General features: G+C 42.0%; 2 protein-coding genes and 1 non-coding gene across 5 annotated transcripts; 2 read left to right on the top strand and 1 right to left on the bottom strand.

Moving 5' to 3' along the window:
• The first annotated feature begins 95104 nt into the window (after window positions 1-95104).
• On the top strand, window positions 95105-425047 carry fam135a (family with sequence similarity 135 member A). Of its 3 annotated transcripts, none has more exons than XM_060851926.1 (22): window positions 95105-95410; window positions 140254-140348; window positions 140434-140559; window positions 194336-194415; window positions 233834-233973; window positions 243019-243089; window positions 247763-247936; window positions 262528-262654; window positions 275751-275904; window positions 294665-294742; window positions 295005-295054; window positions 296750-296908; window positions 317515-317588; window positions 321193-321347; window positions 328037-330266; window positions 350958-351118; window positions 387970-388061; window positions 397211-397308; window positions 403819-403970; window positions 415476-415586; window positions 422840-422953; window positions 423281-425047. In XM_060851926.1, exons 3-22 carry the CDS (start codon window positions 140483-140485, stop codon window positions 423484-423486), a joined length of 4503 nt encoding a protein of 1500 aa, XP_060707909.1. In that variant the 5' UTR covers window positions 95105-95410; window positions 140254-140348; window positions 140434-140482; the 3' UTR covers window positions 423487-425047. The 3 variants fall into 3 exon arrangements, with proteins under 3 accessions (XP_060707909.1, XP_060707923.1, XP_060707915.1); XM_060851932.1 differs by lacking the exon at window positions 95105-95410 and adding an exon at window positions 114067-114109; XM_060851940.1 differs by lacking the exon at window positions 294665-294742.
• Window positions 425048-444938: 19891 nt separating this feature from the next.
• Window positions 444939-445010, bottom strand: trnam-cau (transfer RNA methionine (anticodon CAU)). The gene has a single exon. It is a non-coding gene; the product is annotated as a tRNA-Met (tRNA).
• Window positions 445011-445075: 65 nt separating this feature from the next.
• sdhaf4 (succinate dehydrogenase complex assembly factor 4) lies at window positions 445076-459933 on the top strand. The gene is made up of 3 exons (XM_060821281.1): window positions 445076-445127; window positions 450244-450393; window positions 458459-459933. Exons 1-3 carry the CDS (start codon window positions 445106-445108, stop codon window positions 458566-458568), a joined length of 282 nt encoding a protein of 93 aa, XP_060677264.1. The 5' UTR covers window positions 445076-445105; the 3' UTR covers window positions 458569-459933.
• Window positions 459934-495740: the final 35807 nt, after the last annotated feature.

Below are 495740 nucleotides of genomic sequence, written 5' to 3'. Positions count from 1 at the left end.
ACTGATTCCTGCACTGTGCGAGGTCTTATTTTCACCGCCAAAACTCATTGTACGCCAGTGTTTTTTTTCAGCTAGAGATAAAACATTTTACTTTTAACGTAAAATGAAAAGAATTACCGACTAAATAGGAGCATCACTTTTACCGAGTCATAGGAATATTGCGAAGGGCTTGCAATATAAGGCTACTTCCTTGAATTTCTCCAGCAGCTTTTCACTGTACAATTAAAATACTTGCGTACAATATCGCAAAATTAATCTAGTCTTATATCATTACATTGAGGCAGCACGGCTGCTTGAATCCATGTCATGATTTGGAGATGCCGGTGTTAGACTGGGGTGTACACAGTTAAAATTCACACAACACCAGGTTATAGTCCAACTGGTTTAATTGGAAGCATACTAGCTTTCGGAGCGACGCTCCGGTTGTCAACAATCACCTGATGAAGGAGCGTCGCTCGGAAAGCTAGTGTGCTTCCAATTAAACCAGTTGGACTATAACCTGGTGTTGTGTGATTTTTAACTGTATCCATGTCAGCGTTCTGTCCAACTAATCCCACTCCCTTGCTCCAAAGCCTGAGGCAATTTGTTCTCTTCAAGGTGCGTCCAATGCTTTATCTATTCACAGTACAGAAGGGACCTTGTGGCTCATGGTAATGTCCCTGCCTCTGGGTCAAAATTCAAGGTTCAAGTCCATTTTCCTGGAGGTGTACTCAAATAGGTATGTTCAATAACATTTTCCAAAAGCATAGATTGCAATTAAAAAATATCAACACCAATTTGACATTATCAATGAAGGGTCTTTCTCTTTTAACATAATTTACATGTGTGTGCTATGGGTCATGCAGATACTAGTAACCTCTATCGGGACCCTTTCATATCTATGAGATATTTCACACCATCCTGAAGGAAAATAATTTTAAGCTGTCAGCTTCTGGTTGTAAGTTTGCTCACTGAGCTGTAAAGTTTGTTTTCAGATGTTTCGTTACCATACCATCAGTGAGGTGAAAGTGAGGACTGCAGATGCTGGAGATCAGAGTCAAGATTAGAGTGGGGCTGGAAAAGCACAGCAAAGTGTGGGTTGAAGTGGCGATGGAGGAGGCCCAGAACTTGCATGTCCTCAGCAGAGTGGGAGGGGGAGTTGAAATGTTTGGCCACGGGGCAGTGGAGTTGATTGGTGTGGGTATCCCAGAGATGTTCCCTAAAGTACTCTGCGAGGAGGCGTCCAGTCTCCTCAATGTAAAGGAGACCACATCGGGAGCAACATATACAATAAATGACATTGGTGGATGGGAGGAATTTCTATCCTGTATCCCCAAGTCCTCCACCTCCACTGTATCTGCTCCCAGGAGGACCAGTTTCACTCCAGAACACACCAGATAGCCTCCTCCTTTAAAGACTGTAATTTCCCTTCCTACGTGGTTGAAGATGCCCTCCAATGCATCTCATCCATGTCCCACACCTCCGCCCTCAAACCTGACCCTTCCAACCACAACAAGGACAGAACCCCCCACGGTGCTCACCTTCCATCCCACCAACCTCCGCATAAACCGCATCATCTGCCGACATTTCCGCCACCTACAAATGGACCCCACCACCAGGGATATATTTCCCTCCCCGCCCCTATCCGCCTTCCACAAAGATGATTCCCTCCGTGACTACCTGATCAGGTCCACACCCCCCAACACCCACCCTCCTCTCCTGGCACCTTCCCTTACCACCGCAGGAATTGCAAAACCTGCACCCATACCTCCTCCCTCACCACCATCCAAGGCCCCAAAGGAGCCTTCCATTGGGGAGACTGGATGCCTTCTTGCCGAGCGCTTTAGGGAACTGCTCCGTGACAGCCGCACCAATCAACCCCACCGCCCTTTGGCCAAACACTTCAACTCCCCCGCCCACTCTGCCGAGGATATGCAGGTCCTGGGCCTCCTTCACCACCACTCCCTCACTCCCCAACGCCTGGAGGAAGAACACCTCATCATCCGTCTCGGAATACTTCAACCCTAGGGCATCAATGTGGACTTCACCAGTTTCCTCATTTCCCCTCCCCCCACCTTACCCTTGTTCCAACCTGACAGCTCAACATCATACTCCTGACCTGTCTTATCTGCCAATCTTCCTTTCCACCTATTCACTCCACCCTCCTCTCTGACCTATCACCTTCATCCCCACCTCCATCCACCCATTGTACTCTTAGCTACCTTCTCTTCATTTATCTCTCCATCCCGGAGGCTCTCTGCCTCATTTCTGAAGAAGGGCTTTTGCCCGAAACATCAATTTTCCTGCTATTCGGATGCTGCCTGACCTGCTGTGCTTTTCCAGCCCCACTCTAATCTTGACATTGAGCTTCTGGTGAAGCGCTGGTGTTATGTTCCACTTTTTATTTATGTGTCTTGGTCTCTTAAGGTGGGTGATATCATTTCCGGTTCTTTTTCTCAGAGGATAGTTGATGGGGTCCAAATCAATGCACTTATTGATGAATCCCAGTTTGAATGCCAGGCTTCTAGGAATTCCCATGCGTATCTCTATTTCAGTCTGAACTAGGATGGGTGTGTTGTCCCAGTCGAAGTTGTGTCCTTACATACAAACTCAGAACATAGTAAATGAAACAAATTGAGAGAACTGTGAAGTGATCCATGTTTTCAGAGGAAATTTGCGAGAAGCAACATAATGCAAATACTTATGACTAAGTATATTTGACCTGAAAGTTTAACTCTGTTTCTCTCTCCACAGATACTGCAAGACATGCTGACTGTTTCCAGCATGTGCTGTTCTTGTGATAAAGGAAATTGTACAATATTAAATGCGCTGCAAAACAGAAAATATCATGTCCATAGATCTTGAAGATTGAACAATAATGTGAGGTCCTTGGCTTTATAGCTAGAGATAGAGCACAAAAGGAAAGCTCTCAATCTTTAGAAAATGTCTTAGATGACAACTAGAGTATTAGGACTTTAGGACTTTAATGTCAACCATTAAGGAGCAGGTATAGATTTACAGGAATGATACCAGGAATGTAAGATTTGGTTCTGCCTCCACAGAAACACTTGGGGCACTTCTGTTTCAAACAGTGAAGTCTCAAGAGTAGCATCAAAGGCCTGAATGTTTTTGATAAGTGTAAGTAGGAAGAAACTGGTTCCAGTTGTCATAGTGCCCAAAGGCAGAGGACACAGATCTAAGGTGTTACAAGAAGAACTGAAGATTAAAAATAAATAAATAGAAGCATGAATAGGCCACAGTTTGTTCTACCTTAAATGCAATCATGGCTGACCTGACCTTGACCTCAACTTCACTTACCCATTCTTTTTCCTGTAACTGTGAAATCCCCATGTATTTCAAGAGTCTAACTGAGCCTTGATCACACTCAATGACACAGTCTCCACAGCTGTGGAAGAGAATTCCAAAGATTAATGACCAGTCAAGAGAAGAAATGAATGCTCATCTCCATCTTAAATGGAAGACCCAACCTTATGAAATTGTGACCTTGCATTTAAGATTCATTGATGGCAGATATAATTTTCTCAGCATCTATCCAATCAAGTCCCCTCAAATGTTATTTTCCAGTAAGGTTACCTCTCATTTTTCAATGAGTATAGACACAGCCTTTTCAACCTTCCTCCATAAATCAATCTCTTTATCTCAGGAGTGAACCAGTGAACTTTCTCTGAAAAGCTGTCAATACAATTGCATCCTTACTTAAATCTGTCTATATACTTACATAAGACTAAAACCAGGCACAGTACTCCAGATGTAGACTCACGAACGGCTTGTATAGTTATAACAAGACACCCATTTTGTTATTCTGCTTCCTTTTTGCAATAAAGTCAAGAGTGTGGTGCTGGAAAAGCACCAGAATGAAGGGTTTATGCCCAAAGCATCCATTCTGCTGCTCCTCGGATGCTACAGGACCTACTGTGTTTTTCCAGCACCGCACTCTCGACTCTGAACTCTAGCCTCTGCAGTCCTCACTTTTACCTTTAGCAATAAAGGCCAACATTCTTTTTGCCTTCACAATTACTTGCAACACCTGCATGCTAGTTTTTTGTGATTCACTCTGTACTGCAGCATTTTTAATCCATCACCACTGAAATAACATTCAAGTTCTCTGAGTTTCCTGTCAAAGTGAACAAGCACACATTTTCCTAAATTATATTTTATCTTCGAAACTTTTGCCAACTGCCTAAATCTATCTGTATCTGTTTGCTGGACTGTAACATCCTCGTTCCAAAGTGCACGGTACACAGATAGAGGGAAATGGGCAAATGCAGGAAAATGGGACTTGTTCAGTTTAAAAATGTGTTACTGGAAAAGCAGCAGCAGGTCAGGCAGCATCAAAGGAGAAGGAGAATCGACGTTTCGGGCATAAGCCCTTCTTCAGGTCCAAAGAAGGCTTATGCCCGAAACGTCGATTCTTCTTCTCCTTTGATGCTGCCTGACCTGCTGCTGCTTTTCCAGTAACACATTTTTATGCTCTGATCCCCAGCATCTGCAGTCCTCACTTTCTCCTTGTTCAGTTTAGGAAACCTGATTGGCATGGACTTGTTGGAACGAATGACCTATTTCTGTGCTGTAAGCCTCTAAGAATTTATAAATCTATAAACCAATGCTTGTCTTTCTATATTTGTATCAGCAGCACATCTAGCTTCAGTATACCAATTTCTTCATCCAGGTTGTTAAAACAGATCATTAAAAGACCTCAGAACTGATCCTTGTGATTGTCCATTGGTTGTAGTTTGCCACTCTGAAAATGACCCATTTATTCCATTTCCTACTAGTTAGCCAATCCACTCTCCCTGGTAATTACATCCAAATCCACAAGCACTTGCCTTGTGCGGTAAGTTTTTACAAATCCCTTTATGAAATGCTTTGCCGAAACACAAAACACCACATCTTTATCCACCCTGATTATTATATATTCAAAGTACTCTGACTTCGACTGTGTTGCCTTTGTTTGATTTGATTTTGATTTTCTAACTACTCTGTCAGTACTGTCTTTAAGAGGAGGCAATGGCCTAGTGGTATTTTTGCTAGACTGCTGACCCATATAATGTTATTCGGATCCAGGTTCAAATCCCACCATGGCAGATGGTGGAATTTGATTCAATAAGTATCTGGTATAAAGAGTTGAATGATGACCATGAATTGATTGTCGGAAAATCCCATCCGATTCACTAACATCTTTAGAGAAGGAAACTGCTATCCTTACCTAGTCTGGCCTACATGTGAAGACAAATGGCAACGATGTTTGGCCAATTAGGGATGAAAAAAATGCTGCCTGGCCAGCAATGCCCTCATCCTGTGAATGAATAAAAAAAATGGATTCCAGCACTTTCCCAATGATGGATGTTCGGCCTCGTGGCTGGTAGTTTCCTGCTTTCTGCTTTCCTCCTTTCTTGAACAGAAGTATTTCATTTTTAAAAAATCTATAAAACATCCATTATTTTTGGGGCTATTCCCTTTAAGACTGTAAGATGTATTTCAGCAGGCTCAGATGACTTGTCATCCCCATTTGTTTACCTGATGCCTTACCTTGTGTGGTAATGATTGTCTTAAGACCCTTTTTCTTTTTGATCCCTTGATTTTCTGCTATTATTGAAATGCTTTTAGCTACTCTCTTAAAGTGATGGAGTTATATAGATGTACAGCATGGAAACATCCCTCCTGTCCAACTCGTCCAGTAAACCAGATATCCTAAACTAATCTAGTCCCATTTGCCAGCACCCGACTCATACCCCTCAAAACCCTTCCTATTCATATACCCATCCAGATGCCTTTTAAATGCTGTAATTGTACCAGCCTCCACCACTTCCTCTGGCAGCTCATTCCATACATGCACCACTTTTTGCATTAAAAAGTTGCCCCTTAGGTCCCTTTTATTTCTTTCTCCTCTCACTCTGAACTTATGCCTTCTAGTTCTGGACTCCTACACCCAGGGAAAGGACCTTGTCTTTTTATCCTATCCATGTCCTTCATGATGTTATAAACATCTAAAAGGTCACTCCTCAGCCTTCAATGCTCTAGGGAAAACAGCCCCAGCCTATTCAGCCTCTCCCTATAGCTCAAATCCACCAACCCTGGCAACATCCTTGTTAATCTTTTCAAAACAACTTTCCTTCTATTTTATATACTTGGAAAATACCTTCTTTCTGTTTTTATGTTTCTTGCTTACTTACTCTTAGAATTGTTTCTCCTTTTTTTAATTCATTATTCACTGTTTTTATATTTTTCCCAATTTTATGGCTGACCACTAATCTTTGCCACTTTGTACATCTTTCCTTTCAACTTAATACAATCCTTAACCTCCTTAATTAGTTAGCAATGACTCATCCTTGTCATAGAATCTTTGTTTCTCAATAGATTTTTTTGGAAAGTATGAAATTTCTTCTTAAATATCTGTTTATCTACTTTCTTAACTTTACATCTATTTTCCTGTCCATTTCAGCCATTCTGGTCTTCACACAACTGTAATTGTCTAAAAGCTTAAGACGCTAGTTTCAAATCCACAAGGCGAATGTGAAATTCTGTATTGCTGTGATCATTCTTGCCAAGAGGTTATTTAGTCTGATTAATTAATTAATCCAATCAAATTACTCAGTACCATTTCTGAAAAAAAATGTTCTCTGGTTATTTCCACAATCTATCCTAAGAAGCTATCACAAATACACTAGAAACTCATCTAAAAGTCTATCTTTTGCCAATTTGATTTCTCCAATATACAATGAAAATTAAAGTCACTCATGATAACTGTAGACCCATTTTACAAGACCCTGTTATTTCATGACATGTGTTGTTAGTGGAGCTATAAACCCCTCCCACCAGTGACTTCTTTTTCTAAATTCTATGAAAGCCATTTCTAAATCTTGATTTTCTGAGCCAAGATCATATTGACCTCATACTTATTAAGAGAGCTCCCTCCCCTTTCTTCTTGTGCCAAAGGAATGGGCAAATGCCCTATTTGTAATTCTCTTTTCCAATTAATGATCACTCCAGCCTCAAAGGTGTCAAGTGACAAATGTTGAATCTTGGCAAGTGCAAAGACCTCAGTGATGATAATATTTTTATATTATTTTTCTAGTAGCTTTGAACCACTTGGCCCCAGTATGTACACCTGATTTGGTGCAACTAATCGTTTCTAATATAATATTTGCAACTCTTGATCAATATGGAAAGCACTTCTATCAGCTCCATGACAGGTTAACTTTAATTTGTATTTCTAGCAATATCATTCTAGGTCAAATGTCATTGTTCTTGCTAATCAGCTTTGCAAACTTAGTATCCCTTCTAACTGCTGAACCATATATTGAGTGTTAGGCTAATGGTCCTGGAATCTCAAATCCAAAGACCCTGTTCCAATCAATAAAATTTCCAATGTATAAAATTTAAATCTTAGTAATTGTACAAATGTGCCAATGAGGTGAAGTTTACTAATACTTCCCTGCTTCTTCTATAGAATTGAACATTTTTGATCTTCAAATATTTATCCAATTCCATTCTGAAAGTTATTATTGAATCTGCTTTCCACCACCCATTCTGGCAAAGAAATCCAGATGATTACACTTTACAGCATTAATGGGATTATATTTGGGAAATATGAAAAGAAAACAACCTTAAAGTGCTTTTATGAAAGTGCATACCAAACACTCATACCAAAATGGAAGAACTATGACACAATTTGAAATGTTTCAGTCTGATATGACCACCATGGCATAGCCACGATTGCAAGCTTATCAAGGATAAGAACAGAATAGTCAAGTCAACGATCAAATCATCAATAATCATTCTAACCCTATCCTGTTGCACAGACAATGCTAACTCTAACCCTATGTGGAAACCATCATTATTATCCAGCCCACTGATTATGTCTCTTCTGGTTACAGGTGAGTTCAAAAAGAGAAAAGTTTTTAAAAAGTGATTCAGATCAGCTCTGAATTGTTTGTGAGAGTTGAACATTGCAAAGTTTGGAGTGGATGTTATTGGATTTTGATAGTTCCTTGCCTTTCATAGATGGATTGAAACTCTTTGTCTTGATTATATAGGAATATAGAAAATAGGAGCAGCAGTAGGCCTTTCAGTCCTTCAAGCCTGATCCACCATTCATTATGATCATGGTTAATCATCAAACTCAATAATCTTTTCCCAGTTTTCTCCCATATCCTTTGATTCCTTTAGCCCCAAGTGCTATTTCCAAATTCTTCTTGAAATCATACAATGTTTTGGCCCTGATTGCTTTATGCGGAAGAGAATTCTACAGACACACCATTCACTGGATTGAGATAGAGCAGAATGGTGGCTCAGTGTTTAACATAGCTATCTTGTTGTGCCAGGAATCTGGGTTTGATTCCACACCCAGGAGACTGTGTGGAGTTTGCACATTTCCCCCGTGTCTGTATGGATTTGCTCCAAGTGTTCCAGTTTCTTCCGCCAGTTCAAAGATATACAGTTTAAGTGGATTACCCATGTTAAATTGCCCAATGTATCCAAGGATGTGTAGGCTAGATGAATTAACCATGGAAAATGTAGGGTTACAGGGGATGGGGGAAGGGGCAATGAATCTGGATGGGATTTTCTAAGGGTCATTGTGGAGTTAACGGACCAAATAGTCTGTCTTCATATTATAGCGATTCTACAGTAAGAAATCTCTCTTTATCATATTCCTAAATGGTTTATCCATTGACCTTAGATTATTAAGCGCATTGTGGAATGACACCCCCCCCGCCCCCCCCACCCAACCCCCACCCACCACCATCACCGCCATCACCATCACCACCACCACCATCAGGAACACTTTCCTGGATCTACCATGTGTAGTCCTGTTAGAATTTTATAGGTTTCTTTGAGATGCCACTTCATTCTTCTCAATTCCAGCAAATATAATCTTAATTGAATCAGTCCCTTTGGTAGTGCCTGACTGGCAGTATTTAGAGCAAGAAAGAGACTTTTCCCTTCGCATAACCTGCAGTCAATGACTGAGGATGATCAGCCATGATCATAATGAATGGTGGTGCAGGCTCGAAGGGCAGAATGGCACCCATTGTCTATTGTCTATTGAAGGTGCATTTTATAAAAGGGGGACATGCAAATACGTTTCTTGCCCAGAATGCTGTTTTTTTTGAAAACATCATGTTCACATCATGGTCCTATGAGAATGCAAATTCAATCTGATGTGCATTTTATCCCTTTGAAGCTTCTTTGACACTTCATCAGTTGTGACATTTCCTCTCTGTCTTTTTCTCTCTCCTGTCTCCAGGTGACCATAAATTTGCAACTTGATCACCTCTGGCTATATGTTTTGAGTGACAATATAAAACATTCATAAGTACATAATTGATTCAAGGTTACCTTAGAGTCATAGATCATCGAATCATAGAATGCCTAGAGGGTGGAATCAGGCCATTCGGCCCAAAAAGGAGAAAGTGAGGACTGCAGAAGCTGGAGATTAGAGTCAAGAGTGTGGTGCTGGAAAAGCACAACAGGTCAGGAAGTATCCGAGGAGCAGGCGAATCGACGTTTCGGGCAAGAGTCTCTCATCCTAATGAAGGGTTCTTGCTCAAAACATCGGTTCTCCTGCTCCTTGGATGTTGTTCAGCCCAAAATGTCAACAACCAGACCCATTCCCCATATCCTATTACTCTACATTTCCCCTGATTAATGCACTTAACTTGCACACCCCCGGACACTTTGGGCAATTTCGCATGGTCAGTTCAACAAACATCTTTGGTTAGATTAGATTCCCTACAGTGTGGAAACAGACCCTTTGGCCCAACAAGTTCACACTGACCATCCAAAGAGTAACACACCCAGACCCATTTCCCTCTGACTAATGCCCCTAACATTACAGGCAATTTAGCATGGCCAATTCACCTGACCTGCACATCTTTGGAACGTGGGAGGAAACCAGAACACTCGGAGGAAACCCACACGAACACGGGGAGAATGTGCAAACTCCACACAGACAGTCTTCTGAGGCTGGAACCAAATCTGGGACCCTGGTGCTGTAAGGCAGCAGTGCTAACCACTGAGCCACCGTGCCGCCCCTATGATCCTTCGTTATGATGTCAGTAAGTTTCCAACTTCTATCGAAAGCCATCCAGAGTTTTAGAAACACATTTTCGGGCCCTGACTGCATCTGTTGTGTTGAAGCAGCTTGATTAGCATGAACACCAATTAGCACTGAAATGACATGACCAACTCTCCCTAGTCTCTGTACACATGGAGAACAAGAACCATGAGTTTAATTGGGACAATACAATAATACTAGGAAAGTGAGTTTTGATAAGATTTGTAGCTCAGGTTGAGGATCTGGATGTAAGTTTGCTCGCTGAGCTGAAAGGTTTGTTTTCAGATGGTTCACCACCACACAAGGTAACATCATAAGTGAGCCTTTGAAGAAGCACTCATGTTAAGACCTACTTTCTATTTATGTGTTTAGGTTTCCTTGGGCTGGTGATGTCATTTCCTGTTCTTTTTAAAAAAGAACAAGAGATGATATCACCACAGGAAATAACACCACCAACCCAAGGAAACCTAAACACAAATAAAAAGCAGATCATAACACCGGTGCTTCACCAGAGGTTCACTGTTGTTGGTACCTAGTATGGTGAAGAAACATCTGAAAATGAACCTTCCAGCTCACCGAGCAAACTTGCATCCAGAATACTAGGTCAAGTTAAACACAGAACAGCAAGGGATTTCCTAAAAGCATGGTAACCCTCCTTAGAAAACTGGAACCGGCACCAACCGAAAACAGCTCAAACAGAACAACATGATTTCAAAGTGGTAAGTACAGCAGCTCTTCACAGGAGCCAACACAACACTGACAATTCTACCTAGAAAGGAGACAAAACATCTGCCAACAAACCTACCAGTTCAGTGAACAGACCCACAACAAAAATGCAGCTCAAGTTTGTGGTGAATTCCCATCTGAACTGACAACCATTCTGACAGAATTCTACCTTAGATCTGGACACCTGAAAGTTTTATCAGAATCCTCATCCCTGCAATTTGAGCCATGTTTCGGGAATTTCCTCCATCCCATTCCATTCTGCACTGAGGAGTTTTCTGCATAACCTGCTGCTGCACGCCCCACTTCTTTGCCACCTTCTACCATCGGATTCACTACCTGATATTCTATTGCTTAGATTTGCATGGTCTTCAGTGGGAGGTTGTCTGTGTGGAATTTCTCTAGTTTATCCTTAGGGATTTGGAAGGGGGCTCTGTGCAATAGGAGGTTAGGATGGTCCATTTACTCTCAGGCTATAGGTAAAAACAATGACTCAGATTTGGAAACCAGATTCTGGATTAGTGGTGCTGGAAGAGCACAGCAGTTCAGGCAGCATCCAAAGTGCAGCAAAATCAACGTTTCTTGCAAAAGCCCTTCATCACCCGAAATGTCGATTTTGCTGCACTTTGGATGCTACCTGAACTGCTGTGCTCTTCCAGCACCACTAATCCAGAATCTCAAGCTATAGGCATCCTTTGCAGCCTTCAGGTGTCCAGTGGCTGTGCACTTTTGCAGCCCCTTTTTCACTTTTTGGAGAGACTGCTTTTTCATGTTTGGCTTCACTTCACCCCCATAATCCTGTTCTGTAACTGCCTGGTACGGGAGGTTGTAGGGAAGTGGGGGTGACAAGTGGGGACAAACTAGAGGACTTCCTCGTGGGCTTGGCCAGACTGCCTGCTTCTCTTCTATGGTAATATCCACTTTCAGGTGATCCTGGACAGGGAGCGCAGAGGAACAGCTAGGATAGGATAGAGAGCTGTGAGACTGTGTGTTGACCTAAAAAACATTCTTCAAGTAAAAGCTTTGTACAGTATCTTTGTTCCTGCCTCATCTTCAAGCCTCAATCCAGTTAACGAGAGGGATCTTCCTTTTCAACAGTGATAAGGAGAAATTTTTAGAGAGTTATGAATCTCGTCCCCAGAGACTGGGAAAGGGAGGGTCAATTTCTTTTTAAGGTGGGGGAATTCTTTATTGTCAAGGTTATTTGGGCTAGGCAGGAAAGTGGTATTGAAGCCACAAACAGAACAGCCATGAACTTATAAAAGGGCAGAGAAGATTCAAGGGGTTGAATGGCTTACTCCTGCTCTCAAATAACATGTTCCTATGTTGTGGAGCCAACCTTGAAGACGAGATCAATCAGCACACTCATGAAAAGGGGCCTGTAGGCAGCAATAATAATGACAGGGTAAAATTTCATGTATTGTTTGAAGGAGAGAAGTATTGGTCTAGGATAAGGACTACATAAAAGCTAATAACATGGGCATGAAGGCAGATTTGGACAACGTGAAATGGGAAACTCAGTTTAAAAGATGCGATTGTGGTGCAGTGGTAGTTTTTTAAAAGGAGATATTTAACAAGATTTATCCGGGGGAAAGAAATAATTTCAAAGGATACATCATCCATGGCTAAATAACGAATTTCAGGATAGTATCAAATTGAAAAAGAAACTTTATATAAATCTGCAAATAGTAGTGATGTGTCAGTTTTTAAGAACCAAGGATTTAGAAAACTTCCCAATGTTGAAAATCAAGATATGAAAGGGAGGGAGGAATTGATAAGAATGCCATCGGCAGGGAAAAGATGTTGAGAAAATTATTATCCCATAAGTCCCTCAAATCATTTGGATAATGTGGCCTATTTCAAAGTGCTTTAAAACAAAATGGGTATAGAGATAGTCGAGGTGTTAGATATAACCCTCCCAAATTGTGAGAGAGCCCAGCACCTTGGGAAATAGCTAATTGTAACACCATCATTCAAGAAAAGACAAAGAGAGTGAGCAGGAAACTACATACCAGTGAACCTAATATCTGTTAGAGAAAGACTGATACAAACCATCAAGGTGTTTATTAAATGAAGGTATTTAGAGTCATCTGTTCTGACAATGTCAATGCAGCTTTGTGAAAGATAAATTGTGTTTACCTGATTTATTCGAATTGTTGGGGGAATTAATAAGGAAGGTGTTAAAGGGGAAACTGTACATGTGGTGTACTTGGAATTCCAAAAGATATTTAATTAAGTGTCACATCAAAGGTAATTACACATGATAAGAGCTTTTGTGTAAGGGATAACAAATTAGCATGGAAAGAGGATGAGTTAGCAAACAGGAAAATGTATGGATTAAAAAGTCTTTTCCAATCAGCAAGCTGTAACAAGTAGAGTGCTGGGGCCTACCATTTATAGAACCATAGAGTCATAGAGATGTATAACATGGAATCAGACGCTTCGGTCTAACTCGTCCATGTCGACCAGATATCCTAAATTAGTCTAGTCCCATTGCCAACATTTAACCCATATCTCTTGTTATCTATGGTATTCTCTAGTAAAAAATGAGGTCTGCAGATGCTGGAGATCACAGCTGAAAATGTGTTGCTGGTCAAAGCACAGCAGGCCAGGCAGCATCTCAGGAATAGAGAATTCGACGTTTCGAGCATAAGCCCTTCATCAGGAATGAGAGAGAGTAGCCAAGCAGGCTAAGATAAAAGGTAGGGAGGAGGGACTTGGGGGAGGGGTGATGGAGGTGGGATAAGTGGAAGGAGGTCAAGGTGAGGGTGATAGGCCGGAGTGGGGTGGGGGCGGAGAGGTCAGGAAGAAGATTGCAGGTTAGGAGGGCGGTGCTGAGTTGAGGGAACCGACTGAGACAAGGTGGGGGGAGGGGAAATGAGGAAACTGGAGAAATCTGAATTCATACCTTGTGGTTGGAGGGTTCCCAGGCGGAAGATGAGGCGCTCCTCCTCCAGCCGTCGTGTTGTTATGTTCTGCCGGTGGAGGAGTCCAAGGACCTGCATGTCCTCGGTGGAGTGGGAGGGAGAGTTAAAGTGTTGAGCCTCCTCCAGGATTTTCGCTTCCCCGGTCCCCAACGCCTTATTTTCACTATGGACATCCAGTCCCTGTACACTTCCATCCCCCATCATGAAGGACTCAAAGCCCTCCGCTTCTTCCTTTCCCGCCGCACCAACCAGTACCCTTCCACTGACACCCTCCTTCGACTGACTGAACTGGTCCTCACCCTGAATAACTTCTCTTTTCAATCCTCCCACTTCCTCCAAACTAAAGGAGTTGCCATGGGCACCCGCATGGGCCCCAGCTATGCCTGCCTCTTCGTAGGATATGTGCAACTACACTGGCACCACCCCCCACCTTTTCCTCCGCTACATCGATGACTGTATCAGCACTGCCTCGTGCTCCCACGAGGAGGTTGAACAGTTCATCAACTTTACTAACACCTTCCATCCCGACCTGAAATTCACCTGGACTGTCTCAGACTCCTCCCTCCCCTTCCTAGACCTTTCCATCTCTATCTCAGGCGACCGACTCAACACAGACATCTATTATAAACCGACTGACTCCCACAGCTACCTGGACTACACCTCCTCCCACCCTGCCCCCTGCAAAAACGCCATCCCATATTCCCAATTCCTTCGTCTCCGCCGCATCTGCTCCCAGGAGGACCAGTTCCAACACCGCACAGCCCAGACGGCCTCCTTCTTCAAGGACCGCAGATTCCCCCCAGACGTGATCGACGATGCCCTCCACCGCATCTCCTCCACTTCCCGCTCCTCCGCCCTTGAGCCCCGCTCCTCCAACCACCACCAAGACAGAACCCCACTGGTTCTCACCTACCACCCCACCAACCTCCGCATACAACGTATCATCCGCCATCATTTCCGCCACCTCCAAACGGACCCCACCACCAAGGATATATTTCCCTCCCCTCCCCTATCAGCATTCCGCAAGGACCACTCCCTTCGTGACTCCCTCGTCAGATCCACACCCCCCACCAACCCAACCTCCACCCCCGGCACCTTCCCCTGCAACCGCAGGAAATGTAAAACTTGCACCCACACCTCCACACTCACTTCCCTCCAAGGCCCCAAGGGATCCTTCCATATCCGCCACAAGTTCACCTGTACCTCCACACACATCATCTATTGCATCCGCTGCACCCGATGTGGCCTCCTCTATATTGGTGAGACAGGCCGCTTACTTGCGGAACGCTTCAGAGAACACCTCAGGGACGCCCGGACCAACCAACCCAACCACCCCGTGGCTCAACACTTTAACTCTCCCTCCACTCCACCGAGGACATGCAGGTCCTTGGACTCCTCCACCGGCAGAACATAACAACACGACGGCTGGAGGAGGAGCGCCTCATCTTCCGCCTGGGAACCCTCCAACCACAAGGTATGAATTCAGATTTCTCCAGTTTCCTCATTTCCCCTCCCCCCACCTTGTCTCAGTCGGTTCCCTCAACTCAGCACCGCCCTCCTAACCTGCAATCTTCTTCCTGACCTCTCCGCCCCCACCCCACTCCGGCCTATCACCCTCACCTTGACCTCCTTCCACCTATCCCACCTCCATCACCCCTCCCCCAAGTCCCTCCTCCCTACCTTTTATCTTAGCCTGCTTGGCTACTCTCTCTCATTCCTGATGAAGGGCTTATGCTCGAAACGTCGAATTCTCTATTCCTGAGATGCTGCCTGGCCTGCTGTGCTTTGACCAGCAACACATTTTCAGCTATGGTATTCTCTACCCAAGGAAGCGGTAGATGCAGCTACATTAAGTATATTCAAGACATTGGATGGGTTTTTGCATGGTAGGGGAATTAAGCGTTATGGGGATAATGCAGGTAGGAGGATGGATAGGTCAGCCATGACCTTAATGAATAGTGGAGCAGGCCCGACAGGCCAAATTACCTACTCCAGCTTCTATTACCACGAAACTATGTTACAATGCAGAGGTCAAATCCTTCTGCTAATTAAAATTAAAATACTCAGAGAAGTTCTGGGAGAAACTGAGGACTGCAGATGCTGGAATCAAGAGTGTGGCGCTAGAAAAGCACAGTAGGTCAGGCAGCATCCTAGGAGCAGGAGAATTGACGTTTAGGAAAGGCTTTTGCCTGAAACGTTAATTCTTCTGCTCCTCAGATGCTGCCTGAGCTGCTGTGCTTTTCCAGAAACACACCCTCAACCCAGAGAAGTTTGTTCAAATAATGACCAGAATGGGTGAGTGGCAAAAATAACCTCTTATATTCAACCACCATAGCACAAGTTTGAGGTGGCAGGGTGGCACAATGGCTCAGTGGTTAGCACTGCTGCCTCACAGCCCTAGGGTCCCAGGTTCAATTCCAGCCTCTATGACTGTCTGTGTGGAAAGTTAAACATCACACAACAGCAGGTTATAGTCCAACAGGTTTAATTGGAAGCACACTAGCTTTCAGAGCAACACTCCTTCATCAGGTGATTGTGGAGGGCTCAATCATAACACAGAATTTATAGCAAAAATTTGCAGTGTGATGTAAGTGAAATTATACATTGAAAAATTGATTGTCTGTTAATTGTCTGCCTTTCATCTGCTAGAATCCAGTGATAGTTTCACTTCTTTCATGTGTAAATCACAAAACCCTTTTTTTAAAAGGTTGCATTCTCGAGTTAGCTGTCAACAATGGTGATAGCTAGACAATATGTTGAAGGTGATGGCCCCCTGTGTTCCCTGTCTATGACTTGATGTTCAGATTGATGTTTAGAATCAAAAACTATTAAAAAACCTGAGCTTTCTTTTTCTTATCTAAATAAGAGGGTTGTGGCTGGTGTATACATCTCTGAAAGATTGTTTGTAACATAAATCTTAAAATGCTATAAGGCTATTACTAAACTCAATAACTCCTTTCAACAGTGGAATTTTCTCTGGTGAATATTGAGTTTCTTCAAAAAATAATGAATTGGCCATTCAATGCTATCATCATCTTCCTGTATCAATACAGCTCTTATAACATTGGCATCAAAATGAACTTTAAAGGGTTTTATGAAGTTTGGTTTGGCTAAAACTGGAACAGTGGTCAGTATGGCTTTACGATTCCCAAATGCCTCAAAATGAAAGTGTTCTGTCCATTGAAATTTTGTGTTCGTCCTTAGCAAATCCATTGGTGATGCCATCACACTGCTAAAGTGTGGTACAAACGTCCAGTAGAATCCACTCAGTCCCAAAAATTGAAGCACCTCTTTCTTCAAGGATGGTCTTGGAAATTCCTCAATAGCCTTCGTCTTCATGTTCCTTAGGGTCTTTCTTCCCATATCCCATGAATATTCACTTCTGCCTTCATGAACTTAGTCTTTGCAAGATTTATAATCAGTTTTGCCTTCCATAATCTTTCAAAGAGCTCAGCTAAGTGCACCATGTGATCTTTCCATGAATGGCTGAATATCACCAAGTCATCAATAAAGACGACACCATTAGTCTCTTCTCCACAACTCTGTTCATGAGTCTTTGGAATGTGACTGGTACGTTGTTTATTCCAAAGGGCATCACTGTGAATTGGTATAGCCCATTTGGGATCATAAATGCATAAACTTCTTTCACTTATTTTGATAAAAGTATCTATCATAACCATGCAATAAGTCCAACTTTCTCTATACAGTCCTCCAACCTTGGTGTGGGTTTGAGTCCAATTTAGTTGCGGTGTTGACCTTCCGATAGTCCACACAAATCATTGAGTCCTATTAAGTTTGGGGACTATCACAACTGGTGAACTCCACTCACTCTGACTCTACTCAATAATGTCCTTTTTGAGCACCTCATCCACTTTCTTCTGTACCTGTGGGGCTTTGAAAGGGTTAAGCCTGTAGCAGTGTTGCTTTATCTGAACAGCATTCCCTACTTCCACCTCTTGGACCGTAGTATTAGTCCTCCCCATTCTATTCCTACATATGTCCTCATACTGCTGCAACAAACCTTTCAACTCAGTTCTTTGCTCCTGAGACAGATAGCTCACTATCCTATTCCACTCTTCAAGGTCTTCCTCGTTATTTAACTTACGTTGAGGCCCATGAAAATGCATGCCATCTGGATTTGATTCATCAATTTGCGGGGCAGTATCGTAACACCTGTTTCTCCGGTTCCGTGTCTATTGTAGTAAGGTTTCAACATATTCACATGATATAACCGAAACAATTTTTTTCCAATCCAGTATCTTTACCAGATGTCTTACCTGACTCAACATCTCCTCAATTTGATGGGGACCACTAAACCAGGCTTTAAACATTAATACGTCATCATCACGGGAAAATGTCCATATTTTAGAGATTTTATCTGTCTCCTGCTTTATTCTATGCTGTGCCCTCTTCAGGTGCTGTTTAGCTAATTCACCTACTCAGTTTAATCTCTCACTCACCTCAGATATATAATCCAAGTGTGAAATCTCTGACTTCGGTCCTACCAATATTTTCTTAATTAATTTCAATGGCAATCTCATTTCATGTCCAAAGATTAATTCAAAGGGAGTAAACTAAGTCAATTAGTTTGGGACATCTCTCATGGTAAACAAAATGAATGGGATACCTTTATCCCAATTATTCAGATAATCCTGACAGTACACACTTAACATGGTCTTCAGGGTCTGATGACACCTTTAAAGGCTCCCTGGGATTCGGATGGGATGCACTTGATTAAAGTGTTATATGCCTCAACTATCCGTGACTTCTTTCAATAGTTTAACAGTAAAATTATTGGTTTGACTTATTCTCCATGGGTGGCCCATCCCAGGTAAAGGAAGCTACCAACTGCTGCACCACCTTTTTTGCCTGAACACTCCATAATGGAATCGCCTCCAGAAATCTGGTAAACACATCCATTATGGTTAGCTTTCCCATTTTCAGTTTAGGGAGGGGTCGCAACAATCAATCGTAACCTGCCTGAAAGGTTCTTCGAATGCCAGAATTGGCAACAAAGGTTTTGCTTTTATTACTGCCTTTGTCTTTCCTACTATTTGGCATGAATGACATGTGTGGCAAAATTCAAGAACATCCTTATGCCGTCCAGGTCAATAGAAGTGCTTTTTATCTTATCTGACTCTTCCTCAGACCTAGATGACCTTCTACAAGTAAGTCATGTGCTAACCGCAATACTTCCTGTCTGTATGCTATCAGCAACACAATCTGGTGCGCTTCCATCCTTTTCTCCCCTGCACTAACCTGGCGTGGTCTCCATTTTTGCCTTAGGATTCTATCCTTAATAATCTTATATCATCTCATCTTTCTGTTGTAAGTCCATTAGCTTTTCAGCACTAACCACCTCTGCATGACCCTCTACCTATTCAGGTTTTCCCTCTACCATTTCATCAAACAGGGTGTCAGCTAACTGAATTTCAACTCCTTCATCTTTCTCTTTAGTTTTTCCATCTTGCTATAACTCATGATAGTGGGATCTTGTTAGCACACAGTCTGGGAAAAATGCCAGGGTATTTTTCCTTTAACTCCTCAGTTCCCTGGTTTACTTTTGGCTTTCTCATCACAAGGGGAATCACTCCTTGGATCCTGCTAAGTTGTTCCCAAGAACAAACTGTAATCCTGGAACTGACACTCTGTCAATTCCCCAGTCTTGATTTGGCTTTCCAACCTGAATTACACAGGGGAACGCAAAATTTCTGTCCAACTATTCCACAAATTATCACTCTCTCAGGTAACAGCTCAGAAGGAGTGCAAATACTTTCATCTCTTACTATTAGAGACTGACCAGATCCCATATCTCTTAAAATTGTTACTTCTTTCCCTTCCCCCCTGTTCTTCCTGAATAAACTTTACCCCAGAGGTGAAATTTTTTCAAGATCGGGCACTAACTCAATACCCAGCCCCTGCCTAGGCTGTGCACTCTCCAGCAGCTCCTCAACTTTTCTTGGGGTTTCCTTTACGAATTTCACTGATCCCAACAGCTTAGCGACTTTTAACACACCTTTTCCCATAGTGCCATTCTTCGACAATCGGCGCTAGGACTTTACATGTCCCACCTTACCACAGTGGAAACATCTGAGGCCTTTCACCTCCTTTTCACCACCTTGGGCTTTTTTATTCGCCTATGGTAAGCTATTTCCAGGATGATCTACACTTTCTTTGTAGTAAAGGATCTCCCCTTTTCCCAATTTCTATACCTCATCGAATGAAATTCCTGTTGGAAACTAAATTTCAACTTATGCACCAAAGCATCTCTGCAGCACTTCTCATTTCTTGAAATTTCTGTTAATTGATGTAAATTCTTATCATCTCTGGAATTGTGTCTTTAAACTCCTCCAGCGGAATAATCTCTCTTAGAGCCTCAGATGTTTTGTCTATTTCTAAGGCCCGCACCTATCTGTCAATTCTTTTGAACTCAATGTACATCTGACTTGGTTCCTTTATGTTTCTGAACCACTGTCTTTACGCTTCTGGTACCAATTTGTAGACACTCGAAATGGCCTGTTTGACATCTGCATAATCTCTTGACCCCTCATCTGATAGCGCCGTAAACACCTAAATAGCCCTGCCTACCAGTTTAGTCTGAACTAGCATTGCCCGTAAGTTCTCTGGCCACTTCATCTGCCTAGCCAATTTTTCAAATGAAATAAAAAAAGCGACTTTGACATCTTTCTCTTTGAAATGTGGCAGAGTTATAACATATTTGTATACATCTCTACCCTCTCCATTCATCGCCACCCTCTTAACTTGACCTTGCTGACTAATTCACAACTTCTGAAGTTCAAACTCTCTCTTTTTCTCTTTCTTCACTCTTTCTTTCTCTCTCCCTTTCTCTTTCTTCGCTCTCTTTTTCTTTTGACTTCACATAGAATCTTGTCTCCCTTTCTTTCTTCTCCAACTCAAGCTGCTTAATCTGCAATTGAACTTCAGCCATTTCCAAAGATTCTAATGACCTTTACAGCATATTTAAATGTCATTTCAGCTATTTCAGTAATACCCTCATCTTTTTTCGGAGACACAGGCAATTCCAGTTCCAGATTGTCTGCCAATTGCAGCATTTTTTTCCTTGCTCACCTTATGTAAAACTTCCAATGTCACTTCTTCTACTGCCAAAAAACAGTTAGTAACTGAAGATGCTACTTCTCTCACTTTTAATTCAACCAACTACAAGTAGCCAACATTCAACAGATTTTTCTCACCTAAGTTTTATTTAAAGATCTAAGACACTAATCCCCAAGTGTGTTTAATACCTTTCATACCCCAAATTTGTTCAAATCTGTCCAAATCCATCCAGATCCTGGACCTGATCGATCTGGATTTAGATCCAGATCGATCTAAATCTGTTCAAACCTTCCAAATCCCAGACGAGCCTAAATCTGTTATGACGCACAGGTCAAACCTCTCTATCAGTTAAAACAAAAACACCCAGAGAAGCTTGCCTGCCTCATAATCTGTTAAAAATGAGCCTGAGTAAAAGAGAACCCTGATTTCCACAGTTTAAAGAAAAAAAATAAGTTATTTTCTGAACTTTAACAGTGAACATTAAACAAAAACTATTAACAAACCAGAGCACCCTCTTTTTTAATTACTCACTATCTGACTGCAACTCTATTAAAATGCTGCTCCAATGACACAATTTCTAAACATTAAATTAACTTAATCTCTCAAAGTCCATAAGTCTCTTATGCTGTCTTCCTTCAGGTTTTCCGAATCTTCTGCTTCCTTCCATCCTTCGAAATCTGCTGCTTTCTTCCAGCCTTCCAAATCTGCTGCTTCCTTCCATCCTTCTGAATCTGACACTTCCTTCCATTGTTCGAATCTACCGCTTCCTTCCATCCTTCTGAATTGCCACTTTGTTCCAACTTTCTGATTCTGCTCCCTTCTCCGTGGGCTTTTTTTTTACTTGGAGTATCATTGTACAAAATTCCTTGGTACCTTTAATAGAGGTGCTTTCTAAGAACTGTTCAGAGCTGTTAGCTCTCTTTTGATGGTATTTGCTCTCCCCCTGATTTTCAAAAACACTCATTTTTATACCCCTGATTACACCTGAAAGTTCAGATGGTTTCAGACTGTCAACATGACCAGATTTTAAATTTGGTTGGCTTTGAAGGACTGAATGGTTGGTTTAAATCAATTGGTCAAATTTGAATTGTTGTCAAGACAGCAACCAAGACTCAGGAATCAGTCGAACAGCCAATTGTTACATTTGTCTATTTTGGAACACCCTGCCTCCCAGCTGCTCAGTATACTGGCAGTGTTTGCTGTAACTTAAGCTCACAAGAGCACTTTCTATCTAAAGAGGACCATACATTCTTTTTGACTCACTATTATTCTATCTAGCTTTGTAACACCTTCTCAAGCCTTCCTATTCATAGACCCATCCAGATGCCTTGTAAATGCACCAGCCTCCACCACTTCCTCCAGCAGTTCATTCCATACATGCATTACCCTCTGCGTGAAAATGTTGCCCATTACGTTCCTTTTAAATCTATCCCCACTCGTCTTAAACCTATGCTCTCTACTTTTGGATTCCCGTACCCTGGGGAAAAACCTTGACTGTTCACCTGATCCATGCAACTCATAATTTTCTAAACTCCTAAGAAGTCACCCCCTCAGTCGCCAATGCTCCAGGGAAAGTAGCCCCGGCCTATTTAGCATCTCCTTATACAACATAGAATAGTACAGCATAGTACAGACACTTTGGCCTTTGATGTTGTGCCGATCTTTTATCCTAATCAAAGATAAAACTAACCTACATACCCTTCATTTTACTATCATCCATGTGCCTATCAAAGAGTCACTTAAATGTCCATAATGTATCCAACTCAACTACCACCACTGGCAGTACATTCCATGCACCCACCACTCTGTTGTAAATAACTAATGACTGACATCTCCCCAAAACTTTCTTCCAACCACCTTAAAATTATGGCCTCTTGTGATAGCCATTTCCACCCTGGGAAAAAGTCTCTGAGGATTCACTCTTTCTATGCCTCTCGTCATCTTGTACACCTCTATCAAGTCACCTCTCAATCTTCTTCACTCCAATGGCCTCTAAACTCCCTTAACCTTTCTTCATAAGACATGCCCTCCAGTCCAACATCTTGGGTGGCAACTTGGAGGGATCAATGGACATGGACCCCAAGATCCCTCTGTTCCTCCACACTGCCAAGAACCCTGTCTTTAATCCTGTAATCTGCATTCACGTTTGTCCTTCCAAAATGAATCACTTCACACTTTTCCAGATTGAACTCCATCTGCCACTTATCAGCCCAGTTTTGCATCCTGTCAATGTCCCATTGCAACCTATAACAGCCCCCCACACTATCCACCACTCCACCAACATTCACATCATTGGAAAACGTACCAACTCACCTTTCCATTTCCTCATCCAATTCAGTTATAAAAATTACAAAGAGCAGAGCTCCAGAACAGATACCTGTGGATAACAACTTGTCACCAAACTCCAGGCTGAATACTTTCCATCTATCACTACCATCTATCTTCTATGGGCTAATGAATTCCATATCCAAACAGTCAAATTTCATTGTATCCCATGTTGCTTTACTTTCTGAATTAGCCTAACATGGGGAATCTTATCAAACATCTTGCTAAAATCCATGTACACCAGATCCACTGCTCTAACGTCACATCCTCAAAGAATTCAAAAAGATTTGTGAGGCATGATCTGCCCCTCACCAAGCCATGCTGACTATCTGCAATCAATTCCAAGTAATCATAAACTTCGCCTCTCAAAATCCTCTCCAATAATTTGCCCACCATAGAAGAAATAATGACTGATCTGTAATTCCCAGGATTCCCTGCATGATCCAAAAATAAGAAAAAAAAATTAGGGGCAGCATGGTGGCTTAGAGGTTAGCACTGCTGTCTCACAGCACCAGGGTCCCAGGTTCAATTCTAGCCTCAGGTGACTGTCTGCGTGGAGTTTGCACATTCTCCCTGTGTCTGCGTGGGTTTCCTGCAGGTGCTCTGGTTTCCTCCCACAGTCCAAAGATATGCAGGTTAGGTGATTTGGCTATACAAATTTGCCCATAGTGTTAGTTGCATTAGTCAGAGGAAATGGATTAGATTAGATTAGATTAGACTTACAGTGTGGAAACAGGCCCTTCGGCCCAACAAGTCCACACCGACCCGCCGAAGCGCAACCCACCCATACCCCTACATTTACTCCTTACCTAACACTACGGGTAATTTAGCATGGCCAATTCACCTGACCCGCACATCTTTGTGACTGTGGGAGGAAACCGGAGCACCCGGAGGAAACCCACGCAGACACGGGGAGAACGTGCAAACTCCACACAGTCAGTCGCCTGAGTCGGGAATTGAACCCGGGTCTACAGGCGCTGTGAGGCAGCAGTGCTAACCGCTGTGCCACCGTGCCGCCCTCTATGTGGGTGGGTTACTCTTCGGTGATGGACTTGTTGGGCCGAAGGGCCTGTTTCCATACTATAGGGAATCTAATCTAAAAAAAGTCCCTATTCTCTTTCTTGAACAAAGGAATAACATTTGCCACCCTCCAATTGTCTGACACTATTCCAATGGACAGTAAGGACGCAAAGATCATCGCAAAATGCACATCAATCTCTTCCCTCACTTCCTGTAGTAACCTTCAGTATATCCTGCCTGGCCCAAGGGACTTATTTACCCTTATGCTTTTCAAAATTTTCAGTACATCCTCTTTCTTAACATCAACCTGTTCCAGCACATCAGATTGATTCATGACAACATAATTAAAGTCAAAGACTCTGCAATCTCCTCCTTGGCTTCCCAGAGAATCCTAGGATAAATACCATCTGGCCCAGGTGATGTATCTATTTTCACACTTTCCAGAATTGCTAGCTCCTCCTCATTGTGAGCCTTAATCCCGTCTAGTCTAGTAACCTGTATCTCAGTGTTCTCCTCGACAACATTGACTTTTTCCAGTTGAATACTGATGAAAAATATTCATTTAATGTTTCCCCATCTCCTCAGACTTCACGCATAATTTCCCACTACTATCCTTGATTGGCCCTAATCTTTCTCTTTTATTCCTGATATATTTATAGAGAGCTTTAGGGATTTCCTTGATCCTACCTGCCAATGACTTCTCATGTTCCCTCCTGGCTCTTCTTAGCTCTCTCTTTAGGTCTTTCCTGGCTAACTTGTAGCTCTCAAGTGCCCTAACTGAGCCTTCATGCCTCATCCTAACATAAGTCTTCTTCTTCCTCTTGACAAGAGATACAACTTCTTCAGTAAACCACGGGCTCCCTCGCTCGATTACTTCCTCCCTGCCTGACAGATACATACCTTTCAAGGACACGCAGTAGTTGTTCATTGAATAAACTTCATATTTCAATTGCGCCCATCCCCTGCAGTTTCCTTCCCTATCCTCTGCATCCTAAATGTTGCCTAATTGCATCTGATTGCCTTTCCCCCAGGAATAACTTTTGCCCACATATATACCTATCCCTTTCCATCACTAAAGTAAACATAACCAAACTGCGGTCACTATCACCAAAGTTCTCACCTCCAAATTTAAACCTGGCTGAGTTCATTACCCAGTACCAAATCCAATGTGGCCTCACCCCTTGTTGGCTTGTGTACACACTGTGTCAGGATACTGCCCTGCACACATTGGAGAAAAACCTGACCCATCATCTAAAGTACTCAAACTGTAGTATTTCCAGGAGAAAGTGAGAACTGCAGATGCTGGAGATCAGAGCTGAAAATGTGTTGCTGGAAAAGGGCAGCAGGTCAGGCAGCATCCAAGGAGCAGGAGAATCGATGTTTCAGGCATGAGCCCTTCTTCAAGTCATGTCAAGCTCACTGAAGTCATCTTGTGGGTGGCACAGTGGCACAGTGGTTAGCACTGCTGCCTCACAGTGCCAGAGACCCGGGTTCAATTCCCGCCTCAGGCGACTGACTGTGTGGAGTTTGCGTGTTCTCCCCGTGTCTGCGTGGGTTTCCTCCGGGTGCTCCGGTTTCCTCCCACAGTCCAAAGATGTGCAGGTTCAGGTGAATTGGCCATGCTAAATTGCCCGAAGTGTTAGGTAAGGGGTAAATATAGGGGTATGGGTGGGTTGCGGGTCGGTGTGGACTTGTTGGGCCGAAGGCCCTGTTTCCACATTGTAATCTAATCTAATCTTATTTTCAGCTATAGTATTTCCAGTCAATAAAGACCCCAGAATAACTACTCTGTTACTCTTGCTCCTATCCAGAATTACCTTTGCTATCCTTTCCTCTACATCTTTGTGCCTGCCCTGCCCATGTCTCTGAAATAGTCACAACATCACAGTCCCAATGTACCAGCCCATGCTGTAAGTTCACCCACCGTATTCCAGATGCTCCTGGCACTTCAAGTAGACACACTTCAAACCAATTTCTTGCTTGCCTGTGAACTCTTGCGATCTTAAAACCTCATTTCTGACCTCACTACTCTCAACCTCCTTGACACTGGAACTACAATTTAGGTTCCCATTCCACTACTGAATTTGGTTAAACCCTTCCAAAGAGCATTAGCAAATTTCCCCCCAGGATATGGTACCCCTCTAGTTCAGGTGTATACCATCCTGTTTGTAGAGGTCCCACTTACCCCAGACTGAGTTCCAATTATCCAGGTATACAAAACCCTCCCACCTAAAACATCCTGTAGCCACAAGTTCAACTCCTCTCTTTCCCCATTCCTTGCCTCGCTACCACATGGCACGGGCAACAAACTAGAAATAACAACTCTGTTTGTTCTAGCACTAAGCTTCCACTCTAACTCCCTGAATGTCTGCCTTAAAATACCATCCCATTTCCTCCCTATGTCATTAGTACTTATGTGGACCACAACTTGGGGCTGCACCCCTTCCCCCTCCTCCTCAAGGATCCTAAAAGTACGATCTGAGACATCATAAACTCTGGCACCTGGGAGGCAACACACCAACTGAGTTTATCTCGTATTCCCACAGAACATCCCATCTGTCCTCTAACTATGGAGTCCCCAATGACTAATGATCTGCTCATCTCCCCCCTTCCCTTCTGAGCAACAGGGATAGATTCTGTGCCAGACACCTGTATCCCATGGCTTACCCTTGGTAAGTCCCTCCCCACAACAGTGTCCAAAACAGTATACTTCTTATTGAGGGGAATGGCCACAGGGGTTCCATGCACTGCCTTTCTGTACCCTGATTGTAACCCATCTGCCTCTTCTTGCAGTGACTACTTCCCTGTAACTCCTCTCAATAACCCCCTCCAACTCCTGAATAATCCAAAGTTCATGTAGCTCTAGCTCCAGTTCCCTAACATGGCTTTCAAGGACCTGGAGTTGTGTTCATCTCCCACAGATGAAGTCAGCAGGGACACTAGTGGTGACTCTTACCTCCCACATTCTGCAGAAGAAATAACCATCCTCACCATCCCATCAGCCCCCTGGTCGATGCTTCCACTGTTCAGGCTGTTGAAACAGCTGCACCTTTCCAACATCTGCCTCCCAAACTGCTCTTCCTTGTCTCTGTTGCTAATGGGATGGGGTCTGAGAAAACTCCCAATAAAGTGACTGCTGTTTTCCTGTTACTGACTTGCACCCAAACTGACTCTGCAGACAAACCCTCCTCGACGACTTCCCTTTCCACAGCTGTCATACTATCCCTGATTAGCAATGCCACTCCCTCATCTTTTTTACCTCCCACCTATTCTTTTCGAAACAGTTAAACCCAGAAACATCCAACAACCATTCCTGCCCCTGTGATATCCAAGTCTCTGTAATGGTCGCAAACTCATAGGTCCAAGTACTGATCTATGCTCTAAGTTTGTCATCCTTATTCCTGACATATTTGTATTAAAATAGACACACTTCAACCCATCATGCTGACTGCAACTTTGCCCTATCAACTATCTACCCCTCCTCACAGACCCTTTGTATACTGTATCTGGCTGTTCACTACTTACTCCATTCTCAGATCCGTAGCGCTGGTTCCCATCTCCCTGCCAAATTAGCTTAAACCCTCCCAAAGAGCTCTTGTAAACCTTCTGCCCAGGATATTGATACCTCTCCAGTTCAGGTGTAACCTGTCCTCATTGTACAGGTCCCACCATCCTCCCAATGATCGATATATCTGAAGCCCTCCCTCCTACACCAGTTCTGCAGCCACGTGCTCAGCTGCACTCACTCTCTGTTCCTAGCCTCAATAGCTCGTGGCTATTGATGTAATCCTGAGATTACTACGATGCTTAAACTGCCTTTTAGTTTCAACCTAACTTCCTATATTCACTTTTCAGGTCCTCACTCCTTTCCCTACTTATGTCATTAGGTACTGATGAATAGAGGAAGAGGACAGGTGGGAGACACTACACATGTAGTGTTTCGGGTTCAGCCACTGCAAAATATATTAATTCATTTACCCAGCAGTCGCTGTCTCCACTTCCACTCCTGTTCAGCCTTTGCTCCGCCGATCCATGAGGTAAGTTTTTTTTATTCAGTTTACCTTACCAGCTGCCACTTGGCTCGCACTCTGTCGACTCCCCCTGCTGAATGATTTTGTATTTTTGCAGGGTCCCGAATGTATCAGTTGTTTGTTCTGCAAGTTGGTGTTCATTGTTTTTCATTGTTGGGATACACAACAACACAGAAAGAAAATTTACAGCCCAGGAACTGGCCCTTCGGCCCTCCAAGCCTGAGCCGATCCAAATCTACTGCCTAAACCTGTCTCCCAATTCCTAAACGTCTGTAGCCCTCTGCTCTCCACATACTCATGGATCTGTCCAGATGCATCTGATATGAATCTACCTTGCTTGACTCTACCTCCTCTGCTGGCAACGCGTTCCAGATATCCACCACCCTCTGTGTGAAGTACTTGCCGCATGTATCCCCCTTAAACGTTTTACTTCTCACCTTGAATGCGTGACCTCTCGTTACTGAATCCCTCACACTGGGAAAAACCTTATCTCTATCCATCCTGTCTATACCCTTCTGATTTTGTAAACCTCAATCAGGTCCCCCCTCAATCTCCTTTTTTCAAAAGAAAACAAACCTAACCTACTCAACCTCTCTTCATGGCTAGCACCTTCCATGCCAGGCAGCATCCTTGTAAACCTTCTCTGCACCCTCTCCAAAGCGTCCACATCTTTTTGGTAATGTGGCAACCAGAACTGTATACAGTATTATAAGTGCAGTCAAATTAATGTCTTGTACAATTTTAACATGACCTGTCAGCTCTTATACTCAGTACGTCATCCAGTGAAGGCAAGCATACTATATGCCTTCTTGACCACTCTATCCACCTGTGCAGCAACCTTCAGGGTACAATGGACCTCCACTCCCAGATTTCTCTGCCCATCAACTTTTCCCAAGGCTCTTCCGTCCATTGTATAATTCGCCCTAGAATTAGACTTGCTCTATTTGTCTGGATTGAACTCCATCTGCCACTTTTCCACTCAACTCTCCAGTCTATCTATATCCTCCTGTATTCTTTGACAGTCCCTTATGCTTTCTGCTACTCCACCAATCTTTGTGTCATCCTGCAAACTTACTGATCATACCAATGGTGCCCTCTTCCAGATCATTTATGTATATTACAAACAACAGTGACCACAACACTGACCCCTATGGAACACCACTGGTTACCTTTCTCCATTTCAAGAAACTCCCTTCAACTACAACTCTCTGTCTCCTGTTGCTCAACCAGTTCTTTAACCACCTAGCTAGAACACCTGCACACCATGTGACTTCACTTGCTCTATTAGTTTACCATGGGGAACCTTATCCAAACGCCTTAGTGAAGTCCATGTATATGACATAAACAGCCCTTCCTTCATCTATCAACTTGGTCACTTCCTCAAAGAGCTCTATTAAGTTGGTAAGGCATGATCTCCCCCGCATAAAACTATATTGCCTATCACTGATAAGCCTATTCTTTTCCAAATATAAGTTGATCCTATCCCTCAGTACCTTCTCCAGCAACTTTCCCACCACTGACATCAGGCTCACTGTTTTGTAGTTATTTGGAATATCCCTACTACCCTTCTTCAACAGGGGGACAACATGAAAAAACCCTCCACTCCTCTGGCACCTCACCTGTATTTAAGGATGCCACAAAGATATCTGTCAGGGCCCCAGCTATTTCCTCTCTCATCTCACTCAGCAACCTTGGATAGATCCAATTCGGTCCTGGGGTTTTGTCCACCTTAATAGCCTCTAGCCTACCCATCACATCTTCCCAACTTATGTCAATGTGATCCAGACTAATCAAACTTCTATCTCTAATCTCAACATTCATCACGTTCCTTTCCTCAGTGAACACTGATGCAAAGTAATCATTCAGAATCTCACCCATTCTCTCAGGTTCGACAGACAGCCTTCCTTCATTATCCTTGAGTGGACCAATCCTTTCTCCAGTTATCCGCTTGCTTCTGAAATAAGAATAAAATGCTTTGAGATTCTCCTTAATTCTGCTCGCTAAAGCTATTTCATGACCCCTTTTAGCCCACTTGATTCCTCGTTTAAGACTTGTCCTACTCTTCCGATATTCCTCCAGGGCCCATTTTGATCTTAGCTGCCTAGACCTTATGTACGCTTCCCTTTTCCTTTTGTCTAGTCATACAATTTCTTCTGTCATCCACTGTTCACGAATCTTGCCTTTTTTATCCTTTGCCTTTAACAGGACATGCCTATTCCTGCACTATCTTTGAAAGCCTCCCCCATATCAACTGTGGACTTCCCTGCAAATAGCTGTGTCCAATCGACATTTCCCAGCTCCTGCCTAATTTTGATATAGCAGAGGCTGATAGCCAAGTTCGGTATCCATGAGGACAGCCTCAATCAGGACCTTGGGTTCATGTCATGCTACAAGTGACCTAACTACGCTGTACACCCTCACACAACACATAAGCACATTCACACACACCCTCTCTCATACATACGCTGTATAGGCTTGCATATTGCCTCGTCTGTCTCAGCCAGCAAGCTCAGTGAACCTTCGTTTAAACGGGAATTCCACAAACTCATGTCCCATATTTAGGGGGTTTCAGTCCAGGGTATCTGATGGGGACTTTTGCCCCACCTTATAAAGGGTATGGGGAGAAAGTAGGAACACAGTATTAACTTGGATGATCAGCCATGATCACATAAAATGGAATTCATTTTTGAGCTAAGTGTGAGTAACTCTGCCTGGTTGATTCTGTGAAGAAAACATGTGACAATGAGATTTAAAGACAAAAGACGCTCTGGAATTGATTAGTGGTTTATTTGGTGTTAATTAATGTTTAGCCACAGATGTACCAATGTGCATTGGAATTGACTGTGGTTCAGGAAATGGGGTAACAATCAAGACCATGCATTGCTATCTATTGATTTCCTTTGTGGGCATTTGGCTACTGGTGGAGGACAAAACACAGTTGTAATCTTGTTCAATTTTTGATACAGTCACACAACTATCTTTGTATATTTAGCTACTGATCACCCAAAGCATGAGCTGCAGAAATGTGTCCCAACGTCAGGCAGTCCCTTCAAGGCAAAAGATGAGTCAGGAGGAGAGCTTCTTTACTCAAGGATGATTCTTTATTCTGTCTCTGTAAGACAAATGGATACCCCACTGATTAGATTCTCTCATTGGATATTTACATCCATTTATGAGTATTTCTTCTTGATTGCTCACTTTCTGACCTGTCTTGCAACTATCAGCCAATTTTGCTGCCACTTATTTGACCCATCCTCCAGTTATATAGATTGTAAATTATTGGGGACTCAACTCTGATCCCTGTGGCATTTGGCTAGTTGCAGCTTAACAACCAAAAAGACTCATCTATCCTTATGCTCTGCACCTCTTCAGCCAATTAATCCTCTATCCATGCTAGCATGGAAAGCTGTAGCAATACGGTCTTATCTTATGCATCAACCTTTTGTGTGGTATCTTACCAAAAGCCTTTTGGAAATCTGTAGTAATCCTTTATCCACCTTACTTTAAACTTAGTCATAAAGGTGCAATAAATGAGTTCAAAACTCTTTCTGTTTCAGAAAGTCATGTTGACTGTGCTTAAGAGATTATGATTTTCGAAGTATCCAGTTATAACCTCCTTTATAATAGATTCCGGCAACTTGACTGTAATTTTCCATATCCTGCTTTTCTTGAATAAAGGTGCATATTTGCTTTTTTTTGACTTCACTAGAACTCTTCCTGAATCTAAGGAATTTTGGAAGATGATAAATAATGAAAGGAGCCCTTAAGGTAGTGTCACTATCTCTCGGCCAGAGGGTCAGAGTAAAAGTCCCACTTGTTGTTAAGACATGGCATAATGTATCCATACAGGATAATGAGAAATATATATACAAATATAAAATGTGTCTATCTCTGTACCTACTTCATTTAACTTCCTAGGATGCAGCTCTTCTGATCTTGGAGATCAGCCGTTAGATCCAGTGGTTTTCCCTGTTGAAAGTTACTTGTTTTTAAGTTCCTCCCGCTCATGATTCTTAAATATTTTTGGGAAGTTTTCTACTGTAAAGCCAGATGCAAACCATCTATTCAACACTTCCACTATTTCCTTGTTTTCTATGATGAAGTATCCAAATTCTCTCTCAGTGCAGTGCAGAGAATCAGTGCAAACTCAAGTTAGTATTCAAACTCTGTAGAAACTCTTACTTTCTGTTCAGATAATGGCTAGCCAGATTTCTCATCTTTCTCCCTTTCAATTCCTGCTGTTTTTTTTTTCAAAACCTGACCAAACTTCAGACCTAACATTAATCTTTGCACATTTATATATTTCTTTCTCTTTTGGTGCATCCTTCTCAAACCGCCCTTCTTTCTCACTGGCATAAATTCTCCTTTAAAAGTCTCCCAATGCAGCCATATTGCCCTACCTTTTAGCCCTATTTTCCAGTGCACGTTAGCCAGCTGCACGTTGATATCCTTCGAATTATATATGTTGAAAATACTAGTTTCAGACCCATACTTCTCTCTTCAAACTGAAGTTAAAATTCTAGCATGTTATGATTGCTGTAATCAAGAGGTTCCTATCCTATGACGATACTGATTAATCCTATCTCATTCTCAATGTCACTTCTAGGATAGCATGCTCCTTAGTTGTCTATAGAATATACAGCTAACAAATTATTCTGAATATGCTCCCATGAATTCATTTTTTAGATTATATTTGCCAATCTGATTCACCCAATCTACATATAGATTGAAGTCTTCAATGATTAATAAAGTGCATTGTTTTCACGCTCTATTTATCTCCATATCTTGCAGTGTAACTATTTATAAGCTATTCCAACAGGTCACCTCTTATTTAACCAATGATCTGACCCCAAACTGATTCTACTTCTTGTCCATTTAACCTTAGATCATCTCACTACTCTACTAATGAGGTTGCTAACATAACTAATAGAGCTACCCTGCCATCTTTCCCTAGCTTCCTATCTTTTTAAGATATCAAGTTTCATTCACTCTTCTGATCCCAATCTTGATCACCCTACAACTATGTCAATGTGACAGTTATCAAATCATATATATTTATTTCCATCTATTCTAACAATTCATCCATTTTGTTATGATTGTTGTACGATTTCAAACACACAAATTTTAACTTTTTTTAATCCTTCCTGCAACCTCAGGCCTTATCTGTTGGTGCATTTTTAAGTTTGTACTCTCTGTACCTTCTTGTCATACTTTAGTCATCAACAGCCAAATCACCAACCTGCTATATTTCCAGGTTTGTTGCAACCTTGTTGCTTCCCTTCAATTTGCCACGTTTCTTGTCATGTGATCCCTTCCCCAATTATGTAATTTTAAATTCTCTTGACCATCATGGTTGTACAATTCACTAGAACGCTGGTTCCAGCATTGTTCAGGTGCACACTTTTCCATTGACCCACTTTCCTCAGTACTAATGTCACTGTCCTCCAAATCAACCTGGTTGTTTATTTTTTCATGAATTGGGGGAGCCTGCTGTGCACAAACTAACTTAGGAATTTGCTTCAAAGCAGTAACCACAATTCAAAAAAAAATGAATGGGATGCGAAGTACTTTGGAATGTCCCAAGGCCATGAAAGGCATTATAAAAATGCAAACTCTTTGCTTCCCATTCAGAAGTCAATCAATCATCTGTTTTATTGACTACTTCTTGTTAAACCGATGGTTGCCAGCAAAGAGATTGCATGATTGTTTAACTGTGTGATGTATCACACAAAAGGTGGCAATGTTTAGCTCATTAAATAATGTAGTTACTGTCTCTGAATTTAAACTTTCCCAACCAGCTCAAATATCTTTTACACATTTCAGATTTATTTTTGCCTGGCCCATTCACTACACCACGTCATCTCCACTCTTAGTATTTTATCTAAATTTGCTTGTAACAAAAGAAGTTTCAAATACTGGAAATCAAGAGAAGAGAAAGTGCTCAAAATAACATTAACCCCTTTAAAGAGCAAAGATTCGCAAACATACAAGCAGGAAGTTATTCAGACTCCCCAGTATGTACTACCATTCAATTAGATCCTGATTGAACTGTACTTCTCCTTCATTTCGCAAACATACAAGCAGGAAGTTATTCAGACTCCCCAGTATGTACTGCCATTCAATTAGATCTATATTCTACTGCAATCTCTGACTATCCCCTTCACTTCCAGCTACTCCACCAATCTTATTGTCATCTGCAACTTGCTAATCACCTATACCTTCCTCCAGATTATTTATATATATCAAAAAGTAGGCTTCAAGGGAAGGGCACAAACGATATGTGGAGCTTATTCAAGGAGCAACTATTGAGTGTCCTTAACAAGTATGTACCTGTCAGGCAGGCAGGAAAGGGTCGTGTGAGGGAGCCGTGGTTTAATAAGGAATTGGAATCCCTTGTTAAAGGGAAGAGTGCAGTCTCTGTAAAGATGAGACATGAAGGTTCAATTGGGGCGATTGAGAGTTATAAGGTAGCCAGGAAGGATCTAAAGAGAGAGCTAAGAGCAGCAAGGAGGGGGCATGAAAAGTCCTTGGTTGGTAGGATTAGGGAAAACCTAAAGGCTTTCTAAAGGTATGTCAGGAATAAAAGAATGACTAGAGTAGGAATAGGTCCAGTCAAGGATAGTAGTGGGAAGTTGTGCGTGGAGGCTGAAGAGATTGGGGAGACACTGAATGAATACTTTTTGTCAGTATTCACTAAGGAACAGGACATTGTTGCCGATGTGAATATTGAGTCACAATTAATTAAAATGGATGGCTTTGAGGTATGTAGGGAAAAGGTGTTGGAAATTCTGGAAAGGGTGAAAATAGATAAGTCCCCTGGGCCTGATGGCATTTATCCTAGGATTCTCTGGGAAGCAAGAGAGGAGATTGCAGAGCCATTGGCCTTGATTTTTATGTCCTCGTTGTCTACAGGAATAGTGCCAGAAGACTGGAGGATAGCAAATGTGGTTCCCTCGTTCAAGAAGGGGAATAGTGATAACCCTAGTAACTATAGGCCGGTGAGTCTCACTTCTGTTGTGGGCAAAGTCTGAGAGAGAATTGTAAAGGATAGGATTTATGAACATTTGGATAGGTATAATGTGATCAATTTAGTCAGCATGGTTTTGTGAAGGGCAGGTCATGCCTCACAAACCTTATTGAATTTTTTGAGAAGGTGACAAAGGAGATGGATGAGGGTAAAGCAGTAGATGTGGTGTACATGGATTTTAGTAAGACGTTTGATAAGGTTCGCCATGGTAGGCTACTGCAAAAAATGCGGAGGTATGGCATTAAGGGTGTGTTAGAGGTTTGGATTAGGAATTGGCTGGCTGGAAGAAGACAAAGGGTAGTAGTTGATGGTAAAGGTTCATCTTGGAGTGCACTTACTAGTGGTGTTCCGCAAGGATCTGTTTTGGGACCATTGCTGTTTGTCATTTTTATAAATGACTTGGAGGAGGGGCTAGAAGGTTGGGTGAGCAAGTTTGCAGATGATACGAAAGTCGGTGGAGTTGTTGATAGTGAGGAAGGATGTGGCAGATTACAGCGGGATATAGATAACCTGCAGAGCTGGGCAAAAAGGTGGCAAATGGAGTTCAATGTAGGTAAGTGTGAAGTGATTCACTTTGGTAAGAGTAACAAGAAGATGGAGTACTGGGCTAATGGTCGGATACTTGGTCGTGTGGATGAGCCGAGGGATCTTGGTGTCCATGTACACAGATCTCTGAAAGTTGCCACCCAGGTAAATAGTGCTGTGAAGAAGGTATGTGGCGTACTGGCTTATATTGGTAGAGGAACTGAGTTCTGGAGTCCTGAGGTCATGTTGCAGTTGTACAAGACTCTGGTGCGGCCACATCTGGAGTATTGTGTGCAGTTTTGGTCGCCATACTATAGGAAGGATGTGGAGGCACTGGAACGGGTGCAGAGGAGGTTTACCAGGATGTTGCCTGGTATGGTAGGAAGATCGTATGAGGAAAGGCTGAGGCACTAGGGGCTGTTTTCATTGGAGAAAAGAAGGTTTAGGGGTGACTTGATAGAGGTGTACAAGATGATTAGGGGTTTAGATAAGGTTGGCCATGAGAACCTTTTTCCACGTATGGAGTCAGCTATTACGAGGAGCATAGCTTTAAATTAAGGGTTGGTAGGTATAGGACAGATGTTTGTGGTAGATTCTTGACTCAGCGAGTCGTGAGTTTATGGAATGCCCTGCCAGTAGCAGTGGTGGACTATCCCTCTTTATGGGCATTTAAACGGGCATTGGATAGGCATATGGAGGATAGTGGGCTAGTGTAGGTTAGGTGGGCTTGGGTCGGCGCAACATCAAGGGCCAAAGGGCCTGTACTCTGCTGTATTGTTCTATGTTCTATGTTCTATAAACACAATGATCTCAGCAAAGATCACAGTCCTCCATTTTAAGATACTCTCTTCCAATGCTACTCTGTCTCCTGCTGCCCAGCCAGTTCTCTATCCATCTAGCTAGTACAACCTGGACCCCATGCAACTTCACTTTCTCCATCAGCCTATCATCGGAAACCTTATCAAACGCCTTACTGAAGACCATGTATATGACATCTACAGCCCTTCCCTCATCAATCAACTTTGTCACTTCCACAATGATTTCCATTAAGTTGGTAAGATATAACCTTCCCTGTACAAAACCATGTTGCCTATCACTGATAAGCCCATTTTCTTCCAAATTTCAATAGATCCTATTTCTCAGTATCTTCTCCAGCAGCTTCCCTACCACTGACGTCAGGCTCACCGGTATATAATTACCTGGATTACCTCTGCTAACTTTCTTAAACGAGGTGACATCATTAGAAATTCTCAGTCCTCTGAGACCTCACCTATGTTCGAGGATGCTGCAAAGATATCTGTCAAGGCCCCAGCTATTTCCTCTCTCGCTTCCCTCAGTAGTCTGAGATAGATCCCATCCAGACCTGGGGCGTGTTACCTTAATGCCTTTTAGAATATTCAACACTTCCTCTCTCCTTATGCTGACTTGATCTAGAGTAATCAAACACCAACTCTAACCTTAACATTTGTCATGTCTCCTCGGTGAATACCGATGCAAAGTACTAATTAAGAATCTCATCCATTTTCTCTGACTCCACGAATAACTTCCCTCCTTTGTCCTTGAGTGGGCCAACCCTTTCTCTAGCTATTTTCTTGCTCCTTATATACAAATAAAAGGCTTTGGGATTTTCTTTAACCTTGTTTGTTAAAGATATTTCATGACCCTTTTTTGCCCTCTCAATTCCTTATTTCAGATTGGTCCCGCATTCCCAATATTCTTCCAAAGCTTCGTCTGTTTTCAGTCACCTGGATCTTATGTATGGTTCCTTTTTCCTTTTAGCTAATCCCACAATTTCACCTGTCAGTCATGGTTCCCTATCTTGCCATTTCTATCCCTTATTTTTATAGGGGCATGTCTGTCCTGCACTCTAATCAACCTCTCTTTAAAAACCTCCCACATATCAAATGTGGATTTAACCTTCAAACAGATGATCCCAATCCACATTCTCCATCTCCTGCTGAAGTTTGGTATAGTTGCCTTCCCCAATTAGCACTCTTCCTTTAGGACCATGACTTTGTCCATGAGTATTCTAAAACTTACAGAATAGTGATCACTATTCCCAAAGTCATTCCCTACAGAAACTTCAACCAACTGGTCAGGCTCATTCCCCAACACCAGGTCTAGTATGGGCCCTTCCTGAGTTGGATTATTTGCATACTGCTCTATAATAACCTCCTGGGTGCTCCTTACAAATTCTGCTCCATCCAGACCTCCAACACTAAGTGAATCCCAGTCAATGTTGGGAAAATTAAAATCTATCACCACCAACCTGTTGCTCCTACATCTTTCCATTATCTGTGAACATATTTGTACCTCTATCCTATGTCCACTGTTGGAATGGCCTGTCGTACAGCCCCAACATTATTACTGCACCCTTCCTACTTCTGAGCTCTGCCCACATTGCCTCACTGCTCAAGTCCTCCATAGTGCCCTCTTTCAGCACAGCTGTGACATCCTCTCTGACCAGTAATGCAACTCCTCCACCCATTTTACCTCCCTCTATATCCGGCCTGAAACATTTATTTTAGGGTACTATACTTTAATAAAGTCTTGCATAATAATGACTATCATTAATGCTTTGAAAATTTACAACTACTGGAATGTAGTTGGCATAGTGATTAATGTTATGTTATTTCCTGGTAAGTTAAAAAGTTTCATGTTAGATAACTTAACAAAAGTGAAATATCAATACAGTGTCCATACAAAAAATAACATCAAGAAAGAGGCAATTTCATTGCCAATGGAATGACATTTGAATTAAAAGCTGATCATTTATACAAAATCAGTGAACAGAACTGAAAGAGATTTGGACAGCTTAATAAATTCCTGGTAGATAGCAGTTTTGGAATGAGAAGTGGATGGCAGATTTAGTATGGATATGAATTGCTGTGTCGGATGTAAATTGTAGAATTGTTACAGAAGGTCATTCTGCCTGTTGTAATATCAGCTCAGTCATTCTCACTCCCTCACACTTTCTCCAACAATTTTTCTGTTCAGCCACTTTTGAATTTGGCTCTACATACTCTGCCAGTGCACTCCAGACCCTAATCTTTTGCTATGTAAAACTACTTTTCTTTGTCACATTTGGTTCTTTTGACATGCCTTCTGATTTTCAATCCTTCTCCCAATGGGAATGGTTTCTCCCTAACTATTCCATCCAGACTCATGTGATTAACATCTCTATCAGCTCTCCTCTCAACCTGCAAAGCTCAAAGATAAACAGCCTCGGCCTCTCTAATCCATCCACATAACTGAGGTTCTTCTAAAACTAACCTTGTCAATCTTTTCTGCATCTTCATGTCATTCTTAACAGGTGCTGCCTTGAATTTACACAATGCTCCTGGTGAAACTGAGCCAGTTTAATTCAGATTTATTAATTCCTGTGAGTTTACACTCGGCACATCTATTTATAAAGCCAAGAATCCTGTAAAGCCTCTTAACCATTTATTCATCCTGTCCCATTACCATCAACAATTTATGATCATAAAACCCCAACTCCCTCTGCTTCTGGACCCATTGAAAATTGTTTACTTGTTTTGTATTGTCTTTTCTTGTTCTTCCTACAAAAAAAAGTATAATTTTGCATTTGACAACATTAACTTGTATCCATTAATTTCACAGAGGTAAAAACAATGACTGCAGATGCTGGAAACCAGTTTCTGGATCAGTGGTGCTGGAAGAGCACAATCCTGATGAAGGGCTTTTGCCCGAAACGTTGATTTCGCTGCTCGTTGGGTGCTGCCTGAACTGCTGTGCTCTTCCAGCACCACTGATCCAGAATCCATTAATTTCACAGCCATTCTATATCAAATGTAATCAATATAGATGAAGGCAAGCAATGGTATAATCATTGACCCCTGAGGAAACATTATAAAGGTTCCTCATTGCCTGAGAAACAATGTTTCACCACTACTCTCTGTTTCTTGTCACTTAGTCAAATGTGTCTCAGTGCTGCCCTTTTATTATATTGGCTTCACATTGCTGACAGCTTGTAAAATGGCACTTTAACAGCTCATTTGGAAGCCCATGTACACCCTCGTTAATTCAGTTACCTCATCAAAAAACTCAAGGAAGTTAGTTTTAACAAATCCAAACTTGCTCCCCTTAATTATATTACACTTGTTCAAATGAGTTTATTTTGTCCAGAATAATTGTTTCTAAAAGCTTTCTCACCAATGTTTAATTTTTTTTTGTTCACTCAATTTGAACACCAGTGTGAAAATGCTTCTGAATAACTCTTATTTTCTGAATAACTCTCTATGTTCTTTGTGAACCATAATGCTTGAGCTGGCAATTGCACATGTATTTGAAATCAGAAAATTACTCTTTGTATTGCAACTCAGGGTTGGAGAGTTTTAGGTATAGGGAGAGACACAAAGGCCTGGGGCCATTTCCCATGGAGTGTCAGAGACCGAGGGGTGAACTTTTAGAGGTTTATAACATCATGTTAAAAATCACACAACACCAGGTTATAGTCCAATAGGTTTAATTGGAAGCACTAGCTTTCGGAGCACTGCTCCTTCATTAGGTGGTTGTGGAGGACACAATTGTAAGACACAGAATTTATAGCAAAAGTTTGCAGTGTGATGTAACTGAAATTGTACATTGAAAAATACTTTGATTGTTTGTTGAGTCTTTCATCTGTTTGAATACCATATGTAAATCTTTCATATGTAAATCACAAAACTTTTTTTAAAAAGTTACATTCTCAGGTTAACTGTAACAATTGGTGTTAGCCAGATAATATGTTGAAGGTGTTAGCCCCCTGTGTTCTGTTGTCTGTGCCATAATGTTTTGACTGATTCTAATCTAAAAAGTGAGTTAACAGAGTCTTACATGAATTCATGCAACTTTTGAGCAAAATACAATGTAACTCTGCAAGTCCAGTTTCACCCCACAAACGTATGTATATGTGTGCATGTGGATTTTTGTGTGCGTGTATGTGTGTCTGTCTGGGGTGGGGGGTTGTGAGTGTGAGAGAGGGTATATATGTGTGTGTGTCTGTGTGTGAGTGTAGAGTGGTCTAAGTCTGTGAGAGGATGCATGTGTGAGTGTGGGAGTGTGTGTGCCTGTAGGGGTGTGTGAGAGTGTCTGTGTGCATGTCTGTGTATGTGTCCACGTGTTTGTGTGTGTATAGGAGTGTGTGTGTGTGTGTGTGTGTAGGAGTGTCTGTCTGCGTGTATAGTGCAATGGTAGTCACCTGTAGTGTGACATGAACCCAATCCCGGTTGAGACCCTCCCTATGGGTATGGATAAGGAGGGCCTCAACCAGGACCTTGGGTTCATGTCACACTACAGGTGACCACCATTGCACTATACACACACATAGACACTCCTACACACACGCACGCACTCCTATACACACACATACACACGGACACACGTATACATGGACACACACACACACACACTCTCACACACACCCCTAAAGACACACACACACTCACACATGCATCCTCTCACAGACTTAGACCACTGTATATATACATACACACACACACACACACACACACACACACACACACACACACACACACACACACACACACACACACACACTCTCTCTCACAGACACTCACAACCCCCCACCCCAGACACACACACACACCTACAGACACACATGCTCCCACAATCACACATGCATCCCCTCACAGACTTAGACACACTACACTCTCACACACACATATATACAGTCTCTCTCACACTCACAACCCACCACTCTCGACAGACAGACAGACACACACACACACACACACACACACACAAATCAACATGCACACATACATATATGTTTGTGGGATGAATTTGTACTTGCAGAGTTACATTGTATTTTGTTCAAAAAACTGCATGAATTCATGTAAGACTGTTAACTTACTTTTTAGATTAGAATCAGTCTAAACATTATGGCACAGATAGAGAACACAGGGGGCTAACACCTTCAACATATTATCTGGCTAACATCAATTGTTACAGTTAACCTGAGAATGTAACTTTTTTATTAAAAAATGTTTTGTGATTTACATATGAAAGAAGTGAAACTATCATGATATTTGAACAGATGAAAGACTCAACAGACAATCAAGGTATTTTTCAATGTATAATTTCAGTTACATCACACTGCAAACTTTTGCTATTAATTCTGTGTCTGCAATTGTGTCCTCTACAACCACCTGATGAAGGAGCGGCGCTCCGAAAGCTAGTGCTTCCAATTAAACCTATTGGACTATAACCTGGTGTTGTGTGATTTTTACCTTTGTACACCCCAGTCCAACACCGGGATCTCCAAATTATGACATCATGTTGAGTACAGATAAGGTAAGTAGACATCCCTTTCCCAGGGATGGGCGAGTCCAAAACCAGACAGTATAGGTTTAAGGTGAGTGGGGAAAGATACAAAAGGAATCAAAGAGGCAACCTTTTCATGCAGAGGGTGGTGCATGTGTGGGATGAGCTGCCAGAGGTAAGTGGTGGAGGCTGATATGATTACAACATTTAAAAGGCATCTGATGGGTATATGAAAAAGAAAGGTTTGATGGGTTATGAGCCAAATGCTGGCAAATGGGATTAGATTTATTTAGGACATCTGGTCGGAATTTTCACATTGAACCGAAGGGTCTGCTTACATGCTATATATCTCTATGATTCTATGATCTAGACCCTGCTGGCTGAGCCAGTATTTAGTGCCTATCTGTAGTTGCCACAGAGAAGGTAGTATGGCAATATTTTTCAAATCGATGTTTGGAGTGCCTTGGAGTGGAATTTGCAGGAGGAGATATATCTACTCCCCTTGTCCTTCTAGATGGAAGTGATTTTGCATTTGGAAGGTGCTGTTTAACCACCCAAGGTGTATTTCTGCAATGCAATGGTAAATAGTGCTGCTACTGAGCTTCACCGGTGGTTGTGATGTCAATCGAGTGGGTTGCTTTGTCCTGGATGGTATCAAGCTTCTTGAGTGCTCTTGGAGCCAACCTCATCCAAGCAAGTTGGACATACTCCATCAGCCTCCTGATTTGTGCCTTGTAGATGGTTAATAGGTGTTGGGAAGTCAAGATGTGAGTTAGCTGCTGATAGTTTTCAAGCATTTGATCTGCTCTTGTGGCTACTTCAATGTCCAGTTCAGTTTCTGGTCAATGTAATCCCCAGGATGTTTATACTGAGGGATTCAATTGTGATGATGTCATTGAATGTTCAAGGGTTAAGGTTCAATTGTCTCTTATTGGAGAAGGTTGTTACCTGGCATCTGTGCAGCACAAATGCAAATTACCCTAACCTTTATTTGAACATGAACAATTCTCCAATTCTCTAGAACCACCCCTTTATCTGGGAGAATTAGAATATTATGGCCAGTGCTCCTGCAATTTCTCACCTAACTTCATTCAGTATCCTTGGATGCATCTGATTCTACATGGTAGGCACTCAGTTAGCTCATTTGGCTGGCTTGTGTCGCATAGCCATACCAACAGCGTTGGTTAAATTCCTGCACCAACTGAAGTTACCACAACAGACACTCCTTATTAACTCTTCTCCTTCCGTGAGATATAGTGACTTTCAGGTTAAATCACATGTCATTTCTCCCTAATGAGAAAACTGCCCATGGCAACTTTACCTTTTACCTTCATTTTATCAGCTTTAATTCCAGTAAACCTTTCATTTACTTCTTCTTTATGATTATTTTAGCCTATTCAGTCTCTCTATTACCTCCTCTTTCACTCTGACTTTGGCATCAGTTTCTTTCTTGGTCAAAACAGTTGCAAACTATTCATCGATTATTCAGCATCATTTGCTCTCTCAGTAATGTTTTACCTCTCGTATGATCGTGGAAAACGTTTAGATTCCTTTTATGTTAGCTTCCAGTCTCTTATCATTCTGTCCTTTCCCTTCTTATTTTTAATTCCTGCTCAGAAAGTTTTTTATTCAAGCTGGTTTACAACTGAATTATCATCCAGATATTTGCTATGTACAACACTTTCTTGGTTTATGTCACTTTCTAACTCTTTCATCATTCAGGAAGCTTTGGCTTTGGTTACCTGCCCTCGACCTCTTTCATAGCCAACTGCCGCCGCGGCATTAACCGACTCAACCTCTCCACCCCTCTCATCCACTCCAACCTCTCACCTTCTGAACTTGCAGCCCTCCACTCCCTCCGTTCCAACCTCAACCTCACTATCAAACCGGCAGACAAGGGAGGCACGGTAGTAGTTTGGCGCACCGACCTTTAGACCGCTGAGGCTAAATGCCAGCTCGCGGACACCTCCTCCTACCACCCCCTTGACCATGACCCCACCTCCCACCACCAAACCCATCAATCACAGACGATCCATAACCTCATCACCTCAGGGGATCTCCCATCCACCGCCTCCAACCTCAGTCCTACAACCCCGCACCGCCCGTTTCTACCTCCTGCCCAAAATCCACAAACCTGACTGCCCCGGCCGACCCATTGTCTCAGCCTGCTCCTGCCCCACAGAACTCATCTCTGCATACCTCGACACGGTCCTGTCCCCCTTAGTCCAAAAACTCCCCACCTACGTTCGGGACACCACCCACGCCCTCCACCTCCTCCATGATTTTGCTTCCCCAGTCCCCAACGCCTTTTCTTCACCATGGACATCCAGTCCCTATACACCCATCCCCCATCATGAAGGACTCAAAGCCCTCCGCTTCTTCCTTTCCCGCCAACCCAACCACTACCCTTCCACTGACACCCTCCTTCGACTGACTGAACTGGTCCTCACTCTGAACAACTTCTCTTTCCAATCCTCCCACTTCCTCCAAACCAAAGGAGTAGCCATGGGCACCCGCATGGGCCCCAGCTACACCTGCCTCTTCGTAGGACATGTGGAACAGTCCATCTTCCGCAGCTACACTGGCACCACCCCCCACCTTTTCCTCCGCTACATCGATGACTGCATCGGCGCTGCCTCTTGCTCCCACGAGGAGGTTGAACAGTTCATCCACTTTACCAACACCTTCCACCCTGACCTCAAATTTACCTGGACCGTCTCAGACTCTTCCCGCCCCTACCTAGACCTCTCCATTTCCATCTCGCACAACCGAATCAACATGGATATTTACTATAAACCGACCGACTCCCACAGCTACCTAGACTACACCTCCTCCCACCCTGCCCCCTGTAAAAATGCTATCCCATATTCCTAATTCCTTCGTCTCCGCCGCATCTGCTCCCAGGAGTTCCAGTTCCAATACTGAACGACCCAGATGGCCTCCTTCTTCAAAAACCGCAATTTCCCCCCAGACATGATCGACGATGCTCTCCACCGCATCTCCTCCACTTCCCGCTTCTCCGCCCTTGAGCCCCGCCCCTCCAATCACCACCAGGACAGAACCCAACTGGTCCTCACCTATCACCCCACCAACCTCCTTATACATCACATCATCCGTTGTCATTTCCGCCATCTCCAAACGGACCCCACCACCAGGGATATATTTCCCTTCCCTCCCCTATCAGCATTCCGAAAAGACCACTCCCTCCGTGACTCCCTTGTCAGGTCCACATCCCCTACCAACCCAACCTCCACTCCCGGCATCTTCCCCTGCAACCGCAAGAAATGCAAAACTTGCGCCCACACCTCCCCCTTACTTCCCTCCAAGGCCCCAAGGGATCCTTCCATATCTGCCACAAATTCACCTGCACCTCCACACACATCATTTACTGCATCCACTGCACCCGATGTGGCCTCCTCTATATTGGGGAGACAGACCGCCTACTTGCAGAATGTTTCAGAGAACACCTCTGGGACACCTGCACCAACCAACCCAACCACCCCGTGGCTCAACACTTCAACTCCCCCTTCCACTCCACCTTGGACTTCTCCATCGCCAGACCATAGCAACACGATGGCTGGAGGAAGAGCACCTCATCTTCCGCCTAGGAACCCTCCAAATACAAGGGATGAACTTAGATTTCTCCAGTTTCCTCATTTCCCCTCCCACCACCTTGTTTCAGTCCCAACCCTCGAACTCAGCACTGCCTTCCTAACCTGCAATCTTCTTCCTGACCTCTCCGCCCCCACCCCCTCTCCGGCCTATCACCCTCACCTTAATCTCCTTCCATCTATCACATTTCCAACACCCCTCCCCCAAGTCCCTCCTCCCTACCTTTTATCTTAGCCTGCTTGGCACACTCTCCTCATTCCTGAAGAAGGGCTCATGCCCGAAACATCGATTCTCCTGCTCCTTGGATGCTGCCTGGCCTGCTGCGCTTTTCCAGCAACGCATTTTCAGCTCTGATCTCCAGCATCTGCAGTCCTCACTTTCTCCTTTGGTAACCTTGCCAAGCCATCTCTAAAGGCAACCCAATATTTGATTACAGTTTTTCCTGTCAATTTTGTTTATTATTAGGGACCAAAAGCCTGTAGATTCCACAAAACTAATTTGCTTTATGTGTTGATTGTGACAATAATTAGACTGTTCTGATGATCAATTTTATACCCTTGTTCATCAGTTTTAGTGCAAGGAGCCAGCTTTGCTGCTGACTTTGCACCCATGGTCAGTGTATCATCACCCAACAACATCCCTGCAATTAAGTTAGAGTATGTCACAGGAAACCTATCTTCATTTTTATTTTTCCTACAACAGAGGAATAGCATTTGAATTACCATGGAGCAGGAGACTGCAGAATTTGCTTGAGGATCAAAATCTCTACATATTGAACACCTGAGCAGATATCATGTGTTGTTAGAAAGAGACAAAAGCCAAAGCTTTTTTTGCCTTGCTGTCATTACAACTGGGAAGCAAGAAACAGACTTGAAATAGGAACAATATTTTATTTTTTTTATTACACTCCTGCTTTTTTTTGTGAAATTTCCAGTTTTTCTTTGTTTATTAACCCCCACACTACTGCCCAACTGAGGTAGTGCTTATTTTTCCCCAGCACCCATGGTGTGTGTGTGTGTGCAGGTGTGAGACACAGTGAGAGACACAAGGTGCACGAATCTTTATTCAATTTCCACCACCAGGAAGGAACAATTTTTTTTCTCTCTTTTTTTTCTCTTTCTTTTTTCTTCATCAACCCCCACACTACCGCCTAACTGCGGTAGTGCTTATTTTCCCCAGCACCCATGGTGTGTGTGCAGGTGTGAGACACAGTGAGAGACACAAAGTGCACAAATCTTTATTCAATTTCCACCACCAGGAAGGAACAATATTTTATTTATTTTTTTTTCTTTTTCTTTTTTTTAAAAGTCAATGCTGTGTGAAGAATATCTGTTTTTTTTGGTTTTTTTCAGTCCAATTTATTTTGTTTTTCTTTGTTTTTTTTTCTTCTTTTTATTAACCCCCACACTACCGCCTAACTGCGGTAGTGCTTATTATTTTTATCCCCAGCACCCATGGTGTGTGTGTGCAGGTGTGAGACACAGCGAGAGACAAGGTGTACAAATCTTTATTCAATTTCCACCACCAGGAAGGAACAATATTTTATACAACAGAGGAAGAGTGCTGATTGGTTGGGCCATCATTGCCAAGGGGATGAGATAGGAACTGTTAACTGTCAATCTTAATTCTCAGATGAGGCAAGTAAATTCTAAATGTCAGAGTGTTGTCATAGGAAATGCAGCAGTAATTGGTAGTCTGCATGATGCTTGTTAAAAAAACTTTCATTTTAAAACTGATTGAATTTATCAAGGGAAAGTCATGTCTAACTTACTGGAGTTTTTTCAGAAGGTAATAGAGAGGATTGATGGGAAGGATGTTGATATGTTGTGTCTGGATTTCCATAAGATGTTTGATACTGTGCCAGACAATGGGCATGGAAGAAAGATATAGGACATGGAATAAAAAGGACAGTAGGAGCAGTGCATTCAAAATTGGCTAAAGGATATGAAACTGCAAGTCAATGGATTTCTTTTTAGGCTAGAGGAAGGTTGTAGTTGAGTTCCCCAGGGATTGGTATTATGACCCTTGCTTTTCCTGATACATGTAAATGATTAGATCTTGGTATGTAGGGGACAATTTCAAAGTTTGTGGATGATTGTAAATTTGGGAAAATAGTAAACTGTGAGAAGGACAGTGTAGAATTCCAAAAGAACATTGATGAGTTGGTGGAATAGACAAATAGGTGGCAGATGAGGTTCAAAGCAGATAACGATGAAGTCATGCACTTTGGAACAATGAATGTAGAGAGACAGTATAAATAAGGGGTATTATTCTAAATGGGATGGAAGGCCAGAGAGACCTGAGGTATATGTGCATAAGTCATTAAAGGAGGCAGGATAATTGGAGAGAGCCAGTAATAAAGTATATAGTACTCTTGGCTTTATTCATAGGGGCATAGAGTACAATCTGGTTAGGCCTTTGCTGAAATATAGTTCTGATTGCTGTATTTTAAGAAGGGAGTTAATGCATTGGAGACAGTGAAGTAGAGAGTCATGAGACTAGTTCCAAGAATGAGATACTTCAGTTATGAGGAAAGATTGGAAAGGTTGGAACTGTTTACTATGAAGAAATGAAAGACTAGAGGAGTTTCGATTGACCTTTTCAAGACCATGATAACAGTGATAATGGAGAAACGGTTCCCATTTGCAAATGAATCAAGAACCAGAGCCCAGTTTTAAAGTGTTTTTCAAAAGAAGCAATACGAGGTGAGAATAAACTTTTTCACTCAGAGTATTTGTAGTATGGAATGCACTGCCTGGAAGTGTGATGGAGATAGGTTCAACTGAGGCATTCAAGAGGGCATCGATGAGTATTTTGATAGAAGCCATGTGCAACGTTAAGAGAAAAGATAGGAGATTGACACTAAGTTAAAATACTGACACATTGGATTGAATGGCCTCCTCCTGCAGCATAACAATTCTGTTGTTCAGTGATATTAGAGTTAAAAATTGGTGAGTTGGTGGCCAGTGGTGCCAATGGATAAAGTGAGGTTTGGAGGGTAGGGGTTCAGTGGGAAGCTTCAGGAGATTCTGAGATTGCATTGTTGGAGAAGAGTAAGATGTAGGTAGATGGGGAGGGGAGGGGAATGATGCTGGGAGACTGGTGGTGATCAAATGAAGGGGTGCAGACAGAGATTGAGAGGTAACTGAATGTGGAGTTGGTGGTTGATCAACATGATAAATGGGTACAGTAATGCGGGATGTGCTGGAGAGAAATGTTGACATTGAGACAGTAGGTTTTCAGAGTTTATTGGATTTGGAGGTAACATCTCTGTTCCTCCTGGTCTGTAGGCAGTGATATAAAGTCACTTAAGTAAATAATTTGAGGTTTCTATCTCCATTTACCTACTGGTTTACCTGGGACCTGGGAGATCCAACAATTGTGCTTAAATGTATCTGATGTGGGATGATTTATAAAATCCAATTCAATTGACACCCTAGTGTATGCTTCCCATCCTGTAGTCCTGAACACAAAAGCAAGTTAACAACTTATTCAGTACTGCCAGCACTGAGCTGTGGATGAAATGTTAAACTGAGGGCCCATCTGGTCTCTCATGTTGACTATATAGATTCATGGAATCATTAAAAGAAGCATATAGTAGAGAAGAAGGTCTTTGGTCTATCAAGTATGTACTATACACAGGTTCCACTTTCCTACACTAGACAATAGCCTTGAATGTTGTGACACTTTAAGTGTTCATCCAGGTACTTTTTAAAGGTTGTGAGGTTTCTCACCTCAAATACTCTCCCAGACAATGTATTACAGGCATCCACCACACTCTGGATGAAAATGTTTTCCTCAAGTCCCCTCTAAAACTCCTGCCTTTCACTTTAAAATTATGCCACCTTGTTATTGATCTTTAGGCTAAGGGAAACAGCTGTTTTCTATTCACCTTGTCACTACCCCGCATAATTATACACTTCTATTAAGGCTTCCTCAACATTCTCTGCTCCATAAAAATCAAGGCAAAAGTGAGGACTGCAGATCCTGGAGATTAGAGTCAAGATTAGAGTGGTGCTGGAAAAGTACAGCATGTCAGGCAGCATCCGAGGATCAGGAAAATCAACATTTCGGGCAGGAGCCCTTCATCAGCAACACTCTAAACTTGATCCCAAAGAAAATATGAAGGGCTCTGTATAGCAAAAAAAAGCCATCCCCACTCTTACATGAGTGTTCAAAATTGACCAATGCAAGTGTTCCATATAATGCTACAAGATATAAGAGTATAATTAGGCCATTTGGCCCATCAAGTCTGCTCCACCATTTGATCATGGCTGATATTAGATTAGATTACTTAAAGTGTGGAAACAGGCCCTTCGGCCCAACAAGTACACACCGACCCGCCGAAGCGCAACCCACCCATACCCCTACACTTACCCCTAATCTAACACTACGGGCAATTTAGCATGGCCAATTCACCTGACCCGCACATCTTTGGACTATGGGAGGAAACCGGAGCACCCGGAGGAAACCCGCGCAGACACGGGGAGAACAGTCAGTCGCCTGAGTCAGGAATTGAACCCGGGTCTCAGGCGCTGTGAGACAGCAGTGCTAACCACTGTGCCACCGTGCCGCCCATATGTTTCTCTTATCTTCTCCCTGTAACGCTTGATCCTGTTAAGTATATATTTGGAGGTGCTACCCCTGTAAAAGAGCTGGTCAGATGATCCGGAGGGGTGTGGAGCTTGGGTCCAGTCAAGAATCAGCTGCAGAAGTGCTAGCCTCGTTAATACAGTGTTCCTGTTCATATTTGCCATTGTATAATTCCTGATTCCAAAGAAAGCACTAACATAACAATTGACAATGAGAGTGGGGTCCGGTGTTTGTTTTCTCTCTGTCCTAAGGAGACATTGTCCAAACATTTTGGAAACAACATGGGACTATTATTTATTTATTGATCATTTAGGATTTAGGACATAGAACATAGAAGATAGAACTGCACAGCACAGGAACGGGCTTTTCGTCCCATGATATCCTGCCAAACATCACCAAGTTAAATTAATTCCTTCTGCCTGCCCTTGGTCATATCCTCCATTTCTTGCATATTCATGTGCTTATCTAAATGTTCCTCAAATGCCCTTATCATATCTGCCCTCTGGTAGCGTATTCCAGACTCCTACTACTCTCTGTGTAAAAAAACCTGCCCCTCACATCTCCTTTGAACTTTCCTCTTCTCACCTTAAATGCATGCCCCCAAGTATGATTAGATTAGATTAATTACAGTGTGAAAACAAGCCCTTCAGCCCAACAAGTCCACACTGACCCGCCCAAGTGCAACCCACCCAGACCCATTCCCCTAAATTTACCTCTTCACCTAACAGTACGGGCAATTTAGCATGGCCAATTCACCTAACCTGCACATTTTTGGACTGTGGGAGGAAACCGGAGCACCCGAAGGAAACCCACGCAGACACAGGGAGAATGTGCAAACTCCACACAGTCAATCGCCTGAGGCAGTAATTGAACCCAGGTCTCCGGCGATGTGAGGCAGCAGTGCTAACCACTGTGCCACCGTGCCACCCCCAAGTATTAGAAGTTTCAATTCAGGAAAAAAGATTCTGACCATAACCCTATCTCTCTATCTATAATTTTATAGACTTCCATCAAATCTCCCTTTAGCCTCCACCACTCCAGAGAAAACAGCCCTAGTTTTTCTAGCCTCTCCTTATAGCTCAAACCCTCTAATTCAGGCAACATCCTGGTAAACCTCTTCTGCACCCTCTCCACAGCATCCATATCTTTCCTTAATGTGGCGACCAGAATTGAACACAAATGTGGGCTACCCAAAGTCTTATAAAGCTGCAACATGACATCCTGACTCTGACACTCTGAGAAAGCCAATGTTGAATCCATATGGCCAAGTCACTGTGGACTTCCGGACGAGCCTACCATGTTGAAAAGCGTTCTAAAATCATGTAGACAATATCCACTGTTCTACCCTTTGATTACCTTTGTCACCTCCTCGAAAAAATCAATCAAATTGGTAAGACATGACCTGCCCTGCACAAAGCCATGCTGATTGTCCCTAATTAGGCTATGCATTTTCAAACACACGTAAATCCTATTCCTAAGAATTCCCTCCATTAGCTTCCCAACCACTGATGTGAGACTTAATGGTTTATAGTTTCCAGGGATTATTCCAATTTCCCTCCTTAAATAGAGGAACAACATTAGCTACTCACAGTCCTCCGGGATCTCTCCAGTGGCTAATGAGGATACAAAGATTTTGATCAAGGCCACAGCAATCTCCTCTCTTGCTTCTCTCAATAACTTGGGGTAGATACCATTGGGATTCTTATTCCCCTTAATTGCTCTTCATGAGATCCAACCACTTCTTTCGTGATCTCAAAATGCCGTAGCATATTAGCATAGACTAATAAAGACAATTATCCCATGAATCATCTTAACTACATTGTCAATCTGTCCTGCTATCTTCAAGGATCTATGGACATGTACACAAGGGTTCTTCTGTACCTCCTGAAGTCCTACCATGCAATGTATATTTGCCTTGTTACACCTACTAAAATACATCATCTCACAATTTTCAGGATTAAATTTCATTGAGAGTGAAGGGTCTGTTTCCCTGCTGAATGACTACATGACTCTACTTGCCGCCGTTTATCCTAGCTGACCCTCCTGTTTGCATCTTCCTGTAGTCTAAACCTTTCCTCCTCACTATTTACCACACCATCAATTTTCATGTTATCAGCTAATTTATTGATCATACCTCCTGTATTTATGTCTAAATCATTTATGTACAGAACAAACAGTAAAGGATGCAGCTCTGAACCCAGTGGTACACCTCTGAGCAGAAGCGTCCAGTCATAAAAGCAATCTTCAACCGTCATCCTCTGTTTCCTGTCAATTTTGGATTCAAATTGCCAAATTGCCCTGGATTCAATGGGCTCTTAGCTTCTTAAACAGTCTGCCATGTCAAAGTCCAAATAGACTACATCACTACCATTATCTATACACCCAGATAAGTCCTCAAAAGATTCAATCTGATTTGTTAAACATGATCTCTCCACTGACAAAGCCATACTGACTATCCGAGGTTAATTCTGCCCTTCAGAACTTTTTCTATTAGTTTCCCTACAACAGAAGTCAGACTCATTACCCTATAGTTTCCTTGCTTATCCCTTCTTAAATAATATACTATATTAGCTGTCCTCCAGCTCTCTGCTACCACTCCTGTCGAGGCATTGAAAATTAATGTCAGAGCTCCTGCAATCATCTCCATTGCCTCTATTGCAGCCTACGATACATCTTACCTGGGCCTGGGTACTTATCCACATTCAAGTTTCCAGGACCACTAACACCTGTCAATGTCAATGGTAATTATTCGAGATAATCATATTCCCTCTCATTATTTCTATTCTTACATTTTTTTCTATTGTCTACACAGACACAAAGAACTCATTTAAAACTTTCGGCTCCACACATCTCCTTTCATTTCTACTAATTTCTGTGATTTTCCTTACTAACTGATATAAACTGGACATCTTACATTACTGGGAATGCAGTAAGATATTGGCTCATTGCACTGAGTGTTACTATAATTAGTTATAATTCAGTTGAACCCAGCGATTCACAAAGGGTCAGTGTTGCAGAGGTCAGAGATACAACATGCACATAACCTGATTTCTCATCTCCAGGGGAAATGACAATACCCAGAGTGTGAGGGAAATGTGGGATTCGCTACAACCTGTCTTTCCCCTGACTCTGAACTACTTTCTCCCTTGCTTTAGTAATCTTTCCTCAGAGCTGCCCACCCTTTTCCTCATAGGTTCTCTGTCACTCAGTGGCTCCAGCACGTTCACAGCATATTATCACCACACTGTACAGACTTGGATCTGCCAACCTTGCCATTCCAAATATACAGGCCTTAGGCCAAGTGAAATTACTCACATTTGTACGGCTTGTTACTCTTGTGATCAAGGTGACCAGGCTCAAAAAAAGTCAGAGGAGGTCACCTCCTCTGCTGCACTCCTGTCTTGGAATCGTGGTGACAGGCCGGATCAGATTTCTTGATGGGTCACATTGTGGCCAAGGGCTACCTGCTGGTCAAGTCTCAAACAGCTGCAAATAAGAAGAGGCTAGTTGTGTGATAGAGTAGGATGAAGGGAGATGAGAGGAAGGGCGCACTAGTAATGTCACTGGACTAGTTATCCAGAACTGAAAACGTGTTGCTGGAAAAGCGCAGCAGGTCAGCAGCATCCAAGGAGCAGGAGAATTGACGTTTCGGGCATGAGCCCTTCTTCAGGAATCCAGCATCTGCAGTCCTCACTTTCTCCTAGTTATCCAGAACCTCAACCTCTGGGGACATTGGTTCAAATCTCACTACAACAGATGGTGATATTTGAATTCAATTAAACTTGGAATGAAAATGGTGACCATATAACCACAGTCAATTGTTGTAAAAATTCACTTGATATACAAATTTACTTTAGGGAAGAAAATCTGCCATGCTTATCTGGTCCACTACAATTAAATTAACTCTTAGCTGCCCTCAGGATAATAAACCCTAGCTTAACCAGGAAACTGACACCCCATAAATGGAGTTAAAAGAAAAGGTCAAATGGAATACAAATGGTGACATCGACTTATTGGTCATGAACCTGTGCTGTCCAATCAGAAAATACAGACATAGAAAATAGTAATTGAGTTCTGATGAAGTCATATTGGACTCAAAACATTAACTCTGTTTTTCTCTCACCACAGATGCTGCTAGACCTACTGAGTTTCTCCAGCATCTTCTGGCTTTATTGTAGAGAGGCTCCTAGGTATGGTGAGCATCTATACAGTATAGAGTCATCATGGAACAGAAGGACACTATTCAGTCCATTGAGTCCATGTAATCAAGTCATTCTCATTCCCCAGAACCCTGTAAGCCAAGAAGTTTAATACGCCTATCCAATTGCCTTTTGAAATATTTCATTGTCTTTACCATAATTATAGGGAGTGAATGCAAGATCATTCCCACTGCTGTGTAAAACATGGATCAGTACTTCTTATCCAAATCTCTGAATTCTTGCCCCCAAATTCTTTTAGATATTTTTAACTAACCTGTTCAGATGTGTTATTACAAATCTGTAGAGCAGGTGGGACTTGAACTCAGGCCCCCTGGTTCCGAGGGACACTACCATTATTCCACAAAAAACAAACCCCCACCCACCCAAAACCACCTGCCAAGCTCCTTCACCATCAGTTAATAGTAACAGTGTTGCTTTGTCCACTTGATCCAAACCCTTTACAATCATCATGCACAATTCTATCACATGTCCTCTCAAAATGTCCTCTTGGTCCCAAGAAGAACAAACATAGTCTTTCCTTACTTTATGTAGATCCCATTTTGAGCTTGTTAATTGTCTTTGGATCCGCACTTTTCCATATAAGTGGGCAGTGTTCTGTCACGTTCTTGACTTGTGCCTTAGAGATGATGGACAGGCTTCATTAAGTCAGGAGTTGAGTTGCTCGCTGCAGGATTCCTAGTTTTTGGCCTATTCTTTTATACACATTATTTATGAATTGGGTCTGAACAAAGCGGGCACTAGTAAGATTGGCGCAGAATTGAGCAAGACATCCAAAGAAGCCTATCTTGACATCAGGAGCAACTCACTGCATCTTTTACATATCTGAAGCATTGAGCTGGCCTGTTAGCATGTTAGCCATTTGGACATTGAAGGGACAAATAAATAAAGCATTTGATTGCAAGCTGCACCTATATTTAATTTGCAATCATTTCATGTTCCATTTGCAATGCATGTAGAATGAACATCTTTAGGCTTGAAATGGTGGTCAAATGTGATGAGTACCATGCCATTGGTCCTTGCAAACTGAGACCCCCATCTCAAGAATGCATATATCAACAGCAATGAATTAAGCAGAGGGGAATCTGGTGATAAGCAACCCTTTCACTTATGAAGTTGCAAGGATGCTGCAGGAGGTAAAGACAATTGCTTTATCCTTTGTGATGTAGATATTACCTTGGACTCTACTGAATGTGATGAAAAGTTTCATTGTTCCTGAGTGTCTGAGATGGGAAGGGAGTCAGAGTGCTGCAGGCAGTCATTTTATGATTTAATATGTTTGTCACTCAGCCATCGTGGTACAATTACCAAGTTGATGCCAATGCTGAGGCTGAAGCTGAATGAAAGATGGAGTCATGGCCTTTGTTATTAGGTTTCAGCATATCTTACTGTAGGCAGGATTGTGCTCAGCTCCCATCGGTAAGGCATGCCACCACTCCCTGTTCTGAGAGCTAAGAACCAAATCTGCTCCTTATTTTCCCAACATAAATCACTGCAAACTGGAGTGATCTCTCTAGCCATTGATGGAATGTTAGCCATTGTGTCTGCTTTGTGAAGATGGACACAGGAGGTGAAGGACCAACAACAATCCCAGAAGCAGCAACAAGCTGTAGCAAAGACTGAGACTTTCGGACAGACTTAACATCCTCAGGAACCCTCAAGATGGTTTGGGACTGGAGCGGGACCAGAATTTTTAATTCTCAACTTCATTTTCTGGGAATGAGTGAGGCTGTGTCAATTCAGGCTCCTGGTGCCCTGTGATGAATGCTGGAGTGGGGCCTGAGGGCTGCAGGAGAGGGAGGCCATCCTCTCCAAATGGCTGTGAAGCAAACAGCTGCTTGGACCTTCTATGTGACTGGTTCCTTCCAGAAAGGCAGAGTTCATCAACAGGATGGGGTTCCCCTCAAACAATGATCAGATAATCTGTAATCTCCATTACCACTTCCTGGAGGTCCATGTCCCTTACTTGGCAATTACCATGATTCCTATGTCTTAGAGCACCATGTATCTAGTGTGGTTGAGAAACCTAGTGAGGTGTTTTACAGAGCTTGTTACTGGAGTCAAGGGTTACCCACTTTGTCCATGACTCATGACCTAATTGCACAAGCCCCTAACTTAGGCAGCGCACAGATAAAATGCTGTCCATGTCTCAGGGCTGCTGAAAATTTGGTTCTAGCAGCTTGAACCAGTCTGAATATCCCTCCAGTATAGTCTGGAGAGAATGTGCTGCACCAGCCATGCTGTGCTTTGCACAACTGGAGTTTGAGGGATGTGACAGATGGTCAGAGGTTGAGAGAATTGGAGCAGACTTCAAAGGGGGATGATATGAACATTGGAAAGGAGTAAGCTCTCTTTATGCAGGACTGCTGCATTTGGCAACACATCAGACAGGATTGGACTGACACTGAGTTCCTGTAGGTGAGAGGTTGGTGCAACAGACCATCATAGAATGTGAAGTAGTTGTGGTCATCATGCAAGCATTTGCTGTGCATAATGAGGTGAAATGCAGCAATGAATTGAATGTGTGAGGGAATGTCAACCAGCTGTGTGCCATGTGCAGTGTGACTTTGTAGCCACTGTGCCATTATTTTGCTGGTGAGGGATAATGCCAAATTGCCAATGCTTGCCTGATTGTACAGTGGTCTTTGAAAGTTAGCACATGCACCAGAGATATTGAGCTTTCAGGGGATATCTGAGGAGTGGTAAACTATTCCAAGAAAGGCAGGTGGCAGGATGGGGCAAGAAACGTGTCAGAGGGGCAAGCTTGGTACCTAACGAAGCAAGTCTGGTAAGATAGAGCGAAAAAACGTTTTGTGACTTACTAAGAGAAACCTTCCATGAATCTTGACAAAACTGACACTTAGCCATGTAAAAACCCTAAGATTAGCCCTATACCACAGAATCACAAAATTATTACGGTGCTGAAGAAGGTGGTTCAACCCATTTACATCTGCACTCGTTTTATTAGCATTTTAATATAGTGCCAATCTCCTGCCTTTCCCATAGCTCTGCATTTTCTTCCTGTTTAAAGAATCATTGGAAACCATCAGTAATTTTCCAGCCTCAAAAATACCCAATGACTTATCACTCTGTTTCCTATCCCTTAGCAAGTTTTGTATTCACGTTGACACTGTCCCTTTCATTACATGATCTATAATTTTCCTCACAAGACTGTTGTGTGTCAATGTACAGAACAGGTATTCCATGTACATCACAATAAAGAATTACAATATTAAAGAACTGTAATGATTGCAGGAGACCATTCAACACATCATGTCTGCTTGCACTGGCTCTCTGAACATAACGCTGCTCGCTTCTTCAATTTCAATAATCTTCCGATATCCTCAATGCATCAATTAAGCTTGTCCCCATCACACTTCCAGGCAGTGTATGGCAACCACAGACCCCCCTCGCAGAGGGAAAACAGATTTTCTCATCTCATGTTCGCTTCTTTTGCAAAATACCTTAAAGCTGTGCCCTGAGGGTCATGATCTACCTGAACAGCTTCTCTCTATCTGCATAGTCCAGATCCTATGTGATTGTGAAAACCTCTGTCAAATGTCCCTTCAGCCTTTGCCTCTCCAAAGAGTGCAGCCCCAGTGTCTCAAATCTATCCTCATAACTCAGGTTTTTCATCCCTAGAACCATTTTTTGTAAACTTCTTTGCTCTCTCATCAATATGTTCTAAATAGTGGCATCTGAACAGGACACAATACACAGCTGAGGTCTAACCAATGTCCTATATAGGTTCAGCATAATCTCCATGCTCTTGTTATCTATGCTCCTATTAATGAAGCCAAGTATGCTTTACTAGCAGTTCTGCCAATCCAGCTTCTTTTAATGAATCATGTACATGTATACCACGCCCTCATCGAGCCTCTTCTCCACCCTCTTCAAAAAATTCTAGGAAATTAGATTTTCTTCTAAGAAATCCATGTTGACTCTATCAACTCTAGCTGTTCATCTTTCTTTCAGCAGTTGCTGTAAGCTGTGACTTTAGCTCAGTGACCTTCTATAAGTGAACCATCCACTTTGTGTCTCTTGCAATCTAATAGGAGCATCCAGAGAAAGATGAGTGAAAAGTCATGTTCTGACTAGCTCAAGAATCATAAGGATTTCAGGAACCTGTGAATATGAACAACTGAACTGCCTCCAAGTTTTCCTCTGCTTTGTTTTACCCTGTCTGTTTGTTTGCCTGTGTGTAAGAGTGAAGTTTATAAAGGGATTAGAGTTTTAATTTGTAGTGTTATATGTGGATGGTTTATAATTGTTCACCTGTAGCTAGAACCTAATTATTTGTTATAAATGTTAGGTACAGGAGCCTGGTCTGAATTGGGTAAACTAATGTACTTATTTTAAAATCTTAAACTCCTGTGACGACTCGAGAAGTAGTGGGGCTTGATTTCTAGTTCACTAGAAATCATAACACCGCATATTCCACTCTGAGGTGCCTCAGTAAAATCTAATATTTTTGATATTCACAATATATATTCTATGTCAGGGACACATAGCACAGAGAGTTCTGTACACTTCCTAGACCCTGCCTTTCTCACAGAGCCTTAGATGGTTGCCTTTCCCTACTGCACCTTGGTGACAGCTGCCCCACACTTTAGTGCATCTTCAGCTTGTCGACCTGGACTGTAGAATGTGCCAGTCAGCAACACTCAGTCAAGGACTAGTGGTGCTGGAAAAGCACAGCAGTTCAGGCAGCATCCAAAGTGCAGCGAAATCGACGTTACGGGCAAAAGCCCTTCATCAGGAATAAAGGCAGTGAGCCTGAAACATGGAGAGATAAGCTAGGGGAGGGTGGGGGTGGGGAGAACGTAGCATAGAGTACAATGGGTGAGTGGGGGAGGGAGTGAAGGTGATAGGTCAGGGAGGAGAGGGTAGAGTGGATAGGTGGAAAAGGAGACAGGCAGGTAGAGCAAGTCTGGACAAGTCATGGGGACAGTGCTGAGCTGGAAGTTTGGAACAAGGATGAGGTGGGGGAAGGGGAAATGAGGAAACTGTTGAAGTCCACATTGATGCCCTGGGGTTGAAGTGCTCCGAGGCGGAAGATGTGGCGTTCTTCCTCCAGGCGTATGGTGGTGAGGGAGCGGTGGTGAAGGAGGCCCAGGACCTCCATGTCCTTGGCAGAGTGGGAGGGAGAGTTGAAATGATGGGCCACGGGGCGGTGTGGTTGATTGGTGCGGTTGTCCCGGAGATGTTCCCTAAAGTGCTCTGCTAGGAGGTGCCCAGTCTCCCCAATGTAGAGGAGACCGCATCGGGAGCAACAGATACAATAAATGATATTGGTGGATGTGCAGGTAAAACTTTGATGGATGTGTAAGGCTCCTTTAGGGCGTTGGATAGAGGTGAGTGAAGAGGTGTGGGCGCAATTTTACAGTTCCTGCGGTGGCAGGGGAAAGTGCCAGGATGGGAGGGTGGTTTGTAGGGGGGTGTGAACCTGACCAGGTAGTCATGGAGGGAACGGTCTTTGCGGAAGGTGGAAAGGGGTGGGGAGGGAACTATATCCCTGGTGGTGGGGTCTTTTTGTAGGTGGCAGAAATGTCGGCGATGATTTGGTTTATGCGAAGGTTTGTAGGGTGGAAGGTGAGCGTTCTGTCCTTGTTACGGTTGGAGGGGTGGGCTCTGAGGGCGGAGGTGCGGGATGTGGACGAGATTCATTGGAGGGCATCTTTAACCACGTGGGAAGGGAAATTGCGGTCTCTAAAGAAGGAGGCCATCTGGTGTGTTCTATGGTGGAACTGGTCCTCCTGGGAGCAGATACGGTGGAGGCGGAGGAATTGGGAATATGGGATGGCATTTTTGCAAACAAAGCATACAAAGGAATTGGATATATACTTAGGACAGGTGGCAAAGAAGATGACAAAAAGATAGATTTTGTGTGGATTTTTAATGAATAAGTGGGAAATAAAGACACATGGACCTAGACTATTTACTGTGCCATAGCGCAGACTCTAAGAGGACGACCAACCTGTCAATATTATGAATGGGACTCATCTGTTCATTTCCAGACTTCTGTACTGCAGCCACATCCTTGAGGTGTGTTGGTCCTGATACTGACATTTAGCAATCTCTTCCCAATGCTAACTTGAGGTAAACTCAGACTTCATGTGATTTCTGACTTTGTTCAGGCCAGTCCAACACCGGTCAGCCACATCATAACCTGAAGTAACCAAAGGATTTTAGTGACTTTTCACTGCTTGCTTCAGGTCATTTTTTGCTCTAATTGTTCCAACATCTTTGTAGCCAGGATGCAAATCCTGTTCAGTTATTACACTGCCCCCCACACATTGTACCTCCCCCAGTATGTGTACAATGAATAGTGAGGATATTACTGCCTGCATGCATAAATAGCTATAATCAGCAAACAGTATAATCGATCTGCAGCCCATGCAGGCACAATCCAATTTTGAGATCCAATGTTTCTCATGGTGAAGCTGTTAGAGAAATTATCCCAGGATGAAAGGCATCAAACAATATTGTGTCAACATGCCATAAACCAGAGGCACAAAACAGGTTTTTCTGAACTTAGTTAAAGCTGAAGCAAACATTTGACATTATGTAATCTGATGTAGTTAACATTGACACCCTAACTTCCTACAGCAATAGGTGGTAATGTATGATAAAGTATTTGACCCATACATTTAAATTTATCAAGGCACTTGGAGCTGTGAATGTGAGACCCTGAAAGAAATTAGTGTGTAAATACTTGTGAATATTAATAAAAGATTTTTTAAAAATAAAAAAAATTGCAGTAATGTATTGAGTCAGTCCAATGTTGCTTTTAATACTTATTTTATTTGTTTGAGGGATGCAGGCATTACTGTCCAGGCCAAAATTTATTTCATCAATTCATTCAAGGACAATTAAGAGTCTAAAATATTTCTGTGGGTTTGGAATTTCATGGAGACTAGACCAGGTAAGGATCATAATTCAAATTTCACTACTTGTTATTGTGAGATTTGATCACACATCCTCAGAATATTAACCTGTTCTCTAGATTACTAGTCCATTAGGCCACAAGACATAGGAGCAGAAATTAGGCCATTCAGCCCATCAGGTCTGCTCCGCTATTCAATTTTAGACTTACAGTGTGGAAACAGGCCCTTCGGCCCAACAAGTCCACACCGACCCGCCGAAGCGAAACCCACCCATACCCCTACATTACCCCTTACCTAACACTACGGGCAATTTAGCATGGCCAATTCACCTGACCCGCACATCTTTGGACTGTGGGAGGAAACCGGAGCACCCGGAGGAAACCCACGCAGACACGGGGAGAACGTGCAAACTCCACACAGTCAGTCGCCTGAGTCGGGAATTGAACCCGGGTCTTCAGGCTCTGTGAGGCAGCAGTGCTAACCACTGTGCCACCGTGCCGCCCTAAATTATGGCTGATTATGGCTGATAAGTTTCTCAACCCCATTTTCCCACTTTCTCCCCAAAACCCTTGATCCCCTTGATACTCAAGAAGTCATAAATATGCCACCACAGCTTTCTGTGGCAATGTTTTCCATAGATTCACCACACTCTGGCTGAAGAAGTTTCTCCTTATCTGCATTCTAAAAGGTCTTTCCTTTACTCTAAGACTATGCCCTCAGGTCCGAGTCTCTCCTACTAATAGAAACATCTTCCTAACATCTACTCTGTCCAGATCATTCAGTATTCAATTAGATCCCCCCTCATCCTTCTTATCGATTATAGACCCAGAGTCCTCAAACATGCCTCATATGCTCAGCCTTTCATTTCTGGAACCATTCTTGTGAACCTTCTCTGAACACACACCAAGGCCAGTATATCCTTCCTAAGATATGAGGCCCTACACTACACACAATGTCCATGGACATTACTACTATGCCATCACCTCCTTGAAACATGTATGTTTAGATAGTCATATTATATCAACATTAATGATGAAAACTGGTACCTTTTGTAGAAAGGTCACAAATTCCTTGATTATAAAGTTTTTTTTGTAGATATTTTTATTGAAATTTAACATTTTTGCAAATTTACAAAAATAAACAAAACTCTCAAATACAAACATTGATGTACAATTAAATCATATATACAATAGTCATAATTTAACAAAGAAAAGAGAAAGAAAGAAAACAAAAAAGAAAAAAAAAATGAAAAAAAGAAAGAAAAAAAAACCTCAACTTTCTACTAATCTAACCTATAACTAACCAGAGTGTATACCTAAGTCTCTTACATGCTCGGAATGTATAAACATCAAATATAATAAAACTCGTATTCGCGCAGGATTCCTCTCCAAAGGGGCCCCGGCGCAGCCCGGTCTGAAATCTTCACTAAATAAAAGCCCTTGTTAGGATAGCCGAAATATCTGCATTTATATAATTCAAAAAGGGCTGCCATATTTTATAAAATAATTCAGTCTTTCGGTGCACCATATTTGTGAGGAAGTCAAGGGGGATATATTCCATAATTAATCTGTGCCAATTTGAAAGTCCAGGGGGGCCCTCAGCCACCCAGTTCACCAAAATATTTTTCCTTGCACAGAAAGAGAGAATAGAAAATAGTCTCTTCCCATGCATATCCAGGGAGGGAAGGTTCGAAAAGCCCAAAAGGAGAGATACAGGGTCCACCCTAATTTCCGTTCCTAAAATTTCTGTCAGGGTATTTGCCACTTTAGTCCAGTATCTGCGGATTTTCTGACAAGTCCACAGACAATGTACAAGAGTACCCACCTCTATTTTGCATTTAGGACACATTGGAGATGCTCCTGCCTTAAATTTTGCCAGTCGAGCCGGAGCTATATGGGCCCTATGAAGTATCTTTAGTTGGATAGCCTGAGTTCTGTTACAGATAGCAATTCTTCTAGCATTTTCCCAAATGTCATTCCACATATCCTCAGAGATTTCTAGCCCCAAGTCCTGCTCCCATGTTTTAAGCAGGTCATCCATGTCTCCTGAGACTCCATCATGTAGCAAATGGTATATAGTACTAACGGAGGATGCCCCCGCTGGTCGTAAGACATTACGTTCTCTGTCTGATTTATAAAGACTATCTATTAATGTAGTCTTCCTCTGTATATAATCTCGAACTTGGAAGTAGCGTAAGAGATCCCCATTAGGTATTCCGAATTTCAGACGCAGCTGCTCAAAGGACATCAGGATCCCATCTTTAAATAGGTCCCCTAAGCATGAGATGCCCCTGGATCTCCAGAGTTTAAAGGTGGCATCTGTAATCCCCGGTTGGAATCCCCATGCGCCTACTATTGGTGCATGGGGGGATGTTTTATGTGAGTTACCCTCATTTTGCCGCATTATATTCCAGGCCTTAATTGTGTTTAATATTATGGGATTTTTACAGTGGTCTGTAATGATTTTCCTCTTATCTAAAAATAAAAGGTTAATAAGTGGGTATTTTACTTGGGAGGCTTCGATATCCAGCCAAATTGATTGTGGATCAGATGAAACCCAATCAGCTATGTAACTTAGTAGGGAGCTTAACTGATATTTCCTAAAGTCTGGGAAGTCCAGTCCTCCCCTTGCCTGTGGAAGCTGTAGCTTCTTCAGCTTGATAAGGGGCCGTCTATGGTTCCAAATAAAGGAGCCCAACCAGCCATATAATTTACGTAGGGCTAGCCTTGGCAGCATCAGCGGGAGCATTCTCATAGGATATAAGAGACGGGGCAGAACATTCATTTTAATTAATGCTATTCTCCCTAGCCAGGAAATCGGAAGGTCTCTCCATCGCTGGAGGTCCTGCCTTATCCTTTCCATTAATTGTACAAAATTAGCCCTATACAGCTGATCAAATACTGGCGTGATAAAAATACCTAAATATAAGAAGCCCTCCAGGGACCAACGGAAGGGAAAAGGGGATCCGTCCATTAAGTGGGGTATCATAGCCAGACCACCCATTGGCATGGCTTCCGATTTTGAAAAATTAATTTTATAGCCTGAGAATGCACTAAATGTATTAATAACTTCAATTAGACGAGGCACTGACATTAAAGGATTACTGAGGAATAAGAGAACGTCATCTGCATAGAGGGTAATTTTGTGTTTACCTGTACCAATCCTCGGGGCCGTTATATTAGGATCAGTCCGGATGGCTTCTGCTAATGGTTCGATTATCAGTGTAAACAACAATGGTGAGAGAGGACATCCTTGACGGCAGCCCCTACCCACACTGAAGCCATCCGATCTTAACCCATTAGTAATAACAGCTGCTTTGGGGTCATTATACAATGTTGAAACCCATTTGGTAAACACCTGTCCAACGCCAAACCTTTCCAATGTGTAAAATAAATATGACCATTCAACCGTATCAAATGCCTTTTCCGCATCCAATGAAATTACTACTCCTGGTATCTTTCCCTGATGACAGGCTTGGATCATATTCAAGACCCTTCTGATATTATTGGATGATCTGCGGCCCTTAATAAATCCCGTCTGGTCCTCCTTTATAATATATGGCAGTACCCTTTCTAGTCTTAGTGCTAACATTTTTGAGAGAATTTTAAAGTCTACATTTAGTAAGGATATTGGTCTGTAAGATGCACAATCTTCTGGGTCTTTTCCTTTTTTGAGGATAAGAGAAATATTTGCTTCTTTCAGCGTGGGCGGGAGACAGACCTGACTATGCGCAAAATTATACATATCCATAAGTGGGTCAACCAATATTCCTGTAAATTCTTTATAGAATTCAGCTTGAAAACCATCCGGGCCCGGTGCTTTTCCGCTCTGAAGTTGCCTAATTGCCTCAAGTATTTCTTGGACTGTTAAAGGGGTATTTAGGGCCGACACCTGTTCCGGAGTCAGGCCCGGGAAGGTCAAATTTTTAAAAAATGACTGCATCCTCCTAATCCTATCTTCACAATCCTGTGATCTATATAGTTCAGAATAAAATTCTTTAAAGGTCGCATTGATCTTTTTATGATCATGAGTCAGGGTACCTGTACTTTCCTTGATGGTCGGAATAGTTTGAGGGGCTTTCTTTTTCTTTGCAAGAAATGCTAAGTATCTACCCGGTTTGTCGCCATATTCATATAATCTTTGTTTCGCAAATAATATTTCCCTTTTAGCCGTTTGAGTAAGCGCGGTGTTTAAAGCTGTCCTAAGAGCTGTAATCCTCTGCAGTTTTGTGATAGAAGGTCTATCAGCGTATGCTGTTTCGGCTGCTTTTAGGCGAGCTTCGAGCAGACGCTGTTGCTCTCCCTTCATTTTCCTCTGGGTCGCTGAATAGGAGATGATCAAACCTCGTGCATAAGCTTTGATGGTCTCCCACATCATTGACGGATTGCTAGCCGTACCATTATTAATTTCTAAAAAAGTTTTAAGTTCTTGGGAGAAGTACTTTAAAAATTTGCTATCTTTTATCAGGAAGGGGTCCATACACCAATGCCGAGCAGATGTCCCATTGTTCTTTACCTTAGTTTCCATGTATACAGCGGCATGGTCAGAGATTGCTATAGTACCTATTTTACAGGTTGCTATAGAGTTTAGAAAAATCGATGGGGCAAAAAACATATCAATTCTTGTGTGACATTTATGTGGATTAGAGTAGAAAGAAAAATCTCTACCCTGTGGATGGAGACATCTCCATACATCTACCAATCCTAATTCTTTATTCAGGTCCGCCAGTTGTCTAGATCTGGGAGATACTCCAGCGGCACTCTTGGGAATCCTGTCTATTTCCGGATCCATAATACAATTAAAGTCTCCCCCTATAATTGTATGACGGGCACCAAAGGCCATCAGTTTTGAAAAAGCTTCCGTTATGAATTTAAAGGGGTGTGCCGGGGGGCAGTATACATTTAAGATCCCATATTCCTCTCCATTTATGAGGGCTTTAATCAAAATATATCGTCCAGATTCGTCTTTTATCTGATTTAGAATTTTCAAAGGGAAGTTCTTCCGGACAAGGATAACGACTCCCCTGCTTTTTGAATTAAAAGAGGAAAAAAAGGCCTGATCAAATCCGCCCTGTCGTAATTTTAAGTGTTCTTTATCCGACAGGTGTGTCTCCTGTAGGAGAGCTATATCAACTCTCTCCTTCTTAAGATTTGATAATATTTTCTTCCTTTTAACTGGCGAATTACTCCCCCTGACATTCCAGGTGCACCACTTAACCGACTGTTCAGCCATAATCATCTGGACAGATCCGAGACCCCTCGGGAGGGGAAACCCTATCTAGAACATCCTGAGCATGGAGCATACAAGATTTACAAAAGTAAAGACTCTCTGATACACTCAAAACAATATAACAAAAAACTCTTTCTAAGTATAAAAAATATAAAACATTCCGAATTGGAGATTTTCTCCCTTGTTCCCAGGGAGCGTCACTTCCTCTCCCACAGTCCATCTTACCCTCTTCCAACCAGTGCCCCACCCTTGACCCAGGTGTTCCTCAATAAAATGAGGAGAATTCAAATATAATATAAAGCTAGAGTTAACAGTGAACACCCCACCCACACCCACACCCACATCTAAACATATTTGGGAATATTAATACCATATATAACTATAAGATTACAATCTCAACATGTAATACTTAAATATAATACCACAAAATAACAGGGGAAAGAAAAACAACCCCGCTCCTAAAAACAGAAGTAAAATAGAATAAGGTAACCACCTCTCCCCATCAACATTAATCAAACGCCACAACATATATATATACATACACACATAGGGGGAAAGATAAGAAAAGATGAAGGGATGTAAACCAAAATAATGGGAAAGGCAGACCAGCGTCCACAATCTCTTACAGTTTATTTAAGAGAGTCCAAGAATTCCTTAGCCTTCTCCGGTGATCCGAAGTTATATATGGATCCTTCGTGGCTAAGGCGTAGCGTCGCTGGATATCGTAAGGAGTACTGGATATTTAAGTCCCTTAAACGCTTCTTCGCCTCATCGAATGCCTTCCTCTTTCGGACCAAAGCTGGGGAGAAGTCCTGGAACAGCATGATCCTGGATCCTTTGTGGGTCATAGCTTGGGGATCTTTTCCCAGATTTCTTGAGGCTTCCAGGAGCATCTCCCTCTCCCTATAGCTCTGCAGCTGGAACTGGACCGGGCGTGGGCGCTGGGTTGAGCCGGGCCCACGTACTGTGACCCGGTAGGCCCATTCTACCCTTACCTGGCCTGATCCATTATGCAGATTTAAAAGTTGTGGCAGCCAATGCTCTAAGAATGCTGTCAGCTGACCTCCCTCTTCCTGCTCGGGCAGGCCCAACAACCGAATATTTTTTCTACGACATCGATTTTCGAGGTCATCAATGTGGTTTTCTAGGTTCTGGACTCGATTCTCGAGAAAACGGATGTGGTCGGCTGTTGATTTTATCCCAGTCTCTGAGGCTGCGGCCTTTGACTCCACCTCTCTGACTCGGCACTCCAATTCCTGAATGTCTCTGCCCTGCTTCTGCAGCTCGGCTGATAGTGCTTCTCTGCTCTGCCGAGACTCATCGATAAAAGCATCAATCTTCGCCTCCCACCTGGCAAACATCTCCTCAAAGCTCATCTTCATTGGTAAATCTCCTGAAGTAGCTGAAGACACCTTTGTTGCAGCTGAAGAGGGAGAGGGTGGGGGAGGGGTCCCTGCCTTTTTAGAGCCGCCTGTTCCCTTCCCTTTACTCATTTTCCAGCTAGTATTAGACTATTTAAATGTACTAATAGGTAACTATTTAAGGTTAACAACTATTATAAATGGTTTAGTGAGTGTGGTGGGGGTGGATAGCCCACTTTTCCCAAGTTTTGGGTAGAGCACTGTGGACTCAGTCTTGCTGGGTCGCCGCCATCTTGGATCCCCCGATTATAAAGTTAAATGTGTTACATAAAGATGTTGTGAACTATCTATCTTTGGGGTAATTTGTGGTATTAAAGGCCTACAACTGACAGATCGAGTTAAATTTGAGACTATGCTAAAAAAAAAGTTCGTTAACATGTATAATGCACAATATTTACATTTATAAGATTAAGAGTGACTTTCCTATGGTGCATGATAAATAAATGTATTGAGGAATAATGAAGGAGAATGACACCTTTTTCCTTCAAATTGTTATCTCATTGCTATGAGCATTTTTGAAAATCTGGTTGATAGCATTATACCATAGACTTAGGAAGCCTGCAAAGATCTATTTTACCTATAGCTTCAGGATCAGTAAATTGTCCTTGATTCACCACTCTACTGGCACACTAATCTGACTAGACTTTCAGTAGGCAGCTGTAAGAGCTTTCAGTTTACTGTCTTTAATACTACATTGCCAGGTGCAAAGGTATCAGCACCCTATAACTAGCTGAATGCAATAAGCCTTTCAGTGATCATATTTCATCACACATGATCTTTCATGTTATATTCTAACCATAAATATTCAATTACAAAACAAAACGGAAAACACTTTGAAAAGGTTAAATGGTGATAGCTAAAAGGGTCTTTAAATAATATAAATCTAAGCAGAGCAGATCAGAAAATAAGATTAGCAGATGTACCGTAGACAGGATAAGGAATAAGACATGGGCATAGGGTCAGTCCAGAGTGGAAGATGGAAACAAGGAAGAATCGTGGACATTGAAAATGCTTGGATACATGTATTGCAGGAATAGAGAACAGACACCAGGTACAGAGAGATGAATAACAGATACAAAGGGACCAAAACAACAGAGGCCTTAGAGGTGTATAGGAAGTGCAGAGGTGAGCTAAAGAAAACAATATGGAGAGCAAAGAGAAGGTATGAGCAAACACTAGCAGGCAAGATTAAGAAGAATTCCAAGATAACACCAAAGGAACTATAAAGACTAATCAGGGAAAGAATAGGGCCTGTTAGAGACTGGAGGGAGTCTGAGCATGAAGCCGGAGGATATTGCTACAGTGTTAAATGAGTACTTTACATCTGTCTTTAATCAGGTTAAGGAAGGGTGCAAAAGAAAATGGAATGTCAAGTTCTCAAATAGATTGATATAAGAAGTGAGGAGATATTGGAGGTATTGGGAGATTTAAAAGTGGACAAATCCCCACTGGCTGAATTGTATTCCAGGCTGCTGGGGAAATATGAGAGCAAGTTTCAGGGGCTCTGACTCAAATTGTTAAATTTTCTCTGGCCACAGGGGAGGTGCAAAAGACCAGATGACAACTTGTGTGGTTCCACATAGAAGAAGGATTGTAGAGATGTAGCAGGAAATTATAGAACAGTGAGCTAAACATCTGTGAAACTACTGGAGAAATTAATGAAGGAGAATATTAATCTCCAATTAGGGAGGCAAGGTTTGATCAGGGACAGTGAGCATGGCTTTGTCAGAGGATTTGCCTGCCACATCTGGTGGAATATTTTGAGCAGGTGGCAGTCGGCAGACTACTGAAGCTGCAAATACAGTTAAAAGGGTGACCAGTAATTGAACACATTACTGTTTGATGAATGAGTTCGTCCTTTTTTAACTTCATTGCTGATGTTAGACAATCTGAAACAACAAAGACGAGGGTAGGGCAGCTGATGTAGTTTATGTGGATTTCAGCAAGGCCTTTAATAAGATCTCATGTGGAAAACTTATAAAGAAGGTAAAAGCTTGTGAGATCCAGTGTAACCTTGCAAGTTGGATCCAAACTTAGCAAAGTGATGGAATACAGAGGACAATGGTCGAAGGCCTTTTATATACTGGAGCATCTGTGCAGTGGCATACCACAGAGATCAACACCATGTCCCATATCACTCCTAATAATAATAAATTATGTAGATGAGAATTTGGGAATGATGTTAAGTAAATTTGTGGATGGCACAAAATTGGTCGGATGGTTGACGGTGAGGAGGTGTTTGGTTGCAGGAAGATATAAACAAATTGGTCAGATGGGCAAACCAAAGGCAGATAGAATTTAAGCCGGATAAATGTGAAGTAATGCACTTTGGATGAAGGAACAAGACAAGGGAATACTCAATGAATGGCAAGACATGAGGAAGCTAGAGGAACAGAGGGTGTTATGGACCAGACCAGACCGCATCATAACATATCAAGAAAGTAGCCTGGATCCTAACTTTGCTAGTTGTTTTGAGCAGGTATAGAGTGATTTTTCCAGGAGTGATGCAGCTGGCTCAACCACTTAGTTTTCAAACAAAACAGAATTTATTTGCAAGATTACCAAATGAAAAACAAACAGAAGAGAACAGAATACAGAATAACTTAACTATTTTAAAACACAACAAACTTTCCCAACTTAACAATGCTGTTCCAAATTCTGCAACACTCCCCGTAAACAGTTCTTGGCAAAAAAAGTAAAATCAAACACGGTCTTACAAGAGAGATGTCAGAGAGATTCAGTACTGAACCCCTTTTTCCATGTAGCTGTTTTTTGGACGTGCAAAACTGACTGTTTGCTTGCTCTGAACAACCAGACTGCTAAAACTAAGCCAAAACAAACCAGAGAAAAGCTGAGCTGGGAGAACTGGCCACTCCCCTTTCATTGTACAAGTTGTTTTAACTTGAAAGCTTTTTGCCTGAGGTAGTATCTGTTAGATGCAATCAAACTGGCCCTAAAACCCATCAAAACTAGACACACCAGAACCTGTGTTTTTACGATTGCTCTGAAAAACAAAGTGACAATAACATAACTTTGTTAAAAGAGCAACATCATCATAAGGGATCTTGGGGTGAGATCAAATCAGTCCCCATAAAAGGCATGGAGACCTGGTTTCTATTCAATTAATGGCAGTCGGCAGACTACTGAAGCTGCAAATACATTTAAAAGGGTGACCAGTAATTGAACACATTACTGTTTGATGAATAATGAGTTTGTCCTTTTTTAACATCATTGCTGATGTTAGACAATCTGAAACAACATAAAACGTTAAATTAAAATTAAAGTGCTGAAGTCCAGTAATGATGAACTGAAACTTTATTAATGAACCTCTTTTATTTTCCAACAGCGGTAACTAAAATAAAATGAACAGTGGACATCATTATTATGTCAAAATTTAAGTAAGGAGGATGAATCCTGCATTTTTATGAACAAATGAGATAAAAGGATGCTTTCTAGACAGAAAAGTCACCTACTTGGACTTCCACTGTTACAGCAGGCTCAATAATGTCAAATCCAAATAAGGATGAGATAAAATATTTAAATGACTTAACGAGCTTGAGAGTGACAAAGAAACAGGTAGTGATACATGCGGACAATTGAAGATTAAGAAGTTAAACACACATGTTATAGAACAAAAAATATATTATTCTGTCTTATAAGTAGGCAACATACACAACATAAGAATTATTTATTATAGAATGCAGCGTATCACCTGCGAAGCATAACATCCACAGCATAAAATTTAGCCACAAGTCTTCAGTTATAACAAACGTGGTTATTTTAAACTCTTTTTTAAACTGTCTGAACAAATTATCGTGAAAATGACAAATACACTCACTGCTGATTCAGAGTCCAATTGTATAAATCATATTTCTGCTTCATCGCAAATAATCCATTCACATTTCAAACCATAGCTGCACCATTAGAAGAAGATTCTGTTGAGTGAGACTGAAAAAAAACTGAGTTAAGAACATAGTGTTAAGAACATACTTTTATCACTGGAATCATTGAATTTCATAAATACAGTCCCCTCATCCTGACATGTCTTTTATTTATCCTAATGTTCCTTAAACTATTCCTTGTATAACAATCCTTTTCAGAATATAGTTTAAGCATTACTAACTGGGCCCTGAAATAATTCAATTCCTTGCTGCTATTTTAAGGATATCTCATTCTTGACTTTACTATTTAACCAATTTCAGCTTCACTTGTCAATTTCTTAATTTGTGTTCACAGTTACATATAACTTAATTCAATTTAATGTTTAAGCAATTAGAGTTTAATGATGTGGACTCAATATTGAATTCATTAATTCATTTCTGGCTTTTCATCAAGACTTCGATTTGCCATAAAAATTAACTCAAGCCAAATCCATCTCATATCATTCAAAACTTGCACAGAGTATGACCATTATAACTGTCCAAAGTGAGTATTCTTTATCTTGACTTCCCATTCAGTCTGTACAGTAATTTCTCTCTTGATATAATATATACCCAAAAAGAGAAATGGTAACCCCTGGCGGTAATGTCACTTTATTGGCAATACAGAATTGCCAATCTCATATCTGGAACATGTAATGGTGAAATTTGAATTCAGTTTATGGATCTAGAATTAAAAGCTGGTTGAGTGGTGACCTTGAAGCCATTGACAATCATTGTAAAAACCTATATGGGAAGGAAATCGTTCTCCATATCTGGTTTAGCCTAGATGAGGCTCCAGACCTAGCTGATGCTAAAATGTTCTTTGAAATAACTTTAACAGCCATTCAGTTGTAATAATCTACTACAAAATGTAATTAAAGAAATTAATGGATCTCCTGGCATTGACCTAAACACTGGAGGTGAAATCACTAAGTCTTGTAACATTGTAATCGTGGGACTGAGGTATGGGCCACAGTAGTATATGGTTGGGAGCAAATTGCCTGAGAATCTTAAACTCTGAAGCCCATATATTGTCATGGCAGCAGCAAGATGAAAAGGCATAATAATAAATTTACCTGTCACCACTACATTTGTTCTTGTGAACCAGAGGTCCTATCTTCACATTGAAGATATCCTCCATTGTTGTGTGTGACATGACTACTGTGCTAAATGGGATAAGAATCGCCCCACTCTACAATTACCATCAGGCTGGAAGGTCAACCCTGGTTCAATGAAGGGTGCATGAGAAGAATCGGGAATACCTAAAACTGAGGTCTCAGTTGGTGAATACAACTGCTTGCATGACAATAAATAGATCAGCAAATGATAGACAGGACTGACCATCCAGTAACAAGTAGATAAGATTTAAACACATCAGTTTTGCTGCATCCAGTCATGAATGATGGTAAACAATTAAACAACTAACAGGAAGAGCAGCATCTACTAATATCCTCATCCTCAACGATGGTGCAGTACAGCATTTGCCTCCACCTTCAGCCAGAAGTATCAAGTAGATGAATCCATCATGGCAGCCTCCAGAAATCTGCAGCATCACAGATGCTAGCTTTTGGCCAATTCAATTCACTGCACATTATATCAAATAATGACAGAAGGCTTAGACACAGCAAATGTGATGGGCCCTGACAAAATTCTGGAAACAGTACTAACTGTGCTCCAGAAGTTGTCACACCCTTAGCCAAGCTGTTCCAGTCTATCTGTAACTGGTGTCTATCCAGCTTGAAAATTCTTCATGTGTGTTATTCCACCAGAAGCAGGACAAATGCAACCCAACAAATTACTATAATAAAAGTAAATCATAGAATCCCTGCAGTGTGGAAACAGGCCATTTGGCCCTACAGGTCCAAACTGACCCTCCAAAGAATAGCCCAGTCAACCCCATTCCCCTATCCTATTGCTCTACATTTCTCATGACTAATGCACGTAACCTACACATCCTTGAACTCTATGGGCAGTTTAGCATGGCCAATTCACTAACCTGCACATCTTAGGACTGTGGGAGGAAGCCAGAACACTCAGAGGAAACCTAAGCAGACACATGGAGAATATGCAAACTCCACACAGACTTTCGCTCAAGACTGAAATCAAACCCAGGTCCCTGGCACTGAGAGGCAGCACTGTTAACCACTGAGCTAACCCTATATGAATGCTAGAAAATGGAAATAAAAACATAAAATGTTGAAGAAACTCAGCAATCCGATAGTATCTGTGCAGACAGTACAGAGTTAATGTTTTGAGTCCAATGTTCGTCTTCAGCCTTCTCAGTCTACCCTTGATTATCAATAATGTGATGGAAGAGATTGTCTACAGTATTACCATAGGCACTTACCTGGCAATATTCTGGTAATTTTGCATTCTGCCAAGAAGACTCAGCTCCTGACCTCATCACAACCTTAGTTCAAACATGGACAAAACAGCTGAATTCCAGGGGTGAGGTGAGAGTGACTGCTGGCGACATTAAGACTGCATTGTAATGATTAAAAATGTATTAATTTGTGGGATGTGGGTGTCGCGAGCTGACCTGTATTTGTTGTCTTAAGGGAGTGTACTAGGACTGACCATCTTGAATTCCTTTATCAGACCCCTACATTTTATTATAAGGTCAGAGTGGGATGTTTGCTGATGATTGCACAATGTCAGCACCATTCTTGTCTCCTCAGATACTGCAGCAGTCTGTGTCAATGTGCAGCAAAGTCTGGACAATACTCAGGTTTGGTCTATTAAGTGGCAATTAACATTCACACTTCATAAGTGCTAGCCATTGACCAGTACAAACAAAATAGAATCTTTTGCCCTTTGACATCCAATTATGTAACCATTATTGAATTGCCCACAATTAATACTTTGAAATTACCATTGATTAGAAACTGAACTGGACTAGCCATATAAATACCATGGCATACACTTCGGAGGGTCAGTGTGCACTTGTTGGGCGAAATGGCCTGGTTCTACACTATAGAGAATCTAATCTAAAAAAAAGTGAAAGGCTAGGACTTCTGATCTCCCCAGTATTTGTCATCATCCACAACACACTAGTCAAGAATTTTTTTTACTCATTCAGCATTTATTGCCTAGGGAGCAGTTAAAAGTCAACCACATTGCTGTGGGTCTGGAGTCACATGTAGGCCAGACCAGGTTAGGATTGTAGTTCCCAGATTATGTGAAACATTCCAACAATCAATAATGAATTTATGGTCATCATCAGAATTCAAATTCCACTACCTGCCGTGGCAGGATTCGAACCTGGGTCCCCTGATCATTATCTGGATTACTGGATTAACAGTAATCACCAGGCTATCACATCTCCTAAATGATGGAATACTTTCCATTTCCCTGGATGGATGCAGCTCCAATGATACTCAAGAAGCTTGAGACCAGCAGCCACTTTGGCACCACATCCAATAACTTCAAATTCCACTCAATTCACTACCAATCCACAGAGTCCACACTATATACCATGTAAACCATTAACTGCAGAAACTCACCATAGTTCCTTCCAAACTCATGACATTTAATATCTGAAAGAACAAGGGCAACCAATACTTTGGAACACCACCATCTGCAAATTCCCCATGAAACCAACTAGCATCCTGACTTGAAAAATATTGTCGTTCTTTCACTGTCGCTCAGTCAAAACCCTGGAATTCCCTTCCTAATAGCAGGGTGATGTACCTCCATCACAGAGATCTGCAGAGATTTAAAATGCCAGTACAGCAACATACTCTCAATGGAAATTAGGAAATTGCAATGAATGTAAAGCTAGATGTGCAATAACCACACCTGTAACTTTAAAATTTGGACAAATACTGATATTAGATGCAAAGTGTTACCATTGTTTCCACTTCACAGATACTTCTAGACATATTGGATTGCTCCAGAACTTTCGATTCTTATTATAGGTAGGTAAGTACATTGTGAAGTGGTCACAAAAACATGCAAAGGAATAGTGATAGATTTCAGTAGATAGTCAGAAATTTGACAGGTGGCAGGAAAACGTGAGAAAATATGAGGTTGTCCACTTTGGCAGGAAGATTAGAAAAGGAGATGTTCTGTTATAACGCAACAGTTGTGTTCCTCTGCAATCTTGTGCTATAGAAAATCGCACTATGGAAAACTGTTATAGATAATCACGCTGTAGAAGATCGTTAATACAAAATCACTATGCATGTTCAGTAGAAAGTTCACATCATCCAAACAACATCCACAATTCATCAATCATGTTTTATCCAATTCGCACTGATGAAATGCAGAATGACCTGTATGCTGTTTAGAGACCCTGCAGATTGCTGCTGTACAGAGGGATTGACATGATTAAATTAGATTAGATTACCTACACTGTGGAAACAGGGCCTTCAGCCCAACCAGTCCACACCTATCCTCCAAAGAGTTACCCACCCAGACCCATTTCCCTCTTACTAATGCACCTAACACTATGGGCAATTTAACATGGCCAATTCACCTGACCTGCTCATCTTTGGACTGTGGGAGGAAACCGGAGCACCCAGAGGAAACGCACGCCAACACAAGGAGAACTTGGAAACTCCACACAGACAATCACCCGAGGCTGGATCCTTTGAACGTGAATTGTAGAAAATTAGCTTCTAGCTACAGCAAGCACATTACTTATTAAGCCAAGTGGAATGTTAGCCTTTATTTCTAGGATGGTGGGGTTATAAACAACAAAGTCTTTTTACAACTTTTCTGGGAGGAGAGATTAAGTGGGATGGGCCTATGTTTGCTATAGTTTCGAAGAATGCAAGGTGATGTCATTGAAGAGTTAAAAATATTAGAGTGCTTGAAATAAGAACAGTGATTTCCCCTACTGAAAATGTGTTGCTGGTTAAAGCACAGCAGGTTAGGCAGCATCCAAGGAATAGGAAATTCGACGTTTCGGGCATAAGCCCTTCATCAGGAATGAGGAGAGTGTGCCAAGCAGGCTAAGATAAAAGGTAGGGAGGAGGGACTTGGGGGAGGGGCGATGGAGATGTGATAGGTGGAAGGAGGTCAAGGTGAGGGTGATAGGCCGGAGTGGGGTGGGGGCGGAGAGGTCAGGAAGAAGATTGCAGGTTAGGAGGGCAGTGCTGAGTTGAGGGAACCGATTGAGACAAGGTGGGGGGAGGGGAAATGAGGAAACTGGAGAAATCTGAGTTCATTCCTTGTGGTTGGAGGGTTCCCAGGCGGAAGACGAGGCGCTACTCCTCCAGCCGTCGTGTTGTTATGTTCTGCCGGTGGAGGAGTCCAAGGACCTGCATGTCCTCGGTGGAGTGGGAGGGAGAGTTAAAGTGTTGAGCCACTGGGTGGTTGAGTTGGTTGGTCCGGGCGTCCCTGAGGTGTTCTCTGAAGCGTTCCGCAAGTAAGCGGCCCGTCTCCCCAATATAGAGGAGGCCACATCGGGTGCAGCGGATGCAATAGATGATGTGTGTGGAGGTACAGGTGAACTTGTGGCAGATATGGAAGGATCCCTTGGGGCCTTGGAGGGAAGTGAGGGAGGAGGTGTGGGCGCAAGTTTTACATTTCCTGCGGTTGCAGGGAAAGGTGCCGGGAGTGGAGGTTGGGTTGGTGGGGGGTGGACCTCGTCAGGTCCACACCCCCCACCAACCTCCCTCGTCAGGTCCACACCCCCCACCAACCTTTCCTCGTCAGGTCCGCACCCCACACCAACCTTCCCTCGTCAGGTCCACACCCCCCACCAACCTCCCTTGTCAGGTCCACACCCCCCCACCAACCTTCCCTCGTTAGGTCCACACCCCCTACCAACCTTCCCTTGTCAGGTCCACACCCCCCACCAACCTCCCTCGTCAGGTCCACACCCCCCACCAACCCAACCTCCACTCCCGGCACCTTCCCCTGCAACCGCAGGAAATGTAAAACTTGCGCCCACACCTCCTCCCTCACTTCCCTCCAAGGCCCCAAGGGATCCTTCCATATCCGCCACATGTTCACCTGTACCTCCACACATATCATCTATTGCATCCGCTGCACCCGATGTGGCCTCCTCTATATTGGGGAGACGGGCCGCTTACTTGCGGAACGCTTCAGAAAACACCTCAGGGACGCCCGGACCAACCAACCCAACCACCCTGTGGCTCAACACTTTAACTCTCCCTCCCACTCCACCGAGGACATGCAGGTCCTTGGACTCCTCCACCAGCAGAACATAACAACACGACGGCTGGAGGAGGAGCGCCTCATCTTCCGCCTGGGAACCCTCCAACCACAAGGAATGAACTCAGATTTCTCCAGTTTCCTCATTTCCCCTCCCCCCACCTTGTCTCAGTCGGTTCCCTCAACTCAGCACCGCCCTCCTAACCTGCAATCTTCTTCCTGACCTCTCCGCCCCCACCCCACTCCGGCCTATCACCCTCACCTTGACCTCCTTCCACCTATCACATCTCCATCGCCCCTCCCCCAAGTCCCTCCTCCCTACCTTTTATCTTAGCCTGCTTGGCACACTCTCCTCATTCCTGATGAAGGGCTTATGCCCGAAATGTCGGATTTCCTATTCCTTGGGTGCTGCCTAACCTGCTGTGCTTTAACCAGCAACACATTTTCAGCTGTGATCTCCAGCATCTGCAGACCTCATTCTTTACTAGTGATTTCCCCTACCTGAGTAGTGTAGAACTGACTAATAGTTGTCCGTTTAGGACTGAGATAAGATGTAATTTCTTCACTCTGGGGGTTGTGAATCTTTGATATCTCTGCTCAACAGGATGGTAGAGCTCACTCACTGGATACATTTAAGGCTGAGAAACACCAATTTCAGTATACACAGTGAATCAAAGAGTGGTCAATAAAATGAAGTTATTGTAAAAATGTAGCCATCACCATATTAAATGATTGAGGGATGCTCGGGAATTGATATGGTCTGCTCCTTTTTCTTATAATTTTTATTTATTTGGAATGTTGACTCTAGACAAGAATTAGTTTGAGAGGCCACATTCTACAAGTATAATGCATAAGATGTACATGGAAAGCAAAGCTATAATATCATTGCAGTAGCCTGTGTCCTCAGGATTCTCAGCTTCCCATTTTGTTGCAAAAATTGTTTCTTAAAATAAATAAATTTACACTGTAAGTTCTACATGTAAACTGTGAAGATGTTTTTCATTCCTGCAGACTTCTAATATCACAAATTTATATACAAATTGTACTCAGAAACAGATTTGTTATTAGTAGAAACCCAGATTACAAAGCTGAGACTTAGAATTCACAGCTCGCAATGAAGATATTCTTGGAGGTGTGATCATGTTATCATCTAACAATGTAATGCTAGATCATCTAGCAACTAACCATGTGATAATCATCATGTGGCACTTTGCTACATTTTCAAATTGATTCTGCATGTTTCATATGAAGGTTGGTCTCTTATGGTCAAGTATCTATCTTTGCTCTAGCTGCTATTGAACAAAATGTTTCAGAGAATCATTCAGGTTTAGAAAACCCATGAAGAAAGCGCACAGCACAAAGTACTTTGGATTGCAATCCCTGAGAAATTTGACTTCCATTCGAGGAGACACCCTCCCTGACAACCCAGGAGACTTGAGAACTCTTGTTGCAATGTACACTTTGGGCTTGTGAATTATCATTTGTAGAGATATAATACTTAATTCATTTGGTCATCAAAATACCTAATTTTATATTGAATCTTTAGCATAAAAGGAAGCCATTCAGTCCATTGTGCTGTGCTGGCTCTTTGAAAGAGCTGCCTAGTTTGTTCCATGTAGAAGCTCTTATCTGTCTCATAAATTGCTCCTTTTAATTCTCAGTTGAATGTTATTGGTCTGGATTTTACAATCAGCTGCGAAAGCACAGTACTTGTCATTCAACCACTTTAGGGTGCAAGCAAACTCCTGTCCTGGCCTAACAAGTTGATTAGAAATTATTACACTAGGGTCTGAATTGTGAATATGTTGACACACAGTGGGGCTCTTCAACCAACCAGACGGAAAAAGACTTTCTGTGTTATTCATGCAAGTAAGTATAAAGCAGGAAATAAAAATCCAGTTCTCAGTAAGAACAGAAACAGCAAAGAAATTAACAAAACAACTAATAGAAAAGCTACAAAAAATCCAACACTGATTATCTTTCAAGAGTATCAGACTTCACACATATAAAGATTAAATTTCCAGGGTCAGAGACAATGTTTTGCAGTAATTTTCACATCAAAAAAATCAAAAATATAATAATCCCTGAATGCACCAATCCACTCATTTTCTGCCTTCTTCAATTTAGAACTAATATCTGGACTCATGATATCAGTGTCCAATCTATTATCAAGGGCTGCAAATGTACATTTGTACAGTTGCCTTTGAAGCAATATCTTGGCCATCCATCTTTAAATGTGCATGCGTAGATGCCAGAATTTGCAAAATCAACAATAAACCAGCTTTCACTACACTTTCAGACAGTGCATTCTAGATCATTATCACTCTCATTTGTGTTACAACAAAATTGTCCTTTTCCCTTCGGATTCTTTTGTCTGCGTCCCCATAATGATCAACTTCTCTGCCACTGAGAACAGTTTCTGCTTTGGAATTCATTTCTGGCTCTTTATACACCTATGAAATCTCCTTTCAATGTCAAGGAAAACAGGCCCAGCTTCTTCAGAAAGCTGGAACAACATTTTAAAAATATATGTATTACCCTTCCTTCCAGCTGAAACAAAAGCTTACAACCAGAATTTCAGATTTGTAACAGCCCATGCAAAATGGAATTAATTGCAAAGTACATTAATGAATGCAGTTTTTTTTTGCAGAAAGAGGTAATTGCAATAGGGAAGGTGTGTTTGCAGCAACTTAAACTATAGAATGACATAATGACAGCTGGGAGGGTATATTTGCAGATGTGCTGTGTACAGTATAAATTAATGGCTGTGGGCAGGCTATATTTGCCACAAGTAAATGATTCCTGATGAAGGCTTCTGTCCAAAATGTTGATTTTCCTGCTCCCCAGATGCTACCTTACCTTCTGTGCTTTTCCAGCACCATTCTAATCTTGACTCTAATTTTTAGCATCTGCAGTCCTCACTTTCGCCTGTATTCGCCGCAGCTCGATGTACAGAATGAAAGAAGTGCAAAGCGAAGGGTACATTTGCAACAATTTGATCAATAGAATGAAAGAGTTGCAAAGGCAGTGTTTCTTTTGCAGCAGCAGCTGAACAAAGAGCAGAATCAAATAATTTGACATTATAATAGCAATCAGAGCACAAGGAAAAGGAAAAAAGACAGCAGAATGAAGTGATTGTAAAGTATATCATTCCCGATTGAGAGAGAGCTCAGGTGCAGTGATTATAGGTGTGTACTTAGAGTCATAAAGATATACAGCATGGAAACAGACCATTTGGTCCAAATTGTCCATGCTGACCAGATATCCTAAATAAACCTAGTCCAATTTGCCAGCATTTGGCCCATATCTCTAAACCCATCCTATTCATTTTCAATTCAGACGCCTTTTAAATGTTGTAATTGTACCAGCCTCCAGCATTTCCTCTGGCAGCTCATTCCATGTAGGCACTACACTCTGCATGAGAAAGGGCCCTCTTAGGTCCATTTTAAATCCTTCCCCTCTCACCCTAAACCAATGCCCTCGAGTTTTAGAATTCCCCACCCCAGGAATCGACCTTGTCTATTTACCCTTTCCACACTCCTCATGATTTTATAAACCTTTATAAGGTCACCTCTCAGCCTCTGACATTTCAGGGAAAATAGCCCCAGTCTGTTCAGCTTCTCCCTATAGTGCAATCCCTCCAATCCTGGCAAAATCCTTATAAATCTTTTCTGAACCCTTTCAAGTTTCACAAAATCCTTCGTATAGCAGGGGGACCAGAATTGGATACAGTATTCCAATAGTAGCCTAATCAATGTTCGATTTTCCTGCTCCTAGGAGGCTGCCTGACCTGCTGTGCTTTTCCAGCACCAATCTAATCTAGACTCTGGTTTCCAGCATCTGCAGTCCTCACTTTTACCTAATCAATGTCCTGTACAGCCATAACATGACCTCCTAATTCTTAGACTTAATGCATTGATCAATAATGCCAAGCATTCTGAACTCCTTCTTCACCATCATATTGACCTGTGAGGCCACTTTTGAGGAATTATGAACCTGCACTCCAAGGTCTCTTTGTTTAGCAACATTCCCCAGGAGCTTACCGTTAAGTGTATATGTCCTGCTAAGATTTGCTTTCCCAAAATGCAGCACCTCACATTTATCTGAATTAAACTCCATCTGCCACTTCTCAGCCCATTGGCCCATCTGGTCCAGATCCTGTTGTAATCTGAAGTAACCCTCTTCGCTATCCACTACACCTCCAATTTTGGTGTCATCTGCAAACTTACTAACTGTAACTCTTATGCTCACATCCAAAACGTTTATGTAAATGACAAAAAAGTAGTGGACCCAGCAGCGTTCCTTGCGGCACTCCACTGGTCACAGGCCTCCAATCTAAAAAACAACCCTCCACCATTAAGTGTATAAGTCCTGACCTGATTTGCCTTTCCAAAATGCAGCACCTCACCTTTATAAAAATTGTATTCCATCTGCCACTCCTTGGCCCATTGGCCCATCTGAACAAAATCCCAGTGTATTCTGAGGTAACCTTCTTCACTGTCCATTACACCTCCAATTTTGGTGCCATCTGCAAACTTAGTAACTATATCTCCTATGTTCACCTCCAAATCATTTATACAAATAACCAAGGGTGAGCTCAGCGTCATGCTTGTAAAGAGTAGCAAGATGGTAACTAGAGAGAGGGTAAGGCCTCTCAAAGATCAAGGAGGTCGCCTTTGTGTTGAATCCCAGGAGATAGGAGAGATTCTAAATGAATATTTCATGTAAGTTTTTACTGTGGAGAAAGTAGAGTCTAGAGAATGCAGAGACATAAACTTTGATGTTTTAAAAACAGATCACATTACAGAAGAGGACATTCAGGACATCTTAGAGAATACAAAGGTGGATAAATCTCTGGAGGAAATTACGAGATCCCTTGCAGAGATATTTGCATCATCTATAACTACAAGTGAGGTGCCTGATGACTGGAGGGTGGCTAATGTTGTACCTTTGTTTAAGAAAGATTGTAAGGAGAAACTAGAGAACTACAGAACTGTGAGTCCGACTTCAGTTATTGGTAAATTGTTGGAGGATTATAAAAGATAGCACTTATGGACATTTAGATAGGCAACATTTAATTAGGGATAGTCAGCATGGTTTAGTGTGAGGAAAGTATGTCTCACAAATTTGACTGAGTTTTCTGAGGAGTTTATCAAAAAGGTTGATGATGACAAAGCAGTAGACATTGTTTATTTGGACTTTAATAAAGCCTTTGACAAGGTTCTGCATGGTAGACTAATTAGTAAAATTAGGTTACATGGGATTCAGAGACTGCTTGCCAATTGGATACATAATTGGCTTAATGTCAAAGACAAAGAGCAATTGTGGAGGGTTGCTTTTCGGACTGGAGGTCTGTGACCAGTGGTGTTTCCATAAGGATCAGTTCTGGGCCTTCTTTTATTTGTCACTTATATAAATGATTTGGATGAGAATATCAAAGGCATTGTTAGTAAGTTTGCAGATGACACCAAAATTGGTAGCATAGTAGATAGTTAAGAAGGGATTTTACAAAGGGATCTTGATCAAGGTCAGGTGCCAGAAGACTAACGTGGTGGCAAACGTGGTGCCACTGTTTAAGAAAGGTGGTAAAGACAAGCCAGGGAACTATAGACTGGTGAGCCTGACCTCGGTGGTAGGCAGGTTGTTGGAGGGAATCCTGAGGGACAGGATGTACATGTATTTGGAAAGGCAAAGACTGATTAGGGATAGTCAACATGGCTTTGTGCGTGGGAAATCATGTCTCACAAACTTGATTGAGTTTTTTGAAGAAGTAACAAAGAAGATTGATGAGGGAAGATCAGTAGATGTGATTTATATGGACTTCAGTAAGGCGTTCAACAAGGTTCCCCATGGGAGACTGATTTGTAAGGTTAGATCTCATGGAATACAGGGAGAACTAGCCATTTGGATACAGAACTGGCTCAAAGGAAGAAGACAGAGGGCGGTGGTGGAGGCTTGTTTTTTGGATTGGAGCCCTGTGACCAGTGGAATGCCACAAGGATCGGTGGTGGGTCCACTCCTTTTTGTCATTTGCATAAACATTTTGGATGCGAGCATAAGAGGTACAGTTTGCAGATGACACCAAAATTGGATGTGTAGTGGACAGCGAAGAGGGTTACTTCAGATTACAACAGGATCTGGACCAGATGGGCCAATGGGCTGAGAAGTGGCAGATGGAGTTTAATTCAAGTAAATGTGAGGTGCTGCATTTTGGGAAAGCAAATCTTAGCAGGACATATACACTTAACGGTAAGGTCCTGGGGAATGTTGCTGAACAAAGAGACCTTGGAGTGCAGGTTCATAGCTCCTTGAAAGTGGAGTCGCAGGTAGATGGGATAGTGAAGAAGGCGTTTGGTATGCTTTCCTTTATTGGTCAGAGTATTGAGTACAGGAGTTGGGAGGTCATGTTGCGACTGTACAGGACATTGATTAGGCCACTGTTGGAATATTGCGTGCAAGTCTGGTCTACTTCCTATCGGAAAGATGTTGTGAAACTTGAAAGGGTTCAGAAAAGATTTACAAGGAGGTTGCCAGGGTTGGAGGATTTGAGCTACAGGGAGAGGCTGTTTCCATGCTGTACATCTCTATGACTCTAAATGGGTAAAAGCACTGAAGAATGGCAGATGGAATTCAGTCTCGATAAATGCAAGGTATTGCATTTTGGTACAACAAATAAAGGTAGGGCTTATACAATTAATGATATAGCGTTGGTAGTGATGTCAAACAGAGGGATCTGGGATGCAGTTACATAATTCTTTGAAGTTTGCATCACATATAAACAGGATTGTTAAAAAGGCGTTTCGTACACTTGACTTCATTGCTCAGTCCTTTGAGTATATGAGTTGGGATAATATGTTAAGGTTGTATAAGATATTTGTGAGGGCTTTTCTGGAATACTGTGTCCAGTTCTGGTTGCTCAGTAATAGAAAGGATATTTTCAAGCTGGAGAGGGCTCAAAAGAGATTTACCAGGATGTTGCCAGGTATTGAAGTTTTGAGTTATAAAGAAAGGCTGCATAGACTGGGACTTTTTTCATTGGAGCATGGGAGGTTGAGTGGTGACCTGACAGAAGTTGATTAGGGATAGTCAACACAGTTTTGTGGAGCGTAGGTCGTGCCTCACAGACCTTAATGGGTTCTTTGAGATGGTGGCCAAAGAGGTGGCTGAGGATAACGTGGTTGATGGGGTATATATGGATTTCAGTAAGGTTCCCCATGGTAGGCTATTGCTCAAAATATGGAGGCATTGGATTGAGGGTGATTTAGCAGTTTGGATCAGAAATTGGCTGGCTAAAAGTCAGAGGGTGGTGGTTAATGGGAAATGTTCATCCTTGAATTCGGTTACTAGTGGTGTACCACAAGGATCTGTTTTGGGGCCACTACAGCATGACTGTTTGTCATTTTTATAAATATCCTAGATGAGGGCATAGAAGGATGGATTAGTAAATTTGTGGATGACACCAAGGTTGGTAGAGTTGTGGATGGTGCTGAAGGATGTTGTGGGTTACAGAGGGACATAAATAAGCTGCAGAGCTATGCTGAGAGACAGCAAATTGAGTTTTATGTGGAAAAGTGTGAAGTGATTCACTTTGAAGGAGCAACAGGAATGCTTGCAACAGAGTACTGGGCTAATGGTAAGGTTCTTGGTATTGTAGATGAGCAGAGAGATCTCGGTGTCCATGTACATAGACCCCTGAAACTTCCCATCCAGTTTGATAGAGTTGTTAAGAAGCCATATGTGTTAGCATTTATTTGGTAGCGGGATTGAGTCTCGGAAGAAACAAGGCCATGCTGCAGCTATACAAAACTCTGGTGCAGCCACATTTGGAGTATTGCATACAGTTCTAGTCACTACATTATAGGAAGGATGAGGAAGCTTTGGAAACGGTTCAGAGGAGATTTCCTGGATGTTGCCTGGTGTGCAGAGAAGGTCTTATGAGGAAAGGCTGAAGAACTTGAGGATGTTTTCATTTCAGAAAAGAAGGTTGAGAGGTGACTTATTTGAGGATAGATAGGCTTCAGATTGATTTTACAGGTTGGTGTAACATCGAGGGCCAAAGGGCCTTTACTTCTCTGTTATATGTTCTATCTTGGTGTTCATGTACATAGATCCCTCAAAGTTGCCACTCAAGTTGATAGGGTTTTTAAGAAGGTGTATTTTGGCTTTCATTAAGAGCTGCAAAGTTTTGCTACAGCTCTACAAAACCCTGGTTAGACCACACTTGAAATATTCTGTCCAGTTCTGGTCACCTCATTATAGTAAGGATGTAGATTCTTCAGAGCAGGTGCAGAGGAGGTGTACCAGGATGCTGCCTGGAGTGGAGGGCTTGTCTTGTGAAGAGAGATTGAGTGAACTAGGGCTTTTCACACTGGAGAAAAGAAGGAAGAGAGGTGATCGAGGTATTCAAGGTTATGAGAGGCATAGATAGAGTGGAAAACCAGAGACTTTTCCTAAGGGCAGAAATAGCTATCAAGAGGGGTCATAATTTTAAGGTGATTGTAAGAAGGTACTGGGGAGATGCCTGAGGTAAATTCTTTAAGCACAGAGTGGTGGGTGTGTGGAATGCGCTGACAGTGGTGGTAGTAGAGTCAGAGACATTAGGGACATTTAAGCATCTATAGGACAAGCGCATGGAAGGCAGTAAGTTGAAGGCTGTGTAGATTAGGTTGATCTTAGATTAAGATAAATGCAAGGCACAACATCGTGGGCTGAAGGGCCTGTACTGTGCTATATTGTTCTATGTTCTACATACTTGCTGAGGGAGAGCACTGTGCAGTGATTGTAAAGGGTGTGCTTGCTGAGGGTGAGCTGTATGTTTTGATTGTAAACTGCATGCTTGCTGAGGGACAGCTCAATGCAGTGACAGTGAAGTGCTACCTGCTGAGGGAAAGCTGTGTGCAATTATTGTAAAGTATATACTTGCTGAAAGAGCTCAGTGCCATGATAAGAAAAGTGTATACTTGCTGAGGGAGAAATGTGCGCAGCAAATTTGCAATGTGGGCTTGCTGAGGGGGACCTGTCTGCTGTGATTGCAAAACGTATACATGCTGAGGGAGAGCTGTGATTGTAATGTGTTATTTGCTGAGAAAGCATGCAATGTGGTGAGCTCTCCCTTGCAGAGGGAGAGCTGTGTGCAGCAATTGTAAAGTGTACACTTGCTAAAGGAAAGCTCAGTGCAATGAATGTAAATTGTATATTTGCTGAGAGAGTTCAGTACAGTGATAGTAAAATGTACTCTTGCTGAAAGAGAGTTCAGTGCAGTGATAGTAAAGTATATACTTGCTGAGAGAGAGATTAACACAGTGATTATAAAGTGTGGACCTGCTGAGGGAGATCTGTTCTGATGCATGCTGAAGGAAAGCTGTGTGTAGTGATTATGAATTACTGTATGTACTTGCTGAGGAAGCAGATAGTACACTGATTGTACAGAGTAAATATGTTGTGTATAGTGATTGTAAAGTGTATACTTACTGAGGCAGCACACAGTACAGTGATTGTAAACTGTACATTGGCTGAAGGAAAGCTATGTACCGTGATTATTAATTGTATACTTGATGAGGGAATGCTCAGAGCAGTGATGGTAAAGTGTATATTTGCTGAGGGAGCCCTGTCAGTTATGACTGTAAAGTTCATATATGCTGATGAGAGCTCTGTGTAGTCAATGTAAAGTGTCTACATGCTGATGGAGAGTTCTGAGTAATGATTTGATTTGATTTAATTATTGCCATGTGTAATTAAGTACAGTGAAAAGCTTTGTTTACGAGCAACACATGCAGATCATAGTAAGCAAGGACCTACAGATCATAGGGTGAAAAAGAAACTTAGACAGAGGCATACAGGTTATGACATACAGGGTATGCACAAGGCAAGATCAACATTAGTAAGATCATCATTATTTGAAGCTACAGAGTCCATTCAACAGCTGGGAAAAAGTTGTTCCTGGATCTGTCTGTGTGTTTTTTCAAGCTTCTGTATCTTCCGCCCGACAGAAGTGATTGTAGGACGGCATTACCAGAGTGCATTAGGTCTTTGATGATGTTGGCAGCCTTTCTGCAGCAATGAGCTGTGTAAATGGAGTCCATTGATGCTCGGCTTCTGTTATGACCTGGGCTGTGCACACAACCTTCTGTAGTTTAGATTAAATTAGATTAGTTACAGTGTGGGAACAGGCCTTTCGGTCCTACAGGTCCACGCCAACCCTCTGAAGAGCAACTCACCCATATCCATTCCTCTACACCTAACAGTACGGGCAATTTTAGCATGGCCAATTCATGCACATGCACATCTTTGGACTGTGGGAGGAAACCGGAGCACCCGAGGGAAACCCACGCAGACACAGGGAGAACGTGCAAACTCCACACAGACAGTTGCCCAAGGTGGGAATTGAACCCAGGTCTCTGGCTCTGTGAGGCAGCTGTGCTAACCACTGTGCCACCGTGCCATTTCTAACAGTTCTGTGTAGAGCAATTGCCCTACCAGGCCTTTAAGCACTCGGACAATATGCTTTCAATGGTGCATCTGTAAATATTGGTGAGGGTGCTAACGGATATGCCAAATTTCCTGAGCTGCCTGAGGAAAAAAGGTGTTGTTGTGCCTTCTTGACTGTCACATTTACATGGGACGTGCAGGATAGAATAGTGATTGTAAAGTGTGTACATGCTGATGGAGAGCTCTGTGTAGTGATTGTAAAGTGTATTCATTCTATTGGAGAGCTCTGTGTAGTGATTGTAAAGTATTGAGGAAGCACTCTATACGCTGATTGTGAAGTGGAAACAAGCTGTGTCGAGTCCTTGTGAAATGAAGACTTGCTGATAGAAAACTGTGTGTGGTGATTTTAAAGTGCATACTTACAGAGGTAGCTGTCGGTGCGATGATTGTAAAGTGTTTACACGCTGAGAGATAGTTGTGTGTAATGATAGTGAAGTGTATATTTGGTAAGGGTGACCTGTGTGCAATGATTGTAAAGTGCGAAGGAGTGCATACTTACTGAGGTAGCGCTCAGTGTGGTGATTGTAAGCTATGCTTGCAGAGGGACTGTTCAGAGTAGTGATTGTGAATTGTAGGTATGGATGTTTAGATTAGATTACTTACTGTGTGGAAACAGCCCAACAAGTCCACACCGACCCGCCAAAGCGCAACCCACCCATACCCCTATATTTACCCCATTACCTAACACTATGGGCAATTTAGCATGACCAATTCACCTGACCCGCACATCTTTGGACAGTGGGAGGAAACCGGAGCACCCGGAGGAAACCCACGCAGACACGGGAGAACGTGCAAACTCCACACAGTCAGTCGCCTGAGTCAGGAATTGAACCCGGGTCTCAGGTGCTGTGAGGCAGCAGTGCTAACCACTGTGCCAACGTGCCGCCCATATGTTTCTCTTATCTTCTCCCTGTAACGCTTGATCCTGTTAAGTATATATTTGGAGGTGCTACCCCTGTAAGAGAGCTGGTCAGATGATCCGGAGGGGTGTGGAGCCCACGGTGATGTGTGTAGTGAATACTTGCTAAGGGGAGCTCAGTGTTGTGATTGCAAAGAATATACTTAGTGAGGAAGAGCTGTGTATAGTGAAAGTGAAAAATGGCTCAGAGGAGCTGTGTGCAATGATGTTAGGCTTGGATTTGCTGAGAGAGAACTGTGTGCAGTGCTTGTAAAGTGTGTACTTGGTGAGGAAACACTCATTTTGGTGATTATAAAGTTTAAACTTGCCGAGAGAGAGCTATGGGCAATGACTGTAGAGAGTGCTTGCAGAGGGTGAGCTGTGTATTTTGATTGTGAACTGTTTCTTTCTTGAGGAACAGCTCAGTGTAATGATTGTAATGTGAAACATGCTATGGGACAGTGTGTGTAGCGATTGTTTAGTATGTACTTGCTGAGGGAAAGTTCAGTTCATTAAGTATAAAATATATGCTTGAGAAGAGACAATTTAGTGTAGTGATAGAAAAGTGCATACTTGTTGAGGATGTGATGTGAGCAGCAATTTTAAAATGTGGATCTACTTAGGAAGAGCTGTTGTGATTATGAAGTCTATGCATGATGAAGAAGAGCTGTGTACAATGATTGTGAAGTGTGTACTTGCTGAGGAAGCAGTCAGGATTGTATAGAGTAAAGATGTTGTGTATTGTGATTGTAAAGTGTATACTTACTGAGGCAGTACACCATGTAGCGATTGTAAACAGTACACTTGCTGAGGGAGAGCTAGGTGCTGTGATTATTAATTGTATTTTTGATGAGGGAATGCTCAGAGCAGTGATAGTAAGGTGTATACCTGTCTGTTATGACTGTAAAGTGCAAAGGTGCTGATGCAGAACTCCATGTAGTGACTGTAAGTGATGCAGAGCTCTGTGTAATGATTATAAAGTATGTACATGCTGAGGAAACACTCAGTACACCTATTGTAAAGTCTATAAATGCTGATGGAGAGCTCTATGTATTGATTGTAAAGTGCATACATGCTGAGGAAGTACTCAATAAGCTGATTATAAAGTGTAAACAAGCTGTATTTAGCAAATGTAAAATTAAGACTTGCTGATGGGGACCTGTGTGTATACTCACTCAGGTAGTGCTCAGTGTGGTGATTGTAAACTATGCTTGCAGAAAGACAGTTCAGAATAGTGATTATGAATTGTCAGTATGGATGTGTGTAGTGAATGCTTGCTGTGGGGGAGCTCAGTATAGTGATTGCAAGGAATATATTTGGTGAGGGCGAACTGTGTGTTGTGAAAGTGAAAAATTGCTGAGGAGAGCTGTATGCAGTGATGTTAAGTGTGGACTTGCTGAGGGGGAGCTGTGTGCAGTGCTTGTAAAGTGTGTACTTGGTGAGGAAACACTACTGGTGAATATAAAGTTTAAACTGGCTGAGGGAGAGCTATGGGCAATGACTGTAGATGGTGCTTGCTGAGGGTGAGCTATGTATTTTGCTTGTAAACTGCTTGCTGCTTGAGGGACAGCTCAATGTAGTGATTGCAATGTGTATACATACCAAGGGACAACTCGGAGCAGTGATTGTAAAGTACATACTTGCTAAAGGAAAGCCCAATTTGTTTAGTGTAAAGTGTATACTTGTAGAAGAGAGCTTTGTGTAGTGATAGAAAAGCGCATACATGCTGAGAACTGTGTGTAGTGATCATGTGTATTTGCTGATGAAGCACTCAGTGTAAACATACTGTGTGTAGTCATTGTAAAATGTATACTTGCTGAGGAAGCACACAGTGTGGTAATTGAAACTATGTAGTTGCTGAGGGAGAGCTGTGCATTTTGATTATGAATTGTGTACATGTTGAGGGAGAGCTGTGTGCAGTGATTGTGAACCGTATGCTGGCTCTGGGACAGCTCAATGCAGTGATTATATAGTGGATGTTTGCTAACAGAGAGCTCAGTAAAGTGAATGAAAAGTGGACACTTGCTGATGGAGACCTGCGTGTTGTGAATTAAAAGTATTTACTTTCTGAGGAAGCGTTCAGTGTAGTAATTGTAAAGGGTGTACTTGCTGACACAGAGTTGTATGCAGTGATTGCAAAATGTGTACATGCTGAGAAAGCTCAGTGCAGTAATTGTAATGTATGTAATTGCTGAGAAAGCAGTGTTGTCTTTGTCAAGTGTATACTTGCTGAAAGACAACTATGTGCAAAGATTGTAAAAGGTGTGGTGACTGAGGGTGAGCTATGTGTAGTGATTGTAAACTTTGCTTGCTGATGGATAGCACAAGGTAGTGATTGTAAAGTGTGTACATGCTGAGAGAGAACTGTGTGCACTGACAATAAAGAGTGTGCTTATTGAGGAAGTGGTCAATGTAGTGATTGTAAAGTATATGTTTGCTGAGGGAGAACTATGTGCAGGGGGTTAAAGTGTGGAATTGCTGAGGGAGACCTTTCCATTGTGATTGTAAATTGTACACATGCTGAGGGAAACCTGTGTAAAATGATCACTAAGTGTATACAGTCAGTTTTCTGTAATGTGATGGTTACGTTCTTGGGCAATGCTTTATCGAAAAGCGCACTTTAGTATTGGCGCTGTAACTGCATTAAAGCCAACACATATTTTAGAAGTTTGCGTTTTAAAAACAGCATTCCCAAATCGTCAGTTGCATTACAGCAGATTCACATTGACAAAACGTGCATTATAACAGAATGACCTTTGACTTGTACTTGTAAATGAAGCTCTTAGTTAGTGATTATGAAAGATATCTTTGCTGAGGGAGACGTGTGCAATGATTGTAAAGGGTGTGCTATCTTGAGTGAGTTGTATGTAATGATTCCTGATGAAGGGCTTTTGCCCGAAACATCGATTTTCCTGCTCCTCAGATGCTGCCTGACCTGCTGTGCTCTTCCAGCATCACTCTAATCTAGACTCTGTAATGGCTTTAAATTATGTTTGCTGATAGCTCAATGTAGTGATTGTAAAGTGTATACATGATGAGAGAGAAATGTATGCAATGACAATGTGTGCTTACTGAGGAAGTGGTCAGTGTAGTGATTGTAAAGTATATACTTGCTTAGTGAGAAATGCGTGCAGTTTAAAGTGTGGAATTGCTGAGGGAGACTTGTGATAGTAAAATGCACACATGCTTAGAGAGAACTGTGCATAAGAATTATTAAGTGTGTACTTGCTGAGGAAGCACTCAGTGTACTGATTGTAAAGTGTAAACATGCTGTGTCTAGTGATTTAAAAGTGAAAACTTTCTGATAGGAGCAGCGTGTAGCGATTTTAAAATGTGTACTTGCTGACGGGAAGGTCAGTGCAGCTACTGTTAAGTGTATACATCTGAGGGATACATGTTTGCAGCGTTAGTAAAATGTGTGTCTGCTGAGGGAGAGCAATGTGCTGTGGTTGTAAAGTGTATTCCTACTGATAGTGAGCATAGGACAGTGTTTGTAAAATGCACACTTGCTGAGATAGAACTTTATGTCTTAAATGGAAAGTGAATACATGCTGAAGGAAGGCATTGCATAGACTTTGTAAAGTGTATATATGCTAAGAGAGAACTGTGTGCAGAGAATGTCAAATGTGGACTTGATGTGGAAGAGTTCTGTGCTGGGATTGTAAAGTATATACTTGCTGAGGGAGAACAGTATGTAATGATTTTAAAACATTTACTTGCTGAGTGTGAGCAGCATATGGTGATTGTAAAGTGTATATTTGCTGAAGGTGAGTTCAGTATAATAAAGCTAAAATGTATACCAACTGAGGGAGAACTCAATGCAGGGACTGTAAAGTGTATACTCACTGAGGGAAACCTCAGCATAGTGACTGAAAAGAGAATACTTGCTGAGTGTGGGCAGTGTGCAGTAATTGTGAAGTGTTTACTTGCTGAAAGAGAGCTCAGTCTAGTGATTGCAGACTATATACCTGCTGAGGGAGGTCTCAGTTTAGGTTTTATAAAGAATATATTTGCTGATGAAAGCTCAGTGATTGTTAATCGTATACTTCCTCATGGATGATTCAGTGTAGTACAATAATGGTAAAGAATATATTTGCTGAGGGTGGGCTCAGTGTAGTCATTGAAAAATGTGGTGCTGGAAAAACACAGCAGGCCAGATAGCATCCGAGGAGCAGGAGAATCGATGTTTCAGACATAAGCCCCTTCTTCAGGAATGAGGCTGGTGTGCCAATTATCTCAGCCCGCTTGGCACACCAGCCTCATGCCTGAAGAAGGACTTATGTCCGAAACGTCGATTCTCCTGCTCCTCCGATGCTACTGGCCTGCTGTGTTTTTCCAGCACCACATTTTTCAACTCTGGTACTCCAGCATCTGCAGTCCTCACTTTCTCTCAGTGTAGTCATTGTAAAGTTTATAATGCTGAAAGTGTGCTCATTGTGTAAACTTTAGGCCTGCTGAGGGAGAACTGAGTATAATTATTGTAAAGTATGTACGTGCTCAGGGAGTGTGGAGTGTAGTAATTATAAAGTGCATACTTGCAGAGGGAGACTTTGGTATCCTAAATATAAAATGAATTTGTGTTGAACAAGGGCATGGTTTCAGATTGTACAGTGTATACATGATGAGGGAGAACAGTGCAGTGATTGTAAAGTGTTATTTGTTGAGGAGTGCCACATATGCATTGATTGTAAAGTGTATACTAGTGAGCAGGAGCTCCTCATCCTGTCTGTAAAGTATATATCTGTAAGGGGATGCTGTATACAGTGATTTTAAAATGTGTAGTTGCTGAGAGAGAACAGTGTGCATGGCTTGTAAAGAGAATATATGTTGAGGGGGAGCACTGTGCTGTGATTGTAGAGTGCATTCTTGCTGAGGGGGGTGAAGTGTGCGGTGACTGTCAAGTGTGGACTTGCTGTGATAGAACAATGTGTTATAATTTTGAAGTGTAAACTTGCTGAGGAAGTGTGATCAGTGTAAAGTGTATATTTGCTGTGGTAGAACTTTTTGTAGTGATTGTAAAGGATTGTGGAGGAAGCTCTTAGTATAGTGATTATGATATGTATATTTGCTGAGGGAGAACTGTATGTTGATTGTAAAGTATATACTTGCTGGGGTGACTTTAGTGTTGCGGTTGTAAATTAAATACTTGCTGTGTCTTGATGGTAACGTGCTTACTTGCTGAGAGAACGTTCAGTGGGGTGATTTTAAAGTATGTCCTTGCTGAAGTAGGAGTTACATATCGTGGTTTTAAAGTGTCTACTTGTTGAGGGACAGCTGTGTCCTGATTGTACAGTTTATATCTGCTGAGAGAAAACTCTGTAGTAATTGTAAAGTGAATACTTAAAAGGCATCTGGATGGATATCTGAATAGGAAGGATTTAGAGAGATATAGCATGGGCCAAATACTGGCAAATGGCTCTGGATCAGTTTAGTGTTTCCGCGCTGAACCTGACACTTGCTGGAGGGAAGGTGTACAATGTCGTGCAGTACATACTTACTATGAGAGAGCTTGGTGCACTGGTTACTTGTTGATGGAGTGCTGAGTGGTTATCGTAAAGTGTATATTGTACTTGTTGAAGGAGCATATTGTGTAAATAAAAGGAAGTGTACAGCTACTCGGAAAGAACAATGTATTCAAGTTGCTGCTGCCTAGGATCATTTCCCCGCCCCCATGGCACTCGCTGCAGCGCCTGCGCACTGCAGCCCTGAGACCACGGCAATACTCCTGGAGCTGACAGAAAGCAGAAGCTGCCCGTTGTCTGCTTACCGTTCGTGTACCCTTCAGCTCAGTCACACACTTCTTCAACTTTGCTCGCTTCCCTCTCTGGGCAGAGACCTCGGATGGTCAAGCTCTGCTGCTCTTTGTTTCCTTCCCTCTCGCTTCCCGCACCGCTCCTGATGTCGAGGCCTGGCGGCGGCGGCGGCTCTCCCCTTACTTCGGGCTCCAGGACTCAGCTCTGAAGAAGAGTGGCCGGCAGCAGCTGAAAGTGGATCTTTACGTCTTGTTGCAGCAGCGTCGAGTCAGGTACAGGTGACGTTTTCAACTTCTTTCGAAGTGAGTAGCGGTTGTGCGGTGCATGGTTGTCTGTGGGATTGGTGTTGGTTGTCTCAAGGCGATATTACAACACGCATCTCAGTGCCTCCCTCATGAACTGCATCCACACCATTACCCCATCCCTCTCTACTGTCATCACCTCCTACCCACTCCCATACACTCCCTGTACTCTCCCTCTCCCCCTCCCCATCCTCACTATCATCACCCTTTCTCCGACCTCCAAACCCTCCCTCCCCTCTCCCAAATGCACAGTACCATTTGCTTGCTTTACTTTGCAGTATCTTTGCTTTCATTGGCAATACGTAACACATTCATTCCCATCTGTTGTTGAGACAGTGCTGCACCTGTAATCCTTCTGATGGTGCTTCAACAGTAGCGTTGAGTATGGAATGGCAGAACTTTTGTTTAGGGATGGAGATTCTATATCAAGGTCATGATAGTGTATGATTTTGCAATGATCTTGGTTCTGCTGTTGTCTCCTGGGGCTCAGGGTGCTGTCAAAATAACTAGGTGAAAGTTGTTCCCATGTTTGTACGTGATGAAATCTGTTTATGCAGTTTTAGTACTTCTGGGAGCACTTTTGCTGATTGAAGATCTGAATGACGCAGTATAAAGAAGTATTTTTCAAGTTAATTTACACTACTTCAACTCGATTGGCACTATGGGCACGGTGGCACAGTGGTTAGCACTGCTGTCTCACAGCGCCTGAGACCCGGGTTCAATTCCCGACTCAGGCGACTGACTGTGTGGAGTTTGCACGTTGTCCCCGTGTCTGCGTGGGTTTCCTCCGGGTGCTCCAGTTTCCTCTCACAGTCCAAAGATGTGCAGGTCAGGTGAATTGGCCATGCTAAATTGCCTGTAGTGTTAGGTAAAGGGGTATGGGTGGGTTGCGCTTCGGTGGGTCGGTGTGGACTTGTTAGGCCGAAGGGCCTGTTTCCACACTGTAAGTAATCTAATCTAATCTAATCTAATCTATGTATTATATTTGCATTGTACTAGAGACAACTATTGAAGTTATTTTTGTATTACTTATTAGATAGCAGGATAAGGGTTTGGTCATTTGCCACCAGTGCACTTTCTAAGCATTTGGAAGTAAGGTAAATGTGATCCAATATGACGAGTTAGCTGTTCCTCTTTGTCTCAGAGCACAACATGATACTTTTCTATTGCTTATGTTGGATATCTGTACAGAATGCAAAAATGGTATGAAGTGCATTTTAAGTAGTATCTTTGCTTTCTGCAAAAAAAAATTCAAAACATCAGTCTGGTCTGAGTTTGCTCCCAGAAGTTAAAATTCAGGACACAACTTATTGTTACATCCAGTTCTGGTGGTTCTGAAATAGAGTAGAATCATACAACACAGAAACAGACCCTTCGGCCAAACTGTTTCATGCCGATCAGGTTTCCCTGAACTGAACTAGTTCCATTGGCCTACATTTGGCCCACATCCCTCTATACCGACTTATCCATGTACCTGTCCAAATGTCTTTTAAATGTTGTATATGCACTACCCTTTGTGAAAAAGTTGTCCCTCAGGTCCCTGTCAAATCTTTTCCCCTCTCATTTCAAACCTATACCCCCCACCCCAACCAAGTTTTGGACTTCCCTACCTTGGGAATGAGACTTTGGCAATTCACCCTATCTATGCCCCTCATGATTTTGTAAACCTTGATAAGGTCGGCTCTTGGCTTCCCACACTTCAGGGAAGAGAGGTCCCAGTTCATCCAGCCTCTCCTTAGAGCTCCAAACCTTCAGTTCTTGGTAACATCCTAATAAATCTTTTTGCACCCTTTCCAGTTTAATTAAATCCTTCCTACAGCAAGGTAGTCTGAATTGTATGCCGTACTTGAAACATGGCCTTGAAACGTGACGTTCCCATTCCTGTACTCAGTGTTTGACCAGTGATGGCTTATGTGCCAAATGCCTACCTCATGACCCTGTCTACCCGTGACACCACTTTCATTGAACTATGTATGTGCATCCCTAGGTCTCTCTGTTTGACAACACTCCCCAGGGCCTGACCATTAACAGTTTGTTTTACCAAAATACAACACCTCGCACTTATCCCAATTAAACGCAGTGTGTCATTCCTTCGCCCACTGGTCTAATTGATCAAGACCCATTGTACTTTTGAATAAGTTTCTTCACTATTGACAATACCACCAATTTTGATATTATCTGCAAACTTACTAACCTTGCCTCCTGTATTCTCGTCCAAGTTTTTTGTATAAATATTGAATCACAGTGGGCCCTGCACTGATCCTTGTGGCACACCCCTAGTCATGGACTCCATTTTCAACAACAACCTTCTACCACCACCCTCTGTCTCCTACTATCAAGCCAATCTTGTATCCAGTTGGCTAGCTCTCCCTGGAACCCAAGTGATCCAACCTTACTAACTAGTCTACTATGCAGAACTTTGTCAAATACTTTGCTAAAGTCCATGTCAACAACATCTACCATTCTGCCTTCATCCATCTTCTTGGTCACCTCTTCAAAAAAAACTCAATCAAGTTTGTGAGACACGATTCCCCATGACTACCCTTAATCAGTCCTTGTCTTTCCAAATGCATGTAGATCCTGCCTCTCAGAATCCTTTCCAACGACTTATCCACCACTGATGTCAAGCTAACTGATCTACATGCTTTTCCTTCCAGCCTTTCTTAAGTAATGGCAAAACAATACCTTCCAGTCTTCTGGCACTTCACCACTGAGGTCGCTAATACAAATGTTTCAGCTAGGGCGCCCCACAATTTTTTCCCTAATTTCTCACAGTGTCCCAGAATACACTTGATCAGGTCCTGGGGATTTTATCTACCTTTATGCATTTTAAAATATCCAGCACTTCCTCTTCTGTAATGTGGACTCTTTACAAGATATCATGGTTTATTTCGTTGAATTCCCTAGTTTCCATGCCTTTCTCCACAGTAAATACTGACGTGAATTATTTATTTAAGGATCTTACCCATTTCCTGTGTTTCCATCCATAGATGGCCTCATTGATCTTTAAGGGGTCCTACTTTCTCCCTAGGTACTCTTTTGCCCTTTAATATACTTGTAGATTCCCTCTGGATTCTCCTTAACCTTATCTGCCAAAGTTATTTCATGTCCCCTTTTTGCTCTCCTGATTTCTCTCCTAAGTGTACTTCTACACCTCCATTCTCCTCCAGGGATTCACTTCATCCCAGCTGTCTGTGCCTGACATATGCCTCCTTTTTCTTGACCAAAGCTTCAGTATCTTTAATGTTTCCTACTCCTGCCAGTCTTGCCCTTCACACTAATAGGAGCATGCTGCCCCTGAACTCTCATTACCTCACTTTTGAAAGCCTCCACTTGCCAGACAACTGTCAACTGTCAAAAGTGGAAATACACCTTACTTGGGGAAAATCAGCATAGATTTGTTAATTCACATTTTTTCATTAACATATTTAAATCTGTTCTTAAAGTATCAGGGTAGGTGAGGGTAATGCATGAAATTAAGTATACCCTTAATTTCCAAAGAAAGTTTGATGCAGTGCTGCATAACAGATTTGAGAATAAAATTACACTTGTGGAATAAAATGGATATATGGATCAACATGGTTTTGAAATTGATTTGGTGGCAGGACACAAATCAATAATGAAGTGTTTTGAATTGAAGAAATGTTTATAGGGAAGTTTGCCAGGAGTTGGCATTAGGTAAATTCTCTTCCCCAGAGAGCAGTGAAGACAGGATAATTGAATGTTTTTAAGGCTAAGTTAGATTCTTGATTGAGAAGGGAGTCAAGGGTGTAGGGGCTGGACAGGTAAGTAAAGGACAGGATCAGATTGATTATGATCTTATCAAATTGCAGGGCAGGCTTGAGGGTCTGAATGGAATACTATTCTTCATTTTTGTGCTTTTTTTGTGACAACTGTAATTCTTTGTATATTTTAGTGACACTTTGATGTATGGAACATAATTTGAACATTTGTGGACATGAAAGAATTTGAAAGAATTGTGAACTGAGGAAGTCAATTTACCAGAACATAGAAAAAGGGCTTGGTGGAATAACAAGCATTTGAGAGATGAAATTTAATGCAGAGAAGTGTAAAGTGATTCATTTTGGTGATAAAAATTAAGAGTAGAAATCAAAGTATAAATAGTACAGTCTTAAAGGGTGTTCATAAGTACGGAGACCTGTGATTTACATGCACATCATTTGAAGCTGGTATGACTGGAAGATTGTACTTTAAAAACAAGGATTCTCCTGGGTTTTATCGAAAGGACTGGAGAGTACAAAAGCAACAAATTGCAGTAAATCTGTAAATAAAACAGGCTTTAAAGGCTGAACACATTAGAGAGGGTGCAATGAAGATTCACAGGAATGAAACAATCGTGAGAGTATTCAGTTCTATAAATGGAAGTGGGTCAAAAACAGAAATTGCTGTATGAATTCAGCAGGTTGGCAGCATCTGGGAGAGAAAACAAGACTAAACGTTTCAAGTTGAGTGACCCTTCTGCTTCCTCTTCACAGATGCTGCTAGACCTGAGTTCCTCCAGCAATTTGTTTTTGTTTCAGATTTCTAGCATCTGCAGTTCTTTTTTATATTTCAGAGAAGAGATCGGTGTTCCCCTTCAAAATTAAGAGAGTGCTGTATTAAAAGTTTAAGAGGTATCCAAAATTGTATGAGGTCTGGCCAGAGTAGATTGAGTGAAGCTAGTCCTGTTGGTGGAAGGCTTGTCTTGGAAGATACTGACCAAAGATGATTTACTTAAAAGCAATGACAACCTGAAGAAAAATCGTATTATGTAGTGGATAGTTAGAATCTGGAATCCACAGCTTAAGGTGTAGTAGAGGCAAATTCAATTGTAGCATTCTAAACAGAATTAAATCATTAGTTGAAAAGGAATAAAAAAGGAAGATAATGGGGAAAAGACATGGGGGTTGTGCTAGTTGACTTGCTCTTGCAGAGAACCAGCAGAGAGAAAATGGTCTGAATAATCCACAATTCTGTCAGTAATCAGCACTAATCAATATATTTTTATTTACAAAATGTTGGTAAGCAGTTTATTTTTAGGTAATAAGAGCTTTAGCATAATTTCTTAGGTGAGGAACAAAATAAAATGGAAATATTTTACTTTAAATACAGCTTTACACTAATTTTAATCTTATCAAAATACCATGAAGGATATTGTAGGGATTAGTTGGATGCCATTGTTAAAATCTCCAGTCATTTATTGGTCAGAGACTTTTTCGAGTAACAAAATGGAGACGACGTTCTAGTTGTAACTTGTATAAATTTATGGAGGTAATTGCATTGTTGCAAGAGTTGCCCCGTATCTCAATTAGTGCACCAAGCAATGAAGCTACATTCTTTGTAGTTTCATCTATTGCATGATGGAATACAATTCCAATGTTTAAAAGGGAAAAATGTCAGGGATAGTACTGTTTGTTCAAAGTTAACATAAGAACTAGGAGCAGGAGTATGGAATTTGGTGATTGGATGTCTCAATTAGATCTCCGCTCATTCTTCTAAACCTCAGCATATATGTCCAACTGCTCTATGCTGCTGCTTAAGATGAATTGCTTACCTCTGGAATTAATCTAGCAAATCTCATCTGAACTGCCTCCACTACAACTACACCCCTTGGCAAGCTTGGTCTGCCATTTGATGTGATCATGGCTGATCCCATCTCAGCCTCAACTCCACTTGCCTGCCTACTCCCTACAACCCTTCAACCTGTTAGGAATTAAAAATGTGTCTACCTCCTCCTTAAATATACTCCATGTCCTGGCATCCACTGCACCCTATGCTGAATTCCACAGATCCGCAGCCCTTTGAGAAGTAATTTCTCCTGATCTTAGTTTTAGGAAAGCTGATCTAAAACAATGGCTACTTGTTCCAGATTGTTTTCTCTTGTGGGACATCCTGACTATGTATACTGGTCAGTCCCCTTTTGTATCTTGTATATCTTAATTAGATCTCCCCTCGTTCTTCTAAACTTCAGAGAGAGTAGGTCTAACTGCTGAAACACACTTCATAAGATAAACTGGTCATCCCTGGAATTAATCTATTGAATCTTCTCTGAACTGCCTCGTTGCAACAACTTCCCTTATCGAGTAAGGGGATCAAAACTGTACACACTTCTCCAGATGCTGGCTCACTAATATCTTGTACATCTACAGTAATACTTTCCTAAAAATATTCTATTCTTTTGGCAATAAATGCCAAAATTCCAATTGCCTTCCAAATTAATTAGTACCTGCACACTAAATATTTGCAATTCATGCATGAAGATATTCAGATTCCTTTGCACTGAAGTACGCTGAATTTTAGGTTAGATTATTTAGTGTGGAAACAGGCCCTTCAGCCCAACAGGTCCACACTGACCCTCCGAAAAGCAACTCACCCAGACCCATTCACCTACATTTACCCCTTCACCTAATACTACGGGCAATTTAGCATGGCCAATTCACCTAACCTGCACATTTTTGGACTGTGGGAGGAAACCGGAGCACCTGGAGGACACCCATACGGACACGGGGAGAACGTGCAACTCTATACAGGCAGCTGCCCAAGACGGTAATTGAACCTGGGTCTCTGGTGCTGTGAGGCAGCAGTACTAACCACTGTACCACCATGCCGCCCATTTTAAAGCAATTACCAACCCTGATGCAGCAGGGTCAGGGTTTCTCTCTCCATTAAGATAATTTGCCTTTCTGTTCTTTCAACAATAATGGATAACCTTGTTTTTATCCATGTTAAATGTTAGCCCATTCACCGTATCCATTTGTAAATTTCTGATTTCTTTATCGCAACTTATATTTTAATGCAATATGCAAATTTGGCTATATTTCCTCTGATCCTGCATCCAAATCATTATTTAGATTATAAATAGTTATCATCTTACTAGTCAAATCTTAACAACCAGAAAAAGCATCATTTATCCCAACTGTCAGCTTTCTGTTGGTAAGCCAATCCTCCATCCAAGTAAATAAATTGCCTCACTCCCATGTGGTCTTACTTTGCGCATTAACCTTTTGTGCAGGACCTGGATGTCCTCTTGTGGTGCAGTGGCAGAGTGCCTATTCCTTGAAGGCCTGTGTTCAAGTTCTACCTTCTCCAGATGTGTGTAATAACATCACTGACATAGGTTATTTAGGTTAAAGAAAATATTTTGTGCAGCACCTTATCAAAGTCCACACACACTACATTTGAAAGATCTCCACTATCCAATTTGTTTGTTACAACTGCAAAGCACTCTAGCAAGCTATTAATGTGATCTGTTACTCAAAACCTTTCTGACTTTGGATTGCATTTTGTTTTTCCAAATGACCTGTTATTGCTTCCTTAATAGATTCTAATAATTTCCCAATGACAGATGTTTAACTGGGCTATAGGTTCATTTTTCTGCCTCCCTCCCTTTTTAAAGATCACCATAATAGAATTTTCCACTGGATTCTTTCCTGTATTCAGGAAATTTTGGAATGTTATGACCAGTGGTTAACACTGCTGCCTCACAGCGTCAGGCACCCGGGTTTGATTCCAACCTTGGGTGACTGTGTGGAGTTTGCACATTTTCTCCATGTCTGCTTGGATTTCCTCCAGGAGCTCCAGTTTCCTCCCACTCCAAAGATATGCAGGTTAGGTGAATTGGCCATGCTAAATTGCCCGTAGTATTCAGGGATATGTAGGTGATGTGCATCGTTCAGGGAAATGTAGAATAATAAGGTAAAGGAATGGGTCTTGATGGGTTACTCTTTGGAGGGTTGGTGTGGACTTGTTGGGCCAAATGGCCTGTTTCCACACTGTGGGGATTCTATATTCTGTTCTGTTCCATTCTATAATTTCTGCTGCCACTTCCTTCAAGACCCCAGATGTAGGCCATCAAGACCTCTCATCTTCCCTGCCTTCATGGATTCATACAGCACAGAAAAAGCTCTTTGCCCCATCGAGTCTGCACTGTCATAAGTACCATTAAAAGTGCACTAATCCCACGTTCCTGTATTTGCCCCATATACTTTAATCCTAATATTTTGCTCAGTACTTTTTGCTAGTGATGTTGATTGTTATGGATTCCATATTTATACGTTCATTTCTACACTGCGGAAATCAGGAAACTCTTGTGGGTTCAGCTGTTTAAGCTGAATGAAAAAAGTATATCTACAAGTCGAATTGATGTTGTTTGGAATTCTATCCTTTGCTCCTATTGATTGAGTGCCCAGTTTCTGCCAGCAGAGCACAACAGCGGTAAAATCAAAAATTTGTCAAGGGCAATTACCTATTTCAAATGATTTATTTTGGAAGTGTGAACATAAGGGAGACACTTTTCTGGGGGAAGTGAAATGTAAAGCAGCTTATTTTGTTGACATGGTTCTGATAGTCTGACTTCCATACAAATTAAATTAGAAAGTGTGCACATCTAAATACACTTTACCATTAAATTGTAATATAACTAGGACTATATTTATCATTTTTAGTAGAACATACAAGGATTTGGAAATTCTGTTAGTATTAGATTTGCTTGTGTTTAATTTGTGCTGGGAGCTAGATTTGCAGGATCGTTCCTTTTAGGATGAGATTAGCATTGAACATTTTATCCCTGGAGAAACCTTTTCAAGGTATGGGACTATTTTGAATTGAAGGACTCAAGTTGTTGACTTAGTAACCATATTTTAGCAGTTATGGCACTGAGGACCAGTAAAGACCTCTCTTTGAGACTTTTCATGGTTTCGAGTTTGCAGTTGTAGCTGTTTTTCGACTGTAATGAAGACAATTGTTAATGTAGTTTATAATTATTATCTGAAATAAATTTTAATGATTGCATTAAGCTAATGTTTGTTTGTACTAATTTAATTTTTAAAGAAAATCTCTGGGAATTGCAACATTAAAGCTTTGTATTGTTCCAAATAACTTGAAGAATAAAGGAAAGCAATTTCATTGCATTGAATTTTCACAAGATGGGCGGCACGGTGGCACAGTGGTTAGCACTGCTGCCTCACAGAGCCTGAGACCCGGGTTCAGTTCCCGACTGGAATTTGCACGTTCTCCCTGTGTCTGCGTGGGTTTCCTCCGGGTGCTCCGGTTTCCTCCCACAGTCCAAAGATGTGCGGGCCAGGTGAATTGGCCATGCTAAATTGCCCGTAGTGTTAGGTAAGGGGTAAATGTAGGGGTATGGGTGGGTTGCGCTTCGGCGGGTCGGTGTGGACTTGTTGGGCCGATGGGCCTGTTTCCACACTGTAAGTAATCTAAATCTAAATCTAAACTATGGGAATTTTTGTGTAAAAGGAGAACTTGTTAGTTGCAGCTTTTAATATAGATCTTTGTAATTGGAACAAGTGTGTTTCCCAGAATTCTTTATTCAAAAGTTTGAAATGCAACAGTCATAGAGTCCTCGAGATATACAGCATGCTGACCAGATATCCTGACCCAAAATAGTCCCACCTGCCAGAACCCGGCCCATATCCCTCCAAACCCTTCCTATTTATATGTCCATCCAGATGCCTTTTAAATGTTAAAATTGTACCAGCCTTGCCACTTCCACTGGCCGCCCATTCCACACATGCACCACGCACTGCGTGAAAAAGTTGCCACTTAGGTCTCTTTTATATCTTTCCCCTCTCACCCTAAACCTATGCCCTCTAGTTCTGGTCTCCTCCACCCCAGGAAAAGACCTCGTCTATTTACCCTATTCATGCCCCTCATAATTTTATGAACCTCTATAAGTTAACCTCATAGTCTCTGACGCTCCAGGGAAAACAGACTGAGCCTACTCAGCCTCTCCCTATAGCTCAAATCCTTCAACTCTGGCAACATCCTTGTAAATCTTTTCTGAACCCTTTCAAGTTTCACAACATCCTTCCCATAGGAAGGATACCAGAATTGCACACAATATTCCAACAGTGGCCTAACCAATGTACTGTACAGCCGCAACAGGACGTCCCAACTCCTGTACTCAATACACTGACCAATAAAGGAAGCATACCAAATGCCGCCTTCACTATCCTATCTACCTGTGACTCTACTTTCAAGGAGCTATGAACCTGCTGTCCAAGGTCTCTCTTCAGCAACACTTCCTTGGACCTTACCATTAAGTCTATAAGTCCTGCTAAAATTTGCTTTCCCAAAATGAAGCACATCGCATTTATCTAAGTTAATCTCCATCTGCCACTCCTCAGCTCATTGGACCAAGGTCCCATTGTAATCTGAGGTAACCTTCGCTGTCCACTACACCTCCAATTTTGGTGTCAGCTGCAAACGTAGTATCTATACTTACTTTGTTCACCTCCAAATCATTTATATAAATGATAAAAAGCAGTGAAACCAGTACTGATCCTTGTGGCACTCCACTGGTCACATGCCTCCAGTCTGAAAAATAACTTTTCACCACCACTCTTCTACCTTTTGAGCCAGTTCTGTATCCAAATGGCTCGTTTTCCCTGTATTCCAAGAGACCTAACCCTGCTAATCAGTCTCCCATGGGGAACCTTGTCGAACGCCTTGACTGAAGTTTACTGCTCTGCCCTCATCAATCCTCTTCTTCAAAAAAAACTCAATCAAGTTTGTGAGACGTGATTTCCTATGCGCAAAACCATGTTGACTATCCCTGATCAATCTTTGCCTTTCCAAATACATGTACATCCTGTGCCTCAGGATTCCCTCCAACAACTTGCCCACCACCAACACCAGGCTCACCAGTCTATAGTTCCCTGGCTTGTTCTTACCACCCTTCTTAAACAGTGGCACCATGTTAGCCAATCTCCAGTCTTTCAGCAAGTCACCTATGAGTATCGATGATACAAATATCTCAGCAAGAGTCCCAGCAATCATTTCCCTAGCTTCCCACAGAGTTGATCGTGGATGCGATGGTGATTATTTTCCAGAGTTCGATAGATTCGGGATCAGTTCCTGCGGATTGGAGGGTGGCTAATGTTGCACCACTTAAGAAAGGTGGGAGAGAGAAAGCAGGAAATTATAGACCACTTAATCTGACCTCAGTGGTGGGAAAGATGCTGGAGTCTATTATAAAAAATGAAATTACGATACATCTGGATAGTAGTAACAGGATAGGTCAGAGTCAGCATGGAGTTATGAAGGGGAAATCATGCTTGACTGATCTTCTGGAATTTTTTGAGGATGTAACTCTGACGATGAACGAGGGAGATCCAGTAGATGTAGTGTACTTGGACTTTCACAAAGCTTTTGATAAAGTCCCACATAGGAGGTTAATGAGCAAAATTAGAGCGCATGGTATTGGGGGCAAAGTACTAACTTGGATTGAAAGTTGGTTGGCTGACAGGAAACAAAGAGTGGTGATAAACCGCTCCATTTCAGAATGGCAGGCAGTGACTAGTGGGGTACCGCAGGGATCAGTGCTGGGACCACAGCTTTTTACAATGTATAGAAAATGGTATTAGTAATAACATTAGCAAATTTGCTGATGATACTAAGCTGGGTGACAGGGTGAAATGTGAGGAGGATGTTAGGAGATTACAGGGTGACCTGGACAGGTTAGGTGACTGGTCAGATGCATGGCAGATGCAGTTTAATGTGAGTAAATGTATGGTTATCCACTTTGTTGACAAGAACAGGAAGGCAGATTACTACCTAAATGAAATCAATTTAGGTAAAGGGGCAGTACAAAGAGATCTGGGTGTTCTTGTCACCAGTCAATGAAGGTAAGCATGTAGGTTCAGCAGGTAGTGAAGAAGGCAAATAGCACGCTGGCCTTCATAACAAGAGGGATTGAGTATAGAAGCAAAGAGGTTCTTCTGCAGCTGTACAGGGCCCTGGTGAGACCACACCTGGAGTATTGTGTGCAGTCTGGTTTCCAAATTTGAGGAAAGGCATTCTGGCTATTGAGGGAGTGCAGCATAGGTTCACGTGGTCAATTCTTGGAATGGTGGGACTACCTTATGCTGAAAGACTGGAGCGACTGGGCTTGTATACCCTTGAGTTTAGAAGACTGAGAGGGGATCTGATTGAGACATATAAGATTATTAAAGGATTGGACACTCTGGAGGCAGGAAACATGTTTCTGCTGATGGATGAGTGCCGAACCAGAGGACACAGCTTAAAAAGATGGGGTAGACCATTTAGGACAGCAATGAGGAGAAACTTCTTCACCCAGAGAATGGTGGCGGTGTGGAATGCTCTGCCCTAGAGTGCAGTGGAGGCCCAGTCTGTGGATTCATTTAAGAAAGAGTTGAATAGAGCTCTCAAGGATAGTGGAATCAAGGGTTATGGAGCTAAGGCAGGAACAGGATACTGATTAAGGATGATCAGCCATGATCATATTGAATGGTGGTGCAGGCTCAGGGCAGAATGGCCTACTCCTGCACCTATTGTCTATTGTACACCTGATCAGGTCCTGGGGATTTATCCGGGAGAAAGTGAGGACTGCAGATGCTGGAGATCAGAGCTGAAAATGTGTTGCTGGAAAAGCGCAGCAGGTCAGGCTGCATCCAAGGAGCTGGAGAGTCGATGTTTCGGGCATGAGCCCTTCTTCAGGAATGAGGAGAATGTGCCAATCAGGCTAAAATAAAAGGTAGGGAGGACCTGACAAGGGAAAAGACCACTCCCTCCGTGACTCCGTCTACACCCCCCACCAACCCAACCTCCACTCCCGGCACCTTCCCCTGCAACCGCAAGAAATGCCAAACTTTCGCCCACACCTCCCCGCTTACTTCCCTCCAAGGCCCCAAGGGATCCTTCCATATCCGCCACAAATTCACCTGCACCGCATCATTTACTGCATCCGCTGCACCCGATGTGGCCTCCTCTATATTGGGAAGACAGACCGCCTACTTGCGGAATGTTTCAGAGAACACCTCTGGGACACCCGCACCAACCAACCCAACTACACCGTGGCTCAACTCTTCAACTCCCCCTCCCATTCCACCAAGGACATGCAGATCCCTGGACTTCTCCACCGCCAGACCATAGCAACACGACAGCTGGAGGAAGAGCGCCTCATCTTCTGCCTAGGAACCCTCCAACTACAAGGGATGAACCTAGGTTTCTCCAGTTTCCTCATTTCCCCTCCCCCCCCCCCACCTTGTCTCAGTTCCAACCCTCGAACTCAGCACCACCTTCCTAACCTGCAATCTTCTTCCCGACCTCTCCGCCCCCACCCCCACCCCCACTCCGGCCTATCACCCTCACCTTAACCGCCTTCCACCTAGCGTGTTCCCAACGCCCCTTCCCCAAGGCCCTCCTCCCTACCTTTTATCTTAGCCTGCTTGGCACACTCTCCTCATTCCTGAAGAAGGGCTCATGCTCGAAACGTCGACTCTCCAGCTCCTTGGATGCTGCCTGACCTGCTGCGCTTTTCCAGCAACAGATTTTCAGCTGGGGATTTATCCACCTTTATGCATTTCAAGACATCCAGCACTTCCTCCTCTGTAATCTTGACATTTTTCAAGATGTCACCATCTATTTCCTTTCATTCTATATCTTCCATGTCCAGAGTAAACACTGATCCAAAATACGACTTTAGTATCTCCCCTATCTCCTGCGGCTCCAAACAAAGGCTGATCTTTAAGGGACCGTATTCTCTTCCTAGTTACCCTCTTGTCCTTAATATATTTGTAAAAAGCCGTTTGGATTCTCCTTAATTCTATTTGCCAAAGCTATCTCATGTCCCCTTTTTGCCCTCCTGATTTCCCTCTTAAATATACTCCTACTGCCTTTATACTCTTCTAAGGATTCACCCAATCCATCCTGCCTATACCTGACATATGCTTTCTTACTTTTCTGAACCAAATCCTCCAATTTCTTTAGTCATCCAGTAATCCTTATACCTATCTGCCTTTCCTTTCACCCTAACAGGAATATACCATCTCTATTTATCTCATTTCTGAAGACTTCCCATTTTCCAGCTATCCCTTTACCTGTGAACATCTGCCCCAATCGGCTTTTGAAAGTTCTTGACTAATACGATCAAAATTAGCGTTCGTCCAATTTAGAACTTCATCTTTTAGATCTGGTCTATCCTTTCACATCACTATTTTAAAACTAATAGAATTATGGTCGCTGGCCCCAAAGTGCTCGCCTACTCACACCTCAGTCACCTGCCCTGCCTTATTTTCCAAGAGTAGGTTAAGTTTTGCACCTTCTCTAGTGAGTACATCCGCATACTAAATCATAAAATTTTCTTGTATATACTTAACAAGTCCCTCTCCATCTAAACCCTTAACGCAATGGCAGTCCCAGTCATGTTTGGTTAAAATCCCCTATCATAACCACCTTATTATTCTTATAGATAACTGAAATCTCCTTACAAATTTGTTTCTCAATTTCCCTCTGACTGATAGGGGTGCTAAAACGCAATCACAATGAGGTGATCATCCATTTTCTTATTTCTCAGTTCCACCCAAATAACCTCCTTCGACGTATTTCTGGGAATATCTTCCCTCAGTATAGCTATAATGCTACCCCTTATCAAAAACATCACTCCACTTTCTCTCTTGCCTCCCTTTCTGTCCTTCCTATAGCATTTGTATCCTGGAACATTAAGCTGCCAGTCTTGTCCATCCCTGAGCCACATTTCTGTAATTGCTATGATATCCTAGTCCCATGTTCCTAACCATGCCCCGAGTTCATCTGCCTTCCCTGTTAGGCTTTTTGCATTGAATTAAATGCAATTTTATTTGTCAATCCTACCTTGTTCTCTGCTGTGTCCATGCCTGCCCTGACTATTTGTCTCACTTCTTTTCTTGACTGTACCTGTCGCAGATTGATCTCTTTCCTCACTATCTCCCTGTCCCCCCCCAACACACACACACTCTTGCTGTTTTAAATCCTCCCGAGCAGCTGTAGCAAATCTCCTTCCCAGTCCCCTTCCAAAGGCCTTTGATAAGGTGCCACAGAGGAGGCTGCTGAGCAAGGTGAGGGCCCATGGTGTTTGAGGTGAGTTACTGAGATGGATTGAGGATTGGCTGTTGGGATAAAAGATTCTTTTTCGGAATGGCAGCCGGTGACAAGCGGTGTCCCTCAGGGTTCAGTGGGGCCACAGCTGTTCACATTATATATTAATGATCTGGATGAAGGGACTTGTGGCATTCTAGCGAAGTTTGCCGATGATATGGAGTTAGGTGGACAGGCAGGTAGTACTGAGGAACTGGGGAGGCTACAGAAGGATCTAGACAGTTTGGTAGAGTGGTCCAGGAAATGGCTGATGGAATTCAATGTGAGCAAATGCGAGGTATTGCACTTTGGCAAAAAGAATAAAAGCATAGACTACTTTCTAAACGGTGAGAAAATTCATAAAGCCAAAGTACAAAGAGATCTGGGAGTGCTAGTCGAGGATTCTCTGAAGGTAAACATGCAGGTTGAGTCCGTGATTGAGAAAGCGAATGCAATGTTGTCACTTATCTCAAGAGGGTTGGAATATAAAAGCACCATTGTGCTACTGAGACTTTATAAAGCTCTGGTTAGGCCCCATTTGGAGGACTGTGTCCAGTTTTGGTCCCCACACCTCAGGAAGGACATACTGGCACTGGAACGTGTCCAGCGGAGATTCACATGAATGATCCCTGGAATGGTTGGTCTAACATGTGAGGAACGGCTGAGGATCCTGGGATTGTATTCATTGGAGTTTAGAAGATTAAGGGGAGACTTAATAGAAACTTACAAGATAATACATGGCTTGGAAAGGGTGGAAGCTAGGAAATGTTTTCTGTTAGGCAAGGAGACTAGGACCCGTGGACACAGCCTTAGAATTAGAGGGGGTCAGTTCAGAACAGAAATGCGAAGACATTTCTTCAGCCAGAGAGTGGTGAGCCTGTGGAATTCATTGCCGCAGAGTGCAGTGGAGGCCGGGACGCTAAATGTCTTCAAGGCAGAGATTGATAGATTCTTGATGTCACGAGGAATCAAGGGCTACGGGGAGAATGCGGGTAAGTGGAGTTGAAATGCCCATCAGCCATGATTGAATAGCAAAATGGACTCGATGGGCCAAATGGCCTTCCTTCCACTCCTATGTCTTATGGTCTTAATTCAGGTGCAATCCATCTTTCTTGTGCTGGTCACTTCTACCGCAAGGAGATTCCAATGATCCAAAAGTGTGAATCTTTCTCCCACACACTAGCTCCTCAGCCATGCATTCATCCTATTCCTACCCTCACTAGCTCGTAGCATCACTAGTAATCCATTTATTACTACTCTCGAGGACCTCCTTTTTTAATTTCCGGCCTAACTCTCCATATTCTCCCTTCAGAATATCATCCTTTTCCCTTCCTGTGTCATTGGTTCCAATGTGTGCAATGACCTCCTGCTGGGTCCTCTCACCCTTGAGAACATGCTGCATCCTCTCTTAGGAACCACGTGCAGGCAGTCTCAGGGTTGCAATTTGAGTCAAATTGTAAGTTGAAAAGTGTGGAGCTGGAAGCGTTTGAGGGGCAGGAGAGTTGACATTTTGAGCATAACCTCTTCATCAGGAAAGAGTGGGTGGCCCAAGCCAGCTGAGAGATAAATGGGAGAGCAGGGGGTGGGATTGTTGGGTGGGGAGGGGTGTGGGGGGATGGGGGGGGGCAGAAGTAGCTGGGAATGCAATAGGTAGATTGAAGGGTGATGGTGATAGGTCAGAAAGGAGGGTGGAGCGGATAGGTGGGAAGGAGCACTACACTTTTCGACTCTGATCTCCAGCGTCAGCAGTCCTCACTTTCTCCCAATTGAGTCTACTTGTAAGTCGATTTGTACACAAGTCAAGCACCACAAAAACGGAGATCTCCTGGTTTAATGGTAATGGTGGAGTGCGGAATATTAGTGCGGCCTTTAGGTTTCATATTGTATTGGAGGACAGTTCAGCTGTTGACAGCCCACAACACCTCATGGATGCACAGTTGCTAGATATGCTCAATCTGTCCTGTTCTGCACAATGGTCATGACACTCAAGACAATGCAGGTCAGCGTGAAGATGGGATTTCATCTCCAGAATGATTGTGCAGTTTCATTCTTGCAGTAGATAAATTGTTGAATTCCCTCATTCAGTGTTCATTCTGTATTCTAGCCATCTGCATTTGGTTCTCCCAATCGTGTTTGACATGGAGTACTGATTCATCAGGTGGGTGGTGGTGGGGTCGCGGTGGGCGGGGAGTCACTTGCTGGAAATGATTTATTTTCATCTGCAGCCTCTTTTTTAAAAAAAATAATCTGCAAGTAATTTACATTCTCCTGTAATTTTAGTTTTGTCCCGGCAATTGCAAGTTTATTTCCCTTCAAGTGATTTCTGACAAAGATGTCAGAATACTGCTTCCAAAGATGTGATTGTTCAAGGGGGGGAATACAGTCAAATTAATTCTGCAGTACCAAGCTTACCATCAAATAATAAGTGGGTTAATTCACGTAAATAATAGAAGTGTATTACGATGTGTTCCATATACTGTGAATTTCATTATGGCATGGAGCTGTTGTGGTTCCCAAAATAGGGGAATCTTTGTTTCAACCTTCATTTTGGTCATTAAATGTAAGATAAATAATTTTCTAACTTATGCAATCCAGCTATAAATAAAATGGTTATACTTTTTGAATTCCACTGTCTGCGTTAAAACGGATTTCAGCTGTACTTCACATTCTCATGATTTTCTTTCCAAGTTGATGCGCCACCTTGTGTTATCTTTGGTGCTTTAGTGAGATGTAGATTGGAACTCCCCCTAGCATAAAAGCAGTTTTGTTAAAGATACTTATCACTTCACTTCATAGAGGCTGTTAACTCACTCACTGTAACTGTGTCCACAGTTGCTGTTAACAATCTGCACACTAATCTAGAAATTGAAGTATACAGGTGCCAAAATATCTAATAAAATTCCCCAGCCTGACAAACCCAATGAAGCTATAGTATAGTTACTTCTGGTTTAGCAAAAAATAACTTTGAGCTCAAAGCAATGAATGAGAAACTCCCGCCAGCCTCTGCAAACATATAGATGGCAGGCTGGAAAGAGAGTGTATTTTAAGTGGCCATTGATGAGTTTCTACAGAAATGAGTAACATATTAAGTGTTCGAACCTTGACAGAAGCATAATTAGTAGAATTAATCAATGTTGCCAAGAAACATCGCCCTTCCATTAAACTTCAGGTCACAGTGCAGAAGGAAAGCATTACATTTCTAGATAATATGGAATTTAAGTGATCAAAAAAATTAACAGCATAAACAAGCAAAATAATAACTGAAAAGTATGTACATACGCATATGATTACTTCATGCATTGAAATTGAAACTTTAAACTATTATGAGTTGAGCACCTCCTCAAAGGAAATAAAAGAAAGACAATGGTTTCAGGATTAATTCTTACACTTTGTTTTTAGCCAAGTTTGAAATGTGTCTAGTTTTTCTGGAGAGGTTTTTGCTTTGACTCCTAAAGTGTTTTCTCATATGGTACCAAGCTCACCACCTTAATTACCTACCATACTCCTGTGTCTCAAGTCTGATTTCCACCCCACCTGTTCCTGGAGCAACTCTCCATTCAATCCATACCCCAAATTCACCAAACTTCTCTTGACATTTGCTCCAGGCATGGCTGGCAGGGAAATCAATGCCCTACTTTGTGTACAGGGACCTGGAGGTTCTGTTTTGCAGGCTGGTACTGAGACAGGACTCATCCCCAAGGACTAACAGTGGAGGCCGTGACATCAGACCATCGCCAACGTGGTCTGATTAGCCACCCAGGTTAAAGCAGTCTCAAGTTTGGAGAAATACCCAGCACTGTAGGTATAAGATTAATGGCTTTCTCCACTTCACTCTCACTCAACCTACCACTGCTACTGCAACCTCTTCTCATTAAGGCTTGTGCTGTGTTACTCTAATTGCCTGCAGTATCTTCCCTCATTCACTCTCACCTACTCCAACCTCTGACACCACTAACCCTGTATGCCCTCTGCTCGATTTAATTACTCACTTGCTTGGGATACTTCCCCATCTGCACCAGAAGAAATAACTGTGTCACCCATTTTCATCTTCCTTTCTACCTGTCTCTTTATCATTCCAGAAGAAAAACTGACCTTGAAAGGACAGGAGGGACAGGGCAAGTAGCGGGGTGCCCAACATTCAGTTTTTCACTCCTTTTATGGAGGATCCTGACTCTGCTAAACCTAGAATGGCTGCCTCCAAGTCCCTAGTCATAGCCACACAACATAGAAACAAACCACATCTGTGTTGACCAACAAACATTAAAGTATACTAATGTTGATCTATAACCTACTATGCCCTGGCATTTTAAATGCTTATCCAGATGCAACTTAAATGTTGAGAATATCTACCTCCACCACACTCTCAGGCAACATGTTCCATATTTCTACTACCCCTGCGTGAAAAAAGTAATCTTCTGATCTCTAAACCACTGGCCCTTCACCTTAAACTTGTGCCCTCTGGTCTGCCAGGTGAAAATGATACTAATGTTCAACCTTGTCTATGCCTCTGATGCATACAAAATTGTGAATCAGATCCCCTCTCAGCTTTCTTTACTCCAAGGAAAACAAACTGAGGCTATCCAGTCATAATCAAGACTTTTCATCCCAGGCAACATCCTGGTGAATCTGCTGTACACCCTCTGCAGTGCAGTTTCCTTCCGGTAGTGTGGTGACCAAAATTGCATACAGTTGTTTTCCGTGGTTACTTGGACCAGTTTCTATGTAAACTTTTTTTCAGGTACTATACTTGTGAGACAAATAAAGGGTTGATATGCAGTTCAGTGCAAATTTATTCACAAAATGCACTAAACACCCAAAAGGAGCATTAGGCTGAATATTAACCAAATCCTTACTCTTTTGCTATAAAACTCCTGATGCTTCACAGGAGCAATGTTTAAGCAGCACTGAATAGGCAGGAAAGAGAGATTTTGGAGCAAATGCAGGTAGATGGGATTGATTTAGCATGGTATCATAGTCAGTGCAGCAATGGTGTAAAAAGGACCTGTTTGTACAGTGTTCAAAGTTCTTCCATTAATTGCTCTGTTAAATTGCAATGTTAAATCTTTGTCTTTGCAGTCTTTAGATTAGATTACTTACAGTATGGAAACAGGCCCTCCGGCCCAACAAGTCCACACCGACCCGCCGAAGCGCAACCCACCCATACCCCTACATTTACCCCTTACCTAACACTACGGGCAATTTAGCATGGCCAATTCACCTGACCCACACATCTTTGTGACTGTGGGAGGAAACCGGAGCACCCGGAGGAAACCCACGCAGACACGGGGAGAATGTGCAAACTCCACACAGTCAGTCGCCTGAGGCGGGAATTGAACCCAGGTCCCTGGCGCTGTGAGGCAGCAGTGCTAACCACTGTGCCACCGTGCCGTCCTAAACTACTGCTGGCTACCAGACTAGGACCAGGTATTACCTCTGTAGTATTACTGTTAGTTTGGTCAATTTTGAACTTGAAGGTTGGTCTCGCAGGTGGTTGTCTTCTCTCTCCCCCACTTTCCAGGTAGTTGGAGCTCCACAGCTGAGCCATGTCAAATCAGGAGGTGTTGCTTCTTATCCCTCCCTGGTGTCTGCTTCCAGGTTGTTCACTATTCCTCAGTCAGTCTTCAGTTCAGTGGAATCCGTGATGATGTACACGCAAGACACTGGGGCTGATGTGTTAAGGGAATGTTCGCCTCCCCATATGTGATCATAGCAGGAGCCTGGAGCTCCAATACACAAAACCAGTCTCATTTTCCAGGGCAAGTATGGGCTGGACTTTACCTGTCTTTCTCTTATTTGAAGGCTTTGTGCTTGACATGTCCCAAAAGTCCCATCAGGTCTGACTGCTCAAAGGTTGCAATTCTGATTTTGGGCCTAGCTGTTCAGGCCTTGTGATTACCTGGCCACAGCCCTTCCTCTTAGAGTCAAATGAACATCAACAAAATAGGATAATTGAACTCTGGCCATGCTGTTCCCACGGGGCAGCAAGTGGGTCCCAACTGACAGCATCAACTATCTAAAATGATTACCTACTAAGAAATTGAAGAAAGATAAAATTAAATACAAACAAACACAAGGAAGAACAAAGTTAAAAATCACACGACACCGGTTATAGTCCAACAGGTTTATTTGGAAGCACTAGTTTTGAACAATGCAGTGTTGGCGACTAATATAACTGTACATTGTTCGTGGATGTGTGGTCAGCTCATATTTAGTTACCAATAAGCTCAGATAGCTTTCATCATGTTGGCGACGGATCAGCAGGACTGCTTTCAGCCGTCTGAGCCTGGGGCTCGTCCGCTCTTGTCTTTTAAAACCTTTTGAAACGGTGGCAGCCTCCAGGCGGTTGGACACAGCAACAGCAGTAAGTTCACAATTCCTCCCGTCGATCAAGGACGGCAGCCTCTGAGTCAGCAGTTCATGACTCCTCCCGGGCGGGGACAGCGGCGGCAACGCCCATCTCCTCCGTGCGATTGGAGGCAGCAGCGACTGTAAAGCTTTTCCCAGTATTCAGAGACGGCGTTGGCAATGAAAGACTGCAGGCCGCGGGTAGGCCCAGGTGCCTGCGTCGGAGGCTGAGCGATCAACGCAGCGTCATTGAGATGGGACTTTAAGATCTGGCCATTTTTGTTTCTTTTTGCGCTTTTTTTATTTCTATTTTAAAAATTTCTGTTTTTTTGTAACCAAATGGTGCCCGAGAATTGTGACTGTACACTTTTTAACTGTACTCCTATATTCCTCTACCGTTGCCTGACAATAAAATCTAATTCTAATTCAATAGTTTCAGCTGTTCTTATTCTTTTGTACATTTCCTGTAGGGTGTTACACCTAAACCTGGATTGATTAAAGAAACTAAGCTGTACCAGGAGCGTTATTTATAGTTAGGCGGGCTATCAGTTCCTAAAATGAAACCAGTCGCGAGTTTCATAGTTCTGATGATGATGAAGTCAGAGCTCTAAGTGGGCGGGCACTAGCTGCTGCGGAATGATTCTTCCATAGCTTCTGCACTGGTGCACCATATCAGATACTTGTGCATTCGGATGCCACTTCAATTCCTTAATATGTGGCCAGACCGTTATTCATTTCCTTTTTTTAAGGCTATGGGTTGGTCCTTGGCCAACCTTCAACCATGGGATGGAATTTGGTAGCTGTGAGGGCCTGGGAATTGGGCCAGTGTCTTGAATACTTTCAAGGATGTGTGGAACTGGTTGTTGATGTTTTGGGAACCACATGCTTTCATCTGGTTTATGTGGTGCTATCCAGTCTTCCCAGCGTCTACTAGCACCATATAAACCGCCTTGTTCACCACTGGTTGAGGTCCTCAGTATCTGGGGCAGGAAATGCTCCTGGCTGGAAGACCTAAGATGTCATTTATTGTCCTGGTTCAAACATAATGGGGTTGACTTGTCCATTGAAGCATGCTTTATTTGATCTCTTTTTCTGACCTGCCCAAACAGGTGGCATGGTGGCACAGTGGTTAGCACTGCTGCCTCACAGCGCCTGAGACCCGGGTTCAATTCCCGACTCAGGCGACTGACTGTGTGGAGTTTGCACGTTCTCCCTGTGTCTGCGTGGATTTCCTCCGGGTGCTCCGGTTTCCTCCCACAGTCCAAAGATGTGAGGGTCAATGAATTGGCCATGCTAAATTGCCCGTAGTGTAAGGTAAGGGGTAAATGTAGGGGTATGGGTGGGTTGCGCTTCGGTGGGTCAGTGTGGACTTGTTGGGCCGAAGGGCCTGTTTCCACACTGTAAGTCTAATCTAATCTAACCTACCTTTTGGATAGCCTGGACATTGTCTGGTAATACTTTGTCTTTTTGTGACTAAGGGCTGAGCGTTTTGGTTCAACTAAATCCATGCCCAGCAGGTGTTTGATCCCAGACATGTGCCATTTAGTCTATCCCGTGGAGCTCAAGACTGTCTGTTTGCATGTTTATTTATTTGTTTCTTACCAAAGTTAACACAAAGGATAGAACGGTGAACTAGATTGTGCTGTTGTGCTGGGCAACTCTTCTAAGCACCTGTTTAAGGGTGCCTTTCATTCTTTTCACTATCTAACTGGACTGGTGATAGTATGCGATGTGGAACATTTGATCAATGCCAGACAAGTTGATCACATCTTGCAGTGAAATGAGTGCCTTGTTCTGATTCTACTTTGAGGGAGGCCGCACTTGCTGGATTAGGATGGTTGCTGTGACGTTAGTGGTATTTAGTTCAAGTAAGGAAAGCAAACCATATGCTAGATGTGTCAACAATGACAATATATTTGTGCAGTCCCCTCCCCACCCTTCAATCTCCATAGAGGTTGGTAAGGGGCTGATCTAATCAATCTGGATGTTTGTCCAAGGGCTGTCTATATATCAGGTGTATCTCAGTTCTCTTTTAGTGGCATATCTGTCAGGATTATTTTGGCTGCAGACTAGCCAATTGGCAGTGGAAGGCTGTATGCCCTTATCCATCTTTGGTTACCGGTACACACCTTTAATTCTTTCTCTGGTGGCCTCTGGTCCTTGATGGAAAAGCACAACACATCAGGCAGCATCTGAGGAGAAGGAGAATCGACATTGTAAGCTGAGGAGGTGGAGAGATAAATGAGAGTGGGGTGGGAAGAACATAGATGAGAATGTGATAAGTAGATGTAGGTGGGGGTGATGGTGATAGGTCAGAGAGGAGGGTGAGCACATTGCCATGTGATTGGTCGGCCCCAATGCGGAAGATTATGCGTTGTTCCTCCTGGTGTCAGGTAGTGAGGGTGTGGCAATGGAGGAGGCCCATGACCTGCATGACCTTGGCGGAGGGGGAGTTGAAGTGTTCAGCTATGGGAAGGTGAGGTTGGTTGGTGGGGTGTCCCGGAGATGTTCTCTGAAGCACTCTGCAAGTAGGCGTCCTGTCTCCCCAACATAGAGGAGACTGCATCAGAAACCCCGCAGGACCTCACGTTCTACCCCACCAACCTCTGTATACGTCGCATCATCCTCCGCCATTTCTGCCACCTACAAACAGACCACACTACCAGAGATATATTTCCCTCCTCCCCCCAAATACACTTTCCATTAAGTCCCTCCACGACTCTCTTGTCAGGTCCACGTCCCCCCACCAGCCCACCTTCCCCTGCCACCGCAGGAAATGCAAAACCTGTGCCCACATCTCCCCACTCACCTCCGTCCACGGCCCGAAAAGAGCCTTCCACATCCATCAAAGTTTTACCTGAACTTCCACACATCATTTAATGTATCCGTTGCTCTCGATGCGGTCTCCTCTACATTGGGGAGACAGGATGCCTACTTGCAGAGCGCTTCAGAGTACATCTCCCCGACACCCGCACCAACCAACCCTACCACAACATGGCTGAACACTTCAGTCCCCCTCTCACTCTGCCGAGGATATGCAGATCCTGGGCTTCTTCCATTGCCACACCCTAACCACCTGATGCCTAGAGAAAAAACACCTCATCTTCAGTCCTGGGATCCTCCAACCACACAGTATCAATGTGGATTTCGCCAGTTTCCTCATTTCCCCTACCTGCACCTTATCCCAGTTCCAACCTTCCAACTCAACACTGCCCTCATGACCTGTCCATCTTCCTTCCCACCTATCCACTCCAGCCTCTTGTAAGGTTGCACAGAAACACAACCATCGCATTATAACAGAAAGGACAGTAGGTGTTATATATAGATCACCTGGTAGCAGCTTCAAAGTGCTAGCTTGTATAAATGTTGAAATCAGGCAACTATTTAACAAAGACAGAGTAATATTAATCGGAGATTTTAATCTTAACATAGACTGGAAGAGACAGACAGGCACCTACAGAAATGTTGTGAATTTCTGTATTTATCCAGGACTTTTTCCTTCAGCATTGTATTGGTAGCAACAAGGGGACAACAATACTGGATCTAGTAATGAGCAATGAACATGAGTTAATTAGTGTCCTAGTTGTGCCTGAGCATTGATCATATAGTGATCATAACGTTATTGAGTTTAATATATATTGTTTGTAAGAGACAAGCAAAGTTCAGATACTAGAATTTTGGATTTAAGTAAGGCAGATGAGGCAAAAACTGTCCACAATAAATTGGGAAACTGCGCTGATAGGTAACAAGTAACCAAGGTACAGCGGATGGTGTTCAAAAAAACATTTAATGGCATTCAGAAGCAGTTTGTATCCATGAGAAGGAAAAGCTGTTGCTCACAATAAGAACAGCCATGGGCATCCAGGGAGGTAAGGACAGCATAAATCTTTTTAAAAAGGGCTCATAAAAATGCGAAGAACAGTACTGTTCCCTCAGAATGGAGCAAATACAAAGGGCCACAAAGCGGCTTATAAGAGCAGCTAAAAAGGATTATGAAAGGAAACTTGCAAGGGATATAAAAGGCAAGAAAGATACTATTGATCCACTGAAAGCCCAGAGTGAGGATATTGTCAGTAATCATGAGAAAATGGCAGACATGTTGAAAGATTATTTTGCTTCAATATTCACAGCGGAAAAAGAGGATAGCTTTCTGGAAGACTCAAAGAAGTTAAGTTTAGCACAGTGTCGCTTAAGTAAAGCACCAAAAATGGGGAAATTAATGGAACTGAAGAGTGACAAATAGAAGACCTGTTGGTTTCCATCCGTGGGGGTTAAAGGAGGTAGGAATGCACATTTGTAATGCCCTAATAATCTGAGTTCCTTGGCTTCAGGAGTTTACTTCTGGGTTGGAAAGTTGTTCATATAACTGTGCTGTTTAAGAAGGATGACAGAGAGAAACCAGGGGATTATAGACCAGTCAACCTGACCAGCTGTGGTGGAGTTTATAATCAAGGTTAGGGAAACTTTTTTCCCCTGGAGCATAAAAGATTGAGGTGCATAGATAAGGTAGATAGTGAGCAGCTTTTCCCCATGGTAGGTGAGTTTAAAACTAGACGGCATAGGTGAGAGAGAAAAGATACAAAGGAGTCCGGGGCAATTTTTTCACAGAGGGTTTGGAACAGGAATGTAATGGCAGTGGCAAGTCCAATTTTGTCATTTAGGAAACATATAGACAGGTACATGGATGGGATAGCTATGGAGAGATATGGACCAAACACAGGCACATGGGACTGAGTTAATTGTGACAACTGAGCGGCAGCACATTGGGCTGAAGGGGAAACGCCTGTTTCCATGCCTTAAACTTCTATGACTATAATTAATCATTTTGAAAAATTTGTTAATTGGGGAGAGTCAGTATGGATTCATGAAGGGTGGCCAAGCCTGACACATTTCATTTTTTTTGAAGAGGTAACAGTGTACAGAGCTAAGTTGATAGATGCTGTTTATGTGGCCTTCCAGAAGGCCTATGATAACGTCCCACACAACACTGTGTTAGCTAAGGTGGAAGCCCAAGGAATTGGGAGGAAATTACTGACATGGATAGGAAATCAACTGAATGGCAGAGGCTGGTACAATTGCAATATTTAGGAGGCATTTGGATAGGTGTATGAATAAGAAGGGTTTGCAGGGATATGGGCCAGGTGCTGGCAGGTGGGACTAGATTGGGTTGGGATATCTGGTCAGCATGGACTGGTTGGACCGAAGGGTCTGTTTCCATACTGTCCGTCTCTATGATTATGACTCTATGACAGAAAATAGAGTTAGAATAAAGGATAAGTACTCACATTTTGGAGGATATGACTAATGGTGTCCCACTGGGATATGTGTAGGAGCCTCAGTTATTCACTATTAATTCATAATTTGGATAATGGCATAAAATGTCAAATATCCAAATTTGCTGACACCAGCATAAAATTGCAACTATATATGGGTTGATTAGGTGAATGGGCAAAACTGACGCACAAAGATTTTAATATCAGTTGTGAGGTTATCCACTTTCAACTGAAAAAGGATAGTTCAGGGTATTTTGTTTTAAGAAAACACAAAGTTAAATAGGGCTTATGCCTGAAATGTCAACTCTCCTGCTCCTGAGATGCTGACTGACCTGCTGTGCTTTTCCAGCGCCACATTTCTCAACAAAGTTAAATATCGCCTTTGTTCAATGAGATTGAGATTCAGATGCATAGTTCTTTAAAATGCCATGAACAGATGTAGAAAATAGTGAAGAAGGTAATGGAATGCTGGCTTTCATATTTAAAGGATTGGATGTAGGGATGCAGATGTTATTCTGCAGTTACACGAAACCTGATTTATATCTACATAGAGTACTGAGAACAGATCTGGGCACCACACCTTTGGGAAGTATGTTTTAGCTTTGCAGGTTTCCAAGGATGATACCTAGACTTCCAGGGGTTACATTAAGAGGAGAGATTAGATCGATGAGGCTTTTTATTCAGAATTTAGACGGTTAAGGGGTGACCGAGTTGAGGTTTTCAAGATACTAACAGGGAAAGACAGGGTACATAACAATAATTATTTCCACTGGGGCATAGACCAAGAGTTAGGGCTGAGCCATTCAGGAGATATGTCAGAAAGCACTTTATATGCAAAGAGTAGTTGAGGTTTGGAACACTTCCTCAAATGCTAATTCAATTGTTAAATTTAAATCCGAGGTATTTTTATTAAGCAAGGGTTTCAAGGGATATACGTCTAAGATGGGCTGTTGATCAGCTGTGATCCCGTTGAATGGCAGAGCAGTTTCAAGGGATTAAATGGCCTGTTCCTGTTCCTTTAAGGTTGTCAACCTTAGTTTGGCTCATAGCAACAGTATGTACCTGTTCAGGAGTCAGGGGCTGCCAATGGTTTGTTCTCTCTGACACTTTGCTCGGCCAGTTCATCTGCCCTTGTATTCCCAGCCAGGGAAAAATTTATGATGTTCCCTGACTTTAATAATATCACACTCGTGTTATTGGGCAGTTTGGAATATATATTTTAGCAGAGATGTAGAGATTTCCCATCCACCTACACATACGCTTTGGCTTCCCACCATGGTTGGAAGTCAGTTAAAGTGTTACAGACGTGCATGCTATCTTAATTTCCTGAGGTGTAGGGGGAGCCTTCATGTCATAGAGATATACAAAACAGAAACAGACCCTTTGGTCCAACTTGTCCATGCGACCAGATATCCTAAATAAAGCTAGTCCCATTTGCCAGCATTTAGCCTATATCCCTCTAAACCCTGCCTATTCATATACCCATCGAGATGCCTTTTAAGTGTTGTAATTATACTAGCCTCTAACACTTCCTCTGGCAGCTTATTCCATTCACATCCTCTCTACATGTAAAAGTTGCCCCTAGGTCTCTTCTAAGTCTTTCCCCTCTCACCTTAAACCCCTAGTTTTGGACTCCCCCTCTAGTTTTAGACTCCCGCCCCCCCCCCCACCACCACCCAGCCCAGGAAAAAGACCTTGTCTGTTCACTCTATCCATGCTCCTCATAACCTTTAAAACTGTTATAAGGTCACCGCTCAGCCTCCATGCTCTAGCGAAAAAAGTCTGAGAAGCTTAAACCTTCCAACCCTAGTAATATCCTTAAATCTTTTCTGAACTCTTTCAAGTTTCACAATATCATTCCTATAGGAGGGAGACCAAAATTGCACTCCGTATTCCAATAGTGGCCTTAACAAAGGCCTATACAGCTGCAACTTGACCTTCCAACTCCTATACTCAATGCACTGAGTAATAAAAGCATGCATACCAAATGCCTTCTTCACTATCCAGTCTAACTGCAACTTCACTTTGAGGAACTACAAACCTGCACTCCAAGATCTCATTGACCAGCAACACTCCCCAGGACCATGCCATTAAGTATATAAGGCCTGCCCTGATTTGCCTTTCCAAAATGCAGCACCTCACATTTATCTAAATTAAACTACACCTGTCACTCCTCAGCTCATTGGCTCATTCAATCAAGATTCCACTGTACTCTGAGGTAGCCTTCTTTGCTGTCCGCTGTCACTCCAATTTTGGTGTCATCTGCAGACTACTAACTATACCTTCTATGTTCACATCCAAATCCATGATATAAATGGTGAAAAGCAGTGGACCCAGAGCCGATCCTTGTGGCGCACCATGGTCACAAGCCTCCAGTCTGAAAAGCAACCCTCCACCACCAAATCTGTCTTCTACTTTTGAGCTAGTTCCATATCCAAATGGCTAGTTCTCCCAGTGTTCTATGCGATTTAACCTTGCTAACCAGTCTACCGTGTGGAACCTTATCAAATGCCTTACTGAAGCCCATATAGATCGCGTCCACCACTCTGTCCTCGTTAATCCTCTTTGTTGCTTCCTAAAAAGAACTCCATCAAGTTTGAGACCTGGTTTCCCAAGTACAAAGCCATTTTGACTGTTCCTAATCAATCCTTGCCTTTCCAAATCCTGTCCCTCAAGATTCCCTCCAGCAACTCACCCACCACCAACGTCAGGCTTAGTGGTCTATCGTTCCCTGGCTTTTCGTTGCTACCTTTTTAAAATAGTGGCACTACGTTAGCCAACCTCCAGGCTTTCGACATCTCACCAGTGGCTATCGATGATGCAAATATCTCAGCAGGGGGCCTATATGGATAGCTCAGCATGTATGTCATGACTGCTAGTTCAGCAGCTTGGATGCTTATTTTGTCGGTGACCTTTAATACTAATTTCACCAGGGGTTTGCCTTGCTGGGTCTCTCCGTATATGTTCGGCATTCTGTTTTCCTAATCCCATTTTCCACTGAGGACATGTCCACAAAATTTTGAAAAGGCTTTGTTTTGGTTTCCCCAATTTCCTTGACCTCTTACCCCTGTTTTGTTTTGGCATGAATGGTCCCTTAGAATCATTCATTGCCACTACCTGGCATTCATGAGGTTCCCCTCCATACCTCAAGTTATCAGTTGCTAACGTCGTGGCTGTGAAACATCAGTCTCCAGTGCCCTGCAGTTTTGGTTTCCACACTGTACTTAATTCGATTGTCCAACGTCAGTTGTATGGGGGTATATTTGGTGAGAATGGTTGGGGGTTAAGTCCAATTATAGAGGCAAAATGCTGTACTGCCCAGACATCTAACAGGAAATGTTTCTCATACTGAAAAAACCTGCTCCGCTGGGGATAGGATTTGGAGACATAGGGCACCAGTCTTATACCTGTCACGCGGAAGCCTGTACCACTGCCTGTTTTAATTCTGAGACAGCTTGCTGCTAGGTCTGTTAACAGGGGACATTCTTTTTTAACAGTTTGATAGATAGGGAGGCTTTCACAAAATCATCTATGTTGTTCCAGCAATACTTGAGTAGGCCTAGAAAAGAAGGCAACAAGCTTACGTCTGTGAGTAGACTCCATGTGCTAAATATTCATTGTGCTTCTTTTCTATCTCTTGTTTCTCCTGGGTCACAATGATGTCCAGATAAGAGCGCTGTGACTTCATAATCTGGGCTTTCTCAGGGTTCACTTTAACTGTAATGAGGTGAGTAGGTTCAGCAGCTCTCTAAGTAGTTGGTGCTCTGATCTGGTATCTGTCTTTAGGAAGAGGTTGTCCATACATTGAATCAGGCACTCAGGATGTGAAAAATATATTAATCCTTTAGCCTGCGGTTGGTGAAGGATGGATAAGAATTATGGAATCTTTGAGGCAAACAAGTCCAAACTTACTGAGAGGATAGATGGAAATCTGTTGCTGATGTCCCACACGATGAAATATTTGGCTTGTGTGGCTTGTTTTTTTCAAGGTTTTGGAGCTGTCTGCTACCATTGGTTCTGTGCTGGGTGCTTTTCTCTTTAAACTATGGGAAGTCAAGGAGCCATTCGATATCTGACCTGACCAGATTGGGGAATGGTTGGTGAAGGCTAGTGGGCTCAGGATTCCCTGTTGTAGGAGGTTATTTGTGACATTGGAAATCTCCCCTTGTATTGATTCTGAGGTTTTGGCTTGGGACATTCTATAACTGTCATTCTAATGTTGTCATATTTGTGGCTTGCAAAGGCTTCAGTGTGCTTCGCAAGGATCCACTGTAGCTCTGATTCACTGTTTATTTCCGCAGGGTTCTCCCAGGGTGCAAATCCTATCCACACGGACACTTCTCTTGGGGAATTTGCCACATGCAGCAGTTCACGGGGTCAAATGATAGATTGCATTTCTGCACAAAATCTGAGCTCAGGATGTTTTCCTCCTAATATGATCAACTAATATGGTCAGGTGAAAGCTGATAGGTTTAGGGTTGTGTGGGAATCCCTGATGTCCAATAGGAACTATAATGTGATGGCCTCTGGAATTGTTTTCTACCAAATGTTGCCCTGCACGATCCCATCTGGCGGTGCATACCCATTTCAGTGAGGCTTGATACTATGATGCTGCAGGTCTGACTGGGGGTATAAGTTGAATGGGTTATGGCATCCCTATGCAGCTATCACCGCTTGTACTACAGTGAAGGGGGTGGTGTCAGTGAGATTGGCGGCCCCTTGCATGTCTTGGTAACTGGTGGATACTGGTCTCATTGGGACCAGAGGTTGTTCTGTGGTTACCTGAGGTTTGGGTTCTTCAGGGAGGGGATGCGGGGCTGTGGGTACTGTGGGTATTATAGTTCTCAGCATAACAATGTGATTCTGCCTTTATGTTCCCTAGGCAACATTATGCCTGTACTCCTTTCTGTGGCCTTAAAGGTGCGCATTATTCCCTTCTGGGACAGTAAGATGGGACTTTAAGTATAAATCTCACACTGGCAATTCAAGTGAATTGTAGAACGTGCTCTTGTCTTATATGGCGTATAACTACAACCGCCGCGTGCGAATTACTACGTTTCTCGGCTAGCTCAGTCACTGCTTTTTGAACTATCATAGATTGTATGCCGTTCCCCTTGATAGACATTCTCTTCCTGGACTTGAAACCACTTTGTGCAACAACATTGTTGGTTGCTGTTCCTGCTCTTGAATTTTGGCCTGCATTTTCTCAATTCTGTTCTTTGTGATAGCTAGTTCTTCTTAAGTGTTTCATTTTTAACTTCTCTCCTTTTTTAATTGTTGTATGCAACTGGATATCGCTATAGCCTTACTTAAGTTGCAGACGTGCTTACCTAACTTTATTTGCCCCGTCCGAAAGATTTTGCCCTTTGGATCCCAGACTCAATACAAACATAGCACAGTATTTGGCTTACCTGGCCCACTTCATATCCACATATTTACTTAGGCGTTACTCCCATTCTGAGCAGTCTGCCATTGTTCTGTTTTTCTGTTCTTAAGACCATAAGACATAGGAACAGAAATTAGGCCATTCAGCTCATCAAGTCTGCCCTGCCATTCAGTCATGGCTGATAAGTTGATCAACCCTATTTACCTGCTTTCTCTTTGAAACTCTTCATGCCATTGATACTTAAAAAGTCTTAAATATACTCAATGACTTGGCCACCACAGCCTTCCGTGGCAATGAATTCTATAGATTCATCACTCTCTGGCTGAAGAAATTTCTCCTTATCTCCATTCTCAAAGGTCTTCCCTTTACTTTAAGGTTGTGCCCTTGGGTCCTCATCTCTCTTGCCAATGGAACCATCTTCCCAACATCTACTCTGTCCAGGCCAATTCAGTACTCTGTATGTTTCAATTAGATTCCTCCCTCATCCTTCCAAACTCCATCAAGTATAGACCCAGGGTCCTCAAATGTTCCTCATATGTTAAGCTTTTCATTCCTAGGATGATTCTCGTGGGCCTCCTCTGAACACACTCCAGGGCCAGTATGTTCTTCCTGAGATATGGGGCCCAAAAATGCGTACAATCCTCCCAATGTGGTTTGACCAGAGCCTTTGAGAGCCTCAGAAGTATATCCCTGCTTTATATGTTCAAGTCCTCTCAAAATAAATGCCATCATTGCATTTGCCTTCCTAACTACTGATTCAACCTGCAGGTTTACCTTGAGAGAATCCTGAACTAGAACTCTGAAGTCTCTTTGCACTTCAGACTTCTAAATGTTTTTCCCCATTTAGAAAATAGTCCATGCCTCTCTTCCTACCAAATTGCATGACTTCACACTTTCGACATTGTACTCCATCCGTCATTTTTTTGCTCCTCTCCTAGCCTGTCCAAATCCTTCTGCAGCCTCCCTGCCTCCTCAGTACTACCTGTCCCTCTACCTATCTTTGTATCATCTGCAAACTTAGCCAGAATGCTCTCAGTTCCCTCGTCTAGATTGTTAATGTATAAGGTGAAAAGTTGTGTTCCCAACACTGATCCTCATGGAGCACCATTTGTCACTGGCTGCCATCCTGAGAAGAACGCTCTGCTTTCTGCCAGACCCAAAGTTCTGTCCATGCTAGTACCTTGTGTTTAACACAATGAGCCCTTATCATACTACGTAGCCTCTGTGCGGTACCTTGTCATGCCCTTCTTGAAGTCCAGATAGATAACATCCATTGGCTCTCCTTGGTCTAACCTACTCATATTGCCTCAAAGAATTCTAGAAGATTTGTCAGGCATGGTATCCCCTTGATGAAACCATGCTGACTTTGCCCTATTTTACCATACACTTCCATGTATTCAGAGATTTCATCCTTCACAATGGATTCTAGGACCTTACTCACAACTGAGGTTAGACTAATTGGTCTGTAATTTTCCACCTTTTGTTTTACTCCCTTTTATAAATAGGAGTATTGTCACATTAGCGATTTTCCAGGCCTCTGGGACCTTTCCTGATTCTAGCTATTCCTGAAATGTCACCACTAATGCCTCCATTATCTCTTCAACTATCTCTTTTAGAATTCTGGGCTGTAGTTTCTCTGGTCCAGGTGATTTATCCACCTTCGGATCATTCAGTTTTTCTAGCACCTTCTCCTCCGTGATGGCCACCATAATCATCTCTGCCCCCTCACTCTTGAAGGTTTGGGATGCTACTCGTGTCTTCCACCTTGAAGATTGATGTGCAGTAATTATTCAGTTCCTCAGTCATTTCCTTGTTCTCCACTACTATCTCTCCATCATTTTCCAGTGGTCAAGTGTCTATTTTTATCTCCCTCTTTCCCTTTCATATATCTAAAGAAACTCAAAAGTCTTCCTTTATATTACTGGCTAGCTTACTCTCATATTTAATCCTCTCCCTCCTCATTTTTTTTTTTGTTGCCCTCTGTTGGTCTTTGTAAACTTCCCAATTCGCTAGTTTCCCACTTTCCTTCGCCACATTGTATGCTTTCTTTTTTACTTTTATCTATCCCTGACTTCCCTAGTCAGCCATGGTTACCTCTCCATCCCTGTACCATCCTTTTTCCTCGGGGTGAATCTCTGCTGTGTCTCCTGAATTATTCCCAGAAATGCCTGCTGGTGCTGTTCCATTGTCTTTCCTGGTAGGTTCCTCTCCCAATCAATTCTATCCACCTCCTCCCTCATGCCACTGTAGTTGCCTTTATTCAGCTGTAATACCTTTACTTGTCCCTCTCAAATTGCAGAGTAATTTCAATCATATTACGATCACTGCCTCCTAAGGCTTCCTTCACCTTAAGCTCCCTTATCAAGTGTGCCTCATTGCACAACAGTAAATCCAGTATTCTGGATTAGTGGTGCTGGAAGAGCACAGCAGTTCAGGCAGCATCCAAAGTGCAGCGAAATCGACATTTCGGGCAAAAGCCCGTCATTAGGAATAAAGGCAGTGAGCCTGAAGCGTGGAGAGATAAGCTAGAGGGGGGTGGGGTGGGGAGAAAGTAGTATAGAGTACAATGGGTGAGTGGGGGAGGGGATGAAGGTGATAGGTCAGGGAGGAGAGGGTGGAGTGGATAGGTGGAAAAGAAGATAGGCAGGTAGGACAAGTCCGGACAAGTCATGGGGACAGTACTGAGCTGGAAGTTTGGAACTAGGGTGAGGTGGGGGAAGGGGAACTGAGGAAACTGTTGAAGTCCACATTGATGCCCTGGGGTTAGCACTGCTGCCTCACAGCGCCAGAGACCTGGGTTCAATTTTCGCCTCGGGCAACTGTCTGTGTGGAGTTGCACATTCTCCCCGTGTCTGCGTGGATTTCCTCCGGGTGCTCTGGTTTCCTCCCACAGTCCAAAAATGTGCAGGTTAGGTGAATTGGCCATGCTAAATTGCCCGCAGTGTTAGGTGAAGGGGTAAATGTAGGGGAATGGGTCTGAGTGGGTTGTTCTTCGGCGGCTTGGTGTGGACTTGTTGGGCCGAAGGGCCTGTTTCCACACTGTAAGTAATCTAATCTAATCTAAAAAAAAGCCATCTTGGTGATATTCCACAACTTCCTTTTCTTGCAATCCATTTTCCCAATCCACCTGCATGATCAATGTAACTTTGCCTTTCCTACACATCTTTTCTATCTCCTGGTGTCTTGTGCCCCAGCTCCTGACTATTCTTTGGAGGCTGTGCTTAACTTCAACAGTTTTTTTTAACCTTTTGAGGTTCCTCAATTCTACCCACCATCTGGCCCTATTTTGTTATTTTACTATTGATTTAATTTCATTTCTCACTAATAAGTCAACCCCATCCCTCTGCCCATCTGCCTATCCTTTCGATAGGATTTATATTCTTGAATATTCAGCTCCCAATCCTGATCCCTTACAGCCACATCTGTGTTGCCCACCATGTCTTCGTGTTGTTCACCATGTCATACCTGCCAATTTTGATCTGTGCCACAAGCTAATTTATCTTATTCCTTATACTGTGTGCATTCAGATATAACACCTTCAATCCTGTATTAACCATCTCTCTTCTCATTGTCATTTATTTGTCCAGTGTGCTTGAAGTTTGATTGTTCGCTCTTTTCATGCACTCCATCCTATTTGAGTAGGAACCCTTCAAGAGTTCATCAAAGTGGCAGGGAGGTGACTGGGGGTAGGGATCTAGCTTAAGCTAAACTCTTAATGTGCAAGGGGTAAGTGACTTGCCCCTCTCAAGGCTGATTCGTAGAATGTACCCTTTTTCCTGACTAGCCTACCTTCAAAACCCTGCTGTTTTATTTGTCTCACTCTACAGGCCCACCCCTGTCAATTACTGCTCAGTTGCCTCTATCCCCTTTCACCGCTTGAATCCTGGCCCTCATGTGGGGCAACTGCCCTCTTAAGTCAGTCTCAGGCTGGATATTCAGGAATACAAGGCTAGTGTGTTCAACTTAAGAGAAACAGATGGCCACCTCTTATTGGAGACCACCCAAGGATGCTGTTGTTGTCTGTGCTTTGGGTACTTTGACCAGTTTCTACATAAAGTTATGTTAATCTTGTACTATCACAGTTAACCTGTAATTCACTGCAATTTTTTTAGCAAACTAAATGAAAGACTTAAAAGGGCCTTTGTGGCTGATTATTATCTAAAATCCTGTTCTTGCACTACTAAGAGGAGATGATCACTTAGTGGTATTGTTTTTCTCCTATTAATTCTGAGACCCAAGTAATATCCCGGGGATCTGGGTTCTAATCTAGCTAAAGCAGATAGAACATAGAACATAGAAAAATACAGCGCAGTATAGGCCCTTCGGCCCTCGATGTTGCGCCGACCAAATCCTACCTAACCTACACTAGCCCAATAACTTCCATATGCCTATCCAATGCCTGCTTAAATGACCATAAAGAGGGAGAGTTCACCACTGCTACTGGCAGGGCATTCCATGAACTCACAACCCACTGCGTAAAGAATCTACCCCTAACATCTGTCCTATACCTACCACCCCTTAATTTAAAGCTGTGTCCCCTAGTAACACCTGACTCCATTAGCGGTAAAAGGTTCTCAGTGTCTACCCTATCTAAACCCCTAATCATCTTATACACCTCTATCAAATCTCCCCTGAACCTTCTTTTCTCCAATGAGAACAGGCCCAAGTGCCTCAGCCTTTCCTCATACGATCTTCCTACCATGCCAGGCAACATCCTGGTAAACCTCCTTTGCACTCGTTCCAATACCTCCACATCCTTCCTATAGTATGGCGACCAAAACTGCACACAATACTCCAGATGAGGCCGCACCAGAGTCTTATACAACTGCAACATGACCTCAGGACTCCGGAACTCAATTCCTCTACCAATAAAGCCGAGTACACCATATGCCTTCCTCACAGCACTATTTACCTGGGTGGCAACTTTCAGAGATCTGTGTACATGGACACCAAGATCCCTCTGCTCATCCACACTACCAAGTAGCCTACCATTAGCCCAGTAATCCATCTTCTTGTTACTCCTACCAAAGTGAATGACTTCACACTTAGCTACATTGAATTCCATCTGCCACCTTTCTGCCCAGCTCTGCAACCTATCTATATCCCGCTGTAACCTGCCACATCCTTCTTCACTGTCCACAACTCCACCGACCTTTGTGTCATCCGCAAACTTGCTCACCCAGCTTTCAAGCCCCTCCTCTAGATCATTTATAAAGATGACAAAAAGCAATGGTCCCAAAACAGATCCCTGTGGTACACCGCTAGTAACTGCACTCCAAGATGAACCTAGTCCATCAACTACTACCCTCTGTCTCCTTCCAGCCAGCCAATTCCTAATCCAAACCTCTAATGCACCCTCAATGCCATACCTCCGTAGTTTTTGCATTAGCCTACCATGGGGTACCTTATCGAACGCCTTGCTAAAATCCATATACACCACATCTAGTGCTTTACCCTCATCCACCTCCTTAGTCACCTTCTCAAAGAACTCAATAAGGTTTGTGAGGCACGACCTGCCCTTCACAAAACCATGCTGACTATCCTTGATCACATTATTCCTATCCAGATGTTCATAAATCTTATCCCTTACAATTCTCTCCAAGACTTTGCCCACAACAGAAGTGAGACTCACTGGCCTATAGTTACTCGGGCTGTCCCTACTCCCCTTCTTGAACAAGGGGACCACATTCGCTATCCTCCAGTCTTCTGGTACTATTCCCGTTGACAATGACGACATAAAAATCAAGGCCAATGGCTCTGCTATCTCCTCCCTAGCTTCCCAGAGGATCCTAGGGTAAATGCCATCAGGCCCAGGAGACTTATCTATTTTCATCCTTTCCAGTATTCCCAAAACCACCTCCCTACATACTTCAAGGCCATCCATTCTAATCACTTGTGACTCAATATTCACACCAGCAACAGAGTCTCGTTCCTGAGTGAATACTGATGAAAAGTATTGATTTAGTGTCTCACCAATCTCCTCCGCCTCCACGCACAACTTCCCACTACTATCCTTGACTGGACCGATACCTACCCTAGTCATCCTAGATGTTGAAATTTGAATTAATTTCCATTGAAAAATCTGGAATTAAGAGTCTAATAATGTTGAATCCACTGTTTCTTGTCAGAAAAGGACCATCTGGTTCACTAATATCCTTTAGGAAGGAAAGTGCTATCCTTACCTGGCCTGGCTTACATATAACTTCAGATCCACAGCAAGGTAGTTGACTCTTAAGTTGCCCTCTAGGTAATTACGGATGGGCAATAACTGCTGGCCTAGTCAGAGATGCCCTCATCTCGTGAATAAATAATTTAAAAAACTCCTGATTCTTATGTTAATTACTTTACCAACTGCAATGTTAAGTCTTTGTCTTTTGCAATCCTTATCTAAACGACTATTGGCTGCCAGATTTAGACCAGGTATTATTCATGCATTTCAACTTAGCCAGGCTGTGAACTTGGCAAAGATTGGTCTTGGATGGGGTCGTTTTCTCTCTCTCTCTTTTTAGGTGGCCAGAGTTCCACTGCTGGGCCAGGTGAAGTCTTTGCTAAGGGAATGGCTGCCAGATGTCTCCTCTTATTTGTTCTTGCTGCATTCTTCCAGAATTGCCTCTGGTCCTCAGCTCATTGATATTCCAGGTCAAAGTATTGGCATCCAATGGGTCAGCTGATGAAAGACACCAGGTTTTCCATTGGCGTCCATTCCCAGATGTGTCAAGTACATATCCCTCTCTCCATGCATGTGCATAGCAGGAACTTGGGGCTGTCACAAGTCTGCTCATTGTACTCCAATGTTCAAGTTAGTCTTTGTTTTCCAGGGCAAATCTGGACTTGTCTTTACCTGCCTTTGTTGTGTGTGGATGCCTAGTGCTTGATATCCTGAAAATCTCATTGGCTGCTCAAAGTTTGCCCATTCTGTTTTCAGGTCCAGCCATTTGGACCCTGAGCTATCTTGTCATAGTATTCCATGTGTGGCCTAATAATGTTTATAAGATTGTAACAAAATTTTCTTCCTCCTATATCTCTACTGGTGTTGACATCTCCAGTGGTTTATGCAGTTGTACATCAAGGTTCCTTTGTTCCTCATGACTCTATGGGGACCTGCCATTAATTGTGCATATTCTTCCTTTCTTAAAATTCCCTAAATGCAACACCTCAAACTCATCAGGATTAAATGCTGTGCCTAATTTACCAGCTGAGTGATATTGATATTATCAATATCACTTCCCGGGTTCAATTCCCGACTCAGGCGACTGGCTGTGTGGAGTTTGCACGTTCTCCCCGTGTCAGCGTGGGTTTCCTCCGGGTGCTCCGGTTTCCTCCCACAGTCCAAAGATGTGCGGGTCAGGTGAATTGGCCATGCTAATTTGCCCATAGTGTTAGGTAAGGGGTAAATGTAGGGGTACAGGTGGGTTTCGCTTCGGCGGGTCGGTGTGGACTTGTTGGGCCGAAGGGCCTGTTTCCACACTGTAAATCTAAATCTAATCTAAAATTAGACTGTAACCTTCGACCATCCTCCTCACTCACCACACCATAGATTTTCATGTTATCTGCAAATTAATTATAACTTCTATCTTCACATCTAACTTGATAATATACATAATTGGTATTGAAGGCTGCCTTTTACTGGTAGTGCTGGGACCTTCTGACTGAAGGCTATCTCTCTTGACTTGATGGAGGTCTGATGACAACCATGATAGTCTTCTTCCTCTGTGCCTATGCTAAACAATAAGGCAATGCAAGGCACTTTTGAACACTACGACAGTGAATGAAGAGCCTGGAAATGCATCCTGGTCCAGTCCAGCGGTTAGGTGCATGTTCTATGTACAGAGGCCTTGCTGCAGCATACATGATAATTGCCAGTGCAGCATGAGGTGTATCATTTGAAATGCTGAAGTGTCCTGTCAGATGTGCCAGGAGTGTTCTTGGAGGCTTTCACATCTCAGATACCATTGAGCATGGGCTGTGTGTGGCTGATGACGTGGAGCATGCCCTGAGATGCTGGTGCCCCAATGTTTTATCATGGAAATAATCCATTTCAGTTCTGGAAAAGGGTCACTGGACCCAAAATATTGATTTTGATTTCTGTCTGGAGGTGTTTCCAGACCTGCTGAGTTTTCCCAGCAATTTCTGTTTTTGTTTCTGGTTCCTTGTTGAGTTTTCTCACCATCTTACCTGTTTGACAAATTTAGTAGATAGAAAGCTAAATTTTAATGAGGCAATTTGAGCCATCAAGGGTTTAACAAACTTTGATCTCTGTTGGCAACTTGCACTGCCTAGCAAGAGACATGCCATGACACTAGCAAAAAAAATACAGGTTGGAACAACATGCTCCCAACATCAAGGATTTCATGTCTGATTCTGTTACACATATCTTGCCATAGTCTGTGTCATTCAGGCTCCTAGAATAATCCGGTTGTCCTCACTGTCACCTGTACCACATTTACTGCCTACTTTGTCTGATTTGGAGGATGACAGTATCAACAGAGTGCCATAACCTTGACCTGATTATTTTTCGTCCAATGATGTTAAAGGCACTAAAGATTCTTTTGCTTCCTGGAAAGTCAGTGTCCAGTAATTTCTCTTCAAGCTGGCTTTCTCTTCAGAGGGCAGTAGGGCTTGACAAAATTATTGCCCCAGCTCCTGCTATTACAGCATTTACCTTACTATGCTCTAACCATAGATTATGTTTCTGAAGGACTGGAGAGGAGCTGGAACAGTGAGAATAGGAGAGAGTGTTTGAGAGATTGGAGGTACAACTGCTCACAGATTCTGTCTTCCAGTTATGGAGCAGCATTTCTTTCAGTTATTACTCTGTTCATTGTGTTTTTGTGGGCTTTTTGGGGCTTCTGAGTGCAAATTCACCCCCCTCTATATTCTGAACCCTGCCTCAGAGCTTGCTTTGCCACTTTATAAGATCATGTTTGATCCTCAGCCTTGATTCTGAACCTCCCACAGGTAAGTTTTAAAGCAATGCTGCAATATTTGTGGCAAGTTTTCGTCAGAGATTACATCTGCTGAATAATAGTTTAAACGGTTCTTTCAGAAACATGGTTATTGATCTCCGATCGAGGCAAATTATTTCATACTGTAGTTTTTTTGAGGTTCTTTTGAACTTGAGTCATTCAGGATAAATGTGAAGTGGTCAAACTTTCAGATTTAGTAAACATTTTACCACTATTATTTCATTGCAACACGAGAGTTCTTCAGTAGAACATAGAACCACTAGAAGGCTCTCTTGTCACAATGGTTCTTTATTGAATAATGTACTTGAATCCTTTTTGAGATTAGTTCATAAATGAACACGTTTTGGGATTGAGGAAAGCATTTGATAAGAATTTGAATTTGAAGATGTCGAAGGTGAAGCCATAAAATGGTCAACTTTTTTTTTCACGAAGCCGCCATCTCTTCATTGACTTGATTATGCAGGCAATCATGAATTGGGGAGAATTTTTTAAGAATGTTAAAAGCAGAGCTATTGATTTCAAGTATCTAATAGAAAGTCGCAAGAAGAATTGTGAAGAAGAATTGTACTGCAGTTAAATTAGAATCAGACATCAGACACGCTTGATGCTTGATAGCAAAATTCCATCAGTAGCCAACAAGTAACTTTCTGCCTACCAAGCAAGGCAGAAAAGACATGATGAGATGTCTTTGGCTAGAAACATCCTTTCATGACCTTGGAGAAACAATTGGATGTATCTTGCTTATAAACTCAGTAACTTTGAAATGAGGACAGCCTCCTGTTGAAGACTGGCTTCCATCAGATCCCTGTTCTGGCAAATGGCCTTCAGATAGATCAGAATAAATAAGTATCTGGGTTGAATATGGTCGACGAAATAAGTGACTGGGTATTCTTTGAAAAAAGACTTGCAGATAACATTGTGTAGCATGTTTTGTGTCCTTCAAAGACGTACTACTATATTCAATTTGCGACCCTCTCTTTCTATGTACGCCTAGCCCTTAGTGTGGGTAACACTAAACTTCTGTGATCTGAGGTTCACTTTATTTTTAATATTGTCATCCTCTCATTCATTCTGAGTATACTTGATGTCCTTGTTTATGCTTCATACAGGGCTTGTCTCATTTGTCCCCTGCATGTGTTCTTTCCATGTGACTACTAGGATCATTTTGCATGTTGATTTGACTAGCCCTTTCTTTGTAACAAGCATTTGCTGTTGTTGAATATTCTGCCTGTTAGGCATGCTTTCATGTGCTCATAGCCTTGCATAAATTTGTTCTTTTGTTTATGCTTCCTGCTTTGCTCAAGGATGTTCTCTGCCTTGTCCATTTATACTTGTATGGTAGCCCTTTCACTCATGTTTCTCTGTTTTCTTGAAGCTTGCAATTTTGATTTCCCCTCTCAAATCTATCTGGGATTGCTTTTGCTCTGACAGACCACTGTTCAACCACTCTTGATTTAATACAGTCAGAAAAAATGTATGTAAATTTTGATTATCTCTGAACCTCCGAGTTGCTGTGTGCATGAAGAATGGCAAGCTTTTATCTTTTGAAGAGTGCGAAATCTTTTGCATAAAACAAACCGGGCACCTTCCACTTGTTATGGCTTACAGATGATAGCTTTGTGGTGGGACTTTTCAAGAATTTGCCTGCAACACGTTATTTCTAATTAACAGTAGGGGGCAGCATGGTGGCTGAGTGGTTGGCACTCCTGCCTCACAACGCCAGGGATGTGGGTCTGATTCCAGCCTCAGGTAACTGTCTCTGTGGAGTTTGCACATTCTCTCCTTGTCTGTGTGGGTTTTCTCCAGGTGCTCCTGTTTCTTCCCGTTGTCCAAAGATGTGCAGGTTAAGTGGATTGGCCATGCTAAATTGCCCATAGTGTCCAGCCATGTGCAATTTAGGAGGGTTAGGATGGGAAGTGCAGAGTGATAAGAGTAGGGTTTTGGGGGGGAGGAGGGAGCGTGCCTGGGCAGGATGCTCTTTGGAGGGTTGTTGTGGACTTGATGGGCCGAATGGCTTCCATGTTGTAAGGATTCTATGAAGATAGTACACAGAACTGTGGATGCTGGAAATCTCAATTGAAAACAGAAATTGCTGAGAAATTCAGCAGGTGAGGCTGCCATCTTTGGAGAGAAAACCAAGTTAATGTTTCAAGTTAATATAACCCTTCTTCAGAACTGATAAACACCACATTTTTGTAGATTCTATGTTGACAGGGTAGGATGTTGACAGGTAGAAGTGGAGCTGAGGGAGAGGGAGGGAAAAAGTTAGCCGGTCAGGGGATTGTTGGTAGTACACCAGGGAGGAAGATGATAATAGTCACTATGAGAGACTGAAAATGGGTTGGCTGAGTTGAAAGCAACTTGTGGTGACCGAACCTGGGTGTGTGGATGCGTCAAAGATATTGAAGGATGTGGCCAGGTTCTACAGTTATCAAACTTTTTATGGACAGAACGTAGGTTTTCTGCAAAGTGATCACCCAGTCTGCATTATGTCACTCCAGTGTAGAGGAAATCGCAATGTGAGCAGCGAATAAGTAGACTAGTTGAGCAGATAAATTGCAGCTTCACCTCAAAGGTGTGTCTGGGGCTTTTGATTGTGTGAAGGGAAGTGGTAAATGGGTGAATGATGCCCTGCACCTTTGCTGAAGCTATAATAAATTCTTAATCTTGGAAGGAATTAATGGATATGGGGAGAGTGTGGGTAAGTGGCGTTGAAATGCCCATCAGCCATGATTGAATGGCGGAGTGGACTCAATGGGCTGAATGGCCTTATTTCCACACCTATTCTTATGGTCTCTACTGTAGTCTGCATTCTGTTCTGCTACCTGATGCACTTCATATGGTACGGCCTCCCCGTAGGCCATGCAAAACAACACTTTTCACAGTTTCTTTGTACATGTGATAACAATAAATCAAGCTAGATCGAGTTCTGAGATTGCTTGGGAGAGTGCCATGGGATTGTGTGGAAAGTGTTGGGAATGGAGGAGGAGTGGATCAGGATGCCCCAGATGGAACAGTAACTGTGGAATGTTGACAAAGGAGGGAAGGGGAATCTGAGTCTGATGGTGGCATCCAATGGTGGTGGTGGAAATGGCAGCTTATGATCCTTTGAATGTGAAGACTAATTGGGTGGAAAGGGAGGGATAAGAGGGCCTTGTTGTTGTAGGAGGATAGAAGTGCAGAAAATGGGTTGGACATTGCTAAGAGATAGACAACCAGGGTAGCAGGGAATCCTAGGTTGAAGGGAAAGGATGTGGACCTCCTGCTGATGGTGGCTTCATTTTTTTGTTTCAAGACTTTTTAAGTTAGTTTGTTTTAGATACTGCAAGTCATTTTCACAATTTATCCTTAAACCTTGGCTTCTACTACAAGGAAAATGAAAGATATATTTTTATAATTTAGAAATCTTTCATCCAATACTGGACATTTCTAAGAATTGTACAGTTGCCCAGAGCTGACTTCTGAATATAGCATTTGTCTTGGAATTCCAACAGTGTGGAAACAGGCCATTCGGCCCATTGGATTCACACTGTTCCTCCGAAGAGCATCCCCCCAGACCCACCACATCCCTGTAACCTGCATTTCCTGTGGCTAAAGCATCTAGTCTGTACATCCCTGGACACTTAGAAATTTAGCAAGGCCAATTCACTTAATAAACTTGGAATGTGGGAGGAAACCCATGCAGACACAGGTAGAATGTGCAAACTCTGCACAGACAGGTGCCTGAGGCTGGAATTGAACTCATCTCCCTGGCACGGAGAGGCAGCAGTGCTAAATACTGAGCCACAGTGCTGCCCAATTTGTGTATCGTTCCTTGCAGTAAAGAAATGGGAATAGAACATATATTTATTTTACTTTGAATATTGAGTTGCTTTTGCAAATTTTAACTGTCAAAGAAAAATCTTCTTGCCTTAATAATTTTATGGTTTGTTAATTGAGCGTAAAATGAATCTCACCATCATATTTCTCCAGTTGTTTACAATGCACTTATGACAGAAACCATGGAGCTTCAGAAAGGAAAAAAAATTGGTATTTGGCATGATGCAGCAGAAAATGTATAAATTAAGGTAAGTACCATATTAAGATTGTTTCTTCTACATTCTAGAATAATTTTAGTTTTGATATTGACAACCTTTAATATTATTTTTATAGGTAATGATGGTAGCGACCTAAAAGTTTTGCATCTTTCTAAAGTTAAAAGATGACCGAGGTACAAGCAACAGTGGAATTTTCAGTGGAGTTACACAAATTTTACAATGTGGACCTATTCCAGAGGGGGTAATTACTCTTTACATCATTCCTATTGTTGGTTTTGTAAAAGATAAGGTGCAAACTGCTTGTGTTACTAAATTATTGCTGAATTACTTTGGAAAGCAAATGTGCAATATATAGATGCAAAATATAATTAAACTTACTCTAACAATGCATTGCCAAGGGCGGGAGAGGAAGTAGTTCCTGTGTAGTTTGAATGAGGTAAAGTTAAATTAAAATCAGCGAATGTGAGGTTTGTAATTGTATTGGAGAACTGTGTGATGAGGCATGTCTTTTTCAATAATACACTTTTAAAAATTATTTCAGGATAGAAATAACTCACAGCATTTCTTCGGCGGTTTAACTTTTACTGTTTTACCCTCTTAAATGCTGCAATACCTGACACTTTGCATTGAAAGAAGATACAATTGAAACTTCATTATCTTGTTGAATAACTGGCTGATAGTTGATGCAATTTTTTGGTTTCCATTTGTTTTTTAAGATGTGGCTATTGCTGTCCAGCCAATATTATTGCCTATTTCCTAAATGCCCTTGAGAAGATGTTGGTGAGCAGTATTCCTTCAAATATTTTTTCGGCTGCACAGACCTCCAAGGTCCATGTGAGGCAGCAACATCTAGAACTGGAAGTCAATACTGTCCTCAGCATCTGCATGTCAAATATTGTGCATGGAACATAGGGACAGATGTGTATGCAGCTGAGAGAGAACGTCGGCATTTTTTTGGACGCCCCCCCCCCCCCCGTCCCCGCAGTGTGTTTGTGTCTACAGTGCTGTTAGTTAGGGAGTCCCAGGATTTTGACTCAGTGCAAGCAAAGGAATGAGGATCCATTTCCAATTTAGGCTGATGAGTGGCTTTGTGGGGAACGTGTAGGTGGTGGTGTTCAAGGGTCCAATGGTCTCTGCCACATATGTCCTTTCCGAGTGTTAGTGGTGATGAGTTAGAAGGGATCTTCAAGGGACTTCGGTGAATTACTGCCATGTAGATAATGCATAATGTTGCTACTCTGCAGTGGTGATCGGGAAGGTGGATGGAATACCAATCAGGCATGTTGCTTTGTCTGGATGGTGGCAAACTTGACTGTTTGTTGGAGCTGCACCCATCCAGCAAGCACAGAATGCTTCATGATACTCCTGACTTGTATCCTGTACATTGTTGACCGCACCAATCAAGAAGTGAGTTATTCATCACAGAATTCGCAGTCTTTTGACCTGCTCTAGTAATCCCAAATTTTATTCAGCTGATTCAGTTCAGTTTCTCATCAGTGATATTTCCAGGATGTTCATGGGGGATTGAGCAAAAGTAATGTCATTGAATGTTCAGGAATGGTTGGATTGTTTCTTCTTGGAGATGGCAATTGCTCAGCACTTGTGTAGCATTAAAATTGCTTAGCACTTATTAGTTTGTATTGTCAGGCTTTGTTTTACATAGATACAACTGCATGAGACTTAAATGACTTGATTGCTGATACATGTTTTTTTGATTCCATAGAGAATCAGTGTCTTTCTATTAGCATCTCCAATAATGGAATAATTAAAACTAAGATTACACAAATTTTGTTAACTGAGTTTGAACACCTTCCCACTACTCCAGGACTGCTCAGAGACCCATGTAACCAAAAGCAAACGTTACTATATATGTTATTACTTGTATAAACTTTTGATTTTTGTTAAGTGTCATTTGCATCTTATTTAAATTTTAGGTCAGTCAGACTAATCAATCATCAACAAATGTTACCTGTTCTTTAGGTTTGTACTTTTTCAGAGAGTCTGAGAGAATATTATGTTTCAAATTATGTGTCAGATTTATCTTGGTAAACATTTAGTGGTTTGTTTCTTGTATTCAAGAGTGAGATAGGGTGGGTGGGGATGATTTCCAGGATATATGTGTGTTAGGCATTTTTGCTAATTGAAAGTACAGCATTCCTTCACAGGCTTAATGGATTGTGCAGTTGTAAATACCCCAGCATAAATATTGGGGTAAGTGTAGGCTAGTCACCCCAAGCTGTGTTTCTGTAGCTCTCATTAACAACTAATATCTTTGTATTCACAATTATTGGGACTGCAACATTTGGACTGGTTTTTATCAGCAAGAATTTTAAGTTTGAGTACTGTTATGATTTTTTTCAATCCTGCATAGTAATATTTAAATGTACATAAAACTAAACCAATGCACTAGATTATTTTGGTAAAAACATAGAACAGTACAGTACAGACGTTGGCCCTTGATGTTGTGCCGACTTTCATCCTACTCTAAGATCAAACTAACCTACATACTCTTCATTTCACTATCACCCATGTGCCTATCCAAGAGTTGCTTAAATGTCCCTAATGTATCTGACTCTACTATTACCACACACCTACCTTTTGACATGTCCAGTAAACCTTCCTCTAATCACCTTAAAATTATGCCCCCTTGTGATTGCCAGTTCCACCCGGGGGAAAAGTCTCTGGCTATCCACTCTATGCCTGTCCACATCTTGTACACCTCTATCAAGTCATTTCTCATCCTCCTTCGCTCCAATGAGAAAAATCCTAGCTTCCTCAACCTTGCTTCATAAGACATGCCTTCTAGTTCAGGCAGCATCCTGGTAACCTCTGTAAAGCTTTCACATCCTTTCTACAATGTGGCGACCAGGACTGAACACATTATTCCAAGTGTGGTCTAACCAGGGCTTTATACAGCTGCAGCATAGCCTCAACACTCTTAAACTCAATCCCCCTGCTAATGAAGCACACCATATGCCATCAGCTTGGGTGGCAACTTTGAGGGATCAGTGGATTTGGACCCCAAGATCCCTCTGTTCCTCCACATTGCCCAGAATCCTGCCTTTTAACCTTGTAATCTGCATTCAAATTTGACCTTCCAAAATGAACCACTATGCACTTTTCCAGGTTGAACTCCATCTGCCTCTTCTCAGACCAGTTCTGCAATCTGTCAATGTCCCGTTGAAACCTACAATATCCCTCCACACTATCCAAATTCCACCAACCTTCGCGTTATCGGCAAACTTACTAATCTACTCTTCCCCTTCCTCACGCAAGTCATTTATAAAAATCACAAAAAGCAGAGGTCCCAAAGTAGATTCCTGTGGGACACCATACGTCACTGAACTCCAGGCTGACTACTTTCCATCTACTACCACCCTCTGTCTTCTATGGGCCAGCCAAGTCTATAAGCTGAGAGTCAGATTTCCGTATATCCCATGCCGCCTCCTTTTCTGAATGAGCCTACTGTGGAGAACCTTATCAAACACCATGCTAAAATCCGCAGACCACATCCATTGCTCTACCTTTATCAATGTGTTTTGTCACATCCTCAAAGAATTCAATAAGGCTTGTGAAGTATGACCTGTCCCTCACAAAGCCATACCGACTATCTGTAATCAAGTTATGCTTTTCCAAATAATCTTAAGTTTATGTACTCTATTGTAATTAATCCTGGGGCATGCAGCCTCAAGGCTTATTTAAAACTTCTTACTTGAAACTTTATTGCAGATGAGGTACTTTGGAAATGAGTTAGCTTTATAGTGGGGCTTCTTTTGGTTTGAGTTGCATGCCATAATTTGGCCATAATCAGGTACAGCCCTGGGAATTGTCGCAAAACTCATATTGGCACAATGAACCTCTGGTGATGTGTTCACTAGAATTTAATGGAAAAATAATAATATTCTATAGAAGACTTAACAATAGATGGAGAGTGTTATGACTAGGATTCAGTAGAAGTTGAAATAAGTAATGACTTAATGCTTCTATAAATTTGCAAATAATTTGCCTTTACATATTTAATCAAATACTGGGATAACTGGAGTTGCTTTTTATTCTATTTTTATCACTAATTCCAGTTGTATATAATTAAGCATTTACAAATGAGGAAAGATCTGTTAAAATGAAGATTTTTGGTTGTTATATTTTTATTTCAGTTCTGACTGTTAGTACTAAGCGTGAATGGATAAAGTTTAAAGTTTAAATCATTTTAAATCAAGTTGTCGCATGAAAGTGAGACTGGTCTCATGGAGAAAGACAGAAGCAGTAATTTCATTGCACACACAACATGAAGCTGCTTCTTCATGCAGCTGCATTTTGCTCCTGTTCTATTTCAAACAGGTTTGTTGCCTCAACCTGACTCTGATTTTTAGTAAACACAGAGAATGTTGTAAATGCACATGTCTATCAGCATCTCAGAAGTGAGAAGCAGAGTTAATGCTTTGTCAGAATGAAATTTGAAATGACCTTGCATTAAACTTTTTTTCAGGATTTTTGCTTCCTTCTTTGGCTGAACACTGGAAGTTTAATTATTTGCAATCTGCACTTGTAACATAGTTTGAAAATTACATAAAGTGTAAAACTCAGAAACAGCCCACTGCGACCAATTGATCTATACTGTCATTTATGCTTCTCCTTTCATTCTTTATCTAATCCTATCTTATCCTTTGAATTTTTTTTAGCCTTTATTTTTTCAGCTTTTCTTTAAATGTGTCTATCCATTTACCTCTGTGGTTGTGAGTTACATTCTGTGAATAAAGAAGGTTATCCTGAATTCCCTTTTGAATTAATTCGTGATATTTTATATTTCTTGCCTTAAGTTATGGACTCCCCAACGAACGAAAGCATGCTTTTCTCTACTTTACCTTTCAAACTTTTGTGCTGATGTAGAAGCCTCTGGATCACATCTTGGTCTCTTGTGCCTTTCCTGATAAATGTGTGATCTCAGTTTAGGCATCACCTTTGTGAATCACTTTACTACCTTCTATGGTGCCACATTCTTATTATCATGTATTGCCCAGAGCAACATACATGTGTAGTCCATCCATGGTTGTGTATAAATACAACTGATGTAGCATGCAGCTGCATAAATAGAGAATTGGCTGAGTGATAGGAAGCAGAAAGTAATGGTCAATGAGTACATTTGGGCAGGTAGAAGGTTTGTGATGAAGTTCCTCAGGGGTCAGTATTGAGACCCTTTTCATGATATGTTATTGATCTGATCTTGGTGGGGTCAGATTCAGAGTTTGCAAGAAGTAAGGAGCAAAGGAAGTATTGCACGGGTCAGACCCGTGACATGTGCCTCTTGCTTGATGCGGGAGCTCAGGAACGTGGCTGACGTTCTGACGGCTCTGAAGCTGCAGATGGACTCATTGTGGAGCATCTGCGATGCTGAGGAAGTCATGGATAGCACGTTTAGTGAACTGGTCACACCGCAGGTTAGAATTGCTGAGGGAGACAGTGAATGGGTGACCAAAAGGCAGAAAAAGAGTAAGAAGGCAGTGCAGGTAGCCCCTGTGGTCATCCCCCTCCATTTTCTGTGCTGTTGGGGGAGATGGCTCACCAGGGGAGGGCAGCAGTTGCCAGGATCATGGCACTGTGGCGCGCACTGCTGTTCAGAAGGGCCATAGTCATAGGGGATTCTATTGTGAGGGGAGTAGGTAGGCGATTTTGTGGCCGAAAACGAGACTCCCGGATGGTATGTTGCCTCCCAGGTGCTCGGGTTAGGGATGCCACCGATCAGCTGCAGAACATTCTAAAAGGGGAGGGTGAACAGCCAGTTGTCTTGGTGCATATAGGCACCAGTGATATAAGTAAAAAATGAGATGAAGTCCTGAAAGCAGAATTCAGGGAGCTAGGAGAGAAGTTAAAAAGGAGGATCTCAAAGGTAGCGATCTCTATGCTAGCCAGCGTGGAAATGAAAAAAATAGGCATGATGAACACACGGCTTGAGGGATGGTGTAGGAGGAAGCGTTCAGATTTGTTGGACTTGGGACCGGTTCTGGGGAAGATGGGACTATTACAAAATGGACAGTCTACATCTGAACAAGACTGGAGTTTTTGCTACTGCTGCTGGGGAGGTTTTAAACTAATGTGGCTGGAAACCAGAAGACAAGGCAAATAGACAGCGAGGTGGAAACTGGAGACTAAGTATCATGAAGATAGCATTAATAAGGGGATGAGTAGGCAGAGAGCAGATGAACGCAAAAGAACTGGTGGCCTGAAGTGCAAGGAGTATAGTGGGTAAGGCAGATGAACTTAGGGCTTGGATTGATGCCTGGGAGTATGACGCTACTGCAATCACAGAGACTTGGTTGAAGGAAGGGCATGATTGGCAATAAATGTTCCAGGATATAGATGCTTCAGACAGGACACGGAGGAGTAAAAGGGGGGGTGGAGTTGCATTGCTGGTCAGGGATGACATAATGGATGTGCTAAAGGAGGACATTATGGAGAGCTTGAGGAGTGAGGCATTATGGGTGGAGCTGAGAAATAAGAAGGGTGCAGTTGCATTGTTGGGGCTGTATTACAGGCCTCCCAACAGTGAGCATGAGGTAGAAGAACAATTAGATGAACAGATTGTGGAAAGATGTAGAGGTGACAGGGTGGTGGTGATGGGAGATTTTAATTTTCCCAACATTGACAGAACAAAACTCTGGTGCAGCTGTACTTGGAGTATTCTGTAAGTCCTGTTCAACACATCATAGGAAGGATATGGAAGCTTTGGAAAGGGTTCAGACGAGATTTATTAGAATGTTGCCTGGTATGGAGGGACGGTCTGGGTTAGTTGCAGTGGTCGGTATATTGGGTCCAGGTCGATGTACTTTTTGATTGAATCAGTGGATGAGTAAGATTCAATCAATAAGCACATCGACCTGGACCCAACATACCGACCACTGCAATGGAGAGCTGGAACTGACAACCAGAAGCAGCAGAGACAAACCACGATAAATGCTGGAGGAAACCTCACAGAAACACTTCACAGGAGGCTCCCAAGCACTGAGGATGTCACCTAGATAGGGGACAAAACGTCTGCAACACAAATTCCCAGCTCGGCGAACAGAACCACAACAACGAGCACCCGAGCTACAAATCTTCTCACAAACTTTGAACATATGGACAAAAATGGGATAGTGTAGGTTAGATGGACTTCAGATTGGTTTCACAGATCGGTAAAACATCGAGGGCCAAAGGGCCTATACTGCGCTGTAATGTTCTGTATTAGATTAGATTACGTACAGTGCAGAAACAGCCCAACCAGTCCACACCGACCCTCCGAAAACCAACCCACTCAGACCCATTCCCCCTAACTAATGCACCTAACTCTACAGGCAATTTAGCATGGCCAATTCACCTAACCTGCACATCTTTGGACTATGGGAGGAAACCAGACCACCCGGAATAAACCCACGCAGACACTGGGAGAATGTGCACACTCCACACAGACTGTCGCCCGAGGCTGGAATCAAACCCAAGTCCCTGGTGCTGTGAGGCAGCAGTGCTAACTGCTGAGCCACCCTTCAAAACCTCCACATCCTTCTGGTAAGTGATGACCAGAATTGAATACAATAGTCCAAATGTGGCCTAACTAAAGTTCTATAAAACTGCAACATTAGATTACTTACAGTGTGGAAACAGGCCCTTCGGCCCAATAAGTCCACACCGACCCGCCGAAGCGCAACCCACCCATACCCCTACATTTACCCCTTACCTAACACTAGGTGCAATTTAGCCTGACTGTGGGAGGAAACCGGAGCACCCGGAGGAAACCCACGCAGACACGGGGAGAACGTGCAAACTCCACACAGTCAGTCGCCTGAGTCGGGAAATGAACCCGGGTCTCAGGCCCTGTGAGGCAGCAGTGCTAACCACTGTGCCACCGTGCCGCCCACTAGGTTCAAGGTTTATATAAAGATTTGTAGCTTGGGTGCCAGTTGCAGTTGTGGGTGTGTTCGCCAAGCTGGAAAGTTGGTTTGCAGATGTTTTGTCCCCTTTCTAGGTGACATCAGTGCTTTGGAGCCTCCTGTGAAGCGCTGTTGTACAGTGTCATTTGACTTTGTTCCCGCTGCTTACGGTTGGCAATTTGTACACTTTATACTCCAAAGATGAAGGCAAGCATACTATATGCTGCCTTGACCACCTTATCCACTTGTGAACTGTGGACCTATACATTTACATCTCTCTGTATGCTCATGCTACTAAGGGTTCTGCTATTTACTGTATACTTTCTTCTTGCATTAGATCTTCTAAACTGCATCATTTTGCATTTGTCCGGATTAAACCCCATCTTCCATTTCTCCACTGAAGTCTTCAGCCTTTCTACATTCTGCTGAATCCCCTGGTAATCCTCCTCACTATCCACAGATGCTCCAATCTTTGTATTGTTCGCAAACCTATGAATCAAACCACCAACATTCTCCTCCAAATCATTTTTCTACATTACAAAAATAGCAGTCCCAGCACTGGTCACATATCTCCAGTCTTAAAAGCCCCTTACATCCTACTTTGTCCTCTGTCTAAGCTAGTTCTGTAGCTACCATACCAGCTCATAATGTATCACATGTGACTTCACCTTTTGTATTAGACTGCCATGAGGGACCTTGTCAAAGGCATTGCTAGAGTACACATAGACAACATTAGAGTGGTGCTGGAAAAGCACAGCAGGTCAGGCAGCATCTGAGGAGCAGGAAAATCAACTCCCCCTCCCACTCTGCTGAGGACATGCAGGTCCTGGGCCGCCTCCTTCGCCACTTCCTTATCACCCGATGCCTGGAGGAAGAATGCCTCATCTTCCACTTCGGAACACTTCAACTCCAGGGCATCAATGTGGACTTCACCAGTTTCCTCATTTCCAACCCCCCCACCTTACCCCAGTTTCAACCTTCCAGCTCAGCACCATCCTCATGACCTGTCCTACCTGCCAATTTTCCTTCCCACCAACCTATCACCTTTATCCTCACCTCGATCCACCACACTGCCATTATCAATCATCTTTGTCGCTTCCTCAAAAAACTCAAGTTTGTGAGACCCGACCTTCTCTGTGCAAAGCCATTCTGCCTATTGCTAAAAAGTCCATATTTTTCCAAATGTGAAAAAATCCAATCCCTCACTACCTTTTACAGTAATTTTGCTACCATTGATGTAAGACTCGCAGATCTGTAATTTCCCAGATTATCCCTGTTGCCCTTCTTAAACAAAAGAACAACATTGGCTATTCTCCAGTCCTTTGAGACTGTGTTGGCTGGAATTTATTTGATTTCATTCCCACTGCTTACGGTTGGCAATTTGTATACTTCGTACCCCAGCAGATGAAGATGAGCATACCATATGCTGCCTTGACCACCTTATCCGCTTGAGAACTGTGAACCTGTACATCTAAATCCCTCTATGTTGATGCTGCTAAGAGTTCTGCCATTTACTGTATACTTTCCTCCCGCATTAGATCTTCCAAACTGCATCACTTTGCATTTTTCCAGATTAATCCCCACCTACTATATCTCCACCGAATTCTTCAGCCTTTTATATTCTGCTGAATCCCCTGGTAATCCTCCTCACTATCCACAGCTGCCCCAATCTTTGTATTGTTCGCAAACTTATGAATCAAGCTACCCACATTCTCCTCCAAATCATTTTTCTACATTACAAAAATAGCGGTCCCAGCACTGATTCCTGCAAAACAGCACTGGTCACAGATCTCTAGTCTTAAAAACACCCTTCCATCCTTACTTTGTCCTCTGACTAAGCCAGTTCTGTAGCCACCTCACCAGCTCACTATGTATCACATGTGACTTCACCTTTTGTATTAGACTGCCATGAGGCACCTTGTCAAAGGCATTGTCCACATAGACAGCATCCACCACACTGCCATTATCAATCATCTTTGTCACTTCCTCAAAAAACTCCATTTAAATTTGTGAGACACGACTTTCCCTGCACAAAGTCATTCTGCCTATTGCTAAAAAGTTTATATTTTTCCAAATGTGAAAAAATCCAAACCCTCAGAACCTTCTGTGGTAATTTCGCTAGCATTGATGTAAGGCTAGCTAACCTGTAATTTCCCAGATTATCCCTGTTTCCCTTCTTAAACAAAGGAACAACATTGGCTATTCTCCAGTCCTTTGAGACTTTAAAGAGGATTGGGTGGGGGGTATCCAGAAGTGTATAGGGGGGTGTGGTGGGGCTAGTGTTAAGGGTAGGAGGGATGGTTATAGGTGGATGCAGTAGGAGGTTGTTGTGATTGGTCAGTGGGAAGAGTGGAGCGGTTTGGTGAGTAGAAAGATGGACAGAAGTCAGGTCAGGGAGGTAACAAGGAGGGGTGGGGCTAGACATTGGATAAGGCTAGGGGAGGAGAGATTTTGAAGCTGGTGAAATCAATGTTGAGGTCAGCGGGCTGTAAGCTTTCCAGGTGAAATATAAGGTATTGTTCCTCCAGTTTCTTTTTGGCCTCACTCCAACAGTAGAGGAGACAAATGATTGCCACGTCGCCGGGAGAGTGGCAGTGGGAATTAAGTTTACAAGTTCTCCATGTTTGTGTGGGTTCCTCCGGGTGCACTGGTTTTCTTTCCCAGTCCAAAGGTGTGCAGAATAGATGCAATGGCTGTGCTAAAATTGCACTCTAGTGTTCAGATATGTGCAGGTGAGGTGGATTACCATGGTAAATTGGGGTTATGGGAATGGGGTAGATCTGGATTGGATGGTTTTTATTTGGAAGGTTGGTGCATACTCCATGTGCCAAACGATCTTTTTCTGCACTGTAGGGATTCTATGATTCTACGGTCACCCAACTCCTTGTCTGAATAGCCATTACTGGTTGTGTGACCAGCTCGCTAAATGTACTGTCTTCATAGTGAGGTCATCTGCAGCTCCAGGCACTCCATGTGGAAAATCAAAAGCTACAGCTGAACACACTTGTTGCATACATAGTCACCATGAACACTGGAAGTGTCCCTGATTTCTCACATATTACAGGCGTTAAATTCCCTTGTTACTGTGAACCTTCTCAACTAAATCAACCTTATCAAATGCAAATCATAGTCTTGGAACTGATTGCAAAAGTTTATCCACTCGTCACCAAACTCCAGTCTCTCACTCCCACTCTCTGTTCCCAGGAGACCACAACTACAAAATGTACTTTATCTTTCTCCAAACACTACTCACTCAATTTTTAAACCTGGTTCCTAAGCAACCAAGTTATGTCATTTTTCGAGTCATGTTGTCACCTCTAGTGACGCTCTACCCCTAGCTTCAGATCCATAATGCTGCTGCTCACCTCAAAGTTTGCTATCTTTTGCTGTGTTGCTGCTGTCACTGCTTGAACTGTCCTCGGTCCAGACCCTGCTCCTCAGGTATTTATCCCCTGCTGCCACTGTTTACACCCAGGTTCACTCTCCTTCACTCTGTACCACTTGGACTGATGCAGAGAAATGTGAGGTGGTGCATTTTGTTAAGAAGGTCATTGAAAGTCAATAGGGATACAATTCTGAAGAGGATAGAGGAGCAGAATGACCTGGGTGCATATGTTAGAAATGTTGAAGGTCAGTTAGAAATAGCGGTTAATAAAGCATACAGTATCTTTGGCTTTATTAATAGCACCATAGAGTACAAGAGCAGAGCAAGGTGATGTTGAACTTGTTCCAGACACTTGTTAGATCTCCACTGCATTACTAGGAGAAAGTGAGGACTGCAGCTGCTGGAGATCAGAGTTGAAAAGTGTGGTGCTGGAAAAGCATAGCAGGTCAGGCAGCATCCGAGGAGCAGGAGAATCAATGTTTCGGGCATAAGCCCTTCATCAGGAATGTTGAAGGACTTACACCCGAAACGACGATTCTCCTGCTCCTCGGATGCTGCCTGACCTGCTGTGCTTTTACACCTCCACACTTTTCAACTCAGCTGCATTACTGTGTACATTCCTATGTGCACATAGGAAAGATGCAAATGTATAGGAATGAATGCAGAAATGGTTTACAAGAATCGTTCAGGAATGAGAATTTTCAATTCTAAGGATAGATTGAAGATGTTTGAACTGTTCTCCCTGGAGACAAGAAGGCTGAAAGGAGATTTAATAGAAGTTTACAAAATTGTGAGCAGGCTGGACAGAGTAGACAGGGAGAAGCTGTTTCCACTTATACGTGGAAAAAGAATAAGGGGACACAGATTTAAAGTAGTGTGCAAATGGCACAAAAGTAATATGAAAGCAGCACTTTTTCACACTGCAAGTATTTAATGCATGAATTCAATGCCTGGAAGTGTTGTGAAGACATGTGCAATTGACACAGTCAAAAATCACATGACACCGCGTTATATTCCAACAGGTTTATTTGAAACTGCAACCTTTTGGAGCCCCACGCCTCCCTCGAGCAGCTGGTGAGAGAGAATTGAATTGAATTTATTGTCACGTTTACCAAGGCACAGGGGAAAGCTTTGTTTTGCGAGCAATACAGGCAGATCACAGAGTTCAGTAGCATAGATAAGTAAATAATAGGTAAACAATGGCAAAATCAAAAACGCAAGTACTTACGAATGTTAAGAGTTTGTGAGTCCGTTCATTACTCTAGCAACAGTAGGGTAGAAACTGTTTCAAAACCGGCTGGTGCGTGTGTTCAGGCTTCAGTACCTTCTCCTCGATAGGGTGGGATCGAACTTTGAGAATGCTGGCGGCCTTTCCTTGCCACTGGGCCTGGTTGATGGATTCCGTGGATTGGAGGTTGGCCTTTATGATTCTCTGGGCTGAGTTCACCGCTCTCAATAAGTGTCTCCGATCTTCAATTGCCTGATACATCCAGACAGAATGCTCTTGATGGCGCACCTATAAAACTTGGCAAGGGTGTTCACCATCATGCCAAATTTTCTCAGCTGCCTGAGGAAGAAGAGATGTTGTTGAGCTTTTGTAACCAGTGCATTCACATGAAGAGTCCAGAAAGCTTGTTGTGGATAACCACTCCCAGAAGCTTGAAACTCTCCACCCCGTTCTACCTCTGTGCTGTTAATGTGTAGGGGGCGGGCATGAGTAACATCCCTCCGAAAGTCAATAATGAGTTCCTTGGTTTTGCTGGCATTGAGACTGGGTTGTTCTCAGTGCACCATTTTTCCAGGTCTTCCACCTCCCATCTGTAGTCTTTTTCGTTGCCATCTGAGATTTGACTGACTATGGTGGTGTCATCAGTGAACTTGTAAATGGCATTATTCTGGTATTTGGCGACATAGGCATGGTATACAGTGAGTACAGTAAGGGGCTGAGTGTGCACTCCTGGGGGGGCTCCAGTGTTGAGTGTTAGTGAGGATGAAATATTGTCCCCAGTCTTCAATGATTGTGGCCTGTGGGTCAGGAAACTGAGAATCCAGTTGCAGAGAGTGGGGCTTAGTCCAAGATCATAAGTTTAGTAATCAGTCCCGAGGAGATAATAGTGTGAAGGCTGAACTGTAGTCTATGAGTAGGATTCTTAAATTGCTGTTCTTGGTGTCAAGATTTAAGGGAGGAGTGAAGGGCAAGTGATATGGCATCTGACCTGGATCTGTTGGTCCAATAGGCAAGTTGGAGAGGATCTAGAGTAGTGGGGAGGCTGGAGTTGATTAATGCCATGACCAGCCTTTCAAAGCACTTCATGACCACCGAAGTTAGGGCCATTGGGCGATAGTCATTGAGACATGCTGTGTGAGTCTTTTTATGATGTTGGCCCTCTTGAAACAGGCAGGAACAGTGACCTGCTGCAGGGAAAATTTGAAGCTGTCAGAGAAGACCTCTGCTAGTTGATCTGTGCGTGCTCTGAGTGCATGGCCTGATACTCCATTTGGTCCCATCGCTTTCCTTGAATTCACATGAAGGAAAGCTGATCTGACTGTTGGGCTAGTTTGGTCAGGACTTGTTGGAGTAGGTGTTACATCTCCACCAAAATTTTGCTCAAGGTGTGTATCGAAGGCGTTGAAATTATCTGGAAAGGATGCATCATCGTCTGCTATCTTGCACTGTCTCTTTTTAGAGCATGTAATGTCATTCAGTCTTTGCCATCATCGCTGGGTGTCTGTCTGGGTCTCTAGTTTGGTTTGGTATTGATCCTTGGTTGTCATAATGGCTCTGCGAAGGTCATACTTGGATTCCTTATATTTGAGTGGGTCGCCTGAACAGAAGGCCTCACACCTGGTTTTTAGCAGGTTCTGTATGTCCTGATTCATCCAGGGTTTTCTGTTGGGGAAACACCCAGATTGACTTCCTCGGTATGCAGTCCTCCACACACTTGCTGATAAAGTCTGTGACGGGAGTGGCGTACTCATCCAAGGTACCTGTGGACTGTTTGAGTGGGACAATGCTCAGGGTGCCAACAAGGGCAAAAATTGCCACCAGTAGCACCAATCAGCTGATTCCAGACAGCACTGCAGTTGACCCTGTGCCTTCTTCGACCAGCACTGGACCTGTATCCGCGAGAATACATTGGACACAGATTTTATAAGTAAAAGGTCAAAGGATCATATAACTTAAGCGAATGCATTGAACAAACCAAGTTGGCTATTAAGTCTTTAATCCATTCATGGAGATGCAGGTTTTTGACTGATTATTATATAAATCCCAGAATTTCTTTCCCAAGATAGCTTAAGGTTTTATCAGTATATAAGAGGTGACATCTCGGGTCAGACAATGTATTTTAGGTGTGAGGCATTGTTTTGAGTCTTTGTGTCTCAACCTGGAATCAGACTGGTTTTATTTTCAAAGTAGGAATTTATAAAATGCCACATTGACTGACTGCCTACAGGTTGTGCGCTTTTTGAACAAATTGGAATGTATCTGCAAAAACTGAAGCTCTCAGAGGACACCCATGTAAACATGTGGAGAATATGCAGATTCCACATAGACAGTTACCCGAGGCTCAAATTGAATCCAGGTCCCAGGCGCTATGAGGCAGCAGTGCTCATCACTGAGCCACCAAGGTGCCCTATATTTGATGTGAGGACGTTCCACCAATACTTTTATGGATGAAAATTTGTCGTAGTCACCGATCACAAACTCTGGTGTGAGGTGCTGAAGGAATACAAGGTGATACCACCTGTACCTTCTGGTAGAATTCAGTTTTGGGCCCTTATTCCCAGCACATACAAGTACAAACTAGAACACTGTCCCAGAAGTTCTAATGCTGATGCCTTGAGTCGTATCCCAGTGGCATATTGGGGCCGCCCCGGAAGTGTCCGATTTGATTTTAAACTTTCCGGACACCCTTCCAGTCACGATGGATGATATCCAACTGTGGATACAAAAAAATCCTGTCCTAGTGAAACCGAAACAGCTGGTGGTAACGGGGGAAACAGAAGGGCCATCGCAACTTGGATTGAAACCTTTTTGGACCTGGCCAGACTAGATCACAAGACGGAGGACTGCATATTACTGTGGTGAGCAAGCGTGATTATTCTGAGTGAAAGTCACCACCAGATATTGTCTGAACTCCTCTTGGGTTTCCAAGATGAAGATGTTGGCAAGAGGCATTTCTGTTGGCCAGGACTGGATGCTGATATAGCTGCAATAATGGGAAAGTGCCCAGAGTGCCAACAAGGGCAAAACATGCCACCAGTAGCACCCCCACATTCATGGGAATGGTCAGATTCCCTGGATTTGGTTGCATGCAGATTGTGCTGGTTCTTTTGTGGGCTCAATGTTCCTGGTCATTGTGGGCATCCATTCAATGTGTTTGGATGTGCACAAAGTTTGTTCAGCAAACTTGAATGACAATTGAGAAGCTGTGAATATCAGTCGCAGCACACAGGCTCCCTGAAACACTGGTCACAGATAATGGGACATCATTTACCAGCAAGGAATTTAAATTTGACTAAAGTACAATGGCATTTGGCACAGAAGGACAGCTGCACACCAACTGTCATCCAATGATCTAACAGAAAGACCTGTCCAAAAGTTGAAGGTAGGTTTAAAGAAACTGCCTCTTATGTCCTGGTTCCTGTTGATAACTGGACTACCTCACATGCAGTAACGGATAGCTCCAGTGAAGTTGCTGATGGGGAGAAGATTCCGTGCCAGATTAAACCTGCGCTTGGTGCCAGAATCCCGAAATGAACCTGCATGGGTATGAGGCAAGGGAGACATAATGTCAGTCCTGTGACTTGCAAAGTTCGGGTAGGTGATTCAGTCCAGAACAAACACGTGGATCACCTGAAAGCAATTACCTCGCGAATGGGGCAGGAGTTAACCTGGCCCCTCACAACAGCCTGAATGCCTGGTCAAAACCACAGGGGTGCTCTCCCTCCATCCATTGTCAAGGAAACTGGAGAGTGTGAAATAGATGTTGCTTTGATACTGTTGCGACTGGAAGAAGAGGAGGAGACTCTTCTGGGACGTTCAGGTGCAAGAGATGGGCCATGATCCAGTGCACACCACTTATGTCATGATTCCGAGTCAGAGGAACCAGACCTGGGGCAAAAGCAACGCAGAAGCAGTTATAAGTGAAAGACGAGGCCCACATCCCTGGACCTAAGTGGGGGGGATGTAGTGATTGGGACCAGGTTGACCTCATTGGCCCAGGTTAACAACCCCAATCAAGAACCCCATTCTAACCAGAAGATTAATAAAATAAAAAAAACTAGGAGATTAGAATCTCCTCAGTTGATGATTGACTCCGAGCTGGCTGACCACATTGCAGTTATTTCATGTATCATTAAAGGTGTCTGTTTAAACATCAACCTTTTAAGACTAAAATTAAAATTTCTCTGAGGATTGATAATGTTTGGATCTCCCTTCCTCAAAAGGCTGTGGAAGCAGACACCTTGAAAGAAAAAGGTAAACGGGTTCTTGATATACAAGGGGGTGTATGTTTGTTTACATGGGAGGAATGTGGAATAATCAGACGAGCCGAAAAAAAAGATTTTTAGGTGTCGCCTGACCGACTCCTGCTAATTTATATATAGTACATGTTTGTGTGTGTGTGTGTGTGTGTGTGTATATGATTGTACAGTAATGTTTATTTTTGTTTGTTCAGAACTGTAGAATCTTGTGGCTTTATTCTCATAGTAAGTATCTTGTGTTTTCAAACTTGATCTGCTTTAAGTTTAAAAATGTCACTTGTCCCTCATCAGGCTCTTGTAAATGTTATAGTTTTACAAGGGACCATAACAATAGAAACTTGGGTACAAGGTTACATTGGCAACTTTGAACAGAGAACAGGAAAGAAGTTCTTCGCAGAGGCAATTGTGAAGTTTTCAGTTAATTTGAATTAACTTTTAACATTGTCAGTTTCATAGTTTCTGCTTCAATGTGATTAGTCAGGTGGATGAAAAGAAATGTTGATGAAGTGAAACTTCAGGAAAAGTATATAGAGCATGGCTGAACTTAATGCCTTTAAATGATATGAGACTGCATCACAATTACATGAAAGTAAGTTAAATAATTCTCTTTCATGTTCTATTCACAGTTAAAGTTGGGTTGTTTTATGTTCAGGGAAATTGGGGGTAAAAGAAATGACAGAGACCTTAAACAAGTACCTTATCTGCTTTCACTTGCTGAAGATATCAAAGAAATTCTTAAGGTGGTGGAAGCCAGCTAGTTAGAATGAGGAACTTAAGTTTTAAGATAACTATGAATAAGTCAGGATGTTGTGGCAAGATACTAAATTGGGAAAGGGCAAATTACATCAGTATTAGGCAGGAACTACAGAGTGTGAATTTGGAGGAGCTGTTATCAGGCAAGTCCGTATTGGACATATGGGAATTGTTTAAAGACATGCTGATGAGAGTTCAGGAGCAGCATGTACTAGTAAGGAGGAAGAACAAGAATGGCAAGGTAAGGGACCCTTAGGTAGCGAGGGAGATTGTGAATTTAGTCAAAAGGAAAAAAGAAGCTAAAATTGGACAGGGCTTATGAAGAATATAAAGAAAGCAGGAAATGACTCGAGGGAATGAGGAGATCAAGAAGGGGCCATGAAATGATTTTGGCAATTAGGGTTAAAGAGAATCCCAACGTATTCTATGCATACATTTTAAAAACAAGAAAATAGCTTGGGAGAAGGTAGTACCACTTGAGGATAAAAGAGGGACCTTGTGCTTAGAGGCAGAGGATGTTGATGAGATCCTAAATGTGTCGGCATTCACCCAGGAGAAGGATATAGAAGATAATGAGATTTGTGTGGAGCACGCTAATATGTTAGGGCATTTTGAGATCAAGAAAGAATTAATTGAGGGGCTCTTGAAGAGCATTAAGGTGGATAAGTCCTGGGGCTTGATGGTATCTACCCCAGGTTATTGAGAGAGGCAAGAGAGGACCTTTTGACCAAGAGCTTTGTATGCTCGCTTGCCACTGGAAAGGTTTCAGAGGATTGGCAAGTGGCTAATGTTGTGCCTCTGTTCAAGAAGGGAAATGGGGGTAATCCAGAAAACTATAGACTGGTGAGCCTCAACTTCAGCATTTGGGAATGCTCTTGGAGAGAATTCTTAGGGATAGGATTTACGCATACATTTGGAAAAGCAAGTCTTAATTAGGGACAGCCAGCATAGCTTTGTGTGGAGTAGGTCATGTCTTACTACCTTGATTGAACTATTTGAGGAAGTGATGAAGGTGATCGATTAGGGTAGAGCAGTGGATATTGTCTGCATGGATTTTTGTACAACTTTCAACCTGGTAGGCTCTTCCAGATGTTTAAGGTGTACGGGATGTACAATGACTTGGCCACTTAGATTCTGAATTGACTTGCCCATAGAAGACTGAGGGTAGTGGTGGAAGGCTGTTTTTCTGGCTGGAGCTCTGTGACTATTGGTGTTCCGTAGGGATCCAGACTGGGATCTCTACTGTTTGTGATATGTATAAGTAACATGATGAAAATGTAGATGTGTAGGTTAGTAAGTTTGCAGACGATATACCGATCAGTGAAATTGTGGATAGTGTAGAAGGCAGTCAAAGAATACAGTAAGCTTTAGCTCAAGGCGGATAAATGACAGATGGAGTTTAATCCAGTTAAGTGTGAGGTACTGCATTTTGGGAAATCAACTATGAAAGAAAAGTACACAGTTAATGGCAGGACCCTGAACAACATTGATATACAGAGTGACTTTGGAGTTCAAGATCATACCTTCCTGAAAGTTGCCATGCAAGTAGATAGGATGGTAAAGAAGGCATATGCTTGTTTTTATTGGTCAGGGAATTGAGTACAAGAATCAGGATGTTATTTTGCAGATTGAGAAGATCTTGATTGGGCCAAACTTAGAGTATTGCATTCAAATCTGGTCGCCACTTGACAGGAAGAATATGGAGGCTCTGGAAAGGGTGAAGGAGAGAAGGTGTTGCCTGGATTAGAGAGTATGAGCTATAAGGGGAGGATGGACAAACTTGGGTTGTTTCCTCTAGAGTGGTGGAGGCTGAGGGGAGATTTGATAGAAGTCTATAAAATTATGAAATGTGTAGACAGAGTTGACAGTCAGAATCTTTTTCCCAGAGTTGAAATGTCTAATACTAGGGGCATGCATTTAAGATGAGAGGGAGCAAGTTCGAAGGATATGTGAGGGGCAGAGTCTGGAACGTGCTACTAGACTTTGTGGTGGAGGCAAATATGATAGGGGTATTTAAGGGATTTTTAGAAAAGCACATGAATATGCAATAAATGAAGGGATATGGATCAAGGGCATGCAGAAGGGCTTAATTTAATTTCACATCATGTTTGGCGCAACATTGTGGGCTGAAGAACCCGTTCCTGTGCTGTACAGTCTACATTCTGCAACCTAAAGTCAGTACAGCTGAAGAAATAATGCAGGTATTAATGGGCCTAAGTGCTACAATCTCCTAGACTTGACTGCTTGTATGAATCTTCAGGAATTTTAAGAGATGGCTATAAAGGTAGTAGATTTATTAGTCTTATTTTTCTGGAATTTCTTAGGTCTCAGACAGTTTCCAACGTTTGGAGGGTAGTGATCATGTCCCTGCTATTTAAGGTGGAAGGGAGAAAATGGAGAATGTGTGCCAGTCAGCCTGATATCCTTAGTCAACAAAATGCTAGAATCTGTTATTAAGGATGATGTTAGCAGTTGGAAAGTTATACTGTACTGTGATGAAGAGGAGTAAATACAAGTTTGTGAAAAGGAGTTTTCTTTGCCAAATTTGTTGGAGGATTTTGAAGATGTAACCAATTGGAAGGCTACAGGGGATCTCGCTGAAATAACATATTTGGATTTTCAAAAATAATTCAATCAGGTTCACACAGGCGGATATCACAAAATTGGGGCTCATCGGTTTGGATGGATTAGCATGAATTAATAATTGTTTAATGGACACAAAAATGGGAACAAACAAGGCATTTCCAACTTGGTGATCTGTAACTAGCAGGTAACTGCAAGGATCAGTGTGTAGACCTCAGCTGATTTGGAAGATGAGATTGAGTGTAATGTATTTCAAGTTTGTTGACAGTACAAAGTTAGGGACAAGGGTAGACAGTTAAAAAGGCTGCTGATGGGAACTGAAAAATGTATTGCTGGAAAAGCGCAGCAGGTCAGGCAGCATCCAAGGAGCAGGAGTATCGACGTTTCGGGCATAAGCCCTTCTTCAGGAATGAGGAGGGTGTGCCAAGCAGGCTAGGATGAAAGGTAGGGAGGAGGAACTTGGGGGAGGGGTGTTGGGAATGTGATAGGTGGAAATAGGTTAAGGTGAGCGTGATAGGCCGGAGAGGGGTGGGGCGGAGAGGTCGGGAAGAAGATTGCAGGTCAAGAAGGTGGTGCTGAGTCCAAGGGTTGGGACTGAGATAAGGTGGGGGGGAGGGGAAATGAGGAAGCTGGAGAAATCTGCATTCATCCCTTGTGGTTGCAGGGTTCCTAGGCAGAAGATGAGGCGCTCTTCCTCCAGGCGTCGTGTTGCCATGGTCTAGCGATGGAGGAGGCCAAGGACCTGCATGTCCTTGGCGGAGTGGGAGGGGGAGTTAAAGTGTTCAGCCACAGGGTGGTTGGGTTGGTTGGTGCGGGTGTCCCAGAGGTGTTCTCTGAAACCTTCCTCAAGTAGGCGGCCTGTCTCCACAATGTAGAGGAGGCCACATGGGGTGCAATGGATTAGTAAATGTTGTGTGTGGAGGTGGAGGTGAATTTGTGACGGATATGGAAGGATCCCTTGGGGCCGAATGAGGGAAGTGAGGGGGGAGGTGTGGGCGTAACTTTTGCATTTCTTGTGGTTGCAGGGGAAGGTGCCGGGAGTGGAGGTTGGGTTGGTGGACCTGACAAGGGAGTCGAGGAGGGAGTGGTCTTTCCGGAATGCTGATGGGGAGGGGAGGGAAATATATCCTTGGTGGTGGGGTCTGTTTGGAGGTGGCGGAAATGACGAAAGATGATACGATGTATCTGGAGGTTGGTGGGGTGGTAGGTGAGGACCAGTGGGGTTCTGTCCTGGTGGCGATTGGAGGGGCAGGGTTCAAAGGTGGAGGAGCAGGAAGTGGAGGAGATGCGGTGGAGAGCATTCATCAACCATGTCTGAGGGGAAATTGCGGTCTTTGAAGAAGGAGGCCATCTGGGTTGTTCGGTATTGGAATTGGTCCTCCTGGGAGCAGATGCAGCGGAGGCAAAGGAATTGGGAATATGGGATTGCATTTTTACAGGGGCAGGGTGGGAGGAGGTGTAATCTAGGTAGCTTTGGGAGTCAGTCGGTTTATAGTGAATGTCCGTGTTGAATCGGTTGCCTGAGATAGAAATGGAGAGGTCTAGGAAGGGGAGGGAGGAGTCTGAGATGGTCCAGGTAAATTTGAGGTCGGAGTGCAAGGTGTTAGTAAAGTGGATGAACTGTTCAACCTCCTCGTGGAAGCACGAGGTAGCACCAATACAGTCATCGATGTAGCGGAGGAAAAGGTCGAGGGTGGTGCCAGCGTAGCTGCGGAAGATGGACTGTTCCACATATCTGACGAAGAGGCAGGCATAGCTGGAGCCCATGCAGGTGCCCATGGCTACTCCTTTGGTTTGGAGGAAGTGGAAGGATTGGAAAGAGAAGTTGTTCAGAGTGAGGACCAGTTCAGTCAGTCGAAGGAGGGTGTCAGTGGAAGGGTACTGGTTGGGTTGGCGGGAAAGGAAGAAGCGGAGGGCTTTGAGTCCTTCATGATGGGGGATGGAGGTGTATAGGGATTGGATGTCCATGGTGAAGATAAGGCGTTGGGGGCCGGGGAAGCGAAAATCCTGGAGGAGGTGGAGGGCGTGGGTGGTGTCCCGAACGTAGGTGCGGAGTTCTTGGTCTGAGGGGGACAGGACCGTGTCGAGGTATGCAGAGATGAGTTCGGTGGGGCAGGAGCAGGCTGAGACAATGGGTTGGCTGGGGCAGTCAAGTTTGTGGATTTTGGGCAGGAGGTAGAAACGGATGGTGCGGGGTTGTGGGACTATGAGGTTGGAGGCAGTGGATAGGAGATCCCCCGAGGTGATGAGGTTATGGATGGTCTGGGAGATGATGGTTTGTTTGTGGGAGATGGGGTCATGGTCAAGGGGGCAGTAGGAGGAGGTGTCCGGACAAATGAATGACATGAAATGCAATGTGTTCAAGTCTGAAATTAATCACTTTGCTAGGGTGTGTTTTAAAAAAAGTAGAATATTCCTTGAATTTTGAAAGAATGGGAAATGTTTTTGCAAGCACCTAGGTATTTTTATATATGAATTACAAAGTTAGCATGTAGGTATAACAAGCAATTAGGAAATCACAGGACAAGTTAGCTTTTCTTACAAAAAGTGATTGGACTCTGAGAACGCTCTAAATTTGAAAATTAAACTTGTTCCACATTCAGATTATTTTGAACATTTAGGTGGGAACTAAAGAAAAGATTAAGGTTGCTCAATGTTAAATTTCAATCCATTTTTATATAATTTAGATGGAAGTTGATGGCTTAAAAATGGGTCTCCAGATTTTAAAAGTGGGGATAATTTTGGCTTTTATCAATCCTGAATAACGAGGAGGAAAGAAGAACAAGAATGAGGCAGGTAATTGAGAATTAAATTTAAGTAAGTCTATAGCATCATGGAGGTAGTGTTGAGATCAGGATTCCTGCATCCTGAGCAAGTTATGTTGTTCGAGCAGGCTAAAGTTGACTTTGAGAACAGCTGGCTACACATTAACATACGTGGGGATGAACATTGTCAAAATTGGATTCTAGATGAATTAGTGAAGTGGAAGAAGGATCATCTGCAGTGGAATTAGCTCAGGCCAATCTTGTCAATCTGAATTTGGCTCATTGCATCAAGTTCCATAAGGAAAGCAATGATGCAGTACAAAGGAGATTAATTGTGAGTAGTTGTCCATGAAGGAAATTGGATCTTGTCCATGACAGTTAGTGACTGGTACTAGCAGAATCGATAAGGGGGACCCGTGGGTGAAGAACTCTAATTATGGCACTTTGGCCTAGTTTTGCTGATGTATGTGGTGTTTTGCTTCCAGGTGATGCTGTGAGACATCCAAACAAATGGACTCAAATGGTTCTCAAAAAGGAGATTCGTTCACCAGTCATTACTCACTTAAAATTAATCAATGGTAGTCAGAATGGATTTATTAAGGAAGATTATGCTTCACAAATTTCATCAATTCTTCTGAGGAGGTAACCAGGAGTCTTGATGAGCTAATGCATTTGATATAGTTGAAACAGACTTGAGCCATGCTTTTGATGAAGTTCCTTATGGCAGACTGGTCAAGAAAGTAAGAGCCTATCCAATCCAAGGGCAAGTAGCACCGTCGATCCAAAATGGGCTGAGAGGTAGAAAGCAAAAGAATGTTTTTATGACTGGAAGTCTGTTTTCAGTGGGATTCTGCAGGGCCTAGTGGTGGAACCCTTGCTTTATACAGTGTACATTAATGACTTGGACTGAACTTTAGGGGGTATGTCAGTATCAAGAAATTAGCAGAGTAATCAATAATGAGGAGGATAATAACTGACCGGTGAGTATGTTTATCAAGGGGAATACCAGATTGGATAAAGAGAAAAAAAGAGGCTTTTGGCAGATACCAATGACTCAGAATAGTAGAAGCCCTATAGAAGTACAGAATTTGCAAAGAGAAACTTAAAAAGGAAATCAGGAGAGCAAAAAGGGGCATGAAAGAATAATGACTGATTAAAATAAAGAAAATTCCCAAGTTATTCTTACAGATACGTGAACAAGTGAAAAGATAACTAGGGAAAGAGTAGGCCCATTAAGGATTCCAGTGATAATTTGTTCGTGGAACCACAGGATGTAGATTGGATTCTAAATAAATATTTTGTGTTGGTGTTTATTAATGACAGGGATGAGGTGGATATAGAAATCAGAGAGGGCTGTGTTATATTTTTTTCAAAAAAATAGTTAGCATAGCCAGGGGAGATTTTCAATGATGTGGCAGGCTTATAAGTGGATAAATCTCTAGGGCCAGATGAAACTTATCCTAAGCTATTGAGTGAGGCAAGGGAGGAAGTAGCATGGGGGTTGGTAATAATTTTCAATTCCTCCTTGCCCGCAGGAGAGGTGCCTGAGGACTGGAGGACAGCCAGTGTGGTACGTCTATTCATAAAAAGAGTAGGAGATAAACCAGATTCAATGGGCCGATCAAAAACAACAGCACAGAGAAAGGCCCTTTCAGCCAATGAGACAAAGCTGCTCAAAAACCACAACCTAACTATTCTAATTCAATTTTCCAGCATTTGCCCATAGCCTTGTATGCCTTGGCATCACAAGTTTACATTTAAATATTTCTTGCATGTAATGAAGATTTCTGCCTCTACCACTGTTACAGGCAGGGAGTTCCAGATTCCCACTCTCTGGCTACAAAAATATTTCCTCATTTCTCTTCTATACCTCCTGCCCCTTACCTTAAATCTATGTCTCCTGCTCACTGATTGTTGCACCAAGGGGAAAGACTTCTTTCCATTTACCTTGTCTATGCCATTCATAATTTGACACATCTCAGTCAAGTCTTCCTTTGTCAAATTTGATACCAAGGAAACAATGACAGTCTATCCAATTTCTCTCTGTAACTAATCCTCCAGTCCAGGTAGCATCCTGGTTAATCTCCTCTGCACCTTCTCCAAGGAAGTCACATCCCTATGGTTGAGTCAGAAACTTTTGTCACATTTAAACAGTATTTAGATATTAATTTTGACTGACACGGTGACTCAGTGGTTAGCACTGCAGCCTCACAGTGCCAGTGACCCAGGTTCGATTCCAAGCTCTGGCAACTATCTGCGTGTAGTTTGCACATTCTCCCAGCGTCTGCATGAGTTTCCTCCCGGTGCTCCGGTTTCCTCCCATAATCCAGAGATGTGCAGATTAGGTGAATGCGTCAAGCTAAATTGCCATAGCGCTCAGGGATGTGTAGGTTAAGTGCATTAGTCAGAGGTAAATGTTGAGTAATAGGGTAGTGGAATGACTTGGGGGTGGGGTGCCACTCTTTGGAGGATTGATGTAGACTTGTTGGGCTAATTGGCCTGTTTCCATACTGTAGGGATTCTATGATAATTTATAAGCTAAGAGCTGGAAATTGGGTTTTATGTAGTCAGATCTTTTCTGACTGGCATGGATACAATGAGCTGAATGTCACGTTCTGTGCTATAAATGCCAATGTGAGACAGTGGCAGTAAGATGCAAGATCTTGTGCATTGTAGCCTTAAGATGACTTTGTCACATCCTGGAAAGAAGCAATCTAGACATGTCACTACATTGCTAGAAAGATAGTATAGCAAGAAGTGCTTGAAATTCTGAGACCATCTGTGAGTTGGGGTAATCCCAATCGCCATTGCCCTTAGAGATGGGCTAAATAAGGCAAGGATGGAAGGCAGGCTTGGAACAAAAGAAAACCAGGCATAATGAAGCTAGGAAACTACAAAAGATAAATGGCTCCAGCAACAATGGGCGGCATAGTGGCACAGTGGTTAGCACTGCTGCCTCACAGCGCCAGAGACCCAGGTTCAATTCCCGCGACTGTCTGTGTGGAGTTTGCACATTCTCCCCGTGTCTGTGTGGATTTCCTCCAGGTGCTCCGGTTTCCTCCCACAGTCCAAAATTGTGCAGGTTAGGTGAATTGACCATGCTAACCCATAGTGTTAGGTGAAGGGGTAAATGTAGGGGAATGAGTCTGGGTGGGTTGTGCTTCGGTGCGTTGGTGTGGACTTGTTTGGGCCGAAGGGCCTGTTTCCACACTGTAAGTAAGTAATCTAAACAAGAAACTCAAATCAACCTATGCCAAAGTAACCTCCTTGGTTTGCACCCTAATCATCATCTTCAACATGTACTTCATCCACCACTCACCCAATATATGTCATCTACAGGATGCATGCAATAACTTTGCAAAGCTATCTTGACAGCTCCTTCCAAACCTGTGACCTCTAATGCCTAGATGGACAAGGGCAAGAGACTTACGAGAACATCATCACCTCCAGGTGTCTCTCTGAGCAACAAGGCATCCTCATTTGGAACTATATTGCTGTTCCTATAATGTCATGTTATGAAAAACCAAGAACTCCCTCACAACACTGAGAGTATTCCAATTCCATGTGACATGAAGTAACGTAAGAGGTCTGCCAGTGCCTGTGGAGAGTGAAACAGGAAGTTCTGACTACTTATTTGATTCTACTTTGGAAGTGGACCTCAACACTTTCCAATCTTTTGCCATTTAAGCTCACCTATTCCTCTACCAAAGAGGATACCTCACACTTATACTAGTTATATTCCATCTGCCATGATCTTGCCCTCCAACCAGTTTGTTCAAATCTCTCAAATCCTCTTTGCATCATCCTCACAAAATACACTTCCATCTAGTTTAGTGTCTTTAGCAAACTTTGAAATATTGTGTTTGGGTATCCACATCCAAATCATTGGTAGAGATTGTACATTGCTGGTGGCAAAGCACTGATCCTTGCAATACTCCACTATTCATAGCCTGTCAACCTGAGAGTTCTTTCTTTCTTAATGAATCCATCAGGGTGGCACAGTGGCTCATTGGTTAGCACTGCTGCATAACAGCGCTAGGGACCTGGGTTCAATTCTGCCCTTGGTTAACTGGCTGTGTGGAGTTTGCACATTCTCTCCGTGTCTGTGTGGGTTTCCTCCGGGTGCTCCAGTTTCCTCCTACAGTCCAGGGATGTGCAGATTAGGTGAATGGCCATGCTAAATTGCCCATAGTGTTCAGGGAGGTGCAGGCTTGGTGGAGTATTCATGGGAAATGCAGGGATACAGAGATGGGATGGGATATTCTTTGGAGGGTTAGTGTGGACTTTATGGGCCAAATGGCCTGTTTCCATACATAGAAGTTCTATGATTCATGCCAATATATTGTCCCTACCCCATGTACTATAATTTTGTAACCTTTTGTTGTCAGAATATACATCCAAATATACTTCATGCACTGCAAAACCCCCCCTCCCCCCCCCACCCCGACCCTCCCCATCTACTCTGCTAGTAACATTTTCAAAAAAAACTCTTCGGTTTGTCAAGCATTATTTTTCTTTCTCAAGCCTATGTTGACTGCCTCATTATTTTCTAAATGCTATTTACAATGGTTTCACATCTCATAAGGGAATAAAAAATGTTGATTGTTTAGAGGCAGACACAGATAATGTGTACATATCAATGTTTGGCGAAACAGTGAAGCAATGACAAAGTATTCAAGTCTCGAGCAAGGGTGTCAAACATGTGGATCTTGTTTTATCAGGTGATAAGTTCCTGACTGGAGGGTTCATGACACATCAAGTCTTAGGACAAAGATTGGGAAAGAATGTAGAACTGTAAGGGAGGCGTTTGGGATTTGGGCAGGTGAACAGAAACTGGGGTTTGTTTGGTGAGAGTGAGGAACATACTGTAGGCATGGGATCTGCAAATCAAGTACAGGTAGTTCTGGGATAATGCACGTTTCGGCAGCACTGTTTGGCTATAACATTGCTGAAGAATTAGGGAATGGTATTTTCTAGAACCTTTACCTCTGTTCGCAGTAGCGCAATTCTAGCAGGATTGGTTCACACGCTTTGCTCTGGGTATGTGCCGACGTCTCCACTGTTCTGGGCATACGCAATGTCAGCACCAGTCTTCATGTCGTACTTACATGTGCCAATGTCAGTTGCCACCAGGCAGCTTTCTGTGAGTGTTACTGTACAGAGAGCAGCTTTCTTACATCTTTTAAACATACTGTTCTAAATGTACTTTTATTGATAAATACGATTTATATCTTCATTCAGGCTCTGTTATACTTTGTCTTAAACTTTTGGGTAAGTTTTGAGTGATCGTTATTTTGTTGGTCTGACCCAAACTCCACTTTTCCTACAGCACCCATTATTTATACTAATCAATTTTCTACTAAACAAGGTTTCGTTGGAACACAACTAGGAGAATATAGGAGAACTACCTGTTTAAACTGGAGAGCGGTGTGGGGAGAAGGGTGAACTTACATATAAGTGAATGAGGGAGCCAAGTGATGGACATTGGAGATTTTCGAGTAAAAAATGAGGTCTGCAGATGCTGGAGATCACAGCTGAAAATGTGTTGCTGGTTAAAGCACAGCAGGTTAGGCAGCATCTCAGGAATAGGGAATTCGACGTTTCGAGCATAAGCCCTTCATCAGATTCCTGATGAAGGGCTTATGCTCGAAACGTCGAATTCCCTATTCCTGAGATGCTGCCTAACCTGCTGTGCTTTAACCAGCAACACATTTTCAGCACATTGGAGATTTTCACTATTTGAAAGAACAGCATCAACTCCAATTTATATTAGTGATGCTCCTCTGTGTACTAAAACATAAAGTACGTTGGAGCTACTTCTCCAGTAGCTTTCAACCATCCTTTAAAATTAGTTTGGAGATCTGTAGGACTGGAAAATTAGATTGTGCTTACATAGCTCCACCTAGCAATTCACACAGCTTGCAAAAGGGTCACAAAGTAATTAGGAATGGAAAAGATTATCTACGGTGTTAGAACACAAGATCAAGGACTCTGGAAATAGTAGAGCAGAGGATGTAATTAGATTAGATTACTTACAGTGTGGAAACAGGCCCTTCGGCCCAACAAATCCACACCGACCCGCAACCCACCCATACCCCTACATTTACCCCTTACCTAACACTAAGGGCAATTTAGCATGGCCAATTCACCTGACCCACACATCTTTGGACTGTGGGAGGAAACCGGAGCACCCGGAGGAAACCCACGCAGACACGGGGAGAACGTGCAAACTCCACACAGTCAGTCGCCTGAGTTGGGAATTGAACCCAGGTCTCAGGCGCTGTGAGACAGCAGTGCTAACCACCGTGCCGCCCATGTTGGGAGCCTTTGGCAATAGTGTTCATGATATGGTAGAATTTAAAGGCTTGAGATGAAGAGAATTGGTAAGCATATTTTTCGATGTTAAAGGAGGTAGGTTTTGATGGAATGACATGAGTTCAACAAATTGGACGAGAGCAGAACAGCAACAATAAAAACTTAAGGAAAGCCTTGGAGGAGGTGAGGGCAACAGAACTGTTGAGACAAAGGAAGCCTATTTCTGTAGGCTTTCAGCATGGCTGCTAGCGGTGTGAAGAGGGAATCGGGTGTGATGCTGATTAGGAATGGATGTTTTAGTTTGTGAATTTCAAGACTGCAGTTAAATATAGATAGAAGAAAAATTTATATGTGTGGGTGAAAATATTCTATTTAAGATTTTGATAGGAACAAAAAAGGTAGGCTAATGGGTCTTGGTGTGGGTTAAGATGTACATAGCAGTTATGAATGAAGTAACATTTGGGCAGCTTTGGAAGATGGGTATCTTGTAAGATATGTTGACAACCAGGAGCATATGAAAATAGTTGAGTTAGGAGATGACAGCCTGCAAAGGGATGTAGGTAAATTAAGTGAGTCGACAAAATCTGACAGATGGATTACAATTTAGGAAATTGTGAAATTGTCATTTTTGGCAGAAAGAATAAATAAAAGCTTATTATCTAAATGATGGGAGGTTGCAGGTTTCTGAAATGCAGAGATATTGGAGTGTTCTAATGCATGAATTGTAGAAAGTTAGTATACAAGTACAGCGAGTAAACGGGAAAGCTAATAGAATTTTTTTTGTTGCGAAGGGAATTGAAGGGAGGTTATTTGTTGTACAGGGCTTTAGTGAAACCACTCCCAAGTACTATATTTGGTACTAATTACTGTACTTACAGAAGAGTGTTAATCCATTGGAAGCAGCTCAGAGAAGGTTTACTAGATTAATTCATGAAGTGAGTGGATTGCCTTATGAAGAAAGGATAACAGGTCTAGCTTCTGGAGTTTTAAAAGAGTCAGGTAACTTAATTAAATGATAAAATCCTGACCAGGTATACGTGGAAAGGATGTCTCCTCTTGTGGGAGAATCTAGAATTAGGGGGTCATAGATTAAAAGCAAAAGGTTGTCCATTTAAGGCAAATGAGGAAATATTTTGTTTCCTGAGGATTGTCTCTCTTTGATATTCCCTTTTCAAAACATAGTTAATGCAGAATCTTTAAATAATTTTAATACAGAGCAGGGTGGATTCTTGATGCCCAAGGGGATAACAGATTATCAGAGATATGCAGGAATTGGAGAGTTCAGGAAAAAATCAGATCACGTTGAGTCCAAGGAGAGCTAGCCAATTGGATACAAAATTGACTTGAAGGAAGGAGACAGAGGGTGGTGGTAGTGTGTGGTTTTTTTTGGACTGGAGGCCTGCCACTGCAAGGATCGGTGCTGGGCCCACTGCTTTTTATCATTTATATAAATGATTTGGATGTGAATATAGGAGGTATAGTTAGTAAGTTTGCAGATGACTAAAATTGGTGGTGCAGTGGACAATAAAGAAGGTTATCTAAGAGTATGATAGAACCTTAATCAGATGGGCCAGTGAGTGGCAGATGGCATTTAATTTAGATAGATGTGAGGTGTTGCATATAGGTAAAGCAAACCAGGACAGGCTTTGTACAGTCAATGGGTAGGGCCCTGGGGAGTGTTGCTGAACAGAAGACCTAGGGATGCAGGTGCATAGTTCCTTGAAAGTGGAGTCCAGTGTAGGCAGGATAGAGAAGAAGGCACGCATGTCGTTATTGGTCAGTGCATTGAGGATAGGAATTGGGACATCATGTTGCAGCTGTGCAGGATATTGGTATTCCACTTTTAGAATATTGCATTTAATTCTGGTCTCCCTGCTACTGGAAAAATATTGTTAAACTTGGAAGGGTTCAGAAAAGCTATACAAGGATGTTACTGGGATTGGAGGATTGGAAAAGCTGAATAGGCTGGGTTCATTTTCCCTGGACCATCAGAGACTGCGGGAGAGATTATAAAGATCATGAGGGCATGGATAGGATGAATAGTCAAGGTCTTTTTCGCAGGGTAGGGGAGTCCAAAACTAGACTCCATAGGTTTAAGGTAAGAGGGCAAATATATAAAAGAACCAGAGGGGCACCTTTCTCATGCAGTGAGTGGTGTATGTGTGGAATGAGTTGCCAGAGGAGGTGGTGGAGGCAGGTACAATTACAACATTTAAAGGGCATCTGGATGGGTATGTGAATACCAAGGGTTTAGAGGGATATGGACCAAATGCTGTCAAATGGAACAAGATCAGTTTAAGACATTGGACAAGATGGACTGAAAAATCTTTTCCATGTTGTCTTACTCTAAGACTGCATGGCCATAATGATCGTGTTGAATGGCAGAATTGGTCCGATGAGCCAAGTGGCTCAATCTTCCTTGTTCGTATGTGAAAAGGCTGAGGTAAATATTTAAGCTGTTGAGGTAAGTGTTGGGGTGCTTGGAATGAACTTGGTGTGTGATGGAAGGTCTGTGGAATTAGAGATCCAGTGAAGATTGCGATTTTAGACTTAGGGGCCTGTTACAAAAATTTGATCTTTTGAATATTTGGTTAGAAGAAACAACATCTACAAATACATAAATCAGAAGTGTGATGGAATGCTCTGTAAATGCTTAGATGAGTATAATTCCAGAACTCTTGAGACATTCAGTACCATGCAGTGCGCAACAGCCTGCTTAACTGGCACTCTATTCACCACTTTCAAAATTCACTACCAACACCACTGATGCTTATTTAGCAGCGCTGTGTACCATCTACAAGATGCACCACTGCAGCTCACCAAGGCTCATCTAAAAGCTGTTATGGACCAGGCCAGACCCCCTCAAAATATTTTAAGAAGGTAGCCTCTTATTTTAAAGGCAGATGTGAATTGGATATTCTGGGTGTGATGCAGCTGGTTAAACCACTCGTATTTAAGCAAAACAGATCTTATTTAAACACTACAGTTGAAACATGAACAAAAGAAAACGGAAGTTATAATAACTGAACTAGTGAAAACTTAACTGACCCGACATAGCAACTTAACTAAGGAGCTGTTCTAATTCCTGTAACATCTCATAAACACACCCCTTGGCAAAAGGTAAATTCAAACAGTTTCTTACAGGCAGGAGAGATTTCGGAGAGAAAAGTCAGTCAGGAAGCATCTGCAGAAGCATGGTACCTTTTTGTACTTTTGTGACTGCTACAACAAAACCAAACTAGGAAAAAACTGAACTGGGTGAATTGATCACTCCCTGCCATTGTTAAAGTAGACTTTTCAACACCTCTGCCTTGGCCTCTCTTGGAAAAAAAAACACCCAATGAGTGTTTTTTAAGCTTTTAAAAGTGACAGCATTGTCACACAGCACTTTCCAAGCCTGAGACCTCTGCTATTTAGAAGGACAAAGGCAGAAAATGCATGGGACCACCTCCATCCTCATCTCTAAACTCCTCTTCAGGCTGGCCACTATCCTGATTTCAAAACTATATTACTTTTCCTTCACTGATACTGGGTCAAAATCCTGGAACTCAATTTCTGGCAGCACTGCAGGTGTATCTTCCAACTTTGACTGGAGAGAATGCAAGTTACTAGCAACACAAAGGAAATGAGTGATTGCCGATACATCTGGCTTAGTCCTGTCACACCTTTATCCTGTGAAGAAACAAAAAGAAATTAAAAGTAGGATACCAAATTGAGAAATAAGTTTTAGAACAGTAAGCAATTAACTAACTGAAGTGAACTGGAAAGAGAAATTGGCCTACAGCCAGTATAAAGAACAAGAGAGCAAAGGAAATTGCAGCACAGGAACAAGACCTTTGGCCCTCCAAGCCTGAGTCGATCCAGATCCTCTATTTAAAGCTGTTGTCGATTTTCCAAGGATCTGTATCCCTCTGCTCCCTGCCAATACATGTATCTGTCTAGATACATCTTAAATGATGCTATCGTGCCCGCCTCTACCACCTCCGCTAGCAATGCATTCCAGGCACTCACCATCCTCTGTGTAAAGAACTTTCCACGCATATTTCCCTTAAACATTTCCCCTCTCACCTTGAACTCGTGACCCCTAGTAATTGAGTGTCCCATTCTGGGAAAAAGCTCCTTGCTATCCACCTTGTCAATACCTGTCATGATTTTGTAAACCTCAATCAGGTCCCCTCAACCTCCATCTTTCTAATGAAAGTAATCCTAACCCGCTCAACCTTTCTTCATTGCTAGCATCCTCTATGCCAGGCAACATCCTGATGAACCTCTTCTGCACCCTGTCCAGAGCATCCATATCCTTTTGGTAATGTGGCAACCAGAACTGTGTGCAGTATTCCACATGTGATCAAATCAAAGTCTGATACAAATGTAACATGATCTGCCAACTCCTGTACTCAGTACCCCATCAGATGAAGGAAAGCATGCCATATGCCTCCTTGACCACTCTATCGGCCTACATTGCCACCTTCAGGGTTCAATGGACCTGAACACCCAGATCTCTCTGTACGTCAATTTTCCGTAGGGCTTTTCCATTTACCGTCTAGTTTGCTCTTGAATTGGATCTTCCAAAATGCACCGCCTCACATTTGTCTGGGTTGAACTCCATCTGCTATTTCTCTGCCTAACTCTCTCATCTATCTATATTCTCTGCATTCTCTGACAGTCTCCTTCACTATCTGCTGCTCCACCAATTTTTGTTTAGACTGCAAACTTGCCAGTCAGACCACCTATATCTTCCCCCAGATCATTTATGTATCACAAACAACAGTGATCCCAACACTGATCACTGTGGAGCACCACTGGTCACAATTCTACATTTTCAGAAACTGCCTTCTCCTACTACTAATCTGTCTCCTGCTACCCAGCCTGTTCTTTATCCATCTAGCTAGTACACCCTGGACCCCATGCTACTTCACTTTCTCCATCAGCATACCATGGGGAACCTCATCAAACACCTTACTGAAAGCCATGAATATGACATCTACAGCCCTTCCCTCATTAATCAACTTTGCCACTCTCTCAAAGAATTCTATTAAGTTTGTTAAGACATGACCTTCCCTGCACAAAACCATTATGCCTATCACTAATAATCCCATTTTCGACCAAATGTAAATAGATCTTATCCTTCAGTACCTTCTCCCGCAGCTTCCTTACCACTGATGTCATTCTCAGAGGTCTATAACTACCTGGATTATCTCTGCTACCCTTCTTAAATAAGGAACAACATTAGTAATTCTCCAGTCCAGTGGGACCTCACCCGTGTTGAAAGATGCTGTAAAGATATCTGTTAAGGCCCAGCTATTTCCGCTCTCGCTTTCCTCAGTAACCTGGGGTAGATTCCATCCAGATCTGGGAAATTGTCCACCTTAATGTCATTTAGAATACCCAACACTTCCTCCCTCATTGTGCTGTTTTGACCTAGAGTAATCAAACACCTGTCATGTCCCTCTCGTTGGTGAATACTAACGCAAAATACTCATTAAGAATCGCACCCATTTTCTCTGACCCCATGCATAACTTCCCTCCTTTGTCCTTGAGTGGGTCGACCCTTTCTCTAGTTGCCCTCTTGCTCCTTATGTATGAATATAAGGCTTTGGGAATATCCTTAGCCCTATTTGTTGAAGATATTTCATGACTCCTTTTAGCCCTCTTAATTCCTCATTTTAGATTGGTCCTAATTTCACAATATTCTTCCAAAGCTTTGTCTGTTTTTGGTCGCCTCGATCTTATGTATGCTTCCTTTTTTTCCTCTTAGCTAGTCTCATAGTTTCACCTATCATCCATGGTTCCCTAATCTTGCCATTTCTATCCCCTGTTTTCACAGGGACACGTCTGTCCTGCACACTAATCAACTTCTCATTAAAAGCCTCCCACGTATCAAATGTGGATTTAACCTCAAAAAGCTGCTCCCAATCCACATTCCCCAGCTCCTGCTGAATTTTGGTATAGTTGGCCTTCCCCCAATTTAGCACTCTTTTTTTTTAGGATCACTCTCGTCTTTGTCCATGAGTATTCTAAAACTTACAGAATTGTGATCACTATTTCCAAAGTCATCCCCTACTGAAACTTCAATCACCTGGCCGGGCTCATTCTCCAACATTCGGTCCAGTATGGCCCCTTCCCAAGTTTGACTATTTACATATTGCTCGATGAAACCCTTCTGATGTTCCTTACAAATTTTGCTCCATATAAATCTTTAACACTAAGTGAATCCCAGTCAACATTGGGAAAGTTAAAATCTCCCACCACCACCACCACCCTGTTGCTCCTCCATCTTTCCATAATCTGTGTACATATTTGTACCTCTATCTCATGCTTTCTGTTGAGAGGCCTGTCGTACAGCCCCAACATTGTTACCAGACCTTTCCTATTTCTGAGCTGTGCCCATATTGCCTCACTGCTCGAGTCCTCCATAGTGCCCTACTTCAGCACAGCTGTGACATCCTCTCTAGCCAGTAATACAACTCCCCCACCCCTTTTACTTGCCTGTCTATCTTAGCCAAAGTGTCTATATTCTGGGGTATTTAGTTGCCAATCTTGCCCTTCCCTCAACCAAGTCTCAGTAATAGCAAGAAGACAGTGAAGTCTGCAGATGCTGGAGATCAGAGTTGAGAGTGTGGTGCTGAAAACGAGCAGCAGGTCAGGCAGCATCCGAGGAGCAGGTGAATCGACGTTTCTGGTGGCGTGGTCTGGCTGTAGGTGGTGGAAATGGTGGAGGATGATGCATTGAATCCAGAGGTTGATGAGGTGGAAGATGAGGACCGGTGGAGTTCTGCCCATGTTGCGGTTGGATAGGCGAGGTGGAAGAAATGGAGGAGATGCACTGGAGGGCATTGTCAACCATGTGGGAGGGAAAATTGCAGTTCTTGAAGTAGGAGGCCATCTGGGATGTTGTTTAGAATTGGCCCTCCTGGGAGGAGATGTGGAAGAGCTGGAGAAATTGGGAGTAAAGGATAGCGTTTTTACAGAAGGGTGGCTGGGAGGTGATGTAAACCCAGATAGATATGGGAGCCGTTGGGTTTGAAGTTCTTGTCAGTGTTGAGTCGGTTGCTGAAAATGGAGATGGAGAGATCCAGGAAGGAGAAGGAGGTGTCAGAGCTGGTCCAGAATATTGGCAAACTTGGTTTCTTTTCACTTGAACATTGGAGGCTGAGGCGCGATCTAATAGAGGTCTACAAGATCATGAGAGGCATGGATAATTAGAGTCTTTTTCCCAAGGTAGAAATGTCAATTACTAGAGAATATAGGTCTAAGGTGAAAAGGCATAAGATTAAAGGAGATGTGAGAGACAAGTTTTTTTTTACACATAGAGGTGGTAGAAGCAGACACAACAACAACTTTTAAGATGTATCTTGACAGATATATGAATTGACACGGAACAGAGGAATATGGAACCAATAAAGGAAAAGGTTTTTATTTTTGAAAGGCATTGTGTATCGGTGGAGTCTTGGTGTGCTGAAGGACCTATACCCATTCTACACCGTTCTTTGTTCTTTGTCTGCACTAGGGTCCTTTATTCATTCATGCAGAGGATGAGAATATCACTGGCCAGGCAGCATTTATTGCCCATCCGTAATTGCCCAGAGGACAGTTAAGAGTCAACCACTGTGGGTCTGGAGTCATCTGTAGGTCCCTTTGTTCCTCAGTACTCTCTGGTGACCTACTGTTCATTGTGTATATTCTTCCCTTATGAGACTTTGCAAAATGCATCACTTCTCATTTATCATGATTAAATTCTATATGTCATGCTCTGCCCAATTCATCAGTTGATCAATACCAGACTGTAGCCTGAGACCATCCTTCTCACTATCAACACCACCATCGTTTTTTTATGTCATCTGCAAACTTGCTAATTATACCATCTACGTTCCCATCCAAGTCTTTAATATACATAACAAACAGCAAGATTCCTAGCACCGATCCTTGTGGTACATTGCTGTTACAGGCTGCCAATGACAAAAACAACCATCCACTATTTGCTTCCTATTTTTGTTTTTAGATTAGGTTCCCTACAGTGTGGAAACAGGCCCTTTGGCCCAACCAGTCCACACCGACCCATGAAAAGTAACCCATCCAAACCCATTTCCCTCTGACTGATGCACCTAACACTGTGGGCAATTTAGCATGGCCAGTTCACCTGACCTGCACATCTTTGGACTGTGGGGAGAAATTGGAAGCCAATTTTGGATCTAGATGGTTAACTTTGATCCCATGGGCACTTAGCTTTTGGATACCTGACCACTTAGGACCATGTCAAAGGCATTGCTGTAGTCCACATAAACCACATCAACTGCACTACCCTCATCAATATGGTCGCCTTCTCAAAATAAAAACTGTTAAATTAGTCAGACAGGACCACCCTCCAACAAATCCGTGCTGACTGTCCCTGATCAATTCCCACTTTTCCAAGTGTTGATTAATCCTGTCCCTCAGAATTTTTCAATAATTTCCTCACCACTAACGTTTTGCTAACTGATCCATAAAATCAACGAGGTAAAAACAATGATTGCAGATGCTGGAAGCCAGATTCTGGACTGGTGGTGCTGGAAGAGCACAGCAGTTCAGGCAGCATCACCTGGTCTATCCATGCTATCCTCCTTGAATAAAGGAACCACGTTCATTATTCTCCAGTCATCTAGTGCTACACCTGTTGCCAGCGAAATATTAAATATCCTGCCAGGACTCCAGCAAGCTCTTCCTTTGCCTTCTGTAACAGCTTGGGACACATCTCATCAGACCCTGGGAATTTATGCATCTTTATGCTCACCAAAGCATCCAATATCTTCTCAAATTTTAACTTGCTGTTGAACCATGGTCCAAATTGAAATCTCCAGCTACAATGTATTTTCTCCTTTGAATACAGATGAGAAGTGTTCATTTAAGACTTCACCCATCTCTGTTCCATTGGTCTCTAATAGGCCTTACTCTTCCCCTGGTAATCCTCTGCTTTTAATCCCTTAATACTATCCAATGCCAAAGATATTTTTATGGCTGCTCTTTGTGGTCCTAATTTTTCTTTTAAGCATCTCCCTCCACACATACTCCTGAAGTGCCTTCCCTATTTTTAATATTCTGTACTGAACATGTAGTTCTTTTTTTTCTTATCAAACTATCAATATCCCTTGATCCCTTTGGGGATCATTGTGGTTACTATCCCCAAAATGTTTGTTCACTGATAATATACCCATTTGACAGACTTCATTCCCTATGGTTAGGTCTAGCACTGTCCCATCTCTTGCAAGACTATCTATGTCCTTGCACAAAAAGCTGTCCTGGGTGCATTTTAAAAATTCCACCCCATCAAATCCTTTCACACTAAGGCTATCCCAATTAATGTTACCAAAGTTGAAATACCTAATTACTTGAACTCAATTCCCCTGACACTTTTCTGTGATTTGCCTGTATCTATGCTCCTCTATCACTATCAGACTGTTGGGAATTCTGGAGTGTAATCTCAGCAGTGATTGCCTCTTTTTTTAAATTTTAAAACCCTGCCTGGGCTACCTCATTTGATGAGCCTACCAAGACATTCTCCCTCATTGTTGCACTGATGATTTCTTTAATCAATAATGCAATGCGCCCACCTTTTCTTTATCTCCCTGATCCTCCCAACATCATGCCTGAAACTAATATAACTGAGAATATTGAGCTACTAGTCCTGGCCTTCCCTCAACCATGTCTCAGTGATTCCAGCTAGAACATTTTTTGACATGCTTGTCAGCGCTTTTAAGTACATCTGCATACAAGTGGGCGGCACGGTGGCGCAGTGGTTAGCACTGCTGTCTCACAGCGCCAGAGACCCGGATTCAATTCCCGTCTCAGGCAACTGTCTGTGTGGAGTTTGCACATTCTCCCCGTGACTGTGTGGGTTTTCTCCGGGTGCTCCGGTTTCCTCCCTCAGTCGAAAAATGTGCAGGTTAGGTGAATTGGCCATGCTAAATTGCCCGTAGTGTTAGGTGCATTCGTCAGAGGGAAATGGGTCTGGGTGGGTTGCTCTTCGGAGGGTAGGTGTGAACTTGTTGGGCCCAAGGGCCTGTTCCCACACTGTAAGTAATCTAAAAAAAAAGTCCTTGCATCAACATGGATACAATTCTCCAAAATAGTTTAAAACCTCCCAACAGCGGAAGCAAACTTCTGAATAAAGATATTGGACCCATTCTGATTTCAGGGGCAACCTGAACAACAGGTCTCAACCACCCCAGAAACTGTCACAATGATCTAAAAATCAAAAGCTGTCCCTCCTGTTGGCCACACGTTGATTTAACTAGCTTCCTTTCCTATACTCAGTTGCACATGGTGCTGGAAGTAGTCAGAAGATTGCAACCTTAGTAGTCCTCCTCTTTAATGTACTACCCAACTCTGAATTCCTTTTGCAGGATGTCAATTTCTTTTACCCATGTTGTTGGTACTGACACATACCATGATCACTGGCTGTTCACCCTCCTGCAGAATGCCTTGCAGCTGTTGTAAACCATTCCTGACCTGGCACCAGCGTGGAGAGGGTGGTTTTGAGAATCTCATTTATGTACACCCAAACCATCTGTCAATTCCCCTTGCAATCATGTCCTCTAACACTAAAGATGTCCAAGTCATTTTCCTGCCCTCCTGTGTAGCAGAGCCAACTGTGATGCCACAAACGTAGGTGTTGCTGCTTCACCCTGAAAGGTTATTCCCCCCCACCCCCGACCACTAGCACCACCACCGCTACTAACCGTATCAACACAATATATCTGTTTGCAAGGGAGATGGCCACAGGGGATCTCTACATTACCTGCTCATGCACGTTAGCCTTTCTGGTGGTCACCCAACATGTTTCCGCCTGTGCAGCCATTACTTGTGGAATGATGAACTCGCTAAACATGCTGTCCATGATGTCTCAGCATTATGGAAGCTCCATGATTCGTCTGTTCACAGTTCCAGCTATTCTGTGTGAACAGTCAGGAGCTGCAGCTGAACATGTTTCCTGGATATGTGGTCACCATGAACATGAGAAATATCTCTGATTTCCCACATATTGTATGACAGCATTTCACACGTTCAAGTTCTCCTGCCATCATGATAACATTCTAATGAGTGTGTCAAATCTGATAATTTAAAATGAAACTGCAATATTCATGTTTAATGTTAAGAGGAAAGAAGTTGGAGAATGCCTGTTTTGGTATCAAATATGTTGACCACTTGGGAGTGCATTTCAGTGATGACTACTGAGTGCCCTTTAGTGTGCATGGAAAAGAATGGAAAGACAATACTTTTTTTTATGTGTGTGTATATTCATCTGTATTTCTGAGTTATTCCTTAACAAATGTGTGTTGTTGGAGTTTATTGCTGCCCCTAACTAACCAAGCTTTTCCTGTACAGCTACAACACTGATAATGGAAAGTTGTCCGAATAAATCAGGTTGTATAACTCAACCAAATGGACGGCTTCATATTTCTATCCCAAAAGTTACGTTTCACATATACTCTGTCCACACATTACCTTTTCAACCGCAACGTGCTGCGCTCACATTTGTAATCTGTTTTGATTTTTCTCAGAAGGTCCTGAGTCTGTGGAACACTACCCTAGAAAGCAGAAGCTGGGTCAATAAGTATTTTTAAGGCTGAATTAGATAAATTCATGTCTAACAAGGGAGTTGAAGAACACTAGGGTGTAGAAAAAAAAAAGTGGAGGTGAAGCTGCAGTCAGATTAGCTAAGACTTTATGATAGAGCAGGCTTGAGAGGCAGAATGGCTTACTCTTGCTTCTAATTCATATGCTGTATGATACATATCAAAGTGCATCGGATGAGAATTGAAAAATCTGAAATGCTAAGTCTGTTTTCTTTCTCCATAAATGATTTCTGATTTGCTGAGTATTACCAAATTTTCTTCTTTTATTTCTAATTTGCAGCACCTGCATTGTTAGTCTGTTGTCCAGATAAAATTGCTTCCTGTGTAACATTTGCTCGTTTGCTTTCTTGAGTTCCTGTTCTCTGTTACAGTTGTTTAAAGAGTCAGAAACCATGCAATTGGTAGAAAATAGTGTAATAAATAAGAGTACTTAATCAGAGCCTTGGATATACTGTAGCTCTGAGATGTTTTTGAGGTTACATGGTGGCAATGAAATTGGTCATAAAGAAGCTGGGAGAATATTAACCAAGCTGAAAATGTGTTGCTGGAAAAGCGCAGCAGGTCAGGCAGCATCCAAGGAACAGGAGATTTGATGTTTCGGGCATAAGCCCTTCTTCAGGAATCCTGAATGAATGGCTTATGCCCGAAACGTCAAATCTCCTGTTCCTTGGATGCTGCCTGACCTGCTGCGCTTTTCCAGCAACACATTTTCAGCTCTGATCTCCAGCATCTGCAGACCTCGCTTTCTCCTAGAATATTAACCAAGTTAGGCTTACGTTAGAGAGGGAAGGCTTCAAAAGGTCATCATGGTTTAAAATACTCTTGATTAGAAGAGTATTTTGCTACCCACAGTTATGAATATATCCTGGCATTGCCCAGTGGAGCTCAAGGTTTCAGTAAGTGTTGTCAATAATTTTGGGCAGTTAACATTTATTCACCATAAACCATTCTCAATCTCAATCTCAAACTATCGTTGCTAGGTGTATGGTTAACTTTGTTTGATAGACTGTGTGCAATGTTTTATTCTCTTGTTACCTTTTTGGCACTTTGACTCTCTCCGCAACTCCTTATCTCATGTTTAACCCAAATATCTTATCACCAAAAATACTTGCTTCATATTAAGCAATGTTGTTCATTTCTGTCCTTGTTCACTATTGCACTGAGTGGAATAATTTTCAAACCTTATTTTCTGATTTGACTTTACTAACCTCATCCATTTCAACTTGACACCTAATCCAAAATTCTGTTTTCCACTTGCATTTATGAAAACTCCTATCCCCGTTTATTGGTTTCCTTTGTTGTAGAGCTTAAGGCTTCATTGATTCTTTTAGCTTCATACAATCCTACATCTGCAATTTGTATTCTAGATCTTGACACCTTCCTTATAACAGATTGAGTAGTATTTCTCTGACTTTGTTACAGAGTTTGTTACCTCTTGTATCTCTTCTAAAACATTTCAGATTATAGTGCGGACACTAATATTCTGCCTGAACATCAGGGACTTCATCGGAATATAAACTGGGATAGTCAGACTATGAAGCATTCCTAGAGCGTATGTAGGAGAGCTTTCTATTGCAGTATATTTTCAGTCAAATGAAAAAAGGACCAAAAATGTTAATTGCATCTGTAATTGGTCTAAAGTGGATTTAAAGAGTTTGCATCAGTTGTAATTTTCTTGAAAAATAAATACTAATGCATGGAGCTTGGCAGCCCCTAACCCAGAAGCTGTACTAACACATGATTTCCACATAGTGGAAAGCTTCACACACAAAGGAGGCTACAAGCAAAGAGCTGGAAGGTAACAGCATAGATGCAGAAGCAAAGAAAAGGTAAAGGGGGATGGAAAAGGAAATTAAGAATTTGTGAGGAAACACGATATGAAAGGATCAGTTTACTTTTTGAAAATGAGAAGAAAAGTAGATTCTATAAGTTTTGAGGTAATTATGAATGAGAACTATAAGGGATTGGATCCTTAAATGTATTATAAATATCTCAGACATATAAAAGAGCTCTGCTTCGCTGAGGGCCATATTAATGGTTGGTTGAAGAGGGACTCTTAAAAGCTACAGTATCAGGATTGTCATGTCCTGAAGGCCAGAGTTCAATGTTCCTTGCTGCTGAGGTGCTGAATGAGTACTTTGACAAGGAATAAGGTGTTCCACATTGAGGATTGTACTAGATCTGAGGAAGGGGCCAAAATAAAGCACAAGAACTGAGAATTGGGAGCAGTTTAAATAACAGAAACTCCAAGATTGGACAGTGTAGCTAAGCAATGCTGTATGTGTCGAATGCAGAACACTTATGGTTGTCTAAGTTGTATATTTGTTGAAAGTGAAATTTATTTATCTTGGAAGTATCACCGATCAGATTTAATTCACACTGATTCTTGTTTGTGTCCAAGTAAATGTCGCATTAAATGAACTATTGCAAGTTATTTGATTATTGTGGCTTTTGGCTCCCTCTTGGGGATTTTAACTGTAGGTCAAGTGGATCAGTTTTCAGCAGGAGAGCACTTACCAGACAGTCATTATTCTACCAGAAGATTTAGCTTGTCTGCTAAAGGAAGGGAACAGTCCATACCAAGAATTAATTAGGGAGTGAAGCCAACTTCTGGAGTTTAAGAATGGATCTGGCTCAGATAAAATAGAATTAAAAGTTAACAGGCAAAATTTTTACGTGAACAATGGGGTACCATTAAAGAAAAGATGGTTCTGGCACAGACAAAGGAACCAGGTACGACAAACACATCCAAAGATTCCTGAATAACAGAAGAGATGGAGATTAACAGGAAGTTTAAGAAGGATAGTTACGACAGATTTCAAGTGCACAATGCAATCAAACTGAATACCCAAAGTTCAGACAGGAATTGAAAACCATGATGTGAAGGTGCCAGTATTGGATTGGGGTGAACAAAGTTAAAGTCACACAATGCCAGGTTGTAGTCCAACAGGTTTATCTGAAATCACTAGCCTGTGAATTCAGATATAGCTGTTAGACTATAACCTGGTGTTGTATGACTTCAGGAATCGAAATAGCAGGTTAGAGAAGCAGAGAGAAAGTATGAAAACAGAATACTAGCTAAGAAAGGAAATCCGAAAGTTATAAAAACATATAGCTAGTAAGCAAGTGGGCTGATTAAGAAGTAGAGTTTGGGGTGAGTGGGTGCACATGGCTGAGGTGCTGAATGAGTACTTTATCTGACCAAGGAATAAGATGCTGCACAGTAAGGATTATACTAAATCTGAGGAAAAGGCCAAAGTGAATTATCTGATCTGAAAATTGGGAGCAGTTTAGATATTAGGAAGGGAGGACAAAGGAATTGATTCAAGAGGAGGAAAATAAAGTTCAGGCATAAGCTTATGGTGAACATGCAAACTGACTGCAAAAACTTCTGTAGGTATATGAAGAGAAAACAGTTAATGAAGACATACGTAAATTCAGAAATGGGGGAGGTTATAATTGGCCAGAGGGCAATAGCAAGAAGTGATCAAAAAGACCTTTGGAGAAAGCTTGCTCATTACAACTGAGAAGGGGATTTGAGTTGACCCGCCGCTCAATAGGAGGAGCGGCATCTAAGCATAGGGCTATTTTGGGAATGGCCATTTGCAAAGGGGCTGTGAGGTCAAGTGCAGGCTTTGGTGAGCATCAGGCTTCACTGAAGAGGACAAGCAACATGAAGCTAAGGCAAGGTGTAAAGTCTTTCCTTTTCTTTTAATCTTTTATATTAGAGGAGTAATATAGCACTTCAGAGATTGTGTGATCCTCTTGTAAGATGTAGGACATCAGTGAGAAGTCAGATACCCCTGATAACTAATTCTGCAGGAGGTGTATCCTTGCATTTCCTCTCAGACTGTATGAACCAGTTGAAGCAGCAGTTGGAGTCACAAGGAGGGTACATGAGGCAGAAAGTTTTATAAATAGATGTTTTAGGAATGTGGTCAGCCAGATAGAATTGTACCCTTCAGGAGGGGCAAGCAGGCAGTGCAGGTGTGCTTAGCCCCTGAGGCTATGCTCATCTCAAACCAGTAGATACTGTTGTTGAGAGTGGCCTCTCAGGAGAAAGGAACAGCAGCATCCAGTTTAATGGCGCCATCCTTTGCTCTGCTGTAAAACAGGGAGAGTTGAAATGTAGGCTAGTGGGAGTGATGGAGGATTCTATAGACAGGGACAGACGGGTGTAACTATTGTCATGAGTGAGACTTAAGGATGGTATGTGCTTCTCTGATGTTGAGTCAAGGTAGTGCATGAGCAGGCACAAGACTTTCTGAAAGGGGAGGATGACCAGCTAGAGGTCATAGTCCATATCAATATTAACAACATAGACAGGAAGAGAGGTGCGATCCTGCAAAGGGAATTTATGAAGTTTGCTCAAAAGTTGAAAACAGGCCCTCTAGGGTTGTAATCTCAGGATTACTCAACTATACCACTTGCTAGTGAGGCTGAAAATAGGAGGATAATTTAGGTTAATACGATCGCTAAAAGTTAGTGAGGAAGGAGGGCTTCAGATAGTTGGCTCATGGGAGGTAGTAGGAGGGATGTATTCAAGAAGGATGGGTTGCACCTAAACTTTAGGCATACGAAATCCTTGAAGGGAGGTTTACTAGTTCCACTTGAACTAGTGGTTCATATGGTGCATATATTAAGTGCAAGAGGGTAGCTAGAGAAAGATTAAGTTCACTGATGAACAAAGGAGTGAATTTATGCATGGAATATGCATGTGGTAAGGTCCTTAATGAGTATTTCATATCACTATTTATAAAGGGGTAGGACATGGATGATGGTAAGATCAGGAGTACTATGTTGATATGTGGAACATGTCGATATTAAGAAGGTAGTGTTACTGGATGCCTTGGAAAGCATTTAAGTTGATAAGTCCCCAGGGTGTAATGAAATCTACCCCAAGATGCTGAGGGAGGCAAGAGAGGAAATTGCTGGGGCCTTGACAAAAGATCGTTATATTCTCCTTAGCCAAGGAGAAAGTCTCAGAAGATTGTAGAATAGTCAATGTTATTCTTTTGTTTAAGGGGAACAGGGATAATCCAGGAAATTATAGACCAGTGAATCTTACATCAGTGATAAGATTCTTAAGGTCAGGACAATCTCTCTTGCATTTAGAGAATAATGGACTTATCAAGGATAGTCAGCATTTCTTTAAGCATTTTTGAGGAAGTGACGAAGATGGTTGAATGTAGGGTAGTAGATGTTGTCTACATGGACTTTACAAAAGCATTTAACAAGGTTCCTCATTGTAGGTGGGTCTAGAAACTAGTCACATGGGATTGAGTTGCTAAGTTGAATACAAAATTGGTTTGGTCATGGAAGACAGAGATCAGTTGAAAAGTTAGATGGAGAAATGAAAGATGGAATTTAATCATGATAAGTATAAGCTGATGCATTTTGAAATGCAAGAGGAAATGGCAGAATCCTTAGGAGCATTGTATACATAGAAACTTGAAGGTGCACATCCATAACTCCATGAAAATTGCAACGTAAGTGATAAGGTATACGGCATGCTTGCCTTCATCACTCAGTTACAAATCTCACAACACTAGGTTATAATCCAACAGGTTTAATTGGAAGCACACTAGCTTTCGGAGCGACGCTCCTTCATCAGATGATTGACCTGATGACAATCACCTGATGAAGGAACGTCGTTCCGAAAGCTAGTGTGCTTCCAATTAAACCTGTTGGACTATAACCTGGTGTTGTGTGATTTTTAACTTTGTACACCCCAGTCCAACACCGGCATCTCCAAATCATGACCACTTTAAACAATGTGAGTAGATTTTGCTGGAGCATCAGAAGCTGAGTGGAAACCTGATAGAAGTATATAATATTGAGAGACATAGATATGGTGAATAATCAGAGTCATTTTCCCAGGATGGCAATGTCAAATACTAGGAAACCTAGGTTTAAGGTGAGTGAGAGAAAGTTTAAAGGTAATTTGCAAGAAAGGTTTCGTACGCAGCAGGTGATAGGTGCCTGGAAAGCACAGCTGAAGGTGGTGGTAGAAGCTGATACAAATGCAAATTTTAAGAGGCATTTAAATAGACACATGAATATGCAGAGAATAGAGGAATATGGACCGTGAGCAGGCAGATGAGATTAGTTTAGAATGGCATCATGGTCGCCATAGGCATGGTGGACTGAAGGGTCTGTTCCTTGATATTCTGTTCTCTGCAATTAAATGCATATTTTGATTCTGTCTTCACAAAGGCAGGCACAAATCAAATCCCAAAAATGTTGAGAATGCAGTGTCTAGTGAGAGGGAGAAGCTGGAGGAAATCAGTATTAGGCAGGAAATGGTATTGAAGTAATTGGGATTAAAGACTGATAAATCCCAGGCCCAAATAACGTACATCCTAGAATACTTGAGGAAATGGCTGTAGATGTACTGGATGTATTAGTGCTCACCTTTCAAGATTTGATAGAACAGTTTCTATAGGTTGAAGGATTGTTATTGTAACCCCGTTATTTAAGAAAAAAGAAAGTTGGGAGCTATAAACTTGCTAGTTTGATATTAATAGTGGGAAAATCAGGATAGGGCAGAGTCGGCATGGATTTATAAAAGGGCTTCATGCTTGGCAATTGTAGTGGAATTATTTTTGAGGATTTAACAACTGAGTTGAGAAGGGGGAGCTAGAAGATGTAATTCATTTGAACTTGAAGAAGGCTTTTGCTTAAGTCCAACGTAAGAGATTAACATAAAATTAGAGCAGGTGACTAAGGGGGATGTACTGACATGGATAGTGAATCTGTTAGCAGACAGGAAACAGGAGGAATAAACAAGCCATTTTCTGAGTGGTAGCTAGTGACTAGTGGGATATCGCAGGGATCAGTGCTTGGACCCCAATTATTTACAAAATATATTAAAGATCTAAGTAAGGGAACTAAATGTAATATCTCCAAGTTTGCAGACAGTATAAAGCTGGTTGGGAGGGTGATATGAAGAAGATGCAGAAATGCTTCATTGTGATTTGGACAAGTTGGGTGAGTGGGAAAATTATGGCAGAGGTGATATGGTGCAGATAACTGTGAAGTTATTCACTTTGGTGGCAAAAACAGGAAGACAGATTATTATCTGAATGGGCGCTCACAGTTGCAATCCTGCATCCACACCTCCATCATCACCTCTGTCCAAGGCCCCAAAAGATTATTTCAAATCCGGTGGAGATTCTCCTGCACATCCACCCACCTCATCTATTATATCCATTGCTTTCAATGTGGTCTCATCTGCACTGGGGAGACAGGACGCCAACTCACGGAGCGGTTCAGGGAACATCTCTGGTCTGCATGCACCACACAACCCCACTGCCCTGTGGCCAACTGCTTCAACTCCCCCTCTCACTTTCAAAAGCACATGTAGATTCTGGGCCTCCTCACCATCAAATCAAAGCCACCTGCTAAATGGAGGAAGAATGCCTCCTCTTACACCTTGGGACCCTACAACCACACAGCATCAACATCAACTTCACTAGTTTCCAAATCCCCCCCCTCCCCACCTCATCCCAGATTCAACCCTCCAACATGGCACTGCCCTCTTGACCTGTCCTACCTGTCCATCTTTCTTCCCACATAACTTCCCACAGTTACTTCCCACCTTGCATTCATCTAAAGCCACCCCACCTACCTTTCCCTCAGCTCCTTTCCCCTCCACATTCCTGATGAAGGTCTTCTGCCCGAAACGCCAACTCTTCTCCTCCAGCAGCCTGAATTGCTGTACTTTTCCAGCACCACACTTTTTGACTCTGACTCTCCAGTATCTGCTGTGCTGTCTTTCTCCTGGCAATTGGTTGGGAGAGCGGGAGGTGTAACGAGACCTGGGTGTCCTTTTACATGAGTTACTCAAAGTAAATAAGCATGTGAAGAAAGCAAATAGTATGTTGGACCTTCGTAGAAGATTCAAGTACTGGAGCAGGGATGGTTGGCTACAATTATACAGGGCTTTGCTGAGACCACACCTGGAGTAGTGTGTGCCATTTTATCTGGGGAAGAATGTTTTCGTTATGGAGTGAGTGCAGTGAACGTTTACCAGATTGATTCCTGAGAAGTGGGCAGGACTGACATATGAAGTGAGATTGGATGGGTAGAACTATTTTCAAAGGAATTTGTATTTTCTAATCAACCTGTTCAGAAATATTATTACACACTTCTGGAGCAGGTGGGACTTGAATCCAAGTCTCTTGGCTCAAGGTAGGGACACTGCCCCTGAACCACAGAAGAATGGGTGTGGGGGTGGGAGCCTCATTGAAATGGATAAAATTCTAACAAGTCTAGACAGAGTAAATGCAGGAAGGATGTTCCTGATGGCTAGGCAGACCAGAACAAGAGATCACAGTTTAAGAAAATCGGACAGACCATTTAGGACAGAGATGCGGAAACATTTCTTCATCCAGAATGATGAACCTGTGGAAAAAGGCAACTTAGGTCAAAATGTTGAATGTTTTCAAGAAAGAGTTCGATATAGTTCTTCTGACCAAAAGGATCAAAAGGTGTAGGGAGAAAGTGGAAACAAGGTACTGTGTTGAATAATCAGCTATGTTCATATTGAATGCAGAGTAGGCTTGAAGGCCGAGTGTTCTGGGTCTGAGTGGGATGCTCTTGAGGGTTGGTGTGGATATGATGGGCCGAATGGTTTGCTCGATGACAGGGGCAAAGGATAACACAGGAAACTACAGATCTGTCAACTAGATCCCCCCCTTTGTCCGAAATGTCAATTTTCCTGCTCCTCAGATGCTGCCTGACCTGCTGTGCTTTTCTAGCACCACACTCTCAACTCTAATCTCTTGCATCTGGAGTCCTCACTTGTACCTTTTTGGAACATGTTATCCCTTAGTCTCCCTATTTTTTCCTTGAATGTGACCCACTGTCCTGACTCAGATTTATCCAAAAGTGTCTGCTCCCAGTCTACTCTGGCCAAATCATATATAATCTTATTCAAAGCCACGCGTGTGTGTGCGCACATCATGCGCGCACACACCTCACACACACCCACCCCTCTTATATACACACACACACACACACACACACACACACACACACACACACACACACACACACACACAATTATATATGTATATATTTTTCAGGCCCGTCTTTGTCCTTTTCAGTAACAAGCTTGAATCTACTGGTGTTGATTATTGTCTGCGAAATGGTTCCCCACTGATATTTCCACTACTTGCCTGTTTCATTACCTAAAATTAATCCATGACCACCACTTTCACATGAGGCCTTGTGAGCTCTCCTGGGTGCATTTAAAATTCTGCTCTGTATAAACCTTTCACACTCTGACTATGCCAGTTACTATTGGAAGTCAAAATTCCCTTTTATTACTGCCCTGTTACTTCTACACTTCTCTGAAATTTGGCTACAGATTTGTTCTTCTATCTCTCTTAGACTGTTAGGCTGTCTAGTATACTCCCAGCAATGTGATTGCTTGTTTGATTTTTAAGTTCTACCAATATGGCTTAATTTGAGGAATGTTCTCAGATGTCACCCCTCTTTATTGCTGTAATTGATTCCCTTGATCAATATTATGACACATCCGTCCTCTATTACCTCCTTTCCCTACACCATGAACAAATCAGCTCGCGAGGGTGCTCTTTCCATTCCATTTCAAATGCGACCCTTCCATCATTTATAGATATCACCACCCCCAAAAATAGTTTGTGTCCCAAAAATCTAAATTATTCCCTCCTGCACAATCTGTCTAACCTCTCATTATCTGGAATGACCTAACATGGCACCAGAAATAATCCAGAGATGACTTGTTCTTTCATCTACTTCTTAGCTTTCTAAATTCTGCTTTCGGGACCTCCTCCTTTCTTCTACTTTGTCATTAATACCAATAATGTACCATGTATACTGTCATGTATACTCCCTTTTCAGAATGCCCTGCAGTCATTTAGTGACATATGCTCTTCATATTTATGGCCGGATATTTCTATCTGCTTAAAATTGCCAGCTTAAGTCCTTGCTGCAAATGTGTTGCTGGTCAAAGCACAGCAGGCCAGGCAGCATCTCAGGAATAGAGAATTCGACGTTTCGAGCATAAGCCCTTCATCCGATGAAGGGCTTATGCTCGAAAGATTCCTGATGAAGGGCTTATGCTCGAAACGTCGAATTCTCTATTCCTGAGATGCTGCCTGGCCTGCTGTGCTTTGACCAGCAACACATTTACAGCTGTGATCTCCAGCATCTGCAGACCTCATTTTTTAGCTTAAGTCCTTGCCTCAACCCAGCTGCTAAAACCCTGTTCCTTGCCTTTGCTATCTCCAGATTTTGTTCTTCCAGTGCTGAACTGGCTTATCTACAATCTGGAATCTTCCATAAATGTAAGTTCATCCAAAACTCTGTTTAACTTGTTATTTATGCTGAGTTCCATTCTTTCATCCCTGATGTGTTTGCATTGGCTCCTGACCCCTACAGGTTGAATTTAAAATTCTCATCCTTGAGTTCAAATTTTTTTTGTTCTTAACCTACATTATAACCGTGTAACCTCTTCTAGTTATCCAAATGTCTGTAACCTCTATTCTTCCAATTCACGTCTCTAGTCCATTCATAACCTGAAACATTAACCAGTGACATAATGATAAATCTCTGGACTAGTAAATCAGAACTTAGGCTGATGTTCTGGGGATGAGAGTTCAAATCCTGCCATGGCAAATGGTGGCATTTGAATTAAATGTAAATCTGGAATTAATATTACCTTTAAGGCGATCATATAACCACTGGTGATTGTAAAAAGACCATTTAGTTTGCCCTTGAGGGAAATCTGTAATTTCACATGGTCTACCTTACATGCGACTCCAGAGCCATTGCATTGCAAATGACTCTTGGAGATGCAGTCACAAATGCTGGTGTGACCTGTGACACCCATGTGCCATGAATGAATGAAAACAATTCTCTGAAATGACATTGATAAACATCTATTCTTAACTGCTCTTTAGAATATACCTAAAGAAAATGGGATTAGAAAGGTCATCTGGTCTTTGGATCAGCTTGGATAAGATGGTCTGAATGACCCAGTTCTGTGCTGCATCATTTCTGCTTTTCTATGACAACACTAAGGTGAAAGGCTTTGGAAATCAGACCCAGATTTGTATTTAAATAATACATTATGGTTAGGGTTCTGAAGAAGAGTCACTACACCAGAAACGTTCTCTCCACAGATGCTGCCAGAATTTTTCCAGCAATGTCTGATTTTGTTTCTGATTTCCAGCATCTGCAGTTCTTTTTTTTTTAAATTGTGGTTAGCACTGCTGTCTTACAGCTCAAGGGACTCCAGTTCAATTCTAGCCTTGGGCTTTCTGTGTGTTTGCATGGGTTTCCTGGGGTGCTCCTGTTCTTCCTATAGTTCAAATATGTGCAGGTTAGGTGGATTGACCATATTAAAATTTGCCCTATAGTACCCAGCAGTGCGTAGGTTAGGTAAGTTAGCCATGGTATAAACCCCGTGTAGGGTTATGGAGATGGAGTAGGCAGAGTTGGATGTTCTTTAGAGACTCAGTGCAAACTCATCAGGCCGAATGGCCTTTTTCTACACTGTAGGGATTCTGTGATAATCATTTTCTTAAGTTTTTTAATGGAACTTATGAACAGTTGCATGCCATTCATCCTCTCCAGCCTGTTCCATATCCAGTTGGGCCTTAGCTGATCTGTATCTTAACTTGACATATCCATTTTGTTTCCATGATTCTTGCCAACAAAAATCCATCAATTTTTAATCAACATTTTTGGACAAGACAGTTCTACATTGTTAGTACACTTGGTTTGATGAAGATCTTTGTGTCATCATTCTGAATCATCCAGTGTTAAAGATAAGACTTTATGCCCTTGTTCAAGATTCCCCTAACCGAGGAATTGGCTTCTCCCAATCCTATCGACCGAAAGTGTTTTCTAATCATGAACATTATATATTGAATCTTAATCTGTGCAAGGAGAGCAAAGCAGTTTTCTCAAGCCCACCCTGCCCAACACAAAGGACCTGAAGTATTTCCTGACGTCGCCATTTACATTCTGGATTAGTGGTGCTGGAAGAGCACAGCAGTTCAGGCAGCATCCAAGGAGCAGTAAAATCGACGTTTTGGGCAAAAGCCCTTTACATGCCTATCTCTAATTTGAAATCGACTTCCTCCTTGTTCTGAGCCCTACCTAATCAAAGACATTCTCTTCATCTATTATTGAATTTGTTTTTCCAATTAAGCACCTCATTGCATTTTTTTAATCTTCTTTATTTAAAGAAAAACTAGCTGATATTATTGCAACAGTTGGAAAAATAAAAGTTGAAAAAAATGCAAGCAATACTCAGCAGCTCATGCAACATCTGTGGAGAAACTGGGTTATTCATTCAGGTTAATAATCTTTCGTGAAGTACTTTCATTAACCTTGCATTTTAAACCAAGAGTACAAGGGAGAAAGGAAGAATAGACTTGGGGGTAATAGTTTTTGATGAGATAGGATGAGAGGAGATGCATGTGGAGCATAAACATTGGCAGAGTCCTGTTGGGGTAAGGGTCTGTTTCCATGCTGTAAATCCTATGCCTCTCTTTGACTTTATTGTGTTCTTTTGGTTTTGCATTGATTGGCTTTTCTCTGTGATCTTGTGAACCATCTTAGGATTCTTTATTTATTTAAAATACTCTCTAATGCAAAATGTTGTGATTATATATAGTTGTACTACGGGGTGATACAATGGCTCAGTGTTAGCATTGTTGTCTCACAGAACCAGGGACCCAGATTCATTTCCAGCATTGGGTGACTATGTGGAATTGGCATAATTTCCCTGTGTCTAGGTGCTCCAATTTCTTCTCTCAGTCTAAAGATATGCAAGTTAGATGGATTGAGAGTGCTAAATTGCCCTGTAGTGTCCAGAGGTGTGCAGGCTGGCAAATTAGCCATGATAAATGCAGGATTATGGAGGAGGCTCAGTCTGGGTGGGAGGCTATTCTAAGGGTCAGTGCAGAATTGGGGAGCTGAATGGCCTCTTTCCACATGTATTCCAGAGTTAAGGATGAGAAGCCTACCAGTTGGAGTTGATTTTTAAAGGAAACGTGACAGCGTTTTTCTTCTCATCAAATTGATGAGGTTGGATTAACAAAATGGAAATTATGAAGTATTTGAAGTTAGAATTTTTCTTTAATAAGTCCGAATCATTCAACAACTATGAATCATGTACTGTCCTTTTAATATTGTATCTGTACATTTTCCTTTTTAGATTTTACCAGATTCGTGCAACGATGAAGCTGCCTCCCAGAATTCCGCACAAGATGGAGGCCAGTTTGCTGAATCCAACAGGTAGGCGGAATAGAAAGAGGCTTGAATATTTAATAACTTGAATTAGTGGCTCAAGAGTTAATGTTGGAGGGAAGGTTTTAGTTTCCTGGATTACTGGGATTATTTCTGGGGAAGTTGGGACTTGTAATAGCAGGGTTGTCTGCACCTGAACCAGGGTGAGATCAACATCCTTCTGGATGGATTTGCTAGTGCTGTTAGGAGGAATTTAAACTATTTCAGCAGGAGAAGGGACACAGTATTAGTGCAACAGGGACCTTGGCATGCTTTGGTAAACAAACCAAGACAGAAGCAGTTCCAATATGTTAGGTTTCATGGGATGAGGGTAGATGGGCCTGTACTTTAATGATAGGAGTATTATAGATAAAACCAAAGATTTAAGGGTGTGAATTGACATGTGGAATTGCAAGATTACCGTCACAGAGACATGATGTAGAGAGGGGCAGGATTGGCAGCTCAACATTCTAGGTTACGGAATCTTCAAATTCGCTGAGGTATGTAAAAACAGTTGTGGAGTATTTATGCTAGGGGATTTCAACTTCAACATGAATTGAAATAGTTGAGTTATAAAGGGTTTTGGTGGGACAAGTTTCTTGAAACATATTCAGGACAGCTTTTTATGTCAACAGATAGGAACATAAGAATGGAAATAGAGCATTCAGCCTGTTTCACAATTCACTGACATCATGGCCTAACTTTGAACCATATCCCTTTATATCTGTACTTGGCAAAATGTATCTCTGATTTAAACTTAGCAGTGATCCAGCATCTATGCTGTTTGAAGAAGAGTTCCAAACATCTACCATCCTTTGTGTATAGAAATGCATTTTAACATTTCGCCTGAATAGGCTGTCGCTAGTTCTCAGACTATGTTCTAGAATCCCCAACCTGTGGAAATACTTTATCTATCCTGTCTTTTCCTCTTAATATCTTGAAGACTTCAATCAAATCACTGCTTAACCTTTTAAATTCTAGAGAAAGCAGGACTATGATCAAGATCCCATTGTAATCTGAGGTAAACTTCTTTGCTGAGAAAGTGAGGACTACAGATGCTGGAGATCAGAGCTGAAAATGTGTTGCTGGAAAAGCGCAGCAGGTTAGGCAGCATCCAAAGCGCAGGAGAATCAACGTTTCAGGCATGAGCCCTTCTTCAGGAATGAGGAAAGTGTGTCCAGCAGGCTAAGATAAAAGGTAGGGAGGAGAGACTTGGGGGAGGGGCATTGGAAATGCGATAGGTGGAAGGAGGTCAAGGTGAGGGTGATAGGCTGGAGTGGGGGTGTGAGCGGAGAGGTCAGGAAGAAGATTGCAGGTTAGGAAGGCGGTGCTGAATTCAAGGGATTTGACTGAGACAAAGTGTGGGGGAGGGGAAATGAGGAAACTGGAGAAATCTAGGCTCATCCCTTGTGGTTGGAGGGTTCCTAAGCGGAAGATGAGGCGCTCTTCCTCCAGCCGTCGTGTTGCTATGGTCTGGCGATGGAGGAGTCCAAGGACCTGCATGTCCTTGGCGGAGTGGGAGGGGGAGTTGAAGTGTTGAGCCACGGGGTGGTTGGGGTGGTTGGTCCGGGTGTCCCAGAGGTGTTCCCTGAAACGTTCCGCAAGTAGGCAGCCTGTCTCCCCAATATAGAGGAGGCCACATCGGGTGCAGCGGATGCAGTAAATAATGTGTGTGGAGGTGCAGGTGGATTTGTGGCAGATACGGAAGGATCCCTTGGGACCTTGGGGGGAGGTATGGGCGCAAGTTTTGCATCTCTTGCGTTGCAGGGGAAGATGCCGGGAGTGGAGGTTGGGTTGGTGGAGGGTGTGGACCTGACGAGGGAGTCACGGAGGAAGTGGTCTTTTCGGAACGCTGATAGGGGAGGGGAGGGAAATATATCTCTGGTGGTGGGGTCCGTTTGGAGGTGGCGGAAATGATGACGGATGATACAATGTATGTGGAGGTTGGTGGGGTGGTAGGTGAGGACCAGTGGGGTTCTGTCCTGGTGGCGATTGGAGGGGCGGGACTCAAGGGCAGAGGAGTGGGAAGTGGAGGGCTGTAAGTTCAGAAGGTGAGAGGTTGGAGTGGGTGAGAGGGGTGGAGAAGTTGAGGTGGTTAATGTCACGGCAGCAGTTGGCTATGAAGAGATCGAGGGCGGGTAAGAGACCAGCACCGGGTTTCCAGGTGGATGGGGTGTGTTGGAGGCGGGAGAAGGGATGGAGATTGGTGTGTGGGCGGGGTTAGACTTGCGGGCAGGGGTGGAGATCGGCTTGGGGGCGAGGTTAAACTTGCAGGCGGGGTTAGACGTGCGGGCAAGCCTAACCCCGCCCCCACGCCGAATCCACCCCTGTCTGCAAGTCTAACCCCGCCCCACGCCGATCTCTGTCCCCAACCCCGCCCCCACGCCCAGCTCCAGCCCCACTGCAGGTCCTAGCTCCCAGCCCTGTCGTGTTTTCACCATCCCTCCAGACCTCCCCCTCTCTGAGCATGAAAGATCAGTCCTCAGCAGAGGCCTCACCTTCATCCCCCTACGCGCTCGGATTAACGAGTTCAACACGCGGCGAGACATCGAACAATTCTTCCGTTGCCTTCCCCTCTGCACCTACTTCTTCAACCAGGATTCTCCCCCACCCTCTGATGACCTCTTCTCCCGTCTCCAGCTCACCCCATCCACCTGGACACCCGTGCTGGCCTCTTACTCGCCCTCGATCTCTTCATAGCCAACTGCCACCGCGACATTAACCGCCTCAACCTCTCCACCCCTCTCACCCACTCCAATCTCTCACCCTCGGAATGTGCAGCACCCTACTCCCTCCGTTCCAACCCCAACCTCACTATCAAACCGGCAGACAAGGGAGGCACAGTAGTAGTTTGGCACACCGACTTTTACACCGCTGAGGCTAAACGCCAGCTCGCGGACATCTCCTCCTACTGCCCCCTTGACCATGACCACACCTCCCACCACCAAACCATCATCTCCCAGACCATCCATAACCTCATCACCTCAGAGGATCTCCTATCCAACGCCTCCAACCTCATAGTCCGACAACCACGCACCGTCTGTTTCTACCTCCTGCCCAAAATCCACAAACCTGACTGCCCCGGCCGACCCATTGTCTCAGCCTGCTCCTGCCCCACAGAACTCATCTCTGCATACCTCGACACGGTCCTGTCCCCCTTAGTCCAAGAGCTCCCCACCTACGTTCGAGACACCACCCACGCCCTCCACCTCCTCCATGATTTTCGCTTCCCCGGTCCCCAACGCCTTATCTTCACCATGGACATCCAGCCCCTGTACACCTCCATCCCCCATCACGAAGGACTCAAAGCCCTCCGCTTCTTCCTTTCCCGCCGTACTAACCAGTACCCTTCAACTGACACCCTCCTTCGACTGACTGAACTGGTCCTCACCCTGAACAACTTGATTAGATTACTTACAGTGTGGAAACAGGCCCTTTGGCCCAACAAGTCCACACCGACCCGCCGAAGCGCAACCCACCCATACCCCTACATATACCCCTTACCTAACACTACGGACAATTTAGCATGGCCAATTCACCTGACCCGCACATCTTTGGACTGTGGGAGGAAACCGGAGCACCCGGAGGAAACCCACGCAGACACTGGGAGAACGTGCAAACTCCACACAGTCAGTCACCTGAGGCGGGAATTGAACCCAGGTCCCTGGCGCTGTGAGGCAGCAGTGCTAACCACTGTGCCACCGTGCCGCCCTCGAACTTGTCTTTCCAATCCAAAAGAGTAGCCATAGGCAACCGCCTGGGCCCCAGCTATGCCTGCCTCTTCGTAAGATATGTGGAACAGTCCATCTTCCGCAGCTACACTGGCACCACCCCCCACCTTTTCCTCCGCTACATCGATGACTGTATTGGCACTGCCTCGTGCTCCCACGAGGAGGTTGAACAGTTCAACCACTTTACCAACACCTTCCACCCCGACCTCAAATTTACCAGGACCTTCTCAGACTCCTCCCTCCCCATCCTAGACCTTTCCATTTCTATCTCGGGCGACCGAATCAACACGGACATTTAATACAAACTGACCGACTCCCACAGCTACCTAGACTACACCTCCTCCCATCCTGCCCCCTGTGAAAACGCCATCCTATACTCCCAATTCCTTTGTTTCCGCCGCATCTGCTCCCAGGAGGACAAATTCCAATACCGTACAACCCAAATGGCCTCCTTCAAAGGCTGCAATTTCCCCCCAGATGTGATCGACGATGCCCTCCACAGCATCTACTCCACTTCTCGCTCCCTTGCCCTTGAGCCTTGCCCCTCCAATCGCCACCAGGACAGAACCCCACTGGTCCTCACCTACCACCCCACCAACCTCCACATACATCGTATCATCCGTCGTCATTTCCGCCACCTCCAAACGGACCCCACCACCAGAGATATATTTCCCTCCCTTCCCCTATCAGCGTTCCGAAAAGACCACTTCCTCCGTGACTCCCTTGTCAGGTCCACACACCCCCCCCACGAATCCAACCTCCACTCCCGGCACCTTCCCCTGCAACGCAAGAAATGAAAAACTTGCGCCCACACCTCCCCCCTTACTTCCCTCCAAGGCCCCAAGGGATCCTTCCATAACCACCTCAATTCACCTGCACCTCCACACACATCATTTACAGCATCTGCTGTATTTGATGTGGCCTCCTTTATATTGGGGAGACAGGTCGCCTACTTGCGGAACGTTTCAGGGAACACCTCCGGACCAACCAACCCAACCACCCCGTGGCTCAACACTTCAACTCCCCCTCCCACTCCGCCAAGGACATGCAGGTCCTTGGACTCCTCCATCACCAGACCATAGCAACACGACGGCTGGAGGAAGAGCGCCTCATCTTCAGCTTAGGAACCCTCCAACCACAAGGGATGAACCTAGATTTCTCCAGTTTCCTCATTCCACCACCCCCCCACCCCACCTTGTCTCATTTCAATCCCTCGAACTCAGCACCGCCTTCCTAACCTGCAATCTTCTTCCTGACCTCTCCGCCCCACCCCCACTCCAGCCTATCACCCTCACCTTGACATCCTTCCATCTATCGCATTTCCAACGCCCCTCCCCCAAGTCCCTCCTCCCTACCTTTTATCTTAGCCTGCTGGACACACTTTCCTCATTCCTGAAGAAGGGCTCATGCCCGAAACGTCATTCTCCTGCTCTTTGGATGCTGCCTGACCTGCTGCGCTTTTCCAGCAATACATTTTCAGCTCTAAACGTCTTCGCTGTCCAGTACACCCCCAATTTGGGTGTCATCTGCAAACTTTGTAACTATACCATTTATGCTCACATCCAAGTCATTTATATAAATGATGAAAAGTAGTGAACTCAGCATTGATCCTCGTGGCTCTCCATTGGTCACCGGCCTCCAGTCTGAAAACAATCCTCCACCACCACCCTCTGTGATGGGCCAATGGGCTGAGAAGTGGAGTTTAATTTAGATAAATATGATGTGCTGCATTTTGGGAAAGCAAATCTTAGCAGGACTTATACACTTAATGGTAAGGTCTTAGGGAGCGTTGCTGAACAAAGAGACCTTGGAGTGCAGGTTCATAGCTCATTGAAAGTGGAGTCACAGGTAGACAGGATAGCGAAGAAGGCATTTGGTTAGAACATTGAGTATAGGAATTGGGAGGTCATGTTGTGGCTGTACGGGACATTGGTTAGGCCACTGTTGGAATATTGCATGCAATTCTGGTCTCCTTCCTATCGGAAAGATGTTGTGAAACTTGAAAGTGTTCCTAAAAGATTTACAAGGATTTTGCCAGGGTTGGAGGATTTAAACTATAGGGAGAGGTTGAATAGGCTAGGGCTGTTTTCTCTGGAGCATCGAAGGCTGAGGGGTGACCTAATGGAAGTTTATAAAATCACGAGGGGCATGGATAGGATAAATAGACAAAGTCTTTTCCGTGGGGTGGGGAGTCCAGAACTAGAGGGCGTAGGTCGCGGGTGAGAGGGGAAAGATATAAAAGAGACCTAAGGGGCAACTTTTTCACGCAGAAGGTGGAGCATGTGTGGGATGGGCTGCCAGAGGAAGTGGTGGAGGCTAGTACAATTGCAACATTTAAGAGGCATTTGGATGGGTATATGAATAGGAAGGCTTTGGAGGGATATGGGCCCGGTGCTGGCAGGTGGGACTAGATTGGGTTGGGATATCTGGTCGGCACAGACGAGTTGAACTGAAGGGTATGATTTTGTGCTGTACATCTCTATGACTCTATGACTAACCTGTACAGAGGAACCTCAATTATCTGATTATCCGAAGGAGATCTCGCGCTCCTGACAGAAACATTATGTCAAAGAACTGTTTCAACCCATGTCGCGTCTTTTGTTTACAATGAACTCGCCTCACTGAAATGCAGCTGAGAACAGTCTTGGACAGTCAGGGGAGCAGGGGCACAGAAGGGGTTTGATGGTGGGTGGGTGGACGGGCGGGAGGTAGTTGGGGGTGGACGGGTGCGTGGATTGCACATGGTGGGGGGCATGCGGGGGTTGGGAGCGGGGTGGGAGCGGGCGGGGTTGGCGGTGGCTTGCACACAGTGTGCTGTTGCCTAGTCTCCTGAAAGCAGACTTCATAGAGAGCTGAGTTCAAAGTTTGTGAAAAGATTTGTAGCTCGGTGTTCGTTATTGTGGTTCTGTTCGCCGAGCTGGGAATTTGTGTTGCGGACGTTTCGTCCCCTGTCTAGGTTGACACCCTCAGTGCTTGGGAGCCTCCTGTGAAACGCTCCTGTGATCTGAGTCCCAGAGGAAATCAATTAACTGAATAATCAATTATCCGATCTAAATAGTGCTCGCCCATCTCGTTTGGATAATCCAGGTTCCTCTGTACAATCTCTCTATGTAACTTAACCCTTGAAGTCCAGATATCATTCTTGTAAACTTGCTTCCTCCAAGGGAGATAAATTCTGCCAAATTTGTGGTGCCCAGATCTGCTCAGAGTACTCCAAATGGAGTCTAAACAGGGTTTTGTACAGCTGCTGCATAACCTCGACATCCTTATATTCAATATGTTTCTTGATTATTTTTTGCACCTGTTTGTGATATTTTAAAATTGCTTATGTTGAATTTCATCTGCCACAGTTTTACCCATTCATTTAGTCTATCATTGTCCCTTCATAATTTTGTTATTATCTGCACAGTTTACTACTGCCTAACTTTGTGTATAGACGGTCCAACAATGGGTAGGACAGTGTTGGACCTAATTCTGGGGAACAAAGCTGGATAGTTTTTGAGTTGATTGTGGGAGAGCATCTTAGCAATTGCTGCCACAACACTTTATAATTTAAGTTTGTTGTGCAAAAGGGGAATAATAAAATCTTCAGAAAGGGTTTTGGTTTAGAAAGAGATAATTTTGTTGTAATATGGCAGGATCTGGCCAAAGTACACTGGAGCGACCACTGCTGGGTGAATCTGCGATAGAACGGTGTAAGAATGTTCAAAATAGAATTGTCAAGTGTACAGACCTGTCTTCGAGTAACAGAGGTCTACAGCATAAAAAAAATGCTGTCAGCCCAAGGCATACATGCTGGTTCAAAATCAACCATCCTCTAGGTGAAAAAGCTTTTCCTCACATTCCTACAAGCCATCTACCGCTTACCTAAAATCTACACTCCCTTGCCATTGATGCCACTACCAAGGAGAATGTTGACCCCTCTCAATCTCTTCTGCACTAAGGAAAACAACTTCAATCTCTGTAATCCCTCTTCAGAACTGGAACTCTCCAGTCCAAGGAACATTTTGGTCAATCTCTTCCTGCACTTTGTCCAGTGCTGTCACATCTCTCTGGTAATGTGGATTCCAGAAGTGCACCCAATACTCTTGTGTACAATTTCAACATAACCTCTTTGCTTGTGAACTATATACCTCAACTCATAAAGGCAAGTATCCCATATGGCATTTTAGCTATTTCTTCAACTTGTCCTGATAGCTTATTAGGCTGATGTGCATGTACAACAAGGTCTGTCTGGTCCTCTGTGCTTCCCAGCATTAATGTCCATTAAGCATTCATCTTGCTTTTTTTGTCTTGCCTAAGTGCATCACCTCACATTTTTTCTGGATTGAATTCCATTTGCAACCGATCAGCTCCTCTATCTAACCTATTACATTACCGTCCTAATATAAGACTGTCCTCCTCACTATTTAGCATCCTACCAATTTGAATAGCATCTGCAAACTTATTGATCAATGCTCATACAAGTCTAAATCATTTATATAAACCACAAACAGCAAGGGCTACAACTTGAGCCCTGTAGGACCACACTGGATACAGATTTCCAGCCACCTCTTAGTCATCAACCTTTGTTTCCTACCACTCAACCAATTGTGGATCCAACTTGCCTAATTTCCTTGGATCGTATAGGCTGTTGTCTTTGCTAGTCTCCCATGCGGGACCTTATAAGAAGCCTTGCATGTACTCCCAAGTAGACCATCAAAAGCATTGCCCTTGTCCACACTCCTGGTTACGTCTTTGAAAAATTTAATCAACTTGGTCAGATATAGCCTCCCCTTAACAAAACTATGCTGACTGTCCTTGACTAAACACTGCTTCTCCAATGCAGATTAGTCTGTCCCTCAGAATTGCTTCCAATAATTTCCCACCACCGATGTTAGACTGACTGGCATGTAGTTTCATTGCTTAGCCCTTGCTTCCTACTTGAAGAGTGGTACCAAATTGGCTATCCCCAGTACCTCCCCTGTAACCAGAGAGGAATTGAAAACTTAGAAGTACAGTTGAAATTTATGAACCTTTTTAACCCTGCTAGACTACTCAGAGGGGACTACTCCCCTCTGTCAATGCTAATGCATTTAATTGTATCATAAACCTTCTCCCTGATTTCTGTACACATTTTTCCTTTCACTAGTGAAAGCTGACACACAGTTTAGAGCCCCATTAAGTGAAATGTGGGAGCAACAAACCCAGCGAACCCTGGATATCTAGGAAGATTGGATAAGAAGGAACTGAGAGGTTTTTAACAGCAAGAGAAATCAACAGAGGTCATACTGGAATATAGAAAGTGCAGGAGGAAGATGAAGCAGTTAGGAGAGCAAAGAGAGGGCATGAGGAAACAGTGGTGGATAAGATTAGGGAGAATTCTAAAACATTCTGTAAGCATTTTGAGGGGAGGATGATAATCGGGGAAAGAGTACGGCATAGGAGGAACCAAGGGTGAAATCTGTGCATGGTGCTGGAGGACATTGGTAGGTTGTTGAATGAGTACTTCATATTTGTCATCACTTTGGAAAAGGATAATGTAGGTACAAAATTCCTTGAGAGACCGAGGTTCTTGAGCAATTTGATATAGGAATTGAGGAGGTGCTAGGGATTTGGCAGGATTAAAAGTGGATAAATCCTCAATTTTGGAGGCGTTGTATCCCAGGCTGCTCTGGGAGATGAGGGAGAAATTTAGAGACTCTGAGGGAAGTTTTTAATTTTCTCTCTGGCCGCAAGAGAGGTGACAGAAAACTGAAGGCAAGCCAGTGTGGTTCCATTTTTCAGGAAAGGTGGCAGTGATAAGCCAGGAAATTACAGACCTGTCTGTGCTAGGGAAGTCATTGGAGTAAATTCTGAAAGAGAGAATTAAATTTCCACTTGTCAAGGCACAAGCCTTGAAGGAAAAGACCAAAACAGAGGCTGGCCTGGTTGGGGCCCCAGAAAAAGTGAGGAGCTAACATATACAGTGATGTTAATCTTAATTATCTTTCAAAAATGCGATGTAAGAATGTGCAGCTCCTTCCAGTAATCCAGAATGAAGTCAATTTTGATTTTTTTTGTTTCAGATTTTTAAGTTCCTTCGTTGAATTTGGATGTTTCCGATAATGCTGGTATTTGTTACCTTTCCCTCGTTCTCGAAATGATCACAGTGGTGAGCTGCCTTGAGCCACTGCAGTCTGCTGAGTAAACATAAACATATCAACCCTCACGCGCTGTTAGATTTGGAGCTCAGGGATCTGTAGCAGATTGATGCAAGACTGTTGTCCTAACCCACGGGTCAGGCTTTTCAACATTTTTTTTCAACAATGTCAGCACTGCTGGCAAGGCTAGTGTTGTTGTCCCTTCTTCATTGAACTTGGGAAGTTGATAGTGAGTCATTTCCTAAAACATCTGAATTCACCTGCTACAGGTACAATCACAATGCTGATAGGAAAGAAGTACCTGAGATTGTGATCTGATAGCAGTGAAGGAACAATATATTCCTAAATTAGGATGGTGTGTGGCTTTAGATTAGATTAGATTACTTACAGTATGGAAACAGGCCCTTCGGTCCAACAAGTCTATCAATAATTTGAATGTGGCAACCAAATATAATATTTCCAAATTTATACATGATACAATGCTAAGCAGGAATATGTGTTTTAAAGAAGATGTAAACTCTTTTCTGCAAAATTTGGACAGATGTAGTGAATAGGCAAGAGCATGGTATGTGGAATCTAATGTGCAAAATTGTGAAGTTATTCCATTTCTGTAGAAAGAACACATATGCAGAGTATTTCTTAAAGGTGAGAGATTGTAAAATGTAGGTGCCCTAAGGGGACATGCTGTCCTTGCAATGGACAGCACGGTGGCACAGTGGTTAGCACTGCTGCCTGACAGCGCCAGAGACCTGGATTCAATTCCTGCCTCAGGCAACTGCTGTGTGGAGTTTGCACATTCTCCCTGTGTCTGCGTGGATTTCCTCCGGGTAGGCCCTTCGGCCCAACATGTCCACACCGCCCCACCCAGACCCAGTCCCCTTCATTTACCCCTTCACCTAACACTACGGGCAATTTAGCATGGCCAATTCATCTAACCTGCACATTTTTGGACCGTGACTGTAAATAATCTAATCTAATCTAATCTAAAGTCCACACCGACCCGCCGAAGCGCAACCCACCCATACCCCTACATTTACCCCTTCCCTAACACTACAGGCAATTTAGCATGGCTAATTCACCTGACCCGCACATCTTTGGACTGTGGGAGGAAACCGGAGCACCCGGAGTAAACCCACACAGACACGGGGAGAGCGTGCAAACTCCACAGTCAGTCACCTGAGGCGGGAATTGAACCCAGGTCTCTGGCGCCGTGAGGCAGCAGTGCTTGCCACTGTGCCGCCCATTACAACTAATGGTGTTACCATGTTATCTACATGCCTGTGTCCTTTTAGGTGGCAGAGGTCGCAGGTTTTGAAGATGCTGTTGAAGGAGTTTAATGAGTTGCTGCATCATATAGTGCACATGGCTCTTACTGTTTATTGGTGAAGGGAGTGAATGTATAGGTTGGTGAATGGAGTGCTGATCAAGCAGGTTGCTACATCCTATCTGGTGTTATGTTTCTTGGGCCTGTACTGGGGAGACCGGAAGTGAGTTACTTAGTAAAGAATTTTCAGCCTCTGACCTGTTTTTGTTGACGTAATGTATAGCTGATCTGGTTCAGTTTCAGGTCGAGGTTAACTCTATTGTGTTAATCGTGAGTGAAACAGTGGTGATAATACCACTTAATATCAAAAAGATTGCAAGAGATGGTCATTGTTTGGTATGTATGGTGTGCATGCCAACCATGATACTGTAGTCACATATGCCAGACTAGTTGTGGGCAGAAGATTTCCTTCTTCAAAGACCATCCATGAATTAGTTGAGTTTTATGGCTGCTTAACATCTTTGTGGACACTTTTACTGACACCAACTCTTTATTTCCAGATTTTTTTTTAAAGTACCCTTTTTAATTTTGTGAACATAAACAATGTCCAGTTGAAATAAATTTTCTCCAAATTGAGTATGACAAGCATGAAAGGGCATTAAAGTTATAAAATATCAAGATGAATTTGCTGTCTAACTAAATCTTAAACCCTCCTCATTCTCTTTCTGGTTTAGTTACTAATTCAGCAGTGGTGAAAATGTGCGATCTCCTTGGGCAGATTTACCCAAGTTTGTCTGTAAATTAGAGCATCGTCATACCATGTGTAGGGAGCCACGGTTTAATAAAGAATTTGAATCTCTTGTCAAGAGGAAGCAAAGGCTTATGGTAAGAAGGGACGTGAAACTCAGTTAGGACTCTTGAGAGTTACAAGTTAACCAGGAGAGACCAAAAGAGAGAGCTAAGAAGAGCCAGGAGGAGACTTGAGAAGTCTTTGGCAGATAGGATCAAGGGAAATCATAAAGCTTTCTATAGATCTATCAGGAATAAAAGAATGACTAAATAAAGATTAGGGCCAATCACGGATAGTTTTGGGAAGTTGAGCGTGGAGTTTGAGGAGATGGGGAAGCACAAAATTAATATTTTTTTTGTCAGCATTCACACTGGAAAAAGGCTGTGTTGTCAAGGAGAATATTGTGATGCAGGCTACTAGACGAGATGGGATTGAGGTTCATGAGGATGTGTTAGCAATTCTGGAAAGTGTAAAAACAAATAAGTCCCCTGGGTTGGATGGGATTAATCCTGGGATTCTCCCAGAAACCAGGGAGGAGATTGCCGAGCCTTGGGCTTTGATCTTTATATCATCATTGTCTACAGGAATAGTATCTGAAGAATTGAGGATAGCGAATCTTGATTCCTTGTTCAAGAAGGAGAGTAGAGACAACCCTGCTAATTATAGACTAGGGAGCCTTACATCAGTTGTGGGAAAAGTGTTTGAAAAAGTTAGAAGAGATAGGATTTATAATCATCCAGAAAGGAATAAGTTGATTAGTAATAGTCAACACAGCTTTGTGAAGGTGAGGTTATGCCTCGCAAACCGTATTGAGTTATTTTGAGAAAGTAACCAAACAAATGGATGAGGTTAAAGCAGTTGATCTGGTGTCTGTGGATTTCAGCAAGGCATTTGATAAGCGTACCCACGGGAGGCTATTCCATAAAATACGAAGGCATAGGATTTGTGGGTGATTTAGTGGTTTGGATCAGAAATTGGCTAGCTGAAAGAAGATAGAGGCTAGTGGCTGATGGGAAATGTTCATGCTGGAGTCCAGTAACAAGTGATGTACCGCAAGGATCTGGTTTGGGTCCACTGCTGTTTGTCATTTTTATAAATGGCCTAGATGAGGGCATCAAAGGGTGAGTAAATTTGCAGATAACATTAAGGTCGGTGGAGTTGTGGAGAGTGGTGAAAGATGTTGTAGGTTACAGAGGGATGTAGATAAGCTGCAGAGCTGGGCTGAGAGGTGGCAAACAGTTTAATGCAGAAATGTGTGAGGTGATTCACTTAGGAAGGAGCAACAGGAATAGAGTTGTGGGCTAATGGTAAGATCATTGGCAGTGGAGATGAGCAGAGAGATCTCGGTGTCCATGTATATAGCTCTCTTAAAGTTGCCACCTAGGTTGCTAGATTGTTAAGAAGGCATACGGTGTGTTATCTTTTATTGGTAGAGGGATTGAGTTTTGGAGCCACGGGGTCATATCGCAGCTGTAGAAAACCCTCGTGCAACCGACTTGGAGTATTGGTACAGGTCTGGTCACTGCATTATAGAAAGGATATGGAAGCTTTAGAAATGGTGCAGAGGAGATTTACGTGGATGTAAACTCGTATGGAGTGAAGGTCTTATGAGGAAAGGCTGATGGACTTGAGGCTGTTTTCATTGGAAAGAAGAAGATTGAGCGTGACTTAATTCAGACATATAAGAAAGTCGGAATATTAGATTGGGTGGACAAAGAGAGCCTTTTTCCTCAGATGGAGATGGCTAGCACAAGGAGACATAGCTTTAAATTGAGCGGTGATAGATATAGGACAGATATCAGAGGTAGTTTTTTTTACTCTGAGTTGAAGGGGTATGGAATGCACTGCCTGTAATAGTTGTGGACTCACCAACTTTAAGGGCATTTAAATGGTCATTGGAAAAACATATGGTTGATAATGGAATAATATAGGTTAGATGGGCTTTAGATTGTTTTCACAGGTCGGCGCAACATCTAGGGCCAAAGGGCCTGTACTGTGCTGTAATGTTCTATATGTAAGATAGTCAGACAGAGGTCATGCCAACCAAGCCTGGTTGAATTTTTCAAAGTGGTGAGCAGGTGTAGGATTGATTTCAGATATTTAAACAAATACTTTGACAAGGTCCCACATAGAAGACTGGTAAAGATGATAAAAGTACATGGGAGCAAGTGTAACTTAGCAGATTGGATCCAAAATTGGTGATTGAAGACTGTTTGTATGACTGCAGGCAAATGGCCAATACCATACCATTGGGGTCAGTGCAGGGTCCATTATTGTTCATGGTACATTCATGATGTAGAAGAAAACTTGGAAGGAATGATAAGTTTGTGGATGACATGATTGGCTGGGTGTTTGACAATGAGAAGGGTGATGTTAGGTTACAGGACGATGTAGATGGATTGTTCGTATGGACAGATCAGTGACAGATGGAATTTAACTCTGGTAAATGTGAGATGATGCACTTTGGAAGAAGTAACAAGACAAGGGATTACTGATGAATGTTAGGATGCTAGGAAGCTTCGAGGACTAGAGATATCTTGAGGTGCTGGTCCACAAATCCCTGAAAGTGGCAAGACAGATAAATGGAGTAGTTAAGAAGGCATATGGGATACGACTTTATCAGCCGTGGAGCTGGTCAAAACTCTTGTAAAGCCACAGCTAAAATACTTTATGTATTTCTGGTCACCACACTATAGGAAGGAATGCACCGGAGAGGGTTCAGAGGAAATTCACCAAGGTGTTGCCTTGGATAGAGTAGTTTACCTATGTGGAGAGGTTGGATAAGCTGTGGATGTTCAAAGTTTGAGAGAAGATTTGTAGCTCGGGTGCTCATTGTTGTGGTTCTGTTTGCCGAGCTGGAAATTTGTGATGCAGACATTTCGTCCCCTGTCTAGGTGACATCCTCAGTGCTTGGGAGCTTCCTGTGAAGCATTTCTGTGTTGTTCCCTTCGGCATTTATAGTGGTTTGTCTCTGCCGCTTCCGGTTGTCAGTTCCAGCTGTCTAATGCAGTGGCCGGTATATTGGGTCCAGGTCAATGTGTTTGTTGATTAGATCTGTGGATGAGTGCCATGCCTCTAGGAATTTCCTGGCTGTTCTCTGTTTGGCTTGTCCTATAACAGTCAACACAGGAATTCTTGGACATCATCAGAAATATACACATAGACAAGGAAGAAACTATAGTCTAATTCGATGTAACGGCACTGTTCACCTCTATCGACAAAACCCTAGCCAGAGAAACAATAGCCAACCTGCTGGACAGAACAGACAACAAGACGGGGAACCTATCAACAAAGACTGCATACTCAAACTACTGGACCTGTGCCTCACAACACACTTCACATTCAACAACCAAATATATGAACAAATCAACGGCATTACCATGGGCTCACCCATCTCTGGACACCTAGCAGAAGCTGTAATGCAAAGATTAGAACAAACCGTCTTACCGCAAATTCAACCCAAACTCTGGGTCATATATGTGGATGACACCTTTGTAATCATTAAAAACACAGAAATAGAAAACACACACTGGATCATCCATGCCACACTCACAGGAATCAGATTCACTAAAGAAGAAGAAAAGGACAACCAGTTCCCATTCGTAGACGTGATGGTACAGAGAACACCGAACGGAGAATTCACTACAAAGGTATACAGGAAAGTCACATACACAGACTAAGTCCTGAACTATGAAAGCAACCACCCCAACACACACACAAAAGAAGTTGCATCAAGACACTGTTCAAAAGGGACACAGCACACTGCAGCACACCTGAACTGCAAAAAGAGGAAGAAGAACACCTCTACAATATATTCGCCAAAAATGGATACCCCCGCAATTTCATCAACAGATGCCTAAGGGAAAGACAACGGAATGAGAACATGCCACAACCCATACATCAAGAACATTTCTGAACTGACAGCCAGACTGCTACGACCACCAGGACTCATAACAGCACACAAATCAACACTCTCAGACAACAACTCACCAGGACAAAAGACCTGATACCCTGCATGAGCAAAACCAACGTAGTGTACAAAATCCCATACAAGGATTGCACAAAACACTACATAGGACAACCAGGAAGACAGGTAAAGATCCGTATCCATGAACACCAACTAGCCACGAAATGACATGACCAGCTATCCTTAGTAGCCACACATGCAGATGACAAGCAACATGAATACTATTATAGGACAAGCCAAACAGAGAACAGCCAGGGAATTCCTAGAGGCATGGCACTCATCCACAGATTCTATCAACAAACACATCGACCTGGACCCAATATACCGGCCACTGCAGCGGACAGCTGGAACTGGCAACCGGAAGCGGCAGAGACAAACCACTAAGTGCCGGAGGAAGCAACACAGAAGCGCTTCACAGGAGGCTCCCAAGCACTGAGGATGTCACCTAGACAGGGGACGAAACGTCTGCAACACACATTTTCAGCTCGGCGATCATAACCACAACAAGCTGTGGGTATTTTCTTTAGAGTAGAGAAGATCTGTTTGTGGTGTATAAGATATGAGAGGCATGGTACCTTGGTTGAAGAGTCAGTAACAGGACAGCACAATTTTAAGGGGAAAGGTGAGGTGATTTGAGGAAAAAATGCTTTCACCCATGTTGTGGGAATTTGGAATGTACTGCGTGGGAGGATAATTTAGGCAAGAAATCTCCCAATTTTTAAAAAGTATTTGTATGAGCACTTGGAATGTAATAATTTTGAGGGCTGTGGGCCATGTGCTTGAAATTGGAACTAGTGTAGATTTAATAGTTTTTATCGGTCCAGATTCAGTGGGCTGAATGGCCTGTTCTGTATTGTCTGATTCTATGAACTGATGCATGGAGTGGAATTGAACTGAGACCTGTCTAGATTTTTTGATTATTTACTTCAAGGATGTTATATCCTTTTTGTGTCTTGGATTTTTTTGTAGTTAGGTACTTTCAAATCTACTTTCAAGTGCAACTGAAGGACAATGCAGTTAGGTAAGCTTTTCTTTACATCTAAGTGTTTATTTAAGATGATAGAGGGACAAACTGAGATGTTGCTTTTCTGTCCTTTAGCAGCGTTATGTTAGTGTGCTGTTGTAGTAAATTTAGCAACATTTATCGTTTAGTGCTATTACTTTTGTATCTGTATCGTTATTAGATGATTGCCTTATTTGAGCTCTCGTGACAAATAAGAAAACAGAGAATCTTGAATGAGGGAATTAGCGAGAGATATATTCTTCTTCTAAAGGGAAAAATCAAAAGTAGAATCAATATGTAAAAAAAACTTAATTATGGGTACTCATTACCACTCCGAAGTTAAATTGTTTGAATGTAATGCAACCACTCCAAACTCCACATAGTAGTAAGGAGTAAACAAAGTGCAACGTGCAGGAGTGAGGAGTATTATAGGGAAGGGAAATGAGCTTACAGCCTGGATCAGTACATGCACTGTGATGTTGTGACCATTACAGAGACTTCTTTAAGAGAGTGGCAGGACTGGCTGCTCAATATTCCAGGGTTTTATTGTTTCAGATGAGATGAGGAAGGAGGTGGAGGAGTTGCATTACTAATCAAGGAGAATATCTTTTTGCACTCACTGAGGACATACTGGAGGACTCATCCACTGAGGCAAGATGGATGGAATTCAAAAAGAAAATGGGTGCAATCACACTGGATTATACTCTCTCTCTCACACTCTCTCACACTCTCTCACACTCTCTCACACTCTCTCACACTCTCTCACACTCTCTCACACACACACACATTGCCACTGAGAGCAAGAGGCTTAAATGGGGCAGAATTCAATTGTATACAAAAGGGTTTCTTGAAACAGTATGTGGATTGTCCAACTGGAGGAGGGCATGTATTGGTTAATGAGCCTGGCTGGGTGACTGACCTCAGTGTGAGAGCATTTTGGAAACAGTAATCCTTAAGTTTTAAGATCTCTCTGAATAAGGATAAGTCAGGACCTTGTGGCAAGGTATTAAATTGGGGGAGAGCAAATAATGTCAATATTAGGCAGGAGCTAGGAAATATTAATTAGGAGGAGCTGTTATCGCACAGGTCCACATTTGATGTGGGAGTTATTTAAAGACCTACGGATCAGAGTTCAGGACTGCCATGTGCCAATAAGGAGGAAGGACAAGGATGGCAAGGTAAGGGACTCTCGGATAACAAAGCAGGTTGTGAATTTAGTCAAAAGGGGGAAAAGTATGTAAGATTTAGGAAGCTAAAATCGGAACAGGGCCAGTGGGGAATATAAAGAAAGCAGGAAAAAAACTCAAGCAGGGAATTAAGAGAGCAAGAAAGGGCCAAATGATGACCTTGTCTAGTAGAGTTAAAGAGAATTCCATGCAGTCTATACATTTATTAAAAACAAGAGGATAAAAGAAGGAACTTGGGCTTGGAGGCAGAGGATATTGGTGAGATCCTAAATGAGTACTTTGTGTCAGTATTCATCCAGGAGAAGAATATGGAGGATAGTGAGATTAGTGTGAAACATGCTAGGGCATTTTGAGATCAAGAAAGAAGTGGTTGAGGGTCTCTTGAAGAGCATTAAAGTGAATAAGTCCCCAGGGCCTGATAGCATCTACCCCATGTTATTGAGAAAGGCAAAAGAGGAGATAGCTGTCACCTTGACCAAGATCTTTGTATCCTCGCTAGCTACTGGAGAGGTCCCAGAGGACCGGTGCATAGCTCATGTTGTTCCTCTGTTCAAGAAAGGAAATAGGAATAACCCAGGAAACTATAGACCAGTGAATTTCGCATCAGTGATTCGGAAACTATTGGGGATAATTCTTAGGGATAGGATTTATGTGCATTTGGAAAAGAAAGTCCTAATTAAGGACAGTCAGCATGGCTTTGTGCAGGACAGCTCATGTCTTAGAAATTTGATTTGAATTTTTTAAGGAGGTGACAAAGGTGATCGATGAGGGTAGAGCAGTGGATATTGTCTGTGTGGATTTTAGTCAGCAACAAGGTCCCTCATGGTAGGCTCATCCAGAAGATTAAGATGCACAGGATCAACAGTGTCTTGGCCACTTGGATACTGAATTGGCTTGCCGATAGATGGCAGAGGATAGTGGTGGAAGGGTGCTTTTCTGGCTGGAGGTCCATGCTTAATGGTGTTCTGCAGGGATCCATACTGGGACCTCTGCGTTTTGTGATATATATAAATGACTTGGATGAAAATGTAGATGGGTGGGTAGGTAAGTTTGCAGATGATACAAAGATCGATGGAGTTGTGTATAGTGTAGAATGTTGCAAAGGGATACAGCGGGATATAGATCAGTTGCAGATATGGATGGAGAAATGGCAGATGGATTTAATCTGGCTAAGTGTGAGGTGCTGCGCTTTGGGAGATCAACTGTTGAGGAAATGGCATGCTTGCCTTTAGTGGTCAGGGAATTAATTACAAGAGTCAAGATGTCATGTTGCAGCTTGGGAAGATTTTGATTAGACCCCACTTAGAGAAATGAATTCAATTCTGGTTGCCACATTGCAGGAAGAATGTGGAGGTTTTGGAGAGAATGCAAAATAGGTTTACCAGAATGCTGCCTAGTTTAGGGGGTATGAGCTATAAGAAGAGGCTAGAAAAACACAAGTTGTTTTGTCTGGTATTTCAGAGGCTGAGGAGAGATTTGATAGAAGTCTATGAAATTATGAGGGGCATAGATGTGGTTGGCGGTCAGACGTTTTTTTCCCCCAGCGTTGAAATATCTAGAACTGGTGGGCATGCTTTTAAGGTGAGAGGGGAGAAGTACAAAGGAGATGTGAGGGGGCAAGTTTTTTTACATAAGGGGTGATAGGAGTCTGGAAAGTGCTGCCAAGGGTGGTGACTCAGGCGGATACAATAACGGACACAAGGGCATTAAGGGACATTTAGATTAGCTCATGAGTATGCAAGGAATGGAGAGATATGGACCAATGGCATACAAAAGCAATTAATTTCATTTGGCATCGTTTTTGGTCCAACATTGTAGGCCAAAGGGCTAGGTTCCTCTGCTGTAATGTGTTCTATGCAGAACTGAAAGGCTCTTGTGGCACAGTGGTTGTGCTCCTACCTTTTGAAGGCAAGAAGATAGAACAGTACAGCACAGGAACGGGCAATTCAGCCCACGATGCTGCGCCAAATGTGATGCCAAATTAAAATAATCACTCTGTCTGCCCATGGTCCATATCCTTCTATTTCTTGCATAAGGATCCTGGATTAAGTCTCACCTTGTTCCAAAGGTGTGTAATAACACCTCTGAGTAGGTTGATTAGAAATTAGATCAAATCTCACAGTGCTAGATATCAGTAATCCTGGATATAATCAACTAGATTGTGAAAATTCATGATATTAGAATGACCATTGAACATTTGAATACAACTATTACTTAAATTTCCAGCAACTTGCCTCTCCCCTTTGTTAACCTTTCCAAATCTGATAAAGTTTGCACTCACCATCGAATTCAATGGTGGGTTTCAGGGAATTGTGACATCCCTGAATTTACAAGCTGTTGATGAATTAGTCCCAGTTAGGGATCATATTTAATATTGCAGAGGACATTAGGTTCTTTATGTACAGAAATATACCAATGAATCATATAAAACAACTGTAGGTGCTGGAGATCTGATACAAAAATAGAAATTGCTAGAGAAACTCAACAATTCTGGCAACATTTGTAGAGAGAGAAAAACAGTTGATGTTTCGAGACTAGTCATGCTTCTTCAGAACGGATGGCAGCTCGGAAAAGGTGGTATTCATACTGATAATAGGAGTGTGTGAGGGTATTTGTGTATGTGTGGGGAGATGCATGGTCCCCAGAAAGAGAGAAATCTAGGCAAAGAGACTGTTGGTAGTACGCCACGGAAGAAGAAATGCTAGATTAGTGATAATGGAACTATGAGTGATTGAAAATGGTTTGGCTGTGCTGAAAGCAACCCAGTGTCATGACAGGACCTAGGGTATGGGGTGTGAAGGTGGGTTATAGAAATGGAAGGAAGTTTGTGATCTAAAATTGTTAAATTTGATGTCGTATTTTGCATGTTGTCAGCTTCCCAATAAGAAAGTGGAGTGTTGTTCCTCAGCCATATCGAGCCCCTCTTCTTGTCTTTATTTCCCCCCCCTTCCCCACCACTACTACTGCCCCCCATCTTTATTTAGCTTCCTCTTGCCACGCTACCATCTCCGTCACTGTCTCACCTGGCCCTTACAACTCCGACCCTATGGATGACATCATTTAAATTAATTACTGCAATTTCTTTCCAAAGATATACTAGTTGTAAAACTTCCACATGATAATTGACTTTTGTTGCACCTTCTACAATGTATCCTTATGTGTCTTATCAATGCAGTTATAATAGTCCTAAATTTTATAACCTGCATTCCATGAAGGAAACCGCTTAAGGGAAACCATTTCAAATTAAAAATTGCAGAAAGTGCATTAGAAATTAATATTTCTGTTTATGCTGTGTTCCATTCTGAAGTTTTTAAATAAAATTTCACAATGTACATCACCTTGGGCTGTATCCCTGACACTTAATGAAAACTTTTCAGTTCCTATGTACTGTGACGCAAAGGCCTTAGGCAGTGACCTTTCAGAGCTGAAAATGTGTTGCTGGAAAAGCGCAGCAGGTCAGGCAGCATCCAAGGAGCAGGAGAATCAACGTTTTGGGCATGAGCCGTTCTTCAGGAATGCCCGAAACGTCGATTCTCCTGCTTCTTGGATGCTGCCTGACCTGCTGCGCTTTTCCAGCAACACCTTTTCAGGTCTGATCTCCAACATCTGCAGTCCTCACTTTCTCCACAGTGACCTTTCACCACTGCACTTCAATCACTGCCTCATTCTTTAGTGCATCCTTCAGCACATGGTCCTGGAGCTTGGAATGTGCTAGTCTGCAATAATACATCAAGGAGAACTCTTTGTATTGGCAGACTGTGTCCCCTGGGAGCAGCCTTTGAAGCACAGTCCTGTCTCATGGAGCTTCTTGAGATGAACCTTGTCAAAAAATATTGCACCTCTCTCCAGATGTTCGTTGTATGAGTACATTTTGCAAAAAGGTGGAGAGTAGTCTCTTTTCCACCACAGCTACCTTACTGAAGCTGTGTCTTGGTTCTTGTTTGTAAATTCTGATGATGAATACATTTGCCAAATGTTTTTGACTGTCTGATAAAAGAGTCAATTGATAGGACCTATCCTTCCTTTTTCCTGTAGGGCCATATGTTGCATACTGACCATTACTTGATGGATTGTAGTCAAATATGTTTTTCTGCATAAATTACTACACAAGGCACAGTTGCTATGGCATGGTTCAACTACTTGGATCATTCCATGACAGTATGGTCAGATGTATCCTTCACAAGCTCAAAATATAACTCTATGCTTGTTGCAGCTGCACACAAAAGTGGACATTAGGAGGAGTTCGATGTTAGGTTTGAGTTTATTTTTTACCCCTCCATTTAGAGATAAATACATTGTTATGACCCCAACTAATTGTACTACTGGACAAGTCAGAACCCCAAATTAAACCTGGCTTGACAGACTTTTTTTTTAATTTCAGTTAATATGTTGATTATTCACTTGAACATAATCACACAAGGCTGCAGATTCTTTAACATCAGAAGAATAGTTTATTTTACAAAAGATGAAAGCATAAAAACAAAAAATATCTAGATATAGTATATGCTTTAGAAAAGAGCATGAAACTTTGTTGTGTGTTGGAGAATAGTTAAAACATGCAGCAGAGCAAAGGTTCAGCCTGTTCCCCAAATAATCACTTCATAGCAATTCAATCAAGAAAAATTGCATATCTATTATCAAATCCTTTAGTTTGACTTCACAGATTCTCCCAGGTTGTCCAGTCAACTGTCAAGTTGTCTTACATGAATAATCATAAAACTGAGCATGCGTATTCTATAACTGCTCTGAAAATAAATTGATTTGTGTTTCTGATCCCAGTCAGGTCTCCTTTGAATTGTCCTGAAAACATATAGTCTCTGGATTTTTGAAACCGAATATTAGTGTTTAATATTCTAAACCACAAGCAACTATGACAATTGTTGTTTATTCCATCTGGTGTAAACCACCTATTATGTAAGAAGTCTTACATTAATATACCAGGGGTTTACAACCTGGCTGCTTTATGCCACATACTGGATGGACTGTTTGGCTGAGATTCTTTAATAAAAACTTTAAAATAGTATATATATCTTTCTCACTCGCATGCTCTTTCACTCTCTCTCGCTAGTTGCTCCTTCCAGTTTCATTGTGCATGCCTTGGCCCCACTGAATGCTCCAGCATCTTCAGGTGATCTAGTCTGATGATGAGTGTGCAAAGTATCAGTCAATCTAGTTCCCAAAGGTCTTCACCCTTACCTCAGTTAACTTTAGCTTCCGAGGTGCATTCAAACTATTCATGGCTGCTCATCATCTGTCATTAGCTGATTTCTAACTTCTTTCCTTAAACTTGGGTTAGCACTGCTGCCTCACAGCACCAGGGTCCCAGGTTTGATTCAAGCCTCTGGTGACTGTCTGTCTGTGTGGAGTTTGTACATTCTTCTCATGTCTGCATGTGTTTCCTCCAGGTGCTTCGGTTTTCTCCCACAGTCCAAAGATGTGCAATTCAGGTGAATTGGCCATGCTAAATTGCCCATTGTATTAGGTGCATTAATCAGAGGAAAATGGGTCTGGGGGAGTTATTCTTTAGTGGGTCGGTGTGGACTTGTTGGGCCAAAGGGCCTGTTTCCACACTGTAGAGTCATAGAGATGTACAGCATGGAAACAGACCCTTCGGTCCAACCTGTCCATGCCGACCAGATATCCCAACCCAATCTGGTCACATCTGCCAGCACCCGGCCCATATCCCTCCAAACCCTTCATATTCGTATACCCATCGAAATGCTTGTACCAGCCTCCACCACATCCTCTGGCAGCTTATTCCATACACGTACCACCCTCTGCATGAAAAAGTTGCCCTTTAGGTCTCTGTTATATCGTTCCCTTCTCACCCTAAACTTATGCCCTCTAGTTCTGGACTCCCCGACCCCAGGGAAAAGACTTTGTCTATTTATCCTATCCATGCCCTTCATAATTTTGTAAACCTCTATAAGGTCACCCTCAGCCTCCGACGGTCCAAGGAAAACCGCCCCAGCCTGTTCTCTAATCAAACCCTTTCTCTTGTGAATACTTTTCTAGCTGTAGTTGACATTTATCTTTATCTTGATACCTTTCTTTATGTTCATGAGTATCTATGCAGCTCTGCATAAGACTCAGCTGGTAAGCCATCACTTCTGGGCGTTTCATTCTTCTCAAAAGACTTGAAGGCTATAGGTCATCCAGAGTTAGCTGAAGGAAAGACATGCTGTATGGGACCTTCATGTCATACAGTCCAATATGAAAGGATTCACTGATCCTCAAAATGTCAGACTGCGATTACATTACTGAGCTATCCCTGTGTTCCTTTTGGAAGAAAAAATGCAAGTTTACCTCCACATTCTCCACTGAGTGAACTGTAAACAGGAAGATGATCCTGGAAACCTCTGATGCAGAGTGAAGCTTGCTGGGTCATCAACTCTTGGTAATCTTCCTTGACATAAGCCTTGTTAATTGCAGCTAGAGCAGGTTCTAAATATCTTTTCAGTTCCTCATTTTCTAGGGTCAACACACTAATTCAGCTTCCTTGCCCACTGTCACCCTGCTGATCTGTCTGTAGGTGACAGTCAACCAGAAGGAGGCAGTGGTTTAGAGAAGAAAACCAGCTTGACATCAGTGCATCTACAGAAGCCAAACAAGATGTCTATCCCTGAAAGGACAGACCCCTAAGTCTTGACCAGGTGCTGTATCTGCAGCTTGCCAACATGATGTGAGGATTCTGCATTGTGAAAGGTTTCACTTTTCCTTGAAGAATTTCACAAATGCTACAGCGTTCTTGAAGGCCTGGTCAAAATATCCAGTGCTAAACAAGTCCGCAATAGATGTCTACAATTTCAAGTTCCAAGAGAATCTTAATGGAGTGTGCAATCGATGGGTCACCTTATAAACTGCCAATGGTAAAATGTTATGGGCACCACTACTTATAGCTGTCAACTTCCTGATCATGGTCTGTCTTCTGTGAGTAGATTATAATTACTACATACAAATTCATATTTCATTTGTTCACAGGATTAAACAATGAAAAGTTTGAAATTTTTTTTCAAATTGACTAATGGATATAGGCCTTGCTGGCTAGGCCAACACTTGTTCCATTTTTAAGTGCTTAATAATTGCCTTAGAGAAGGCAGTGATGAGGTCCCTCCTTGAACTACTACAGCCCTTGGAAAAAGGGACAACTATAACGCTGTAAGAAACTGAATTCCAACAACCGTGAAGGAACAGTGATATAGTTCCTGTTCAGGATTGTGCATGGCTTGGAGAGGAAGTTACAGGTGAAAGTATTCAAGTGCATTTGCTGTTCTTGTCCTTGTAGTTGGTAGAGCTTGTAGGTTTGAAAAATAGATTTTTCTCGTAAATTATTTTTGCCTTAGTTTGTGATGCAACATTTATGTTGATATCCAAGGATTGTTCCATTCATCCTACCTTTGTTACTTGCCTATTTGAAATTCAATGAATCTTTGCTGACCCCTGGATATATATGATGTCTGGAATGAAACACGTTTATTTTCAAAGGCATAGGTGCTGATAAATTAAACTGCCAGCTAAAATAATCTGGTTTTTTTTCTGAACGTTTTGGTTCAGCTGAATGATATCATTAATTCAAAAGTGTAATAGTATTCCCTTTCATTTCCTGATGGATTGGTCAGCAACATTAATAGCAATAACCCTGTATGTACTGACAACTTCCCAAATTGGGTACAGATCAACTTTGTGCCCATTTCTCATCCATAAAAAAGATGGAAATATCAAGATCAATTTTGTTTGATGTACTAAAGAAAGCATTAATGCTGTAATTGCAAAAGGATTTTGGTGAAAAAGTTTGGACACTATTTCAGGAAGAGTGACCACATATGATTAGAGTGGTGTAAGATTAAGAACATGCATACGAGTCCCTACGGTGCAGAAACAGGTCGTTTGGCCCAAAAAGTCCACACCAAAACCCTCCGAAAGGTAACCCACACAGAACCATTCCCCACCCTACTACTCTACATTTACCCCAACTAATCTAATCTAATGCGTCTCTGAACATTATGGGCAACTTGGCACAACCAATTTACCTAATCTGTACGTCTTTGGATTAACCGAGGAAACCGGAGCACCAGGAGGCAACCATTAGGTTATTGGACTCTGAAGAATGAGGAACAAAATTTACAACTTGTCTCCCGTGAAGGTCAGAGGTGCCATTAATTGCATGATTTGTGCTGGAGTTTGGCTTTGGGTGCCTTTTGGGTTTTAAGCTAAGCTTGAGGTTCAATTTATGGACTTTATAAATAAATCCTAAATAATTAAAAGAATGAATTGCAACCGTAGAAAGTAGTAAATCAGGAATACTCGAGCAATTAATTCTGTACTGACAGTGCTAACCACTCTGCCACTGTTGTCCTCCCTCTGCTGATGAATCAGTACTCTTCCATGTTAAGCAACACTTGGAGGAAGCCCTGATGAAAGCAAGAGCGCAGATGTGCTCTAGCCAGGGGAATCCTTTCTCCAGAAGTGACAAGTGGATGATTCAATTTGTCCTCCTCCAGTGCTTCCCAGCATTGCAGGTGCCATTCTTCAGCCAATGCAGTTCATTCTACCTGATATCAAGACATTTTAGGAGATACTGGAAAGGCTGTGGGCCCCAACAGCTTTCTGGCCTAAGTACTAAAGACCGTGTTCCAGAACTTGCCATGCCCTTAGCATCAACAACAATATAAAAATTGCCCAGGTATATGCAAATTTCTGCATTGTGTTATTACTTGCATTAATTTTAGTTTGCCCCCGTCTCCAATCCACTATCAATTTCCTCAGGATTTCTGGCAAACTATCTTCCTTTTTTTTGCTTTAAATACTGAGGAACAAGAATTATTCAACATGTCTGCCATTTCTTATAGGCATTGACATTTTCCTGACTTTGTCTTCAGTGGACTAACATTGTTCCTGAGTACACATTTTCCTTTTGTGTATCTATAAGATTTCTTCTTATTGAGTTTGATATGCCTTTCATAATCCCTTTTAGTAGCTCTTATAAACTGCTTTGTGTCCTTTTGCTTTTTGGCAGGTTCTTTTTTTTTTAATTCTTGTAAGCACTTTCTTTTAGTTTTATGCTGGTTTTTATCTCTTTTAGTTGTGCTTGGCTGTTTTTTTTCTGTGAAGTGGAGGCTTTTTTGCCTCAGATATAAACTGTTCTGTATGAAGTTAATATTTCTTTAAATGCCCTCCAATGTTCTTCAGCTATTTTACCTGCTCACACATTTCCCAGTTTACTGTAGGTAGACTCTATCACATAAAATTATAGAATCTCTGCGGTATGGAAGCAGGCCAGTCAACCCATCGAATCCACACTGACTCTCCGAAGAGGATCCCACCCAAATCCACTTCCACATCCTTTCCCTGTAACTCTGCATTTCCCATGGTTAATCCACATTGCCCACACATCCCTGAACACTAGGGAAACCAGAGCATCTGAGGAAACCCACGCAGGTACAGGGAGAATGTGCAAACCCCACACAGACGTTCGCCTGAGGGTAGAATCGGACTTTGAATATTGCTTAGCAGTGCCATTCATTGAGCCATGGCTAAACCCATTTCATTAAAGTCACTCTTACCTAAATTTAGAATTCTAGCTGATGCTTGCTATTTGCTTTCAAACACTAAATGAACTCAATCATATTATGGTCAGTATTTGATGAATGTTCATGCACAATTAGGTTGCTAATTAAAGTGCCTCATTACTAAATCCTATATTGCTCGTATCCTTATTGTATCCAGGAAACATTGCTGTAGGAGAGTGTACTAGACACTCCTGACAGGAAGGAAGTGAATTTCCGATGTTTATCTGCTTCTCCCAATCTGTGTTAAAGTTAAAATCCTCCACTAATATTATTCTGTCTTTGCTACACACTTGCCTACTTTCTACATTTATGTGATCTAGTACTTCAGAGTTGTTATCATGGGTTCTATATGCAGCAGCTATTAGTTTTAGATCCTTTACGGTTCCTCGGTTCCAACCTATATCATCTCCAATGGATGTTTTCCCTTCGTTATATCCTCCTTACTGTTGAAATGATTTTGCTTCTCATCAGTAAGGCTACCCCACTACTTCTGCCCTTTTCCCTATCAGTCCTTTAAACCTTATGACCAGATATATGTAGTTCCCAATTCCGACTATTGTGCGAACATATCTTAGTAATGGCTTTGCTTTGTCCACCTGTTTATTATTTTATCTGTTCTGGTTTAATCAGATTCCCTTCCATGCCTGAAGTAGGATTCCTGGTTGATTCTTTATTCTCTGTCCTGTTACTTGTTTTTACTGTTACTTGACTTCCCCTGAGGTAACATTGGAATGAAATAGAATGGAACATAACATGGTATATGGTGAAGACTAGAAAAGTTTGAAAAAAATTGAGATCAGCCATTAGCAGGCCAATTGAAATTTGTCATTCTAGTTTTCTTTCTCTTCTGCTTTTCACCATTGATTATGGCGATGCAGGATAGACAGACAACTGAACAATGCAGGTAGATGGGATGGAGAAATTAAAAACTCTAAGAAGCATTTTGAGAGGAATGTAGAGGATTCTTTAGCCATTGTATAAAATGGATTTTGGTGTTGGATAGAAAACTATTGACATTTGAATGTTTTCTACATTATGTGGATTCCGCACAGAGGGCATGTAATTCGTGACTGCATAATTTGGAACCCGTGCTTAATTTAACTCTTGACAGGGCGTAAACATTAAGAGTATTCTGTCTTCAATTGTAGGTAGCGCATTGGTCCTTAAAAAGAAAAAAAATAGGACAAATCACTGTGTGGTGTGACAAGGAGGTTCATAGAACAGGAAGGACCCAGATTCGGTCTTTATAATTATATGATCTCAGTGGTGCTTGGTTAATTGCATGTTCAGGCCTTTGTTGCCTTGGGAAATTGCAGGTTGATGTTTTCTTAGGAATCTTTTCTCACTGGAGTGGAAATACTTTGTTTGTTAAGAATGACATTGTTAATACAGATGAAATCAAAGGCATCTGCTAATCTAGACAAATGTTTCTACTACAGCATTAAATTGCTTACAGATAGTATTTGCAAAGTTTATATTCTAGCAAGTCTTTTATGGGGAGAATAAAATGTTTTCATTCACTCATGGAACATAGGTATTATTGGCTGGTGTGGCATTTATTGCCTGCCCTTAGTTGCCGTGAAGGTGGTGAGCTGCCTTCTAATGCAGACATAATTGGTTGAATGGCTTTCACCTAAACTGTAATAATTCTGAGACTCTAATGATAGGAAAATGGATCCAACTTAGTCTTTAAATACAAGTTGCAGCTAAATGTCTTGTCTACCCTTTTTTAAGCAGCTAACAGAAATTGTGAGCTGTACCCTTTTAGCTTTTATGTTTAGCTTTTCTATGCATTTTTTTATAAGATTATGGTGTTTAACTGTGAGATTTTGGAACTGTGGAATATGTAAAAAAGATCTATCTAAAGCAAGTTGCAATGTGGTGTATTGACTGCACTGCTATAAAAATAAGCAATGAACACAACAGTTAAAAGTGCATCTACAGCATCAAGTATTGTGGCACAGATGTGGATGATTTGTAGTCCTCCCAGATGCACTGGGAATGGATATTGGATGAGATGAACCAGTGGAAGATCTGGATAATTGTAGAAGCAATTGGAAGCTAATGCTTTCAGTTTCGACAGTCAACTGCTTATCTAAAATAAAGGTGACATCTGCTTGGAGCATGTAACTTAGGGAAATGGTGGATCATTTAAACTAATATCTTGCATCAGTCTTCAAAGTGGAGGACATTATAATTGTCCAAAAATCTTTAGATAAACAAGGTAAAATGGGCAGAAAGGTCTTGCAGCAATCTAAAGAACAAAGTATTTGACAAGCTAATTGGACTAAAAGCAGACATGTCATCAGGATTTGATGGCCTACACTCAAGAGATTTTAAAGGTGGCTGCAGAAGTAATGGAGATATTGTTTGAAATATTCCTGAATTCACTGGATTCTAGCAGATTGGACACAACTAATGTGAAGACCCTGCTCAAGTAGAGAGGAAGACACAAAGCAGGAATCTGAAAACGAGTTGACCTAACATCAATTGTTAGGAAAATGCTAGAGGCTATAATTAATTTAAAGAAGCTTAATGCTATCAGAGTCAACATAGTTTTCAAGTTTGTGAGAGTTCTTTTGAAGATATAAGAAGCAAAGTTAATAAAGAAGAACTGTTCAGATGTAGTGTATTTGGAATTACAGAAAGCATTTGATACAGTGCCAACTGAAGTTTATTGCACAAGATTGGAGCTTGCAGTATTTGGATAATGTAGGATTTAGGATTGATTAGAACACAGAAAATGGAGAGTCAGGATTAATAGGCCTTTTACAGATTGGTAGTATGTAACAAATGGAGGGTCACAAGCATCACTCCTAAGCCTCAATTATTTACAATCTATATTAATGACTTGGAGGAGGGTTAAGTATAATGTATCTAAATTTGTTTACTGTGCAAAAATAGGCAGGAGGACATGTTATGATGAGAACAAATGAATACGCTAAAAGATATAGATGGGTTGAGTGAGTGGGCAAAAACATGGCAAATAGAATTTAATGTAGCAAAGTGAGAGGTAATGCACTTAAACAAAAGGCAGATTATTATTTAAACGTAGCGTCCAAAAAATGCAGTGCGGAGGGATATAAGAGTTTTTGTGAATGAAACAAAGCATGCTGGTGCAGAAAGTATTAAAGATGATAAAATTGAATTGTTGCCTTTATTGCTAGGAAGTTGAAAGTAGGGAAGTCTTGTTATAATTGTACAGGGTATGGTGAGGCCACACCTGGAGTACAGTGTCCAATTTTTGCCCCTGTATTTATGAAAGGATATACTGGCATTGGAGGAAATTCAAAAGAGATTCACAGAGGTAAGTCCTGAGATGATGGGGTTGACTTATTTATTTCTATTCACTTGTTGGAAGTAGGCATCCATGGCTGGCAAGCATTTATTGCCTGGCCTAAGGTTCCCTTGAGAAGATGATGGTGAGCTGCCTTCTTGAACTGTAGACCACATGTTAATCAACTTGGCTAAGCAGGTTGGGTCTTTATTCATTATAATTCAGAAGAATGCAAGGTGATCTTATTGAAACATACAATTTTGAGGGCTATTTAGAGTCATTGGATCATACAGCACAGAAACAGACCCTTGTGTCCAACCAGTCCATGCCGAACATAATCCTACAGATGTTGTGAAGGTGTTTGTACCAGTAAGGGAATGTTAAATTAGGGGCTAAGATGACAAAGTAAGGGAACGCTCATGTAAAGCTAGGACGTGAAGCCATTTCTTCTTTCAGAAAGTAGCGACTATCTGAAGTTCTGTACCCCAGAGAGTTATAGATGCTGGATGTAGGTTTGCTCGCTGAGCTGAAAGGTTCATTTTCAGATATTTCATCACCATACTTCAGGTAACATCTTCAGTGAACCTCTGGATGAAGCCCTGCTGATGATTCCTGCTTTCTATTTATATGTTTGTGTTTCTTTGGATTGGTGATGTCATTTCTTGTTCTTTTTTTCAAGGGATGGTAAATGGGGTCCAAGTCAATGTGTGTGTTGATAGAGTTCCGGTTGGAATGCGAAGCTTCTAGGAATTCTCCTGTGTGTCTCTGTTTGGCTTGTCGTAGAATGGATGTGTTGTCCCAGTTGAAATGGTGTCCTTCCTTATCTGTATGTAAGGATACTAGTGAGAGGGGGTCGTGTGATTTTGTGGCTAGTTGATGTTCATGTATCCTGGTGGCTAGTTTTTTACCTGTTTGTCCAATGTAGTGTTTGTTACAGTTTTTGCACGGTATTTTGCTTATTGTCTGTATAGGGTCTTTCAAGTTCTTTAGCTGCTATTTTTGTGTGTTGGTGGGTTATCATGATGCCAAGAGATCTGAGTAGTTTGGCAGTCATTTCTAAGATTTCTTTGATGTAGAGGAGAGTGGCTAGGGTTTCTGGATGTGTTTTGTCTGCTTGTTTGGGTTTGTTGCTGAGAAATCTGTGGATTGTGTTCATTGGGTACCCATTCTTTTTTAATACACTGAAGGTGATTTTCCTCTACTCTGCATGTTCTTCTGTGCTGGTGGCTCATTGGAATAGTGTGCTGATGCAGTCTCATTTGTGGATGTTGGGATGATTGCTTCTGTACTTCAATATTTGGTCCATATATGTTGTTTTCCTGAAGACGCTGGTTTGAACATCCCCATTGGCTGTTCGCTCTACTGTGACATCTAGGAATGGCAGTTTGTTGTTGTTTTCCTCCTCTTTAGTGAATTTGATGCTAGTAGGGGTATTATTTATGGTCTTGAAGATTCCCTCAAATTTGTTTTGTTTAGTGATGACAAAGGTGTCACCCACGTAGCGGACCCAAAGTTTGGGTTGGATGGTTGGCAGAGCTGTTTGTTCAAGTCTCTGCATTACTGCCTCTGCTAAGAACTCTGATATCGGAGATCCCATGGGTATTCCATTGGTTTGTCTGTGGGTTTTGTTGTTGAAGATGAAGTGTGTGGTAAGGCATAGGTCCACTGGCTTGACGATACTTGCTGATGAAGTTTATGGTGTTTGGTGTGTGTCTTTGGGTCTTCTGATAGTGTAGTCAGTGTTTCCTTGGCCACATTGGATGTGAACAAGGCTGTTATATCAAAGGAGACCATTATTTCATCCTCTTCTATCTTAATGTCTTTGCTCTTCAGGAATTCTTGGGTGGAGTGGATGGAGTGGTGTGAGTCTTCTACTAAGTGTTTTAGTCTTTGGTGTGGCTCCTTGGACAATTGGTAAGTTGGTGTTTCTGGTAGCCAGACTATGGGTCTGAGAGGAGGCTCCTGGTTTGTGAATTTTGGGTAATCCATAGAAGCGTTGGATCAGTCTGGTTTTATCTTTTGGAAGTCGGTCTTATTTATTAATGCTAGATCATTCAAACCATTTAAAGAGGTAGATAGATTTTTGAAATATTGAGAAGTTGAAGTTTATTATGAGCTGACAGAAAAGAGGACTTGAGGACTGAGCAGGTCAGCCATCATTTTATGGAATGGCAGGGCAGTCTTGAGGAACTGAATGGCCTACTTCATTGTATTTCATACATTCTAACTGTAATCCACATTTGACCAATATTTAAAGCATAGTGAACTTGCTACAAGTTTGATTATAATGAGCTAGCAGCAAGGCTGTATTCCAGTACAGTCTGCAACTCCATTGCCTGGAATATTCCCCCACTCAACTATTGCCATTGAGTCAGCGGATCAGCAGAGAGTGAAGGAGGGCATGCCAACATGCGGAGGGAGACGGGAGAGAATATGTCGACAGATTTTGGAGAAATGTGAAAGCAGCAGAGTTATTATGGTGGGTGATTTTAACTTTCCATATCTTGACTGGGACTCACTTCATGCTAGGTATTTGAATGGGACAGAATTTTTAAGGACCATTCGGGAGGGTTCCTTGATACACTTTGTAAACAGTCGAACCAGGGAAGGGCTCATACTGGACCTGGTTTTGGGAAATAAGCCTGGCCAAGTGAGTGAAGATTCAGTGGGGTAGCTCCTTGAGAGTAGTGACCATAATACCATGAGTTTTAAGATACTCATGGATAGGTACAATAGTGGTCCTCTGGTAAAGGTGTTAAGTTGGAGGAAGGCGAACTACAACAATATTATGCAAGAAGAGGGGTTGTGCGTCTTAAAAAGTATTAATGTAGACAAGACTTGAGTTCTGATGAGATCTATCCAGCGTATTGAGGGGAGCAAGATAACAAATGCTGGAGCATTGACAGACATCTTTGTACTCTCTTTGATCACAGGTGAGGTTCCAGAGGACTGGAGAATTGTTCAGTGTTATGGAGTGTTGTCCTATTCTTTAAGATGGGTAGCAGGGATAATTTAGGAAATTACAAGTGTGAGAGTCTCACGTCGACAGTGGGGAAATTACTAGAAAAGATTCTCAGAATCAAGATCTGTATGCATTTCGATGCAAATGGACCTATTCGTGATAGACAGCATGATTTTGTGTGGGGGAGGTCATGTCTCACTAACTTGATTGAGTTTTTTGTGGGGGTTATGAAGATGATTGATGATGGAAAAGTGGTTGATGTTGTCTATGTGTACTTCAATAAAGCCTTTGACAAGGTCCCTCATAGCAGACTGGTACACAGTATCAGGGGTGAGCTGGCAAGATGGATGCAGAACTGGCTTAGTCATAGGAGGCAGAGAGTAGTGGTAGAAGGATGCTTTTCAGAATTGAGGACTGTGACTATTGGTGTTCCACAGGGATTAGTTCTGGGACCTCTAATGTTTGTGATCTATGTAAATGGTTTGAGGGAAACCATGGCTGGTCTAATTTGTAAGCTTGCAGGTGACACAAAAATTTGTGGAGGATTGTCAGAGGATGCAGCAGCATTTGATCAACTGGAGGCATGGGCAGAAAAATGGCAGATGGAATTTAACCTGGACAAATATAAGGTGATGCATTTCGGAAGGTCAAGTACAGGTGGAAATTTTGCAGTGTATGGCAGAACCTTTAGGAGTATACAGAAGGATCTGGGTGTGCACAGATCACTGATGGTGGCAGTGCAGGTAGATAAGATAGTAAAGATGGTTTGTGGCATGCTTGTGTTTGTTGGAAGGAGCTTTGAATATGAGGATAGACAATTTATGTTGCAGCTTTATTAGTTAGGCAACACCAGAATAATCCATACTTTCTGATCACCACACTGCCAGAAGATGTGGATGCTTTGGAGAGGGTACAGAAAAGTTTACCAGAATGTTGCCTGGTACAGAGTATTTTAGCTGTGAAGGAAGATTGGATGGACTGGGTTTGTTTTCACTGGGAACGCAGGAGATTGAGGGGCGATCTAATAGAAGTTTATAAGATTGTGAATGGCATGCATAGAGTGGAAAATATGAGATGTTTTCCTAGGGTGGAAGAGCCAATTACTGGGGGGCACAGATTCAAGGTGCGAGAGGGAAAGTTTAAAAACAATGTACCTTAAGGATTTAGAACACATGTAAACACTACTACTACTACTACTACTAAGTGTCAGTGGTGGAGAGAGTGGATGTGGTTCCAAACAAGGGAGCTGCATTCTCTTGGATGGTGTTAAGCTTGCATGTTGTTCAGGAGCTTCATAAATCATGCTACTGAGCACAAAAGTCAGGCAATAAGGCAAAAATCAGGTATGTTTGAATCATTAAAAGATCCAGGTAGGCCTACTAGAAAATTGCATCCAGTTTTGCTTACCAGTCATCAGAAAGCATTCAAGTATTCTTGATCAGATGCAGAGGAGATTCGCCAGATTGTTTGCAGGCAAAAAAGACTTTACCTCCAAGGAGAAGTCAGGTTGTTCTTCTTTGAGAATAGAAGATTGAGGAGTGATTTGATTGAGATGAGAAAATACTATGACACATTAAGATATAGCAAACAAAGAAATGCTGTTCCTCTTGACTGATTGTACAAGGACTAAGTTTTGAGCAAGCAATACAAGGATATGCTGGGTGGAATATTTTTTTCATGCAGTGTGTGGGATGCCTGAAACTTGTTGATTATAGGGCTAATGACAGAAGAAAAACTAAATGTTTTCAAAAGGAAATTGAAGGGATACTTGAAAACCCTTGGAGAGCTGCAGTGACAACAGAGGAATTCAACCAGATAAATTTCTTTTGTAAGTGGCCAGCCTATTCAGCTTTTTGTCCTGACTTTAGGTTAATAACATACTTTGCATTTTCTGGGCTTCAGCTTTAGCTGACAGTTTGTTTCAGGAAAAGCTTCACAGATTTCGAAAAAGACATGATATGTACAAGTAACACAAATAGACATTCTCCTGTCCATTTTTTTGGTCAGCCTTATTTAAAAAAAACCTCAGTTAAGTTTGTTAGGTAAAACATACCCTTTACAAATTTATGCTGGCTGTCTAGCCAGCTGAATTTTAAAAGGAAATCCACCATGGTAAGTTCTTGACAATAAGTAGTAAGCTAAGTGGTTTATAATTCCTTGGTATCCTTTTCTCACCTATCATGAGAAAAGGTGGAATATGCACAATCTTTCAATCCAAAGGAGCATCTCTGATTGGGAGACCCCTAAATACCCTATAGAGTGAAATGGAAATCTCATTGTCCTGAGACCTAGTCACTCTTCAGAGCCATTATTTTCTTCTTTACTGTTGTTTTTTTCTTTTGTTAATTGTGGTGATTTCCTCCCTGTTCATAAATCAGGGTAGTTCTTGAGATTTCCTGAATACTAACCTCTACTTAGGATGTACATTCATGCTTGAAGTAATAAATTAACATATCAGCTATTTCTTCATCTTTATTCAGTGTAATTGTTACTAGTTGAAGAGGTTCACTTGACTCCTAGTAACCATCTTTCCCCTTAGATATTTTAAATTCATTCAAGCGACGTGGACGTCGTTGGCTCGCCTGCATTTATTTCCTAGTTGCCCTTGAGAAGGCTGTGGTGAGCTGCCTTCTTGAACCACTGCAGTCCATATGCTGTAGGTTGACCCACAATGCCCTTAGGAAGGAATTCCAGGATTTTGACAATGAAAGGACAGCGATACATTTCCAAGTCAGGATGGTGAGTAACTTGGATGAGAGCTTGCAGGTGGTGGTATTCCCATGTATTTACTACTCTTGTCTTTCTAGATGGAAGTGGTTGTGGGTTTTGAAGATACTGTGTAAAGTTCTTGGTTTATTTCTGCAGTGTAGCTTGTAAATAGTACATACTGGCGCTACTGAGAGTCAATCATGCAAGTGGTTGCTTGTGGATGCGGTGTCAGTGAAGCAGGCTGCTTTGTCTTGAATGGTGTCAAGCTTCTTGAGTGGTGTTGCTGCACTCATCCAGACAAGTGAGGAGTCTTCTCTCACACTCTTGACTTGATGGTGGATAGGCTATGGGTAGTCAGGAGATAAGTTATTCGCAGCAGTATTCATAGCCTCTAACCCATTGTTGTGATCACAGGTTTTTAGGTAGTGAATTTCAAAGTAAGCAATTTCCCAGTATAAGTTGGAGATTTTGCAAATGTCTTGAGCTGAGGATCACAAGTCTTCAGAACTCTTCTTGAGAGAGGAGCAAAAGCAATATTATTCAATATTTTTAAGGCAGAATTACTTTGACTCCCTTGTTAGTCAGGAGATTTGGGAGTGTTGGGAGAAGATAAGATAAGAATACCTCAAACAGCCATGATCTCATTAAACAGTAGAGCAGCCCAAAGAGTTTAAATGGCCTAGACTATCTCCTAATTTGTATATTTGTGTCCACTGGTATGAAAAACAGCCTTTTGCATGGTCATATTAATAAAAACCAAGAAGTTGTAGAAGGTGGAAAGCATAGATAAAAATAGAAGCTGCTGGAAAAGCTCAGGTTCTGGTCAACATTTATGGAAAGAAACAGATTCAACAATTCAGGTCTCTGGCCTTTAGGCAAGAACTTTCACAAGTTGACTAGGATGGATATTTGCAGTTAAAGGGATGGCTTGAGAGTGAGAAGTCTTCAAAAATGAGATAATGAGAGCCCAGAGATGGTATGTTCCTGTTAGGGTGAAGAACAAGACTGGTAGGTGTATGGAATTCTGGATGACTAAAATTCTGGTTGAGAATAAGAAGGAAGCATATGTCGGGTATAGAGAGGAGGGATCAAATGAAGCGCAGTAGGGATATACTTAAGAGAGAAATCAGCATGGCAAAAAGGGGCGTAAGATCACTTTGACAAATAGGGTTAAAGAGAATCCAAAGGGTTTCTTCAAATATGTTAAAGACAAAAGAGTAACGAGAAGGAGAATAGGGCCCCTTAAAGATTGGCAAGGCCACCTGTGTGTGCAACTGCAGGAGATCGGAGAGCTCCTAAACGAGTATTTTGTATCAGAGTTTACTGTGGAGAAGGATATGGAAGTCGACAATTTGTGGAAATAAATTGCGATATCATGAAAAGTGTCCATATTACAGAGGAGGAGGTCCTGATTGTCTTAAACTCATAAAGGTGGATGAATCTCTGGACTGGAGACCTGTGACCAGTGGTGTGCTGCTGTGTCACAGCTTTTTGTCATTCGTATAAATGATTGGATGTGAATATAACAGGTACGGTTAATACATTTTCAGATGACACCAAAATTGGTGGTGTAGTGGACAGTAACAAATGTTATCTAAGAGTACAACGGGACCATGATCTGATGGCCCAAGGAGTGGCAGATGGAGTTGAATCTAGATAAATGTGACATGTTACCTTTTGGAAGGGCAAATCAAGGCAGGACTTATACGCTTAACGGTATGGTCCTGAGTCGTATTGCTGAACAAAGGGACCTTGAAGTGCAGTTCGTAGTTCCTTGAAAGTAGAGTTGCAGGTCAACAGAGGAGTGAAGTAGGCTTTTGGTACATTTTCCTTTATTAGTCAGTATATTAAGTGTAGAGGTTATGTTGTGGCTGTACAGGACATTGGTTCAACCACTTTTGGAATACCACATTCAATTCTGGTTTCCATGCTATGAGAAAAATATTGTGAAACCTGAAAGGGTTCAGAAAAAGATGTTGCCAGGGTTGGAGGATTTGAGCGATCGGGGAGGTTGAATCGGCAGGGGCTACCCACCTCGAGTGTTGGAGACAGAAGGGTGACCTTGCAGAGGTTTATAAAATGACGAGGGGCATGGATAGGATAAATAGCTAAGGTCTTTTCCCCAAAACAAGAGGGTATAAGTTTTTAAGGTAAGAGGAGAAAGATTTAAAAGGGACTTAAGGGGCAACGTTTTCACACAGATGGTGGTATGTGTTTGGAATGAGCTGTCGGAGGATGTGGTAGAAGCTGGTATAATTGCAGCATTTAAAAGGCATCTGAATGAGTATATGAATAGGAAGTTAAAAATCACATAACACCAGGTTATAGTCCAACAGGTTTATTTGGAAGCACACTAGCTTTCGAAGCATCGCTCCTTCATCAGGTGGTAGTCCTCCTGATGAAGGAGCGATGTTCCAAAAGCTAGTGTGCTTCCAATTAAACCTGTTGGACTATAATCTGGTGTTGTGTGATTTTTAACTTTGTACACCTCAGTCCAACACCGGCATCTCCAAATCATGAATACGAAGGGTTTGGAGGGATACGGACCTAGTGCTGGGGAATGGGACTAGATGAATTTAGGATATCTAGTTGGCATGGAAGAGTTGGGCCAACAGGCCTGTGTCATGCTGTACATCTCTATACATATGAAGGATTAAGATGCCTCTGTGAATGTACTATGGATGCGCATAATTTTAAACTGAGAATTTAATATTTGCAATATTATTTTAAAGCATCTGAGACCAACTTGAAATCCCTGACAAGTAAGTAATAAGTACCAGTGTTTGTTTCATATGATACTCAGAATTGTAAAGTTGATTGCTGTGTTTTTTATTCTCCGTTTGTAGGCTCTGAACTTGCCTTTCCTCCTGCTGCCTATGATTGTTCAGTCTGCAGTAAAACCTTTCAGATTCTTTACAAAAATGAAGAGATCATGGTTAATGATGTGCTACTCCTCAAAGTTAAAATGTTACTTGATGAAAAAAAGGTAAAAAAGAATTTAACTCCAGATTCTATTTGAATATTTTTGGTAATTATCTTAAATTAACCCATTAATATAAAATAATATAGATATTGTCAACTTGATTTATACTACCTGACAATAGCAACAACTTGCATTTATCTAATCCCTTTAATATTGAAAATCATCCCAAGGAGATTCTTGGAAACCAAACAAAAAGGTTTGATGAGGTTGCCTAACACCTTGGTCATACACTTGATTTTCAATTTAAAATGTTTTGAAGAGGACACATTGGACAGCATAGATCTGGATGGACAAAACCCTTTTCTGGATTAGTGGTGCTGAAGAGCACAGCAGTTCAGGCAGCATCGAAGGAGCAGCAAAATCGAAGTTTCGGGCAAAAGCCCTTCATCAGGAATAAAGGCAGAGAGCCTGAATCTTGGAGAGATAAGCTAGAGGAGGGTGGGGGTGGGGAGAAAGTAGCATAGAGTACAATAGGTGAGTGGGGGAGGGGATGAAGGTGATAGGTCAGGGAGGAGAGGGTGGAGTCGATAGGTGGAAAAGGAGATAGGCAGGTAGGACAAGTCCGGACAAGTCATGGGGACAGTGCTGAGCTGGAAGTTAGGAACTAGGGTGAGGTGGGGGAAAGGGAAATGAGGAAACTGTTGAAGTCCACATTGATGCCCTGGGGTTGAAGTGTTCCGAGGCGGAAGATGAGGCGTTCTTCCTCCAGGCATCTGGTGGTGAGGGAGCGGCGGTGAAGGAGGCCCATGACCTCCATGTCAGTCATGGAGAAGTACAGCATGGAAACAGACACTTCTGTCCAACCCGTCCATGCCGACCAGATATCCCAACCTAATCTAGTCCCACCTGCCAGCACCCGGTCCATATCCCTCCAATCCCTTCCTATTGATATACCCATCCAAATGTCTCTTAAATGTTGCAATTGTACCAGCCTCCACCAGTTCCTCTGGCAGCTCATTCCGTACACGTACCACCCTCTGTATGAAAAGGTTGCCCCTTGGGTCTCTTTTATATCTTCCCCCTCTCACCCTAAACCTGTGCCCTCTAGTTCTGGACTCTCCAACCCCAGGGAAAGGACTTTGCCTATTTACCCTATACATGCCCTTCATAATTTTGTAAACCTCTATAAAGTCACCACTCAGTCTCTGACACTCCAGGGAAAACAGCCCCAGCCTGTTCAGCCTCTCCCTATAGCTCAAATCCTCCAACCCTGGCAACATCCTTATAAATCTTTTCTGAACCTTTTCAAGTTTCACAACATCTTTCTGATAGGAAGGAAACCAGAATTGCATGCAACATTCCAACAGTGGCCAAACCAATGTCCTGTACAGCCGCAACATGACCTCCCAACTCCTGTACTCAGTACTCTGACCAATAAAGGAAAACATACCAAACTCCTCCTTCACTATCCTATCTGCCTGCAACTCAATTTTCAAGGAACTATGAACCTGCACTCCAAGGTCTCTTTGTTCAGCAACGCTCCCTAGGACCTTACCGTTAAGTGTATAAGTCCTGCTAAGATTTGCTTTCCCAAAATGCAGAACCTCGCATTTATCTGAATTAAACTCCATCTGCCACTTCTCAGCCCATTGGCCCATCTGGTCAAAATCCTGTTGGTAACCTGAGGTAACCCTCTTCGCTGTCCACTCACACCTCCAATTTTGGTGTCCTCTGCAAAAGTATTAACTGTACCTGTTATGCTCGCATCCAAATCATTTATAACAATGATAGTAGACAAAAAGTAGAGGATCCAGCACCGAACCTTGTGGCACTCCACTGGCCACAGGCCTCCAGTCTGAAAAACAACCCTCCACCACAACCCTCTGTCTTCTACCTTTGAGCCAGTTCTGTATCCAAATGGCTAGTTCTCCCTGTATTCCACGAGATCTAACCTTGCTAATCAGTCTTCCATGGGGAACCTTGTTGAACGCCTTACTGAAGTCCATATAGATCACATCTACCACTCTGCCCTCATCAATGCTCTTTGTTACTTCCTCGAAAAACTTAATCAAGTTTGTGAGACATGACGTCCCATGCACAAAGCCATGTTGACTATCCCAAGTCAGTCCTTGCCTTTCCAAATATATGTATATCCTGTCCCTCAGGATCCCTCTAACAACTTGCCCACCACCGACATCAGGCTCACTGGTCCATAGTTCCCTGGCTTGTCCTTACCACCCTTCTTAAACAGTGGCACCATGTTTGCCAACCTCCAGTCTTCCGGCACCTCACCTATGACTATCAATGATACAAATATCTCAGCAAGAGGCCCAGCAATCACTTCTCTAGCTTCCCACAGAGTTCTCGGGTACACCTGATCAGGTCTTGGGGATTTATCCACCTTTATGCGTTTCAAGGCATCCAGCACCATCTATTCTGTAATATGGACATTCTTCAAGATGTCACCATCTATTTCCCTGCAGTCTATATCTTCCATATCCTTTTCCACAGTAAATACTGGTGAAAAGTATTCATTTAGAATCTCCCCCATTTTCTGCGGCTCCACACAAAGGCCGCCTTGCTGATCTTTGAGAGGCCCTATTCTCTCCCTAGTTACCCTTTTGTCCTTAATATATTTGTAAAAACTCTCTGGATTCTCCTTAATTCTGTTTGCCAAAGCTATCTCATATCTCCTTTTTGCCCTCCTGATTTCCCTCTTAAGTATTCTCCTACTTCCTTTATACTCTTGTAAGGATTCACTCGATCTATCCTGTCTATACCTGACATACGCTTCCTTCTTTTTCTTCACCAAATCCTCAATTTCTTTAGTCGTCCAGCATTCCCTATACCTACCAGCCTTTCCTTTCACCCCGACAGGAATGTACTTTCTCTGGATTCTCATTATCTCATTTTTGAAGGCTTCCCATTTTCCAGCCATCCCTTTACCTGCGAATATCTGCCTCCAATTGGCCTTTCAAAAGTTCTTGCCTCATGCCATCAAAATTGGCCTTTCTCCAATTTAGAACTTCAACTTTTAGATCTGGTCTATCCTTTTCCATCATTATTTTAAATCTAATAGAATTATGGTCCTTGGCCCCAAAGTGCTCCCCCACTAACACCTTGCCCTGCCATATTTCCCAAGAGGAGGTCAAGTTTTCTAGTAGATACATCCACATACTGAATCTGAAAATTGTCTTGCACACACTTAACAAATTCCTCTCCATCTAAACCCTTAACACTATGGCAGTCCCAGTCTATGTTCCTGATGAAGGGCTCTGGCCCGAAACGTTGAATTTCCTGTTCCTTGGATGCTGCCTGACCTGCTGTGCTTTAACCAGCAACACATTTTCAGCCCCAGTCTATGTTTGGAAAGTTAAAATCCCCTACCATAACCACCCCATTATTCTTACAGATAGCTGAGATCTCCTTCCAAGTTTGTTTCTCAATTTCCCTATTAGGGGGTCTATAATACAATCCCAATAAGGTTATCATCCCTTTCTTATTTCTCAGTTCCGCCCAAGTAACTTCCCCGGATGTATTTCCGGGAATATCCTCCCTCAGCACAGCTGTAATGCTATCCCTTATCAAATATGCCATCCCCCCTCCTCTCTTGCATCCCATTCTATCCTTCCTGTAGCATTTGTATCCTAGAAGATTAAGCTGCCAGTCCTGCTCATCCCTGAGCCATGTTTCTGTAATTGCTATAGTATCCCAGTCCCATGTTCCTAACCATGCCTTGAGTTCATCTGCTTTCCCTGTTAGGCCCCTTGCATTGAAATAAATGCAGTTTAATTTATTCGTCCTACCTTGTCCCTGCCTGCCCTGACTGTTTGACTCGTTTCTATTCTCAACTTCACCAGTCTCAGATTATCTCTGTCCCACTATCTCCCTGGATCCCAACACCACCCCCTGACACCGCCTTACTAGTTCAAATTCTTCCAAGTAGCTGTAGCAAATTTCCCTGCCAGTATATTAGACCCCTTCCAATTTAGGTGCAATCCGTCCTTCTTATACAGGTCACTTCTACCCTTCTCCCATACACCAGCTCCTCAGCCATGCTTTAATCTGCTCTATCTTCCTATTCCTGCCCTCTCTAGCTCGTAACACCATTGTTTTGTCAAAAAGATGAGAAAGAAATAAACCCTAGTGATTGCATGCTATTAAAACTCACCTTTCTTTGCTTAATGGGATGTTGGCATGTAAATAAGACTAATGCATGTTGTCCATCTCAAGCGGTGGGAACCTACTGTGACCATTGTCATTGATAAATGAATTCTCACCTGGAGAAACTTTGAATAAGGGATAACAAACATTGATTTTTTTTTTGAGGCAAATTATATCTGGTTGTTCTGATTTACTTGCTTAAAGTAACAGAGATGGTCAGCAAGGGTTGAATTGTGGATCAGGTTAAGGGGCCAAATGGCCTCATCCTTCTATTTATCGGCAGGAAGGAAACCTGTCATCTTTACATGGTGTGGTCAATGTGTATCAGCCTCACAGCAATGCATTTGATTCTTAACCACTCTCTGAAATGGCAGACCAAGTCACTTAGTTCAAGGGCAAATAGCAATGGGCAAAAAAAAAGAGGTACTGAGGAGACTGTGCCTAAAATTGGTGGAGTGTAGAAAAAGGAGAGATGAATTATATTTTGAGCGGTCAAAAGGGTTGATGGAAGAAGGATACCTTCCATGACTCAATTTTCTAGAACCAGGGGATAGTCTGAATAAAAGCTAGGCTGTTTTTGTCTTAAATGAGGAGAAAGTTGGGTGATGAATATTTGGGATGAAAGGATCTCCTTGCGAAGAAAGGTTTAGCATATTGGGCCTACGTTCATGGGAATTTAGATAGTAGAGAGGGGAACTTTTTGAATATACACACCTCTGAGGGGGCATAGTTTAAGAATAAGCGATGATACTATTCCAGAGGACTATGGTAGGTGACTTGCTCATTGAGTATATTCAAGATAGATAGCAACAGATTTCTAGATATTAAGAAATATCAAGGGAATAGTGTAGGAAAGTCATTGAGGTAAAACAGCCTGGATCGAATTGAATTGTGGAGCAAGTTCAAAGGAATGAATGGGCTATTCCTGCTTTTATATTCCTAGAAACCACAATCTAGTTGAATGGTGAAGCAGGCTTGAGAGAACAACAGAAAATAGAACTTATCAACATGGAGCAGGAAGAGCCTAATCCGTTTCTTGAACTGCACTTCTATTTAATAAGATTATGGTTGATAACTAAAAATCCACATTTCACCCCTTCCCTTGCCAGAAATCTATCCACCTCTGCCTTAGAAATGTTCAAAGATTCTGCTTCCTGTATCATTTCAGGAAAAGCAGTCCCATCTGAAGAGGAGCTGAAAATGTGTTGCTGCTCAAAGCACAGCAGGCCAGGCAGCATCTCAGGAATAGAGAATTCGACGTTTCGAGCATAAGCCCTTCATCAGGATGATGAAGGGCTTATGCTCGAAACGTCGAATTCTCTATTCCTGAGATGCTGCCTGGCCTGCTGCGCTTTGACCAGCAACACATTTTCAGCTGTGATCTCCAGCATCTGCAGACCTCATTTTTTACCCATCTGAAGAGGAGACAAGTTTTTGTAGAAGCATGTAGAATTTGAAAAGGACAGCGATAACTGTGACATATACTTGACTAAGTGATGGGAGGCAGAAAGATGGCAAAAGTGTTTTTTTTTCCACTAGCAAGTAGATTAGATTGGATTAGATTACTTACAGTGTGGAAATAGGCCCTTCGGCCCAACAAGTCCACTCCAATCCTCCGAAGAGCAACCGACACCCAGACCCATTCCCCTACATTAATCCCTTCACCTAATACTGCAGGCAATTTAGCATGCCAATTCTGCACATTTCTTTTGGACTGAGGGAGGAAACCAGAGCACCCGGTGAAAACCCACGCAGTCACAGGCAGAATGTGCAAACTCTACACAGGCAGTCTTTGTGGATTCGAGGTCTTGCTTTCACATTGAGAATAACCTCCATCATGTTGTGTGGCACTTTCACCATGCTAAATGGGACCGGCTTCGAACAGATCTCGCAACTCAAGACTGGACATTCACGAGGTGTGTGAGCCATCAACAGCAGCAGACCAGCATAATCTGTAACCCCATGGTCCGGAATATTCCGAACTCAACTATTAATATCAAACCAGGGAATCAACCCTGGTTCATGGGAGGGCATGCCAGGAGCAGCACCAAACATACCTCAAACTGAGGTGTCATCCTGGTGAAGCCACCAAACAGGACTACTTGCATACCAAAGCAGCAAGTGATACACAAAGCTAAACAATCCCACAGTAGATCAGGTCTAAGCTCTGCAGTCCTGCCACATCCAGTTGTGAATGGCAGTAAACGATTAAACAACTCACTGGAGGATACGCCTTCTCAAATATCCCCAACCTCAAATATCCCCAACCTCAATGATGGTACACCCAGCAAATCAGTGCAAACGATACGACTGAAGCTTCTACAGCAATTTTCAGCCAGAAGTGCTGAGTAGATGAGCCATGTCGGTCTCCTCTAGTGGTTCCCAGCGTTGCAGATGTCAGTTCTCAGCATGTGATATCAAGAAACGGTTGGAGACACTGAATACTGCAAAGGTATGAGTCCTGACAACATTCTGGCAATAATACTGAGGATTGGTGCTCCAGGACTTGCCACTCACCTAGTCAAGCTGTTCCAGTACTGTTACAACACTGGCATCTACTCGCCAATGTGGAAAATTGCCCAAGTATGTCCTCTACATAAAAAGCAGGATAAATCCAATCTCACCAATTATTGCCCCATCAGTCTACCCTTGATCATTAGTAAAATGATAGAATGTGTCATCAACAGTGCTATGAAGCAACACCTGCTCATCAATAACCCACGCAGTGATGCCTAGCTTGTGTTCTGTCAGGGCCAGTCAGTTCCCAACCACATTACATCCTTGATTCAAACATGGATAAAAAACCTGAATTCCAGAGATGGGGTAAGAGTGACAGCCCTTGACATTAAGGCTTCATTTGACTGAGTGTGGCATTAGGAGTTCCAGCAAAACTGAAATAAATGAGTATCGGGGCAAGTCTCCACTACAGAGTCATACCTGACACATAGGAAGATAGTCATGGTTGTTGGAGGTCAGTCATCTCAGCTGTAGGACATCTCTGCAGGAATTCCTCAGGGTAGCGTCTTAGTCCCAACCATCTTCAGCTGCTTCATCAATGACCATCTCTCCATTGTAAGGTCAGAAGTGGGGATGTTCGCTGATGATTCCATAATGTTCAGCACCATTCATACCTCAGATACTGAAGCAGTCCATGTTCAAATGCAACAAGAGCTGGACAATATCCAGGTTTGGGCTGACAAGTGGCAAGTAACATTTGCACCACAAATGCCAGGCTATGACCATCATCAACAAGAGACAATCTAACCACTGCCCCTTGACATTAAATGATGTTACCATCACTGAATCCTCCACTATCAACATCCTGGGAGTTATCATTGATCAGAAACATAAATGGACTCACCACATAAATGCAAGGGCTGTAACATCATGTCAGAGGTTAGGAATACTGACCAAGCAACGCACCACCTGACTCCCAAAAGCCTGCACAGGTCAGGAGTGTGATGGAATACCCTTCTCTTGCCTGGATGAGTTCAGCCCCAACACTACTCAAGAAGCTTGCCACTCTTAGTGGTGAACATTGAAATCCCCCACCCAGTGTACACAAAATGTGTCATCCTCAGTGCTACGTCTAAATCTTGTGAGATATTGTGTTAAAGGTTATCTTTATGAACTCACTCACCAGCACACAATATTTTACATTTTTTCACCTTATCAGCCCTTGCTACAAGCAGTGTTTACCTCTGAATTAATGTAGCACACAGAACAATACCATCCCCATGAATTATCCACAAAACATTATAAGATTAATCAACCCTTACCAACCATCTCCTGGACCTGAATAGAGTCCCCACTTAGTAAGTACCTTTTAAATACCTATTAATTGGGCCATTATCCCTTTAACTGACAAAATAACACTTCCATGAAATTGTGTGAATGAATGAAACTCATACCAGCAAATAGTAAACAAATTTCACAACCCGAATGTAGTAATCAGTTTAATATCCTTAATTCTTTTATTAAGTACAGGTACATTTTCTAATTTACTTAGAGCATATAGGCCTAGTGTTTTTACTAAGTTAAAATAGAAAAAGGACTAGCACCACCTAATTATGCAAGCAGACTGGACACACAATCTTAATCTTATCAGAGGTAGCAGCCAGCATTTAGCATGTTTCAACCCCTCTCATGCCTCCCAGGACAGAAGCCTTCCAAACCTTTGTGTACTATAGATAAGAGTCTAACACAATAGTAATGGAATTTTAATACATGTAAGAACTTGCCACCCATCCCTCTTGCCCCCCCTCACACACCCCCTCCCTTATTGCCCCTCTCTAGCCACCCTCCCCTCCCTCAAACCCCTTGGCTCCACCTCCCAATCACCCACCTCCCTGCCACTCAATCTCCTTGCCCCCACCACCTCACCCCCTCCCTCACTCTCTTGTCCCCCCCCACCACACTCGTGAACCCCTCTCTGTCAAAAGTTGCAATAAGATGTGGTGTATAAAGGAGAAAAAAAGAGTTTTCTAGGGCCACAATATGATTTGATAATAGCAGCCACAACTGTCAGTGAAGTGGTTTCTGAAGGGAAAATGCTGCTAAAAATCATCCAGTGTGGAGGCTTCAGTAAATGCAAATTGCCATATTTGAATAAAGTTTCAATCAAGCCTATGATCTCTGTGCCATCAGTCATTCCAGGCTTGTCGATGGAATTTAGTTCAGTAAATATCTACTGTCCGAGGTGAGTATAAACAGTATAGCTGATGGAAAATCATTTTTGATCATGCAATATTTCCCATATTTTATTGTTAGTGGTGTAATTATTATTAATGACTATAATTCTGTATTTTAATAAGAAGTTAAATTAATAAAAAGATGAATTGATATCCAATTAAAGCTTTGCTCATTTTTGTAAATCATAGTGTTTGTCACATTGAACGTGGTTTGAGTTAAAGAAGTCAAAATAAACTTCGATTTTATATCTAGATTGAAGAATCCCTGAATGAGATGGATTTCCAGTTGTCTTTAGATCTCAACTTCACTGACAAAGACTTTGCGTGAGTATTCATCAATAGGTTAGGATTATTATGTTCTATTACTTTAAAATAATAATACCAAGTATTGTGGACATGTATTCAACATCCAACCTTTGTGATTATTATAAATAAATTTTCACTTTGTTTCTGGAATCTGGGTGAAATGGCAAGTTTCTCAAGTTGGTGTAGTTTCTCCTTAAACTAAGGTAATGAGAATTCAGTCCTCTGTCATTTCATTAGTTTAGGTTCTCCTCCAGCTGTCTGATTGCCTGGTTTTGACAGAAGTCAGTTGTATTTTATTCATTCACAGCAAGTGGTATTGTTGGCTAAGTTGAACAATTATTACTCTTACCTAGTTTTTAAGAAGGTGGTAGTGAGCTGCCTCTTGAACTGTTTCAGTCCATTTCATGTAGGTCCATCTATAATGCTATTAGGAAGAGAGTTCCAGGATTTTGACCAGTAACAATGCAGTATTTCTAAATCATCAGGATGGTGCAGGGCTCAGAGTGGATCTTACAGCTCATAGTGTTCCAGTGTTTCTTTTACTGATTTCCAGTGGTTCCTAATGTATTACCTAATAACGCAGCAATGTAACCTGAAAAGATATGAAGTGAATATCTCATGAATTGGAACAAATCTCCATGTCTTGACCAGTATATTTTCTCTTCCTTCAAAAGAGCACCAATCGAAGCATCGTTTGTGTGCGTTAGTGATTTATTCCACAGCAGACGAAGCATACCAATTGTCAATTGCAATCCATCCATGCAGTGAAGTATGAAATGATGCACATTGGTTGGAACAGTACTGTACAACAATATAAAATAACTGTATGCGCACAGATCATTGAAGGTGGCGCAGGACAAGTGGTGAGAACAGCTCGGCTTTATTAATCAGGGCATAGAATAAAAGAACAAATCGGTAATGTTGAATTTGTACAAAACATTCGTTAGACCTGAGTGGAGTAATATGTACAGGTGTGGGTGCGATATTATAGGAAGTAGGCAAGTTGAGAGTGTGTGGAAGCAATTTATTAGAATTGTTCAAAGTTTGAGAAAATTCAATTATGAGGATAGATTGAAAAAGTTGAGACTATTCTCCTTCGAGAAAGTAAGGCTGAGGAGAGATCCAGTTGGGATTTACAAAATCATGAGCAGGCTGGACAATAGATAGGAAGAAGCTGTTCCTCCATGTAAAAGTAGCAATAATGAGAGAGGGGTTAGATTCAAAGTTACGTGCAAATGAAGCAAGGTTGATGTAGATTAGATTAGATTCCCTACAGTATGGAAACCGGCCCTTCGGTCCAACAAGTTCACATTGACCATCCGAAAAGTAATCCACCCAGACCCATTCCCCTACCCTATATTTATTCCTGACTAATGCACCTAACCCTATAGGCAATTTAGCTTGACCAATTCACCTGACCTGCACATCTTTAGATTGTGGGAGGAAACCGGAGCACCTGGAGAAAATCCACGGAAACATGGGGAGAATGTGCAAACTCCCCACAGACGGTTACCGGAGGAAGGAATCGAACCCACGTCCATGGTGAAGTGAGGCAGCAGTGCTAACACTGAGCCTGTGCCATGTAGGAAACAACTTTTTCACACAGTAAGTTGTAAGGGTGTAAATGCATTACCTGGAAATGTGGTGAAGGCAGGTTCAGTTGAGGTATTCAAGAGGCCATTGGATGGTTATTTTGATGCTGTTGGTGTGCAGGGATATTGGGGAAAAGACAGGAGATTAGCACTAGACATTCAAGCTGGTGCCGGCATGATGGGCCTATGATTCTATTAAAAATATTGTTGGGAGGGCTGGAACATGATATAGATAGATAGAATTAGTACCTGACTTTCCAACAATGTATTTTTTTTGAGTAGCCTCTTTTTTTTTCTTTACCCTATTGCAGCCATTCTGTTACTATTCTCCTTTTCTTGCTGTTTTTATGCTTTACCTACAGACTTCTGACCTCTTAATTTGATTGGATAAAAAAAATTGTTTAAATGAGTTCATGAATGACAAAAAAAAAATTGGGGTGCTGCTTTCCTTTATATTAATAAGGCAGACGTGAATTCTCAAGGTGCAATTTCAGGTTTGCAGATGTCTCAAAACTTGGACATATTCAAAGGATGGCATGGCAGCTCACTGATTAACAATGTTGCCTCACAGCACCAGGGACCCAAGTTCGTGTGGAGTTTGCACGTACTCCCCATGTCTGCGTGGGTTTCCTCCCAGAATCCAAAGAAATGCAGGTTGGGTGAATTGGCATGGGTGTTTCAGTTTTAGTTATAAGAAGGAGGTTGATCTTTGCTTTATAACAGTACCTAGGAACAGATTCTTGAGTACAAATTCTATGTGGAGGGAAAAAAAACATTGAGAAGTCAAAAACAGTATTCTGGAAAATATAAGGAAACACAAAATTCTTCATATGTTTGGAGGAAAGATAAAATTCAGATCTTCCACAAACATGTGTGAATCAAAATGTTTGACCCTTGCCATCCCTTCCACAAATTGTTCATAGCATCTTCTGACTGTCTCAAAGATCTGTCCTTGGCCCCCTAGTATTTCATAACTTCATGGTGATGACATTCAAGAAATCCATATTAGGCTCCATGTGTTTGATGATACACTCAGCTGTACCTCACCATCACCTCTCTCAATTTAATTTAGTTTGTCACGTATCAATTCTAACATAGCCAGATTTCATCTCTACCACTACTGAAGCCCATAACTTGCCTTTATTCCTTTAAATTTAAGATGGCTCATCCACCTAACTTTCATATTTTTGGACTGTGGGAGGAAATTAAAGTATTCAGAGGAAACCCACGCCAACACAGGGAGAAAGTGCAAACTGCACACAAACAGTCACCCAAGGCTGGAATTGAACCTGGGTCTCTGCCACTGTGAGGTAGCAATGCTAACCACTGAGCCACTGTGCTGTCCGTAATGATCCCTTTTTTTAAAATTCTTTGAGTGTACTTTCCCATTCCTATCTCTCTTACCTGTTTCCAGTCCTACAATGCAACTAGATATGCACATTCTTCTGAGTCTGGACTGTTGTACACTCCAAAATTTAATTATCCCATTATTTATGACCACACCTTCTCCATTCTGTGCCCTAATCTCTGAAATTAGGGCAACTCCTCTCTCCCTCATCTCATTCTGCTACTGAAACTCATAACCTGCCTTTGGTCCTTTAAATTTAAGATGACCCATCCACCTAACTTCCACATTTTTGGACTGTGGGAAGAAACCGAAGTACCCAGAGAACCAATTGCTTTATTTCTTCTGTTGGTTTGTGAAAATTGGCTGTTACAGGTGATTTGATGTAGCTAATTGACTTTCTAACATCATATTCAAGAGCTCGGCACGGTGGCACAGTGGTTAGCACTGCTGCCTCACAGTGCCAGAGACCCAGGTTCAATTCCTGCCTCAGGTGACTGTCCTCAGGTGACTGTCTGTGAGAAGTTTGCACATTCTCCCAGTGTCTGCACGGGTTTCCTCCGGGTGCTCCGGTTTCCTCGCACAGTCCAAAAAAAAAGTGCAGTTAGGTGAATTGGCCATACACAACACACCTGTTGCGTTAGGTGAAGGGATAAATGTAGGGGGAATGGATCTGGGTGGGTTGCGCTTCGGCGGGTCTGTGTGGACTTGTTGGGCCGAAGTTAGCAGCAGTTAGCTTCTGCTCAGTTAGCTGCTAACCTTCAACGAGTGCCTTGGAGAAAGAACAGGGGAAGAGAGAATTGGAATGAAATCAGAACCACATTCAGAAAAATTAAATGGATTCTGTAATATGCTTCAGTAGGGGGTCATTAAATAGCAATGATGATATTAAAAGAGCAGCAGTGCAGTGAGATTAAATCAAATAAAGAAAGATACAGGACAGAATCATAGAATCATATCATAGAATACCTACATTGTGGAAGCAAGCCATTCGGTCCATTGAATCCACACTGACCGAATATGCCAAGGGCAAAGTGAATGGAGAATTATCAGCTGCTGGAGGGATGCATGGAAAACTAAGAAGGATCTTTGGAACTTTTTAAAAGGAAAAAGCATACTTCCAATACCTCTTGCCAGAAATAAAATACAAATAAGACGAAAGTGGTCAAAGTTGATCAGAGGACTCCCTAGAAACATTTGGTGCTGTCCCTTGAGCTTCATTGGAATGTTGGAGGAGGCCAAAAGCAAGAGGTTGAAGTGGGAGGGAAGATTGAACCAGTAATCAGTGGAAGGTTTAAGATGACACTTTTTAAAAAGGAAAATTATTTTGGGAAGATGTCACCTAATCTCTTGTCCCATGTGGAGGACAGGATGCTGTGAGCAGTGAAAAGAACATGAGAAGCTCAAAGGCTGTGTTGCTGTCGTTCCACAAGGTGTGTTTAGATGAATGGCATGTGAGCATAGAAAGAACGAACTCACCTGACCTCTTCTGAAGCAATGAAGAGTCAATTAAATATGATGTAAGGTATTCATTTTAATGAAAATGAAAACTCAAAATGCTGCCTCCCCATCAATTTTAAGGTTATCAATTTTAAAATAGCAATTCTATGGTTTACACATGGCAGATGGATACATTTTATATAAATGTTGCCTCTTTTCCAGGCCACAAAAAGGACAGGTTTCTTTCATTTCATTTGTCTGTAAATTAATACCCAGTCTTTAATTTACAGTTGATTTTAAAAACTTTCTTTCAGATCTGATGATCCAAATTCTCTCCAACTGATTAGTAGTCGGACATTGAAGCTGCACTTCAGTTTACATCAAGGACTTCATCATCATGTCAATGTTATGTTTGATTACTTCCACCTCTCTGTTGTATCAATCACTATTCATGCTTCCTTGGTTGCTCTTCACCAGCCTCTGATAAGGTGGGTCTTTATACCCTTAATTGAAGTGCTTTAAATTATATTGCTGTTACTGCTAAATAGCCAAATATAAGCTTTTATTTATTGGTATCTGTTTCTAAACAATGTCTCACAAAGCAAGTAACATTATTATTCATCAAAAAGTTATCATCTACCAAGGTAGTGTTCTGCTGGGATCTGATCATGTATTTGGAACTTCGTAATCAAATGGGGTGGAATCCATGAATACCTAAAAATATCAAATGTGAAATCGTTGCTTGTAAAATCCAAATCTGGATATATAATTGTTGAAACTATTTCTAGCTGTATAACACTAGGGAGCAATGCTAGTGGAAATCTTAGAGTCTCACTCTCACATTCCTTCACTTCTTCTCTCATTCATCAATAACTATCCAGATTTCAGAGGTGGTAAGCGGTGTACTGTTTTGTGGAAGACAAAAATCACAATTAGCCCAGTTGAATATTTAGCTTTAAAGTTAACCGTATTGATTAGTTCATATATTCCATTGACTAAACCTGAATGTCAAAAATCAGTTTTGATTCGTTGTCTAGCTCTGAATGTTTAGTTTTAATTGTAGCACTGACTTTAATGGAAAGACAAATGCTAGCTGAGAAAATGAATGAATGGATAAATTATTTCTGTAATTTAATCCATTTGAGCAACATTTTGGTTCCAGATTGCAAGGTTTCAATAATAAGGTGTTATAGTTGGGCTTGGACCATCCACTAATAAGAACTCTAGATACGACTGGAGTTTGTGAAGGGCACTGAAAGACAAAATCTTACAAATTTGGATCTCAACAAAGTGTCCCAGGTCGTTATCACAAGTGGTCCACTCATAATGAACACTTAAAATGCTTCATATTGAAGTGCAGCAGAAAAGCGCAGAATTTCAAAAGACCTTATAACAAATCTTTGTGTTGAGCAATTTAGTCTCTGAGTGACATTTTGTTTGATTGCAATAGTTTTCTCATTCCCTCTCTACTCACTTGCTGCCCAGCCCAACGACCTCCCCTACTGTCCAAGATAACTAACTGCGAGATCCAGAAAGTTATTGACAGTGCAGGTGGGAACCTGGAATTCCATTGAGACAGCACAGGATGTTTTCCAAGGTGTTCCTTAAATTTGGGATGTGACTGAACAATCCCAAAGGGAATCTGACTACTTGCAAATGATGCCTAATATCTTCCAAAGGTGTCTCAGGACCACATTCAAAGGGATACCTTGCCTCTCCCAAAGGATATCCTGCCTGTCCAAATGTATCCACAGAGTTTGACCTGCTCCTATCAAGTGAAATCTGCAATCTTTGGGCTTCTGACACCATTCTCATCAAAATAATGAGTGGAAGCAGCTGCTAGTATATATGAGCAGTTGCCTCTGACAACCAAAGATGTGCAGTTTAGAACCTGCTTGCCCCTTTTCTCCCTTGCAAGAATACCAGCTGAGTTTGGGGCCTTCTGCTAGATTTCAGGTTGTGATGTTCACAAAATTTCAGAATTGTACAGCATACAAAGGAGGCTGTTTGGCTCATCGTGCACAAACAAGCATCATTACCTAGTGCCAATCTCCTGCACATTGTTTCTATCCAAATAATCATCCAATGCCCTCTTGAATGTCTCAATTGAAACTGCCTCCCACTTTTCCCAGCTGTGCATTTCAGACCCTAACTAGTCACTGTGTGAAAAAGGTTTTCCTCACATCATACTTGCTTCATTGGCATATCACATTCCATGTGCGCACCTACATTCTTTCTCCTTTTACAAGTAGAAACAGCTTCTCCCTATCTACTCCATCGAGCCCGCTCATGATTTAGAAAACCTCTATCAAATCTCCTCTCACCTTTCTTCCCACCTAGGAGAATGGTACCCCTTATTTTATATTGTCTTTCAATGTTCTTCCTGTCAAAGTACATCACCTCACACTTCTCTGCATTGAAACTTATCTGCCTCCCAACCGCCACCCCATCACTTATCTTTTGGAGCTTCACCTTGCCTTCCTCACAATTTACAATTCTCCCAAGTTTCATGTCAAACTTTAAAATTGTCATCTACACACCAAGATCCAGATCATTAGTAGAGATCAGGAAAAGAAATGGTCCTATTTCCAGTCCCACGAGCTCCACTACACACCTTTTCACCAGCCCAAAAATTATCCGTTGACTATTACTCAGCCAGTTTCTTTTGTATCCATTTGCTACTTTTTTTTAATATACTATGATCTATAACTTTCCTCAAGTCTGTTGTGTGGCACAATATCAAATACCCTCTGGAAAATCATGTAGACTTCATCTGAGGAAAGAGATCAATCTGAGACTGGTACACTTGAGAATAGAAATGAGTCAAACAGTCAGGGCAGGCAGGGACAAGGTAGGACGAATAAATTAAACTGCATTTATTTCAATGCAAGGGGCCTAACAGGGAAGGCAGATGAACTCAGGGCATGGTTAGGAACATGGGACTGGGATATCATAGCAATTACAGAAACATGGCTCAGGGATGGGCAGCTTAATGTTCCAGGATACAAATTATACAGGAAGAATAGAAAGGGAGACAAGAGAGGAGGGGGAGTGGCATTTTTGATAAGGGATAGCATTACAGCTGTGCTGAGGGAGGATATTCCCAGAAATATATCTAGGGAAGTTATTTGGACGGAACTGAGAAATAAGAAAGGGATGATAACCTTATTGGGATTGTATTATAGATCCCCCTAATAGTCAGAGGGAAATTGAGAAACAAACTTGTAAGGAGATCTCAGGTACCTGTAAGAATAATTGGGAAGTTATGGTAGAGGATTTTAACTTTCCAAACATAGACTGGGACTGCCATAGTGTTAAAGGTTTAGATGGAGAGGAGTTTGTTAAGTGTGTACAAGACAATTTTCAGATTCAGTGTGTTGATGTACCTATTAGAGAAGTTGTAAAACTTGACCTACTCTTGGGAAATAAGGCAGGGCAGGTGACTGAGGTTTCAGTGGGGGAGCACTTTGGGACCAGCGACTATAATTCTATTCGTTTTAAAATCATGATGGAAAAGGATAGACCAGATCTAAAAGTTGAAGTTCTAAATTGGAGAAAGGCCAATTTTGACGGTATTAGGCAAGAACTTTTGAAAGCTGATTGGAGGCAAACGTTCAGAGGTAAAGGGACAGCTGGAAAATGGGAAGGATGAAAGGAAAAGCTGGTAGGTATAGGGAATGCTGGACGACTAGAAAATTGAGGGTTTGGTTAAGAAAAAGAAGGAAGCATGTGTAGGAAGGAAGGTATAAACAGGATAGATCGAGTGAATCCTTAGAAGAGTATAAAGAAAGTAGGAGTATACTTAAGAGGGAAATCAGGAGGGCAAAAAGGGGACATGAGATAGCTTTGGCAAATAGAATTAAGGAGAATCCAAAGGGTTTTTACAAATATATTAAGGACAAAAGGGTAACTAGGGAGAGAATAGGGCCCCTCAAAGATCATTCCTGAAGAAGGGCTTATGCCCGAAATAGCGAATCTCCTGTTCCTTGGATGCTGCCTGACCTGCTGCGCTTTTCCAGCAACACATTTTCACCCCTCAAAGATCAGCAAGGAGCCACAGAAAATGGGGGAGATACAAAGTGGATATTTTGCATCAGTATTTACTGTGGAAAAGGATATGGAAGATATAGACTGTAGGGAAATAGATGGTGACATCTTGCAAAATGTCCAGATTACAGAGGAGGAGGTGCTGGATGTCTTGAAACGGGTAAAAGTGGATAAATCCCCAGGATGTGATTAGGTGTACCCGAGGACTCTGTGGGAAGCTAGAGAAGTGATTGCTGGGCCTCTTGCTGAGATATTTGTTGCATCGATAGTCACAGGTGAGGTGCCGGAAGACTGGAGGTTGGCTAACGTGGTGCCACTGTTTAAGAAGGGCGGTAAAGACAAGCCAGGGAACAGTAGACCGGTGAACCTGACCTCGGTGGTGTGCAAGTTGTTATAGGGAATCCTGAGGGACAGGATGTGCATGTATTTGGAAAGGCAAGGACTGATTAGGGAGCATCAACATGGCTTTGTGTGTGGGAAATCATGTCTCACAAACTTGCTTGTGTTTTTTGAAGAAGTAACGAAGAGGATTGATGAGGGCTGAGCAATAGATGTGACCTATATGGACTTCAGTAAGGCGTTCGACAAGGTTAGATCAGCCCATGGAGGACTGATTCGCAAGGTTAGATCTCATGGAATGCAGGATACAGAACTGGCTCAAAGGTGGACGTGGAGGATTGTTTTTCAGATTGGAGGCCTGTGACCTTGTGGAGTGCCACAAGGATCGGTGCTGGGCCCTCTACCTTTTGTCATTTACATAAATGATTTGGATGCGAGCATTAGAGGTACAGTTCATAAGTTTTCAGGTGACACCAAAATTGGAGGTGTCATGGACAGTGCAGAGGGTTATCTCAGATTACAACAGGATCTGGACCAGATGGGCCAATGGGCTGAGAAGTGGCAGATGGAGTGTAATTCAGATAAATGCGAGTTGCTGCATTTTGGGAAAGCAAATCTTCGCAGGACTTATACACTTAACGGTAAGATCCTAGGGAGTGTTGTTGAACAAAGCGACCTTGGAGTGCAGGTTCATAGCTCCTTGAAAGTGGAGTCGCAGGTAGATAGGATAGTGAAGAAGGCATTTGGTATGCTTTCCTTTATTGGTCAGAGTACTGAGTACAGGAGTTAGAAGGTCATGTTGCGGCTGTCCAGGACATTGGTTAGGCCACTGTTGGAATATTGCGTGCAATTCTGGTCCCTTTCCTATCGGAAAGATGTTGTGAAACTTGAAAAGGTTCAGAAAAGATTTACAAGGATGTTGCCAGGGTTGGAGGATTTGAGATATAGGGAGAGGCTGAATAGGCTGAGGCTGTTTTCCCTGGAGCGTCGGAGGCTGAGGGGTGACCTTATAGAGGTTTACAAAATTATGAAGGGCATGGATAAGGTAAATAGGCAAAGTCCTTTTCCCTGGGGTGGGGGAGTTCAGAACTAGAGGGCATAGGTTTAGGGTGAGAGGGGAAAGATATAAAAGAGACTTAAGGAGCAACTTTTTCACGCAGAGGATGGTACGTGTATGGAATGAGCTGCCAGAGGAACTGGTGGAGGCTGGTACAATTGCAACATTTAAGAGGCATTTGGATGGGTTAATGAATAGGAAGGGTTTGTAGGGATATGGGTCAGTTGCTGGCAGGTGGGACTAGATTGGGTTGGGATATCTGGTCAGCATGGATGGGTTGGACCATGCTGTACATCTCTATAACTTTATAACAGTGTTGACATCATTGAGCCTTTTTATTACCTCGTCAAAAAACTCTCAATTTAGTTAAACAAGATTTCTTCTTTAGGAATCAATGCTGATTCTTCCTAATCAACCAACCTTTTTCCATGTGATTACTAATTCTGAATAATTGTTTCTACAAGCTTCCCTACCACACAAGTTAAAATGACTGGTCTGTAATTGTTGGGATTATCCTTCCAAGCACCTTTGAATGAGACTGTAATGTTGGCAATTCTCCAGTCTACCTGCACAGCCCCTAACTCCAGGGGGCAAGGAAAGATTATGGCCAGGGCCCCCTCTATTTCTACCCTCACATCAGTTTGAAATGCTTGGATGCATCTCATTTGGCCCCAGTACTTTGTCATCTTTAAGTACCAGCAGTTGATCCAAGACTTTTTTTTTACTAATTTTAAACCCTTCTGGTGCTGGAATTTCCTCATCCTCCTCATGGCCCGGGCAGTATCTACTTCTTTTGTAAAGACAGTTGCAAAATAATTATTTAGTTCCTCAGTTATACCCCTGCCTCCATGTGTAAATCCTGCTTTTTAATTTCTAATCAGCCCTATTCCTCTTAACCACTGTATTTCTGTTTGTGTGGCTATAGGAGACTTTGGGATCCCCTTTATGTTAGCTGCTGGTCTCTTCTCATAATTCCTCTTTGTGTTTCTTATTGCTTTTTCATCTCTCTGCTGAATTTTTGATATTCCTCCTGTTTCTCAATTATTATGTTCTACCTTACACTTGTCATAAATATGCTATTTCTCTCTAATGTTAATTTCTACCTCCTTTGTCATCCAAGGGACTTTGACTTAATTTCTCCTACCTTTCCCATTTTAGAGAATATATTTTGGCTGTACATGAATCGTTTGTTCTTTGCCAGTTGTTCCGTTACTGTTTATCCTTCGATCTTTTGTTAATGTTAATCCAGTCAATCCTGCCCAGCTCTGGTTTTGCCCCATTAACATTATCTCTCCACAGATAATCCAATTTCTGTGGATTATCATTCTCCACCACCGTCCTGAGCCTTAATGGCTTTCTTAAAATGTTTCCCCACTGACACTTAATCTACTTGACCCTCGTTTCCAAGGATCAAATCTAATAGTGCATCCTTCCTTGTTGGATCGCACACATTCAGGAGACTCTCCTTAACACAATCTACGCACACTTGTCTTGCTGCCTTTTACACTACCAATATCATACTCTATTTTTGGGTAAATGAAATCCCCCGTTTTAACTATTGTATGGTATTGGCATTTCTGTGTAAATTCCTTGTGGATTTGTTCCTCTATATCCTTTCCACTGGTTGATAAAACTACACTGAGCAATAGAACTGTACTCTTTTTATTCCTTAGCTTATTTCTTAGTGTTTATGCAGTTAGGTTCCTTCGAAGTGCCTTCCAATCTATGATTTTTACAACATAGAACGATAAGGTCAGTAGACACATGGAAACCACTGCCTGCAAGTTTGCCTCCAAGTCACCTACCATCCTCTCTTGGAATATATCTCCATTCTTTCATTCTGACTAGGTCAAAATCATGAAACTCACTTCCTAACACCATTGTTGATGTACTCACATCCCAAGGATTTCAGCGATTAATAAGGCAACTGTAATCACCACAGGCTACCTTTAATTCAGCATGATATCTCAGTGGTTAGCACTGCTGCCTCACAGCACCAAGGATCCGGGTTTGATTCCCACCTCGGGTGACTGTGTGGAGTTTGCACATTCTCCCTGTGTCTGTGTGGGTTTCCTCCGGTTGCTCCGGTTTCCTTCCACAATCCAAAGATATGCAGATATCAGGTGAATTGGCCATACTAACTTGCCCATAGTATTAGGTACATTAGTCAGGGGTAAATGTAGGGTTGGGGAATGGGTCTGGGTTTGTGTAGACGTGTTGGGCTGAAGGGCTTGTTTCCACTCTGTAGGGAATCTAATCAAGTCTAATCCAATCTAAATCTCACACACAATCATGTACAGAAACAATGATTTAAACTTTATGGCAGGTAGCAACCAAAATAAGACCCATCAACTAAGCAAGTTTAGCCTGACAGCCAACTTGGCTATTACCTGATTAATGGTGGAACTTGGCCAGATTCCACCAACAACGGTCTGTCTCTGAAAGTGTCCAGGGTTTGGTCCTTATGCAGTGTTGTTCTCCAGAGTTCTATTAAAGGTGGAGTTTGTGTTCAATTCTTGTACGGATTTTGTCCTTCAGGTTATTGTTGTGTTCTTATAAGTTCTTCCATCCATATTACTGCATGTTTGCAGCTTTCCTTCTGAACAGAAGTAGCTTCTTTGTTCCTTTTATATTTGGCCTTAACTGTCTGTTCGAAGACATAGCTTTCCTGTAATTATCTCCATAAATTCTTCAACAGGGCAATCTTTGTCCTTTGTGGCAATAAAATGTCCAGTTATCAAGCAGGTGTCAAAGCAATTTTGTTCATGCAGCCTTGACAACTCCTTTTGCTAATTGCTTTCAGTTCTGCCACAAGCTAGTCCTTGTCTTTAATAGTTTATTGCAGACATGCCGCTTTTTTGCATGTGTAACATTATCTTTTGTTGATTCATTCAGTCCATGAACAACTATTAAAGTTCTGAAGTCTGTAACATTGCACAGCTCATTACCTGTTTCTCCAGGGTAATTCGTGAATGGCAATAAATGGTGACCTAGCTAGCAATGTCTACACCCTGTGTACAAGTAAAAGCTCAGATGTGATCTCATCAAGATCCTGCATCTAAATGTAGTAGGACTTAACAAAAATAGAATTTGCTGGAAAAGCTCAGCAGGTCTAGTAGCAACTGTGAAGAGAAATCAGAGTTAATGTTTCAGCTCCTGTGAACCTTCCTTAGAACTGATAGTAGCTAGGAAAACATTGGGTTTTTTTATGCAGAAGATGGGGTAGTGGGTAGGGAGTTAAGGAGTAAACGATAGGTGGGGATAGAGATCAACGAGAGAGAAAAACAGTTGGACAGACAAAGGAGTGGATAACCATCTGGCTAGGAGGATGGATAGCTGTTGATAGAGACTGTTCATGGCTGACAGTGGCTTGTGTGTGCTATGTGATCCCATGGCCTGGTGTGCGGGGGTGGGAGCTGGGACATAGGAAAGTTATTGAACTTGATATTGAGTTCTGAAGGCACCAAGTAGAAAATTAGGTGTTCTTCCAGCTTATACTAAGCTTTGCTGGAGTACTGCAGCAAGCATAAGATTGACCAAGTAACAGGGTGGTGTGTTGAAGTTGCAGGCAACTGGAAGCGTAGGATCATTTTTTCAGGTAGAACGTAAGTGGTCTGGAAAGTGGTCACCTAGTCTACACTTCATTTCCCCAATTGGAAGAAACCACACTGTGAGCAGTGAATGTGGGACTTCTTTACCTTTTAAGGCTCTAATGTTTTTATAATATAGCATAATGCACAATTTGCTTTCCTAAATGCTTGCTTGTGGGTATGTTAACACAAGTTCATTGGCAGAGCAATCCAGATAGAGTAGATAAGAAGAAAGCACTAGATGTAGGGCTTTCAAAAATATCCAATAAGGTGTCCCAAGGATCTCTTAAAATTAATAATTACGGTATTGGGAGTAAGAGCACTTTTTTGGATGAATTGGTTAGTGAACTGAAAACAGAATAGAGATAAATGCATGATTTTTGAATTGACAGGCTGTAACTAATGGGAAGCCTAGCTATTTATGGTCTATATCGGTGACTCGAATGAGGGCACAAATTATAACAAATTAAAGTAAAATAGTGCAAATCCTGGAAGTATGAGATACAATAACAACACAAGATTTGGGAAACTCCGTATTCCATCAACATCTGCAGAGTGAGAAGCAGAATGTTTTAAGAACCTGCAGTTCAGCAGATGATAGGGACAATGTTTCACTTTCAGAAAAAGCTTGTCTCTGAATCTGATGTGACTGTAAAAATGTTAGCTAACCTTTGGTTTCATGTTGGATAGGGACTTTAGCTATTTGTTATGCACCTGTAGAAGCTGTCCATTTTAATAATGTTTCTTGCTAACCTGTATTCATAGGAATATAGGAACAGGAGCAGACCATTTAGCCCCTTGAGTTTGCTCTGTCATTCAATAAGATAATTGCTGATCTGTGGCCTAACTCCATATTCCTGCCTTGGGCCCATATCCCTTGATACCTTTGTTTCATAAAATAATTGTCTATTTCAGATTTAACAATTGAATTAGCATCAACTGTCATTTGAGGAGGAGAGAGTTCCAAATCTGCACAGCTCTTTCCATATAGAAGTGCTTTCTAACATCTCCTGAATGATCTGGTCCTAATTCTGAGACTTTGCCCCTGCTTCTAGAATTTTCAACCAATGAAAATAGTTTATCTTTACGTACCCTGTCTGTCTGTGGTTAATACCCAGAAAACCTCAATTAGATCACTCGCTAACCTTCTAAATTCTAGTGAATAAAGGCCCAATTTGTCTAATCACTTCTCATAACTTAACTCCTGAAGTTCAGGTATCAACCTTCTAAACCTGTGTCGAATTCTCTCCAGGACCTTCGTAAAATCTGTCCACAGTACTCTAATTGGGATCTAGCTAGGGTTTTGTATAACTGCTAGCTTCATCTTTATTCTCCAGCCCTTTAGAGAAGGCCAGCATTTCATTATCTGCCTTGACTATTTTTTGCACCTGAACCCCAAAGTGTCACTGTATTAAACTTTGTGCCTTTTAAAAAAAAAACCTGAACTATCCTTTCTTGGTCCAAAGTGGAGAACCTCATATTTGCTTATATTAAAATCCATCGGCCACAGCTTTGCCCATTCACCTAATATTGTCTGTAATTTTGCCTAATCTATCAATATCCCATTGTAATTATCTGCCTGATTTTGTGTCATCGCACAATTTGGAAATAATGTTTTTTCAAGTCATTAATTAATATTGTGAATAACTGAGATTCAATTCAGATCCCTGCGGTACACCATTAATCACATCCTGCCAATTAGAGCACTTGTACATTGTTCCAACTCTGTTTCATGCCACTGAACTAATTTCCTATCCATGTCCATAATTTGCCCTCAATTCCCTGGGTTTTCACCATAGATAACAGTCTGTGTGGGACTTAATCAAAAACCTTCTGGAAGGCCATATAAACAACATCCATTGACTTACCTCTGTCCTTTGTCCACTACCTTTTTTTCCTTGCAAAAAAAAGAACGGCATGGTAGCTCAGTGGTTACCACTGCTGCCTCACAGCACCAGGGTCCCAGGTTTGATTCTAGCCTCGGGTGACTCTCTGTGTGGAGTTTGCACATTCTCCCTGTGTCTGCATGGGTTTCCTCCGGTTTCCTCCCACAATCCAAAGATGTGCAGGTTAGGTGAATTGGGCATGCTAAATTGCCTGTCATGCGAGGTGCATTGGTCAGAGGGAAATGGGTCTGCGTGGGTTACTCTTTGGAGGGTTGGTGTGGACTGGTTGGGCTGAAGGGCCTGTTTCTGCACTGTAGGGAATGTAATCTTAAAAAAAAAGTTAAGATTTGTCAGGCGTGCCCTACCTTTCATGATTTCATGAATGCATTCTCTCTCTCTCTCTCCTCTCTCTCTCTCTCTCTCTCTCTCTCTCTCTCTCTCTCTCTCTCTCTCTGATGAAGTGACCAGTTACCCTATCCTTGATTATAAAGTCCAACAATTACCCCACCACAAATATCAGGCTAACTGGTCTGTATTTTTCTTGTTTTCCTCTGTCCTTGTTAAAGAACAGAGTGACATGAGCAAATTTCCAATCCAGAGGTACGCCACCTGAATTCAGGGAACTTTGAAAGATTATGGTTAGGGCATCAGTAATGTTTTCTCCTACCTCCTTTAGCACCTTTTGGCAACATTATTAGACTCTTCCTTAAATGCAATGCTTGAAAAAAATTTCAGGAGTTTGCCATTGAGTCACTTCACCCAGCTTCATGTTCCAACTAGATAATACCTTATTTTCTCCTTCAACACTATTTTCTCACATCGTTCCCATGTCCCTTGATGTTTAAGTTTCAAGAAATATATTGAATATACTCAATGAACCTACATTTCCATCTGGGTATCTTTAATTCCTCTTGTTAGCAACAGTTGAAGCATTTTTTTTGTGGGTTTTTTATTCCTTGACCTTTATGAAAGAACCTGTATTTGTTACAATTTATGAATTCGTCATTTCAGTGTTTGGCATTGTGTATCTACCATCATAGTTTTTTCAAGTAACTTTCCAATCTGTCATAAATAACAGTCTCCTCACACCCAATACTTATTGGCCTGGTGGAAAATCACAAAGCCTATCCTGGGACCGTGACCCTTGATTCTATATCCTAAACTCCCCAACCAGGGGAAACAGTCTCCCTGCATCTACTTTGTCTAGCTCTATTAGAATCTTGTATGTTTTGGTCCGATGCCCCTGGTTCTTCTAAACTATAGTGAATACAGATCCTCTCAAACTAATCTCTCCTCAGGAGAGTCCTGCCATCACTTGTAATGGCTTGTGAATGCTCACTGCACTCCTTCTATGACAAGTATATCCTTCCTTAAGTAGGGAGACCAAAATTGCATGCAATACTCCAAATGTGGTCTCACTAAGGCTCAGTATACCTGCAGGAAAACATTCCTACTCTGAACTCAAATCCACTTGCTAAGAAAGCCAGCATGATGTCTGTGGAGATTGAAACAAACTTAATGTTTCAAGTCCAATATGGCTCCCGTTCAAAACTGTCTGCTAGCATTTCTGCATTACTAATAGAAATAGTTTTTCTTTGTCTGTCTGACTTACAATCCCATACTTCTTTCCTAGCCAAAGAGATGTGACTGACTCCTGTGTGGATAAATGATCTCTGATATTCTGCAATGCCTGTGCTTCAAAGAATCCAGCTTAACAACTTGAATTGAAGTACCCTTGGACTGCATTTTGCAGTCACAATATTCTCCTCAAATTTTTATCTCATTCTATACTGGAGACAGTGTTTTGCTGTACTCCATTCCATTCTGACTTAATTTTAATCAAATGAATAAATTTTTTAAAAAATGGGAGCATTTTTTTTAAACTGCAGAGATTCATGGTCTTTATGCTGTTCCTTGCTTTTGCTTATTGTTCCTTTATTTCATTTACTTAACTATTACTTATGTATGAAAAATGTGGTTTTGGAAAAACACAGCAGGCCAGGCAGCAGCCGAGGAGCAGGAGAATCGACATTTCGGACATAAGCCCTCATTCCTGAATGAGGGCTTATGCTCAAAACGTCGATTCTCCTGCTCCTCAGATGCTGCCTGGCCTGCTGTGTTTTTCCAGCACCACATTTTTCAACTCTGGTCTCCAGCATCTGCAGTCCTCACTTTCTCCTATTACTTATGTATGCCAGATGTTTCAATTCAGTGATAAACCAGGGGTCACAGTCTCAGGGTACAGGGTAGGCCATTTGTTTTTCCATCATTTACATCAAAATCTTCTTGTCAGTTTCAATTTTGTCACCTCCGTGATTAATTAAACACTGACCTTTATAATAAATTATATATTTGAACTTAAGTTAGAAAAAAATTCGGTGTGGTTTTTCAAATCCTCTGATATAGCTTTTCATATTTAAAATAATTAAAAATAGTTTTTTCAGTTTTTTCCCTATTTTATAGTGGCCTTTTTTCACAACTGCTTCACCTGTATTTTATGGCTTTTCCTCCCCATCACATATCCCACAGTGACAATTAATTTGAAGCAAAGGCTTTTTAATAAGATACAGGAGCAGAATTAGGCCATTCAGCACACTGAGTCTGTGCTGCCATTTGATCATGGCTGATGTGCTCCTCACCCTGATGTTTGTACCTTTTCTCCATATTCTTTCAATGCATTACCAATTAAAAATTTGTCTAACTCCTGCTTAAATTTTACCCATGTCCCAGCATCCACTGGGTTTTGGGGTAGCAAATTCCACAGATTCACAACCCTTGGGTGAAGTAGTTTTTCATCCGCTCTCTCTTAAATTTGCTATCCTTTATCCGAAAGCAATGACTTCCCGTCCTAAAAAGCATCTGCTCCATGTCTATTTTATCCATACCTTTTATCATCATGAATACCTCAATTTGATCTCCCCTCATGCTTCTAAATTCCAGAGCGTATACGCCTAAAGTGTTCAATCTCTCATTTAATCTGTAGTTTGAATTGAGTATCTGCTCTACACTCTTACAATTTATGTGTCCTCCATCTTGGTTCTAAGGGTAACTGATAAAATGAACTTATACAGATTTTTTTAGCAGCATAAAACTAGGTATGCATTCTGAATGAAAAACCTGCAGAATATCTGTTGTAAGAAATTAAAATGTTAACAAGTATTAAGATGGTGGTGTTGTGGTATTGTCACTGGACCAGTAATCCATAAATAAAGGCTAAGGGTATGAATTCAGATCCAACCATGATAGATGGATGCAATTTGAATTCTTGAAGGAAATAAAAAGCTAGCGTAATGGTAACCATGTAACCACAGATGATTGTCATCAAAACCCATCTTTGGAGAGGGTGCAGAGGAGGTTCACGAGGATGTTGCCTGGTATGGAGGATGCTAACTATGAAGAGAGGTTGAGTAGATTAGGATTATTTTCATTAGAAAGACGGAGGTTGGGGGGGGGGGGGGGGTGTGGTGGGTGCATGATTGAGGTCTACAAAATAATGAAGGTGTAGACAGGGTGGGTAGCAAGGGGTTTTTTCCCAGACTGGGGGCCTCAATTACTAGGGATCACGAGTTCAAGGTGAGAGTGGAAAAGTTGAAGGAAGATATGCGTGGAAAGTTCTTTACGCAGATGGTGCTGGGTGTCTGGAATGCATTGCCACCAGAGGTGGTAGAAGCAGGCACAATAGCATCATTTAAGATGTATCTAGACAGATACATGAATGGGCAGAGAGCACAGGGATACAGATCCTTAGAAAATAGGGAACAGGTCTAGATAGAGGATCTGGATCAGCGCAGGCTTGGAGGGCCGAAGGGTGTGTTTCAGTGCTGTAATTTTCTTTGTTCAGCTGGTTCGCTAATATTGCTTTATGAGTGAAATCTTCCATCTCTACCTGACCTGACCTGTGTGTGACTTCACATGCACAGCAGTGTAGTAGATCCTTAACTAGTGACACCCACATCCCATGAATGAATGAAAACGAAAATTTATTTTTTACTGTCCAAATGTATTGTACCGCTGTAGAGTAAGTTTGCAAAGGACCCAAATTGTATTAAGGCTATTATAGAAAAGTTACAAGAAACAAAATCTGTTCCCCATATTGATATTTTGGTGATTGTCAGTTGGACATTGTGTTGATATTTTATTTGATTTTGTTTCCTATTTAGCTTTCCTCGTCCTGTGAAGAACACTTGGTTAAACAGGAATTCCCCAGTCCAAAGCAAGGATTATAGCATTCCTTCCCTCGAGAGTGTGGTTTTTGGCAGTAACTATACAAAACAGCTGTCGCCTGATGTAAGATAACATAATCCAATTTGTGCTCACATAAAGGTTGAACAGAATTATTTTGTAACTGTGCTTTAACAAAATGCTTCTAACATTCTAATTTTGGCCCACCTTTTCTCAGTCCCAACCCTCAGATTCAGCACCGCCTTCTTGACCTGCAATCTTCTTCCTGACCTCTCTGTCCCCACCCCCCTCTCCAGCCTATCACCCTCACCTTAACCGCCTTCCACCTATCGTGTTCCCAACACCCCTTGCCCAAGTCCCGCCTCCCTACTTTTTATCTTAGCCTGCTTGGCACACCCTCCTCATTCCTGAAGAAGGGCTTATGCTCAAAATGTCGATTCTCCTGTTCCTTTGATGCTACCTGACCTGCTGTGCTTTTCCAGCAACTCATTTTTAAGCTCTGATCTCCAGCATCTGCAATCCTCACTTTATCCTATTATTTCATCATTAATTAGTCATATTTCTAAGATCAGAATACTGTGGATACTAGAAACCTGAAATCGGAATTCTAACTGTTTGGTGGTCTCTGCTGAAAAAATAGATTTAATTTTTCAAGTCTATGACCTGAGATCAGAACTTGGAAAGTGGTTGGGACAATAATAAAAGGAGGGTTTTTGATAGGATAGAATACAGGGAAGATTAAAAGACGACAAAAGAGTTAATTTTCCAAGTCCCAAAGGATGGGGAAAGAAAAGGGGAAACAAGATGTGCCTACGACTGAAAGCAAGATTAGAGGGGAAAGAAGTACAAAGAAACATAAACTAAAATGGGAAAACAGAATTTCCTGTTTGAACTCAGTATTGAGTCCAGAAGGCTTTAGAGTACTTAATTCAAACTTGCATTGAGTTTCACTGGAACAGTGCAGTAGTCTGAGGACAGAAATGTTGAAAGTGACAGCAAGGTGGAAAATCAAATGACAAGTTGGAAACTTGCTTATTGTTGCAAATTGGTGCATGTAAAATTGTAAATTAGGAGAAAGCATTGCATGATCCCTTTAAAAGATGGTGTTTTTTTCGGTGCTTAGAGTTAAAATGTCTGAACAACAGTAATTTTACAAGATTAGTCTTTTTAAATCAAGCCCTTAGGTATTGGGCGGCATGGTGGCTCAATGGTTAGCGCTGCTGCCTCACAGTACCAGGGTCCCAGGTTCGATTGATGAGTATCTGTGTGGAGTTTGCACATTCTCCCCGTGTCTGCGTGGGTTTCCTCTGGGTCCTCTGATTTCCTCCCACAGTCCAAATAAGTGCAGGTTAGGTGAATTGGCCATGTTAAATTGTCCGTAGTGTTAGGTGCATTAGTCATCTGGGTGGGTTACTCTTCGGAGGGTTGATGTGGACTTGTTGGGCTGAAAGGGCCTGTTTCCACGCTGTAGAGAATCTAATCTAATCTAATCTTTAAAACTAATTAATTTAAATCTGATGGTTTTGACAACCTATCTGTTTGTAAGAAATTAATAGGTCATCAAGGGTATAAAAGAGGTGGTCATTTGGATAATTGATGAGCGCCAACTGGCATCAGAAGAGAGAACAACCTTTAGCTCTCAGAGAAAGCACATCACATTAATAGAGGTACTGCAGTAGTCTTAGCTAATACTGCAGACAGCAGAATTTACAGAGAACATTCCTGACAGAAGAACTGACACAAGAATTTTAAGGAGAAATGCTTTCCTGAAAGAAGATCAATCATCATTCCGAAAGACGAAAAATAGTTGTAATTTCGAGAGTCTAAATTCTATTATTTTGTTACATAAGTGGGACTTATATTTATTGAAATAGCATACCATTATGATTTTATCAAGACAAAAGATGGAAAATTATAGGCCAATTAGCTTAACCTCGGTTGTTGGTAAAATTCTAGAATCCATCATTAAGGATGAGGTTTCTAAATTCTTGGAAGAGCAGAGTCTGATTAGAACAAGTCAACATGGATTTAGTAAGGGGAGGTCATGCCTGACAAACCTGTTGGAATTCTTTGAAGAGGTGACAAGTAGGTTAGACCAGGGAAACCCGGTGGATGTGGTCTATCTAGACTTTCAAAAGGCCTTTGATAGGGTGCCACACAGGAGGCTGCTGAGTAAGGTGAGGGCCCATGGTGTTCGAGGTAAGCTGCTGGGATGGATTGAGGATTGGCTGTCTAACTGAAGGCAGAGAGTTGGGATAAAAGGTTCTTTTTCAGAATGGCAGCCGGTGACAAGCGGTGTCCCGCAGGGTTCAGTGTTGGGGCCACAGCTATTCGCATTATATATTAATGATTTGGATGAGGGGACTGGGGGCATTCTAGCGAAGTTTGCAGATGATACGAAGTTAGGTGGACAGGTAGGTAGTACTGAGGAAGTGGGGAGGCTACAGAAAGATCTAGACAGGTTGGGAGAGTGGTCCAGGAAATAGCTGATGGAATTTAACGTGAGCAAGTGTGAGATCTTGACTTTGGCAAAAAGAATAAAAGCATAGACTACTTTCTAAATGGTGAGATAATTTGTAAAGCCAAAGTACAAAGGGATCTGGGAGTGCTAGTCCAGGATTCTCTTAAGGTAAACATGCAGGTTGAGTCCGTGATTAAGAAAGCGAATGCAATCTTGTCTCTTATCTCAAGAGGGTTGGAATATAAAAGCAGAGATGTGCTACTGAGACTTTATAAAGCTCTGGTTAGGCCCCATTTGGAGTACTGTGTCCAGTTTTGGTCCCCACACCTCAGGAAGGACATACTGGCACTGGAACGTGTCCAGCGGAGATTCACACGGATGATCCCTGGAATGGCAGGTCTAACATATGAGGAACGGCTGAGGATCCTGGGATTATATTCATTGGAGTTTAGAAGATTAAGGGGAGACTTAATAGAGACGTACAAGATAATACATGGCTTGGAAAGGGTGGACGCTAAGAAATTGTTTCCATTAGGTGAGGAGACTAGGACCCGTGGACACAGCCTTAGAATTAGAGGGGTTCAATTCAGAACAGAAATGCGGAGACATTTCTTCAGCCAGAGGTGGTGGGCCTGTGGAATTCATTGCCTTAGAGTGCAGTGGAGGCCGGGACGCTAAATGTCTTCAAGGCAGAGATTGATAGATTCTTGTTGTCTTGAGGAATTAAGGGCTACGGGGAGAACGCTGGTAAGTGGAGTTGAAATGCCCATCAGCCATGATTGAATGGCGGAGTGGACTTGATGGGCCGAATGGCCTTACTTCCACTCTTATGTCTTATGGTCTTATTTTGTTTTATTGGGGAATAATTAATAGTAAAAGGGGAATTGTTTGGTTTTATTAGTAATACTATTAATTTGTTCACTTCGTAATTAAGAATTTCATTTCATTTAACCACTGCTTTATAACAGATTGGGGGGGGGTGTGGTGAGAGGTAAGTTCGACCACTTTTGACATTTTTTTTAAACAGACGGCGAGGCGAGCCTCTGAGTGGTTCGGTTTTAGTTATCAGAGTGGTATTGACCTCCACTTCATCATACTTACAGATCGATCAGAGATATTGTTCAAAGTGGTCATATATTCTGTGTTTGGTCTCCCTATTGTAGAGATGACAAAATTGCGAGCAGCTATTGTGGTAGACTAGATTGAAAGAAATATGCATAAGTTATTACTCCGCTGTGAGGGAATGTTTAGCATCTTGGAGAGTGAAGAGAGAGGAGGCAAAAATATCGATATTACTTCTCCTGTGTTGGTTGAGAAAGGTGTCATGGGAAGAGGATGTGGTGTCACCGTGACCTTCACTGGTTTTCATCATACAAGACAACAGAACAATTATAATTGAAATCGAATTTTTAAATTTGAATCTAAGTTAACTTGTATGTTAATAGAAATAAAGAGCAAGATGATCAAAAGAAACAGATTGAGCGACATGACAGTGGAGAAAGTAATGACTTAAAACAATTATAAATGAGCAGCCTCAAAAGACCAGTTTTTGACAGGCCTAGCACTGAAGACTTCAGTGTTTTTGAAGTTGATAGTTTGCTTACAGACTTCAATAATAATAATAAGCATATATTAAGTGATTATAATGAGCAAAGCTCCTCAATGATGGAAGAGCCTAGCGTGTCAGCAAATGATAAGGCTGAAGTCTTATTCCTGATGAAGGGCTCATGCTCGAAACGTCGAATTCTCTATTCCTGAGATGCTGCCTGGCCTGCTGTGCTTTGACCAGCAACACATTTGCAGCTGAAGTATATGCAGCAATCTTCAGCCAGAAATGCCAAGTGGATGATCCGTCTTGGTCTCCTGCAGTGATCCTCAGACTTCAGCCAATTTGGTTTACTCAGCGTGATACAAGGAATGTTTGGAGGCACTAGATGCTGCAAAGTTTATGGCCCCTGACAACATTCCATACATAGTACTGAAGACTCCTGAACTTGCTGCTCCCCTAGCCAAACTATTCCAGTACAGTTACAGTGTGCTGACATTTACCCAACAATGTGGAAAATTGCCCAGACATGTCCTGTGTACACAAAATAGGACAAATCCAAACTGAACAATTAACACCTCATCAGTCTATTCTCAATCATCTGTAAATTGATGGACAGTGTCATCAAAAGCATTGTCAAGTGGCCACTTCTCAGCAAAAGTCTCATCACTGATGCCCAACTTAGGTTCCACCAGTGTCACTCAGCTCCTGACCTCATTACATCTGTGATTCAAAATGACAAAAGAGCTAAGTTCCAGAGGTGAGGTAAGTGACAACCTTTGACACCAAGGCTGCATTTGAAAGTATGGCAACGAGGAACCTAAGCAATTCTGGAATTAATGGGAATCGGGGCAAACTGACGGCTGGCTGGTGTCATTTCTGGAAAATAGAAAGATAGTTATGGTTGTTGGAGGGCAGTCATCTCATGCTAGAATATCTTTGCTGGAGTACCTCATCATTGTGTCCAAGTCCCAGCTGTCTTAGCTGTTTCATCAATGACCTTCTCTCTGTCATAAAGACAGAGTGGGGATGTTCACTGATAATTGCACAATGTTTAAGACCATTTGAAACTCCTCAGATATTGAAGCAGACCATGGTCATATGCAACAAGATCTTGACAGTATCCAGGCTTGGGCTGACAGGTGGCAAATAACATTGGCTCCACATCCAGGAAATGACCATCTCCAACTGGAGACAATGTATCCAAGCATCCCTTCCCTGACACACCTGCGCTCTCACTTCCACCTGCGCTCTCAACACGCGCGCACACCCTGCTATCAACACACTCAGCATTACTATTGACTGGAAACTCAAGCCGACATACCAAATAAATACAGTGACTGCAAGGAAATGTAGGAGGTTGAGAGGAACCTTATAGAATTTTTAAAAGTAATGAGAGGTTTAGGTAGAGTTAATGGTAGTTTTCTTTTCCCTAAGTTCAGGGATTTCAATACTTAGGCATATTTTTAAAACGAGAGTAGAGAGATTTTTTTAAAAAGGCATAAAGTGGTTCGCATGTGTCACAGAGTTGTACAGCACGGAAACAGACCCTTCGGTCCAACTCATCCATGTCAACCAGATATGTAATCTAATCTAGTTCTATTTGCCAGCATTTGGCCCATATCCCTCCAAACCCTTCCTGTTCAAATACCTATCCAGATGTCTTTTAAATGTTGCAATTGTACCAACCTCCACCACTTCCTCTGGTAGTTCATTCTAGTGGAATGAACTTCCTGAGGTAGTGGTGGATATGGGTACAATTGGAATGTTTAAAAGACAATTGAATAAAGTACATGAATAGTAAAGGTTTGAACATAGAACATTACAGCACAGGCCCTCAATGTTGCGCTGACCTGTGGAACCAAGCTGAAGCCTATCTATCCTACATTATTCCATTTTCATCCATATGTCTATCCAATGACCATTTAAATGCCCTTAAAGTTGGCAAGTCTACTACTGTTGCAGGGAGGGCATTCGACACCCTTACTACTCTGAGTAAAGAAATTACCTCCGACATCTGTCCGATATCTATCACTCCTCAATTTAAAGCTATGTCCCCTCGTGCTAGCCATCACCATCTGAGGAAAAAGGCTGTCATTGTCCACCCTATCTAACCCTCTGATTATCTTATATGTCTCAACTAAGTGAATTTTCCACATTAAACTCCATTTGCCGCCCCTCAGCCCAGTTCTGCAGCTTATCTGTCTCTCTGTAACCTGCAAGATCCTTCAGCACTGTCCACAATTCCACTGAACTTAGTGTCATCCACAAATTTACTATTCCATCCTTCAATGTCCTCATCCAGGTCATTTATGAAATTGACAAACAGCAGTGGACCCAAAACAGATGCTTGCGGTATACTGCTAGTAACTGAACTCCAGGATTTCCCATCCACCATCATCTTCTGTCGTCTTTCAGCTAGCCAATTTCTGATCCAAACTGCGAAATCACCCTGAATCCCATGCCTCTGTATTTTGTGCAATAGCCTACCATGGGAAACAATGTCAAACTCCTTACTGAAAACCATATACGCCACATCAACCACTTTACCCTCATCCACCTGTTTGGTCACTACCTCTAAGAACTCAATAAAGTTTGTGAGTCACAACTTACCCTTCACAAGACTATGTTAGCTATCCCTAATCAACTTATTCCTCTCTAGATGCTTATAGATCTTATCTCTTATAACCTTTTCCAACACTTCACCCACAACTAAAGTAAGGCTGTCTGCTGTATAGTTACCAGGTTGTCTCTACTCCCCTTCTTGAAGAAGGGGATGACATTTGGTATCTTCCAATGTTCTGGCATTATTACTGTAGACCATGACGACATAAAGATCAAAACCAAAGGCTCTGCAATTTCTTCCCTGGCTTCCCAGAGAATAGAACATAGAAGGATACAGCGCAGTACAGGCCCTTCGGCCCTCGATGTTGCGCCGACCGAATCCTACCTAACCTATACTAGCCCAATAACTTCCAAATGCCTATCCAATGCCCGCTTAAATGACCATAAAGAAGGAGAGTTCACCACTGATACGGGCAGGGCATTCCATGAACTCACAACCCGCTGTGTGAAGAATCTACCCCTAACATCTGTCCTATACCTACCACCCCTTAATTTAAAGCTATGTCCCCTAGTAACACCTGACTCCATTAGCGGTAAAAGGTTCTTAGTATCTACCCTATCTAAACCCCTAATCATCTTATACACTTCTATCAGATCTCCCCTAAACCTTCTCTTCTCCAATGAGAACAGCCCCAAGTGCCTCAGCCTTTCCTCATAAGATTTTCCTACCATTCCAGGCAACATCCTGGTAAACCTCCTCTGCACTCGTTCTAAAGCTTCCACATCCTTCCTATAGTATGGCGACCAAAACTGCACACAATACTCCAGATGAGGCCGCACCAGAGTCTTATACAACTGCAACATGAAATCTTAAGATAAATCCCATCCGGCTCAGGGGACTTATCTATTTTCACTTTCCAGAATTGCCAATACCACCTCCTTGTGAACCTAAATCCTGTCTAGTTAAGTAGCCTGTATCTCAGTGTTTTCCTTAACAACATTGTCTTTTGCCAGTGTGAATACCGATGAAAAATATTCATTTACCGCTTCTCCTATCTCCTCTGACTCCACGCACAACTTCCTACTACTATCCGTGATTGGCCCTAATCTTCATCTAGTCATTCTTTTATTCCTGATATAGCTATAGAAAGCTCTCTGGTTTTCCTTGATCCTATCTGCCAACGACTTGTCACATCCTCTCCTGAGTCTTCTTAGCTCTCTCTTTAGGTCTTTCCTGGCTAGCTTGTAACTCTCAAGTGCCCTAACTGAGCCTTCATTTCTAATCCTAATATAAGCCGCCTTCCTCTTGACAAGAGATTCAACATCCTTAGTAAACTATGGCTCCCTCACACGACCACTTCCTCCTTGCCTGACAGGTACATACTTATCCAGGACACACACTAGCTGTTCCTTGAATAAACTCCACATTTCAATTGTGCCCATCCCCTGCAGTTTCCACGTGGGAGTCATGGACCTTGCCTAATAGTCATGTGTGTGATGAAATACTCCCCACTTATCTGGATAGGTGTAACTCCAACAGCACTCAAGAAGCTTGAGTCTATCCAGGACAAAGCACAGGTGAATGATACCACGCCCTCAACCAGTACACCACCTTCTCCACTCAGTAGCAGCACTGTGTACTATCTGCAAGATGCACTGCAGAGATTAATCAAAGATTCTTGGATCTTCCAAACTCATAACCACTTCTCTCTAAAAGGACAAGGGCAAAGGATACATGAGAACACCACCACCTGCAAATTCCCCTCCAAGCCACTCACTACCTTGACTTTCACTGTCACTGGATCAGAATCCTGGAATTACCTCGCTAAGCACATTGTGCATGAACCTATAGCACATGGACTGCACTGGTTCAAGAAGGCAGCTCCCTACCACTTTTTCAGTGGCAACTAGGGTTGGGCAATAAATGGTTGCCAGCTGCAATGCTGATGTTCTACATGTGAACAAAACAAATAACATATTTTCTATTCTTCTGTCTTCGCATTGTCTCAAGCTAAGTGCAGCATGTTTACTGAAGTTAGAAGTGAAGATTTAGTTTTGAGTCAATAAGACAGAACTTGTCTGCACACATTCAATATTTGAATTGCATAATAGAATACACGTCCCTTTTTAAAACTAAAAGATTCTGGTTTCTTTTATTCCTGTTTTGTTCCCAAGTTAGTTGGTTTCTTTTATTTACATGGAATCTGCAGCACAAAATCAGTCTTTGGCCCAACCTACCTTTTTGCTTTTGTGCTCTGAACCCAACACTCGTGCATTCTTATTCACAATTGCAGTCAGATGGTCATAGAATCCCTGCACTGCAGAATGATTCCATTTGGCCCAACGAGTCTTCACCGACCCTCTGAACAGCATCCCATCCAGACATACACCACCGCACCTTATCCCCATAATCCTGTATTTACCGTGGCTAATCCACTTAACCTGCATATCTCTGGATTATGGCAGGAAACCGAAGCACTTGGATGAAACCCATGCAGTCACGGAGAGAATGTGAAAGCTCCACACAGCCAGTCACCCAAGACTCGAATCAAGCCCAGGTCCCTAGTGCTGAAAGGTAGTGGTGCTAATCACTGTGGCAGCCTGCTGTCGAATTCCTCAAATACTGACATCTCGTACGTATAGAGTCATGAAACAGACCTTTTGGTCCAACCAAGCATTATTCCAAACTAAACTGGTCCCACCTGCCTGCTCGTGATCAATATCTCTCCAAACTTTTACTATTCATGTATCCATCCAAATATCTTTTCAACAATGTAATTGTACTCGCATCCACCACCACCTCAGGAAGTTCGTTCCACATGCGAAGCACCCGCTATGTAAAAAAAATTGCCGTCTCGTGTCTTCTTTAATTTGGAAGAGGTGTAGCGAATAGCTGAGTGGGAGTGTGGGAGAGTCCCTGATCCTGCCTAATTTCTTCTGGGAGTTGGCAGACCTGAGTCCATCTCTCAAACACGTGTGCATGTCCTAACTTTGAGCACTTATGCTAATGTTTGCCCAGACACTTACCTACAAATTCCTCAAAGTTGTATTGAAGTTCATTCAAAAAGGCAGAAGGCCACGCGGAGCAGAATGGGGAGCTGAAGCAGTAATTGACAGAGTCTACCCTTGGATTGTATAGAAGTGTTCAACAGTTCAAGTATAGAGAAGTCTGCGTGATGAGCCATGGATGGAGTATAGTTGGAGCGAATAAGTATAAATTGCTGCCCTAGATTGAGACCTTGAACATCATGTGAGAGTTGGTGAATGGACAAATTTTACATTTCCTGAGTTTTCACGGAAAAGTGGCAAGTCGTGGTTGAATATCCAGGAATAAACCAGTATTTATAAGGAATAATTCTTCAAAAAGCAGGGAGGAGAGGGTAAAATGCATCTGGCGGAATTAAATGAGAGAAAGTTGACAATAATATATTAAATTTGGAGAATAAGAAGGTAGTTTACACCTTTGGCTAACAAGATAAGGGCATAAGCTTACCACATGGGAGTCATGGATCTTGCTTAATTAGTAGAGGTGCATCTTCTGCTTAGATACGTTACAGATTTTTAACTTTAAAACATCATCAAAATGAATGTAATGGGGCCAGACTAACTGTGAGGAAGACTGCAACTGTGGAAGTGAGATCCGCCATTTGAAATATCACTCTTGGAAAAGATCAACAGTGCAGAGCATTATTTTTGTTGAAAAGGAAAAGAATAAAGGAAATATATTTGTAGGTGTTATAGAGTCATAGAGATGTACAGCATGGAAACAGACCTTTCGGTCCAATCCACCCATGCCAACCAGATATCCCAACCCAATCTAGTCTCACCTACCAGCACCCGGCCCATATCCCTCCAAACCCTTCCTATTCATATACTCATCCAAATGCTTCTTAAATGTTACAATTGTACCAGCCTCCTCCACTTCCTCTGACAGCTCATCCCATACACATACCACCCTCTGTGTGAAAAGGTTGCCCATTAGGTCTCTTTTATATCTTTTATGTGGGCGGCATGGTGGCACAGTGGTTAGCACTGTTGCCTCACAGCGCCAGAGACCCGGGTTCAATTCCTGCCTCAGGCGACTGACTGTGTGGAGTTTGCATTTTCTCCCCGTGTCTGCGTGGGTTTCCTCCGGGTGCTCCAGTTTCCTCCCACACTCCAAAAATGTGCAGGTTAGGTGAATTGGCCACGCTAAAATGCCTGCAGCGTTATGTGCAGGGGTAAATGTAGGGGAATGGGTCTGGGTGGGTGCGCTTCGGCGGGTCGGTGTGGACTTCTTGGGCCGAAGGGCCTGTTCCCACACTGTAAGTAATCTAATTTCCTCTCTCACCCTAAACCTATGCCCTCTAGTTCTGGACTCCTGACACCAGGGAAAAGACTTTGTCTATTTACTCTATCCATGCCCGTTATAATTTTGTAACTCTATAAGGTCATCCCTCAGTCTCCGACGCTCCAGGGAAAACAATCCCAGCCTGTTCAACCTCTCCCTATAGCTCAGATCCTCCAACCTTGGAGGTTCTTGTAAATCTTTACTGAACTATTTCAAGTTCCACAACATCTTTCCGACAGGAAGGAGACCAGAATTGTAGAGCCACAACATGACCTCCCAACTCCTGTACTCAATACTCTGACCAATGAAACAAAGCATACCAAACACCTTCGCTATCCTATCTACCTGCGATTCCACTTTCAAGGAGCTATGAACCTGCACTCCAAGGTCTCTTTGTTCAGCAACACTCCCGAGGACCTTAGCATTAAGTGTATAAGAGCTGCTAAGATTTGCTTTCCCAAAATGCAGCACCTCACATTTATCTAAATTAAACTCCATCTGCCACTTCTCTGCCCATTGGCCCATCTGGTCCAAATCCTGTTGTAACCTGAGGTAACCCTCTTCTCTGTCCACTACACCTCCAATTTTAGTGTCATCTGCAAACTTATTAACTGTACCCATTATGCTCGCATCCAAATCATTTATGTAAATGACAAAAAGTAGAGGACCCAGTACCAATCTTTGTGGCACTCCACTGGTCACAGGCCTCCTGTCATAAAAATAACCCTCCACCACCACCCAATGTCTTCTACTTTTGAGCCAGTTCTGTATCCAAATGGCTAGTTCTCCCTGTATTCCGTGAGATCTAACCTTGCTAATCAGTCTCCCATGAGGAACCTTGTCAAAAGCCTTACTAAAGTCCATATAGATCACATCTACTGCTCTGCCCTCATCAACCCTCTTTTTTTGCTTCCTCAAAAAACTCAATCAAGTTTGTGAGACATGACTTCCCAGGCACACAGTCATGTTGACTATCCCAAATAAGTCCTTGTCTTTCCAAATAAATCCTGTCCCTCAGGATTCCCTCCAACAACTCGACCACCACCGACGTCAGGCTTACTGGTCTATAATTCCCTGGCTTTTCCTTACCATCCTTCCTAAACAGTGGCACCACGTTAGCCAACCTCCAGTCTTCCAGCACCTCACCTGTGACTATCGATGATACAAATATCTCAGTCAGAGGCCCAGCAATCACTTCTCTAGCTTCCCACAGAGTTCTCGGGTACACCTGATCAGGTCTTGGGGATTTATCCACGTTTATGCGTTTCAAGACATCCTGCACTTCCTCCTCTTAATTTGGACATTTTGCAAGCTGTCACCCTCTATTTCCCTACAGTCTATATCTTCCATATCTTTTTCCACAGTAAATACTGATGGAAATACTCATTTAGTATCTCCCCCATTTTCTGCGGCTCCACACAAAGGCCGCCTTGCTGATCCTTGAAGGGATTCTGGATTAGTGGTGCTGGAAAAGCACAGCAGTTCAGGTAGCATCTGAGGAGCAGTAAAATCGACGTTTCGGGCAAAAGCCCTTCATCAGGAATACCCGATGAAAGGCTTTTGCCTGAAACGCCGATTTTACTGCTCCTCAGTTGCTGCCTGAACTGCTGTGCTTTTCCAGCACCATTAATCCAGAATCTGGTTTCCAGCATCTGCATTCATTGTTTTTACCTAGCTGATCTTTGAGGGGCCCTACTTTCTCCCTAGTTACCCTTTTGTCCTTAACATCTTTGTAAAAACCCTTTGTCAACTAACACCGAAGTAAGACGTTGTACAAATAGAAGATTTTCATTGTTGAATTTCAGTTTATTAGTTTATTATGGAATTTAGGATGAGAGTCACCTTGGCTACTCACCTGTTTAGATTAGCTTACCTACGGTGTAGAAACAGGCCATTTGGCCCACCCAGTCCACATCGACCCTCCGAAGAGTATCCCACCCAGACCCATTTCCCTCTGACTAATGCACCTGCAAGTGAGCATGGACAGTTCACCTGACCTGCACATCTTTTGCGAGTATGGGAGGAAACCAGAGCACCCTGAGGAAACCCATGCAGACACTGGGAGAATATGCAAACTCCACAGTCACCTGAGGCAGGAACCGAATCCAGGTCTCTTGTGCTGTGAGGCAGCAGTCCTAACCACTCAGTCACCATGCCACCCCTGTCTCTGACCATGGCTACACATTTTACTTAAAGTTAACGGCTTTGCTATCTTACATGTGGGCCTTAGTTTTTTTCATTTTCCTGTTGCACAATTTGTGAACTCAACTGATTGCCACCAAACTTGTTTTATTTTCAGGGCAGCAATTATGTGGTGCCAGAAAGCTGCATGCAACATGCATACAATTTCCATTATAATATCTGTTCAAGCTTGCTTAGGGCTTACAAGGGCCTTTTCAACTACTTTACCATGGTTACAAAAGAACTACCGACATCTCGCAGGATGGAGTTGGGTAAGTAATTGTTGATTCACATAAATGAGAATTATGTTTCCTGACTTATGAATGTTACAAAACAAATTATCACTCATTCATTTTCACATCATGTTTCATTACGTAAACAAAAAATTGCCCTCCATAATATTTTTCCCTTTTTTCCCCCTTCATAAGTACCCATCCATACTTGAACTGAAAACTGCATCTGTAAATGTATTATTACATTATAGTTGTTCCACCCCTTCTTCATCCCTTCCACCTTGGTGGACTGACTTATGCGTTCCCTTATTCAGGTATAAATTTGTGTTTTTTGCCCTGCTTTGCCTGAAGGTCATGCAGATTTTGACCTAGTGGAAAACATTTTGACTGGTAGCACCATCTTTTCAAATAAAAAGCTGTCTAACTACAACAGATTGAGCAGTCATTTCTAAAATAAAGAATACTTAGATATTTGATTATTTGTTGTGTTTTGTGTCCAAGTATTCTTATTCGGAATTTGAATATTTTACTTCCGTTCTTTGAAGAGATTGTTTTGTCAGCTTAATGATTCCGAGTATTACAAATGCAATTCTATTTAATTATTCAAAAATCAAATTTTCAGTGAATTGTAGAACCGAGACCATTGTCCCTTTGCTGACTCTAAATAAAATGTCCAATTAATCCTCTTTAACTCTTTCTTTATAATCGTTCAGTAATACTAAAGTGCAGTTATGATATTGCTTTAATGTGGCTCAACACTGAGCGATACAAGGAAATGTTGCAACAAATTAGCAAAATTTTGGTTAAAAGTAGTTTTTAAAGAAATCCCTAAAGAAGAGTTGGAGAGGCTTGGGGAAGGAATTCCAGAGTCTCGAATGCAAGCACTGTTACCAATGCTGGGGTGATGGCAAATGGGGTTCCCGAAGAACACAGAACACAGAATTAGAGGAAAACAGAGTTCTCTGAAGGTTGCATGGCAGGTGAATGTTACAGATGTGGGGAGAGGTGAGACCATGGAAAGATTTGAAAACAAGTGTGAAGATTTTAAGAATGAAACATTGTCAGGCCAGGAATGGGGGGATGAATATGCTGGCTGAACAGGCAGCAAAGTATTCATGTGTTCAAGCTTTTGGAGGCTAGAAGCTAGAAGAGCATTGGAACAGTGAAGTAGAGAGGTAACAAAGGCATATGTGATGTTTCAGTAGCAAAGAAGCTGAAACAGGTAGAGATGAACCAGTTATGGAGTTTCAAGGTGCTCCTGTTGATTACATAGGATAAATGGCACGGGATTTTGACATTGTAAGAATGGTAATATCATTCAAAGTCTGGATTGTATGTGGCTTGCAAGAGAACTTGCAAGTGATAGTTTTCCTATCTGTTACATTGTAATTGTGCTAACAATGGATTGTATAAAGTTTTATCAGACCCAAGTATATAGAGTCAGAAATTCATACAGCTCAAAAACTGACCCTTGGCCCCACCGTGACTATGCCGATCAACAATCCCCACCCATACAAATCCCGTTTGCCAGCACTAGGTACGTAGCCTACCATGCCCTGGCAGTTTAAGTGCACATCCAGATGATTGTTAAATATTGTGAGAATACCTGCCTCCACCATCCTGTCAGAGTCAAAAAAAAACTGCAGATGTGGGAATCCATATGGAGTTTCAAGATGATCCTGTTGATTACACAAGATAAATGGCACAGGAGCTGCAGATCTGCTGCACCCCCCAACCCACCCCTAGTCCTGGAGAAGTCATCATATAAACCTTCTGGTTATATGATGACTTCTCCACTTATGCTGCCTGGCTTGCTGTGTTCTTCCAGCTTCCTGCCTATTTTCCATCATCCGGTCAGGCAGCAGGTTCCTTATTCCAATATCAACCCTCTGGGTGATATCATTGCATAAAATATATAATTTTAGATATTTGGTGTGATGTCATTAACCTAGTAATCCATAAGTCCAGGCTAATGTTCTGGGAACATGGCTCCAAATCCAATAATGGTATGTGGTAGAATTTCAAATCAGTTAATAAAAATAAATCTGGAATTGAAAACTTGTCTCAAAAATGATGACTGGGAAGCTATTGTTGATTGCTGTCAAAAGCTTATTTGGTTCACTCATGTCCTTAGAGGAAGGAAATTTTCTGATCTGACTTGGCTTGGCCCACATGAGAGTCCAATCTGGTAATCTTAACTACTGTCTGAAATATACTGGTAAGGCAGTTCAGTTGGGGATGGATAAATAATATTGGTCTTACCAATTATATTTTCTTATCAAAGTGAAAATGGAAGTTTTCATTATCTTCATGACTATCCCCCTTTACTCCATCAAGTAACTCAATCAAGTTATTCAATCACAGAATCTCAGAAATGTTACAGTGCCAATGGAGACTATTTAGTTCATGTCTGCACCATGTCACGGAAAGAACATCATTACCTAATGCCAATTTCCCCCATTTTTCTCATATTATTGCGTACTCCTCCAATACAAAAAAAATCCAATGCCCTCTTGAATGCCATAATTGAATCTGTCTCCACCAAACTTCCAGGCAGCTTATTCGGTATCCTATTTACAAAAGTGTGAAAAGTTATTTTTAAGTGTCTTCATTATTTCCTTCTGTGGCACAATTTTGATTTTGCTGTATTGAAATTAACCTTGTTTCGATTACTCCACCCATTCAAGTCACCCGAGGCTGGAATCGAAGCTGGGCCCCTGGCACTGAGGCTGCAGTTCTAACCACTGAGCCCCATGCTGCATATGGCATAAAGTAATACTGTCTATAATTGCCATTATGGCAAGCACCTGCTCATAGTTTGTTTGAATACAAAGTATGTTTTCTTGCAAATTTCTTTTTAAGCTGTGCTTGTGATGACACCTATTTCCAGAGTTAGTCATATGTGCTGCTTCCTGCTGTTCTTTCAGATGCATGCAGATAATGTTATACATTCCTGGGTTCTAGATACCTTGATTGAAGAATATTATTATATGGTCTTGATTACTTTTCACATTATAAAATGTAGTCTGTTGCTTTTATGATTGAAATAATTACTTAGTTGTACAGTACTTTTCATCTCTCAGAAACACCTCAAACACATTATAATCTGTAATCTGCTTTGGAATGGAAGGAAAGAAAAAAATAACATTTCAAGATGTCAAGAGATTCCCAATTGTTCCACTGCCAGTTATTATTGCACAATATTGTTGACGCAATATAGGCAAATATGGCAACTAATTAAGTTGGTTATACACACAGCAAAATATTTAAGTGGCTAATTAAGAGTGTTTTTGGAGCTGTTTTGGCTAAAACACTCATTCAAGTAATCATAGATTCTGTCTGAACTTTCATATCCTATGTTTAATGTCTTTGACAAATTATGGCATTTCCAACATTCTTTCAATTTGGAATTGGCCATGAGCCTACAGCCTTCTAAACTGAACGAGAGTCTTCCAGCTGAGAGAGGCTGCTGTTTAGACAAGCTGGATGGTTGTAATTTGTTTCATTGGAAAATTAGTCAAAAACATGACCCTTAGGTTCATTAGTAGTATCCATTAATTTAAGCATCTCCGAAGTTTATCAAATGGATATAATCATAGTAGTATGATTTCAGTTGAAAATGTTTTAGAAACATGAGGGGGGAATCTTACAGAAACGTATAAAATTATGAAGGGAATAGATAAGACAAACATAGAAAGGATGCTTCCACTGGCAGGTGAAACTAGGACAAAAGGACATAGCCTCAGAATTAGGGGGAGCAATTTTAGAACTGAATTGAGAAAGAACTTCTTCACCCAGAGGGTTGTGAATCTGTGGAATTCCCTTAGAACATAGAACATAGAAAAATACAGCGCAGTACGGGCCCTTCAGCCCTCGATGTTGCGCTGACCGAAGCCTACCTAACCTACACTAGCCCAATAATCTCCATATGCTTATCCAATGCCCGCCCTTCTTCAGTGCATGTTTTTAAAGCTAACTTTTTTTTTAAACAATAAAGGAATTAGGGTTATGGTGAGAGGGCGGGCAAGTGGATCTGAGTCCACAAAAAGATCAGCCATGTTCTTATTGAATGGTCGAGCAGGCTGTAAAGACCAGATGGCCTATTCTTGCTCCTGCTTCTGAAGTTCTTATGTATATGTTCTTCCAGGCAACATCGAATCTCCATTGTCCATGGTAAGAAACTACAATATGAGTAGGATTTAGCATGTGATTCTGTGAAGAGAGTCTGAGAAACTGTATCTAAATTAATGAGCCGAATCTCAAATGTAATAGTATTTTTAAAGACGAGGGCGGCAGAGACATAGGAATGCCACCATCTGCAAGTTCCCCTCCAAGCCATTCACTATCCTAACTTAGATATATATTGGTGTTTCTTCAGTGTTGTTGGGTCAAAATCCTGGAACTCGCTCCTCATACAACATTGTTGGTTTACCTATAGCAAATAGACTATAGCAATTAAAGAGGACAACTCACCACACCTTCTCGAGATTGGCAATAAATACTGGTCAAGACAATGGTGCTCACATGTCATGAATTAATATATTAAGGAAGCGACTTTGGCTCTTTTGCCAAAGGATTGGAGTCTTAAAATAAGAAATTCTTGCAGTAAATGTGTAGGACTTTGGAAACTGTGCATAAAGAACTGTGCAGTATTGGTCTCCATATCTAATGAAGTATATTGTCATGGACAGAAGGAGCATGGCGGTGTGAATTTAAGTGGTGCTATAAAAGGCATGACTGTATTTTAGTAAAAGATACTGAGATATTGCAAGAACCACAGCTGTTGTAAATCTGAAACAAAAACAGAAGTTGCTGGAAAAGTTCAGCAGTCTGGCAGCATCCTCAGAACTGAAGGTCAATGGACCCGAAGTGTTAACTCTGTTTTCTCTTCACTGATGCTACCTGACCTACTGAGCTTTTCCAACAACGTCAGTTTTTGTTTCTGATTTACAACATCTGCAGTTCTTTTGGTTTTTGCCATAACCTTGTACATCATTAGTAATCAGAAATCGGTCAGTGTCTCCCTTAAAGATATTCAAGGAATGGATCCCAACAGTTCTCGGTAGAGAATTCCAAAGGCATATAACCTGTTGAGTAAAATAATTTCTCCTCATTTCAGACTCAAGTGGTTTCACCCTTATTTTTAAATTATGTCCCTCTGGTCCTAAACTTTGCAAGCAAGGGAAGAATCTTACTACATTGACACCGTCTATCCCTTATTTATTTTAAATTTCAGTGAAGTCACCACTCTTCAGAACGCTTGCAAATACAGAACAATTGGAGAGTGTTAATGGGATGAGACAAAGTCAGCATGAGTTTATGAAAGGGAAATCATGCTTAGCTTAATCTACAAAAGTTTTTAACTATTCTAATAGGCAAGAAGAAATAATGAATGTGGTGTATTTGGATTGCAAGAAGGCTTTTGATAAGGTTCCTTATAAGGGGCTAATGGGTTAAATGAAAGGAATAGGACTCAGAAGTAGGAAGATGTTACTGCAGTTATATTGGGCTGGTGGGACAGCACATGGGCCTATTGAGTGAAATTCTGGCCTCCTTACCCACTCACGTTTTCTTGCTGGATTGCATTCATATTCTATACCATAGTTCTTTATTAATTTCTTGGTCCTCCTTTGCATTCTATTAACCTTTTAATCCTCGGAACTATTATTTCTGACAAATTCATAGCCTCTGCACTTTCTTTGTACACCACAGTTCTGATGTATCTTGATGTTTTGCACCTTGGAGGAATGTATTATTGTTGGAAATCATATAATACTTCTTTAAAGACTCTCCATTGCCTATTACAGTCATGTATTTTAAAATATTTTCCCAATCCAACTCAGCAAATTTGTGCCACATGCCTTCATAATTTCTCTTACTCAAATTTAACACTTGATTGAACACACAGATTGAATACCTCACTTTCAAACATAATGTGAAACTCTATCATTAAAACTCTGAGCAAGAGTAAGCTATTCAGTACTCGAGCCTGCTCTGCCATTCAATATGATCATAGCTGATCTCCCCTATGAGACATCTAATTAATTGTTGGCATTCTTATGGACAGCTCTAGGTTCCCATACTCATGATGTTTAACAGACACTATAATCTCTCGGCCTTGGGATTTTCCGATGCGACCTATTCATTCGCATTCCAAGTTACTGGCTATACTCCTTCAGGTCTGTCTCAGAAGTGCTTATCTCTAAGGACAGCTTGAATTCTGTTATTCATTGTATTCTGTGTGCTGCCTCTATCAAATTCAATTATTCCTTGTATATTTCCCACTGTCCTAATTATATATTTAAAAATACAAAAAAAAGTTAGTTTTAACTACTTGCCGTGAGATTTGTAATATTGATTTCTGTTAAGAAGTTAGTTATAAAGTGTGAAGTTATACTTCTACTGTTAGCACTTTGTTTACAGCCAATTAATTACAATCTGTTTTGTCCAGGCTGTAAGAGAAGGTGTTTCCTAAAGCTAATTAACTTTCACATCTATGTTTAATTGCTTTTTCCTGAATGATGTATTATGCTTTGGTTATATGTTTCTGCCTTTGTGTTGAAAGCTACCCCCATAATTCTCTGAAGAACCTTTAACTAGAACCTATTTTCCAATATTCTGATTTATTTCAAACACTAATTACTACAAAATAACTTTAGCTGTTGTCCTTGCAACTGTTTAGGGAGTTGATCTGGCTGGTTTATAGGCTGGCACTCTCACCAGTGTTATTTATGTAATGAGAAAATCTTCCTTTCATTAATGAATCTGGGAGCATCCTCTTACCAAAACTGTCTAGGATAGTTGTTGCACAAGGCCCCTTCACTGGCTTTGCAGTAATTCGGTTCAAAGGTACTACTGTTTCGTTTAAAGGATAGAATAGGCTGTTTATCCTGTTTATCTCTTGTCAGCCATACCATGTCTTAATGCTGGGACAGACAGCCTCAATTTATTTGATCCTTGTTGACCATTTTGTGTAAGTGGGCATAGGCCTTTTTGGTATAAGCAGGTACAGGCCAATCCTACAAGATTGATAGCCCTTTGAGAAAAATTGTTTCTTTTCATCTCTCTTTTAAACCTGCTAACCCTTGTCCAAAAACTATAACCTTTTGTTCTAGATTGCCCCAGAAGAGGAAACATCTGCTGTCTATGTCTACTTTGTCAATTGAATTTAGCACCTTATGTCTCAATTAAAAATCTCTTATATACCTCAATTACTCCCACCATATTATGGCCATTCATCCCTAAAGTTTTTTTTGCATGATTATTAATTAACCATTTTTCTTCCATAACTTTAGTTCTAAAATAGCACATCCTGTAAATGGCTTCTCAATATGCTGGTGTAAAAATCCATCCTTAACACACTTTAGACACTCATCCTCCGCAGCTTTAGTGCTCCATTAGTTTACTCAGATGTCACCCATGGCAACTATGTTGACTATACTATACAGCAATGGACAGCAGTCATTGGCCAAATTATTGTTTCCTAGCTCCATGTGGACAGATTCCATACATTGTTCTTCTGATGTGAGATTCTTCCTTACTCATACTGATCCCATACCTTATTGTCAGCACAAATCCAACTTGTTTTCCTCCTTGTGTGCCCTTCTTAAATATAGAATATTCTTCACTATTTAGTTCCCATAACTGCTCGCCATGCAGCCAAGTATTTATAGTGGCAATTAGATCATAACCATGTATCTCTATTTGTGCCTTTAGATCATCTACCTTGTTGTGAATATTGCTTGCATTCAGGCAGAATGCCCTCAACATAGTCTTTTTGACATAATTAGCTTTCAAAGCATACTCAAAGTTTGATTCTCCAACTTTACTTCCTTCCATTCTGGGTTCCCCCTCGGGTTGCTATCCCCCAGGAGGAATTGCTTCTCTACTACCATCTACAAGCGCTCAGAAAATTGAGGAATACAAACAAGGAGAGCATAGAATCATAGAATTGTTATGGTGCAGGAGGAGACACTCGGGGCCATTGTACCTGCACTGGCTGTTCTAATGGGCATTATTATCTCGTGGCAATCTTCTGTTTTTCCATTTACTCTTGCATGCTATTTCTATCCAAAAAATCATCCTCTTGAATGCCTCAAATGAACCTGCCTCTACCACATTTCCAGGCAGTGCAAATCCATACCTTAACTGTTCACTGTGTGCGAGTTTTTTTTTGTTATATCATACTTGCTTCTTTTTGCATATCACTTTAAATCTATGACCTTTCATCTTGTTCCTTTTTATGCACGGAAACAGCTCCCTATCTACGCCAACCAGCTGACTCAAGATTTTGAAAATCTCTTATCAAATCTCCTCTCAGCCTTCTGCCCTCTGAGAAGAACAGTTACAACTTCTTCAATTTATCCTCATAACAGAAGTTTCTCATTCATGGAACAATTCTTGTAAATTGCTTCTGCAATCTTTGTGGGCGGCACGGTGGCACAGTGGTTAGCACTGCTGCCTCACAGCGCCTGTAGACCCGGGTTCAATTCCCGACTCAGGCGACTGACTGTGTGGAGTTTGCACGTTCTCCCCGTGTCTGCGTGGGTTTCCTCCGGGTGCTCCGGTTTCCTCCCACAGTCACAAAGCTGTGCGGGTCAGGTGAATTGGCCAAGCTAAATTGCCCGTAGTGTTAGGTAAGGGGTAAATGTAGGGGTATGGGTGGGTTGCGCTTCGGCGGGTCGGTGTGGACTTGTTGGGCCGAAGGGCCTGTTTCCACACTGTAAGTCTAATCTAATCTTTACAATGCATTCTGATTTAGCTTATACATAATACTCTACCTGTCATCCAGAAAGGATTTTTTACAAGTTCAACATTACCTCATTGCTCTTGTACTTTACACTCCTATTAATAAATAAGAGGACAATGTGTTTTATTAACTTGAATAAAACCAAGAACTGCAGATCTGGAAATCTGAAACAAACAAAAACAGAAATTGCTGCAAAACTCAGCAGGTCTGGCAGCAATTAGAGAGAACACTTCTCCACAGATGTTGCCAGATCTGCTGAATTTCTCCAGCAATTTCTGTTTCAGTATGCTTTACTAATAGCTCTCTCCACTTGTCCTGCTACCTTCAATGCCTGCACATATAATCACCAAGGTAACACTCCCCCTGCATCCCAGTTGGAATTGTAAACCCTACTGTATTTTGACTTCCAATGTTCTTCCTATCAAAGTGCATCACCTCATTGAATTGTATCAGCCATTTATTGGCCCACTCCTCCAATTTGTCAGTGTCATAGAGATTTACAGCATGGAAATAGACCCTTCGGTCCAATTCGTCCATGCCGACCAGATATCCCAACCCAGTCTAGTCCCACCTACCAGCACCCGGCCGATATCCCTCCAAACCCTTCCTATTCATATACCCATCCAAATGCATCTTAAATGTTGTAATTATACCAGCCTTTACCACTTCCTCTGGCAGCCCATTCCATCCACGTACTACCCTCTGTGTGAAAAAGTTGCCCCTTAGGTCTCTTTTGTATCTTTCCCCTCTCACCCTAAACCTATGCCCTCTAGTTCTGGACTCCCCGACTCCAGGGAAAAGACATTGCCTATTTACCCTATCCATGCCCCTCATAATTTTGTAAACCTCTATAAGGTCACCCCTCAGCCTCCGACGCTCCAGAGAAAACAGCCCCAGCCTGTTCAGCCTCTCCCTATAGCTCAAATCCTCCAACCTTGGCAACATCTTTCTAAATCTTTTCTGAACCCTTTCAAGTTTCACAACATCTTTTCGATAGGAAAGAGACCAGAATTGCATGCAGTATTCCAACAGTGGCCTAACCAATGTCCTGTAGAGCCGCAACATGACCTCCCAACTCCTAAACTCAATACTCTGACCAATAAAACAAAGCATACCAAATGCCACCTTCACTATCCTATCTGTCTGCGGCTCCACTTTCAAGGGCCTATGAACCTGCACTTCAAGTTCTCTTTGTTCAGCAACACTCCCGAGGACCTTACCATTAAGTGTATAAGTCCTGCTAAGATTTGCTTTCCCAAAACACAGCACCTCGCATTTATCTGAATTAAACATCTCTTCTGCCACTTCCTCCATATGGATTAGATTAGATCTCCTACAGTGTGGAAACAGGCCCTTCAGCCCAACCAGTCCACACCGACCCTCTGAAGAGTAACTCACCCATACCCATTTCCCTCCGACCAATGCACCTTCCACTATGAGTGGCACGATGGCACAGTGGTTAGCACTGCTGCCTCACAGCGCCAGAGACCCGGGTTCAATTCCCGCCTCAAGTGACTGACTGACTGTGTGGAGTTTGCACATTTTCTCCGTGTCTGCGTGGGTTTCCTCTGGGTGCTCCGGTTTCCTCTCTCAGTCCAAAATGTGCAGGTTAGGTGAATTGGCCATGTTAAATTGCCCGTAGTGTTAGGTGAAGGGGTAAATGTAGGGGAATGGGCCTGGTGGGTTGCACTTCGGTGGGTTGGTGTGGACTTCTTGGGCCGAAGGGCCTGTTTCCACACTGTAAGTAATCCATGGGCAATTTAGCAACACCTGACCTGCACATTTTTGGACTGTGGGAGGAAACCGGAGCACCCAGAGGAAACCCACGCAGACATGGGGAGAATGTGCCAACTCCACACAGACTGGAATCGAACCTGTGACCCTGGTGCTGTGAGGCAGCAGTGCTAACCACTGAGCCACCATGCCGCCCCTAACTCATTTACAATTCTTCCAAGTTTTATAATTTGTAAACTTTGAAATTTCCCCCTGCATCACATGATCATAATCATTACTGGATTATCGATTAAGAAAAGCAAGGATCCCAGTACCAACGCTGGGAATTCCACTACAGATCCTCCTGCATGCTGAAAAATGTCCATTGACAATTATTCTCAATTTCCTATCACTCAGCCAAGTTTGTAAATGCATTGCTACTGTCTCTTTTATTACATGACTCTATAACTTGCCTAACGATCTCTTAAAGTAAGGGAACCCTTAGGAAGCAGCGATCATAGTATGGTAGAGTTCAGTCTGCAGTTTGAAAGAGAGAAGGTAAAATCGGATGTAATGGTGTTACAGTTAAATAAAGGTAATTATGAGGGCATGAGAGAGGAATTGACAAAAATAGACTGGAAGCAGAGTCTAGCGGGGAAGACAGTAGAGCAAAAATGGCAGGAGTTTGTGGGTATAATTGAGGACACCGTACAGAGGTTCATCCCCAAGAAAAGAAAGATTATCCGGGGAGGGATTAGACAGCCATGGCTGACAAAGGAAGTCAGGAAATGTATGAAAGAAAAAGAACGACAGGCAAAAGTAGACATTGGGCCACTTCAAACTGATGCTGGAAGCCTAGTGATGGGAGATAAGGAAATAGCAGGAGAACTTAACAAGTACTTTGCATCAGTCTTCACAGTGGAAGACATGAGTAATATCCCAACAATTAAAGGGAATCAGGGGGCCGAGTTGAGTATGGTTGCCATTGCAAAAGAGAAAGTGCTAGAAAAGCTAAAAGGTCTTAAAATTGATAAATCTCCTGGCCCCGATGGGATAGATCCTAGAGTTCTGAGAGAGTTGGCTGAGGAAATAGCGGAGGCATTGGTTGAGATCTTTCAAAAGTCACTGGAGTCAGGGAAAGATTGGAAGATCGCTGTTGTATAGCCCCCTTGTTCAAGAAAGGATCAAGACAAAAGATGGAAAATTACACGCCAATTAGTCTAACCTTGGTTGTTGGTAAAATTCTAGAATCCATCTTTAAGGATGAGGTTTCTAAATTCTTGGAAGGGCAGAACAAGTCAACATGGATTTAGTAAGGGAAGGTCATGTCTGACAAACCTGTTGGAATTCTTTGAAGAGGTGACAAGTAGGTTAGACTAGGGAAACCCAGTAGATGTGTTCTATCTAGACTTCCAAAAGGCCTTTGATAAGGTGCCACACGGGAGGCTGCTGAGCAAGGTGAGGGCCCATGGTGTTCGAGGTGAGCTACTGGTATGGATTGAGGATTGGCTGTCTGACAGAAGGCAGAGAGTTGGGATAGAACATAGAACATAGAAAGATACAGCGCAGTACAGGCCCTTCGGCCCTCGATGTTGCGCCGACCGAATCCTACCTAACCTACACTAGCCCAATAACTTCCAAATGCCTATCCAATGCCCGCTTAAATGACCATAAAGAAGGAGAGTTCACCACTGCTACTGGCAGGGCATTCCATGAACTCACAACCCGCTGTGTAAAGAATCTACCTCTAACATCTGTCCTATACCTACCACCCCTTAATTTAAAGCTGTGTCCCCTAGTAACACCTGACTCCATTAGCGGTAAAAGGTTCTCCGTGTCGACCCTATCTAAACCCCTAATCATCTTATACACCTCTATCAAATCTCCCCTGAACCTTCTTTTCTCCAATGAGAACAGCCCCAAGTGCCTCACCTTTCCTCATAAGATTTTCCTACCATTCCAGGCAACATCCTGGTAAACCTCCTCTGCACTCGTTCCAATCCTTCCTATAGTATGGCGACCAAAACTGCACACAATACTCCAGATGAGGCTGCACCAGAGTCTTATACTGTTGTAACATGACCTCAGGACTCCGGAACTCAATTCCTCTACCAATAAAGCCCAGTACACCATATGCCTTCCTCACAGCACTATTTACCTGGGTGGCAACTTTCAGAGATCTGTGTACATGGACACCAAGATCCCTCTGCTCATCCACACTACCAAGTAGCCTACCATTAGCCCAGTAATCCATCTTCTTGTTACTCCTACCAAAGTGAATGACTTCACACTTAGCTACATTGAATTCCATTTGCCACATTTCTGCCCAGCTCTGTAACTTATCTATATCTTGCTGTAACCTACCACTTCCTTCCTCACTATCCACAACTCCACCGACTTTTGTGTCATCCGCAAACTTGCTTACCCAGCTTTCAAGCCCTTCCTCTAGATCATTTATAAAGATAACAAAAAGCAATGGTCCCAAAACAGATCCTTGTGGTACACCGTTCGTAACTGCACTCCAAGATGAACATAGTCCATCAACTACTACCCTCTGTCTCCTTCCAGCCAGCCAATTCCTAATCCAAACCTCTAATGTATCCTCAATGCCATACCTCCGTAGTTTTAGCATTAGCCTACCATGGGGAACCTTATCGAACGCCTTACTAAAATCCATATACACAACATCTACTGCTTTACCTTCGTCCACTTCCTTAGTCACCTTCTCAAAGAACTCAATAAGGTTTGTGAGGCACGACCTGCCCTTCACAAAACCATGCTGACTATCCTTGATCACATTATTCCTATCCAGATGTTCATAAATCTTATCCCTTACCATTCTCTCTAAGACTTTGCCCACCACTGAAGTCAGACTCACTGGCCTATAGTTACTAGGGCTATCCCTACTCCCTTTCTTGAACAAGGGGACCACATTCGCTATCCTCCAGTCCTCTGGTACTATTCCCGTTGACAATGACGACATAAAAATCCAGGCCAATGGCTCTGCTATCTCCTCCCTAGCTTCCCATAGGATCCTAGGGTAAATGCCATCAGGCCCAGGAGACTTATCTATTTTCATCCTCTCCAATATTCCCAGAACCTCTTCCCTGCATATTTCCAGGCCATCCATTCTAATCATTTGTGACTCCATATTCACATCAGCAACAGTGTCCTGTTCCTGAGTGAATACTGATGAAAAGTATTGATTTAGTGTCTCTCCAATCTCCTCCGCCTCCACACACAACTTCCCACTACTATCCTTGACTGGACCAATACCTACCCTAGTCATCCTTTCATTCCTGACAAAAGGTTCTTTTTCAGAATGGCAGCCTGTGACAAGCGGTGTCCCGCAGGGTTCAGTGTTGGGGCCGCAGCTATTCACATTATATATTAATGATCTGGATAAAGGGATTGGGGGCATTCTAGCGAAGTTTGCAGATGATACGAAGTTAGGTGGACAGGCAGGTAGTACTGAGGAAGTGGGGAGGCTGCAGAATGATCTAGACAGTTTGGGAGAGTGGTCCAGGAAATGGCTGATGGAATTCAACGTGAGCAAGTGCGAGGTCCTGCACTTCGGCAAAAAGAATAAAAGCATAGACTACTTTCTAAACGGTGAGAAAATTTGTAAAGCCAAAGTACAAAGAGATCTGGGAGCGCTAGTCGAGGATTCTCTGAAGGTAAACATGCAGGTTGAGTCTGTGATTAAGAAAGCAAATGCAATGTTGTCATTTATCTCAAGAGGATTGGAATACAAAAGCACTGTTGTGCTACTGAGACTCTATAAAGCTCTGGTTAGGCCCCATTTGGAGTACTGTGTCCAGTTTTGGTCCCCACACCTCAGGAAGGACATACTGGCACAGGAACGTGTCCAGTGAAGACTCACACGGATGATCCCTGGAATGGTTGGTCTAACATGTGAGGAACGGCTGAGGATCCTGGGATTGTATTCATTGGAGTTTAGAAGATTAAGGGAAGACTTAATAGAGACGTACAAGATAATACATGGCTTGGAAAGGGTGGACGCTGGGAAATTGTTTCCGTTAGGCAAGAAGACTAGGACCCGTGGACACAGCCTTAGAATTAGAGGGGGTCAATTCAGAACAGAAATGCGGAGACATTTCTTCAGCCAGAGAGTGGTGAGCCTGTGGAATTCATTGCCGCAGAGTGCAGTGGAGGCCAGGATGCTGAATGTCTTCAAGGCAGAGATTGATAGATTCTTGATGTCACGAGGGATTAAGGGCTACAGGGAGAATGCTGGTAAGTGGAGTTGAAATGCCCATCAGCCATGATTGACTGGTGGAGTGGACTCGATGGGCCGAATGGCCTTACTTCCACTCCTATGTCGTATGGTCTTATGGTCTAACGAGTGTTGTGGGGTACTGTGTCAATGCCATCTGGAAATCCATATACTATATCAACAGCATTACTTTTAGTGAGGGTTTCTGTCACCTCTTAAGTAGTTCAATATAATTTCCCCTTTAGAAAACCATGTTGAATCTTCCCAATCAACTTGCCTTTTTTCCCATGTGACTACTAATTCTGTGCTGAATAATTGTTTGTAGACACTTTCCCATCACTGAAGTTAAACTGAGTACTCTACAAATGCTGAGATTATCCTTTTTTTTTGAACAAGACCATAAAGCTTGCAGTTCACCAGTCTTCTGTCATGTGCCCTGAGTATGAGGAATACTGAAAGATTATGGCCAGTGTCCCGCAATTTCTACTGTCATTTCCTTCTAAATCCGTTTCCAATCCCAGTGTTTTGTCAACTTTGAGTACAAATGGTTGATCTTCTTCCTTAGCAGTTTTGAACCTTTCTAGTGACATAACCTGAGTTTGAGTCTACTGGCCAATCAAATAGCATTCTTCTAATATACGATATATATGTTGTTTGCCATGTCTTGATCAGTGTAAGACAAAATGTTTCGACAAAATGTGACTTTTTCAGCAATAGATTTTTGATCCTTGTGTCTCTGAAGAAGATGATAAAAAGTGAAGTGCAGGTCATTCTGCAGTAACACGCATTTCATCAGCGTGAATTGACTATAATGTGATTGATGAACTGTGGACGTTGCTTGGATAATGCAAACTTTCTACTGAACAGGCATAGCGATTTTGTATTAGCAATCTTCTACAGCACGATTTTCTGTAGTAGTTTCCCATAGCACAATTTTCTATAGCATGAGGTTGCAGAGGAACACAACTGTCGCTTTGTAGCGGAATGACCTGTAGAAACAAAGGCATATTGACTACAAAGGTTATCAGACTTCTAAATAGTGCTTTGAAACGTTTAAACAGGTTTGCTGCTAGATACACATGAGGAGGAGGAGTAGTTAAGAGATTTTGCTGAACGTGCATATGTTTACTTTTGATGTAAATGTGACATTCTTTACTTATCATCATATGAGTACAACTTAATGATGAAATAGTAGGACTGATTATTCCTTGATTTGCTGTAAAATAAAACAAATGGGAAGGTTCAATTTGAGCCTTAACTCACCATATTCTTTTAAATGTCCTTCAGAGAGATTCAAGATCACAATGAGGCAGTGGTATTGCAACTCCAAGTCAGGTTATTGTTGAAACAAATGTGGGAAAGTGTAGGTCCATTCACACAGGAGTAGGATTCCAATTACTTGTTGGAGTAACGGAACCTGAGCAATTGTCTGTAGATCCGAAATCTTTAATTGTTGAGAAATCCCGATAAATGCAAATTTGACTGGAAATTAATATTGATTGGCTTTATCAAATGTATCCTCTGTTCTCAAAGAGTTTACCCCATTTATTCTAAATAAGTTAACTCCTTTGACATCATGATGAAGAATTTTCAACAAATGGGTACAATTTACAATTGCATTTCATTTCTGAATGTCACTATTCTGTTTACATGGCAAAGCTAATTTATTTGGGGGATAAAAACTTAAAGCTGGGAATATTCAGCAGACCTGGCAGCATCCTAATTTTTTTGGTACCAATAAATGTATGCCCATCAGCACTCACTCACTGATATAAATCAAGAAGCAACTTCAGTGGTCAGCATGCACAGTAAGCTGTAGAACTCAAAGTTTCAGTCAAAGTCTCCTGTCTCCTGCACAACCTGGCTTGTATCAATGCTTCAGTTATAGACTACATTGAAATATATGTAAACAAGTGAGAAGTTACTTAACAACTTTTTTCCCTGTCACACAAAACATACATATATAGTCTTTATCTCTTTTCCTCTCTTTGCTTTTCTGTGAATAAAATTACATTGAATTTTATATTCTTTCTTAAACTACTTCATGGTTGTTCTGGTTAGCACTGCTGCCTCATGTCGCTTAGGGACCTAGGTTTGATTTCAGCCTCTGGTGATTGTGGAGTTTGCATGTTCTCCTACTGTCTGCATGAGTTTCCTCCTGGTGCTCTGGTTTCCTCCTGCAGTAAAAATGTGCAGGTTTAGTGGATTGCCTTGCTGAAAGTTTCCCCACTGTGTCCAGAGATGTGCAGGTTAGGTGAATTACATACAAGATTACCAGGATGGAGTGATGATATGGTTCTAGGTAGGATGCTCTTGGAGCAGTTGGTGCAGATTCAATGAGCTGAATGTACTCTTTCTGAACTGCAGAAATTTCCTGATTCATTTCGACTCTGTGTGGCTGGTTAAGGATCCTCAGTCTGGTTGAGGAGATACACTGTTGCTTACTCTATGGCACAGATCTCAAAGCCTCAGTAGCAAAACTGACAGTGGGTGTCCAATGCAAGTTGCTGAAAAACTTTCACACATTTTTTGGGAATCTATAAAAATAATGAAGAGCATTGCCACTTATTCACAGCTATTTGTAAAATCTAGGCTTATGTTTGTCGATCCTACACCCTTTTGGTCTTTTGTCTGTCTTTCCCATTTCCTGCCTCACTTTATCGAATCCCTACAACGTGGAAGGAGGTTATTTGCCCCAGCGAGTCTACGCCAACATTCTAAAGACCATCCCACCCAAAACCAGCCCCCTACCCTATCCCAATAACCCCACATTAACCATGGCTAATCCACCTAACCTACACATTCCTGGACATTATGGGCAATTTAGCGTGCCCAATCCATCTAACCTGCACATCTTTGGACTATGGGAGGAAACTGGAGCAACCAGAGGAAACCCACACAGGCACAAAGAGAACACGCAAATTCTTAACAGGTAGTCATCTGGGTCCCTAACACTGTGAGGCAGTAATGCTAACCGCTGCATCATCATGCTACCCATCATACTTAAAACCCAATATCCGGTGTCTGTGACATTTCCAGTTCTGATGAAAGATCTGAAACATTGATTACTCTGATCCAAAGTTGCTGTCTAGCTTGTTAAGTATTTACAGCATTTCTGTTTATATTTTGGATTATCACCATATGTTTGTAGAAATTTGAAACAGACACCTTATTGAAAACACAGAATTTAAAGAGTCCTCTGAATGTCATAAATAAATTGGATCTTCACGGATGTTTCTGCCGTCTCCAAATTTTAAAACGTGACTTGTGCAATAGTGCATCAGGTTATTTTGGAAAGGAATGTTTGGTTAATAAAAGTACACTTTTAATAATTTTTCCAAATTCTTTGTTTTTTTTTTCTTGAGAGACACCTTATTGGAAAATTTTCTTCTTGCACATTTCCTAATTTCTTTTTCCACCGTTGGTGGAATATTTAATAGCCAATAGTTGGCTATTAAAGATGACCAAGCCAATTGGAATGCCTTTGTAATTGGCTCAATAATGGAATAAGATTTTCAAACAAAACATAAAACTAAATCTTTTGGTCCATAAACAAACTGAGATGAAAAACTAGTGGAAATATTAAACTTTGAAGCTTATTTAAATGCAGCGTAGTTTGTGGCTTTGTAGCAATTAATTCATTTAAGTCTTTATGGCTAGTATTGTCATTTGTTTGGTAACCTCCCCCCCACTTAGAGTTAGAAAGATATCTACCTTTAACCAGTTACATTACACTCTAATTTCTGAAATTTGATGCATGATTTATGCAGCTAACCTGTATAGAACCCATATAAGTTGCTCTCTTTATATAATGTTCTTGTGTGGCTTCAGAAAAATGCATTAGAAAGAAGATCTTCTAGTGTATGCTACATTAAGTATCTCTAACATAACCATTTTACTAATAAGCTCCATCTTTGCTCTTCTGTTGGATCTTTGTGCTTTGCCATGACATTAAAAATTTCACTTATAATAAAGCCTGAAAGCTTTGCTTGAGGTGTTGTGAGATTGCAATTCAGCAGTTAACCTTAAGACAGGTTGATAGGGTGGAGACCTTAAACGAGGACACAATAACGAGCACATGTGTACAATCCTATGACTAGCCGTGACCAACATGCAGGTCCTTTATGAGCGACTTCTCAGAAGAAAATATCCAAGAACACAGAAGGACACTTTAATAGGTATGTCTATGTCACTTCTAACAGTAAAACTATATTGTTTCCTGTAGATGATTTTGTTCAGAATATTTAATGTAATTTGAAATAATAGAATTCAATGCTGACAGTGTGAGCACATTGAAAGTAATTTGTGTGAATCCTAAAAGATTTTTACAAATCTTGTTCTACAAAATTCAACACGCCATAAACCATTTTAAGCAATTTTTTTCTGTTACTTGCTTTTCTAAAAGTTAATTGCATTTTAATATGAAATTCCATTTTTCAGAGGAGATTGATGTTGATGCCAGACTTGAAGAACTTTGTGAACAGATAAAGGTACGTAAATTAATATAAATAGTTTTGACCCTGCAGTGATCATAGCTACTTCCTAAATTAATGCTCCTGTTAAAGGCATTTTCTTTATCGTCTATTAATATTTGTGTTTATTCCAGCAGTGTAATACACAAATTCTAGTGCATTCTGATCTAGAGATATCTCATGTGAAATAAAAATTGAAAGAACTGCAGATACCGGAAATCAGAAACAAAAACAGAAATTGCTGGGAAAGCTCAGCGGGTATTACAGCATCTATGGAGAGAAATCAGAGTTAATGTTTGGGTCAACTGACCCTTTTTCAGAACTGTTCAGAGCTTTTCCAGATACATCTTATGCTTTTTTAAAGAATTCCTACAGTGTGGAAACAGGCCCTTCAGCCCAACAAGTCCGCACTGACTCGCTGAAGAGTAACCCACCTAGGCCCATACCTCTACCCTATTGTCCCACATTTATCCCTGATTAATGCATCTAGCCTACACCCCTGAACAGTATGAGCAATTTAGCATGGGAAATTCACCTAACCTGCACATCTTTGCACTGTGGGAGGAAACCAGAGTACCTGGAGGAAGTCAGTGCAGACAAGGGGAGAATGTGCAAAATCCACACAGACAGCCACCCCTGGTTGGAACTGAACCCGAATCACTGTGAGGCAGCAGTGCTAACCATTGAGCCACCGTACTGCCCCTCTTTGCCCTGTTGTCAAACCTGCCTTAATTTATACTGCAAGTCTATCAAGTTATATAGTACTATTTGCCAAATTTCAAGAGTTTACTCCCAGCAATCAGAGTTTTTGAATGTTCAGAAAGGTTATGGACCTGTAATTTTGCAGTAAGCCTTGTGTCTGACTTGCTAAGTATTAGCAGTGGGAAGAGTATGTTGTTTTGAGAATTGATGCAGGCAGGTAGAAGATTTGAATTCTGTATCTAGTTTTTTTTTAGCAAACAGAATAAGAGAGCCGTCAGTACTTTGATTCTCTGTATTGTTCTCAATATATTTGTGCTTTTTATATGTAAACAGACAATAACATATTCCCAGTTGCAAAATGCACAATGTCATTATAATAAGAAATCCAGTTGAGTAAAAACATGTAAATGTGTAAAATAGAACATTCAAGAAAACTTGTGTTTTGTTTTATTGATTTGACTTCATCTTGATGTCAACAAAAAGTTAATTTTAATTTAATTTGAGAGCTTTAAATCTAAGTGAGCATGTTTTCATATTTGAGGAATCTAATTTTTAACCTATCCTCATATCCGTGCATATCCCTAGATGTGTTTAAGAGTCTGATCATTTAAGATGCTTTGTAACCTGTGCATTCTCATCTTTACATTTTGTGGTCAGTTGACTTGTGAGATTTTGAGGTGTGGTCAAATTATTTTCCCCATCTTCCTCCTTTCATTTTGTGTATATGTATTTAGCAATAAATTCCAATAACTCCCACTTTTTTGGGTAAGAGTGGTTGAAATGTTAGGACGGAAACTGATGCCTCATGAATGTCTTAAGATTAAGGTTATTCTTTCCTTCAATTCTCAAAAATGCAATGAGAATAAAAAGGGCAAGGTGCTATTATTTCTTTAGATTAGGTTCACTTATCCACAGTGCCATGTAAATGTTTCAAGCCCATTATCCTGAAAAGTTTAACATTACTGTTTTGTAAATATTAAGATGGCTTATAGTTTATGTCCTGAATTGTAGCTGAAAGTGGAAAATCCTGATGATCTTCCAGAATTGGTGAACATGGACCTTGCGCAGCTTTGTTCATTGCTAATGGCTCTATGGGCACAGTTTATAGAGATTGTGTCACTACAGGGAGAAGTCTCAGCTTTATTAGCAAAGGAACATCATGTACTTCGTGTGAGTACTCCATCATTCATTCATATGTGAAAGCCTTTACTTGCAAGTTAGACAAATAACCTTAACTAGAAATCTATATGTTTGCAGTGCTATAACATGGCATGGTTTGAGCAATCAATGTTATCCACGTTGATTACATATTTTAATCATATCTGCCCTGTTCTTGCACTCCTTATTCCTCTTCCATCAGCTATCACTTAACTTATTCCTAAATATTGATATAATCTCTACTTAAGTCACCAACTCTTGCATTTAAGAATATGAAAATTAGAAGTTAGAATAGTCCATTCGGCCTGTAAAACCCGCTTACCATTCATTAGGATCTTCGCTGATCCAACTTTGACCTAACCTGCACTTTCTTCCCTGCCTGTCTTCATCTACCATTGTATCCTGTGACTCCCTTGTAGAGATCAAAACTTTATAGCAGGGGCATGCAGACAAATAAGGGGATAGTTGACTGTCAGGCAAAGAAACCTTGGCAGGTAGTGCAGGATTCCTCCTGGTCCTGCTCACAAATCATTTTTTTGTCCTGGACACTGATGACTGTGATGGTCCCTTGGAGAGTACAGAAAGTACTATGGGTGGCCCAACTGTATCAGACTTAATGATGATGAGTGGGAGAGAAGTATGATAGGGGATTCATTAGTTCTGGGTTTTTCAGTGCCAGTAGACATGACTCCAGGATAAATGTTGCTCCCTTGCTGTGATGTCAAAGATGATACAGAGCGGCTACAGGATATTTTCAGATGGAAAGTGGACTTTGATCGTGGCCACATTGATATTAACAATATAAAAGGAAGGTTGGTATGGCCTTGCAACTAGAATTTACAGATTTTGATAGAAAATCAGCACCTCAAAAGTAGTAACCCCTGGTTGAACTCCCATTGCCATGTACAAATGATCCAAAAATAGGAGGTTAAGATAGTTGAATGTCTAGCTGGAAAGATGATGCAGCAGGAAATGCTTGAGATTCCTGGAACACTAGAACTGGTTCTGTGTTACTGGCACCTTTGCAAACCGAACTGGCTGCACTTGAGTAGAGCTGGGACTGATTTTCCTCGTGGAGCATTTTGCTAGTGCTGTTGAGAAGATTTTTAATTCACTCAGCAGGGATGTCTGAAGTAGGAGAATATATTAGAGACTAATGCTCAGATACACAAAACTGGGAGAGACGGAGAGCATTGAAATAGAGATTAGTAAGTTCAGAGATGGAGTTAGAGAAAGGAAGAAAGAAATGGAGTCTAAATCAAGGTATACTGCAAAATGTGTTTGTTGCTAGCCAATAAGGTTGGTAAATTATGGGTGTAAGTTGTCATTTGGATGTAGTGCCATGCAAATTTAAACTCGCCCTATCCTAAAATCCATTGTACAGCTCCTTAGAAAACATTAATGTGGCTGCAAGAAATACAAGAGTGGGTATTAAATGTTTCGGGTTACAAGATATTCAGAAAAGATGGAAAAAGAGGAACGGGGTTGGCAGTATATGCATTGCAGTGATTTAGAAATAAATTATCCCAGAGGATTATATTTCTTGGCGCAGGCTATAGACCACCAACTGGTGGTAAAGATGTAGAGGAACAAATCTGCAAGGCAATTACAGAGAATATAACTTAGTTATAGTGGTGACTTTACTTATAGACTAATAACTACAAAGTTCAAAGAGCAGCAAGGGGCAAGTACTTTTGGATTCTATGGGAATTTTATATGACCAGTGCATTCAATCCAGCTGCTCAACCTGGTTCTTGGGAATTAGATGCTCAAGTAGAGCAAGTGTCAGTAGGAGAGCGTTTAGGAGAAGTAGTAAGTCTATTGTAAGGTTTAGATGACTGTGGAACATGACAAAGGGAAATCCAGAGGAGGAAAAATTAACTGGGACACGTTGACTTTAATGGGACAAAGCAGAATTGGATCAAATAGACAGGAACCAAAAGTTGACGCAAGAAACTGTATCTGAATAATGAACTCTGTTCGAAGAACAGATAGAGGAACAGATAGCATGGGCACAGTTGAGGTATATTACCTCAAAAGAAGATAGAGCAAATAAGCCCAGCTTTCCTGGATTAAAAAAAAACTACATCGAGTCATAAAGATGAACAGCATGGAAACAGACACTTCAGTCCAACTCCTAGATCTAGACAAAAAAAATGTGTTTATGGCAGGTGCCAGATAAATACTGTTAAGAACCGAGCTTTACATGCAATGTTGAGAATGGAGGTGATGAGGCAAATAAAAGTAGCAGAGAGGAATTTGAAAAAAACATAGCTAATATAGAAGAGAATTCCCAAGTTTTCTATGGACACCTAAATAGGCAGAAGGTGGTTTAAAAAAAGGATCAGTTCGGAATTTGTACATGGAGGTGACAGAGGAAGAAACTTAAAATTGATAAGGAAGGATTGGATACACTTTCAAGACTTCAAGTTGATGACGCAATGGGTGAGATGCATTAAGATTATTGAATTAAGTGAGAGTGGATAATGCACTAGCAATCTTTTGGTCTCCTCTAGACTTAGGCAGTTGCAGAGGTCTGCAGAATTGCAAATGTAACAGCCTGTTTCTAAAAAGGTTTACTTAAAGATAAGCCCAACAATAACAGACCAGTCACTTTAACTCCAATCATAGAGGAACCTCTTGAATCAATTATTTTGAATTATTTAGTTAATTTTTTTTATTCAATCATGGGGTGTGGACATCTGCAGCTGCCAGCATTTATGGCCTGTCCCTAGTTGCCCTTGAGAAGATTCTGGTGAACTACATTCTTGAACCACACCAATCCTCATGCTGTAGATTGGCTCACAATGCCATTTGGGAGGGAATTCCAGAATTTTGACCAGCAACAGTGAACCGACAGTGATATATTTCCAAGTCAGGATGATGAATGGCTTGGAGGGGAACTTTCAGGTAATGATTTCCCATGTATCTACTGCCAATGTCCTCCTTGATGGAAATGTTCATGGGTTTTGATGGTGCTGTCCGATGATTGTTGGTGAATTTCTGCAGGCATCTTATAGATAGGACACGCTGCTGCTATTGAGTGTTGGTGGAGTGAAGTGGGTGCTTGTGGATATAGTACCAAGGAAGTAGGCTGCTTTGTCCTGCATTGTATTGAGTTTGATTGTCATTGGAAATGCACCCATCCAGGCAAGCAGGGCGTATTCCATCACAATCCTAACTTCTGCCTTTTAGATAGAGAACCGCTTTGGGGACTCAATTACTTGCAGCCATATTTCAAGCCTCTAACCAGCTCTTTTTCTCACTGAAGACAAAAGATTTCTGTTATGGGAAGGTGGAGAAATAATATTAATAAATGGGTCTTTGATTGACAAGATGCAATGAGTGGAGTTCCACAGAGAGTCAATGCTGGGAACTCTACTTTATTTTTTCCAATTTACAGTGTATTAATGATTTAGATGAGCAAAGCCAAGGTATGGTAGCCAACTTTGCAGATGACACAAGTATCAGTAAGAACATATGCTGTGAAGATGACTAAGAAAGTTGCAGATAGGTTGAATGAGTAAGCAAAAATCTGCCAGATGGCAAGCATAATGTGGGGAAGAAAGTGAAATTATTCATTTTGTCAGGAAGAATGAATCAGCAGAGTAATACTTAACAGAATGACTAGAAATCTGAGGTGCAGAGGGAATTAGATATTTTAGCGCATGGGAAATAAAGGACAGGTATCTTACAGCATGTGTGGAGAGAGAAACACAGTCAACATTGAGTCCAATTTTACTCTTGATCTTGAAGAGCCAAAACATTAACTCTGTTTCTCTCTCCACATCTACTGCCTGTCCTGGTGAGTTTCTCCAGCACCCTTTATTTCAGACTTACAACTTCTGCAGTATTTTGATTTATATAAAAGTAAAGATACTCTGCTTCAGCTCTACAGGACATTGGCAAGATCACATCTCTAATGCTGGGCACAGTTTTGGTCTCCTTACTTAAGCATCTTAAATGTATTTACATCCTTCGGGGTGATTTACTAGATTGATACTTGAAATGAGTCTTTGTTGGATAAGTTGGGCTTGTTCCTCTGGAGTATAGAAGAATAACAAAAAATAGCAAGAAAAGGAAGTAGTTAAATGAGAGGATGCCAAGAAGGTCAGAGGAATCTTGTGGTGTTTGCGATTTGCCTAAAGGTGGCTGATGAGGGTAGTTAAGGCATTTAGGACACTTGTCTTCATCAGTTGTGGCATAGATAAAAAGAATAGGAAGATCATGTTTGAGCTGTACTGAACTTTAGTTAGGCTTCAGCTGGAATATTCTGAAAATCTGGTCACTAGATCGTAGGAAGGCTCTAATTCCTTTGGACGGGGTGCAGAATGCCTTCAGATTCCTGAAGAAAGGCTTATGCCCGAAACGTCGAATCTCCTGTTCCTTGGATGCTGCCTGACCTGCTGCGCTTTTCCAGCAACACATTTTCAGCTGCAGAGTGCCTTCATCAGGATGCTGCCTGGGATGGAGCACTTTAGCTCTAAGAGAGCTGGATAAGCTCAGGTTGTTTTCTTTGGGGCAGAGAAGATTGGGGGGGGTGGGGGCGTGGGGTGGGGAGGGGGGAGAGGGCGGTCGCGGTTGTGGGTGATCCTGCGTCAAAAGCAAATAGACAAGGAGGCATAATTTTAAAGTGGAAGGCAGGTGGTTTAGAGGGGACGTTGAGGAAATGTTTTGCATCCAGAGGATGGTGGAGTCTGGAATCCACTGCCTGGGAGTCACATGGAAAAATGTGGGAAAAATTAGCCAGAGTTAGGGTACACACATTGAGACAGAATCACGTTTCATTAACTTGCTAGAATTTATGAAAAGTTAACAGCTTGATGTGGTTTACATAGATTTCCAAAGGGTATATGATCCAGTGCCCCATAATAGACTTCTGAGGGAAGTTATTGGTGATGAAATAAATGGAGCAGTAGCAACATGAATATAAAGTTGGCTGAGAAGTAGGAAACAAAGTGAACACTTTTAAAGCTGGAAAAAAGGCTTGTAGTAGAGATCTCTAGGGGTCAGTTTCCCAGGGACCTAACTTTCCCAGACATAAATTAAAATTTGAAGTCATGGTGTGTAGTGGACAGTTTCCAAGGTAGAGGATCAAATAAAACTTAGAAACATTTTAGACTGTGAAAACAGTGTAAGGGCATTGACAAGTTGGTAGAATGTGTAAATAGATTAGATTCCCAACAGTGTGGAAACACGCCATTTGGCCCAACTAGTCCACACCGACCCTCCGAAGAGTAACCCACCCAGACCCATTTCTCTCTGACTAATGCATCAAATATTATGGGCAATTTAGCATGGCCAATTCACCTAACCTGCACATCTTTCGACTGTGGCACCCAGAGGAAACCGGGTGCAAACATAGGGAGAATGTGCAAACTGCACACAGACAGCTGCCCAAGGCTGGAATTGCACCTGGGTCCCTGGTGCTGTGAGGCAGCATTGCTAACCACTGAGCCACCATGCCACCCAAACAGTTACAGATGAAATCAAGCAGTGGAAGGTGAGTTAATATATTTTGGTAGAATGAACATAGAGATACAGTATAGTAAAAGATTAAAGAAATAAAGACACATGAGTATATGTAGGCTTACGTTAAAGGTGGAAGGATACTTATAAGTAGTAGTTTATAAATAAGGGCAGACGATTCCGGGTTAAAGAAGTAATGTTTTCTGTAAGTTACTGCTTTGACCTTAACTGACATATGGCATATATTTCTAAACACACTTTAGGAAGGATTTGAAAACATTGGAAAAAGGTTTAGAAGTATGTGAGAATGGTTGACTAAAAACTTCAGTTGTGAAGATAGATCAAAATATTGGAGCAAAAACAGAAATTGCTTGAAAATCTCAGCAGGACTGGCAGCATTTGGAGAGAAATCAGAATCAACATTTTGGATCTAATGACCCTTCTTCAGAACTCATGATAGCTAGGAAATGGATGATTTTTATGCGGAGGGTATGATGGGGCAGAATAAGAGAGAAGCGCAGTTGAACAGACAAGGAGTGGATCGAGACCAGATTATGAGAATGAATAGCTGCTATTAGGAATGATTAGTAGGTGACAATGGGTTGTGTGTGGTAGCAGCCCATGTGATGACACAGCGTAGCGTGTGGAGTGGGGGAAACCATGGGGAAAGGTGCTTAAGCCCTGAAATTATTAAAGCGATATTAAGGCTGTAAGGGTCCCACCCTGAAAATGGGGTGCTGTTCTTCCAGCATGTGCTAAACTTAGCTGGAGCACTGCAACAAGCCTGAGACATGGGTGTTGGATCTTGGAAAGAGAAAGACTAAGAGAAGACTTGATGGAAATTTTCAAAATTGTGGAAGATCTGGACAGTATAGATAAGGATACATAATTTCTGATCACAAGGATCAAAAGTGTGAAAACACACACAAGGTCATTTGCAAGAGAGGCAAATATGATGTAAGAAATTTTTTTTGCATAATGAATGAGTTGGGTTGAATTGCATTGCCTGGAAGTGTGGTGAAGGCAGATTTAATCTAGTCATTCAAGAAGGCATTATGTCATGATTTAAATAGAAATAATATTCAAAGTTACAGGGAATAGGCAAAGATGGCACTGAGTTATAATACCTATTGAAAGAGCTAGTGCAGGCACAATGAGGCAGAACAGCCTCCTTCTGCGGTTTAACAACATTCTTGATTCTGAAATCTGTCTGAAATATATTCAATGACTTCTCTCAACTGCTGTCAGGGTTAGAGAATTCCAAGAATTGCCCTCAGAGAAGAAATTCCTCCTCATCGCTGTCTTAAATAGGAGATCACTTATATTGAAACAGGAATGGCATTGGCATAGTGGTAATGTCTCTAGGATAGTAATCCAGAGGTCCAAACTATTATTCTAACACATGGATTCAAATCCCATCATTACAGATAGTCGAATTTGAATTCAATTAATAACATTGAAATTAAAAGCTAGTCCTTGGCAATGGTAAATCATTACTGATTGTCATGAAAATCTTTAGTCATTGGCCTTTCAGAACACAAAGCTGCTATCCTTACCAGCCTAACCTACAGCAGTATTTCCCTCTGAAATGACCTAGCTAGCCACTCGGTCATATCAACAACTGCAAGAAATGCCAAAGAAAGGAATGAAGCCATACAAATGATTCTGGGTAATCCAACATGGAGGACGGGAAAAATTTGTGGCTGTAACAGCCTTTTTTAAGGTATTTTAGGTGTTGGAGGTGATTTCCTTGAATTTCAGGAGCAGCAATTATTGTTCTATAAACTTGCATTGTTTTGGATGTTTGGAGGAAAAAAAGTCAAAATAATGGCACTTTTAAAAGGGAATAATAACAGACAATAGGCAGCACATGGTCAGTGAAAGAGAGAAAGAAAGAAAGAAACCCACACTGCTAACTGACACAGCAGTGAATCTGCGCAGTTACTGCCTTTGCTATTTGAGTTTATGTATCGCTGGACATCAGAGTACGTCTAGGAAAAAGTTAACAAACAGCAAAATTCACAACTAATCTTGGAGGAACCTGTTTGGGAGAGGTCACAGCATAGAAACAGATAAGTGTATAATTGTAAGTGGAGCCTTGCTGTAAATCTACAGTAGTGAGCAGAGTAGGTTATTTATTGATTATATGTTACTAAGATCTGTCTCTTGATCAAACATTAAAAATATATACCATAGTATTAAGTTAGCCTGGAGTAGTGTTTTGTAGAGCAATAAGACGGTACTATTCTCTGGGTCTGCAGATTGGAAGGAACAAAAATGGCCTTTAGTAGAGTCTTATGCTCCTCTCTTAAGATGTGGGAGTTTTGAGAGAGTTTACATGTTACTGAGGATTATATTTGCAATAAATGTCGTTGGTTGTGAATTCTATCAGACCTAATGATTGGTTAGAGCAACAGGTGCAATGAGGAATTTACAATAGCAAGGAGTGTGATGGATGACAGTTATACGCAGGGAGAAAAGCTGCAGATTCAGTCACATAGATGGGTTAACTCCAGGAGAGGTAGGCAGGCAATGCAGGAGTCTTCTGTGGCTATTCCCATTTCAAATAGGTATGCTGTTTTGGCAAATGTAGGGGGTGATGGATTCTCGGGGGAATGCAGCAGGAACAGCTAAGTTTCTGATGTCAAGACAGGCTCTAATGTAATGAGGGGTATGTTGGGTTCCGAGCGATCGATTGTGTTAGGGGACTCTCTAGTCAGACCACAGGCAGACGTTTCCGCAGTTAGCAGCGAAAAATCAGAATGGTGTGTTGCCTCCCTGGTGCCAAGATCAAGGATGTCTCAGAGAGGGTGCAGAATATTATCAAAGGGGAGAAGGACCAGCAGGATGTCATTGTACACATTGGAACCAACCACATAGGAAGGGAAAAGGATGAGATTCTGAAGGGAGAATATAGAAAGTTAGGCAGGAATTTAAAAAGGAGGTCCTTGAGGGTAGTAATATCTGGATTACTCCCAGTGCTACGAGCTAGTGAGAGTAGGAATAGGAAGGTAGAGCAGATGAATGCATGGCTGAGGAGCTGGTGTATTGGAGAAGGATTCACATTTTTGGATTATTGCAATGTTGTCTGGGTTAGAAGTGACCTGTACAAGAAAGATGGATTTCACCTGAATTGGAAGGGGACTACTCTACTCAGGGAGATTTGCTAGAGCTGATCGGGAGGATTTAAAGTGGTAAGGTGGGGAGGGGGGAGGTGGGTGAGGGTGGGACCCAGGGAGATAGATTAGATTAGATTACTTACAGTGTGGAAACAGGCCCTTCAGCCCAACAAGTCCACACCGACCCGCCGAAGCGCAACCCAGCCAGACCCATTCTCCTACATTTACCCCTTCACCTAACACTACGCGCAATTTAGCATGGCCAATTCACCTAACCTGCACATTTTTGGACTGTGGGAGGAAACTGGAGCACCCGGAGGAAACCCACGCAGACATGGAGAGAATGTGCAAACTCCACGCAGAGTTGCCTGAGGCGGACATTGAACCCGGGTCTCTGGCACTGTGAGGCAGCAGTGCTTGCCACCGTGCCGCCCACATCTGTGGCATCTGCGTTTGGTGCAGTTGGGAAAAGGAGCGAGGCAAAGATTCAGGGCAGGCAGGAACAAAGCAAAGAACTGGTACGACTGATAAATTAACCTGCATTTACCTCAATGCAAGAGGCCTAACAGATGAACTCAGGGCGTGGTGAGGAACGTGGGACTGGGTTATTATAGCAATAACAGAAATGTGGCTCAGGGATGGACAGGACTGGCATTTTAATGTTCCAGAATATGAATACTACAGGAAGGATAGAAAGAATGGCAAGAGAGGAGGGGGCATGGCGTTTTTGATGAGGGATAGGATTACAGCTGTACTTAGGAAGGATATTCCCAGAAACACATCCAGGGAAGTTATTTGGGTGGAACTGAAAAATAAGAAAGGGATGATCACTTTATTGGGATTATATTACAGACCCTCTAATAGCCAGAGGGAAATTGAGAAACAAATTTGTAAGGAGATTTCAGTTATCTGTAAGAATAATATGGTTATGGTCGGGGATTTTAACTTTCCAAACATAAACTGGGACTGCCACAGTATTCAGGGTTTAGATAGAGAGGAATTTGTTAAGTGTGTACAAGAAAACTTTGAGTCAGTATATGAATATACCTACTAGAGAAGGTAAAAAAAAATCATAACCTACGCTTGGGAACTAAAGCAGGGCAGGTGACTGAGGTGCCAGTGGGGGAGCACTTTGGGGCCAGTGACCATAATTCTAATAGTTTTAAAATAATAATGGAAAAGGATAGACCAGATCTAAAAGTTGAAGTTCTAATTTGGAGGAAGGCTAATATTGACGGCATTAGGCAAAAGCTTTCAAAAGCTGATTGGGGGCAGATGTTCACAGGTAAAGAGATGGCTGGAAAATGGGAAGCCTTTAGAAGTGAGATGATGAGATTCTAGAGACAGTATATTCCTCTTAGGGTAATAAGAATGGCTGGTAGGTGTAGGGATTACTGGATGTCTAAAGAAATTGAGGGTTCAGTTAAAGAAAGAAGGAAGCAAATGTCAGGTATACAGAGGAGAGATCGAGTGACTCCTTAGAGTACAAAGGCAATAGGAGTATACCTAAGAGGGAAATCAGGAGGGCAAAAAGGGGACATGAGATAGCTTTGGCAAATACGGTTAAGGAGAATTTGAAGAGATTTTACAAATACATGGAAGACAAAAGTGTAACTAAGGAGAGAATAGGATCCCTTAGAGACTAGCAAGATGGCCTTTGTGTGGAGCAGCAGGGGGAGATAGTAAATGAGTATTTTACATTAGTGTTTACAGTGGAGAAGGACATGAAATAAATAGAATGTGGGGAAATAGATGGTGACATGTTGAAAAATGTCCATATTACAGTGGAGGAGGTGCTGGATATCTTGAAACGCATAAAGGTGGATAAATCCCCACGACCTGATTAGGTGTACCCTAGATTTCTGTGGGAAGCTAGGGAAGTGTTTGCTGGGCCTTTCCTGAGATATTTGTCTCATCGATAGTCACAGATGAAGCGCCGGAAGACTAGAGGTTGGCTAACATGGTGCAACTATTTAAGAAAGCTGACAAGGAAGACCGGTGAGCCTGAAATTGGTGATGAGCAAGTTTTTGGAGGCAATCCTGAGGGACAGGATTTACGTGTATTTGGAAAAGCTAGGACTGATTAGGGATAGTCAGCATGGCTTTGTGCGTGGGAAATCATGCCTCACGAATTCGATTGAGTTTTTTTGAATAAGTAACAAGGAGAATTGGTGAGGGCAGAGCAGTGGATGTGATCTATATGGACTTCAGTAAGGCATTCAGCAGGTGCTCATGGGAGACTGCTTAGCAAGGTTAGATCTCATGGAATACAGGGAGAACTGGCCATTTGGATACAGAACTGGCTCAAAGGTAGAAGACAGAAGGTGGTGGTGGAGGATTGTTTTTCAGACTGGAGGCCTGTGACCAGTAGAGTGCTACAAGGATTGGTGTTGGTACATTACGCTTAGTCATTTATATAAATGATTTGGATATGAACAAAGGAGGTATAATTAGTAAATTTTCTAGATGACACCAAAATTGGCAGTGTAGTGGACAGCGAAGAAGGTTACCTCAGATTACAACAGGATCTTGATCAGATGGGCCAATGAACTGAGGAGTAGCAGATGGAGTTTAGTTTAGATAACTGCAAGGTGCTGTGTTTTGGGAAAGCAAATCTTAGCAGGACTTATACACTTAACGGTAAGGTCCTAGCGACTGTTACTGAAAAAAGAGACCTTGGAGTGCAGATTCATATCTCCTTGAACGTAGAGTTACAGGTAGATAGGATAATGAAGAAGGTGTTTAGTATGCTTTTGTTTTTATTTATCAGAGCCTTGATTATAGAAGTTGGGAGGTCATGTTGCGGCTGTATAGGACATTGGTTAGGCCATTTCTGGAATATTACATGCAGTTCTGGTCTCCTTCCTGTCGGAAAGATGTTGTGAAAGTTGAAAGGGTTCAGGAAAGATTTACAAGGATGTTGCCAGTGTTGGAGGATTTGAGCTATAGGGAGAGGTTGAATAAGCTGGAGCTCTTTTCCGTGGAGCATTGGAGGTTGAAGGGTGACCTTATAGAGGTTTATAAAATCATGAGGGGCATGGATAGGGTAAATAGACAAAGTCTTTTCCCTCGGGGAGGGGAATCCAGAGCATAGGTTTAGGGTGAGAGGGGAAAATAAAGAAGGGACCCAAGGGGCAACATTTTCACGCAGAGGGTGGTACGTGTACGGAATGAGCTGCCAGAGGATGTAATGGAGGCTGGTACAATTGCAGCATTTAAAAGACATTTGGATGGGTATATGAATAGGAAGAGTTTGGAGGGATATGGGCCAAGTGCTGTCAAATGGGACTAGGATATTTTGGGATATATGGTCGGCATGGACGAGTTGGACCAAAGGGTCTTTTTCCATGCTGTACATCTCTATGACAGAATCATCCAGTATAATCCTTGACTTCAGAGATGACAATGGCACACCCAGCCCTATCAACACTGGCAAGTCCTCCTTACTAATATCTGTAGAGTAATTATCTAACAAATATGCTTATAACAGACAATGTCCCAGCTGCCACCATTACTGTCCTGGACATGGCCTGACTCACTGACAGAATAGACCCACCAGATGTTTGCATAGTGAGTTACCATCAGGTAGAAGTTGTCCTTGGAATCCTAACCAGGATTGACTGTGAACATGGTAAAATTTGTGGCATCAGGTCAAATATGGGCAATGAAGACTCCTGCAGATTACCACCTACACCATCTCCTCAAACAAATGAACTTCCATGATGAACTTCATTTCGAAGAAGCACTGAAGAAGCAAAGGCTCAGAATGTACACTGGATTATCTGCCATCAAATGTAATTCAGTATTAGTACAACTGGCCGGCCTGGCTGAGTCTGAAGCAGTCTAACTGCTACACTGGATCTGCAAAAGGTGGTAGTGGAACAACAAGAAATAACTAGCTCAACACTGGTATCACCAATCTACCTGTCACAGATAATCTGTCTTTTACAGTATTGATTGTATTGACCACTGCATGGTGTTTGTGGTGACAAAATCCAGTCTTCACATTCAAGATACACTTCGTCATGTTGTCTGACATTGTGTGACACTACCATTCTGCTAAATGGGATAAATTTCAAACCTAGTAATTCAAAACTGGATATCATCCAGGCACTAAGGACAATCAGCGGGAGAAGAATTGCGTTCAACCAAAATGTGTAACCTTGTGACCCAACATGTTCTGTTTTCCACTGTGAAAACTGAACTAGTGAAGATTATAGAAAGGGATGCCAGGCGTTGTCAACCTATGACACAGGACAACTTGCATGTCGATCAGTGTAAGTAAATAGTGATAGACACACATAAGTGATTCTGCATCAAGGGATTGTGTCTAAGCTCTGAGTCTTGCCATATCCAATATGAATGACGGTGAGTAATTAAACAGCTAACCAAAGGAGCAGGCTTCGCAAATACCCTCATCCTCAGTAATTGAGAAATCTAGTACGTCAATATTAAAAACAAGGCCTAAGTATTTTCATATTAACATACTAGATTTCTCAATTACTGAGGATGATGGTATTTGCGAAGCCTGCTCCTTTGGTTAGCTGTTTAATTACTCACCATCCTTCATATTGGATATGGCAAGACTCAGAGCTTAGACACAATCCCTTGATGCAGAATCACTTACGTGTGTCTATCACTATTTACTTACACTGATCGACATGCAAGTTGTCCTGTGTCATAGGTTGACAACGCCTGGCATCCCTTTCTATAATCTTCATGGTTCAGTTTTCACAGTGGAAAACAGAACATGTTGGGTCACAAGGTTACACATTTTGGTTGAACGCAATTCTTCTCCCGCTGATTGTCCTTAGTGCCTGGATGATATCCAGTTTTGAATTACTAGGTTTGAAATTTATCCCATTTAGCAGAGTGGTAGTGTCACACACTTCGTCATGTTGTCTGACATTGTGTGACACTACCACTCTGCTAAATGGGATAAATTTCAAACCTAGTAATTCAAAACTGGATATCATCCAGGCACTAAGGACAATCAGCGGGAGAAGAATTGCGTTCAACCAAAATGTGTAACCTTGTGACCCAACATGTTCTGTTTTCCACTGTGAAAACTGAACCATGAAGATTATAGAAAGGGATGCCAGGCGTTGTCAACCTATGACACAGGACAACTTGCATGTCGATCAGTGTAAGTAAATAGTGATAGACACACGTAAGTGATTCTGCATCAAGGGATTGTGTCTAAGCTCTGAGTCTTGCCATATCCAATATGAAGGATGGTGAGTAATTAAACAGCTAACCAAAGGAGCAGGCTTCGCAAATACCATCATCCTCAGTAATTGAGAAATCTAGTATGTTAATATGAAAATACTTAGGCCTTGTTTTTAATATTGACGTACTAGATTTCTCAATTACTGAGGATGAGGGTATTTGCGAAGCCTGCTCCTTTGGTTAGCTGTTTAATTACTCACCGTCATTCATATTGGATATGGCAAGACTCAGAGCTTAGACACAATCCCTTGATGCAGAATCACTTATGTGTGTCTATCACTATTTACTTACACTGATCGACATGCAAGTTGTCCTGTGTCATAGGTTGACAACGCCTGGCATCCCTTTCTATAATCTTCACTAGTTCAGTTTTCACAGTGGAAAACAGAACATGTTGGGTCACAAGGTTACACATTTTGGTTGAACGCAATTCTTCTCCCGCTGATTGTCCTTAGTGCCTGGATGATATCCAGTTTTGAATTACTAGGTTTGAAATTTATCCCATTTAGCAGAATGGTAGTGTCACACAATGTCAGACAACATGACGAAGTGTATCTTGAATGTGAAGACTGGATTTTGTCACCACAAACACCATGCAGTGGTCAATACAATCAATACTGTAAAAGACAGATTATCTGTGACAGGTAGATTGGTGATACCAGTGTTGAGCTAGTTATTTCTTGTTGTTCCACTACCACCTTTTGCAGATCCAGTGTAGCAGTTAGGCTGCTTCAGACTCAGCCAGGCCGGCCAGTTGTACTAATACTGAATTACTTTTGATGGCAGATAATCCAGTATACATTCTGAGCCCATGCTTCTTCGAAATGAAGTTCATTATGGAGGTTCATTTGTTTGAGGAGATGATGTAGGTGTTAATCTGCAGGAGTCTTCATTGCCCATATTCATGAGATCCCCTCAGTATCACAGATGCCTATCTTAAAGCAATTAGATTAATTCCATGTGAAATCCAACACAATTAATTCAGCTCATGTCTCTGCAGAGCCTGCTCACTATCTAGACGGCACAAGTTAAAAGTTACGTGTATGCTTTGTTTACTTGAATGGGTGCAGCTTCAATAAAATTCAAGCTGCTCAGCACTATCCAGGACAAAGCAGCCTACTTGATTAGTACCCAGTACCAATGTACACTCTCTCCATCACTGAAGTCCTGTCTCAGCTGTCTGTACCTTCTCTAAGATGCACCCAGGCTCCTTCCACAGCCACTTACAAACATAGAACATTACAGTGCAGTCCAGGCCCTTCAGCCCTTGATGTTGCACCTTTCAATGTAGCTAAGTGTGAAGTGATTCACTTTGGTAAGAGTAACAAGAAGATGGAGTACTAGGCTAATGGGCGGATACTTGGTAGTGTTGATGAGCAGAGGGATCTTGGTGTCCATGTACACAGATATCTGAAAGCTGCCACCCAGGTAAATAGTGCTGTGAAGGAGGCATATGGCGTATTGGCTTTTATTGGTAGAGGAATTGAGTTCCGGAGTCCTGAGGTCATGTTGCAGTTGTATAAGACTCTGGTGCGGCCGCATCTGGAGTATTGTGTGCAGTTTTGGTCGCCATACTATAGGAAGGATGTGGAGGCATTGGAACGGGTGCAAAGGAGGTTAACCAGGATGTTGCCTGGTATGGTAGGAAGATCGTATGAGGAAAGGCTGAGGCACTTGGGGCTGTTTTCATTGGAGAAAAGAAGGTTTAGGGGTGACTTGATAGAGGTGTACAAGCTGATTAGGGGTTTAGATAGGGTTGACCATGAGAACCTTTTTCCACGTATGGAGTCAGATATTACGAGGAGGCATAGCTTTAAATTAAGGGGTGGGAGGTATAGGACAGATGTTAGGGGTAGATACTTTACTCAGCAAGTCGTGAGTTCATGGAATGCCCTGCCAGTAACAGTGGTGGACTTTCCCTCTTTATGCGCATTAAAGCGGGCATTGGATAGGCATATGGAGGATAGTGGGCTAGTGTAGGTTAGGTGGGCATGGATCAGCGCAACATCCAGGGCCGAAGGGCCTGTACTGCCCTGTATTTTTCTATGTTCTATGTTCTATCTGTGGAACCAATCTGAAGCCTATCTATCCCAACACTATTCCATTTTCATTCATCTGTTTATCCAGTGACCATTTAAATGCCCTTACAGTTGGCGAGTCTACTACTGTTGCAGCAATGCATTCCACACCCCTCCTCCTCTCTGAGTAAAGGAACTGCCTCTGGCATCTATCACCCCTCAACTTAAAGCTATGTCCCCTCATGCTAGCCATCACCATCCAAGGAAAAAGGATGTCCACCCCATTTAACCCTTATGAAAGGGGAACCTTATCAAATGCTTTACTGAAATCCATATACACCACATCAACTGCTTTACCCGCATCCATCTGTTTGGTCACCATCTCAAAGAACTCAGTAAGGTTTGTGTAGCATGACCTACCCTTCACAAAATCGTGTTGACTATCCTACTCAACTTATTCCTCCCTAGATGATTATAAATCCTAACTCTTTTTTAATCTGTTCCAATACTTTACCCATAACTGAAGTAAGGCTCACTGGTCTATAATTACCAGTGCTGTCTCTGTTCCCCATCGTGAACAAAGGGACAACATTTGCTAGCCTGCAGTCTTCTGGCACTATTCCTGTAGACAATGACAACATAAAGATCAAAGCCAATCCGGCCTAGGGGACTTATCTACTTTCACACTTCCTAGAAGAGCTAATACCTCCTCCTTGTGAATCTCAATCCCGTCTAGTCGAATAGACTGCATCTCAGTATTCTCCTGGACAACATTGTCTTTTTCTAGTGTGAACACTGACAAAAAAAAATTCATTTAATGTTTCCCCATCTCCTCGGACTCTACACTCAACTTCCCACTGCTATCCTAATCTTTTTCTAGTCATTCTTTTATTTCTGATATACCTAGAGAAAGCTTTAGGGTTTTCCTTGATCTTACCTGCTAATGACTTCTCATGTCCCCTCCTGACTCTTTTCACTCGACCACTTCCTCCCTATATGACAGGTATATGCTTATCAAGGACACACTGTAGCTGTTCCTTGCATAACCTCCACATTTAAATTATGCCCATTCCCTGCAGTTTCCTTCCCCATCCTATGCATCCTAAATCTTGCTTAATCGCATCATAATTGCCTTCCCCCTCCCAGCAATAACTCTTGCCCACATTATATACCTATTCCTTTCCATCACTAAGGTAAACATAACCGAACTGTGGTGCCTATCACCAAAGTGCTCATCTACCTCCAAATCTAACACCTGGCCATGTTCATTACCCAATACCAAATCCAATGTGACCTCAGCCCTTGTTGGCTTGTCTGTGTCAGGCAACCCTCTTGCACATATTGGACAAAAACTGACCCATCTAAAGTACTATAGTATTGGGCGGCACGGTGGCACAGTGGTTAGCACTGCTGCCTCACAGCGCCTGAAGACCTGGGTTCAATTCCCGACTCAGGCGATTGACTGTGTGGAGTTTGCACGTTCTCCCCGTGTCTGCGTGGGTTTCCTCCGGGTGCTCCGGTTTCCTCCCACAGTCCAAAAATGTGCGGGTCAGGTGAATTGGCCATGCTAAATTGCCCGTAGTGTTAGGTAAGGGGTAATGTAGGGGTATGGGTGGGTTTCGCTTCGGCGGGTCGGTGTGGACTTGTTGGGCCGAAGGGCCTGTTTCCACACTGTAAGTCTAATCTAATCTATTTACAGTTGATATTTGGAAAATTTAAGTCCCCATAACAACCACCCTGTTACTTTTGCTCGTATCCAGAATTATCTTTGCTATCCTTTTGTTTACATCTCTGGAACTATTCGGAAGCATATAGAAAACTCACAACCAGGTGACCTCTCCTTTCCTGTTTCTCACCTTAGTCCACAATACCTCAGAAGAGGGGTCCTCATTAAATGTCCTTTCTGCTACCGTAATACTGTTCTTGACTACCAATGCCACACCTCATCCTCTTTTACCATCTTCTCTAGTCTTACTGAAACATCTCAGTCCCGGAACCTGTAACAACCATTCCTGTCCCTGCTGTATCCATGTCTCTGGAATGGCCACAACATTGAAGTCCCAGGTACCAACCCATGCTGCAAGTTCACCCACCTTATTCCGGATGCTCCTGGCATTGAAGTAGACACTCTTCAAACCACCTTCCTGCTTGCTAGTGGACTCTTGCGACCTTGAAACTGTATTTCTGACCTCATGACTGTCAACCTCCTGGCACTGGGCCTACAATTTTGGTTCCCTTCTTCTGTTGAATTAATTTAAACCCTCCAAAACAGCATTAGCAAATTTGCCCCCCAGGTTCAGATGTGGACCATCCTGTTTGTAGAGATCCCACTTAGCCAGAATGAGACCCAATTATCGACATACCCGAAACCCGCCCTCTTGCACCATTCCTGTTGCCACATGTTCAACTCTCTCTCCCTATTCTTTGCCTCGCTGTCGTGTGACATGGGCAACAAACCAGAGATAACAACTCTGTTTGTTCTAGCACTAAGCTTCCACCCTAGCTCCCTAAATTTCTGCCTTAAATTCCCATCCCTTTTCCTACCAATGCTGTTAGTACCTATGTGGACCATGACTTCGGTCTGCTCCCTCTCCCCCTCCCCGTTAACGATCCTGAAAATACAAACCTCTGACACTACTTCCTAGAAGATGTCTCACTAACTTGATTGAGATTTTTGAAGAAATAACCAGGAGGATTGATGCAGGTAGAGTGGTGGACATGATTTATTTCTACTTTAGTAAGGCATTCGACAAGATTAGTCATGGTAGACTGGTTAGCTACGTTAGATCACATGGAATACAGGGAAAACTAGCCACTTGGAATACAGAACTACCTCCAAAGTTAGAGGACAGAGGGTAGTGATGTAGGGTTGGTTTTTAGATTGGAGGGCTGTGACCCGAGGTGTGCCATAAGGATCGATGCTGGCTCCACTGCTTTTTATCATTTTATATAAATGATTTGGATGTGAACATAGGAGATTGGTTAGTAAGGTTGCAGAAGACACCAAAATTGTGGACAGTGAAGAAGGTTACCTCAGAGTACAATGCAATTTTGATCAGATGAGCTAATGGGTCGAGGGGTAGCAAATGGAGTTTAATTTAGATAAATGTGAGGGGCTCCATTTTGGAAAGGCAAATAAGGGCAGGGCTTATAGGTTCCTGGGGAGTGTTGCTGAACAAAAAGACCGTGGAGTGCAGATACATAGTTGCTTGAAAGTGGATTGCAAGAAAGACAAGATAGTGAAAAAAGCCTTTGGTATGCTTACCAAAGGGCATTTGTCAGTGTGTTGAGTATAGAGGTTGGAAGGTCATGGTGCAGCTGTACAGGTCATTGGTTCAGCCACTTTCGGAATGTTGTGTGCAATTCTGGTCTCCCTGCTATAGGAAGGATGTTGTGAAATTTGAAAGGGTTCAGAAAAGATTTATGTGGATATTGCCACGGTTGGAGGGGTTGAGCTGTAGGGAGAGGTTGAATAGATTGGGGCTGTTTTCCCTGGAGCTTCGGAGGCTGAACAGTGACCTTCTAGAGGTTTATAAAATCATGTGTGTAGATAGGATGAATAGTCAAGGTCTTTTCTTTGGAGTAGAGCAGTCCAGAACTAGAGGACATAGGTTTAAAGTGGGAAGGTAAAGATTTAAAAAGGACCTAAGGGGCAAAGTTTTCACAAAGAAGATTGTGCATGTATGAAGTGAGCTGGCAGAGGACGTGGAGGAGGTTGGTACAATCACAACATTTAAAAAGCACATAAATGGGTATAAGAATAGGAAGTGTTTAGAGGGATATGGGGCAAGTGCTAGAAAAATGGGACTAGATTTATTTGGGACATCTGGTCGGCATGGACAAGTTGGACCAAAGGGTCTGTTTCAGCTCTAAGGCTCTAAGGACAAGGGCAGCAGTTGCACGGGAATACCACCACCTCCAAGCCACACCCCATCCTTGCTTGGGAATTTATATTCCTTCAGTATTTCTGGGTCAAATTCCTGGTACTGCCTTCCTAACAGTATTGAGAGTCTACCTACACCCCAGCAATTGCAGTGGTTCAAGAAGACAGCTCACCACATCCTTTAGAAGGGAAGTTAGAAATAGGCAGTCCATGCTAACCTCATCAGTAATGCCCAAGTTCCAAGAAAAACATTTTAAAAACACCCTCCCAGTCCTTCTAAGGAATAGTTTTTCAGCTGTCCTTGCAATTCGTGGCTGGTTATTGTTAGAAGGTAATATCCTAAATAATTTGTAAGATCCATTAATTTGTTGTCTATCTTTCTACTATTGTAACTCATAACTGATTGTGGACTGGATCCCTTTCTTAACTTCTTGCAGTCATATTATATTATTAATGCATATTGAACTGCTTTCTATATTTGTTTAGGTCTGTTAGCTAAAGACATGTTCCTGATAAAAGAATCTTTTTCTCTGTTGTTTCATGTTATGTAGTAATGGTTTATCATCTGCATATTTGAGTATTTTGCTCACAGTGACATTGCCTAAATAATAGTGTATTGAGATCAACCTCAGGTATGTTATTAGTAATATGCCTCTCATCTGAAATATTCTTAATTGATGCCTATTGTTCTTTTGAAATCATACCTCTCCAATGCCTATTCATCCTCTTAATTTATAGCACCTCATCATATTATTGATCTATGCTGCAGTTTGTTACCAAAAACATTTTGTTAAATATATATTGTGCGAAACTGAAACTTGGGATTTTGGCAACTACTTTACAAAATTTACTGAAATTTTGGCTATATTTGTTCCCTTCCTCTTCCATCCAATTGGACAGGTAAGAAGATTCTCAGAAGCTTTTTTCTGCATTGAACATCCTAGACAAGCAGCTCTGGCATATCAGGAATTGCAGTAAGTAATTATGAACTTAAAGATAAGGCACGAGAACAATAGCCAGGTTCTATTTTTGTTTGAAAATACCAAAGTTTTCACTTTGGGTGAAAGACTTTGCTCTATATTCTACATATTGTGCAGTTATAGTTACTACATGCTGCTATTCATTTTCAGTAACAGGCATCTCGAGTGGATTAGTTAAAACAAAACAAATGTAATCTTAGTGCAAGATTTTTGTGAGCATAATCCAACATGATGAAATAGTTAGTTTCTGTGGAAGTCATGAGTACTACTTTAAAGATTTCAACATTCAATGCTTAATTAGAAGCTGTTTTGATCGCTCAAAGTGCTTATCCAAGTTGGCTGAGAATGAATATTTGATATGGCTAAGATCTCCGTGTCGTGTATGCACTTAAAGCATCTAATTGTTAAATAAACTTCAGTATTTTTAGATCAGATTTGCTGTTCAAATAAGAGATTATGTATCCTTACTCCCCTTCCTTTGTGAATAGTTATGTGTGTACTTCGAGTCTTAAAACCGATGGTTTCACAATATTGACTTTTACTAAATTCAGGAGATCTAAACCATCATAGAGATCATTCATGTCATTGTTCTGACTCAGGATCTGAATTAGTTGGATTAGCAAGGATCACCATAAGACATTGTATCATTATTGCTAAAGATAAGCTGGGTCTATTCAGCAGTCTGTGATTCTCAAGTTACGTAGGGAATTTATTCACAAATAGGTATTTTTAGGTCTAATGGATTGATTGTATTTTGTTTATGATTTATGTCTTGTACACTGTCTTGCTACTTCCTTGTGTATTATACAATTAGGAAATTAACCTGTATATAGATTGAAATGTTGCGTTTTTCAAAGCAGATTGAAGAACATGATGGGCATTCTACATAGTTTCTAGTGTTATGAGATAATGATACCATCATGGAATGGTTACTGAACAGAAAGGGACCATTCCCTCTGTTGTGTTTGTGCCAGGACTCTGCAAAAGCACTTCACTTAGTGACACTCCCCTACCTTTTCTCAATAACTCTGCAGTCTTTTTCCTCCTCAAATATTTATCTAATTCCTTTTTAAAGACTTGAACTAAATCTGTGTCTAGATTAGAGTGGTACTGGAAAAGCACAGCAGGTCAGGCAGCATCCAAGGAGCAGGAAAATCGATGTTTCGGGCAAAAGCCCTTCATCAGGAATAATCTATGTCTGCTACATTCTCAGGCAATGCATTCCAAACCTGTCTGCTGACAGGAACAGTTTTTTTCCCTCAAGTACTCAATCCTGACCTCTCAATGTTTTGCTTGAAAATTTATAACATTTCAATCATTCCTGCCAGAAAGAAGCAAGTATAGTAAACATGTGGCTTCTCAGGAATTATAGGCATTTTCATGCAGAAAGGCGATTGAGTCTACCCACAACAATCACATGTCAATTCTAACATAAAGTACAAAAATTGAAATTAAAAAAAACTTATGCTCTGCTATCATTTTGTTACGATTCCATTTGCCAGCTGCATTTGAGGTACAACCACAAACCAAAAAGAGGCTGTTGAATTATGTGAATTATTCTGTTTTGATATGATTGACTTTCTAGTCCTCGCTTGATGTATGCAAATTTGGCCACTTTACATCGAGTTTCTGAATCCAGGTTACTAACATGATTTGTAAACGTGGTTCCAAAATTAGTTTGTGACTGACCACAAAATGTGATGCTTATTCAGTATTCTCAGATGATTAGCAACTAGACTAACCGTTCTTAAAAAAGGACTCCTGGAACATAATATTTGTTTGGCTAATTATGTTAAATTTATAATATTTTTTTCCTCTCTTCTGCCCCTACTTCCCTTATTTCTACCAATGTCAAAATTGTGTGCTCTAATCTGGCAGCATGGTGGTTCAGTGGTTAGCACTGCTGCCTCGCAGCACCAGGGTCCCAGGTTCAATCCCAACCTCAGGTGATTGTCTGTGTGTAGTTTGCACATTCTCCCCATGTCTGCGTGGGTTTCCTCCAAGTGCTCCGGTTTCCTCCCACAGTCCAAATGTGTGCAGGTCAGGTGAATTGCCCATGCTAAATTGCCCATAGTGTTAGATGCATTAGTCGGAGGGAAATGGGACTGGGTGCGTTACTCTTCAGAGGGTCATTGTGGACTGTTTGGGCCAAAGGGCCTATTTCCACACTGTAGGGAATCTAATCTACTCAATCCATTATTTAGGTTGTACCCAGTTGCTTATTTCATTGCACCCTTGCTTTTGAGTCAAAAACAGGGCTGAGCACAAAAAGAAATTGGATATTCTACTGCATTGTTGAAGCTAATATCCATCAAATAACGCATTGATTTAAGATTCTGCACACCTATTTAGGTGAACGTAAAAGACCCACTGCACTATTTTAAAAACATCTAGGAAATTAAGCATTCTCTATCACATTGCTGCTTATGGGAACTTGCACTGCATAAATTGGATGCTACAATTTTGGCTTCATGATTAAATCGATTGTAAACTGCTTAGGGTTGTGAAAGATGCTACGTAAATCATAGTCTTTCTTTCTTTGATATAACCTAGCTGGAATTCTAATTTCTGCCTTCTATTTTGCTTTCCTACCATATCTGCATGCTCAAGTAATTCTCTGCCACTGCCTCAGTATCCTCAGAAATCATTTTGTTTTTCAAAATACCTTCCTGGGATATGAACTTAGTAGGAAGGCTAAATTTTTCTTACTCATCCTTAATTGCCCTTGAAAAAGTGTTGTTGCCTTGAGCCACTGCTGCCCGTTTGGTGCAGGTACATTTACTATGTTGCTAGAAAGGGAGGATTTTGACTTAGATATTGAAGGAGTGGTAATATAGTTTCATGTCAGGGTGGTGTATTTGGAGGAAAACTTGAAAGTGATGGTGTTCCCATGCACCAATTGTCTGTGTGCTTCTCAATGGTAGAGATCACAGGGTTGGAAGTTGTTGTCAGAGGGGTTTTGATGTTTGCTGTATTATAGCTTGAGCTTAAACCAAACCACTGCCACTGAAAAGTAGTGAATGTTAAAGGAATGAGGCTAACTGGTTTGCTATGCAGAGAGTCAACAATGGATCACTTGGGCTAAATGATCTTCTCTGTTATAATTTTTAAGTTCTATAATGAATGACAATATACGATGCATAATCTCACAGTACAAATTATATTTGATCCATGTGTCTATGTTGGCTTGTTAAAGGAGCTGTTAGTCATAAAAATTACTTGAGGTTTTATATTTGTTATTATATGGCATTGAAGTATATTGATTTAAGCCATCTTCAGAATTTAAATAAAGGTAGTGAAACATTTTATTTATTTTTTGTATTAATTTTATAGAAATTCTTGGTGACTTGGTAACATTGCTATTTATATGATTAAGACTTAATTTTAAAACTGGAATTGATTAAACTTTGGAGATGAGTGACTATATTGTAAAGACACAGAACTACTTTGCATGTAGTACAGCACTGTTTCACAATGTGATTTGAACATTGTTTGCCAAATATGCAGACTTTGATAACCAAACAAAAATTGCTTTTTCAATGACTTGAAAATTTGTGGCTTTTTGCACTTTAACATAAATTTGTTGGGTACTTTTCAGTGCACAAAGTCACGCACAGATGGCTGCAGCTGTAAAGAATTCTACCTATTTCAGTTCTCTTCCATCTCTTCCTGTGGAATGTGTGGAATTAGATGGAGATTTCAGCTCACTGCCCATTATCTTTGAGGATCGATATCTGGATTCTGTTCCAGAAGGTAAAAAAAAATGTTTCGGTTCAGTTCAGTTGGCTGCATTGTTTTCCAATGCTTCAGAACATTGGTTTGCATCCCCTGTTTTCATTTTCATCTATCTAACCATGGTCAGAATATCACTTTCAGTAACTTCTCTTTCTACTATTATGTGAAGGATCGATCCAAATTTTCAGGTGAGTGGTGATACTCAGCAGTGTTATTGAATAACATATTGCCAGTATGTTCCCACATACATTAACAACATCCAGCTTTTTGTCACCGTGCTCAACTTAATTCATCCACTCTAACCAAGTTATCAAATTGCTTGTCTAACATCCAGCAGAACATAAATTTCTTTGAATTTAATATTGATAAAAGTGAGACCATTGTCTGTCTTCTCTGCTGTAAACGGCTTGTTAATGTCTTTGTGCCTCTCCTGGCAACTGTTTGAACATATGAATAAGAGCTGCTTTGCTGTTGAAAACATCAAATCTGATTGTGGCCTCAATTCTACCTTCCTTTCTCCCTCCAATGTTATTTGAATCCCTTGTCGTTCAAGAATGTCTCTAACTTGACCTTAAGTATATTTAGTGATCCTGCCTCCATTGCAAATTGGGATCGAGCATTGTATAGACTAAGACTCCCAGAAGGAAAAAAATAAATCCTCATTTCCATTTTAAATGAAGACCTCTCATTTTTAAACTGTGTCACCACATTCTAGTCCCTCCTACATGGAGAGACCCTGTCCCAGAATTCACCCTGTCAAATCCCCTTTACATTTTAAAAGTTGTTAAATTATCATAGAACATTATAGCACAGTGCAGACCCTTCAGTCCATGATGTTGTGCCAATCTGTGAATTCAATCTAAGCCCATCTAACCTAAGTATTCTATTCTTATCCATATGCCTATCCAACGATCAGTTAAATGCCCTTAAAGTTGGTGTGTCTACCACTGTTGCAGGCAGTGCATTCCACGGCCCGACTACTCTCTGAATAAAGAAACTACCTCTGACATTTGTCCTATATCTGTCATCCCTCAATTTAAAACTATGTCCCCTCATGCTAGCCATTGCCATCCAAGGAAAAAGGCTCTCACTGTCCACCCTATCTAACCCTCTGATTATCTCATATGTCTCACTTAAGTCACCTCTCAATCTTCTTTTCTCTAACAAAAACAGCCTCAAGTCCTTCAGCCTTTCCTCATAAGATCTTCACTCCATTCCAGGCAATATCTTGTTTGAACTCTGCATTCTTTCCAAAGCTTCCACATCCTTCCTGAAGAACTGTACACAATACTCCAAGTGCAACTGCACTAGAGTTTTTTACAGCTACAGCATGACCTCATGGTTGTGGAACTCAATTCCTCTACCAATAAGAGCTAACACACCATATGCCTTCTTAACAGCCCTATCAACCTGGGTGACAACTTTCAGGAATTCATGTACCTGCACACCGAGATCTCTCTGCTTATCTACACTACCAAGAATCTTACTGTTAGCCCAGTCCTGTGACTCCTTCCAAAGTGAATCACCTCACACGTTTCCAGATTAAACTCCATTTGCCACCTCTTAGTCCAGCTCTGCAGCTTATCCATGTCCCTATGTCCCTCTGTAACCTGCAACATCCTTCGTCACTATTCACAATTCTACCAACCTTAATGTCATCTGCAAATTTACTAACCCATCCTTCTTTGCCCTCATCCAGATCATTTATAAAAATGACTAACAGCAGTGGACCCAAAACAGCTGCTTGCAGTACACCACTAGTAACTGAACTCCAGGATGAATATTTCCCATCAAACACCATCCTCTGTCTTCTCTCAGTCCCATTCCTGTATATTTTGTGCAATATACGATGGGGAACTTATGAAAGGCCTTACTGAAATCCATTGACACCACATCATCCACTTTACCTTCATCCACCTGTTTGGTCACCTTCTCAAAGAACTCAATAAGGTTTGTGAGGCACGACCTACCCTTCACAAAACAGTTAGGTGAAAGTGGGTATTGCAGATGAGAGTCAAGATTCGAGTAGTGCAGGCAAAGCACAGCATATCAGGCAGCATCCAAGAAGCAGAAAAAATCGACATTTTGGGTAAACGCCTTTCATCAGTAATGATAGCCCTTTCCAACACTTTACTCACAACTGAAGTAAGGCTCACTGGTCTATAATTTCCAGGGTTGTCCCGACTCCCCTTCTAGAACAAGGGAACAACATTTGCTATCTTCCAGTCTTCTGGCACTATTCCTGTAGACAATGACAACATAAAGATCAAAGCCAAAAGATCAGGAATCTCCTACCTGGCTTCCCAGAGATTCCTAGGATAAATCCCTTCTGATCCAGGGGACTTATCTATTTTCACACTTTCCAGAATTGCTAACACCTCCTCCTTGTGAACCTCAATCCCATATAGTCTAGTAGCCTGTTAATATTCTCCTTGACAACATTATCTCTTTCTAGTGTGAATATTGATGAAAAATATTCACTTAGCGCTTGTCCTGTCTTCTGTGACTCCACGCACAACTTCCCAATACTACGCTTGATTGGCCCTAATCTTCCTCTAGTCATTGTTTTGTTCCTGATATACCAATGGAAAGCCTTAGGGTTTTCCTTGATCTTATCTACCAATGACTTCTCATATCCCCTCCTAGCTCTTCTTATCCCTCTATTTAGGATTTACTGGCTAGCCTGTAACTATCAAGCACCGTAACTGAGCCACCACATCTCATCCTAACATAAGCCTTTTTCTTCCTCTTGACAAGAGGTTGAACTTCCTTAGTAAACACGGCTCCCTTACTCGACAACTTCTTCCCTGTCTGACCGGTACATACTTATCAATTCTGATTCTTTTAAGTTTCATTGGTTCCGGACCAAACTGTCCTACTTTGCTCATACAACAACCCCTTCATTCCAGGAATCATTTAAGTGGAAACAGGGTCATTAACTATTTTTATGACAGTGATGGATCAATTCCTGTTCAGTGGAGGGTAGATTAGAGGATTTATAGAGGTTGTAGATGGGAATTTGGAATTCGGAACCCAAATCAGTGAATGGTGCAGCAAGCTCAAGAAACCAAATGGTCGTCTTCTGCTCCGACTTCATATGTTTGTATGGAGATTCTCCATACTGCTTCTAATGCAATTATGTTTACTCAAGTAAGAAGACCATGTTGTAGACATTTTGCCAAACTTGTGTCTCATCAACACCTTGTACAATTGTAGCAAGGCATCTATGTTTATACTTCATTCCTTTGCAAGAACACTTTTGCATTTGCATTCCTTTTCACTTGCTGAATCAACATACTAATGTACTGTGATTCACATAATAGAATTCCCAGGTCCTTTAATACCACAAAATTCAAACATCTCTCTCCACTTAAATTATATATTGTTTGTTCATTCGTATTACCAAAGTGAACAAAATCACATTATTTCACACTACACTTCATTTGTCAAATTTTTGTCTGTTCACCTACCTTGTCATTATCCCTACTCGGACTCTTCAAAGTCTAGACCGTTCACAATCATGGTTTTATGTTTGACCCTGAGTTGAGCTTCAAACCACATATCTGTGCCATCATGTAGGACAACCCATTTCTATATCCATAACATTATCCAATTCTGACTCCAATTCAGCCCAACAATTACTTAAACTCTCTCATCTTTACATTTATTACCTCTACATTTGAACATTTCGTTGTCTTCTTGCTCATGCCCCCCTTTTCTATTCCAGCCAATCTAAGACAATTGAAAACTCTGCCCAAGGTTCTTCGTGGTAGACTGGTTTAGCAAGGTTAGATCACACAGAATAGAGGGAGAACTAGCCATTTGGACACAGAACTGTCTCAAAAGTAGAAGACAGAGGGTGTTGGAGGAGGATTGCTTTTCAGACTGGAGGCCTGTGACCAATGTGTTCCACAACGATCGATGCTAGGTCCACTGCTTTTTGTCATTAATATAAATGATTTGGATATGAACATATGAGGTATGTTAGTAAGTTTCCAGATGATACTAAAATTGGACGTGTAGCAAACAGTGAAGAAGGTCACCTCAGAGTACAACTGGATCTTGATTAAATGAGCCAATGGGCTGAAGATGGAGTTTTATTTAGATAAATATGAAGTGCTGTTTTTGGAAAAACAAATCAGGGTAGGACTTATACACTTAATGGTAAGATGTGCAGGTTCATAGTTCCTTGAAAGTGGATTGGAGGTAGATAGGATAGTGAAGAAGGCAGTTGGTATGCTTATTGGTCGGTGCATTGAGTATAGGGGTTGTGAGGTCATGTTGCAGCTGTACAGGACATTGGATAAGCCCTTTTTGGAGTATTGTGTGCAATTCACATCTCCATGATAGAGGAAAGACTTGGAAGGGTTCAGAAAAAATTTACAAGGATGTTGCCAAGATTGGAGGGCTGGGGCTATTTTTCCTGGAGCGTTGAAAGCTGAGGGGGTGACCTTATGAAGATTTATAAAGTCATGAAGGATGTGGTTAGGACAAATAGACAAGGTCTTTTACCCAGATTGGGGGAGTCCAGAACTAGAGGGCATAGTTTCAAGGTGAAAGTGGAAAGATTTAAAAAGGATCTAAATGGCAACTTTTTCACGCAGAGGGTGGAGTGTATATGAAATGAGTGGCCAGAAGATGGTGATGGCTGGTACAATTATAACATTTAAAAGACATCTGGATGGGTGTATGAATAGGAAGGGTTTTGAGAGATGTAGGCCAAATACTGGCAAATGGGACTAGATTTATTTAGGATATCTTGTCAGCATGGACTCGTTGGACTAAAGGGTCTGTTTCTGTACTGTATATCTCTAAGATTCTGAGTCTATGTTCTTACTCCCCCAAAATCCAATTCACCCTTTATTTTCCTGCCTGCTGACCTATTTTAACTCCCATTCAAGCAAAACATCAATTTTAAGATCCAAACCCAGAAATTGCTGGCAAAGCTCGGCACGGTGGCACAGTGGTTAGCACAGTGGTTAGCACAGCGCCTAAGACCCGGGTTCAATTCCTGACTCAGGCGACTGACTGTGTGGAGTTTGCACGTTCTCCCCGTGTCTGCGTGGGTTTCCTCCGGGTGCTCCGGTTTCCTCCCACAGTCCAAAGATGTGCAGGTTAGGTGAATTGGCCATGCTAAATTGCCCGTAGTGTTAGGTAAGGGGTAAATGTAGGGGTATGGGTGGGTTGCGCTTCGGCGGGTCGGTGTGGACTTGTTGGGCCGAAGGGCCTGTTTCCACACTGTAAGTAATCTAATCTAATCTAATCTAATCAAGATCTGACAGCATTTGTGGAGAGTAATCAAAGTTGGCGTTTAGGGTCTTGTGATCCTCCTTCAGAGTGCTGATGGCCTTCTTCTGAAGAAGGGACACTAGACCCGGAATGCAACTCTGATTTCTCTCCACAGATGCTGCCAGACTCACTGAACTTTTCCAGCAATTTCTGGTTTTGTTTCTGATTTGCAGCGTCTGCAGATTTATGGCTTTTATCAATTTTAAGATTCTCATTCTTATTTTTAAACCCCTGCAAGACTTTGTCCCTCCTTTCCTTTGTGGTTTCTTCTAGCCACAAAACCTTTCAAGAAAGTGCACATCTTTGATTCTTACCTCTGATGCATCAAAGTTAATTTTCCTCGATTGATGCCTGTGCCTTTAGCTGCCTGGCTCCTAAGTACTTTAGTTCCTTCCTCGGTCTGAAAATACAAAGCAAATTATTAAGATACTCAAGCATTAGAGACTACATGACCAGACCATGAAAAATACAGTATTGTGAGGCTTAATTTTCAGCACATTATTTCAGTTTTACAGCAGAATGTAGCCGTTTGCTCAAATATTATTTTAATTTTAAAATAGATGAAAATTAATTATCTCTTGAAGCATAATTTCTCAATTCTGATAAGAGAGCTTCTAAAAAGCTGAAGAATTTGAAGCCTAAAATTAAAACGTATACTCTTTCAAGTTTGTGACTTGCACTGGAATCTAAAAATTATGTAATTGCTGGCAAATATACTACATAGAATGAATATTGAACTTTCTCATTGTAAATTTTATTTATTGTCTGAATCATAAGTTGTAATATTAAATTTATAAAAATAGATTTTATTTAATTTTAGGAATTTACTAACTCCACTCAACAGACAAATAATACATAAATTGTTAATGTCAGAAAAGAGATGACTACCCTATAGGTAGTCTTGCTGATGAGATGCATAGAAGGTAACTGCACTGTTTTCTTAGTTGAGATCTATTCCAACTGAGCAAAGCTGTAGCGTCAGTTGATTCTTTCAGTGAGGTGTTGTGATGAAAGGTTGAGATAATGAATTCAAGAGACTAATGAACTTCCTGCCCATTCATTGAACATCTACTTCATGCAATTCAGAATAATAGGAAAATGGAAAAGATGTAAAAACTGGCTAGATGTGGGAAGATCAAAATTTTATGTAGAACAGTGACCAAGTGGCAATTGCATATTCTTTAAAACTTGTACAAAATGTGTAAACAGACCTAACAAAGAATTGCTGCTTATTACTAAATTGTTTCTGACAGCACACATGATACAAGCAAAATGTTAATGCCTTAAATGTCGAAATACATTTATTCCCTACTTGAAATTTCACTCTCATTTTTCTTAATTAGTCTCAAATATTTTTATTTCATCTTTTCTTAAGTTCTCTACCTGTTCACAAATATGTACTATTTTGTTTCTTTAAGACTTGAGTGTTCCCTGGAGTGGGGTTCAGAATGTAAGAAGATCATCCTTTTCTGCCAAATTTGAAAAATCTGACTCAAAAGAATCTAACACTTCAGGCTTCTCTAGTCCTGATTTTAAAGCAAAGCCAGCAAGCATCCACAGTGTTAAACATAATGAAAATGAAAAGCCACAGATGAAGCAGCACAAGGTGAAAGCTGAAGAGCACAGCAAACCAAAAGTAAAAGCAACAAAACTTAAGAAGACAATTAAGTCTGAAAGTAACAAAAAATTGATGAAACAAAACTCTAAGGACTCTGTCATACTGGTTGGTTACAAATGCTTGAAGAATTCAAACTTGGGAGAGATCAGTAAATCTGAGGGTGGGCTTCCAATCTATCCAAAAGGTGGGCAGGTTCCCACAACCATAAGAGATGGTAATGAGGCAATGGCTGATTCTAAGCTACTGTGTCAACATAAAGAGCTAATACCTCTTCTGTCAAGTATGGAAGAAAATGTAGAGACTCCAAAAGCTAAAAGTCTCAATAAATTTGGTGATAGCATTAATTGTCATAAAATGGAACCTGGCACATTTGCATCATCAAGCTTGTTCCAGGCAGGTCCTGGGAATCCAACTGAGTGTTCAGACTCTATTAAATTTGATAGATTGAGTAGTCAACAAATGACATCAAACTCAGGTATATCAAATATCAAACATATTGAAGTCAAACCAAGAAGTAAATGTACTTATGAAGGGGAAAAAGTAACAGTCATTATGGCCTCCAAATTTCCTGTTCAAGATGACCAAGGGCCTTATCAATCTGCTGAGCCACAACATCTGGATTCTAAAAACAATTATTTGCATTTGGAAGAAAATGTACTACACTCTCCTGCGTCTGATAGTACACAGTCGAATGTATGTACAAAGGGGTTTAATTTGGTTACAAGTGGAGATGCTGTTAAATTGCCGGATGTTTATGTCACCTGCTCATCGTCCAGAGTTTCAGATTCTGGTATCGAAAGTGAGCCCAGTTCTTTTGCTTTCCACTTGGATCCAGATTTAGTTACTGAGCCAGTATTGGAGAAGACTTCTGTTCTCAGTGAAAAGCCTTTCATGCAGCTACTACTAAAACCAGAATTAAGTTCAAAGAGTATGGTGGAAGGCAGATGTACAGAGAGTACAAGTGCTGTAAGTGAAATACAGTCATCTTTAACTTCTATAAACTCTCTGCCTTCAGATGATGATCATGAACAGCAAGTTGATGAAAGCTTAAAAGTTGCAACCAATCTTGTGCAACAAACTAGCGATGAACAGCCCAAGATAGAATCAACTGTCGTACCAGATGAGATAAAATTTGAAAATAAAACATCAAGTATTGTAGTGCAAGAAGAAAGTGTTGTGTTCGTTGATGGTTCAGGGACTCTACATCAAACTCAACATTCTTCAAAATTTCCTGAGCAAATGTTTGATAACTGCATTGTCAGTCAAGAAGGTAGCAACAATCCACAGCAAAATATTGCTTGCTTTAATGATTTTAGAGAACTTCAAGATTCTTATGAAGATTTCAGTTTAGAAAAAGCATCCACCGAACATATAATTAAACTGAATTCTGAAGTGATTTACCTTGATGAGCCAAGATGTGGAACATCGGATGAGGCACAGATTAGCCAAAGTGTAGTTGCAGAATTGCATCCAGAACAACATTTAAATATAATTCACATGTTTGAAATTCCAGCATTGGAGGAAACAGATGATAGAATGCACACAAATCTTTCAGCTACCAGCAGCACTGACATTGTGAAACAAGGATTAGTGGAGAATTATTTTGGATCTAGAAGCAGCACAGACCTTTCTGATACTAGTCCTGGTGGTGGTGGCAGCTGTCCCTCAAGCCCTCAAAAGGCAACTATTGGCCTTGTCACTCTCATACAAGCAGAGGAGGATGAAGAACAAGAAATGATAGAAAATGGTTATTATGAAGCTGATGATGATGCTGTTTCTGATAGAAATGATGCAGTCAAACCTGAACTAATTAATGCCCATCACACTGCAGAACGTGCAGGTGTGCAAGGTGCATGTACTCCTACCTGTTTATCCTTTTCATCAGTTGTCAAAGATTCCCCATCTATTAGTGGACTGTCTTCACAAACCAAACATGATGCAATTACAAAGCAACCTAACAGTGCATTCTTCAGCTCTAACCTGTCAGCCTTCTGGTCTAATGATGCTGGGATAAAAGGACAGATGAAGACGTAAGTAAATTTGGCACATATAACGTTTTGTTTTTGAAAAAAATCTGTCTTTTTAAAAATCAAAAACCTATAATGAACTCGCACAGTTGATTTTCTTTGTAATAAAACACTTTAAACTGCAGCTATTCTATTCTCTTGCAAATGTTAGAGACCTTTTGTCCCTAATTCAAGTATAGTAGTTGAGTCCTGCCAATGTCCTGATTAATATTTACCCAGTATTGTGTACCTCATAAGTAAATCTTGTGATGTTGCTTATGGAAGAGTTTTATGAATAACTTTGTACTAATCTTTCCCTACATTGCAACAATAACTGCACTTCAAAAATATGTGACTGAAGCATTTTGGCATATCATAAGGTCACAAAGTGCTGTTTAGATGTTCTTTTTCCCTCAGACTCTTGTGTACTTGTTCCTTGCTTTTTTTTTTATTTGCCAAATTTCCATTGGATGTCCCAGCAATATTTGGTACTTCAGGATTAGATTGATGATGATGTGGAAATTTTCACCAAAACTTTGAAGTTAAGGAAAGTTGCATTTTAATTCTTTCTGTGGAGTGCATTAAAGTCTAAAAGATGAGATCAAGGGCCAGTTAGAAATTACAGCTCTGTACTTGAATTCATGGAGCATTTGGAACAAAAGGTCAACACATGGTGTAAAAATGTCAGGTTTTGTACTTTGGCAGGGTGAATAGAAGAACTGTTATTTAAAGAGATTGATTAATGGTAAGATACTGGGGTGTGTTGCTGAACAAAGAAGCCTTCGAGTACAGGTTCATAGTTCCTTGAAAGTAGACTCCTAGGTAAAGAGGACAGTGAGGATGATGTTTGGTATGCTTGCCTTTATTGGTCAGTGCATTGAGTAATGGAGTTAGAAGATCATGTGGCTGTACAGGATGTTGCCAGAGTTAGAAGGTTTGAGCTAAATAGACTGGAGCACTGGAGGCTGAGGGGTCACCTTATGGAGTTTCATAAAATCAGAAGGGACATAGATAGGATAAATAGACAAGTTTTTTTTTCCCTGGGATGGGGGAGTCCAGAACTAGAGAGCATCGGTTTAAGGTGAGAGGGGAAAGATTTCAAAGGGATCTAAGGAGCAATTACTTTATGCAGAGGATAGTGCATGTATAGAATGAGCTGCCAGGGGAGGTGGTGGAGGCTGGTATAATTACGAGTAAAAAATGAGGTCTGCAGATGCTGGAGATCACAGCTGCAAATGTGTTGCTGGTCAAAGCACAGCAGGCCAGACAGCATCTCAGGAATAGAGAATTCGACGTTTCGAGTATAAGCCCTTCATCAGGAATAAGAGAGAGAGAGCCAAGCAGGCTAAGATAAAAGGTAGGGAGGAGAGACTAGGGGGAGGGGCGATGGAGGTGGGATAGGTGGAAGGAGGTCAAGGTGAGGGTGATAGGCCGGAGTGGGGTGGGGGCGGAGAGGTCAGGAAGAGGATTGCAGGTTAGGAGGGCGGTGCTGAGTTGAGGGAACCGACTGAGACAAGGAGGGGGGAGAGGAAATGAGGAAACTGGAGAAATCTGAATTCATACCTTGTGGTTGGAGGGTTCCCAGGCGGAAGATGAGGCGCGAAATCTGGGTCTGTTTCTGTGCTGTAAACGCTCTGATTGTATTGCTATCATATGTTCTGAGATATGGTGAAATGTATTGTTTTGCATGTTATGCAGGTGGATTGTACCGTGTAAAATGCATCAGAGTAGCAAAACAGAGTGCAGAAAATTATATTACAGCCACAGAGATAATGTAGAGAGAGAGAGACTAAAAGTCTGAATACAGCAGGGAAGAAGCTGTTGTAGGATTAAAAACTGAAGAAATCCGCAGCACAGAGGGGTGGGGGTGCTCCTGGCGCAAAATCATAATCCTATAGGCAAATGGAATGTTGCCATTTATTTTACAGGCAACTGTCATAATAATGGAGAAATCTTGCTAAAACAAAACAAGGCACTAGACTGAGAATATAGTGAACAGTTTTGGTACCCTTATAAAAGATGCATTGGCACTGGGGGCAGCACAGGAAAGTTTCACTCGGTTGATCACAGGCATGGAGTGGAGTTGAAGACAAGATGAGTTCAGTCATGATTGTACTAAATGGTCAGGCAAGTTCAAAGTGCTGTGTTACGTATTCGTGTTTCCAATACTTATAGAACATAGAACAATACAGCACAGAACAGGCCCTTCTGCCCACGATGTTGTGCCGAACATTTGTCCTAGCTACCTCTCCAATTGCCGCTTAAAGGTCACCAATGAATCTGACTCTGCCACTCCCACAGGCAGAGCATTCCATGCCCCCACCACTCTCTGGGTAAAGAACCTACCCCTGACATCCCCCTATACCTTCCACCCTTCACTTTAAATTTATGCCTCTTTTTAACACTCTGTTGTACCTTATGGACAACTTTGCCTATGAGCAGAGGTAGAGTAGGTGAAGTCCATATTCATTCGAATATATTCTGTACAATATGTTCTATGAGAAGCAACCTCAATGAAATATGCAGTATTCTTAGGAGGCTTAATAGGGTAAATGCTGAGAAGATTTTCTTTTTTTCATGAGAAAATCGAGGATCAAAGGGCACAATCTCAGAGTGAGGGGTCACCCACTAAAGACAGAGATAGCGTGGAATTTCATCTGAGTGAATCTATGGAATTCTTTACTGCAGGGAGTTATTACGTCTGTGCTGTTAAGTATTTTCTAAACTAAGGTAGACATATTTTTGATCAGTAAGGGAATTGAGAGCTATGGGGCGAAGGCAAGAAAATGAGGTTGCGTATTATCAGATCAGCCATTATTTCATTGATTAGAATTAGGGAATCTAATCTAATCTAAACAGAGTTGATGGACCGAATGGCCAACATTTCCTGCAACATCTTGTGGTCTTATAGTACCAGAAACTTAATTTCATATATCCTTTTGAACATCACAGAATGGGAGAATTGGGAAGGGTTTTTTCCTCCGAGCTAGTGAGCAGCCATTTTTAAATTATCAGTTTAGGTGCAACCTATCCTGTTTGGAACAGGTCTTTTCTGCCCCAACGGGCATCCCAATAATCCAAGAACCTGAGTCCCTGAACATTACACCTTCTCTTCAACAATTGATTTGACTCTTTTATTTGTTTATTCCTCCTCTCATTTGATCTTTGGTATTGGGAGTAAACCAGAGATTACTGAGGTGCTGTTTTTTAAACTTCCGCCTAACTTCTTAGATTGATTTTGTAAAGCCTTAATCTTTTCACTACCTATGTCATTTCTACCAATGTTTACTTCTGGCATCTCATTCTTCCCTTTAATAATATGCTTCTATCGTTTTCAGATGTCCTTAATCCTGACAAGAAAAAAAACAACATAGTATCTGAAAATTCAACCTCACTGTTGCAGAATCTCCTGTCAGCCGCTGACAGCAGAGCCCCCTCTAACAATTATTCTTTTAAATTTTGTCAAACCCTACCCAACATATGATACATTCTTAGTGCCCAAGATCAGTGGGCGGCACGGTGGCACAGTGGTTAGCACTGCTGCCTCACAGCACCTGAGACCCGGGTTCAATTCCCGCCTCAGGCGACTGACTGTGTGGAGTTTGCACGTTCTCCCCGTGTCTGCGTGGGTTTCCTCCGGGTGCTCCGGTTTCCTCCCACAGTCCAAAGATGTGCGGGTCAGGTGAATTGGCCATGCTAAATTGCCCGTAGTGTTAGGTAAGGGGTAAATGTAGGGGTATGGGTGGGTTTCGCTTCGGCGGGTCGGTGTGGACTTGTTGGGCCGAAGGGCCTGTTTCCACACTGTAAGTCTAATCTAAGTCTAATCTAATCTAATCTAACTGCATCTTCTATTTCCTTCTGAGAGACATCACTTTCAACAGTACCCGAAACTAAATATCTATTTGATAGAGGAATAGCCACCAAAGGCTTCTGAACTACTTCCTTAACTTTCCTGACAATCACCCATCTATCTGACTGATCCTGCTGTGTAATCACTTCTCTAAATCTACTAGCCACCTAACACTGTCTCTTGTATGCCCTCAATGACATCAAGCTGAAAAGCAGCAGCTTTCATAGCATCTTATTTATAAAATAAATTATTATTCCTTACCCAAATAATTAATATTAAGCATGCAAAAAAAATGAAACCAACAAATCTTCAACAAAATCAGCCACACTGCTGAACAGTTGATTTAAAAAGAACTCCTTGTCAAATAGCAGACAGCTTTCAATCCTCTGATATAAAGAAAATCTCACTCCAGAGTCATCCTCGTATATGTGTTTCTGAAAGCTTCGTAAACACAACTCCATTTAAAAAACACTCAATGATTCAAAAAAAGCTCTCCATCCACACATATCAAACCAAGATAAAGGCACTTTCTTTGTTTCTGAATCTTGTTAATGTTAAATTCTGTGCCTTCCATAGGTTATATTGGCAGCTCAAGTGAATAGTCTGCAACATGGTGACATTTTGAGCATTTCTTTTCTAGAAAAGGATGAATACACATTTGTAGGTAATGTAAAACATGCTTTACAGAAATTGTATGAAGGGCAGTAACAGCATTTATTTCTTCATCCATCCACCTCCCTCAACTGCCTCTTTGTTTAAAGATTGCTTGTTCTTTATTTAGACTTTACTATGATTTTGACTGGAGGAGATTTAAACTATCAGCCACTCCCATAACTTATCTCAGCACTAATATTGGTTGCTTTGTAGCAACCATCTCATACAGATCCAGTACTACTTGCAAAGTTAGTGTTATATTTGACAGTAAACTGATTCTCTCTTCATGTTCACCAATAATTCCCAAACTGTGTGCAGCAGCCATTATTGAAGGTGCAGAAACAAGGAATGGGACTGCAAGACAGCCCCCGTGAGACTAAGCCCTGAACTCGTACTGATGTCCAAGTGACATCAGACACTGTCCTTGCGCCGCTCGTCTCTTAGTCTTTTGCTGTTCTAGCGGGATGTTTTGCTAGTTCTTTTAAGGGGACAGGTAAGGTAGATGAACTGAAGGCATGGTTGGGAACATGAGACTGGAATATCATGTTACAGAGACATGGTCCAGGGATGTTCCATGTATAGATGCTCTTACTGTGGGATGCAAGAGACGGGGGGGGAGAGACAAATTTGTAAGGAGATTTTAGTCATCCGTAAGAATAATAGAGGATTTTAACTTTCCAAACATAGACTGGGACTGCCATAGTGTTAAGGGTTTAGATGGAGAGGAATTTGTTAAGTGTGTACAAGAACGTCTTCTGATTCAGTATGTGAATGTACCTACTAGAGAAGATGCAAAACGTTACTTACTCTTGGGAAATAAGGCCGGGCAGGTGACTGAGGGTGTCAGTGGGAGAGCACTTTGGAACCAGTCAACATAATTCTATTAGTTTTAAAATAGTGATTAAAATAGGAAATGGATAGACCAGGTGTAAAAGTTGAAGTTCTAAATTGGAGGAAGGCCAATTTTGATAGAATTCGGCAAAAACTTTCAAAAGTTGATTGGCAGATATTCGCAGGTAAGGGAACAACTGGAAAATGGGGAGCGTTCAAAATGACATAAAGAGAATCCAGAGACTCTTCCACTTAGGGTGAATGTCAAGGCTGGTATATGTAGAGAATACTGGATGACGAGAGAAATTGAGATTTGGTCAAGAAAAAGAAAGAAACATATGTCAGGTATAGAGAGCAGAGGTTGAGTGAATCCTTAGAAGAGTATAAAGTCAGTCAGGGTATAATTAAGAGGGAAATCAGTGGGAAGCAAGGGAAGAGATTGCTGGGCATGTTGCTGAGATATTTGTATCATGGGTAGCCACAGGAGAGGTGCTGGAAGACTAGAGGTTGCCTAATGTTGCACCACTATTTAAGAACGGTGGTAAGAAAAAGCCAAGAAACAATAGACTGGTGAGCCTGATATCGATAGTGGGCAAGTTGTTGGAGTGAATCCTGGGGTATAGGATTTTCACAGATTTGGAAAGGCAAGGACTGATTGGGGATAGTCGATATGGCTTTATGCATGGGCAATCGTGTGTCACAAACTTGATTGAGTTTTTTGGTGAAGTAACAAAGAGGATTAATGTGAACAGAGCAGTGGATGTGAACTATATGGACCTCAGTAAGGCGTTCAACAAGGTTCCTCATGGTAAACTGGTTAGCAAAGTTAGATCTCACGGAATAGAGGAAGAACTAGCTAGTTGGATACAGAACTGGCTCAAAGGTAATTCTGGCCTCCCTCCTATAGGAAGAATGTTGTGAGACTTGAAAGGCTTCAGAAAAGATTTATAAGGATGTTATCAGGATTGGAGAGTTTGAGCTGTTGAGCTGAATAGTCTGGGGCTATTTCCCTAGAGAGTCGGAGGTTGAGAGCCAACATTGTAGAGATTTATAAAATCATGAGGAGCATGGATAGTGTAAATAGTCACAGTCTTTTCCCCGGAGTTGGGAAGTCCAAAGCTAGAGGGCATTGGTTTAAGGTGAGAGGCGAAAGATATAAAAGAGACCTTAGGGGCATCTTTTTCATGCAGAGGATTGTTTGCTTGTGGAATGAACTTCTGGAGGAAGTGGTGGAGGTCAGTATGATTACAACATTTAAAAGGCATTTGGATGAGTCTATGAATAGGAAGAGTTTAGAAGGATATGGGCCAAATGCTGGCAAAAGGGACTCGGTTTACATTGGATATCTGGTCAGCATAGACAAGTTGCACCAAAGATCCTGTTCCATTGTGTATACCTTTGACTCTGTGAGACAGTAAATTATTAGAGAAAGGAGGGATCCTATGTAGCAGAGTAAATAGAAACTTAGATAAGGAAGATTCTAAATCAGAAAAGAACAGGCTAATGAGAAAAGTCAGAAAATAAAGTAACTCTAAAGAACTAAACTGCATTTATTTCAAAGCAAGAGATCTTAGAGGTAAGAACAAAACAAAGAAAAAAAGAGCCATGCAGCTCAGAAAGAGGTCCTTTTGACCCTCCAAGCTTGTGCCGCCACATTTTGCCCTTCCTTACTAAAATTGTCTTCATTTACAGGATCTGTACCTCTTTATTCCCTTTCTATTCATCCAGATGATCCTAAATGCTGTGAATATGTCTGATTGTACCACCACCTCTGGCAACACGTTCCAGGCACTCACCAACTTTGTTTGAAAATCCTGCCTCGCATATCTCTTTAACCACCACCCACCCCCGCCCCCTGCCTGCATCTTAAACCTGTGTCCCCTAGTAGTTCACACCTGCACGCTGGAAAAATGCCTCATACTTTTCACTCTATCCATGCCATTCGCAACTTTATAGAGACAAAAACCTGCAGAAACTGGAATCCAAGGTAGACAAGCAGGAGGCTGGAAGAACACAGCATGCCAGGGAGCATTGGGAGGTGGAGAAGTCAACCTTTCGAGTGTAACTTTTTTTCAGGAGAGAGGGTGGGTGTAAGGGGAGCTGCATTTAAAAGGGGGGCGGGGTTTGGGGAGCGTTTTGGTTGGGGAGAAGAGCGGGATGGTGAGGTAGGGATATGTGAACACAAGTATAGTGTACGATCTGGTAGGTCAATGGGAGGATTGAATCCAGTTGGTTGCTGGAAGGAAGTGTCGATCAGAGGAATAAAAGGGCTGGAAAGGGAGTCTGGGATGGGAAGGGAAGTTATTTGAAACTGGAGAACTCAATGTTGGGTACTCTGGGCTGTAAACTTCTATTAGATCACCCCCTTAACCACCTGATTTCCAGTGAAAACAAACGTAGTCTATCCAACTGTTCTTCACAGCTAACATCCCCCATACCAATCAACATCTTGGTAAATCATTTCTGTATGCTTTCCAAAGTATCCACATCCTTTTGGTAATTTGGTGACCAGAACTATAAACATTATTCCAAGTGTGGCTGAACTCAAGTTCTACTAAGCTGCTGCAAAACTTGTCTATCCTTATATTCAGTGCCCTTCTAATGAAGGCAAGCGTGCCACACCACCCTTTTATTACATTATCAACCTACACTGCCACCTTAGAGTTCTGTAGACCTGCAACCTAAAGAATATCTGCTCCTGCATATCAGTACTGTGAAGGGTTCTGCCATTCACTGTATAATTTCCACCTGTACTTGACTTTCCAAAATGCACCACCTCACATTTGTCCAGATTAAACTCCATCTGCCATTTTTCTGCCCATGCTTGCAACTGATCTACGTCCTGCTGTATCCTCCTCACTAGCTGCAACTCACAAAGTCATAGAGATGTACAGCACGGAAACAGACCCTTTGGTCCAACTTGTCCATGCCGACCAGACATCCTAATCTAATCTAGTCCCATTTGCCAGCACTTAGCTCATATCCCTCGAAACCCTTTCTATTCATATACCCTTTTAAGTGTTGTAATTGTACCAGCCTCCACCCCTTCCTCTGGCAGCTCATTAATACACACACCACCCTCTGTGTGAAAAAGTTGGCCTTTACGTCCCTTTTAAATTTTTCCCCTCTCACCCTAACCCTCTAGTTCTAGACTCTCTCACCCCAGGGAAAAGACCTTGTCTGTTTATCCTATCCATGCACCTCATAATTTTATAAACCTGTATAAGGTCACCACTCAGCCTCCAATATTCCAGGGAAAACAGCCCCAGCTTATTCAACCTCTCCCTATAGCTAAAATCCTCCAACCCTGGCAACATCTTTGTAAATCTTTTCTGAATCCTTTCAAATTGCTCAGCATTCTTCCAATAGAGACCAGAATTGCATGCTATATTCCAAGAGTGGTCTAACCAATGTGCTTTACAGCGCAACATGACCTCCCAACTCCTGTACTCAATGCTGTGACCAATAAAGGAAAGCATACCAAACGCCGCCTTTACTATCCTATCTACCTATGGCTCTACTTTCAAGGAACTATGAACCTGCACTCCAAGATCTCTTTGTTCAACAACACTCCCTAGGACCTTACCATTAAGTGTATAAGTCCTGCTAAGATTTGCTTTCCCAAAATGCAGCACCTCACATTTATCTGAATTAAACTCCATCTGCCACTTCTCAGCCCATTGGCCCGTCTGGTCCAGATCCTGTTGTAATCTGAGGTAACCCTCTTCGCTGTCCACTACACCTCCAATTTTGGTGTCATCTGCAAACTTACTAAATATGTTCGCATCGAAATCATTTATATAAATGATGAAAAGTAGTGGACCCAGCACCGATCCCCTTGTGGCACACCACTGGTCGCAGGCTTTCAGTCTGATAAAAAACCCTCTACCACCATCCTCTGTCTTCTACCTTTGAGCCAGTTCTGTATCCAAATGGCTAGTTCTCCCTGTATTCCATGAGATCTAACCTTGCTATCTGGTCTCCCATGAAGAACCTTGTTGAACCCCTTACTGAAATTCATATAGATCACACCTGCTGATCTGCTGCCATCAATCTTTTTTGTTATTTCTTCAACCAAATTTGTGAGACATGATTTCCTATGCACAAAGCCATGCTGACTATCCCTAAGCAGTCCTTGCCTTTCCAAATACATGTAAATCTTGTCCCTAGGTTTCCCTCCAACAAATTGCCCATCACTGACTTCGGGCTCACTAGTCTAAAGTTCCCTAGCTTGTCTTTACCATCTTTCTTAAATAGTGACACCATGCTAGCCAACCTACAGACTTCTGGCACCTAACCTGTGACTATCGATGATACAAATATCTCAACAAAGGGTCCAGCAGTCACTTTTCTAGCTTTCCAGAGTTCTGGGTACACCTGATCAGGTCTTGAGGATTTATCCACTTTTGTGTGCTTCAATACATCCAGCACCACCACCTCTGTGATATGGACATTTTTCAAGATGTCACCATTGACTTCCACACATTCCATATCTTCCATGTCCTTCTCTACAATAAACACAGATGCAAAATACTCGCTTAATGTCTCTCCGATCTCCTGCAGCTCCACATGTAGGCTGCTTTGCTGATCTTTTGAGGGGTCCTATTCTCTCCCTCGTTACCCTTTTGTCCTTAATGTATTTGTAAAACCCTTTGGATTCTCCTTAACCCTATTTGCCAAAGCTATCTCATGTCCCCTTCTTGGCTTCCTGATTTCCCTCTTTAGTACACACCTACAGCCTTTATACCTTTTAAGGATTCACTCAATCTCTCCTGTCTATACCTGACATGCTTCCTTCTTTTTCTTAACCAAACCCTCAATCCCTCTAGTCATCCGAGAATCCCCACACCTTACCAGCCTTTCCTTTCTGTCTCTGGACCCTCATTATCTAATTTTTGAAGGCTTCCCATTTTCCATTTATCAGCAAATATCTGCCCCCAATCAGCTTTTGAAAGTTCTTGCCTAATACCGTCAAAATTAGCCTTCCTCCAATTTAGAACTTCAACTTTTACATCTGGTCTATCCTTTTCCATCACTATATTAAATCTAATAGAATTATGGTTGCTGGCCCCAAAGTGCTCCCCTACTCACACCTCAGTCACCTGCCCTGCCTTATTTCCCAAGCAGAGGTCATGTTTTGCACCTTCTCTAGTAGGTACATCCACATACTGATTCAGAAAATTTTCTTGTACATACTTAACTAATTCCTCTCCATGTAAACCCTTAACACTATGGCAGTCCCAGTCTTGTTTGGAAAGTTAAAATACCTGACCATAATCACCCTATTATTCTTACAAACAACTGAGATCTCCTTACAAACTTGTTTCTTACTCTCCCGCTGACTATTAAGAGGCAATTCCTATAACGTGATTTTCCCTCTCTTATTTCTCACTTCCTCCTAAATAACTGCCCTGGATGTATTCCCTGGAATACCCTCTCTAAGTACAGTTGTAACGCTGCTCCTTATCAAAAATGACACTCGACCTCCTCGTTTGCTCCCTTTCTATTCTCCCTAAAGCATTTATATCCTGGAACATTAAGCTGCCAGTCTTGTCCATCCCTGAGCCACGACTCTGTAATTGCTATGATATCTCAGTCCCATGTTCCTAACCATGCCCGGAGTTAATCTGTCTTTCCTGTTAGGCCTCTTGCATTGAAGTAAATGCAGTTTAATTTATTAGCCCTACCTTGTTCTCTGCTTTGTCCCTGCTTGCCCTGACTGTTTGACTTGCTTGTTTTCTCAATTGTACCAGTCTCAGATTGATCTCTTTTCTCTCTATCTCCCTCGGTCCCACCCTCCCACTTTATTAGCTGAAATCCTCCTGAGCAGCTGTAGCAAATCTCCCTGCCAGTATAATAATCCCCTTCCAATTCAGTTGCAATCCATCCTTCTTGTACAGGTCACTTCTACCCCAGAAGAGATTCCCATGAGCCAAAAATGTGAACCGTTCTCCCCTGCACCAGCTCCTCAGCCATGCATTCATCTGCCCTATCCTCCTATTCCTACCCAGAAGAACTCATCGTACTGGGAGTAATTCAGATATTACTAACATTAAGGACCTACTTTTTAAATTCCTGCCTAACTTTCTATTTTCTCCCTTCAGAATCTCATCCTTTTCCCTTCCTATGTTGTTGGCACCAATGTGTACAGTTACCTCCTGCTGGTCCCTCTCCCCTTTGATAACATTCTACACCCGCTCCAAGATATTCTTGATCTTGGCACCAGGGAGGCAACACACCATTTTGATTTTTCGCTGGTGGCTGCAAAAAAGTCTGTCTATGCCTCTGGCTAGAGAGTCCCCTATCACAATCAATTGCTTCGTACTCCAATGTACGTTAGAGCCATTCTCGATACTAGTAACTTGGCTGTTCATGCTCCATTCCCCTGAGAGACCATCACCCCCTACGTTTTCAAAAACAACATACTTGTTTGTAATGGGGATAGCCACAGAAGACTCCTGCCTACCCCTCCTACCTTTCCTGGAGTTAACTCATGTACCTGACTGTATCTGCAGCTTTTCTCCCTTCTTGTAACTGCCATCTATCACACCTCCTAGCTCTTGTAAATTCTTCATTGCATCTCACTGCTGCTCCAACTGATCCATGAAATCTGATAGAATTCACTTTGAAAGACATTTCCTACAGACATATTCATCAGTACCATAGAAACTGTCCTGTACTCCCACATTTGACAGGAAGAGCCTATCGCTCTACTAAAGTATATCTTTGCTTCTTCACAATCTACAAACCCAGAAAATAGCACTGTCTGTTTGCTCTAAAAAAATGGTGCTCCGAGCTAACTTAGTACTTACGGTTTATATTTTTAAAATTTAATCAAGAGACAGATTTCAATAAACCATATAATCAAGAAAGAACCCACTCTACTCACTGCTGTAGTCTTACGGCAAAGTTACACGTTTATAAAATATGCACTTATCTGTGTGAGATCTTCCACACAGGTTTCTCCAAGGTCAGCTGTGAATTTCACTGTTTGCTCATTTTTCCTAGATGCACTCCGATGTCCAGAGATACATGAACTCAAAAAGCAAAGGCAGTAACTGTGCAAATTCACTACCGTGTCCATTAGCAGTGTAGGTTTCTTTCTCTCTCCCTCACTGGCCATGTGCTCGCTACCTTTTGTCTGTCTTTCTCTTTTTGGAAGTGCCATTGTTTTGACTTTTTTCCTCAAAGATCCAAACCAACCAACACCTTATAAAGCAGTAATTGTTATTCCTGGAATTATAGGAAATCACCTCCAATACCTAAAATACCTCAAAAAGTGAGGAGCTCTTACAGCCACAATTTGTTCTCATCCTCCACCTTAGATTACCCAGAATCCTTTCGCCTCCAAACTTTGTATCATCTACAAACTTACTAATTGGACTAGCTATGTTTTCCTCCAAATCAGTTACGTAAATCACGAAAAGCAGATGTCCTAGCACTGATCTCTGTGGATCACCTTTAGTCACCACTCTCCATTCCAAAAAGCATTGTTCCACGTCTCTCCCCATCTCCTATGATGAAGCCAATTCTGTATACATCTTGCACCTTAGCACTGATACCATGTGATATCACCTTTTATACCAGTCTGCCATGAGGGACTTCACCAAAGGCTTTGCTGAAGTCCACGTAAACAACATCAGCCACTTCTCCCTCATCAATCATCTTTGTCACCTCCTCAAAAAACTTGGTCAAGTTAGGGAGGCATGACCTCACCTGCATAAAACCATGCTATCCGTTGCTAATAAGACTACTCACTTCTGAATGCATATAGATCTTGTCCCTGAGAATCTTTTCCAATAATTTCCCTACCACCGAAATGAAGCTCACATGCCTGTAATTTCCTGAATTATCCCTGCTAGCCTTCTTAAACACTGGGACAACATTGTCCAAAGGTGAGGTTCCAGAGGATTGGACAATAGCCAAAGATATCTGTCAGTGCTCCAGCAATTTGTTCTCTTACCTCCCTCAATATTCTGGGATAGGTCCCATCAGGACCCAGAGTCTTAACTACCTTAATATGTTTTGAGACGGACAACACCTCTTCCTCTTTAATAGCACCTTGGCTTAAAAACTGGATAGTCATTTCTCTTCGATCATCATCCACCACTTCCTTCTCTTTGGTAAATACTGACACACTGTATTCATTTAGGGCCACACCTACCTCATCTGGCTGTGCACAAATTCCCTCCTTTGTCCTTGAGTAAGGCTGATGAACTCAGGGTACATTTAGGAACATGGAATTGGGACGTCAGAGCTATTGCAGAAACTTAGCTGAGGAATGTACATGACTGGTAGCTCAGTGTTTCGTGTTTGAAATGCATGAGGAAGCGTAGAAAAAGAGGAGAGGGGAGTGGCATTGTTGATTTAGGAAAATATTACAGTTTGTTTTGGAAGAATGCATGTTTCAGCAGCGTGATTTAGCTATAACGTCACTGAAGAATTATGGAACGGTGTTTTGGAGAATGCTTACCTCCGCTGCAACAGCGCGATTGCAGCGGGTATCAGTTTGCACACTGTGCTCTGCGTGTGCAGAGCAGCATGAAGACTGGTACTGACATTGCGCATGTGTGGATGTTGACACGTGTCAGTGTTCTTGCCATTCTGTGCATGCGCCAATGTCCACACATGTGCGATGTCAGTGCTCTAAGCATGTGCTGAAGCTTCTGTGTTGTTCGGGGCATGTGCGCTGTGAGCACCAGTCTTCATGCTGTTCTACACATGCGCCGATGTCAGCTTCCGACAGAACAGCTTTTGATGAGAGTTACTGTATAGGGAGCAGCTTCCTTACATTTTTTAAATGTATTATGCTAAATTTACTTTTGGTTTGTTTGACAAGTATGATTTCAACCTTCAGGCTGTGCTATACTTTGCTTTAGATATTTGGGTGGTATTTGAGCGGTCGTGAGTGATCCTTTTTGCTAGTCTGCCCCTAACCACACTTTTCCCATAAACCCCATTATTTGTATTAAGTGAGGTTTTGCTGGAACGCAACCAGAATGTTATAGGAGATCTACCTGTACTATGGTAACTGGAGAAGATAATTCTGTAAAATCATCCAGTGAAAATATATGGATTGAAATTAGGAATAGAAAAGAAATGATCACCTTGTATTGTATTGTATTGTAGACCCCCAATTGTCAGAGGGAAATTGAGAAACAAATATGTAGAGAGATCGCAGATATATGTAAGAATAATAAAGATACAATAGTAGGTAATTTTAATTTTCCAAACATTGACTGGGACTACCATAGTGTTAAGGGTTTGGATGGTTATGGATTCGCGAATGTGTTCAAGAAAATTTTCAAAATGTAAATGTTCCTGCTAGAGAAGGCGTAATATTTGATGTTTCATTGGATAATAAGATAGGGCAAAATGCCTGAAGGGATTGTGGAACACTTTGGATCTAGTAATCATAATTCTATTAGGAAAAAGTGAGGACTGCAAATGCTGAAGATCAGAATCAAAAAGAGTGGCCGAGAAAAGTAAAGCAGGTCAGGCAGCATCTGAGGAGCAGGAGAGCATTTCTGATGAAACGCTGAAATGTCGACTGAGCCACCATGGAGGTCAGTCATTCCAGCTCTGCGACGCTTTGTGGGAGTTTCTGAGGGTAGTGTCTGAGGCCCAATCATCCACTGCTTCATCAATGAGCTCCATCATAAGGTCAGAAGTTAAGGCTGTTCAGTGGCTCAGTGGTTAGCACTGCTGCCTCACAGCGCCTGGTAGCCGGGTTCGATTCCAGCCTCGGCCAACTGTCCGTGTGGAGCTTGCACGTTCTCCCTGTGTCTGTGTGGGTTTCCTTTGGATGCTCTGGTTACCTCCCACAATCCAAAGATGTTCAGTTTAGGTGAATTGGTGTTGCTAAATTGCCCATAGTGTCAGGGATGTGTAGTCTAGGTCAGGAGTAAATATAGGTAGGGGAATGGGTCTGGTGGATTATTCTTTGGAGGGTTGGTGTGGACTTGTTGGGCCAAAGGGCCTGTTTCCACAGTGGAGGGATTCTAATTCTAAAAGTGGGGATGTTCACCGATGGTTGTGCAATGCTCAGCATCACTTGTATCTCCTCAGACATTGTTAAAATGCAGCAAGATCTGGACAATATCCATGATGTGGAGGAGCAGGTGTTAGACTGGGGTGGACAAAGTTAAAAATCACACAACACCAGATTATGGTCCAACAGGTTTATTTGGAAGTGCCAGCTTTCAGAGTACTGCTACTTCATCAGATAGCTCTGGAGCAGAACCATAAGACACAGAATTTATAACAAAAGATTGCAGTCTGATGCAACTGAAATGATATTGAACAACCATACATTGCTGTAAAGTCTTTCATCTTTTAGAATAGGTTGCAGGTTTCGGTTCATTAATATGTAAATCCCAGATCTACTTTTAAGTCACGTTCTCGAGATAACTTAAGGTTTTATATAAAAAAAAGGGACATCTCAGCTCAGACAATTCATTAAAGGTGTGAGGTTAGAGTCTGTCTGTATCAAAATCTTGAATCAGACTGGTTCTATTTCCAAAGTGGAATTTACAAAATATTACAGTGGATTGACTGCCAGCAGACTGTGTGATTTTTTTTTTGAGCGAAGTAGCTGCAGATATAACTCTGCAAATGCAAATTCGTGTGTGTGTGTATATATACGCGCGCGTGCATGTGAGTGAGTGTGTTTGCGTGTGTGCATGCTTGATACAGTGTGTATGTGAGTGTGATGCAGTGTAAACCTGTGAAAGGGTTTGTGCATGCGTGTGAGTGGGGGGGGTGTGTGTGTGTGTGTGTGAATGCGAGAGGATCTGCATGAGTCAGAGAGTATGTAAGAGCGTGTGTGTGTGTGTGTGTGTGTGTGTGTGAGTGAGTGAGTATAGTGTAGTGGGGTCACCTGTGGTGTGACATGAACCCAGGGTCCCAGTTGAGGCCATCCCCATGGATATCAACTTGGCTATCAGCCTCTGCTTGGCCAGTCTGCATTGTTGCATATCCCAAAGTCCACCTTGGAGGATGGTCACACAAAGATCTGAGGCTGAATGTCCCTGATTGCTGAAGTGTTCCCCGACTGGGAGGGTACATCCCTATCTGCCAGTTGTTGCGTGGTGTCCATTGTCGTAGCATCTACCTGGTCTCTCCAATGTACCACGCCTTGGGGCATCCTTGCTTGCAGCATATAAGGCAGATGATGTTAGCCGAGTCACATGAGTACTGGCCACGTACATGATGGATGGTGTCCCCACATATAATAGTGGTATACATGTTGTCACTCTGACACATCTTGCAGTGGTTGCCATGACAGTGTTGTACGGTGATGTGGTCAATGTTATCCCGAAGGCTGAGCAATCTGCTCTGAATAATGGTCTGTTTAAGATTTGGCAGTTGTGTAAAGGCGAGAAGTGGAGGCATAGGAAAGGTCTTGGAGAGGTCCTTATCCTCATTAATAATGTGTTGCAGGCTGCGTAGAACATGGCGTAGTTGCTCCGTTCCTGGAAAATACTGGACAACAAAGGGTACCCTATCGCTTGCATCCCGTGTCTGTCTCCTCAGGAGGTCATTATGGTTTCTCACTGTGGCACATTGGAACTGGTGATCAATGAGTTGAGCATCGTACCCTGTTCTTATGAGGGCGACCTTCAGTGTCCATTCCGTTCCTCCTCGTCTTAATAGATCATGTGTATGCGTAGGGCTCTCTGAGCACCATCCTCCAACTCATCCGCTTCATCCTCGACCACAACGTATTCACCTTTGACAACCAGTTCTTCATCCAGATGCACAGAACTGCCATGGGGACCATGTTTGCACCCCAATATGCCAACATTTTCATTGTACAAGACCTCTTTGCTGTACAGGACCTCAACCAGAACTATATACCAGATATATTGAATCCTCTGAACCCATGGTGAGGAGTTACTGAAACAACTACACAGTGATATCAACAGCTTTCATCCCAACATCAGACTTACCATGGACTAATCTTTAGTATCTATCTCATTCTTGGACACGCTCTGAGGATGGGCATCTCAGTACCTCATTCTATCGCAAACCCAAGGATGACCTTACGATGCTACACTTCTCTAGCTTCCACCCTGAATAACAGCCATCCCCTACACAGACAAAGGACCTGTTCAAATGTGACGGACACCTGAAGGCACTGTCCTCATAAGAACAGGGTACAATGCTCAACTCATTGATCGCCAGTTCTGACATGCCACAGTGAGAAACTGTAATGACCTTCTGAGGAGATAGACTCGGGATGCAACCGATAGGGTACTCTTTGTTGTCCAGTACTTCCCAGAAACAGAGAAACTACGCCATGTTCTTTGTAGCCTGCAACACATTATCAATGAAGGTGAACTCCTCACCAAGACCTTTCCTAATTCCTCCACTTCTCACCTTAAAACAGCGGTCAAACCTTAACCACACCACTGTACACAGCAGACTGCCCAGCTTTCAGGCCAACATCGACTACAACACTGTACAGCCCTGTCATAGCAACCACTGTAAGACGTGTCAGAGTGACGATATGGATACCACCATTACACGTGAGGATACCACCCACCATGTATGCAGCAAATACTCATGTGACTTGGCCAGCATTGACTATCTCCTACGTTGCAGGCAAGGATGCCGTGAGGCATGGTACATTGGCAAGACCAAGCAGATGTTATGACAATGGATGAATGAACACCACGCAACAATCGCCAGACAAGGGTGCTCCCTCCCAGTCAGGGAACACTTCAGTGGTCAGGGAGATTTAGCCTCAGATCTTCGGGTGACCATCCTCCAAGGTGGACTTTGGGCTACATAACAACATAGAGTGGCTGAGCACAGGCTAATAGCAAAGTTCAGTACCCATGGCGATTGGCCTCAACTGGGACCTTGGGTTCCTCTCGCTCTCGCTCTCGCTCGCTCTGTCTGTCTGTCGCTCTCTCTCTCCTTTTTCTCTCTTTCTCCTCCCTCTATACCTGTCTGTCTGTCTTCTGTCTCTCTCTCTCTCTCTCTCTCTCTTTCACACACACACACACACACACACACACACACACACACACAATCTCACACACACACACACACACACACTCATACACACACACTCATACACACACACACACACACACACACACACACACACACACACACTCACACTCATGCACACACCCTCTCACAGGCTTATACTCCATTTCACTGTCACACACTTCACCAAGCATGCACGCACATAAGCCTATGGGGTGAATTTGCATTTGTAGAATTATATTTGCAGGTACATTCTATTTTGCTCAAAAAGCATACAATCTGCAGACAGTCAATCCATGTAATATTTTATAAATTTCACTTTGGAAATAGAAACCGTCTGACTCAAGATTGGAATACAAACAGACTCTAAGCTCACACCGTTAATGTATTATCTGAGCTAATACGTCGCCTTTTCTTTATAAACCTTAAGTTATCTCGAGAATGTGACTTAAAAGAAATTTTGGGATTTACATATTAATGAACCAAAGCCAGCAACCCATTCTAAAAGGTGAAAGACTTGACAGCAATGTAAGTTTGTTCAATATCATTTCAGTTACATCACACTGTAAACCTTTGTTATAAATTCTGTGTCTTATGGTCGTGCTCCACAACCACCTGATGAAGCAGCAGCCTCTGAAAGCTACTGCTGCCAAATAAACTTGTTGGACTATAACCTGGTGTTGTGTGATTTTTAACTTTGAACAATGTCCAGACTTTGGCTGACAAGTGGCAGATATCATTTTTACCACACAAATGCCTGACAGTAACCATGTTCAATAAGAGGCAATCTAACCACTACCCCTTAATAATCAGTGGTGTTACCCATGACTGAAGCCCCCACTATCAACATCCTGGTGTTACCATTGACCAGAAACTCAACTGGACTCTCAATAAAAAACAGAATGACCACAAGAACAGATCCAAGGCTAGAATTATTGTGATGAGTAAATCACCACCTGATTACCATCATCCATCATCTGAAACTCAGGAGTTCAATTGAATACTCCCCACTTGCCTGGATGAGTGCAGCTCCAACAACACTCAAGAAGCTTGACACCATCCAGGACAAAGCAGCCTGCTTGATTGGGTCCACATCCACTCCTTGTGCCACTCCATAGTAATAGTGTGTACTGTCTAAAGATGCACTGCAAAAATTCACCAGAATCCATAAGAATGACCTTCTAAGCCCACTTCAGATATTTGGGAAAACCACCCTCTGCTGTTCACTATCCTGACTTGAAAGTGCATCACCATTGCTAAATCAAAATGCAGGAACTCCCTCCCTAAAGGCATTGTGTGTCAACATACAGCACTTAGACTTCAGTAGTTCATGAAGGTAGTTGACCACCACCACATCAAGCGTAACCAGGGATGGGCAATAAATACTGGCAAGCCTGCAGTGCCCATGTCCCACAAGTGAATGAAAATAATCATTTTAGTCATTGAGCAGAAACTAGCTAATTTGGTTGTGCATGTGTCAGACTTATTGGAAGTGTCTGAACCTCCAGGTTAAGGGGTGGTAGGTATAGGACAGATGTTAGGGGTAGATTCTTCACACAGCGGGTTGTGAGTTCATGGAATGCCCTGCCCGTATCAGTGGTGAACTCTCCTTCTTTATGTTCATTTAAGCGGGCATTGGATAGGCATTTGGAAGTTATTGGGCTAGTATAGGTTAGGTAGGACTCGGTCGGCGCAACATCGAGGGCCGAAGGGCCTGTACTGCGCTGTATCCTTCTATGTTCTATGTTCTATGTTAATTTGAAGTACAGTTAGCTACAATGCCCTTCTAAAATATCTGGATGTCAGTCAGCTTGCATTTGTGCACTCAGCATTACTGACTTGATATTATTACTCTGAAGCAAAATAATTTTGCTTTTCAATCCGGACTAAATTGACTTAAATTATAAATCTATCGAAGCACTACTTCATAAGCCTGACATTTATTTCATAAGCCTTACATTACAAACTCAAATTAATTACATTTGGTCGCAGTTTCCTCAGCTATACAATGTCAACTCTCATGGAGGTGTATTTTCTTAACATTCTGTTTCTGATCTACTGTGAGTTGAAACTACTATTCACCAGCTTTGATAACAGTGTTCCTTTTAAGGGTTAGTCTTAAAATCAGGCAATGCGTTGGTAGTGAGAAAAATCACGGAGGTTCTATGCTACCAGTTTTCCTGAAAAATAAATTATCCAAAAGCATTCATATCTTGAGTTATTTTGCGTTTTGTCATGTGAGAGTAAAGTAAGTTTCAGCTTATAGCAATGAATTCTTAATAAAAAGGCTTTTTGTTATATTGTAACATTTCCTTGGTAATTAAATTAATTCTTTAAAGATGTTTGGATTAATAAAGTAACTAAATTTGTACTGACTTTAGTTTTCTCCAGGCAAAAGAAGAACTGAAGTTACTAAAGTTTCCTGGCTTTATATACAGTGATCTTCCTGATTTGGCTTCCAAAAATCCATACTTCAGCTTGGAGGAGGATGTGAATGTAGATGATGGTGTTCATCTCATAGTATGCGTACATGGATTAGATGGTATGTTTATAGAATAAACTGTTCAGGTCCTTTTGAACTTGATTAAATCTGTGCTATTCAATATTGCAAAACATTTTCCTTGCACCGTTATCTGTCCCATTTTTCATTGAGAACCACAAGCCAGCAACTTGAGTATTAACATAAATACCATATTTTAGATTTGCAAATGTGAAAAATATTTTGAAGCTTTTCTCTTTATGGTTTGGAAACTTGTGACACAAATCTAGACTTTGCAACAAGCCAGGGAACTTTAGATCAGTGAGCCTGACATTAGTGGTGGGCAATTTGTTGGAGGGAATCCTGAGGGACAGAGGAAGTACATGTAATTGGAAAGGCAAGGTCTGATTAGGGATAGTCAGCAGGGTTTTGTGCATGGGAAATCATGTCTTGTAAACTTGAATGAGTGTTTTGAAAAAGCAACAAAGAGGATTGATGAAGGCAGGGTGGTAGATGTGATCTGTATGGACTTCATTAAGGCATTCGACAAGATTCACCATGAGAGACTGGTTAGCAAGGTTCGATCTCATGGAATACAGGGAGAACCAGCCATTTGGACAAGATCTGGCTCAAAGGTAGAAGACAGAGGATGGTGGTGGAGGATTGTTTTTCAGACTGGAGGCCTGTGATCAGTAGACTGCCACAAGGATTGGTGCTGTGTCCACTACTTTTCGTCATTTACATAAACGATTTGAATGTGAACATAGGAGATATGGTTAGTAAGTTTGTAGATGCAAATTGTCAGTGTAGTGGACAGCGAAGAAGGTTACCCCGAATTACAATGGGATCTTAATCAAATGGGCCAGTGCGCTGAAGAGTAGCACATGGAGTTTAATTTAGATAAATGCGAGGTGCTGCATTCTGGGAAAGCAAATCTTAGCAGGACTTATACACTTAATGGTAAGGTCCTCTGAAGTGTTGCTGAAAAGAGAGACCTTGGAATGCAGGTTCATAGCTCCTTGAAAGTAGATTTGCAAGTAGATAAGATAGTGAAGAGGGCGTGTGGTATGCTTTCCTTTATTGTTCAGGGTACTGAGTACAGGAGTTGGGAGGTCATGTTGTGGTTGTACAGGACATCAATTAGGGCACTGTTGGAATATTGCATGCAATTCTGGTCTCCTTCCTATTGGAAGGATGTTGTGAAACTTGAAAGGGTTCGGGGAAGATTTACAAAGATGTTGCCAGGGTTGGAGGATTTGAGCTATTGGGAGAGGCTGAATAGGCTGGGGCTGTTTTCCCTGGAACGTCGGGGGCTGAGTGGTGACCTTACAGAGGTCTATAAAATCACGAGGGGCATGGATAGGGTAAATAGACAAGATCTTTTCCCTGGGGTAGGGGAGTCCAGAACTAGAGGGCATAAGTTTAGGGTGAGAGGGGAAAGATATAAAAGAGACATAAGACACAACGTTTTCGTGCAGAGGATGGTGTGTGTCTGTGGAATGAGCTGCCAGAGGAAGTGGTGGAGACTAGTACAATTTAAAAGGCAACTGAATGGATATATGAATAGGAAGGGTTTGGAGGGATATGGGCCGGGTGCTGGCAGGTGGGACAAGATTGGGTTGGGTTATCTGGTGGGCATGGACGAGTTGGACCGAAGGGTCTGTTTCCGTGCTGTACATCTCTATGTCTCTATGTAGTGCAGTGTTATATCACTGAGCAGAATTGTACAAACGGAAAGTCAATGGCAATGCAAGCTGTTTGGAGCTGTGAAAGCAAGTATGATTATGACACAGGAGGACATTCAACCCATCAAGTTCATATTAGCACTCTGTGGAGCAATCCAGAAAGTCTCCTTTCTTCCATACCTCTGTTTCCAAAGCCTTTCAAGTGCCTCTCATGTTCCCTTTTGAAATGATTGATGTTGTCTGATTCCAGCTTTCTCAAAGATCATTTCCATTTGTTGTACAGCCCCATTTCATTTCTTGTCAGCAGATTTCATTTTGAAAAGATGGCTTCATTTTTTTTCTCTCTCTCTCTCTAAATCTTAACACCGTTATCTCACAATAAATAGTATTAAGGAGTAGTATTCTAAAGTTATATGTTTCATACTAATTCAGCATATACATAACATTGGACCATACCGGTTCTGTTATTTACAGTTTTTCTTTTAAACTGGCAATGCGTACAGTTTGCAAATTAAAAGCCTATAACTCAAGACTCTAATGAAATAGTTGCATATTTTTGTCTTTAAAGCTTTCCAAAAAGGTAAAAGGGTTGTGGTCCATGCATACAGCCGTCTCTGATACATTGTTCATAATGTAAACATTAAAATGTTGTAAGGCCAGGGGATCCAAGATGGCAGTGTCCTGCTAGGATTGTGTTTGCTGGGCTCCACGCCTCAACATCGACAGGATAGAGCTGGAACCCAGCCCATTCATGTTACTGTGAGTATAAACACAAGGGTTAAAATAGCTAGAGAACCTGAAAAATCTACTTACTGCAGGAGAATGCTGAAGAAATGAGGACATTCGCCCAGGTCCGGGACCAGGGCTGTGGCCCAGCCCACTGGAGCAGTGAGCTTGCTTATTCACCAGACTTTGTTTGAGGAGCTGGCCAAATCTTGCAAGGTCCTGGGGAAGTAGATTGAAGAAAAAAAATCAAGGAGAAGCTGGCTCCAGTATCTGCTGTGCTGCAAGACTTGAGGAAAGGGACTGATGAACTCTAGTGCCAGGTCGCAGGGGTAGAGGCAGAGGCTGATTACTCCCAGGGCCGGGTTGAAGCTCTGGAAACACAGGTCCGTGGTTTGTTGGATCTGATAGATGATCTCAAAAACGAAAGAACCTGCATGTTGTTGGCACACTGGAGTGGATGGAGGTAAACGACTCGTGGAGTTCTTTGAGAAGTGGTCCCCAGATTCCTTAATTTGGAGGCTAAAGATTGAGAGAGTTCACCGGATTGCAACTCGAAAACCAGGTATGGATCAGCGCCCTCCGCCCTGTCCTTTTAAGATTCCATCATTATAAAGACAAACAGAGTCATGGAAGCTTCCAGAGCCCAGAGGAGGGGTCCAAGTGCAGTGGTATGTGGGGGCTGCAGGGTCATGTTCTGTCTATACTTGGTGGCGGTGATCTGGAAAATGAAGTCCTATGATGGCATCAAGAAGAGATTGAGAGTGCTTGGGATCCAGTATTCTTTATGATATCCAGCAGTGCTTCGGATCAATCACAATGGATCTATATATTTAGTCAACTCACCAGAGAAAGCAAGGAAATTTGTTCACGCACTGACTTAAATGGGACAATTGAATAGACATAAAGGACAGAGCTGTTCAAGTTTGTTCTTCTTTAAAGAGGACGTGGTGGAATTTCATTTCTATTGGTGATATGTTGCATTAACTTGTGTTCAGAATGGATAGAGTATTTATCTTTAATCTCTAAGCTAAGTTATACCAAGGGATGAGTGATATATTTATTTTTAACTTACTTGCTTATCGTACTAATCTTGTTTTTGTTTTTTTTCCTACCTAGGCTGGTGTATGTGGCGCGACCCTAGCTGGTAGTAGTTGAGAGGGTGGTTGGGATGGTTAGTAGGGTTTTGGGCTGTGCAGGTGCTCCCTTTGAATAGGAGATAAATTTCTCTAATCAGCACCTTTGGCGATTTCTTTTTGTTTTTGATGTATATAGTTTTTGTAAGTTTTGTAGATTTGTTGGTTTTTGGATTTTCTTGCAATGAAGCTCAACAATCCTAGTTTGAATTCTCCCTCTCTGGGAGAACTCATTAAGAGGAGTCACTCACCGGTCAAGAGGAAAAAAGTACTTTCTTGCCTTAAAAGGGAGAGGGTGGATGTTGCCTTATTGCAGGAAACGCACCTAGATGATGCAGAGCATTTGAAATGGCAACAGAATGAGTATGACCGGGTTTATTCCTCATTTTTCAATATGAGGAGTACAGAGGTAGCCATTCTAGTTGGGAAGAATCTCCCATTTAATTTGTTAGAGTATATTGAAGACACAGACGGCAGATTTGTAATCCTTAAAGCTCTGATACATGGAGATGAATACAGGATCTTAAATGTTTACTGTCCCTGGCCCACCCCCTTAAGTTCTTGACAGATGCACTTTCTAGACTTGATGGCCTTGCATCTCAGCATATTGTCGTAGGGGGTGATTTCAATTGTCTAATAGATCCTACGGTGGACAGATTGCCCAAAGCCCCTCTGACATCTGCTTCGCGATCTAAGCAATTCAGGGATTTGTGTGCTGAACTGGGATTGGTAAATATTTTCACCCTACTGATAGGGACTTTACGTTCTTCTTGAATCTGCATAAATGCCATATTAGGATTGATCTTTTTTTGACCCCCACAGCCCATTTGGGCTCAGTTGTGTCATGTACAACTGGCAATATCACACTTCTGATCACACCCCAGTGTATATGTTGGTCAAGAGTAAGGATGCTATGGAAGGTTCGAGGCATTGGCAACTGGACCCCTTTATCTTCAAGGATAGTAAGTTAACTGAATTTTTTTCTACTGAATTCAGGGCTTTTTTAGACATTAATTCAGGCTCGGCTAGTAATCCATCCATTCTCAGGGAAACTGCTAAAGCCTATGCTAGGGGGATTGTTATTTCCTATTCAGCCGTTAAAATAATGGCAGACAGGTGATTGATTTTACATTGGTGTTCAAACCCCTGGCAGAGGCAATACGTACTGGGGACAAAGTCACATAAGATTGCATTGTGTGCGGATGATGTCCTTGTCTTTTTATGAAATCAAACAGTTTCAGTGCTGCTTCTGATACAATGCATTAATTTACTTGGTGGCTTTTCAGGTTATAAGATCAACTTTGCGAAATCAGAGGACTTGCCCATGGGTGGTCTTCTGAGAATGCCTGATCCTGAGGACAAATCTTGATTTCCCTTTAAATGGTCGCAGAAAGGTTTTCTCTACTTAGGCATATTTATTACTCCTATCTTTGATCAGCTTTAAAACAAATATTTAAAACCAATTTTGCCAATTTATTCAACAGAATCAAGCAGGACTTTAGTAGGTTGGACGTGCTTCTGATCTCTTGGTTAGATCGGATAGTCCTCATTAAATTGAACATTCTACTCCATCTGTTGTATCCGATGTGAATGCTACCTCTGCTTTTTACGAAGCAAACATTTAGAAGATTGAATGGCTGATTCAGTTCCTTTATCTGGTATCGCAAGCGACCTCTAAACTGACTAAACTGCAGTTACCTTACAGGCTGAGAGGAGTGGACCTCCCAGATATCAAAAACTATCTTATGTGAGTGATTGGGCCCGGGGGGAGGGGGGTGGTTGGTGGTTGATGGTGGTGGGTCCCTTACTCATGTTGGTTGGACATCGAAGCATCTCAGGCAAGATGCGCCTTACTAGCCTGATGTTCTTGGACAAAATGAAGACAGTTAAGGAATTTTGTCATAGCCCAATAGTTATTAATACTGTTAAAGAACGGAGGGCAATTCAGCAATGTGAGGACAATATTGCCAAAATATCTTTTTTGACACCCATAGTTGGTATGCTGGATTTTCAGCCAGGGATGATGGACTATGGGCAGTGAGGGGTGTGTCTTGCCTGGATGATTTATTCGAAAGGACCATACTGACACCTGATGACCAATTGGCTCAGGAATATGAGTTGCCCAGTAGGGCCCTCTTCCGTTTTTTACAAGTTGTAAATTTGATGCAAAAAGAGACCACACTTCTGATTCTTACAGGTCCGTCATGGAGAAGAGAGTGCTGAGCGCTGAGGGTACACTTTCTGTTAGCAATGTTTATCACCCTCGGGCAAGTCTGAATGGCTCTATAAGGTATGGGAGAGGGAGCTGGACATTGAGATCTCTTCTGAAGCATGGGAGGATGTCTGGGAAAATGCAAGAAGGATCTCAATTTGCAACAGAACCCATGCCTTGCAATTGACGATTCTCCACAGGGTCCACTTGGCTCCAGACTGCCTTGCAAAATTTAAAGTGGAAGCATCTCCATTGTGCCCTAACTGCAAAGTGAGTATGGACACACTCACTCATTGTCTCTGTTCCTGCCGCAGGCTGCAGGCATACTAGAGTACTGTGAAGGTGAAATAGAAAAGGTCTTGGGGACGGAGTGGAGATGGATTTGTTTCTCTTCTTCTTGGCCTTATTAATTCACTTCCATTAGATGCACAGAAAAAAAGGCTTTTCACTATCCTCACTTTTTGTGCAAGGAAGGATATTTTGTTAGGGTGACAGTCTGAAAATCATCCAGAGCTGGCATAAGCTAGTCATGGAACACATCCCCTTAGACTTTCTTATGAGTATGGTGCAACAGAAAACTGAGAATTCTTATAAGATATGGCAGCCCTTTTTGGACTACTTGGGTATCAATTTTTCCGCCGTACCAATAAGACCCTTTATGTAGCCATAACAATTCTGTTTAATTAATCTGGTATCCAGAGAGAAGGAACTATGAACATATGAATATGTATAAATTTATGCGCTCAATGGTCAAGGGTTATTGCTTTGTTTTGTTGAGCTGTGTTATTATTGTTATTTGTATGATTTCTCTTTTTTTTATTCATTTATGTAATTAATTTTTTTTTAAAACAATGAACATAGAACATTACAATGCAGTACGGCCCTCGATGTTGCGCCACCCTGTGAAACCAATCTGAAGTCCATCTAAACTACAGTATTCCATTCTCATCCCTATGCCGATCCAATGACCATTTAAATGCTCTCAAAGTTGGCAAGTCTACTACTTTTGCAGACACGGCGTTCCACACCCCTACTACTCTGAGCAAAGAAATACCTGTGACATCTGTCCTGTATCCCCTCAATTTAAAGCTATGTCCCCTCGTGCTATCCATTGCTATGCGAGGAAAAACGCTCTCACAGTCCAACCTATCTTATATGGCTCAATTAAGTCACCTCTCAACCTTTTCTTGAAAGAAAACAGCCTCAAGTCTCTCCACCTTTCCTCATAAGATCTTGCTGCCATACAGGCAACATTCTAGTAAATCTCCTCCAAGCCCTTTCCAAGCTTCCATATCCTTCCTATAATGCGATGACCAGAACTGTATGCAATACTCCAATTGCAGCCAAACCGTGTTTTGTACAGCTGCAGCATGACCTCATGGTTCTGAAACTCGAACCTTCTACCAATAAAAGCTAACACACCATGTGCCTTCTTAACCCCCCCCATTAACCTGGGTGGCAACTTCAGGGATCTATGTAACTGGACACTGAGATCTCTCTGCTCATTTACACAACTAAGAATCTTAATACTAGCCCAGTACTCTGCATTCCTTTTGCTCCTTCCAAAGTGAATCATGTCTCCCTTTTCTGCTTTAGACTCCACTTGCCACTTCTCAGCCCAGCTCTGCAGCTTATCTATGTCCCTCTAACCTACCACATCCTTCGGTACTATCCATAAATCGACCAACCTTAGTGTCATCCACAAATTTACTAACCCATTCTTCTATGCCCTTATCCAGGTCATTTATAAAAATGACAAACAGAAGTGAACCCAAAACAGATCCTTGCGATATACCACTAGTAACTGAACTCCAAGATGAATATTTCCCATCAACCACCACCCTCTGTCGTCTTTCAGCTAGCTAATTTTTGATCCAAACCACCAAATCATCCTCATTCCCGTGTCTCCATATTTTGTGCAATAGTCTATCATGGGGAACCTTATCAAATAGCTTACTGAAATCCATCTACATCACATCAACCACTTTACCTCCATCCATCCATTTGATCCCCTTCTCAAAGAACTAAATAAGGTTTGTGAGGCATGACCTTCCCTTCACAAGACTGTGTTGACTATTCCTCTCTAGATGATTATAAATCCTATCTGTTATAACCTTTTCCAACACTTTACCCACAACTGAAATAAGATTCTCTGGTCTATAATTACCAGGGTTATCTATACTTCCCTTCTTGAACAAGGGAACAACATTTGCTATCCTCCAGTCTTCTGGCACTATTCCTGTAGACGATGCCGACATAAAGATCAAAGCTGAAGGCTTGGCAATGTCCTCCCTAGCTTCCCAGAGTAACCTAAGATGAATCCTATCCGGCCCAGGGAACTTGTCTATTTTCACACTTTACAGAATTGCTAACACCTCTTTCTCAGGAACCTCAATCCCATCCAATCTAGTATAGCATGTATCTCAATATTCTCCTTGACAACATCATTTTTTTCCAGTGAGAATGCTGACAAAAAATATTCATTTAGCGCTTCACCTATTTCGTCTGATTCTATGATACAACTTTCCACTACTATCCTTGATTGGCCCTAATCTTACTCTAATCATTCTTTTATTCCTGATGTAACTGTAGAAAACTGTAGGGATTTCCATGATCCTACCTGCCAATGACTTCTCATGTCCCCTCCTGGCTCTTCTTAGGTCTTTCCTGGCTAACTTGTAACTCTCAAGCACCCTAACTGAGCTATCACATCTCCTTCTTCCTCTTCACAAGAGATTCAACTTGCTTAGTAAACCACGGCTCCCACGCTCAACAACGTCCTTCCTGCCTGACTGGTACATAATTATCAAGAATCCGCAGTAGCTGTTCCTTAAACAAGCTCCATTGATTTGAATTGTTTGGATTTGTATTTGTTGTAATATTCAAAAAAGTAGCTTTCCTTTTTTTTCAATGTAAAATATTTTTTTAAAACGTGTTGCAAGACCAGTACCAAACTTTTAGATGGTGGAGTATTTTCTCTGGTGGATTTTAAGTTCTTTTGGAAAATAACCAATTGGCCTTTCAATTCCGCCATTATCCTCCTGCATCAACACACTTCAACCCCTACATTGTTGGCGTCAATTGTGACTTTAAAGGGTTTCAAAAAATTTAGCGTGGTTAAAACTGGTGCAGTGGTTAACCTGGCTTTTAAATTCTCAAATGCCTCCTGGCATAGTTCTGTCCACTGAAATTTCATGTTCTTCTTTAGCAAATCCATCAGCAACGCCACCACGCTACTAAAATTTGGTACAAACTTATGGTAGAATCCTCTCAGTCCCATAAATCAAAGCATCACTTTCATCAAGGATGGTCTTGGAAATTTCTCGATGGCCCTCGTCTCCACTTTCCTTTGGGTCACCCTTCCATCTGATGTTGTGTCCCAAGAACTTCTGCCTTCGCAATGCGGTTTTTAGTAAATTCATAACCAGTTTTGCCTCTTATACATTTTCAAAGAGCTCTGCCAAATGCTTGTTTTTATGAATGGCTAAAGATCACTAAGTCATCGAAATACACAGGTACAACTCTGTTCCTGTGTCTTTGAAATGTGGTTGGTGCATTCTTTATTCCAAAGGGCATTACTTTAAATTGATACAGCCCATGCAAAGTTTCATAGAACATACAGCACATTATAGGCCCTTTAGCCCTCAATATTGTGCTGACCTTTTATCCTACCCTCAGATCAAATTAACATATATACCCTTCGTTGTAAAGTCATCTATGCGTCTATCGAAGAGTCGCTTAAAAGTTAGTAATGTATCTGACTCTGTCACCACTGCTGGCAGTGCATTCCATGCATCCATTAGTCTCTGTGTCAAGAACCTACCTCTGACATCTCCCCTAAACCTTCCTCCAATCACCTTAAAGTTATGCCCCCTTGTGATAGACATTTCTGTCCTGGGAAAAAAAGTTTCTGGCTATCTTCCCTGACAATGCCTCTCATCATCTTGTACACCTCTATCAAGTCACCTCTCATCCTTCTTCGCTCCAATGAGAAAAGCCCTAGCTCCCTCAACCTTTCTTCATAAGTCATGCCCTCCAGTCCAAGCAGCATCCTGGTAAATCTCTTCTACACCCTCTCTAAAGTTTCCACACCCTTCCTTTAATGAGGCAACCAGAACCGAACACAATATTCCAAGCGTGGTCTAACCAGGGCTTTATAGTGCTTCAGCATAACCTTGCAGCTCTTAAACTCAATCTCAGAAACTATAAGCACAGAAACTTATTTCATGCTCTTCGACAAAGGTACTCGCCAGTAACCATATAGTAAGTTCAACTTTGTGATATAAGTGGATTGTCCAACATTTTCCTACACTTTTCTCCAGCCATGAAATTAGGTAGGAGTCTGATTCAGTTAGGCATTCACTTTCCGATAATTCATGCAGAATCATTGGGCACCATTAGACCTCGAAACTAACACAACTGGTGAACTCCAGTTTTACTCGGCTCGATGATGTCTTGGAGTATCGCTTCGTCTTCCTTCTGTACCTGTATTGCTTTGAGAGAATTAAGCCTGTAGGGGTGTTGTTTTATCTGGACAGTACTCCCTTCATGCACTATAGTATTTGTCGTCCCCATTCTATTTCTACCTATGTCCCCATACAGCTGTAACAAGGCCTGTTAACTCAGACAGAGAGCTTACTATCCTCTCCTGTTCCTTCAGGACCTCCTCATTAGTCAATCTACTCTGAGGCACATCAAAATCCAAATTTTGGACTTAAATCCTCACTCTGGGCAGTAACTAATGCCTTTTCTCTCTGGTCCACTTTTCAAAGGTGCTGGTTTTATTACTACCTGTAGCTTTCCTACCATTTGACATGTATGACAGTTAGGGCAAAATTCAACCACATCTTTTTGCAATCCAGGCCAATAGAAGTGCTCTTGTGTCTTAATCTAAGTCTTCCACACTCCTAGATGACTTCCTACTGTGCAACCTGTAATACCTCCTTTCTGTATGCTATTGGCAACACAATCTGGTGAACTTCTGCCTTTTTCTCCTTTGCACGAACTTGCCAAGTTCTCCATTTTCACCATAGTATTCGACCCTTGAGATAATAACACTGGGGAATACATTCTGAATCCTTTTCTGAGTAGGTTTTATTATGTAAATCTTTTATTGTCTTATCTTTTTGTTGTAACTCCAGTAATATTTCAGAATTAAACACCTCTGCTTGATCCTGTGCCTGTTCAGGTCTTTCCTTTACCGTTTCACCAAACAGGGTGTCAACTAACTGGACCTCGACTCCTTCGTCTCTCTCTTTGATTTTCCCTTCTTGCTTTAACTTACAACTGTAGGATTCTGTTACCATGCAGTCCAGGAAAAATTCCAGGGTATTTTCCTTTTAACTCCTCAGTTCCCTAGTTTTCCTTCAGCTTCTCCATTACAAGGGACATTACTCCCACCTTTGATTCTGCTCGGTCATTTCCAAGAACAAATTGTATTCCTGGAATAGACACACTTTCAATCACTCCCACTTGTCACTTCTCCAGTCTTAAGTGAACTTAAGTAATCTTACACAGGGGATTGCTAAGTCCCTCTCCATCTATTCCACTCTTTCAGAAAGAGTGCAAATACTTTCATCTCTTAAAATTAGAGACTGACTAGCTCAATCTCTCAATATTTTAACTTCTTTACCCTCTTCCTTTGGTCTTCCTGAGCAAACCTGATCTGCAGAGAGTCTTTGTACAGATCAGGCACCACCTCACTATGCAGCCTGTAACTAGGCCGTGCACTTCCCTGCAGCTCCTTGACAACTTTTGGTATTTCCTTCACTAACTCAACTAATCCCACTGGTTTAATCACTGCTTCTTTTACCACATCATTTATCCCAGTGCCTTTCCTAAACCACCAATACTGTGACTTTGTGTGTCCCACCTTATTAGAGTGATAACACCTGAGGACTTTCACCTCCTAATGAAGGATCTGCCTCTTTCCTATGGCACGGTGCCTCTGTGGTTAGCACTGCTGTCGCACAGCACCAGGACTCTGGTTCAATTCCCGCTCAGGCAACTGTCTGTGTGGAGTTTGCACATTCTCCCGTGTCTGCATGGGTTTCCTCCGGGTGCTTCGGTTTCCTTCCCACAGTCCAAAGATGCGCAGGTTAGGTGAATTGGCCATGCTAAATTGCCCGTAGTGTTACGTGCATTAGTCAGGGGCGAATGTAGGGGGATGGGTCTGATTGGGTTGCTCTTCAGAGGGTTGGTGTGGACTTGTTGGACGGAAGGGCCTGTTTCCACACTGTAGGGAACCTAATCTAATTTCTATCCCTCATGGAATGAAATTGCAGTCAGAAGGTAGATTTCGAGTTATGCACTAATGTTCATCCATTCCCACTGTTGCTCAACATGATTTCTGTTTCTCAATATGACTCCTTATTTCTGGCAGTGAGTTTTTTAACCTCCTCCAGCAGAATAATCTCCAAGAGTTTCATATGTCATTTCTATCTTTAATAATCTCTTGCATCTATCAAAGTTGCTATGTTTAATTCTTTAAGACTTCATATGTCTGACTTGCTTCCTTCTTTATGTTTCTGAACCATTGTCTATATGCGTCTGGTACCAATTCGTATGCACTCAAAATAGCCTGTTTAACATCTCCATAATCCAGTGGACACTCATCTGACAGCGCTGCAAACACCTCACGAGGCCTAGCTACCAAATTACTCTGAATTAACATTACCCACACAGTCCCTTACTAGTGCATCTGCTTTGTCAATTTCTCACAGGAAATGAAAAAGGCTTCTACATCTCTTTCATCAAATTTTGGTAATGCTTTGACATATTTGTATATATACCTACCAGGCTATTTTCTATAAGTTTGTTCATCATCCCATTTACCTTGTACTTTTCCTTCTATCATTTGAAGTCTTTTTGCATCAAGTTTCAACTTAATCTTTTCCAACTCAAACATTCTTCTGCTTTCTTCTGCTGGGGCCTACCTCTCCTTTTCTTTTTGCTCCATTTTTAACCATAATTCAAACTCTCTAACCTTCCTTTCATTCTCTAACTCCATTTACAACCTAATTCTTTCTAACTCTACCTCACTTGACTGTTTCTCTGATATACCTAACTGCTTGGCTAACTTTGTTACACAGTTATCCCTAGTTATTCCTTATTATCCTTAGTTTAAATCTAATTTTAGCCTGTTTGCTAATTGTAGAAATGCCTCCTTTCTCTGTCTTCCTAAATTTCTTGGCATCTTCAACCCCCAGAACCAATTTAGCACTGTTAGAGCCATTTCCCCCAGTTTTGATTTAAACGATCAACAGTAATCTAAATTAGCCAGTTTTTCCTCACCTAAGTTTTATTTTAAGGTCTAGAACACTAACCCCGAAGTCTATTTAAATCTGTCCAAATCTGATCAAATCCCAGACCCGGGCCCCTCTGGTGATTAAAATTGAGACACCCAGAGAAGTTCACCTCGCCTCGTAATCTGATAAAAAGAAGTGTGAAAAGTGGTATAACCTACCTCTTATCCTTAATCTGTTATAAAGGAGGTGTTAAATGCAATGGAATCCTTTCACCCACTCTAAAATTAACAAGCAACAATTTATTTATCCAACTCCAACTTTGCTGGCTGGAAGGAGACAGAGGGTAGTAGTTGATGGACTATGTTCATCTTGGAGTGCAGTTACTAGCGGTGTACCACAAGGATCTGTTTTGGGACCATTGCTTTTTGTTATCTTTATAAATGATCTAGAGGAAGGGCTTGAAAGCTGGGTAAGCAAGTTTGCGGATGACACAAAAGTCGGTGGAGTTGTGGATAGTGAGGAAGGAAGTGGTAGGTTACAGCGGGATATAGATAAGTTGCAGAGCTGGGCAGAAATGTGGCAAATGGAATTCAATGTAGCTAAGTGTGAAGTCATTCACTTTGGTAGGAGTAACAAGAAGATGGATTACTGGGCTAATGGTAGGCTACTTGGTAGTGTGGATGAGCAGAGGGATCTTGGTGTCCATGTACACAGATCTCTGAAAGTTGCCACCCAGGTAAATAGTACTGTGAGGAAGGCATATGGTGTACTGGGCTTTATTGGTAGAGGAATTGAGTTCCGGAGTCCTGAGGTCATGTTGCAACTGTATAAGACTCTGGTGCAACCTCATCTGGAGTATTGTGTGCAGTTTTGGTCGCCATACTATAGGAAGGATGTGGAGGCATTGGAACGAGTGCAGAGGAGGTTTACCAGGATGTTGCCTGGAATGGTAGGAAAATCTTATGAGGAAAGGCTGAGGCACTTGGGGCTGTTCTCATTGGAGAAGAGAAGGTTTAGGGGAGATTTGATAGAGGTGTATAAGATGATTAGGGGTTTAGATAGGGTCGACACTGAGAACCTTTTACCGCTAATGGAGTCAGGTGTTACTAGGGGACATAGCTTTAAATTAAGGGGTGGTAGGTATAGGACAGATGTTAGGGGTAGATTCTTTACACAGCGGGTTGTGAGTTCATGGAATGCCCTGCCAGTAGCAGTGGTGAACTCTCCTTCTTTATGGTCATTTAAGCGGGCATTGGATAGGCATTTGGAAGTTATTGGGCTAGTGTAGGTTAGGTAGGATTCGGTCGGCGCAACATCGAGGGCCGAAGGGCCTGTACTGCGCTGTATCTTTCTATGTTCTATGTTCTATGTTCTAACAGTGAACAAATTAACAGAATTACTAACAAACTGAACAAAGCCCCTATAAGTACTTGTTCCTGAATAAAACAAGATTCTAATCATATGATGTACGATTAAATACAACTTCCACTTTTATAAATCTAAGTAATAAGAAAACAATAAACAGGGTGTTCTAGCTAGGTGGGTAAAGAACTGGTTGAGCGACAGGAGACAGAGAGTAGTAGTTGAAGGGAGTTTCTCGAAATGGAGGAAGATAACCAGTGGTGTTCCAAAGAGATCAGTGCTGGGGCCACTGTTGTTTGTGATATACATGAATGATCTGGAAGAAGGCATTGTTGGTCTGATCAAGTTTGCAGATGACACAAAGATTGGTGGAGTAGCAGAAAGCATACGGGACTGTCAAAGAATACAGGAGAATATAGATAGAATGGAGAGTTGGGTGGAGAAGTAGCAGATGGTGTTCTATCCAAGCAAGTGTGAGGTGATGCATTTTGAGAAATCTAATTCTCGAGAGGATTATACAGTAAATGGAAGAGTCTTGGGAAAAAGTTGATGAGCAGAGAGATCTGGGAGTACAGGTCCATTGTACCCTGAAGGCTGCTGCACAGGTGGATAGAGTGGTCAAGAAGGCAAATGGTATGCTTGGCTTCTTTGGACAGGGTATTGAGTATAAGAGCTGGCAGGTCATATTAAAATTTTTACAAGATATTGGTTCTGCCACATTTAGAATACCGTGTACAGCTTTGGTCGCCATATTATCAAAAGGATGTGGGCACTTTGGAGAGTGTGCCGAGAAGGTTTACGAGGATGTTGCCTGGTATGGAAGGTGCTAGCTATGAAGAGAGGTTCAGTAGGTTAGGATTGTTTTCATTAGAAAAACGCAGATTGTGGGGGGGACCTGATTGAGGTCTATAAAATCATGAAGGATATAGATAGGGTAGCTAGAGATAAGCGTTTTCCCAGGGTGAAGGATTCAATAATGAGAGGTCCCATTTTCAAGGTGAGAGGTGAAAAGTTTAAGGGGGATACACACGACAACTACTTTACACAGAGGGTGGTAGGTGCCTGGAATGCATTGCCAACAGAAATAGTAGGGGCAGGCACAGTAGATTTATTCAGGATGCATCTAGACAGATGCGTGAGTAGACGGGAGCAGAGGGATGCAGATGCTTAGTAATTAGGCGACAGTTTATTTAGTAGATTTGGATCGGCTCAGGCTTGGAGGGCCGAAGCGCCTGTTCCTGGGCTGTAAATTTTCTTTGTTCTTTGTAATAAATTAAAATGTAGCTTCTCAAAGTTCACATAGAATGTGTCTTCCAAAATGTTCCTCTGCTTCTCCAGTCTTTCTTCTGCTGATTCTACTGTCAGGGATTTTTTCACTGTAATTTCTTCTGTTCTAAATGCCTCTCTCCACTGAATACTGGTGTCAGGGAGATTATTTCAGGGTTCCAGGTACCTTTATGAATAGATGGCACTGTTTTTCTGAGAGCTGGAAAGTTCTTATCTCTTCAGATGGCAGTTGGCTCTCTCCCAGTTTTCAAAATGCCTACATCTGTGATATCTTTTAAAACAAGACTGATGTTTGCCTGCCAACTGTAAAGCCTTTTGATATACTTGTTTTAATTTTGGGGCTCTCTGTACCATGCTTGCAAACTTCCAAGCACAGACAAAGCATAATCTCTTAAAAGGACCATGCACTGCCTTTCAATTCATGAGTATTCTACACAACTTCGTAACTCTAAAGTGAAGTATTTCTGTAGCAATGGTGAGTTTTCTTAAAATATGATATGAGAGAGAGGCTTTCTACAGATTAATGGGATTTTATTTTACAGTGGACTCTAAAGTGAGGAGATGTGTGTAGCCTTTCAATTTAAAAGGTCAGACATTGATTTGTTTATTCTATTAAACTTTAATTATTTTATATCAAAAACTTGCATTTTATTGTTAAAATCAAATCTGCAGCACAGTTTGTGTGTCAGTAAAATATCTGTTAAACCAAAAAAAAAGAAGTATGATCTGTCAAGTCGGATTTCAATCTGGAATCTGGATCGTCCAATGATAACAACAGCTGGTAATATAACATTACAAGAGCATGAATTCTGGTGTGTTATTGGTTGTCTTTTCAGAGTGATTTACCAACTGGAAATATAGCTCTGCAGAGAAATACGTTAAAAAAAAACTTCATGTTGGCATTTACTTTCAGAATGCACAAATGTTCTTTAAGCAATTATATTTTCTCAGCATGTTGTTATACTTCTTCACACCCCTTTCCTTCAATCATCTCACAAACCTGACCTTGACCATTGGTATCTTACCTGTCAAGGCCACGAATCCTGGAAGTAAATTCCACAAGCCTCCCACAGTTTATTTGCTATCTATTCTAAAGATATTGCACATCATATTGTATCTTTGACTCCTTATTCTAGAGCCCATAATACTGAACAAGTCATTTAGTCTGGTCTGTTTCAATAAAACATGGCCAACTTTTCATAATTTTAAATGCATATCATACTTCCCCATAAACTATGTTCTTCTAATGAAAAAATATTTTAACTTTACAAGTTCTTTTTTCTATTATATATGGCATTAGCTTTGCAAGTCTGCATTATACTTTCTATAAAACCTTATTATACTCCAATATGTAGTATAATCTGTGAATATTAAGCACAATAAATAACTGTGATTTTAAGATTTTGTATAGGCCCACACATCCTCTGATGTTTTTATTCTGTGCCTCTGTTAATCAAACCTCAAATTCTGATTGTTCTTCTAGTGTCCAAATACAAGGGGTGTCAAAAATGGCAAGTTAATTTCAAATCCTCTCAATAGAAGTTTATGTATTTTGCGTTTCTACATTCAATCTTTCTTTCTAAAGAATTCTGATGGAAGGCTAATGTAATCCAAATTTGTGTCCAATGTCACATTGATGTATGTAATCTTCCTGATGTCCTGTTGTAACCCGTCTTGAATAATGAATGAAAAGCAACTTCTATTAGTGTTCGTGGTTGCGGTTATTCATTCTCTTGATTCTAGGAAATGCATTCTTTCAGTGAAACTATAAGTAACTCTTGTTTCTACTTTCCCATATAAGTATTTATTGGTGCTTTATCATCAACATCATCATCACAGAAAGGGTCATTTATTTGAGGAGGGGGATCTATTTTCTGCAGAGGTATTTTGCGTTGATTGTTCAATCTTCTGATCAGTTGTGCAGGCGTAAATCATATCCCACAGTGCGCCTGTGCAGAAGACGCTCCAGAAAAACAGGAGTTAGTATGGTAAGTAATGTTTCCTTCATAGGTGATTGTCTGGCAGGATAGAAATCATCTCAAATGACTACTAGTACCTAACATAGCAGGACGTGGTGGCTCATTGGTTAGCACTGCTGCCTCAGCGCCAGGGACCTGGGTTGGATTCCAGGCAATTGTCTGTGGGGAGTTTGCACATTGCCCTGTGTCTGCATGTGTTTCCTCCAGATGTTCTTGTTTCCTCCCACAGTCCACAGATGTGCAAGTTAGGTGAACTAGCTATGTTAAATTGCCTATAGTGTTCAGGGCTGTGTAGACTCGATGCATTAGTCAGGGGAAATGTAGAGGAATAGGATAGAGGAATGCTCTATGGGATACTCTTCAGAGTCAGTGTGGACTTTTTGGACCAAATAGTCAGTTTCCACACTGTAGGGATTCTATGATTTTAAGAGCTTTTAATGTTGGCCACGATCCAAGATCACTGCACAGAGTGTGGGTTTTCAGAATCAGACCAGATGTGGTGTAAAGGTCAGCAATCTGGCACCATCTCCAGCATTTGAGTAAAGAAATCTTATTCACTGTATTCAGTTTGAGAGTTGATTTTTCTCATATTTTTATTGTCTGTATTGATTGTAATGGTTTGTTTGCAAATTCTGCTCTGTTACTGTATGATTCTGTAACCAAGTTTTTACTTCCTCTCCCCTTTTATACTTGGTGTGGGGAACATTTCCTTATTGAAAAGTGGAGATCTAGAAATTGTAGAGTGCTACTAACTCTTGGAAGAAATATGCCGTTTCTTATTTTGTGTTCTCAAGAGCAAGTTGAACTGATCTAGGTCCTTGGGTCACTTTAATTTTTAATTGTTTAAATGATACACCTTGCTTTTACAGTTATCCAGTTTAGTAATACCCTTTTCATCCAAATCCTTGAATCTATTTCTTGCAAGCAGAAGTTCTTTCTTGTGCCAAATTAGTGAAAAAGTTAAAGAGGGCTATTGGGATCTTCTGAAATCAGTACTTTTGAAAGATTAACCACTGTTATTTCAGCTCCAAATCATTATTGCACTAGAAAACTTGTAATTGTGTAGAAAATTACAAAATTATGGGCGGCACGGTGGCACAGTGGTTAGCACTGCTGCCTCACAGCGCCTGTAGACCCGGGTTCAATTCCCGACTCGGGCGACTGACTGTGTGGAGTTTGCACGTTCTCCCCGTGTCTGCGTGGGTTTCCTCCGGGTGCTCCGGTTTCCTCCCACAGTCACAAAGATGTGCGGGTCAGGTGAATTGGCCAAGCTAAATTGCCCGTAGTGTTAGGTAAGGGGTAAATGTAGGGGTATGGGTGGGTTGCGCTTCGGCGGGTCGGTGTGGACTTGTTGGGCCGAAGGGCCTGTTTCCACACTGTAAGTCTAATCTAATCTAATCTAAAAAACAATTGTTTAAAAATGTGTTGCTGGAAAAGCGCAGCAGGTCAAGCAGCATCAAAGGAACAGGAGAATCGATGTTTCGGGCATAAGCCCTTCTTCAGGAAAGGATTCCTGATTAATCCCGTGTGAATGAAATAAACAACTGGACTGTGTAACATATTTACATTTTTATTAAAAGTAAGAAACAAACAAAATATATTGAAGAACATGACAATTAATGTCTGAGGAAACAATAGATGAGCTATATTTTCGGCTATGAGCATGAACAGAAGGAAATGGCTGATAACACACTTTTTTTAAAAAAATTGATTTGTGGGTGTTCTTTACAGCAGCCTGTTGTGTCATGATGCACCAGGATAGTCCACAGAGTGGTGCATGGACTGTGAACTTACCAAATTCTGGATTAGTGGTGCTGGAAGAGCACAGCTCTTCCAATGTGAACTTACCAAACTCAATTAGCTGCCTTTTAGTTTATCGAATGTTTCAAATTAATAAATTGTCTTAAACAAGGTCAAAGGTTAGTTTATTGCAGACTGTAAGTTTTAAAAAATACCATTATGAGCTAAAGTACAGATAGCAAGATTAAGTTAAGTATGGATAAAAGATACTTTTAAAGATGAAAATAAGAACTATCTATTAACGTTACAGGTCTGACTTGCTTGAAAATTTCTCTTCCCAGGGTAAAGTGATTGAAAATTTAGTGGGAATTCTGTTGCTGTGATAGCTTCTGTAATTAATTAGTTGGAAATCCATAGGTAGATTGAGCAGTAAAAGTTTAGGAGGTTTTATGATGCTGCAGGTTGTGGCCGCTCATATCCTGGATCAGTATAGTCATCACGAAGTGGCTTGTTGTTTGTTATCTGCTGTGAGTAATCTTGTGTGTCTCCAAGTTCTTTCTGCTGATAGAGTAATGTAGTGCAGAAATAGGCTCCTCTGCCCAACTTGTTATGCCCACTAGGTTTCCTGAACTGAACTCTTCTCATTTACCTGTGTTTGACCCAAATCCCTACAAACCTTTCCTCTCCAAGTACCTGAGAAATTGTCTTTAAATGTTGTAATTGTACCCACTTCTCCCACTTCCTCTGGCAGCTCGTTCCATATGTGCACTATCTACTTGAAAAAATTACCCCTCCGGTACCCTTTAAATCTTTCCCCTCTCACCTTAAACATATGCCTTCTGGTTTTGCACTTCCCTATCTCAGAGAAAGACCTTAGCAATTCATCTTATGTGTGCCCCACGTGGTTTTAGAAAGCTCTGTAAAGTCACCTCTTAACCACCAGGGAAAAAAACGTCCCAGCCAAATTGTCATAACTCAAACCTTCCAGTCTTGGTAACATGCTTGTAAATCTTTTTTGCACCCTTTCCAGTTCTAACAATACCCTTCCTGTAGCAGGGTGGCCAGAATTGTATGCAGTACACTAAATATGGCCATATCAATGTCTTGTACAGCTGTAACAGGGTCTCCCAAATCTTGTACTCAATGATCTGACTGATGAAGGTAAACATGCCAAACATCCTCTTTGTATCTCTGTTCAGCAACACAAAGTTAATTGTGTAAGTCCTGCCCTGATTTTTCTTAAATGCAGCACCTCGCATTTGTCTGCATTAAACTCCATCTGCCATTCCTCGGCACACTGGCCCTGTAAATCAAAATACCATTGTACTCTTAATAACCTTCACTGTCCACTATACCACCAATTTTGGTGTCATCCGCAAACTTGCATAAAGGTAGATAAATTCAAGGGACCTGATCATGTATATCTCAGCACGTTGTGGGAAGCTAGGGAAGAAATTGTGGGGCCCCTAGTGGAGATATTTACATGCCTCCCATTTTCTCATTCAAACTGTTTATATAAATGATGAGCAATAGTGGACCAGCACCAATCTTTGCAGCGTGCTGTTGGTCACAAGTCTCCAGTCTGAACAATAACCCTCTACTACCACCCTCTATTTCCTACCATCAAGCCAATTTTGTATCCAGTTGGTTAGCTCTCTCTGGATTCCATGTGATGTAACCTTACTAAACAGTCTACCTTACTAACCCACTGAACCTTGTCAAAGTCCATGTAGACGATGTCTACCATTCTGGCCTTCACCTATCTTCTTAGCCACATCTTCAAAACAAAATCAATCAAATTTGAGACAAGAATTTCCACACACAAAGCCATGGTGACTATCCTTTACCAGTTCTTATCTTTCCAAACAAATGTAGATCCTGTTTCTCAGAACCGTCTCCAGCAACTTACATGCTACTGACGTTAGACTCACTGGTCTGTAGTTCCATGATTTTTTCTTACAGCCTTTCTTAAATAATGGCTCGACAGTAGTCACATTCCAGTCTTTTGACGCCTCAATCATGTCTGTCAATGATATAAATATCTCCACTAGGGGCCTCACATATTCTTCCCTAGCTTCCCACAACATGCTGAGATATACATGATCAGGTCCCTGGGATTTATCTACCTTTATGCATTTTAAGACCTCCAGCACTACCACGTCTGTAATGTGGACTCGTTTCAAGATTGTTTATTTTCCTAAATTCCCTACCTTTCATGACTTTCTCCAAGGTAAATACTGATTTGAAATATTCGCTTAGGATTTTACCCATCTCCTGTGGTTCCACACACATATATGTCCTCACTGATCTTTCAGGGGCCCTATTTTCTTTCTTTTACACTTAATTTACTTCTGGAATCTTTTTAGATTCTCCTTTACCCTGTCTGCCTAAGCTATCTCATGTCCCCTTTTTGCCCTCTTGATTTCCCTCTTAAGTGTACTCCTACCCTCCCTATACTCAGGATTCACTTGATCCCTGCTGCCTATCCCTTACGTATGCCTCCTTTGTCTTGACCAGAGTCTTGATATCTGTAGTCATCCTGTGTTCCCTACTACTGCAGCTTTGCTGTCCACGCTAACAGGAACATGCTGACCCTGAGCTCTTGTTATCCTGCTTTTGAAAGCCTCCCACTTACCAGACATTATCTTACCTGTGAACGGTCTCCCTCAATTTTGAAAGGCCTTGCCTCATACCATCAAAATTGGCTTTGTCGCAATTTAGGATGTTACCTTGTGAATAGACCTATCCTTTTCCATCACTATTTTAAAACTAACAGAATTTTAAAAATTCCTGCAGTGTGGAAACAGGTCCTTCCGCCCAACAAATCCACACCGCCCCTTCGAAGGGTATCCCATCGAGACCCAATACTCTACATTTACCCCTGACTAATGCATCTAACCTAAACATCCCTGAACACTACGGACAATTTAGCATGGCCAGTTCACCTAACCCGCACATCTTTGGACCATGGGAGGAAACCGGACCACCGGGAAGAAGCCCACACAGACACAGGGAGAATGTGCAGACTCCACTCAGACAGTTGCCTGAAGTTGAAATCAAACCTAGGTCCTTGGCGCTGTGAGGCAGCAGTGCTAACCACTGAGCCACCATGCAACCCCCAAACTTTTACTGTCACTGGTCCCAACATGATCCTCCTAACAGCTCAGTCAATTGCCCTGCCTCATGTGTTAAGAGGAGGTCCAAATTTGCCCCTTCTCTACCACGTCCACCTATATATTGATTGAGAAAGTTTTATTGACTACACTTGGCAAATTTCTCCCTATCCAAGCCCTTAACACTATGGGCAGTGTTTGTAAAGTTAAAATCCCCTACAATTACAACCCTATTATTCTTACAGATGTCTGCAATCTCTCTGTATATTTATTCCTCAACTTCCTTCTGACTATTGCAGGGCTTGTCGTACAGTCCCATCGAAGTGATTACCCCTTCTTATTTCTCCGTTCCACCCATATAACTTTCCTAGATGATTCCTCAGGAACATCTAAGTAATACTGGGTTTCAAGAATGCCATTGCTCCTCCTCTGTTTCCTTCTATCCTTCTGTCCTCATGTATCTTTCCAATAAGTTGCTAGTCCTTTCCCTCCCTCCATCATGTTTCATAGCTATGAAATCCCAGTACCATATTCCCATTCATATCTGAGTTCATCTGCCTTCCCTGTCAGACCTCTTGCACTGAAAGTAATGCAATTTAAATCACCAGTCTTCCTTTGTTCTCTGCTGTGCTCTTGCCTGCCTTATCTATTTAACTTCCTCCCTTTAACTTCTGGACCAGCCTCAACCTTCTCTTTTGTCTGCCTGCTGCTTAGGGTTTCACGCCCCCCCACCCCCACCCCTAGATGAGTTTAAACCCCCCTGAGTAGCTCTAGCCAATCTGCATGCCAGGATTTTGACCCCTCACTAGTCCAAGTACAATTCATCCTCTTGTGCAGGTCACATCTACCCCAGAAGAGATCCCAATGATTTAAAAATCACAGTCCCTACCCTCTGCACCAGCTCCTCAGCCACACATTTATCTGTCCCACTCTCCTATTCCTACTCTCACTAGCAACTGGCACCAGGAGTAATCCAGAGATTATTACCCTTGAGGTCTTTCCTAACTTCCGCAACTCTGCGGGACTGCATCTCTTTTTCTACGCAATGTTATTGGTACCAATGTGTACAACAACCTCTGGATACTCATGCTCCTCTGAGAATTTTCTGCAATGGCTATGAGACAGCTTGACACTCACACCAGGGAGGCAATGTACCATCTGGAGTCTTGCTCACAGCCACAGAAATGCCTGTCTGTGCCCCTGATTTGTGTCATCTATCACAATCGCTCACTTGAATCTTGTCACATACTGCTTTACAGCAGAACTAGTCAAAGTCATAGAGTCATAAAGATGTATAGCACGGAAAAAGACCTTTAGTCCAACTAGTCCATGCCGACCTGATATTGTAAATTAATCTAGTCCCATTTGCCAGCACTTGGTCGATAGCCCTCTAAATCTTTCCTATTCAAATACCCATCCAGATGTCTTTTAAATACTGTAATTGTACCAGCCTCCACCACTTCCTCTGGCAGTTCATTCCATACACGTATTATCCTCTGCGTGAAAAGGTTGCTCTTTAGGTCCCTTTTATATCTTTCTTCTCTCGCCCTAAATCTATGCCCTCTTGCTCTGAACTCCCCAAATCCAGAGAAAAGATCTTGTCTATTTATCCTATCCAAGCTCCTCATGATTTTATAAACCTCATATGAGGTCACCCCTCAGCCTTTGGCATTAATGGGAAAACAGCCCCATCCTGTTCAGCCTCTCCCTATTGCTCAAATCCTCCAACCCTGGCAACTTCCTTATAAATCTTTTCTGAACCCTTTCAGGTTTCACAACATCCTTCTGATAGGTGGAAGACCAGAATTGCATGCAATATTCCAAAAGTGGCCTAACCAACATCCTGTACAGCTGCAACATGATCTCCCAACTCCTATACTCAATGCTCTGACCAATAAGTGAAAGCATACCAAACACCTTCTTCGCTATCCTATCTACCTGCGACTTTACTTTCAAGGAGCTATGAGCCGGTACGCCAAGGTCTTTATGTTCAGCAACACTCGCTAGGAAATCATCATTAGGTGTATAAGTCCTGCTAAGATGTACTTTCCCAAAATGCAGCACCTTGCATTTATCTAAATTAAACTCCATCTGCCACTCCTCAACCCATTGGCCCATCTGATCAAGATTCCATTGTAATCTGAGGTAACCTTCTTCGCTGTCCACTATGCCTCCAATTTTGGTGTCATCTACAAACTTACTAACTATACCTCTTATGCTCACATCCAAATCATTCATATAAATGAAGAAAAGTAGTGGATCCAGCACCGATCCTTGTGGCACTCCACTGGTCACAGGCCTTCAGTCTCAAAAACAACCCTCCACCACCACCCTCTGTCTTCTACCTTTGAGCCAGTTTTGTATCCAAATGGCTAGTTCTCTGTGTATTCCATGAGATCTAACCTTGCTAACCAGTCTCCCATGGGAAACCTTGTCAAATGCCTCACTGAAGTTCATATAGATCACGTCCACTGCTCTGCCCTCATCAATCCCCTTTGTTACTTTTTCAAGATACTCAATCAAGTTCATGAGATAGTATTTCTCATGCACAAAGCCATGTTGACGATCTCTAATTCGTCCTTGCCTTTCCAAATCCTGACCCTGGGGATTCCTTGCAACAAGTTGTTCATCACTGACGTTAAGCTGCCCTGTCCTTACCCCCTTTCTTAAATAATAGTACCACATTTGCCAATCTCCAGTGTTCTGGCACCTCAACCAAATTTGTGAGACATGATTTCCCACACACAGACCAATCTGACTATCCCTAATCAGTCCTTTCCTTTCCAAATACATGTAAATCTTGTCCCTCAGCATTCCCTCCAACAAATTGCCCACTGGTCTATAGTTCCCTGGCTTGTCTTTACCATCTTTCTTAAATAGTGACACCACACTAGCCAACATACAGACTTCTGGCACCTCACCTGTGACTATTGATGATACAAATATCTCAGCAAGAGACCCAGCATCACTTCCCTAGCTTCCCACAGAGTTCTAGGGTACACCTGATCAGGTCCTTGTATTTGTAAAACCCTTTGGATTCTCCTTAACCCTATTTGCCAAAGCTATCTCATGTCCCCTTCTTGGCTTCCTGATTTCCCTCTTTAGTACACACCTACAGCCTTTATACCCTTCTAAGGATTCACTCAATCTCTCCTGTCTATACCTGACATATGCTTCCTTCTTTTTCTTAACCAAACCCTCAATCCCTCTAGTCATCCGAGAATCCCCACACCTTATCAGCCTTTCCTTTCTATCTCTGGACCCTCATTATCTAATTTTTGAAGGCTTCCCATTTTCCATTTATCTGCAAATATCTGCCCCCAATCAGCTCTTGAAAGTTCTTGCCTAATACCGTCAAAATTGGCCTTCCTCCAATTTAGAACTTCAACTTTTACATCTGGTCTATCCTTTTCCATCACTATATTAAATCTAATAGAATTATGGTTTCTGGCCCCAAAGTGCTCCCCTACTCACACCTCGGTCACCTGCCCTGTCTTATTTCCCAAGCATAGGTCATGTTTTGCACCTTCTCCACATACTGACTCAGAAAAGTTTCTTGTACATACTTAACAAATTCCTCTCCATCGAAACCCTTAACACTATGGCAGTCCCAGTCTATGTTTGTAAAGTTAAATTCCCTATCATAACTGAAATCTCCTTACAAATTTGTTTCTCAATTTCCCTCTGACTATTAGGGGGTCTATAATACAATCCTGATAAGGTTTCTTATTTCTCAGTTCTTCCCAAAGAACTTCCCTGGATATATTTCCAGGAATATCCTCCGTAAGTACAGCTGTAATGCTATCCCCTATCAAAAACACCACTCCCCCCTCCTCTCTTCCCTCCCTTTCTGCCCTTCCTGTAACATTTGTATCCTGGAGCATGAAGCTGCCATCCTGCCCAGCCCTGAGCTGCAACTCTGGAATTGCTATGACATCCCAGTCCCATATTCCTAATTGTGCCCTAAGTTCATGTGCCTTCCCTGTTAGGCTTGTTGCTTTGAAATAAATGCAGTTTAAATTGAGTCTTGTTATGTTCCTTCCTGCCTTGACTGTTTGAGTTGCGTCTTTTGTCAACTGTACCAGTGTCAGATTGATGTCTTACCTGACATTCTTCTTTTCTTTCTCTCTCTCTCTCTCTCTCTCTCTCACACACACACACACACACACACACTCACACACACAACACACAAAACACACACAACACTCAAAACACACACACACTCTCCAAAAATATGAATCCTTCTCCCATACATCAGCTCTTCAGCCATCCATTCATTTGCTCTATCCTCCTATTCCTACCCTCATTAGCTCATAGCATCAGTAGTAATACATCCTATCTAATCCTTTTTCCCTTCCTATGCTGTTGGTTCCAATGTATACAGTGGCCTCCTGCTGGTAAAACATTCTGCATCCTCTCTGAGACTCCCTTGATCCTGGCATCAGTGAAGCAACACACTATTCTGATCTTTCGTTGCTGGCTGCAGAAATATCTGTCTGTGCCTCTGACTAGAGAGTCCCCTATCACAATCTTTCGCGTGGAACCCAACATACCCCTCATTACATTAGAGCCAGTATTGATACCAGAAACTTGGCTGTTCGTGCTACATTCCCCTGAAAGTCCATCACCCCCAACATTTTCCAAAATAGCATACTTGTTTGAAATGGGGATCACCACACAAGACTCCTGTACTACCCACCTACATCTCCTACCTTTCTGTAAACCCATCTACCTGACTGTATTTGCGGCTTTTCTCCCTTTTTATAACTGTTATTGATCACACCCCCAGCTCTTCCTCATTACCTCTAACTGTTGCTCCAACCAATCCATTCAATATGACAGGATTCGCAACTAATGACATTTTTTTGCAGATATAATCCTCAGTAACCCTTAAACTCTCCTGAAACACTCACATTTGGCAAGAAGAGCATGTCACTCTACTAAAGGCCATTTTGCTCCTTCCAATCTGCAGACCCAGAAAATAGCACCGCCCTATTGCTCTACAAAACTCTGCTCCAGACCTAACTTAATACCATATGGCTTATATTTTTAAAATTTAATCAAGAGACAGATCCCAATTAAAAACATATAATCAAGAAAGAACCCACTCTACTCACTATTGTAGATTTACAACAAGGCTATACTTAAACCTATTCACTTATCTATTTCTGTGCTGTGACTTCTCCCAAACAGATTTGATCTGCTGTGAAAGGAGTATTTGAAAGACTTTCTTTTCCTTTGTTATTCAACTTTAAAATGCCCATCGTGCTCAGCTATATATTTATTTGCCAGTGGAAACAAGTTCAGTTCCAGACCCTTTGTAAAATGGCATGATTTTAGGAATTAATGGCCCATGATGTTTCTCTTGGACCAGAGCCCATTGCCCAAAATTCCATAAGTTATTTCAACATCGCCTTACCAAATGATCAAATATTTTGTGTTGATGTAATGAAATACCATCAAAATGCATCCCATATCTTAATATCCTTGTGCTGACTGGAAATGTTCAGTTTGAGTAATTTATTTCTACTTACTTTTGCTAATGAGGTTCTAAACATGATGAGCTTTTATTTTCTTATTTCATGCATCACCCATCTTCATACGTATGTTACATTTGTATTTAGCAGCACTTTATTGCTTCAGATTTTATTTAGCTTGTGCATTTTCAGATCAACATTAATGCAGAGCTAAAGCATTGATTTGGTGTTAACCATTCTTGATTGCACATACAGTCATGAATTGGAACAGTGCTGCCATTGGAAACTCCAAGTCATTGCGTATCAAAAAAGCTATTGCTGTTCTTTTTAAAAATCTTCTAATAAGCATGCCATGTATTAAAACTTCTGCAATGCATTGTTCTATCCTGCAGATGTTCAAAAGAAAGAACTCGGATTGCACAGAATATATAGCACAAACTTCTGTTTGTTCAGCCAGTTTTCTGCTTAAAGCAACCTTCTATCCTCCCTCACCTAATTACCAACATGATCCTCTGCTCCTTCCTCTTTTGTATGCTTAACTAGCTTCCTCTTAAATACATTTACATGATATGACTCAATATTCCTTGGAAGTTGGATATTTATATCACATTGTTTCTTCTAAATTGCCTTTTTATTTCTTGAGAACCAATTTAATAGTTTCTGTTTTGGTCTTTCCTGTGAGTATAAAAACACCATTTGTCTACTCTCTTTAAAAACCTTGAAAAACTTTGCAGGGCTTGTTTAGATCAACCTTTAGCTTTATCTTATTCCAAGAGAAGCGACACTCAATCAGTTCATTTTTAGCTGGTAAAGTCCATCAGACGTTTATTTGTATCCCAATCAGCACTGCGCAAAGTTTGTGCAAGTTCTGTTATGCTAGAATTAAAACTCAGTGCTTGGTTTGCTTTCCCTGTATTATAAGTTCTGAGGCAAATTAATAAATGGTGTACAGCAAAAGTTATTCTAATCAACATCTTATGAACTGCACACTGTATAAACCAGCAAAAAGTATATACCTCAAAAGACAGGGGGTTTACCGTATTATTGCAGTATCAGTGATGTCTGAGTAATCAGCTGAGATTTAGAATTATCTTAGTTGTCACATACTCACATCGGTACAGTGAAAAGTTTACAAGTTGCCACTTAGGGCACCATCTTAAGTACAAAGGTACAGATTCTTGAATACAAGTTCTTCAGAGGATAAAATAGAAAAATGAAGAAATAACAAGTCCAGCATTACAGATCTTCAAAAGTACTAAATCATAGTAGAAAAATAAAGATATAAGAAGTTCAGTAAAAATAAAAACTAAAAAGAGGGTGTGAGTGAGACTCTTTGCTGTTAAGTTTTATTTAAAGCAAAGTTGCATTGTTAAGTTCTTTTATGCTGTAAATAGAGTTATAACAGTGGTGTGTGTACACCCTGCATTACTTTTCTGCTACTTCGTGTGTTTTTACATTGATCAACTGGAATATATGATCATCTAGTACACTCCTGATCACATAGGTGCTGGTTAATAAGAAGCTTGCTGAATTTGTATCCAACACCCCTTGTTCTTCTACCATGTAATATGAGATCATCTTACTTTTCTTAGCTGTAATATTAAATCTTAATTCCCTAAATGTTTATCCATTCTTTGAGTGCATTAATGCATTCCTTCATTTTGTTGCATTCATGCAGTCTCTGTTTGGTATTTGCAATTTAAAGATGTAATTTTTATTTAGAAGTCTTTCATAGACTTATTGATAACATTAGTCTTGACTCTGGAGCTTCCCAATTTCTGTCACTCCAAATTGTTACCTTTTATCCCGACTTTCTACTTTGTCTTTCAGTTTAGATTAGATTACTTACAGTGTGGAAACAGGCCCTTCGGCCCAACAAGTCCACACCGACCCGCCGAAGCTAATCCCACCCATACCCCTACATATACTCCTTACCTAACACTATGGGCAATTTAGCATGGCCAATTCACCTGACCCGCACATCTTTGGACTGTGGGAGGAAACCGGAGCACCCGGAGGAAACCCACGCAGACACGGGGAGAACGTGCAAACTCCACACAGTCAGTCGCCTGAGGCGGGAATTGAACACAGGTCCCTGGCGCTGTGAGGCAGCAGTGCTAACCACTGTGCCACCGTGCCGTCAGTCAGCTTGGAATCCATTCTGCTGATTATCCCAACCTTCGTGCTCTGACTACTTCATGATTCTGTTACTTAATTGGTATCCTAGTCTCCATTATCCGTTACCTCTTCAACTGACTCAGAATTTGGTTGAGCAAGAATTTCTTTTTGTGATCTATTCCTGTTATTCATTATTGTATTTTTGACTTTGTAGATATTTTTGAATTGTTTTTCCCTTCAGTATGTGTTCCTTTTTTTTCTACTCCAGTAAAGTTGACTAGTCCATATTAGACAGGTTATCTCCTTCAATATTGGTGAAACATTTATCCTGTATATCTAGACATCCTTTAGTCTTCTAGAACAATGGTCATTTATACAGGGCCTTGGTGAGGCCACACCTTGAGTATTGTGTGCAGTTTTGGATTTCTAGTCTGAGGAAGGACAATCTTGCTATTGAGGGACATATAAAGGAAGACTGGATAGAGGAATATAGAAGAATGACAGGGGATCTGAAATCCAGATGGGACATACATAAATGATTTGGGCATGAATATAGGACGTATGGTTAGTAAGGTTGGAAATGACACCAAAATTGGTGCTGTAGTGGATAACGAAAAAGGTTACTTCTGTGTACAATGGGACCTTGATCAGATGGGACAATGTGCCGAGAAGTGACAGATGGAGTTTAATTTAGATAAACGTGAGATGCTACATTTCAGAAAGGCTAATTATGGCAGGACTTGTACACTTAATGGTAAGGATCTGGGAGTGTTGCCAAACAAAAAGATTTTGGAGTGCAGGTTCATTGTTCCTTGATAGTGGAGTTGCAGGTAGACAGGCCAGTGAAGAAGGTGTTTGGTGCGCTTGTCTTCATTTGTCAGTGCATTGTGTATGGGAATGGGGAGACCATGTTGCGGATGTCCAGACATTCCCACTAGCTACCTGATGAAGGAGCAGCACTTAGAAAGCTTGTAATTCCAAATAAACCTGTTGGACTATAACTTGGCATTGTGTGATTTTTAACTTTGTACCAGACAATGGTTATGCCACTTCTGGAATACTGTGCTTAGTTCTGATCTTCCCACTATAGAAAAGATGTTGTGAAATATGAAAGGGTTCGGAAATGATTTACAACAATATTGCCAGGGTTGGAGGATTTGAGCTATAGGGAGAGGCTGAATAGGCTAGGATTATTTTATCTGGAGTGTCGGAGGCTAAGGAGGTGACCTTACAGGGATTTATAAAATTGTGAGGGGCATGGATAGGGTAAATAACCAAGGTTTCTTTTCCCTGTGGTGGGAAATCCAAAACGTGGGAACATAGATTCATGTGAGAGGGGAAAGATTTAAAAAGGAGCTGAGGGGCAACTTTTTCTCACACAGAGTCAAATAAAAGGATGAACTACCTGAGGAAGTGGTGAAGGCTGGTGCAATTACAACATTTAAAAAGCATCTGGATGAGTTTATGAATAGAAAAGGTTTAGAGGGATATGGGCTTAAAGCTGGCAGATGGGGCTGTATTAATTTAGGATATCTAGTCAGCATGGACACATGGGACCGAAGGGTTGTTTCTTGCTGTATATCTCTACGACCATAGGACTGAACAAACTAGATGCTAGAAGAATGTTCCTGATGTTGGGAAAGTCTAGAACTAGGGATCACATTCTAAAAAGGGGTAAGCTATATAGGAGTGAGTTGAGGAAGCATTTCTTCACTCAGAGTTGTGGGCTTGCAGAATTCTCTACCACAGAAAGCTGTAGGGGTCAGTTTGCTAGATATAATCAAAAAGAAGCTGGCCATGTCCCATGCTGCTAAATGAATCAAGGAGAGAAAGTGGGAATGGGATATTGAAATTGCCTGATCAGATTGACTGGTGCTACAGGCTCAAAGGGCCGAATGGCCTACTTCTCCACTTATTTTCCATGTTTCTATGTTTCTGTAGTAACTTGTGAAATGTGTGTAATAATGTCTTTGCTATCTATCTCCACTCTAGTTATTTTCTGATGGGTTTATTTTGATCCGTTCTGATTGTTTTAAATGTTGTCTTTCACAACCTTAGAACATCCCAAAGTGCCCAATTAAGTACATTTTGATGTCATCATAATGTGGAAAATACAGCAGCTAATTAGCCCACATCAAAGTCCCATAAACAGCAATATGACGACCAAGTTTTTTATAGACACTGGTTGAGGAATTAATATAGATTCAGACATGATGTTTCATTTCTCCTTTTCAAAATAGTGCCATCTGGGAGATCAGATGTGGCAGATTGTCATTCTGATGTGACATTTAATTTGGGCTCGAGGTTCAACAAAAAAAAGCTAAATTATTTTGAATCTCTGTTTTAAAAATGTCAATTTAAACAGTGACTGAGTTAATGCATGCCTTGGGCCTCAGAAAAGCATTTTCTTTCATTTTGCATGTCAATGGCTGCATATGGTCTGGGCATCTCAAAAATTAGTCTTAATGTTGACATGCACTTGAAAATATAAAATGAGCAAGCAAGAATTTTTTGAAATTTATATGTAGAATTAATTTAGATTACAGCAGAAAACGAAAATGTTTTTGAAAAGTAATACATGAATTCTGACACAAAGATAAAACAGGATTGGAAGAATTAGGATGTTCAAGACAACAGAATTGGGTTGTTCTAGATTTCATTTGAATTTAAAATTGTTTCTTGGTAACTTGTAGCATTAATACACCAAGGACCATTTGTTAAATGAGGTAATGGGGAATTCCGTGGATCTCTCGGGGAACGCAGGTTAGAAGTTCACATAAAATACAGTCTCCTGAGCACCTTCTGAATTTCCTGAAATAATATTTTTTTTCCCAAGGTAAATATTAATTTATTAATCAGTTAAATTCAGCCAATATGAACACCAATAATGAAAAAACTTTATTTTTCTCCTAAGTAGTCAATATTTACTGCAAACTGTTATGAAATAATTAAGTTAAATGATCATGCATAAATGAGAAAATGCAATATCTTGGGTTAAATTAGTTGACACATTTGAGAAGTCTCATCTTTTTATTTAAACACGAAAATGTAATACAATTGCTAATCTGCTGTACGAAAACTAAAACTGTAATATTTCATTGCTGTGCTATATCATACTTTGTAGTGTCACACCCATTCTTATTGAATCACTTGCCTACTTTCACATTTGTATGAAGGAGCATGCAAGCAACAAATCTTTGTACAGATTTTCTTTTTTGTTTTTTCATGGGATGTCAGTATCACTGACTAGACCAGTATTTATTATTCATTTCTATTTGCCCCAGAGAAGCTAGTTGTGAGCTGCATATGGTGGAAGTATACCCTTAGTGCTATTAGAAAGGGAATTCCAGGAGTTTGAGCCAGTAAGATTGAAACAATGTCAGTATAGCTCCAAATCAGGGTGGTGTATGGCTTTGACGGGAACTTGCAGCTGATGGTGTTCCCTCCCTACCCCGACATAAGATCACAAGTTTGGATAGATGCACACTGATGTCACTGTGTGCTGCTGGTAGAGGAAGTAAGTGTTGACAGTGGATAAGGTACATTATCCTGCATGATCATGGATGACTTCTGGCTTCTTGAGTCTCATCAAGCTGCATTCAAGCAGGCAGGTGGAGGGTATTCTATACGCTTCTGCCTTGAAAATGGTGAGCATGCTCTGGGGAGATTGGAGGCGAATTACTCGCTTGATAATTTCGAGCCACAGAGCTGCAATTGTAACCATGTAATTTATAAAGATAAAACTGGTCTAGGTCAGTTTCTGCTCTAATAAGGAGACTAAAACTGCACACAATACCAAGGTTCACCAAGACTCTGTGCAATTGCAGCACAACATTCTGCTCCTGTACTCAGATCCTCATATGCAAGTTCACTGGAATAACTCACCATGTCTTCCACGTCTTCTCTGACAAAACCTTTCAAACATGTGACCTTTACAACATAAGAGCAGCTGATGTATGAAAATGCCACACCTGCATGTTCCTCTCCAAACCACTCGCCATCGAGATGTAGAAATATGTTGCTGTTCTTCCACTGCTGGGTCAAAATCCTGGCATTCACTTCCTTACAGAACTGAGGGTTTCTCGACACCCCAAAGAATACAATGGTTCAACCAGCTAGCTCAGAGTCCCCACCACCACTGCAATTAACACTGGGCAATAAATTCTGATCTCATCAGCAAAGCTCATATTCCATAAATGAGAGCGGGGAGGAAACAAACTTGCTGTAGTGTCATTGGTGAGTAGGTACTCTTGGTACTGCTCTTGGCATGCCCCCCTGCATTCTTCATTAAACCAGGGTTGATGTCCTAACTTGCTGGTAATGGTACAGTGGGGAATATATTGGTCCATGACATTACAGATTGTGGTTGAATACAATTCTATTGCTGCTGATGACCTAAAATGCTTCATGAATGCACAATTCTCTTCAAAATCTATCCTTATTAATACTGTAATTGTGCCACACTGTAGGATAGAGGATGTGCCCAGTGTAAAGATGGAATTTTGTCAAGGTATGGACTGTGACGTGGTGACTCGTAGCATTTCTGCTAGCTAGATTGGTGGATGAGTTTAAGTAGAATTTCCCTCTTGTTTCCCTCACCGCCTGCCAGAGATCTAATTTAGCAGTTATGAAATGTAGGACTTGGCCAGTTCAGTCATTCCTAGTGAGGAATATTGAAATCCTCATCCAGAGCATTCTCTGAACCCTTACCACCATCAGCACTTCTTCCAACTCATGTTCAATGTGGAACTGTTTCATCAGCTGAGGAGTGAGTGCAATAGTTCAGCTGTTCCAATTTTGGTACAAATCCCCAGATTTTGATCATAAGGACTTGGCAGGATTGATGCAGCTGCTTTGCCATGGCAGTGAATCGGTCAATGCTAGAATATATAACTTCACCTTCAACAACAAGATCTACAAATAAATCAATGGGATACCTATGGGATTACCAATATCAGGGCTTATAGCAGATACAGTTATGCAGAGGTTAGAACGAACAGTCCTTCCCACAATCCAGCCGAAACTTTGGGTCCGCTATGTGGATGACACCTTTGTCATCACGAAATGCAGCAAATTAGAATAAACCCACAAACACATAAACAACATCCTTATCGGTATAAAGTTCACCAAAGAGGCAGAGAACAACAGACTCCCCTTCCTAGACATCACTGCAGACCAGCATCTACCACAGTGCCACAGACACTAACTAGATTCTCGACTACAGGAGCAATCATCCTAACACCCACAAACTGAGCTACGTCAGGACACCATTTAAACGAGCCACAAAACACTGTAGCAGCCAGGAACTATGAAAAGCCAAGGAAAAACACCTATACGAGGCATTCAGGAACAACAGGTACCCGATAAGCGCAGTCCACCGATTCCTGCACAGCAGACCTAAATAGAAAGACACAACATGCCCAGAGACTCTAGCCACCCTGCCATACATCAAAGACATCTTTGAGTTGAGTACTAGACTACTCCAGCCTCTAGGCATCACGGTAGCCCACAAATCTACTACCACACTGATAACCCTGATAAATTTAAAGGACCGTGTCCCAACTACCAGCAGAACGAATGTCATATACAAAATACCATGCAAGGACTGAAACAAACATTGCATTGATCAAACGGGCAGGAAGCTAGCCACCAGGATACATGAGCACAATAAGCCATCAAAAGATTGTGCACAGTTTTGGTCTCCTTGCTTAAGAAAGGATATACTGGCACTAAGAAGGGGTATAGATGAGGTTCACTAGGTTGATTCCGGAGTCGGCTTATGAGAATAGATTGAGTAGACTGGGATTATATTCATTAAAATTCAGAAGAATGAGGGGGAGCCTGATAGAAATATATATAGAATTATGAAGGGAATAGATAAGATAGAAGTAGAGAGGATGTTTCCACTGACAGGTGAAACTAGGACAAGAGTGCATAGTCTCAAGATTAAAAGGACAGAATTGAGAAGGAACTTCTTCACCCTGAGAATTGTAAATCTATGGAATTCCTTGCCCAGTGAAGTAGTTGACGCTACTTCAGTAAACGTTTTTAAAGCTAAGATAATTTTGAACAATAACGGAATTAAAGGATATGGTGAGAGTGCGGGTAAGTGGATCTGAGTCCATGAAAAGATCAGCCGTGATCTTATTAAATGGTGGAGTAGGCTCAAAGGGCCAGACGGCCTACTCCTTCTCCTGTTTCTTATGTTCTTATGGCATGACTAACTATCATTGGTATCCATACACATAGACGAAGAAGGACACCAGTTTGACTGGGACGACATCCATCCCGGGACAGGCTAAACAAAGACATGCATGGGAATTCCTGGAGGCCAAACCAAAGCTCCATTTAAAAACAAATATCAATTTGGACCCCATTGACCAACCTCAGAAACAGAACTGGAATATATATATCACCCACCACAACATGCCAAGACATACAAATACCAAGCAGGACAGAACACCCTACACTTGTTCAGAGGCACTCTGATGATATTATCTAGTATGGTGATGAAATGTCTGAGAACAATTCTATCAGCTCAGTGAGCAAACTTATAATCAGAGCAATGTACATTGAAGCAAATACAAAAGTTTTATGTATTTGAGTTGGCTGAGCTCTCCTTTGTTCTTAAATAGTGAAAAATGTAGTAGAACACTATGTGATTTCCTTATTACTTGAGAAAAATGCCCAGTTAGAGCTTAGTCTGGTAAATCTTCAGCTTTCTTAAACCACAGCAGCAATGTCCATATGTAGCAAACTTAATGTAAAGCAACCTTTTCTTTTAAAAAAGACCCATCAACTTAACCAAAAATGTTGTTGTTTTGCTTGTCTGCAGGAAACAGTGCAGATCTCCGTTTGGTAAAAACTTACATTGAACTTGGTTTACCAGGAACCCAAATAGAGTTCCTTATGTCAGAGAGGAATCAGGTAAGCTAATTTTGTTTTCAAATCAATCATTAGTTGATCTCCCAGTGCAATGAATTTTATTAGAGTTGAAATTCAGTAGATCAAGGTAATGGACTTGGTTTGTTCAAGTGAGTTGCAGGTCTCACTGGCCGCAGAGCTTTGACTTAAAAATTTAAATATCTCGCTCATTCAGCACAATGTTCACCTACAACTTCAAATCACTAAGAGTTGTTTTAATTTAGTAAGTATTCAATTTGATGTGAAATGTGCACGTTGGACATTTCTGATAGGTCACAAGTCTATAGGTAATCAAAATACTTTTGGACTAATCAGAACTCTCTAAGGATGGATATGTTTTATGTAATTTAACTGAAGCTTTTTGAGTAATTCACTGAGAATAAGTGAGTGGTAATTAAATTAGATTGTTGAAGTGTGAGAGGATCTTTTATATTATAGAGTCAAAGAGTCATACAGCTTGGAAACAGACTCTTCGGTCCAACTAGTCCATGGTGACCATGTTCCCAAGTCCCACTTGCCTGCATTTGGCCCTTATCCCTAATCTTTCCTATCTTTATACCCATCCAAATGTCTTTTAAATTTTGTAAATGTTGTTTACTAAAGAAGTTGAAGGTCTTGTCAAGAGGAAGAAGAATGCTTATGTAAAGATGAGGCGTGAAGACTCATTTAGGTGGTTTGAGAGTAATAAGTTAGCCAGAAAAGATTTAAAGAGAGGGCTAAGAAGAGCCAGGAGGTTGGCGAATAGGATCAAGAAAAGCCCTAAGGTCTTCTATAGGTATATCAAGAGTAAAATAATAAGACTAGGGCCAATGAAAGACAGTAGTGGAAAGTTGTATGTGGAATCTGAGGACATAGGGGAAGCGCTTAATAAATACTTTTCATCATTGCAGAAGGTCAATGTTAGTGAGAACACAGAGCCACAGACTAGTAGATTAGATAGGATCGGTTGACAAAGAAGAGATTTTAGCAATTCCAGAAGATCTGAAAATAGATAAGACCCCTGGGCCAGATGGGAGTTTTCCTTCGGTTCTCTGGGAAGCCAGGGAGGACATTGTAGAGCCTTTGGCTTTGATCTTTATGTCATAATTGTCGATAGGAGTAGTGTCAGAAGACTAAAGGATAGTACATGTTTTTCCCTTGTTTAAGAAGGGGAGTCAGGACAACCCTGGTAATTATAGGCCAGTGAGCCTTACTTCACGATCCTTGCTCTTCACCTGATTCATATTTTATAAACCTCTGTAAGGTCAACCCTCAACCTTTTATGCTCCATTGAGAAAGGTCCAAGCAATCCAGTCGATCTTTATGACACGAATCATCCATTACTGGCAACATCCTAGTAAATCTTTTCTAAATCCTCTCCAATTTAATAATATCTTTCCTATAGCAGGGCAACCAGAGCTAGACACAGTACTCCAGAATAAACCTCGCCAACATCCAATATAATCTCAACATGATGTCCTAACTCCTATATTCAAAGATCTGAGCTGTGAAGGTAAACGTGCTAAATGCTTTCTTAACCAGCCTGTTTACATTTGACACACATTTTAAAGAATTATGTTTCTAAATCCCTATGTGTCTCTGTACTACACCACTACCAAGGGCCCAACCATTAATTGTATAAATCCTGCCCTTGTTTATTTTATCAAAATGCAATGCCATTTATCCAAAATAATCTCCATATGCCACTCCTCCACCCATTGACCCAATTGATCAAGATCTCTTTGTCACCTTAGATAACCTTCTTCAGTGGCAACTATACCCCTCAATTTTAGTGTCATCCACAAACTTACTAACCATGTCTCCTGAATTCTCAACCAAATCGTTTGTATAAATGACAAACAAAAGTAGACCCAGTACCAATCCTATGGAACACCACTGGTCACAGGCCTCCAGTCTGAGAAACAACCCTGCAGCACTACCCTATTCTCTGACCGTCAAGCCAATTTTGTACCCAATTGACGTCGTATCCTTGAATCCCTTGTGCTCGAACATCACTAATTAGTCAACCGTGCAGAACCTTATCAAAGGCTTTGCTAAAGTCCACGTCAAACAAAGTATTTCACTCTGCTGTCATCAACCTTTTTTATTACTTGCTCAAAAAACTCAAAGTTTAACTTGACTGTGTAATTGTAGCACAGAATATCATAGCCAGCCCAGCGTTTAGCCACTACATCATTCAAAAGAAAATAGTTTATTTCTGTCATCCTGTTCAGATATTAAGCACTCAAGCCAGCATGGGTTCTAAGAACTTAGATAAAGGTTTGATCCTTTTGGACATTCATCAACAGCTCAAAAAAGCAAAGTTTACTTGCGCAACTGAATGATTTCCTTATCCAAACCACCTATCCTCTCCCATTTAAAAACTAACTGAAGACTGAACATTCTGAAGACTGACCATTTCTTTCTGTGCCCACAACAAGCATCTAGTGCTTTTAAAAAAAACTGCTTTTCTCTCCTTCAGAGCTTTTCCCAATGATTTTGAATCCATGGCTTCCACATACTAACTTACTCAGCAGGGAGAATCATTCCACTATAATCATATGTCAAAAACCATAATCAGGTCACCTTAACTATTTCAAAGACAATAGTGCTAATGGACCCAACCAAGCTCATTGAAATCCCTCATCCTTGGTAATCCCTCTGCATTCTAAGGACATCATTACTTGCTTGATATGTTGAAAGGTAGCACTCACTTGTTCATTACACACCAACTATGCCAAACAATTGATTTAGAAAGTTCTGTCATGATGTTCTGTCTTTAAATACCCCAATTTTGGAGCTCAACAGTTTTCCAAGAGATGACTATAGTAGTGTCTAGGGTTACAAATCCCTGCAATTCTCTTCACACCTCAATTCTACTCACAGTAAGAATGTCATTTTGTGGCTAGTTTCTGATTTATACATGTTCAATGTTTATAGCAAAAACATAACTACAAAAGTCTTTTACGTGCCTATTACAGTAATTTGATGGAGATATGGGGACAGTAGCAACATGCACAGCAAATCCCCACAAAGGTAGGGAACAGCTCAAGATCATTGGGCAACTGGTGTAGGAAAGAAACTGAGTGACAGAGTCAGGGTCAGCTTTTACAATTAATTGTTGCCTATATTGGCTTGGGGTACAACTGAAGTTAACTATTGAACATCTCTTGAACTTCCAATTCCACTGTCAGAACAAATTCTGGAAAATGTAACCACTGATCTCTGGACAAGAACACCTGGGAACTGTGAAACAACTCCAGTGAAACAGGATTTATCTATTCCTCCTGAAGGAGACACTGTCACGTGAATCAAACAGTCCAGAAAACCATCATCATACCTAAAATGTACTTCTGTTTCAATACAAGATACAGAGCTGTGCAAAGGGGATAGTGATAGGACTGACCGTAGCTTTTCTTGGGTTATGAGTGAAACCTTTGAAGAGCAGGTGTGCATGCTGGAATGGATAGTGATAGAGGAAGCTGATGTGCTAAAAATGTTGTCAAACATTAAGATTGACAGGTCGCCAGGCCCAGACCAGATTTGTCCTCAGCTGCTTTGGAAAACGAGAAATGCGATTGCTTCGCCACTTGCGAAGATCTTTGCATCCTCGCTCTCCATTGGAGTCATACCTGAGGACTGGAGAGAGGCAAATGTAATTTCTCTCTTCAAGAAAGGAAATAGGGAAATCCTCGACAATTGCAGACCAGTAAGTCTCACGTCTGTCGTCTGCAAGGTGTTAGCAAGGATTCTGAGGGATAGGACTTATGACCATCTGGAAGAGCATGGCTTGATTAAATGCAGTCAACACAGCTTTGTAAGGAGCAGGTCATGCCTCACAAACCTTATCGAGTTCTTTGAGGATGTGACTAGAAAAGTTGATGAGGGTCGAGCTGTGGATGTGGTGTATTTGGACTTCAGCAAAGCATTTGATAAGATTCCCCATGGTAGGTTCATTCAGAAGGCCAGGAGGAATGGGCTACAGGGGAACTTAGCTGTCTGGATACAGAATTGGCTGGCCAAAAGAAGACAGCGAGTGGTAGTAGAAGGAAAATATTCTGCCTGGAAGTCAGTGGTGAGTGGTGTTCCACAGGGCTCTGTCCTTGGGCCTCTACCATTTGTAATTTTTATTAATGACTTGGATGAGGGGATTGAAGGATGGGTCAGCAAGTTTGCAGACGACACAAAGGTTGGAGGTGTCGCTGACAGTATAGAGGGCTGTTGTAGGCTGCAGTGGGACATTGACAGGATGCAAAGATGGGCTGAGAGGTGGCAGATGGAGTTCAACCTGGGTAAATGCGAGATGATGCATTTTGGAAGGTCGAATTTGAAAGCTGAGTACAGGATTAAGGATAGGATTCTTGGCAGTGTGGAGGAACAGAGGGATCTTGGTTTGCAGGTACATAGATCACTAAAAATGGCCACCCAAATGGACAGGGTTGTTGAGAAAGCATATGGTGTTTTGGCTTTCATTAACAGGGGGATTGATGCCCCTTTGTTCTAGCTTCACTCAGTAAAAACAACCTCCTTGCTTCTATTCCCTTCATGATTTTATATGTTTCTACAAGATCTCCTCTCATTCTTCTAAATTCCAATGAGTAGACACCCAGTCTAGGCAAAAGTGAGGACCGCAGATGCTGAAAATTCAGTCTAAATTAGAGTGGTGATGGAAAAGTACAGCCAGTCAGGCAGTATCCGAGGAGAAGGAAGATAGATGTTTCGGTCGATTTTCCTGCTCCCCGAATGTTGCCTGACTGACTGCTTTTCCAGCACCACTCTAATCCATACGCCAAGTCTACTCAATCTGCCTTCACAAGCCAACCCTCTCAACTCCAGAATCAACCTTGTAAACGTCCGTCCTCTGCATCCCCCCCCCCACCCCAATGCCAATACATCCTTTCTCAAATGAGGTGACCAAACTGTACATAGTACAGAACAGTTGTGGCATCACCAGCACCTTGTACAGCTGCAGCAAAACTTCCTTGCTTTTAGTTAAAAATCACACAACACCAGGTTATAGTCTAAAAGGTTTATTTGGAAGCACTAGTTTTAGAAGCGCTGCTTCATCAGGTCGTTGTGGAGTATAAGGTTGTAAGACACAGAATTTGTAGCAAATGTTTACAGTGTGCAACTCAAATGATATATTGTGTCAGGATTTACTTAATGTGTTTCCATAAGGGTGTATTATCCATCTATTGTCAGTAAGGGAATGACTTTTGGAGGAACCAATCCAAAATACTGCTTTTTCTGCCTTGGCTGGAATCTCTTTGTAGACATTTAATACCCCTTATGCTATCACATCAACATAACTGCCTCTCTCCAATTGGTAATGAACCCCAGGCCAGGTGTTTGATTTAGTGGTAGGTGAGCACCTTGGAGAGAGTGACCATAATTCAGTTACGTTTAGTTTAGTGATGGAAAGGGATAGGTACATGCCACAGGGCAAGATTTATCGATGGGGGCAAGGGCAATTATAATGTGATTAGGCAAGACTTGGGATGCATAGAATGGGGTAGCAAAATGCAAGGGATGGGGACAATCGGAATGTAGAGCTGATTTAAGGAACAAATATTGCGTGCCCTGGATAGGTATGTCCTGTCAGGCAGGGGGAAGTCATAAGGTAAGGGAACCATGGTTTACTACAAAAATTGCATCTCTTGTTAATCGGAAGAAGGAGGCTTATGTGACGATGACACAAGATGGTTTACATGAAGCGATGAAGAGTTACAGATTAGCTAGGAAGGATTTAAAGAGAGAGTTAAGAGCAAAGAGAGGAGATGAGCAATCTTTCGCAGGTAGAATAAAAGAATCAAAGGATGACTAGGGTGGGAATAGGGCCAGTCAAAAACAGAAGTGGGAAGTTATGTGTGGACCCTGTGGAGATCGGAGAGGTGTTAAACAAATATTTCTCATTGGTTTTCATTCAGGAAAAGGAGAATATTGTAGAGGAGAAGAATGAAATACAAGATATTAGACTAGAAAGGATTGAGGTTAGTAGGGAAGAGGTGTTATCAATTCTAGAAGGAGTAAAAGTAGACAAGTCCCCTGGGTTGAATGAGATTTTTCTGAGAATTCTCTGGGAAGCTAGAGAAGGAGGTGTTGGAGCTTTTGGTTTTGACCTTTGAGTTGTCATTGTCTACATATTTAGTACCAGAGGACTGGGGGATTACAAATGTTGTGCCCTTGTTCTCGAAGTGCAGTAGAGATGACCCATTTAGTTATAGACCAGTGAGCCTTATGTCTGTTTAGGAACAGTTTTGGAAAGGATAAGGTAAAGGATTTATAATCACCTAGCAAGCAATAATTTGATTGCAGATAGTCAACATGGTCTTGTCAAGGGCAGGTCATGTCTCACAAACCTCATGGAGTTTTTTGAGAGGGTGACCAAGCATATGGATGAGGGTAGGGCAGTTGTCGTGCTGTAAATGACTTCAGTAAAGCCTTTGATAAGGTTCCACATGGTAGGCTGTTGGAGGAAATGCAGAGGCATGGGATTGAGGGTGATTTAGCAAGTTTGGATTAGAAACTGGCTTTCTGTAAGAAGGCAGCAAGCAGCGGTTGATGGAAAATATTCAGCCTGTAGTCCGGTTACTCGTGGTATGCCACAAGGATCTGTTTTGGGACCACTGATGTTTATCATTTTTATAAATGACTTATATGCAGGCATAGGTGGATGGGTTAGTAAGTTTGCAGATGACACTGATGTCGATGGGGTAGTGAACAGTGTGGAAGAATGTTGCAAGTTGCAGGGGGACTTAGATAAATTGCAGAATTGGGCTGAGAGGTGGCAAATGGAGTTCAGTGCTGCTAAATGTGAGGTGATTCACTTTGGTAGGAATAACAGAAAGGCAGAATATTGGGTCAATGGAAAGATTCTTGATAGTGTAGATGTACATGCTACGTCGAACAGTACATCTTCCGTCATTTCACCGGCACCACTCCCCACCTCTTCCTCTGCTACATTGATAACTGCATTGGCACCACCTCGTGCACCAGTGAGGAAGTTGAACTTCACCAGCACATTCCACCCAGACCTTAAATTCACGTGGGCCATCTCTGACACCTCCCTCCCCTTCCTGGACCCATCCATCTCCATCAATGATGACCGACTTAACACTGCCATTTTTTACAAACCCACCAACTCCCACAGCTACCTGGATTACACCTCTCCCCACCCTACCTCCAGCAAAAATGCTATCCCGTATTCCCAATTTCTCCACCTCCGCCGTATCTGCTCCCAGGAGGACCAGTTCCACCACAGAACACACCAGATGGCCGCCTCCTTTAAAGACCGTAAATTTCCTTCCCACATGGTTGAAGGTACCCTCCAATGCATCTCTTTCATGTCCTACACCTCCGCCCTCAAACTCCACCCTTCCAACCAGAACAAGAACATAACACCCCGATCCAAACCTTCCACCCAACCAACCTCCGCATAAACGACATCATCAGCCGGCATTTCCACCACCTACAAACGGACCCCACCACCAGGGATATTTCCGTCCCCACCCCTATCCGTGACTACCTGGTCAGGTCATGCCCCTCCAACAACCCACACATCCTCCTTGCACCCTCCCCTGCCACCGCAGGAATTGCAAAACCTGCGCCCACACCTCTTTCCCGCCCACCCCCTCCCCTCCATCCAAAACCGCAAAGGAGCCTTCCACATCCATCAAAGCTTCATCTGCACATCCACCAACATCATTTATTGTATCCCGATGCGGTCTCCTTTATAGTGGGGAGACTGGATGCTTCCTCGCAGAGCGCTTTAGGGAACATCTCTGGGACACCCAGACTAATCAATCCCACCACCCCATGGCCGAACATTTCAACTCCCCTTCCCACTCTGCCAAGGACATGCAGGTCCTGGGCCTCCTCCACCACCACTCCCTCACCACCCAACGCCTGGAGGAAAAACACCTCATCTTCCACTTCGGAACACTTCAACCCCAGGGCATTATTGTGGACTTCACCAGTTTCTTCTTTTCCCTTCCCCCCCACCTTACCCCAGTTTCAACATGCCAACTCAGCACCATCCTCATGACCTGTGCTACCTGCCAATCTTCCTTCCTACCTATCCGCTCCACCCTCCCCTCCAACCTATCATCTTCATCCCCACCTCCATTCACCTATTGTACTCTTAGCTACCTTCTCCCCAGCCCCACCCCCCTCCCATTTATCTCTCCATCCTGGAGGCCCCCTGCCTCATTCCTTATTAAGAGCTTTTGCCTGAAACATCAATTGTCCTGCTTCTCAGATACTGCCTGACCTGCTATGCTTTTCCAGCACCATGTTAATCTTGACTCATCACCAGCATCTGAAGTCCTCACTTTGCAGAAAGGGATCTTGGAGTCCATGTACATAGATCCCTGAAAGTTGCCCCCAGGTTGATAGTGTCGCTAAGACGACATATGGTGTGTTAGATTTTATTAGTAGAGGGATTGAGTCTGGAGCCGTAATGTCATGCTGCAACTATACAAAACGTTAGTGCGGCCACACTTGGAATATTGTGTACAATGGCGGCCCCATTACAGGAAGGATGTGAAAGTATTGGAAAAGGTGCAGAGGAGATTAACAGGATGTTGTTACCTGGTCTGGAGAGAAGGTCTTATGAGGAAAGGCTGAAAGACTTGGGTCTGTTCTCATTGGAAAGAAGAAGACTAAGAGGGGATTCGATAGGAACATGCAAGATGGTTAGAGTATTAGATAGAGTGGACAGTGAGAGCTTTTTTCCTAAGATGACGTTAGCTTGTACAAGGGGACATAGCTACAAATTGAGGGACGACAGATTTAAGACAGATGTCAGAGGCATCTTTACTCAGAGTGTGGTAAGGGTGTAGAATATCCTGCCTGCGAATGTAGTTAACTCAGCCACATTAGTGAGATTTAAACAATCCTTGTGATAAGCATATGGATGATGATGGGATAGTGCAGGGGGATGGGTTTAGATTAGTTCACAGGTAGGCGCAACATTGAGGACCGAAGGACCTGTTCTGCTCTGTATTGTTCTATGTTCAATGTTGTTGTGATTTCCACTATCAACTGTCCTTTATTTTAAATCAGAAATGTATTTTACTTTTTGCTGAACATTGTAACAAAGGCATTTCACTAAACATCTTGGCCAAATCTGAAAATAAAGTGTATGTGTTGAATATTTATCATCTTTTCCATAGAATGACACATTTGCAGACTTTGAATCCATGACAGATCGACTTTTGGATGAGATAATACAGTACATTCAAATTTACAACCTTACAGTTTCCAAAATCAGGTAAGCTGACAAGAAATACAGGACTTCTGAAGAAGAGTCAGACTAAAATCAATTCTACTCTTCACAGATGCTGCCAACTCTATTGAGTTTCTCCAGCACTTTTTTGATTTTATTTCATACTTCTAACATCTGCAGTGTTTTATTTCATAAGAAATACAGGTAGATATTTTTATTAATATTTTCAAGAGAGATGTATTTAAACTATCAATTTTGCATGGTCTGTAAGATTTCCAAACGATCTTAAAGTTATTGTGTTGTTTTCAAGTTCTCTTTGCAAATTCAGTATATCACATCCTGATATTAATCCTGCTGTAGCCACTATCATCCTGCAGTCTGAAACTCTCAAGTCTTCCTCCCTTGCCACCTCCTTCCTGTTTTTACAACATCCTTAAAGCCTTGAGGTTTAGAGTCATAAAGATATACAGCATGGAAACAGACTCTTTGGTCCAACTCATCCTTGCCAACCAGTTATCCAAAATTAATCTTGTCCCATTTTGCCAGCACATGGCCAATATCCCTCTAAACCCTTCCTATTCATATACCAGCCTCCACTGTTTCCTCTGGCACCCTATTCCATAGACGCACCACCCTCTGCACGAAAAAGTTGCCCCTTAGGTCCCATTAAATTCTTGCCCCTCTCACCTTAAATCTATGACCTCTAGTTTTGGACTCCCCACACCCTGGGGAAAAGACCTTGCCGTTTACATGTTCAATGCCTCTCTTTATTTTACAAACCTTTATAAGGTCACTCCTCAGTCTCCGATGCTCTAGGGGATATCGCCCCAGTCAATTCAGCCTTTCCCTATATCTCAAACCCTCCAAACTTGGCAAAATGCATGTAAATCTTTTCTGAACCCTTTCAAGTTTCACAACATCCTTCCTATAGCAGGAAGACCAGAATTACACGCAATATGTCAACAGCGAGTTTTGAGAAGATTTGTAGCTCAGGTTGAATTTTTAGATGTAGGTTTGCTTGCTGAGCTGCAAGGTTCATTTCCCTACTAGGTAACATCTTCAGTGGGCCTCAGGCGAAACAATGCTGAAAATTCCTGCTCTCTATATGTTTGGATTTCTTTGGGTTGGTGATGTTATTTCCTGTGGTGAAGTCACTTCCTGTTCTTTTTCTCAGAGGGTGGTAGATGGGGTCTAACTTGATGTGGTTGTTGATAGAGTTCCGGTTGGAATACCATGCATTTAGGAATTCTCATGCGTGTCTTTGTTTGGCTTGTCCTAGAATGGATGTGTTGCCCCAGTCGAAGTGGTGTCCTTCCTCATCCGTACGTGAGGATACTTTGTGGCTAGTTAGTGTTCATGTATCCTGGTGGCTAATTTTCTGCCTTTGTCCAGTGTAGTGTTTGTTACAGTCCTTGCACAGTATTTTGTAAATGACATTAGTTTTGCTCATCTGGATAGGGTCTTTCAAGTTCATTAGCTGCTGTTTTTGTGTTGGTGAGTTTGTGGGCTACCATGATGCCTCAACCTGAGCTACAAATCTTCTCAAAATTCGTTAAGACCTATGGTAAAACTGGCCTGAAAATGGGAAACGAATGCCATCCAACAGAGTGCTACCCATGAATAATTGTACTGTTGTGGTTCTGTTCGCCGAGCTGGAAGTTTTTGCTGCAAACGTTTCGTTCCCAAGCTAGGGAACATCATCAGTGCTATTGGAGCCTCCTGTGAAGCGCTGCTTTGATGTTTCTTCTGGTATTTATAGTGGTTTGTTCTTGCCGCTTCCGGGTGTCAGTTTCAGCTGTAGTAGTTTGTATGTGGGGTCCAGGTCGATGTGTCTGTTGATGGATGTTCTTGCCGCTTCCGGGTGTCAGTTTCAGCTGTAGTGGTTTGTATATGGGGTCCAGGTCCATGTGTCTGTTAATGGAGTTTGTGGATGAATGCCATGCCTCTAGGAATTCCCTGGCTGTTCTCTGTCTGGCTTGTCCTATGATGGTAGTGTTTTCCCAGTCAAATTCATGTTCCTGGTTGTCTGAGTGTATGGCTACTAGGGATAGCTGGTCATGTCGTTTTGTGGCTAGCTGATGTTCATGGATGCGGATTGTTAGCTGTCTTCCTGTTTGTCCTATATAGTGTTTTGTGCAGTCCTTGCATGGTATTTTGTAAACTACGTTAGTTTGGCTCGTGCTGCCTATTGGGTCCTTTGTTCTAGTGAGTTGTTGTCTGAGTGTGGAAGTTGGCTTGTGTGCTCTTATGAGTCCTAAGGGTCGCAGCAGTCTGGCTGTCAGTTCTGAGACGCTCCTGACGTATGGTAGTGTGGCTAGTCCTTTTGGTTGTGGCATGTCCTCGTTCCGTGGTCTATCTCTTAGGCATCTGGTGATAAAGTTGCGTGGGTATCCGTTTTTGGCGAATACCTTGCATAGATGTTCCTCTTCCTCTTTTCGCAGTTCTGGTGTACTGCAGTGTGTTGTGGCTCTTTTGAATAGTGTCCTGATGCAGCTTCGTTTGTGTGTGTTGGGGTGGTTACTTTCATAGTTTAGGACTTGGTCTGTGTGTGTTGGTTTCCTGTGTACCCTTGTGGTGAATTCTCCGTTGGGTGTTCTCTCTACTAACACGTCTAGGAATGGGAGTTGGCTATCCTTTTCCTCTTCTCTCGTGAATCGTATTCCTGTGAGTGTGGCGTTGATGATTCGGTGTGTTTTTTCTATTTCTGTGTTTTTGATGATTACAAAGGTGTCATCGACGTATCTGATCCAGAGTTTGGGTTGGATTTGTGGTAGGGCTGTATGTTCTAACCTTTGCATAACTGCCTCTGCTATGAGTCCCGAGATTGGTGATCCCATGGGTGTTCCGTTGATTTGTTCGTATATCTGATTGTTGAATGTAAAGTGTGTGGTGAGGCACAGGTCTAGTAGTTTGAGTATGCCGTCCTTGTTGATAGGTTCGGCCTCCTGTGTTCTGTTATGTATGTCCAACCCAAACTCTGGATCAGATACGCCTCGGAACACTTCAACCCAAGGGCATCAATATGGACTTCACCAGTTTCCTCATTACCCCCCCCCCCATCCCAGTTCCAAACTTCCAGTTCAGCACCATCCTCGTGACCTGTCCTACCTGCCAATCATCCTTCCCACCTATCTGCCCCACCCTCCTCTCTGACCTATCACCTTCACCCCCACCTCCATCCACCTATTGCACTCTTACCTACCTTCTCCACAGCCCCACCCCCTCCCATTTATCTCTCCACCCCAGAGGCTCCCAGCCTCATTTCTGATGAAGGGTCCCTGCCCAAAACGTCCATTTTCCTGACCTGCTGTGTTTTTATAGCACCACTCTAATCTGGACTCCTAACTCTTATGCTCAATGCACTGACCAATAAAGGCAAACATAACAATTGACACCTTCACTATCCTGTCTACCTTTGATAATCCCATTCATTTTATTTCTGCTATTTCATGAAGCCTTTTTCTTCTGCATTTTGCGCGGCTTTGGCTTGTTCCCTCTTAATCTCAGTGTTGAAGGCTGATGAGGTGTTTTGAGCTAGCAAGCACTTAACAGCTACTTTGTAAGGAATTCCTTCCAGTCATTTGCAAAAATCAGCTATCCTACTTTGATATAAACAGGTTTATTTTTGGCAGTTAATCCTTGGACAATGGTTAGCTGGGCTGGACTTTCTATCCTGTCACTCAGGAGTTTGCAAGTAGAAAACAACACAGGAAGTTAATTACTTGTGGCCATACACCTAAAAAGTTTAGTTCATCCAAATATTGTATTTTTGTAACAATACACATTATTTTCTAAATTGAGTTAATTAAAAACATTGGCTACGTTTAACTTCTTAAAAATGTTTGCTGTTTGATTTTTTTTATCATCCTATTTTTGATGGAAATGATGTATAAAAAATAGTAACAGAAGGAGGCTGTTTGACCCCTTGAGCCAGCTCCACCATTCAATAGGATCATGGCTACTCTGCCTTTTCTCCAGAATCCTGATCGCCCCAACTGATCAAGAATCTATCTATCTCATGCTTAAAGGAACACAAGGACTCTGACCCCAGCACTCTGTGGCAAGGACTTCCAAAGACTCTCAACTCTCTGAGAGGAGAAATTCCTTTTCATCTCAATCTTAAATTTGTGTCTCTTTATTCCAAGACTAAGCCTTTGGTCCTAGACTCTCCCACGAGTGGAAGCATCCTCTCAGCATTTACCCTGCCAAGCCCCTTAATAGTCCAATATGCTTCAATAAGATCATCTCTCATTTTTCTAACCTTCAGTGAGTAGTCGCAACCTGCTTAGCCTTTGCTCATAAAACAATACTTCCATACTGAAGATCATTCCAGTGAACCTTATCTGGCATGCATCAATGAAATAATATCTTTCCTTAAATAAAGAGACCAAAGTACTGCTCACAGTAGTGCAGATGTGGTCTCACTAGCATTTTATACATTTGTAATAAGACATCCCTATTTTTGTACTTCAACCCCCTTGACAAAAGGGTCAACATTTCATTAGCCTTCCTGATTACCTTATGAATCTGTGTGCTAGCTTTGTGTGTTTTGGACACAAGTACCCCCAAGTCACTTTCTGTTGCAGCTTCCTGTAGTTTTTCTCCATTAAATAATACGCTTAATCTTTTGCTCTTCCTCCCAAAATAAACAACTTCATCTCTTTTCCATATTATACTCCATTTCCCAACTTTTTGCCCAGCGATTTAACCTAACAGTATTTGTCTTCAAACTTTGTACACCCTCACACAACTTGCTTTGCCACTTTTTTTTTTGTCATGTGCAGATTTAGATACAGTCCATTCACTTCCCTTCAAGTCTCCTGGTGAAGAGGCAGCACTCCAAAAGCTTGTGATTTCAAATAAGCTTGTTGGACTATAATCTGGTGTCATGTGACTTCTGACCATCCTCCAAGTCATTAGTATATATTGCATATGGTTGAGATCCCAACGTTGATATCTGTGGAATCCCACTGAAGAAGAACCCTTATTTCCATTCACTGTTTCCATGCCCATTAACCAATTGTCTACCCCCACCAATTTACTACCTCTAACACCATGGGTTCTGATGACTATGTCAATTGTTTTTCTCTTCCCTGAGTATAGTGGTGAATGTAGATTTTAATTCTCCTCTTTATTTCCAGGTAATTTGGATGCTATTTTACATGTGGCCAGAAGTATTTTATGATAACAAACTGTACTTGCTGAAAATTATTTCAATTTTATACTCTGATACTTTGAATTGACTTTTTAGAAAAATTTGAAATGCCATTACATATTGAGAAAATGCTCTATGCTAGTGTAAATACTTTGTACATGCTTATTTATTTCCAGTATCTGTATCCTGGCATTATAGTTCATAATCGATTGCGCATAAATCAGCAATTCAAATAACTTGCATTTCAAAGTTTTTCGTTCAGTCTGATGCACTGTACTGGTGAAAAAGCAATGTCAAATATCTTGCTTATCAAGGATAGAAATGTTTCTTTTTATTGTTGGCCCAGAAATTTGAACTAAAAAGAGAAATTCTGGAAATACTCAACATCAAAGTGCCTGAAGGGGGAAACAAATTACAGACTTATGGGGAAATGTGGGAGAATATCATTAACCTAAGTATTCTATGAGAGTTGGTGCACACACAGTTGATGTAGCATTCTGTGCTGCACCTTCTGTGAATTCCATCAATAGACTTTTCAAAACGTATTGTAGGCTTTGACATGCATGCCACCTCTGACGTGATACTTTTTATAGAGCATTTCAATTTCAAAACCCTGTCAAACCTTTTGACAAGAACTTCAAAATCACTGGTGCCAGTATCTGTACATAACACAGAAGTTAAGTAGTTTCAATTATTAGTATGATTAGCACCTTAAGACCACTGCTTAATCTCAGATGCCATTTTTGAATCAAAAGCAGCTTTGAGCATAAGGAAATCATCAAATCTTTACCATACTCTCTTCAAGAAAAACTGGACTTCACTTTTGTGTTGCACATTTTGTAATAATGTAAAGCCAAATTGATTTACAGCACACAAAAGATATTCAACTTTGTCAGAAGTGCTGGAAAAGCACAACAGGTCAGGCAGCATCCGAGGAGCAGGAGAATCAATGTTTCAGGGATTGCCTGATGAAGGGCTTTTGTCTGAAACGTCAATTCTCCTGCTCCTCAGATGCTGCCTGACCTGCTGTGCTTTTCCAGCACCACACTTTCGACTCTGATCTCCAGCATCTACAGTCCTCACATTTTCCATACTCAACTTTGTGTCAACTCATTCAAATGAAATTCCCTCGATGATCGACTTCCAACCCACTGCAAATTATTTGTGTGATTCTTTAAGTAATATTTAAGCAATGCACTTATCAGTGTGAATTAAACCATTCCAGATATGCTCGGATAATGTATTGCAATAAAAATGAGAGTTTACACTGAGCTGATAGCCAGGGCCATTTGGCAAAACTGGTAAATATTAAACAGAAATTAATTTTCACTTCATGAAAGATGATGTGTAGAATTGTGTTTCGAATTGCACCTAATTCTCTTTCTCTCTTTCGCTAACAGTTTCATAGGGCACTCTTTAGGTAACTTGATTATTCGATCTGTTCTCACAAGACAAAGATTTAAATTTTACTTGAACAAGCTGCACACTTTCCTTTCATTGTCTGGGCCTCACCTGGGGACATTATACAACAGTAGTACACTCGTTAATACAGGTAAGTAAAATTCTTTTGATGTCTAGTACCTATAGAACAACCAAAAGTTCTAAACCTTATAATAACTAAATAATTCTAGGTAGACTTGTGCACCATCTACAGAACAGTATACTTAAGAAGAAAATGAGGAGGGCAAAAAAAGGGGACAAGAGATAGTTTTGGCAAATAGACTTAAGAAGAATCCAAAAGGTTTTACAAATACATTAAGGACAAAGGGTAACTGGGGAGAGAATAGGACCCCTTAAAATCAGCAAGGAGGCCTTTGTGTGGAGCCACAGAAAATGGGGGAGATACTAAACAAGTATTTTGCATCAGAGTTTACTGTGGACAAAGACATGGAAGATATAAAATGTCGGGAAATAGGTGGTGACATCGTGAAAAATGTCCATATTACAGAGGAGGAAGTGCTGGATGTCTTGAAATGCATGGAGGTGGATAAATTACCAGGATCTGATCAGATGTACCCTAGAACCCTGTGGTAACCTAGGGAAGTGTTTGATGGGCCTCTTGCTGAGATAGTTGTATCATCAATAGTCACAGATGAGGTGCTGGAAGACTGGAGGTTGGCTAACGTACCACTTTTAAGAAGGGTGGTAGGGACAAGCCAGGGAACTATAGACCAGTGAGCCTGACATTGGTGGTGGGCAACTTGTTGGAGGGAATCCTAAGGGACAGGATGTACATGTATTTGAAAAGGCAAGCACTGATCAGAGATAGTCAACATGGTTTTGTCCGTGAGAAATCATGTCTCAGGAACTTGAATGAGCTTTTTGAAGAAATAATAAAGAGGATTGATGAGGGCAGAGCGGTAGACCTGATCTATATGGACTTCCGTAAGTTGTTTGACACGGTTCCCAATGAGAGACTGGTTAGCAAGGTTAGATTGCATGGAGTACAGGGAGAAATAGCCATTTGGATATAGAACTGGCTCAAAGGTAGAAGACAGAGGGTGGTGGTGAAGGGTTGTTTTTCAGACTTGGAGGCCTGTGACCAGTGGAGTGCCACAAGGATTGGTGCTAGGTCCTCTACTTTGTGTCATTTATATAAATGATTTGGATGCAAGCATAAAAGGTATAGTTAGTAAGTTTGCAGATAACACCAAAATTGGAAGTGTAGTGGACAGCGAAGAAGGATCTTGATCAGATGGGCCAATGGGCTGAGAAGTGGCAGATGGAGTTTAATTCAGATAAATGTGAGGTGCTGCATTTTGGGAAAGCAATTCTTAGCAGGAATTATATACTTAATGGTAAGGTCCTAGGGAGTGTTGCTGAACAAAGAGACCTTGCAGTGCAGGTTCATAGCTCCTTGAAAGTGGAGTCGCAGGTAGATAGTGAAGACAGCGTTTAGTATGCTTTACTTTATTGAGTACAGGAGTACTGATTGAGTACAGGAGTTGGGAGGTCATGTTGCAGCTGTACAGGACATTGGTCAGGCCACTGTTGGAATATTGCGTGCAATTCTGGTCTCCTTCCTATCGGAAAGATGTTGTGAAACTTGAAAGGGTTCAGAAAAGATGTACAAGGATGTTGCCATGGTTGGAGGATTTGAGCTATAGGGAGAGGCTGAACAGGCTGGGGCTATTTTCTCTGGAGCATCGGAGGCTGAGGGGTGACCTTATAGTGGTTTACAAAATTGAGGTGCATGGATAGGATAAATAGACAAAGCTTTTTTCCCTGGGTTGGGGGAGTCCAGAACTAGAGGGCATTAGGTTTATGGTGAGAGGGGAAAGATATAGAAGAGACGTAAGGGGCAACGTTTTCACTCCGAGGGAAATGTGTATGGAATGAGCTGCCAGAGGAAGTGGTAGAGGCTGGTACAATTGCAACATTTAAGAGGCATTTGGATGGGTATATGAATAGGAAGGGTTTGGAGGGATATGGGCCGGGTGCTGCCAGATGGGACTAGATTGGGTTGGGATATCTGGTCGGCATGGACGGGTTGAACCGCAGAGTCTGTTTCCATGTTGTATATCTCTAAGACTTTATGACCTTAAATTTTAAGTCATAACTGTTCTTCCAAGGGTTTGTACAATGAACAATAAACATATGGAACAGCTTTCAACACAGGAAATCAAATTGGAAGTCTGTGTAAAGTGATATGACAGGATAATGTAAACATGGATCCTTCACTGTAACAATGTAGAAACTCATCATGAACAAAACTAAGAATAGATAAACAAGAGTAAAAGTTAACTGTCAAAGGTACTAATTTTCCCAGTCGAAAATAAGTATCTAAGAAGTTGGATAAGTGTCAAAATAGTTTAGGTATGTAGTAAGGGAGCCAATTAAAATGCACTTAAAATATAGAATAGGATAAGTAATGCATGGCAAGAGTAGGAGAAAGATGCACAAAATTTGCAATTACTTAGTAGGATGTGAAATTAAATAAAATATCAGACATCAGATCAAAGTACATATCAGAGGACTGTCGAATGCAGTACCTAGGGTAAGAAAAGGGAATGGTTTTTAATGTTTACACTGTCCTTCGTTGTAACCGTGTTCACAGTTGAAGACAAAGACTGGCTGAGAATGTAAGTGTTGTTTCAAGCAATAAACCATTGTAGGTACCAAAATCAGACTTGCAGACAGAATGAAAATGTTCAAAAAAACACTCAGACCTTTGGAATATCTGATGGAGAGGAAACATTTTTTTTGTACAATAATAGAACATAGAACATAGAAGGATACAGCGCAGTACAGGCCCTTCGGCCCTCGATGTTGCGCCGACCGAATCCTACCTAACCTATACTAGCCCAATAACTTCCAAATGCCTATCCAATGCCCGCTTAAATGACCATAAAGAAGGAGAGTTCACCACTGATACGGGCAGGGCATTCCATGAACTCTCAACCCGCTGTGTGAAGAATCTACCCCTAACATCTGTCCTATACCTACCACCCCTTAATTTAAAGCTATGTCCCCTAGTAACACCTGACTCCATTAGCGGTAAAAGGTTCTTAGTATCTACCCTATCTAAACCCCTAATCATCTTATACACTTCTATCAGATCTCCCCTAAACCTTCTCTTCTCCAATGAGAACAGCCCCAAGTGCCTCAGCCTTTCCTCATAAGATTTTCCTACCATTCCAGGCAACATCCTGGTAAACCTCCTCTGCACTCGTTCTAAAGCTTCCACATCCTTCCTATAGTATGGCGACCAAAACTGCACACAGTACTCCAGATGAGGCCTCACCAGAGTCTTATACAACTGCAACATGACCTCAGGACTCCGGAACTCAATTCCTCTGCCAATAAAGCCCAGTACACCATATGCCTTCCTCACAGTACTATTTACCTGGGTGGCAACTTTCAGAGATCTGTGTACATGGACACCAAGATCCCTCTGCTCATCCACACTACCAAGTAGCCTACCATTAGCCCAGTAATCCATCATCTTGTTATTCCTACCAAAGTGAACGACTTCGCACTTAGCTACATTGAATTCCATTTGCCACATTTCCGCCCAGCTCTGCAACTTATCTATATCCCGCTGTAACCTACCACTTCCTTCCTCACTATCCACAACTCCACCGACTTTTGTGTCATCCGCAAACTTGCTTACCCAGCTTTCAAGTCCTTCCTCTAGATCATTTATAAAGATAACAAAAAGCAATGGTCCCAAAACAGATCCTTGTGGTACACCGCTAGTAACTGCGCTCCAAGATGAACATAATCCATCAACTACTACCCTCTGTCTCCTTCCAGCCAGCCAATTCCTAATCCAAACCTCTAATGTATCCTCAATGCCATACCTCCGAAGTTTTAGCATTAGCCTATCATGGGGAACCTTATCGAACGCCTTACTAAAATCCATATACACAACATCTACTGCTTTACCCTCATCCACTTCCTTAGTCACCTTCTCAAAGAACTCAATAAGGTTTGTGAGGCACGACCTGCCCTTCACAAAACCATGCTGGCTATCCCTGATCACGTTATTCCTACCCAGATGTTCATAAATCTTATCCCTTACCATTCTCTCTAAGACTTTGCCCACCACTGAAGTCAGACTCACTGGCCTATAGTTACTAGGGCTATCCCTACTCCCTTTCTTGAACAAGGGGACCACATTCGCTATCCTCCAGTCCTCTGGTACTATTCCCGTTGACAATGACGACATAAAAATCCAGGCCAATGGCTCTGCTATCTCCTCCCTAGCTTCCCATAGGATCCTGGGGTAAATGCCATCAGGCCCAGGAGACTTATCTATATTCATCCTTTCCAATATTCCCAAAACCTCTTCCCTGCATATTTCCAGGGCATCCATTCTAATTATTTGTGATTCCATATTCACATCAGCAACAGTGTCCTGTTCCTGAGTGAATACTGATGAAAAGTACTGATTTAATGTCTCTCCAATCTCCTCCGCCTCCACACACAACTTCCCACTACTATCCTTGACTGGACCGATACCTACCCTAGTCATCCTTTTATTCTTGACATACCTATAGAAAGCCTTTGGGTTTTCCCTAATCCTACCAGCTAAAGACTTTTCATGTCCCCTTCTCGCTTCTCTTAGCTCCCTCTTTAGCTCCTTCCTGGCTACCTTATAACTCTCAATCGCCCCTACTGAACCTTCACGCCTCATCTTTACATATGCCGCCTTCTTCCCTTTCACAAGGGACTCCAATTCCTTACTAAACCACGGCTGCCTCACAAGGCCCTTTACACCATGCCTGACTGGTACATACCTATCGAGGACACGCAGTAGCTGCTCCTTGAACAATCCCCACATCTCATTAGTGTTCTTCTCTTGAAGCCTGTTTTTCCAATCCACACAACCTAAGTCATGCCTCACTGCATCATAATTTCCCTGCCCCCAGCTATAGCTCTTGCCCTGCGGCGCACGATTATCCCTCTCCATCACTAAAGTAAAAGTCACCGAGTTGTGGTCACTGTCCCCGAAGTGCTCACCTACCTCCAAGTCTAACACCTGGCCTGGTTCATTACCTAGAACCAAATCCAATATAGCCTCCCCTCTTGTTGGCCTGTCGACATATTGTGTCAGGAAACCCTCCTGCACACATTGTACAAACACCGACCCATCTAATGAACTCGAGCTATAGCTCTCCCAGTCAATATCTGGGAAGTTAAAGTCCCCCATAACAACCACCCTGCTACCTTCACTCTTTTCCTGAATCATCCTCGCAATATTATCCTCTACTTCTCTAGGACTATTAGGAGGCCTGTAGAAAACACCTAACAGGGTGACCTCACCTTTCCTATTTCTAACCTCAGCCCAAACTACCTCAGATGGCAAGTCCTCTTCCATCGTCCATTCCACTGCTGTGATACTGTCTTTGACAAGTAATGCCACGCCTCCCCCTTTTTTACCCCCATGTCTGATCCTACTAAAACATTTGAACCCTGGAACGTGCAACAGCCATTCTTGTCCCTGTTCTACCCACGTCTCTGTAATGGCCACAACATCGAAGTCCCAGGTACCAACCCACGCTGCAAGTTCACCTACCTTATTCCTTATACTTCTGGCATTGAAGTATACACACTTCAATCCACCTTTCTGGTTACAGGCACCCTCCTTAGAGATCGCTGCATTATTCCTAACCTCCCTACACTCAAGGTCCTGTACCCTAAAGCTACAGTCCTGGTTCCCATGCCCCCGCGGAGTTAGTTTAAACCCTCCCAAAGAGCACTAGCAAACCTCCCCCCAAGGATACTGGTGCCCCTCAGGTTCAGGTGTAGCCCATCCTTTTTATAGAGGTCCCACCTTCCCCAGAAAGGACCCCAGTTGTCCAGAAACCGGAATCCCTCCCTCCTGCACCATCCCTGTAGCCACGCATTTAACTGCTCTCTCTCCCTATTCCTCGACTCTCTATCACGTGGCACGGGTAACAAACCAGAGACTACAACTCTGTTTGTTCTAACTCTGAGCTTCCAACCTAGCTCCCTGAAAGCCTGTCTGACATCCTCACCCTTCTTCCTACCTATATCGTTGGTGCCAACGTGGACCACGATCTGGGGCTGCTCCCCCTCCCCCTTAAGGACCCGGAAAACACGATCAGCGACGTCACGTACCCTTGCACCTGAGAGGCAACATATCAAACGTGAGTCCCTGTCGCCCCCACAAAACCGTCTGTCTGTACCCCTCACTATCGAGTCCCCAAGAACTATTGCTCTACCTTTCTCCACCCTACCCTTCTGAGCAACGGGGCCAGGCTCGTTGTTCAGAAAAGTGATAATATGATCACTTTTAACCAAAACATTGTATGCCTTTTAATACTTAATAAAGGCATAATATTAAACTTGCAAATTCTCCCAAATAGCCTTAAATTGATCTTGATCATTCATCCAGAACTGTCACACTGGAGCATGGTACAATATACATACTGCATTCTCAACTTTAGTCTTGATCAGGAATGCAAGTTAAGTATTTATCGAAATATGCAGCACAATCAGAAGAATAATGGAATTCAGTACAAGTTATCATATAATAACACAAATTTGTCTTATCTACCAACTATATTTAAAAATGTCTAACAGGCATTGCTAGCAACCACTGCTTTCAGAAAGGCAACTCCTAACTCTTCCCAAGGGAAATTGGGATAGGCTGTAAGGGATAACTAGTGTGTTTTTATTTCATGTTGCTGAGGGACAGCTTCTAGATGTGAATTAACAGGCCGTGGTTGATCTTAGAGACCTCCAAGGTAACATTGGTAAGAGATGGATAAGTTATGCTGGTGGTTCTCTGGCCAGCACACAATAAATAACACTAGAACTAGGAAGTGTCAGCTTCACCTCAGTGTACAAGAAAGGAAAGGCATTAGGAAAGCAGATCAACCTTATCATAGACTTGTAAAAGCTAAGGAGTAATAGTTTACCACAGTAATGGATACATGGAATGTCATTTGTGACTATGATCACACCTATATAAATAATGTGATAGGGTAAAAGTCAGGTGTAGCCCAAGGGGCTGTATTCTGAAAGCTTGTGTGATTTCAAATAAACCTGTTGGACTATATCCTGGTGTCATGTGACATTGATTTTGAAACAGTTCCTAGGCAGCTTTGGCTGGAGTAAACAAAAGACAGCTGGAAATTAGATACTAATTGTAACCTGGTTTGCAGCTGGGGGAAAACATCCTTCCTACATCTCGTCTACGTCTAATCCTGTTAGAATTTTATACATTTCAGTCAGATACCCTCTCATCCTAGTGAATATAAGCCCAGACAAAACAGTCCGTCTTCATATGAAGGTGGGTGGCACAGTGGTTAGCACTGCTGCCTCAGCGCCAGAGACCCAGGTTTAATTCCCGCCTCAGGCAACTCACTGTGGAGTTTGCACATTCTCCCCATGTCTATGTGGGTTTCCTCCGGGTGCTCCGGTTTCCTCTCGCAGTCCAAATATGTGCAGGTTAGGTGAATTGGCCATGCTAAATTGTCTGTAGTGTGAGGTGAAGTGGTAAACGTGGGGGAATGTGTTGGGATGGGTTGCGCTTCGGCGGGTCGGTGTGGACTTGTTGGGCCGAAGTGCTTGTTTCCACACAGTAAGTAATCTAATCTAATCTCTTGCTATCCCTAGTATTAATCTTGTGAATCTCCACTGCACTCCTGAAATGGCAACTGTATCCCTTTTCAGATCGGGAAACCAAAATTGCACATAGTGGTCCAGATGCAGTCTCATCAAGATTCTGTATAACTTCAATAAAACATCTTCTGAATTCAGATCCTCATAATACAAAAATAATTTCAAACTTGCATTTTTGCCTTCTGATTTCATGTATTGCTATTCAGACGCTAAATTGCTATTTGCATGACTGGAACCTAGTTGAGCATTTCCTCAAAAAATGGGCCACAAAGATATCTCTGTCCTACATGTAGATTTGAGTAGATATTGCTCTCAGTTGCTCTCAGTGAAAAGAAAGGATCATTTAACAATTTCAAATATTTAAATGTTTGAGTTAAGTATTAATACTGAATCATAGAATCTGTGGTAAATCATTTCAATGGGTTTTTAAAAGGTGTAAATGTGAAGCTGAAATTCTGAAACAAGCAATGCTGGACACAGTGCTGGGCAGCAAGTCAGGAAGCATCTAAAGTGAACAGGAATTTTTAATCCAGGTGTTGACTCTTGTCAAATTTAGCATCCAAAATGTTAAGCTTCTTTTGTTGATGCCTGTAGAATGGTGTATCACAGAAGGAAGACATTTGGTCCATATTGCCTGTGCCAGCTCTTAGGTGAAGCTACACAACTTGACCCACTACCTGTTCATTATCTACAGACTACAATTTATTTTATTGTTAAGAGTATTTATTTGACTCCCTTTTAAAAGTTACTGTTGAATCTGCTTTCATTGCTCCTTCATGGAATAAACTGCAGATCATAAGAAATCATTGTAACAACTAGTCAGTTTTTAACTGATCCAGGACACTGGAAGTTCAGGGGCATGTCAAGAAATTCCCTCAATCTTGCCAATCACAGCAGAGAGGGAAACATGTCTTGACAAGCTGACCTTTTAGTATGACAGGGATTAAAAGCACACAATTATTGTGTTGCATCGCTAGCCTGGACAGTATTAGGGGCTGGGCAGAGTTATTAAGACATTAATTTACATATTCAGACCCTTATGAGGCCCTTTTAAAATATTTTGTTGAGCTAATACAATGATTGGGCTTAGTTTAGCAATTCTGTTGAAGAAAATCAAAGAAATTTCTGAGAAGGTTGTCAGGATTCAGGGTTAATAAAATTGAATCTTGAGCATCTTGTGGATAGCTGGTCTTAAGAGATCACCTGTGTCCAGGAACAGCTGTATGTGTAGAGTGTTGGCAGGTGAAAGTGGTGAACTAAGAACACAGTTTTTTTTAATTAGTTACAATGGAATCATTATTTCAAAAGCATTGCTGTAATGTTCTTCTGAGAAAATATTAACTACACTGAAGTAATCAAAGTTCTTTAAAGTAAACGTTATCTTCCTTTGATGGATGTATTTACCAACCTGTTAGAATTTACAGTGGTGTTTTGCTATTAAGTTAGATTGTAAAATTCAAATCTTAAGCACTGTTTTGATTTCTTACACTTCAGCAACAAATTTTGCAATTTAGTCAAACTTACCACAATTTAAGCTAACCAAAGAAATGCAATTTGATCTGGAGAGCAGTCACCATAGAATGCATCAGGATATAAAAGTAGGCAGTTTGGTACAAAGTGGATAAGAAGTGCTGAGATACAAAATAAGCATCCAGGCACAGTAAGCAATCAGGAAGGCAAATAATATGTCATTTTATTACAAGGAGATTGTTGTTCAAAAGGAGGGTAACTTTTTTGTAATTATTGACCAGGCCAGACCCATTCAAAATATTTTCAGAAGGTAGTCTAGACCCTAACTTTTTCTTATTTTAAAGGCAGATGTGAAGTGAGTGTTTCAGGTGTGATGCAATTGGTCAAACCATTTGGCTTCGAACAAAACAGAATTTATTTAAACTGTACAGTTGAAACATAAACAAAAGAAAGCAGCATTTAGAGTAACGTAGCTATTGGAAAACTTAACAGTAACTATTATTAATTGACTGTTCCAATACAATAACATCCCATGAAAACACCCCTTGGCAAAAAGGTAAATTCAAACACAGATTCTTACAGGTAGGAGGGAACGACATCCAGAGAGAGATTTCAGAGAATGTCAGAGGAATTCTTTACTGAAACTTGCATCTCCTGGACACACTCATATTGTGACTGCTACAGCTAAAAACAAACTAGAAAAAACCTGAACTGGGAGAACTGGCCACTTCCCTTCCATTGTTAAACTAAACTCTTTGGCACCTTTGCCTTTACGATCTCTCTTTAAAAAAAAAACAAGGACAAAGTAATCTTTTTAAAGTGGCAGCATTATTAGAAATTGTATAGGTCCTTCAGAAGATAGCATGTATGATGTATGTTTTTGACCTGCTTTCCTAAGAAAGGAAAGACTTGTCAGAAAGTGAGTGTTTCAAGCATTCAGTCGACTGATTTTTGCGATGAGAGGAGTCTAAACTAAATGGCACAGATTTGGGTTGAGGGGGAAAGATTTAAAAAGAACCTGAGAAGCAACTTTTTCTCACAGAAGGTGGTGCATATGTGGAATGAGCTGCCAGAGGAAGTGGTAAAGGTCGGTACAATTTCAATGTTTAAAAGATATTTGGACAGGTACATAGATAGAAAAGGTTTAAAAGGATGTTGACCAAATGCGGGCAAATGAGACTAGTTCAGTTTAGGAAACCTGGTTGGCATGGATGAGTTGGGTCGAAGGGTCTGTTTTCATGCTGTAAAGCTATGACCCCAAGACTCTGAGGATTTCTGTGGTGGTAACTCTCAGAAATGTAGGCTTAGAAGAACACAAAAGTATGCCAGTATTTCCAAATCGTGAAATCTCGTCCTTTAATGTAAAATTGCAATGCAGTTGAAGAAGCCTTTGAACAACCAGTTGAATCTTATAGGCATTTATATTCCTGATATCACAATGGGCTCGGTGATTGAACCAAACCTAATTTGATGTATTTGTACTTTGTTGGTCCTTAATAGGTATGTATAACTTTGATTATTTGCCTATCTAACAACATTATATAGAACAGAAAGAAAAGCTGGTGGAAAATATTTCAAGAAAAACAACAGTTTGACCATTATTATGAAGATCGCTGCTTTTTATTTACATTGTTCCTGGAAGATGCCTGAGACTCGATTTTGCCCATTCAGTTTATATAAATAGTACTGATCGGCTAACCATTTTATTGTACATTTCTAGTTTAAGTATATAGTTGAAATAATATCAATATCTTTGAATGTGAGCAAACTTCTCCAGTTCTTTTACTAAAGTGTTCAGCTTGTAGAATAAGGAATCAGCGCTACGTCATGGAAATTATTTCTAAAACAAAGTACTGGAGAAATGCAACAGGTCTGCAGCAACTGTTAAAATAAGAGTTTCAAGTTCAGTATGCCATTTCCCAATATTTTCAGTTCTGACAAAGAATCACTGAACTCAATGTTAACTCTGCTTTTCTTTCTATAGCTGCTGCCAGACCTGCTGTGTTTCTCCAGCACTATCTTTTTGTTCAGGATTTCCAACATCTGCAATTCTTCGTGTTTGTTTTAAGGAAATGCATTTGTCCATTTTCATAGGTGAGGTCATCTGTTACCTGCAGAGAAAGACCAAATTGCTGTTTAATTCATTAATTAGATGCATTAGTTGCACTATATTTTCATGCACCTTGAAAAGCATTCATAGGAACATAAGAATTCCTAGGTCCATCCAGTTCTTCATCTGTGGATTTGTATAATACTTTAATGAAGCTTTCAACTGTTCATACAGAGCAAATTTAGAAATTGCATAAAATGAGAAAAGTGACGAGCAACATTGGTAGCCCAAATGCAAAATCATCTTTTTCTCTGAAATGTGTTTTAAGAATTATACTCTTCAAACTGAAATTAAGCTTGTGTATACCTCACATTGTGTAATTTCTTTGACTTGGCATGCTGGATTGACTTTTATATTTTGTTGTGCTACTTCCATACCCAGGGCTCTGGTTTATGCAGAAGTGGAAGAAGTCTGGGTCCCTACTTCAACTAACGTGTCGAGATCATTCTGATCCTCGCCAAACGTTTCTGTACAAACTTAGCAAAAAAGCAGGTAGGTGTCATACAAATTTTATACGTAGCAAACGGTTGCTTTTTTTTGTCATCACTGAAAGCCTGCATTTCTTTTTGATATTAATGCAATAATCTCACAAGAATCAAATTATTGACTTTGCCAATTGCGTGGAGGTTTTTTGGTTAGTATTTAATCCATCTGTTGATGTGCATTAAGGAGAAACATTGATAACCAATACAGAACTAGGCTGGAGCCTCCACCAGTGATCAACAATGGATTTGTGGAGAAAAAGGAATGTAGATAAAGTGGGGTTCACAAGGAGTGAAGAGAATCAATAGAATGTGCAAGGGATGGCTTGCAACAGGCCATTGCCTTTCAAATCCTAAAGTCAATCATGTGTCGAATGCCTGAAAAGATTTAGCTTCCCTGATCAGATTGTCCCACACAGTGAATCCCCTCCAGCCATGGAGAATTCCACTTGCAACAAGAAGACTTTATGGGCCTTGATTAGCTTCTGGGAATGTTACTTTTTCTGTAAAGTCAGAGATTTGGGAGGGTAATCCCCCTGCTAATGAAAGCCAACACACCATCTGCCTTCTTAACAACCCTAACAACCTAGGTGGCAACTTTGAGGTATCTATGGACATGGACTCCAAGATCCCTCTGTACCTCCATACTGCCAAGGATCCTGCCTTTAACCCTGTAATCTGTGTGCAAATTCGACCTCCCAAAATGATCACTTCACACTTTTCCAGTTTGAACTCCATTTGTCAATTCTCAGCCCAGCTCTGCAGCCTGTCAATGTGCTGTTGCAACCTACAACAGCCCTCCACACTATCCACAACTCTACCAACCTTCGTGTCATTGGCAAACTTAATAACCCAACCTTCCACTTCCTCGTTCAAGTCATTTATAAAAATCAAAAATAGCAGAGGTCCCAGAACAGATCCCTGTGGAACACCACTGGTCACCGAGCTCCAGGCTGAATAATTTCCATCTATTACCACCCTCTGTCTTCTATGGGCCTGCCAAATCTGAATCCAGACATCCAAATCTCCCTGTATCCCATGCCTTCTTACTTTCTGAATGAGCCTACCATGGGGGAATCCTCTTAAATGCCTTGCCAAAATCCATATGCACCACATCCACACCTTTATGTGTTTTGTCACAACTTCAAAGAATTCAATTGGGCTTGTGAGGCATGACCACCCCTCACAAAGCCATGGCAATTATCTCTAATCAAACTATGCTTTTCTAAATAATCATAAATCTTGTCTCTCCGAATCCTCTACAATAATTTGCCCACCACTGACGTAAAACTGACTGGGTAAATTCCTCGGGTCATCCCTATTCCCTTGAACAAGGGAATCACATTTGCCACCCTCCATTCACTGGGATGTTGCCTAAGATGGAGCACTTTAATTAGAAAAGTGGTTGGATAAACTCAGGTGGCTTCCTTTAGACCAGAGAAAGCAGAGACGGGACCTGACTGAAATGTATAAGGTTATGAGGGGCATGAAGGGGGTGGATGGAAAGCAACCATTCCTCCTGTTGATGGGCCACTAATGAGGGGGGGGCTTCATTTTAAAGTAAAAGACAGGAGGTTTAGAGTGGATGAGAAGAAATACCTTTGTCATCTGGAAGTGGTGCTAATCTTGAATGCATTGCTTGGGAGGTTAGTTGAGGTGGGATACCTAGCAACCTTTAAAAGATACATGACAGACTTGTTGGGGTAAAGGGGGCCTCTTTCTGCTTGTACGACTCTAATACAATGATATAAATATAGTCTAGCCTTCCAAGAGGACATAACAGAGATCAGAAGATCAAGCAGACCCTGTGCTAAAATAATTCGCTACCTCTGCTTCTGATCTCTGATATGTCCTCTTGGAAGGCTAGACTATATTTACTGGCCCATCAACAGGTGGAACGGTTGCTTTCCATCCACCCCCTTCATGCCCCTCATAACCTTATACATTTCAGTCAGGTCCCGTCTCTGCTTTCTCTGGTCTAAAGGAAGCCACCTGAGTTTAACCAACCACTTTTCTAATTAAAGTGCTCCATCTTAGGCAACATCCCAGTGAATGGAGGGTGGCAAATGTGATTCCCTTGTTCAAGGGAATAGGGATGACCCAAGGAATTTGCCCAGTCAGTTTTACGTCAGTGGTGGGCAAATTAATGTAGAGGATTCTGAGAAACAAGATTTATGATTATTTAGAAAAGCATAGTTTGATTAGAGATAATTGCCATGGCTTTGTGAGGGGTGGTCATGCCTCACAAGCCCAATTGAATTCTTTGAAGTTGTAACAAAACACATGAAGGTGGTGTGGATGTGGTGCATATGGATTTTGGCAAGGCATTTAAGAGGATTCCCCACGGTAGGCTCATTCAGAAAGTAAGAAGGCATGGGATACAGGGAGATTTGGATGTCTGGATTCAGATTTGGCAGGCCCATAGAAGACAGAGGGTGGTAATATATGGAAAGTATTCAGCCTGGAGCTCGGTGACCAGTGGTGTTCCACAGGGATTAGATTACTTACAGTGTGGAAACAGGCCCTTCGGCCCAACAAGTCCACACCGACCCGCCGAAGCGCAACCCACCCATACCCCTACATATACCCCTTACCTAACACTATGGGCAATTTAGCATGGCCAATTCACCTGACCCACACATCTTTGTGACTGTGGGAGGAAACCGGAGCACCCGGAGGAAACCCACGCAGACACGGGGAGAACGTGCAAACTCCACACAGTCAGTCGCCTGAGTCGGGAATTGGACCCAGGTCCCTGGCGCTGTGAGGCAGCAGTGCTAACCACTGTGCCACCGTGCCGCCCAGATCTGTCTGGGACCTCTGCTATTTGTGATTTTTATGAATGACTTGAACGAGGAAGTGGAAGGTTGGGTTATTAAGTTTGCCAATGACACAAAGATTGGTAGAGTTGTGGATAGTGTAGAGGGCTGATGTAGGTTGCAACAGCACATTGACAGGCTGCAGAGCTGGGCTGAGAATTGACAAATGGAGTTCAAACTGGAAAAGTGTGAAGTGATTCATTTTGGGAGGTCAAATTTGCACACAGATTACAGGGTTAAAGGCAGGACTCTTGGCAGTATGGAGGTACAGAGGGATCTTGGAGTCCATGTCCATAGACACCTCAAAGTTGCCACCTAGGTTGTTAGGGTTGTTAAGAAGGCAGATGGTGTGTTGGCTTTCATTAGCAGGGGGATTAAGAGCCATGAGGTTATGCTGCAGCTCTATAAAGCCCTGGTTAGACCACACTTAGAATATTGTGTTCAGCTCTGGTTGCCTCATTATAGGAAAGATGTGGAAGTTTTAGAGAGTGTGCAGAGCACACTTACCAGGATGCTGCCTGGACTGGAGGGCATGTCTTATGAAGAAAGGTTGAAGGAGTTAGGGCTTCTCTCATTGGAGTGAAGGAGGATGAGAGTTGACTTGTTAGAGGTGTACAAGATGATGAAAGGCATAGATAGAGTGGGGAGTTAGAGACATTTTCCCATGGCAGAAATGTCTGTCACAAGGGGCTGTAATTTTAAGGTGATTGGAGGAAAGTTTAGGGGAGATGTCAGAGGTAGGTTCTATACAAAGAGTGGTGGGTGTGTGGAATGCATTGCCAGCAGTGGCAGAAGAGTCAGATACATTAGGGACATTTAAGGAACTCTTGGATAGGCACATGAATGACAGTAAAATGAAGGGTATGTAGGTTAGTTTGATCTTAGAGTAGGATAAAAGATTGGCACAACATCAAAGGCCAAAGAGCCTGGACCGTTCTATGTTCTATGAATCTCCTGTGCACCCTCACCTACGCAATCACGTCCTTCCTATAGTGTGGTGACCAGAAATGCACACTCTAGCTGTGGCCTTAGTCAAAGTTTTGTGCAGCTCCAACATTATCTCCCTGCTCTTATAATCTATGGCATGATATTTGAAGCAAATGTCCCTTTTGCTCCATTGACTACCTTTTTCACCTCTCCTGTCACCTTCAAGGATATGGGGACAAACAAACACCTCAAGATCCCACTGTTCCTCTGAGTTTCCTCGTGTCATGCCATTCATTGAGTTGTCCCTTGGTTCTTCTCCCTAAGTGCACAACCTCTCACTTACAGAGAATAGACAATAGGTGCAGAGTAGGCCATTCTGCCCTTCAAGCCTGCACCACCATTCAATATGATCATGGCTGATCATCCTTAATCAGTATCTTGTTCCTGCCTTATCTCCATAACCCTTGATTCCACTATCCTTGAGAGCTCTATCCAGCTCTTTCTTAAATGAATCCAGAGACTGGGCCTCCACTGCCCTCTGGGGAAGAGCATTCCACACAGCCACCACTCTCTGGGTGAAGAAGTTTCTCCTCATCTCTGTCCTAAATGGTCTATCCCCTATTTTTAAGCTGTGTCCTCTGGTTCGGCACTCACCCATCAGCAGAAACATGTTTCCTGCCTCCAGAGTGTCCAATCCTTTAATAATCTTATGTGTCTCAATAAGATCCCCTCTCAGTCTTCTAAACTCAAGGGTATACAAGCCCAGTCGCTCCAATCTTTCAGCGTAAGGTAGTCCTGCCATTCCAGGAAATGACCTTGTGAACCTACGCTGCACTCCCTCAATAGCCAAAATGTCTTTCCTCAAATTTGGAGACCAGAACTGCACACTGTACTCCAGGTGCGGTCTCACCAGGGCCCTGTACAGCTGCAGGACAACCTCTTTGCTTCTATACTCAATCCCTCTTGTTATGAAGGCCAGCATGCTATTAATCGTCTTCACTATCTGCTCTACCTGCATGCTTACCTTCATTGACTGGTGTACAAGAACACACAGATATCTTTGTACTGCCCCTTTACCTAAATTGATTCCATTTAGGTAGTAATCTTGCCACCAAAGTGGATAACCATACATTTATCCACATTAAACTGCATATGACCACTCACCTAACCTGTCCAGGTCACCCTGTAATCTCCTAACATCCTCCTCACATTTCACCCTGCCACCCAGTTTAGTATCATCAGCAAATTTGCTAATGTTATTACTAATACCATCTTCTATATCATTAATATATATTGTAAAAAGCTGCAGTCCCAGCACTAATCCCTGCGGTACCCCACTGGTCACTGCCTGCCATTCTGAAATGGAGCCATTTATCACTACTCTTTGTTTCCTGTCAGCCAACCAACTTTCAATCCAAATTAGTACATTGCCCCCAATGCCATGCGCCCTAATTTTGCTCACTACCCCAAAACCTCACTTTTCAAGATTAAATTCCATCAGCCATTGATCTACTAAACTGACCAACCTCTCCATTTCTTCCTGTAAACTATATCCTCACTGTCAATCACCCGGCCAATCTTTGTGTCATCTGCAAATTTACCCCAATTCTCATGTGTACCGCTGTATTCATCATGACCAACAAGGGACTCAGCAATGATCCTGCGGTAGGCCGCTGGACACTGGACACTAGTGTCTCAAACTCTCTTCTACCATCATCCTTTGTCTCTCACCAGAAAACCAGTTTTTGATTCAACTTGCCAAATTATCCCAGATCGTATATGCTTTGACCTTTTTATAAGTCTCCACATGGGACCCTGTCAAAAGCTTTGCTGGAATCCATGTAGACTACATCAACTGCACCATTCTCATCTATATACTTGGTCACCACATCAAAAAGTTCAAACAAATTTGTAAGGCATAACCTCCCTCCGACAAAACCATGTTAACTATTCCTGATCAAACCTCACTTCACTAAATGGGGGCTGATGTTATCCTTCACTATTTTCTCCAATAGTTGCTCTACCACTGATGTTAGACTTACTGGTTCCCTGGTCTCTCTCTATTACGTTCCTTGTAAAATCGAACCATATTAGATCTCCTCCAGTCCTCTGGCACTTCCCACATCGTTAACGAAGAAGTTTTTAAACATTGGGTTGGAACCCCTCTAATTTCCAACCTTGTCCTGGCACAACTTATCCAAACCTGGGCATGTGTCCATTTTTAAACATGCTCATTCTTCACATCAAACTGCTCAAGAACCTCACAGTCTATCTTTCTAAATTCTATGCCAACATCCTTGTTCACAGATGTGAAGTTCTTGTTATCCTTTCTGTAAAGAATGAAATGTGTGTGGATCTAATACTGTCTAGAGTTATCCTGGGTGTCTGTACCGATCAGCCATTCTGCTTTATTTGCTGTTAATGGGATAATAGATAATTTCCTGGTAATGAATCTGCTGTGCCTTTCTTAAGCTATAGGTAGACATGTAGGAGGCTGGAAGAATATGGCAAGCCAAGTAGCATCAGGAGGTGGAGACGTCAACGTTTCAGGTGTAACCCTTCTTCAGGACTTGGGGTGGGTGTGGGGGGAGCTACAGCTCCCCTTACGCCCACTCCTGGTGCTGGAGAAGGATTGCGTCCAAAATGTTGACTTCTCCACCCCCTGATGTTGCCTGGCATGCTGTGTTCTTCCAGCCTCCTACATGTCTACCTTGGATTCCTGTATCTGCAGGTTTTTTTTGTCTCTTTCTTTATCTATAGTCTTCTAATTGTGTGTCCCTTTCTATTTTGCCTTGAAAAGAGGGTGGAGGGATTGGCTTTCCTTTATTAGCATAAATAGCAAGTGAAGTATGAAACCATAAACAGAATTTGCTGGAGAAACTAAGTAGGTTTGGCAGCATCTGTGGAGGGAAGCAGAGTTAATGTTTTGAGTCCAATGACCTTTCTTCAGAGCTCCAAGTCAAGTGCGGCATTACAGTGGTCAGAGGCATAGTGGCTCCATGGTTAGCACTGCTGCCTCACAGCGCCAGGGATCAGGGTTCAATTCTTGCCTCGGGTGACTGTCTTTGTGGAGTTTGCACGTTCTCCCCGTGTCTGTGTGGGTTTCCTCCGGGTGCTCTGATTTCCTCCCACAATCCAAAGATGTGAAGGTCAGTGAATTGGACAAGCTAAATTGCTCATAGTGTTAAGTGCATTAGTCAGGGGTAAATTTAGGATAAAGGATTGGATCTGGGTGAGTTAGTCTTCGTATGGTCGGTGTGTACTTGTTGGGCTGAAGGGCTTGTTTCCAGACTCTGGGGAATCTAATCTAATTTTTAAAAATTTCTTTATCATATTTCTGTTTCCACATATGGGATCTAAGGTCTTTTGTACTCGATTTGGGCTAATATTTCAGACAAAAGTGTTCCAAACTCTCTGCAATCCAACACTTACTTTGCCGTTACAATTATCAGAGAAATACAAACACATAGATAATGTGAAAGCAATTGTTCCAATGACATCTCAACTTTTCTTCAAGGTCTCCATTACTTCAAAAATGTGGTATTAATTGGCTCACTACAAGATCGTTATGTTCCCTACCATTCTGCTCGAGTTGAAATATGTAAAACTGCTTTAAAAGATAAACAATCAGGTAAGATTATATACCTGGCAGCTCTTATTGCTTAAAGAATTTGACCAATGATATTTAACTCAAGATGAGGCTTCTTAATGTCTGAATTCTACTTCCTACACTTCTGTAAAACAAATGAAAGCAGAAGCAATTCACAATGTCTACACAAAATTCACATTACTTTCTTACATTTCCTATGTCAAGATAATCTGGTGTAGCGAAACTCTATGAAAGAAAACAGCTCTGAAATCTACATTCAGACCTAATGAAACTTCTGTATAATGTTTCTCTTTTTAATCACTTGTTCATGAAGTAAGTAAATTCTCACTTGTCTGTTCTATTTCACAGGACCAGTATATGCTGAGATGGTCCAAAATCTTCTAACACCGGTGCTTGAAAATAAGGAATGTAATTTGGTTCGATATGATATTATCCATGCATTGCCCAACACTGCTAATTCGTTAATAGGACGAGCAGCTCATATTGCAGTTCTCGATTCTGAAATATTTTTGGAGAAGTTTTTTCTGGTTGCAGGCCTTAAATATTTTCAGTGAGAATGGGTGCCATTGACTCTTACCTCTTTATTCAAGGAAACACATTTGATCACAGAACACTGTCAGCTGAAAGAAAATAAGACTATTTATACATTTTTGTATTAGAAATGATCCTGCATTGAGTCCTCGGAGATAGTTAAAAGATCTCAACATGTTTATGCCTGTTGGTTTGTGCTGTGCAAATACCAATTTTATATTTTTATCTGTCTTATGTACCTATTTTTTTTCCGGTTCAGTTGTTCTATGTTTTTTAAAAATTTTATTCTACCTTTTTAGGTATCAGTTAATAATTGAAATGATCAGGGTGCACTGATATAACTTTACTTTCTAAATTTATAAAGTTAACATGCATTAGTAAATTAGAGATAATATGTTAATTTAATTAATCACTTCCAAAGAATTCATTTTCATAGTCTAATTGAGAGCCTGTTGTATGTATCATTTTTAGCATGGACTTTGGCAACTGGAAACCCTTTAAGACGCTGCTACATATTTATACATTTTTAACATTGCTCAGCCTGTAGGAATTCTACAGATCTCTTTTTCATTTCATGCAATCTTTCTGAAAAGACCAAATACTGTTGTATACACGAATACCTTGTGTCACTGTCAAATTTTAAACTAGTTCATAAATGTCTTCTATACATTTTTATACTGAAAACATCCTCTTACAACTCTTAACCATACCTGTGGAACATGATACTTTTTCTACTACTGAAGTGGAAAGATTGTTTGCTATGGGACTTTTAGAACTGAAGAAACTATTTTCAAATCTTCTCATACTCTAAATGTAATATAAAACTTTTGACCATCATACTACTAGTCTGATGATCTTCATTTGCAATGATTGTACTGCACCATGGTATAAACTTCAATACGCTGATCCCAGCATACACCAGACATTTAATCAACCCTTTTACATTCTAAGAAAGTTGTGGTGAAGAGCCAACGTTTCAACCTCCTGCTTTAATGAACAGTCAGTTGACCTCACTGTTGAGATCCTTATATGTCAACATTTTTGTGTATGACATTTACTAAAATGTAGTTAATGCTTGTCATTGTTTTTGAAAACCACATGAAAAATGTGCTATGGGGAGAGTCCATTTTATTTACTCTGAATGCGGAGCTGGAGGGACAGCATGTGATAGCATAAAGCTATGATGCATTAGTGTTCTAATTTTTACAATACTGAAATTTTTAAAAATTATGCAGAAAAATACTGCATTCATTTTTGAAATGTTTGAGATAATTAGGCATTCTATTCTAATTTGTAAGCTGTAAAATAGAGGAAACCTTTCCAATTTAATTTATTTATTCTTGGTGGCCTGATTAACAGTGAGCATATCGTGTGGTGTTATGGGTTACTAGTGCATATCTGACTTCTAACAAAAAGAGAAGGAAAGGACATATATTGCTGTCACATATGCTTTGAACAAATTCATAATAATCTATATTGTAACATTCAAACTACATGGTGCATGTATCATCTGTTTGTCGCCTTGTTTTTCAACCTGCAAGCTCATAAGGTCAGGAAACATCACTATATAAGTGACAGTTCTAATAAACATATTGTATATGTTATACTATAATATATTGTGCAAGTATATATTTCTTTTACCTTTACATTTATTTCACAAGGTAATATAGTATGATGCACACCGCAATACTTGCTATACATGTTGCCTATTTAAATGTATTTGATCATTTATTGTTTAACTGGTTAGCTGGTTGTATTTAAGTACATAACATAAGAAATAGGACAAGATTAGGACATTCATTCCCTCTAGTCTGTCTTACCATTCTATAAGATCATAGCTGGTCTATTCCAGGCATCAACATCTCTTTGGTGCTAGCTCTTCATAGCCCTTAACTTCTCAATATTTCAAATATCTATCAACCTCCTGTTTAAATATTTTCAGTGATCTAACCTCCACAGCTCTCAGGTGTTGCCATACCCTCTTAGAGAAGAAATTCCTTCACATCTCAGTTTGAAACAAGCGATGCTTATTCTGTAACTATGTTCCCTAGTTTGAGATTTCCCCACTAGTGGAAAAGTCTTGTGAAAACCTATCCTGTCAAACACCCTCAAAGTTGTGTATGTTTCATTAAGATCATCCTCATTTTTCTAAACTTGAATGAGTAAACAATGTTTAATCATTCTTGATAAGTCAATACCTTCATCCCAGGAATCAGCCTCGTGAATCTCTTTTGAACTGCCTCCAATGTCAGTATATTCCTTTTTTTAAATACAGGGATCAAAACAGTACTCCAGATGTAGCCTCACCAACACCTGCACAGTTGGAACAAGGCTTCCTGATGTTAAATCTCCAAACCCCAAATAATAAAAGCTAAAATTTCATCTCAATTACTTGCTTGACCCGCATACTAACTTTAGTGCACAAGGACTCCCAGATCCCTCTGTGCTCGTTTGTTTTTAGATTAGATTAGATTCCCTACAGTCTGGAAACAGGTCCTTCGCCCCAACAAATCCACACCGACTCTCCAGAGAGTAACCCACTCAATCTTATTTCCCTTTGACTAATGCACCTATCACTATGGACAATTTAGCATGGCCAATTCACCTGACCTGCATGAGAATGTGCAAACTCCATAGAGACAGTTGCCCAAGGCTAGAGTCGAACCTGGGACCCTGGTGCTGTGAGGCAGCAGTGCTAACCACTGAGCCACCCCAGTTATTTGGAGACTCCATTTAAGTCTGCCTTCTATTCTTCCAAACAAAGTGCATGATCTAGCACAGTACCACATTAAACTCCATTTGCAATGTTTTTTCCCACACACTCAACCTGTCTGTATCCCCTTGCAGATTTCTTATGTCATCATCATTACATGTATTCTCATTTATTTTTGTATCATCACCAAATTTGGTTGCACTACACCCTGCCCACTCTTCCAAGGCCTGAACATAGTGTACTCTCAAGTTGGCATCAACACCCTTTTTCTCCCCCTCCCCCTCCACGTTTCACATCAACTCTGATGAAGTCATCCAGACTCGAAATATTAGATTGTTCTCTCCAAAGATGTTGCCTGACCCACCGTGATTTCCAGCATTTTTTTGTTTTCAGTACAGATTCCAGCATCTGCAGTAATTTGCTCCTAAATTAAGGGCTAGGACTGATCCTTGTGGCACTTCACTAGTTACATCTTTCTACCTGAGGAAGGGTGGTTAATCCTGACTCTCTGTGTATTAACCAATCCTCAATCCATGCTAATACATTAACCCCAATACCATGAGCTTCTGTCTTTTGCAGTAACCTTTTATGTTGTACTTTATCTTATGTCATAGAGTCATAGAGATGAACAGCATGGAAACAGACCCTTCGGTCCAACCTGTCCATGCTGACCTGATATCCCAACCTAATCTAGTCCCACCTGCCAGCACTGGGCCCATATCCCTCCAAACTCTTCATATTCATATACCCATCCAAATGCCTGTTAAGTGTTGCAATTGTACCAACCTCCACCACTTCCTCTGGCACCCTTGTGTGAAAAAGTTGCCCCGTAGGTCTCTTTTATATCTTTCCCCACTCACCTATGCCCTCTAGTTCTGGACTCCCCGACCCCAGGGAAAAGACTTTGCCTATTTACCCTAACCATGCCCCTCAATTTTGTAAACCTGTATAAGGTCACCCCTCAGCCTCCGACGCTCCAGGGAAAACAGCCCCAGCCTGTTCAGCCTCTCCTTATAGCTCAAATCCTCCAACCCTGGCAACATCCATGTAAATCTTTTCTGAACCCTTTCAAATTTCACAACATCTTTCTGATAGGAAGGAGACCAGAATTGCACGCAATATTCCAACAGTGGCTTAACCAATGTCCTGTACAACTGCAACTTGACCTCTCCACTCCTGTACTCAATACTCTAACCAATAAAGGAAAGCATACCAAATGCCACCTTCACTATCCTATCTACCTGCGACTCCACTTTCAAGGAGCTATGAACCTGCACTCCAAGGTCTCTTAATGTCTTCTGAAAATTCAAATTCAATGCATGTATCCATTCCCCTTAAACAATTTTGCTTATTATGATCTGAAAAAATTCTACCAAATTTGTCAAACATGGCTTCCCTTTCCCAAAACTATCTTATGATGTGGAGGTGCTGGTGTTGGACTGTGATGGACAAAGAAGTCACAAGACACCAGGTTATAGTCCGACAGCTTTGTTTGAAATCGCAAGCTTTCAGATCACTGCTCATCAGCGATGAAGCAGCAATGCTCTGAAAGCTTGTGATTTCAAATAAACCTGTTGGACTATAACTTGGTGTTGTGTGACTTCTGACCAGAACTGTTTGCTCTCTTTGATTGTGTTAAGCTTTTATAATGGCCTATTATTTATTCTTGAATAATGGACACTTAATACTTTTCCAATGATGTTGGGCTAACTAGTCTATAGTTTCCTGATTTCTGCATCCCTCCCATCTTGAACAGGGCTGTAATATTAGTGGTTTTCAATCCGCTATTCTCCAGTCCTCCTATTATGTCACTGGGGGCATGTCTACTTTGACGCTTTTTCTGACACCCAAAACCACCTAATTTTTATGTTGACATGCTCTAGAATCTCAACATACCTTTATCAATCCACCATGTTCTCCTCCTCTGTGAATCATGTCTAAAGACTGAATGGAATTTTTTGAGGAGGTGATTATGTGTGTAGATGAGGCTAGTGCAGTTGATGTAGTCTACATTAGCTTCTGATAAGGTCTGACCTGGCAGACTAGTTCAGAAGCTAACAGCCCATGGTATTCAGAACAATTTGGCAAATTGGATTGAAATTAGTGTAGTGGCAGAAAACAGAATGTAATAGTCAAAAGGTGTTCTTGCGACTGGAAGTCTGTGTCCATTGGTGTACCAAATGATTCAGTGCTCAGTCCCTTATTCTTTGTAGAGTTAGAGTTGTTCAGTATAGAGATGGACCATTCAGTATATGCCAACCAGTTATCCTAAATTATTCTAGTTCCTTTGCCAGCATTTGGCCCATATCCCTCTAAACCCTTCCTATTCTTATCCCCATCCAGATACCTTTTAAATGTTTTAATTATACCAGCCTCTTCCACTTCCTTTGGGAGCTCATTCTACCTACACACCACTCTCTAGCTGAAAAAGTTGTCCCTTGGGTCCTTTTTAAATCTTTCTCCTCTCACCTTAAATCTATGCCCTCTAGTTTTGGACTCCCAGGAAAAAAAAACTTGGCTATTCACCCTATCCAGGCCCTTCATGATTTTATAAACCTGTATAAGGTTATCCCTCAGCCTCTGACGTTCTAGAGAGAATAGCCCCAATCTATTCAGTCTCTCCTTGGAGTTCAAACCTTCTGACCCTGACAATCTACTTGCAATTCTTTTCTGAACCCTTTCACGTTTCGCAACATTTTACCAATAGCAGGGAAACCAGAAATGAATGCAGTATTCCAAAAATGGCCTAATCAATGCCCTGTACACCTGCAACATGACATTCCAACTCCTATATTTAATGTCCTGACTAATAAAGGCAAGCGTCCCAACAGCACCTTCACTACTCTGTGTCATTGCCTCATGGCTGCTATAACACAGATTGCTAACTGGCCAAACAACAAGGGAGGCCAGATTCATTAGCCAAATAAAATTCTGAAATTACAGAACCCGCACACCAGACAGTGCAAATACAGCAGCCAGGTGCAATGATATTAGCATGATATAAAAGGCAATGATTACCTTGCACAGATATACTTCCAAAACATTCACTAAACAAAGGAGAGCCAAATAGGAAGGTACAAAGAAATAAACAGTAGTAAACCATCCAAACAGTTGACAATGTTTCAAATTAATAGTTGAGTCTCCCTGGTTGATCAGAACTTTAGAAAATTCCAGAGTACCATCAAAAAGGAATAGAAACAGGGCTCGCCTGCAGACTGCTTTCTTAGATCTTATGAGGAGACAAGCATAGCCAAAAGCAGAGACCCACTGATCGTGTGGAGAGAGAGAGAGAGAAGAGAACAACAAATTGTGGGCGGCACGGTGGCACAGTGGTTAGCACTGCTGCCTCACAGCGCCTGTAGACCCGGGTTCATTTCCCGACTCAGGCGACTGACTGTGTGGAGTTTGCACGTTCTCCCCGTGTCTGCGTGGGTTTCCTCCGGGTGCTCCGGTTTCCTCCCACAGTCCAAAGATGTGCGGGTCAGGTGAATTGGCCAAGCTAAATTGCCCGTAGTGTTAGGTAAGGGGTAAATGTAGGGGTATGGGTGGGTTGCGCTTCGGCGGGTCGGTGTGGACTTGTTGGGCCGAAGGGCCTGTTTCCACACTGTAAGTCTAATCTAAAAAAATAAGCTTCACAGACCCAGTGAGGTCAACTGTCTGTATCTACAAGACACTTGGAAAGTATTGTAAGCTAAAGGGAACAAATAGGATTAAAGACAGTATGTTTAGTATTAACATATTTCCTAATAAAGTTGGGTCTGTTTTGCATTGGTACCGGCTTGTATTTGTATTGATTTGACCACTTTGAACTTGCCCTGCTGTCCAACAATACCAATCATAACATTCTAGTTGGAGTTATCTAGCTTGTTTAAGGAGGAACTAGTCAACATCTTTCTACCTACGAGTCCACCTTCAAGGAACTATGAACCTGCAACCCATGGTCTGTTTGTTTGGCAATATTCGCCAGGACCCATCAAGTTTTTAAGTCCTGCCCTGATTTGCCTTATCAGCATACACCACCTCATGTTTATCTACATTGAACTCCATCTGCCACTCCTTGGCCTATCCAATCAAAGTCCTGTTATACTCTGAGATAACCTCCGTTTATTTATTTTTTTATTTATAAAGATTTATCCACACATATGGGTTTAAGATGTTCATGTGCTGTGTAATATGGACAATTTTCAAGATGTCCATCTATTTCTCCTAATTCTCTAGCTTCGATATCCACTACACTACCAATCTCTGTGTCATCTGCAAACTATTCCTATGTTCATATCCAAATCATTTTTATAAATGTCAAAAAGCATTGGACCCAGCATTGCTTGCAGAACACTGCTGATCATAGGCCTCTAATCTGAAAAGCAACCCCCTACCACCACCTTCTGTCTTCTCCATTTAGATCAATTTTGTAACCAAAACGCTTAGCCCTCCCTGGATTCCATATGATCTAACCTTGCTACCCAACCTACCATTTGGAACCTTATTGAATGCGTAGCTGAAGTCCGTATGGAAAGCCTCCCCCAGTCTGCCTTCGTTGTCAATTTGTCTTTGTCATGTCTTCAAAAAACACAATCAAGTTAGTGAGATATTATTTCTCACGTACAACGCCATATTGACTGTCCCTAATTAGTCCTTGCCTTTCCAGATTCATGTAAGTCCTGTCCCTCAGGATCCCCTCTAGCAACTTACCATCATTGATGTCAGGCTCACAGGTGTGTAGTTGCCTGCCTTTTCCTTACCACCTTTCTTAAATAATGGCATCATATTAGCCACCCTCCAGTCTTCTGGCCCTCACCCATGGCTAACACTGATACAAATAACTCATGAAGGGGCCCTGGCTACCCACAAAGTTCTGGGCTACACCTAAGCAGGCCCCAGAGATTAATCCACCTTTGTGTGTTTTTAAAATGTCCAGCACTACATCCACTGTAATATGGACAATTTTCAAGATATCACTATTTATTTCTCCAAGTTCTCTAGCTTCCATATCCTTCACAGTAAATACTGACATGAAATATAATTTAGTAACTCACCCATCTCCTGTGCTGAAACACATAAACAGCTCCCTCATTGAGGATGAATGATTCGTCCTTTGTAAAGGTTTCGCCTTCATCCCACTATGCCCCCGAATCAATGAATTCTGTATGTGTTGCCACCTCTGCCTCCATGACTCCCACCCAGCCTCCAAAGACCCCTTCTCCTACCTCCAACATACTCTTATCTTCTTGGAAACCCTGTGCTGGCCTCTTACCCCTCCTTAAACACTTTATCTCCAACTGCCATTGCGACATTGATTGCCTCAACCTGTCCATCCCTCACCCACTCCCAACATCTCACCATTGCAAGATGCAGCCTTTCACTCCAACTCCAGCCTCACCATTAAACCACGGACAAGGGAGGTGCAATGGTAATAGAGTGCATTGAACTCTACCTCACTGAAGCCAGGTGCCAATGCATGAAAATCACCACCTACTGCCCCCTTGACCATAACACTGCTTCTTATCACCAAAGCATGATCTCCCAAACCATCCACGACTTTAGGGAATCTCCTATCCACAGCCTCCAACTTCATAGATCCCCAACCCCGCACCTGGTTCTACTTCTTACCCAAAATCCACAAACCTGACTGCCCCAGTCAAATTATTGTCTCCGCTTGCTCCTGTCCCACTGAACGCATCTCCTCATATCTAGACACTATCCTGTCCCTCTTGGTCCAGGGACTCCCCACATACACTTAGGACACCACCCACACTTTCCACCTCCTCCATGACATTCGTTTCCCTGGCCCCAACACCACCTCTTCACCATCGCTGCTTCTTCTCCCGCCAACCTAACCAGACCCCCTCCACTGACACATTCATTCAATTGGTAGAACTGCTCCTCATCCACAACTACTTCTCCTTCGAATCCTCCCACTTCCTACAGACCAGAAGGGTAGCCTTGGGCCCCAGTAATGCCTGTCTCTGCATAGGATACATGGAAGAGTCCACCTTCAGCAGTTACACTGGCACCATCCCCCACCTTTTCCTCTGCTACATTGATGACTCTTTCAGCACCGCCTCATGCTTTGAGAAAAAGTTGAACAGTTCATCAACTTCACAAGCACCTTCCAGCCCGACCTCAAGTTCACATGGATCATCTCTGACGCCTCCCTTTCCTTTCTAGGCCTTTCCGTTTCTATCTCCAGCGACCGACTCAACAAGGACATCTGTTTCGCACCCACCAACTCCCACAACTACCTTGACTACACTCCCTCCCCCCAACCTGTAAAATGCAATATTTAACTACCAATTCCTCACCCCTGCCATATCTGCTTGGGGGAGAAGCAATTCCTGTGCAGGACATCCGGATGTCTTCCTATTTCAAGGACTGCAATTTCCCTTCCCATATGATCAACAATACCTTCTAGCACAAATTCCCTCATTTCCCACATCTCTGGATACAACATTTCCGCTACCTACAGTCAAGCCCCACCACCAGAGACATATTTCCCTTCTTCCCCCCTGCCCCCAACATTGGCATTCTACAAAGACCATTCCTTCCTCAACTCCCTCATTAGGTTCACTTCCCACCACCAACCTACCTTCCACTCCCAGCATCTTCCCTTGCTGCCACATGAGGGGTGGCCCAAACCATCATCACCTCCATCCAAGGCTCCAAAGGATCTTTTCACATCCAGCAGAGATGTTCCTGGATGTCCACCCACCTCATCTACTGTGCCCGTTGCTTTCAATATGGTCTCCTCAACATTAAGGTGACAGCATGCCAACTCGCAGAGCGGTTTAAGGAACATCTCTGGGATACATGCACTAAACAACCTCATTGGCTTATGGTCAAGATGCCCTCCAACACATCTCATCCACATCCCGCACCTCTGCCCTCAGACCCCACCCCTCCAACCGTAACAAGGACGGAACCCTGGTTCTCACCTTCCACCCTACTAATCTTCACATAAACCAAATCATCCGACGACATTTCTGCCACCTCCAAACGGACCTCACCACCAGGGATATATTTACCTCCCCACCCCTTTCCACCTTCTGCAAAGACCGTTCCCTCCGTGACTACCTGCTTAGGTCCACGCCCCCCAACAACCCACCCTCCCATCCAGGCACATTCCCCTGCCACAGCAGGAATTGCAAAACCTGCGCCCACACCTCCTCCCTCACCTCCATCCAAGGCCCCAAAGGAGCCTTCCACATCCATCAAAGTTTTACCTGCACATTCACATTCACCAATAGCATTTATTGTATCCATTGCTCCCGATGCAATCTCCTCTACATTGGGGAAACTGGACGCCTCCTAGCAGAGCGCTTTACGGAACATCTGTGGGACACCCGCACCAATCAACCACACTGTCCTGTGGCCCAACGTTTCAACTCCCCCTCCCACTCAGCCAAGGACATGGAGGTCCTGGGCCTCCTTCACTGACACTCCCTCACCACCCGATGCCTGGAGGAAGAACACCTCATCTTCTGCCTCGGAACACTTCAAACCAGGGCATCAATGTGGACTTCACCAGTTTCCTCATTTCCCCTTCCCCTACCTCACCCTAGTTCCAAACTTCCAGCTCTGCACTGTCCCCATGACCTGTACTACCGGCCTATCTTCCTTTCCAGCTATCCACTCCAACCTCCTCTCTGACATATCACCTTCATTCCACCCCCATTCACCCATTGTACTCTTTGCTACCTTCCCCCACCCTCCTCCCTGACCTATCACCTTCATCCCCATCCCCACTCACCTATTGTACTCTATGCTACTTTCTCCCCACACCCACCTTCCTCTCATTTATCTCTTCACCCTTCATGCACTCTGCATATATTCCTGATAAAGGGCTTTTGCCTGAAATGTTGATTTTCCTGCTCCTTGGATGCTGCCGGAACTGCTGTGCTTTTCCAGCACCACTGTAATCCAGAATCTGATTTCCTGCATCTGCAGTCATTGTTTTTACCTATTCCCTATAACTACCAGCCTCCCCCTTCACACCAACAGGAGCACACTGCCTCTGGATTCTCATTATCGACGGCCTCCCACTTTCCAATGGTCCCTTTACCTACAACTAGCCTCTCCCAATCAACTTCTGAAAGTTATAGAGGTATGCAGCATGAAAGCAGACCCTTCGGTCCAACTCATTCTTGCAGACCAGATATCTCAACCAATCTAGTTCCACCTACCAGCACCCGGCCCATATCCCTTCAAACACTTCCAATTCATACACCCACCCAGATGTCTTTTAAATGTTGCAATTGTACCAGCCTCCACCACTTCCTCTGGCAGCTCATTCCATACGCGTACCACCCTCTGAGCGAAAAGGTTGTCTCTTAGGTCACTTATATTTTTCCCCTCTCACCCTAAACCTATGCCCTCTAGTTCTGGACTCCCCCAACCCAGGGAAGAGACTTTGTCTATTTATCCTATCCATGCCCCTTATAATTTTGTAAACCTCTAAAACATCACCCCTCAGCCTCTGACGCTCCATGGAAAATAGCCCCAGCCTATTCAGCCTCTCCCTATAGCTCAAATCCTCCAACCCGGGCAACATCCTTGTACATCTTTTCTGAACCTTTTCAAGTTTCACAACATCCTTCTGATAGGAAGGAGGCCAGAATTGCACGCAATATTCCAATGCCCTGTACAACCACAACCTGATCTCCCAACTCCTGTACTCAACAAGTTCTTGCCTAATACTGGAGGTCCTTTAGTAAAATCCCAATAACCATTTCTTTCTTATTTCTCAGTTCCACCCAAATAACTTCACTGTATGTACTCCCAGGAATATCCTCCCTAAGTACGATTGTAATTTAATCCTTCACCAAAAACACCAGTCGCAATGCTCTCTTGCACCCCTTTCTAAGGTATCCATACCCTGGAATGTTAAGCTGTCATCCTGCCTTTCCCTGAGCCACATCTCTGTAATAGCTATGGTATTGCAGTCCCATCTTTCCATCCATGTCCTGACATTACCTGCCTTACTTGCCAGGGTTCTTGCACTGAAATAAATGCAGTTTAATTTATCAGCCTTACCCTGTACTCTGCCTTGCTGTTTCCTGCCTTGACTATTTGGGTTGCTTCTCTTCTCAACTATATCAGCCCTAGACTTATCTTCTCTCTCACTATGTCTTTGAGTTCTATCACCACCTGGCCCCACCCCCTTTATTCCTTTGAAGCCTCCTGAGTAGCACGAGCAAATCTTTCTGCCAGGATATTGGTCCCTTCTTATATAGATCATTTCTACTCCAGAAGGGATTTCAATAATCCAAAAATGCATCAGCTCCTCAGCTACGCATTCATCTGCTCTATCCTCCTATTCCTACTCTCACTAGCACTTGGCACCAATCTAGATGTTACTACCCTTGAGTATTATTACTACTACTTTTTAACCCCCTGCTTAATTTCTCATATTCTCTCTTTGGAACCTCATCCTATTCTGTTTCTATGCTGTTGGTGCCAGTGTATACAAGAATGTCCTGCTGGTCACTCACTCTCCCCTTTGAGAATATTCTGCACCGCCTCTGAGACACCCTTGATCCTGTCATCAGGGAGGCAACACATCATTCTGTTTCAGACATCTGTTGGCCACAGAAACATCTATCTATATCCCTAACTAAAGAGTCCCCTATTACAATTGATCGCTTGGAACCTGACATTCCGCTTATTACGGTAGAGCCCGTCTCAGTACCAGTAACCTAGCTGTCAGTGCTACATTCCCCTGAGAAGCATCACCCCCTATTTTTCTAAAACAGCGTACTTTAGATGTGGATAGCCACAGGAGACTCTGCACTACCTGCATAACTCTCTTACCTTTGAGAGATAACCCATCTCCCTGACTGTATCTGAGGTTTGTCTACCTTCCTGAAACTGCCTTCCATCACAGCCTCTAAATTCCTCATTGCCTCTAACTGCCACTCTAAGTGATCCATCAATCTGACAGGATTTGCAACTAAACATGCTTCCTGCAGATATAATCATCAGGAAAATTGAAATTCTCCCTGATCTCCTACATTTTATAGGAAAAGCAAATCACCTCTGCACCTTAATTTACAGACCAGAAAATAGTGGTCTTACTACAGTAAAGACACTGCCCTCGCATAACATAATACATTTGTTTGAATTTTTTTTAAAATTTAATCAAGAGACAGATCTCAGTCAAATGTAAAAGTCCTCATCCTATTCACTACTTATAGATTTGCAAAACAAAAACAAATTAAGATTTATAAATTTTATAAGTCTAAAACAAACACTTATCTGCTTCAGGCTCTGCGAATCTGACAATGTGAATAGTTCTGATAATGAGGTGTCTCCAAGGTCAGCTGTGCAAATTCACTGCTTGTTTTCTTTTGTGAACTGTAGAGCTGTTCGCCAACCTCAACATGTCATCTCTCCCAAAACTCCTGCTCTTTCTCTCTTTTTCCTCCTGTTTAAAGGATATTTTTAAAAAATATTAATTTCCAAAACAAAGCAAAAAACTTATAAAATTAGTAATTACCGGGTGATCCAAGATGGCAGTGATCCGGGAGCTCACATTGCAGAGCTCCGCATCACAACACAAGCGGGATGAACTTTTAACCTGCCCAAACCAGACCACCATGATGTCCTGGCATTCTGGAAAGGTCGTGGAGTCCCAGGAAACTGTTGAAAATCAACTTACCTGGGTTTTCACCATCTAGGGATGCCGAAGAAGGTAGGGGGAGTGTCCGAGGTCAGTCCTCGGATCCTATTTCCTTCCAGGCCCTGGTGAAGGAACTTGTGAGATCTTGCAAGATGTTGGGTAAGCTGATAGAGAAGAAGCTGGCCCTGACCTCTATTATGCTGTAGAAGCATGAACAGCAGCTGGAAGATCTGGAAAAAAAGGACAGATGAGGTTGAACACAGAGTCACAGTGGTGGAAGCTGATACCAGTTCCTCCAAGGATAGGATCCAAGCCCTGGAGACGCAGGTCTGTAATTTGCTTGACCAAGTGGATGATCTCTAGAATAGGGGCACTTATTAAGGTGAATATTAAGGAGAAAAAAATATTTGAATCATCAATCTGCTGGAGGGTAAGGAGGGTGAGCGGCCGGTGGAATTTATTGAGGACTGGTTGCCAAAACTGCATTAAGGCTGGAGACTGTGTTACCTTATAAAGAGGATCAGACGGGCTTCATAATGGGCCGCAGATCCTCCAATAATGTTAGGAGGCTGCTTAAGTAATTCAAGCATGTGAACAACAGTCAGTACAGGGATAGGTGATTTCTCTGGATGCAGAGAAGGCATTTGAGTGGCAGTACCATTTTTATACTATGGAGTGGCTTGGCTTGGGCGAAACTTTTATAAGATGGGTGAAAGTTCTCTACAGTGACCCTGTCACTGCAGTCCTCACCAATGGGGTGTGATCAAGCAATAACATTTTTAGGGGCAGCCAGCAGGGCTGTCCCCTTTCGCTACTGCTTTTTACATTGGTGATTGAACCATTGGCGGGGGCCATTCGTAGGGATCCTAATATATCAGCTCCAGAAGTGGGGTCAAAATTACGTAAGATTTCATTGTACATGAGCGATGTCCTTTTTTTTGTCAAATTCAGCAGGTTTGGTGTCTCACCTGATTCAATGCTTCGGTGCATTTGATACTTTTTCAGGGTACAAGATTATTCTTGCAAAATCAGAGGCTATGCCTATGGGTGGTCTTATGAAGGTGCTAGGTCTTGAGGGTGAATATCAACTCCCATTTAAGAAGTCATGGGGATTTTGTGTTTGGGCATATTCATTAGTCTAGTTCTGGATCGGTTGTTCAAAGCTTATTTTGTTCAATTATTTGACAAAATCAAACAATACCTTCAAAGATGGGAGGCGCTTCTGGTCTCATGGTTGGGTCAGATAGCACTTATTAAGGTGAATATTCTCTCCCGTTTGTTGTACCCTATATGGATGCTTCCCCGATTTTCGATAAGCAAACATTCACGAGACTGAACAGCTGGTTCAGCTCTTTTATTTGTCATCAAAAGAGGGCCTTCACTAAATTAGCTAAACTGCAATTGCCTCACAGATTTGGGGGAGTGGATCTCTTGAACATTAAATACTATCAACTAAGCTCGCTTTTATCTTATGTGAGTGATTGGGCTTCTGGGGACCCTCTTTCAATATGCTTAGATATCAAATCTTCTCAGACAGGTTGCCCCCTTACTAGCTTGCTCTTTTCTGACAAAATGAGAACAATTAGGGACTATTGCCATAACCCAATAGTTATCAATACTGTTAAAGCATGGAGGGCAATTTGGCAGAGGGAAGGCAATATTGGCAAAACATCTTAGACCTATAGTGGGTCTGCTGGGTTTTCAGCTGGGGGTGATAGATTCAGGATTCAAACATTGGGCAGCTAGGGATGTGTCTTGCATGGGTGATTTATTTGAGGGAGACACAATGATGTCCTTTGATCAGTTAGCACAGAAATACAAACTATCTAACAGGGACTTCTTTCATTTTTTTTCAAGTTAGGGATTTTATTTTCAAAATGACTATACTTTTGATTGATCACTACAAATCTGACATAGAGAGGAGGGTGCTCAGTGCTAAGAGTACACTTTCTGTCAGCACTTTACATCATTAATTGCAAATTGATTGACTTTCCAGGGTATGGGACAGAGAGCCAGGCGTTGAGGTCTCCTCAGAGGCATGGGAAGATATTTGGGAAAATGCAAGAAAAATATCAATTTTCAATAGGAACCTTGCTTTACAGTGGAAGATTCTCCACAGGGTCCACTTGGCTCTGGATTGTTTGTCAAAATTTAAACCAGGTGTATCTTCAACAAGTCCCAAGTGCAAGGTTGGTCCAGGCACTCTTACTCATTGTCTCTGGTCCTATGGCTTCAAACGTATTGGAGTGCTGTGGCGGGTGCAATGGAAGGGATTTTGAGTGTAAAGGTGGAGAAGAACCTCATCTCTCTTCTTCCAAAGACATTTCAACCTCCTCACTTTCTGCACAAGAAAGAATATCTTGTTCGGTTGGGTTACTGAAAATCCCCCAATCCCCTTGGATTTTCTCACAAGTATGGGTACACCACAAAACTGAGCATTTCTATAATACATGATGGCCCTTTTTGGAATACCTGGATACAGATTTATCTACCATACTAATAAGGGCTTTTATATAGCCGTAACGATTGTGCTTTACGAGTCCAATATCCTGCAAATGTATGAGCGTTTTGTTTGGCTAAGCTGAATTATTATTATTTATTAGTTTGTTGTTGGTAATTATTTATTTAGTAAAGTAGTTAGTGGGTTTTAAAAATATATTTTTCTATATATATTTATATATTTGTACATGAGGTCAAGTTGGTTTTTATTTACGTTTTTTTGGTGTTCTTGTATTGTTTTGAATTGTATTATTTTGTATTTGTTGTAATATTTTTAAAAATTATTTTTCATTAAAAATATATTTTAAAGAAAAGAGTACTTATTGCAATTAGAAATCAAGGAAATCAGCTACAGCACTGAGAAGAACCTCAAAAAAAAGGAGCAGCTCTTACAGCCACAATTCTCTCCCATCCACTGTTTTTACCCATAGATGGCCGGAGTCCAGAAACAGCAGTAACAGTTTAAGGATACATGCTAGACCATTTTAGGGAAAAGATGGAGACATTTCTTTACCCAGAGAGTGGTGAGCATGTGGAATTCTCTGCCACAGAAAACAATTGAAGCCACAACTTTGAAAATTTTCAAGAAGGAGTTACTTCTTAGGGCTAAAAAGATCAAAAGTTATGGAGTCAATGCAGAAACAGGATGATAAGACATGGCAGAGCAGCTTTGAAAAGCAGAATGGCTGACTCCTGCTTCTATTTTCTATGTTATTACGAATAGTAATTCTACGGTGGTTCCACAGTTTGATGAAATCTATAAGTTCAGAGTCAGTAGACATATTTGTTTCAGAATGTGACATTTAGCCTTATCAGTTGATAATCTGTGTTTAGCTAGTCCTTTTACAGTGTAAGCACAGGATTTCTGACAATGATCCTCAAAGTCCATCATCCTCATCAATTTGACAATACTATGAAAGGTGACCAAGAACACTGTTACAGTTTGCAATCATTGGACCTGTTGTTTTCAAAATACAAAATATCTGCCATGACTGAGTCCTACAAAAAGTTTTGTGGCAATAGTTGAGTGTAATAAACCCCACGGAAAGAGTTTATGAGTCATTGTAAATGGAGAATTTGCCAGGGACTGGTAAAACTGTCATTTGCCACTTTTTTCAGTGGAAGGATGTTTGCACATGTCCCAATATCCAGTTTAGCAAATAGTTTACATTATCCCTGCAACTATCGGCATAAAATCTAGATGGTGGCAAAAGATTGTTGCTAGCACAGTATCAATACATTCTTCAATGTTCACTGTGGCGAATTTATGCTCAGTTTGTGTGTTCATAAAGCCATAAGATATGGGTTAAAAATCACACAACACCAGGTTATAGTCCAACAGGTTTATTTGGAAGTACTAGCTTTCAAAGCACTGCTCCTTCATCAGGTAACTAGTGGGGCAGGATCATAAGACACAAAATTTATAGCAAAAGATCACAGCGTCATCAATTAAAATGATATATTGAACAAACCTAGATTAGAATGGGTTGCAGATTTCCGTTCATTAATATGTAAATCCCAGAACTTCTTTTAAGTCACATTCTTGGGATAACTTAAAGTTTTATTTAAAAAATGACATTTCAGCTCAGACAATGTATTAAAGGTGTGAGGTTAGATTCTGTCTGTATCCCAATCTTGAGCCAGAATGGTTCTATTTCCAAAGTAGGAATTTATGAAATGTTACATGGATTAACTGTCTGCAGGTCATGTGCTTTTTAAGCAAAATAGAATGTATCTGCAAATACAATTCTACAAATACAAATTCACCCCATTGATGTGTGTGTGCGTGGTGTGCATGTGAGGGAGAAAGAGAGTGTGCATGTGAGTGTAAGTATGCATGAGAGAATGTATGTTTGCGTGTGTGTGTGTGCTTGGTAGAGTGTGTGCGTGAATGTGACAGAGTGAGACAGACAGAGTGTGCCTGGGGGGGGTGTATGTGTGTCTTAGAGAGAGCATGTGTATGCAAGAGGGTCTGTGTGAGTGTGTGAGTATGTAAGTGTGCGTGTGAGAGTGTATAGTGTAGTGGGGTCACCTGTAGGATAACATGAACCCAAGAGCCTGGTTGAGTCCATCCTTACAGGTACCGAACTTGGCTATCAGTCTCTGCTCAGTCACCCTGCATTGTTGCATATTTCAAAATCCATCTTGGTGGATGGTCACCCAAAGATCCAGGGTCGAATGTCCCTGACTGCTTAAGTGTTCTCTGACTGGGAGGGAACATCCCTGTCTGGCAATTGTTGCACAGTGTCCAGTCATCTGTTGTCATTGCATCTGCTTGGTTTCACCAATGTACCATGCCTTGTGGCATCCTTGCCTGCAGAGTATGACATAGACAACGTTGACCGAGTAACATGAGTACCTGTCGTGTACATGGCGGTTAGTGTCCCCATATGTATTGGTGGTATCCATGTCAACACTCTTACATGTCTTGCAGTGGTTACCATGCCATGGTGTTGTGGTCGATGCTGTCCTGAAGGCTGGGCAGTTTGCTGTGAACAATGGTCTGTTTAAGATTTGGTGTTGTTTAAAGGCAAGAAGTGAAGGCGTAAGGAAGGTCTTGGTAAGGTGCTTATCCTCATTCCCTGAGCTGAAATGTCACCTTTTTTTTATAAAGCCTTAAGTTATCTCGAGAATGTGACTTAAAAAATATATATTTATATTTATATTTATATTAATGAACCAAAACCTGCAACCCATTCTATAAGATGAAAGACTTAAAACAATCTAGGTTGGTTCAATATATAATTTTAATTGCATGACACTGTGATCTTTTGAATTGAACTGAATTTATTGTCACGTGTACCGAGGCACAATGAAAAACTTTGTCGAGCGATCAATACAGGCAGATCACAGAGTTAAGTAGCATAGATAAGTAAATAATAGGTAGATAATGGCAAAACCAAAAAACACAGGTACAGGCGAATGTGAAGAGTTTGTGAGTCCATTCAGTATTCTAACAACAGGAGGGTAGAAACTATTTCAAAACCAGCTGGTGTGTGTGTGTTCAGGCTTCTGTACCTTCTCCCCAATAGTAGAGGTTGTAGAAAAACATTCAACATCAGGTTATAGTCCAACAGGTTTAATTGGAAGCATACTAGCTTTCAGAGCGACACTCCTTCATCAAGTGATAGTGGAGGGCTCAATTGTAACACTGTGTTACGATCGAGCCCTCCACTATCACCTGATGAAGGAGCGTCGATCCGAAAGCTAGTGTGCTTCTAATTAAACCTATTGGACTATAACCTGGTGTTGTGTGATTTTTAACTTTATACACCCCAGTCCAACACCGGCATCTCCAAATCATAGAAAAACATTGCCAGGGTGGGATGGATCTTTGAGAATGCTGGCAGCCTTTCCTAGACAGTGGGTCTGATAGATGGACCTATGGATGGTAGGTTGGCCTTTGTGATTGTCCAGGCTGAGCTCACCACTCTTTGTAAGTGTCTCTGATCTTGAATGGTACAGTTGCCATACCAGGAAGTGCTATATCCTGGTCAGAATGGTCTTGATGGCGCACCTATAAATGTTGGCAAGGGTATTCACCATCATGCCTAATTTCTTCAGCTGCCTGAGGAAGAAGAGATGTCATTGGGCCCTTGTAACCAGTGCATCCATGTGAAGAGTGCAAGAAATATTGTGGTTGACAACTCCCAGGAGCTTGACACTCTCCACTCATTTCACCGCTGTGCTGTCAATGTGTAGGGGTAGCATAGGTAACATCCCACTGAAAGTCAATAATGAGTTTACTATAAACTCTTTTGCTATAAATTCTGAGTCTTACGATCTTTGGAAGCTAATACTTCCAAATAAATCTGTTGGGCTATAGCGTGTTGGGTGATTTTTAACATTGTCCACCCGAGTCTAATACCAGCGCCTTCACATCATAAGATGTGGGAGAGAAGTATTCCATTTAGCTCATCAAGCCTGCTCCATAATTCAGTGAGATTGCAGTCAGACAATACAGTTTGGGTGGAAATTGCGTGGTTTATGTTTTGCGGACTATTGGTATGAGTTCTTGGTCTGTGGAATGCTGTACCATTCATGCCTCTGAGATGGGTTCTCAGGAGGTCAAATCGCATTTTCAAGGCTTTGTTTTCTACATTGACACTTCCATACTTCATTTGTACCACTGTTTGGCATGTATCATTAAAAGCCCAACAATATCTGGATATCTCATAAACTTAATAGAGCTTTTCAAGGTAATGACAAAGAAGATTGATGACCGCAGAGTGGCAGATGGCATTGACTTTAGTAAGACCTTTGACAAGGTCACTTGTGGCAGGCTGATTTACATTTCTAATCAGAAAAACATCCACAGTTATTCTGTTTTCTATAACTAAGCACGTTCTGTATCTATCTCACCAGCTCACCACAGATTCCATGGAATTGTAATTTCTATAAATGACTTTGAGGAGAATGTAGGTCACCTTATTAGTAAATTTGTGGATGATACAAAGGAGAGGGGTGCTACGGATAGTGAAGATTTCCAGATGATATAGATGGGTTTGAAACTTGCGTGAAGAAAAGGCAGATGGAATTTAACCTGGACAAATGTGATGTGATGCATTTTGGAAGGTCTAATGTAGGAGGGGGGATACAGTAAATGGCAGAACCCTTAGAAGCATTAACAGGAAAACAGGTCCACAGTTCCCCGAAAGTGACAATTCAAGTGGATAACGTAGTCAAAAGGCATATGGCATGCATGCATTCATCATTTGGTGCATGGATTATAAAAATTGGCAAGTCACATTGTATAGATCTTTGACAAGGCCATACCGTATTGCATATAGTTCTGGTTACTAGAGCATTTGCAGGCTTTGGAGAGGGTTAAAAGATGATTTACCAGAATGTTGAACAGATTGGAAGGTATTAGCTATGAGGAGAGGTGGAACAAGCTTGGTTTGTTTTCACTTCAGCGTTGAAGGCAGAGAGGTGACCTGATAGAGGTTTACAAAATTATGTGAGGTATGGATTGAATAGATAATCAGAATCCTTTTCCAGGATAGAAAGCCAGTTACTGGGGACATAGATTAAAGGTAAAAGGGGGAAAGTTTAAAGGAGATGTCACAGGCAAGTTTTTTTTATATGGAGCGTGCTAAGTGTGCTACCAGACAAGGTGGTAGAAGCAGATACAATAACAACATTTATGAGGCATCTTTACAGATACATGAATAGGCAGGGAATGAAAGGGCATGGACCTCATTGAGGCAAAAGGTTTTTAGTTTAGAAAACGTGCTTTGTGTTGTCACAGGCTTGGTGGGTCAAAGGGATTTTCCTGTGCAGTACTGTTCTTTCTTCTTTGTTCTTTGATCTCTCACTGACAAAGCTATCTTTGTCCTTGACAAAATCTGGACAAAGGTGACATTGTTTATGCACACATATGTGTTACACTTTATTACAATATTTCATGGAGTATGGAATCAGAGTCACACAGCATTGAAACAAATCCTTTTGGTCAACCAGTCCATGCCAATCATAACTCCAAACCAAACCAGTATCTCCTGCTTGATCTTGGCTTATATCCCTCCAAACATCTCACTTGCATAAAGGATCTTAATATTAATTGTTAATGTACCGAAATTAATATTAATTCTGGGTTAGAACATCATTATTGATGTATTCAAAACACCAAATAAAGAGAAAAGGCTTAGCAGAGGATGGTTTCGATCCATCGACCTCTGGGTTATGGGCCCAGCACGCTTCCGCTGCGCCACTCTGCTTGGCTTAGTGTAATGAAAGAACGCTTCCTTTAACATTGCTGGCACGAGTGACGTAATATTGAAGGTTTAGTTGGGTTCACGTGAGTAATGGCAAGATGGCGGCGAAGAGATGTCACAGTAAGTGAGAGAAATAAAGAGAGAACGCGGAGACTGATGTGAGAAAGGGAATACAATGGAGAAGGAGAGAAGAGATAGAGAGTGAGAGCGAGACTGACACCGACACTGACATAAACGACAGCGAGGAGGATGTGTGAAGAAAGGAATGAGACGGAGTGATAGAGCGAAACTTAGAATATCTTTTGTTGTCAAATGAAAAGTTTTTACAGATACACGGAAAGGAAAGTTAGAGTGTGTGTATAAGAGAGAACGGAGGAAAGGAGAGTGATAGAGAGGGACCGGGAATGTACGGGAGGGGAACCGGTAGAGTGATGGCCGCATAAGTACATCCATCAGGTCGTATTTCACGGTCACCTTCTGCGCCCTCAGATTGAGTCAGGATTTAATGTCTCCCCCCCCGGCCAACTAACGCCGTCTGCCTCCCATAAAGTATTCCCCATACAACCCAGTCCTTCCTCACTCATACATTCACTGAATTTCTCTTTCAATGTCGGTATGCAGATCCCCTTTACAACTCCCATGTATCACCTTCTGACAATTCTCTGGCTAGTGAAATTTGTCCTGAATTTCTTATTGCATTTAATAGTCACTGATGTATCTTCACAGCCCATAACTCTGGTCGCCTTTGTAATTGGCATCATCTCTATACTGAACTTATCCAATCCTTTGATAAACTAAAGATGCCTTCCCAGCTCAGTCACCCCTGTGTGTATTGTATACTTTTATTCTGTGTACCTGCTTTACTTTATCTGTCACTTTATTTAAGAGTCATTAAAATCTGTATGTAATCATTATTGTGTGCCATTTTCTCATTTACATTATTCAGTTACATAACCATTCCTCCAGTACCTTTCTGTTGTTCAGCAGTCTACGAGACCTCTGTTAGTGTATTAATCCTGTCTCTTTCACTTTAATGCATATAAGTTTTGTTTCTAACCATGTGTTATGCAGTTTTATTCTGCTTCCGTTATGTTATTTCCAAAAACATAAGCTACTCATTCTCATTTCCTTGCTCCTCAATTCTGATTATGTTCTCACCTACAGTGTTTAGTTACTTGACCTGTTCTTCATGTAGCTGTGCATCAACTATTCCTTGCTAGTTTTTTGTTGCCTCAAATTTCCTTTATTTTAGATGCTGTCTTACTTTCACTGTTCAATTTAAATAAAACTTCCTCAATTCAATATTGCCTATTACTTTTCAGGATTTAGGAAGGTAGATCTGAACTTTGAGAAGTTGGGCCAGCATCACCAAAGCATGGGATAAAAACAAATTACTGCGGCTGCTGGAATCTGAACCCAAAAGAGAAAATGCTGGAAAATCTCAGCAGGTCTGGCAGCATCTGTAAGGAGAGAAAAGTGCTAACGTTTCGAGTCTAACTGACCCTTTGTCAAAGCTTTAACAAAGGGTCAGTTAGACTCGAAACGTCAGCTCTTTTCTCTCCATAGATGCTGCCAGACCTGCTGAGATTTTCCAGCATTTTCTCTTTTGGTATCATCAAAGCATGAATGGTCTTCTAGAAACATGTAAGATTCTAGGGCATCTGATAGGATGGATGCTGAGAGAATGTTTATCCTTGTGGGTGAGACTAGGACTAGAAGATATAGTTTAAAAATCAGTAGTTATTTAATACTGAGAAGTGGAGGAGGTTAGTTGGTGGTTAGTTTTTGGATTTTTCTATCCAGGAGAGCAGGGAAAATGAGCTATTAAACATATTGCAGGTTGGGTTAGATAGAGTTTTCATTAATAGAGAGTTGAGGGGAATGGGGAATGGATTGGAAAGTGGAATTAAGGCCACAGAAGTCAGCCATGATCTTATTAATTGGTGGAATACTCAAGGGACTAAATGTTCTACTTCACCTACTTAAATTCATCAGCTAGGGCCTCTATATATGTCTTTCTAACAAGTCAATAATCTTTCATGGGTAGATGATCTGTAATTACACATCATATGCAGAACTGAGTTTGCTGGTCTATGTAGTGTTTGGTATTGTTGCCCAGTTTCAACTTCACCTAAATGGTAACTCTTCTGACCAGATATCAATTTATAGTAAATGGTTACTCCAGTTTGGATGGTCTTGGAGAGTCCCTGGAGATATTGCATTTTTTTTTAGGGAGGTTTTGAGGGTGTCCTTGAAGCATTTCCTTTCCCTTCTTGGAAGCTATTTATGACTAAGTTTGGAGTAGACAGCTTGTTTTGGAAATGTGATGATATGATCTTCCTAATTCAGTTAATTGACTGTAACCAGTGCCTTGATACTGGAAAAGCTGCTCTGAGAGAGACCCTGATAATGGAGATTCTGTTCTATTTGTTGATTTGTAGAATTTTGTGGAGGTATCGATAGTGGTATTTCTTTATGAATCTGAGATGTTTGCTGTACATTGGCCATGTTTCAACCACATTCATTTACAAACAGCAAAAAAAAATGCAGAAACCTGAACATCCCCCACACTCACCTCCTCATACACCACCTGTGGCAGTGCATGTGGATTGTTTAGTGAGTTCAAGAGCCATAACACTAAAGTGGAAGAAAGTCATCTCTGTCTTGAGGGATTACTTCAGACTGGTTGATCTAAAATCTTGAAAAAATTAACTTAAAGCAATTGGCAATAGAAGCAAATGTAATATGAGAGAGCGCTTTTCAGGCAGTGACTGGTTGCAGCCTGGAGTACGCTGTCCAGGGTTGTTAAGCAGGTTCAAGAAAGGCTTTTAAGACAAGTTAGAGTATTACTTGAAAAAGAACAATGTGCAGCATTAAAGGAAAAGCGCAGGAGAATGGTCAAGTGTTTAATCGGAAAGCTGGTTCAGGTACAGTCAGCTAAGCTGTCTCCTTCTATACTGTTGTGATTTTGCAATTTTTTCCCCTTTGTATTTCTTCTGATGGGATGTTAATCTGAAGATCTGTCTGCTTGTTTGGACAGAGGATATAAAATAACCCATGTGCAGTTTTCTTTGTGTTTCTATCAAAAACAAACTTTAAAATGGGTATGGTAGAATAGGATATGGTGGATTAAGGGTTCACATTCTAGACTCAGTAAGAGAGTTAAAATCCTACTATGCTCAGTTGGGAATTGAATTCAGTTAACACTGCAAATTGTCTGATATGTATTGAACCCAACTCGTTCACAAATGCCCTTTGAGATGTCATTACAATCCACCAGTCTGGCCAATATATGTCATTCTAGTCCTACAGGATCATAAAATTGTTATGGTGCAGAAGGAGGCCATTTGGTCTTCTCAAGGGAAAGCAGCATCAGCCAAGTTCATGACATCATTGCGGCTCTGGAGAAAGATAAGCAGCAGGTCTATAGTGATGGGGGATTCAATAGTAAGGAGTACTGACTGCTTCCATGGCTGCACATGTGAATATCAAGATGATATGTTGCCTCCTTGGTGCCAGGATCAGGGATGTCATGAAGCGGTTGCAGGTCATTCTAGAGTAGGCAGGTGAATGGTCATTGGTCATAGTACCAACAAATTAGGTAAACAATGGAATGAGGACCTGAAAACTGAATATAGAAAGTCAGAAAATAAATTAAAATGCAGGACTTCAAATGTAGTAATCTCAGAATTACTGTCAGTGCCATGTGCCAGCAAGACTAGGAATAAGAGGAAAGATCAGATAAAGGTATGACTGGGGAAGTGATGAACCAGTAAGGGGTTTAGATACTTGAGACATTGGGACCCTTTCTGGGAAGGTGGGATCTATATAAGCCTGACTAGTTGCACCCGAGCAGGTTCAGTTAGTGAGGTTTTAAACTAGTATGGCACAGAGATAGGAACCAATCTTAAGTCTACTAAATGTAGGCTTAAATGAGTCAGATTCAGATCAGGAAATCGGAGACAGAACATTAGCTAGTGATGTAGTCAACAACTTGCAAAGACAAAAGAAATGAGGATTAGAAAGCATCCAGCAAAAGAAATTGACAGGGTTGAGCTGTTAATACTTCAATGCAGAGTATTACAACCAAGACACATGAACTAAGGGCACAGATAGATGTCATTGCTAAAATGAAAAGCTGGCAGAAGGAGGGGCAAAATTGGCAGCTTGGTATCCCTGAATGGAGAGTTTGCAGACATCATAGAGTGAGTAACAATAAAAGAAGGGGACCAGCAGCAATTGGTTAAAAAATCAATTACATTTGTGAGAACAGATGATATACTAAATGGGTTAACAAATGAGGATTTATGGGTTGAGTTTAGGAATAAAAAGGGGGCAGTCACACTACCAGGAGTAAACTATAAAACCCAAATAGTGAGGGGGAGATTGAACAAAAATGTCTGCCTGTAGGAAAAAGAGGCCAATAATAGAAGGAGACTTTAATGATCCCAATATCAATTGAGTTTCAAATAATTTAATGGATTTCAAGTATAAGGAGTTTCAAATAAAACTCTGCAAATGCAAATTTGTGTGTGCGTATGCGTATGAGTGTATGAGAGAGAGAGAGAAAGTGTGTGTGTCTGTGTCTGTCTGCATGTGAATATGTGCGTGTGAGTGTGAGTGCACATGAGTGTTTTTGGGTGTGTGCATGCTTGGTACAGTGTGTTTGTGAGTGTGGATTAGAATGGTGCTGGAAAAGCACAGCGGTCAGGCAGCATCCGAGGAGCAGGAAAATTGACGTTTCGGAGGCACTGCAATTGATATTGTTTATGTAGATATTTCATCAATGGAAATGAGAAGGACATGGACACAAAATTGAATTAATGAGAAATAGTTGTCTTTCAGATTGCAGGGAATCATGAAGTAGAGATTCCCTGGGTTCTTCTGTTAAGGCCAGTACCATTTAGCTTTATACGAATGACCCAGACTAAGTGTATTGAGTATAATTTCAAAGTTTGCAGATAACCAAAGGTCAGGAGCAAGATAGCAATTGGCTGAAGAAAACAGATGCAATTTAATAGGAAAAGGATTAGAAGAAGACTCTTTGACCCATTCAATCTGTTCTGCCACTCAATGAAATCATGGGTGAACTGATTATTGTGCAGTTGCTTTACATTAGCTTGTTAGTAACTTTGTAACAATGTCTGGCTACTTTCCTTTCATTTTGCTATTTAAATTACTTTTAGATATGTTGAATGATGGGTTGAATTCTGTTTTCCACATTGATTGAACATAGGTTTTGTGCTGTGGAACACCTGGAGATTGGCCAGCTCGAAAACAGAGAACAAGCCGGGCTCGAGAAAGGAACCTCTGAGAAAGCCTGTAACCCCTGTTGGCCGCTTGGATCATCCACAGCAGAAGACGGTGGGAGAAGATCCCCTGGAAAGTGAGTGCTCTGTGTTTTGGAATGGAACTGCTGTATTTCAAACATAATATATATGAAACCTTACAATGAGGCAACTTATTTATTTACCAGCGATTGTGTTGGAATTTTTTATTTGACTGTAAATTCCAGTAGTGCTGACTGGTTCTGAGGACAGGTAAGTGACCAGGAAGTATGCTATGACCTAGGCACAATGTAGACCCATAGATATGATACAGCACCAAAGGAGGTCATTCAGCCCATATTGTCCTAATATGACCTAAGGTACTCAGATGTCCTTTCTAATCCAATCTTCTCACACACAGCCTGAAGCCCGCAACTTATAGCACCACAAGTATAGATCTAGGTACATTTTGAAAGACTTTTGGGTCTGTGCCTCCACCGCCAACTCAGGCAGCGAATTCCAGATAACCACCACTCTCTTTGCATAAAAATGTCTTTCCTTACATCCGCTCTAATCTTTCTGCAACTTAGCTTGAAGCTATGACCCCTAGTTTTTGCACTTTTCTGCCAAGGCAAACAGGTTCCTTCTATTCAAAGTTTGGGAGAAGATTTGTAGCACGGGTGCTCGTTGTTGTGGTTCTGTTCGCTGAGCTGGGAATTTGTGTTGCAAACATTTCGTCCCCTGTCTAGGTGACATCCTCAGTGCTTGGGACCCTCCTGTGAAGCTCTTCTGTGATATTTCCTCCGGCATTTATAGTGGTTTGTCTCTGCCGCTTCCGGTTGCCAGTTCCAGCTGTCCGCTGCAGTGGCTGGTATATTGGGTCCAGGTCGATGTGTTTGTTGATAGAATCTGTGGATGAGTGCCATGCCTCTAGGAATTCCCTGGCTGTTCTCTGTTTGGCTTGTCCTATAATAGTAGTGTTGTCCCAGTCAAACTCATGTTGCTTGTCATCTGCGTGTGTGGCTACTAAGGATAGCTGGTCGTGTCATTTCGTGGCTAGTTGGTGTTCATGGATGCGGATCGTTAGCTGTCTTCCTGTTTGTCCTGTGTAGTGTTTTGTGCAGTCCTTGCATGGGATTTTGTGCAATTGTAATTCTTGCAATTGTACTAGCCTCACCATTTTCTCTGGCAGCTCATTCCAAACACGTACCACCCTCTGCATGAAAAAGTTGCCCCGTAGGTCTCTTTTATATCTTTCCCCTCTCACCCTAAACCTATGCGCTTGAGTTCTGGACTCCCCCACCCTAGAGAAGAGACTTTGTCTATTTATCCTAACTGTGCCCCTCTATAAGGTCACCCCTCAGTCTCTGACGCTCCAGGGAAAAGAGCCCCAGCCCATTCAACCTCTCCCTATACTTCAAATCCTTCAACCCTGGCAACATCCTTGAAAATCTTTTCTGACCCTTTCAAGTTTCACAACATCCTGCTGCAAGGAAGGAGACCAGAATTGCACGCAATATTCCAATAGTGGCCTAACCAATGTCCTATACAGCCGCAATATGAACTCCCAACTTCTGTGCTCAATACTCTGATCAATAAAGGAAAACATACCAAACTCCTTCTTCACTATCCTATCTACCTGCGACTCCACTTTCAAGGAGCTATGAACCTGCACTCCAAGGTCTGTTTGTTCAGCAACACTCCCTAGGACCTTACCATTAAGTGTATAAGTCCACTAAGATTTGCTTTCCTAAAATGTGACACCTCACATTTATCTAAATTAAACTCCATCTGCCACTTCTCAGCCCATTGGCCTATCTGATCAAAATCCCACTGTAATCTGAGGTAACCTTCTTTGCTGTCAACTACACTTCCAATTTTGGTGTCATCAGCAAACTTAATAACTATACTTCTTATGCTCATATCCAAATCTTTATATAAATGATGAAAAGTAGTGGTCACAACACTGACTCTTGTGGCACTCCACTGGTCACAGGCCTCCAGTCGGAAAAACAACCCAACACCACCATCTTCTGTCTTCTACCTTTGAGCCAGTTCTGTATCCAAATGACATCTCCAGTATCTCCTTGTAGCTCCAGTTCTCCAGACCTAAAAGCATTCTAGTCAATCTTCTCTGCACTGTCTTCAGAGCAATTCCTGTAATGTGGTGACCAAAACTGCATGCAATATTCCAGTTGTGGCCTCACCAGTGTCTTATGCAACTTCATCATTATATCTCAAGTTTTGTATTCTATGTCTCTGTCAATGATGGAGAGCATTCCAAATGTCTTCTTTACAACCATATCTATCTGTACTGCTACCTTTAGGGACCTGTGCACTTGCAAGCCAAGATCACTCACTTCATTTACCTCTCAGTATACTCCCATTGATTGTAAAATCCCTTTTACGTTTGACCTCCCTAAATGCATTACCTCACACTTCTCAGTGTTCAACTCTATCTGCCACTGTCTTGCCCATTCCATCAACATATCTATATCATTTTGGAGCTCAGCGATCCTCTACATATCCACTACACTGCCAATTTATGTGTGTCCAAACTTCTCAACTATGCTCCCCCTCCCCCCAAGTTCACATTCAGGTTATTAATGTACAAAACAAAGAGCAGGAGTCCCAACACAAAGCCCTGTGGAACGATACTTGAAACAGCTTTCCATTTGCAACAACCACTATCGTTCAATATCCTTTGTTTCCTGTAACTAACCAATTTTGGATCCAATTCAACATCTTACTCTGTATATCATGGGCTTTTATTTTTCTAACCAGACTGCCATGGAAGATCTTGTCTCATGCCTTACTAAAATTGATGTAGACACCACCAACTACACCTGCAAATGTGTTGCTGGTCAAAGCACAGCAGGCCAGGCAGCATCTCAGGAATAGAGAATTCGACGTTTCGAGCATAAGCCCTCCTGATGAAGGGCTTATGCTCGAAACGTCGAATTCTCTATTCCTGAGATGCTGCCTGGCCTGCTGTGCTTTGACCAGCAACACATTTGCAGCTGTCATCTCCAGCATCTGCAGACCTCATTTTTTACCACCAACTACACTACTGTCATAGATTCTCTTTGTCACTTAGAGTGTTAGAGATGAAACGGACCCTTCGGTCCAATTTGTCCATGACAACCAGATATTCTAAATTAATCTAATCCCATTTGCTAGCGTTTGGCCCATATCCCTCTGTACCTTTCCTATTAATGGGCTAATGTATTGCCGCTATTTAATGAAGGTGATAAGAAAAAGCCAGGGAACTATAGGCCCGTGAGCATGACGTTGGTAGTGGGCAAATTAAAAGAGGGAATGCTGAGGAACAGGATTTTAATGTATTTGGAAAGGCAAGGACTGATTAGGGATAGTCAACATGGCTTTGTGCTTAGGAAATTGTGTCTCACTAACTTAAGTTTTTTTGAAGAAGTAACGGAGAGGATTGATGAGAACAGAACAGTGGGCGAGCTCTATATAATAAGGCAGTCAACAAGGTTTCTCTTGGCAGATTGGTTAGCAAGGTTAGATTACATGGAATAGAGAGAGAACTAGCTATTTGGGTACAGATCTGGCTCAAAGGCGAAAGGTGGTGTGCCATAAGGATCAGTGTTGGGTCCACTGCTTTTTGTCATTTATATAAATGATTTGGATGTCAACATAGGAGATGTGATTAGTAAGTTTGCAGATGACTTCAACATTGAAGGTGTAGTGGAAAAAAGGTTACCTCAGAGAGCAATGTGACTGTGATTAGATGGGTCAATGGGCCGAGGAGTGACAGGTGGAGTTTAGTTTAGATAAATATAAGGTGCTGCATTTTGGAATGGCAAATAAGGGCAGGACTTATTCACTTCCTGAGGAAGTAGTGGATGTGGATACAGTTACAACGTAGAAAAGACATTTGTATAAGTACACGAATAGGAAACGTTTGGAGGGATATGGGCTGGGAACAGGCAGGTGGGACTAGTTATTTTTGGGTTATGATTGGCATTGTTGGACCGAAGTTCAAAAGATATAGGAGCAGATTTAGACCATTGAGCGGCATGGTGGCACAGTGATTAGCACTACTGCCTTACAGTGTCAGACACCCAGGTTCAAGTGTGTGGAGTTTGCACATTCTCCCCGTGTCTGCATGGGTTTCCTCCAGGTGCTCCGGTTTCCTCCCACAGTCCAAAAATGTGCAGGCTAGGTAAATTGGCCATGCTAAATTGTCCGTAGTGTTAGGTAAAAGGGTAAATGTAGGGGAATAGGTCTGGGTGGGTTGCTCTTCAGAGGGTCGGTGTGGACTTGTTGGGCCGAAGGGACTGTTTCCACACTGTAAGTAATCTAATTGGGTCTGCTCCACTATTCAATCGTGGCTGAAATCATGGCTTTGAAATCAACTATAATATAAGGTTATTATGACACAACTGACAAATTGAGAACAATTTCTGTCACTTCAGCCTGAGAAATCAAACAAAACATCCTTCTGACTTGCAACTGCAGTTTGCAACTACAGTTTACAATTCCTTCTATTTCATTTTTAAATAAATCCTTACTATTTCCACTTTAAACACTTGCCATTACTAATTATATTTTCTTAATAAAAACATCTATTTGTATTTTTAGGGTGAAATTCAACCACTTTACAACTTTACCAAGCTATTAAATGACACTTGTTAATTTCCACAGACAATTAGGGGACCTAAGCAAATCTTCACTTTGTATTTTGGAATCTGTCTTTGACATCTGCACTTAAGTTTCAACTATTTATCTTTCCCTAATCATAACCTTCCTTTTTATAACCTTTCTCTGCCCTCCTCCTATGTCAGTGTTGCTTTTTGAGATTGTGTTTACACTATTTAAGACTTTATCTTCCCTAATAATACATTGGGCCTCTTCATTGTCTATAAATATTTGCTCAGAAATGCATCTAACCTTTTCACACTAATTTGTTGTTTACCTTTCTAATTCTACAATTACCAAAGAGTGCAGAATACTGGGGGATCAGACCTTTCCTTCTACTTTTACTAAATAACAAACTTAGGGCTGTAGACCGTACAAAAATGAAAATGTGTTGCTGGGAGAGCGCAGCATCCAAGGAGCAGGAGAATCGACATTTCGGGCATGAGCCCTTCTTCAGGAATTCTGAAGAAGAGCTCATGCCTGAAACATCGATTCTCCTGCTCCTTGGATGCTGCCTGACCTGCTGTGCTTTCCCAGCAACACATTTTCAGCTCTGATCTCCAGCATCTGCAGTCCTCACTTTCTCTTAGAAGACCTTACTAAAATGCCCATTATTAAATAGAACATAGAAAAGTATAGCACAGAACAGGCCCTTTGACCCACAATGTTATGTTGAGGATTATTCCTAATCTCAAATAAAATAACCTAACCTACTCACCCCTCAATTCACTGCTGTCCATGTGTGCATGTCCTGCAGTCATTTAAATATCCCTAATGACTCTGCTTCCACTACCACTGCTGGCAACGTGTTCCATGCATTCACAACTCTGTAAAGAACCTACCTCTGATGTCTCCTCTATACCTTCCTCCTAACACCTTAAAACTATGATTCCTCGTGCAAGTCAGTCTTGCCCTGGAGAAAAGTCTCTGACTATCGACTCTATCTATTCCTCTCATTACCTTGTATGTCTTGATCAGGTCACCTCTCCTCCTCCTCTCCAGAGAGAAAAGTCTGAGCTTAGTCAACCTCTCTTCGTAAGACAAGCCTTCTAGTCCAGGCAGCATCCTGGTAAACCTTCTTTGCACCCTCTCCAAAGCCTCCGTATCTTTCCTATAATAGGGCGACCAGAACTAGATACAATATTCCAAATCTGGTTTCACCAGGGTTTTGTAGAGCTGCAGCAAAACCTCCTGGCTGTCAAACTCGATCCCCCTGTTAATGAAAGCGAAAACACCATATGCTTTCTTAACAACTCTATCCATTTGGGTGGCAATTTTGAGGGATCTATGCACTTGAACACCAATATTCCGCTGTTCCTCCACACAAGAGCAAGGCAAGAACCCTGTCTTTAATCCTATATTCAGCATTCAAGTTTGACTTTCCAAAATGCATAGGACAGATGTTAGGGGTAGATTCTTTACGCAGCGGGTTGTGAGTTCATGGAATGCCCTGCCAGTAGCAGTGGTGAACTCTCCCTCTTTATGGTCATTTAAGCAGGCATTGGATAGGCATATGGAAGTTATTGGGCTAGTGTAGGTTAGGTAGGATTTGGTCGGCGCAACATCGAGGGCCGAAGGGCCTGTACTGCGCTGTATTTTTCTATGTTCTATGTTCTACTTCACAGTTATCCAGGTTGAATTCCATCTGCCATTTCTCAGCCCAGCTCTCCTTCCTACCCATGGGTATCTCCAACCTTTGTGTCATCGGCAAATTTATTAACCCATTCCTCAACTTCCTCACCCAAGTCATAGAGTCGTAGAGATATACAGCATGGAAACAGACCCTTCAGTTCAACCCGTCCATGCCGACCAGATATCCCAACCCGATCTAGTCCCACCTGCCAGCACCCGACCCATATCCCTCCAAACCTTTCCTCTTCATATACCCATCCAAATGCCTCTTAAATGTTGCAATTGTACCAGCCTCCACCACATCCTCTGGCAGCTCATTCCATACACGTACCACCCTCTGTGTGAAAAAGCTGCCCCTTAGGTCTCTTTTATATCTTTCCCCTCTCACCCTAAACTATGCCCTCTAGTTCTGGACTCCCCTACCCCAGGGAAAAGACTTTGTCTGTTTATCCTATCTATGCCCCTCATCATTTTGTAAACCTCTATAAGGTCACCCCTCAGCCTCCAACGCTCCAGGGAAAACAGCCCCAGCCTGTTCAGCCTCTCCCTGTAGCTCAGATCCTCCAATCCTAAGCCATTTATAAAAACTATGAAGAGCAGAGGCCCAAGAACAGAGCCCTGCAGGACACCACTTGCCACTGACCTCCAGGCAGAATAGTTTCCATCTGCAACCACTCTCTGCCTTTCGTCAGTCAACCAATTCTGAATCCAGACAGCCAAGTCTCTCTGTATGCCATACCTCCTGACTTTATGAATGAGCCTACCATGGGCAACCTTATCAGATGCCTTGCTGCAGTCCATATACATCACATCCACTGCTCGATTTTCATCAACCTGTCTCATCACCTCAAAGATCTCAATAAGATTTGTGAGGCATGACCTGCCTCTCACAAAGTCATGCTTGACTGCCTTTAATCGTGCTTTGCTTTTCCAAACAGTCATAAATCCTATCCCTCAGAATTCTTTCCAAAACCTTGCTGACCACAGAACTAAAACTGACTAGTCTGTAATTGCCAGAGATTGCCCTATTACACTTCTTGAAAAGAGAAACAATATTCGCTTCCCTCCAATCCTCCAGTATGACTCCCATGGTGAGTGAGGAAGCAAAGATCTTTGCCAGTGGCTCCTTTCTCTCTTTCCGGAGCAACCTCGGGTAAATCTGGTTTAAAACTACCTGTTTACATGAACCTGATTAACTTCTCTAATATTTCTTCAGAATGAGAATCTCATTTTATCCAGTATATCCATATGGAGATTACAAGTCCAGCTATGAACGTCACCTGAACGTAACTATCAACCCTTTTCGGTCATTTTGTGTTAGTTAAAAAGCCTGAAGTGGCCATCTTGTCAACTTAGTCATGGGCTGCTACAACTGACAGTACTTGCTATGATTTTCCTTACAAATGATTTTAAAACTATATGCACAGAGAAGACCATGGGCTGAATGATATGCAATGAAACAGATATTTTTCTTCAACCTGGCCAATGGTTACTTCCCATCCCTGTCCCTCAACTTCCACAAGGTGGTGCTTTTCCTTGTTTTTTGGATATGGCCAGTATTTATTCTCTAACTGAATAAAGGTTTTAGTGAATCATATAGATTTTAAATAACCTAGCAACTTTTGTTGAATTTGTGGTTGACTCCTAAATGTATCAGGTCCAGTTTCACAAATTGCTGTGGTGGGATTTAAGTTCTCAGTCTCTAACTTGGCAGCCTGTGTAGCCTATAACATTTTTTTTTGTTTAAAGCAGGATTGGGTTGTTCGAAACAACATACCTGTGACACTCAAATCACCTGTTTGTCCCTCCAGGCTCAAGTGTGCAGTTCCTAATCTAACACAAGTTATACAATTGACAAGTGATATAACTGATTGTTCTGTTGTCTAGGGTTTCCTGATGACATCAATCCAGTCACAAAAGAAAAGAACGGACCAAGAGGCCCTGAGCCGACCCGCTATGGAGACTGGGAGAGAAGGGGACGCTGTATTGATTTTTAACATTTTCTGCTTTATGTAAATTCAGCAATGCACAATTTGTAAAAAAAAATTGAGGTTTATATGTAAAGTTCAACCATGACATGGTAATGCAGCTGGGTTCATATGAGGGTTTAGTTCTGTTTAATTTAGAGCAGATAATAATACACACTGATGTGGTTTCTCAATGCTGTCTTAGCCTCTCTAAAACATATATTTTTAGGCTCAATTTGAAAAATTATTAATCAATAAATAGCAATTAAATACATTATCATGTTACAAGTGTCTCAAAGTTCTCCATAAAACTTAATTTGTAACATATGATCAATGTAGAAATATTTGTGTAATTGTCGAAACCCAGGAAGGATTTTTCCGATGACAGGGTGTCACAGTCTAAGGTTACAGGATGGACCACTTAGGACTTCAGTGAGGAGATATTTCTTCACCCAGACAACTGACTCCATTGAATTCTCTGCCACAGAAAGTGTTTGAGGCCAAAAGGTTGAATGTTTTCAAGAAAGAGTTAAATCGCGTTCTTAGGACTAAAATGATCAAAGATTATATGGGAAAAAAATGGAAACTGAGTTGAATCAAAAACAGAACTTGCTAGAGACACTCCATAGGTCTGGCATCATCTGTAGAGAGAAAGTAGAGATAATATTTTGGGTCCAGTGATCCTTCAGAGATAGTTTTGCTTAACCTAGTGCCCAGCAATTTCTGATTTGTTTCAGATTTCCAGCATCTGCAGTTTTGTTTTATTGTACAGAGGTGGATGATCAACCATGATCACATTGATTAGTGGAGCAGGCTCAAAGGGCCAAATGGGTTATCGATGCACCCATTTTCAATGTTCCTATGATTCATGTCAGACATATGATCACAGGATGATTCAATGTATTACACATCTAGGTAGAATTATTTATGTGTTTTAATATTGTAGCAAGATTAATGTAACATACCATGTTAGGTGAAGAAAACAACTTCATATCCTGAAGAACCCTTGTTTGGACTGCCCTGCCCACCCATTTCTACCATGATGGATCAATCAGGGCTAGCTATGCCCCTTATAATGTAGATATTCATTTTCCAAGTTTTTACAGACAGTGGCTAAGGTTCCATGTATTTGAAAATCTGTCCATGTGCCATGTTCATTGTATTATTTGTTACCGTGCATTATACTGTTAGCAAATGATTTTCTTTGTGAGCAGATAGTATAAGACAGATGGTGTCACAGACAATGAGTCAGGCTATTGCAACAAAAAGCTGGAAAGCTGAGACCATCCCACTGAATGTAGCAGCTTAATTTTGTGAAATACTTGGATAAATAATGTTATATGGTTGGTCATAGCTACTACGTAGCTAATATGAAATAAAGCTGTTATTGATTCATCACAGGCCCCAGCTCACCAAATTTTCTTTAGTCTTTAGAGAGATTGAAGAAGCAAGCCACAAGTACAAAAGACACAAAACCCAGTTCAAACCTCAAATGGACACTATTATACTCTTGGGTTACTCTATTGTTTATTTAAATATGCACTGCTAGTCTCAGATTGCTTACAGAACAGCTAGTTGTACCTGACAGGTCTAAGAAAATATTAACGGTTATGCTTTGCTATGCAAGTATTTTAATTAATATTTCAGTCATATTGTTAATCAAGGTTGACTTTTATTTTTATTTTTTCCCATTTAGTCTTCCTCAGGGATTCAAATAGAAAGGTTTCCAATAGCAATGTTACCAAATGGCCTCTTAATTTGATTTCATCTTATTCTAGGACTTGTCATTACAAACATTCTTAACTCCAGCTATTGGTAACCTAATGTAAAGAAATTCTTAATAGTATGGCTGAAGAAATTCCTCCTTGTCTCAGTTCGAAAGGGTTGACCCTTCAGTCTGAAGTTGTCGCCTCAGGTCCTAATCTCTCCTTCTTGTGGAAACATCATCTCCACTCCACTCTATTCAGGCCTCTTAGTATTCTGTAATTTCCAATAAGATTCAACCCTCATCCTTCTAATCTCCATTGAGAACAGACTAAGAGTCCTCAACCAGTTCTTCCCAGGGTCATTCTTGTGAACCTCCTCTGGATCTTCTCCGATGCCAGCAATTGTTCATTCCTAAAAACACAAGGCATTGTTCAAAATGCAGTCTAACAGAACCTTATACAACCTCAGCAGTACCCCGCTGCTCGTGTATTCTACCTTTCTCAAAATGAATGCTAACATTGCATTTGCCTTCCTAACTACGTACTGAATCTGCATGTTAACCTTAAGTTCCTGAACGAGGACTCCTTTGTTCTTCAGATTTTTGAAGCCTTTGCCCATTGTATTTCATCTGTTATTTATTTGCCCATTCTCATTGCCTGTCCAATTCCTTCTGCAGCCTCCCCACCTTCTCAGCACTATCTAGCCCTCCTATCTTAGTGTCATCTGCAAACTCAACAACAATGCTGTCATGTCCTTTATCCAGTTCGTTGATGTGTTACATGAACAATTGTGGCCTCAATATTGACCCCTACAGATCTACACTAGTCCACTAATTGCCATCTTCAAAAAGACCTCATCATCTCCACACTCTGCCTTGAGTTGATGAGCCAAATCTCTATCCATGCCAACACCTTTCCCCAAACACTGTGCGCTCTTATTTAGCACTCCTGTGTGCTACCTTGTCAAATGCCTTCTCGAAATTCAAATCGAACGCATCCACTGTGGAATGTTGTTATTTTCCTATCTACATACACATCCTTTCCTTAATTGTGAAATGTATCATATGCAACATTTCTTAGAAAGGAATAAGATGTATGTGAACCCAACTATTCTTTGACAACTGTGAGACAAATAACAAAGAAATGGCTGGAAGTACTGAATATTACAGAAGCTATGACAACATTTCAGCAATAGCTCTGGACACATAAGCTGTTCCAGTTTAGCTACAACGCTGGCATTTACCCAAGTAAGAGGTATAAAGTTATTAGGGACATGAATAGAATAAATAGACAAAATCTCTTCCCAGGGGTGGGAAGTCCAGAACTAAAGGGCATAGGTTTAAAGTGAGAGGAGAAAGATGTAAAGGAGACCTAAGCGGCAACTCTTCCACACAGCGGGTAGTACATATATTGAATGGGCTGCCAGAGGAAGTGGTGGAGGCTAGTACAATTGCAACATTTAAAAGGCATCTGGATGGGTATACGAATAGGAATGATTTGGAGGGATATAGGCCGGATGCTGGCAGGTGGGATTACATTGGGTTGGGATATCTGGTTGGCATGGATGAATTCCGTGCTGTACTTGTCTATGACTCTCTTTGTTCTAAATTTGTCCTTTGCAGTTCTGAACCTTTGAACTTTTGTCCTTTGCTCAGCAACCTTTTCTGCAACACTTCTCAATCTCATTTAAAAGCATCATATATCTCAGTAAGATCACTTTTGAAATCTCTTTGTTTTCAATGGTGAAACGTCTTTACTTAACAAGTCATTTCCTTTTGGTATTTTATCCCAGGTAACAGCCTCTGCAGTTTTATTTAGTTCATGAGTTGTTGGTGTTAACAGCTCAGCCAGCATTTTTGCACATCCTAATTGTGCTTGAGAAGGGATGCATGACCAGTCTTTTTGAATTACTATTGTGCTTGGGCTGTAGGAGGCAGTTGTAGTAAGATTTGGAATTGGAGACTGTGAGGACACATGGTATTGCTCCAAGTCAGGATTCTCCACAGAATTAGTAGCCTCTGACCTGCCCTCATACCCACAGAATATATATTAGTTGCTCCAGTTCAGTTTCTGGTCAATGGCAACACCCCAGGATGTTAACAGTGGGGGAAATGCCGGACTGTTAGCTTACAAATTGTGTATAATTTTGATGATGGTTCAAAGCGCCTCATGGATTTCCAGTATTGTGTTGCTGTCCCATCGAACACAATCATGATGCCACACAATACGATGTAAGGTATTATCAATATAAAGGAATGATTTTGTACATCACTCTGTAGCTGCCTCTGTCAGATCTGCTCTCCCAGTGGGATGGCGATGGCAGTGCCGAGGACATTGTAAAATAAGATTCTGTGAGAATAACAGGGCTATTTGTTTGTCATTATCATTTCTGTTGCCTAGGATGATACAATCTAGTCTGTACAGTTTTATTCCTTTGTTTTGACCTTATAGCAATTCAATACAATTTGAGTGGCTTGCTAAGAAGGCAGTTAAGATTCAACAATATTTTTGTGGGTCTAGATTCACAAGTAAGCAGACCAGGTAAGTGTGGCAGATTTTCTTCCCTGAAAGGCATTACTGAACTACATGGGTTTTTATGACTATGAACAGTCATTTTAGAGTTAACAGTAGGTTAGCTTTTAATTCCAAATTTTTATTGAATTCAAATTGTACTATCTGTCAAGCACTCAGAACATTAGCCTGGGGTTCTGATTTCTAATCCAGTGACTTTAACACTGAAGTCACCAATTCCCCTTTCATGGGCAGTATTCCTATTGCAGTCTGATCAGTTTTAACTCTAGGGCTTTGAATTTATTTGCTTTGGGAATACTTTTTGAGCATCGTATTTGATTTACTGCTACTATCTTGCACCATTGCATTGTCAGTGTTCATTGAATTTACTCAAAGGGTTTTTAATAGAACGAGAGTGATGAACCATCCCACTGGTTCTTCCTCATACTGTTATCAAGATGAATGTGCAGAGAAGCAAAGACAGCCCTAACTGCTCCAAGACCAGCACTTCCTGATGGTTGGAGACTGGAGTTTATTAGGTCCCAACCTCCTCCCTCCTTGCTTTGAATTGGCTCTATTATAGCAACATCTTTGATGATTAGAGACAATTGATACAATATGATAACAGGATTAAAGTAAGCATCTTTCTGGATTGGAATGAATGCTTATTGCTAGTGGAGTTAGCAGTGATTTGAAATTAGAATGGAGTGCACCACTTCAGTGAATGTCCAGACTGGCACTAAGGAGCACAATCAGTTTGAAAGAGGCTAAAGGAGAGCAAGATAAAGGCTGGATGACTAAACTGGAAGTTTGATGCAAGTGAAAATTCAGTGAAAAAGAATTTTAACTAAGGTACACTGCAAGAAGGAGATATTCCAGAGAATTGATGAGCTGGAATCTGTTCTTCAAACACTAGCACATCTGGAGGGGGAGAGTTACCTGGATGCTTTGTTTCAGGAGGCAGCCACACCTGATAGATTAAGTATCACAATTTCGGTCAGTGGTCAGGGAGAGCAGGGTGTGACTACAGGTGAGGCAGGGAGAAGGATCCAGATATATAAACCTTGACTTGTTCTTGATCTTGTCCAATAGGGACAAAACATTTACTCCCTGTGTGGATGAGGAACAGAGCTGCAGGGAGGATGAGCCAACTGACCACGGATTCTTGGTACAGGAGGCCTTTCAAGAAGGTGGAGCAAAAAGACAAGTGACAGTTGTAGGAGATTCTATAATTGGGTTAGATAATATCCTCTGTAAGCAGGATCAAGAATCTCGCATGGTGTGTTGCCTGTCTGCTGCCAGGGTGTGGGACATCTCTGACTTGCTTGAAAGGATATTAGGGAGGGAGGTGGAGGAGCCAGTTGTAGTTCACAGTGGGACAAACAATATAGGCAAGACTAGGAAAGAGGGCCTATTCAGGGATTATCAGAAACTAGGAACCAAATTAAAGAACAGGTAATCAAGAGCCATAATCTGCAGATTACTGCCGGAGCCAAGTGCAAATTGGTATAGAGATACGAGAATAAGGGAAGTAAACACGTGGCTAAAGGAGTGGTTTGGGAAAGAGGATTTCCTTTTCAACGGGTACTGGCATCAGTATTAGAACAGGAGGGGTCTGTACTGTTGGGACAGTCTCCACCTGAACTGAACTGGGGCCAGTGTTCTAGTGACAGGATAAATAGGGGGGTCAACAGAACTTTAAAGTAGGAAGTGGGGGGGAAAAGAAAAGGGTAAGATTTCCAATAAATATAATGACCGATGGGAAGCAAAGATGCAGGTTAACATTTGTAGTGACTGATTCTGCATTGGAAAATATGAAAAATGAAAAGAAAGGAGAACTCGGGAGAGCCTATTAAACTCTCCAGCAAACAAAATAGAACAGTGTTTGGAAAAGGTTAGGAATCAACCTTCGAACATAACACCATGTTATAGTTCAACAGTTTATTTGGAAGCATAGCTTTTAGAACGCTGTTCCCTCACCCGATGAAGGAGCAGCGCTCTAAGAGCTAGAGCTTCCAAATAAACCTGTTGGACTATAACCTAGTGTTGTGTGATTTTTAATTTTGTACACCCCAGTCCAACATCAGCACCTTCAAATCAAAACTTCAAACACACTTGATAAATAAATAACAATGAGAAGAGAGATGATTAATACAGGACTGAAGGGGTTGTATCTGAATGCATGCAGTATAAAAAATAAGGTAAATGAGCTGGTAGCGCAGATCAAAATTGACAGGTATGATGTGGTGGGTATGACGGAGATGTATGTACAAGAGGATCAGGTGTGGGAACTAAATATCCAAGGAGGGACAGGATGTACACTTATTTGGAAAGGCAAGGACTGATTAGGGATAGTCAACATGGCTTTGTGCATGGGAAATCACGTCTCATAAACTTGATTGAGTTTTTTGAAGAAGTAACAAAGAGGATTGATGAGGGCTATGTGGTAGATGTGATCTATATGGACTTCAGTAAGGCGTTCGACAAGGTTCCCCATAGGAGACTGATTAGCAAGGTTAGATTTCATGGAATACAGGGAGAACTAGCCATTTGGATACAGAACTGGCTCAAAGGTTGAAGACATTGGGTGGTGGTGGAGAGTTGCTTTTCGGACTGGAGATCTGTGACCAGTGGAGTGTCACATGGATCGGTGCTGGGTCCTCTACGTTTTGTCATTTACATAAATGATTTGGATGTGAGCATAAGAGGTACAGTTAGTAAGTTTGCAGATGACACCAAAATTGGAGGTGTAGTGGACAGTGAAGAGAGTTACCTCAGATTACAACAGGATCTTGACCAGATAGGCCAATGGGCTGAGAAGTGGCAGATGGAGTGTAATTCAGATAAATGCGAAGTGCTGCATTTTGGGAAAGCAAATCTTAGCAGGACTTACACACTGAATGCTAAGGTCCTAGGGAGTGTTGCTGAACAAAGAGACCTTGGAGTGCAGGTTCATAGCTCCTTGAAAGTGGAGTCGCAGGTAGATAGGATAGTGAAGAAGGCTTTGAGGAGAAAGTGAAGACTGCAGATGCTGGAGATCAGAGCTGAAAATGTGTTGCTGGAAAAACGCAGCAGGTCAGGCAGCATCCAAAGAGCAGGAAAATCGACGTTTCAGACATGAGCTCTTCTTCAGGAATGCTTTCCTTTATTGGTCAGAATATTGAGTACAGGAGTCAGGAAGTCATGTTGCGGATGTACATGACATTGGTTAGGCCACTGTTGGAATATTGCTTGCAATTCTGGACTCCTTCCTATCAGAAAGATGTTGTGAAACTTGAAAGGGTTCAGAAAAGATTTACAAGGATGTTGCCAGGGTTGGAGGATTTGAGCTATAGGGAGAGGCTGAACAGGCTGGGGCTGTTTTCCCTGGAGTGTCAGAGGCTGAGGGGTGACCTTATAGAGGTTTACAAAATTATGAGGGGCTTGATAGGGTAAATAGGCAAAGTCTTTTCCTTGGGGTGGAGGAGTCCAGAACTTGAGGGCATAGATTTAGGGTGAGAGGGGAAAGATATAAAAGAGACCTAAGGGGCAACTTTTTTCATGCAGAGGGTGGTACTTATATAGAATGAGCTGCCAGAGGATGTGGTGGAGGCTGGTACAATTGCAGCATTTGAGAGGCATTTGGATGGGCATATGAATAGGAAGGGTTTGGAGGGATATGGGCCAGGTGCTGGCAGGTGGGACTAGATTGGGTTGGGATATCTGGTCGGCATGGACGGGTTGGACCGAAGGGTCTGTTTCCATGCTGTATATCTCTATGACTCTATGTCCTATCAAAAAGACGGGCAAGTGAGCAGACGGGGTGGGGTTGTGTTGGATTGGGAAGCCTTCAAAAACCAACACAGGACAATGAAGAAAGGGAAAAGGGGTGAGAAGATTAAATATGAGGGTAAGCTAGCCAAGGATAAAAGAGAGGCAAAAATGGACATTGGTCGTTGCTGGAAAATGATGCTGGAAAACTGGTAATGGGGAACAAAGAAATAGCTGAGGAACTGAATAAGAGGGTTGGAGGCAGAAACAAGTACAGTGGCCATCACCAAGGAGAAGGTGCTAGAAAAACTGAAAGCCTGAAAGTGGACAAATCACCTGGATGCGATGGACTATACCCTAGCGTTCTGAAGGAGAGAACTGAAGAGATAGTGGAGTCTATAGTAGTGATCTTTCTGGTATCACTGGAGTCAGGGAGGGTCCCAGAGGACTGGAAAGTTCCTAATATAACCCCCTGTTTCAGAAGGCACAAGACAGGAAATTATAGGCTGATTAACCTATAGTTAAGATTTTGGAGTCCATTGTGAAGGATGACGTTTCTGAATTCTTGGAAAGTGCATGGTAAAATAGGACAAAGTCAGTATGGTTTCATCAAGGGGAGGTCATGCCTGACAAATCTGCTCGAATTCTTTGAGGAGGTAATGAGCAGGTTAGACCAGGGAGAGCCAATGGATGTTATTAGATTAGATTACTTAATGTGGAAGCAGATCCTTCGGCCCAACAAGTTCACACCAACCTGCTGAAGCACAACCCACCCACCCCTTCACCTAACACAACGGGCAATTCACCTAACCTGCACATTTTTGGATTGTGGGAGGAAACTGGAGCACCCGGAGGAAACCCACACAGACATTGGGAGAATGTACAAATTCCACACAGAGTCGCCTGAGGCAGGAATTGAACCCGGGTCTCTGGCGCTGTGATTTATTCACCTTCAGACTTTTCATCTTACCTAGAAACTTCTCCTTAGTGATGGCCACCTCTGCTGCCTGACTCTCTTGAAGTTCTAGTATGCTGCTGGTGTCTTTTACTGTGAAAACTGATATAAAGTGTCTATGCAGTTCCTCCACCATTTCTTTGTTCCCCATTATGACTTCTACAGACTAATTTCCCTGTTGTCCAAAGTCAATTCTTGCTTCTCTCTTGCACTTTAGAATTGTCAGTCTTTGAAGAAGGAGATCATCTGGTGTGTTCTGTGGTGGAATTGCTCCTGGGAGCAGATGCGGTGGAGGGGGAGGAATTGGGAATAAGGGATAGCATTTTTACAGGAGTCAGGGTGGGAGGAGATGTAGTCCAGGTAGCTGTGGAAGTCAGTGGGCTTATACAAGATGTCCGTGTTGAGTCGGCCACCGTTGATGGAGGTGGAGAGGTCCAGGAAGGGGAGGGAGGTGTCTGTGATGATCAAGTGAACTTAAGATCAGAGTGGAATGTGTTGGTGAAGTTGATAAACTGTTCAACCTCATGGGAGCATGAGGTGGTGCCGATACAGTCATCGATGAGGCGGAGGATAAGGTGGGGAATGGCACTGGTGTAACTGCGGAAGATGGACTGTTCCACTTAACCAACAAAGAAGCATAGCTGGGGCCCAAGCAGGTGCCCATTGCTATCCCTTTCATCTGGAGGAAGTGGGAGTATTCAAGGAGAAATTATTGAGGGTGAGGACCATTTAAGCCAAATGAATGATTGTGTCAGTGGAGGGGTACTGGTGGAATGTCAGGAGAGGAAGAAATAGAGGGTTTGGAGGCCCTCATCATGGCAGGTAGATGTATACAGGGACTGGGTGGGTGTCCATGGTGAAGATGAGGCGTTGGGGGCCGGTGAGTCGAAAGTCTTGGAGGAGTTGGAAGGCATGGGTGGTGTCCCAAATGTATGTGGGGAGTTCATGGACTGGGGAGGTAGAACAGTATCAAGGTATGTGGAGATGAGTTTGGTGGGCAGAAGCAGGCTTGTGAATCTTGGGTAGGAGGTAGAACCGGGTGGTGCGGGGTTCCCGAACTATGAGGTTGGAAGCTATGGGTGGGAGACCTGAACTATGAGGTTGGAAGATTGGAAGTATACAATTAACTCAACAGCTCCCGACAATACAGTATATACTTGAATTTGATTGAATGGAATTGACACAAATGCTATCCCTAGGACAGTTGGAAACATTGAATTGTTCACCAGATGAACAGGTGCTTCAGATCTTTATTTGACCTGACCTACATACTCTCAACACCTCCAGGAATGGATGCCCAAGGACTACTCTGCCATCGACATGTCAATGCCTGGTTGAGTCTGATCAATCAGGGTGATTTGAGTCATTGGACATCAAAGACCCTCCAAAAAGGGTGCAAAGACTTCTAAGTATAAGAATTGTCACAACGTCACTTTCAGGAATGGTAACTCAAGACCAACCCCTGACCACTTGGAAAAGACGATCTTCACCACATGGATCAAGGCCAAGATCTAGTGTGGTGATATATGATCATCCAGAGTTAAGTTAAAGCACAAGATAGTTGATTATATATATAGCATAAATTGTTAGTTTGTAGTGTATTTTGTTAGAATTATATTGTGGTAAATAAATGTCCATTATTACTATTCAGAGTCGACTCAGTTTCTTTGCTAGAGAGTTAAAATACACTGTGTGGCAGGCACAACAACACAGATTATAAGAATTCTTATGTAAACTATTACTTCCAAGAGTAAAGGTGCATATGGCTCCACAAGAAGAGTACAAGACTCCAACTAACTACTGTCTGTCTGAACTGTCTCAGTCTCTGCCTAGTGGCCGTGTTTTATATCGAACTGGATTGAGCTTCAACAAATGCCCAAACATTAACTCTTTCATGATCATGACTTTAGCCAAGTTAGTTAAAAGGCCCTACACAAAAACAGATATTTCTGCAGAAACTCAGCAGTTCTGGCAGCATCTATGGAGATAGAAATAGAATTAACATTTTAGGCCAGTGATTCTTCTTTAGACTCGTTCTTGTATTGCAGCATAAGAAAATGTAATCTATAATGTTATTTGGGGTTGCTGGTGTTGCTTGGTTTTATATTTACAGCAGATTTGTTTTAATTTAAAGACATGAAATCTTGTGATTTATCTTATTTCAAATAATCAGAGGGTGTGTGAATTTCTCTTTAAATGTTAACACACTCCATCTGAATCAAACAATGTCTGCTTATTTAGCTTCACCAAACTTCACTGCTGATCCCAACACTGTCCAGTGAAACAGAGCTCTGGTTCCAAATGTAAAATAGAAATTTAGCAAATTGGGTTTTTGTCAGCAAAATAAAGTGGTAGAAATTAAATAATGTACCTTACAATTCCTTCCATACTTGGAGTCATACAGAGAGTCATAGCGTCATAGAGATGTACAGCATGGAAACAGACCCTTTGGTCCAACCCGTCCACGCTGACCAGATATCCCAACCCAATCTAGTCCCACCTGCCAGCACCTGGCCCATATCCCTCCAAATCCTTCCATTTATATACCCATCCAGATGCCTATTAAATGCCGTAATTGTTCCAGTCTCCACTACTTCCTCTGGCAGCTCATTCCATACTCACACCACCATTTGTGTGAAAACATTTCTCCTTAGGTCCCTTTTAAATCTTTCCCCCTCACCCTAAAACTGTGGCCTCCAGTTCTGGACTCCCCTACCCTGGGACAAACCTTGACTATTTACCCTATCCATGCCCCTCATGAGTTTATAAACCTCTCTAAGGTCACCCCTCAATTTCTGATGCTCCAGGGAAAACAGTTCCAGCCTATTCAGCCTCTCCTTTTAGCTGAAACAGTCCAATCCTGGCAACACCTTTGTAAATCTTTTCTGAACCCTTTCAGGTTTCATAACATCCTTCCTATAGGAAGGAGACCTGCATTGTAAAAATGTAAAATATGCTGTGAACAAAATTGTTTTTGACGATAATAAGTTCAAGAGAGAGAGTGTGATTGACGAGGGACAGCAAGCCAAACAAAATCAACCTTGCTATTATTGGATTTGCAGTATAGCAAAATTAAAATATTCAAAAACCCTCAAAATTTGACCAATTATTTCCAACCAGACTCTACAAATGATAGATCTTGGACACCTTGTTTACAACTTAAACAAAAATGTAATAATTTATTAATAATACTGTAACTTTAGTTGTACAAAGACAAAAAAGGTAATCTAATTAGTATCTAAGATTTAAGTCCTATCTTCTCTGATCATAAACCCGCTCTTTCTCAGACAGACTTACAGCCACAATTAAGAGATCATTTAGAAATGAAAATAAATGAACTGTAATTTGCCGGTTCAGCTGAACAGTTTTCATGATGGATGACAAACTTTCATTGTAATCCTTGGATAATGAGTTGTTTGCAGGCATGACTATTTATCTAATTTTGAAGTGAGGAAGGTGAACAATTTCTGTAGACTTCCAGAATTATTTAATGATTTTTGACAGGTTGGGATTCTTTTCACAGGTTATTCAACAATTCTTTAACTGGACAGAGAACTGGAGAGAGTTAAAACAAAAAGACCAATCATGAAGTTTTAACTCAACACCTGCCAAAACCATCAGAACTGGTTTATCCTTCTCCTTCTCTTTTGTTTAAGTTAATATTCTCTTTGTCAGCTAGTTAGCATCTCTTCTCCCCTCATTGACCAACTCAACATCCAACTATCTACCCACCTTGAGCATGGTAACATACTGTGCTGAATCATCCACAGTGTTCTTTCGATTAATCATTAAATTCCATTATCTTCCAGGTCAGTCACCAACATGAAACACCTGTGTTTTTCTCCTTTTTTAAAAAAATGTCATTCAAAGTTCAACCAATTCAATGTCAAATTACTTAGCACAAAAATATGCGAATTTTTAAAAAATTAATGGAAAGGAAAAGGTCTCTTTGAGGGTATATCAATTAATTATCCACAATTATGAAGTAATTACATAGTGGCATTGGGAGAGAGGAATTAATTCCCATCCACAAACAAAAGTAAATGTGGACACAATGCACATAACACGAATAGAAGGTGGCAACAAACATACCACATTATATGCTGTGACAATGCTGCTCCTTTAACAAAGTTATGATGTCCTTGGGTTCTTTCAAAGAGGGTTGTAAATGGCAGAGGTTCAAGTTTTAGATGGGGACCCAAAGAAACAGCTCCATGCTGATCCACTGTCCTTCTCTCTGCAATCTCTCTCCTGTAGGAGCCCGTGTTTGAATCTACCTTTGTGCTTGGGTGGGGGAGGAGGAGTTTATGAGTTGTTGCAGGGAATCAGAAAAGCTTTTTGTTAAGTTGCATTTTCATGTTGGTTGGGTTTTCAAGTAGTTGTGTTATTCTAAATTTGGTTTTCTTTTGTTTGTGTCTAAATAAATTCTATCTTGTTTAAAACCCTGTGGTTTGACCAACTGCGTCACTCCTGGAATATCCACCTTACACCCACTTAAAGCAACTAGAAAAGTTAGGTTCTGGGCTACCTTCTTAAAATATTTTGAGGGGGTCTGGCCTGGTCCATAATAGATTGGGGGCTTGTCTGGGAGTTGTTCCATAGTTCCGATTTGGGATTAAGGCTGTTGGACTCATAGGCAGTGAGTGGTAGGTATTAGTATCTTTTGTACCACGTGATGAATTCAGTTGGTGCTTCGTGTAGTAATGGCTCTTTCAGTCACTAAGAGTTTTCTGGTGGTGGAAGAAGTGACTTTGGGGGTTTTACAGAAGGGGCACAAGACAAAGCTGCTGCAATTAGCAGTCAAGCCGGAGCTGGAGTTACAAGCTGGATATAATTACAGCAAGAGTTCAGCATTTTACTTTTCCAGAAATGCCATCATAACCTTTAGTGGAGCCTAAACTTCTATTGAAAATGAAGCAGCTTGATTTAGAGGCAAAAGAAAAGGGTGGTGGAGGGTTGTTTTTCAGATTGGAGGCCTGTGACCAGTGTTCTGCCACAAGGATCGGTGTATAAATGATTTGGATGTGAGCATAAGAGGTGTAGTTAGTAAGTTTGCAGATGACACCAAAATTGGAGGTGTAGTGGTCAGCGAAGACAGGTACCTCAGAGTACAATGAGATCTTGATCACGTGGGCCAGTGGTTTGAGGAGATGCAGATGGAGTTTAATTTAGATAAATGTGAGGTGCTGCATTTTGGGAAAGCACATTTTAGCGGGACTTATACACTTAATGGTGAGGTACTAGGGAGTGTTACTGAACAAAAAGACCTTAGGGTGCAGGTTCATAGCTTCTTGAAAGTAGAGTCACAGGTAGATAGGATAGTGAAGAAGGCGTTTGGCATGCTTTCCTTTATTGATCAGAGTATTGAGTACGGGAGTTGGGAGGTCATATTGCAGTTGTACACAACATTGGTTAGGCCACTTTTGGAATATTGCGTGCAATTCTGGTCTCCTTCCTTTTGGGTGGATGCCGTGAAACTTGAAAGAGTTCAGAAAAGATTTACAAGGATGTTGCCAAGGTTGGAGAATTTGAGCTATAGGGAGAGGTTGAATAGGCTGGGGCTGTTTTCCCTGAGTATCAGAGACTGAGGGGTGACCTTATAGACATTTATTAAATCATGAGGGGCTCAGATAGGATAAATAGACAAAGTCTCTTCCCTGGGGTGGGTGAGTCCAGAACTCAAGGGCATAGGTTTAGGGTGAGAGGGGAAAGATATAAAAGAGACCTAAGGAGCAATATTTTCAAGCAGAGGGTGGTACGTGTATGGAATGAGCTGCCAGAGGAAGTGGTAGAGGCCAGTACAATTGCAACATTTAAAAGGTATCTGGATGGGTATATGAATGGGAAGGGTTTGGAGTGATATGGGCCGGGTGCTGGCAGGTGGGACTAGATTGGGTTGGGATATCTGGTCGGCATGGACGAGTTGGACTGAAGGGTCTGTTTCAGTGCTGAACATCTCTATGATTCTTAAAATAAATGAAACTGTTTGAATTACGATTAAAAGCAGAGGAAAGAGAAAAAGAACAAAAGTCCAAAGCAGAACAAAAAGAAAAGGACAAAATCGCTTTAGCAGAACAAAAAAAGCGAAAAAGAGAGAGAAGAGAGAAGGAAACAAGAGATAAGGTTGAGCTTCATAAATTGGCAATTAGATGGGAAAGTCGGCTCAAAAGGATGGAGATGAAGGCTCAAGGTAAGCTTAGTGATAAAGAGAGTGAGGATGAGCAAACCCAAGATATCCAAAGGCCTGATGGGGATCTGTTTAAATATATTCAAGCATTGCCTAAATTATAAAAGAGTTCAAAAACATACTTCCTGAGGTAGTGAGAATTCAAGTGGAAGAGCAGAGAGTTAAAGTGGCAAGATTAGCATCTGAAGTGACTGATGATTATGAGTTGGTCCATAGATCAAAGTTGGCTTCCAAAATCAATTTCAATCTATGAGGAATAGAAATTGGGAAAAGACAAATTCTCATGTGGTAAAGGAAAGGTAGATCTTGGTGAAGATCATAAGGATAACTTACCACAGAGTAAAAAGGAAACCTTTCAGGAGGAAGGAGAAGTTAAAAAGTTCCAGTGTTTTCACTGCAATAAAGTAGGCCACGTGAAATCACAGTTTGGTAGGTTAGAAAAAGCAATGGGAAGCCAGACGTAGGAAAACAGAATCAGCCAGTGAATTTTATTAGAGTGACAATGGAAATCACAGTGGAGGAGGCTAAAAAGCTACACCAGAATGTACAACCTGGTTGGAAGTTGCTTAAGGAGGAAATACCAATTCTTCTTAAACCAAATGCTTGAAGGCAAAGTTTACTCGCATAGGCCAGGAGCAAGAGGTAAAGATACAGGATCCTCTCAATCTTTGATGTTGAAAGATGAGGAGATATGTATCTCCGAAGGACTATTGCCAGAAAGAGTGTTAGTAATTGTGAATTCATGATGTGACAAGAAGCACTGAATTATGTAGAGTGAAGTTAGAGTGTCAGATAAAGAGTGGAGAAGTCATGGTAGGAGTACTGGACAAACTCTCAGCTCCAGGAGTACAATTTGTCCTTGCTAACAACATAGCTGGTAGGTAGGAGTGATTAGATTAGATTCTTGGTATTGATGACTTGGTAATATTTAGTCACATATGGAAGGAACATCAGAATTGTTCGATCAACTTCGGGATGCAGGCTTGGTGATAAACCTGGCTAAGAGTGAATTTGCCAAAGCTCAAGTCACCTCCCTGGGACATGTTTTTGGACATGGACAAATGGCTCCACTGAATGTAAAAACAAAGGTAATTGGGGAGTTTCCCATAACACTGATAACAATACCAGTACTACAATTCCTGAGATTGTGTGGGTTTTATTGGAAATTCGTACCAAATTTTAGCAGTGTGGCTGCTCCACTCACCAAATTATTGAAGAAAGGCAAGAAGTTTCAGTGGACATTGGACAGTGGACTTTCAGAAGTCATTTAACAACCTGAAAGCTTTGTTAACCACTGCCCCAGTATTAGCCAAACCTAATTATGCAAAGCCATTCAAGGTGGCTATTGATGTGAGTGATGTGGTGTCAGTGCTGTGCTCTTACAGGAAGATGACAAGAAGATAGAAAGATCTATTCGATATTTCTCCAGGAAATTGAACATTTATCAGCAGAAATATTTGACAGTTAAGAAGGGGACTTTGAGCTTTGTATTGGCATTACAACATTTCAATGGTTATGTTACCAGTAATGCATCTGAGACAATCATATACACTGATTGTAACCATTGAAGTTTGTGAAGAAATTTAAGGACAAAAATTCCAGACTGTTTAGATGAAGCTTGTTGTTACAGCCAATCAATTTGAAAATTGTGCATGTGGCAGGATGAGAAAATGTGATTGCCGATGCATTGTCAAGACTTATGTGAGAATTGGAGATTTTTGGTGCTGGGAGTAAAATGGACTGAAACAGAATGTAGTATTTCATGTTTGCATAGTTATAGTCAATGTAATATATATGTGTCATAGGGTACTAACAGTGTAAGATTAAGGGGTCTTAAAATGAAACCATCTTTAGACATTGATGGTTCTTTTTTTAAATGAGGGAAGGTGTAACGGTGCTGCTGCTTTAACAAGATTAGGATGTCCTTGTGTTTTTTTAATAGATATTTTTATTTTGAAAAAAACTGAGATTTTTTACAAAGTTACAAAATTAGTACAAAATTGTGTATTCCACTTTACAATATAATAACAACACCAATATAAAAATTAAGAAAACTAATTACTAATCTATTCTACAAACCACCAAAACACAAAATATGATATCGTACATTACTAACAATAACCAAAAAAAAGGAGAAAAGAAAATAAATAAGTAAGTAAATAACTAGATACATATTCAAAATAAATTTATATCAAGTCATAACAAAAGCCATATTTATACGGGATTCCTCCTTTTGGGGCCCTCGAACCAGCCAAAACTATCCCCACAGCTCAGCAAAGGCCCTGAACAATATGGTCGATATATCTGCGTCAATGTAGTTCAAAAAGGGCTGCCATGTTCTATAAATTAATTCAGTTTTTTTGGTGCACTATATTCGTAAGGAAATCAAGGACGACATATTCCATGACTATCCTATGCCAATTCAAAAGTCCTGGGGGACCTTCGGATACCCAATTTACTAAGATGTTTTTCCTTGCACAAAAGGAAAGGATAGTAAATAATTTCCTCCCTTATGCATCCAGAGAGGGGAAATTTAGGGAGCCCAAAAGTAGAGACACTAGGTCCAACCTAATCTCCGTTCCCAAAATCTTTGCCAAGGCATTCGCTACGCTGTCCTGCTATCTGTGGATCTTATGGCAAGTCTGCAGACAATGCATGAGGGTACTAACTTCTATTTTGCATTTAGGGCACATTGGAGATGCTCCTGCCTTGAACTTAGCAAGTAGCTCTGATGCCATGTGAGCCCTATGAAGTATCTTCAATTGAATAACCTGAGTTCTATTACCGATAGAGATCTTCGTAGCATTTTCCCAGACATCCTCCCACATCTCGAAGGAGATTTCCATCCCCAATTCTTGATTCCAAGTTTCATATAACTGTTCCATGTCCTTCGATACCTTATTACATAGTAAGTGGTAGACAGGACTGACCAAGGGCGAACCCATCTGCCGAAGCACTCTCCTTTCCATATCCAATTTATAACGATTAATTATCAATGTGGTCTTTTTTTGTATGAAGTCTCATATTTGAAAATATTGAAAAAGGTCCCTTTTTAGATGAAGCTTGTTGTTACAGCCAATCAATTTGAAAATTGTGCATGTGGCAGGATGAGAACATGTGATTAGGCAACCCAAACTTCTGAAGTAAGTGTTCGAAGGACATTATGACCACCCCATCGAACAGATCTCCCAAACAGGACATACTTTAGACTCCCAGATTTTAAATAAAGCATCAGTTAGCCCTGGCTGGAATCCCAGCATTCCCACTATAGGATAAAAGGGAAGGTTTTTTGTAGATTACTGTCATCCTGTCCCATTATCCTTCAAGCTTTGATTGTATTTAATACAATAGGAATTTTACAATGATCCATAATAACTCTCAACTCGTCCATAAATAGTAGATTGATGAGGGGACATGTTGCTTGGGAGGCCTCAATATCTAACCAGATTGATTATGGGTCACAGGAGACCCAGTCAGCTATGTAAGATAACAGAGAGCTCAATTGGTATCTCCTAAAATCCTTAAAAACCAGCCCACCCCTTACTTGTGGAAGCTGCAGCTTTTCTAATTTAATAAAGGGCCATTTATGACTCCAAATAAAGGAGCCGAGCCAACCATACAGCTTGCGTAGCACCTGTCTCAGCAGCATCAAGGGGAGCAATCTCATAGAGTGTAAAAGGCGAGGTAGAATACTCATCTTAATCAAGGCTATTCTACCTAGCCAGGATATCAGGAGATCTTCCCAGCATTGAAGGTCCTGTCTTATTTTCTCTAATAAGTGTGTATAGTTGGCTTTATATAGCTGACCAAACACTGGAGTAATAAAAATACCTAAGTAAAGAAAACCTCCCAGTGACCACGGAAAGGGGAAATGAGATCCATCCGGAAAATTGGATATGCTGGTAAGACCTCCCGGTGGCATGGCCTCCGATTTCATAAAATTGATTTTGTAACCTGAGAAGTTAACCACTTGAATTTACCAGGCACGGATGTCAATGGATAATTTGAAAAACGAAGGACGTCATCCGCATAGAAAGTGATTTTATGTTTACCCGATTCAACCTCCGGGGCTGTTTAAACTAGGGCCGGTTCATGTGGCTTCCTCCAGTGGCTCAATCACTACTGTAATAATAGTGGTGAGAGAGGGCATCCCTGATGACAATTCCTGCCAACGCTAAAGCTATCTGAACTTACACCGTTGGTAATCACCGGTGCTTTAGGATCATTATATAATACTGTAACCCATTTAGTAAAGACCTCTCCAACACCAAACCATTCCAATGTATAAAAGAGATATGGCCATTCTACCCAATCTCTGCATCTAGGGAGACAACTAATTCCTGTATCGCTCCCTGCTGGCAGGCTTGTACCATATTTAAGACTCTTCTCATGTTATTAGTTGATCTGCGATAAACCCCATCTGATCCTCTTTTATAACAAATGGTAGAACCCTCTCCAATCTTAATGTCCTTGTGTTTTTTTATAGGGGGTTGCAAACGGCAGAGGTCCCGATTTGGATGGGATTAGGCCTTTGATCATGGCTAAACAGATATTGCCTCAGCATAAGGCTATTAAGTTTTTTTTAAAACACATGTACAATGAAAGGTAATGGCCAGTTCTCTCAGCTCAGGTTTTAGCAAGCAGTTTGTTCAAAGCTACTGGTTACATTTTAGTTGGGGACCCAAAGAAACAGCTCCATGCTGATCCTCTCTCTTTCTGCAATCTCTCTCCTGTAAGAACCTATGTTTGAATTTATTTTTTTGTCAAGGGCTGAGTTATGGGATATTGCAGGAAATTGGTACATCTTTTTGTTAAGTTGTGTTTTCATGTTGGCCAGGTTTTTAAATAGTTATGTCATTCTAAATTAGGTTTTCGTTTGCTTTTGTGTAAATAAATTCTGTTTTGTTTAAAACCATGTGGTTTGACCAGCTGCATCACTGCTAGAATATCCACCTTACTCCTGCTTAAAACAACTCGAAAAGTTAGGTTCTGGGCTACCTTCTTAAAATGTTTTGAGGGGATCTGGCCTGGTCCATAATAATACTGCAAAAGAGCATATTGAATACACTTGCATTGTAGATAGTACACAACTGCTGCTACTGAGTGTGTGGTGGGGGGAGTGGATGTTTGTAGGTGCAGTGCCAATCAAGGGAGCTGCTTTGTCCTGGATGGTGTCAAGCTTCTTAAATGTTATTGGAGCTGCACTCATCCAGTCAAGTGGAGAATATTTCATCACACTACTGACTTGGGCCTTGTAGATGACAGATAAGCTTTGGGTTACTCTCTGAAAAATTCCTAGCCTCTGACCTGCTATTGTAGCTATAATATCAGTGAGTTTTGAGAAGATTTGTAGGTCAGGTTGAGATTCTGGATGTAGGTTTGTTCGCTGAGCTGGAAGGTTCATTTTCAATAAGAAATAGGAATTGGAGTAGGCCATCTGGCCTTTTGAGCCTGCTCTTCCATTCAGTAAGATTCAGTTCAATATCGAATTATAGAAGCAATCACCCCAATATCCATAAACAAAGCTGCTTCAGAACATTATTCCAACAAGCCACCACACACTGCAGCACAGGGGAACTACACAGAGTAGAGGAAAATCACCTATACAGTGTATTCAAAAAGAACGGGTACCCAAAGAACACAGTCCTCAGATTTTTCAGTAACAAACCCAAACAAGCAGACAAAACACATCCAGAGAACCAACCCAAAGAAACCGAAACATACAATTAGAAAGCAGGAATCATCAGCAATACTTCGTCTGGAGGCTCACTGAAGATGTTAAAAATGTGTTGTTGGAAAAGCGCAGCAGGTCAGGCAGCATCAAAGGAACAGGAGAATCGACATTTTGGGCATAAGCCCTTCTTCATAAGGTTTGCTTGGCACACCCTCCTCATTCCTGAAGAAGGGCTTATGCCCGAAACGTCGATTCTCCTGTTCCTTTGATGCTGCCTGACCTGCTGCGCTTTTCCAGCAACACGTTTTTAAGCTCTGATCTCCAGCATCTACAGTTCTCACTTTCTCCTCACTGAAGATGTTACCTAATATGGTGACAAAACGTCTGAAAAGTTACCTTCCAGCTCAGTGAGCACACTACATCCAGTAGCTACAATATTTATGTGCCCAGTCCATTTTAATTTCTAGTCATGTTAACCCCAGGATGTTGTAGTGGCAGATTCAGTAATAATTATGACATTGAATATCAAGGAGTGATGACTAGATTTTCCCTCGTTGTAGAAGGGCATTGCTTGTATTTGTTTGGCACAAGTATTCCTTGCCACCTGTCATAAAAATCTTATATGTTGGTCAAGTCTCGCTGAATTTCAACATAGAATTCTTCACTTTGTAATATGTGGTAAAATTGCATATAGCAATGTCCATGCATGATGTATCCATTTATGATAATGAAAGGATACTTATTAATCAGGGGCACTTCCGTGCATTTATTTTATTGGCATTATGTGGTATTATGACAAGCTAATTCTATTGGATCTTTTAGACAAGCTTCGTTCAAGTGACATTTTGAGAAAAGCATGAACATAAATCAACCGAGTCTATAAGTCTGCATTGTCCAGTACATGCTGCAAGGACCCAACCCCAACCCTTTGCCCAGTGCACTGGGTTTTGTGTTCTTTGAAACAATGGCATTGCACAGTGCACTGGGTTGCTGGTCTCAGCCACAGTGGCATTGTACAGTGCACTGGGTTTCCTGCTGACAGCCCCAGGTGCATTGCACAGAGCATTGGGTTTCCAGCTCTCAGCCTAATTTATGTTTCCCACTGCATGGGACTTGTTGTTCTAAGCCCTAGTAACAGGGTCCAATATACTGAGTTCGCAGCTCCCAATGGCAATACTGTTGCCTAGTGCACTGGGTATGTTGCCTCGTCCCCAGTGACATTGCAGCCTCAGTTTTATGATCCAGTGAATTAGCTTGTTGCTTCAAGCCCCAGTTACATTATCAAGTGCATCCAGATGCAGTGGTATCTGCAGGATAGTGTAGGAGGGAGGGCTGCAGGTATTTGGACAGTTGGACTGAATTCTGGGGAAGGTGGGACCTGTACTGGCAGGACGGGTTTCACCTGAACCAGAAGGGCACCAATATCTTGGGAGGTAGGTTTGCTAGCACTCTTTGGGGGGGATTAAACTAATTTGGCAGGGGGATGGGATTAGATTAGATTCTCTACAGTGTATCTGGACTTGTAGTCCAGCAAGTAGGTTAGCTGTTTTTCAGGATGTTCAAGAATGTAGGGAGGCTGTGGAGAAGGTAGCACTGACAGGGAATACTTGCGGACACAGAGATGGGTTCAAGTGTGTATACTTCAACGCAAGAAGTATCAGAAACAAGGTGAGTGAATTTCAGGCGTGGATCGGTACTTGGGACTACGATGTTGTGGCTATCACGGAAACGTGGATAGAAGAGGAACAGGAATGGTTTTTGGAGGTTCCTGGTTACAGATGTTTCAGTAAGATTAGGGAAGGTGGTAAAAAAGGAGGGGGGTGGCGTTGCTAATTAGAAATGGTATAACGGCTGCAGAAAGGCAGTTTGAGGGGGATCTGCCTTTGGAGGTAATATGGGCTGAAGTCAGAAATAGGAAAGGAACAGTCACCTTGTTGGATGTTTACTATAGGCCCCCCAATAGCAGCAGAGATGTGGAGAAACAGATTGGGAAACAGATTTTGGAAAGGTGCAGAAGCTACAGGGTAGTAGTCATGGGTGGTTTCAACTTCCCAAATATTGATTGGAAGCTCTTTAGATCAATTAGATTGGACGGGGCAGTGTTTGTGCAGTGTGTCCAGGAAGCTTTTCTAACTCAGTATGTAGATTGTCCGACCAGAGGGGAGGCCATATTGGATTTGGTACTTGGTAACGAACGGGGACAAGTGATAGGCTTCTTAGTGGGCGAGCATTTTGGTGATGGTGACCACAATTCTGTGACTTTCACCTTGGTTATGGAGAGAGATAGGTGCATGCAACAGGGTAGGTTTTACAACTGGGGGAAGGGTAAATATGATGCTGCAAGACAAGATCTGAGGAGCATAAGTTGGGAGCATAGGCTGTCAGGGAAGGATGTCGTTGAAATGTGGAACTTTTTCAAGGAACAGATATGACGTGTCCTTGATATGTATGTATCTATCAGGCAGGAAAGAGATGGTCATGTGAGGGAACCTTGGTTGACGAGGGAGGTTGAATGTCTTGTAAAGAGGAAGAAGGAGGCTTACATAAGGTTGAGGAAGCAACGCTCAGACAGAGCGTTGGAGGGATACAGGATAGCCAGGAGGGAACTGAAGAAAGGGATTAGGGGAGCTAAGAGAGGGCATGAAAAATCTTTGGCAGGTAGGATCAAGGATAACCTCAAGGCCTTTTATGCGTATGTGAGAAACATGAGAATGACGAGAACGAGGATAGGTCTAATCAAGGACAGTCGTGGGAGACTGCGTATTGAGTCGGAAGAGATAGGAGAGGTCTTGAATGAGTACTTTTCTTCAGTATTTACAATGAGAGGGACTGTTTTGTTGAAGAGGAGAGTATGAAACAGACTGGTAAGCTAGAGGAGATACTTGTTCGGAAGGAAGATGTGTTGGGCATTTTGAAAACCTTGAGGATAGACAAGTCCCCCGGGCCTGACGGGATATATCCTAGGATTATGTGGGATGCAAGAGATGAAATTGCAGAGCCGTTGGCAATGATCTTTTCGTCTTCACTGTCAACAGGAATGGTACCGGGGACTGGAGAGTGACGAATGTTGTGCCCCTGTTCAAGAAAGGGAATAGGGTTAACCCCGGGAATTACAGGCCAGTTAGTCTTACTTCGGTGGTAGGCAAAGTAATGGAAAGTGTACTGAGGGATAGGATTTATGAGTATCTAGAAAGACACTGCTTGATTAGAAACAGCCAGCACGGATTTGTGAGGGGTAGATCTTGCCTTACAAGTCTTATTGAATTCTTTGAGGAGGTGACCAAGCATGTGGATGAGGGTAGAGCAGTGGATGTAGTGTACATGGATCTTAGTAAGGCATTTGATAAAGTTCCCATGGTAGGCTTATGCGGAAAGTCAGGAGGCATGGGATAGTGGGAAATTTGGCCAGTTGGATAGAGAACTGGCTAACTGGTCGAAGTCAGGGAGTGGTGGTAGATGGTAAATATTCAGCCTGGAGCCCAGTTACAAATGGAGTTCCGCAGGGATCAGTTCTGGGGTCCTCTGCTGTTTGTAATGTTTATTAATGACTTGGAAGAGGGAGTCGAAGGGTGGGTCAGTAAATTTGCAAGACGATACGAAGATTGGTGGAGTTGTGGATAGTGAGGAGGGCTGTTGTCAGCTGAAAAGGGACTTAGATATGATGCAGAACTGGGCTGAGGAGTGGCAGATGGAATTCAACCCTGTCAAGTGTGAGGTTGTCCATTTTGGAAGGACAAATAAGAATACGGAATACAGGGTTAACGGTAGGGTTTTAGTAAGTTGGAGGAGCAGAGGGATCTTAGGGTCCAAGTTCTTAGCTCTTTGAAAGTTACCACTCAGGTGGATAGAGCTTGTAAGAAGGTCTATGGTGTATTAGTGTTCATAAGCAGAGGGATTGAATTCAAGAGTGAAGTTACAGCTGTACAGGACCTTGGTAAGGCCATCTTTGGAGTACTGTGTGCAGTTCTGGTCGCCTCATTTTAGGAAAGATGTGGAAGCTTTGGAAAGGGTGCAGAGGAGATTTACCAGGATGTTGCCTGGAATGGAGAATAGGTCGTACGAGGATAGGTTGAGAGTGCTAGGCCTTTTCTCATTAGAACGGCGACAGATGAGGAGTGACTTGATAGAGGTTTATAAGATGATCAGGGGAATAGATAGAGTAGGCAGTCAGAGACCTTTTCCCCGCGTACAACAGAGTGTTACAAGGGGACATAAATTTAAGGTGAAGGGTGGAAGGTATAGGGGGGATGTCAGGGGTAGGTTCTTTACCCAGAGAGTGTTGGGGGCATGGAATGCGCTGCCTGTGGGAGTGGCAGAGTCAGAATTATTGGTGATCTTTAAGCGGCAATTGGACAGGTACACGGATAGGTGCTTAAGCGAGGACAAATGTTCAGCACAACATCGTGGGCCAAACGGCCTGTTCTGTGCTGTATTGTTCTATGTTCTATCTATGCTGCTGCCAATGCCAGTGACACTGCCCAGTCCAAGTAGCACCCAATGTGTTGGGTTAGCTGCATACAATCCCAATGTTAAGTCTCAGTCCACTGGGTTTGCAGCTTTCAGCAGCATTGCATTTGCCAAGTGCAGATGTCTTGGAGATTCATCCCTAGTGACATTGCCTAGCGCATATGATTTCCCAGTTCTAGTGACATTGCCCAGTGTACTAGGCATACTCCTCCCATCACCAGTAACATATTTGCTGCTCTGACTTGCAGTGGCATTGTCCAGCACATTAGGTTTTCTATTCCATAACCTCGTTGAATTGCCCAATACACTGGGTTTCCTGTTCCCAGCCTAACTTGCATCTTCCAATGGACTGGGCTTGCTGTTCTTGGCCCAATGTCAAGCCGCAATACACTGGGTTTACAGCTCCCAATGGCGTTGCCATTGCACCAAGTTTGGTGCCTCAACCCCAGTGAGATTGCTCAATGCACTGGATTTGCTGTTCCTATTCCCCATCAACATTGCCCAGTGCACTAGGTGTGCTGCTGCCCGACCAGTGACATTGCCCAGTGCATTAGATTTGCTGCTCCCTGATCCAGTTGCATTGCACAGTGCACTGGGGTTCCTGCTCCCAGCCATAATGACATTGCCCAATGTACTAGTTTTGGTGATTCCTTGCCCAGTGAAAGTCTCAGTACAGTGAGTTTACAGCTCCCAACTACAATGACAAAGACCAGTGCATTAGTTGTGCAGCTACCATCCCCAGGAGCAACTTTCAGCACATTGATTTACAGTTCAGATTTTTGGTGAAATTGTCCAATTTACTGCTCTGAATGACAATGCTATTGCTCAGTGCAGTGGGTTAGGTGCCTCATAGAACATAAGAAGTAGGAACAGGAGTAGACCATCTAGCACTTTGAGCCTGCTCTTCCATTCAGTAAGATCATGGCTGATCTTTTTGTGGCCTCAGCTCCACTTACCTGCCCTCTCACCATAATCCTTAATTCCTTTGCTGTTCAAAAAATTATCTATCTTAGCTTTAAAAACATTCAATGAGGAAGTCTTAACTACTTCACTGGGCATGGAATTCCACAGATTCACAACCCTTCCAGTTGGGTCCTAAATCTGCTCCTCCTAATTTTGAGGCTACACCCTCTTGTTCTATTTTCACTTGTCAGTGCAAACATCCTCGCTATTTCTATCTTATGCATTCCCTTCATAATTTTATATGTTTCTATAATATCCCCCCTCTTTCTTCTAGATTCCAATGAATATAATCCCAATCTCCTCAGTCTCTCCTCATTAGTCAACCCTCTTAACTCCAGAATTAGCCTAGTGAACCTCTTCTGCACCCCCTCTAGTGCTGGACAAAGGAACCTCAATTGCTCGATTATCTGAACATCGGATTATCCAACAAGATCGCAAGGTCCCGATGTTCGGCTAAACTATGTTATCCGGCATTCGATTATCCAGAATTCTATTAACCAAATGAAATACTGCCCACCCGTGTCCTTTGGATAATCGAGGTTCCTCTCAAGTAAATCCTTTTTCAAGTAAATCCAAAACTGCACACGGTACAGTGTGGCCTCACCAGCAACCTATACAGCTGCAACATAAACTTCCTGCTTTTAAACTCAATCCTTTTAGCAATGAAGGACAAAATTTCATTTGCCTTCTTAATTATGTTCGACTTAGGCTCAATCTACCAACTTATTTTCTTCTATGTGTGAGCCCAGTCCTGCGTGCTCTTTAAATAAAGCAATAGGAGAAGATATTCAATCTTACACTTTTAGTTTTATTCTATCAGTAAGTGGATAAAGTGTACAGAGCTCTGGGTCTAAACCTTTCTGTCCCTGACAAACTACTAAGTAAGTCAGTTCACAAAGAACAAAAGACGTATTCCTGCTCCTGACCCAGTCTTTTATACCATAGAAAACATCATACCATCACTCAAATGAGATTGTCTTCTAATTGGCTGTTGCTCTGACTCCATTCCCCGCCTCCTCGCATTCCCGGATGTCCGATCCCACGTGACCCTCCTTTGTCTCTGAAAAGGAGCACCACGCGGCCTCCTTTCGGGCGTGAAACGGCAGACTCGCACACTTCCGGGACGCGTAACGGCCGATCACATGACCTCCCGGCACTCTTCCGGAACGAGAATCAGGGAGACCACGTGACCGCGCCCGCGTCTCGGAGCATCACGTGATCATCCTCTGCGTACGCATCAGAGGACCACGTGACCTCCGAACGCCGACGACACGCCCACTCAGTCAGAATCCATTCTACCGGTAAGCCTTTCATTTATATATTTACAACTCCCCCTTTTGGTCTCATGAAAATGAGACCAACAAACCAGTTTTATGCATCACATTCTCTCTCCGACGCATAGTCCTCCCCTCTTGCCAGTGGCATGGTTTCCGCCTCCATCTGTGACATCTGGTAGGGCGGTGGAGCCTTCCTTCAATTGCTGTAATAATTACCCTGTTCAACAAAGATCTGATACGGGGATACAACAACATCCACACAACACGAACACAATGGTCATACCAACGAGGGACATAAACACAGACACAATTAATCCTTTCCATTTCCCTACCCAGGAATCGAAAATGCCTCCTAGAGGGTTGTCAATACCTGAATGTTCATGCATTTCTTCAGACAAGGTTCTTAATCCTTCAAGGGCTCTGGTTACCGAGCCATCAGGTGCTGTATTGTTGGGGATGAACGTACAACATTGATCTCCAAACATAGAGCACATTCCCCCCTTTTTTTGCCAACAAAAACATATCTAAGGCCATTCTATTTTGTGCTATCATCAATGAGGTCGCTGTCATTTGTTCAAAGAGTACCGCGTCGCTAATTCTACTGGCTAGCCGGAGTACATTGTAATGTACATAATTAATTCGATCAACATTTTTATTCGCCATAACTGGGAATAAAGCACTAATAATTGGGAGATTCTCAAATCCTGTTGTTACCTGGTCTACCAACTTATATTCATCAGGTACGCTGTGGGGAACGCCTATTACAAAATAAAAGCTTCTGTTATCAATTCCACAGTAAATCTGTACCTCTTCAGACCCAGGATTAAATGTTGAATCTTGTCAGGGTTAACAAGAGTGGATTTTTTTAGCTCTGAGGAATGGTTGAGTTGCCCCTTTGTCAGGTTCACATGGTCTCTAACCTCCCATCTATTATCCGAAGGTGACAACTTCTTAGGTGTCCATTGTACCCCAGTCCATGTTACTAAACTATCCCACGAAGGGCATGGGTCATAGTAAATAGTGTAGATACAAAGATATACATCATACTCCCTCCAGTTCCCTGCATTTTGGCCACAGTCAATTTACTTGACATAAGTCTAACTGGTATATTGTATCACACTTTTTATCAGGTCTAATATGTACCCGGCTCCCTGCCTCCCTTAACATTTGTCCATCTCTTGTCCTGTTGATCTCTTATTCCTGGGACTCTCTACCTCATCTGTGTGTTTGTCCCTCGCGGTTGATGCCCTTATTAACAATATCATAACACTCATACATAAAATAGTAAAAACTCCCAACCTTAACAACCTAGGATAATGTGGGCTAGTTACTAAAATAAACATAATATTCGTTACACAAAAATTAAATGTTTAAGACCCTTCTACTCTTTTTCTGTTCTTATTTGTTCTAGAGTTCTCGTTGGCGGTTCTGTGGTTGCACACTGGCTCCAATGGTACCAAGTGTCTCCTTTCCCTTGTAGTCGAACTGCATGAGATGTCCTTTCCACCACCTTGTAAGGTCCTGTCTACCGTGGCTCCAACCATTTCCGTTTGATCACCTTCAGCAGGACCCACTCTGTGGTGGATGGCGCCTGGCTCTGTAGGTCCCCCTTTTCTGATCCAACCTGTTTAGAAAAAGCTGAGACCAAAGCTGTTAGTTGATCATAATAAGGTTTGTACCTTATAGAGGCTCCTCCCTCTAACATCTGTATTCCAGCTCCTGGTCCCGGGAACTGCTGCCCTGTGGTTAGCTCGTACGGGGTAAACCCTGTAATAGAGTTTACTGAGCTTCCAATGGGCATTAAGGCTAAAGGTAGGGCATCCACCCAGCTTAACTTCGTTTGTGCACACACTTTTCCTATTTTCCCCTTTATGGACTGGTTCATTCTCTCCACTTTTCCCTGTAACTGAGGATGGTACACCGTTCCAAACACGTGTTTCAATCCAAAAGCTGCTTCTAGTTCTTGCAGGTCTTTATTCTTAAAATGTGTGCCATTATCTGACCTGATTTTCTTTGGAAACCCATGCGTTGGAATATATTGGTTTATCAAAAATTTGATCACTATCTTTGCATCTTCCTTTTTCACAGGTATCACTTCTGGCCAACCAGTATATGCATCCACTGGTACCAAAAGGTACCTGCATCCGTTTACTCTCTCTACCATGTCAGTGTAGTCAATCACTATTTCCTGACCTGGCATTCTTGGGAGAGGAAATTTTCCCTCTTGTGGTTTCACTGTTGCTTTTACATTATATTCTGAACACGTTTTACATTCTCTGATATAATTTTCACTCATTGCCTGTAGTTCAGCCAATTGGGCTGATTCTTTGTCTGTCACTTTTCCTATCAACACTTCTTCAAATCCCTCACTTGTCTGTCGCACCACTGCCTAGGCTGCTTTAAGTCCTACAGATGTCTGTAACAGCAACCATCTGTGAACAGCACTTCTTCTGGGTCTACTAATGGAATTGTCTGTAAATCTGGCCTAACTTTGGCATCTCTCTGTGCCCTTTCCTCACACATATGTGGCTCTCCTTCTCCCATCTTATCAGCCATGTTAATTCCTTCATGTGTAAAAATTATATGTGGTGCACTCAGGATTTTCTCTAACCTGATCTGCCGCAGTGACGTCATTGTAAAGGCTGTTGAGTTCACATAGGCCACTATACTATGTGTCGTCAATACTGTTAGTGAATGTCCCATGACTTTATATGCTACCTTTTGGAGAATCTTTACTACCCCTGCTGCATGTCTTGTACATGGCGGGTATCTGTCCTCTATTGGGTCAAGGGTAACACTTACATACATCAGCACCTGCCTGCCTCCCCCTTTTTTCTGAAAAAGAACACCATTTATTGTGTATGCTTTTTCAGAAATATCGAGGAAAAATGGCTCTTTGTAATCCGGGACCACTAAATCAGCAGCCTGCGTTAGGGCCTGTTTAAGAGATTTAACTTTCGTCTGCCTTGGTGGTCCACTGCAAATGGGCCAACAAATTTCTTATGCCTTGCTCATTTACCATGGCCTTTAGGAGGGAAAGTAAGTTCCCCATATGAGGCAACAAATTGTCTTCTGTATCCTGCCAACCTAAGAAATTAGAGCATGTCTTTTACAGTGACTGATTTGGCATGATGCAGAATAGAGAATCTATGGGATGGAGATACACCTGTTCCCTTACCGGAAATAACTCTACCCAAAAAAGACACCGTTCGTCAGCAGCATTGTAATTTAGCCTGTGAAACTTTGAAACAGACATTATACAAGAGTAACAACAACGACTTTGTAGCTGCCAAACAAGAAACATGGTCGGGTGCTGCCAAAAGAATGTCATCCACGTATTGGATCAATACCACCCCATCTGGGAGGATCAGATCCTTCAGCTGCTGTTTCAGTACCTGATTAAACACCCCAGGTGACAAAATGAACCCTTGAGGGACCCTTGTATAACAAAGTTGTTGGCCTTTATAGGTGAATGAAAAAATGTCCCTGAAATGATCAGCTAGGGGCAAACAAAGAACGTGTTGGCCAGATCAATGCACGAGAATCACTTATGGTCAGGGGTCAGCACAGACATCGCAGTATAGGGGTTTGGGACTGGAACTGTTGGAGTAGAAACGACACTATCGATCTGTCTAAGATCATGCACCATTCTATATTTGCCTGTATTCTGCTTCTCTACAGGTAAGATAGGAGTGTTCCAGGCTGACTGAGAGGGTTCTAGCACCCCTGCTGCTACCAATCCTTCAACTGCGTCAGCAATGCCGGCTTCAGCCTCTGGTTTGTGTGGGTATTGTCTCTGCCAAATCGGAGTGTGGTCTATTAAATTGAATGTGATTGGTGCGACATGTTCGCAGTAACCAACGTCCGTCGAACCTGCTGACCACAAGGCATCCGGTAGTGTATCAAGCATCGCTGCAGCCTGTGGATGGTCTGTCTTTTCCCTGCCATGAAACCTTTCAAACTGCCTATGTTCCAGCAACACCGTGTCAGTTGTTCTGTGCATAAGTCTATAAGCTTCAACTGAGGGTGAATATTGCAAGCCGGGTAACTGAGTCCAAAACCAATCAGTTAGCTCTATCAAGCGCTTGGACATAAGTCCCAGATCTTTGGCCTGATATTCAGCATGCACTGCTAATGTGAAATGCAGTATAGCTTCTTCAGATATCTCATACCATTCCAACTGTTCCAGAGTTAGTTCCACAACACCCACCACACCTTCTAGGTGTTGATAGAATGCATGCTGATAGATTTTATTGTCATCTGTCGTAATATAGGGTCACATGAAGGGGATCTGCAGGAGGAGCATAGGGATGCAGCATCTGAACCCAGGGTCGCCATTGGTTATATAAAGACTGTATGCCGTTATTCTGCCCTTCCTCAGGTTCAAGGAGTCCCCAGTATATATCTGCCCACTGCCCTTCTGCCATTGGTGATGTGTCTGGTGATAATATCATTTGGGGTCCAGAGTGAACCATCGCCATCGAACAATTAACAGAATAGCCGTTTGGAAAGATCACTACGAGTTTGTCTGGTTCGCACAGAACCGAGACCCTGCATCTCACCAGCAAGTCACGTCCCATCAAATTCACAGGGCATGCAGGTGATGAAATATATTGGTGATAAAAGGTCTGTCCAGCCACTGATGTGATCAGTGGCAATGTCAAAGGCAGATTAGGAGGCTGATTTAAGGGGACATACTGTCCTCGGATCAATCCCTGGCGTCCCTGGGGCCCCCACAGCAGGGGACAATTTTCTTCTCCAATGCCCAGGTTGGCCACATTCAAAACAAGTGTTTGGTGGCTAACCTCTGACTCCTCCACGGCCCCTTCCTCTACCATGCATTCGTCCTGAAACACCTCTTGGCCTGCCCCTTTAAAAGGGGGTAATACGGCATCGAATCAGGTGCTGGGTCTAGACTCGGCCGGTGGTTTTGTGGCGACGGCTGCTGAACCATCTGATTAGTCGTCTTTTGGGAGGCCTTCTTTGTTTCATTAACCTTTCGTCTAGCCTCATCGAGCTGTAACTTCAGCAACTGCACTTGAGCTGACTCATTGCTCTGTTTATCTTCATTCTGTTTTGTCCTATATCGCTTCATGTGATGCATCAAATGTTTTTCCCACTATTCTGTAGAACACCCTGGGATATCAGGATTACCCTCCATTGCCTCTTTTACTTCCTTAGGGATCCCTGCCATAACGGCATTCCTAAATAACGTGGTCTGTAGCTGACCTGACCCTGGATGGCTCCCCGCAGTATCTGTCCACATGCCTTTACATCTAGCCAAAAAGGCAGGCATCTCCTTGCCCTCCTTCATTGTGAAGGTGAGCGAGTGTATCACTCCCGGTGGAGTTGGGAATCTATCCCTCATTGCCCTTCCCACACAGGTGGCATGTTGCACAAACGGGTCCGAGTCAGGTACTAAGGTGGTCCCCGCAGACACTTCAATCTGCTGTACCTCCCACATACTCAATTGTTTGCCCAATAATGCTCTCCAATCGCCCATGGCCAACTTGAAGCCTAGTGTGTATTGGCAAAATTTAGTCATCCAGGGTCCACCTCCCTCCATGGGTGGGGGCATTTTATCCAAAAATGCAATTCATATCCGTATAGGTAAAGGGCTGATACACATCCCCCATAAAAGAGCCTTTATAAACTAGAGGCAGTTGGTGCTGATATTTTATGGGCAGCCGCAATATCTCCCTCCGTCACAAATCATAACTGTTTTCAAACAAAGGCTGTACCCCTAATGAGCCCTGTTCAGTATGCATGGTAAGTGAGCCTTTTAAAGTGACAGGGTACGTATTTGGATCGCCCCCTGGGCGGGACTCATCGTCTTCACTATCTGTGCTACTTCTTGACTCCTCTTCTCTTCTTTCTCTTCGCCTTCTTTTGTCCACTTTCTTCTCTTCTGCTTTTCCCAAAAACGGTGACAATTTCTTCCTCTCCTCATCTTTAGGGACTTTGCCCTGCTTTTATAAATCTTCCCATATTTCTCCATCATTGTTTTTTGTTTGTTCTTTGCAAGCCCACTAATTAACTGACTTCTAACTTTACCCCACTGCTGTTTTACGGACAACACTAAATCAGAAGAACATCCTCCGATTTCTTCACACTCTTTATCAAATTCCCTATCATTTTATGTATTTCTGTTTTTTTTAATCCTCCTGCCCAATAACCAATCAATTTATATTTAATATAGCCGAACAACCAACCCAATCAAAAACAAATCCGGTTGCCAATCAATCTGTATAAAATACACCCGAACAACTGACTCTTACAGTTAAAGTTATCAGCAGTTTCGTTATCACCTTTAAGTTTCTACTCCCTACTCTTTCTCACTGAGACACCACCGTCTTTGTCTCAGAGACATCACTGGCTTTTCTACTACCCTCCGTACATTCCCAATATAATTTTAAAACTTAAAACATATCAATCATCAACCAAAATTCGTGAGCGGTGCTTTTATGAGATCCTGCTCAAAGGACTTTAACCTTCTCACACATACATACCTTGGTGCTTTTATGAGGACTCTAACCCCATGGGACTTTAAACCCGTACGTATTAAATCAACACTTGTGAGCGGTGCCTTTATGAGATCCTGCTCAAAGGACTTTAAACCTTCTCACACTTACGTACCTTGGTGCTTTTATGAGGACTCTAACCCCATGGGATTTTAAACCCGTACGTATTAAATCAATACTTTATCCACTTACTATTACTAGGACACTTGCAGTCTAATGATAACAATCAATTTAGTATCTCCAATCGCAGAACTTCGATATAAACAGGTGTCTGCTCACCTTTTTTTTATGCGGTGCCTCTTGTTGTCGTCATCAGACATCAGTGTCCGTTGTTTCTATTTTTCTCACATTTACGTCATTTCATCTGTATCGCGTCGGGGTCGCCAATCTGTTAGACTTAGGCTCAATCTACCAACTTATTTTCTTCTATGTGTGAGCCCAGTCCTGCGTGCTCTTTAAATAAAGCAATAGGAGAAGATATTCAATCTTACACTTTTAGTTTTATTCTATCAGTAAGTGGATAAAGTATACAGAGCTCTGGATCTAAACCTTTCTGTCCCTGACAAACTACTAAGTAAGTCAGTTCACAAAGCACAAAAGACGTATTCCTGCTCCTGACCCAGTCTTTTATACCATAGAAAACATCACACCATCACTCAAATGAGATTGTCTTCTAATTGGCTGTTGCTCTGACTCCATTCCTCGCCTCCTTGCATTCCCGGATGTCCGATCCCACGTGACCCTCCTTTGTCTCTGAAAAGGAGCACCACGCGGCCTCCTTTCGGGCGCAAAATGGCAGACTCGCACACTTCCGGGGCGTGAAACGGTCGATCACGTGACCTCCCGGCACTCTTCCGGAATGAGAAACAGGGAGACCACGTGACCGCGCCCGCGTCTCGGAGCATCACGTGATCATCCTCTGCGTATGCATCACCACGTGACCTCCGAATGCTGACGACACGCCCACTCAGTCAGAATCCATTCTACCGGTAAGCCTTTCATATATATATTTACAATTACCTGTTGCATCTTCAGACCAACCTTCTGTGAGTCATGCACAAGCGCATTCAGGTCCCTCTGAACAGTAGCATTCAAATAATAATCTTTTAACCATTCAAATAATACTCCTTTCTACTGTTATTCCTCCCAAAATGTATGACTTTACATTTGTTAAAGTTGTACTCCATCTGCCAGACCTTTGTCCATTCACTTCAGCTATTTATGTCCCTCTGCAAAATTTCACAGTCGTCTGTACACTTTGCTCTACCACTCATCTGCAAACTTTGACACATTACATGTGGGCCCCAACTCCAAATCATCTATTTAAATTGTGAATAATTGCAGTCCCAACCTGAGGCACACCACTAATCACTGATTGCTAACCAAAAAAAAATTAATTTATTCCCACTTCTTGTTAGTTAATCAATTCTCTATCCATGCTAATACATTACCTGTAGAGCTTTGCATCTTTACCTTGTGCAGCAGCTTTTTGTGAGGTACCTTGTTGAATGCCTTTTGGAAATCGAGTTACACCACATCTACTGGGTCCCTTGGTGACATTGCTCGGTGCCCTAGGTTTGTTGGTCCAAGCCCCAGTGAAATTGCTCAGTGTGTTGATGCGCTGTTCCCATCCCCAGGGATAAATCTAAGCACACTGGGTTTGTTGCTATAGTTTGCAGTGGCATACCCATTACACCTATTTGATGTCCATGCCTCAGTGACATTGCCCAGTGCACTGAGTTTGATGCTCCAAGCTTAAATGGCATAGCCCAGTGCACTGCATTTATTCTCCCAGTGCCAATGACATTGCACAAAATCTAACTTGCATCGTTCATTGCACCAGGTTGTTGTTCCCAGCCTCAGTGACATTACGCATGTACTGTGTTTGTTGTTCCCAGCCCCATGGTCATTGCCCAGTGTGCTGCTCCCATCGTAGGGACAAATCTAAGCACATTGAGTTTGCTGCTCTAGTTTGCAATGATTTATTTCCCCAGTACTAGTGGCATTACACAAAATCCAACTTGCATTACTCATTGTACTGTGTTTGTTGTCCTTAGGCTCAGTGACATTGCTCAGTGCATTGGATTTGTTGCTCCCTGTCCCAATGATATTGCTTAGTTCCCTGGGTTTGCTGCTCTCAGCCCCAGTGATGTTGTCTAGTGCACAGAATTTGCTGCATCCAGTCCCAGTGACAATTCCCAGTACACAGTGTATGGAGTACAGTAGGTTTGGAACCTCATTTGCAGTGACATCGTCTGGTGCAGAGTCTTTGCTGCTGCCAACCGTAATTACATGCTCCAGTAGACTGGTTTTGTTACTGAGTCACATTGACATTCCCAGTGCACTGAGTGTGCTGCTAAATGCCACAGTTACATAGGCCAGCACAATGAGTAACATTGTCCAGTGCACTAGGTGTGCTGCTGTCAGATTCAATAACTTTGCCTTGTGCATGAAATTTGCTGTTCCCCACCCCAGTTGCATTGCAAGATACACAGAGTTTATTGCTCCCAGTCCCAGTGACATTGCCCAGTGTGTTGTTCCCATTGGCAGGGACAAGTCACAGTATGCTGGGTTTACTGCTTTGGCTTGCAATGGCATTGCCCGGTGCACTGGATTTATTGTCCTAAACACCAGTGACATTGCCCAGTGCATCAGCTGTGTTGCTGCCATCCTCTATGGCATTGACCAGTGCTCTGGATTTGCTGCTTCCGGCACCAGTGACTTTATACAGTGTGCTTGTTGTGCTGGTATAAATTTCAATGCCATGCCCAGTGCACTATGTGTGCAGCTACCACACTCAGTGTCAAATCTCAGTACACTGGGTGCTGCCCTGATTTGCAATGGCATTACTCAGTGCACTGGAATTGTTGCCCAAGTCCCAATTACATTGCTTAGAGCACTATGTATGCTGCTACCATCCCCAGTTATATTGCCAAGTATGTGAGGGTTCCTGTTTCCAGTCCCAGTAGCATTGCACACTGCACTGTTTGCTGCTCCCAGTCCTTTTGCCCAGTGTGGTAGATGTGCGGCCACCAGCCCCAGTGAAATTACCCAGTGTGCTTGCTAGTTATGTTGCTCCCATCCCTAGTGACAAGTTTCAACACATTGTGCTTGCTGCTTTAATTCGCAGTGGCATTGTCCAGTGTATTGGATTTGATACACATGCCCCAACAACATTGCTCAGTTTATTA

This window comes from Hemiscyllium ocellatum, chromosome 3 (genome assembly GCF_020745735.1).
Source record: "Hemiscyllium ocellatum isolate sHemOce1 chromosome 3, sHemOce1.pat.X.cur, whole genome shotgun sequence".
In the NCBI taxonomy this organism is placed as follows: Eukaryota; Metazoa; Chordata; class Chondrichthyes; order Orectolobiformes; family Hemiscylliidae; genus Hemiscyllium; species Hemiscyllium ocellatum.
This window is presented reverse-complemented; position numbering and strand designations above follow the sequence as displayed.

Coding starts and splice junctions, on each gene's coding strand:
- fam135a (XM_060851926.1), top strand. CDS start 140,483: ATGACCGAGGTACAAGCAACAGTGGAATTTTCAGTGGAGTTACACAAA. Junction 275,905..294,664: donor ATCTCGCAGGATGGAGTTGG/GTAAGTAATTGT, acceptor TCCTATGACTAG/CCGTGACCAACATGCAGGTC. Junction 397,309..403,818: donor CTTACAGTTTCCAAAATCAG/GTAAGCTGACAA, acceptor TTTCGCTAACAG/TTTCATAGGGCACTCTTTAG.
- sdhaf4 (XM_060821281.1), top strand. CDS start 445,106: ATGGCGGCGAAGAGATGTCACA. Junction 445,128..450,243: donor GGCGGCGAAGAGATGTCACA/GTAAGTGAGAGA, acceptor GATTGAACATAG/GTTTTGTGCTGTGGAACACC. Junction 450,394..458,458: donor GGGAGAAGATCCCCTGGAAA/GTGAGTGCTCTG, acceptor TCTGTTGTCTAG/GGTTTCCTGATGACATCAAT.